This window comes from Marmota flaviventris, chromosome 20, assembly GCF_047511675.1.
Source record: "Marmota flaviventris isolate mMarFla1 chromosome 20, mMarFla1.hap1, whole genome shotgun sequence".
Lineage (NCBI taxonomy): Eukaryota > Metazoa > Chordata > Mammalia > Rodentia > Sciuridae > Marmota > Marmota flaviventris.
In genome coordinates, this window is record NC_092517.1 from 23,433,224 (window position 1) to 24,005,498 (window position 572,275).

The window sequence follows — 572,275 nt, forward strand, 5'->3', positions numbered from 1 at the left end:
GGCGAGTCCCCTCTACCCTTGCTAAGGCAGTATAGGAGTTAATCCCATTCCAAGTTGGCAGGTGTCTCTTGCCCTGGAGGTGTGAGTTCCCTCTACCCTTGATGCTGGTGTATATTAGCTCCATGTGATACCCAGGTGAAAAGGGAATTCTGCCTGGAGGGGCAAGTCCCCTCTAGCCTGGCTAAGGCTGAATAGGATTTATTCTCATTCCCAGGTGGTAGGTGTTTCTCGCCTGGATATGCAAGTTCCTCTACCCTGGCTTCTGTGCTATATGAGCTCCACCTGACACCTAGGTGGGCGGGGTCTTCTGCCTGGAGGGGCCAGTCCACTCTACCCTGACTGCAGTGGTTAAGGAGCTTTCCCTGACACCCAGGTGGGAGTGGTCTCCTGCCTAGAAGGGTGACTTCCCTCTACCCAGCCTGTGGGGTTTTACCAGCTCTCCCTGACACCCAGGTGGGAGGGGTTTCCTGTTTAAAAGCCTCTATTCTGGCTGCTGCAGTATATGAGATTCCTGTACATACCAAGATGGGAGGAGTCTCCTGCCTGAAGGGGTGTGTCCACTCTACCCTGGCTAAGGTGGTATAGGAGTTAACCCCATTCCCAGGTGGGAGGTGTCTCTCACCTGGAGGTGGGAGTCGCCTCTACCCTGGCTGCTGGGGTATATGAGCTCCACCTGACACCAGTTTGGAGGGGTCTTCTGCCTGGCGGGGCAAGTCTCCTCCAGCTTGGCTGAAGCAGTTAAGGAAGTCCACCTGACACACAGGTTGCAGGGGTCTCCAGGCTAGAATGTTGACTTCCCCCTACACTAGCTGCGGGGGTATACCAGCTTTCTGAGAGATCCAGGTGGGAGGGGTCTCCTGCTTGGAGGGTGGAGTCCCCTCTATTCTGACTGCTGTGGTAAAGGAGCTCCCCCGGCCATACAAAGATGAGAGGTGTGTCTCCCTCTAGAAGGGGCAAGTTTCCTCTACCATGGCTCTGGAGATACAGGAGCTCCCCACCCCACACCCAGGGGGGAGGGGTCAATTGCCTTGAGGGACAAGTCCCCTCTACCCTGGCTCTGGCGGTATAGGAGCTCCCCCACCCCCGACACCCAGGTGGGAGGGGTCTCCCGCCTGGAAGGGCGAGAGTCCACTACTTTGGCTGCTGCCATATAAGAGCTCCCAGACACCCAGGTTGGAGAAGTCTCCTTACTGAAGGGGAAACTACCCACTATCAAAGCCGCAGTGGTATAAAATCTCAACCTGACACCAGGTGGGAGCAGGTCCCCTCTACCCTGGCTAAGGCGGAATACAAGCTCGTCCTGGCACCAAGATGGGAGGTAGGAGGGGGTCTCTCGTCTGGAAGAGCATGTCCACTGTACCCTGGCTGCAGCAGTATATGAAATTCCACTGACACTCAGGTGGGAGGGTGCTTCCTCCTGGAGGGGCTAGTGGGCTCTCCCCTGGCTGCTGCTGTATAGGAGCTCCCCCAGACATCCAGGTGCAAGGAGTCTCCTGCCTAGAGGGAGCTCCCCCAGACATCCAGGTGCAAGGAGTCTCCTGCCTAGAGGGAGCTCCCCCAGACATCCAGGTGGGAGAGGTCTCCCGAAAGGAGGGGCGAGTCCCCTCTACACTGCATATGGTTGTATAGGAGCCCCACCACGATACCCACATGGGAGTGGTCTCCAATATGGAGGGGCAAGTCCTCTCTCCCTAGTTGCTGTAGTATATGAGCTCCCCCTTACACCCTGGTGGGAGAGGTCTCCCACCTGGAGGGCAAGAACCCTCTACCCTGGCTGCTATAGAATATAAGCTCCCCTGACACCACGGTGGGAGGAGACTCCTGCCTAGAGGGGTGTGTCCCCTCTACCCTGGCTAAGGTGTTATACAAACTCCCAGATACACCCATGTGGGAGATGTTTCCTGGAGGGGCGAGTCCCCACTACCCTGCTAAAATGGTATATGAGCTCCTCCATCCACATCCAGGTGGGCGGGGTCTCCCGCCTGGAAGGGCAAGTCCCCTCTACCCTAGCTGGCACAGTACACTAGCACCACCTGACACCCAGGTGGGAGGGGTCTCCCAACTGGAGTGGCGATTTTCCCCTACCCTTCCTGTGGCTCTATAGGAGCTCCCCTGGACACCCAGTTGGAAGGAGTCTCCTGCCTGGAGGGGCATGCCCCTCTACTTTGGCTATGGCGGTATAAGAGCTCCGCCTGACCCCGAGGTAGGAGGGGATCCTGCCTGGAAAGGCGAATTCCCTCTACCTGGGCTGTGGAAGGATCAGAGTTCTCCTTGACATCCTGGTAGGAAGGGTCTCCTGCCTGGAGCAGGGAATCTGCTCTACCCTAGCTGTGCAGATATACAAGCTTCTCCAGACACCCAGTTGGTTGTGGTTTCCCAACTGATGGGGCGAGTCCTCCCTAACCTGGTTTTGGTGGTATACAAGCTATACAAAACTCCAGCACCCAGGAGGGAGGGGTCTCCCACCTGGAGGGGTGAGTCCCCTCTACTTTGGCTGTTGCAATATAAGAGCTCCAATGACACCTACGTGGAAGGCTTCTCCCAACTGGAGGAGCAAGTCCCCTCTACCCTGGCTGATAGGTATAGGAGCTCCCCCAGTCACCAAGGTGGGAGGGGTTTCCCGACTAGAGGTTTCAGTCCCCTCTAACCTGGCTGTAGTGGTATAGGAGCTCCCCTGATACCTGGGTGGGAGGGGTCTCTCGCCTGGAGGGTGAGTCCCTGCTACCCTGACTCGGTGTTATAAGAACCTCACCAGATACCCAGATGTGAGAGGTCTCCACTCTGGCAGGGTGAGTGTCCTATACCCTGGCTGCAGCAGTATACAAGATCCTCACAACACTCAAGTGGGAGGGCCCTCCCTCCTGGAGGTGTGAGTCCCCTCTACCCTGGTTGGGGGGTGTACTAACTCCCCAGATACCCATTTGGAAGACATGTCCTGCCAGTAGAGGCGAGTCCCCTCTACCCTGCCTGTAGAGGTATATGAGTTTCCCCAGACACCCAGGTGAAAGGGGTCTCCCTCCTGGAGGATTGAGTCTCTATTACCCTGTCTGCAGCTCTATAGGAGCCCTCCATACAAACCCAGGTGTGAGGGGTCTCTTGCCTAAAGGGATGAGTCCCTGCTACTCTAGCTGCACCTAAATATGAGCTCCCCCTGACACCCAGGTGAAAGGGGTATGCCGCCTGGAGGGCCGAGTGCCTGCTACCCTGGCTGCAGCTGTACATGAGCCCACCCCCCACCACTGGGTACCAAGGTGGAAGGGATCTCATGACTATAGGGGTGATTCCCCTTTACATGGCCTGAGGCAGTATACTAGGGAGCCTGGGAACCAAGGTGCTAGGGGTCTTTGGCCCAGAGGAGCCAGTCCAATCTAGCCAGGCTGCAGAAGTATAAGAGCTCTCACAGATAACCATGTCCTATTTCATTCACCCAGGCCCAGGTGCTAGCACTTGGCTATCCATTACTGGGCCCAGCTCCTTCCTTGAGCCCCTGGGTGCCCTTCTCCAGGACTTCTCCATTAGTTTTAGGCCCCTTTTACCAGCCACCTCCTGTGCCTCCCCACTGATTTTCTCATGATGTAGTATCCTGGCAATGCCTGGACCTTCTCTCCCCCCGCCACTTCTCCCTAGCCTATGCTGCTCATATGGGTCCTGGAAACCTGAACACTCCCACTTCCGCACACCAGGTATCTCATCACAGTACCCTGTTTGGCCCCAACTTTGGTCTTTGTCTCTCTCTTAGGATCTACTCACCTGGCACAGAGGAGTAGAATTGGCTCACTTTTGCGCCCTGAATGCTCCCTATGAGAAACATAGCCCTTCCACTTGCCTGAGTCCTCTTCACAGCATGAAGCTTGAAGCCTGGCATTTAAAATGGACTTGCTCCAACCAAACCATGAGGGATCCCCAACCTTCTCTCCCCTGCCCTCTGGCTTTCCATGCTGCCACTACCACAACCCAGCTCTCCCTAACCCTGTCTTATTGTGCTCCAATTTCTGGGCCTGGGCATTCACCTGAGTCCCTGACCATGTTCCTCATGACCCTTGGCATAGCAACGACTCTCTTCGTGTTGGGTCTGGCCTGGGGACCACTTGTTTGGGCCCGCCAGTGGGCTCCCCTAGGTGCCCCTTGACTTCACCTGGTCATCATGCATCTCATTCCTCCCATTCCCTTTGCACCTTTCTCTGGTGCTCACAGGTATCCTGTTCCTCCAGTCTCCCTTCACCATTGATCAGGTGGATCACTTGCCTGGGCACCTGGCTTGGGTCCTGGGTCTCACCTCTATGTGCACCCACCCTGACACCCTTGCGTGCCCTCACTTTATCCTCCTTCTGGCCCCCTTCCTTTTCCTGGCCTACTATGGAAGGACCCTGGCTGTAGTTTCTCATCTGATCCAGGGTGTCTTATGGGAAACAATGTGCTAGCCCGCGCCTGGGCCCATGGCTCTCTCTGGGTGCTTGGTCCAGCACTAGGAACCCTGAAACCTGGAGGTGGCCCTGGACCTGGAGCCTGACTTTCCCCTGGTGGATACCCTGCCTTCCTTTTCAAATGTAATCCACTGTTCTGAGCCCCCTGCTCAAGAACTGGCCCTTGACTCTCTGTTCCCTGGCCTGGCTTCTTGCTTTATCCTCTGGTGGCGCTTATTGCTCATTGGATTTCTGGGCATTGTCTGAGGTCCCCCAGCTGGGGCCACTTCACTGCTTCCCCTGCTATTCCTGGGCTTCAGTACCCTAGTTCAGCCCTGTCTTCCCTGCCTGGTGTCCCCTGCTCTCCCCTGGCCTGGTTCCTCGTCTAGGTCCCTTGACTGGGCTCCTTGCTGGGGTCCTGGCCCCCACCCCACCCACACCCGTCCTGCGGCCCTTCACACTTTGCCCTGCTTCAGTCCTCCTATTCTTTCTGTCTCTGTGATGTCTGCTTTCCTGATCCCCTTACCAGGATGCTCACCTAGGCCAGGAGACTTGATTTGGCCTCTTGGCCCTGGGGGCTCCCTTTGGAAAACATATCCCTGCCCATTGCCTGGGCCCTTTGGACTCCCTCTGCCAGGGCCCTGCTGCCAACCCCTGACACCCTACAGTCAATCTGAGCCTTGAGGTGTTCTCCCCTTGTGCCACTGACTCCACCTTCTCCCCTCCTACTGCTCCCCCTCCATCTTTCTTTTCATTCAGCCAAGCCCAGGTGCTAGCACTTGGCTCTCCATTACTGGGCCTGCCTCCTTGCTTGAGACCCTAAACAATTCTCCCACTTCCTGAAGACCCTTGCCCTGTCCCTTGGTTTCAGGCCCCTGTTGCCTTCCCCCTCCTGTGCCTACCTTCTGATCCCCTCAAGTTGTGGTATGCTAGCACTGCCCAGACCATCCACTCCCCCTGCTTCTCCCTACCATATATTTCTGGAATGGGTCCTGCAGCCCACCACTCTTACACTTCCACACACCAGGTATCCCCTGACAGTAGCCTCTTTGCCCCCTCTCTTTGGTCCAGGACCTCTCTGAGGATCTACTCACCTGGGGAAGAGGAGAGGAACTGGCTCGCCTCTATGACCTGAATGCTCCCTATGGGAAACAGCCCTGCTATGTTCCTGAGTCCCCCTCATTGCCTGAACTTTGACGCCTGGAAGTTAATATGGACTTGCTCCAACCCAGCACTGATCAATCCCTTACCTTCCCTCTAGCCTTCCATGCTGCACCTACCACAACTCAGCCCTCCCAAACCCTGATACTTTGTACTCCAGTTCCTGGGCCTGGGTGTTTGCCTGAGCCTCTGACTGCGTTCCTCATGGATCTTGGCATAGGAAGGTGTCTCTTTGTGTTGGGTCTGACCTGGGGGCCCCTTGCTTAGGCCTGCCAGTGGGCTCCCCTAGGTGCCCCTTGGCTTTTCCTGGTCCTCATGCAAGCCTTTCCTCCCCTTCCCCTTGCACATTTTTCTGGCGATTGCAGGTGGCCTGCTCCTTGGGTCCCCATCCCCATTGATCATGTGGGTCCCTTGCCTGGGCACCTGGCTTTTGTCCTGGGTCTCGCCCCTATGCACACCCACCCCGACCCCCTTATGTGCCCTCCCGTCAACCTCATTCTGGCTCCCTTCCTTTTCCTGGCCTCCTTTGCCAGGACCCTGCCATACCTTCTCATCTGATACAGAGTGCCTTATGGGGAAACAATGCCCTGGCCTTCTCCTGGGGCCCTTGCTTTCCCTGGGTGCTTGGTCTGACACCAGGAACCCTGAAACCTGGATGTGGCCCTAGGCCTGGAGCCTGACTGCACCATGCCAGATCTCCTGCCTTCCTTTCCAAATCTAATCAACTCTCCTGAGCCCCCTGCCCAAGCACTGGCACTTGGCTCTTCATTCCCTGGCCTGCTTCTCGCTTGAGTATCTAGTAGCCCTTCTTGCCAACTGCTTTTCTGGGCATTGTCTGAGGGCCGCTCACTGGGGCTACTTCCATGTTCCCCTTGGAATTCCTGGACTGCAGTACTGTAGTTCAGCCCTGCCTTCCCGGCCCAGGGTTCTCTGCTCTCCCCTGGCCTGGGCCCACTTCTAGGTCCCTTGATTGGGCTCCTTTCTGGGGTCTTGGCCCCCACCCCACCCACACTCATCCTGCAGCCTTTCAGGCTGTACCCTGCTTTGGCCCACCTGTCCTTTCTGTCTCTGCCATGCCCGCTTTCCTTACCCCCTTCCCAGGATGCTCCCCATGGCTAGGCAACTTGATTTGGCCTCTTGGGCCTGGGGACTCCCTTTGGAAAATGTACCTCTTTTCCGTGCCTGGGCCACTTGGCCTCCCTCAGTTGGGTCATGCTCCCAACCCCTGACACCCTACAGTTGATCTGGGCCTTGAGCCGTTCTCCCCTGTGTCAACAACTCCACTTTCTCCTCTCCTGCTACTCCCTCTCCATGTTTCTTTTCATTCACCCAGGCCCTGGTAGTAGCACATGGCTCTCCATTACTGGGCCCATCTCCTTGCTTGAGACTGTGAGCCATTCTCCAACTTCTTGAGGACCCTTTCCCTTTCCCTTGGTTTCAGGCCCCTGTTGCATGACCCAACCTGTGCCTCCCCTCTGTTCCCTTCATGCATTGGTATGCTGGGACTGCCCAGACCCTCTGCCCCCCCCCCCTGTTTTTCCCTACCCTGTGCTGCTGGAATGGGTCCTGCAGCCTACCCTCCCCACTTCTGCACACCAGGTATCCCATCACAACACCCTCTTTGCCCGCCCCCTTCCTTTGGTCCAGGTACCTTTCTGAGTATCTACTCACCTGGTGCAAAGGAGCTGAACTGGCTTGCCTCTGCACCCTGAATACTCCCTATGGGAAACACAGCCCTGAAAATCACCTGAGTCCCCCACACTGCCTGAACCTTGAGGTCTGGCAGTTAAAATGGACTTGCTCCAACCCAGTCCTGAGGAATCCCCTCCCTTCCCTCCTGCCTTCTATGCTGCCCTTACTGCAACCCAGCCCTCCCTAACCCTGACAGTCTGTGCTCTGGTCCATGGGCCTGGGCATTCGCCTGAGCCCCTGACCACATTTCTCATGACCCTTGGCACAGCAAGGAGTCTCTTCCTGTTGGGTCTGACCTGGGTGCCCCTTGCGTGGGCCCACCAGCGGACTCCCCTAGGTACCCCTTTCCTTCTCTTGGTCCTTACGCAGCCCCTTCCTCCACTTCCCCTTGTGCCTTTTTTTGGTGCTTGCAGGTCTCCTGCTCCTTGGGTCCCCCATCACCATTGATCGGGTGGGTCCCTTGACTGGGAGCCTGGCTTGGATACTGAGACTCAGCCCTATGCGCACCCACCCTGACCACCTGCCATGCCCTCCCATCAGTGTCCTTCTGCCCCTCTTCTTTTACTGGCCCTCTTTGCCAGGGTACCTGGCCATAGGTTCTCATCTGATCCAGGGCACCTTATGGGAAACAATGCCTTGCCCCTCGCCTGGGTTCCTTGCTCTCTTGGGTGCTTTTTCAGGCACCAGGAACACTGAAACCTGGATGTGGTCCTGGGCCTGGAGTCTGACTGAACCCTGCTGGATCCCTTGCCTTCTTTTCCAAATCTTGTCCACTGTCCTGAGCCCCCTGCCCAAGCCCTGGCCCTTGGCTTTCCTTTCCCAGACCTGGCTCCTCGCTTCAGCCTCTGGTGTCCCTTCTTGCTCACTGCTTTACTGGGCATTGTCTGAGGGCCCCTAACTGGGGCCTCTTCCCTCCTCCCCTTGGCTTCCCTTTACTACAGTACCCTAGTGCAGGCCTGCCTTCGCAGCCCGGGGTTCCCTGCTCTCCCCTGGCCTGGGCCCTCCTTTAGGTCACTTGCCTGGGCTCCTTGCTGGGGCCATGGTCCCCACCCCACCCACACCTATCCATTGGACCTTCATGCTGTGCCCTCCTTCGGCCCTCTTGACATTTCTATCTCTGCCATGCAAGCTTTTCTGGTCCCCTTCCCAGGATGTCCACCAGGGACAGATGACTTGACCTGGCCTCTTGACCCTGGGAGCTCTCTATGGGAAAACGTATCCCTGCCACTTTCCTGGGGCCTTTGGTATCCCTTAGCCCAGGCCCTGCTCCTGAGCCCTGCTCCTGACCCCTTCAACTGACCCCTGACACACTGCAGTGGACCTGGGCCTTGAACCCTTCTCTCACTATGCCACTCACTCCACCTTCTCCCCTCCTACTGCTCCCCTTCCATGTTTCTTTTCATTCACCCAGGCCCAGGTGCTAGCACTTGGCTTTCCATTACTGGGCCCAGCTCCTTTTTTGAGACCATGGCTACCATTCTTTCCCTGTCCCTTGGTTTCAATCCCCTTTTGTCAGGCCCCTCCTGTGCCTCCCCTCTAATCCCTTCAAGCTGTGGTATCCTGGCAATCATAGGACCCTCTGCTTCCCCTGCTTCTCCCTAGCCTATGCTGCTTGAATGGGTCCTGGCAGCCTAACCGCCCCTAATTCCACACACCAAGTAGCCCCTCACAGGACTGTTTGGCTCCTCCTTTGATCCAGGTCCCTCTCTGAGGATCTACTCACATAGGGAAGAGGAGCAGAATTGGCTGGCCTCTGTGACCTGAATGCTCCCTAAGGGAAACATAGCCCTACCACTCGCCTGAGTCCCCTTCATTGCCTGAACCTTGTGGCCTGGCAGTTAACATGGACTTGCTGCAACTGAGCCCTGAGTAATCCCCCCCTTCCCTCCCCTGCACACTGGCATTGCATGCTGCCCCTACAGCCACCCAGCCCTCTGTAACCCTGAACCTATGCTCTCCAGTCCTTGGGCCTGAGCATTATCCTTAGCCCCTAATATGTTCCACATGGCCCTTGGCATAGCAAGGAGTCTCTTTGTGTTGTGTCTGACCTGAGGGCCCCTTACTTGGTCCCACCAGCGGGCTCCCCCAGGTGCCCCTTGGCATCTCCTGGTCCTCACACAGCCCCTTTCTCCCCTACTTCTACTGCTTTTTTCTGGAACTCACAGGTCTCCTTGTCCTTGGCTCCCCCATCACCATTGATTAGTTGGGTCCCTTGCCTGGGTGCCTGGCTTGGATCCTGGGTCTTGTCCCTATGTACACACACCCCAACCCCCTTCTGTGCCCTCCCATTGCCCTCCTTCTGACCCCATACTTTTCCTGACCTATTTTCCAGGACCCTAGCCATAGATTCTCATCTGATCCAGGGTGCCTTATGGGAAACAATGCCCTGCCCGTCGCCTGGGCCCCTTGCTCTTCTTGCGTAGTTGGTCCAACACCAGTAATCCTGAAACTTGGAGGTGGCACTTGACCTGGAGCCTGTATGTCCCCTGCTGGATCTTCTGTCTTCCTTCCCAAAACTTGTCCACTGTCCTGAGGCTGCTGCCCAAGCCCTGGCCCTTGGCTCTCAGTTCCCTGACCTGGCTCCTTGCTTGAGACTCTAGTGGCCTTCCTTACTCACTGCTTTTCTGGGCATTGTCTAAAGGTCCCTCACTGGGGCAACTTCCCTGCTACCCTTGGCTTCTCTGTACTGCAATACCCTAGTGCAGGCCTGCCTTCCTGGCCTTAGCCTTCTGTGCGCTCCCTTGGCCTGGGCCCTCCTCTACAACCCTTGTCTGGGTTCCTTGCTGGGGTCCTGTGCCCCACCCCACTCCCACCCATCTTGCGGCCTTACAGGCTGTGCCTTCCTTTGGTCTTCCTGTCTTTTCTGTCTCTCCCAGTCGTGCTTTCCTGATCCCCTTCCCAGGAGGATCTCCAGGGCCAGGGTACTTGATCTCGTCTCTTGGCCCTGCGGGCTCCTTTTGAGAGAACATAGCCCTGCCCCTTGCCTGAGCTCTTTAGACTCCCTCAGCCCTGGCCCTGATCCCGAACCTGATACGAAAGTGGACCTGTGCCTTGTCTCTCTTAGCCACCCATTCCACTTACTACCCTCCCACTGCATCCCCAGCCATGTTCTTTTTCATTCACCTGGGTCCAGGTGCTAGCACTTGGCTCTCCATTATGAGCCCAGCTCCTTGCTTGAGCCCCTACCCAAACTTTTTAAGGCCCTGTCCCTGTCCTTTGGTTTTAGGTGCCTTTTGCCAGCCCCATCCTGTGTCTCCCCTCTGATCCCCTCATGTTAGTATCCTGGCACTGCCTGTACCCTCTGCTACCTCTGCTTCCTTCTAGCCTGGGCTTCTCAAATGGGTCCTGGCTCCTCACCGACCCCAACTCCAACCTCCACATGCCAGGGGTCCCCTCACAGTGCCCTGTTTTATCCCTTGTTTGGTCCAGGTTCCTCTCTGAGGATCTACTCACCTGGGTCTGAGGAGCTGAATTGGCTGGTCTCTCCGCCTTGAATGTTTTCTATGGGAAACACTGCCCTGATCTCAGCTGCATCTTTTTCACTGCCTGAAACTTGAGGCCTGGCAGTTAATATGCGACTTCCTCCAACCCAGCCCTACAGATCCCCTCCCTTCACTCCTTTGCCTTCTGGCCTTGCATGCTGCCCCTACCCAGTGCTGCCCCAGTCTTCCGTAACCTAGACCCTTGGTGCTCCTGTCCCCAGGGTTGTGCGCTCCCTTGAGTCCCTGACCTCTTTCTTCATGTCCCTTTGCATAGTATGCAGTCTCTTCCTGTTGGGTCTGAACTGGGGGCCCCTTGCTTGTGCCTGCCAGAGGGCTCCTCTAGGTGCCCCTTGAGCTTCCCTCTGTATCAGGATCCTCCTCATGGAGCCCAGCCTCCTCAACCGCTCACAAATTCCCCTGGTACTCGTGAGTCTCATGCTCCTTGGATCCCTTGTACTAGGTTGGTCTGGTGGTGGGTACCTTGTCTGAGTACCTGGCTATGGTCCTGGCTCACCTTCCACATGCACCCACTATGACCACACTCTGTGCCCTCTCATAGTCCTCATTCTGGCCCCCTTCAATTGCCAGGCCTCTTTTGCCAGGTCCCTGTCCATTGATTCTCATCGGTGCCAGGGCACCTTATGAAATAGAACCCTCCCCCTCCCCTGGGCTACTTACTCTTTCTGGGTGCTTGGACCTGCACCAGAAACCTGATACCTGGTTGTGGCCCGGGGCCTGGAGCCTGACTGCACCAGGCTGGATCTCCTACCTTCCCTCCCAAGACTTGTCCACTGTCCTAAGCCACCTGCCCAATCCCTGGGCCTTGGCACTCTATTCCCTTGCCTGGATCCTCGCTTGAGCCTCTGGTGGCCCTTTTTGTTCCTTTCTTTTCTGGGCTTTATCTGAGGGCCCCACACTGGGCTGCTTCTCTCTTCCCCTTGGCTTCCATGTACTGCAGTACCCTAGTGCAGCCCCAGCTTACTGGACCTGATCTTCCCTCTTCTCCCCTGGCCTGGGCCTTCCTCTTGGTCTCTTGTCTATCTCCTTTCTGGGGACCTGGACCCCAGCCCACCCAGACCTGTCCTGCAGCCTTTGAGCCTGTGCCCTCCTTTGGCCCTCTTGTCGTTTCTGTCTCTTCCAGGCCCACTTTCCTGATCCCCTTCCCAGGATGCTCACCAGGCCAGGTACTTGACATGGCCTTGTGGTCCTGTGAGCTTTCTTTGGGAAAAATGTAGCCCTTCCCCTTGTCTGGGCCTTTTGGCAACACTCAGCACGTGCCCTGCTACCCAATCCTGACATCCTGCAGTGGACCTTGGACTTCAGCCTTCCTCTCAATGTGCCATCTGCTCAGATTTCTCCCCTTCCTCCCCTCCACATCCACATCTATTTTCATTCACCCTGCAACTGGTGCTAGCACTTGGCTCTCCTTTACTGTGCATGGTTCCTTGCTTGAGCCCCTGGTTGCCCTTCTGTGGGACCCTTTCACTTCTTTGATTTTAGCCCTCTTTTTAGAGACCCCATACTGTGCCTCCCCTCTGTTCCACTGGTGCTATGATATAATGGCACTACTGGGACCCTTTTCTTTCCCTGCTTCTCCCTAGGCTGCGCTCCACAAATGGATCCAGTCTGCCAACCGACCATCCCACAACTTCCATACACCTGATATCCCCTCACAGTGCCCTCTTTTGACCCTCCTTTGGTCCACGTCCCTCTCTGAGGATTTACTTACCTGCATAGAGGATCCAAATTGGCTGGCCTCTGCGCCCTTAAGGCTTCCTATGGGAAACACAGTCCTGGCCCTTGCTTGAGTCTCCTTTGCTGCTGAACCTTGAGGCCTGGCTGTTAACATGCAACTTGCTCCAATCCAGCCCTGAGAGATCCACTCCCTTTCCTCCCCTTCCCTCTCACCTTGCATGCTGCCCATACCCACCCTCCCTAAGCCTGACCATTTGCACTTGAGTCCCCTGGCCTGGCGCTCATATGAGCCCCTGACATTGTTCCTCATGTCACTTGGCATAGCATGGAATCTCTTCCTGTTGGATCAAACTTGGGGGGCCCCTTGCTTGGGACTTCCAGCGTGCTCCTTTTGGTGCTCATTGTGCTTTTCTCTGTCTCCATTTACTTCCACAGCCCTTTCTCCCCTTCCCCTTAGCTTTCCCCTTGTGCTTGGAGGCTCCTGCTCCTTGGGTCCCTCATCCATGGTCAGTCATGTGGGTCCTTTGCCTGGGCATCTGGCTTGGGTCCTGGACCTTGCCCCCCCCCACACCCACTGAGACTCCCAGCCATGTCCTCCCATCGCCCTCCTCCTAGCCCCCTTCACTTGCCAGCTCACCTTTGCCAGGTCCCTGTCCCTGGATTGTCATCTGGGCAGGGCACCTTATGGGAAACTGAGTCCTACCCCCTTGCCTGGGCCGCTGTCTCTCTCTGGGCCGTTGGTCCTACACCCAGAACCCTGGCAGTCGCCCTGGGCAGTAGCCTGCCTGCCCCCTGCTGGATTCCCTGACATCCATCCAAAGTCTTGTCCACTGTCCTGAGCCCCCTGCTCAAGCCATGGCCCTTGGCTCTCCATTCCTTGGCCTGCATCCTCTCTTGAGACTCTGGGGCAACTTCTTGCTCTGTGTTTCCTGGGGCTTGGACTGCGGGCCTCACTGGGGCCAATACCCTACTCTCCTCAGCGTCCCTGAACCTCAATACCCTACTTTCACCCATCTGCCCAGTCTTGCCCTTCCCTGCCCTTTCCTGGCCTGGGCCCTCCTGTTGGTCCCTAGTTTGGACTCCTTTCTGGAGTCCTGGCCCACACCCAATCAACACCCTTTCTCTGGCCTTTCACGCTGCACCCTCCTTCATCCTTCTTGTTGCCTCTGTCCCTGCTGGGCCCCTTGTCAAGATCCCTTTCCTAGGATGCTCACCACATCCAGGGGACTGAAACTGGGAATTTGGCTCTGTGGCCTCCCTTTGGAAAATTGTAACTGTGCCCCTTGCCTGGGACTTTGGACTCTCCACCCAGGCCCTGTTCTTCCATCCTGAAATCGTTCAGTTTACCTGAGCCTTGAGCCCTCCTCTCAATGCACCACCAACTACCCTTGTTCCCCTTTCTCTCCATTCTTCCCTCCCCATCCCGTCTGTTTTCATAGGATCCAAGACCAGGTCCTGGCATTGATTCCCAATTCTTGGGCCTGGCTCCTTGTTGGAGCAATGTTCACCCTTCTTGAGGACCCTGTCCCTGTTCCTTGATTTCAGGGCCCTTGCTTGCCCCCCCCTCCTCTTCCTCCCCTCTGTTCCCCTGGTATTTTGTCATTGCCAGGACCCTGCTGTTCCCATGCTTCTTCCTAGCCTGGTCTTCTCCAATGGTTGCATGCTCCCCACTGACACCCCCCAATCCTGGATCAAAGGTATCACTCACATTGCCCTCCTTTGGTCCTGGTCTCTCTCTGAGGATCTGCTCACCTGGGGCAGAGGGGTGGAATTGACTGGCCACTGGGCCCTGAGGATCCCTTTGTGCAACACAGCCCTGTCCCTCACCTGGGCCTCCTTTACCGTCCAAATTTGACTACTGGCAATGGACTTGGGCCTAGTGATGACCTTGTCCTTGGCAATCCCCTTCCTTCCCTCCCCTGCCCTCTAGCCTTATAAGCTGCCCCTAAGCAAACCCAGACCTTGGTCACCCTGACCCTTCGCCCTACAGTCTCCTGGCCTGGATGTCAGCCTAAGCTCCTTACTGCATTACTCGGGTTGTGTTGCTTTCTGTGGTGTCACTTCCTGTTATGTCTGACCTGGTTGCCACTTGATATGGCCCCTAAGCTCGCTCCCCTGTGTTCCCTTTTTGCAGCCCTCTGTCTCCTCATCCTAGCACCGTCCTATCTCTCCTTCCCCAAGCATTTTTCCTGGAACAGGGGCCTCCTGCTCATTGGGTCCCTAATACATTTTGGTTGGGTAAGTCCCTTGCCTGGGCCCCTTGTTTGAGTCCTGGCTCTTGCCCCTCTCTCTGCACCCACCATGACCCCCCACTGTGCCCTCACATCATACTCCTCCTGGCCCCTGGCCTTTGACAGGCCCTTTGGCCTGGTTCCTGGTCCTTTATTCTCATCTGGGCCAGGGCGCCTTATGGGAAAAAAAAAAAAAAAAAAAAACCCTGACCCTTTCCTGGGCAACTTGAGGCAGCACCCAGAACCCAGACCTGGCAGTAACACTGGGCCTCTAGCCTCCCTCCCCCATGCAGGATCCCCTGCCTTCCCTCCCCAGCACTGTCCACTATCCTGAGCCACCTGCCCCAGTGCTGGCCCTTGGCTCCGCATTCCCTAGACTGGCTCTTCTCTTGAGCCTCTAGGGGTCCATCTTGCTTTGTGCTTCCCTGGGCTTGAACTTTGGGCCTAGCTGGTGCCGCTTCCCCACACCCTTTGTCTTCTCTGCATCTCAGAACCCTAGTGCAGTCCATGCCTTCCCAGTCCTGCCCTTCTCTGCTCTCCCCTAGCCTGGGCCCTCTTCTAGGTCCCTTGCCTGGGCTTCTTTCTGTGGTCCTGACCTGCACCCCACAAACTCCCTTCTTCACGCTGTGCCCTCCTTTGGCCCTCCTGTTGTCCTTGTCCCTGTTGGGCTCCTTTTCCAGATATCTTTTCCAGGATGCTTACCAGAGCCAGGGGATGGAACTAGGATGTTTGGCCCTAAGGTCTTCCTTTTGGAAAAGGAACCAGTGCCCATTGCCTGGTGGCTTTGGCCTCCATTAGCCCAGGCTCTGTTCCTCTAACCTGAAACCCTGCAGTAAATCTGGGCCATGATCCCTACTCAACCCTGTGCCATCTGTTCCCCTTAATCCCTTTTCTCCCCATATTCCACTGCTGCCAGGAGAGAGGGGACTCGCCCTTTCTGACAGAAGGCCACTCCCACCTGGGTTTCCGGAGAGCTCCTATAGCCCCACATCCAGGGTAGAGGGACTTCCTCCTCCACACAGGAGACTCCTCCAACCTGGGTTTTGCGGGAGCTCCTATACTGCTGCAGCCAGGGTAGAGGGCACTCGCCTCTATCGGCGGGAATCTCCTCACACCTGGGTGTTGTGTGGAATTCAAAACAGCCATAGCCAGGGTAGAGGTGACTTGCCCCTCCAGATGGGAGACTCCACCCCCCTGGGTTTTGGGGGGAGCTCATCTACTACCACAGCCAGGGTAGAGGGGATTCGCATCTCCAGTCTCCTCTACCCTGGATAGCTTGGTATACAAGCTCCCTGCACCACCCAGGTAGGAGGGGTTTCCTTTCTGGAGGGGTGAGTCCCCTCTACCCTGGCTGATGTGGTATATAAGCTCCTCTGACACACAGGTGGGAGGAGTCTCCCGACTGGAGGGGAGCGTAATCTCTATCCTGCCTTTGGTGGTATAAGTGCTTCACCTGACACCAAGGATGGGTCTCCAGCCTGGAGGGTCGAGTCCCCTGTACACTGGCTGTGGCCATGAAGGAGCTCCCCGGGCACCCAGGTGGGATGGTAACCAGCCTGGTGGGGCAAGAGCCCTCTACCATTGCTGCAGAGGTGTATGAGTTCCCCTAGACACCTTGGTGGGAGGGGTTTTCCACCTCTAGGGGTGATTCCCCTCTGTCCTGTGTACAAGAGTAATGGAGCTCCCCCTATACCAATTTGGGAGGGGTCTCCCGCCTGGAGGGGTGAGTCCACTACCCTGGGTGAGGAGGTATACAAGCTCCCCCAGACACCCAGGTGAGAGGGGTCTCCCGAATGGAGGGACGAGTCTACCCTGGCTGCAGCTGTATAGGAGCTCCCCCGCATTCCCAGATGGGAGTGTCTTCTGCCTGAAGGGGCAAATCCCAGCTACCCTGAGTGCCATGATGTACTAGGTTTCTTTGAAACCCAGGTGGGAGGGTTCTCCCACCTGGATGGGCGATTCCACTCTACCCTGGCTGCAGTGGTATATGACCTCCCCCCAACACACACACCCAGGTGGGAGGGGTCTCCCACAGGGAGGGCCAAGATTCCTTTACCCTGGCTGCATGGAGGGCCAAGATTCCTTTACCCTAGCTTTCCCTGACACGCAGGTGGGAGGGGTCTCCTGCATGAAGGTTCCAGGTCCCTCTACACTGGCTGCAGCAGTAAAGGAGTTCCCACTGACACCCAGGTGGGATAGGTGCCCCACCAGAAGGGGAGAGTCTTCTCTAGCCTGGCTGCCTTGGTATAGGAGCTCCCACCAAAACCCAGGAGTGAGGGGTCTCCCGCCTAGTGGGGAGAGTCCCCTCCGCCTAGCTAAGTCGGTATACAAGCTCTCCTGGACACTCAGGAAGGAGGGGTCTCCCACCTGGAGGGGCTACTAACTTCTACTCAGGCTGCAGCGGTATAAGAGCTCCACCTCCTTACACAAGTGGGAAGGATCTCCTGCCTGGAGGGGCGAGTCCCTTCTTCCCTGTCTGTGACAGTAGAGGAGTTCACCCATGACACCCAGGTGGGAGGGGTCTCCTATCTGGAGGGGGAGTCTGCTCTATGTTGGCTGCTGATGTATAGAAGCTCCCCTGACAACAAGGTGAAAGAAGGTCTCCCGTTTGGAGGACTGAGACCACTCTACCCTGGCTAGTGCAGTATAGGAGCCCCCCGACACACCCAGGTGAAAGTTATTTCCACTATGGAGGGGAGAGTCTCCTCTGCCCTGGCTCTTGTGGTATAGGAGCTTTCCTGAAACCCAGGAGGGAGGAGTCTCCAGTCTGGATGGGAGAGTACCCTCTATCCTGCCTGCAGTGGTATAGGATCTCCTCCCAAATACCAAGCTGGAAGGGGTCTCCCGCCTGGAGGGGCGAGTTACCTCTACCCTGGCTGTGGTGATATAACAGATTCCAAACCCCAAACCCAGGTGAGAGGGATCACTTTCTTGGAGAGGTGAGTCTTCTCTACCCTGGCTGTGGTCGTATACTAGCTTTCCCTGACACCAAAGTGGGAGGGGTCTCCTGCCTGGAAAAAATGACTCACCTCTTCCCTGGCTGCAGCAGTGTACAAGCTTCCGCAGACACCCAGGTGGGAGGGGTCCCCCGCCTTGAGGGGTGAGTCCCCTCTACCATGGCTGATATAGTATAGAAGCTAACCCGACACCCAGGTAGGAGGTGTTCCCTGACTTGAGAAGCGAGTCCTCCTTACACTGACTGCAGCTATATAAGAAACCCCCATACCCAGATGGAAGGTTTCTCCCACCTGAAGGGGCGAGTTCCCTCTACCCTGGTTGTGATGGTTTAGTAGCTTTTCCTGACCCCCAGGTGGGTCTCCTGCCTAGAGGAGTCTTTCACCTGGAGGGGTGAGTCCACTCTACTCTGACTGCAGCTCTATACAAACTCTCCCTGTCACCCAGGTGGGAGGGGTCTCCTGACTAGAGGGGCGAGTCCCCTCTACTCTGGCTGCTGCAGTATATGAGCTCTCCCCCCCATACCCAGATGGGAGGGGTCTCCCTCCTGAAGGGGCAAGTTCCCTCTACCCTGGCTGTGGTGTTATACTAGCTATACCTGACACCCAGGTAGGAGGGATCTCCTGCCTAGAGGGGTGAGTTGCTTCTAACCTGCCTAAGGTGGTATACATGCTACCTGCAACACCCAGGTGGGAGGGTTCTCCTGCATGGAGGGACGAGTCCCCTCTACCCTAGCTTTGGTGGTGTAGGAGCCCCCTCGGACACCCAGTAGGAGGGGTCTCCAGGCCAGAGGCAAGTCCCCTCTACCATGGCTGGTCCGCTATATGAGCTCCCACTGACATCTGGTGGGAGGGGTCTCACTCCTGGTGGACAAGTACCCACTAACCTAGTTTTGCTTTACTACCCTCTATTCTAGTTTTAGAGTTTCCCCCACAACCAGGTGGGAGGCGTCAGCTGCTTGGAGGGGCGATTCCCCTCTAGGCTGGTTAGGATTGTATATAAGATCCCCAAGACAACCAGGTGGGAAGGTCTCCTACCTTGATGGGCAAGTCCCCACTGCACTGGCTGCTGCGGTATAGGGGCTCAACACACACCCAGGTTAGAGGGATCTCTTGACAGTGGGGCAAATCCTCTCTACCCTGGCCATAGCAGTATTGAAGCTTCCCCTGACATCCAGGTGGAAGGGGTCTACCTCCTGGAAGGGCGAATCCCCTCTACTTTGGCTGGTGCCCTATCAAAGCTCCCTGGACACCCAGGTGGGAGGGTCCTCCTGCCTGCTAGGGCGAAACCCTCTGCCCTGCCTGCGGTGGTACAGGAGCTCCCCCCTCAATACCCAGATGGGAGGGTCTTATGCCTGTAGGGGCGATTCCCCTCCACCCTGGCTAAGGCGGTATACAAGCTCCTGGAAAACACAGGTGGGAGGGGTCTTCCAACTGGAGGTGCAAGTCCCCTCTCCTTTGGCTTTAGAGGAATACAAGCTCCCCCCAACACCCAGGTGGGATGGGCAAGTCCCCTCTACTTTACCTGGTGCCTTATAAGAGTTCCCGTGATACCCAGGTGGGAGGGGTCTCCCGCGTGCAGGGGTGAGTCCTGTCTACCCTGGCTGTGGCGATATATAAGAGCTGTCCCCTCCCCCATTCCCAGATGAGAAAGGTTTCCCGCCTGAAGTGGTGCGTCCCCTCTACCTGGCTGCAGAGGGATACCAGTCACGTGAAAGTGTTCTCCCGCCTGGAGGGACCAGTCCCTGCTACCCAGCTGCAGTTGTATTCCAGCCTACCCCCCCCAGACACACCCAGATAGGAGGGGTCTCCCACCTGGATGGGCGAGTCACCTCTACTTTGGCTGGTGCCTTTTAAGAGTCTCCTATGCACAGGGGTGAGTCTCATCTACCCTGGCTGCAGCAGAATAGGAGCTGCATCCCCCATACCCAGATGAGTTGGGTCTCCCAACTGAAGGGATAAGTCCCCTTACCCTGGCTGCAGTAGGATAGGAGCTCACCCCCCCACACACTCAGGTCAAAGTGTATCCCCTTGAGGGGCCAGTCCCTGCTAACTGGCTGCAGTTAAATATTAGCCCCACACACACACCCAGGTGGGAGAGGTCTCCCTCCTGTGGGGGCGAGTCCCCTCTACCCTGGCTAAGGTGGAATACAAGCTCACCCTGATAACAATGTGGGAGGGATCTCGCCTGGAGGAGAAAGTCCCCTCGGGTTGCATCGGTATAAGGGCTCCCCCTGATACCCTGATGGGAGGGATCTCCTGCCTGGAGGGTCCAGTCGCTGCTACCCCAGCTGCAGCTGTATATTCACGCCCCCTAGAAGACACCCATGTGGGAGCGGTCTTCCACCTGGAAGGGCGAGTCCCCTCTACCCTGGCTAAGGTGGTATAGGAGTTACCCCCATTCCCAAGTTTGAGGTGACTCTCACCTGGAGGTACAAGTTGCCTCTACCCTGGCTGCTGGGGTATATGAGCTCCACTGGACCCAGGTGTGAGGGGTCTTCGGCCTGGAGGGGTGGGACTACAGTACCCTGGCTATAGCAGTTAAGGAGCTTCCCATGACACCCAAGTGGGAGGATGACTTGACCCTGGCTGAGGGGGTGTACCAGCACTCCCAGACACCTAGGTGGGAGCGGTCTTCTGCTTGGAGGGGCGAGTAGTCTTTATTCTGGCTGCTGTGGTATAGGAGCTCACCCTCATACCCAGATGGGAGGGGTTTCCCTCCTGAAGGGGTGAGTCCTGTCTACCCCTGGTCTCTCACCTGGAGGAGCGAGTCACCCTCTACCATGGCTGTGGCAGTATATGGGATCCCACTGACACACAAGTGGGAAGGGTCTCCTGACTGGAACAGTGATTCCTCTCTACTCTGTCTGCAAAGGTATACACACTCCCATTGACTCCCAGTTGGGTGGGGTTTCCTGCCAGGAGGGGCAAGTATTTTCAACCTTGGCTGCGGTGGTATATGAGCTCCCTCCAACAGCCTGGTTGGAGAGGTCTGCCATTTGGATGGGTGAGTCTCCTCTTCCCTGGCTAATGAGGTATAGAAGCGCCCCCCTACACACAGCTGGGAATGGTCTTCCACCAGGAAGGGCGAGTCCCCTCTACTTTAGCTCTTAACAATTAAGAGCTCCCAGTACATCCTAGTGGGAGTGGTTTTCTGCCTGCAGGGGCGTGTTTCCTCTACATTGGCTGTGGCACTATAAGAGCTGCCCTGAACATCCAGGTGGGAGGGGTCTCTCACCTGTAGGGGTGAGTCTCCTCTCCCCGCCTAAAGAGTCAAACCCCTCTACCTGGCTGTGGAAGTATAGGAGCTCCCTATGACACTAAGGTGGGAGGGATATCCCGCCTGTAGGGGTGATTCCCCTGTATCCTGACTATGGAGTTATTTGAGCTCCCCCCAGCACCCAGGTGGGAGGGGTCACTGGCCTGTAGGGGAGAGTCCCCACTCTCCTGGCTGTGGTGGTATATGAGCTACCCCTGACACCCAGGTGGGAGAGGTCACCCGCTTGGAGGGGTGATTTGTCTCTATCCTGGCTGCTACAGTATACAAGCTCCCCTGTACACCAAGGTGGGTGATGTCTCCCTTCTGTAGTGGTGAGTCCCCTCTACCCTACCTGAGGTGGCATATGAGCTCCCCTGACAACCATGTGTGAGGGGTCTCCCTTCCTGAGGTGCTAGTCCCCTCTATTCTGACTGGGGCAGTACAGGAGCTCCCCCCCTGAATACCTAGATGGGAGGGTCTCATACCTGGAGGGGAGAGTCCCCTCCACCCTGGCTAAGACGGTATACAAGCTCCTCCAAAACACAGGTGAGAGGGGTCTTCTGACTGGAGGTGCAAGTCCCCCCTCCCTTGGCATCAGAGGAATACAAGCTCTGCTGACACCTAGTTGGGCAGGGTCTCCCGCATGGAGGGGCGAGTCCTCTCTACTTTGGCTGTTGCCTTATAAGGGTTCATGGGACACCCAGGTGTGAGGAGTCTCCCCCGTGGAGGGGTGAGCCCATCTACAGTGGCTGCGGTGGTATACGAGCTCCCCCTGACACCCAGGTGAAAAAGTGTTCACCCACCTTTAGGGGCCAGTTCCTGATACCCGGCTGCAGTTTTATAAGTACCCCCACACACACACACCCAGATGGGATGGGTCTCACGCCTGGGGGGCAATTCCCCTCTACCCTGGCTAAGGTGGAATACAAGCTCGCCCTGACACCAATGTGGGAGGGGTCTTCCACCCAGGGGTGCAAGTCCCCTCTACCCTGGAAGCGGGGTGTACAAGCTCCACAAGACCCCTAGGTGGGAGTGGTGTCCAGCATGGAGGACTGGGTCTCCTCTACTCAGGCAGTGGTGCTGTACAGGTTCCCCAGCATGCCCAGTTGAGAAGGGCCTCCCGTCTGAGGTGGGGAGAGTCCCCTTTACCCTGGCTGTGATGGCATATTATGACACCCTGGCAGGAGGGTTCTCCTGCCTGAAAATGCGAGTACCCTGTACACTGGCTGTGGGGGTAGAAAAGCTCTCCCCTACACACAGGTAAGATGGGTCTCCAGCCTGGAGGGGCGAGTCCCCTGTACCCTTGCTGCAGCAGAATTCATGCTCCCCCAGACACCAATATTGGAGGAGTCCCCAGGATAAAGGGTCGAGTCCCCTCTACCAGGGCTGAGGCTGTATAAGAGCTCCCCAGGCACTCAGGTGGGAGGGCTTTCCCCCCTGGAGGGGCAAGTCTTCTCTTCCATTGCTGTAGCAGTATATGAGCTCCCCTGACACCCAGGTGGGAGGGTCTCCCACCTGGAAGGGTGAGTTCTCTTTACCCTGGTTAGGGCGGTATAGAAGCCTCCCCTACACACCCAGGTGTGAGTGGTTTCTCGCCTGGAGGGTGAAGTCCCCTCCACCCTGGCTGCTGTGGTATAGGAGCTACCCTGACACACATGTGGGAGGAGTCTCCCGACTGGAGGGAAAGTCACCTCTACACTGGCTGAAGCAGTATAGGATCTCCCCTCAGACACCCAGGTGGGAGGGGTCCTATACTAGTTTTCCCTGACACCCAGGTTGGAGCCGTCTCCTGCCCCATGTACACTGGCTGCAGCCATAAATAAGCTCCCCCAGACACCCAGGTGGGATGGTAACAAGCCTGGAGGGTGGATTCCCCTCTACCCTGGCTGCGGAGGTATATGATTTCCCCGAGTCACCCAGGTAGGAGGCGTCTGAGGCCCGTAGGGGAGAGTCCCCTCAACCCTGGCTACAGAGGTATATGAGTTCCCTTAGACACGCAGGTGGGGGGAGTCTCTTGCCTGTAGGGGTGATTCCCCTATACCCTTGCTCCAGCAGTAATGGAGCTCCCTGTACACCCAATTGGGAGGGGAATCTCACCTGTAAGGATGAGTCCACTCTACCCTGGCTGAGGAGGTGTACAAGCTCCCCCAGACACCCAGGTGGGAGGGGTCTCTCGAAAGGAGGGAAGAGTCTACCCTACCCTGGCTGCGGCAGTATAGAAGCACCTGCCCATACCCAGATGGTAGGGTCTTCTGCTTGAAGGAGCTATTCCTCTCTTTCCTGGCTGCCTTGGTACACTAGCTTTCCTTGACACCCAGGTGGGATGGGTCTCCAGCCTGGATGGGCCAGTCCACTCTACCCTGGCTGCAGTGATATCACCTCCCACCCCGACACACAGGTGGGAGGGGGTCTTTCACCTAGTGGGGAGAATCCCCTCTAGGCTGGTGTCGGAGGTGTACAAGCTCACCCAGACACACAGGCTGGGAGGAGTCTTCTGCTTGAAGGGGTGAGTCCCCTCTACCCTGGCTGCAGTGGTTTACTAGCTTTCCCTGACACTCAGGTTGGATGAGTCTCTCCCCTGGAGGGGCAGGTCCCTTTTCCCTGGCTGCTGCATTAATCAAGCTCCCCAGGACACCCATGTGGGAGGGGCCTCCTGACTGGAGGAGCGAGTCCCCTCTACCCTGGCTGTGTAGGTATAGGAGCTCACCCGGACACTCAGGTGAGAGGGGCCTCCAGACTTGAAGGGCAAGTCTGCTCTACTCTGGCTGCAGTGGTATAAGAACTCCCTCTGACACCCAGGTGGGAGGAGTCTCCCGCCACGAGGCTAGAGTCCCCTCTAACCTGCTGCAGTGACATAAGAGCTCCCCAGGACACCCAGGAGAAAGGGGTCTCCTGTAGGGAGGGTAGAGTTCCCTTTACCTGGCCTGTGGAGGTATTGGAGCTACCTTGACACAGATAGGAGGGTTCTCTACCCTGGATGCAGCTGTATAAGAGCTACCCCTGAATCACAGGTGGAAGGTGTCTCCCACCTGGAAAGGCGAGTCCCCTCTATTCTGGCTGTGGCGGTATAGGATCTCCCTGCCACACCCTGGTGAGAAGTGTCTCCTGTCTGGAGGGGCAAGTCACCTATACCCTGGCTGTGGTGGTATACAAGATTTCCCTTACACACAGATAGGAAGGGTCTCTTGACTGAAATAATGTGTCCCCTTTATCCTGGCTGCAGAGGTATACAAGCTCCCCCAGACACCCAGTTGGAAAGGGTCTCCCGCTAGGAGGATGGAGTCCTATCTATGTTGGCTGTGACAGTGTATCAGCTCCCACACACACACACACAGGTGGGAGGGGTCTCCCAACTGTAGGGGTGAGACCCTTCTACCCTGGCTGCTGCAGTAATCAAGCTCCTCCAGACAACCAGGTGAGAGGGGTCCCATATTGGATGGTCCAGTCCCCTCTACCCAGGCTGCAGAGGTATAGGAGGTCACCCAGATACCCAGGTGGGAGAGGTCTCCCAATTGGAAAGACAAGTCTTCTCTACCCTGGCTGTAGCAATATAGGAACTCTCCCTGAAACCCAGGTGGGAGGGGTCTCCCGCCTAGAGGTGCAAGTCCCCTCTACCCTGGCTACAGCAGTAAAGGAGCTCCTCTAGACATCCAACTGGAAGGGGTCTCCCACCTGGAGTTGCAAGTCCCCTTACCCATGCTGCAGCAGTATAAGAACTCCCCTGAAACCCATGTGGGAGGGGTCTCCCGCCTAGAGGGGTTTACTTCCCTCTACCCTGGCTGAGGGTTGTACCAGCTCTCCCAGACACCTAGGTGGGAGGGATCTCCTGCTTGGAGGGGCAAGTCCCCTATCTTCTGGCTGTTATGGTATAGGAGCTCCCCCCATACCCAGATGGGAGGGGGTCTCTCGCCTGAAGGAGTGAGTCCCCTCTACCCTGGCTGCAGTGGTTTACTAGCTTTCCCTGACACCCAGGTTGGATGGGTCTCTCGCTTGGAGGGGTGAATCCCCTCCACCGTGGCTTCAGAAGTAAAGGATCTCCCCCTTACACCCAGGTGGGAGGGTCTCCGGCCTGGAGAGGCAAGTACCCTCTACACTGACTGCAGTGGTATAGCAGGTTTCCGCTACACCCAGGTGAGAGGGGTCTCCCGCCTCAAGTGGGAGTTCTCTCTACCCTTCCTGTTGCAGTATGTGAACTCTCCTGACAACCAGGTGAAAGGGTTCTTCAGCCTGGAGGGTGGAGTCCCCTCTCCCTGGCTCTGTAAGTATAGGAGCTCCCCTCGACACACAGGTTATGAGGTCTTCTGACCTGAGGGGTGAGTCCCCTCCACAATGCCTGCTAGGGTATAAGAGCTCCCCCCGACACCCAGGTGCGAGTGGTCTCCCACATGGGGCAATGAATAACCTCTACTCTGGCTTTGACAGTATATTAGCTCCCCTGACATCCAGATGGGAGGGGTCTCCTGCCTGTAGTGGCCAGTCTCCTCTACCCTGGCTGCAGAGGTATAGGAGCTCACCCAGACACCCAGGTGGGTGGGGTCTCCCAATCGGAAGGGCAAGTCTGCTCTACCCTGGCTGCAGCAGTATAGGAACTCCCCTGACACCCAGTTAGGACTGGTCTCCTGCTTAGTGGTGTGAGTCCCATTTAGACTGGCTTCAGCGGTATAGGAGCTCCCCAGAACACCCAGGTTGAACAGGTATCCCTCCTGGAGGCGAAAGTCCCCTCTACCATGGCTGCAGCAGTATAAGAGCTTCCCCTGAAACCCAGGTGAGAGGAGTGTCCCTCTTGGAACAGCTAGTCCCCTCTACCCTGGCTGTGGCGGTATAGGATCTCCTCCCCACATCCCAGGTTGGAGGGGTCTCCCGCCTGGAGGGGCAAGTCCTCTCTACCCTAGATGTGGAAGTATATGATATCGCCCTGTCACACAGATGGTAAGGGTCTCCTGATGAATCAATGAACTCCTCTACTCTGACTGCAGAGGTATACAAGCTCCCCAGACAACAAAGTGGAAGGTGTCTCCCGCTTGGAGGGTCAAGTCTTCTGTACACTGGCTAAGGCGGTATACCAGGGCTTCCCTACACCCAGGTGGGAATGGTCTTCCCCATTGACGGGCGAGTCCCCTCTACCCTGGCTTTTGCAGTATACAAACTCCCCTGACACCCAGGTGGGAGGGGTATCCGCCCTGGAAGGGCAAATCCCCTCTATTTTAGTTCTTGCTATATAAAAGTTCCCAGTACACCCAGGTGGGAGGGGTCTCCTGACTGGAAGGGAAAGTCTGCTCTACCCTTGCTGCAGCAATATAAGAGCTCCACCTGAAACCCAGATGGGAGGTGTCTCCCACCTGGAGGGGCGAGTCCCCTCTACCCTGGCAGTGGTGGTATATGATCTCCCCCCCACATCCCAGGTGGGAGTGGTCTCCCGTCTAGAGGGGCAAGTCCCCTCTACCCTGGTTGTATCAGTATATGAGATCCTCCTGACACACAGGTGTGAAGAGTCTCCCGACTGGAGCAGTAAGTCACCTCTTCCCTGGCTGCAGAGGTATACAAGCTCCCCCAGACACCCAGGAGGGAGGGATCTCCCTCATGGAGGGGTGAGTCACCTCTATCCTGGCTGTGGTGGTATATGAGCTCCCCCTGACACCCTGGTGGGAGGAGTCTCCCGCCAGGAGGGGCAAGTACTTTCCAACCTGGCTGTGGTGGTATATGAGCTCCTGATGACAGCCAGGTAGGAGGGGTCTCCCGCCTTAATGGGAGAGTCTCCTCTAACCAGCCTAAGGGGGTATATAAATTCCCTGTGACACCCCAGGTGTGAAGGGTCTCCTGCCTGGAGGGGTGAATCCCCACTACCTAGGCTGAAGCGATATACGAGGTCCCCCACACACACCCAGGTGGGAGTTTCTCCCGCCTGAAGGAGCAGGGGCGAGTTCCCTCACTCCTGGATACAGTGGTTTAGTAGATTTCCTTGGCACCCAGGATGGATGGGTCTCTCCCCTGGAGGATTGAGTCACCTGACCCAGAATACTAGCTCCCCTTGACACCCATGTGGGAGGGGTCTCCCAACTGGAGGGGTGGGTTCCTTCTACCATGGCTGCAGTGGTAAAGGAGCTCCACCCTGCACCAAGGTGAAAGGGGTCTCCCCCTTCTAGTGGCGAGTCCCCTCCTCCTTGCCTGTGGCAGTATATGAACTCCCTTGACAACCAGATGGAAGGGATCTTCCACCTGGAGGGTCGAGTCCACTCTCCCTGGATCTGAATGTATAGGAGCTCCCCGACACCAAGGTTACTGATTCTCTCCACCAGAGGGGCGAATCCCCTCTGCACTGTCTGCAGGGGTATACGAGCTCCCCACGACACCCAAGTGGATGGGGTCTCCCCCTGGATCAATGAGGTCCCTTTACCCTTGCTGTGGTGTTATACAAACTCACCCACTCACCCAGGTGGGAGGGGTCTTCCGCATGGGATGGAAAGTCAACTCTACCCTGGCTTTGGCCATATACAAGCTCCCCCTACACCCAGGTGGGAGGGGTATTCCGCCTGGAAGGCGAGTCCCCTCTACTATAACTCTTGACATATAAGAGGGCCCAGTACACACAGGTGGGAGGGGGATTCCACCTGCAGGAGCGTGTTTTCTCTATTCTGGCTGTGGCAGTATAGGAGCTCCCCTTGACACCCAGGTGGAAGGGTTCTCCCGCCTGTAGGGGCGAGTGCCCTCTACCCTGGCTGCTGCAGTAATCAAGCCTCCGCGGACACCCAGGTGGGAGGGGTCTCCCAATTGGAGGGGTGAGTCCCCTCTATCCTGGCTGCCGAAGTATAGGAGCTTATCAGGACACCCAAGTAGGAGGGGTATCCCGACTGGAAGGGTAAATCTGCTCCACCCTGGCTGCAGCAGTATAGGAACTCCCTCTGACACCCAGGTGGGAGGGTCTTTGGCCTAGTAGTGCGAGTCCCCTCTACCCTGGCTTCAGCGGTACAGGAGCTCCCCAGGACACCCAAGTGGAAGCAGTCTCCCTCTTGGAGGGGCAAGTCCACTCTACCCTGGCTACCATGGTATAAGAACTCCCCCTGAAACCCAGGTAGGAAGGGTCTCCCGCCTGGAGGGGTGATTCACCTCTACCCTGGCTGAGGCATTATATCATCTCCCCCTCACATCCCAGGTGAGAGGGGTCTCCTGCCTGGAGGGGCAAGTCCCTCTACCCTGGCTTTGGCGGTATACAAGCTCCCCCTAACACACAGGTGGGAAGGAGTCTCTCAACACGAGCAGCGAGTTTCCTCTACTTCAGCTCTTGCCATATAAGAGCTCCCATTACAACCAGATGGGAGGAGGTTTCCTCCTGAATCAGTGTGTTCCTTATATGCTGGTTTTGACAGTATAGGAGCTCTCCTGGACATCCAGGTGGGAGGGGTCTCCTGCCTGTAAAGGCCAGTCGGCTCTACCCTGGCTGCTGCAGTAATCAAGCTTCCCAGGACACCCAGGTGGTTGTGGTCTCCCGATTGGAGGGGCTAATCCCCTCTACCCTGGCTGTAGAGGTATAGGATCTCATGAAGACATCCAGGTGTGAGGGGTCTCCCGAGTGTAAGGGCAAGTCCTCTCTACCCTGGCTACAGCGGTATAGGAACTCCCTCTGACACCCAGGTAGGAGGGGTCTCCCGCCTGGAGGGATGAGTCTCATCTACCTGGCTGTGGCGGTATAGGAGCTCCCCCCAACACCCAAGTTGGAGGGGTCTCCAGACTGGAGCAACAAGTTTCCTCTACCCTGGCTATGAAGGTATACAAACTCCCCCAGACACCCAGGTGGAGCCGTCTCCCACATAGAGGGGTGAATGCCCTCTATCCTGGCTGTGACTATATTTGAGCCCCTCCACACACCCTGGTGGGAGGGGTTTCCCACCAGTAGGGGAAAGTACTTTTTACCCTGGCTGTGGTGGTATATAAATTCTCACTGAAAGCCAGATTGGAAGGGCCTCCCGCATGGATGGGCGAGTCTCCTCTACCCTGGCTCAGGTGGTACACAACTTCCCTGTGACACCCAAGTGGGAGTGTCTCCCACCTAAAGGGGCGATTCTGCTCACCCTGGCTGAGGGGGTATAAGAGCCCCCTCCTACCCTCAGTAGGGAGGGATTTCCCACCCGGAAGGGCTATTAGCCGCTATCCCAACTGCAGCTGTACATGAACCGCCGCCCCCTGTGAGACACTCATGTGGAAGAGGTCTTCTGCCTGGAGTCACGGGTCCCCTCTACCCTGGCTAAGGCAGTATGCTGAGAGCCACAGCCGAATAGGAATGCCCCCTGGCATTTTGCCAACAGTATTGGTTGACAGGCGAGGCATTACTATCCACCTCTGCTGCTACTTTGGAGTTCTCCTGCTACTTTGGAGTTCTTGTGGGGATTCCCGGGAATTCCCACAGAGTTCTCATTGGTTGGGGAAATGCAGGAGGAGGGTTTTCCAGAGGAGATATTTCCAGTTCCTGGTTCCTGGATGAGCCGCATGGTGTTTGGGAGAATTCCCCTGGAGCATGTGTGGAGTGTGCTGTTGGAGTTCAAAAATAAAGTTTGTTCCTGCTTCAGTGGCTCGTGATTTGTGCCCAGCAGGACTGCAGCAGAGGTATAGGAGTTACCTCCATTCCCAAGTAAGAGGTGTCTGTTGCCTGAATTTGTGAGGTGCCTCTACCCTGGCTCATGGGGTATATGAGCTCCACCTGACACCCAGGTGGAAGGGATCTTCCACCTCGAGGGAAGAGTCCCCTCTACACGGGCTGTGGGGTATATAAGCTCCTGCAGACACCCAGGTGTTAGGGGTCTCCCGCCTCAAGCAGTGAGTTCCCTTTAACCGGGCTTTGGCTGTATATAAGCTCTTCCAGACACCAAGGTGGAAGGGATATCCCGCCTGGAAAGCGAGTCCCCTCTACTTTAGCTCTTGCCATATAAGAGCTCTCAGTACACCCAGGGGGAAGGGTTCTTCCGTCTGCAGGGGTGTATTCCCTCTACCCTGGCTATGGAAGTATAGGAGCTCCCCACAATACCCAGGTAGTAGGGGTCTCCCCCGTGTAGAGGCGAGTCCACTCTACTCTGGCTGCTGAAGGAATCAAGCTCCCCCAGTCACCCAGGAGGGCGGGGTTTCCTGATTGGAGGGGGGAGTCCCCACTACCGTGGCTGCGGAGGTATAGGACGTCACCCAGACACAGAGGTGGGAGGGGTCTCCCGACTGGATGAGCAAGTCAGCTCTAACCTGGCTGTAGCGGTATAGGAGCTCCCCCTGACACCCAGGGGGGAGGGTAGCTCGCCTAGAGCTGTGAGTTCCCTTTACTCCCTCTGCTGCCTTATAAGAGCTCCCCTGACACCCAATTGGGAGAAGTCTCCAGCCAGGAGGCTAGAGTCCCCTTTACCCTGCTGACACCCAAGTGGGAGGGGTCTCCCACCTAGAAGGTGACTTCCCTCTACCCTGGCTCAGAGGGTGTACCAGCTCTCCCAGACACCCAGGTTGGATGAGTCTATCGCCTGGTATGGCTAGACCCCTCTACACTAGGTGTAGTGATAAAGGATCTCCCCCTGACACCCAGGTGGGAGGGTCTCCAGCCTGGAGAGGCGAGTCCCCTCTAACCTGAATGCAGTGGTATAGGAGGTCCCCTGTACATCCAGGTGGGAGGGGTCTACTGCCCACAGTGACTAGTCACCTCTACGCTGATTGTGGGAGTATATGAACTCCTCTGACAACCAGGTGGAAGGGATATTCCTCCTGTAGGGTCGAGTCCCCTTGTCCCTGGCTATGGCGGTATAGGAGCTTCAGGACACCCAGGTTATGAGGTCTCCATTCTGGAGGGCCGAGGCCCCTCTACCCTGGAAAAGGCAGTATATAAGTTATCCCCATTCTCAAGTGGTAGTTGTCTCTCGTCTGGAGGTGCGACTTGCTTCTATCCTGGCTGCTGGCGTATATGAGCTCCACCTGAGAGCCAGGTGGGAGGGGTCTTCCTCCTGGAGGGGCAAGTCTTATCTACCCTGGCTAAGGTGCTATTCAAGCACCCCCCTACACAAAGGTGGGAGTGGTCTTTCCCATGGTCATCTAGTTCCCCTCTATCCTGGTATTGGAAATATGCAAGCACCCCTGACACTCAGGTGGGAGGAGTATCCCACCTGGAAGGGCAAGTCCCCTCTACTTTAGCTCTTGCCATATTAGAGCTCCCAGTACACCCAGGTGGGAGGGGTCTTCCACCTGCAAGGGCCTGTTCCCTCTACAATGGCTGTGGCAGTATAGGACCTCCCCCCACACATACATAGGTGGGAGGGGTCTCCCGCCAATAGGGACGAGTCTCCTCTACCCTGGCTGCAGTAATCAAGCTTCTCCCGACACCCAGGTAAGAGGAGTGCCCCAATTGGAGGGGCAGTCCCCTCTACCCTGATTGTGGAAGTATAGGAGCTAACCCAGACACTCAGGTGGGAGGGGTCTCCCAACTGGAAGGGCAAGTCTGCTCTACACTGATTGCAGAGGAATAGGAGCTCCCCTGACACCCAATTGGGAGGAGTCTCCCCGCAGGATGCTAGGGTCCCCTCTATCTTGCTGTAGTGTTATAGGAGTTCCCCAGGACACCCAGGTGAAAGTGGTCTCCCGCCTGAAGAGGAAAGCACACTCTACCATGGCTCTGGTGTTATAAGAGCTCTCCATGACACGCAAGTGGGAGGGTTCTTCTGCCTGGAGGATTGAGTTCCCACTACCCTGGCTGCAGGGGTATATGAGCTCCACCCCTTACACCCAAGTGGGAGTGTACTTCTGCTTGGAGGGGCAAATCCACTCTACCCTAACTGCAGAGGTATAGGAGCTCCCACTGCCATACCCAGGTGACAGGGGTCTCCCACATCGAGGGTCCAATACCCTCTACACTGGCTGTTGCATTATAAGAGCTCCCCCAACACCCTGTTGAGAGGGGACTCCCACTTGAAGAGGAAAGAACCCTCTACCTTGTCTGCAGTGGTATATGAGCTCCCCAGGACATCCAGGTGGGAGGAGTCTTCCGCCTTGATGCATGAGTCCCTCTACCATGGCTAAGGTGGTATACAAGCTCCCTGTGATACCCAGTTGGGAGGAGTCTTCTGCCTGGAGGGTCAAGTCACCAGTAACCTGGCTGCAGTAGTATAGGAATTCCACCTCCAACACCCATATGGAAGGTGTCTCATGCCTGGAGTTGCTGGTCCCATCTACCTTGGCTGCAGGTGTATAAGAGCCACATCTGACACCCAGGTGGGAGGGGTCTCTTGCCAGGAGGGGCGAGTCCTCTCTACTCTTGCTACTGAAGTTTAGGAGTTACTATGACAACCAGGTTTGAGGAGTCTCCCACCTGGTGGGTAGAGTCCCCTCTACACTGCCTGCAGTAGCATAGGAGTTCCCTCGGAAACCCAGGTGGAAGGGATCTCACTCCCGGAGGGGCGAGTCCCCTCTACCCTGGCTGCAGTGGCAGAAGAGCTCCACCTGAAACCGAGGTGGGAGGAGTTTCCTACCTGGAGGGGCCAGTCCGCTCTACACTGGCTGTGGCAGTTTAGTATCTCCCCCAACACACCTAGGTGAGAGGGGTCTCCCGCCTGGAGTGGAAAGTTTACTCTACCCTATCTGTGGCTGTATCGGAGATCCCCCGACACACAGGTGTAAAGAGTCTCCCAACTGGAGCAGGGAGTCCCCTCTACCCTGGCTGCCGAGGTATACATGCTCCCTCAGACACCCAAGTGTGAGGGGTCTCCCTCATGGAGGGGTGAGGTGAGTCCCCTCTATCCTGACACACTGGTGGGAGAAGTCTTTCACTAAGAGGTGCAAGTACATTCTACTGTGGCTTTGGTGGTATATGAGCTCCTGCAGACAGCAAGGTTGGAGGGGTCTCCAGCCTGAATGGGAGAGTCTCCTCTACCCTGTCTAAGGTGGTATACAAGTTCCCCTGACACGCAGGTGGGAGGGGTCTCCTTCCTTGAGGGGCGATTCCCCACTACCATGGCTGCAGCAGTATAGGAGCTCCCCCCCCAGGTGTGAGGGTCTCCCGCCTGAAGAGGAAAATCCCCTCAACCTTGGCTGCAGGGATATGAATGTCCCCTCCTTCCCCCAGGAGGGAGGGATCTCCCACCTGCAGGAATGAGTCCCTACTACCCCAGCTGCAGCTGTATATGAACCCTCCCCCTCGTCTGACACCTATGTGGGAGGGGTCTTTAGCCTGGAGGGGTATGTCCCCTCTACCCTGGCTAAGGTGGTATAGGAATTACCCCCACTCTCAAGTGGGAGGTGTCTCGGGGCTGGAGATGCAAGTCGCCTCTACCCTGGCTGCTGGGTTATATGAGCTCCACCTGACACCCAGGTATGAGGGGTCTTTCGCCCAGAGAGGCGAGTCACCTCTAACCTGGCTGTGGTGGTATACAGTTTCCCCAGACACCCAGGTTGGAGGGGTCTCCCGCATAAAGGGGTGAGTCCCCTCTCTCCTAGCTGCTGTGGTATAGGAGCTCCCCTGACGCTGATGTGGGAGGAATCTCTCGCGTGGAGGGGAGAGTCCCTTATACCCTACCTGCAGCTGTATAGGAGCTCACCAGGACACCAATGTGGAAGCGGTCTCCTGCCTGGAGGGGAGAGTCCCCTCTACCCTTGCTGTGGTAGAGTATGAACTCCCACAGACACCCAGGTGGGTCGGGTCCCCCACCTGGAGGGGCAAGTTCCATCTCTCCTGGCTGTGGCAGCATATGAGCTCCCCTGACACCCAGGTGGGTGCGGTCATCTGACTGGAGGATCAAGTCCCCTCTTCCCTGTCTTCTGGTGGTATAAGAGCTCCCCCTTATACCCAAGTGGGAGGGGTCACCAGCCTAGAGGGGTGAGTCCCCTTTATCCTTGCTGTAGCGGTATTGGAGCTACCCTGACACCCAGGTGAGAGGGGTCTCCTGCCTAGAGGGGCAAGTCCCCACTACCCTGGCTGCAGCAGTATACTAGCTCCCCTTCCCAACCCAGATGGGAGGGGTCTCCTGCCTGAATGGACGAGTACCCTCTATTCTGGCTATGGTGGTATACTAGCTTTACCTGACACCCAGGTGGGAGGGTTCTTCTGCCTGAAAAGGCGATTCCCCTCTACCCTGGTTGTGGCAGTATACAACCACACCCTGACACCCTGCTGGGAGGGGTCTCTCTTCTGGTGTGGCAACTACCCTCTACCCTGGCTAAAATGGTATATGAGCTCTCCTGGATACCCAGGTCAGAGTGGGTCTCCCGTCTGGAGGGGTAAGTCTCCTCTACCCTGGCTAAGGTGAGACACCCAGGTGGAAGGGGATTCCCGCCTGGAGGGGCGAGTCCCCTCTGCCCTGACTGCTGCAGTATAGGAACTATGCTGACACCCAGGTGGGAGGAATTTCCTGCGTGGAGGATAGAATTCCCTGAACACTGACTGTGACAGTATAGGAGCTCCCACTGACACCCAGGTGAGACATGTCTCCCTACTGGAAGGGCGAGTCACCTACAACCTAGCTCTGGAGACATAGGATCACCCTCCCATACCCAGGGGGGATCTCTTGCCTTGAGGGGCGATTCCCCTCTACAATGGCTGCGTAGGGATAAGAGCTCCCCCTGACAACTAGGTGAAATATGTCTGGTGCCTGGAGAAGCGAGTCCCTGTTACCCTGGCTAAGGCAGAATACAAGCTCGCCCTGGCACAAAGATGAGAGGGGTCACTCGCCTGGAGGAGCCTGTCCACTCTACCTGGCTACTGCATTATATAAGCTTCCACTGACACCCAGGTAGGAGGGGTCTTCCACCTGGAGGGGCTAGTCTGCTCTCCCCTTGCTGCTGCTGTATAGGAGCTCCTCCAGACACCCAGGTGGGAGGGGTCTCCAACAAGGAGGGATGAGTTCCTGCTACCCTGGCTACAGTGGTATATGAGATTTCCTCCCACCATAACTCTGTGGGAAGAGTCTCCAATATGGAGGGGCAAGAACCCTCTACCCTGGCTGCTGTGGTTTATGACCTCCCTTGTCACCTGGGTGGTAGGAGTCTTTCACCTGGAGGGGCAAGTCTCCTCTACCCTGGCTACAGTGTTGTACAAGCTCCCCATGACACCCATTTGGGAGGGGTCTCCTCCCTGATGGGGCGAATCCCCACTACCCTGCCTACAGTGGTATATGAGCTCCCCCCAACCACACCCAGTGGGTTGGGTCTCCCTCATGGAGAGGCAAGTCCTCTCTACACTGGCTGGCTGTGGCAGTATAAGAACTCCCTGTGACACCCAGGTGGGAGGCATATCCCACCTGGAGGGGTGAATTCCTTCTACCCTGGCTGTGGCAGTATAAGAGCTCCCCTTGACACCCAGATAGAAAGGGTCTCCCTCCTTGAGCAGCAAATCCCCTCTACCCTAGCTGTGGAGGTATACAAGCTTCCCCAGACACCCAGGTGAGAGGGGTCTCCCGCCTAGAGGGGCAAGTCCCCTCTACTTTGGCTGATGGTATATAAGAGCTCCCAGGAAACCCATGTGGGAGGAGTCTCCCAACTGGAAGGGTGAGGCCCCTCTACCTTGGCTGTGGAGGTATAGGAGCTCCCCCAGACACCCAAGTTGGAGGGGGCTCTCGCTTGGAGGGATGAGTCCCTGCTACACTGGCTGTGGTGATATATGAGCTCCCCTTGACACCCAGGTGGGAGGGGTCTTTGCCTGGAGTAGCAAGTCCCCTCTACCATGGCTGTGGCAGTATACAACCTCCCTCTGACACCCTGGTGGGTGATGTCTATTGCCTGGTGCAGCAAGTATCCTCTACACTGGCTGCAGTGAATATATGAGCTCCCACCACACCCAGGTGTAAGGGGTCTCCCAACTGGAGGGACAAGTCCTCTCTACCCTAGCTGCTTCAGTAGAGGAGCTCTCCTGGCACCCAGTTGGGAGGAGTCTCCCACCTGGAGGGTAGAGTCACCTGGACCCTGCCTGTGGTGGTATAGGAGCTCCCACTTACACCCAGGTTTCAGGTGTCTCCCGACTGGAGGGGAGAATCCCCTCCATACTGGCTTTGGAAATATAGGAGCTCCCCTCCACACCCAGGGGTGAGGGGTCTCCTGCTTGGTGGGGCAAGTCCCCTCTATTCTGGATGCTGTGTTAAATGAGCTTCCCCACTATATCAGAGATGGGAGGAGTCTCCGGCCTGAAGGGGCGAGTCCCCTCTACCCTGGATGCAGTGGTTTACTAGCTTTCCCTGACACCCAGGAGAAAGGTGTCTCTCGCTGGAGGGGTGAGTCCCTTCTACCCTGGCTGCACTGGTAAAGGATCTCCCCCTGATACCCAGATGGGAGAATCTTGGCCTTGAGATGTGCGTCCCCTCTACCTTGCTGCAATGGTATAGAAGGTCCCCACACCACCCAGGTGGGACTTGCAACTTTCCTCAAGTTGCAAGTCCCCTCTACCTTGCTATGGTAGTATATGAACCCCGCTGACATCCAGGTGGAAGGGATCTTCTGCCTGGAGGGTCGAGTCCCTACTCCCTTGGCTCTGGCTGTATAGGAGCTTCCCCAACACCCAGGATATGGGATCACCCGAATGGCGGGGTGAGTCTCCTCTACACTGGCTGCGGGGGTATAAGAGCTCCCTGTGACACCCAGGTGGGAGGGATCTACCGTCTGGAGTGTGAGTTTCCTCTACCCTGCCTATGGCAGTATATGTACAGCCCTGACAATCAGGTAGAAGGGATCTTCTGCCTAGAGGGTAGAGTCCCCCTCTTCTGGCTCTGGCGGTATAGGAGGTCGCCATGACAATAAGTTTATGGAGTCTCCCGACTGGAGAGGCAAGTCCCCTCTACACTGGCTGTGGGGGTACAAGAGCTCCCCCTGTCACCAAGGTGGGAGGAGTTTCCCACCTGGAGTAATGAGTACCCAATACCCTGGCTTTGGCGGTAAACCATCTCTCCCAGAGACCCAAGTGGGAGAGGTCTCCCACCTGGAGGAGCAAGTATTCTCTATCCTGGCTAAGTTGGTATACAAGCACCCACCTACACACAGGTGGGAGTGGTCTTCCGCATGGATGAGCCAGTCTCCACGACACTGACTTTGGCTGTATACAAGCTATCCTGACATCCAGGTAGGAGGGATATCCCACCTGGAAGGGCAAGTCCGCTCTACTTTAGTTCTTGCCATATGAGAGCTCCCAGTACACCCAGGTGGGAGGTGTCTTCTGCCTGCAGGGGCGTGCTTTCTCTACCCTGGCTGTGGCACTATAGGAGCACCCGCCGACACCCTGGTTGGAGGGGTGTCCCGCCTGAACAGGTAAGTCCCCTCTACACTGGCTGCTGCAGTAATCACGCTCCCTCAGACATCAGGTGGGCAGTGTCTCCAGAATGGATGGGCTAGTCCCCTGTATCCTTGTTGTGGAGGTGGAGCTCACCCAGACAACCAGGTGGGAGGGTCTCCCTATTGGAAGGGTAAGTCTGCTCTATCCTGGCTGCAGCAGTGTAGGAACTCCCCCAGATACTGAGGTGGGAAGGGTCTTCAGCCTGTAGGGGCGAGTCCCCTCTACCTGGCCTAAAAGGGTATAGGAGTTACTCCCATTCTCAGGTAGGAGGTGTTCCGCCTGGAGGTGCGAGTGGTCTCTACCCTGGCTGCTGAGCTACATTAGCTCCACCTGAACACAGGTGGGAGGAATCTTCCACCTGGAAGTTTGAGTCCACTCTACCCTGGCTGCAGCAGTTAAGGCTTCCCACTGACACCCAGATGGGAGGGATCTCCCGCCTAGAGTGGTGACTTCAATTTACCCTGCCTGAGGGGGTTACCAGCTCTCCCAGACATGCAGGTATGAGGGTTCTCCTGCTCTGCGGGGCGAGTTCCCCTCTACCCTGGCTGCAGTGGTTTACTAGCTTTCCCTGACACCCAGGTTGGATGGGTCTCTTGCCTGGTGGGCGAGTCCCCTCCACCCTGGCTGCTTTTATAAAGTATCTCCCCCTAACTCCCAGGTAGGGGGGTCTCCAACCTGGAGAGGCGAGTCCCCTATATCCTGGCTGCAGTGGTAGAGGAGGTCCCCCTTAAACCCAGGTGGGAGGGGTCTCCGCAACCAGTGTCGAGTTCCCTCTACCCTACTTGTGGCAGTATATGAACTCCCCTGATCGCCAGGTGGATGGGATCTTCTGCCTGGAGGGTCTAGTCCCCTCTCCCCTAGCTCTGACTTCATAGGAGCTCTCCCCAAAACCTAGGTTATGAGGTCTCCTGACTAGAGTGGCGAGTCCCGTCTACACTGGCACAGGGGGTATAGGAGCTTCCCTAGACACCCAGGTTTTAGGGGTATCCTGCCAGGAGCAATGAGTCCCCTCTACCCTGGCTGTGGCTTTACACAAGCTCTCCAAGACACCTAGGTGGGAAGTTTATCCCACATGGAAGGGCGAGTCAACTATATTTTAGCTCTTGCCTTACAAGAGCTCCCAGATTGGACAAGTCTTCCGCCTGCAGGGGCATCTTCCCTCTACCCTGGCTGTAGCAGTATAGGTGTTCCCCAGAGAACAAGTTGGGAGTGGTCTCTCACCTGTAGGGTCGAGTCCCCTCAACCATGGATGCTGCAGTAATCAAGCTCTCCTGGACACACAGGAGGGAGGGGTCTCCTGATTGGAGGGGCTATTGCCCTCTCTCCTGGTTGCAGATGTATAGGAGCTTACCCAGACACCCAGGTGGGAGGGGTCTCCCGAGTGGAAGGGCAAGTCCGCTTTCTCTTGGCTGCAGTGGATTCAGATATCCCCCTGACATCCAGGTTGGAGGGGTCTCCCTACTCGAGGTAGAAGTCCCCTCTACCCTGGCTGCTGCAGTATAGGAGCTCCCCTGACACCCAATTGGGAGGAGTCTCCGTCTAGGAGGCTAGAGTCCCCTCTACCCTACTGCAGAGGTATAGGAACTCCCCAGGTGGAAGAAGTATCCCGTCTGGAAGATAGAGTTCCCTCTATCCCGACTGCAGTATTATAGGAGCTCCCGTGACACCCAGGTGGGAGGGGACTTTTGCTTGGAGGGGTGAATACACTATTCCCAGGCTGCGGTGGTATAGGAGCTCTCCCCTACACCCAGGTGGGAGGGGTCTCCCGATTGGAGGGACAAGTCCCCTCTACCCTAGCTGTGGAGGTATAGGAGCTCATCCAGATAACCATGTGGGAGGGTTCTCCCAACTGGAAGTGCAAGACCCCTTTACCTTGGCTGCAATGGTATAGGAACTACTGCCTGACACCCAGGTAGGAGGGGTTTCCCGCCTAGAGGTGGGAGTCCATACTACCCTGGCTTCAGTGGTATAGGAGCTCCCCAGGACATCCGGGTAAAAGGGGTCCTCCTCCTGGAGAAGGAAGTCCACTCTGCCCTGGCTGCAGTGGTATGCAATCTCCCCCAGACACCCAGGTGGAAGAAGTCTCCTGCCTGGAGGGGTGAGTCCCCAGTACCCTGGTTTAGGCCTTACACTAGCTCCACACCCACACCTAGGTGGGATTGTCTTCTGCCTGAAGGGGTGAGTCCTCTCAACACTGGCTGTGGGGGTATAAGAGCCCCCTCCTACCCCCAGGAAAAGGGGTCTCCTGCCTGGAGGGGGGATTCATGGCTACCCCATCTGCAGGTGTATAAGATCCCCCCACACCACCAGACACCCATGTGGGAGGTGTCTTCTGCCTGGAGGGGCTATTCCCCTCTACCCTGGCTAAGGTGGTATAGCAGATACTCCCATTCCCAGGTGGGAAAAGTTTCTGGACTGAAGGTGCAAGTTGCCCCTACCCTGGCTGCTGGGCTATATGAGCTCCACCTGACACCCAAGTGGGAGGGGTCTTCCAACTGGAGGGGTGAGTCCTCTCTACCCTGGCTGCAGCTGTTAAGGAGGTTCCTCTGACATCCAGGTGGGAGGGGTCTCCTACCTAGAGGGGTGACTTCCCTATACTCTGCCTGAGGGGGTGTACCATCTCTCAAAGATACCCATGTGGGAGGGGTCTCTATTCTGGCTGTTGTGGTATAGGAGCTCCCCTAACATACCAGGATGGGAGGGGTCTCCAACCTGAAGGGACGAATTCCCTCTACCCTGGCTAGAGTGGTATACTAGCTTTCCCTGACATCTAGTTTGGATGGGTCTATCCCCTGGAGAGGCGAATTCCCTGCACCATGGCTGCTGGAGTAAAGCATCTCCCCCTGATACCCAGTTGGGAGGGGTCTCATTCCTGGAGCAATGAATCACCTCTACCCTGGCTGTGGCAATATACAATGTCTCCCAGACACCCAGGTTTGAGGGGTCACCCGCCTGGAGCAATGAGTCCCCTCTACCCTGGCTGTGGAGATATATAAGCGCCCCACAGCACACAGGTGGGAGTGGTCTTCTGCATGAACAGGAGAGTCCCCTCTACCCTGACTTTGGCATTGTACAAGCTCTCCGTACACCCAGGTGGGAAGGGTGTCCGTCCTCGAAGGCGAGTCCCCTCTACTTTAGCTCTTGTATTTAAGAGCTCTCAGTACACCCAGGAAGGAAGGGCGTTCTGCCTGTAGGGGCATGTTCCCTGTACCCTGGTTGTGCCAGTATAGGAGCTCCCCCGACACTCAGATGAAAGGTGTCTCCTACCTGTAGGGTCGAGTCCCCTCTACTCTGGCTGCTGAAGTAATCAAGCTCCCCCAGACACCCAGGTATGAGAGGTCCCATGATTAGAGGGGCAAATCCCCTCTTCCCTGGCTGCAGAGGTATAGGAGCTCAACCAGACACCCTGGTGGCAAGGGACTTCCGACTGGAAGTGAAAGTCTGCTCTACCCTGGCTGCAGCGGTTTATAGGAACTCACCTGACACCCGGGTGGGAGGGTTCTCCGACCTAGAGGAGCGACTCCCCTCTACACTGGCTTCAGCGGTATGGGAGCTCCCCAGGACACCCAGGTGGAAGTGGTATGTCTCCTGGAGGAGAGAGTCTCCTCTACCCTGACTGCAGTAGTATAATAGCTCTCCCTGAAACCCAGGAGGGAGAGGCCTCCTGCCTGGAGGGGAGAGTCCCCTCTACCCTGGCTGTGGTGGTATAAGATCTCCCCCCCACACACACCCAGGTGGGAGGGGTCTCCTGCCTGGATGAGCAAGTCCCCTCTACACTTGCTGTGGTGGTATAAGATAGCGCCCTGACATTCAGGTGGGAAGGGTCTCCTGAATGGAGCAGCAAGTTCTCTCTACCCTGGTTGTGTAGGTATACAAGCTGCCCCAGACATCCATGTGAGAGGAGTCTCCTGCATGGAGGCCCGAGTTCCCTCTATCTTGGCTGTGGTTGTATATGAGCTCCCACTGACACCTGGTGGGAGAGGTCTCCCGCCAGGAGAGGCAAATACTTTCTACCATGGCTGGGAAGCTATATGAGCTCCAGATGACAGGCAGGTTGGAGGAGTCTCCCGCCTGGATAGACAAGCCTCCTCTACCCTTTCTAAGGTGGTCTACAAGTTCCCGCAACACCTTGGTGGGAGGGGTCTCCTGCCTGGAGGGATGAGTCCCCACTACTCTGGCTGCAGAGGTATAGGCACTCTGCTCCCCACCAGGTGGGAGAGTATCTTGCCTGAAGGTGTGAGTCCCTTCAACCCTGGCTTTAGAAGTATAAGAGCCCCCTCCTACCCCCAGTAGTAGTGGTCTCTCACCTGGAGAGGCGAGTCAATACTGCCCAGGCTGCCAGTGTATACAATACCCCATCACCAGACACCCATGTGAGAGGGGTCTTCCACCTGGAGGGGCAAGTCCCCTCTACCCTAGCTAAGGTGGTATAGAAGTTAACTCCATTCCCAGGTGGGAGGTGTCTCTCACCTGGAGGTGCGAGTTGCCTCTACCCTGGCTGCTGGTGTATATGAGCTCCACCTAATACCCAGGTGAGAAGGGAATTCCGCCTAGAGGGGCGAGTCCCCTCTACCCTGGCTAAGGCTGTATAGGATTTACTACCAATCCCAGGTGGGAGGTGTTTCTCGCCTGGAGATGCGAGTTGCCTCAACCCAGGCTGCTAGGCTATATGAGCTCCACCTGACATCTAGGTGGGTGGGGTCTTCCACTTGGAGGGGCGAGTCCACTCTACCCTGGCTGCAGTGGTTATGGAGCTTCCCATGGCACCCAGGTGGAAGTGGTATCCTACCTAGAAGGGTGACTTCCCGCTACCTGGCCTGCCAGCTTTCCCAGACACCCAGGTGGGAGTGGTCTCCTGCTTAAAAGTCTCTATTCTGGCTGCTGTGGTATAAGAGATCCCAGCTACATACCAAGATGGGAGGGTTCTCCCACCTGAAGGGGCATGTCCCCTCTACCCTGGCTAAGGCGGTTTAGGAGTTACCCCCATTCCCAGGTGGGAGGTGTCTCTCTCCTGGTGGTGCGAGTCTCCTCTACCCTGGTTGCTGGGGTATATGAGCTCCATCTGAGGTGGGAGGGCTCTCTGTCTGGAGCAGCGAGTCTCCTCTACTCTGGCTGCAGCAGTTAAGGAGCTCCACCTGACACACAGGTTGGAGGGGTCTCCAGTCTAGAAGCGTAACTTCCCCCTACCCGGGAAGCAGGGGTTTACCAGCTTCCAAGATGGGAGGGGTCTTCTGCTAGGAGGGGCGAGTACCCTCTATTCTGGCTGCTGTCATATAGGAGCTCCCCCAATACCAAGATGAGAAGTGTCTCCTGCTGGAAGGGGCGAGTCCCCTCTACCCTGGCTCTTGAGATACATGAGCTCCCCCACACATCCAGGGAGGAGTGGTCTCTTTCCTTGAGGGGAGAGTACACTCTACAATGGCTGCATCACGATAAGAGCTCTCCCTGACAACCAGGTGAAAGGGGTCTCCCGCCTGGAGAGGTGAGTCCCAGATACCCTGTCTGCAGCTATATACCTGCCCCCCAACACCCAGGTGGGTGGGAGGTGTCTCCCGCTTAGAGGGGTGAGTCCCCTCTACCCTGGCTAAAGCGGAATACAAGATCGCCCTGGAACCCAGATGGGAGGGGTATCTTGCCTGGAGGAGTGGCTCCACTCTACCGTGGCTGCAGCAGAATATGACTTTCCCCTGACACTCTAGGTAGGAGGGGTCTCCCTCCTGGAGAAATGAGTCCCCTGTACCCTGGATGTGGTGGTACACAATGTCTCTCATACACACAGATGGGAGAGGTGTGCCGCCTGGAAGGGCAAGTCTTCTCTACATTGGCTAAGGAAGTATACAATGCCCCCCTACACACAGGTGGGAGTGTTCTTTCACATAGACAGGCGAGTCCCCTCTACCCTCGCTGTGGTAGTATACAAGCCCCCCTGACACCCAGATGGGAAGGGTTTACCACCTAGAAGGGTGAGTCCCCTCTACTTTAGCTCTTGCCATATAATTGCTCCTAGTACAGGCTGGTGGGAGGGGTCTTCTGCCTGCAGGGGCATGTTCCCTCTACCTTTGCTATGGCAGTATTGGAGCTCCCCAGGACATCCAGATGGAAGAGGTTGTCCATCTAGAGAGTAGCGTTTCCTCTACCCCATCTGCGGTGGTATAGGAGCTTCCCAGCCACTCAGGGGGGATGGGTCTCCCGCCTGAAGGGGAAATTACCCTCTACAATTGTTGTGGTGGTATAAGATCTCCGCCTGAAACCCCAGTAGGAGGTGTCTGTTACCTTGACAGGTGAGTACCCTGTATCCTGGCTGCGGTGGTATACAAGCTCACCCTCCACACCTAGGTGGAATGGGTCTCCTGCCTAGAAGGGCAAGAGTACTTTAGCTGGTGCCATATAAGAGCTCCTAGGACACCCAAGTGGAAGAAGCCTCCCGCCTGCAAGGACTAGTCCCCTTTACCCTGGCTGCAGCGGTATAAGAGCTTCCCCTGAAACCCAGGTGGGAGGGGTCTCCTTCCTGGAGGGGCGAATCCCCTCTATCCTGGCTAAGCCTGAATACATGCTTGCCCTGCCACCAAGATGGGAGGGGTCTCTCGCCTGGAAGAGCGTGTTTACTCTATACTTGGTGCAGTAGTATACGAGTTATTCCTGACACACAGGTGGGAGGGGTATTCCTCCTGGAGGGGCAAGTCAGCTCTCCCCTGGCTGCCGCTGTATTGGTGCTCCCCCAGACATCCAGGTGCAAGGAGTCTCCTGCCTAGAGGGGCGAGTCCCTTCTACCCTGGCTGCAGTGGTGTAGGAGCTCCCCCAGTCACCCAGGTGGGAGAGTTTTCTCTCAAGGAGGGGCAAATCCCCTCTATCCTGGATATGGCGGTTTATGAGCTCACCCAACATACCCACATGGGAGGGATCTCCAATATAGAGGGGTCCCCTCTACCCAGGCTGCTACAGTATAAAAGCTCCACCTGACACACTGGTGGGTGGGGTATCCATCCTGGAGGGGCAAAAACCCTCTACCCTGGCTAAGGTGTTTTACAATCTCCCAGCTACACCCAGGTGGTAGAGGTCTCCTCCCTCGAGGGGCAAGTCCCCTCTACCCTGGCTGGCACAGTATACTAGCCCCCCTGACAATCAGGTGGGAGGGCTCTCCCACCTGGATTGGCGAGTTTCCCCTATACTTTCTGTGGCGGTATAGGAGCTCCCAGGACACCCAGGTGGAAGGGGTCTCCCGCCTGGAGGGGCTTGTCCCCTCTACTCTGGGTGTGGCAGTATAAGAGCTCCCCCTGGCACCTGGGTGGGAGGTTTATTTGCCTGAAAGGGCGATTCCCCCTACCAGGGCTGTGGCAGGATAAGAATTCCCTCTGACACCCTGGTAGGAAGGGTATCTCGCCTAGAGCAGGAAATGCCCTCTACCCTTGCTGTGCAGGTATACAAGCTTCCCCAGACACCCAGTTGGGTGGGGTATCCTGACTGGAGGGGCGAGTGTCCTCTAACCTGGCTTTGGTGATATACAAGCTATGCAAGACCACAGCACACAGTTGGGAGGGGGTCTCCCACCTAGAGGGGCGAGTGGCCTCTACTTTGGCTGGTGCCATATAAGAGCTCCCAGGACACCCACATGGGAGGTGACTCCCAACTGGAGGAGTGAGTCCCCTCCACCCTGGCTGGGAGATATAGGAGCTCCTCCAGTCACCCAGGTGGAAGGGGTTTCCCGACTGTAGGTTTCAGTCTCCTCTAACCTGGCTGCAGTGGTATAGGAGCTCCCCTGACACCCAGGTGGGAGGGGTCTCTCACCTGGAGGGGCGAGATCATGTTACCCTGAATCGGCAGTATAAGAGGTCCCCCAAACACCCAGGTAGAAGGGGTCTCTAGCCTGCCAGGGAGAGTGCCCTCTACACTGGCTGCAGTGGTATATGAGCTCCCCTCGACAAATGATTGGAGGGGTCTTTGCCTGGAGAGGCGAGTCCCCTCTAGCCTGGCTGCAACAGTATACAAGATCCCAGCAACACTCAGGTGGGAGAGGTCTCTCACCTGGAGGCAGGAGTCCCCTCTACCCTGGTTTGGGGAGTGTACTAGTTCCCCAGACACCCAGTTGGGAGGTGTCTCTTACCTGGAGGGGCGATTCCCCTCTACCCTGCCTATGCAGGTATAGGAGTTCCCCCAGACACCCAGATGAAAGGGGTCTCCTGCCTGGAGGGTGAGTCCCTTATACCCTGGCTGCAGCTGTATAGGAGCCCCCCCCCCCCCCGTACAAAACCAAGTGTGAAGAGTCTCTTGCCTAGAGAAGTGAGTCCCTGCTACTCTGGCTGTGCCTACATATGATCTCCCCCTGAAACCCAGGTGAAAGGGGTATCCCACCTGGAGGGGCGAGTCCCTGATGTCCTTGCTGGAGCTGTACATGACCTCACGCCCCACTGGGAACCCAGGTGGAAGGGAACTCATGACTGTAGTGGTGATTCTCCTCTACATAGGCTGAGACACAATGCAAGCTAGCCTGAACACCCAGGTGGGAGGGGTCTCTTGCCTGGGTGAGCCAGTCCACTCTACCTAGGCTGCAGAGGTATAAGAGCTCCCACAGACAACCATGTCATTTTTTATTCACCCAGGCCCAGGCACAAGCACTTGGACTTCCATTACTGGGCCCAGCTCCATTCATGAGCCCCTGGCTGCACTTCTTGAGAACGCAGTACCTGTACCTTGATTTCAGGCCCCTTTTACCAGCCTGCTCCTATGCCTCCCCGCTGATTCCTCAGTCTGTGGTATACTGGCACTGCCCAGACCTTCTGCTTCCCCTGCTTCTCCCTAGCCTATGATGCTTGAATGTGTCCTGGCAGCCCGATCCCCACCAACTTCCACACACCAGGTATCCCCTCACAGAACCCTCTTTGGCCCCTCTTTTGGTGCAGGTACCTCTCTGAGGATCTACTTACCAGGGGAAGAGGAGCGGAATTGGCTCGACTCTGTGCCCTGAATGCACCCTATGGGAAATAGCCCTGCCACTTGCCTGAGTCCCCTTCACTGCCTGAACCTTGAGGTCTGGCAGTTAACATAGACTTGCTCCAACCCAGCCTTGAGCGATCCCCTCCCTTCCCTCGGGCCTTCCATGCTGCCACTACTGCATCCCAGCCCTCTCTAACCCTGACCCTTTATACTTAGGTCTCTGGGCCTGGGTGTTCACCTGAGCCCCTGACCTAGTTCCTCATGGCCCTTGGCATAGCAAGAAGTCTCTTCATGTTGGATCTGACCTGGGGGCCCCTTGCTTAGGCTCACCAGCCGGCTCCCCTAGGTGCCCCTTGGCTTCTCCTGGTCCTCACGCAGCCCCTTCCTCCCCTTCGCCTCATGCTTTGTTATGGTGCTCATGAGTCTCCTGCTCCTTAGGTCACCCATCACCATTGATCCGGTGGGTCCCTTGCCTAAGTACCTGACTTGGGTCCTGGGTCTCGCCCCTATGTGCACCCAGCCTGACCCCCTGTTATTCCCTCCCATCGCACTGCTTCTGCCCCCCCTTTCTTTTCCTGGCCTCCTTTGCCAGGAACCTGGCTGTAGATTCTCATCTGATCCAGGGTGCCTTATGGGAAACAATATCCTGAGCCTCACCTGGGCCCCTTGCTCTCCCTGGGTGCTTCATCCTGCACCAGGAACCCTGAAACTTGGAGGAGGTCCTGGGCCTGGAGCCTGACTGCCTCCTGCTGGATCCTTGTCTTCCTTCCCAAATTTTGTCCACTGTCCTGAGCTCACTGCCCAAGACCTGGCCCTTGGCTCTCCGTTCCCTTGCCTGCTTCCTTGCTTGAGACTCAGGGGGCCCTTCTTGCTCTCTGCTTCCCTGGGTTTGGACTATGGGCTTTGATGAGGCCAGTACCCTTCTCCCCTTGGCTTCCTAGAACCTCAGAACCCTACTGTCACCAGCCTGCCCAGCCCCGACCATACCTGCCATTTTCTGGCCTGGGCCCTCCTGTTCTTGCCTAGCCTTGGCTAATTTCTGAAGTCCTGGCCTGCACCCCATCAACAGCCTTCCTCTGGTCTTTCACACTGTACCCTCCTTCATCACTCCTGTTGCCCTGTCCCTGCTGGGCCCCTTTTCAAGATCCCTTTCCCAGGATTCTCACCAGGTCCAGGGGACTGCAACTGGGAGTTTGGCCCTGTGGGTTCCCTTAGGGAAAATGAAGCTGTGCCCCTTTCTTGTAACTTTGGACTCTTTGTGCCCAGGCCTTGCTCCTCGATCCTGACACCCAGCAGTGAACTTGGGCCTTTAGCCCTCCTGTCCCAGTGCCACAAACTACCCTTGCTCCCTTTTCTCCCCTCCCCATCCCTGTCTGTTTTCATAGGACCCAGGACCGTGTCCTGGCACTTGGCTCCCATTCTTGGGCCTGGATCCTTGCTGGAGCCCCTGGACCCACTTCTGGAGGACCCTGTCCCTGTTCTTTGATTTCACACCCCTTACATGTCCCTCCTTCTGTTCCTCCACTCTGTTCCCCTTATAATATTATTTTGTCATTGTCAGGACCCTGCCCTCCCCCTGCTTCTCCCTAGCCTGGTCTCCTCCAGTGTTTGCTGGCTCCCCACTGACATCCCTTCAATCACCGACCAAAGGTATCCCTCACATTGCCCTCCTTTAGTTCTGGTCTCTCTCAGAGGATCTACTCACCTGGTGCAGAGAAGTGAAATTGGCAGACCTCTGGGCCCAGAGGATCCCTATGGGGAACACAGCCCTGCTCCTCCCTGGGATCCCTTTTCTGCCCAAACTTGACAACTGGCAGTGGACTTAGGCCTAGTGATGACCTTGTCCTGGGAAATCCCCTCCCATCCCTATCTTGCCCTCTAGCCTTAAAAGATGCTCCTAAGTAAACCTCCAGTCACCTCACCCTGACTTTTCGCCCTACACTCCCCTGGCCTGGCTGCCAGCATGAGCTCCTTATTGCATTGCTTAGGTTCCATTGCTTTCTATGGTATCTTTCTTTCTTTTCTGACCTGGGCAGCCCTAGTTTTGGCCCCCATGTTCTCTCCGCTCTGTGTCATATGTGCAGCCCTTGGTCTCTTCATCCTAATGCTGATCCTACCTCTCCTATCCCTAGTGCTTTTCCCTGGAGCAGGGGCCACCTGCTCATTGGGTTCCTAATACATTTTGCTTTGGTTGGTCCCTTAACTGTGCTCCTTAATTGGGTTTGCCTCTTGTGCCTCTCTGTACCCTCCAAGACCCCCATTGTGCCCTCACATTGCAATCCTCCTGTGCCCTATCCATTTCCAGGCCCTTTGGTCTGATCCCTGGCCCTTGATCCTCATTTGGCCCAGGGTGCCTTATGGGAAATAGAACCATGACCTTCGACTGGGCTGCTTTCTCTCCCTAGGCCCTTGGGGCAGTACTGGAACCCTGACACCTTGCAGTGGTTTTGGGTCTCGAACCTGCCTCCCCCTGCTGGATCATCTGCATTCCTCCCCAGCCCTGTCCACTGTCCTAAGCCCCCTGCCCCAGAGCTGGCCCTTGGCTCTCCATTCCATGGACTGGGTCCTCTCTTGAGCCTCTGTGGGTCCTTCTTGCTCTGTGCATCCCTGTGCTTGAACTGCGGGCCTTGTTGGGGCCACTTCCCCACCCCTTGTCTTCCCTGCATCTCACAACCATAGTGCAGCCCTTGCCTGGCCGGCCCCACCCTTCCCTGCCCTCCCCTAGCCTGGGTCCTCTCTAGGTTCCTTTCTGCAGTCCTGACCTGCACCCCCAAACACCCTTCTTCCATCACTTCATGCCATGCCCTCCTTTGGCCCTCCTGTTGTCCTTGTCCCTGCTGGGCTCCTTTTCCAGATCCCCTTCCCAGGAAGCACACCAGAGCCAGGGGCTGGAACTGGAATGTTTGGCCCTGCAGTCTTCCTTTAGGAAAAGGTTGCAGTTCCCCTTGCCTGGGAGCTTTGGCCTCCTTCAGCCTGGGCCCTTCTCCTCGATCTTGACACACTACAGTGAATCTGGGCCATGATCTCTCTTCTTCATGCACCACCTTTTCCCCTTACTGCCCTTTCTCCCTATATACGGCCACAGCCATGCAAGAGGGGACTTGCCCTTTCAGATGGAAGACCACTCCCACCTGGGTTTTGGGGGATGTCTTATAGCCCAGTAGCCAGGGTAGAAAGACTCCCTCCTCTATGCCGGAGACCCCTCCCACCTGGGTTTTGTGGGTAGCTCCTACACTGCTGCAGCCAGGATAGAGAGCACTTGCCCCTATAGGAGGAAGACCCCTTACACCTGGGTGTTGGGGGAACTCAAAATAGCCACAGCCAGGGTAAAGGTGACTCATCCCTCAGGCAGGAAACCCCACCCACCTAGGTTTCAGGGGGAGCTCATATAGCACCACAGCCAGGGTAGAGGGGATTCACACCTCCAGTCCCCTCTACCCTGGTTAACTTGCTATACAAGCTCCCTGAAACACCCAGGTGGGAGGGGTCTCCTTCCTGGAGGGGCGAGTCCACTCTACCCTGGATAGGGCTGTATATGACCCCCCCCACCAGACACCAAGTTGGAAGTGGTCTTCTAATTGGAGGGGTGATTTCTCTCTACCCTGGCTGCTATGATATAAGAGCTCTCCCTGACACCCTGGAGGGAGGAGTCTCCTGCCTGGATGGGGGAGTCTTCTCTACCCTGGCTAAGGTGGTATACAAGCTCCAAACAAGACCCAGGAGGGAGAGGTTTCCTGTTTGGAGGGGCAAGTCCCCACTACCCTGGCTGTATTGGTATAAGAGCTCCCACATCATGACACCCAGGTGGGAGGGGTCTCCTCCTGGAGGGGCAAGTTCCCTCTACCCTGGCTGTAGGGGTATACTAGCCCCCTCCAACACCCAAGTGGGAGGCATCTCCAGCTTGGAGGGATGAGTCCCTGTACCCTGGCTGCAGCTTTCTAAGAGAACCCTTTAACACCCAGGTGGGATGGATCTCCCACATGGAGTGGCGTATACGCTACACCCTGGCTTCCATGGTATTGGAGCTCACCCTGACACACTGGTGAGAGGGGTCACCAGCCTGGAGGGTAAGAACCCTCTACCCTGGCTGCTGAGGTATATGACCTCCCCTGACATCAAGGTGCAAGGAGACTTTGGCCTCAAGGGATGAGTCCCCTCTACACTGGCTAAGGTGTTATACAAACTCTGCATGACACCCACTTGGGAGGGGCTTCCTCCCTGCAGGAGAGAGTCCCGAATACCCTGGCTACAGTGGTATATGAGCTCCCCCACCCACATCCAGGTGGTTGGGTCTCCCTCCTGGAGGGCTGAGTCCCCTCTATACTGGCTGGGGCAGTATACTAGCTCCCCCTGACACCCAGGAGGGAGGGTTCTCCCACCTGGAGTGGCAAGATTTCCCTACCCTTTCTGTGGCGGTATAGGAGCCCCATGGACACCAAGGTGGAAGGGGTCTCTTCCCTAGAGGGGCAAGACCACTCTACCATGGCTATGTTGGTATAAGAGCTCCCCCTGATACCCAGGTGGAAGGCATATGCTGCCTGGAATGGCCTATCCCCTCTATCCTAGCTGTGCTGGGATACAAGCTTCTGCAGACACCCAGATGGGAGGAGTCTCTTGCCTGGATGGGTGAGTCCGCTCTACACTGGCTTTGGTAGTATAGAAGCTCAACCCAGCAGCCAGGTGGGAGTGTTCTCACATCTGGAGTGCCGAATCCCCTCTATTTTAGCTGGTGCCATATAAGAACTCGCAGGACACCCACATGGGAGGCGTCCCATGACTGGAGAGGCAAGTCCCCTCTTCACTGGCTGGGAGGTATAGGAGCTCCCCTAGACACCCAGGTTGGAGGGGTTTACTGATTGGAGGGGTGAGTTTCCTCTAACATGGCTGCCTCGGTATAGAAGCTCTGCTAAGACACCAGTGGGAGGGGTCTCTCACCTGCAGGGGCGTGTCCCTCAACCCTGGCTGTGGTGGTATAGGAGCTCCCCTAACACCCAGGTGAGAGGAGTCTCCAGCCTTGCTTGGCGAGTCCCCTCTACTCTGGCTGCAGTGGTATATGGGCTCCCCTCGACACCCAGGTGGGAGGGGTCTTTGCCTGTAGAGGCAAGTCCTCTCTAACCTGTCTGTAGCAGTATACAAGATCCTGCAGACACCCAGGTGGAAGGGGTTTCTCACCTGGTGGTATGAGTACCCTCTACACTGTTTTGGGCCTTGTACTAGCTCCTCTGACACCCAGTTGGGAGACATGTCCTGCCTCAAGGGGCGAGTCCCCTCTACCCTGCATGCAGAGGTGTAGTAGTTCCCCCAGACATAGAGGAGAGAGGGGTCTCCCACCTGGAGGGGTGAGTACACTTCACCCTGAATGTGGAGGTATGTGAATTCCCTCAGACATCCAGGTGAAAGGTGTCTCCCGCCTGAAGAGCCTAATCCCTGTTACCCTGGCTGCAGCTGTACAGGAGCCCACCCTACAAACCCAGGTGGGAGGGGTCTCTTTCCTGGAGGGGCAAGACCCCTCTATAACAGCTGAGGCAGAATACATGACAGCCTGGACACCAAGGTGGGAGGGGTCTCTCGCCTGAAGGCTCTACCTAGGCTGCTGAGTTATAAGAGCTCCCACAGACAACCATGTGCCTTTTCTTTCACCCAGGCCTAGATACTAGTGCTTGGCTCTCTAGTACTGGGCCTGGCTCCTTGCTTGAGCCCTGGACGCCCTTCTCGAGGACGCTGTCCCTGTCCCTTGGTTTCAGGCCTCTTTCACTGACCCCATCCTGTGACTCCTCTCTTTTCTCCTTATACTGAGGTAACTTGGCACTGCAGAGACCCTCTGCTCCCCCCACTTCTTTCTAGCCTGGGCTCTTCAAATGGGTCCTGGCTGCACACCAACCCCACCCCAAATTCTGCATGAAAAATATCACCTCACAGTGCCTGCTTTTGTCTCTCCTTTGGTCCAGGTCCCTCTCTGAGGATCTACTCACCTGGGGAAGAAGAGTGGAATTGGCTGGTCTCTGCAACCTGAATGCTCTCAGTGGGAAATACAGCCCTGCCACTTGCCTGGTTTTCCTTAGCAGCCTGAACCTTGATGCCTGGCAGTTAACATGTGAATTGCTCCAACCCAGCCCTGAGACATCTCCTTTCTTCTCTCCAGTTACCTCTCACCTTGCATGTTGCATCTACCCCAACCCATCCTTCCCTAACCTTGGTCTGTTGCACTCCAGTCACAGGGCCTGCTGCTCACCTGAGCCCCTGACTGCTTTCCTCATGTCCTTTAACATAGCATGGAGTCTCTTTGTGTTGGGTCTGACATGGAGGCCTCTTGCTTGTACCCACCAGTGCACTCCCCTAGGTGCCCCTTGTACTTTTCTCTGTCTCTTGGTCCTTGTGCAACCCCTTCCTCATCTTCCACTCACAAATTCCCCTGGTGCTAGTAGGTCTCCTTCTCTTTGTTTCTCTCATCCATGATCAGTCAGGTGGGTCCCATTCATGGGCTGCTGGGTTGAGTCTTGGGTCTTGCCCCTCTGAGCACCCACCAGGACCCCACATCATGCACTCCTGTTGCACTTCTCCTGTCCCTCTTACATTGATAGGCCTCCTTTGCTAAGTACCTGGCCCTGGATTATAATCTGGGCCAGGGCATCTAATGGGAAACAGTGCCCTCCGAAACACCTGGGTCTCTTGCTCTTTCTGGGTGCTTGGTCCTATACCTGGAACCCTGAAACCTATCAGTGGCCCTGGGCCTCTACCTGTCTGCCCATGTTGGATCCCCTGCCTCTCCACCCAAGTCTTGTCCACTGACCTGAGCCCCCTGCCCCAGCCCCAGCCCTTGAATCTCCATTCCCTGTCCTGGCTCCTTGCTTGAGCCTCTGATGGCCATTGCTGCCCAGAGGATGCCTGGCGCTGACTGTGGGTCCCTTCCTTGGGCTGTTTCCATACTCCCCTTTGTGTTCCTGAACTGCAATCCACTAGTGCTACCTGCCTGATCAGCTCTGTTCTTCTCTGTTCTCCCCTGGCATGGGCTCTCCTCTAGGTCCCTAACCTGGGGTCCTTGTTGGAGTGCAGTCCCTACCCCACCAGCAACAATCCTTCAGCCCTTCCCGCTGTGCACTTGTTTGGCCCTCCTTTTGTTTCTGTCCCTGTCAAGCCCCCTTTCTTTATCTGTATCCCAGGATTCACACCCATACCAGGCAGGTGGTCCTGGACTATTGGTGCTTCTGGATCCCTAAGGGAAAAAGTAGCCCTGCCCCTTGCATGGGCCCTTTGGCCTCTTCAGCATGGGTCCTGCTCCCCAACCCTGACACCTTTCCGTGGATCTGGGCCTTTAGCTTTCCTCCCTATGCGCCACTATCTCCCCTCTGTCCTTTTCCTACCCTCCCCAGCTCTACTCTAGTCCAGGTGCCTCCCTGAGGATCTACTTACCTGAGACAAAGGAGTGAAATTGGCTGGCCTCTGCACCCTGAAAGCTCCTATGGGAAACAGAGCCCAGACCCTCAGCTGGGCCCCTTTGCTGCCCGAAACCTGACACCTGGCAGTGGACATGGGCCTTCTGCAGACCTTGCTCTGCTAGATCCCCTCCTTTCATTCCCCTATTCTCTCCCCTTTTATGCTGCCCCTACCCCAACCCAGTCCTCCAGAACCCTGATCCTTTGTGCTCCACCTTTCGGGCCTGGCTCCTGGCCTGGGCCCCTGATTGTTTTTTCAATGCATGTCATAGTGTCCCGTGGGTTTGCGTGATGTTGCTTCCTGTTTGGTCTGATGCGGGGGCCTGTTCTTGTGCCCCCTACTTAGTGCCACTCAGTGCCCCTTGCGCCACCTGCCCTCCCGCTGTCTCCTCATCTTCGCATCACACCTTCCTCTCCTTCCCTGCTTTCCCCTTGTGCTGTCCCCTGCTTCTTGGGTCTCTCATCTTGACAGTGGGTCCCTTGCCTGGACACCTTGCTTGGTTCTTGGTTCTTGTCCCTCTCCGCACCCACTGTGACCTCGCATCGAGCTCTCCAGTCGCCCTCCTCTGGGCCCCCTTCCCTTGCCAGCCACCTTTGCCCAGTCCCTGGCCCTGGATTCTCATCTGTGCTGATGCACCTTATAGGAAACTGAGCCCTGCCACTGGCCTGGGCCCTTTGATCTCCCTGGGTCCTTAGTCCTTCCCCAGGAACCTTGAAAGCTGGCAGTTGTCCTGGGCTTGGAGCCTGGCTCCCTGCTCCTGGATCCCCAGCTTTCCCTACCCAACCTTGTCCACTTAACTGAGACTCCTTCCCCAGCCCTTGGCTCTTCATTCCCTGGACTTGCTCATTGCTTGAGACTCTGGTGACCCTTTTTGGTCAGTGTTTCCCTGGGCTTGGTGTGTGGGCCCCTCTATCTGGCTGCTTCCCTGCTCCCCTTGGATTCCCTGTACTGCAGTACCCTAGTGCAGCCCCACCTTACTGGCCCGCCCTTTCCTGCTCTCTCCTGGCCTGGGAACTCCTCTAGGTCCCTAACCTGGGACCCTTGCTTGTATTCTGACCCACATTCCACCCACACTGTTCCTGTGACCCTTCAGTCTGTGCCCTCCTTTTGCCCTCCTGCAGTCCCTGTCACTGCCAGGCCCCTTTTCCTGATTCCTTTCCAAGATACTCACCCAGACCAGTAGACTGGACCTGGCCTCTTAGCCCTGTGGGCTCTACTTTGTTAAAAGTAGCCCTTCCATTTGCATAGGTCATTTGGCCTTCCTCAGCCCAGGCCCTGCTCCTGGACACTGACACCCTGCAGTGGGCCTGGGCCTTGAATCTCCCTCTTTTGCACCACCAGCTCCCTCCCTTTCCTTTTCTCCCCCAACCAGCCCTGTCCGTTTTCATGCTCCCCAGGCCCCAGCTCTTGCACTTGGCTCTCTGTTCCTATGCCTGGCTCCTTTCTTGAGACCCTGGCTGCCCTGCTCGAGGACCATGCTCATGTACCTTGATTCCAGGCCCCTTACTTGGGGCCCTGTTATGCCTCCACTCTGTTTTCCTTCTGCTGTGGTATCCTGGCATTGGCTGGATCCTTCCCTCCACTGCTTCTGCCTAGACTGGGCTCACTAATTGAGTCCTTGCTCCCCAGCCACCCCCCCACATCCGGACGAAAGGCATTTTCTCTCAGTACCCTGCTTTGGCCCTCCTTTGCTTCTGGTCCCTCTCTGAGGATCTACTCACCCAAGACAGTCTACTGGCCTATAAGTCCTGAAATCTCCTTATGGAAACAGAGCCTTGCCCCTTGCCTGATACCCTTTGCTGCCATATACCTGACACCAGGCAGTGCAATTGTACTTTGCACCAAACATACCCTGCAGCATTTCCTTGCTTTCCTCACCTGCCCTCTGGCCTTCAATGCTGCTACAACCCCAACCCAGCACTCCCTGACCCTGAGCCTTCACCTGAGCCCCTGATCACGTACCCAAGTTGCATGGCATCATGTGGCTTCACCTGATTTCATTCTGTTTTGGGCCCCCTAGCATGCTTCTCTTGGTTTGTCCTGTGCTTCTAGCTTACTCCTCCTTCTCATGTCGCCCCTTTCTAGAATCAGCTTGTGTTTTACCTGGGAGCACCCGGGAGCCTCCTGCCCTTTGGGTCCCTCATTTTTGGTTGGTCGGTGAGACCCTTTCCTGGGCTCCTTGCTTGGGTGCTGGTATGGGGCCCTGTCCTGACCCACTGTGACCCTGCACTATACCCTCCCATAGCCCTCTTCCTGGGCCCGTCACTTGCAGGCCCCCTTTGCCCATTCAGTATCCCTGGATTCTCACCTGGTTCATGGCACCTTATGGGAACAGAGCCCTGCCCCTCACCTGGGCCCTTTGCTCTCCTTTGGCCCCTGGTCCTGAACAAGAAACTTGGACACCTAGCAGTGGCCCTGAGCCTTGAGCCTGCCTGTCACCTCTCGGATCCCCTGCCATACCTCCCTGTCCCTGTACTGTCCTGAGCCCCCTGCCACAACCTTGGCCCTCAGCTCTCAGGTCTGTGGCCTGGCTCCTCCCTGGAGCCCCCATTGCCTCTTCTTTCTCCCAGCATTCCTGGGCTTTGCGGCCCTCACGTGGGCCAGTTTTCTGCTTCCCTTGGCTTCACTTCCTTGCAGAATTCTATTGCTGCCTGCCTGCCTGGTCCTGCCCTTCTCTGCTCTGCCCTGGCATGGGACCATATTTAGGTCCCTAGCCTGGTCTCCTTACTGGGGTTTTGGCCCCCAACCCAAAAACACACATCCTCTGGCCTATTGTGCTGTGCCCTTTTTTGGACCATCTGTTGCCCCTGTCCCTTCCTTGCACCTTTTCCTGATACCTTTACTAGAAAGCACAACAGGGCCGGGGAATTGACCTGGCCTTTTGGCCCTTCCAGCTACCTTTGGGAAAATATAGCCATGTTCCTTGCCTGAGCCCTTAGGCCTCATCTGCCTGGGCCCTACACCCCAACCCTGAAACCCAACTGTGGACCTTGTCTTTGAGCCCGCTTCTGCTTGCACCACCAACTCCCATTTTTATTCTGCCTCCCTTCCCCAGCACTATCCATTTTCATGAGACACTGCTCCAGGTCCTGCCACTTGGCTCTGCATTCCTTGGCCTTCCCCATTGTTTGAACCCCTGAGTGCCCTTCTGGAGGAACTTTTCCATGTCCCATGATTTCAGGCCCATTTTTTCCAGCCCCCTCCTGGGCTTCCCCTGTGTTCCTCTTGTACTGAGGTATCCTGGCACTGCCCGGACCCTCCCTTCCCCTCTTTCTCTCAAGCCTGGGATCCTCGAAGTGCTCTTGGCTACCCAACAACCTCACCCCCAATTCCAGACACAAGTATCCCCTCACAGCGCCCACTTTGGCCCTCCTTTGATCCTTGTCTCTCTGTGAGGTTCTTCTCACCAGGGGCAGAGGAGTAAAATTGGCTGGCCTCTGGCCCCTGAAGTCTCCCTGTGGGAAACCCAGCCCTGCCCCTCACCTGGGTCTCCTTCCCCTTTCAAACTTTGACACCTTGCAATGGACTTTGGCCTTCTGCTGACCTTGCCCTGCACAATCATCTCCCTTTCATCCCCTACCACCTAGACTTGCATGATGCCCCTACCCTAACCCAGCCCTACCTTACCCTGACATTTTGTGCTCCAGTTTCTGTAAATGGCTGCTTACCTGAGCCCTGGACTTTGTTACTCATATTGCATGGCATCACAAGGTGTCACTTCTCATTGGGGATTACCTGGGGTCTCTTGCTTGTGCCCCTTAGTTCATTCCACTGTGTGCCCTTTGCTCTGCCCTCTGTTTCCACTTCCTAGCACCTACCCTTCCTTTCCTTCCACAAATGCTTTCTCCTGGAGGGCTGGCCTTCTACTTCCTGGGCTTCTAATGCCCTTTGGTGGGATGTGTCCCTTCCCTGGGATCCTGGCTTGGGTCCTGGCTCTTGCCCCTCTCCACACCCACTGCAACCGCCTGCCCTGCTCTCCCGTAATCCTCCTCATGGATCCCATCCCTTGGCAGGCTCTGGTCTAGGCAGGCCACCTCTTGGGAATGAGAGCCCTGTCCCTGGCCTGGGCCTCTTGCTCTCCTGGGGTCCTTGGTCCTATTCTTTGAAAATTGAGTCCTGGCAATGGCCCTGGGCCCTGGGCCCTGGGCCTGCAGCCTGCCTCCCCACTACCATATCCTCCTCTTCCATGTCCACTGTCCAGATCCCCCAACCATTCCCTGGCCCTTGTCTCTTGATTCTATGGCCTGTCTCCTGACTTGAGCCTCTGGTGGCTCTTCTTGCTCTGTGTTTCCCTGGGCTTTACTGGGGGCCCCTCCTATGGGCTGTTTCCCTGCTCCCTTTGGCTTCCCTGCACAGCAGAATACTAGTGCTGCCTGCCTGCCCAGCCCACGCTTCACTGCTCTTTCAGGAAGGGGAGCCCTACACTAGGTCCCTACCCTTGTATCCCTGCTGGGGTCCTGGTCCCCGACCCATCAACAGGCATCCTCCAGCACTTACTGCTCTGCCTTCCTTGGGACCTACTGTTGTCACTCTCCCTGTGGTGCCCCTTTTCATTATTCCTTTACCAGGATGCTCACTAGGGCAAAGGGACTGGTCCAGGCCTTTGGCCCTGGAGGCTTTCTTGGGGAAAATGTAGCCCTTCCCCTTTTTCTGGACCCTTTGGCCTCCCTCAGATGTGGCCCTGCTCCCCAAACCTGACACACATCCCCAGACCTGAGCCTTGAGACCACCTTTCCCTGAGCCACTCCTGTCCCTTTCTTCTCTCCCTCCCCTCCCTGCCCTGTCTGTTTTCATGGGAACCCCTGCCCTGGCCAATGCACTTGGGTGTCCTTTCCTGGGCTTGGCTCCTTGCTTGAGGCCACCTTCTCCAGGACCCTGTCCTTTTACCTTGATTTCAAGCCTCTTTATTAAGCTCCTCCTGTGCCTCTCCTCTGTTCTCCTTGTATTACAGTGTCACTCCCTTCTTCCACAGAAAAGGCTTAACTGGGCTTCTCCAGAATTCTTCAGCATGGCTGATTTTAGAATTATCAGCAAAAAAGTCTGCAAAAGAGCTCAACATAAAGAAACTTCCTATTTTCCTTTTGCCCTATTTTACTTGGCCACTAGCTGAGAAGATAGTAGACTCCAGGTGTTCACAAATATATCTAGTATAGTAGTTTGTAGAAAGTAGCAAACAAGGCCAGTGGCCTTGAGCTGGGATTCACAGAGATGTCTACATTTCTAAGATATATTACCAAGTGGTCTCCATGGTAAATAACTGACAGGGATAGGAAAAATGGGGGAAAGAAGCTCTCCCCCTTTACAGGAATTGTCCTTGAAGAGTTAACCTGCCCCAAACAGTGAAAGAGAAATCTGCTTTTATGTGAACTTTTTCAGAGTGTGAACTTCTGAACCCTCCCCTTACATGCTGAGTATAAAATTCTGAAACTACCTGAACTCAGGTTTCATGGGATTGATTGATTACAGCAAAAGCTGTGCCCTCTGAACCTGGCTACAGGCAAATAAAACTGTTTTCTGCTATGTTTGGTGCTTGCTTCATTTGTCCATACAACATTTGTGGGGACCCAGATGGGACAGAGGATGTAGGGAAGGCTATTGTGCCTCTCTTTTCTCTGGGGATCCAATTTCCTGGGGCAGTAGGGGACATTGTTCCCCTTGGCGCACCCAGGCCACTTTTGACCTGAAGGAGGATTGACTCACCGTGGACCCTGTGGCTGCCACCCCAGAGGCAGCAGAAAACAGAAAACAGAATTGGGGTTTTGGAGCACTGCCCAACTGAACAGTTAGGACCTGGGTGTATTTATTTTGAAGACCACCTGACTTCCCCTTTGAGGCCTAACTGGGTGGAAGAGAGATTTGATCAAACGCTGTTGGGTCCTGAGTATTCTCCAAAGTGTTTGAAACTGAAACAGACCCAGGGAGCTGCCTGAGTGGACTGTGTTCAGGGTCAGCAAACAGAGGGGAAAATCATGATGTCTTTTTTGTTTGGTTTAGAACTGTTGGAATTTGTGCAGTATAGAATTTTTTTCTGAATATGTCTGTGGGAAAAGTATGTGAATGAGACAAAGGGAAGCTTTCCTACCCAACCCCAGGGCCGAAGTGTGTGGAGTCCTTATCTGAGGTTCCATGGCACCTCATACAGTCTATAGTGAATTTACACCAACCAACATCTAGGTGGAAAGTTCCAGGTCCAGGGTTGATGCCAACCCACAAGGCTAAGAGGGCCCTAACTCCCTGGAAGGGTAAAAACCTGAGATGGACCAAGTGAGTCTTGTCCTACATGTGTGACACCAAAGAGGAGTGGAACATGGGAGGCACACAAAGAAAACTGCACCTTCTGAAATGGTTGTTAGAAACCTTTAGGAAGGCTTACCTGGTATCTATGGGGTGAAACTCAGTCCACAAAGGTGTCATACTCTCTGAATTAGAATGACCTACTGAAGATGTGGGCTGGCCACCACAAGGCTCTTTAGATGAGAGAGTCATTGCTGAGGTCCTTTTGATTATTGTTGGAGACCCTGAACCATTTCTCTTATATTGATTGCTGTCAAGAGATAGTAGAGAAACAGCCCCCTTGGTTGACAGCCTGTCTAGATGGACAGTCTAAGAGCCTAGTGGTCTCTAAGACCCAGCAGAAAGCAGCTAACTAGAATACCTGATGGAGGAAAAACAGGAAGGGAAAGAGTTTTCCCCATGAGCCATAAGAGGACCCTTATATGCCTCTCTACCCAACTTGGCTAAGAACACTGGGACAGCAAACTCTCCCCTCAGCCCTGTCACCCTGGAAAACAACAAATGATGGCCCCCAATACTGGCTATTTCTTCCTCTTTGGTGTCCTTAGAGTCAAAGGATTCCTAGAACAAAAGACTCTTTCACCTCCCTAGATTAAGGTGGGAGATTTGTTCCCAGACTACAACCACAATCCAGATGAGAGCACTCCACATGCCCCTGCAAGAAACTAAAGGAACTGCCCATATTGACCAGAGGGAAACACTTAAGGGAGACAAGGCAGTTTTGTGTGCCAGTCTTTCATTACCATTGTGCTCATAAGCTGGAAAAATCATATTTCCTCCTACATAGAGAAACCCTGGACCATGATTGATCTGATGGACTGGATTATCCAGGCCTAGGATGTGGCCCCAACAAAGAAGAAGGGCTAAAAATAAAGAGATATGAAGAAGCCCTAATAGGAAATCTAAGAGAAAAAAATATAAGACAGACACTGTTCCCAAGTGTTAGTTGGAATCAGAGACAGCCATAAGCCCTAGCCTAAGCCAGAGACCATTGCACACAAATACAGCCAAGCAAAGCCTCCAGCTGCTCCAGCATCTCCCCTCTTGCACCTTTGATAGCCTTCAACATTTATCTGGACCCCACATCTGCCTAAGACCCTTCTGCCTTATGAAACAGGCAGTAATGATCAAATGATTTGTGCCCAACTTACTCAGAGCTGAGGGTCTGGGCCACTGCTTCTGTTGCCAATCTCCCTGCCCAGAGGTGCCCAGGAGAGAAGGGGCACCATACAACCATAGTTGCCACAATGCAAGTTTGTCAGGGAAGAGATGCAGAGGCTCAAGCAACAGGTGGCCAATGCAGCCTTTGTAGAACAGGCTCAGAGTGACATTTGCCAAAAAATTATAAACTGGCTTTACTGAGAAATGTGGCAGAGAGATGATGAAGATGTCCACCACAGTTTTCCTCAATGGAGACCCAGAAGCTCAAAGACAGGCAGAAAAAAAATAAAGAGAAGGACAGATCACCTTACAGCTGCCTTCACCACAAACCCAGAGGTCACTCAAAGGGGGTTCTCACTAGAACAAAGGCAATGGTCCAAATATTAATAAAAAAGAAAAAGCATGGCCAGACAAAAGGGGAAGGCTCCAGTGACTCCGGGGGGCAAGCACCTACTGCCATGCTCTTTTGGACCCAACCCCTCATTTCAGTTTTGTCCCACTTTTTCGGAAGTTGATGATTGACGAATATGGCAGGGGTCCCAGAGACACACACAACAGTATCTGATGCCACACCTCAGGAGGGCTCAGCGGCTGCAAGCCTCAAAATGAAGAGAAAAATATTCATGTTAATACCCGATAATGGGTCATATGGTGCACACTCCAAAAGGACATGCCATGCTGGCTCCAAGCCACATAATGTGAGCCACCAACTTGAAGGGACACAGAACCCCATGCACCAAGGCATAGCAAACAAAAACACAAGCGGGGCAGGTACTATTAACAATTAGAGCAGGCTCCCACCTGTCAAGAGGAGAAAGCCACACAGAAAAAGAGCAACACCTAGGTGAGCACAATGTGGCTGCCACACCAGGACCTGCAGGAACCTGCACTCGACTTGGCAGATGGCCCACACTGAGATTGACATAGGTGCCTTTTATACAAATGATGTCCCAGGTAATCAATCTCTGCTAAGATTTACATTAGATTTGAGACTTGGAGAATCCCAACAGCCAAAATCCTACACCAGGAGATAACAAAAAATTCCTTCATCTTAAAGTGCCAGAGGATCTTTGTACTCTCCCCTTCCCTAAATGACAGTTCCTTCCAGGGGCATGAGGACACCATCCTCGGGACAGTACTGTACTCTGACTTAAAATCCCATATATATCAAGAAAAATGTCAAATACTATGGATACCATATGACTCAGTCGCAGAAGAGACAATAGCCACTGGGACTCAAAAGAAACAGGAAATTTGCTCAATTCCATTCCTTTCAACCTGCCATCAGACTGGAGAATCCTTGGGGGCTACCAGATTCAGCCACATATCATTCCCCATCTTTCAGTTATAGGAGATCCTTCTGTGAAGCCAAAAAGGGTGAAGAATGTGATACATTAATACAGGGGCCACCTGAGCAAAAGAACTTCTAGGACATTAAACAAGCACTCTCAGTGCATGTGGATTAGGGATCCCTGATTTCAAAAAGCTTTACTTTCTGTACATCCAGGAACAGTCTGGAATGGCTGTAGAAGTCTTGATAGGGACATCTGTCCAAAGAGCTGGGCTCTGTAGCCCAAGATTGGCTAACTTCTTTATGGGCCTTTGAAACCCAGATCTTCTGATGTAGGAAGTTGATAAATTGGTTATGGACCAAAAATTGGTTTTCAGGGTTCCTCATTCAGTGTTGACATTGGTAAAATACAAAGGACAACATTGGTTGACTAATGGTCAATACCAGGGCAGGTTATGTGAAAACCCATGTATCTATGAGGAAGTAATCCAGACTCTGAACCCAGCAACCTTAGTGCCCATTGGACCTGAACAACCTGATCACAACTGTATTGAAGTCATGGATGAAATGTTTTCCAGCAGACCACACATGTTAGACCAGCCCTCAGGAGTCCTGATGTGGAGTACTTCACAGATGGAAGCAGTTTTATAAAAGATGGTGTATGTTTTGCTGGATATGCCGTGGTCACTCTGGATTCCATTGTCAATGCAGAACCTCTGCTTCAGGGAACCTCAGTATAAAAAGCAAAACTTATTGCTTTGACTCAAGCACCTCAGTTAACCTTAGGTATCTGTGTGGATATTTACATAGACTCAAAATATGGGTTCACTACCCTTCATGTTCATAGGGCCTTATGTAAGGAAAAAGCGTTCATTAACTCAGGAGAAAAAGAAATCATGATGTATGGGGAAGAAATTCTTAAACTTTTGGATGCACTGTGGGCTCCCAGGAAAGTTGTGATTATATATTGCCAAGGTAACTGAAAGGGAAACACTGTGGTTTCTCAGGGCAATGGGAGAGCTGACTGAGAGGGCAGGTAGCTGTCTGCAAGAAATGAGAAGAAAATCCAGTCCCAGGTTTAAAGGCTGCCCTTCTGCCTGGCCGACTATTTAACAGAATGGGAGGCAACATACTCCCAACATGAAAGTAAATGGTTTAAGAGTGAAAAAGAAAATTTTCTCCCAGGAGAATTATGGAGATATTCTGATGGCCAGTATAGCCATCCTTTATCAAACAGTTCCACAGGAGAACAGGTTGGACATACAGCACTTGAGACAGTTCTGAGTCAACATTTCTATGTCCACTGGCTCACAAACTTCACCTGGATATTCTGAAAATAATATGAGGTTTATGCTCACAAGAATTCTTATCAGTAGCCAGAGGTCCCACCAGGAATCCAAACTATAGGAAGAGCTCTTTTTGAAGACTTGGAAGTAGACTTCACTGAACTACCAAACTCACGGGGTTATACGTAACTGTTCCTATGTGTTTCTACTCTGACTTGGTGGAAGCCTTTCCAACCCACCCTGAAAAGGCTAGGGAGATAACCAGGATGCTTCTCTGGTAAATGAATCCAGATGTTTTATCCCAATCACTATTGGCTCAGACAATGGTTCAGCTTTTGGGCAGAGGTGATATGATTACTGACCAAGAGTTTAAATATCAGATGGAAGTTACATACTGCCTATAGGCTGCAGAATTCTGGTAAAGTTCAAAGGATGAACAGGACTTTAAGTCTCAGTTAGGTAAGCTGTGTCAGGAGAGACTCACTTACATTGTCATGAACTTTTCCTTACGACACTGTTGAGGATTAGATCCACTCCCACTAGGAGGACTGTATTCTCTCCTCATAAAATAACATATTTGACCCCCCCCCCCTTATTAGTGGACCATTGGGAGACTTAAGGGAGATAGGAGAAAGATTGCCACTAAGTTTGACCACAGGTGCACACCCCTTCAAGTCTGTGAATTGATTCTGAGATAAAGAATGGAATATTCAAACACCTAAACTTCTTTGGAATGGCCCTTTCCCTCTTATTTTATCCAATCCATCTGCAGTCAAGTTTGCATAAATAGTTCCCTTGATTGACTACACCAGACTCAAGGCTGCAGCTGCAGACTGGGTATGCACTCCAAATGCTGCTACGGCCTTGAATCTGACAGTCTAGAAAAAAATGAGCACCAGAGAATCTTGAGGTTCAGAGGGACAACAGCCCCATTCCAGTCATTGCGGAAGCTGACTGGTGTATGCACAGATGAAGCTTGAGAAGAATAAAGCCCTGCTTCAGCCACACAAGAGGGACTGGCTGAGAAATGAACCATGAAAGATAAACTTCCCACCAGGATTAATTAACACTTTTCAACCTCTAAGATAGTTCTTATACTATAAAGCATTGCCACCCCTTGCTTCTAGATATATACATAATTCTCTGGTTTTTGCTACTGGTTTGAAAAAAGTAAATCCTACTGACTGGACACTGGGTAAAAAAATCATTTATAACTTTTTATCTTGCTTATATAAATTTTCTAGGATTTGTTTGGTGTTATTAGTTTCGCTTTGTTAATCTATGCTGTTTAACCTATGCTAACCAAAACGTTAGACTATTATCTAGTTTGGTTTCCTTTGATAACTGTTATGAGGTTCTGTTTTACTCCTATTCCAACCATGGAGATCACGTGTACCATATGACAAGACAATCCACTAAACCAAGAGGTGGAAAAATATATATTTAGGAACTGTTCTGCCAGAGGAATGCAATGTATGGATGATGGTTTGGAAAGACAAAAGAGGTCCATCAAGAAAGTAAGTAAATTTAGGGGGTCACCAAACTTGAGGTGAAGATAATTGGCCACCCCAGAGGATCATTTCCACTTATGGTCCCACTACCAGGGCACGAAATGGCAGTTTGAGTTATTTATTTACCTGTTAAACACAATTATTTACTTACAAGCTGTACTAGAAATTATTATTAATCCGACTGCCACAGCCTTAGAATTACTAGCCACAAAACAGACCTGATGCAATTGGCTAATATCAAAACTGCTTGGAGTTAGATTACCTCCTGGATGAGGAAAGAGAAATATGTGGAGGATTCGACAAACTCAGATTGTTGCATCCAAATGGATGACAATAGACAAACAGTTAAGGATATAGGCAACAACACAAGAGAACTAGAACATGTGCTATTGCAAACCTAGAAGATCATTCAACATTGGGTCCCAATCACAATTTTGGGAGATGGATGTCAACCCTTGGTAGATTTCAAAGCTTAACTGCTATAGTGGGTATTCTGCTGTTAACCTGTTTATGGCTCCCATATTTGGCTCCACTGGGCATTAAAATTAATGTGTCCACTATGGAAGCTCCTTTTGAAAAGATGACAACAACTAAGGTTTTGAAATTATATAAGGCCTTAAGCCAATATAATGGTAATGATGCTCTTAAATTGACAGGATTAATTTATGGGGATAATATAAGGAGGGGGGGAATTTAAGTGACACCTCCTTTCTCCACAGAAAATTCTTACCAGAGATTCTAAAGAAATCTTCACCATGGCTGGTTTTAGGATTGTCAGCAAAAGAGGCACTACAAAAGAGTTCAATGTAGATAAACTTTCTATTTTTCTGTCACCCTGATTTACTTGGCTACTGGCTGAGAAGATACCAACACTCCATGGGCTGGGCACTCCCTTACAAGTTTTTCAAAAACATATCCTGTATAGTAGTTTGTAGAAATGTGTAAATAAGGCCTCTGGCCTTGAATTGGGCTTCACAGAGTTGTCTACATATTTTAAGATATGTTACCAACTGGGCTCCATGGTAACAATTGGTAGGGAGAGGAAAAATGGGGAAAAGAATCTATCCCTACTCAGGTGTTGTTCTTGAAGAGTTAACTTGCCCAAAACAGTGAAAGAAAAAGATGCTTTTTATGTTAACTTCTGCAGAATGTGAACTTCTGAGCCCCTACCCTTACATGTGGGAATAAAATTCTGAAACTACCTGAAATCAGGATTCAGGGGATTGATTGATTACACCAAAAGCTGTGCCCGCTGAGCCTGGCTGCAGCCAAAGAAAACCGTTTCCTGCTATGTTCAGTGCCTTGCCTCATTTGACCCTACAACAATACTGTGCTATCCCGGCATTGAACAAACTCCCCCCTCCCCCTGCTTCTCCCTAGGCTGAGCTCCAAGAATGGGTCCTGGCTCTGAACCCGCCCCTCCAATTCCAGACACAAGGTATCCCCTCACAGTGCCCTCCTTTGGCACTCCTTTGATCAAGGTTTCTCTCTGAGGATCTACACATCTGGGGCAGAGGAGTGAAATTGTCTGGCCTCTGACCACTGAAGTGATGACTTTGCCTTGCCTGATCCCCTCCCTTCAATGCCCTGCCCTCTAGCCTTGCATGCTGCCCCTACGTCAACCCAGCGCTCATAACCCTGATGTTTTGTGCTCCAATTCCAGGACCAGTCCTCTCACCTGAGCCCCCGAGATCCTGTACCTTGTGTCGCGTTGCTTCCCGTGGAGTCTCTTGTTGTCAGGAAAGAACTGGGGGGCCCTTGCTTGTGTCCCCTGTTGAACTCCTCTCTTTGCCCTTTGTGCTGCCCTCTGTCTCCTTATCATAGCACTGCCCCTTTCTCTCCTTCCCTTAGTGCTTTCCCCGGGCGAGCAGACTTCCTGCTCCTTGGGTTCCTAATCCTCTTTTGGACAGGTTGGTCCCCTACCTGGAATCCTTGCTTGGGTCCTGGCACTTGCCACTCTCTATACCCACTGCAACTCTGTGCCATGCCTTGTGGTCACTGTCCTCCTGGACTAGTCCCTTTCCAGGCCCTCTTGGCCTGGTCCCTGGCCCTTTATTCTCATCTGCACCAGGACAACTTGTGTAAACAGAGCCCTGACCCTCATGCGGGCCCCTTGCTCTCCCTGGATCCTACACCTGTAACCATGACACCTGGCAGGGGTGCTGGCACTAGAACCTGACTCCCACCAACTTGATCCCAGCATTTCCTCCCAAGCCCTGTCCACTGTCCTGAACTCCCTACCCCAGCTTTGGCCCTTAGCTCTCCATTCCCAGGCCTGGATCCTCGCTTGAGCCTCTCTTGGATATTCTTGCTCAGTGATTTTGTCGGCATAGTCAGAGGACCCCTTGCTGGGGCTACATCCCTTCTCCCATTGGCTTCCCTGTACTACAGTACCCTAGTGTAGGCCTTCCTTCCCGGGCCAGTGTTCTGGCATTCCCTGCTCTCCCTGAGCCTGGGCCTTCATTTAGGTCACTTACCAGGGCTCCTTGTTGATATCCTGGTCCCCACCCAACTCACACCCATCCTGCGCCCCTTCAGCTTATGCCCTCCTTCAGCCCTTCAGTCTTCGAATGGGTCCTGGCAGCTTAACTCCCCCACACCTCCATCAAAATGTTTCCTCTCACAGTACCCTCATTGGCCCCTATTTTGGTCCAGGTCCCTCTCTGAGGGTCTACTCACCTGGGGCAGAGGAGTAGAGTTGGCTGGCCTCTGCCTGCTGAATGCTCCCTATGGTAACACAGCCCACCACTCGCCTTAGTCCCCTTTACTGCCTGAATCTTGAAGCCTGGCAGTTAACATGGGACTGGCTCGAACACAGCCCTGAGTGATCCTCTCCCTTTGCTCCCCTGATTTCTCTCCTTGCATGCTGCCCCTACTGTAACCCATCCCTCCCTAACCCTGACCCTTTGCACTCCAGTCTCTTGGCCAGGGCATTCACCTGAGCCCCTGACTGAGTTCCTCATGGCCCTTGATATACCAGGGAGTCTCTTCATATTGGGTCTGCCAATCCAAGATGCCCCTTGGGTTCTCCTGGTCCTCCAGGAGGCACTTTACTCCCCTTGGTACCCCTTGGCTTTTTCTGGTCCTCCTCAAGGCCCTTTATCCCTTCCCCTTATGTTGTTTTCTGGCACTCGGGGGTCTCCTATCCTTGGGTCCCTCATCAACATTGATCGGCTGGGTCCCTTGCCTGGGTGCCTGGCTTTGGTACTGGATCTCGCTTCTCCAGGCTTCCACCCTGACCCCCACCCATGCCTTCCCATCGTCCTCATTCTGGCCCCCTTCCCTTTCCTGGCTTCCTTTGCCAGGACACTGGCCCTGGATTCTCATCAGAGTCTGGGCACCTTATGGGAAACAATGCCGTAACTGTAGCCTGGGACCCTTGCTCTCCCTGTGTGCTTGGTCCTGCACTGGAAACCCTGAAACATGGAGGAGGCCCTGGGCCTAGAGCCAGACTGCCCCTTGCTGGATCCCCGGCCTTCCATCCCTAATTTTGACCACTGTCCTGAGTCTTCTGCTCAAGCCCTGTCCCTTGGCTCTCAGTTCCCTTGCCTGGATCCTCGCTTGAGCCTCTGGTGGTCTTTCTTGCTCACTGCTTTTCTGGGCAATTTCTGAGGGCCCATTTCTGGGCCTGATCCCCTGCTCCCCTTAGCTCTCCTGTACGGAAGTACCCTAGTGCAGCACCCCCTTCCCATGCCGGCACTACCTGCTCTCCCCTGGCCTGAGTCCTCCTTTAGGTCCCTTTCCTGGGATCCTTGCTAGGATCCTGACCCCCACCCAACTCACACCTGATCTGCGGCCCTTCAGTTTGAGCCCTCCTTCAGCCCTCTGATGGTTTCTGTCTCTGCCAGGCCCCCTTCCCGATCCCCTTCCCAGGATGCTCACCTGGGCCAAGTGACTTCACCTGGCCTGTTGGCCCTGTGGGCTCCCTTTGAAAAAACACAGCCATGTCCCTTGCCTGTGCCTATTGACTTCTCTCAGCCCAGGCCTTGCTTCTGAACTCTGACACCCTTCAGTGGACCTCGGCCTTGAGCTCTCCTCCTTCTGTGCCACCTGCTCCTCTTTCTCCCCTCTCTCACCTCCCTATCTCTGTCACTTTTCATTCATCCAAACCCAGGTGCTAACACTTGGCTCTCCATTACTGGGCCCAGTTCCTTGTTTGAGGCCCAGGCTGCCCTTCTTGAGGACCATATCCCTTCCCTTGTTCTCATGCCACTTTTTACAGGCCTTACCCTGTGTCTCTCCTATGTTCCACTAGTGTAATTTTATCCTGGCACCACTAGGAACCTTCCTATCACTTCTCCCTAGCCTGGGCTCCTGAAATGGTTCCTGGCTGCCAACGGACCACACCCACAACCTCCATATGTCAGGTAACTTCTCACAATGCCCTCTTTTTACCCTCTTTTGTTCCAGGTCCGTCTTTGAGGATCTACTCACCTGAGCAGAGGAACCAAATGGGCTGGCTTCTCTGCTCTTCAGGTTCCCTAAGAAAAACACAGAATTGCCTCTTGCCTGAGTCCTTTTTTCTTCCTGAAACTTGAGGCCTGGTAATTAACATGTCACTTGCTCAAACCCAGCCATGAGAGATCCCCACCCTTCCCTACTCTGCCTCCTCACCTTGCATGCTGCCCCTATCCCAAACCAGTCCTCCCTATTCCTGAACATTTGAGCTTGAGTCCCTAGGCCTGAGTGCTCACGTGAGCCCCTGATAGTGTTCTTTATGTCACTTGGCGTAGCATGGAGTCTCTTTCTGTTGGGTCTGACCTGAGGGCCCCTTGCTTGGTAGCACCATCTTGCTCTCCTATGTGCCCATTGTGCTTTTCTCTGTCTCCTGGTCCTTGCAAAGCCCATTCTCCACTTCCCCTCGTGCTTTCCTCAGGCACTTGCATGTCCTTGGGTCCTTCACCCATGGTAGGTCAGGTGGGTCCTTTGCCTGGGCCCCTGGCTTGGGTCCTGGATCTTGACCCCATGCACCCACCAGGACCTCATTCTGTTCAATCCCTTCGCACTCCTCCTTGCCCCCTTCACTTGCCAGACATCCTTTGCCAGGTCTCTGTCCCTGTATTCTCATCTGGGCCAGGGTGCCTTATGGAAAACTGAGTCCTGCCCCTCGCCTAGGTCCCTTGCTGTCTTTGAGCCTTTTGTCCTGCATCCGGTACCCAGACACCTGGCAGTCGACCTGGGCCAGGTACCTGCCTGCCCCCTGCCGGAAAACCTGCAATCCCTCCAATGTCTTTCCAATGTCCTGAGCCCTCTGCCCAAGCCCTGGCCCTTTGCTTTTCATTCCCTGGCCATTCTCCTGGCTTGAGGTTCTGGGGGCCCTTCTTGCACTGTGCTACCCTCAGCTTGGTATGTGGGCCTCGCTGGGGCCAGTACCCTGCTCCCCTTGGCTTCCCAGAACCAAAGACCTCTACTATAGCCCATCTGTCCAGCCCTGCCCTTCACTGCTATTTCCTGTACTGGGCCCTCCTTTGCATGGGCTCCTTTCAGGAATCCTGGCCCGTACCCCATCAACTCCCTTCCTCTGGCCTTTCACGCTGTACCCTCATTCATCCCTTCTGTTCTCCCTGTCCCTGCTGGGCCCCTTTTCAAGATCCCTTTCCCATGACTTTCACTACATCCAGGGAAATGGAACTGGGAGCTTGGCCCTGTGGGCTCCCTTTGAGAAAACATAGCTGTTCTCATTGCCTGGGACCTTTGGATTCTCTCAGCAAGAGCCCTGCTGCTTGATCCTGATGCAGTGAACATAGGCTTTGAGCCCTCCTCTCCCTGTGCCACCCACTACTCTTGCTGCCCTTTCTCCTCTCCCCAGCCCTGTCTGTTTTCATGGAATCTAGGACCAATTCCTGGTACTTGGCTCCCCATTTTTGGGGCTGGCTCCTTGATGGAGCCCCCGGTCATCCTTCTCAAGTACCCTGTCCCTGTCCCTTGATTTCAAGCCCTGTGCTGAGGCCCCCTCCTCTGCCTCTCCTCTGTTCCCCTTGTACTGTCTTATTTTGTCATTGCCAAGAACCTCCGCTTCTCCTGCTTCTCCCTAGCCTGGTCTCCTTCAATAATTTCTGCCTCCACACCAACACCCCCACAATCCTGGACCAAAGGTATCCCTCACATTACCCTGCTTTGGTCCTGGTCTCTCTCTGAGGATATACTCATTTGGGGCAGAGGAGTTGAATTGGCTGGCCTCTGGGCCTTGAAGGATCCCTATGGGCAATACAGCCCTGTCTCTCTTCTGGGCCCTCATTGCCGCCCAAACTTGACAACTGGTAGTAGACTTGGGCCTAGTGATGACATTGCCCTGGCCAATTCCCAGCCTTCCCTATCCTGCCCTCTAGCCTTGAAAGCTGCCCCTAAGCCAACCCAGCCATTCTTCACCCTGACCCTTCACCCTCCATTCCCCTGGTATGGCTGCCAGCCTGAGCTCCTTTTCCTTTACTCAGGTTGAGTTCTTTTTCTGATGTCTTTTCCTTTTGTGTCTGATATGGGAGCCCCTTGATTTGGCCCCCTAGCTCGCTCCCCTCTGTGCCCTTTGAGCAGCCCACTGTCTCCTCATCCTAGCACCGATCCTACCTTTACTTTCCCTAGCACATTTTCCTGGGGCAGGGGCATCCTGCTTATTGGGTCCCTAATACCTTTTGTTGGGGTTGGTCCCTTACCTGGGCTCCTTGATTGGGTCCTGAATCTTTCCCCTCTCTACACACACTGTGACCCCCTACTGTGCCCTCACATCACACTCCTCCTGGCCCCTGGCCCTTGCCAGGCCCTTTGGCCTGGTAACTGGCCCTTGATCCTCATCTGGGACAGGATGTCTTATGGGAAACAGAACTCTGACCCTCTCTAGGCCTTTGGGACAGTTCCAGGAACCCTTACACCTGGCAGTGGTGCTGGGCCTCAAGCCTCCTTCCCCCTTGCTGGATTGCCTGCCTTCCCTCCCCAGCACTGTCCACTGTCCTGAGCCACATGCCTCAGTGCTGGCCCTTGGCTCTCCATTCCCTTGAGTGGCTCCTCTCTTGAGCTTCAGTGGGTCCTTCTTGCTCCATGCTTCACTGGGCTTGAACTGCACGCCTTGCTGAGGCCACTTCCACACTCCCCTTGGCTTCCTTGCATCTCACAACCCTATATAAGGCTCTGCCTGTCTGGCTCCACCCTTCTCGGATCTCCCCTAGTGTGGGCCCTACTCTATGTCCCTAATCTGAGTTGTTTTCGGCGGTCGTGGCATGCACCCCATAAATACCCTTCATTCAACACTTCACGCTGTGCCCACCTTCAGCCTTCCTGTTGCCCTTGTCCCTGCTGGGCTCCTTTTCCAGATCCCTTTCCCAGGATGCTGACCAGAGCCATAGGCTGAAACTGGGATATTGGCCCCGTGATCTTCCTTTCAAAAAAGGTAGCAGTGTCCCTTTTCTGTGGGCTTTGGCCTCCTTTAGCCTGGGGCCTGATCCTCAATCCTGACACCCTGCAGTGTATCTAGGCCTAGAGTCCTCCTCTCGCCATGCCACCTGTTCCCTTACTCCCCTTTCTCCCCATATCCCACTGCAGCCAGTAGAGAGGTGACTCGCCCTTCTAGTCGGGAGACCACTCCCTCCTGGGTGTCAGTTGAGCTCCTAAAGCCCAACAGCCAGGTTAGATTGAACTCTCTCTTCCACGTGGGAGACCCCTCCTGCCTGGATGTCTGGGAAGCTCCTATACCACTGCAGCCAGGCTACAGGGCACTCACCACTATAGGAGGGAGACTCCTCACACCTGGGTGTTGGGGGGAGCTCAAAACATCCACAGCCAGGGTAGAGGTGACTCACACATCCAGTCCCCTCTACCCTGGCAAACTTGGTATACAAGCTCCCTGCAACACCCAGGTAAGGTGGGTGTCCCGGCTTGTGGGGTGAATCCTATCTATTCTGGCTGCAGTGCTATAGGAGCTCCCCTTACACCCAGGAGAGAGGGCTCTTCCTACTAATAGGGTGAGACTCTCTACCCTGGCTAGCAAAGTATACTAGCCCCCCCCACCGAACACCTAGGTTGGAGGGGTCTTCTGCTTGGAAGGGCAAATCTTCTCTACACTGACTGCTGTAGTATAAGTGCTACCCCTGACACCCTGGTGAGAGGGGTCTCCTGCCTTGACGGGTGAGTCTTCTCTAACCTGGCTAAGGTGGTATACAAGCTCCCATGACTTCCAGGTTTGATGTGTTTTCTGTATGGAGTGGTGAGTCCCCACTACCCTGGCTGAAGTGGTATAAAAGCTCCCCAAACCTGACACCCACTTGGGAGGGGTCTCCAGCCTGGAGGGGCCAGTTTCCTCTACCCAGGCTGCAGCTGTATAATAGCTCCCTTTAACAGCCAGGTGGGATGGATCTCCTAACTGGAATGGCATAAAATCTCTACCCTGGCTTCAATGGTATAGGAGCTCCCCCCAGACACCCTGGTAGAAGGGGTCTCTCACCTAGAGTGGCCAGTCCTCTCTACCCTGGCTAAGGTTGTATACAAACTCCAGCACAACACCCAGTTAGAAGTGGCTTCCTGTCTGGAAGGGGGAGTCCCCACTACCTTGGCTATAGTGGCATAAGAGCTCCCCCCCACACACACATGTGGGAGGGGTCTCTCACCTGAAATGGTGAGTCTCCTGTACCCTGACTCTGCCGGTATATAAAATTCCCTGAAAACCAGGGTTTAGGGGTCTCCCACCTAGTGGGATGATGCCCTCTCTCCTGTCTGAAGTGGTATATGAGTCCCCACCCCCCATAGCAAGATGGGAGGGGTTTTCTGCCTGGAGAAGAGAGTACTCTCGACCCTGGCTAATGAAGTATAGAAGATCCCAGACACCCAAGAGAGAGGGGTCTCCCGCCTGGAGGCATGAGTTCCTTCTACACTGGCTGTGGCAGTAAAGGAACTCCCTTGACATACAGGTGGGAGGGTCTCCGGCCTGGAAGGGCAAGTCCCCTCTACCTTGGCTGTAGTGGTGTAGGTGCTCCCTCATTCACCCAGATGGGATGATCTCTGGCCTCGAGGGGTGAGTCCCCTCTACCTTGGCTACAGAGATATATGAACTCCCGCTGACCATCAGGTGGGAGGGGACTCTTGCCTGGAGGGGCAAGTCCCCTATATCATGGCTGCTGCAGGATAGGCACACCTCCAGACACCCAGGTGAAAGTGGTGTTCCGCCTGGGGTTTTGAGTGCCTGCTACCGTGCTTGCAGCTGTATAGGTGCACACCCACAGGACACGCAATTGGGAGGGGTCTCCCACCTTTAGGGACGAGTCACCGCAACCCTGTCTGTGATTGTACATGAGCTCCCCCTGATACCCACGTGGGAGGGGTCTTCAGCCTGGAGGAGCGAGTCCCCTTTACCCTGGCTGCTGCATTATATGAGCTCCCCCCATACCCAGATAAGAGGGGAATCCTGACTGGAGGGAGGAGTCCCCACTACCCTGCCTGTAACAGTATATGAGCTCCCCCCAAAACATCCAGGTGGGCGGGTCTGCCACCTGTAGGGGCGAGTCCACACTACCCTGGCTACACTGGTTTACTAGCTTTGCCTGACACCCAGGTTTCATGAGTCTCTTGCTGGGAAGGGTGAGACCCCTAAACCCATGCTGTGGCGGTAAAGGATCTTACCCTGACACCCAGGAGAGAGGGTCTCCGCCCTGGAGAGGCAAATCCCATTGGCCCTGGCTGCAGTGGTATAGGGGCTCCCCCATACACTCAGGTGGGAGGGGTCTCCTGTCTCTAGGGGTGAGTTCCTTCTACCCTGCCTGTGGCAGTATATGAACTCCCCTTACAACAAGGTGGAAGGGATCTTCCACCTGGAGAGTCGAGTCCCCTCTCCCCTGGCTCTGGCAGTATAGGAGCTCCTCTCAATATCCAGGTTATAGGGTCTCCTGACTGGAGGTGTGAGTCCCCTCTACACAGGCTGTGGGGCTATAAGAGCTCCATGGACACCCAGGTGACAGTGATATCCTGCCTGGAACAATGAGACACCTCTATCCTGGCTGTGGCAGTATACAAGCTCTCCCAGACACCAAGGTGGAAAAGTCCTTATGCCTGGAGGGGCATGTCTTCTCTACCATGGCTAAGGCGGTATACAAGCACCCCCCTACACACAGGATGGTTTGGTCTCACGCCTGGACCAGTGAGTCCCCTCTACCCTGACTTTGGCAGTATACAGCTCCCCTGATACCAGGTGGAAGGGGTATCCCACCTGGAAGTGCGAGTCCCCTGTACTTTAGCTCTTGACATATAAGAGATCCCAGTATACCCATAGGGGTGGGGTCTTCTACCTGCAAAGGTGTATTCCCTCTTTCCTGGCTGTGCCAATATAGGAGCTCTCCCCCTGACACCCAGGTGGGTGTGGTTTTCTGCCTGTAGATGCATTTCCCCTCTACCTGTCTGCTGAAGTAATCAAGCTCCCAAGGTCACACAGGAGGGAGGGGTCTCCCTCATGGAGGGTCAAGTCCCCTCTATCCAGCTATCCTGACTGTATATATGCACTCCCCCTTGTTAGGTGCAGGACAGGCTGAACTAGGTTGTCTGGAGGACACCCAGGTGAAAGTGGTGTTCTGCCAGGGATTTTAAGTCCCTGCTACCCTGACTGCAGCTGTATGGTGCACACCCACAGGACACACAGGTGGGAGGGGTCTCCCACCTTTAGGGACACATCACCTATACCTGTCTGTGATGGTATATGAGCTCACCCTGACACCCAAGTGGGAGGGGTCTTCTGCCTGGAGGGGAAAGTCCCCTTTACCCTGGCTGCAGCATTATATGAGCTCCCCCCCCACACCAAGAAAACAGGGGAATCCTGACTGGAAGTAGGACTCAAACTACCCTGCCTATAACAGTATATGAGCTCCCCCCAAAACATGCAGGTGGGCGGGTCTGCCACATGAAGTGGTGAGTCCACACTACCCTGGCTGCACTGGTTTACTAGCTTTGCCTGAAACCCAGGTTTCATGAGTCTCTTGCCTGGAGGGGCAAGTCCCCTAAACTCAGGCTGTGGTGGTAAAGGATCTTCCCTAACACCCAGGAGAGAGGGTCTCCAGCCTGGAGAGGCAAATCCCATTGACCCTGGCTGCAGTGGTATAGGAGCTCCCTTCTACACCCAGGTGGGAGGGGTCTACTTTCTCTAGGGGTGAGTTCCTTCTACCCTTCCTGTTGCAGTATATGAACTCCCCTTACAACAAGGTGGAAGGGATCTTCCACCTGGATAGTCAAGTCCCCTCCCCTCTGGCTCTGGCAGTATAGGAGCTCCCCTCAATATCCAGGATACAGGGTCTCCTGACTGAAGTTTTGAATGCCCTCTACACAGGCTGTGGTGCTATACAAGCTCCCTGGAACCCAGGTGACAGTGATATCCTGCCTGCAACAATGAGTCCCCTCTATCCTGGCTGTGGCAGTATACAAGCTCTCCCAGACACCAAGGTGGGAAGGTTGTCGTGCCTGGAGGGGCATGTCCTCTCTACCATGGCTAAGGCGGTATACAAGCACCCCCCTACACACAGGATGGTGTGGTCTTACGCCTGGACAGGAGAGTCCCCTCTACCCTGACTTTGGCAGTATACAACTCCCCTTGGTGTCAAGGGAAGCTCCTATACCGCTGCAGCCAGTGTACAGGGCGAGTCCCATCTACTTTAGCTCTTGACATATAAGAGATCCCAGGATACTCAGGTGAGAGAGTCTTCTACCTGCAGGGGTGTATTCCATCTTTCCTGGCTGTGCCATTATAGGAGCTCCCCCACTGACACCCAGTTGGGTGCAGTTTTCTGCCTGTAGATGCAATTTCCCTCTATCTGTCTGCTGAAGTAATCAAGCTCCCGAGGTCACCCAGGAGGGAGGGGTCTCCCTCATGGAGGGGAAAGTCCCCTCTATCCTGCTATCCTAACTGTATATATGCACTCCCCCTTGTTAGGTGCAGGACAGGCTGAACTAGGTTGTCTGCAGAACATCTTAACAAACGTTAGCTGCAGGATAACCCACATACTCAAACCCCCGTCTGTCTGATCCTTACTCACCTGTTTGCATGAAATCTGAATACTCAAACCCACTCAAGGCTGATCACCTGACCCCCACCTGTCTGATGCATCAGAAACCCACTTCTGACCCTTGCTCCATCTGCCTGAAGACAGAAGATGACACCCTTAGCAACTACTGTGTGATCCAATCATTTTCCCTCAACTAGGCAACTTACAAACCCAGAGACCACATTAGAATTTGGCTATAAAAACTCTCTCCTTCCAGGGGCCCCTCTCTTTCTCTCTCTGTCTCCCTCTCTTGCTTTTGCTCCCCTTGCTCTCTCTTTATTCTCTCCCTCTCTATCTTTTGCTCCTAATTTGCACTGCTGCAATACAGCAGTGGTTTCTCCAAACTGTTGCGGTCACTTTCCTTTCATTGGTGCCAAAATCCAGGAAGAGTGTTAAAACCCACTTTTGGGTCCCTCTTCCTTCAGAAATGCCATTCACCTGATGACCTGAACGATTTTCTCCGCTACCAGAACTACATGCACCCCCGGCCTTCGATTGGTGAGTTTCCCCTTCCTGAAGTCTTAAACCCAATATTGGTGTCAGGAGGATTTGACCGTTCATTTTCCAGGGAATCTCTTTGCCAAACTGTGTGGATGAAAGCACCCCATCACAGCCTTCAAGGCCAAGGTGGCCCTCAGGGACTTCTTCCTTAGGCAGATTGGACTCTTGGGTATAAAATTATTTCCCTTCCCCTTCCCAGCTGCTGGTTTACAAGCATAGGATTTGCAGGTCACCCTCAAAGACACGATCAAAGTAACCTCTGGGAACACATAACAGAATATTAAACATCACACCCCACCAGACCTTCATAGTTTCGGTGGTGCTCATAAAGTCCCAGTCCTTGCAACTTTAAGACTTGGCTGCTAGATATACACTAACCCTCCCCCTTCTTCTCTCTCTCCCCTTTTTCCAGCCCTAGGAGGCTCTGGCCTCTCCAGCAGGTGTCCCAAAAAGCCTTGGCCAAGGTCTCCCATGGATCCAGCCTTTTCCAGGATTGGAGCCTCTACTGTCAGGATTTGGTGACAACCAATCTCTGCAGCTGGAAAATGCCACTAGGCACTTCTGATTTTTGGCCCTAGTGGGGATGACTCTATTGCCAATAAATCAGTTTCCTCCCTTTTCCTTACACTACCTTTCCATCTCCTTTTTTCTACCCTATACTACGTTTTTGTCCCCTTCCCTCTCACTTATACTATGTTTGCGGAATGGGTAATGCATCCTCTCTGCCGGTTGACTCTCCCTTACAATACTTCTTGGATAACCTCAAAACCCTCTCCTTGATACCAGAAATCAAACCCAAAGAAACTGATCAAATATTGCACCCAGAATTGGCCCACTTATTCCCTAGACATCCAACATAAATGACCACCTTTTGGGTCTCTGGATCCCTCCAAACTATGTTATCTTTACAATTAATATGAGCATTTGAAAAAATGGGTAAACAGCCCCTATGTCCAAGCTTTCTTCTTGCTCCAAACCAATTCTGCTCTCTGCACATCTTGCAAACCTCTACAATTTTTTCTAGCTTGCAAACCAACTCCCACAACTACCAATACCCAATCTTCTCCATCTCCAGACTCATCCATTACTTTTGGCCCTGCTGATGAACCTCCATCCTATCAGCTGGCCTGAATAGGTCTTCAACCTAAATCTTCTGCCCCAGCTCCTCCACCGTCTCCCCAACCTTAAAAACCTGCTTTCTCATCTCCAATTACTAGATCAAAAACCCAACAAGCACCCTTCCTCATACCATTGCCCCCTTGTTGGTGTAACAGGTACTGAAGTTATCCCTCCACCCACTCACTCCTCTTTTCTTCTGTCAGGGCCCACACCTGGTCCCACCATGTCCTCTTACCAGTTAACCCAAAGCTCAAACTAGCTGAGGAGAGCCCTCAGAACCCTATCTGAGATCTGCTGAAAATGGCCTTTAAAGTTGCTTTGTCATAACTGAAAACACGTTACTAAGAATTTAGAGTCCCTTACAGGCTTTTGGGGATATTCACTCATGTCCTCCCCTCTGTTTTACCTGTACTACTGCTCAAGTTTTCCTTCCTAGGGAAAATCCTAAATCCCTTTCCCATTTTTTTACATATGCTTTCTCATTCTCAGATCCACTCTAGCTGCTGACAGCTCCACCTTCTCTTCTTCCCCATCCCTACCTAGGCCCACAGAAAAGTCTTAACCTACCTTCTCCAGAAATCTTCTCCATGACTGATTTTAGAACTGTGAGCAAAGAGTCTCTACAGAAAAGTTTAATGTAGATAAACTTCCTCTTTTCCTATACCCTGTTTCACATGGCCACTGACTGGAAAAAAAAAAAAAAAGAATCAGAACTCCAAGTGCTGGAATCTCCTTACTAGTTTTCACAAAAATATGTAAACAAGGCCTCTGGTCTTGAGCTGGGCTTCAAAGAGATGACTACATTTCTAAGACAAGAGAAGTTACCAACTGGGCTCCACAGTAACAGCTGGCAGGGGGAGGAAAGAAAGGGAAAAAAGCTCTCCCCTTCTCAAGTGTCCTTGAATTGTTAACTTGCCCAGAACAGAGAATAAAACTGGTTTTAAGTGAACTTCTGCGGACTTTAAACTTCTGAGCCCCACCCCTTACATGTTTGTTACAAATTTATGAAACTACCTAAACATGGGATTCATGGGATTAATTGATTTCAGCAGAATGTGTGCCCTCTGAATCTATCTGAAACCAAATAAAACTGTTTCCCTATTTTTGGTACTATCTTAGGTGCCTTGTTCTTGTCCATCCCTGCAACAGTATAATTCTATATACGTAAACATTGTTTATGTTTTCATAAAATGGTAAACAGATGTGATTAATTGTGTACTGCAAATAACAAAATATCTCTTATTAAAATGGAATAGTTTGCCTAAATTCAGAAATTTACAAGGACTGATTCAAAATGTGAATAAAGATGGGGTTAACAGATGGAAAAGAAAAATTAGAAGTTTCTAGGCAGGGATTCAATAGAAGGGAAAAAAAGTTTCTGGATAACAAAGTCTATATGATTAAGTAAATAAGAGGGTTTAAGCAAGTGATAAAGAAGGTCCGTGTAAGTGGGTTATATATGTAATTTTTTTTTGAGCAAGTAAAATTGAAGGAATTAAGCACTATAAAACTATGCTTAAACAACAATTGTTATTTTGCAGTATTGTAATATGTTATTTCTTAAGACCTAAACTTTATTAATGTAAAAAAAAATAAATAGTGATTGTGGTACTATTACTCTTCTTTGTATATTTAATGTGTTCATATTTTCAAGGTATATAAATCTTTAAGATAGTAGCTTTAAAAAAATCATTATATCAAGCTGGTGTTCTCCAAAATGTTTCATGGTAATTTCAGGCTTATAAAAATAACATATTGGAGATTTATTTATATCACTTAATTTTGTATAACTGGACCTGTTATCAATAAGATTAATAGAAAGTTATATTCACTGGGGGGCAATTTAAATGTAATATCATATTGTGTTAGCTAATATTCATGTGACCCCTAACAACAATATATGTAAATTTTACAAGACGATATTTAAAAGCAAAGATCAGCTTCAATACTAGAACACTTTACCTAATATTAATAAAGAGCCCCGCCTTACCTGAGATAAGGCTCTGCTTCCCATCTTACTACATGACAGAATGACACCTAAGTAAGCCAGTCTTCAGCTAAAGCCTAGTAATCTTAATTTAAGACTGAAGAAACTGATTTGCTAAATGTTTAAGATGAAGACTTAAATTAAAATTGCCAAAAAACCAATATTTAGCTCTTAACTTCTGAGTCAGTCTGCATATAGGGAACAGAGAACTTCTCTAAAAGTTTTGAAACTCTGAGCCACATAACCTCCAGATCAGGGAGATTTAATGAGAACACTGGAGAACGAAAAGCCAATCAGTGCACTTGTTGTGAATAGGAGAGTCATTGGAGAGAAGAGACATCCCTGATGCTTCCATGGGAAGCCACATGGTCAAGCAAGACCTGGACCCATCCTAGTGCAAATGACACTAGCAGAAGTAAGAATCTACTCTCAAGATTCCCCAAGAGTGACACCTATGGGAACTTGGCTGACTCTTAACAATAGATAGAAACAAATTAAATTTTGACAGCTTGATCTTAAACACCTACGAAAAAGAGTTAAGCAAAAACATTGTCTTTCCTGGGAGTAATGAAGCACAAGAACAGCTAGAAAAGAGGAAACACAACTAGACCAACAGGTTCTATGGGGAATGTTCAGTAAAATATGGCCTTTGCTACTCCCCCTCTGAGGACCCCAATTAGTCAAATTTAAGTTTCCCCTAATAGGACCATGACCATTAAATTGCCTATGAAAGTTCCTGCAAGATCAGATACTCAAATTCACCAACCAGACAGTCAATCATCTATTAAAAAAAATAAAAAAAAAAAAAACTACCAGTCCTGATGCCCAAGATGGAGACGTACGACTCATGAACAACTCCTCTGACTCCAGAGACTCTGTGTCCATTTAAAACTATCTCTAGCCCACTTTCCAGTTTTTACAACCCCTCTTTCACTTCCTAGGAATGAGAACTACTCTCTATCATCTCCACTCTGCTTGTTCTGACTGCTCTACAGTATCCCCACAAGGAAACATCAAACCTAAACTCCCCACACTTCAGATGAGGAGCCACCAGCCAGATGCAGACTGGTAGATCAACTTCAATAACATGCCTAGGCACAAAAAGCTTCAATACATACTTACTTTGGTAGATACTTTTTCAGATTGGATAGAAGTCTTCCCTACATCCAGGGTAATCGCTGACACCATTGCCTCTATCCTCATTGAGGAGATCATTCCCAGGTTTGGACTTCCCGCCACCATCCAGTCAGACAATGGTCCAGCTTTCACTTCTTAGGATTTTCAGCTAGTCTCCAAAGGCCTCAACATCACTTAGAGGCTCAACATCCACCACCAACCCAAAACCTCATTTTCTATCTCAACCACAGATGGTGCTTTAACATCCAAGCAACTTGGCAGCAGGATGACAATACCCATTCTCAATTTATGGATCAAGGCGATTGCTTTTCCAATGGCTGCAATAGGGAAGTCATCCTTAACATTACTGAATTCAACCAAGCCACATGGGATACTTCCTAGAGTCCCTATGACAGGACCAATGGCTGATACCAAGGATCTCCTCCACTCAGAAATGGTTTGATGCCATTGACAACCTATGGCTTCAAGAAAACTTTATGGACTTTGCCCTTATGAGATAACTGTCTATAGCCACTGGATGTTATCTCTAGCTGCCCTGGTATTCCCAAGCCTGTCTGTGAACATTCCCTCACTCTCCCAGTTAGGCCTCATTCCACCCTCTCTCAGCAGGAAGTAGAAAAAAGATTTTGGGCAGCCACCTACCACCCTCTACTTGGAAAAACAAAAAGGGAGGAATGTTAGGTGGAGGGCAGGCTGAACTAACTTGTCTGCAGGATAACCCACATAGTCAAACACCCCTCTCTCTTGTCTTTTATCACCTGTTTGCATCAAGTCTGAATTCTCAACCCCACTCAAGGCTGAACACTTGATCCCCACCTGTCTGGTGCAACAGAAACCCACATCTGACCCCTGCCCCATCTGCCTAAAGGCAGAAAATGACACCCTCAGCAACTATTGTGTGGTCCAATCATTGTCTGCCAAAAAAGCAGCTTGCAGACCCAGAGACCCCATTAGAATTTGGCTAGAAAAACTCCCTCCTGCCGGGTCCCCCCTCTCTTGCTGTCTCTTTGTCTCTCTCTTGCTTTCTCTCACCCTTTGCTCTCTCTTTCTTCTCTCTCTCTCTCTCTCTCTCTCTCTCTCTCTCTCTCTCTCTTTCTTGTCTTTGGCACTGCTGCAATAAAGCAGTGGTCACTGTGAGTGTTGTGGTCATTATCCTTTCACCCCTGACAAACTGTTGGGAGCAGTCTCCTGCCAGGAAGGGAAAGTAATTTCTACCCTGGCTGTGGTGGTATATGAGCTCCTGCTGACAGCCAGGTTGGAGGGGTCTGCCACCTGGATGGGCGAGTCTCCTGTACCATGGCTAAGGTGGTATACAAGTTCCCCTGGACAACAAGGCAGGAGGGGTATGCTGCCAGGAGGGGTGAGTCCCCACTATCCTGGCTGCAGCAGAATAGGAGCTATAGCCCCACACCCAGGTGGGAGGTTCTCCGGCATGAATGGTCAAGTTCCCAAAACACTGGCTGTAGGGGTTTAAGATCCCCTCCTATCCCCAGGAGGCAGGGGTCTCATGCCTGTAGGAGCTAGACACTTCTACCCCAGCTGCAGCTGCATATGAAACCACCCTCGCCAGACACCCAGGTTGGAGGAGTCTCCCATCTGGAGGGGTGAGTCCCCTCTATGCAGGCTAAGGCCATGTAAGAGTTACCCCCATTCCAAGGTGGGGAGTTAATCTCACCTGGAGGTGTGAGTCGCCTTTACCCTGGCTGCTAGGTATATGAACTCCACCTGGCCTCCAGGTGGGTGGGTTCTACTGCCTGAAGCAATGACTACCCTCTACCCTGGCTAAGGCTGTATAGGAGTTACTCTCATTCTCAGGTGGGAGGTGTTTCTCATCTGGAGGTGTGAGTTGCCTCTACCCGGGCTGCTGGGGTATATGAGCTCCAACTGACACCCAGGAGGGAGGGGTCTCCTGCTTGGAGGGGCAAGTCCCTCTGTTCTGTAAGATTTTGTATTCAAGATCCCCCCGTTTACCCTTATGGGAGGGGTCTCCCACCTGAATGGCTATGTCCCTCTACCCTGGCTGAATTGGTATAGTAACTTTCCCTGACACCCAGGTTGAATGGGTCTCTTGACTGGAGGGGCGAGTCCCCTTTACAATGGCTGCAGTGTTAAAGGGTTTCCCCCTGACACCCAGGTGGGAGGGTCTCTCGCCTTGAGTGGTGATTCTCCTCTACCCTGCCTGTGGCAGTATATGAACACCCCTGACAACCAGGTGGAAAGGATCTTTGGCCTGCAGGGGCGAGTCCCCTCTACCCTAACTAAGGGGGAATACAATTTCTCCCCAAAACCCAGGTGTGAGGATTCTTTCACCTGGAGAGGGGAATCCCCTCTACCCTGGCTACAGTGATATAGGAGCTCCCACCTACATCCAGGTGGGAGGGGTCTCCCGCCTTGAGCGGCTTGTCCCCTCTACCCTGCTTGTGGCAGTATATGAACTCCCCTGGCCACCAGGTGGAAGGCATCGCTCCCCTGTCTCTGGAGGTATAGAAGCTTCCCCCCACACCCAGGTTATGGTGTCTCCCGACTGGAGGGGCGAGTCCCCTCTACTCTGGCTATGGCAATATATATCTCAACACCACACACACAGGTGGGAGGGGTCTCCAACCTGGAGGGGCAAGTCCCCTCTACCCTGGCTTCAAAGTTATACAAGCTCCCCCAGACACACAGAGGGGAGGGATCTCACAACTAGAAGTGCGAGTTCCCTCTACCCTGGCTTCAGCAGTACAGGAGCACTCCAAGACACCCAGGTTGATGGGGTCTCCCTCATGGAGTTGCGAATCCCCTTTACCCTGGCTGCAGTGGTATAAGAGCTCCCCCTGAATCTCAGGTGGGAAGGGTCTCCTGCCTGGAGTGGCAAGTCCCCTCTACCCTGGATGTGGCGGTATATGAGCTCTCCCACACACACACACACAGGTAGGAGTGGTCTTAAGCATGGACAGGCAAGTCACCTGTACCCTGGTTTTGTCAGTATACAAGCTTCCCTGACACCCAGGTGGGAGGAGAATCCCGCCTGGAAGTGTGAGGCCCCTCTATTTAGCTCTGGCCATATAAGAGGTCCCAGTACACCCAGAAGGGAGGTGTCTTTTGCCTGCTGGGGAGTGTTCGTTCTATCCTGGCTGTGGCAGCCTAGGAGTTCCCTCGCCCAAACCCAGGTGTGAGGGGTCTCCTGATTGGAGGGGCGAGTCCTCTCAACTTTGATTGGGGAGGTATAGGAGCTCACTCAGACACCCAGGTGGGAGGGATCCCCCAAATGGAAGGGCATGTCCATTCTACCCTGGCTGCAGCAGTATAGGAAGTCCCCCTGACACCCAGGTGAAAGGGGTCTCCAGCCTAGAGGTGAAAGTCCCCTCTATTCTCGCTGCTTTGGTATTTGAGATCCCCTGTTTACCTAGATGGGACGGGTCTTCTGTCTGAATGGGTGAGACCCCTGTACCCTGGCTGTAGAGGAATACTAGCTTTCCTTGACACCTAGGTTGGATGTGTCTCTCGCTGGAGGGTGAGTCCCCTCTACCATGGCTGGAGCAGTAAAGGATCTCTCCCTGACACCAAGGTGGGAGAGTCTCCTGCCTTGAGTGGCGAGTCCCCTCTACCCTACCTGGGGCAGTATATGAACTCCCATGACAACAAGGCAGAAAGGATCTTTGGCCAGCAGGGGCGAGTCCCCTCTACCCTGGCTAAGGCGGAATACAATTTTCTCCCCAAAACCCAGGTGTGAGGAGTCTTCTGCCTCGAGATTGGCTTGTCCCCTCTACCCTGGTTGTGGCAGTATATGAAGGCATCTTTCTCCTGGACGGTCGAGTCCCTTCTCCTCGGTCTCTGGCAGTATAGTAGCTCCCCGACACCCAGGTTATGGGGTCTCCCGACTTGAGAGGCGAGTCATTTCAATACTGGCTGTTGGGTTATAGGAGCCATCCCCCCCCCCGACACCCGGTGTGAAGTGTCTTGGGCCTAGAGCAATGAGTCCCCTCTACCCTGAATGTGGTGGTATACAAGCCCACCCAGACACCCAGGTGGAAGGGTTCTCCCGCCTTGAGTGGTAAGTCTCCCCTCCCCTGGCTAAGGTGGTATAAAAGCACGCCCCCACACACAGGTGGGGGTAGTTTTCCGCATGGAAGGGTGAGTCCCTTCTACCCTGGCTTTGGTGGTATACAAGCTCCCCTGACACCCAGGTGGGAGGAGTCCCCCGCTGGAATGGTGAGTCCCCCCTACTTAAGCTCTTGCCATATAAGTGCTCCCAGTACACAGGTGGAAGTAGTCTTCTGCCTGCAGGGTCGTGTTCCCTCTATACTGGTTTTGTCAGTAGAGGAGCTCTCCTCTACACCCAGGTGGGAGGGTTCACACGTCCATAGGGGAAAGTCCCCTCTACCCTGGCTGCTGCAGTAATCAAACTCCCCAGGACACCCAGCTTTGATTGGTCTCCCTATTGGAGTTTCCAGTCCCCTCTACCCTGGTTGTGGAGGTATAGGAGATCACCCAAACACCAAGGTGGGAGAGGTCTCCTGACTGGAAGGTTAAGTCTGCTCTAACCTGGCTGAAGTGGTGTAGGAACTCCCCGGGACACCCAGGTGAAAGGGGTCTCCCGCCTAGTGGTGCCAGTCCCCTCTACCCAGGCTTCTATGGTATAGGAGCTCCCCTGACATGCAATTGGGAGGAGTCTCCCGCCAGGAGGCTAGAATCCCCTCTACCCTGCTGCAGCAGTATAGGAGCTCCCCAGGACACCCAGGTGGAAAGGGTCTTCTGCCTGGAAGGGCGAGATTCGTCTCTTCTTTGGCAGGTGCCTTATGAGAGCTTCCTGGACACGAGGTGGGAGAGATCTCCTGGCTACCGGGGTGAGTCCCCTCTACCCTGGCTAAGGTGGAATACAAGTTCCTCTGAACACCCAGGTGTGAGTGGCCTTCCATCTGGAGAGGCGAGTCCCCTCTATACTGGCTGCAGTGGTATAGGAGCTCCCCACTACACCCAGGTGGGAGGGGTCTCGCGCCTCCAGTGGGAGTCCCTCTACCCTGCCTGTGGCAGTATATGAACTCCCCTGACCACCAGGTGAAAGGCACTTTCCGCCTGGAGGGTCGAGTGCCCTCTCCCCTGTCTCTGGCAGTATAGCCACCCCCTGACACCCAGGTTATGGGATCCCCGACTGGAGAGGCAAGTCACCTCTACATTGGCTGCAGGGTATATGAGCTCCCCTGACACCCAGGTGGGAGGGGCCTCCCGCCTAGAGTGGCAAATCTTTTTTACTCTGGCTAAGGCAGTATACAAGCGCCCACCTACACACAGGTATGACTGGTCTTCCGCATGGGTGGGTGAATCCGCTCTACCCTGGCTTTGGCTCCCCCGACAACAAGTGGGAGGTGTATGCCCCCCTGGAAGGGTGAGTCCCCTCTACTTTATCTCTTGCCATATAAGAGCTCCCACTATGCCCAGGTGGGAGGGGTCTCCCGCCTGAAGTGGAGACTCTCCTCTACTCTAGCTGCTGCAGTAATCAAGCTCCCAGGGACACCCAGGAGGGAGGGGTCTCATGTTTAGAGGGGCACTTCCCCACTACCCTGGCTGTGGAGGTATAGGAGCTCAACTAGACACCCAGGTGGCAGGGGTCTTCCGCCTGGAGGGGCAAGTTTCCTCTACCCGGGCTTAGGGGGTATAGGAAATACTCCCATTCCCAGGTGGGAGGTGTTTCTCGCCTGGAGGTGCGAGTTGCCTCTACCCTAGCTGCTTAGGTATATAGGCTCCACCTGACATCCAGTTGGGAGGGGTCTTCCGCCTGGAGGCGTGAGTCCACTATACCCTGGTTGAAGGGGTTAAGGAACTTCCCCTGACATCCAAGTGGGAGGAGGGGTCTCCTTCTAAAGGGGTTACTTCCCTCTACCCTGGCTGGCGGGGTGTACCAGCTCTCCCAGACACCCAGGTGGGAGGGATATCCTGCTTGGAGGGGCTAGTCCCCTCTATTCTGGCTGCTGTGATATACAAGTGCCCCCCTATAAACAGTTGGGAGGGGTCTCCCGCCTGAAGGGGCGAGTCCCTTTTACCCAGGCTTCAGTGGTTTACTAGCTTGCCCTGACACCCTGGTTGGATGGGTCTCTCACCTGGAGGGGCGAGTCCCCTCCACCCTGGCTGCTGGGGTAAAGGATCTAACCCTGTCACCCAGGTGGGAGAGTCTCCATCCTGGAGAGGTGAGTCCCCACTTCCCTGGCTGCAGTGGTATAGGAGGTTCCCCCTACACCCAGGTGGGAGAGGTCTCCCGCCAACAGTGGCGAGTCCCCTCTGCTCTACTTGTGGCAGTATATGAACTCCCTTGAAAACCAGGTGGAGGAGAGATTTTCCACCTGGAGGGTTGCATCCCCTCTCCCCTGTGTCTATATAGGAGCTTTATAGAAGCTCCCCGCGATACCAAGGTTATGGGGTCTCCCGACTGTAGAGATGAGTCCCCTCTACATTGGCTGCAGGGGTATACGAGCTCCCCCTGACACCCAGGTGTGAGGGGTATCTTGCCTGGAAGGGTGAATCCCGTCTACCGGGGCTGTGGCAGGATAAGAGTCCTCCCTGACACCCTGGTAGGAAGGGTCTCCCACCTAGAGCAGGGATTCCCCTCTACCCTAGCTGTGCAGGTATACAAGCTTCCCCAGACACCCAGTTGGGTGGGGTCTCCCGACTGGATGTGAGAGTCCCCATTACCATGGCTTTGGTGGTATACAAGCTATACAAGACCCCAGCTCGCAGGTGGGAGGGATCTACCACCCAGAGGGGCGAGTACCCTCTACTTTGGCTGGTGCCATATAAGAGCTCCCAGGACACTCACATGGAAGGCTTCCCCAATTGGAGGAGTGAGTCCCCTCTAACCTGGCTGAGAGGTATAGGAGCTTCCCAAGTCACCCAGGTGGGAGGGGTTTCCCGACTGGAGGATCGAGTCTCCTCTAACCTAGCTGCAGGGCTATTGGAGCTCCCCTGACACCCAGGTGGGAGGGGTCTCTCACCTGGAGGGGTGAAACCCTGCTACCCTGACTCAGTGGTATAAGAGCCCCCACAGACATGCAGGTGGGAGAGTTCTCCAGCCTGGTGGGGCAAGTGCCTTCTACACTGGCTGCGGTGGTATATGAGCTCCCCTCGACTACCAGGTTGGAGGGGTCTTTGCCTGGAGAGGTGAGTCCCCTCTAACCAGGCTGCAGCAGGATACAAGTTTCCCACAACACTCAGGTTTGGGGGGATATCCCGCCTGGAGGCTCGAGTCCCCTCTGCCCTGGTTGGGGTTATGTATTAGCTCCCCCGACACCCAGTGGGAGGTGTCTCCTGCCTGGAGGGATGAGTCCCTTCTGCCCTGCCTTAGGAGGTATATGAGCTCCCCCCTCACACCCAGGTGAAAAGTGTCTCCCGCCTGGAGGGGCTAGTCCCTGTTACTCTGGCTGCAGCTCTGTAGAAGCCCCCATACAAACCCAGGTGTGAGGGGTCTCTTGCCTGGAGTGGTGAGTCCCTGATACTCTGGCTGTGCCTAGATACAGGCTCCCCCTGACACCCAGGTGAAAGGGGTATCCCTCCTGAAGGGCAGGTCCCTGAGACCCTGGATGCATCTGTACATGAGCCCACGACACTGGGCCCAGAGGTGGAAGTGATCTCATGACAGTAGGGGTGAGTCCCCTCTATAAGGGCTTATGAAGAATACAAGGTAGATTGGACACCAGGGTGGGAGGGGTTTCTCGCCTGGAGGAGCCAGTCTCCTGTAACCAGGCCGCAGAAGTATAAGAGCTCCCACGGACAACCGTGTCTTTTTCATTTACCGTGGCCCAGGTGCTAGCATTTGGCTCTATATTACTGGTACTGGCTCGTTTCTTGAGCACCTGCCTGCCATTTTAGGGGACCCAATCCCTGTCTCTTGGTTTCAGGCCCCTTTTAACAGCCCCCTTCTGTGCCTCACCTCTTATTCCCTCATGCTGTGGTACCCTGGCACTACCAGGACCCTCTGCTACCCCTGATTTGCTAAAGCCTAGGCTTCTAAAAAGGGTCCTGCAGCTCACCTACCACTGCCAACCTCAGCATTCCAGGTATCCCCTCACAGTGCGCTCTTTTGTGCCTCCCTGGTCCAGGTTCCTGTTTCAGGATCTACTCACTTGGGGCAGAAGAGCGGATTTGGCTGGACTCTGCACCCTGAATGCTCCCTATGGGAAACAGCCCTGAAACTCACCTGAGTCCCCTTCACCGCCTGTACCTTGAGGCTTGGCAGTTAACATGGGAATTGCTCCAACCAGCCCTGAGAAATCCCCTCCCTTCCCTCCCCTGCCCTCTGGCCTTGCATGCTGCCCCTACTGCAACCCAGCCCTCCCTAACCCTGACCCTTTGTACTCCAGTCTTTTGGCCTGGAGCTTCGCCTGACCCCTGACCAAGTTCCTCGTGGCCCTTGGCATAGCAAGGAGTCTCTTCCTTTGGGTCTGACCTGGGGGCCCCTTGCTTGCGCCTGCTATCAGACTCCCCTAGCTTCACCTTGGCTTCTCCTGGTCCTCACGCAGCCCTTCCTCCCCTTCCCCTTGTGCTTTTTCTGGTGCTCAGGTCTCTCCTGCTCTTTGGGTCCACCATCACCATGGATCGGGTGGGTCCCTTGCCTGGGCTTCTGTCTTGGTTCCTGGCTCTTGCCCCTATAAGCACCCATCCTGACCCCCATTCGTGCCCTCCCATTGCCCTCTTTCTGGCCCTCTTCCATTTTCTGGTCTCCTTTGCCAGGACCCTGGCCCTGGAATCTTGTTTTATCCAGGGTACCTTATGGGAAACAATGCCCAGCCCATTGCCTGGGCCCCTTGCTCTCCCTGGGTGCTTGCTCTCCCTGGGTGCTTGATCCTACACCAAGAACACTAAAACCTGGGAATAGCCCTGGGCCTGGAGCCCTCTGGCCTTGCATGCTACCCCCACCCCATCCCAGCCTTCCCTAACCCAGACACTTGGAGCTCCTGTTCCTGTCTTGTGCACTCCCTTGAGCCCCTGACCGCTTTCCTCATATCACTTTGCATAGTGTGGAGTCTTTTTATGTTGGGTTTGAACTGGGGCCCCCTTGCTTGGGCCCACCAGAGTACTCCCGTAGGTGCTACTTTAGCTTCCCTCTGTCTCATGGTGGTCATGCATCCCATCCTCCCCATCTCCTCGCACATTCCCTGGTGCTAGTGAGTCACCTGTGTCTTGGTTCCCTCATCTGAGGTTGATCAGGTGTGTATCTTGACTGAGCACCTGGCTAGGGTCCTGGATTTCCTCCCACTACTCACCCACCATTACCACTGGCAAAGCCCTCTTATATCCCTTCTTTTGGCTCCCTTCCATTTCCAGGGCTCCTTTGCCAGGGCCCTCTCTATGGATTCTTATCTGGGCCAGATTGCCTTATGAGAAACAGAGCCCTGCCCCTCTGTGGCCCTTTTACTCTTTCTGGGTCCTTGAACTCTGACACCTGGTAGTGGCTTTAGGCCTGGAGCCTGACAGCTCCCTGCTGGATCCCCTGCCTTCTCTCCCAAGTCTTGTCCACTGTCCTGAGCCCCCTGGCCAAGCCCGGGCCCTTGGCTATCTATTCCCTTGCCTGGCTCCTCGGTTGAGCCTCTGGTGGCCCTTCTTGTTCCTTTCTTTTCTGGGCTTTGTCTGAGAGCCCCTCACTGGGGCAACTTCTCTCCTCCCCTTGGCTTCCCTGTAATGCAGTACCCTAGTTCAGCCACACCTTACTGACCTGCCCTTTCCTGCTCTGCCCTGGCCTGGGCTCTCCTCTAGGTTCCTTATCTTAGCTCCTCACCCAACCCACACCTGTCCTGTGGCCCCTGAGGCTGTTCCCTCCTTTGGTCCTCTTGTCCTTTCTCTCTAGCCCAGGCCAACTTTTATTATCCCCTTCCCAGGATGCTCACCAGTCCAGGTACTTGAACTGTCCTCATTGTCCTGTTAATTCCCTTTGAGAAAATATAGCCCTGTCCCTTCTCTGAGCCCTTTGGCTTCCCTCAGCCTGTGCCCTGCTACTTAATCCTGACACCCTGCAGTGGACCTGGGCCTTCAGCCTTCCTTCCCCTGTGCTATCTACTCAGATTTCTACCCTCCATACTCTCCCCCTCCCCATCCATATCTGTTTTCATTCACGCTGCCCCAGGTGCTAGCACTTGGCTCTCCATTACTGGGCAAGGCTCCTTGCATGAGCCCCTGGATGCCTTTCTCTAGGACCCTTTCCCTTCCCTTGGTTTCAGGCCTCTTTTTGTAGACCCCCATCCTACACCTCCCCTCTTTTCCACTGGTGCTATGGTATCCTGGCACTGCCAGGACCTTTTGCTTTCCCTGCTTCTCACAAGTCTGGGCTCCCCAAATGTGTCCGAGGTACCAACCGACCACCCCCACAACCTCCATACACAAGGTATCCCCTCACAGTGTCCTCTTTTGACTGTCCTTTGGTCCAGGTCCCTCTCTGAGGATCTACTCTCCTGGACAGAGAAGCCAAATTGGCTGGCCTCTGTGCCCTTAAAGCTCCCTATGGGAAAAACAGCCCTGCCTCTTGCCTGAGTCCCCTTTGCTGCCTGAACTTTGAGGCCTGGCAGTTAATATGTGACTTTCTTCAACCCAACCCTGAGAGATCCACTCCCTTCCCTCCCCTGACCTCTGGCCTTGCATGCTGCCCCTATCCCAACCCAGCCCTAACTAACTCTGACTCTGTGCTTCTGTCCCCACGGCCTGGTGCTCACATGTCACTTGGTGTAGCATGGAGTCTCTTCCTGTTGGGTCTGACCTGGGGGCCCCTTGCTTGGGACTGCCAGCATGCTCCACTAGGTGTCTGTTGCGCTTTGCTCTGTCTCCTTGTCCTTGTGAAAGCCTTCCTCCTTTTCTCCTTGCACTTTCCTCAGGCACTTACAGGTCTCCTGCTCCTTGGGTGACTTGTTTATGGTCTGTCAGGTGAGTCCTTTACCTGGTCACCTGGCTTGGGTCCTGAATCTGCCCCCCCCCCCAGACCCACTGAGTCATCCCCCTGTGCCTTCCCATTGCCCTCCTCCTGGCCGCCTTCACTTGCCAGGCCTCCTTTGCCAGGTCTCTGTCCCTGGATTCGCATCTGGGCCAGAGCGCCTTATGGGAATCTGAGTTCTGCCCCTTGCCTGGACACCTTGCTCTTTCTGGGCTTTTGGTCCTGCACCTGGAAACCTGACACCTGGCAGTCGCCCTGGGCCAGGAGCCTGCCTGCCCTTGATTGATCCCCTGCCATCCCTCCAAAATCTAGTCCACTGTCCTGAGCCCACTGTCCAAGCCCTGACTCTTCAATCAGGATTCCCTGGCCCACCTCCTCACTTGAGCCTCTGGGGGGCATTTTTGCTCTGTGTTTCCCTGGGCTTGGACTGCAGGCCTCCCTGGGGCCAGTACCCTACTTCGCTTGTCTTTCTGAACCTCAGAACCATAATGTCACCTACAGTATGGCCCAGCCCCACCCTTAACTGCCCTTTTCTGGCCTGGGCCCTCCTGTTTGTCCCTAGCACGGGCTCCTTTCTGGATTCCTGGTATGCTCCCCATCAACAACCTTCATCTGGCTTTTCACACTATATGCTCCTTCATCCCGCCTGTTGTCCCTGTCCCTGCTGGGCCCCTTTAAAGAGCATCCCAGGATGCTCACCATGTCTAGTGATCTGGAACTTGGCATTTGGACCTGAGGGCTCCCTTTGGAAAAACATAGCTGTTACCCTTGCCTGGGACTTTGTACTCTCTCTGCCCAGGACCTGCTCCTCAATCTTGACACCCAGCAGTGAACCTGGGCCTTGAGCACTTCTCTACCTGTGCCACTCACTACTCTTGCTCCTCTTTCTCCATTCCCCAGTGTGATAGTAGGAGCAAATGTGACTCCATTTTGTTTTATGACTTCATCCTGTAAAAAACCATGCCAAGTAGAAGAGTCATGACTGGGACAAGATGTTCTTTTCCTTTTGCTATAGAAACCTTTAAGAACACGGAATACCTAATGGGGTATTGTTTCTGTAACTAGAGTAACGGGGCTCTGTTTCTGTAACTGAGGTGACTGGGATAATTGTGATTGGTTAGGCTTCCCTCCGCTTGACTGCACTGTCCTGCTTCTGTAACCTGGCTTGCTTGCATTGGCTAGACCCCCCGAACATCCATTTTTGGTCTTCAGACTTATAAGGAATGCCCTTGCAATTGTTCGGAGCTGATCAGGGGAACAGCTTTATGTTCTGGTCAGCCCTCACCCGTGTGCTTCAATAAAGGCTTGATTTGATTACACGTGAGTGGTCTGGAAGTTAGTTTATGAAACCTTGAGAAGAAGCTTTAACTATAACATCTGGGGGCTCATCCGGGATCCATTTCTTCCCTACCCTCATGCCAAATTTGCCTCCAATGATGGGCCTTTGGACTTCGGCCCTGGAGCAGAGGGGAGTTCCTGAGGGAGGTTCCTCAGCCTCACTCCGAGTGAGGGACTCCAATCTGTCCTAGGATGCTCTGAAAAGCCTCCTGCTGGCCTGTCAGTTCTGGTGAGTCAAGTCCTCTTTGGGGGAAAAGGTCACATTGTACACAATTGCTTACACCTTCCCAGGGACAGGATGAGACATTGTCATTTTCTCCCTGGAGGTCTCCCTGTGTGACTTCATCTGTCTGAATCTGGGGCCCACTGGAGGCCTCCCTGGGAGGACACATCTGTCTGGGGACAGGATGAGATGTCATCTCTGTCCCACTGGAGGCCTCTCTGCGGGGCCTGATCTGTCTGGGAGCAAGACGAGACATGATCTCTGCCCCATTAGAGGTCTCCCTGTGTGACCTCAGCGATTCTTGCTTGTCTTGTGTCTGTTCTGTGCTTTGTCATTCTCCAGTGTCTTCTGCTGTTTGTCATTTGTCCAGTTTCAATTCGCCAGCCGTTTGTTCTGTTTGCGTGGTCTCTGCCCCATTAGACGTATCTCTGGGTGACCTTAGTGATTGTTTCTTGTCCTGTGTCTGTTCTGCTGTTTATTGTTTCTCCAGCATTTTCTTGCCATTCGTCATTTTTCCCGTGTCTGTTCACCAGCCGTTTGTCTTATGTTATCTGTCTGTGTGTTGTGCTCAGGCCCTTTTCTTGTTCTCATAACTGCTCTTCTTTCATCAGGACTCCTTCGCTCCTCCAACATCATGGGACTAGAAAGCACTACACAAATCTCTACCTGGACCCCTTTAACTTGTTTTCTTAACAATTTTCAGGACTTTGTTGGTTTGTTTTGGTTTGTTCCTTTTGAATTCTGTGTTAATATCTACCTCAGTTTGTTTGTAATGGAAAAAAATGGTTAAAACGGTTTTAACTGTGCTCACTACAGCTTGCATTAAAATGTAAAGTGCTGTCAACAGAACCAAAAGTAGTATCAAAAGTAAAATCTAAAGGTAAAAAACAAGAGTCATTCTAGAGATTGCCTTCATTTAGGAACTGGGACAGGAGGCCGACTGGGTAAATCATGTCAGTTCCTATAGAGGACAGATTAAAACTAAAGTGTATTATAAAATTATTATTCCTAGGTTGTATAAAAAAAAGAATAATTTTGTCAAGAAAATTTGGCTTTTGTCTCTCCGTATTTGCAAGCATGAATAACTCCCAACTATTAAAAAAAAATGGACTAAAGGTTTTTCAATGTCAGGCTAAAAGTTCGTGGCCGCTATCCAAGAAACCAGAAAAACCAGTTTAAAATGGGACCCCCAGCCTGGGGGACTGTCCCAAAGTGATCAATAAAGCTGTGTCTTTGGGATGTTCCTCCAGGGAAAAATAAACCCACTTCGTTTGTCTACGTTCCCTCAACTCTTTTCAGCTTTCATGAAAGGACTATCTAAAACAAAAAGGTCATAAAAGTTTTAAAATTCTCTATTTGCTAAACTCATAATTTTGATTCAATATGCCTAGGCTAATATGTTTTTCTGATTACACTGTGCTTTATTCTAAGACCAATTTACAAAGGCTAACTCTCAATCTAATAGGTTTTTAAAAAATAAGCTACAAGGTTTTGGTTTGTCTGTTTGCTTTGTGTGGGTGCACCAGTGTACTGTCTGTCTACATGTATTGCCGTATCTACATATATTTGGTACAAAAAAATTGACATATGAGCTCATAAATTATAATATTTAAAAAAATGGATCCAAATACTTTGGGTTAAGATAATTTAAAGGGTTCAATTTAAATTGGGAAAATAAATAAAATTACAAATGTCTTTAAAGTTACTAATACACAGTTTTTTTTTTCTACATGGTTAAATAGCTGTTAAAATGTTAATGTCTATAAAGTGTCTGATATCCATTGTCTCAAGGATTTATATTCAACAGAAAAAAAATACTAACACTATTCAATGCACTTGTCTGATACCTTGCTTTTTAAAAAAGATACATAAATTTTATCTAAAAGTGTATATAAAATTAATCATGGATGTGTTTGTTAGAGACATCTAATTGGTACAAAGTTAAAAATACTGACTGTTAAATATCATATCAAGTACTTTTAACTCTTTAAATTCCATAAGGTACAATATTTAAACAATGTTGGTGTTTTCATAAATTTCTAAATTAAAAAGGAAGTTCAAAATTATTTTCTTTATTACAAAAATAATATACTATAATTTTCTATAAATTACAAAGTACCAACAGGTATATTTCTCCATACAAAGAGTCAAGATGTTTCAACCGTATTTCAATGAAAGTACTGTTAGTAACAAATATTTCATCTTATTAAAAGGAATTAATTTATATAAACTCAAAAATTTATAAGGGTTATTTAAAGGTACCAAAAAAAGGATCAATGGGTTAAAATTATTAAAAAGTTCTAAATATAAAAATATATTTAATAAAAAAAAAAAACTTTCCCAGGTAAAAAGTCTTTATTTGATAAAGTATAATTATAATATATTTAAGTAAACAACAAAAAGGTCTACTTAAGGAATATAAAGTTCTATAAATAAAAGGCAAATATTAAAAGGTTTATATGTAACTAAGTTGGTTATATATGTAACACAAATAGTTAAGACTATTCAAGGTTGTTCCCTAAGGACAAATAATAATGTACTGATATATTTATATGTTAAAATGACAAAAACTTCTAAAAATATTAATTACATTATGTCTGTTAAGTTTTATCCCCTAGAACAAATTAATCTTGGAAAAATTAAGGGTTGTACATCTGTGGCTAAACAGCATCTGTTATTTTAAAGCACCTTCCTACGTTACAAAGTCTAGATTTTCCTTTAAAAGCTAACCTTGGTTAATATAAAAACATCAATAAAAGTGTGGTACATTACTCTTCTTTACAGATTAAATGTGTTAATATCTTTCAGGTATACAAGTCTTTAAGGTAAAAGGTTTAAGGAAACATTTTATCAATCTGGTATTCTCCAAACTAAAATTGTCTGTAATGGTAATTTAAACTTATAAAGATAATAGATTTTATTGGGGATTTATTTATATTATTTGATGTTTTGTAACCAAATCTTATGTTACCATTTACACTAAAATATAAAAAATTAAAGATTTTTTTAAAGTAATGAGAGACTAATCTATTTAAAGATTAATATTATAAAAAATTTTGCCACTTTTCCACATAAAAAATGTTAAGGGCTCTAAGACTTACCTTAATTAATGTTTCAGATGTATGTCATATTGTACAAGTAATATTCATACAGAGTCAGAAAACAATATATGTCAACTTTATAAAATGATATCTAAAAATAGAGACAAGGGTCAATTTTAGAATAAAACACTTTACCAAAGATTTGTAAAGAGCCCTCCCTTACCTGAGATAAGGCTCTGCCTCCCTCCTTACAGCATGTCAAAATAACTTCAAGTAGGCCAGATTTCAGTTAATTCAAAGTTATATTCAAAAATTAACTTTATTGAAAAGATTACTGTGATCTCAAATAGAAAATATAATGTATAACTCAGCCAAAGTCCAAAATTTTATACAAGCTAAATATTTTTTTTTACTATTGTTAATTTCATTTTGTATTTTCATTATAAATAAAAAATGTGACCCTTATACTCAGAGAAATCAAGAAACCTTTACTGTGAGAGTGACTGACTAAGACAAAGTGAGAGAGAGAGAGGGAGAGGGAGAGAGAGAGAGAGAGAGAGAGAGAGAGACAGAGAGAGAGACAGAGAAAGGAAAATGCAAAAGAGAGAGACAGGAAAGTACAAGAGAGAGAGAGAGAGAGAGAGAGAGAGAGAGAGAGAGAGAGAGAGGAAAGTACGAGAGAGAGAGAGAGAGAGAGAGAGAGAGAGAGAGAGAGAGAGAAAAGAAAAAAGTGAAAGGGAAAATGAGAGTGAGAGGCAGGGAAAGTGAGAGAAAAATGAGAGAGCAAGAGAGTAGGACTTGGCAAAAGAGAAAAATTTTATAGCCAAAATCTAATGGGGTCTCTGGGTCTGAAAGCCGCTTTGTTGGCATACAGTAATTGGATCATACAGTGGATGCTAAGGTGTCCTCTTCTGCCTTCAGGCAGATCTTCAATGTTACATGAGTTAATAAATAAAGTAAAGATATTGTGTTATAAAAAAATAACTATTAAGTTATAAGTATTAAAGTTAAAGCCCAGCATTCTTACTTTAAAACTGGTAAAACTGACTTGCTAGATGTTTAAGGCCAAATATAAATATTAAGGTTAAATAAAGGTGCCAAAGAAACCAATATTTGGCTCTTGCCCTCTAAGTCAGCCTGAACCCAGGAGAGGGGGAAAAGCTTTGCAACTCTGAGCCAAATGACCCCCCCTATAAGGGAGATTAATGAGACCACTTGAGAACAGAAACCAATGAGTCTCCACGTTACAAAAAAGGAGTGTCATTGAAAAGGGGGATATGCCTGATGCTTCCAAGGGAGGCCATATGGTCAGCAAGAACTTGACCCATCCTAATTCAGATGACACTAACAGAACTAAAATGCTACTCACAAGTTCCCCAAGAATGTCCTCCAAGGAAACTCAGCTGACTCTTACCAATAGATAGAAACAAGGTCAGTTTGACCAGCTTGGCCTTAAGCACCTAGCAAAAACAGTTAAAAACCAAAGCACAGCTATTCCTGGGAATTTAAAAAGAAACAACAGTTAATTTAATGTAACTTAAAATGTACACTAGTGTTAGCATCCCCAAAAATAAGTAAAACTGGAGACAACAGAAAAAAAAAAATCTTAGGCAAAAATGGCTGATAACTACCAATAAATACCAGAAGTTTTTATTCAGTTTAAGGCCTACAGATCTTCCTAACCTCCTACAGAGGTAGATGTAATCAGTGTTTATTAATATAATTATCTAGCCCTAAGTAACAAAGGGATCTTTACTGAACACAGAGGTCATGCCAAAAAGATATTTTTACAAAAATCAGATGACATTAACTAATTTAACTAAATGTTGTGTCTACATTCCTGATAATTCTGACAAAGTTAAAGATTTATGTTCCCTAAAAAAAGTGCCTTATTAGGCTTTGTTAGGCCTTTTTATGGGGATATTTTCTCAGGTCTTCTGCCTCCTGGTAAACAATTATTAATTTCTGTTATTTTCATGATATTCATGGACAGGTTCCAGATGCTACAACTTCTATTTTGTATTAATCTCACTTCAGCCCTCATGTCTTTTTGTTTCTCTCATAGAAGTGCCCACCCCAGGTGAATGTATATCCTGTTCTTCCTGAACCAGATATTTACCATGGACTCCTTGACCCAGTCAGTTCCTAAAAAGGGACTCCAAACTGATTTCCCACTGCACATTGCCCCCTTTCAGCTGCAAGTAGCAAGGACGGCCACTGTCCTTTTCCCTTACAGCAGTAGGAGGTCCCTAATATTAGAGGAAAAATTATGGTCAATATAGATGTTTGCCAATATGTCCAGCTCAGAAAGATGTACCTGGAAAACTACTCCCAAGATTACACTGGAAGATCTCCCAGAAAGAGACAATTGCTTCCAAAGCCCAATTTATACGTGGAACAACTTCCCATTCACCAAAAATTGTGCTTCCCAGATCCTACTTTGAACTCCTTGCCTAAATCTCCATACTGTCAATAATTCTGAACTATGTAACCTACTATTTTGATGGAGTAAAAGGAAAAGAACACCTGGACTTATTAAAAGGCCAGGGCCCACTGATTTATCAAGATAGACTGGCTGCCCCCATTTTAGTTCCCCTCCTGGCTGGTATGGAAGTAGCTGGATCTACTACTTTGGGAACTACAGCACTTGTCACAGACTCTGAAAATTTCAAGTCCCTTAGCCATCAAATAGATATAAATTTAAACTTCAGACAATTGGTTCCAAAACCTATTCTCTTTGTCCCCTTGGTTGACTACCATCTTTTCAGCCATAGTTGGTCCCCTAGTCCTTCTCCTGATTGGAATTACTGTAGGACCCTGCCTCTTAAAACCCCTCCTAAACCATATACACAAAAAAGTAGGTGAGGTCAGACTTATGGTCTTGCAAGCCCAGTATAGTCCCTTAGACACAGAAGGATGGGAAAAATCCTGAGGCCTAATGATGTGCAAGATTGACATAAACCGACTAAGACCAGTGGGGAATGTGATAGTAAAAGCAAATGTGACTCCACTTTGTTTTAGGATTTCATCCTGTAAAACAACCATGCCAAGTAGAAGAGTCATGATTGAGGCAAGGTGTTCTTTTCCTTTTGCTATAGAAACCGTTAAGAAGACGGAACTACCTAATGGGGTATTGTTTCTGTAACTAGAGTGACTGGGATAACTGAGATTGGTTAGGCTTCCCTCCGCTTGACTGTACTGTCCTGCTTCTGTAACCTGGCTTGCTTGCATTGGCTTGACCCCCCAAACATCCATTTTGCAGTTTTCAGGCTTATAAGGAGTGCCCTTGCAATTGTTCAGAGCTGATCAGGGGAACAGCTTTATGTTCTGGTCAGCTGCCACCAGTGTGCTTCAATAAAGGCTTGATTCGATTATACGTGAGTGGTCTGGAAGTAAGTTTATGAAACCCTGGGATGAAGCTTTAACTATAACACCAGCCCTGTCTGTTTTCATAGAAACCACGACCAGGTCCTGGCACTTGGCTCCCCATTCTTGGGCCTGGCTCCTTGCTGGAGCACCCGATTGCCCTTGTTGAGGACCCTGTCCCTGTTCCTTGATTTTCCCTTGTTGGACCCCCTCCTCTTCCTCCCCTATATTCCCCTCCTACTGTGGTACTTTCTCATTTCCAAGACCCTGCCCTCCCCCTGCTTCTCTCTAGCCTCATCTCCTCCAATGGTTTCTGGCTCCCCACTGACATCCTCCCAATCCTGGACCATAGGTATCCCTCACATTGCCCTCCTATGGTCCCGGCCTCTCTCTGAGGATCTACTCATGTGGGGCAGAGGAGTAGAATTGGCTGGCCTCTGGGCCCTGAAGGATGTCTAAGGGCAACACAGCCCTGCCCCTCGCTTGGGCCCCCTTTGCTGTGCAAACTTGACAACTGGCAGTGGACTTGGGTCTAGTGAAGACCTTGCGCTGGGCGATCCCCTCCCTTCTCTCTTCTGCCCTCTAGCCTTGCCAGTGGCCCCTAAGCCAACCCAGCCCTTCCTCACCCTGACCCTTCGCCCTACAGTCCCCTGGCCTGGCTGCCAGCCTGAGCTCATTACTGCATTCCTAGGGTTGTGTTGGTTGCTGTGCTGTCTCTCCCTGTCGAGTCTGACCTGGGCATCCCTTGAGTTGACCCCCAAGCTCACTTCCCTCTGTGCCATTTGCACAGCCCTCTGTCTCCTCATAATAGCACCAATCCTAACTCTCCTTCCCCTACCACTTTTTCCTGGAGCAGGGGCCTCCTGCACATAGGGTCCATAATAAGTTTTGTTGGAGTTGGTTCCTTACCTGGGCTCCTTGATTGGGTCCTGAATCTTGCCCTTCTCTGCATCCACCACGACCACCTACTGTGCCCTCACAGCACACTCTTCCTGGCCCCTGTCCATTGCCAGGCCCTTTGGCCTGGTCCCTGGCCCTTGATCCTCATCTGGGCTGGGGCACCATATGGGAAACAGAACCCTGACCCTTGACTGGGCTACTTGGTCTCCCTAGGCCCTTGGGGCAGCACAAGGATCCTGACAAATGGCAGTGGCGCTGGGCCTCGAGCCTGCCTCCACCATGCTGGATCCCCTGCCTTCCCTCCACAGCCCTGTCCACTGACCTGAGCCCCTTGTCTCAGTTCTGGCCCTTGGCTTTCCATTCCCTGGACTGGCTCCTCTCTTGAGCCTCTGGGGATCCTTCTTGCTCCATGCTTCCCTGGGCTTGAACTATGGGCCTTACTGGGGCAACTTCACCCCTCCCCTTGTCTTCCCTGCATCTCACAACCCTAGTGCAGCTCCTGCCTGCCCAGCCTTGCCCTTCCCTTCTCTCCCCTAGCCTGGGCCCTCCTCTTGATCCCTAGCCTGGGCTCTGTTCTGCAGTCCTGACCTGCACCCCACAAAACTCCTTCTTGCAGCACTTGATGCTGTGCCCTCATTTTGGCCTCCTGTTGTCCTTCTTCCTGCTGGGCTCCTTTTTCCAGATCCCTTTTCCGGGATGCTGACCTGAGCCAGGGGATGGAACTGCGATTTTTGGCCATGCGGTCTTCCTTTGAGAAAAGGTAGCATCACCCCTTTTCTGAGGGCGTTGGCCTCCTTCAGCCTGGACCATGCTCCTCAATCCTGACACCCTGCAATGAACCTGGGCCATGAGCCCTCCTTTCCCTGCACTACCCATTCCCCTTACTCCACTTTCTCCCCATATACCTCCGCATCCAGGAGAGATGGGACTCACCCTTCCAGACTGAAGTCCACTCCCACCTGGTTTTCAGGGGAGCTCCTATAGCCCAGCAGGCAGGGTAGAGGGACTCTCTCCTCTATGCAGGAGACCCCTCCCACCTGGGTTTTGCGGGAGCTCCTATATGGCTGCAGCCACGGTAAAGGGCACTCGCCCCTATAGGTGGGAGACCCCTCACACCGCGGTGTTGCAGGGAACTCTAAACAACCACAGCCAGGGTTCAGGTGACTCGCCCCTCCAGGCAGAAGACCCCACCCACCTGGATTATTGGGGGAGCTCATAACACCACAGCCAGGGTAGAGGGGATTCACACCTCCAGTCTTCTCTAACCTGGCTAACATGATATACAATCTCCCTGCAACCACCCAAGTGGGAGGGGTCTCCTTCCTAGAGGGGTGAGTACCCTCTACCCTGGCTATGGCTGTATTGAGCCCCCCCCAACTGACACTTAGGTGTAACGGGTCTTCCACATGGAGGGGCGATTCACATCTATCCTGGCTACTGTGGTACAAGAGCTGTCCCTGACACCCTGGAGGGAGGGGTCTCCTGCTTGGAGGGGCAAGTCTTCTCTACTCTGGCTAAGGTGGTATACAAGCTCCCAGTGAGACCCAGGTGGGAGGGGTTTCCTGTCTGGAGGGGTGAGTCCCCACTATCCTAGCTGCAGTGGCATAAGAGCTCCCCCACCCTTACACCCTGGTAGGAGGTGTCCCCAGCCTGAAGGGGTGAGTTCCCTCTACCCTAGCTGTTGGGGTATACTAGCCCTCTTCAACTCCCAGGTGGGAGACGTCTCCAGCATGGAGGGGCGAGTTTCTGTTCTCTGGCTGCAGCTGTATAAGTGCTCCCTTTAACACCCAGGTGGGATGGATCTCCCGCCTGGAGTGGCATATACCCTATACCCTGGCCTCGAAGGTATAGGGTGTCCCCACTGACATCCTGGTGGGAGGAGTCTCCCAACTGGAGTGGGAGTCCTCTCTACCCTTGCTAAGGTGGTATACAAGCTCCCCATAACACCCAGGTGGGAGGAGTTTTCAGTCTGGAGGGGTGAGTCCCAACTACCCTGGCTGTAGTGGTGTAAGAGCTCCCCAACAAACACACAGGTGGGAGGGTTCTCCCGCCTAGAGTGGCAAGCCCCCTTTTCCCTGCCTCTGTGATATATGAGCTCTCCTAGTGGGGCGAGTCAACTCTCTACTGGCTGCCGCGGTATACCAGCTCCTCCCCCATAGCAAGATTTGAGGGGTCTCCTGCCTGGAGGAGCTAGTATCCTCCACCCTGACTAATGCAGTATACAAGCTCCCAGACACCCAGGGATCTCCCTCCTTGATGTGAGAATTCACCTCTACCCTGGCTAAAGTGTTATGCACCTCCCTGTGACACGCAAGTGGGAGGGGTCTCCCAACTGAATGAGTGAGTCTCCTTTTCATGGCTGAAGTGGTATAATACATTTCCTTGACAGGCACGTGGGAGGGGTCTCCCGCCTGGAGGCATGAGTTCCCTCTACACTGGCTGTGGCATTAAGGAGCTCTCCTGACACCCAGATGAGAGGGTCTCTGGCCTGGAGAGGTGAATCCCCTCTACCCTGGTTGCGGAGGTATACAAGAACCCACAAAAGACATCTAGATGGGAGGGGTCTCCGTCCAGAGAGGCAAGTCCCTTCAACAATGGCTGCAGCAGTATAAGACCTCCCCATGAAAAACTGGTGAGACGTGTCTCACGCCTGGAGGGGTGAGTCCCCTATACCCTGGCTGCAGTGCTATAGGTGCTCCCCTAACACCCAGTTGGGAGGAGTCTCCCGCCAGGTGGCTAAAATCCCCTCTACTGTGCTACAGCAGTATTGGAGTTCCCCAGGACACCCAGGTGGGAAGAGTCTCCATCCTTGAGGGTCAAGTCACCTCTCTCCTGGTTGGCTTGGTATATGAGCTCCCTCCGACACCCAGGTGGGATGGGTCTCTGACTGGAAGGGAGAATCCGTGGTACCCTGGCTGCTGTAGTATAGGAGCTTTCTCTGACACCCAGGTGGGAGAGATCTCCAATCTGGAGGGGCAAGTTGGCTCTACCCTGGCTAAGGTGGTATACAAGCTCCCTGCCACACCCAGTTGGGAGGGGTCTCCCACCTGGAGGGGCGAGTCCACTCTATCTGGGATTCAGCAGTGTAAGAGCTCCCTGCCAGACACCCAGGTGGGACGGGTCTCTCGCCTGGAGTGGCGAGTCCACTCTACCCTGGCTTATGTGATATATGAGCTCCCCCATACACCCTATTGGGAGGGGTGTCCCGCCTAGAGGTGCAAATCGCCTCTAACCTGGTTTTGGGGGTGTACAAACTACCCACAGACACCCAAGTTGGACTGGTCTCACTCGTGGAGGATTGAATCCCTTTTACCCTTTCTTGGGCGGAATATGAGTCTCCCCACCCTACACCTATGCGGGAGAAGTCTTTTGCTAGGAGGTGTGAATCCACTCTACCCTGGCTGTGGTGGTAAAGAGCTCCCCTACACTCCAGTGGGAGGGGTGTCCTGGCTCGGGTGGAGAGTCCCCTCTACCCTGGCTGCTGCTCTGTACAGGCTCTTCCAGACACCCAGGTGGGAGGGCACATTCTCCGGGAGAGGCAAGTCACCTCTACCTTGGCTCAGGTGGTATGCAAGTCCCCCCCACACACACACACTCAAGTTAGAGGGTTCTACTGCTGGAGTCCTGAGTCCCTTCTACCCTGGCTGGTGCTGTATAAGAGCTCCAGGAACACCCAGGTTTGAGGGATCACCTGCCTAAAGAGGGGAACCCCTGTACCCTGAATGTGGCAGTATTTGAGCTCCCCCAACAAGCATTTGGGATAGGGGTCTCCCTCCTGTAGGGGCAAGTTCTTTGTACCCTGTCTGTGGAGTTATTTGAACTCCCCGCAACACTCAGGTGGGATATGTCATCTGAGTTGAGAGGCGAGTCCCCTCTACCCTGGCTGCAGCGGTATTGGAGATCCCTTTGTCAACCAGGGTGAAGGGGTCTCCTGACTGGAGAGAGTAGAGTCCCCTCTATCCTGCCTCTGGAGTTACAGGAGTTCCCTCAACACCCAGGTGGGAGGGGGTCTCTCCCTGGAGGGGTGAGTCCATGCTACCCTGGCAGCAGAAGTATAGGAGCCCCCTACACACACACATGTTTGAGGGGTCTCCCATTTAAAGAGGCAAGTTGTCTCTATCATGGATGCTGAGGTATATGAGCTCCCAGGACTGTCAGGTGGGAGGGGTCCCCTGACTGGAGGGGCAAGTTCCCTCTACCATGTCTTCGTCGGTATATGAGTTCCACATGACACTCATGTGAAAGGGGTCTTCTACCTAAAGGGGCAAGTATGTTCTACCCTGGCTTCAGCAGTATACATGCTTCCCCTGACCCGCAGGTGGGAGGGGTCTCCTGCCTTCTACGGTGAGTCCCCTATAGCCTGGATGTGGCGGTGTATGAGCTCCCCCCGATACCCAGGAGGGGAAGAGTCTCTCCTATGGAAGTGAGAGCCCCTGCTACCTTGTCTGCCTTGGTATACAAGGCCCCTCTGACAACCAGATGTGAGGAGTCTCCTGCCTAGAATGGTGAGTCCTCTCTACCTTTGCTTGGGCAGTATAGGAGCTCCCCCCGATACCCAGGTGGGTGTGTTGACTGGAAGGGAGAGTTTCTTCTACCTTGGCTGCAGCTGTATAGGAGTCCACCCCATACCCCGGTGTGAGGGTATCCTGCCTGGAGAGACTAGTCCCCTCTACCCTGGCTTTGGCAATATAAAACACTCCTCCTAACACTCAGGTGTGAGTTTTTTCCCTCCTACAGAATATGAGTTCCCCGTGACCATCAGGTGGGAGGGGACTCTTGCATGGAGGGGCCAGTCCCCTCTAACATGCCTGCTGCAGGATAGGCACTCCCTTGGTTTTGCTGAATTCAAACTTGCCCTGCCACCCAGGTGGGAGGCGTCTCCCACCTAGACAGGAGAGTCCCCTCTATGGGGCGACTGCTACAGCGGTATAGGAGCTCCACCAGACACAAACATGGGAGGAGTCTCCCACATGGAGGGGCAAGCCAACTTTATCCTCACTGTTGTGGTATACAATCTCCCCCTGACATCAAAGAGTGAGGGGTCTCTCACCTGGAAGGGGGAGTCCCCTCTTCTTTGGCTGCTGCCACATAAGAGCTCCCTGGACATGCAGGTGGGAGGTGTCTCCCGCCTGCAGTGGGAACACCTCTACACTGGTTCTGGTAGTATAGGAACTTTCCCCAACACCCTGGTGGGAGGGGTCTCCCGCCTGTAGTGGTTATTCCACTCTACCCTGGCTGCAAATGTATAGGAGCTCCTCTGAACCCAGGTGGGAGGGATCCCTCCCCTGATAGGGGAATCTATGCTACCCTGGCTAGAGAGGTATATGAGACCCCCAACTCAGGACACCCAGGTGGGAGGGGTGTACCGCCGGGATGGGCGAGTTTTCTCTACCCTGGCTGTGCTGGTACACCAGTTCCCTCCAATTACCAGGTGGGTGGGGTCTTCCAGCTGGATGGTGACTCGCCTCTACCATGGCTGCTGGGGTATATGAGCTCCCTTGACACCTAGGTGGGAGGTGTCCTTTGCCTGGAGGGTCGTGTCCCCTCTACCATGGTTCAAGCTGTATATAAGCTCCAAAGACACCCACGTGGGAGAGGTCTTCCTACTGGAGGAGCCAGTCCACTCTACCCTGGCAGTAGCAGTATAGGAGCTCCTCCTGACACCCAGGTGTGAGGGGTCTCCTGCCTATAGTGATGAGTCCCCTCTACCCTGGCTTTAGCAGTGTATAAGCTCCCCCAGACACCAAGGAGGGAGGGGTCTCCAGCATGGAGGGGTGAGTCCCCTCTATTCTTACTTCTGTGATATACGAGATACCCCCCATACCCAGATGGGCAGCATCTCCCACCTGAACGGGCGGGTCCCCTCTACCCTGGCTACAGTGGCAGAAGAGCTCCCCCTGGAACTCAGGTGGGAGGGGTCTCCCACCTGGAGGGCGAGTCCCCTCTACCCTGGCTGTGGCTGTTTAGTATCTCCTCTGACACACACCCATGTGGGAGGGGTCTCCCGCATGGAGGGGCAACTTTCCTCTACCCTGTCTCTGGCGGTATATGAGTTCCCCCTGACATCCTGGTGTGTGTGTGGGGGGGTCTTTTGCCAAGAGGTGCAAGTACATTCTATTGTGGCTTTGGTGTTATATGAGCTCCCACAGACAGCCAGGTTGGAGGGGTCTCCAGCCTGGATGGGCAAGTCCGCTCTACCCTGGCTAAGGTGGTATACAGGTTCCCTGCCACACCCTGGTGGGAGGGCCCAGTCCCTACTACCCTGGCTACAGCAGTATAAAAGCTCCTCCCCCACCCAGGTGTGAGGGTTTCCAACCTGAATGGGAGAGTCCCCTCAACCCTGGTTTCAGGGATATAAATGACCCTTTCTTCCCCCAGGAGAGACGGGATCTCCCACCTGGAAGTGTGAGTCACTGCTACCCCAGCTGTAGCTGTATATGAACCCCCCTTGTCAGACACCAATGTGGGAGGGGTATGTGGCCTGCAGGGGCGTGTCCCCTCTACCCTGGCTAAGGAGGTATAAGAGTTACCCCCATTCCCATGTGGGAGGTGTCTCTGGCCTGGAGGTGCCAGTTGCCTCTACCCTGGCTACTGGGGTATATGAGCTCCACAGGACACCCAGGTGGGACAGGTCTCTCACCCAGAGGGGCAAGTCACTTCTATCCTGACTGTGGGAGTATACAGTTCCCCCAGACACCCAGGTGGGAGGGTCTCCTGCATAAATGGGTGAGTCTTCTCTATCCTGGCTGCTGTGGTATAGGACCTCCCCTGACACTGAGGTGGGAGGAGTCTCATGCCTGGAGGGGAGAATCCCTTATAACTTTCCTGAGGCAATAGAGGAGCTCACCAGGACATCCAGGTGGAAGGAGTTTCCCACCTGGAGGGGACAGTCCCCTCTACCCTGGCTGTGGTGGTGTATGAGCTCCCACAGACACTCAAGTGAGATGGTGCCAGCCTGGTGGGGCGAGTTCCATCTATCCTAGATATGGTGGCATACGAGCACCCCCCACCATACCCACAAGGGGGGGTGTCCAATGTAGAGGGACCGGTCCCCTCTACCATGGCTGCTGCAGTATATGAGCTCCCCCTGAAACCCTGGTGGGAGGGGTCTCCTGCCATGAGAGGCAAGAACCCTCTACCCTGGCTTCTGTGGTATATGTACTCCCCCTGACACCCAGGTAGAAGGAGTCTTTTGCCTGGAGAGGCAAGTCCCCTCTACCCTGGCTAAGGTGTTATACAAGCTCCAAGTGACACCCATGTGGGCAGGATCTCTTCCCTGGAGGAGGGAGTCCCCGTTACCCTGGGTACAGAGGTATATGAGCTCCCTCACTGTCAAATAGGGGGCGGGATTTCCCGCCTGGAAAGGCAAGTTTCCCCTACCCTTCCTGTGCTGGCATAGGAGTTCTCCTGGACACCCAGGTGGAAGGGGTCTCCTGCCTGGAAGGGCGAGTCTCCTCTACCCTGTCTGGGGCAGTATACTAGCTCCCTCTGACACCCAGGCAGGAAGGGTCTCATGCCTGGAGTGGAGATTTTACCCTACCCTTCCTGTGGCGGTATACTAGCTCCAATGGACACTAAGATGGAAGGGGTCTCATGCCTGGAAGGGCACGTCCACTCTACCCTGGCTATGGCAGTATAACAGCTCCCTATGACACCCAGGTGGAAGGGGTATCCCGCTTGAAGGGGCGAATCCCCTCTACCCTTGCTGTGGCAGTATAGGGTCCCCCTCCTAGAGCAGTGAATCCCCTCTACCATAGCTGTGGAGGTATACAAAGTTCCCTAGACACCCAGGTGGAATGGATCTCCCACCTGGAGGGCTGTGTCACCTCTAATTTGGCTGGTTCCATATAAGAGTTTCCAGGAAATCCATGTGGGCAATGTCTCTAGAGAGGAATGGTAAGGACCCCTTCCCTGGCTGTGGAGATATAGGAGCTCCCCCAGACACCCAGGTGGGAGGGGTCTCCCAACTGGAAGGGCAACTCCCCTCTAACCTGGCTGCAGCACTGTATGAGCTCCCCTGACACCCAGGAGGAGAGGTTTCTCACCTGGAGGGGAGAGTCCCTGCTACCTTGGCTGAGGTGGTATATGATCTCCCCTTGACACCCAGTTGAGAGAGGTCTTCACCTGGAGAGGTGAGTCCCCTCTAACCTGGCTGTGGCAGTATACAAATCCCCCAGACACCTAGTTGGGAGGGGTCTCCTGCCTGTTGAGGCAAGTCCCCTCTACCCTGGCTATGGCAGTATACAAGCACCCCTGACACCCTGGTGGAAGGTGTTTCTTGCCTGGTGAAGCAAGTACTCTCTACACTGCCTACAGTGGTATATGAGCTCCCCCCACACCCAGGTGGGAGGAGTCTCCCATCAGGAGGGGCAAGTTGCCTTTAACCTGGCTAAGGTAGTATACATTCTCCCTGAGACACCAGACACCCAGGAAGGGGTCTCCTGACTGGAGGGGCAAGTTCTCTCTACCCTGGATGCTGCAGTACACGAACTCTCCTGATACCCAGTTGGGAAGAGTCTCCCACCTGGAGAGTAGAGTCCCCTGGACCCTGCCTGTGGTGGTATAGGAGCTCCCACTGACACCCAGGTTTTAGGTGTCTCCCGACTGGAGGGGCAAGTCTTCTCCACCCTGGCTTTGGAGATATAGGAGCTCTCCTACACACACAGGATGGAGGGGTCTCTTGCCTTGGGGGTGAGTCCCATCTACAATGGTTAGAGTGAGATAAAAGCTATCCCTGACAACTAGGTGAAAGGGGTCTCACACCTGGAGAGGTGAGTCTTTCCTACCCTGGCTGCAGCTGTATACCTGCCCCGCTCCAACACCCAGGTGGGAGGGGTCTCCCATTTGGAGGGTCAAGTCCGCTCTACCCTGGCTAAGGCGGAATTCAAGCTCACCTTGGCACCAAGATGGGAGGGGTATTCTGTCTGGAGGGGTGATTCAGGTCTCTCCTAGCTGCTGCTGTATAGGAGCTTCCTGAGACACCCAGGTGGGAGGGGTCTCCTGCCTAGAGGTTTAGGAGCTCCCCCAGTCACCCAGGTGGGAGGGGTTCTGTGGCAAGGAAGGGTGAGTCCCCTCTAACCTGACTATGGTGTTATAGGAGCTGCCACCCACCATACCCACATGGGAGGGGTCTCCAATATGGAGTGGCGAGTTTCCTGTACCCTGGCTGCTACAGTATATGAGTTCCCCCTGACATCCTGGTGGGACGGGTCTCACACCTTGAGGAGCAAGTACCCTCTACCCATGCTAAGGTGTTATACAAGCTCCTTTTGACACCCAGTTGGGAGGGTTATCCTTCCTGGAGGGGTAAGTCCCCACTACCCTGGCTACAGTGGTATGTGAGAACACCCACCCACACCCAGGTGGTCGGGGTCTCCTGCCAGGAGATGCGAGTCCCGTTTACCCTGGCTGGGGCAGTATACTATCTTCCCCTAACACCCAGGCTGGAGGGGTCTCCCGCCTGGAGTGGGGAGTTTCCTCTACCCTTCCTGTGGTGGTATAGGAGCACCCCTGAACACCCAGGTGGAAGGGGTCTCTGGCACGTCACCTCTACCCTGGCTATGGTGGTATAAGAGCTCCATTTGACAACCAGGTTGGAGGCGTGTATACTGCCTGGAGGGGTGAATCCCCTTTACACTGGCTGTGGCAGTGAGAGCTCCCCCTGACACCCAGGTAGGAAGGGTCTCCAGTCTAGAACAGCAAATCCCCTCTACCCTAGTTGTGGAGGTATACAAGCTTCCTCAGACTCCCAGGTGGGAGGAATTTCCAGCCTGGACGGGCAAGTCCCCTCTACTCTGGCTTTGGTAGTATACAAGCTCACCCCAGCAGCCAGGTGGGATGGATCACCACTTTGACTGGTGCCATACAAGAGCTCACAGGACACCCATGTGGGAGGCAAGTCCTGACTAGAGGGGCAAGTCCCCTCTACCCTAGCTGGGATGTATAGGAGCTCCCCCAGACATGCGGGTGGAAGGAGTCTCCCACCTGAAAGGGCACATCCCCTCTACTCTGGCTGTGGTGGTATAAGAGCTCCCTGTGACACCAAGGTGAGAGGGGTATGCTCCTGGAAGGGCAAATCCTCTCTACCTGGGCTGTGGCAGGATAAGAGTTCCCCCTGATACCCTGGTAGGAAGGGTCTCCCACGTAGATTAGGGAATCCCTTATACCCTAGCTGTGTAGGTATACAAGCTTCCCCATACACCCAGTTGGATGGGGTCTCCTGACTGGAGGGGCAAGTCCCCTCTACCTAGATTTGGTGGTATACAAGCTGTAAAAGACCCCAGAACCCAGGTGGAAGGGGTCTCCCACCTGGAGTGGCGAGTCCCCTCTACTTTGGCTGGTGCCATATAGGACACCCACGTGGGAGGCATCTCCTAACTGGAAGAACAAGTCGCCTCTACTGTTGCTGGGAGGAATAAGTGCTCCCCCAGTAACCAAGGAGGGAGGAGTTTCCAGACTAGAGGTTTGAGTCCCCTCTAACCTGGCTGTAGTGGTATAGGAGCTCCTCTGACACCCAGGTGGGATGGGTCTCTTTCTTCTACGGGAGAGTCCCTGCCACCCTGACTTGGTGGTATAAGAGCACCCCCAGACACCCAGGTGGAAAGGGTCTCCATCCTGGCGGGGCGAGTGCCCTCTACTCTGGCTGCCGTGGTATATGAGTTCCCCTCGAAACCCAGGTTGAAGGGCTCTTTTCTTGGAGAGATGAGTCCCCTCTAACCTGTCTACAGCGGTATACAAGATCCTTGCTACACTCAGGTGGGAGGGGTCTCCCACCTGGAGGTGCTAGTTCCCTCTCATCCTGGTTGGAGCAGTGTACTAACTCCCCTGACACCCATTTAGGAGGCATATCCTGCTTGGAGGGGCGAGTCCCCTCTACCCTGCCTGTGTAGGTATATGAGTTCCTCCAGACACCCAGGTGATAGGGGTCTCCCCCATGGAGGTGTGAGTCCCTGTTACTCTGTCTCCAGCTCTATAGGAGCCCCCCTTAAAAAAAAAAAAAAAAAAAAAAAAAAAAAAAACAGATGTGAGGAGTCTCTTGCCTAGGGGGGTGAGTCCCTGCTACTTTGGCTGTGCCTAGATACGAGATCACCCTGAGACCCAGGTGAAAGGAGTATGCCACGTGGAGGTGAGAGTTCCTCCTAGCCTGGCTGCAGCTGAACACCAGACCCCCCCCCCACTAGGCACCCAGATGGAAGGGACCTCATGACTGGAGGGATGAGTCCCCTCTACATGGGCTGAGGGAGTATATAATGTAGCCTGGACACCAAGGTGGGAGAGTGTCTTTTGCCCAGAGGAGCCAGTCCAATCTACCCAGGCTGCAGAGGTATAAGAGCTCCCACAGACAACCATGTCCTTTATCAGTCACCCATGTCCAGATGCTAGCACTTTACTCTCCATTACTGGGCCCAGCTCCTTTCTTGAGCCCTTTACTGCCCTTCTAGTGGACCTGTCCATTGGTTTCAGGCCCCTGTTACTGGGCCCAGTAATGGAGAGCCAAGTGCTATCACCTGGGCCTGGGTGAATGAAAATAAACATGGAGGGGGAGCAGTGGGAGGGGAGAAGGGCTCAATGCCCAGGTCCACTGAAGGGTGTCAGGGGTTGGGAGCAGGGCCCATACTGAAGGAGGGCAAAGGGCACAGGCAAGCGAAAGGACTTTATTTTCCCAAAGGAAATTCCTAGGGCAAAGAGGCCATGTCAAGTCACTAGGCCTGGATGAGAATCCTGGGAAGGAGATTAGGAAAGTGGGCATGACAGAGACAGAAAGGATAGGAGGGCTGAAAGGTATCAGGAAGTGTGTGGGTGGGTTGGGGGCCAGGATACCAGCAAGGAGACAAGGAAGGGATCTAGAGGAGGGCCCAGGCCAGGGGAAAGCAGGGAACACCAGACCAGGAAGGCAGGGTTGCACTAGGGTACTGAGATACAGGAAAGCCAAGGGGAGCAGGGAAATGGCCCCAGTGAGAGGCCCTCAGAAAATGCCCAGAAAAGCAGTGGGAAAGAAGGGCCACAAGAGGCTCAAGCGAGGAGTCAGGCCTGGGAACAGAGAGCCACGGGCCGGGGCTTGGGCAGAGGTTCAGGATACTGGACAAGATTTGGGAGGAAAAGCAGGGGATTCAGAAGGGGGCAGTCAGTCTCCGGTCTAGTGCCACCTACAGGTATCAGGGTTCCTGGTAGAGGACCAAGCACCCAGGGAGAGCAAGTGGCTCAAGCAATTGGCAGAGCTCTGTTTTGCATAAGGTGTCCTGGCTCATATTTGAATCCAGGGCCAGGGACCTGGCAAGGGAGGCCAGACAAGGGAAGAGGTTCAGGAGGAGGGGGGTGAAAGGGCATGGCAGGGGGTCATGTTGGGTGCACTGTAGGGCCAGATCCATGACCCAAGACATGCCCCGAGGCATGGGACTTACCCAACTGATTGTGATGAGGAACCAAAGGAGCAGGAGACCTGCAAGCAACAGGAAAAAGCACAATGGAAAAGGCGGTAGGGGCTGCATGAGGACCAAGAGAAAGAGGGAAGTGCAAGGGGCACCTAGGTAAGCCCACTGTGGGCCCAATTAAGGGGCACCCTGGTCAGACCCAACATGAGGACACTCCATGCTATTTCAAGAGACATGAGGAACACGGTCAGAGACCTAGGTGAGTGCCCAGGCCTGGAGACTGTAGCATAAAGGGTCAGGGTTAGCGAGGGCTGAGTTGGGGTAGGGGCAGCATGCAGGGCAGATGGCAGCAGAAGGAAGGGAGGAGAGTGCTCAGTGCTGGGTTGGAGCAAGTCCCATGTTAACTGCCAGGCCTCAAGGTACAGGGGGTGAAGGGGACTCAGGTGAGTGGCAGGGCTGTGTTTCCCATAAGGAGCATTCAGGGTTCAGAGACCAGCTAAATCCACTCCTCTGCCCCAGGTGAGTAGATCCTCATAGAGGGAACTGGGCCAATGAAGGGCAAAAGAGGGTACTGTGAGGGGATACTTGGCATTGGAGGTTTGGGGGTTGGTGGGCTGTAGGACCCATTTGAGTAGCCTAGGCTAGAGCAAAGCAGGGGTAGCAGAGGCTACAGGCAGTGCCAGGATACCACAGCATGAGGGGAAGGGAGGGGAGCCACAGGAGGGGGCCTGCAGTAGGGGCCTGAAACCAAGGGACAGGGACAGGGCCCACGAGATGGGTGGCCAGGAGCTCAAGAAAGGAGCCAGGCCCAGTAATGGAGAGCTAAGTGCTAGCACCTGGACCTGGGTGAATGAAAAGTAACATGGATAGGGAGGGGCGTGAGGGGATAATGTGGAATGGCTGGCACAGGGGAGAAGGCTCAATGCCCGGGTCCACTTCAGTGTGTCAGGGTTCCAGAGCAGGGCCTGGGCTGAGAGAGGCCAAAGGGCCTAGGCAAATGGCAGGGCTACTTTTTCCCAAAGTGAGCCCCCAGGGCCAAGAGGCCAGGCCGTGTCACGTGGCGCAGGTGAGCATCCTGGGACAGGGATCTGGAAAACGGGCGTGGCACAGACAGAAAAGTCTGGAGGGTCGTAGGAGGGAACAGCCTGAAGGGCCGCAGGACAGGTGTGGGTGGGCTGGGGGTCAGAACCCCAGCAAGTAGCCCAGGAAGGAACCTAGAGTAGGGCCCAGGCCAGCGGAGAGCAGGGAATGCCGGGCCAGGAAGGAGGGTTGCACTAGGGTACTGAGGTACAGCATAGCCAAGGGGAGCTGGGAAGCACCCACAGCGAGGGGCACTCAGACAATGGTCAGAAAAGCAGTGAGCAAGAAGGCCACCAGAATCTCAAGCGATGAGCCAGGCCTGGGAAAAGAGAGCCAAGGGCCAGGCTTGGGCAGGGGCTCAGGACACTAGACAAGATTTGGAAGGGTAGGCAGGTGATCCAGCATGGGGCAGTGAGGCCCCAGGCCCAGGGCCACCTCCAGGTATCAGGGTTCCTGGTGGAGGACCAAGGACACAGGGAGAGCAAGGGTCCCAGGCAATTGACAGAGCTCTGTTTTGCATAAGGTGCTCATATTTGAATCCAGGGGCAGGGACCTAGCAAGGGAGGCCACACAATAGAATGTGGCCAGGAGGAGGGGGATGAAAGGGCATCGCAGGGGGGGTGCACTGTAGGGTAAGAGCCATGACCCAAGACCGGTCCCCTGGCAAGGGACCCACCCAACTGATTGTGATGATAGACCCAAAAAGCAGGAGACTGCAAGAACCAGGAAAAAGCACAATGGGAAGGGAGGTGGGGGCTGCGTGATAACCACGAGACAGAGGGAAGCACAAGGGGCACCTAGGTAGGCACATTGGTTGTTCCAGGAAGGGGCCCCCAGGTCAGACCCAACACAAAGAGACTCCATGCTATGTCAAGGGACATGGGGAACACTGTCAGAGGCCTAGGCAAATGCCCAGGCCCGGAGCCTGTAGCACAAAGGGTCAGGATTAAGGAGGGCTTGGTTGAGGTAGGGGCAGCATGCAAGCCAGAGGACAGGAGAAGGAAGGGAGGAGATCACTCTGGGCTGGGTTGGAGTAACTCTATGTTAACTGCCAGGCCTGAAGGTATAGGTGGTGAAGGGAACTCAAGTGACTGGCAGGGCTGTGTTTCCCATAGGGAGCATTCACGGTGCAGAGAACATCGAAATCTGCTCCTCAGCCCCAGGTGGGTATATTCTCAGAGAGAGACCTGGACCAATGAGGGGCAAAAGAGGGTACAGTGAGGGGATACCTCGTGTGTGGAGGTTGGGAGGGTCAGTGGGCTGCAGCACCCATTTGTGGAGGTCTTATACCCCAGAGTGAAGCAGGGGTACTGGAGGCTCCAGGCAGTGCCAGGATACCACAGTATGAGGGGACAGAGAGGAGGCACAGGAAGGGGCTTGCAAACGGGGCCTGAAACCAAGGGACAGGGACAGGGTCCTCAAGAAGGGCATCCAGGGGTCAAACAAGGGGCCCGGCCCAGTAATTAAGAGCCAAGTGCAGGCACCTGGGCCTGGGTGAATTAAAAAAAAAAAAAAAAAAAAAAAAAAAAAAAAAAAAAAAAAAAAACATGGTTGTCTGTGGGAGCTCTTATACCTCTGCAGCCTAGGTAGAGCCAACAGGCTCCTCCAGGCCAGAGACCCCTCCCACCTTGGTGTTCAGGCTACCTTTTATTCTCCCTCAGCCCATGTACCCTTGACTCACTCCTATAGTGTAAGACAGAGCTCTGTTTCGCATAAGGTGCCCTGGCTCATATTTGAATCCAGGGGCAGGGACCTAGCAAGGGAGGCCACACAATGGCCTCTTTGCCCCGTGGGGTGGGGGCTTGTGTACAGCTGCAGCCAGATTTACAGTGACTCATCCCTCCAGGAGGGATACCCTTTCACCTGGGTGTCAGGGGAAGTTCCTATCTAGGCGCAGCCAGAGTAGCAGGGACTTGCCCCTCTAGGCAAGAGATCCCCTCCTACCTGGTTTGTACAGATGGCTGCAATAGAGCTGCAGCCAGGTTTCAGGTACTCACCCTTCCAAGAGGCAGACCCCTTTCACCTGGGTGTATGGCTGAACTCCTATAATTCTGCCAACAGGCTAGAAGGGACTTGCCTCTCCAGACAGGAAATGCCTCCCAACTGGATATTGGGGGAGTTAGTACTTGGTCCCAACCAGGATAGAGGTTACTTGTGCCTCCAGGCAGGAGACCCCTCCCACCTGAGTGTTGTAGGGATCATATATACAGCTGCAGTCAGGTTAGAGAGGACTCGCCTCTCCAGGTGAAGACCCCTCCAACCTGGGTGTCGAGGGGAGCTCATATACCACTGCAGGCAGGGTAGACGGCACTAGACAGGCTGGAGACCCCTCCCACATAGATGTCTTGGGGGGCTCTTATACCATGGAGTCAGGGTAGAAGGGACCCGCCCCTCCAGATGAGAAACCTCTCCCACCTGTGTGTCAGGGGAGCTCCTATACCACTGCAGCCAGGTTAGAGGGACTCCACCCTCCAGTCGGCAAACCCCTCCCACCTAGGTAACTAGGGGAGCTCCTATAACTCCCAGCAAGGGTAGAGGCAACTCCCATCTCAAAGCGAGAAACACATCTCACCTGGGAATGGGAGTAACACCCATACCCCCTTAGCCTGGGTAGAGGGGACTTGCCCCTCCAGGCAGAAGACCCCTCCCACCTGTGTATCTGGGAGAGCTTGTATACAGCCACAGCCAGGATACAGATGACTCATTGCTCCAGGTGGGAGACTGTTTTCATCTGGGTGTTTTGGGGAACTCCTATACCCCCACAACCAGTGTAGAGGAGACTTGCCCTTCCATTAGAGAGACCCCATATCTTATGTGACAGGGGAGCTATTATACAGGCAGAGCCAAGGGAGTGGGGAATCCACCCTCCAGTCAGCAGATCCCTGCCACCTGATTGTAAGCGGAGTTCATATACTTCCATAACAGGGTAGAGAGGACTCGCCACTGGAGGCAGGAGACCCCTCCCACCTGGGTATAGGGGTGACCTCCTATACCACTGTAGCCAGGGTATAGAAGACTCGCCTCTCCATGATGGAGACCGTCCCACCTGGGTTTCAGGGGGTGATACTTTACTTCTGCAGCCAGGGTGGAGGGACTTGATGCTCCAGGGGAGAGACCCATCCAACCTATGTGTCAGGGAATGCTAGTAAACCACTGAAGCTAGGGTACATGGGACTCACCACATCTGGGTATGGGAGGGGGCTCGTATATCACAGCAGGTATAATAGAGGGGGCTTGCCCCTCCAAGCAGGAGATCCTTCCCACATGGTTGTCTAAGAAAGCTGGTACACCCTCTCAGCCAGGGTAGAGGGAAGTCAACCCTCTAGGCGGGAGTCCCCTCCACCCTGGGGGTCAAGGGAAGCTCCTTAACCACATGGGAGTAACTCCTATACCCACTTGGTCCGGGTAGAGTGGACTTGCCCCTCAAGGCGGAAGACCCCTCCCACCTGGGTGTCAGGTGGAGGTCTTATACCCCAGCAGCCAGGATAGAGGCAACTGGCACCTTCAGGCAAGAGACAACTTCCACCTGGGAATGGGGGTAACTCCCATACTGCCTTAGCCAGGGTATAGAGGACTGCCCCTCCAGTTAGGAGACGTCTCCCACATGGGTGACTGGTGAGGGGGGGGGGTTCATATAAAGATGCCTTTGGGATAGTAGTGACTCACCCCTCCAGGCAGGAGACCCCTCACATTTGAGGGTAGAAAGGGGCTCTTATATATCCACAGCCAGGTTTGAGGTGACCCGCCCATTCAGTCAGGAGACCTCCCACCTGGGTGTCACGGGGAATTTGTATACCACCTTAGCCAGGGTAGAGGAGACTCTCTGGCCAGGCTGGATAACCCTCCAACCTGTCTGTCAGTGGGAGCTCTTATACCACCATAGCCAAGGAAGAGAGGACTTGACCCTCCAGGGGGGAGACTCCTCTCACCTGAGTGTCAGGGGGAACTCTTATACCACGACAGCCATGGTAGAGTGTACTTTCCCCTTAAGGTTTGAAGAACACTCCCACCTCGATTTTGGGGGAGCTTTTATACCACCGCAGGTGGGGTAGAAGGAACTCTACCCTCTATCAGGAGACCTCTTCCACCTGGGTGTCCTGGGGAGCTATTATCCCACTGCAGCAGGGCACAGGGTACTCTAGTACCCTGGCTGGAGACTCCTTCCAATTGGGTGTCTGGGGAGATCCTATACCACAGCAGCCAAGGTAGAGGGGACTTGCGCCTCTAGGTGGGAGACCCCTCCCACCTGGGTGTCAGCAGGAGTTCATATACCACTGCCACCAGGGTAAAGCAGACTTGCCCTTCCAATCAGGAGACTTCTCCCACCTGGGTGTCTGGATCAGCTCATGTACATCTGCAACCAGGGTAGAGGGGACTCGTTCCTCCAATTTGGACACCCTGTTCACCTGGGTGTCCAGGGGAACTTGATTACTGCAGCAGCCAGAGTGAGGGAACTCGCGCCTACAGTCGGGAAACCCCTCCCACCTGGGTGTCCAGGGGGAGCTCCTATACTGCCACACTAGGTAGAGGAAACAAGCCCCTGCAGGTAGAAGGCCTCTCCCACCTGGGTGTACTGGGAACTCTTATATAGCAACAGCTAAAGTAGAGGGGACTTGCCCTTCCAGGTAGGATACCCTTCCCACCTGGTGTTGGGGGAGCTTGTATACTGCCAAAGCCAGGGTAGAAGGGACTCGCCTGACAATGCAGAAGACTACTCCCACCTGTTTGTAGGGAGGTGCTTGTATACCACCTTAACCAGGGTATAGAAGACTTGCCCCTCCATGCAGGAGAACCCTCCCACCTGGGTGTCTGGGAGAGTTTGCATACTGCCAAAACCAGGGTAGAGGGGACTCATTGCTCCAGGCGGGAGATCACTCCCACCTGGGTGTTGGGGGGAGTTCATATACCACCAGAGCCAGGAGAGAGGGTCTTGACCTTCCAGGTGGAAGATCCCTTCCACCTGGTTTTCAGGGCAGATCGTATACTGCCACAGGCAGGGTAGAGGGGACTCACCACTTGAGGCAGGAGACCCCTCCCACCTGGGTATATGGGGAAGCTTCTATACCACTAAGCCAGAGTCAAAGGTATTTGCCTCTCCAGGCTGGAGACCCTCCCACCTGGGTGTCAGAGGAAGATCCTTTACCACTGAAGCCACGGTTGAGGGGACTCGCCCCTCCAGGTGAGAGACCCATCCAACCTGGGTGTCAGGCAAAGCTAGTAAACCAGTGCAGCCAGAGTAGAGGGGACTTGCCCCTTTAGGTGGGAGACCATCCCACCTGAGTGTGTGTGTGGGAACTTGTATACCATTGTAGCTAGGGCTGTGGCGACTTTTCCCTCCATGCAGGACACCCCTCTCATCTGGCTATGGTGGGGAGCTGCTATACCACTACAGCCAGTTTAGAGGGACTCACCCCTCCAGGCAGAAGACCCTTCCCACCTTGGTGTCAAGTGGAGCTCCTCTACCATTGTAGTCAGGGTAGAGGGACTAGCCCCTTCAGGCAGGAGACCCCTTCCATCTGGATGTTGGGGGAGCTTATATACTGCCCCAGACAGGGTAGAGGGGACTTGTCCCTAAAGTTGGGAGACTCCTCCCACCTGGGTGTCCTGGGGGGTAGGCTCGAATACAGCTGCAGGCAGGGTAGCAGGGACTCAGAACCCCAGACGGAATATCACTTTTTATCTGGGTGTTCAGGGGAGTTCCTATCCTGAAGCAGGCATGTTAGAGGGGACTCGCACCTCCAGACAAGAGTCCCCTCCCACCTGATGGTCAAGGGGAGCTTATATTCTGCTACAGGCAGGAGAGAGGGGACTGGCCCCTCCAGGCAGGAGACCCCTCCCACCTGGTTGCAGGGAAAACTAGTATAGCACTGGAGTTAGGGAAAAGGGGACTTCCCCCTTTCAGGCAGGAGACCTTTCCCATCTGCTAATGGGGGAGGCTTGTATACCACAGCAGCCAGGCTAGAGGGGACTCGCCCATTCAAGCAGGAGACCCCTCCCACCTGGGTAACTGGGGGGAGCTCTTACACCACTGAAGCCACGGTAGAGTGGAATCTCCCCACCAGGTGTCGCTGGCAGCTTGCATACCACCTTAGGCAGGGTAGAGCAGGCTTGCCCCTCCAGATGGAAGATCAGTCCCACCTGGGTGTCACGAAAAGCTACTATACTGCAGCAGCCAGGGTACCAGGGATTCACTCCTCCAGGCAGGAGACCCCTGCCACCTGGGTGTCCTGGGCACATTGGGTCTCCTATACACCTGCAGTCAGGGTATCAGGGACTCATCTCCCATAGTGGAAGATCACTTTTACCTGGGGGTCAAGGGAGCTCCTATCCCGCTGTAGCCATGGTAGATGGGACTGGACTCTCCAGGCAAGAGACAGTTCCCAAATGATTGTCGGGGGCAGTTCATATACCTCTGCAGGCAGGGTAGAGTGGACTCACCCCTCCAGGCTAGAGACCCTCCCACCTTGGTTTCAGGGGAGCCCCTTTACTGCCACTGCCAGTATAGACGGAACTCATGTCTCCAGACGGGAGACCCCCCTCCCACCTGGCTGTCAGGGAAAGCTAGTATACTACTTCAGCCAGGTAAAAGGGGACTCGCCCCTTCAGTCGGGAGACCCCTTCCACCTGGGTGTCACAGGGAGCTTGTGTACCACCTTAGCCAGGGTAGAGGTGACTCGCACTTCCAGGCGGGAGACCCCTACCTCCTAGGTGTCTGGGAGTTCCTATACTGCATTAGCCAGGGTGGAGGGTAAACTTTCCTCCAGGCAGGAGACCCCTCCCATCTTGCTATGTGGGGGGGACTCATATACCGCTGCAGCCAGGAGAGGGGAATCACCCCACTAGGCAGGAGACCCATAAACACTGGTTGTCACGGGATCTAATATACCAGCAGAGGCAGGGAAGAGGGGACTCACCAATCCAGGTGAGAGACCTCTCCCACCTGTGTGGGTGTGGGGGAGCTCTTATACCACTATAGCTAGGGTAGAGGGGACTCCCCCCTCCAGACATCAAACCCCTCCCACCTGGGTTTCACCTGTGGGAGCTTGTATACCACCTTAGCAAGGGTAGAGAGGACTTGCCACTCCAAGGGAGATACCCCTCTCACCAGAGTGTCAGGGAGGAGCTCCTATACAATCGAAGCCAGGGTATAGGGTATGTAGCATTCCAGTTGGGAGATCCATCCCATCTAGCAGTTAAAGTGAGCTCTTATACAGCTCAGACAGGGTAGAGGAAATCGGCCCTTCAGGCTGGAAACCCCTCCCACCAGGGTGTCAGGGTGGGGGGAGCTCTTATACCACTGCAGCCAGGGTAGTGGGGACTTGCTCCTCAATACAGGAAACCCCTCAAACCTGGGCCTCCCAGGAAGCTTGTATACCAACTTAGCAAGGGTAGAGAAGACTCACACCTCCAGGCAGGAGACCTCTCCCACCAGGGTGTCAGGGGGATCTCTTATACTACAGCAGCCAGGGTAGAGGGAAATCGCCCCTCCAGGTAGAAGACCCATTCCACCTAGGTGTCCAGTATGGGGGCTTGTATACCGCTCTAGCCAGGGTAGACGGCACTTGCCCCTCTAGTTGGAAGTGCCCTTCCTCCTGGGTGTTGGGGAAGCTCCTGTATAGCTACAGCCAGGGTAGAGGGGACTCGCCCCTGTAGGACAGAGACGCCTTTCACTGGGTGTCAGGGGGTGCTCCTATACCTCCACAGCCAGGATAGAGGGTACTTTCCCCTCCAGGAGGGAGACCCCTCCCACCTGGGTGTTGCAGGGAGCTTGTATACCAAGTTATCCAGGGTAGAGGGGACTGGAGGTGCGAGTCACCTTTAACCTGTCTGTGGATGTTTTGAGCTCCCCCCAACACCCAGGTGTGAGGGGTCTCCCGCCTATACTGGTGAGTGATATGTACCCTGGCTGCAGCAGTATAGGAGCTTCCCCTCACACCCAGGTGGGAGGGGTCTCCAGAATGGAAGAGGGAGTCCCCTCTACCCTGGCTGTTGTGCTTTAAGTGCTTCCTCTACACCAAGGTGGAAGTGGTCTCCCATCTGGAAGTGGGAGTCCTCTCTCTCCTGTCTGCGGTGGTATATGGGGAGAAATAGGAGTAAGGGAACAGGGGGAACAGGGACAGGAGAGCCCAAGGCCTAGATTTTCTGCAGAGTGTCAGGGTTGAGGAGCAGGCCCAAGGCTGAAGGAGGCCAATGCCCCCAGGCAAGGGGCACTGCTACTTTTACTGAAAGGAAGCTCATAGGGCCAAACATCCCAGTTCCAACCACTGGATCTGTTGAGCATGCTGGGAAAGGGATTTGGAAAAGGAGCCCAGGAGGGACAAGACAACAGGAGTGCTGAAGGAGGGCACAGTGTGAAGTTCTGGAAGAAGGGTGTTTTATGGGTACGGGCCTGGACTTGCAGAACAGAGCCCAGGCTAGGGACCTAGAGGAGGGCCCAAGCTAGGGGAGAGCAGGGAAGGGTGATGCTAGGCAGGAAGGGGGTGCACTAGGTTTGTGAAATGCAGGGAAGCCAAGCGGACTGGGGAAGGGGCCACAGCGAGGCCCACAATTCAAGCCCAGGGAAGCACAGAGCAAGAAGGACTCCCAGAGGCTCAAGAGAGAAACAAATCCAGGGAATGGGGAGCCAAGGGCCAGCAGTGGGGCAGGTAGCTCAGGACAGTGGACAGTGCTGGGGAAGTAAGGCAGGGGATCCAGTAGGGGGGAGGGAGTCTTGAGGCCCAGCGCCACTGCCAGGTGTCAGGGTTCCTGGTGCTGCTCCAAGAGCCTAAGGAGAGTAAGTAGCCCAGTCGAGGGTCAGGGTTCTTTTTCCCATAAGGAGCCCTGGCCTAGATGAGTATCAAGGGCCAGGGACAAGTCTAAAAGGCCTGGCAAGGGACAGAGGCCAGGAGGAGTGAGATGTAATGGCACAGTGGTGGTCGCAGTGGGTTCAGAGAGGGGCAAGAGTCAGGACCCAATCAAGGATCCCAAGTAAGGGACTGACCCCACCAAAAGGTATTAGGAACCCCATGGCAGGAGGCTCAGAAAAAGGAGAGTTAGGATCGGCCGTAGGAAGAGGAGACAGATGGCTGCACAACGGGCATAGGGGAGCATACTAGGGGGCCAAATCAAAAGGTGTCCAGGTCAGACACTACAGGAGGAGACACCACAGAAAAGAACACAACACAAGGAATGGATTAAGGAGATCTGGCTGGAAGCCAGGCTAGGGGACTGTAGGGCAAAGGGTCAGGTTGAGGAAGGGCTGGGTTGGATTAGGGGCAGCTTGCAAAGCTAGAGGGCAGGAGAGGGAAGGTAGGATATGGCCCAGGGCAAGGTCATCACTAGGCTCAAGTCTACTGACAGTTTACAAGTTTGGGCAGCAAAGGGGCCCCAGGTGAGAGGCAGGGCTGTGTTTCCCATAGGAATCCTTCAGGGCGCAGAGGCCAGCAAATTCCATTCCTCTGCCCCAGGTGAGTAGATACTCAGAGAGATACAAGAACCAAAGGAGGGCAATGTGAGGGATACCTTTGGTCCAGGATTGGGGGGGGGGTGTTGGTGGGGAGCCAGCAACCATTGGAGGAGACCAGGCTAGGGTGAAGAAGGGGAAAGGGAGTGTCCTGTAAATGACAAAATACCACAGTGCAAGGGGAACAGAGGGGAGGCACAGGAAGGGGGCCAAACAAGGGGTCTAAAATCAAGGAACAGGCATAGGGTCCTGGAGAATCAGGACCAGGGGATTCAGAAAAGATCCAGGCCCAAGAATGGGGAGCCAAGTACCAGGACCTGGTACTAGGTCACAAGAAAACAGACAGGGCTGGGGAGGAGAGAAAGGGGAGCAAGGGTAGTGGGTGATGCAGTGAGAGGAGATCTCATGGCCCAGGTTCACTGCTGGGTGTCAGGATCGAGGAGCTGGGCCTGGGGTGACAGTCCAAATTCCCAGCCAAAGGGAACAGCTATGTTTTTCAAAGGGAGCCCACAGGGCAAAAAGCCCAGTTCAAGTCCCCTGGACCTGGTTAGCATGCTGGAAAAGGGATCTTTAAAAGGGGCCCAACAGAGACAGGGAAAACAGGAGGGATGAAGGAGGGTACAGCATGAAAGGCCAGAGGAAGGGTGTTGATGGCGTGCAGGCCAGGACTGCAAAACGGAGCACAGGCTAGGGACCAACAGGAGGGCCTAGGCCAGGAAAGGGCAGCGAAGGGTGAGGCTGGGAAGGCTGGTGACAGTAGGCTTCTGAGGTTCAGGGAAGCCAAGAGGAGTAGGGTTACTGGCCCCAGCGCGGCCCACAGTCCAAGACCATGGAAGCACGGAGTAAGATGGTCCTCCAGAGGTTCAAGCAAGGAAGCAGGCCAAGGAATGGAGATCCAAGTGCCAGGGCTTGGGCATGGGGCTCAGGACACTGGACAAGACTCTGGAGGGATGGCAGGGGATCCAGTAGGGGGCCAGCAGCCTCCTGGCCCAAGGCAACTGCCAGGTGTCAGGGTTCCAGGTGCAGGACCAAAGACCAGAGAAAGCAAGGGTCCCAGGCAAGGGGCACGACACAGGTTCCCATAAGGTGCCCTAGCCCAGCTGAGAATCTAGGAACTGAGATTTGGCAAGGGAAACCTGGCAAGTGAAAGGGACCAGGAAGAAGGTGATGGGAGGGCACAGCGATGGGTCTTGGTGGGTGCATGGGGGGAACAATCCAGGAACAAGCCAGGTGCCCAGGCAAAGGAACCATCTGACGCACCATGGATGAAGAACCCAAGGAGCAGGAGACCTGCAAGTGCCGGAGGAAAGCAAGAGGGGAAGGGGAGGAAGAGCTGCACAAGGACCAACAGACAGAGAAAATGGCAATGGGCACATAGGGAAGAAAGATGGCAGTCCCAAGCATGGGGCTCCCAGGTCAGACCCAACAGGAAAAGACTCCATGCTACACCAAAAGACATGAGGAACACTGACATGGGCTTATGTGAACGCCCAGGCCCAGGGACTGAAGCCCAAAAGGTCAGGGTTATGGAGGGCTTGGTTGGGGTAGGGGCAGCATGCGAGGCCAGAGGGCAGGGGAGGGAAGGGAGGGGATATCTCAGTTATGGGTTGGAGCATGTTACATATTAAATGCCAGGTCTCAAGTTTCAGGAAGCACAGGGGACTCAGGCAGGAGTCAGGGCTGTTTTTCCCATAGGGAACCTTAAGGGCACAGAGACCAGCCAATTTGACTCCTCTGCCAAGGTGAATAGATCCTCAGAGAGGGACCTGGACCAAAGGAGGGTCAAAAGAGGGCACTGTGAGGGGATACCTGGCGTACAGAGGTTGTGAAGGTGGGTGGTTGGCAGCCTGGACCCATTCGAGAAGCCCAGGCTAGGGAGATGCAGGGAAAGCGAAGGGTCCCGGCAGTGCCAGGATACCATAGCACCAGTGGAACAGAGGGGAGGCACACCATGGGGTCTATAAAAAAAAAAGCCTGAAAAAGTGTGCTCCAGAAGTTCAGGCAGGGGCTCAAGCAAGGACCCATGCCCAGAAATGGAGAGCCAAGTGCTAGCACCTGGGGCAGGGTGAATGAAAATGGTTATGGAAGGGAAGTGTTGGGATGGGAAAAAATCTGAGTAGGTAGCACAGGTGCAGGAAGGCTGAAGGCCCAGGTCCACTGTAGGGTGTCAAGAGTGGGTAGCAGGGCACGGGCTGAGGGAGGCAAAGGGCCCAGACAAGGGGCAGGGCTACATTTACCCAAAGGGAACCAACAGGGCCATGAGGCGAGATCAAGTACCAGGCCTGGAGAGCATCTGGAAAGTGGATCAGGAAAGACGGCCTGGGAGAGACATAAACGACAAGAGGGCTGAAGGAGGTAACAGCCTCAAGGGCCGCAGGATGGGTCTGGGTAGGGTGGGGGCCAGGATCCCAACAAGTGCTAAGACAAGGAACTTAGAGGAGTCCCCAGGTCAAGGTAGAGCGGGAAGGGCAGGGCCAGTAAGGCGAGACTGCACTAGGGTACTAGAGTACAGGGAAGCCAAGGGGAGGAGAGAAGTGGCCCAGGAAGGGCCTTCACACAAAACCCAGAAAAGAAAGGAACAAGAAGAGCCTGTACAGGCAGGATATCCTCCCACCTGGATATGGGGTGGACTCTTATACAGCTGCAGCCAAGGTAGAAGGGACTCTCCCTTCCAGTCGGGACACCCACCTGGATGTCGGGGGGAGCTCCTATACCACCCAAGCAAATGTAGAGAGGACGCACCATTCTAGGCAGGAGACCCCTCACATCAGGTTGTCAGAGGGGGCTAGGATACCAAGGCAGCAAGGGTAGCAGGGACTCTCCCTTCCATTGGAGAGTCCCTTCCCCTCCTGGGTATCAGGGGGAGCTCATACACCACGGCATCCAGGGTATAGGGGACTCACCATGGAAGGCAGGAGACACCTCCCACCTGCGGGTCAGGGGAAGCATGTATACTGCTGAAGCCAGGGTAGAGCATACTTGCCCCTCCAGGTGGAAGAACTCTTTCACATGAGTGTCATGTGTAACTCATATACCAACGAATACATGGTAGAGGGAACTTGCCCCTCCAGTCAGGGGACCCCTCCCACCTGAGAGTCTTGGGAGCTCATATACCCCAGCATCCATGAAAGAGACAACTCACCTCTTTAAATGGGACACCACTCAAATCTGTGTGTGTGGGGGAGCTCCTATATTTCTGAAGCCATGGTAGCATGGACTCACCCCTCCAGGGAGAGAAACCCTCCCACCTGGGTGTTGGGGGAGCTCCTGTAACTCCACAGCCAGGATAGAGGGGACTCTACTCTCTCCAGTCAGGAGAACCCTTCACCCTGGTTGACAAAGGGAGCTCCAATACCGCTGCAGCCAGGGTCGAAGGGACTCGCCTCTCAACTCGGATGACCCATCCCACATGAGCGTTGGGGGGAGTTCAAATAACTCCACAGACAGGGTACAAGGGACTCGCCCCTACAGGAGGGAGACCCCCATCCCAAATGCTTGTCAGGGGAGCTCAAATACTGCCACATTCAGAGTACAGGGGTTCCCCTTTTTAGACAGGAGACCCCTCAAACTTGAATATTCTTGGAGCTCTTATAGAGCACCAGCCAGGGTAGAAGGGACTCGTGACTCCAGCAGTAGAACCCTCTAACTTGAGTGTGTGTGTGGGGGGCCTTGCATACCACCTGAGCCAAGGTAGAGGTGACTTGCCTCTCCCGGAGAATGTGCCCTCCCACCTGGTTGTCTGGAAGAGCCTGTACAGAGCAGCAGCCAGGGTAGAGGACACCCCGAGCCAGGACACCCCTCCCACTGGAGTGTAGGGGAGCTCTTTACCGCCACAGCCAGGGTAGAGTGGATTCACACCTCCTAGCAAAAGACTTCTCCCGCATAGGTGTAGGGTGGGGAGACTCATATTCCGCCCAAGAAAGGGTAAAAGGGATTCAATCCTCCACGAGTGAGACCAGTCCAACTTGGGTGTCTGTGGGTAGTTTGTACACCCCCAAAACCAGGTTAGAGGCGATTTGCACCTCTAGGCGGGACACCCCTCCCAATAGGGTGTATGGGGGAGCTCATATATCACATAAGCCAGGGTAGAGTGGACTCGCCACTCCAGGCGAGAGACCCGTCCCACCTGGGTGTCTGGCAGGGAGCTCTTACACTGCTGAATCCCAGATAGAGTGGACTCGCCCCTCCAGGTGGGAGACCCCTCCCAACTGGGTGTGGCAGGGAGCTTGTATACCACCTTAGCCAGGGTAGAGCCAACTTGCCCCTCCAGATTGGAGATCTCTCCCACCTGGGTGTCAGAGAAAGCTCCTATACTACAGCAGCCAGGGTACCACGGATTCTCCCTTCCAGTCAGAGACCCATCCCACCTGGGTGTCGGAGGGAGCTCATATACCAAGCCAACCAGGAGAGAGGTGACTTGACCCTCAAGGATGGAGACTCTTCCCACCTGGGTGTCCTGGGGAACTCCAATACTGCTGTAGCACAGTAGAGGGGATTTTAGCCACCTGGCGGGAGACTCCTCCCAACTGGGTGTTAGGGGAGCACCTATAGCACTGCAGCCAGGGTATAGGGGACTCACCCCTCCAGGCGTGAGACACGTCTCACCAGTTTTTCATGGGGAGGTCTTATACTGCTGCAGCCATTGTTGAAGGGACTTGCCTCTCTGGACGGAGACCCCTCCCATCTAGATGTCTTTTGTGGGTTCTTGTATACCTCCGCAACCAGGGTAGAGGGGATTCACCTCTCCAGGCCAGAGACCCTCTCATCTGGGTGTCAGGAGAGCTCCTTAATGCCACAGCCCGTGTAGAGGGAACTCATGCCTCCAGGCGGGAGACCCCTCCCACGTGCCTGTCAAGGAAATGTATTATACCACTTCAGCCATGAAAAGGAGACTCACTCATTCAGTTGGGAGACCCCTCCCACTTGCGTGTCACAGGGAGGTGCATAACACTTTAGCCAGGGTAGAGGTGAATTCTCACATCAAGGAGGGAGATCCCTGGGTGTCTGGGAGCTTGTATACTGCATTAGTCAGGGTGGAGGATACTAGCTCCTCCAGGCAGGAGACCCCTCAAATCTTGCTATGGGGGAGGAGCTGGTATACCGCGGCAGCCAGTAGAGAGTTGACTCGCCCCACTAGGAGAGCTCATATATCACAGAGGCAGGGAAAAGGGGGCTTGCCACTCTAGGCGGGAGAACCCTCCCACCTGTGTGTTTGTTGGGGAGCTCTTACACCACTACAGCCAGGGTAGTTGGGACTCACCCCTCCAGACTGAAAACTCCTCCCACCTGGGTGTTATGGGGAGCTTGTATACCACCTTAGCAAGGGTAGAGAGGACTCCCACTCCAGTTGGGAGACTCCTCCCACCAGGATGTCAGTGGGGACACCCTATACCTTCGAGGCCAGGGTATAGGGTATATGCCACTCCAGGCGGGAGATCCATCCCACCTGGGTGTTAAAGGGAGCACTTATACAGCTGCAGCCAGAGAACAGAAACTCGCCCCTCCATGCTGGAGACGTCTCCCACCTGGGAGTTGAAGAGGGCTAGTATACCCCAACAGCTAGGGTAGAGGGAACTCACCCCTTCAGGCTGGGGACACCTCCTACCAGGGTGTAAGGGTGGGGGAGCTCTTATGCCACTGCAGCTAGGATAGTGGGGACTCACCCCTCCAGACAGGAAACCCCTCCCACCTGGGTCTCACTGGGAGCTTGTATACCACCTTAGCCAGAGTAGAGAAGACTTGCCCCTCCAAGCAGGAGACCCCTCCCTCCAGGGTGTCAGGGACAGCTCTTGTACCACAGTAGCCAGGATAGATGTGAATCGCCCCTCCATGTGGAAGACCCGTTACACCTAAGTGTCAGTTGGGGGGGGCTCAATACAGCCATAGCCAGGGTAGAGGGTACTCACCCCTCTAGGAAGGAGACCCCTCCCACTTGGGTGGTTGCAGGGAGATTGTATATCATGTTAGCCAGGTTAGAGAAGACTGGAGGTGTGAATCCCCTCTACCCTGGCTGTGGTGTTATGAGCTCCCCCAATAATCCAGGTGGGTGGGGTCTTCTGCCTGGAGGGGCGAGTCACCTGAACCCTGGCTGTGGTTGTTTAGAGTTCCCTGCAACACCGCGGTGTGAGGGGTCTCCCACCTATAGGGGCGAGTGCCCTTTACCGTGGCTGCAGCCATATAGGAGCTCCCGCAAAACCCAGGTGGGAGGGGTCTCCTGCATAGAGGAGAGAGTCCCTCTACCCTGCCTGCTGGGCTATAGGAGCTCCCCTGAAAACCAGGTGGGAGTGGACTTCAGTCTGGAAGGGTGAGTCCCATCTCTCCTGGATGCGGAGGTATATGGGGAGAAAGTGGAGTAAGGGGAATGGGTAGTGCAGGGAAAGGAGGGCTCATGGCCCAGGTTCATTGCAGGGTGTCAGGATTGAGGAGCATGGTCCAGGCTGAAGGAGGCCAACGCCCTCAGAAAAGGGGTGATGCTACCTTTTCTCAAAGGAAGACCGCATGGCCAAAAATCGCAGTTCCATCCCCTGGCTCAGGTCAGCATCCCGGAAAAGGGATCTGGAAAAAGGAGCCCAGCAGGAAGAAGGACAACAGGAGGCCAAAATGAGGGCACAGCATCAAGTGCTGCAAGAAGGAGTTTTGTGGGGTGCAGGTCAGGACTGCAGAACAGAGCCCAGGCTAGGGATCAAGAGGAGGGCCCAGGCTAGGGGAGAGAAGGGAAGGGCAAGGCTGGGCAGGCAGGAGCTGCACTAGGGTTGTGAGATGCAGGGAAGACAAGGGGAGGGGTGAAGTTGCCCCAGTAAGGCCCATAGTTCAAGCCCAGGGAAGCATGGAGCAAGAAGGATCCCCAGAGGCTCAAGAGAGGAGCCAGTCCAGGGAATGGAAAGCCAAGGGCCAGAACTGAGACAAGGGGCTCAGGTCAGTGGACAGGGCTGTGGAGGGAAGGCAGGGGATCCAGCATGGTGGAGGCAGGCTCGAGGCCCAGCGCCACTGCCATTTGTCAGGATCCTTGTGCTGCCCCAAGGGCCTAGGGAGACCAAGTAGCCCAGTCAAGGGTCAGGGTTCTGTTTCCCATATGGTGCCCCAGCCCAGATGAGGATCAAGGGCCAGGGACCAGGCCAAAGGGCCTGGCAATGGACAGGGGCCAGGAAGAGTGTGCTGTGAGGGCACAGTAGGTGGTCGTGGTGGATGCAGAGAAGGGCAAGATTCAGGACCCAATCAAGGAGCCCAGGTAAGGAACCAACTCCAACAAAACTTATTATGGACCCTATGTGCAGGAGGCCCCTGCTCCAGGAAAAAGTGGTAGGGGAAGGAGAGTTAGGATTGGTGCTATTATGAGGAGACAGAGGGCTGTGCAAATGGCACAGAGGGAAGTGAGCTTGGGGGTCAACTCAAGGGATGCCCAGGTCAGACTCGACAGGGAGAGACAGCACAGCAACCAACACAACCCTAGGAATGCAGTAATGAGCTCAGGCTGGCAGCCAGGCCAGGGGACTGTAGGGCGAAGGGTCAGGGTGAGGAAGGGCTGGGTTGGCTTAGGGGCCACTGGCAAGGCTAGAGGGCAGAAGAGAGAAGGGAGGGGATCGCCCAGCGCAAGGTCTTCACTAGACCCAAGTCCACTGCCAGTTGTCAAGTTTGCACAGCAAAGGGGGCCCAAGCGAGGGGCAGGGCTGTGTTGCCCTTAGACATCCTTCAGGGCCCAGAGGCCAGCCAATTCTACTCCTCTGCCCCACATGAGTAGATCCTCAGAGAGAGGCCGGGACCATAGGAGGGCAATGTGAGGGATACCTATGGTCCAGGATTGGGAGGATGTCAGTGGGGAGCCAGAAACCATTGGAGGAGATGAGGCTAGAGAGAAGCAGGGGGAGGGCAGGGTCTTGGAAATGAGAAAGTACCACAGTAGGAGGGGAATATAGGGGAGGAAGAGGAGGGGGTCCAACAAGGGAAAATCAAGGAACAGGGACAGGGTCCTCAACAAGGGCAATCGGGTGCTCCAGCAAGGAGCCAGGCCCAAGAATGGGGAGCCAAGTGCCAGGACCTGGTCGTGGTTTCTATGAAAACAGACAGGGCTGGTGTTATAGTTAAAGCTTCATCCCAGGGTTTCATAAACTTACTTCCAGACCACTCACGTATAATCGAATCAAGCCTTTATTGAAGCACACTGGTGGCAGCTGACCAGAACATAAAGCTGTTCCCCTGATCAGCTCTGAACAATTGCAAGGGCACTCCTTATAAGCCTGAAAACTGCAAAATGGATGTTTGGGGGGTCAAGCCAATGCAAGCAAGCCAGGTTACAGAAGCAGGACAGTACAGTCAAGCGGAGGGAAGCCTAACCAATCTCAGTTATCCCAGTCACTCTAGTTACAGAAACAATACCCCATTAGGTAGTTCCGTCTTCTTAACGGTTTCTATAGCAAAAGGAAAAGAACACCTTGCCTCAATCATGACTCTTCTACTTGGCATGGTTGTTTTACAGGATGAAATCCTAAAACAAAGTGGAGTCACATTTGCTTTTACTATCACATTCCCCACTGGTCTTAGTCGGTTTATGTCAATCTTGCACATCATTAGGCCTCAGGATTTTTCCCATCCTTCTGTGTCTAAGGGACTATACTGGGCTTGCAAGACCATAAGTCTGACCTCACCTACTTTTTTGTGTATATGGTTTAGGAGGGGTTTTAAGAGGCAGGGTCCTACAGTAATTCCAATCAGGAGAAGGACTAGGGGACCAACTATGGCTGAAAAGATGGTAGTCAACCAAGGGGACAAAGAGAATAGGTTTTGGAACCAATTGTCTGAAGTTTAAATTTATATCTATTTGATGGCTAAGGGACTTGAAATTTTCAGAGTCTGTGACAAGTGCTGTAGTTCCCAAAGTAGTAGATCCAGCTACTTCCATACCAGCCAGGAGGGGAACTAAAATGGGGGCAGCCAGTCTATCTTGATAAATCAGTGGGCCCTGGCCTTTTAATAAGTCCAGGTGTTCTTTTCCTTTTACTCCATCAAAATAGTAGGTTACATAGTTCAGAATTATTGACAGTATGGAGATTTAGGCAAGGAGTTCAAAGTAGGATCTGGGAAGCACAATTTTTGGTGAATGGGAAGTTGTTCCACGTATAAATTGGGCTTTGGAAGCAATTGTCTCTTTCTGGGAGATCTTCCAGTGTAATCTTGGGAGTAGTTTTCCAGGTACATCTTTCTGAGCTGGACATATTGGCAAACATCTATATTGACCATAATTTTTCCTCTAATATTAGGGACCTCCTACTGCTGTAAGGGAAAAGGACAGTGGCCGTCCTTGCTACTTGCAGCTGAAAGGGGGCAATGTGCAGTGGGAAATCAGTTTGGAGTCCCTTTTTAGGAACTGACTGGGTCAAGGAGTCCATGGTAAATATCTGGTTCAGGAAGAACAGGATATACATTCACCTGGGGTGGGCACTTCTATGAGAGAAACAAAAAGACATGAGGGCTGAAGTGAGATTAATACAAAATAGAAGTTGTAGCATCTGGAACCTGTCCATGAATATCATGAAAATAACAGAAATTAATAATTGTTTACCAGGAGGCAGAAGACCTGAGAAAATATCCCCATAAAAAGGCCTAACAAAGCCTAATAAGGCACTTTTTTTAGGGAACATAAATCTTTAACTTTGTCAGAATTATCAGGAATGTAGACACAACATTTAGTTAAATTAGTTAATGTCATCTGATTTTTGTAAAAATATCTTTTTGGCATGACCTCTGTGTTCAGTAAAGATCCCTTTGTTACTTAGGGCTAGATAATTATATTAATAAACACTGATTACATCTACCTCTGTAGGAGGTTAGGAAGATCTGTAGGCCTTAAACTGAATAAAAACTTCTGGTATTTATTGGTAGTTATCAGCCATTTTTGCCTAAGATTTTTTTTTTTCTGTTGTCTCCAGTTTTACTTATTTTTGGGGATGCTAACACTAGTGTACATTTTAAGTTACATTAAATTAACTGTTGTTTCTTTTTAAATTCCCAGGAATAGCTGTGCTTTGGTTTTTAACTGTTTTTGCTAGGTGCTTAAGGCCAAGCTGGTCAAACTGACCTTGTTTCTATCTATTGGTAAGAGTCAGCTGAGTTTCCTTGGAGGACATTCTTGGGGAACTTGTGAGTAGCATTTTAGTTCTGTTAGTGTCATCTGAATTAGGATGGGTCAAGTTCTTGCTGACCATATGGCCTCCCTTGGAAGCATCAGGCATATCCCCCTTTTCAATGACACTCCTTTTTTGTAACGTGGAGACTCATTGGTTTCTGTTCTCAAGTGGTCTCATTAATCTCCCTTATAGGGGGGGTCATTTGGCTCAGAGTTGCAAAGCTTTTCCCCCTCTCCTGGGTTCAGGCTGACTTAGAGGGCAAGAGCCAAATATTGGTTTCTTTGGCACCTTTATTTAACCTTAATATTTATATTTGGCCTTAAACATCTAGCAAGTCAGTTTTACCAGTTTTAAAGTAAGAATGCTGGGCTTTAACTTTAATACTTATAACTTAATAGTTATTTTTTATAACACAATATCTTTACTTTATTTATTAACTCATGTAACATTGAAGATCTGCCTGAAGGCAGAAGAGGACACCTTAGCATCCACTGTATGATCCAATTACTGTATGCCAACAAAGCGGCTTTCAGACCCAGAGACCCCATTAGATTTTGGCTATAAAATTTTTCTCTTTTGCCAAGTCCTACTCTCTTGCTCTCTCATTTTTCTCTCACTTTCCCTGCCTCTCACTCTCATTTTCCCTTTCACTTTTTTCTTTTCTCTCTCTCTCTCTCTCTCTCTCTCTCTCTCTCTCTCTCTCTCGTACTTTCCTCTCTCTCTCTCTCTCTCTCTCTCTCTCTCTCTCTCTCTCTCTCTCTTGTACTTTCCTGTCTCTCTCTTTTGCATTTTCCTTTCTCTGTCTCTCTCTCTGTCTCTCTCTCTCTCTCTCTCTCTCTCTCTCTCTCTCTCTCTCTCCCTCTCCCTCTCTCTCTCTCACTTTGTCTTAGTCAGTCACTCTCACAGTAAAGGTTTCTTGATTTCTCTGAGTATAAGGGTCACATTTTTTATTTATAATGAAAATACAAAATGAAATTAACAATAGTAAAAAAAAATATTTAGCTTGTATAAAATTTTGGACTTTGGCTGAGTTATACATTATATTTTCTATTTGAGATCACAGTAATCTTTTCAATAAAGTTAATTTTTGAATATAACTTTGAATTAACTGAAATCTGGCCTACTTGAAGTTATTTTGACATGCTGTAAGGAGGGAGGCAGAGCCTTATCTCAGGTAAGGGAGGGCTCTTTACAAATCTTTGGTAAAGTGTTTTATTCTAAAATTGACCCTTGTCTCTATTTTTAGATATCATTTTATAAAGTTGACATATATTGTTTTCTGACTCTGTATGAATATTACTTGTACAATATGACATACATCTGAAACATTAATTAAGGTAAGTCTTAGAGCCCTTAACATTTTTTATGTGGAAAAGTGGCAAAATTTTTTATAATATTAATCTTTAAATAGATTAGTCTCTCATTACTTTAAAAAAATCTTTAATTTTTTATATTTTAGTGTAAATGGTAACATAAGATTTGGTTACAAAACATCAAATAATATAAATAAATCCCCAATAAAATCTATTATCTTTATAAGTTTAAATTACCATTACAGACAATTTTAGTTTGGAGAATACCAGATTGATAAAATGTTTCCTTAAACCTTTTACCTTAAAGACTTGTATACCTGAAAGATATTAACACATTTAATCTGTAAAGAAGAGTAATGTACCACACTTTTATTGATGTTTTTATATTAACCAAGGTTAGCTTTTAAAGGAAAATCTAGACTTTGTAACGTAGGAAGGTGCTTTAAAATAACAGATGCTGTTTAGCCACAGATGTACAACCCTTAATTTTTCCAAGATTAATTTGTTCTAGGGGATAAAACTTAACAGACATAATGTAATTAATATTTTTAGAAGTTTTTGTCATTTTAACATATAAATATATCAGTACATTATTATTTGTCCTTAGGGAACAACCTTGAATAGTCTTAACTATTTGTGTTACATATATAACCAACTTAGTTACATATAAACCTTTTAATATTTGCCTTTTATTTATAGAACTTTATATTCCTTAAGTAGACCTTTTTGTTGTTTACTTAAATATATTATAATTATACTTTATCAAATAAAGACTTTTTACCTGGGAAAGTTTTTTTTTTTTTTATTAAATATATTTTTATATTTAGAACTTTTTAATAATTTTAACCCATTGATCCTTTTTTTGGTACCTTTAAATAACCCTTATAAATTTTTGAGTTTATATAAATTAATTCCTTTTAATAAGATGAAATATTTGTTACTAACAGTACTTTCATTGAAATACGGTTGAAACATCTTGACTCTTTGTATGGAGAAATATACCTGTTGGTACTTTGTAATTTATAGAAAATTATAGTATATTATTTTTGTAATAAAGAAAATAATTTTGAACTTCCTTTTTAATTTAGAAATTTATGAAAACACCAACATTGTTTAAATATTGTACCTTATGGAATTTAAAGAGTTAAAAGTACTTGATATGATATTTAACAGTCAGTATTTTTAACTTTGTACCAATTAGATGTCTCTAACAAACACATCCATGATTAATTTTATATACACTTTTAGATAAAATTTATGTATCTTTTTTAAAAAGCAAGGTATCAGACAAGTGCATTGAATAGTGTTAGTATTTTTTTTCTGTTGAATATAAATCCTTGAGACAATGGATATCAGACACTTTATAGACATTAACATTTTAACAGCTATTTAACCATGTAGAAAAAAAAAACTGTGTATTAGTAACTTTAAAGACATTTGTAATTTTATTTATTTTCCCAATTTAAATTGAACCCTTTAAATTATCTTAACCCAAAGTATTTGGATCCATTTTTTTAAATATTATAATTTATGAGCTCATATGTCAATTTTTTTGTACCAAATATATGTAGATACGGCAATACATGTAGACAGACAGTACACTGGTGCACCCACACAAAGCAAACAGACAAACCAAAACCTTGTAGCTTATTTTTTAAAAACCTATTAGATTGAGAGTTAGCCTTTGTAAATTGGTCTTAGAATAAAGCACAGTGTAATCAGAAAAACATATTAGCCTAGGCATATTGAATCAAAATTATGAGTTTAGCAAATAGAGAATTTTAAAACTTTTATGACCTTTTTGTTTTAGATAGTCCTTTCATGAAAGCTGAAAAGAGTTGAGGGAACGTAGACAAACGAAGTGGGTTTATTTTTCCCTGGAGGAACATCCCAAAGACACAGCTTTATTGATCACTTTGGGACAGTCCCCCAGGCTGGGGGTCCCATTTTAAACTGGTTTTTCTGGTTTCTTGGATAGCGGCCACGAACTTTTAGCCTGACATTGAAAAACCTTTAGTCCATTTTTTTTTAATAGTTGGGAGTTATTCATGCTTGCAAATACGGAGAGACAAAAGCCAAATTTTCTTGACAAAATTATTCTTTTTTTTATACAACCTAGGAATAATAATTTTATAATACACTTTAGTTTTAATCTGTCCTCTATAGGAACTGACATGATTTACCCAGTCGGCCTCCTGTCCCAGTTCCTAAATGAAGGCAATCTCTAGAATGACTCTTGTTTTTTACCTTTAGATTTTACTTTTGATACTACTTTTGGTTCTGTTGACAGCACTTTACATTTTAATGCAAGCTGTAGTGAGCACAGTTAAAACCGTTTTAACCATTTTTTTTCCATTACAAACAAACTGAGGTAGATATTAACACAGAATTCAAAAGGAACAAACCAAAACAAACCAACAAAGTCCTGAAAATTGTTAAGAAAACAAGTTAAAGGGGTCCAGGTAGAGATTTGTGTAGTGCTTTCTAGTCCCATGATGTTGGAGGAGCGAAGGAGTCCTGATGAAAGAAGAGCAGTTATGAGAACAAGAAAAGGGCCTGAGCACAACACACAGACAGATAACATAAGACAAACGGCTGGTGAACAGACACGGGAAAAATGACGAACGGCAAGAAAATGCTGGAGAAACAATAAACAGCAGAACAGACACAGGACAAGAAACAATCACTAAGGTCACCCAGAGATACGTCTAATGGGGCAGAGACCACGCAAACAGAACAAACGGCTGGCGAATTGAAACTGGACAAATGACAAACAGCAGAAGACACTGGAGAATGACAAAGCACAGAACAGACACAAGACAAGCAAGAATCGCTGAGGTCACACAGGGAGACCTCTAATGGGGCAGAGATCATGTCTCGTCTTGCTCCCAGACAGATCAGGCCCCGCAGAGAGGCCTCCAGTGGGACAGAGATGACATCTCATCCTGTCCCCAGACAGATGTGTCCTCCCAGGGAGGCCTCCAGTGGGCCCCAGATTCAGACAGATGAAGTCACACAGGGAGACCTCCAGGGAGAAAATGACAATGTCTCATCCTGTCCCGGGGAAGGTGTAAGCAATTGTGTACAATGTGACCTTTTCCCCCAAAGAGGACTTGACTCACCAGAACTGACAGGCCAGCAGGAGGCTTTTCAGAGCATCCTAGGACAGATTGGAGTCCCTCACTCGGAGTGAGGCTGAGGAACCTCCCTCAGGAACTCCCCTCTGCTCCAGGGCCGAAGTCCAAAGGCCCATCATTGGAGGCAAATTTGGCATGAGGGTAGGGAAGAAATGGATCCCGGATGAGCCCCCAGATGTTATAGTTAAAGCTTCTTCTCAAGGTTTCATAAACTAACTTCCAGACCACTCACGTGTAATCAAATCAAGCCTTTATTGAAGCACACGGGTGAGGGCTGACCAGAACATAAAGCTGTTCCCCTGATCAGCTCCGAACAATTGCAAGGGCATTCCTTATAAGTCTGAAGACCAAAAATGGATGTTCGGGGGGTCTAGCCAATGCAAGCAAGCCAGGTTACAGAAGCAGGACAGTGCAGTCAAGCGGAGGGAAGCCTAACCAATCACAATTATCCCAGTCACCTCAGTTACAGAAACAGAGCCCCGTTACTCTAGTTACAGAAACAATACCCCATTAGGTATTCCGTGTTCTTAAAGGTTTCTATAGCAAAAGGAAAAGAACATCTTGTCCCAGTCATGACTCTTCTACTTGGCATGGTTTTTTACAGGATGAAGTCATAAAACAAAATGGAGTCACATTTGCTCCTACTATCACACTGGGGAATGGAGAAAGAGGAGCAAGAGTAGTGAGTGGCACAGGTAGAGAAGTGCTCAAGGCCCAGGTTCACTGCTGGGTGTCAAGATTGAGGAGCAGGTCCTGGGCAGAGAGAGTACAAAGTCCCAGGCAAGGGTAACAGCTATGTTTTTCCAAAGGGAGCCCTCAGGTCCAAATGCCAAGTTCCAGATCACTAGACATGGTGAGCATCCTGGGATGCTCTTTAAAGGGGCCCAGCAGGGACAGGGACAACAGGCGGGATGAAGGAGCATATAGTGTGAAAAGCCAGATGAAGGTTGTTGATGGGGAGCATACCAGGAATCCAGAAAGGAGCCCGTGCTAGGGACAAACAGGAGGGCCCAGGCCAGAAAAGGGCAGTTAAGGGTGGGGCTGGGCCATACTGTAGGTGACATTATGGTTCTGAGGTTCAGAAAGACAAGCGAAGTAGGGTACTGGCCCCAGGGAGGCCTGCAGTCCAAGCCCAGGGAAACACAGAGCAAAAATGCCCCCCAGAGGCTCAAGTGAGGAGGTGGGCCAGGGAATCCTGATTGAAGAGTCAGGGCTTGGACAGTGGGCTCAGGACAGTGGACTAGATTTTGGAGGGATGGCAGGGGATCAATCAAGGGCAGGCAGGCTCCTGGCCCAGGGCGACTGCCAGGTGTCAGGTTTCCAGGTGCAGGACCAAAAGCCCAGAAAGAGCAAGGTGTCCAGGCAAGGGGCAGAACTCAGATTCCCATAAGGCGCTCTGGCCCAGATGCGAATCCAGGGACAGAGACCTGGCAAAGGAGGCCTGGCAAGTGAAGGCGGCCAGGAGGAGGGCAATGGGAAGGCACAGGGGGATGACTCAGTGGGTCTGGGGGGGGGGGGCAGATTCAGGACCCAAGCCAGGTGACCAGGTAAAGGACTCACCTGACAGACCATAAACAAGTCACCCAAGGAGCAGGAGACCTGTAAGTGCCTGAGGAAAGTGCAAGGAGAAAAGGAGGAAGGCTTTCGCAAGGACAAGGAGACAGAGCAAAGCGCAACAGACACCTAGTGGAGCATGCTGGCAGTCCCAAGCAAGGGGCCCCCAGGTCAGACCCAACAGGAAGAGACTCCATGCTACACCAAGTGACATGTGAGCACCAGGCCGTGGGGACAGAAGCACAGAGTCAGAGTTAGTTAGGGCTGGGTTGGGATAGGGGCAGCATGCAAGGCCAGAGGTCAGGGGAGGGAAGGGAGTGGATCTCTCAGGGTTGGGTTGAAGAAAGTCACATATTAACTGCCAGGCCTCAAAGTTCAGGCAGCAAAGGGGACTCAGGCAAGAGGCAGGGCTGTTTTTCCCATAGGGAGCTTTAAGGGCACAGAGGCCAGCCAATTTGGCTTCTCTGTCCAGGAGAGTAGATCCTCAGAGAGGGACCTGGACCAAAGGACAGTCAAAAGAGGACACTGTGAGGGGATACCTTGTGTATGGAGGTTGTGGGGGTGGTCGGTTGGTACCTCGGACACATTTGGGGAGCCCAGACTTGTGAGAAGCAGGGAAAGCAAAAGGTCCTGGCAGTGCCAGGATACCATAGCACCAGTGGAAAAGAGGGGAGGTGTAGGATGGGGGTCTACAAAAAGAGGCCTGAAACCAAGGGAAGGGAAAGGGTCCTAGAGAAAGGCATCCAGGGGCTCATGCAAGGAGCCTTGCCCAGTAATGGAGAGCCAAGTGCTAGCACCTGGGGCAGCGTGAATGAAAACAGATATGGATGGGGAGGGGGAGAGTATGGAGGGTAGAAATCTGAGTAGATAGCACAGGGGAAGGAAGGCTGAAGGCCCAGGTCCACTGCAGGGTGTCAGGATTAAGTAGCAGGGCACAGGCTGAGGGAAGCCAAAGGGCTCAGAGAAGGGACAGGGCTATATTTTCTCAAAGGGAATTAACAGGACAATGAGGACAGTTCAAGTACCTGGACTGGTGAGCATCCTGGGAAGGGGATAATAAAAGTTGGCCTGGGCTAGAGAGAAAGGACAAGAGGACCAAAGGAGGGAACAGCCTCAGGGGCCACAGGACAGGTGTGGGTTGGGTGAGGAGCTAAGATAAGGAACCTAGAGGAGAGCCCAGGCCAGGGCAGAGCAGGAAAGGGCAGGTCAGTAAGGTGTGGCTGAACTAGGGTACTGCATTACAGGGAAGCCAAGGGGAGGAGAGAAGTTGCCCCAGTGAGGGGCTCTCAGACAAAGCCCAGAAAAGAAAGGAACAAGAAGGGCCACCAGAGGCTCAACCGAGGAGCCAGGCAAGGGAATAGATAGCCAAGGGCCCGGGCTTGGCCAGGGGGCTCAGGACAGTGGACAAGACTTGGGAGAGAAGGCAGGGGATCCAGCAGGGAGCTGTCAGGCTCCAGGCCTAAAGCCACTACCAGGTGTCAGAGTTCAAGGACCCAGAAAGAGTAAAAGGGCCACAGAGGGGCAGGGCTCTGTTTCTCATAAGGCAATCTGGCCCAGATAAGAATCCATAGAGAGGGCCCTGGCAAAGGAGCCCTGGAAATGGAAGGGAGCCAAAAGAAGGGATATAAGAGGGCTTTGCCAGTGGTAATGGTGGGTGAGTAGTGGGAGGAAATCCAGGACCCTAGCCAGGTGCTCAGTCAAGATACACACCTGATCAACCTCAGATGAGGGAACCAAGACACAGGTGACTCACTAGCACCAGGGAATGTGCGAGGAGATGGGGAGGATGGGATGCATGACCACCATGAGACAGAGGGAAGCTAAAGTAGCACCTACGGGAGTACTCTGGTGGGCCCAAGCAAGGGGGCCCCAGTTCAAACCCAACATAAAAAGACTCCACACTATGCAAAGTGATATGAGGAAAGCGGTCAGGGGCTCAAGGGAGTGCACAAGACAGGAACAGGAGCTCCAAGTGTCTGGGTTAGGGAAGGCTGGGATGGGGTGGGGGTAGCATGCAAGGCCAGAGGGCTCCAGGCCCAGGGCTATTCCCAGGTTTTAGTGTTCTTGGTGTAGGATCAAGCACCCAGGGAGAGCAAGCACCCAGGGAGAGCAAGGGGCCCAGGCAATGGGCTGGGCATTGTTTCCCATAAGGTACCCTGGATAAAACAAGATTCCAGGGCCAGGGTCCTGGCAAAGGAGACCAGAAAATGGAAGAGGGCCAGAAAGAGGGCAATGGGAGGGCACGAATGGGGGTCAGGATGGGTGCTTATAGGGGCAAGAGCCAGGAACCAAGACAGAAGCCCAGGCAAGGGACCCACCCGATCCATGGTGATGGTGGACCCAAAGAGCAGGAGAGACCTGAGCACCAGAAAAAGCACAAGGGGAAGGGGAGGAAGGGCTGCGTGAGGACCAGGAGAAGCCAAGGTGAAGCTAGGGGAGTCTGATAGCAGGCGCAAGCAAGGGGCCCCCAGGTCAGACCCAAAGGAAGAGACTCCTTGCTATGCCAAGGGCCACGAGGAACTTGGTCAGGGGTCAGGCGAAGCTCCAGGCCAAAAGACTGGAGTACAAAGGGTCAGGGTTAGGGAGGGCTGGGTTGCAGTAGGGGCAGCATGCAAGGCCAGAGGGCAGGGGAGGGAAGGGAGGGGATTTCTCAGGGCTGGTTGGAGCAATTCCCATGTTAACTGCCAAGCCTCAAGGTACAGGCGGTGAAGGGGACTCAGGTGAGTTTCAGGGCTGTTTCCCATAGGGAGCATTCAGGGTGCAGAGTCCAGCCAAATCCGCTCTTCTGCCCCAAGTGAGTAGATCCTGAAACAGGAACCTGGACCAGGGAGGCACAAAAGAGCGCACTGTGAGGGGATACCTGGAATGCTGAGGTTGGCAGTGGTAGGTGAGCTGCAGGACCCTTTTTAGAAGCCTAGGCTTTAGCAAATCAGGGGTAGCAGAGGGTCCTGGTAGTGCCAGGGTACCACAGCATGAGGGAATAAGAGGTGAGGCACAGAAGGGGGCTGTTAAAAGGGGCCTGAAACCAAGAGACAGGGATTGGGTCCCCTAAAATGGCAGGCAGGTGCTCAAGAAACGAGCCAGTACCAGTAATATAGAGCCAAATGCTAGCACCTGGGCCACGGTAAATGAAAAAGACACGGTTGTCCGTGGGAGCTCTTATACTTCTGCGGCCTGGTTACAGGAGACTGGCTCCTCCAGGCGAGAAACCCCTCCCACCCTGGTGTCCAATCTACCTTGTATTCTTCATAAGCCCTTATAGAGGGGACTCACCCCTACTGTCATGAGATCACTTCCACCTCTGGGCCCAGTGTCGTGGGCTCATGTACAGATGCATCCAGGGTCTCAGGGACCTGCCCTTCAGGAGGGATACCCCTTTCACCTGGGTGTCAGGGGGAGCCTGTATCTAGGCACAGCCAGAGTATCAGGGACTCACCACTCCAGGCAAGAGACCCCTCACACCTGGGTTTGTATGGGGGCTTCTACAGAGCTGCAGCCAGAGTAACAGGGACTAGCCCCTCCAGGCGGGAGACACTTTTCACCTGGGTGTGAGGGGGGAGCTCATATACCTCCTAAGGCAGGGCAGAAGGGACTCATCCCTCCAGGCAGGAGACACCTCCCACTGGGTGTCGGGGGAGCTAATACATAACCCCAACCAGGGCAGAGGGGACTCGAGCCTCCAGGCGGGATATCCCCCCAAACCTGAGTGTTGTGGGAAACTTGTATCCTGCTGCAGCCTGGTTAGAGGGGACTCACCTCTCCAGGCAAAGACCCCTCCAACCTGGTAGTCGAGGGGAGCTCATATACCACCGCAGCCAGTGTAGAAGGCACTTGCCCCACCAGGCTGGAGAACTCTCCCACCTGCATGTCTGTGGGGGCTCTTATACCACTGAGTCAGGGTAGCAGGGTTTCACCCCTCCAGGTGAGAGACCCCTCCCACCTGGGTGTCAGGGGAGCTCCAATAGCCCTGCAGCTAGGTTAGAGGAGACTCGATCCTCCAGTCGGGAAACCCCTCCCACCTGGGTGACTTGGGAAGCTCCTATACCTCTCAGCCAGGTTAGAGGGGACTCACTCCTCCAATTGGGGAAGCCTTCCATGTGAGTGTCCTGGGAGCTCTTATATGGCACCAGCCAAAGTAGAGGGTACTCGCCCCTCTGGGTGGTAGATCCCTCCCACCTGCGAGCTGGGGTCTTGTATAGCTTGTATACCACCAAAGCCATGGTAATGGGGACTCTCACATCCAGTCGGGAGACCCCACCCAACTGGGTGTCTGGGGAAGCTTGTATACCTGCACAGCTAGGGTAGAGGGGAATCCCTGCTCTAGGTGGGAGACCCTTCCTACCAGGGTGTCAGGGAGGACTCTTATCCTGCCACAGCCCCGGTAGACGGGATTCACCCTTCCAGGCAAGATACCCCTCACACCTGGGTGTCAGGGGGAGCTCGTATACCCCTGCAGCCAATGTAGAGGGGACTCATCTCTACAGTCGGGAGACCCCATAACCTTGGTATCGCGGGGAGCTTCTATAAAGCTCCTATATAGACACAGGGGAGAGGGGATGCAACCCTCCAGGTGGAAAATCTCTCCTCCACCTGGTTTTCAAGGGAGTTCATATACTGCCACAAGTAGAGCAGAGGGGACTCGCCACTGTTGGCGGGAGACCTCTCCCACCTGGGTGTAGGGGGAACCTCCTATACCACTGCAGCCAGGGAAGTGGGGACTCACCTCTCCAGGATGGAGACTCTCCCACCTGGGTGACAGGGTTAGATCCTTTACCCCAGCAGCCAGGGTGGAGGGGACTCGCCCCTCCAGGTGAGAGACCCATCCAACCAGGGTGTCAGGGCAAGCTAGTAAACCACTGAAGCCTGGGTAAAAGGGACTCGCCCCTTCAGGCGGGAGACCCCTCCCAACTGTTTATAGGGGGGCACTTGTATATCACAGCAGCCAGAATAGAGGGGACTAGCCCCTCCAAGCAGGATATCCCTCCCACCTGGGTGTCTGGGAGAGCTGGTACACCCCGCCAGCCAGGGTAGAGGGAAGTAACCCCTTTAGAAGGAGACCCCTCCTCCCACTTGGATGTCAGGGGAAGTTCCTTAACCCCTTCAACCAGGGTATAGTGGACTCACGCCTCCAGGCGGAAGACCCCTCCCAACTGGATGTCAGGTGGAGCCTATATACCTAAGCAGCTAGGGTAGAGGCAACTCGCACCTCCAGGCGAGAAACACCTCCCACCTGGGAATGGGAGTATTTCCTATACCCCCTAAGCCCGGGTAGAGGAAACTTGCCCCTCCAGGCGGAAGACCCCTGCCACCTGGGTGTCTAGTTGAGCTCCTATACCTCCACAGCCAGGGTAGTGGGGAAGTGCCCCTCTAAACATGAGACCCCTCCCTCCTGGGTGTCCCTGGGAGCTTGATTACTGCAGCAGCTAGAGTAGAGGAGAGTCTCCACTTCAGGCGGGAGACCCCTCCCACCTGGGCATAGTGGGAGCTCTTATATGGCAAGAGATAAAGTAGAGGGGACTCACCCTTCCAGGGGGGCATACACCTCCCACTTGTTGTCGGGGGAGCCAAAGCCAGGGTAGAGCGGATTCACCCACCCATGCGGAAGACCAGTCATACCTGTGTGTAGGTGGGCGCTTGTATACTGCCTTAGCCAGAGTAAAAAAGATTTGCCACTCTAGGCGGGAGGCCCCTCCCACCTGGGTGTCAGGGGAGCTCATATACCCTGCAGCCAATGTAGAGGTGACTTGCCTCTCCAGTCGGGGATCCCATAACCTGGGTGTCAGGGGGTGGCTATACTGCCAGAGACAGGGGAGAGGGCACTCGACCCTCCAGGCGGAAAGTGCCTTTCACCTGGTGGTCAGGGGAGTTCATATACTGCCACAGGCAGGGTAGAGGGACTCCCACTGGAGGCGCGAGACCCCTCCCACCTGGGTGTAGTGGGGAGCTCCTATACCACTGCAGCCAGTATAGAGGGGACTCGCCTCTCCAGATGGAAGGCCACTCACACCTGGGTGTTCAGAGGAACTTGTATTCCACCTTAGCCAGGGTAGAGGGGACTCACCCCGGTAGCCAGGAGATCTCTCCCACCTCGTGTCCAGGAAGCTCTCATAAGGCACCTGCCAAAGAAGAGACGAATCTCGCCCTTCCAGGCAGAAGACCCTTTCCACCTGGGTGTCCTGGGGAGCTCCTATACTGCTGCAGCAGGGTAGAGGGGATTCTAGCCTCCTGGCGGGAGACTCCTCCCAATTGCATGTCAGGGGAGCTCCTATACCATAGAAGCCTGGGTAGAGGGGACTGGCACCACTAGGCGGGAGACCCCTTTCACCTGGGTGTCCCAGGGAGTTCCTACACCACTTCAGCCAGGTTAGAGCAGACTTAACCTTCCAGTCAGGAGACCTCTCCCACCTTGGTGTTTGGGTGATCTCCTATACCTCCACAACCAGGGTAGAGGGGACTGGAAACTCCAATAGGGAGACCAATCAAAGCTGGGTGTCCTGGGGAGTTTGATTACTGCAGCAGCCAGGGTAGAGGGGACTTTCCCCTATGGACGTGTGAACCCTCCCACCTGGGTGTAGAGGAGAGCTCCTCTACTGACAAAACCAGTATAGAGGGAACACGACCCTGCAGGCAGAAGACTACTTCCACCTGTGTACTGGGAGCACTTATATGGCAAGAGCTTAAGTAGGGGGGACTCACCATTCCAGCGGGGGACTCCTCCCACCTGGGTGTCAGGGGAGCTTGTATACCACCAAAGCCAGGGTAGAAGGGACTCACCCTTCCATGCGGAAAACTACCCCCACCTGTGTGTGGGGGCGTGCTTTTATACCACCTTAGCCAGGGGAGGGGAGACTTACCACTCAAGGCGGGAGAACCCTTCCACCTGGGTGTCTGGGTGGGCTTGTATACCACCACATTCAGGGTAGAGGGGACTCATTGCTCTAGGCCCAAGACACTTCACACCGGGTGTCGGGGGGGGGGATGGCTCCTATAACCCAACAGCCAGTATTGAAATGACTCGCCTCTCAAGTCGGGAGACCCCATAACCTGGGTGTCGGGGAGCTACTATACTGCCAGAGACCGAGGAGAAGGGACTCGACCGTCCAGGAGAAAGATGCCTTCATATACTGCCACAACCAGGGTAGAGGGGACAAGCCAATCTCGAGGCAGAAGACTCCTCACACCTGGGTTTTGGGGAGAAAATTGTATTCCGCCTTAGCCAGGGTAGAGGGGACTCGCCCCTGCTGGCCAAAGATCCTTTCTGCCTTGTTGTCATGGGAGTTCATATACTGCCCCAGGTAGGGTAGAGGGGACTCGCCACTCAAGGCAGGAGACTCTCCCACCTTGGTGTCAGGGAGAGATCCTTTACTGCTCCAGCCATGGTAGAGGGGACTCACCCTCCAGCGAGAGACACATCCAACCTAGGTGTCAAGGAAAGCTAGTATTCCTCTACAGCCAGGGTACAGGGGTCTCACCCATTCAGACAGAAGACCCGTCCCATCTAGGTAAACAGGGGATCTCAAATACCAAAGCAGCGAGAATAGAGGGGACTTTCACCTCTAGGCTGGAGACCCCTTTCACCTGGGTGTCAGGGGGACTTCCTATACTGCTGCAGCCAGGGTAGAATGGACATGCCCTTCCATTTGGGGGATCCCTCCCACCTGGGTGTCTGAGTGAGCTCCTATACCTCCCCAATCAAAGTTGAGAGGACTCGCCCCTCCAATCAGGAGACCCCTCACACCTGGGTTTGGGCGAGGGAACTCCTAGGCTGCCACAGCCAGGATAGAACGAACACTCCCCAGCAGGCAAAAGACACCTCCCTTCTGGGTGTACTGGGACCTCTTATATGGCCAGAGCTAAATAGAGGGGCCTCACACTTCCAGGCGGGATTCTCCTCCCACCTGGGTGTCAGGGAAGCTTGTATACTGACAAAACCAGGGTACAGGTGACTTGCCTGTCCATGCTTAAGACCACTCCTACCTGTGTGTGTGTGTGTGGGAGAGCTCATATACCGCCACATCCAGGGTAGAGGGGACTTGCCACTCCAGGCAGGAGACCCTTCCCACCTGAGATTCAGGGGGAGCTCTTATACCACTGCAGCCAGGGTAAAGGGGATTCGCAACTCCATGAGGGAGACCCCATCAACCTGGGTGTCTTGGAGTGCTCCTGTACTGCTGAAGCCAGGGTAGAGGGAACTCGCACTTCTAGTTGTGAGATCCCTCCCCTCTGTGTGTCTGGGGGAGCTTGTATAACTTTGAAGCCAGGGTAGAGGGGACTTGCCCCTCCAGGTTGGAGACCCCTCCCACCTGTGTGTGTGGTGTTGAGATATATATTGCCATAGCCAGAGTAGAGGGGACTCGCCCCTCCAGTCGGGAGACACCATAACCTGGGTGTGGGGGGAAGCTTCTATACCTCCAGAGACAGGGGAGCGATGCCTTCCACCTGGTGGCCAGGGGAGTTCATATACTGCCACAAGCAGGGTAGAGGGGACAAGCCGCTCAAGGCGGGAGACCCCTCCCACCTGGATGTAGGTGGGAGCTCCTATATCACTGTAGCCAGGGTAGAGGGGATTCCCCTCTCCAGGTGAAAGAATCCTCACACCTGGGTTTTGGGGAGAAATTGTATTCCCCCTTAGTTAGGGTAGAGGGGACTCGCCCCTGCAGGCCAAAGATCCTTTCCACCTGGTTGTCAGGGGTGTTCATATACTGCCACAGGCAGGGTAGAGGAGAATCACCACTCAAGGCGAGAGACCCTCCCACCTGGGTGTCAGGGGGAAACCCTTTAACACTGCAGCCATTGTAAAGGGGACTCGCCCCTCCAGTCAAGAGACCCATTCAACCTGGGTGTCAGGGAAAGTTACTATACCAATTCAGCCAGGGTAGAGGGACATAGCCATTCAGGTGGGAGACCCCTCCCATAAGGGTAAACGGGGGGATCTTGAATACAAAATCTTACAGAACAGAGGGACTTGCCCCTCCAAGCAGGAGACCCCTCCCTCCTGGGTGTCAGTTGGAGCTCATATACCCCAGCAGCCCGGGTAGAGGCAACTCACACCTCCAGATGAGAAACACCTCCCACCTGAGAATGAGAGTAACTCCTATACAGCCTTAGCCAGGGTAGAGGGTAGTCATTGCTTCAGGCAGTAGAACCCACCCACCTGGAGGCCAGGTGGAGTTCATATACCTAGCAGCCAGGGTAAAGGCGACTCACACCTCCAGGTGAGATTAACTCCCCACCTTGGAATGGGGGTAACTCTTACATGGCCTTAGCCTGCATAGAGGGGACTCACCCCTCCAGATGGGAGACTCCTCCAACCTGGGTGTCTGGCGAGGGTGGTTTCATATGCAGCTGCAGCTGGGGTAGAAGTGTCTAGCTCCTACAGGCATGAGACCCCTGCCTCCTGGGGATAGGAGGGGATCTTAAACCCCTACAGCCAGTGTTTTGGGAACTTGACCATTCATGCCGGAGAACCTCCCACCTGGGTGTGGGGCTATAGCTCCTATTCTGCTGCAGCCAGGATAGTGGGGACTCACCCCTCCTGGCAGCATACCCCTCCTGCCTTGTTGTCCAGGGGAACTTGTATACCACCTTAGCCATGGTACAGGAGACTCGCCCATCCAGGTGGCAGACCCCTCCAACCTGGCTGTCAGCAGGAGCTCATATACCACCACAGCCAGGGTAGAAATTACTTTCCCTTCCTGGCAGGAGACTGCTCCCAACAGTTTGTCAGGGGTGAAAGGATAATGACCACAACACTCACAGTGACCACTGCTTTATTGCAGCAGTGCCAAAGACAAGAAAGAGAGAGAGAGAGAGAGAGAGAGAGAGAGAGAGAGAGAGAGAGAGAGAAGAAAGAGAGAGCAAAGGGTGAGAGAAAGCAAGAGAGAGACAAAGAGACAGCAAGAGAGGGGGGACCCGGCAGGAGGGAGTTTTTCTAGCCAAATTCTAATGGGGTCTCTGGGTCTGCAAGCTGCTTTTTTGGCAGACAATGATTGGACCACACAATAGTTGCTGAGGGTGTCATTTTCTGCCTTTAGGCAGATGGGGCAGGGGTCAGATGTGGGTTTCTGTTGCACCAGACAGGTGGGGATCAAGTGTTCAGCCTTGAGTGGGGTTGAGAATTCAGACTTGATGCAAACAGGTGATAAAAGACAAGAGAGAGGGGTGTTTGACTATGTGGGTTATCCTGCAGACAAGTTAGTTCAGCCTGCCCTCCACCTAACATTCCTCCCTTTTTGTTTTTCCAAGTAGAGGGTGGTAGGTGGCTGCCCAAAATCTTTTTTCTACTTCCTGCTGAGAGAGGGTGGAATGAGGCCTAACTGGGAGAGTGAGGGAATGTTCACAGACAGGCTTGGGAATACCAGGGCAGCTAGAGATAACATCCAGTGGCTATAGACAGTTATCTCATAAGGGCAAAGTCCATAAAGTTTTCTTGAAGCCATAGGTTGTCAATGGCATCAAACCATTTCTGAGTGGAGGAGATCCTTGGTATCAGCCATTGGTCCTGTCATAGGGACTCTAGGAAGTATCCCATGTGGCTTGGTTGAATTCAGTAATGTTAAGGGTGACTTCCCTATTGCAGCCATTGGAAAAGCAATCGCCTTGATCCATAAATTGAGAATGGGTATTGTCATCCTGCTGCCAAGTTGCTTGGATGTTAAAGCACCATCTGTGGTTGAGATAGAAAATGAGGTTTTGGGTTGGTGGTGGATGTTGAGCCTCTAAGTGATGTTGAGGCCTTTGGAGACTAGCTGAAAATCCTAAGAAGTGAAAGCTGGACCATTGTCTGACTGGATGGTGGCGGGAAGTCCAAACCTGGGAATGATCTCCTCAATGAGGATAGAGGCAATGGTGTCAGCAATTACCCTGGATGTAGGGAAGACTTCTATCCAATCTGAAAAAGTATCTACCAAAGTAAGTATGTATTGAAGCTTTTTGTGCCTAGGCATGTTATTGAAGTTGATCTACCAGTCTGCATCTGGCTGGTGGCTCCTCATCTGAAGTGTGGGGAGTTTAGGTTTGATGTTTCCTTGTGGGGATACTGTAGAGCAGTCAGAACAAGCAGAGTGGAGATGATAGAGAGTAGTTCTCATTCCTAGGAAGTGAAAGAGGGGTTGTAAAAACTGGAAAGTGGGCTAGAGATAGTTTTAAATGGACACAGAGTCTCTGGAGTCAGAGGAGTTGTTCATGAGTCGTACGTCTCCATCTTGGGCATCAGGACTGGTAGTTTATTTTTATTTTTATTTTTATTTTTTTTTAATAGATGATTGACTGTCTGGTTGGTGAATTTGAGTATCTGATCTTGCAGGAACTTTCATAGGCAATTTAATGGTCATGGTCCTATTAGGGGAAACTTAAATTTGACTAATTGGGGTCCTCAGAGGGGGAGTAGCAAAGGCCATATTTTACTGAACATTCCCCATAGAACCTGTTGGTCTAGTTGTGTTTCCTCTTTTCTAGCTGTTCTTGTGCTTCATTACTCCCAGGAAAGACAATGTTTTTGCTTAACTCTTTTTCGTAGGTGTTTAAGATCAAGCTGTCAAAATTTAATTTGTTTCTATCTATTGTTAAGAGTCAGCCAAGTTCCCATAGGTGTCACTCTTGGGGAATCTTGAGAGTAGATTCTTACTTCTGCTAGTGTCATTTGCACTAGGATGGGTCCAGGTCTTGCTTGACCATGTGGCTTCCCATGGAAGCATCAGGGATGTCTCTTCTCTCCAATGACTCTCCTATTCACAACAAGTGCACTGATTGGCTTTTCGTTCTCCAGTGGTCTCATTAATCTCCCTGATCTGGAGGTTATGTGGCTCAGAGTTTCAAAACTTTTAGAGAAGTTCTCTGTTCCCTATATGCAGACTGACTCAGAAGTTAAGAGCTAAATATTGGTTTTTTGGCAATTTTAATTTAAGTCTTCATCTTAAACATTTAGCAAATCAGTTTCTTCAGTCTTAAATTAAGATTACTAGGCTTTAGCTGAAGACTGGCTTACTTAGGTGTCATTCTGTCATGTAGTAAGATGGGAAGCAGAGCCTTATCTCAGGTAAGGCGGGGCTCTTTATTAATATTAGGTAAAGTGTTCTAGTATTGAAGCTGATCTTTGCTTTTAAATATCGTCTTGTAAAATTTACATATATTGTTGTTAGGGGTCACATGAATATTAGCTAACACAATATGATATTACATTTAAATTGCCCCCCAGTGAATATAACTTTCTATTAATCTTATTGATAACAGGTCCAGTTATACAAAATTAAGTGATATAAATAAATCTCCAATATGTTATTTTTATAAGCCTGAAATTACCATGAAACATTTTGGAGAACACCAGCTTGATATAATGATTTTTTTTAAAGCTACTATCTTAAAGATTTATATACCTTGAAAATATGAACACATTAAATATACAAAGAAGAGTAATAGTACCACAATCACTATTTATTTTTTTTACATTAATAAAGTTTAGGTCTTAAGAAATAACATATTACAATACTGCAAAATAACAATTGTTGTTTAAGCATAGTTTTATAGTGCTTAATTCCTTCAATTTTACTTGCTCAAAAAAAATTACATATATAACCCACTTACACGGACCTTCTTTATCACTTGCTTAAACCCTCTTATTTACTTAATCATATAGACTTTGTTATCCAGAAACTTTTTTTCCCTTCTATTGAATCCCTGCCTAGAAACTTCTAATTTTTCTTTTCCATCTGTTAACCCCATCTTTATTCACATTTTGAATCAGTCCTTGTAAATTTCTGAATTTAGGCAAACTATTCCATTTTAATAAGAGATATTTTGTTATTTGCAGTACACAATTAATCACATCTGTTTACCATTTTATGAAAACATAAACAATGTTTACGTATATAGAATTATACTGTTGCAGGGATGGACAAGAACAAGGCACCTAAGATAGTACCAAAAATAGGGAAACAGTTTTATTTGGTTTCAGATAGATTCAGAGGGCACACATTCTGCTGAAATCAATTAATCCCATGAATCCCATGTTTAGGTAGTTTCATAAATTTGTAACAAACATGTAAGGGGTGGGGCTCAGAAGTTTAAAGTCCGCAGAAGTTCACTTAAAACCAGTTTTATTCTCTGTTCTGGGCAAGTTAACAATTCAAGGACACTTGAAAAGGGGAGAGCTTTTTTCCCTTTCTTTCCTCCCCCTGCCAGCTGTTACTGTGGAGCCCAGTTGGTAACTTCTCTTGTCTTAGAAATGTAGTCATCTCTTTGAAGCCCAGCTCAAGACCAGAGGCCTTGTTTACATATTTTTGTGAAAACTAGTAAGGAGATTCCAGCACTTGGAGTTCTGATTCTTTTTTTTTTTTTTTCCAGTCAGTGGCCATGTGAAACAGGGTATAGGAAAAGAGGAAGTTTATCTACATTAAACTTTTCTGTAGAGACTCTTTGCTCACAGTTCTAAAATCAGTCATGGAGAAGATTTCTGGAGAAGGTAGGTTAAGACTTTTCTGTGGGCCTAGGTAGGGATGGGGAAGAAGAGAAGGTGGAGCTGTCAGCAGCTAGAGTGGATCTGAGAATGAGAAAGCATATGTAAAAAAATGGGAAAGGGATTTAGGATTTTCCCTAGGAAGGAAAACTTGAGCAGTAGTACAGGTAAAACAGAGGGGAGGACATGAGTGAATATCCCCAAAAGCCTGTAAGGGACTCTAAATTCTTAGTAACGTGTTTTCAGTTATGACAAAGCAACTTTAAAGGCCATTTTCAGCAGATCTCAGATAGGGTTCTGAGGGCTCTCCTCAGCTAGTTTGAGCTTTGGGTTAACTGGTAAGAGGACATGGTGGGACCAGGTGTGGGCCCTGACAGAAGAAAAGAGGAGTGAGTGGGTGGAGGGATAACTTCAGTACCTGTTACACCAACAAGGGGGCAATGGTATGAGGAAGGGTGCTTGTTGGGTTTTTGATCTAGTAATTGGAGATGAGAAAGCAGGTTTTTAAGGTTGGGGAGACGGTGGAGGAGCTGGGGCAGAAGATTTAGGTTGAAGACCTATTCAGGCCAGCTGATAGGATGGAGGTTCATCAGCAGGGCCAAAAGTAATGGATGAGTCTGGAGATGGAGAAGATTGGGTATTGGTAGTTGTGGGAGTTGGTTTGCAAGCTAGAAAAAATTGTAGAGGTTTGCAAGATGTGCAGAGAGCAGAATTGGTTTGGAGCAAGAAGAAAGCTTGGACATAGGGGCTGTTTACCCATTTTTTCAAATGCTCATATTAATTGTAAAGATAACATAGTTTGGAGGGATCCAGAGACCCAAAAGGTGGTCATTTATGTTGGATGTCTAGGGAATAAGTGGGCCAATTCTGGGTGCAATATTTGATCAGTTTCTTTGGGTTTGATTTCTGGTATCAAGGAGAGGGTTTTGAGGTTATCCAAGAAGTATTGTAAGGGAGAGTCAACCGGCAGAGAGGATGCATTACCCATTCCGCAAACATAGTATAAGTGAGAGGGAAGGGGACAAAAACGTAGTATAGGGTAGAAAAAAGGAGATGGAAAGGTAGTGTAAGGAAAAGGGAGGAAACTGATTTATTGGCAATAGAGTCATCCCCACTAGGGCCAAAAATCAGAAGTGCCTAGTGGCATTTTCCAGCTGCAGAGATTGGTTGTCACCAAATCCTGACAGTAGAGGCTCCAATCCTGGAAAAGGCTGGATCCATGGGAGACCTTGGCCAAGGCTTTTTGGGACACCTGCTGGAGAGGCCAGAGACTCCTAGGGCTGGAAAAAGGGGAGAGAGAGAAGAAGGGGGAGGGTTAGTGTATATCTAGCAGCCAAGTCTTAAAGTTGCAAGGACTGGGACTTTATGAGCACCACCGAAACTATGAAGGTCTGGTGGGGTGTGATGTTTAATATTCTGTTATGTGTTCCCAGAGGTTACTTTGATCGTGTCTTTGAGGGTGACCTGCAAATCCTATGCTTGTAAACCAGCAGCTGGGAAGGGGAAGGGAAATAATTTTATACCCAAGAGTCCAATCTGCCTAAGGAAGAAGTCCCTGAGGGCCACCTTGGCCTTGAAGGCTGTGATGGGGTGCTTTCATCCACACAGTTTGGCAAAGAGATTCCCTGGAAAATGAACGGTCAAATCCTCCTGACACCAATATTGGGTTTAAGACTTCAGGAAGGGGAAACTCACCAATCGAAGGCCGGGGGTGCATGTAGTTCTGGTAGCGGAGAAAATCGTTCAGGTCATCAGGTGAATGGCATTTCTGAAGGAAGAGGGACCCAAAAGTGGGTTTTAACACTCTTCCTGGATTTTGGCACCAATGAAAGGAAAGTGACCGCAACAGTTTGGAGAAACCACTGCTGTATTGCAGCAGTGCAAATTAGGAGCAAAAGATAGAGAGGGAGAGAATAAAGAGAGAGCAAGGGGAGCAAAAGCAAGAGAGGGAGACAGAGAGAGAAAGAGAGGGGCCCCTGGAAGGAGAGAGTTTTTATAGCCAAATTCTAATGTGGTCTCTGGGTTTGTAAGTTGCCTAGTTGAGGGAAAATGATTGGATCACACAGTAGTTGCTAAGGGTGTCATCTTCTGTCTTCAGGCAGATGGAGCAAGGGTCAGAAGTGGGTTTCTGATGCATCAGACAGGTGGGGGTCAGGTGATCAGCCTTGAGTGGGTTTGAGTATTCAGATTTCATGCAAACAGGTGAGTAAGGATCAGACAGACGGGGGTTTGAGTATGTGGGTTATCCTGCAGCTAACGTTTGTTAAGATGTTCTGCAGACAACCTAGTTCAGCCTGTCCTGCACCTAACAAGGGGGAGTGCATATATACAGTTAGGATAGCAGGATAGAGGGGACTTTCCCCTCCATGAGGGAGACCCCTCCCTCCTGGGTGACCTCGGGAGCTTGATTACTTCAGCAGACAGATAGAGGGAAATTGCATCTACAGGCAGAAAACTGCACCCAACTGGGTGTCAGTGGGGGAGCTCCTATAATGGCACAGCCAGGAAAGATGGAATACACCCCTGCAGGTAGAAGACTCTCTCACCTGAGTATCCTGGGATCTCTTATATGTCAAGAGCTAAAGTAGATGGGACTCGCCCTGTACACTGGCTGCAGCGGTATAGGAGCTTCCCTTGACACCAAGGGGAGTTGTATACTGCCAAAGTCAGGGTAGAGGGGACTCTCCTGTCCAGGCGTAAGACCACACCATCCTGTGTGTAGGGGGGTGCTTGTATACCGCCTTAGCCATGGTAGAGAGGACATGCCCCTCCAGGCACGACAACCTTCCCACCTTGGTGTCTGGGAGAGCTTGTATACTGCCACAGCCAGGATAGAGGGGACTCATTGTTGCAGGCAGGATATCACTGTCACCTGGGTTCCAGGGAGCTTGTATAGCACCACAGCCTGTGTAGAGGGCATTCAAAACTTCAGTCAGGAGACCCTGTATCCTGGATATTGAGGGGAGCTCCTATACTGCCAGAGCCAGAGGGGAGGGGACTTGACTATCCAGGTGGAAGATCCCTTCCACCTTGTTGTAAGGGGAGTTCATATACTGCAACAGGAAGGGTAGAAGGAACTCACCCCTAGAGAAAGTAGACCCCTCCCACCTGGGTGTAGAAGGGAGCTCCTATACCACTGCAGCCAGGGTCAATGGGATTTGCCTCTCCAGGCTGGAGACCCTCTCTCCTGGGTGTTAGGGAAGATCCTTTACCACCACAGCCTGAGTTTAGGGGACTTGCCCCTCCAGGCAAGAGACTCATGAAACCTGGGTTTCAGGCAAAGCTAGTAAACCAGTGCAGCCAGGGTAGTGTGGACTCACCACTTCATGTGGCAGACCCGCCCACCTGCATGTTTTGGGGGGAGCTCATATACTGTTATAGGCAGGGTAGTTTGAGTCCTACTTCCAGTCAGGATTCCCCTGTTTTCTTGGTGTGGGGGGGAGCTCATATAATGCTGCAGCCAGGGTAAAGGGGACTTTCCCCTCCAGGCAGAAGACCCCTCCCACTTGGGTGTCAGGGTGAGCTCATATACCATCACAGACAGGTATAGGTGATGTGTCCCTAAAGGTGGGAGACCCCTCCCACCTGTGTGTCCTGTGGGTGTGCACCATACAGCTGCAGTCAGGGTAGCAGGGACTTAAAATCCCTGGCAGAACACCACTTTCACCTGGGTGTCCTCCAGACAACCTAGTTCAGCCTGTCCTGCACCTAACAAGGGGGAGTGCATATATACAGTCAGGATAGCTGGATAGAGGGGACTTGACCCTCCATGAGGGAGACCCCTCCCTCCTGTGTGACCTTGGGAGCTTGATTACTTCAGCAGACAGGTAGAGGGGAAATGCATCTACAGGCAGAAAACCACACCCACCTGGGTGTCAGGGGGAGAGCTCCTATATTGGCACAGCCAGGAAAGAGGGAATACACCTTTGCAGGTAGAAGACCCCACCCCTATGGGTATACTGGGATCTCTTATATGTCAAGAGCTAAAGTACAGGGGACTCGCACTTCCAGGTGGGATACCCCTTCCACCTGGTATCAGGGGAGCTGTATACTGCCAAAGTCAGGGTAGAGGGGACTCACTGGTCCAGGCGTGAGACCAAACCATCCTGTGTGTAGGGGGGTGCTTGTATACCGCCTTAGCCATGGTAGAGAAGACATGCCCCTCCAGGCATAAGGACTTTTCCACCTTGGTGTCTGGGAGAGCTTGTATACTGCCACAGCCAGGATAGAGGTGTCTCATTGTTCCAGGCAGGATATCACTGTCACCTGGGTGTCCATGGAGCTCTTATAGCCCCACAGCCTGTGTAGAGGGGACTCACACCTCCAGTCAGGAGACCCTATAACCTGGATATTGAGAGGAGCTCCTATACTGCCAGAGCCAGGGGAGAGGGGACTCGACTCTCCAGGTGGAAGATCCCTTCCACCTTGTTGTAAGGGGAGTTCATATACTGCCACAGGCAGGGTAGAAGGAACTCACCCCTAGAGACAGGAGACCCCTCCCACCTGAGTGTATGGGGGAGCCCCTATACCACTGCAGCCAGGGCCAATGGGATTTGCCTCTCCAGGGCGGAGACCCTCTCTCCTGGGTGTCAGGGTAAGATCCTTTACCGCCACAGCATGGGTTTAGGGGTCTCACCCTTCCCAGCAAGAGACTCATGAAACCTGGGTGTCAGGCAAAGCTAGTAAACCAGTGTAGCCAGGGTAGTGTGGACTCGCCCCTACAGGTGGCAGACCCGCCCACCTGGATGTTTTGGGGGGAGCTCATATACTGTTACAGGCAGGGTAGTGGGGACTCCTCCCTCCAGTCAGGATTCCCCTCTTATCTGGGTATGGGGGGAGCTCATATAATGCAGCAGCCAGGGTAAAGGGGACTCGCTCCTCCAGGCTGAAGACCCCTCCCACGTGGGTATCAGGGGGAGCTCATGTACAATCACAGACAGGGTTGCGGTGACTCGTCCCTAAAGGTGGGAGACCCCTCCCAATTGCGTGTCCTGTGGGTGTGCACCTATACAGCTGCAAGCACGGTAGCAGGCACTCAAAACCCCAGGCGGAACACCACTTTCACCTGGGTGTCTGGAGGTGTGCCTATCCTGCAGCAGCCATGATATAGGGGACTTGCCCCTCCAGGCAAGAGTCCCCTCCCACCTGATGGTCAGCGGGAGTTCATATATCTCTGTAGCCAAGGTAGAGGGGACTCACCCCTCGAGGCCAGAGATCATCCCATCTGGGTGAATGAGGGAGCACCTACACCACTACAGCCAAGGTAGAGGGGACTTGCCCTTCCAGGCCGGAGACCCTCCCACCTGTATGTCAAGGGAGTTCCTTTACTGCCACAGCCAGTGTAGAAGGAACTCATGCCTCCAGGCGGGAGACCCCTCTCTCTTGGGTGTCTGGGATCTTCTATACTTCATTAGCCAGGGTCGAGAGTACTCTCTTCTCCAGGCAGAAAACCCCTCCCATCTTGCTATGGGGGGTGGGGACTCATATACCACTTCAGACAGGAGAGAGGGCATCATCCCACTAGGTGGGAGACCCCTAAACCCTGGTTTTCAGGGAATTTTATATACCGGCAGAGTCAGGGTACAGGAGACTCACCATTTCAGGTGAGAGACCCCTCCCACATGTGTGTGTGGGGGGGAGCTCTTATGCCACTATAGCCAAGGTAGTGGGGACTCCCCCTTCCAGACAGGAAGCCACTTCTAACTGGGTGTTGTGCTGGAGTTTGTATACAACCTTAGCCAGGGTAGAGAGGACTGGCCACTCTAGGTGAGAGACCCCTTCTACCAGGGTGTCTGGGGGGAGCTCCTATACCATTGAAGCCAGGGTAGAGATTTTATGCCATTCCAGTTAGGAGATCCATCCCACCTGGCTGTTAAAGGGAGCTATTATACAGCTGCAGCCTGGGTAGAGGAAACTGGCCCCTCCAGGCTGGAGACCCCTCCCAAGTGGGTGTCAGGTTTGGGGAGCTTTTATACCACTTCAGCCAGGGTAGTGGGGACTCACCACTCCATACAGAAAACACATCAAACCTGGAAGTCATGGGAGCTTGTATACCACCTTAGCCAGGTTAGAGAAGACTCACCCGTCAAGGCAGGAGACCCCTCTCACCAGGGTGTCAGGGGTAGCACTTATACTACAGCAGTCAGTGTAGAGAAGATTTGCCCTTCCAAGCAGAAGACCCCTCCAACCTAGGTGTTCGGTGGGGGGGGGCTAGTATACTTTGCTAGCCAGGGTAGAGAGTCTCACCCTATTAGTAGGAAGAGCCCTCTCTCCTGGGTGTAAGGGGAGCTCCTATAGCACTGCAGCCAGAATAGATAGGATTCACCCCACAAGCCGGGACACCCACCTTACCTGGGTGTTGCAGGGAGCTTGTATACCAAGTTTGCCAGGGTAGAGGGGACTGGATGTGTGAGTCACCTCTACCCTGGCTGTGGATGTTTTGAGCTCCCCCCAACACCCAGGTGTGAGGAGTCTCCCTCCTATAGTGGTGAGTGCCCTGTAGCCTGGCTGCAGTGGTATAGGAGCTTCCCAGACATCCAGGCAGGAGGGGTCTCCCACGTGGAAGAGAGAGTTCAATCTAACCTGGCTGTTGGGCTTTAGGAGCTCAACTGACACCCAGGAGGGAGTGGTCTCCCGACTAGAAGGGCGAGTCACCTCTCTACTGGCTGCAGTGGGATATGGGGAGAAAGGGGAGTAAGGGAACAGGTGGCATGGCGAGAGGAGGACTCTAGGCCTAGATACACTGCAGGGTGTCAGGATTGAGGATCAGGCCCCAAGCTAAAGGAGGCCAAAGCCCACAGACAAGGGACACTGCTACCTTTTTTGAAAGGAAGATCACGGGGCCAATATCCCAGTTTCAGCCTATGGCTCTGGTCAGCATCCTGGGAAAGGGATCTGGAAAAGGAGCCCAGCAGGGACAAGGGCAACAGGAAGGCTGAAGGTGGGCACAGCGTGAAGTGTTGAATGAAGGGTATTTATGGGGTGCATACCACGACCGCCGAAAACAACTCAGATTAGGGACATAGAGTAGGGCCCACACTAGGGGAGATCCGAGAAGGGTGGAGCCAGACAGGCAGAGCCTTATATAGGGTTGTGAGATGCAAGGAAGCCAAGGGGAGTGTGGAAGTGGCCTCAGCAAGGCGTGCAGTTCAAGCCCAGTGATGCATGGAGCAAGAAGGACCCACTGAAGCTCAAGAGAGGAGCCACTCAAGGGAATGGAGAGCCAAGGGCCAGCACTGAGGCATGTGGCTCAGGACAGTGGACAGTGCTGGGGAGGGAAGGCAGGCAATCCAGCAAGGGGGAAGGAGGCTTGAGGCCCAGCACCACTGCCAGGTGTAAGGGTTCCTGGAACTGTCCCAAAGGCCTAGAGATGGTCAGAGTTCTGTTTCCCATAAGACATCCTGTCCCAGATGAGGATCAAGGGCCAGTTACCAGGCCAAAGGGCCTGGCAAGGGCCAGGGGCCAGGAGGAGTGTGATGTGAGGGCACAGTAGGGGGTCACAGTGTGTGTAGAGAGGGGAAAGATTCAGGACCCAATCAAGGAGCCCAGGTAAGGGACCAACCCCAACAAAAGGTATTAGGGACCCAATAAGCAGGATGCCCCTGCCCCAGGAAAATGTGCTAGGGAAAGTAAAGGTAGGATTGGTGCTAGGATGAGGAGACAGAGGGCTGCTCAAAGGGCACAGAGGGGAGCGAGCTAGGGGGCCAAATCAAGGGGCTCCCATATCAGACACAAAAGGAAAAGACATCAGAAAAAGAACTCAACCTGAGTAAAGAAAAAGGAGCTCAGGCTGGCAGCCATACCAGGGGAATGGAGGGTGAAGGGTCAGGGTGAAGAATGGCTAGGTTGGCTTAGGGGCAGCTTTCAAGGCTAGAGGGCAGGATAGGGAAGGCTGGGCAATGTCATCACTAGGCCCAAGTCTACTACCAGTTGTCAAGTTTGGGCGGCAATGAGGGCCCAGAAGAGAGACAGGGCTGTATTGCCCATAGGGATCCTTCAAGGCCCAGAGGCCAGCCAATTCAACTCCTCTGCCCCAATTGAGTATATCCTCAGAGAGAGACCAGGACCAAAGCAGGGTAATGTGAGGGATACCTTTGGTCCAGGATTGTGGGGGTGTTGGTGTGGAGGCAGAAATTATTGAAGGAGACCAGGCTAGGGAGAAGCAGGAGAAGCGGAGGTTCTTGGCAATGACAAAATAAGACAGTACAAGGGGAACAGAGGAGAGGCAGAGGATGGGGTCTCAGCACAAGGCTTGAAATCAAGGGACAGGGACAGGGTACTTGAGAAGGATGACCGGGGGCTCCAGCAAGGAGCCAGGCCCAAAAATGGGGAGCCAAGTACCAGGAATTTGTCCTAGATTCCATGAAAACAGACAGGGCTGGGGAGAGGGGAAAGGGGAGCAAGGGTAGTGGGTGGCACAGGAATAGGAGGGCTCAAAGCCTAGGTGTACTTCATCAGGATTAAGGAGCAGGGCTCGGGCTGAGAGAATCCAAAGGTCCAGGCAATGAACACAGCTATGTTTTCCCAAAGGGAGCCCAGAGGGGCAAACACCCAGTTCCTGTCCCCTGGATGTGGTGAGAGTCATGGGAAAGGGATCTTGAAAAGGGGCCCAGCAAGGACAGGGAGAACAGGAGGTATGAATGAGGGTATAGCGTGAAAGGACAGAGGAAGGGTGTTGATGGGGTGTGGGCCAGGATTCCTGAAAGGAGCCCATGCAAAGGAGGGCCCAGTACAGGAAATAGCAGTGAAGGGCAGGGCTGGGCAGATGGGCTATAGTAGGGCTCTTTGGTTCTGAGAGCCAAGGGGAGTAGGGTACTGGCTCCAACTAGACCCACATACCAAGCTCAGTGAAGCACAGAGCGACGAGGCAGGCCAGGGAATGAAGAGCCAAGGGCCAGGGCTTGGGCAGGGATCTCAGGACAGTGGAGAGATGTTGCAGTGTTTGCAGGTTTTGCAGCAGGGGGCAGGCAGGTTTCTGGCCCAGGGCAACTGCCAGGTGTCTGGGTACCCGATGCATTACCCAAGGTTCAGAGAGAGCAAGGGACCTTGGTGAGGGTCAGGACTCAATTTTCCATAAGGCGCCCTGGCCCAGATGAGAATACAGGTACAGAGACCTGGCAAAGGTTGCCTGGCATGTGAAGGGCACAAGGAGGAGTATGAGGGGAGTACACTGAATGGGGTCCTTGTGGGTGCGTGGGGGGCAAGATTCAGGACCCAAGCCAGGGGCCCAGGCAAAGGACCCACCTGACCGACCATGGATAAAGGACCCAAGGAGCAGAGACCTGCAAGTGACTGAGGAAAGCACGAGGGGAAGTGGAGAATGGGCTTCGCAAGGACCAGGAGACAGAGAAAAGCACAATGGGATCATAGGAGAGCAAGATGGCACTATCAAGCAAGGGGCCCTCAGGTCAGACCCAACAGAAAGAGACTCCATGCTAAGCCAAGTGACATAAGGAACACTATCAGGGGCTCACGTGAGCGCCCAGGCCTGGGGAGTTAAGCGCAAATCTTCAGGGTTAGGGAGGACTGGGTTGGGATACGGGCAGTATGCAGGGTGAGGAGGCAGGGTAGGGAAGGGAGGGGATCTCTCATAGCTGGGTTTGAGCAAGTGACATGTTAATTACCAAGCCTCAAGTTTCAGGAAGAAAAAAAGGACTCAGGCAAGAGGCAAGTCTTTTTCCCTTAGGGAACCTGATGGGCAAGAGGCCAGCCCATTTGGTTCCTCTGCCCAGGTGTGTAGGTCCTCAGAGAGGGACCTGGAACAAAAGAGGGTCAAAAGAGGGCACTGTGAGGAGATACCTGACATATGGAGGTTGTGGGTGTGGTCAGTTGGCAGCTGGGACCCATTCCAGGAGCCCAGGCTAGGGAGAAGTGAAAGGAAATGTCCTAGTGATGCCAGGATACCATTGCACCAGTGGAACATAGGAGAGGCACAGGATAGGTCCTGTAAAATAGCGGCCTGAAAACAAGGGAAGGGATATGGTGCTTGAGAAAGGCAGCCAGGGCCTTAAACAAGTAACTGGGCCCAGTAATGGAGAGCCAAGTGTTAGCACCTGGCGTTGGATGAATGAAAAGGGACAGGGATTGGGAGGTGAGAGAGGGGAGAAAGAGCAGCAGGAGGCACAGGGGGAGAAGGGCTCAAGTCCCAGGTCCACTGCAGGGTGTCAGGGTTCAGAAGCAGGACCTGGGCTGAGAGAAGCCAATGGGCACAGGCAAGGGGCATGGCTGTGTTTTTTCAAAGGGAGCCTGCAGGGCCAACAGGCCAGGTCAAGTCGCCTGGCCCAGGTGAGCATCCTGGGAATGGGATCAGGAAGGGGGCCTGGCAGAGACAGAAACCACCAGAGGGCTGAAGAAGGGCTCAAACTGATGGGCCGCAGATCAGGTGTGAGTAGGGTGAGGGCCAGGATCCCAGCAAGGATCCCAGGAAAGGGACCTAGAGGAGGTCTCAGGCCAGGGGAGAGCAGCGAATGCCGGCATGGGAAGGAGGTGTCGCACTAGGTTATTGCAGTATAGGAGAGCTAAGTGGAGCCAGGAAGTAGGCCCAGGAATGGGCCCTCAGAAATTGCCCAGAAAAGCAGTGAGCAAGAAAGACCACCAGAGGCTCAAGCGAGGATCCAGGCCAGGGAACTGAGAGCCAAGGGACAGGGCTTGGGAAGAAGACTCAGGACAGTGGACAAGATTTGGAAGGGAAGGCCAGGGATCCAGCAAGGGGCAGTCTGGCTCCAGGCCCAGGGCCACCTCCATGTTTCAGGGTTTCTGTTGCAGGACCAAGCACCCAGGGTGAGCAAGGGTCCCAGGCTAGGGTTATGGCATTGTTTCCCATAAGGTGCCCAGACTCTGATGAGAATCCAGGGCCAGGCTCCTGGCAAAGGAGGCCAGGAAAGGGAAGGGGGCCAGAAAGAGGATGATGGGAAGGCATGGGTGGGGGTCGGGGTGGGAGCCTGGAGGGGCTTGAGCCAGTACCCAAGCCAGGCACCCAGGCAAGGGACCCAGCCGATCAATGTTGTTGAGGGACCCTAGCACAGGAGACCCCAGAGTGCCAGAAAGCAGCACAAAGGGAAGGGATAAAGGGCCTCGAGGAGGACCAGGAGAAGTCAAGGGGCACCTAGGGGAATAAAGTGCCTCCAGTAGGACCAGGAGAAGCCAAGGGGCAGACTTTAGTTGGCAGACCCAATATGAAGAGACTCCCTGCTATATCAAGGGCCATGAGGAACACAGTCAGGGGCTCAGGTGAATGCCCAGGCGCAGGGACTGGAGTGCCAAAGGGTCAGGGTTAGGGAGGATGGGTTGCAGTAGTGGCAGCACACAAGCAGAGAAGTCAGGGGAGGAAAGGGAGGGGATCACTCAGGGCTGGGTTTGAGCAAGTCCCATGTTAACTGCCAGGCCTCAAGATTCAGGCAGTAAAGGGGACTCATGCGAGTGGTGGGCTGTGTTTCCCATAGGGAGCACTCACCAGGCAGAGGCCAGCCAACTCCACTCCTTTGTTCCAGTTGAGTAGACCCTCAGAGAGGGCCCTGGACCAAAGTAGGGGCCAATGAGTGTACTGTGAGAGGATACATGGTGATGGAGGTGGGGGGGGGTTAGGCTGCCAGGATCCATTTGAAGACTGGAGGGCTGAAGGAGGGCATAAGCTGAAGGTGTACGTGATTGGTGTGAGTGGGGTAGGGACCAGGATCTCAACAAGAAGCCCTGGTAAGTGACCTAGATGAAGGCCCAGGCTCAGGGAGAGCAGAGAATGCCAGAACGCCGGCCCAGGAAGGAAGGCCTGCACTAGGGTACTGTAGTACAGGGAAGCCAAAGGGAGAAGGGAAGTGGCCCCAGTGAGGGGCCCTCAGACTATGCCCACAAAATCACTGAGCAAGAATATCCACCAGAGGCTCAAGCTAGGAGCCAGGCCTGGGAATGGAGAGCTAAGGGCCAACGCTGGTTTAGGGAGTTCAGGACAGTGCACAGGGGTTGGGAGGGAATGCTGGGATCCAGTCAGTGGGAGACAGGTTCTAGTGCCAGCACCCTTGCCAGGTGTCATGGTTACAGGTGTAGGATCCAGGACCCAGGGAGAGCAAGGGGCCCACATGAGGGGCAGGGCTCTGTTTACACAAAATACTCTGGAGCAGATGAGAATCAAGGGCCAGGGACCAGGCCAAGAGGGCCTAGAATGGGACTAGTCCAGGAGGACAGTGACCACAAGGCATGGCACAGGGTTGCGGTGGGTATAGAGAGTGGCAAGTGCCAGGACCCAAGCAAGGATTCCAGGTAGGGGACCAACATGTCCAAAAGAGGATTAGGAACCCAAGGAGCAGGAAGCCTTTTCTCCCAGGGAAAGCACTAAGGGAAGGAGAGAAAGGGGCAGTGCTATGATAACGAGACAGAGGGCAGCGCAAAGGGAAAAGAAGGGAGTTCAATAGGGGACACAAGCAAGGGACCCCCAGGTCTGTCCAGACAACAAGAGACCCCACGGGAAGCAACACAACACAAGGTACGGGATCAGGGACTCAGGTTAGTGGCCTGGTCCTGGAACTGGAGCACAAAACTTCAGGTTTATGAGCACCGGGTTGAAGTAGGGGCAGCATGCAAGGCTAGAGGGCAGGGCATTGAAGGAAGAGGATTGGGCAGGGCAAGGTCATTACTTCAGTGGTCAGAGGCCAGCCAATTCCACTCCACTGCCCCAGATGTGTAGATCCTCACAAAGGGACCTGGATCAAAGGAGTGCCAAAGCAGGGCACTGTGAGGTGATACCTTGTGTCTGAGGGGGTACATGGGGAACCAGGACCCATTATTGGATCCCAGCCTAGGGAGAAGCAGTTGGAGGAGAGAGTACAGACAATGCTGGGACAGCACAATACTGTTGTAAGGTCAAATGGGGCAAGGCACCTAAAATAGCAGAAAACAGTTTTCTTTGGCTGCAGCCAGGCTCAGAGGGCACAGCTTTTGCTGTAATCAATCAATCCCCTGAACCCTGATTTCAGGTAGTTTCAAAATTTTATCCCCACATGTAAGGGTAGGGGCTCAGAAGTTCACATTCTGCAGAAGTTAACATAAAAGCAGCTTTTTCTTTCACTGTTTTGGGCAAGTTAACTCTTCAAGAACAACACCTGAGTAGGGAGAGATTCTTTTCTCCATTTTTCCTCTCACTAGAAGTTGTTACCATGGAGCCCAGTTGGTAACACATCTTAAAAATATAGACACTTCTGTGAAGCCCAGCTCAAAACCATAGGCCTTATTTGCACATTTCTACAAACTACTATACAGGATATGTTTTTGAAAAACTAGTAATGGAGTGCCCAGCACCTGGAGTGTTGGTATCTTCTCAGCCAGTGGCCAAGTAAAACAGGGTGACAGAAAAATAGGAAGTTTATCTACATTGAACTATTTGTAGCATCTCTTTTGCTGACAGTCCTAAAACCAGCCATGGTGAAGATTTGTTTTTAGAATCCCTGGTAAGAATTTTTTTGTGGAGAAAGGGATTGTCACTTAAATTTCCCCCTTAAATGATGCTCTCTATAAATTAATCTTTTCAATTTAAGAGCATAATTACCATTATATTGGCTTAAGGCCTTATACAATTTCAAAACCTTAGTTGTTGTAATCTTTTCAAAAGGAGCTTCCATAGTGAACACATTAGTTTTAATGGCCATGGAGCCAAATATGGGAGCCATTAACAAGTTGACAGCAGAATACCCACTATAGCAGTTAAGCTTTGAAATTTACCAAGTGTTGGCCACCGTCTCCCAAAAGCGTGTTTGGGACCCAAAGTTGAATGCCCTTCTAGGTGTGCAATAGAACATGTGCTAGTTCTCTTGTGTTGTTGGCTATATTCTTAACTGTTTGTCATTTGTCATCCATTTGGATGCAACAATCTGAGTTGTTGAACTCTCCACATATTTCACTTTCCTCAGCCATTTGATAATCTAATGTCAAACACTTTTGATAATTAGCCACTCGCCTCAGGTCTGTTTTGTGGCTACGAGGTCTAAAGCTGTGGCAGTCTGATTAATAGTAATTTCTTTACAGCTTGTAAGTGAATATTTCTGTTCAACAGGTAAATAAGAGTTCTATAATTCCAACTGCCATTTTGTGCCCAGGTAGCTGGACCATAAGTGACAATGATCCTCTGGGATTATCGGATATCTTCACCCCAAGATTGGTGACCTCCTAAATCAAGTTACTTCCCAATGGACCTCTTTTGTCTTTCCAAACAGTCATCCATCCATTGCATTGCTCTGGCAGAACAGGTCCTAAATATATGTTTTACCACATATTTTTTACAGTGGATTTCCTTGACATATGGTTCACATGATCTCCATGGTTGGAATAGGAGTAGAACAGAATGTCTTAAGGTTATCAAAGGAAACCAAACTAAATAATAGATTAACGCTTTGGTTAGCATAGGTTAAGCAGCATAAATTAACAAAGTGAAACTAATAACACCAAACAAATCCTAGAAATTTTATATAAGCAAGATAAAAAGTATAAATGAATTTTTTTCCCAGTGTCCAGTCAGTAGGAGTTACTGTTATCAAACCAATAGCAAAATCCAGATAATTATGTATATATCTAGAAACAAGGGATGCCAATGGATTATAGGATACGAACTATCTTAGGGATTCAAAGCATTCATTAGTCCTTGTGGAAAGTGTATCTTTCACTGTGCATTGATCAGCAAGTCCCTCCCGTGTGGCTGATGCAGGGCCATAGTCTACTCAAGCTTCGGCTGTGCATACTCCAGTCACCTTCCGCAGTGACTGGAGCAAGGCTGTTGTCCTTCTGATCCTCAAGCTTCTCTGGTGTTCATTTGTTTTTTAGACAGTCAGCTTCAAGGGCATAACAGCATCTATATTGCAGGCCCAGTCCACAGCTGCAGACTTGAATCTGGTGTAGTTAATCAAGGGACCTATTTTTACAAACTTGACTGCAGTTTGGGTGAATAAAATAACAGGGAAAGGGCCCTTCCAAAGAAGTTTAGGTGTTTGAATATTCCATTCTTTGACCCAGAATCAATCTCCTTGCTTGAAGGAGTGTGCACCTGTGGTCAAAATAGTGGCAATCTTTCTCTAATCCATTGATTGAGAACCTGTAAAGTTTTCCCTAAGGTCTGAAGCTGTCTTCTGAGAGTGAATTTTCCTATGTCTCTTAAGCCTCCCAAGATTTCTCTAGGTTTTTGGCAGGTTGAAAGGAATGGAATTTAGCAGATTTCCTGTTTCTTTTGAGGCCCAGGGCCTATTGTCTGTTTTGTTGCTGAGTCAGATGGTACCCAAAGTGTTTGACCTTTTTCTTGATAGATATGAGCTTTAAAGTCAGAGTCCAGTACTGTCCCAAGGATTGTGTCCTGAAGCCCCTGGGAGGAACTGTCATTTAGGAAAGAAGAGCGTACATAAATCCTCTGGCACTTTAAAATAGAGGAATTTATTTGTTATCTCCCAGTATAGGTTCTTGGCTGCTGGGATTCTCCAACTCTCAAATCTAATGTAAATCTTAGCAGAGATTGATTACCTAGGACATCATTTGTATAAAAGGCACCTATGTCAATCTTGGCGTGGGTCGTCTGCCATGGTTGGAGGGCAGGTTCCAGGCAGGTCTTGGTGTGGCAGCCATATTGTGCTCACCTAGGTGTTGCTCTGCCTTTGTGTCGCTTTCTCCTCTTGACAGGTGGGAATCTGCTCTAATTGTATATAGTAGCTGCTCCATTGGTGTTTTTGTTCTCTATGCCTTGGTGCAAGGGGCTCTGTGTCTTTTCCTGTTGGTGACTGACATCATTAGGCTTAGAGCCAGGATGGCATGTCCTTTTGGAGTGTGCAGCTTATGTCCAACTATTGGGTATTAACATAAATATATTTATGGTTCATTTTGGGTATTGCAGAAGCTGAGCCCTCCTGAGGTACTGGGTCTCATGCATCATATACAGTTGAGTGTGTCTATCGGACCCCTGAAATATTTGTCAATCATCAACTTCTGAGCAAGTGGGAAGAAAGTGAAAGGAGGGGCTGGGGCCAAAGGTTGGGGGAATGCATTCATTCCTTCTCTATTCAAGGCTTAGCATTAAAGCATGGTAGTAGTCCCTTGCAGGGGCATCTGGAGTACTCTCATCTGGGTTGTGGTTCTGGTCTTGGGACAATTCCTCCACCTTAAACTTAGGAGATGAAAGACTCTTAGGTTTTAGGAAGTTGTTGGCTCTGAAGACATTTAAGAGGAAGGAATAGCCAGTATTGGGGTGCATCATTTGTTGCTTCTGAGGATGACAAGGCTGAGGTGAAGATTTGCTGTCCCAGTGGTCTTGGCAAAGTTGGGTAGAGTGGCACCTACGGTGGTGGGTCTTATTCTGGCTCATAGGGAAAACTGTTTCCCTTCCTGTTTTTCCTCCATCAGGTATTCTGTTTGACTGCTTTCCACTGGATCTTAGAGACCATTAGGCTCCTGGATAACATCAGTGTGGACTGTCCATCTAGACAGGCTCCAATCCAATGGGGTTGTTTCTGAACTATTTCTTGACAGCTATCAATATAAGAGAAATGGGTCAGAGACTCCAACAAAAATCAAAAGGACCTCATCAATGACTCTCTTATCTGAAGTGCCCTGTGGTGGCCAGCCCACATCCTGGGGGGGTGGCATTCTAATTCAGAGAGTATGCCACATTTTGTGGAGTGAGATTCACCCCAAAGTTACCAGAAAAACCTTCCTAAAGGTTTCTAACAAACGTTTTAGAAGGCTCAGTTTTCTTTTTGTGCCTCCATGTTCCTGCCTGCATCGGCATCACACATTTAGGACAAGACTTGCTTTGTCCATCTCAGGCTGTTCCCCTTGCGGGGACTTAGGCCCTCTTAGCATTGTGGGTTGGCATCAACCCCCGACCTGAAGCTTTCACCTAGATGTTGTTGGAGAAATTTCACCATAGACTGTATGAGGTGCCATGGAACCTTGGATCAGGACTCCACACTTGCTTCAGCCCTGGGCTTGGGTAGGAAACCTTCCCTTTGTCCGTCTCATTCACATACTTTTCCCTCAGACATGATCCTAAAAAAATTTCTATACTGCCCCAAATCCAACATTTCCAAACCAAACATAAAGAGCGTAACGTTTTCTGCTCTGCTCACTGACCCTAAACACAGTCTACTTGGGCGACTCCCTGGGATTGTTTCAGCTCCAATCACTTTGGAGGATACTAGGGACCCAACAGAAGTTGATCCAGCCTCTTTTCCACATGATTAGGCATTCAAGGGGAAGTCAGGTGAGCTTCCAACACAAATGGACCTAGTTCTTAACTGTTCAGTTTGGCAGTTCTCCAAAACTCTAATGCTGCTTGTTCCTGCCTGTGAGTCCTTTTGTGCTCTGGGATGGCAGCCCCTGGGGGCTGGGTGAGTCAATCCTCCTTCAGGTCAAGACTGGTCTGGATGTGCCAAGGTGAACACTGTCTCTGAGTGCCCCAGGGAAGGGGGTTCCCTGATACAAGAGAGGCACAGTAGTCTTCCGTACCTCCTCTTTCCCATCTGGGTCCCCACAAATGTTGTAGGGACAAACGAGGCATGGCACCAACCATAGCAAAAAAATAGTTTTATTTGGCTGCAGCCAGGCTCAGAGGGAACAGCTTTTGCTGTAATCAATCAATCCCATGAAACTGAAGCATGTAATGGGAGGTGTTCAGAAGTTCAAACTCTCAAAAAGTTCACATAAAATCAGCTTTTTCTTTCACTGTTTTAGGCAACTTAACTCTTCAAGGACATCTCCTGAAAAGAGGAGAGCTTCTTCTACCCATTTTTCCTCTGCCTGACAGTTGTTACCATTGAGCCAAGTTTGTAATGTATCTTAAAAATGTAGACATCTCTGTGAAGCCCAGCTAATGGCCACCAGCCTTGTTTGCACATTTCTACAAACTACTATATTGGATATGTTTGTGAAAAACTAGTAAGGGGTTCCCAGCACCTGGAGTGCTGGTATCTTCTAGGCCAGTGGCCAAGTAAAACAGGACAAAAGGAAAATGGGAAGTTAATCAACATTGAACTCTTTTGCAGAGACTCTTTTGCTGACAGTTCTAAAAACAGCCATGGTGAACAATTCTGGAGAAGCCCAGTTAAGACTTTTCTGTGGAGGAAGCGGGTGACACTTTAACATAAGAAGAACAGAGGGGAGGCATAGGAGTGGGCTCAATAAAGGGGCTTGACATCAAGGGACATGGACTGGGTTCTGGAGAAGGGGAGCCTCAAGTAAGGATCCAGGACCAGAAATGGAGATCAAAGTACATTGGCCCAGGAAGGGGTCCCATAAAAACAGAGAGGGCTAGGAAGGGGAGGGAGGGGAGAAAGGGGAGTGGGTGGCACAGGGAGAGGAGGACTCAAAGCCCAGGTCCACTCATGGATGTGAGGGTTGGGAAGCCAGGCCCAGGCTGAGGGAGGCTAAAGGGTCCAGAAAAAGGGGAAGGGATACATTTGCCAAAGAGAGCATGCAGGGCCAAAGTCCAGATGCAGTCCCCTGGCCCTGGTGAGCATCATTGTAAAGGAATCAGGAAAAGGGGCACCACAGGGACAGTGACAACAGGAAGTCCCAAGGAGGGCACTGCAGGAAATGACGGAGGATGCCTGTTGATGAGGTGGGGTCCAGGAACCCAGCAGGGATACCAGGCTAGGGACCTATAGGAGGGCCCAATCCTGAAAGGGCATGGATGAGCAAGGCCTGTGCAGGAAGGCAGCAATAGGTTTCTGCCATGCAAGGAAGCCAAGGACAGCAGGAAAGCAGCACAAAAGAGGGGCAAGCACAGAGCAAGAAGAGCCACCAGACTCTTAAAGTGAGGAGACAGGCCAGGGAATCGAGAGAAAAGGGCCAGATCTGCTGGGGATCAGGACACTGGATGTGGCAGGGGAGGGAAGGCAGGGGATACACCAGTGGTAAGCAGGCTCCAGGCCCAGGGCGATTTCCAGGACTCAGTTTTTCAAGAGAAGGACCAAAGGCCCAGAGAGATCAAAAGTCCCAGGCTTGGGATAGGGTTCTCTTTCCCATGAGGTGCCCTGCCCAGTTGGGTGCCTGGAAGGGATGGGGGGCATGAGGAGAATGATGGGAGGGCAGGGTGGTGTTTGTGGTGGTTGCTGAGAGGGGCAAGAGCCAGACCCAAGCAAGAATCCCAGGCAAGGGACCAATCCCACCAACAGAGCATTTAGAAACCCAAGAAGCAGGAGGCCAGCACTCCAGGGGAAATCAGGAGTGGAAGGAGAGGAAGGGTTGGTGCTAGGATGTGGAAACAGAAGGCAGAGCAAAGGGCACCCAGTGGAGTGCACTAAGGGGCCCAAGCAAGGGACCTCAAGTAATCCCCAATGTGAAGTGACACCATGTGATGCCACACAACATGAGGAATGCAGTGTGGGGCTCAGGCAAGCAGCAATTTTCAGAAACTGGAGCGCAAAACTTCAGAGTTAGGGAGGGCTGGGTTGGGGTAGGGGCATTATGCAAGGCTAGATGTTAGGGGAGGGAAGGGAGATGATTGTGCAGGGTGAGGTCAGTGGATTGCCCAAGTCCACTGCCAGTTGTCAATGTTTGGAAGGCAAAGAGGGCCCAGGTGAGGGGCAGGGCTGGGTTTCCCATAGGAAGCCTTCAGGGCCCAGAGGCCACCTAATTCAACTCCTCTTCCCCAGGTGAGTAGAACCTCACAGAGATCAGGACCAAAGGAGGCCAAAGGAGGGCACTGTGAGGCGATACCTTGCATCGGGAATTGGGGGCAGGGTTGGTGGGGAGCCAGGACCCTTTTGAGGACCCCAGGCTAAGGAGAAACAGTGGGAGGGGAGGATCTGGGAATTGCCAGGATATGACAGTACAAAGGGAACAGAGGGGAGGCCCAGGATGGGGCCAAAAAAATGGCCCTGAAATCACAGGACAGGGACAGGATCTTCAAAAAGTGCAGACAGGGGTTAAAGCAAGAGACAAGGCCAAGGACTGGAGAGCCAAGTGGCAGGGCATAGGCCATTTTCTCATGAAAAATGACAGGGCTGGGGAGGGGAGGTAGAATAGAAATGGGAGCGGGTGGTGCAGGGAGAAGAGGGCTCAAAGACTAGGTCCACTTCTGGGTGTCAGGGTTGGGGAGTAGGTCTCAGGATGATGGAGGCCAAAGGGCCCAGTCAAGGGGCAGGGCTACATTTTCCCAAAGGGAGCTCGAAGGGCCAAAAGGCCAGGTCATGTCTCCATCCCTGGTGTGCATCCTAGTAAAGTGATCAGGAAAAGGGCAGTGGCAGGGACAACAGGAGGTCTAAAGAAGGGCACACCAGAATAGGCCAGAGGATGTGTGTTGTTGGGTTGGGGGCCAGGACCCCAGCAAGGAGACAAGACTAGGGACTTAGATGTGGTCCTAAGTCAGGGCAGAGCAGGGAAGGGCAAGACTGGGCAGACAGGTAGCACTAGGGTTCTCAAGAAAGGGAATCCAAGGGAAGCAGAAAATCAGCCCAAGCGAGGGGTGCAAAGTCAAAGGCCAGGGATGCTGGGAGCAAGAAGGGGCACAGGAGGCATCAGGGAGGAGCCAGGCCAGAGAATTCAAAGTGGAGTGCCAACCCTGTGGCAGGGGACTCAGGACAGTATACAATGTTGGGGAGGGAAGGCAGGAGATCCGAGAGGTGACAGGCAGGTACGAGGCCCAGGGCCATTGCCAGGTATCCAAGTTCCATGTTCAGGACCAAAGGACAAAGGAGAGCAAGGGGCCCAGGCCAGGGGCAGGGCTTTGTTCACATAAGGTGCTCTGGCCCAGATGAAAATCTATGGCCTTTGAATGGGCAAAGGGGGCCTAATAAGGGATGGTGCCCAGGAAGAGGGCAATGGGAGGGCATGGAGCGTGGTCATGGTTGTTGCGGGAAGGGCCCATAGCCAAGCAAGGAGCCAAGGCAAGGGTCTCATCTGACCAACCAAAAATGAGGGAACCAAAGAGCAGAAGGCTCCCGGGTCCACACAGGTAATACACAAGGGGATTGGAAGAAAGGGGCTACACGAGAAGGAGGAGTCAGCTGGAGGCACAGAGCAAACCAAGAGAAGAATGCTAAGAATGACATCAGGCAAAGCCACACAAGGGAATGCGACTCGGGCACACCATCAGTAGCTCAGTTGAAGGTTCAGGGTCAGGGAGACTGGGTTGGGGTTGTAGCAGCATTGAAGGCCAGAGGGCAGGTGAGCAAAGGGAGGGAATGGTGCAGGGCTGTCTGGCATGAAGCACACTTCCCCTGCTAGTTTTCAAGTTTCTGGCAACTAGGGAAATCAGGCGAGGGGCAGGGCTGTGTTTCCATAAGGAGATTTCAGGACATAGAGGCCAGTAGTCTTCTCTGGGTAAGTAGATCCTCAGAGAGGGACCAGAAGCAAAGGAGGGCCAAAAGAGGGAGCTGTGAGAAAATGCATTTCGTCCGGACATGGTGAGGAGTTGGTAGGGAGCAAGGGCCCAATCAAGGAGCCCAGTCTAGGCAGAAGAGTGGAGGGAAGGGTACAGAGAGTGCCAGGATACCAAAACACAAGGAAAACGGAGGGGAGGCATACCAGGGCCCCAAGTAAGGGGCCGGAAGTCAAGGTACATGAGCAAGGTCCTTGAGCAGGGCAGCCAGGGTCTCAAGGAAGGAGCCAGGCCTAGGAACAGAGAGCCAAGTGCAAGGGCCAGGGCCAAGGCGTATGAAAATGGACAGGCCTGGTGAGGGGAGAGAGGAAAGGGAGGGGGCTGGTGGCACAAAGGAGGGAGGTTCAAGGCCTAGGCCCACTGCAGGGTGTCATTGTCTGTGAGCAGAGCCCAGGCTGAGGGAGGCCAAATGGCCTATGCAGGGGGAAGGGCTATATTTAAAAAAATTGATCCCACAGGGCCAAGAGGCCAGGTTCAGTCTCCTGGCCTGGGTGACTATCCTGGGAAAGAGATCAGCAAACAGGGCCTGGCAACAACAGGGATGACAGGTGGGCCAAAGGAGGGCACAGACTGAAGGGCCAGAGGACTGGTGTGGGTGGAAAATGGGCCAGAATACAAGCAAGGAGCCAAGTTTCGGGACCTAGAGAAGGGCCCAGGTCAGGGGAGAGCAGGGAAGGGGAGGGCTGGTAAGATGGGGCTGCACTAGGGTACTTGAGTACAGGGAATCTTAAGGTAGCAGGGAAGCAGCCCTAGAGAGGGGCCCACACACCAAGCCCAGGAAAACACTGAGCAAGAATGGCCACCAGAGGCTCAAGTGAGGAGCCAGTACAGGGAATGAGGAGCCAAGGGCTGGGGCAGCGGATTCAGGTAAGTGGACAAGGGTGGGGTGGGAAGGTAGGGGATCCAGCAAGGTGGAGGCAGGCACAAAGCCCAGGGCCACTGCCAGGTTTCAGGCTTCTGGAGGCAGGACCAAGGGCCCAAGGAGAGCAAAGGGCCCATTCTAGGGGCAAGACTCTGTTTCCTATTAGACGCACTGGCACAGATGAGAATCCAGGGGCAGGGACTGGGCAAAGGTGGCTGGCAAGGGAAGGGGGCCAGGAGGAAGGCGAGGGGAGGGCTCCATGCCAGGTCACAGTGAGTGTGGAGAGGGGAGAGAGGCAGGATCCAAGCAAGGAGTCCAGGCAAGGTACCGACAAGACACAAGATGATGAGAGACCCAAGAAGCAGGCGACCACATGAGGGGAAAGCAGGGAAGGGCATTAAGGGGCGAAGCGAGGATAAGGAGACAGCTGGTGGGCGAGTAGCACAAGGGGTACCAAGGGGAGTGAGGTAGGTGGCACAAGAAAGGGGCCCCCCCGTCTGACCCCACACGAAGAGATCCCAAGTGAAGCCATGCAACACTACCCTACCCAAAGAACAAAGGCATTCAGGGGCCCATGCAAGGAGTTCTGGAGGGCTAGGTTGGGGTAGGGGCCGCATTCCATAAGAGAGAACAGGGGAGGGAAGGGAAGGGGTCAAGATGAGCAAGGTCCACACAAAGCCCAAGTCCACTGCCTTGTGTCAGGTTTCGGGCAGCCAAAGGGGCCCTGGCGATGTGCTGGGCTCTGTCTCTCATAGGAACGTTCAGGGCACAGAGGCCAGCCAATTCCACTCCTCTGCCCCAGGAGTGGAATATTCAGGGCATAGAAGCCAGCCAATTCCACTCCTCTGCCCCAGGTAAGTAGATACTCAGGGAGGCACCTGGACCAGAATAGGGCTAGGGAGGGTAGGGAGAGGAGATAGGGGAGCTGGTGGCACATAGGGAGGAAGGCTCAAGGCCCAGGTCCACAGATAGGTGTCAGGGTGGGAAGCAGGACCCGAGCTGAAGGAGGCCAAAGGGCTCCCGAAATGGGCAGGGCGACTTTTTCCCTTAGGGAGCCAGGAGGGCCAATAGGCCAGATCCACTTCCCTGGCATGGGTGTGAGTCCTGGGAAAGGGATAAAGAAAGGGGGCTTCTCAGGGACAGGAATGAAAGGAGGGCCAAGGAAGGGCACAGCGGGAAGGGCTGGAGGATGGGTGCTCGTGGGGGTACGGCCTGGATCTCAACAAGGAGCCCAGGTTAGGGACCTAGAGGAGGTCCCAAAACAGGGGAGAACAGGGAAGTGCAGGACTGTGCAGGTGGGCGGCACTAGTGGACTGCAATGTAGGGACACCAAGGGAAACAGGGAAGCAGCCCAGGCAAGAGGAGCACAGTCAATGTCAGGCATTCTCTGGGCAACAAGGACCATCAGAGGCTCATGGAAAGAGCCAGGACAGGGAATGGAGAGCCAAGGGCGGGGGTTGGGGTGGGGGCTCAGGACACTGGACAAGACTTGGTTGGGAAGGCAGGGGATCCAACAGAGGCAGGGAAGTATAGGCCCAGGGCCACTGCCAGGTGTCAGTGTTCTGGGTGTAGGTCCAAGAAGACAGAAAGAGCAAGGGGCCCAGACAACAGGCAGGGGCCTGTTTCCCATAAGGTGCTCTGACCCAGATTAGAATAGAGGGCCAGGGACCTGGCAAAGGTGGCCTGGCAAGGGAAGGGGGCAGGAGGAGGGCAATGGGAGGGCATGGTGGGGGGTCCTGGTGGGTGCTCAGAGGTTCGAGACCCAGGACCCAAGACAGCAGCCTGGGAAAGGCACCCACCCACCCAATCATGGATGAGAGACAGAAAGTGACCCACAAGCGCCAGGGGAATTCACAAGGGGATGGCAAGGAAGGGGTTGCACAAGGACCAGAAGACAGAGAAAAGTGCAAGGGGTACCTAGGGGAGCCCACTGGGGGACACAAACAAGAGGCCCCTAGGTCAGACCCAACACAAAGAGACTCCATGCTATGCTAAGGGATATGAAGAAAGGGGTCAGGGTCTCAGGCAAGTGCAATGGACCAAAGTTAGGGAAGGCTGAGTTGGGGTTGGGGCAGCATGCAAGGTGAGAGGGAACTGGAGAGGAGGGAGGGGATTTCTCAGGGCTGCGTTGGAGAAAGTCACATGTTTATTGCCAGACATCAAGGTTCAGGCAGTGAGGGGGACACAGGCAAGTGGCAGGGCTGTGTTTCCCACTGGGAGCATTCAAGGTGCAGAGGCCAGCCAATTCAATTCTTCTGCACCAGGTGAGAAGATCCTCAGAGAGAGACCTGGACCAAAGAAGGAGCAAAAGCAGACACTGTGAGGTGATACCTTTGGTGCAGAGTTTGGGGTGGAGTGGGTGGGCAGCCAGGACACATTTGAGCAGCCCAGGCTACAAAGAAGCAGGGTAGCAGAGGGTCTGGGCAATGCCAGGATACCTCAGCATAAGGGGAACAGAGGGGAGCCACAGGAGGGGGCAGGTAAAAGGGGCCTGAACTCAAAGGGCATGGCCAGGGTCCCTGATAAGGGCGGCCAGGGGCTCAAGCAAAGATCTGGGCCCAGTAATGGAGAGCCAAGCACTAGCACTTTGTCTTGGGTGAATAGAAAGTGACATAGTTGTTTGTGGGAGCTCTTATACCTCTGCAGCCTGGGTAGAGCAGATTGGCTCCTCCAGGCGACAGATCCCTCCCACCTTGGTGTCCAGGCTAGATTGTATTCTGCCACAGCCGGTGTATAGGGGACTTGCCCCTCCAGGCAAGAGACCCCTCCCACCTGGGTTTGTAGAGGGGACTCCTTTACAGCTGCAGCCAGGGTAACAGGGACTTACCTGTCCAAGCAGGAGACACCTTTCACCTAGATATCTGAGTGAATTCACATACCTCCACATGCAGGGTGGAAGGGATTTGCCCCTTTAAGCGGAAGACCCCTCCCTCCTGTGTGTCTGGGGGAACTCCTATACCTCCACAGGCAGGGTAGAAGGGACTCTCCCGTCCAGGCATGAGATGCCTCCCAACTGGGTGTCAGAGGAGCTAGTACAAGGCCCCAAACAGGGTAGAGGGTACTAGCGCCACCAGGCGGGGGACCCCTCCTGCCTGGGAGTTTGGGGATCTTATGTACCTCTGCAGCCAGGTTAGAGGGGATTCGCCTCTCCAGAGGAAGACCCCTCCCACCTGGGTTTCTAGTGGAGCACATATACCACTACAACCAGGGTAGAGGAGACTTGCTCTGTCAGGCTGGAGACCACTCCCACCTAGGTGTCCTGAGTGAGCTCTTATACAGCAGCAGCCAGGCTTGCAGGGACTTGCCATTCCAGGAGAGAGACTCCTCCAACCTGGGTGTTAGAGGAGCCCCTATACCGCTGCAGCCAGGTTAGAGGTGACTCCAGTCGGAAAACGCCTCCCACTTGGGGGTCTCTGGGAGCTCTTTTATAGCAGCAGCCAGGGGAGAGCCGATTCCCCCCTCTAGGCGAGAGACCCCTCCAATCTTGATGCCAGGGTGAACTTGAATTCCGCCTTAGCCGGGTTGGAGGGGACTTGCCCCTCCAAGAGGGAGACCCTTCCCACCTGGGTGTTGGAGTTAGACAGGTATACAACTGCAGCCTGTGTAGTAGAGATTCGCCTCTCCAGGCAGGAGACCCCTTTCATCTGGTTGTCAGGGGGGAGCTCTTTTCCCCCGTCAACCATTGTAGATGGGACTTGCACCTCATGGCAAGACACACTTCTCTCCTGGGTGTGGGGAGGAGCTCCTATATTGCCCAACCAGGGTGGAGGGGACTTGCCCCTCCACTCGGGAGACACCTAAAACCTGGATGTCAGTGGGATCTTCTATACCACCACAGGCTGGGTCCAGGGGACTCTGCCCTCCAGGCAGGAGACTTCTCCCAACTGGGTGTCAGGAGATCTCCTGTATTGCAGAGGCAGGGTAGAGAGGACTCTCCCCTTCCACCTGCGTGTCTCAGGGAGCTTGTATACCACCTTAGCCAGGGTATAGGCGACTTGTCCCTCCAGAAGGGAGACCTGTCCCACCTGGGTGTGTGGGGAGCTCATATACTATTGTAGCCAGTGTAGAGGGTACTTGATGCACCAGGTGAGAGACCCCTCACACAAGGGTATCAGGGGGAGGTTGTATACTGCCACAGCCAGGGTAGAGGGGACTCGCTTTTCTAGGCAGAAGAACTCTCCAACCTAGGTGTCAGGGAAAGCAAGTATACCACCGCAGCCCGGGTAGTGGGGACTTGCCCCTCTAGCTAGGAGACCCCTCCCACCTGGGTGTCAGGGTAGCTCCTATACCACAGCCAAGATACAAGGGACTCGCCCCTCTAGGCCAGTGACCCCTCCCACCTGGGTGTCAGAGGGAGCTCATATACCACAGCAGACAGGGTAGAGGGGACTTGCCCCTCCAGACAGGAGACCCCTCCCACCTAGTGTGGGGGGACCTCATATACCACTGCAGCCAGTGTGGAGGGTACTTGCTGCACCAGGCAAGAGACACCTCCCACCAGGATGTCTGAGGGAGGTTGTGTACTGCCACAGCCAGGGTAGAGGAGACTTGCCTCACCAGGCAGGAGACCCTTATCACCTCAATGTCTGAGGGATCTTGTAGAGCATCACAGCCAAGTTACAGGGGACTCGCCTCTCCAAATGAAGACACCTCCCACCTGTTTGTCAAGGGGAGATCATATACCACCTCCACCAAGGTAGCAAGACTTGCCCCTCCAGGTGAGGGACTCTTCCTACCTGGGTGTCTTGGGGAGCTCCTACACCTCTGAACCCAGGGTAGAGGGGTCTCACCTTTCCAGTTGGGAGACACCACCCACATGGTTTTCCTGGGAGTTCTTATATGGGATCAGCCAAAGTAGAGGGTACTTGCCCCTCCAGGTGGGAGAATCCTTTCACCTGGGTATTGGGGTGAGTTTGTGTACCGCCATAGACAGGGTAGAGGGGACTTTCCCCTCTAGGTGGGAGACCCCTCCCACCTGGGTGTCTGGGGAAGGTTGTATACCTCCACAGCTAGGGTAGATGGGATTTGCTGCTCTAGAAAGGGGACTCGTTCTACCTGGGTGTCAGGGGGAGCTCGTATACAACTACAGCCAGGGTAGAGGGGGTTTGCCCCTCCTAGAAGGATATCCCTCCTACCTGGGTGTCAGAGGGAGCTCTTACACTGCCACAGCCAGAGTAGATGGGACACACCTCTCAGGGCAGGAGACCCCTTCCACTTGGATGTCCAGGAGAACTCCTATACCACCAGAGGAAGGGTAGGGGAAACTTGCCACCCCAGTTCGGAGACCCCTTCCACCTGGATGTCCTGGTGAGCTCCTATACCATTGCAGGAAGGGTATAAGTGACTCTTCCTTCCAGGCGGGAGACTCCTTCCACCTCAGTGTCAGGGTAGCTCCTATAACACAGCAGCCAGGATAAAGGGGACTTGCCCCTTTCCAGGGAGACCCCTCCCTCCTGGATGTCTGGGGGAACTCTATACCACCACAGCCAGGTTAGAGGTGAATGACTCGCCCATCTGGGTGAAAGACCCCTCCCACCTGGGAGTTAGGTTGAGCTCATGTACCCCAGCAGCCAGGGTAGAGGGGACTCAACCCTCCATGCCAAAGACACCTCCCATCTCATTGTCTGGTGAGTGGGGGGTTGTATACAGCTGCAGCTGGGGTAGCAGCGACTCACCCTTCTAGCGACTCACCCCTCCAGATGGGAGATCCCTCCCTCCTAGGGGAAGGAGGGGGCATTTATACCCCCACAGCCAGGGTTGAGGGGACTCGCCCCTTCAGGCAGGAGACCCTCACACCTGGGTGGGGGAAGAACTGCAACCAGTGTAGTGGGGACTCGCCCCTGGAGGTAGGAGACCCCTCCCACCTGGATATAGAGGGGAATTTGTGTAGCACCTTAGCCAGTGTAGAGGAGACTCGCCCATCCAGGCTGGAGACCCCTCCAACCTGGCTGTCTGCAGGAGCTCATATACCACCAAATCCAGAGTAGAATGTACTTTCACCTCTTGGCCAAAAACCCCTCCCACCAGGGTGTCAGGGGGAACTCATATACCTCCACAGACAGAATAGAGGGGACTCACCCCTCCATGCAGGAGACCCCTTCCACCTGGGTGTCTGGGGGAACTTGTGTACCTCTGCATCCAGGGTAGAGGGGACTCGTTGCTCTAGTGGGGAGACTCTTGCCACCTGTGTGTCAGCAGTGTCTCCTATACCGCCACAGACAGGGTAGAGGAAACTTGCCCCTCCAGTCAGAGACCCCTCCACCCTGGGTGTGTCAGGGGAGATACTAAACCTCCACAGCCAGGTTAGAGGGGACTCGCCCCTCCAGGTGTGAGACATCTTCCACCTGGGTTTCTGAGGGAGCAGCTCCTATACAACCGCAGGCAATGTAGAGGGGACTCTACCCACCAGGTGGGAGATTCCTCAAACATGGTTGTCATAGGAATCCTAAACTGCAGCAGCCAGGATAGAGGGGATTCCTCCTCCTGGCAAGAGACCACTCCCACATGGGTGTCAGAGGCAGTTCTTATACACTTGCAGCCAAGGTAGAGGGGCCTAGGAACTCCAGGCGGGAGACATCTCCCATTTGTGTGGGAGGTGGAGCTCTTACACCACTGCAGTCAGGTTACTGGGGACTCACCACTCTAGGCAGGAGACTCCTCCCACTTGAGTTTCGTGGGGAGATTGTATACCACCTTAGCCTGGTAGAGGGGAGTCGCCTGTCCATGTGGAATACCACTCCCACCTGCATGTACGGGGGAGGGTGCTTTTGTAGTGTCTTAGCCTGGGTAGAGAAGTCTTGCCCCTACAGGCGTGAGAATCCTCCCACCTGGGTGTAGGGGGGAGCCCCTATACCACTACAGCCAGGGTAGAGGGGACTCACCCCTCCAGGTGAGAGACCCATCCTACCTGGGTGTCAGGGATAGCTAGTATATCACTGCAGCTACCATAGAGGATACTGGATCTTCAGGCGGGAGAACCCTCCCATCTGGGTGTGTGTGTGGGGGGGAGCTCGTATAAACACAGCAGCCAGAATAGAGGGCAGTCGCCCCTCTAAGCTGGAGAGCCCTCCCACTTGGATGTCTGGGAGAGCTGGTACACCCCCTTAGCCAGGGTAGAGCGGAGTCACCCCTCTAGGCGGGAGACCCCTCCCACCTGGGTATCAGGTGGAGCACATATACCCCAGCAGCCAGGGTAGAGGCAACTGGAACCTCCAGGCTAGAGACAGCTCCCACCTGGGAATGAGGGTAACTCCTATACTGCCTTAGCCAGGGTAGAGGGGACTCTCCCCTCCAGGCTGAAGACCCTTCCCACAGGGATGTGTGTTGAGGGGGGTTCATATACATCTGCTGCTGGAGGCGGGAGACCCCTCCTTCCTGAGGGTTGGAGGGGGCTCTTATACCCTGCAGCAAGGGTCGAGGGGACTCACCCCTACAGGGGGTAGACACTCCCACCTTGGTATGTGTGTGGGGGCAGCTCCTTTATTTCTACAGTTAGGTTATACCTGACTCGCTCCTCCAGAGGGAAGACCCTTCTTACCTGTGTATGCGGGGTAGAGCTCATATACCCCTGCAGCCAGGGTATTGTGTACTCACGCCTCCAGGCAGGGGACTCCTTCCACCTGGGTATAAGTGGGAGCTCCTATACCACAGCAGCCATGATAGAGGGTACTTTTCCCTTCAGGTGGGAGACTCTTCTCACCTCGGTGTCAGTGGGAGCTGTATATGACAATCGCCAGGAAAGAGTGGACTCCCCCTTGCAGGCTGGTGACCCCTCCTACCTGGGTGTCATGGGAGCTCCTATACTGCCACAGGCAGTGTAGAGAGAACTCTCCCCTTCAGATGGAAGACCCTTTTCAACTGTGTGTCCTGGGGAGCTCCTATACCACTGCAGCAAGGCAGAGAGGACTCTAGCCTCCTGGCAGGAGACTCCTCCCAATGGAGTGTCAGGGGAGTTCCTATACCAATGCAGCCAGGGTAGAGGGGACTCCCACTTCTAGCTGGAGACCCCTCCCATCTGCGTGTCAGTTCCCCTATTGCTGCAGCAAGTGTAGAGCGGACTTTTCTTTCCAATGGGAGATCCCTCCCACCTGAGTGTCTGGGTGAGCTTCTATCTCAGCAGCCTGGATAGAGAGGACGCACCCCTTCATTCGGGAGACCCCTCTCACCTGGGTATCCATGGGAGCTTGATTACTGCAGCAGCCAGGGTAGAAGGGACTTGCCCCAACAGGCAGGAAACCTCTCCTACCTGAGGGGGGAGCTCCTATATTGCCACAGCAGGGTAGAGGGAACTCATCCCTCCAGGCAGAAACCCCTTCCACCTGGGTGTACTGGGAGCTCTTATATGGCAAGAGCTAAACTAGAGGGGAATCGCCCATCCAGGTGGGATACCCCTCCCACCTAGGTGTCAGGTGGAACTCATATACCCCAGCAGCAAGGTTAGAAGTGACTTGCACAGCAGGCGAGAGACACCTCCCACCTGGGAATGGGGGAACCTCCTATACTGCCTTAGCCAGGGTAGAGGGGACTTGCCCCTTTAGACAGAATACCCCTCCCACCTGGGTGTCAGGTTGAGCTCATATACCCCAGCAGCCAGGGTAGAGGCGACTCCCACCTACAGGTGACAGACACTTTCCACCTGAAAATGGGGGAAACTTCTATATCGCCTTAGCCAGGGTAGAGGGGACTCACCCCTTCAGGAGGGAAACCCCTCCCATCTGGATATGGGGGGGGGGTGGAAATCTCATATATCACAGCAGCCAGAATAGAGGGGAATCATCCCTCTAGGCAGGAGACCCCTCCCACCTGGATTTGGCAGATAGCTGGTACACCCCCTCAGCCAGTGTAGAGGGGACTTAGTGCTCCAGGTGGAGGACCTTCCCCACCTGGTTTTGGGGGATTTCCTATATCACTGCATCCAGGGAGAAGGTGACTCGCCTCTCCAGAGGGGAGATCCCTCTCACCTCTGTGTCTGGAGGAATTTCAATACTGCAGCAGACAGGGTATTCAGGACCTGCCCTTCCATTCAAGAGACCCCTCTAACCTGGGTGTCGGCAGGAGCTCCTATACCACCTCAGCCAGAATAGAAGATATTTTCCTCTCCGTGCTCCATGCTTGCCCCTCCCTCCTGGTTGCCTTTGGGAGCTTATATGCTGCCAAAACCAGGGTAGAGGGGACTCAACATTCTAGGCGGGAGACCTCTCCCACCTGGGTGTCAGGGTAATTCCTATACTGCTTCTGCCAGGGTAGAGTGGACTCGCTCCTCCAGTGGAAGACCCCTCCCACGGGGGTGTCTTTTGGAGCTTATATACAGCTTGAGCCATGGTAGAGGGGACACAATCCTCCAGGCAAGGGACACCTCCCACTTGTGTCTCAAGGGAGCTCATATAACCCAGCAGCCATGGTAGAAGAGAGTCACCCATCCAGGTGACAGATTCCTCCCACCTTGGAATCAAAGAGAACTGGTGTACCACCACAGCGAAGGTATAGAGGACTCGCCCCTCAAGCAGAAGAACACCCCCCACCTGGGTGTCCTGGCGTGGGGTTTCATATATCGCTCCAGCCAGGATAGCGGGGATTCGACCCTCCAGAAGAGAGACCCGTCCTACCTGGGTTAAGGGGAGCTCCTATACCTTTGCAGCCAGGTTAAAGGGGAATCACCCCTACAGGCGGGAGACCCCTCACAGTACGGTGTTGGGGGAAGCTCCTATACTACCGGAGCCAGGGTAGAGGTGTTCCCCACTGCAGGCGGGAGACATCTCCCACCTGGGTGTCCAGGGAGCTCTTATAGGCACCAGTCAATGTGGAGGGGATTCCCCCCTCCAGGCGGGAAACTCCTCGCACTTGGGTGTCAGGGGTAGCTTGTATACCACCACAGCCAGGGTATAGGGGACTTGCCCCTCCATGTGGGAGATTCCCCCCACGTGGGTGTCCAGTGGAGCGCCTATACCACTGTAGCCACCATAGAGGGGACTCACCTGTCCACGCGGGAGACCCCTTCCTCCTGGGTGTCAGGGGAAGCTTCAATTCTGCCAAACCATGGGAGGGTTCTCGCCCCTCCAGTCAAGATACCCCTCCCACCTGGGTGTCAGAGGGAGCTCCTATACCAACACAGCCAGGGGAGAGGGGACTTTCCCCTCTAGGCGGGAGACCCCTCCCACCTGGGTGTCCTGGGGAGCTCATATACTGCCATAGGCAGGGTAGATGGGACTTGTCCCTCCATTCGGAAACCCCTCCCACCTGGGATTCCAGGGGGAGCATGTACACCACTACAGCCAAAGTAGGGCGGACTTGCCCCTCCAAGTGGGAGACCCTTTCCACCTGGGTGTCAGGGGGAGCTCTTATACTGACAAAGCCATGGTAGAGGGCACTCTCCCTTCCAGGCAGAAGACCCCTTCCACCTGGGTGTACTGGGGAGCTCCAATATAGCTGAAGCCAGGGTCCTGGGGACTCGCCCTTCCAAGCGGGAGACCCCTACCACCTGAGTGTCAGGAGGAGTTCTTATATCGCCAAAGCCTGGGTAGAGGGGCCTAGCCCCTCCAGGTGTGATACCCTCCCACCTGGGTATGGGGGGGGCACCTATACAGCTCCAGCCAAGGTAAAAGGAACTTGCCTCTCCAATCAACACTCCCACCTCTGTGTCAGGAGAGCTCCTATAACCCCCCTTCCAGGGTAGAGAGGACACACCAGTCTAGGCGGGAAACTCCTCCCACCTGGGTGACAGAGGGGGCTTGTATACCATGGCAGCCAAGGTAGCAGGGACTCTCCCCTCCAGAGTAGAGACCCTTCCCCTCCTGGGTTTCTGGGGGAGTTTACACACCACTGAATCCAGGGTATAGGGGACTCACCAGGGAAGGCAGGAGACGGCTCTCACCTGTGATTCAGGGGAAGCTTGTATACTGCTGAAGCGAGGGTAGAGCATACTCGCCCCTCAAGGTGGATGACCCCCCTTTTCATGGGTGCCATTTGGAGCTCATATATCAAGCCACTTTAGATGGAACTTGCTCATCCAGAAAGGGGACCCCTCCCACCTGGGAGTCATGGTAGTTCATATACCCCAGCAGCCAGATAGTGGAAACTCACATCTCCAAGTGGGAGACCCCTCCCACCTGCGTGTGTGTGTGTGTGTGTGTGTGTGTGTGTGTGTGTGTGTTTGTGTGTGAGGCTCCCATAATGTACAGCCAGGGTAGAAGGGACTCGCCCCTTCAGGGGAGAGACTCCTCCCACCTAGGTGTTGGGAGAGCTCCTGTACTTCTGCAGCCAGGGTAGAGGGGACTTGCCCCTCCAGGCTGGGAGACCTCTCTCACCTGGCTTTGGGGTGTGGGACTCATATACAGCCACAGCTAGGGTAGCAGGGACTAGCCACTCCATTGGAGACACCCCTCTTACCTGGGTATTTTGGGAGCTTGTATCCGTCCGCAGCCAGGGTAGAGGGGACTCGCCGGGAGATCCCTTTCACCAGGGTGTTGGGGGAACTGCTATACTGCCACAGGTAGGATAGAGGAGTTTGCCCCTAAAGGCAGGAGACCCCTATCACCTGTGTATCCAGGGAGCTCTTATTTTTTAATTGTTGCTCAAAACAATACAATGATCTTGACATATCATACTTTTGATTCAAATGGGGTAAGAATTCTCATTTTTCCACATGTACAGATTGCAGAATCACATTGGTTATACAGCCACGTATATACATACAGCAATACTAGTGTCTGCTGTATTCTACTGCCCTCCCTATCCCCTGTCCCCTCCACTCCCCTCCCCTCCCATCACATCTCTCTACCTAATATACTGTGACACATTTCTCTCTCTCTTTTTTTTTCCTATCCCCTCATACCGTCATATATGTATTTTGTATAAAGATGATTGTCTCCTTCCATCTTCTGTGCAATTCCCCTTCTCCCTCCCATTCCCTCCCACCTCTCTTCCCTGTTTAGTGGTAATCTTCTCCTCATGTTCTTCCTCTCTACTCTTTCTTGAGTCACCCCCCTTATATCAGAGTAGACATTCAGCATTTGTTTTATAGGGATTGGCTAACTTCACTTAGCATAATCTGCTCTAATGCCATCCATTTCCCGGCAAATGCCATGATCTTGTTATTTTTTAGTGCTGAGTAATATTCCATTGTGTATAAATGCCACATTTTTTTTATCCATTCATCTATTGAAGGGCATCTAGGTTGGTTCCACAGTCTAGCTATTGTGAATTGTGCTGCTATGAACATTGATGCAGCTGTGTCCCTGCAATGGAGAAAGGATAGCATCGTCAAGAAATGGTGCTGGGAGAACTGGAAATCCATATGCAACAAAATGCAATTGAGTCCCCTTCTCTCACCATGCACAAAAGTTAACTCCATGGGTCAGGGAGCTAGGAATCAAACCAGAAACTCTGTGTCTAATAGAAGTAAAAGTTGGCCCTAATCTACATCTCTTGGGGTCAGGCTCCAAATTCCTTAACAGGACACCTATAGCACAAGAGTTAAAATCAAGAATCAACAAATGGGACATATTCAAATTAAAAAGTTTTTTTTCTCAGCAAGAGAAATAATAAGTGAGGTAAATAGGCAGCTACATCCTGGGAACAAATTTTTACCCCTCACACTTCAGATAGAGCACTAATCTCCAGAGTATACAAAGAACTCAAAAAGTTAAACAACAACAAAATAATCCAATCAACAAACGGGCCAAGGATATGAACAGACACTTCTCAGAGGAGAATATACAATAAATCAACAATTACATTAAAAAAAATTCTCACCATCTCTAGCAATCAGAGAAACGCAAATTAAAACCACTCTAAGATACCATCTCACTTCAGTAAGAATGACAGCTCTTATGAAGTCAAACAATAACAAGTGCTAGCGAGGATGTGGGGAAAGAGGTACACTTGTACATTGCTGGTGGGGCTGCAAACTGGTGCAGCCAATTTGGAAGGCAGTATGGAGATTCTTTGGAAAGCTGGGAATATAACCACCATTTGAGCCAGCTAATCCCCTTCTCGGACTATATCCAGGGAGCTCTTATAGGATAACAGCCAAAGTAGAGGGGACACGCCCCTCCAGGAGGGAGACACCCTCCCACCTGGGTGTCAGGGGGAAGTTGTATATCGCCTTAGCCAAGGTAGATGGGAGTTGACCCTCCATGCGGAAGACCCTACCCACCTGGGTGTCACGGGAATCTTGAATACCGCCGCAGCCAGGAAGAACCCTCCCACAAGAGTGACCAGGGTGCTCTTATATGCCACCACCAAAGTAGAGGAGACTTGCCCCTCAAGGCAGGAGACCCCTCCCACCTGTGTATCAGGGGGAGCTCACATACTGCCACAACCATGGTGAGGGGATATGCCCCTGCAGGGGGGACACCCCTTCCACCTGGATGTCCTGGAGGCTTTTATATGGCATCAGCCAAAGGGGAGGAGAATACACCATCAGACAGGAGACCCCTCCCACCTGGGTGTCTGGATGAGCTTGTATATGTCCTCTTTCTCGGTACAGTGGACTTGCTGCTCCAGGCGGGAGACCCCTCCCACCTGGGTGTCATGGGAAGAATGTATACCATCTTAGCCAGATTAGAAGGGACTCGCCCCTCTAGGCTTGGGATCCCTCCCATATTTGTGTCTGGGTGAACATGTATTCCACTGCAGCAAGGGTAGAGGGGACTCACCCCACCAGGCTGTAGACCCCTTCCACCTTAGTGTCAGGGGGAGCTACTACACCGCTGTAGTCAGAGTAGAGCGGACTCCCCACACCAGGTAAAAACCCCTCTCACCTGGGTGTCGGGTGAGCTCCATTACCACCACAGACATGGTAGAGGAGACTCACCTCTCCAGGGGATAGACTCCTCCCACCAGGGTGTCAGGGGGAGCTCTTATATCTCTGCAGCCAGGGTAGAGGCTAGTTGCTCCTCCAGGCAAGAGACTCCTTCCACATTGGTGTCAGGGCGAGCTTGTATTTTGCCTTAGCCAGGGTATGGTGGACTCACCCCTCCAGGCGGGAGACCCCTCCCACCTGGGTGTATGTGTGGGGGGCTAGTATACAACTGCAGCTGGATAGCAGGTACTGGCCCCTCCATGCAGAAGAAAACTTTCACCTGGGTATTGGGGGGAAGCTCATATCCCGCCACAGTCAGGATAGAGGCGACTCACCCCTTCAATCGGGAGACCTCTCATGTCTGGGTATGGGGGCCAGCTTGTATACCACCACAGCCAGGGTATACGGAACTCACCACTCCACACGGGAGACCCCTCCCACCTGGTTATCATGGGAACACTTATAAGACACCAGCCAAAGTACAGGGGACTCACCTGTCCAAGCGGGTGACCCCTCCCACCTGGGTGTCAGGGGAGCTCATATACCGCTACAGCCAGGAGAGTGGGGACTCGCCCCTACAGGCGGGAGACTCCTCCCACCTAAGTGTCTGGCAGAGCTCCTATACCTCCGCAGCCAGGGTAGAGGGGACTCACCCCTCCACTAGGGTGACCCATCCCACCTGGGTGTTGCAGGGGAGCTCAAATAACTCCGCAGTCAGGGTCCAGGGGACTCACCCTACAGGAGGGAGACTCCTCCCACCTGGGTGTCAGAGGGAGCTCATATACTGCCACAGCCAGGGTAGAGGTGTTCACCTCTAGGTGGGAGACTCCTGCAGCCTGGGTATTCCTGGAGCTCTTATAGAGCACCAGCTAGGGTAGAGGGGACTTGGGACTCCAGCGGGAGACTCCTTTCACCTGAGCATGGGGGGGCGGGCTTGCATACTACCTTAGCCAGGGTAGAGGTGACTTGCCCCTCCAAGCAGAAGGCCCCTCCCACCTGGGTATCTGGGAGAGCATGTACACAGGAGTAGCCAGGGTAGAGGGGACTCTCCCCTCCACTAGGTTGACCCTTCCCACCTGGTTGTTGTGGGGAGCTCATATACTGCCACAGTCAGGGTAGAGGGTTTTGCCTCTTTAGGCGGAAGACTCCTCCAACCTCGGTGTTCTTGGAGCTCTTTTAGAGCACCAGCCAGGGTAGAGGGGACTCGTGACTCTAGCGGGTGACCCATCTCACCTGAGTGTAGGGGGTGGGGGCGTGCATACTGCCTTAGCCAGGGTAGAGGTGACTTGCCCCTCCAGACAAAAGTCTCCTCCGACCTGGGTGTCTGGGAGAGCATGTAGACAACAGCACCCAGGGTAGAGGAGACTCTCCCCTCCAACAGGAACACCCCTCCCATAAGGTTTCATGGGAGTTCCTTTACCACCACAGCCAGGGTAGAGTGGATTCTCCCCTCCAAGCCGGAGACCTCTCCCAATTGCCTCAGTCTGGCTGCAGCAAAATAACGGGGGGGGGGGGGGTGACAAGCAACTTGTGTAGATTGATGCAGCAGGAGTGGGAGCCATTTATTGTAGGACAGGAGCGGTGTTTATACATTCCACACAGCTTTTCTTAATTAACATAAACTAGATACATCAGTCAACTAATAATGAATCTCCACACTTAATGGCTTGGTGGAGTTACTTCAAAAACCACTCCCTGTGGCATTTTTCCAGGCTCCATCCTGACTTGTTTACAGACTCTAACACCCACCTAGTGAAATAGGTAAGGTGTGTGTGTGTGGGGGCTCGTGTACTGCCCAAGCCAGGGTAGAAAGGACTCGCCCCTCCATGCAGGAGGACCCCTCTGACTTGGGTATCTGGGGGTAGCACATACACCACCAAATCCAGGGTAGAGAGGACTCGCCCCTCTAGGTGGGAGATCCCTCCCAACTGCTTGTCGAGGGGAGCTCATATACCACTGCATGTAGGTTAGAATGGACTTGCCCCTTTAGGCGGCAGACCCCTCCCACCTGAGTGTTGGGGGGAGCTTCTATATGGCAGCAACCATGGTAAATATGCTGCCTCTTCAGGCAAGAGACCCCTCCCACCTGGGTATTGGGGGAGAGCTCTTATACCGCTGCAGCCAGAGTAGAGGTGACTTGCCTCTCCAGGCAAGAGACCCCTACCTCCTATTTGTCCCAGGGAGCTTGTGAACTGCCTTAAACATGGTGGAGTCTATTTGCTCCACCTGGCGAGAGACCCCTACAATTTGGCTATTGAGGGGAGCTCCTATACAGCTGCAGCCAGGATATAGGTGACCCACACAACTAGGCGGAAGACCCCTATCACTTGGTTGGCAGAGGAGCTCATATACCACCACAGGCAGGTTAAAGTGACTCACTACTCTAAGTGGAAGACCCTTCCCACCTGGGTGTCAGGGGGTGCTCCTATACTGCCCCAGCCAGGAGAGGAGACTCGCCCCTCCAGGCAGGAGACCCCTATCACCTGGGTGTCAGGGGGAGCTCCTATATTGCTATAGCCAGGGTAGAAGGGACTTGCCTCTCCAGGCGAGGGGCCCCTCACATCTTGGAGTCTACCCAGGACTCATACCATAGCAGCCAAGCTAGAGGGGACTCATCCCTCCAGTTGCAGGACCCCTCAAACCTGAGGGGAGCTCCTTTACTGCCACAGCCAGTGTAGAGGGGACTCGCTCTTCCAGTTGGGAGACCACTTTCACCTGGTGAAGTTAGGGGAAAGTAGTCTAATACTGAACCTAGGGTAGAGGGAACTTGTCCCTTCTGGCGGGAGACTCCTCTCATCTGGGTATGGCTAGGTGGGCTCATGTAACTCAGCAGCCAGGGTAAAAGGATCTCACCCCTCAATGCAGGATACCCTTTCCACCTGGGTGCCGGGTTGTGGGGAGAGCTCCTATACTGCTACAGCCCGGGTAGGGCGGACTTGCCCCTACAGGTGAAAGACCCCTTCCACTTGGGTGTCAGGTGGAGATCACATACACCAGCAGCCACCTTCAAGGCAACTCACACCTCCAGGCCAGAAACACCTACCCCCTGGGAATGGGAGTAAATCCTATACTGCCTTAGCCAGGGAAGAGGGGACTCACCCCTCTATGTGGTAGATCCCTCCCACATGGGTGTCAGATGTTGCTCATATACCCCAACAGCCAGGGTAGAGGCAACTCACACCTCCAGGTGAGAGACACCTCCCACCTGGGAATGGGGGTAACTCCTATACTGCCTTAGCCAGGGTAGAGGGGACTCACCCCTCCAGGTGGAAGACCCCTCCCACATGGGTGTCTGCAAGGGAGTGTTCTATATAGCTTCAGCTGGGGTAGCAGTGACTGGCCCCTCCAGTTGGGAGACCGCATCCCAGGGTAGGAGTGGCTCTTATAAGCAGGCAGCTAGGGTTGAGGGGACTCGCCCCTTCAGTTTTGGGTTTCTCCAATCGGGTTGTGTGTTTGGCGGAGCTTGTATACCGCTGCAGCGAGGGTAGTGGGGACTCACCCTTCCAAGCAGGAGACCCATCCCACCTGGGTGTCACCGAGGACTTGTATACCACCTTAGCCAGGGTAGAGGAGACTCATCCACTCATGCGGAACACCCCTCCCACCAGGGTGTCAGGGGGAGCTCATATACTGCCTCAGCCAGGATAGAGGGGACTCGCCCCTCCATGCTGGAGACCCCTCCCACCTGTGTGTCTAGGGGAGTTTGTATACCTTTGCAGCCAGGGTAGAGGGGACTCGCTTCTCCAGTCAGGAGACCATTCCCACCTGTGTGCCAGGGAGATCTCAAATATTGCCACAGCCAGGGTAGAGGGGACTGGGTGTGTGAGGGGAAGATCCTATACCACCACCACCAGGGTAGAGTAGACTCACTCCTCCAGGCGGGAGACCCCCTCCCACCTGGGTGTCAGGTGGAGCTCATATACCCCAGCAGCCAGCTTAAAGCTAACTCACACCTCCAGGTGAGAAACACCTCCCACCTGGGAATGGGAGTAACTCCTATACTGCCTTAACCAGGGTAGAGGGGACTCACCCCTCCAGGCAGAAGACCTCTCCCACATGGATGTCTTCAAAGGGGGGGTTGTATACAGCTGCAGCTGGGCTAGCAGTGACTCGACCCTCCAGGCAGGAGACCCCTCCCAACAGGATATTAAGGGTAGCTCTTACACCACTGCAGCCAGAGTGGAGGGGACTTTCTCCTCCATGAAAGAGAACCCTCCCACATTGGTGTCCGGGCGAGTTTGTATTCTGCCTTAGCCAGGATAGAGGGGACTCACCCCCACCCAGAGGAAGGACACATTTTCCACCTGAATGTGTGTGTGTTGGGGGGCTCTTATACAACTGCTGCCAGGTAGTAGGGACTGGCCCCTCTATGCAGGGAACACTTTCACCTGGGTGTCTGGGAGAACTCTTATCCCGCCTCAGCCAGGGTAGAGGGGACTCGCCCCTTGGTTGGGATACCCAACTCATCTGTGTATGGGGGGGCAGCTCCTATACCACTGCAGCCAGGTTAGCTGAGACTCACCCGTTGTGCGCAGGAGACCCCTCCCACCTGGGTGTCAGAGGTGAATTCCTATACTGTCATTACCAGGGAAGAGAGGACTTGCACCTCCAGGCAAGAGATCCTTTTCACCTGTGTAAGAAGGGGGAGCTCTTATACCACTGCAGCCAGGGTAGAAGTTACTAGCCCTTCCAGGTGGGAGACCCCTCCCTCCTGTGTGTCCAGGAGAGATTGTATACAGACTTAGCCAGGGCAGAGGATACTCTCCCCACTAGACGGGAGACCCCTCACTACTGGTTTGGGGGGAGCTCCTATACCACCACAGACAGGATAGAGGGGACTCACCCCTCCATGCAGGGGACCTCTCCCTCCTGGGTGTCTGCTGGACCTCAAACACCACTTCAGCCAGAGTAGAGGGGACTTGCCACTTCAGGCAGGAGACTCCTGCAACCTGGGTGTCAGGAGGAGCTAGTATTCAGCCCCAGCCAGAGTAGAGGGGGCAGGCAAGAGATCCCTCCCACCTGTGTATTGGGTGAGGCGCTCTTATACTGCTGCAGCCACTGTAGAGGTGACTCACCCCTCCAGGCGGGAGACCTCTCTCTTCTGGGTGTCCAGGGAAGCTTGTATACCAACTTAGCCAGAGCAGAGGGGATTCAAACCACTACGTGGGAGACCCTTCACACCTGGATGTTGGGAGAAGCTCTTATAATGCCTCTGCCATGGAAGAGGGGATTAGCCCCTTTAGGCTGGGAACCCCTCCCATATTGTTGTCTGGGGGAATATGTATTGTGCTGCAGCAAGGGTAGAGGGGACTTGCCCCTCCAGGCGGGAGACCCCTTCTATCTGGGTGTCAGGGAGAGCTTGTATCCCGCAACAGGCAGGGTAGAGGAGACTCACCATTACATGCTGAAGACCCCTCTCACCTGGTTGTTTTGGGAACTCTTATAAGGCACCATCCAAAGTAATGGGGACTCGCCCCTCCAAGGGGGAGGCCCATTCCACCTGGGTATGGAGCAGGGTTGCTTGTATTCCTTGGAAGCCAGGGTAGACAGACTTGCACCTCCAGTCGGGAGACCCCTCCCACCTGAGTTTTGGAGAAGCTTGTATACTGCCAGGGTGGAGGGAATAGCCCATCCAGGCATGAGACCTTCCCATCTGGGTATTGAAGGGGGAGCTGACGACAGAGAAAAGCACAGGGGCACCTAGGGGAACCCACTGGGGGACACAATCAAGAGGCCCCCAGGTCAGACCCAACACAAAGAGACTCCATGCCACGCTAAAGGACATGAGGAAAGCTGTCAGGGGCTCAGGCGAGCAGCCAGGCCCTTGGACTGGAGTGCAATGGGCCAAGGTGAGGGAAGGCTGGGTTGAGGTAGGGGCAGCACTCAAGGCGAAAGGGCACTGCAGAGAAAGGAGGGGATCTCTCAGGGCTGGGTTGGAGCATATCTCATGTTAACTACCAGGCATCAAGTTTCAGGCAGCAAAGGAGACACAGTCGAGTGGCAGGGCTGTTTCTCACTGGGAGCATTCAGGGTGCAGAGGCCAGCCAATTCCAATCCTCTGCCCCAGTTGAGTAGATACTCAGAGAGGGGCCTGGACCAAAGGAGAGGCAAAAGCGGGCACTGTGAGATGATACCTGGTTGCAGAATTTGGGGTGGGGTCCTTGGGCATCCAGGACCCATTTGTGGAGCCCAGGCCAGAAAGAAGCAGGAGGAGCAGAAGGTCTGGGCAGTGCCATGATACCTCAGCATAAGGGGAACAGAGGGACCGCTAAAAGGGGACAGAAACCAAGGGACCAGGACAGGGTCCTCAAGAAGGGTGGCCAGGGGCTCAAGCAAGGAGCTGGGCCCAGTAATGGAGAGCCAAGTGCTAGCACCTGAGCCTTGGTGAATGCAAAGGGACCTGGTTGTTTGCGGGAGCTCTTATACCTCTGCAGCCTGGGTAGAGCAGACTGGCTTCTTCAGGATAGAGACCCCTCCCACCTTGGCGTAGCTTGTAGTCTGCTTCATCCAGGGTAGAGGGGACTTGCCACTCCAGGAAAGAGACCCCTGCCACCTGGGTTTGTAGGGTGGGGCTCCTATACAGCTGCAGCCAGGGTAACAGGGACTCAAACCTCCAGGCAGAAGATCCCTCCCTCTTGGGTGTCTGGGGGAACTCCTGTACCTCCACAGGCAGAATAGAGGGAACTTGCCCCTCCAGACAGGAGATGCCTCCCAACTGGATGTCAGAGGAGCTAGTACATGGCCCCACATGCATAGAGGGTACTTGTGCCACCAGGCAGGAGACGCTTCCCACGTGCTTTTCCTGGGAGCTCTTATATGGCACCAGCTAAAGTAGAAGGGACTAGCCCCTCCAGGAGGCAGAACCCTCCCACCTGGTTGCTGGGGTGAGGTTGTATACCACCAAAGCCAGGGTAGAGGGGACGCGCCAATCATCACGGGAGACCGCTCCCTCCTGGTTGTCTGAGTAAGCTTGTATACCTCCACAGCTAGGGTAGAGGGGATTCCATGCTGTAGGCGGGAGACCCTTCATACCTGGGTTTCAGGGGGAACTCTTATACTACCAGAGCCTGGGTTGAGGGTACTCACCCTTCCAGGCAGGATATGCCTCCCACCTGGGTGTCAGAGTGAGATCTTATACCACCACATCCAGGGTAGTGGGGACATGCCTCTCCAGGTGGGAGGCCCCTTCCACCTGGGTGTCCAGAGGAGCTCCTATACCGCCACAGGTAGGGTAAGGGAAACTTGCCACTCCAGGCCAGAGACATCTCCCACCTGGGTGTCAGGTGGAGATAGTATACTGAGCCAGCCAGGGTAGAGGGGACTCACCCCTCCCGGCGGGAGACCCCGCCAGCCAACCTGGGTGTGGGTGGAAGAGCTCACATACCACTGTTGCCAGGGTAGTGGAGACTTGCCCCTCCAGGCAGGAGACCCTCCCAACTGAATGTAGCTGGGAGCGTGTATTACACCTTACCCAGAGTAGAGGGGACTAGTCCCTCCAGGTGGGAGACTCCTCCCAACTGGGGGTCAGGAGAGCTTCTATACTACAGCAACCAGGGTAGAGGGTTCTTGCCCCTCCAGGTGGAAGACCCCTTCCACTAGGGAGTCTGGGGGAGCTTATATAATGCGGCAGCCAGAGTAAAGGGGACTCAACCCTATATACTGGAGACCCCTCCCACATGGGTATGGTGGGGGGGGGGCTCGTATACCTCCATATCCAGGGCAGAGGGGACCCACAACTTCTTGGAGGAGACCTCTTCCTCTTGAGTGTCTGGGGAGCTTCTTCACCTCTTCAGCCAGAATAGAAGGGACTCGCCCCTCTAGGCAAGAGACCCCTTGCACCTGGATGTCTGGAGCAGTTCCTATACAGCTGCAGCCAGGGGAAAGCTGACTTGCCCCTCCAGGAGGAAGACCCCTCCCACCTGGGTGTCAGGGGAAATTCATATACTGCTGCAGCCAGGGTAGAGTGAACACGCTCTTCCAGGCGAGAGTCCCCTCCCATCTTGGTGCCAGGGCAAGAATGTATTCTGCCTTAGCCAGGGTAGAGGTTACTCACCCCTCAAGGCAGGAGACCCCTCCCACCTGGGTTTCAGGTGGAGCATTTATACCGCTGCAGCCAGGGTAGAGGGGATTCATCTCTGCAGGCAGGAGACTTCTCCCACCTGGGTGTTCTGGGACCTCTTATATGGCACAAGCCAAGGTAGAGCGGACTCTCGCCATTCCAGGCAGGAGACCCCTTCCACCTGGGTGTGGAGGGTGAGCTTGTATACTGCTGCTTCCAGGATACAGGGGACTCCCCTGTCAAAGCGAGAGACCCCTCCTACCTGTGTGTCAAGGTAGTTCGTAAACCACCACAGCCAGGGTAGTGTAGACTCGCCCCTTCAGGTAGGAGACCGCTTCCACGTGGGTGTCAGGGGGAGCTCTTATACTTCCTCAGCCAGGGTAGAGGGGACTCGCCCTTCCAGGCGTGAGACTCCTTCCACCTGGGGAAGCACCTATACAGCTACAGGCAGGGAAGTGGGGACTCTACCCTCCACGCTGGAAACTCCTTACACCTGGTTGTCAGGGGAACTCCTATACTGCAGCAGCCAGGGTAGAGGGGACTTGCCCCTACAGGTGGGAGACCCATGCTACCTGGGTGTGAAGGATAAAACTTTTATACCTCTGTAGCCAGAGTAGTGGGGACTTGCTCCTCCAGGCAGGAGACCCCTCCTACCTGGGTGTCAGGGGGAGATCTTATACCACCACAGCCATGGTAGAGGGTACTTTCCCCTTCAGACAGGAGATCTCTCTCACCTGGTTGGCTGAGGAGCTTCTATACCACCACCACTGCAGGCAAGTGTTAAATGAACTCTAGCCTCCACATGGGAGACCCCTTCCATCTGAGTTTCCTGGGGGAGCTCCTATAATGCTGCAGGCAGTGTAGAGGGGACTCACAGCTCCAGGAGGGAGACCCCTTCCACCAGGTTGTCAGGGGGAATTCTTATACCACTGCATCCATGGTAGAGGAGACTCGCCCCTCCAATTGGGAGACCCCTCCCACCTGGGTGTTCAGTGGAGCTTGATTACTTCAGCAACCAGTGTAGGGGAAACTGACTCTTAAGGTCAGTGTCCACTCCCACCTGGGTGTCAGTGGGAGCTCCAAAACTGCCACAGCCAGGGTAGAGGGAACAAGCCCCTGCAGGCAGAAGACCCCTCCCACCTGGGTGTACTCAGAGCTCTTATATTTCAAGAGGTAAATTAGAGAGGACTCGCCCTCCCAGGTGTGATACCCTTCCCACCTGGATGTCAGGGGACCTTGTATACCACGAAAGCCAGGGTAGAGGGGACTCGCCTGTCCATGCCAAAGAACACTCCCATCTGTGTGTAGGGGGGTGCTTGTATACCACCTGAGCCAAGGTAGAGAAGGCTTGCCTCTCCAGGCGGCAGATCCCTCCCACCTGGATGTCTGGGAGAGATTGAATACCACCACAGTCAGGATAGAAGTGACTCATTGCTCCAGGAGGGAGAACCCTCTCACCTGGGTGTCCAGGTGTGCTCCTATATCCCCGAAGCTAGTGGAGAGGGGACTTGCCTCTCCAGTCCTGAAACCCCATAACCTGCATGTTGGGGGAGCTCTTATACCGCTAGAGTCAGGGTAGAGGGGACACAAACCACTAGGTGGAAGACCCCTCCCACATGGTTGTCAGGGGAAACTCATATACTGCTGCAGCCAGGGTAGACTGGACACTCTCCTTCATGTGAGATACCCCTCCCATCTTGGTGCCAGGGCGAGCTTGTATTCTGCCTTAGCCAGGGTAGAGGGGACTTGCCCCTCCAGGCGTAATTCCCCTCTCACCTGGTATCAGGTGGAGCTCATATATGCCAGAAGCCATGGTAGAGGCTACTTGCAACTGGGAATGGGGTTAACTCCTATACTGCCTTAGTAAGCTTAGAGGGGACTCGCCTCTCCAGGAGGAAGACCCCACCCACATGGGTATCTGCTGGGGAGGCATCTAATTCACCTGCATTCTGTGTAGCAGTGACTCTCCCTCTAGGTGGGAAGCTCTTCCTACTGGGGGTAGAAGAGGGCTCTCATACCCCCGAAGCCAGGGTTAAGGGGACTTGCCCCTTCAGATGGGAGACCCTCCCACCAAGGTGTGAAGGGCAGTGCCTATATCACTGCAGCCAGAGTTGTGGGGACTCGCCCCTCCAGGCAGGAAACCCCTCCCACCAGTGTGTCACAGGAAACTTGTAGACCACCTTAGACAGGGTAGAGGAGGCTTGCCCATAAAGGCAGGAGACCCCTCCAACCTGGCTCTCATCTGGAGCTCCTATACCAACCCAAGGATGGTAGAATGTACTTTCCCCTCTTGGCGGGAGACCCCTCCCACCAGGGTGTCAGTGGGAGCTCATATACCGCCACAGCCAGAATAGACATGACTCGCCACTGCATGCAGGAGACCCCTCTCAATTGGGTGTCTGGGGCAGCTTGTATACCTCCACAACCAGGGTATAGAGGACTCGCTGCTCCATTCGGGAGACCCTTCCGACCACTGTATCATGGGTATATCGAATACGGCCACAGCCAGGGTAGAGGGAACTATCCCCTCCAGGCTGTAGACCTCTCCCACCTGGGTTTCAGGGGGAGCTATTATACTGCTGCAGCCATGGTAGAGGAGACTTGCCACTCCGGGAGGGAGACCACTTCCACCTGGGTGTCCTGGGGAGCTCCTATACTGCTGAAGCCAGAGTAGAGCGGACTCGCTCCCCTAGGCAGGAAAACCCTCCCACCTGGTTGTCAGGAGGAGTTCCAATACTGCTATAGCCAGGGTAGAGCAGACTTGATCTTTCAGTGGGGAGACCTCTCCCACCTGTGTTAGGGTCTGTAAACAAGTCAAGATGGCGCCTGGCATTTTGCCAGAGGGAGTGGTTTGTGAAGTAATGCCAGTGAGTCATTAAGTGTGGAGATTCCTTATTGGTTGACTGCTGTATCTAGTTTATGTTAATTAAGATAAGCTGTGTGTAATGTATATATACCTCTCCTGTCCTACAATAAACGGCTCCCACTCCTGCTGTATCAATCTTCACAAATTGCTTGTCACCCCCGGTTATTTTGCTGCAGGCGGACTGCGGCAGATGGTGACCCATCGGGGAGCCCCGGGACACTCGGGGGTAAGTGACGAAAAAAAGATAGGACGGGAACAAATCTGCTCGTCCCTAGGCAGATAGGGCGAGAGGAAAAATGGCCATTTTGAGAAAATGGAGAAGATTGATACAGTATGTTTGTGTCTTGTTTTGTCTAAGTGTATTGTATTGTCTTTGTGATGAAAATACAGAAGGGGGATTAAGTAAATTACTAAGGGAAGAAGGCACCCCAGGGGAACCAAGAATGGTTAGGCATGTGTTGATAAGAGCCCAGGAACTCTAGTCAGAAAGAAAAAGAAAGTTCAGAAGAAGGATTATCAGGAAAAAAGTTGCAGAAAAAGGCTATTACTGAATACTTTTCATTACCGGAGGGTGCGTGAATCAGCGTGGCAGCTGCCACGTGCACAAGCCGGTCATGGTGCAGCAAGGACTTTACAAGTGGTGGCAGCAGGCTCTTCTCCGCCCCCCTCCTGGGGAGCGGGATGCCACTGCGTGAGCCCAAATCCAAACCTGATCCGGAGGCACAGTCTCGCAGGCTCTTGCTCCCTGTGCCCAGTGGAAGATGGAGTCCAGAACACTCCCTGGACTCACCCTGGGCCATCTGGGGCTGCCCGGGATGCTGCAAGGGGGAAGATGGCCCGCATCCCTGCAGTTTGTTCATTTCCAAGGCCAGTAACTACAATGGTTCTCCCACACCTGGAAGCTAATGAGTAAGGAGCACTATTAAGGCTTATTTCAAATGTAAAAAAAAAACCTTGAGATAATGTACTAAATTGTTCAGAAGGTTGTTTTCTTAGTGGAATGCTACAGGAGTTTCTTTAGCATCATTGCCGGAGTTCCTGCCTTCATCCCAGTGCCGGTAAGGACGAGGGTGGAAGAATTTTCAGTGTTGCTGAGAACCAGACGAGACTTCGGAGCTGTTGCTGTTTCTGCTGCTACAGCTTAGCCTAGCTGCCTGCAGAAGTTACATGGACTGTGAACTTACCTGGACTGTGATTTACCTGGACTGTGAGTTAATCTATTGAGAAACTGCTTTACCTGGACTGAGACAACATACTGTAGTCTACAACAAATTGTAACTCAGTATCTTTGCTAACAGTGTCATTGCTGGTATAATTTTTCCAAGGGCTTCTTGCATGGAGCCATCAATTGGCTTGGTATTGTGGCATTTTGTATCCTCCCCTTCTGCTTGTAGCAGATTATTTATGGTGTTTGTGTAAAAACCACTATGGTCGTTATTTAAATTAAACAAAAGGGGGAAATGTTAGGATCTGTAAACCAGTCAAGATGGCGCCTGGCATTTTGCCAGAGGGAGTGGTTTTTGAAGTAACGCCAGGGAGCCATTAAGTGTGGAGATTCCTTATTGGTTGACTGCTGTATCTAGTTTATGTTAATTAAGATAAGCTGTGTGGAATGTATATATACCCCTCCTGTCCTACAATAAACGGCTCCCACTCCTGCTGTATCAGTCTTCACAAATTGCTCGTCACCCCAGTTATTTTGCTGCACCCGGACTTCGGCACACCTGGATGTCTGGTTGAGCTCCTATACCATCACAGCCAGGGAACAGGGGACTCACCCCTCCAATCAAGGGACCTCTTCCATTGGGTGTCTGGGTAGCATGATTACTGCAGCAGCCAGGGAAGAGGGGACTCGCCTCTTCAGGCTGTAGTGCCTCCAACCTGTGTGTCAGGGGGAGATAATTTATTGCAGCAGCAAGGGTAGAGGGGACTCGCCACTTCAGGCAAGAGACCCATCCATCTTGGGTGTCAGGGAAAGCTAATAAACCACTGCAGTCAGGGTAAAGGGGACTCGCCCCTCCAGGCGGAAGACCCCTCCCACCTGGTTGTCAGGTGGAGCTCATATAGCCCAGCAGCCATGGTAGAGGTGACTTGCATCTCCAGGCAGAGACGCCTCCCACCTGGGAATGGGGGAGACTCCTATACCACCTAAGCCTGGTTAGAGGGGGCTCGCTCCTCCAGGCGGAATACTCCTCCCACATGGGTGTCTGGCGAGGGGGGTTTCTTATACAGCTGCAGCTGGGGTAGCAGCAACTCACCTCTCCAGGCGAGAGACTCCTCCCTCCTGGGAGTAGAAGGGGGCTCTTATATCCTCTCAGTCAGGGTTGGGGGGGACTCACCCCTTTAGGCTGCAGGCCGTCCCACCTGGGGGTGTGGGGGGAACTCCTGTACCACAGCATACAGGGAAGAGGCGACTGGCCCCTCCAGACAGGAGACCCCTCCCACCTGTGTGTCACAGGAAACTTGTATACCACCTTAGCCAGGGTAGAGGAGACTCACCCATCCAGGCAGGAGACCCCTCTAAACTGGCTGTCAGCAGGTGCTCATATAACACCACAGCCAGGGTAGAAAATACTTGCCCTTCCAGGCGGGAGATCCCACCCACCAGGGTGTCAATGGGATCTCATATACCACCACAGCCAGGATAGAGGGTTCTCACCCCTCCATGCGGGAGACCCCTCCCACCTAGGTGTCTGGAGGAGCTTTTATACCTCCGCAGCCAGTGTAGCAGGGACTCCCTGCTCAGTCCCGTGACCCTTCCCACCTGTGGGTCAGCAGGATCTCATATACTGCCACAGCCAGGGTAAAGGGTCTGGCCCTTCCAGGCGGGAGACCCCTCCCACATGGGTGCGTGGGGGGGAGATCATATACAGCCAAAACCAAGGTAGAGGGGATTTGCTCCTAAAGCAGGAGACCCCTCCCACCTGGGTATGGGGGGTGGAGCTCCTATAGCCCTGAGGCCATGGTAGTGGGGACTCGCCCCTCCAGTCAGGAGACAGCTCCCACCTGGGTGTCAGGGGGAGCTCTTACACCACTGAAGCCATGGTAGAGGGTACTTTCCCCTTCTGGCGGGATTCCCCTCCCACCTGGGTTTCGGGGGGAGCTGTATACCCCCGCAGCCAGTATAGATGGGACCGCCCCTCCAGGCAAAAGACTCCAAAATCTGTGTGTTGTGGGGAGCTCCTTTGCTGACAGAGCCAGGAGAGAGGGGATTCAACCCTCCAGGCATAAGATCCCGTCCACCTGGTTCTCAGGGGAGTTCATATACTGCCAGAGGCAGGGTAGAGGGGACTTACCACTCCAGGCTGGGGACCCCTTTCACCTGGGAATAGAGGGGAGCTCCCATACCACTGCAGCCTAGGTAGAGGGGACTTGTATCTACAGGCCGGATACCTTCCCATCTGGGTGTCAGAGGGAGATCCTTTTCTGCCACAGCCAGGTTAGAGGGGACCCTTCCCACCAGGTGAGAGACCCATCCAACCTGGGTGTCAGGGAAAGCTAGTATACCACTGCAGCCAGGGTAGAGCGGACTCGACCCTTCAGGCGGGAGACACCTCCCATCTGGTTATGGGGGATGGAGCTCCTATACCATAGCAGACAGAATAGAGGGGACTCGCCTCTTCTAGCAGGAGACCCCTTCCAACATGGTGTCTGGGAGAGCTGGTACAACCTGTCAGCCAGGGTAGTGAGGAGTCACCCCTCTAGGCAGGACACCCCTCCCACCTGGGTGTCAACGGGAGCTGGTGTACCCCAGCAGCTAGATTAGAGGCAAATGGCACCTCCAGGCGAGAGATACCTCCCACCTGGGAATGGGGGTAACTCCTATACCGCCTTAGTCAGGGTAGAGTAGACTAGCCCCTCCAGTCGGAAGACCCCTCCCACCTGGGTGTCAGGTGGAGATCATATACCCCACCAGCCAGGGTAGAGGCAACTTTTACCCCCAGGTGAGAGACACCTCCCACATGGGAATGGGGGTCACTCCTATACTGCCTTAGCCAGGCTAGAGGGGACTGGCCCCTCCAGGCGGAAGACCCCTCCCACAGCTGTGTCTGCAGAGGTGGGGTTCATATACAGCTGCAGCTGGGGTAGCAGAGACTTGCCCCTCTAGGCAGGAGACCCCACCGTCCTGGAGGTAGGAGGGGGCTCTTATACCAGAGCAGCATGGGTTGATTGGACTCGCCCCTTCAGGCGGGACACCCACCCTCCTGGGTGTTGCAGGGCAATTGTATATTGCCTTAGCCAGGGTAGAGTAGACTCTCTCATCCAGGCGGGAGACCCGTCCAACCAGGCTGTCAGCGGGAGTTCATATACTTCCACAGCCAAGGAAAAAGTGCTTGCCCCTTCTGGCGGGAGACCTCTCCATCCAGGGTGTCAGGGGGAGCTCATATATCTCCACAGCCAGGATAGAGGGGACTCCCACCTTCAGTCAGGAGACCTCTCCCACCTGGGTGTCAGGGGGAGCTCTTATACCACCTCAGCCATGGTAGAGGGAACTTTCCTTTTCAGAGGAGAGAACCCTCCCACCTGGGTGTAGGGGGAGCTCCTATACCACTGCAGTCGGGGTGGAGGGAACTCTATCCTCCAGACGGGAGACCTCTTTCATCTAGGGAGCTCCTATACTGCTTCATCAGGGTAGAGGGGAGTTTAGCCTCCTGGCCGGAAATTCCTCTCAATTGGGTGTCAGGGGACCTCTTATACCACTGCAGCCAGGTTAGAGGGATCTCCCACGTCTAGGCAGGAGAACCCTCCCAAATGGGTGTCAGGGTGATATCTTATACTACTGCAGCCAGGATAGAGCAGACTTGCCCTTCTAGTCGGGGGACACCTTCTAGCTGGGTGTCCGGGTGAGCTCCTATATATCAGCACCCAGGAGAGTGGGGACTTGCCCCTCCAATTGGGAGAACCCTCCCGACTGGGTGTCCGCAAGAGTTTGATTACTGCAGCATCCAGGGTAGAGGGGACTGGCCCCAACAGGAGAGAGACCCCTCCCATCTGGGTCTGGGGGCGGGGAAGCTCCTATACTGCCACAGATAGGGTAGAGGGAACACGCCCCTGCAGGCGGAAGACCCCTCCCACCTAGGTGTACTGGGAGCTCTTGTATGGCAAGAGCTAAAATAGAGTTGACTCTCCCTTCCATGCGGGATAACCCTCCCTCCTGGGTGTCTTGGAGAGTTTGTATACAATCACAGCCAGGGTAGAGGGGACTCATTGCTCCTGGCGGGAGACCCCTAAAACCTGGGTGTCTGGGAAAGCTCTTATAACCCTGCGCCAGTGTAGAGGGGACTCGCCACTCCAGTCGGAAAACCCCATTATCTTGGAGTCGGGGGGAGGTCCTATACCGACAGAGCCAGGGAAGAGGAGACTAGACCCTCCACGTGGAAGATCCCTTCCACCTGGTTGTCAGGGGAGTTCGTATACTGCCACAAGTAGGGTAGAGGGGACTCACCACTGGAGGCGGGAGACACGTATCACCTGGGTGTAGCGGGGACTTCCTATACCACTGCAGCCAGGGTAGAGGGGACTCGCATCTCCAAGCCAGAGACCCTCCCACCTGGGTGTCTGGGGAGATCCTCCCTGACAGCAGCCAGGGTGGAGGGGACTTGCCACTCCAGGCAAGAGACTCATCCAACCTGGTTGTCAGGGAAAGCTAGTGAACCACTGCAGTCTGGGTAAGGGGACTTGCCCCTTCAGGCGGGAGTCCCCACCTATCTGGGTATGGGGGGAAGCTCGTATATCACAACAGCCAGAATAGAGGGCACTCGCCCCTCCAAGCAGGAGACCCCTCCCACCTTGGTGTCTGGGAAAGCTGGTACACCCCCTAAGTCAGGGTAGAGGGAAGTCACCCCTCTAGGCGGCAGACCCTTCCACCTGAGTGTCAGGGGAAGCTCCTTAACCTCTGCAGCCAGGGTAGATTAGACTCACTCCTCCAGGAGGAAGACCCCTCCCACCTGGGTGTCAGGTGGAGCTCATATGCCCAATCAGCCAGTGTAGAGGAAAGTCGCACCTCAAGGTGAGAAACCCTTTCCACATAGGAATGGGAGTAACTCCTCTACCCCCTTAGTCTGGGTAGAGGGGATTCGCCCCTCCGGGCGGAAGACCCCTCCCAACTGGGTGTCTGGAAGAGCTTGTATACAGCCACAGTCAGGATAGAGGTGACTCATTGCTCCAGGTGGGAGACCCCTCCCACCTGGGTGGCTGGGAGAGCTGGTACACCCCCTCAGCCAGTGTAGAAAGAAGTAACCCCTTTGGGTGGGAGACCCCTCCCACCTAGATTTTAGGGGAAGCTCCTTATCTGCTGCAGCCAGGGTAGAGGGGACCTGCCCATCCAGTCAGGAGACCCCTCCTAACTGGGTGTCAGCTGGAGCTCTTATGCCCTTGCAGCCATTTTAGAAGGTACTTTCCCCTCAGGCGGAATACCTCTCCTACTTGGGTGTCTGGAAGAGCTTGTATACATCCACAGCCAAGGTAGAGGGGACTCATTGCTCCAGGTGGGAACCATTCCCATCTGGGTGTCTGGAGGAGCTCCTATATCCCCCCAGCCAGTGTAGAGAAGACTCACCCCTCCATTTGGGAGACCCCATACCCTGGGTGTCAGGAGAGCTCCTATAGAGCCAGAGCCAAGGATTGGGTACTAGACCCTCCAGGCGAAAGATCCCTTCCACCTTGATGTCAGCAGAGTTCATATACTGCCATAGCAGGGTAGAGGGGACTCGCCACTGGAGGCAGGTGACCACTCCAACCTTGGTATAGGGGCTACCGCCTATACCATCTTGCATCCAGAGTATAGGGGACTCACCTCTCCAGGATGGAAACATTCCCACCTGTGTGTCGGGGGGAGATCCTTTACTTCTGCAGCCAGGGTGGAGGGGACTCGACCTCCAGGTGAGAGACCCATCCAACCTAGGTGTCAGGGAAAGCTAGTAAACCACTGCAACCAGGGTAGAGGGGACTCGCCACTTCAGGCTAGAGACCCCTCACATTTGGGTATGGGGGAGAGCTCATATACCAAAGCCACCAGAATAGAGGAAACTCGCCCCTCCAAACAGGAGACCTCTCCCATCTGGTTGTCCGGAAGAGCTGGTATATCCCCTCAGCCAGGGTAGAGGGAAGTCACACCTCTAGGTGGGAGACCCCTCCCACCTGAGTGTTAGGGGAAGCTCCTTAACCTCTGCAGACAGGGTAGAGTGGACTCGCCCCTCCAGGGAGAAGACCCCTCCCACCTGGCTGTCAGGTGGAGCTCATATACCCCAGCAGCCAGGGTAGATACAACTTGCACGTCCAAGCGAGAAACATCTCCCACCTGGGAATGGGTGTAAGTTCTATACCTCTTTAGCCCAGGTAGAGGACAATCACTCTCCAGGAGGAAGGCTCCTCCCACCTGGATTTCAGGTGGAACTCATATACACCAGAAGCCAGGATAGAGGCAACATGCACTTCCATGAGAGAGACACCTCCCACCGGGGATTAAGGGTAACTTCTATACCACCTTTGCCAGGGTAGAAGGGACTCGCCCCTCTGGTCAGGAGACACCTCACACATGGGTGTCTGGCGAGGTTGGATTTTTATACAGCTGCTGCTGTGGCAGCAATGACTCGCCCTCTAGGCGGGAGACCTTTCCACCCGGGTGTCATGGTGAACTTGTATACCACTTTAGCCAGAGTAGAGGAGACTCGCCCATCCAGGCAGGATACCCCTCCAACCTAGATGTCAGTGGGAGCTCTTATACCACCATAGCCAGGGAAGAAAGTACTTGCCTCTCCTGGAGGGAGACCCCTCCCCTGAGGGCATCAGTGGGAGATCATATACCACAACAGCCAGGATAGAAGGGACTCGCCCCTTCAGGCAGGAGAACCCTCCCACCTGGGTGTCAGGGGGAGCTCTTATACCATGGCAGCCATGGTAATGGTACTTTCCCCTTCAGGCTGGAGAACCCTCTCACCTGGGTGTTGAGGGGAGCTCCTACACCACCACCGCCAGCGAAGAGGGGACTCATTCCTCCTGGAGGGAGACCCATCCCACCTCAGTTTCAGAGGAACATTTATACCACCTCAGGCAGTGTAGAGTTCCCTTTACCCTCCAGAAGGGAGAACTCTTCCACCTGGGTGTCCTGGGAAGCACTTATACCGCTGCAGCAGGGTAGGGTACTCTATCGCCCTGGCTGATGACTCCTTCCAATTGGGTGTCAGGGGAGGTCCTATACCAGAGCAGCCAAAGTAGAGGGGACTCGCACCTCTAGGTGGGAGATCTCTTCCACCTGTGTGTCAGTGAAAGTTCATATACCTCTGCAACCAGGGTAGAGCAGACTTGCCCTTCCAATCGGGAGATTCCTCCCATCTGGGGTCTGGGTGAATTCCTATACCTATGCAGCCACTGAAGTGGGGACTCACCCCTCCAATCAGGACACCCCTCCCAACTGGGTGTCCAGTGAGCTTGATTACCGTAACAGCCAGGGTGAGGGAACTTGCCCCTACAGGAGGAAAACCTTCCTACCTGTGTGTGCGTGTGTGTGTGTGTGTGTGTGTGTGTGTGTGTGTGTGTGCTCCTATACTGCCATAGCTAGGGTAGAGGGAACACGCCCCTGCAGTTGGAAGACCCCTCCCACCTTGGTATACTGGGAACTCTTATATGTCAAGGGCTAAAGGAGAGGGAACTCGCCCTTCCTGGTGGGATACCACTCCCCCTGGTTTCAGAGGAGCTTTTTACTGCCAAAGTCAGAGTAGAGGGGACTCACCTGTACATGTGGAAGACCACTCCCACCTGTGTGTAGGGGGACACTTGTATACCACCTTAGCCAGGGTAGAGAGAACTTGCCCCTCCAGGTGGGAAATCACTCCCACCTGGGTGTCTGGGGGAGCTTGTACAACCACACAGCCAGTGTAGAGGGGACTCGCCCCTCCAGTCAGGAGACCCTATAACCTGGGTATCAGGGGGAGCTCCTATACCGCCAGAGCCAAGGCAGAGGGTACTTGACATTCCAGGTGGAAAATTCCTTCCATCTTTTTGTCAGGGGAGTTCATATAATGCTACAGGCAGGGTTGAGGGTACTCACCACTAGAGGAGGGAGACCCCTCCCACCTGGGTGTAGGGAGGAGCTCCTATACCACTACAACCAGGAAGAAGGGGATTCGCCTCTCCAGGCTGGAGACCCTCCCACCTGGGTGTTAGTGGAAGATCCTTTACTACCAGGCCAGAGACCCTCCCACTTGGGTGTTAGGGGAAGATCCTTTACTGCCACAGCCAGGGATGAAGGAACTCGCCCCTCCAGGAGAGAGACCCATCCAATCTAGGTGTCAGGCAAAGCTAGTAAACCAATGCAGCCAGGGTAGAGGGTAATCGCCCCTTCAGATGGGAGACTGCCAGGGTATTTGGCACTCCTCCCTCCAGGCAGGAGACCCCTCTCATCTGGGTATGCCAGGGAGCTCATACAATGCATCAACCAGGGTAAAGGGGACTTGCCTCTCAATGTGGGATACCCCTCCCACCTGGGTGCCTGTGGGGGGCTGCTATACCACTACAGCCAGGGTAGAGTGGACTTGCCCCTCCAGGCAGGAGACCCCTCCCACTTGGGTGTCAGGGAAAGCTAGTATACAACTGGAGCCAGGGAAAAGGAGACTCTCCCTTTCAGGTGAGAGACCCCTCCCAGAGGGGACTCATCCATCCATGTGGGCGACCCCTCCTACTTGGGTATCTGGGGGGAGCTTCTATACTGCCTTAGCCAGAGTGGAGGGTACACTCTCCTCCAGGTGGGAGACCCCTCCCATCTAGCTATGTGGTGGGAGCTCATATATTGCTGCAGCCTGGATAGAGGGGACTTGCCCCACTAGGCGGGAGACCCCTCAACCCTGGTTGTCAGGGTTGCTCATATACTGATGCAGACAGGGTACAGGGGACTCACCACAAAGGGTGGGAGACCCCTCCCACCTTGATGTAGGGGGGAGATCCTGTACTGCCACAGCCAGGGTAAAGGGTATTCGCCTATCCATGCTGGAAACCCCTACCACCTTGGTGTCAGGGGGTGCTTTTATACCACCCCAGCCAGGAGAGAGCGGAATGCTGGAGACCTCTACCACCTGGGTTACTGCAGGGAGCTCTAACACTGCTGAATCCAGGGTAGAGTGGACTTGTCCCTCCAGGCGGGAGACCCCTCCAACCTGGGTGTCAAGGAAAACTCCTATACCGCAGCAGCAGGAGTACCAGGGATGTCACTCCTCCAGGCGGGAAACCCATCCCACCAGGGTGTCTGAGGTAGCTCATTTATTCCCCCAGCCAAGGGAGAGGGAACGTGGCCCTCAAGGCAGGAGACCCCTCCCACCTGGTTTTTCTGAGGGGGGAGGTGTATAGAGCTGCAGGCAAGGTTGCAGGGACTCGTCCCCCATGGTGGAAGATCACTTTCACCTGGGTTTCGTGGGAGCTCCTATCCCACTGTAGCCATGGTAGATGGGAATGGCCCCTCCAGGCAAGAAATCCGTCCCACTTGATGTGGGGGGAGTTCATATACCTCCAGGAAGGAGACGCCTCCCACCTAGGTGTCAGGGAAAGCTAGTATACCACTGGAGCCAGGGAAAAGGTGACTCCTCCCAGGCCAGAGACCCTCCCACGGGGGTGTTTGGGGGAGCTTCTTTACTGCCATAGCCAGTGTAGAGGGAACTCATGCCTCCAGGCAGGATTCCTCTCCCACCTCGGTATAAGGGAAAGCTACTACACCACTTCAGCCAGGGAAAAGGGGACTCGCCCCTTCAGTCAGGAGACCCCTCCCACCTGGGTGTCACAGGGATGTTGTATATCACTTTAGCAAAGGTAGAGGTGACTCACACCTTAAGGCAGGAGACCCCTCCCTCCTGGGTGTCTCTGAGCTTCTATACTGCATTAGACAGGGTAGAAGGTACTCTCTCCTCCTGGCAGGAGACCTTTCCCATCTTGCTATGGGGAGGGGACTAGTATACTGCTGCAGCCAGGAGGGAACTCACCACACTAGGCTGGAGACCCTTAATCCCTGGTTGTCAGTGGATCTCGTATACCAGCAGAGGCAGGGAAGAGGGGACTTACCATTCCAGGTGAGAGATCCCTCCCACTTGTATGTGTGTTGGGGAGCTCTTATACCACTTTAGCCAGGGTAGTGGGGACTCCCTGCTCCAGACAGGAAAACTTTTCCACCTGGGTGTCCATGCTAAAACTCGTTATTCCACCTTAGCCAGGATAGAGAGGACTCGCCACTCCAGGCGAGAGATTGCTCCCACCAGGGTGTCAGGAGGGAGCTCCTATACCATCAAAGCCAGGGTATATACCACTCCAGGTGAGAGATCCATCCCACCTGGATGTTAAAGGGAGCTCTTATAAAGCTGCATCCAGGGTACAGGAGACTCGCTCCTCCAGGCTGGAGATGCCTCCCACCTGGGTGTTGGAGAGATCTAGTATACCTCTGCAGCCAGGGTAGTGAAGACTCGCCCCTCCAGACAGAAGACCCTTCCCACCTAGGTGTCCAGTGCGGGGGCATGTATATCCCTAGCTAGGGTAGAGGGGACACGTCCCTCTTGTTGGAAGAGCCCTCCCTCCTGGGTGTCGTGGGAGCTCCTATACAGCTGCAGCCAAGCTAGAGGGGATTTGCCCCTCTAGGTCAGAGATGCCTTTCTCCTGGGTGTCAGGGGGTGCTCCTATACCGCTGTAGACAGGGTACAGGAAACTCACACCTCCAGGCAAGAGAGCCCTCCCACCTGGGTGTTGCAGGGAGCTTGTATACCAAGTTAACCAGGGTAGAGGGGACTGGAGGTGCGAGTCACCTCTACCCTGGCTGTGGATGTTTTGAACTCCCCCCTATGTTTTGAACATACCCTGGGGTGATGGGTCTCCCACCAGTGGTGGTATGTGCCCTGTAACCTAGCTGGGGCTGTATAAGAGCTTTCCCCAAAACCCAGGTAGGAGAGGTCACCCACGTGGAAGAGGGAGTCCCCTCTACCCTGGCTGCTGGGCTTTAGGAGCTCCCCCTACACTCAGGTGGGAGTGGTCTCCCATCTGGACAGGCTATTTCTCTCTTTCTCCTGGCTGAGGTGGTATGGTATATGGGGAGAAATGGGAGTAAGGGGAGTGGGTATCACAGGGAGAGGTGGGCTCAATGTCTCATTTCACTGTAAGGTGTCAGGATTGAGGAGCAGGCCACAGACTGAAGGAAGCCAAAGCCTCAGGCAAGGGGCACTGCTACCTTTCTTATAGAAAGTCCACAGGGCCAAACATCCCAGTTCCAGCCCCTGGCTCTGGTTAGCATCCTGAGAAAGGGATCTGGAAAAGGAGCACAGTAGGGACAAGGACAACAGGAGGGCATAACGTGAAGTTCTGGAAGAAGGGTGTTTGTGTGTTTTGGATCAGGATCACAGAAAGGAGACCAGGCTAGGGACATAAAGGAGGGCCCAGGCTAGGGGAGAAAAGGGAAGGTTGGGCCTGGCAGGCAGGGGGTGCACTAGGTTGTGAGATGCAGGGAAGCCAAGGGGAGTGGGGAAGTGGCCCCAGCAAGGCCCGCAGTTCTAGCTCAGGGAAGCATGGAACAAGAAGGACGCCTAGAGGTTCAAGAGAGGAGCCATTCCAGGGAATGGAGAGCCAAGGGCCAGTACTGGGGCAGGTGGCTCAGGACAGTGGAAAGTGCTGGGGAGGTAAGGCAGGGGAATCAACAGGTGGGGGGAGAGGCTCAAGTCTATGTACCACTGCCAGGTGTTAGGGTCTTGGTGCTGCCCCAAGGGCCTAGGGAGAGCAAGTAACCCATTCGAGGGTCAGGGTTTTGTTTCCCTTAAGGCATTCTGTCTCAGATGAGGATCAAGGACCAGAGACCAGGCCAAAGGGACCTAGAAGAGGGCTCAGGCCAGGGGAGAGAAGGGAAAATTGGCCCTGGAAGGAAGGGCTGTACTAGGGTACTGCAGTACAGGGAGGCCAAGGCGAGCAGGGAGGCCAAGGCGAGCAGGGAAGTAGCCCCAGGGATGGGCCCTCAAACAATACCTAGAAAAGCACTGAGCAAGAATGGCCACCAGAAGGTCAAGCGAGGAGCCAGGCCTAGGAATGGAGAGCTTTGGGCCTACACTGCTGTAGGGGGTTCAGGACAGTGGACAGGGATGGGGAGGGAAGGCTGGGATTCAGTGGTTGGGGTCAGGTTCGAGTGCCAGTGCCCCTGCCAGGTGTGATGGTTCCGGCTTCAGGACCAAGGGCCCAGGGAGGTCAAGGAGCCCACTTGAGCAGTAGGGCTCTGTTTACCACAAGATGCCATGGCGCAGATGATAATCAAATGTCAGGGACCAGGCCAATGGAGCCCAGCAAGGGAGAAGTCCAGGAGGACAGCAACTGCAAGGCATGACAAAGGGTTGCAGTGGGTGCAGAGAGGGGCAAAAGCCAGAACCCAAGCAAGGATTCCAGGTAAGGCACCAACTCACCCAAAAGAGTATTATGAAACAAAGGAGCAGAAGGCCCACTCTACAGAGGAAAGTGCTAGGGGAAGGAGATGAAGGAGTGGTGCTAGGATGAAGAGACAAAGGGCAGCACAAAGGCAAGTAGGAGAGCTCAATATGGGGCCCAAGCAAGGGGCCACCAGGTCTCTCAGGAAAACAAGAGACCCCACGAGAAGCCACGTGACACAAGGAATGTGATGAATGGCTCAGGTGAGCTGCCTGGTCCTGGAATTGGAACATGAACCATCAGGGATAGGAGGGCTGGGTTGGGATGGGGCAGCATGAAAGGCTAGAGGGCAGGGAATTGAAGGGAGGGGATCTTGCAGCACAAGGTCAGCACTAGGCCTTCAGTGGGAAGAGGCCAAGCCAATTCCACTCCTCTGCCCCAGATGTGTAGATTCTCAGAGAGGGAACTAGATCAAAGGAGTGCAAAGGAGGACACTGTGAGGGGATACCTTGTGTCTGGAAATAGGGGAGTTTGTGGGGAACCAGGACCCATTCTTGGAGCCCAGCCTAGGGAGAAGCAGTGGGAGGAGAGAGTCTGGGCAATGCCGGGATAGCACAATACTGTTGTAGGGTCAAATGAGGCAAGGCACCTAACCTAGCAGAAAACAGTTTTATTTGGCGGCAGCCAGGCTCAGAGGGCACAGCTTTTGCTGTAATCAATCAATCCCCTGAACCCCAATTTCAGGCAATTTCAGAATTTTATATCCAGCATGTATGGGGACGGGCTCAGGAGTTCACATTCCGCAGAAATTCACATAAAAGCAGTTTGTTCTTTCACTGTTTTCGGCAAATTAACTCTTCAAGGACAACACCTGAGTAGGTAGAGCTTCTTTTCTCCATTTTTCCTCTCCCTGCTAGTTGTTACCATGGAGCCCAGTTGGTAACATATCTTAAAAGTTTAGACATCTCTGTGAAGACCAGCTGAAGGTCAGAGGCCTTCTTTGCACATTTCTACAAACTACTGTACAGAAAATATTTGTGAAAAACTAGTAAGAGGGATCTCAGCAATTGGAGTGCTGGTATTTTCTCAGCAAGTGGCCAAGTAAAACAGGGCAACAGGAAAATAGTAAGTTTATCTACATTGCACTCTTTTGCAGAGATTCTTTTGGAAATAGTCCTAAAATCAGCCATGGTGAAGATTTCTGTAGAATCTCAGTTAAGACTTTTCTGTGGAGAAAGATGGTGTCAATTAAATCCCCACCTTAAATGATGCTCCCCATAAATTAATCCTTTAAATTTAAGAGCATCATTACCATTATATTGGCTTAAGGCCTTATATAATGTCAAAACTTTAGTTTTTGTCATCTTTTCAAAAGCAGCTTCATAGTGGATGCATTAGTTTTAATACCCAGTGGAGCCAAATATGGGAGCCATTAACAAGTTGACAGCCGAATACCCACTATAGCAGTTATGCTTTGAAATTTACCAAGGGTTGACATCCGTCTCCCAAAAGCATGTTTGGGACACAAAGTTGAATGCCCTTCGAAGTATGCAATAGCACATGTGTTAGTTCTCTTGTGTTGTTGGCTGTAGTCTTAACTGTTTGTCATTTGTCATCCATTTGCATGCAACAAGCTGAGCTGTTGATCTCTCCACATATTTCCTCTTTCCTCAGCCAGTAGGTAATCTAATGCCAAGCGGTTTTGATAGTTAGCCACTCGTGTCAGGTATGTTTTGTGGCTATGAGATCAAATGTTGTGGCATTCTGATTAATAATAATTTCTAGTACAGCTTGTAAGTGAATAATCCTGTTTTACATGTATATAGGAGTTCTATAACTCCAATTGCCATTTTGTGCCCAGGTAGTGGGAACATAAGTGGCAATGATCCTCTGGGGTGGCCAGTTATCTTCACCCCAAGATTGGTGACCTCCTAAATCAAGTTACTTCACAATGGACCTATTTTGTATTTCCAAACAGTCATCCATCCATTGCATTTCTCTGGAAGGTCATGTCCTAAATCTATATTTTACCACGTCTTTGTTATAGTGGATTGTCTTGACACATGGTTCACATGATCTTCATGGTTGGAATAGGAGTGGAATAGAACCTCTTAAGGTTATCAAAAACAAACAAACAAACAAACAAAAAACTAGATAATAGACTAACGTTTTGGTTAGCATAGTATAAACATCATAAATTAATAAAGTGAAACTAATAACACCAAAGAAATCCTTGCAAATTTATATAAGCAAGATAAAAAAGTATAAATGAATTTATTTCACCCAGTGTCCAGTCAATAGGAGTTACTATTATCAAACCAGTAGCAAAAACCAGAGAATTATGTATATATCTAGAGGCGAGGGTTGGCTATGCATTATAGTATAAGAACTATCTTAGGTGCTGAAAGCATTCATTTGTCTTGGTGGAGAGTTTATCTTTCATGGTGCATTGACCAGACAGTATCTCCCCCCTGTGTGGCTGAAGCAGGGCCATAGTCTCTTCAAGCTTTGGCTGTGCTTACACCAGTCAGCTTCCAGAGCTATTGAAGCAGGGCTGTTGTCCTTCTGACTCTCAAGCTTCTCTGTTGCTTTTTTTTTTCTAGACAGCTTCAAGGGCTTAGCAGTATCTGGAGTACATGCTCACTCCACAGCTGTAGGCTTGAGTCTGGGTTAGTCAATCAAGGGACCTATTTTGCAAACTTGACTGCAATTGGGGTGAATAAAATAACAGGGAAAGGGCCCTTCCAATGAAGTTTAGGTGTTTGAATATTCCATTCTTTGACCAGAATCAATCCCCAGGCTGAAAGGGGTGTGCACCTGTGGTCAAATTTAGTGGCAGTCTTTCTTTAACCCATTGGTTGAGAACCTGTAAAGTTTTCCCTAAGGCCTGAAGCTGTCATCTCAGGGTGAATTCTCCTATCTCTCAAGTCTCCCAATGGTCCTCTAATAAGAGGGGGGGCTCACGAACATTATCTTATAAGGAGAGAATCCAGTCCTCCTAGTGAGGGTAGATCTAATCCTCAACATTATAGCAGGGAGAAGTTCATCACAATGTAAGTGAGTCTCCTGACACAGCTTACCCAATTGAGACTTAAAGTCCTGTTCATCATTTGAACTTTACCCAAACTCCACAGACTATAGGCAGTATGTAACTTCCATCTGATGTTTAAACTCTTGGTCAGGAATAATATCACCTCTACCCAAAAGCTAGCCCATGGTCTGAGCCAATAGTGATTGGGAAAAAATCTGGAATTATTTCCCAGAGAAGCATCCTGGTTATCTACCTTGCCTTTTCAGGGTGGGTGGGAAAGGCTTCCACACAGTCAGAGTAGGAAAACACAAAAACCAGAAGTTCCTCATAGCCTGTGAATGTGGTAGTTCAGTGAAGTCTGCTTCCATGTCTTCAAAATGTGCTCCTGTATTGTTTGAATTTCTGGTGGGAGCTCTGGCCCCTGACAAGGACTGTGGTGAACACAAACCTCACATTGTTTTCAGAATATCCAGATGAAGTTTGTGAGGCAGAGGACATAGGAATGTTGACTCAGAACTGTCTCAAGTGCTGTATGTCCAACGTGGTCCTTTATAAACAGTTCCTGTGGAATCTCTGGGATGGCTATGCTGGCCATTAGAATATCTTCATCATCCTTCTTGGAGAAAATTTTTTTTTCCAGTTTTGAACCATTTATATTCATGTTGGGAGTATGTTGGCTCCCATTCTGTTAAATACTTGGTGAGGCAGAAGGGCAGCCTTTAAACCTGGGACAGGATTTTCTTCTTATTTCTTGCAGACAGCTAACCTGGCCTCTCTGTCAGCTGGCCCATTGTCTGAGCCAATATTGATTGGGAAAAAAAAATCTGAATATATTTCTGGCTCATTTTGGGTCTTGCAGCAGCTGAGCCCTGAGAAACCACAGTGTTTCCCTTTCTGGGACTTTGGCAATATAAAATCACAATGTTCTTGGGAGCTCACAGTGCATCCAGAAGTTCAAGAATTTCTTGCACATACATCATGCCTTTCTTTTCTCCTGAGGTAATGATCCCCTTTTCCTTACATGAGGCCATATGAACATGAAGGGTACCGAACACATATTTTGAATCTATGTAAATACCACATGGAATCCTGCTGTCAACTTAGGTGCTTGAGTCAAAGCAAAAAGTTTTGCTTTTTGTGCTGAAGTTCCCTAAGGCAGAGGTTCTGCCTTGAAAGTGGAATCCAGAGTGACCACAGCATATCCAGCAAAACATACCTCATCTTTTATATAACTGCTTCCATCTGTGAAGTACTCCACATCAGGGTCCCTGAGGGCTGGTCTGCGAGGTGTGGTCTGCTGGAAAACATTTCATCCATGACTTCAATACAGTTGTGATCAGGATATCCAGGTCCAATGGGCAGCAAGATTGCTGAGTTCAGAGTCTGGATGACTTCCACATGGATACATGGGTTTTCACAAGACATCGCCTGCTTTTGACCATTAGTCAACCAATATTGTCCTTTGTATTCTACCAATGTCAACACTGAATGAGGAAACCTGACAACCAATTTTTGTCCCATAGCCAGTTTATCAGCTTCCATCATCAGAAGATCTGTGTCTGCAAGGGCCAGTAAACAAGGTGGCCAGTCTTGGGATACAGAACCCAGCTCTTTGGACAGATATCCATGTCAAGACTCCTACAGCCATTCTACACTGTTCCTGGATGTACAGAAAGAAAAACTTTGTGATGTAAGGGAACCCTAGTCCAGATGCACTGAGACTGCTTGTTTAATGTTCTTAAAGGTCTTTTGCTTAGGTGGCCCCATATTAGTGGATTTCATTCTCCCCCCCCCCCCTTGTGGCTTCACAGAGGTGTTTGCTATAACTGAAAGTTATATATGGCTGAATATATAACTTAAATCAATATGTATGGCTGAGTCTGGTAGCCCCCAAGAATTCTCTAGTCTGATGGCAGGTTGAAAGGAATGGAATTGATCAGATTTACTGTTTCTTTTGAGGGCCAGTGGCTAATGTCTGTTCTGTTGCTGAGTCAGATGGTATCCAAAGTATTTGACCTTTTGATTGATAGATATGGGCTTTTAAGTCATAGTACAGTACTGTCCCAAAGATTATGTCCTCAAGCCCCTGGGAGGAGCTGTCATTTAGGGAAGGGGATTGTACATAGGTACTCTGGCACTTTAAGATGCAGGGATTTTTTGTTATCTCCCTGTGTAGGATCTTGGCTGCTGGTATTCTCCAAATCTCAAATCTAATGTAAGTCTTAGCAGAGATTGATGTCCTGGGACATGATTTGTATGAAAGACACCTATGTCAAATTCAGTGTGGGCTCTCTGCCATGGTTGGAAGTCAGGTTCCCTGCAGGTCCTGGTGTGGCAGCCACATTGTGCTCACCACGGTGTTGCTCTTTGTCTGTGTGGCTTTCTCCTCTTGACAGGTGGAGCCTGCTCTACTTGTGTATAGCAGCTGCCCCACTTGTGTTTTTGTTCACTATGCCTTGTTACATGGGGCTTTGTGTTCCTTATTGTTGGTGGCTCACAGCGAGTGGCTTGGAGCCAGGATGGCAGGTCCTTTTGGAGTGTCCACTTTATAGCCCACTATAGGGTATTAAAATGAATATATTTCTGGTTCATTTTGGGGCTTGCAGCAGCTGAACCCTCCTGAGGCACTGGGTCCTGTGCACCAGATGCAGTTGTGTGTGTCCATCGGACCCCTGCCATATTTGTCAATCATCAACTTCTGAGCAATTGGGAAGAAATTGAAAGGAGGGGTTGGGGCCAAAGGCTGGGGCAAATCATTCATTCCTTCTTGTTCAAGGCTGAGCACTTGAGCATAGAAGTGGATGATTGCCCACTGGGGCCACTGGAGACTTCCTCTTCTGTCTGGTCATGCTTATTTTTCCTTATAAACCTTTGGACCATTGGCTTTGTTCTAGTGAGACCCCCGCGACCTCTGGGTTGTGGTGAGGGTAGCTGTAAGGTGCTGGGTCCAGTGCATCAGATGCAGTTGTGTGTCTCTATCCTCCTCTTTATCTTTGTGGTCTGCCTGTTTTGAGCCTCTGGGTCTCCATTGAGAAAAACTGTGGTGGCCATCTTCATCAGCTCTCTGGCACACTTCTCAGTAAAGCCAGTTTGTAATTTTTTAGGCAAATGTCACTCATAGCTTGTTACACAAAGGCTGAATTGGTCACCTGTTGCTTGAGCCTCTGCATCTCTTCCATGGCAAACTTGCATTGTGGCACCAATGCTTGTATGGTGCCCCTCCTTTCCCGGGCACCTCTTGGCAGGGAGAGGGTCATCAGCAGCAGGGGCCCAGATACTCACCTCTGAGTCAGTTGGGCACAAGTCTCTTGATCATTTGTGCCAGTTTCATAAGGCAGAGTGGCCTTAGGCAGATGTGGTGTCCTGAGAAATGTTCAGGGCTATCAAAGGTGCAAGAGGGGAGATGCTGGAGCTGCAAGAGGCTTTGCTTGGCTCTGTTTATCTGCAGATGTGCTCTGGCTTAGACTAGGGCTTAAGGCTGGCTCCGATTCCTGCTAACTATTGGGTGCAGTTTATTCTTTTATGGGACCCTATCCTAGGTCTGGATAATGGGCTTCATCAGATCAGTCATGACCCAGTGTTTCTCCATGTAGGAGAAAATATACTTTTTCCAGCTTATGAGCTCAATGGTGGTGAAAGGCTGGCACACAAAACTGCCTTGTCTCCCTCAGGTGTTTCTCTCTGGTCAGTATGGACAGGTCCTTTAATCCCTTGCAGGGGCATATAAAGTGTGCTCATTGGGGTTGTGGCTCTGGTCTTGGGACAAATCTCCCACTTTAATATTGGGAGGTGAAAAAGTCTGGTTCTATGAAGCCTTTGGCTCTGAGGACACCAAAGAGGAAGAAATAGCCAGTATTGGGAGCCATCATTTGTTGCTTCTGAGGATGACGGGACTGAGGGGACAGATTGCTGTCCCACTGGTCTTGGAAAAGTTGGGTAGAGTGGCAGATAAGGTGGTGGGTCCTTTTCTGGCTTCTGGGGAAAACTGTTTCCCTTCCTGTTTTTCCTCCATCAGGTTTTCTGATTAGCTGCTTTCCCTTGGGTGTTAGAGACCACTAGGTTCCTAACATCAGCTTGAACTCTCCATCTAGACAGGCTCTCAACCAAGGGGGATGTTTTATTAGTATTCTTTGATAGCAATCAATGTAAGAGTATTGGTTCAGGGACTCAAACAATAAGCAAAAGTACCTCAGCAATGATTCTCTTATCTAAAGATCCTTCTGATGGTCAGCCAACATCTTGGGTGAGCCATTCTAATACAGAGGGTATGCCACCATTGTGGAGTGAGTTTCACCTCACAGTTACCAGGAAAAGCTTCCTAAAGGATTTTAACAAACATTTCAGAAGTCCCAGCTTTCTTTGTATACCTCCCATGTTCCAGCCTGCATCAGCATGACACATTTAGGACAAGACTCGCTTTGTCCATCTCAAGCTGTTCCCTTGTGGGACTTAGGTACCTCTTAACCTTGCAGGTTTGCATGAACCCCCAACCTGGAGCTTTCACCTAGATGGTGGTTGGTAAATTTCCACCATAGACTGTATGAGGTGCCATGGAACCTCGGATCAGGATTCCACACTCGTTTCTGCCCTGGGGTTGGGTAGGAAACCTTCCATTTGTTGGTCTCATTCGCATACTTTTCCTCAGACATGGTCAGAATAAAATTTGTATACTGCCCAAATTCCAACAATTCCAAAGCAAAAAAATGGAGTCATGAATTCCCCCTCTGCTCACTGACCACCAACACAGTCGACTCCGGCAACTACCTGGGTCTGTTTCAGCTCCAACCACTTTGGAGAATACTCGGGACCCACAGAGGTTCATCAAGTCTCTCTTCCACCTGCTTAGGCCTTGAAAGGGAAGTCAGGTGGGCTTCAAATACAAATGGACCCATGTCCTAACTATTCAGTTGTGCAGTTCTCCAAAACCCTAATTCTGGTTCCTGATTCCTGTGGGTCCCTTTGTGCTCTGAGGTGGCAGACCTAGGGTGCTTTGTGAGTTGATCCTCCTTCAGGCCAAGAGTGGCCTGGGTGTACCAAGGAGAACGTTGTTCCCCACTTCCCCAAGGAAGTGGGTCCCCAGAGAGAGGAGAGGCACAATAGCCTTCCGTACCTCCTCTGTCCCATCTGGGTAACCACAAATATTGTAGGGACAAAAAAGGCAAGGCACTGTGCAGGGTCATGTTGGGTGTGGAGAGAGCCCAGAGCCAGGCCTTAAGCAAGGAGCCCAGGTAAGGGTCTCAACCCGAACGCCCAAAAATGAGGGACACAAAGAGCAGGAGGCTGTCAGATGTGCCCAGGTAAAACACAAGAGGATGGGAAGAAAGGGGTGAAACGAGAAGGAGGAGTCAGGTGGAAGCACAGGGCAAACCAAGAGAAGCACGCTAGGGGGCTCAAATCAGAATGACACCAGGCGAAGCCACAGGATGCCACATGATTCAGTCACATCCTTATGGGCTCAGTTGAAGGTTCAGGGTCAGAGATTGCTGGGTTGGGACTGTAGCAACATTGAAGACCAGAGGGCAGGTTAGGGAAGGGATGAAATAGTGCAGGATATATCTGGCGCAAAGCACACTCTCACTACCAGGTGTCAGGTTTCTGGCAGCGAGGGCCATCAGGCAAGGAACAGGGCTGTGTTTCCATAGGAAGATTTCAGGATGTAGCAGCCAGTAGTCTGCCCAAGGTGAGTAGATCCTCAGAGAGGATTAGAAGCAAATGAGAGCAAAAGAAGGAGACTATGAGGAAATGCCTTTCACCCGGACTTGGGGGAAATCAGTGGGGAGGAAGGACCCAATAAAGGAGCCCAATTTAGGCAGAAGCAGTGGAGGGAAGTGTCCAGGGAGTGTCAGGATAACACAGCACAAAGAAAACAGAGGGGAGGCATATAAGAGCCCCGAGTAAGGGGCCTGAAATCAAGTTACATGAGCAAGGTCTTCAAGCAGGGTGGCCAGCATCTCAAGCAAGAAGCCAGGCCTAGGAACAGACAGCCAAGGGCAAGGGCCAGGGCCAAGGCATATGAAAATGGACAGGGCTGGTGAGGAGAGGGGGGAAAGGGAGCGAGCTTGTGGTGCCAAGGAGGAAGGTTCAAGGACCAGGCCCACTACAGGGTGTCAGTGTCTGGGAGCAGGGCATGGGCTGAGGGAGGCCAAATGGCCTATGCAAGGGAAGAGCTACATTTAACAAAAGGGATCCCACAGGGCCAAGAGGCCAGGTCCAGTCTCCTGGACTGGGTGAGTATCCTGGGAAGGGATCAGTAAAAGGGGCCTGTCAGTGACAGAGATGACAGGAGGGCCGAATAAGGGCACTGCCTGAAGGGCCAGAAGACTGGTGTGGGTGGAATATGGGCCAGAATACAAGCAAGGATTCCAGGTTAGGGACCTAGAAGAGGGCCCAGATCAGGGGAGAGCAAGGAAAGGAGGGACAGGTAAGGTGAGGCTGCATTAGGGTACTGCAGTTCAGGGAATCCAAGGGGAGAGGGAAACAGCCCTAGAGAGGGGCCCACACACCAAGCCCAGGGAAACACTGAGCAAGAAGGGCCAATACAGGTTCTAGTGAGGAGCCAGTCCAGGGAATGAAGAGCCAAGGGCTGGGGCAGGGGCGTCAGGTAAGGGGACAAGTGTGGAGAGAGAAGGCAGGGGATACAGCAGGGTGGAGCTAGGCTCCAAGCCCAGGGCAACTGCCAGGTTTCAGGGTTCTGGGTACAGGACGAAGGTACAGGGAGAGCAGAGGGCCCAAACCAAGGGCAGGGCTCTGTTTCCTAAAAATCACACTGGCACAGATGTGAATATAGGTCCAGGGACTGGGCAAAGGTGGCTGGAAAGGGAAGGCAGCCAGGGGGAAAGCGAGGGGAGGTCTCAAAGTGAGGTCACAGTGGGTGTGGAGAGGGGTGAGAGCCAGTAACCAAGCAAGGAGTCCAGGCAAGCTACTGACCTGACCCAAGATGATGAGAGACACAAGAATCAGGGGACTGCACAAGGGGAAAGCAGGGAAGGGGAGGAAGAGGTGAAGTGAGGATGAGGAGACAGCTGGTGGGTGGATGGTTGGCACAAGGGGCACCAAGGGGAGTGAGATAGGTGTCACAAGATAGGAGCCCCTGCATCCAACCCCACATGAATAAATGCCACATAAAGCCATGTGACACTACCCCACATGACTAATGAATGCAGTCAGGGGCCCAGGTGAGGAACCTGGCCCGAAGACTGGAGCACAAATGATCAGGCTTCTGGAGTGCTGGGTTATGGTAGGGACAGCATGCAAGGGGAGATGACAGGGGAGGGAAGGGAGGGGATTGAGTAGAGCAAGGTCCACACAAGGCCCACGTCCACAGCCAGGTGTCAGTGTTCAGGCAGCCAAAGGGGCCCAGGTGAGGGGCTAGGCTCTGTTTCCCATAGGAAACTTCAGGACACAGAGGCCAACCAATTCCACTCCTCTGCCCCAGGTAAGTAGATCTTCAGGGAGGAAGCTAAACAAGTGCAGGGGTGGGGATGTTGGGGAGCGGAGATAGGGAAGCTGGTGGTGCACAGGGAGAAAGTCTCAAGGCCCATGTCCACTGATAGGAGTCAGAGTTGCAGAGCAGGACCCAAGCTAAAGAATGACAAAGGGCCCAGGCAAGGGGCAGGTCTAATTTTTACCTTAGGAGCCAGGAGGTCCAACAGGCCAGGTCCACTCCCCTGCTGTGGGTGTGAATCCTGGGAAAGGGGTAAAGAAAGGGGGCTTGACAGGGAAAGAAATGAAAGGAGAGCACAGCGGGAATGGCCGGAGGATGGGTGCTGATGGGGTAGGTCCTGGACCCCAACAAGTAGCCCAGGTTAGGGACCTAGAGGAGGGTCCACACGAGGGGAGAACAGGGAAGGGCAGCACTGGGCAGACAGGCAGCCCTAGTGGACTGCAGTGCAGGAACACCAGGGGGAGCAGGGAAGCAGCCCAAGCAAGGGGCCCACAGTCAATGCCAGGCACACTCTGGGCAACAAGGGCCATCAGAGGCTCAAGCAGGAAGCCAGGACAGGGAATGGAGAGCAAAGGCCTGGAGCTGGGGCACGGGGCTAAGGACAGTGGACAAGACGTGGGTGAGTAGCCAGGGGATCCAATAGGGGAAGGCTGGTACAGGCCTAGGGCCACTGCCAGGTGTCAGGGTTCTAGGTGCAGGACCAAGCACACAGAAAGAGCAAGGAGCCCAATCTAGAGGCTGCTTCTCATCAGGCACCCTGGCCCAGATTAGAATCCAGGGCCAGGGACATGGCAAAGGAGACCTGGCAAGGGAAAAGGGACAGGTAGAGCATGAGAGCAGGGCATGGCAGGGGTTCCTGGTGAGTGCTCAGAGTGGCAAGACCCAGGACCCAAGCCAGCTGCCCAGGAAGGGACCCACCCGACCATTCTTGTATGAGAGACCCAAAGAGAAGGAGACCCACAAGAGCCAAAGGAATTCGTGAGTGGAAGGAGATGAAGGGGTTGCATGAGGACAAGAAGAAAGAGAAAAGTGCAAGGGGCACCTAGGGGAGCCCACTTGGGGGCACAAAAAAGAGGCCCCCAGGTCAGACCCAACACAAAGAGACCCCCATGCTATGATAAAGGACATGAGGAAAGGGCTCCGGGGTTCAGGCGAGAAGCCAGTCCCTGGAACTAGAGTGCAATTGACCAAGGCTAGGAAAGGCTGGATTGGGGTAGGGGCAGCATGCAAGGCAAGAGGGCACTGGAGAGAAGGGAGGGGATTTCTCAGGGCTGGGTTGGAGCAAGTCACATGTGTACTGCCAGGCATCAAGGTTCAGGCAGTGAAGGGGACACAGGCAAGTGACAGGGCTGTGTTTCCCACTGAGAGCATTCAGGGTGCAGAGGCCAGCCAGTTCCTCTCCTCTGCCCCAGGTGAGTAGATCCTCAGAGAGGGACCAAAGGAGGGTCAAAAAGGCAATGTGAGGTGATACCTGTGATGCAGAGTTTGGGGTGGGGTCGGTTGGCAGCCAGGACCCATTTGAGGAGCCAAGGCTAGAAAGAAGCCAGGGGAGCAGAGGGTCTGGGAAGTACCAGGATAACTCAGCATAAGGGGAACAGAGGCAAGTCACAAGAGGGTGCCGGTAAAAGGAGCCTGAAATGAAGGGACATGGAAAGTGTCCATGAGAAGGGTGGCCAGGGGCTCAAGCAAAAAGCTGGGCCCAGTAATTGAGAGCCAAGCACTAGCATCTGGGCCTGAGTGAATAAAAATAACATGGTTGTTTGTGGGAGCTCTTATACCTCTGCAGCCTGGGTAGAGCAGACTGCCTCCTCCAGGAGAGAGACCCTTCCCACATTGGTGTTCATACCAGCTTGTATTCTGCCTCAGCCAGTGTAGAGGGAACTGTCCCCTCTAGACAAGAGACCCCTCCCACCTTCGTTTGTAGAGGGGGTTCCTATACAGCTTCAGCCAGGGTACCAGGGACTCGCCCCTCTAGTAGGGAAACCCCTTTGACCTGGATGTCTGAGGGAATTCATATACCTCCACATGCAGGGTGGAGGGGACTCGAACCTCCAGGCGGGAATCTCCTCCCTCCTGGGAGTCTGGGGGAACTCCTACACCTCCACAGGCAGGGTAGAGGGGACTCACCTCTCCAGGCGAAGACCCCTTCCAACTGGGTATCAAAGGGAGCTCATAAACCATAGCAGCCAGGAAATGGAAGGGGAGGAAAAGGCTATGTGAAGACCAGGAGAAGCCAATGGGCGCCTAAGGGAGCCCACTGGTGGGCCCAAGCAAGGGGCCTTTAGGTCAGACCCAACACAAAGAGACTCCTTGCTATGCCAAGGGTCATGAGGAACGTGGTCTGGTGCTCAGGTGAACACCCAGGCCCATGGACCAGAGCACAAAAGGTCAGGGTTAGTGAGGACAGGATTGAGGTAGGGGCAGCATGGAAGGTCAGAGAGGAAGGAGGGTATCACTCAGGGATGGGTTGGAGCAAGTCCCTGTTAACTGCCAGGCCTCAAGGTTCAGGCAGTGAGGGGGACTCAGGCGAGTGGCAGGGCTGTGTTTCCCATAGGGGACATTCAGAGTGCAGAGGCAAGCCAGTTCTGCTCCTCTGCTCCAGGGGAGTAGATCCTCAGAGATGGACCTTGACCAAAGGAGGGGGACTAAAGAGGGTACTATTAGGGGATACATGGTGTGTGGAATTGGGAGGGGGTTGGCAGGACTCATTCATGCAGCACAGGGTAGGGAGAAACAGTGGGAGAGGAGGGTCTGGGCAGTGCCAGAATATTACAGCACGAGGGGATCAGAGGGGAGCCACAGGAAGGGACAGTCAACAAGGGCCTGAAGCCAAAGGACAGGGAAAGGGACCTCAAGAAGGGGGAGAATGGCTCAGAGTTTCAAGCAAGAGCTGGGTCCGGTAACATAGAACCACCTGCTAGCACCTGGGCCTGGGTTAATGAAAAGAAACATGGAGGGGGAGCAGCGGGAGGGGAGAAAGTGGAGTCATTGGCACAGGGGGTGAATGGCTCAAGGTCTAGATAAACTGCAGGGTGTCAGGGGTCGGGAGCAGAGCCTCAGCTGAGGGAGGCCAAAGGGCCCAGGCAAGGAGCAGGGCTACGTTTTCCAAAGTGAGCCTCCAAGGCCAAGAGGCCAAATCTATTTGCCTGGCCCAGGTGAGCCTCCTTGGATGGGGATCAGAAAAGCAGGTGTGGGAGAAATAGAACGAACAGGAGGGCCGAAGCAGGTTAAGCCTGAAGGGCCACAGGTTGGGTGTGGGTGGGCTGGGGGCCAGGACTCCAGCAAGAATCCCAGGCAAGGCACCTAGAAGAATACCCAGGCTAAAGGAGTGTAGGGAATGCTGGGCCCTAAAGGCAGGGCTGCACTAGTGTACTACAGTCCAGAAATGCCAAGGGGAGCAGGGAAGCAGCTCAAGTGAGGGGCCCTCAAACAGTGCCCAGAAAAGCAGTGAGCAACAAGGGCCACCAGAGGCTGAAGCAAGAAGCCAGGCCAGGGAACAGAGAGCCAAGGGCCAGGGCTTCGGCAGGGTGCTTGGGAGAGTGGATTACATTCTGGAAGCAAGGTAGGGAATCCAGCAGGTTGCATCCAGTCTCCATGCCCAAGGCCACCTCCATGTTTCAGGGTTTCTGGTGCCGGACCAAGCACCGAGGGAGTTCAAAGGTCTCAGTTGAGGGCCAGGGCATTGTTTCCCATAAGGCGCTCTGGATTAGATGAGAGCCTAAGGCCAGGGTCTTGGCAATGGAGACCAGGAAAAGGAAGGGGGGCAGAAGGAGGGCGATGGGAGGGCACACAACGTGGTCGGGGTGGGTGCACATAGAGGCAAGACCCAGGACCCAAGCCAGGTGCCCAGGCAAGGGACTCACCAGATCAATAATGATGGGGGACCCAAGGAGCAGGATACCTTTCAGTGACTGAAAAAGGTGCAAGGGGAAGGGGAGGAGGAGTTGCTTAAGGACCAGGAAAAGCCAAGGGGCACATAGGGGAGCACATTTTCATGGGTAAGGACATCCTGGCATTCTTGGACTGCAGTACCCTAGTGTATCCCTGCCTTTCTGGCCCAGCGATCCCTGTTCTCACCTTTCCTGGGTCCTCTTCTATGTCCCTTGCCTGAGCTCCTTGCTGTGGTCCTGGTCCCCACCCCACCCACATCCATCCTGCTGCCCTTCAGGCTATGCCCCGCTTCGGCCCTCCTGTCTTTTCCATCTGTGCCATGCCTGCTTTTCTGATCTCCTTCCCAGGATGCTCACCAGGTCCAGGCAATTTGATTTGGCCTGTTGGCCCTGGGGACTCCCTTTGGAAAATGTAGCCCTACCTCTTGCCTGGGTCCTTTAGGCTCCCTCAGCCAGGGCCCCGCTCCTGACCCCTGACAACCTGCAGTTCATCTGGGCCTTTACCTGATCTTCCACTGTGTCACCAACTCCACTTTCTCCTCTCTCCTTCTCCCCGTCCATTCACCCAGGCCCAGGTGCTTGCACTTGGCTCTCCATTACTGAGCCCAGCTCCTTGCTTAAGTCCCTGAGCCATTCTCCCTCTTCTTGAAGAACCTTTCCTTGTCCCTTGGCTTCAGGCCCCTGTAACCTGCCCCCTCCTGTGCCTCCCCTCTGATCCCCTCATGCTGTGGTATGCTGGAACTGTCTGGACCCTCCGCTGCCCCTGTCCTGCAGCCCACTGGCCCCCACTTCTGCACACCAGGTATCCCCTCACAGTACCCTATTTGCCCCCCTTCCTTTGGTCCAAGTCCCTCTCTGAGGATTTCCTCACCTGGAGCAGAGGAGCAGAATTGGCTCGCCTCTGCACTCTGAATGCTCCCTATGGGAAACAGCCCTGCCACTTGCCTGAGTCCCCCATATTGCCTGAACCTTGAGGCCTGGCAGTTAACATGGACTTGCTCCAACCCAGCCCTGAGCGATCCCCTCCCTCCCCTCCAGGCTTTCATGCTGCCCCTACAGCAATCCAGCCCTCCCTAACCCTAACCCTTTGTGCTGGGGTTCCTGGGACTGGGCATTATGTGATAACTGATTTACATGATGAGCAGTATGAATTTCTTTAACTAATCGGGTAGTGGAAGCAACTATGGACCCCATTGTACCAATTAATGCTGAAATTCCTAAAATTTAGGCAGCTACAAAACGTTTAGGTCTAATTTGGGCTACATTAACTAAATCTAATACTTGTAACCCAGGATCATCATACCAAACAGAATCTAATTTAACAGGCAACATAATCTAAGAAGATTGATGTGCAATTAAAATAATATTAGAATACGAAAACTAGGATCAATAAAATTTGTTAATGTTCAACCTTCACTAACAACATCATAAGTTTCATCCTGTAATTTTGAAATCACCCGCACCCATCCTGCGGCCCTTCAGGCGGTGCCCTGCTTAGGCCCTTCTGTCCTTTCTGTCTCTGCCATACCCCATTCCTGATCTCCTTCCCAGGATGCTCATCTGGGCCAGGTGGCTTATTTTGGCCTCTTGGCCCTGGGGGCTACCGTTGGAAAACGTAGCCCTGCCCCTTGACTGAGCACTTTGTCCTCCCTCAGCTGGGCCATGCTCCCAAACTCTGACACCCAGCAGTGGATCTGGGCCTTGAGCTGTTCTCCGCCTGTGCCACCAACTGCACTTACTCTCCTCCTGCTTCTCCCCCTACATGTTTCTTTTCATTCACCCATGCCCAAGTGCGAGCACTTGGTTCTCCATTACTGGCCCTGGCTCCTTGCTTGAGACCATGGCTACCCTTCTTGAGGACCCTTTCCCTGTCCCTTTCTGGGTGCTTGGTCCTGCACTAGGAACCCTGACACCTAGTGGTAGCCCTGAGCATGGATCTTCACTGTCCCCTGCTGGATACAAAGTGTTCTCTCCCAAATCTTGTCCACTGTCCTAAGCCCCCTGCACAAGACCTGCCCCTTGGCACACCATTCCCTTGCCTGGCTCCTTGCATGAGCCTCTGGTGGCCCTTCTTGTTCCTAGGTGGGAGAGGTGTCCAGCATGGAGGGTCAAGTCCACTCTACCCTTCCTGCAGTGGAATACATGCTCCCCAAGACACCAATATGAGAGAGATCCCCAGCCTAAAGGGGCAAGTACCCTCTACAATGGCTGAGGCTGTATAAGAGCTCCACCCTACACCCAGGTGGGAGGGGTTTACCGCCTGGAGGAGCAAGTCCTCTCTTCCATTGCTGTGGCAGTATATGAGTTCCCCTAACACTCAGGTGAGAGGGTCTTCCACCTGGAAGGGCGAGTCCACTTTACCATGGCTAGGGCAGTATAGAAGCCCCCCGTACATACCCAGGTGGGAGTGGTCTCACTCCTGGAGGGTGAAGGATCTCTCCCTGACACCCAGGTGGGAGGGGTCTACCACCTAGAAGTCCCCTCTACCCAGGCTGCAGTGGTATAAGAGCTCCCCCTGAAACCCAGGTGGGAGGGGTCTCCCGCCTAGAGGGGAGAGTCCCCTCTACCCTGGCTGTAGCTGTATAGGATCTCCCAGACACACACCCGGGTGGGAGGGGATCTCTTGCCTGGAGGAGCAAGTTCCCTCTACCCTGGCTGTGGCAGTATAGGAGATTCCCCTGATACATTGTGGGAAGGGTCTCCTGACTGGAGCAGCGAGTCCCTGGTACACTGGCTGCAGAGATATAAAAGCTTGCCCAGATATCCAGGTGGGAGGGTTCTACTGCATGGAGGGGCAAGTCTCCTCTATCCTGGTTGTGGCAGTATATGAGCTCCCCCTGACACCATCGTAGGAAGGGCCTCCCGCCAGGAGGGGCAAGTACTTTCTACCCTGGATGTGGTGGTATATGAGATCCGTCTGACAGCCAGTTAGGAAGGGTCTCATAACTGGATGAGCGAGTTTCCTCTACCCTGCCTAAGGTGTTATATAAGTTACCTGAAACATCCAGGTGGGAGGAGTCTCCTGCCTGGAGCGGTGAGTCCATACTACCCAGTCTGCTCTACCTTGACTGCAGCAGTATAGGAGCTTCCCTGACACCCAATTGGGAGGAGTCTCTCCCCAGGAGGCTACAGTCCCCTCTATCTTGCTTCAGTGGTATAGGAGTTCCCCAGGACACCCAAGAGGAATCTGTCTCCTGCCTGAAGGGGAAAGTGCCCTCTACCATGGCTCTGGTTTCATAAGAGCTCTCCCTGACACCAGACGGGAGGGGACTCCCACACAGAGGGCCCAGTCCTCTCTAACCTGGCTGCAGTGGTATAGGAACTACCCCCTACACCCAGGTGAGAGGGGTCTCTTGCCTGAAGGAGAGAGAACCCTCTACCCTGCTTGGGTGGTATATGAGCTCCCCTGGATCCCAAAGTGGGAGGAGTCTCCCACCTTGATGCAGGAGTTCCTGTACTCTGGCTAAAGTAGCTTGATCCCCTGCCTTTTCTCTCCACCCTATTCTACTTACCTGAGACCCCTGCCCCAGCCCTTGGCTCTCCATTCTCTGGCCTGGCTCCTCACTTGAGCTTCTGTTGGCCCTTCTTGCTCAGTGTTTCCCTGGGCTTGGGGTGTGGGCCCCTCTCTAGGGCTGCTTCCCTGCTCCCCTTAGAGTCCCTGTGCTGCAGTACCCTAGTGCAGCACCACCTTACCAGCCCTGCCCTTCTCTGCTCTCCCCTGACATGGGCCCTCCTCTAGGTCCCTAACCTGGGATCCTTGCTTGTATTCTGGCCCACATTCCACCCACACCAGTCCTCTGGCCCTTCAGGCTGTGCCCTCATTTGGCCCTCCTTTTGTCCCTGTCACTGCCAGGCCCCTTTTCCTGATTTCATTCCCAAGATACTCACCCAGGCCAGGAGACTGGACCTGGCCTCTTGGCCCTGCAGGCTGCACTTTGTGAAACCTAGCCCTTCCCCTTGCATAGGCCATTTGGCCTCCCTTAGCCCAGGCCCTGCTCCCAGATGCTGATACCCTGCAGTGGGCCTGGGCCTTATGCCACCAGCTCCTTGCCTTGCCTTTCATCCCTCATTAGCCCTGTCTATTTTCATGCACCTCTGGCTCCAGCCCTTACACTTGGCTTTTCGTTTCTGGGCCTGGCTCATTGCTTGAGCCCCAGGCTGCCCTTCTCGTGGACCCTGCTCATGTACCTTGATTTCAGGCCCCTTACTCGGGGCTTTGATATGCCTCTTTTCTGTTTTCCTTGTGCTGTGGTATCCTGGCACTTCCTGGACACTTCCTTTCTCTAATTCTGCCTAGACTGGGCTCCTTGATTGGGTCCATTCATCCTACCAATCCCCCCCCATGTCAGGATGAAAGGCATTTCCTCATGGTCCCCTCCTTTGGCCCTCCTTTGCTTCTGGTCCCTCAATGAGGATCTACTCATCCAAGGCAGACTACTGGCCTCTACTTCCTAAAATATCCCTATGGAAAAAAAGTCCCACCCCTCCCCTGATCCCCCTCACTGCCAGAAACCTGACGCCTAGCAGTGGAAGTGTGCTTTGTGCCAGATATGCCTTGTGTCATTTCCTTCTTTCCCTCTTCTGCCCTCTGGCCTTCAATGCTGCTACAACCCCAATCCAGCCCTCCCTGACCCTGAACCCTAAACTGAGCCCCTGACCACCTGCTTGAGTTGTGTGGTGTCCTGTGGCTTCAGCTGGTATCATTCCATTTTGGGCCCCTTAGCGTGCTTCTCTTGGTTTGCCATGTGCTTCCAGCTGACTCCTCCTTCTTCTGTCGCCCCTATCTTCCATCCTCTTTCTTCCCATCCCTTGTGTTTTACCTGGGTGTGCCCAGGAGCCTACTGCTCTTTGGTTCCCTCATTTTTGTTCAGTTGGGTGAGACATTTTCCTGGGCTCCTTGCTTAGGTTCTGGCTCTGGGCCCTCTCCACACCCACAGTGACCCTGCACCTTGCCCCCACATTGCCCTCTTCCTCGGCCCCATCCCTTTCCAGGCATCCTTTGCCAGTTCAATGGCCCTGGATTCTCATCTGGGCCAGGAAACCTTATGGAAACAGAACCCACCACCTTGCCTGGGCCCCTTGCTCTCCTGTGGCTCTTGGCCCTGAACTCGGAACTTGGACATCTGGCAGTGGCCTTGGGCCTCAAGCCTTCCTGTCACATCTGGGATGCCCTGACTTCCTTCCCTGGCCCTGTATACTGTCCTGAGCCCCGTTCCCCAGCCTTGGCCCTCATGCTCAATTCCCTAGCCTGGCTCCTTCTTGGAACCTCTGGTGACCATTCTTGCTTCCAGTGTCCCTGGGCTTTGACTTGGCGCCCCTCGCTTGGGCCAATTTTTTGCTTCCCTTGGCTTCCCTTCCTTGCGGAACCCTAGAGCTCTCTGCCTACCTGGTTCTGCCCTTCCCTGCTCTGCACTGGCATGGGACTACATCTAAGTCCCTAGCATGATCTCCTTGTGGAGATCCTGAGCCTCAACCCAACAACATACATCCACTGGCCTATTCTGCTGTGCCCTTCTTTGGACCTCCTGTTGTCCCTGTCGCTTCCTTATACCTCTTTCCTGATTCGTTTACTAGGATGCACACCAGAGCTGAGAACTTGATCTGGCTTTTTGGCCCTTAGAGCTCCCTTTGGGAAAATGAACCCTACCCCTTGCCTGGTCCCTTTGGCCTCCATCAGCCCAGACCCTTCTCCACAACCCTGACACACAGCAGTATATCTGGTCTTTGAGCCCTTCTCTCCCTGCGCCACCTGCTCCCATTTCTATTCTCCCTCCCCTCCCCAGCCCTGTCCTTTTTAATGAGACACCATCCTAGGTCCTGCTACTTGGCTCTCCATTCCTTGGACTCGTCCCTTGCTTGAACGCCTCGCTGCCCTTCTCGAGGATCCTGTCACTGTCCCATGATTTCAAGCCCATTTTTCCAGCCCCCTCCTGGGACTCCCCTCTGTTCCCCTTGTACTGTGGTATCCTGGCACGGCCCAGACCCTTCCCTCCCCCTATTTCTTTCTAGCCTGGGATCCTTGAAGGGGTCCTGGCTCCCCACCGACCCCACTCCTCATTTCCAGATGCAAGATATCCCCTCATAGTGCCCTCCTTTGGCCCTCATTTGATCCTGGTCTCTCTGTGAGGTTCTACTCATCTGGAGCAGATGAGTGGAATTGGCTGGCCTCTGGACCCTGAAGGCTCTCTATGGGAAACACAGCCCTGCCACTTGCCTGGACCCCTTTTGTCTTCCAAATCTGGACACCTAGCAATGGACTTGAGCCTTCCACTTTCCATGCCATGGGTGACATCTCCCTTCCCTCCCCTACCGTCTAGCCTTGCTTAATGCCCCTACCCCAACCCAGCCCTCCCTAACCCTGATGTTTCACGCTCCAGTTTCCAGGCCTGGATGCTTGCCTGATCCCTGGACCATGTTCCTCATGTTGCATGGCATCACAAGGTGTCACTTTGCATTGGGGATTACCTGGGGTCACTTGCTTGGGCCATTTAGTGCACTCCACTTAGTGCCCTTTGCTCTTCCCTCTTTTTCCATATCCTAGCACTGATCCTTCCTCTATTTCCAACCATCACACTCATCATTGGACTTGGGCCTTGAGCCCCCCTCTCCCTGCACCACCTGTGCCCATTTCTCCCCTCCATCCCCTTCCTAACCCTGTTTGCATGGGACCACTTTCAGGGCCAATGCACTTGGATCTCCATTCCTGGGCCTGGCTCCTTGCATGAGGCTGCCCTTCTCCAGGACCCTGTCTCTTTCCCTTAATTTCAAACCCCTTTATAGAACCTCATCATGTGTCTCCCTCTGTTCTCCTTGTATTGAAGTGTCACCACCTTCCTCCACATAAAAGTCTTAACTGGGCTTCTCCAGAATTCTTCACCATGGCTGTTTTTAGGACTGTTAGAAAAAGAGTATCTGCAAAAGGGTCCAATATTGATTTACTTCCTATTTTTCTATTGCCCTGTTTTACTTGGACACTGGCCGAGAAGATAACAGCACTCCAGGTGCTGGAAACCCCTTACTAGATTTTGTAAAAACTGTATACTATCCAGTATAGCAGTTTGTAGAAAGGAGCACAGAAGTCCACTGGCCTTGAGCTAGGCTTCATAGAAATGTCTACATTTTTAAGATACATTTCAAACTGGGCTCCATGTTCACAACTGGAAGTGAGAGGAAAAATGGGGAATAGAAGCTCTTTGTTTTCAGGAATTGCCCTTGAAGAGTTAACTTCCTAAAACAGAGAAAGAAAAAGCTGTTTTTATGTGCACTTTTTCAAACTGTGAACTTCTGAACCCCTCCCCTTACATGCTGGCTATAAAATTCTGAAACTCCCAAAACTTAGGTTTCATGGGATTGATTGATTACAGCAAAAGCTGTTCCCTCTGAGCCTGGCTGAAGCCAAATACAATTGTTTCCTGCTATGTTCAGTGTCTTGCCTCATTTGTTCCTACAACATTTGTGGTGATCCAGATGGGACAGAGAAGGTAGCTAAGGCTATTGTGCCACTTTTGTCTCCAGGGACCACTTCCCTGGGTCGTGGGGAACAGCATACCCCTTGGCGCACACAGGATACCCTTGGCCTGAAGGAGGCCTGACACACCCAGCACCCTGAGGCTGCCACCTCAGAGCACAGAGGGACCCACAGGCAACAGAACCAGAATTTGGGTTTTGGAGCACTGCCCAACTGAACAGTTAGGACATGGGTCCATTTGTTTTGAAGCACAGCTGAGATCCCCTTGGAGGCCTAAGTGGTGGTAGAAAGGATTGATCAACCTCTGTTGGGTCCCAAGTATTCTCCAAAGTGGTTGGAGCTGAAAAAGACCCAGGGAGTCGCCCAAGTAGATTGTGTTCAGGGTCAGCAAGCAGAGCGTAAACCGTGATGCCCCTTTTGTTTGGTTTGGAATTGTTGGCATTTGGGCAGTATCAAAATTTTTTTTATGACCATGTCTGTGAGAAAAGTATGCAAATGAGATGGACAAAGGGAAGGGTTCCTACCCAACCCCAGGGCCGAAGCCAGTGTGGAGTCCTGATCGAGTTTCCCTGGCACCTCATACAGTGTTTCACCAACCAATGTCTAGGTGAAAGCTCCAGTTTGGGGGTTGATGCTGACCTGCAAGGCTAATAGGGCCCTAAGTCCCTGCAAGGGTAACAGCCAGATATGGACAAATTGAGTCTTGTCCTAAATTTGTGACTCAGATGCAGGCTGGAACATGGGAGGCACAGAAAGAAAGTTGTGCCTTTTCAAATGTTAGCCAGAAACTTTTAGAAAGGTTTTCTCGGTAGCTGTGGAGTGAAACTCACTCCACAGAGGTGGCACGCTCTCTGAATTAGAATGGCCCACACAAGATGTGGGCTGGCCACCAGAAGGATCTTTAGATGAGAAAGTCAATGCTGAGGTCCTTTTATTTCTTGTTGGAGTCCCTAAACCATTTCTCTTACATTGATTGCTGTTAACAGATATTACAGAAACAGCTCCATTGGTTGAGAGCTTGTCTAGATGGACAGTCCAAGCTGATGTTAGCCAGGAGCCTAGTGGTCTCTAAGACCCAGCAGAAAGCAGCTAACAAGAATACCTAATGCAGGGAAAACAGGAAGAGAAACAGTTTTACCAATGAGAAAGAAGAGGACCCAATACCTTATATGCCACTCTACCCAACTTTGCCAAGACCACTGGGACAGCTAATTGTCCCCTCAGCACCATCATACTCAGATGCAACAAATGATGGCCCCCAATACTGGCTATTCCTTCTTCTTTGGTTTCCTCAGAGCCAAAGGCTTCCTAGAACCATAGAACTCTTTCACCTCCCAAAATTAAGGTGGGAGATTTGTCCCAAGACCAGAGCCACAACCCAGATGAAAACACTCCAGATGCCCCTGCAAGGGACTGAAAGACCTGCACATATTGACCAGAGGGAAACACCTGTGGGAGATAAGGCAGTTTTGTATGCCAGCCTTTATCCACCATTGGCACATAAGCTGGAAAAAAATCATACTTCCTCCTACATGGAGAAAACCCGGACCATTACTGATCTGATGCAGCCTATTATTCAGACCTAGGATGGGGCCACAACAAAGAAGAAGGGCTAAATATAAAGAGATGTCAAGAAGCCCTCATAGGAAGTCTAAGAGAAAAAAAAATAAGAAATAAAACTGTGCCTAAGAGTTAGAAGGAATAAGAGCCAGCTCTAAGCCCTAGCCTAAGCCAGCATGCATCTGCAGACACAGAGAGCTGAGCAAAGCCTCCCACTGTTCCAGCATCACCACTCTTGTATCTTTGATAGCATTGAACATTTCTCTGGACGCCACATCTGCCTAAGGCCCTGTGCCTTATGAAACATTCAGAAATGATCAAAAGAGTTGTGCCCAATTGACTCAGAGCTGAGTGTCCAGGCCACTGCCACTGCTGCCCCTCTCTGCCCAGAGGTGCCCAGAAGAGGAGGGACACCATACAAGCATTGCTGCCACAATGCAAGTTTGTCAGGGAGGAGATGCAGAGGTTCAAGCAAAAGGTGACCAATGCAGCCGTTTTGGAAAAGGCTCAGAGTGACATTTGCCAAAAATGACAAACTGGCTTTACTGAGAAGTGCGCCAGAGAGCTGACGAAACTGGCCACCACAGTTTTCCTCAATGGAGAACCAGAGACTCAAAGTCAGGCAGACCCAAAGAAAAAGAGGTGGATCTCTTTGCAGCTTCCCTCACCACAAACCCAGAGGTCACTCAAAGGAGGGTCTCAAGAACAAAGCCAATGGTCCAAATGTTTATAAAGGAAAAAAAGCATGGCCAGACAATAAGGGAAGGCTCCAATTGCCCTAGTGGGCAAGTACCCACTATCATGTTCAAATGCTAAGCCTTGAACAGAGAAGGAATGAATGTTTTCTCCTACCCTTTGGCCCCATCACCTCCTTTCTGTTTCTTCCCACTTGCTTGGAAGTTGATGATTGTCGAATAAGGCAGAGGTCCTATAGACACACACAACTGCATCTAATGCACAGGACCCAGCGTCTCAGGAGGGCCCAGCTATTGCAAGCCCCAAAATGAACCAGAAATATATTCATGTTAATACCTGATAATGGGCCATACGGTGCACACTCCAAAAAGACTTGCCACCTTGGCTCCAAGCCACACACTGTGAGCCACCCACAGTTAGGGAAACAGAGCCCCATGCACCAAGACATAGTGAACGAAAAGACAAGTGGGGCAGCTACTATATACAATTTGAGCAGGCTCCCACCTGTAAAGAGGAGGAAGCCATGCAGACAAAGAAACACCATGTGAGAACAATGTGGCTGCCACACCAGGACCTGCAGGGAACGTGCCCTCAAACATTGGCAGACAAAATATGGTGAGATTGACATAGGTGCCTTTTATATAAATTATGCCCCAGGTCATCAACTCTGCTAATATTTACATTACATTTGAGAGTTGGAGAATCCCAGCAGCCAAGATCCTACAACAGGAGATAACAAAAAATTCCTGCATCTTAAAGCACCAAAGTAACTATGTACGCTCCCCTTCCCTAAATGACATCTCCTCCCAGGGGCTTGAGGACATCATCTTTAGGACTGTACTGGACTCTGACTTAAAAGCCCATATCTATTAAGAAAAAGGTCAAATACTTTGGTTACCATCTGACTCAGCAAGAGAACAGACAATAGCCACTGGGCCTCAAAAGAAACAGGAAATCTGGTCAATTCCATTCTTTTCAACCTGCCATCAGACTACAGAACTCTTGGAAGGCTACCAGATTCAGCCATATATGGATCCCCAGCTTTCAGTTATAGCCAAACCCTATGTGAAGCCAAAAAGGGGGGGGGGGAATGGGATCTTCTGATATGGGAAACACCTAATCAAAAGAACTTTTGCTTTGGACTAGGGCTCCCTGACCTCACAAACTTTACTTTCTGTACATCCAGGAACAGGGTGGAATGGCTGTAGGAGTCTTGACATGGACATCTGTCAAAGAGCTGGGCTCTGTAGCCCAAGAATGGTCACCTTGTTACAGGCACCTTGCATCCACAGATCTTCTGGTATTGCAAGCTGATAAACTGGCTATGTGGCAAAAATTGGTATTCACGGTTCCTCATTCAGTGTTAACATTGGTAGATGAGGAAGGACAATATTGGTTTACTAATGGTCAATACCAGGTCATGTTATGTGAAAACCCATGTATCCATGTGAAAGTCATCCAGACTCTGAACCCAGCAATCTTGCTGCCCATTGGACCTGAACATCCTGATCACAACAGTATTGAAGTCATGGATGAAATGTTCTCCAACAGACCTCACCTGGCAGACCAGCCCTCAGTGATCCTGACGTGGACTACTTCACAGATGGAAGCAGTTTTATAAAAGATGAGGAATGTTTTGCTGGACATGCAGTGGTCACCCTGGACTCCACTGTCGAGGCAGAACCTGACTCCAGGAAACTCAGCACAAAAAGCAAAACTTTTTGTTTGACTCATGCACCTCAGATGACCTTAGAAGTCTGTGTGGATATTTACATACACTCAAGATATGCGTTCACTGCCCTTCAGGTTCATAGGGCCTTATGTAAGGAAAAGGAGCTCATTAACTCAGAAGAAAAAAAGGCATGATGTATAGGCAAGAAATTCTTAAACTTTTGGATGCACTGAGGGCTCCCAGTAAAGTTGTGATTACATATTGCCAAGGTCACTGAAAGGGAAACACTGTGGTTTCTCGGTGACCAGAGAGCTGAAAGAGATGCCAGGTTAGCTGTCTGCAAGGAATGAGAAGAAAATCCAGTCCCAGGTTTGAAGGCTGCCCTTCTGCCTGGCAGACTATTTAAAATAATTTGAGCCAATATATGCCCAACATGAACGTAAATGTTTTAAGACTTAAAAAAGAAAATTTTCTCCTAGGAGGATGATGGAGATATTCTGATGGCCAGCAGAGTCATCCCAGAGATTCTATCCCCAGCCTTTAACAAACAGTTCCACAGGAGAACACGTTGGACATACAGCACTTGAGACAGTTCTGACTCAACATTTCTATGTCTCCTGGTTCACAAAATTCACCTGGATATTCTGAAAACAATGTGAGGTTTGTACTCACAACAATCCTTTTCAGGGGCTAACCTCCCATCAGGAATCCAAACTATAGGAGGAGCAACTTTTGGAGTCTTAGAAGTAGACTTCACTGAACTACCATGCTCATGGGGCTATTAGTATCTTTTGGTTTTTGTGTGTTCCTGCTCTGACTGGTGGAAGCCTTTCCCACCCACCCTGAAAAAGCTAGGGAGATAACCAGGATGCTTCACTGGGAAATGGTTCTAGATTTTTTATCCCAATGACTATTGGCTCAGAAAATGGGCAAGCTTTTGGGCAGAAGTGATATATTTACTGACCAAGAATTTAAACATCAGATGGAAGTTATATACTGCCTATAGGCTGAGGAGTTCTGGTATAGTTCAAAGGATGAACAGGACTTTAAGTCTCAATTGGGTAAGCTGTGTCAGGAGACTCACTTACATTGTGATGAACTTCTCCCTACTACACTGTTGAGGATTAGATCAACTCCCACTAGGAGGACTGGATTCTCTCCTTATAAGATAATGTACGAGAGGCCCCCTCTTATTAAGGGACCATTCAGAGACTTAAGAGAGATAGGAGAATTCACCATGATGTGACAGCTTCAAGCCTTAGGGAAAACTTTACAGGTTCTCAACCAATGGGTTAGAGAAAGTTTGCCATTAAGTTTGACCACAGGTGCACACTCCTTGAAGCCTGGAGATTGATTCTGGGTCAAATAATGGCATATTCAAACACCTAAACTTCTTTGGAAGGGCCCTTTCCCTGTTATTTTATCCACCCCAACTGCAGTCAAGTTTGCAGGAATAGGTCCACTGATTGACTACACCAGACTCAAGCCTGCTGCTGCTGACAGCATGTGAACTCCACATGCTGCAACACCCTTGAAGCTGTCTAGAAGAAAAGGAGCGCCAAGAAGCTTGAGTTTCAGAAGGACAACAGCTCTGCTCCAGTCACTCTGGAAGCTGACTGGTGCATGAACAGCCGAAGTTTGAAGAGACAATGGCCCTGCTTCAGCCACATGGGAGGGACCCTCTGATCAATGCCCTGTGAAAGATAAACTTCCCACCATGGATAATGAATGCTTTCAACCCCTAAGATAATTCTTACACTATAATGCATTGCAACCTCTTGCTTCTAGATATATACATAATTCTCTGGTTTTTGCTACTGGTTTGATAACAGTAATTCCTATTGACTGGACATTGGGTAAAATAATTGATTTACACTTTTTTATCTTGATTATATAAATTTTCTAGTATTTATTTGGTGTTATTAGTTTCGCTTTGTTAATTTATGCTGTTTAACCTATGCCTACCAAAACATTAGTCTATTATTTAGTTGGTTTTCTTTGATAACCTTAAGAGGTTCTGTTCTACTCCTATTCCAACCATGGGGATCATGTGAACCATATGTCAAGACAATCCTCTATAACAAAGACGTGGTAAAATATATATTTAGGATATGTCCTTCCAGAGAAATGCACTGAATGGATGATTGTTTGGAAAGACAATAGAGGTCCATTGGGAAGTAACTTAAATTCGGAAGTCACCAATCTTGGGGTGAAGATAACTGGCCACCCCAGAGGATCATTCCCACTTATTGTCCAGCTACCTGGGCACAAAATGGCAGATGGAGTTATTCAACTCCTATTTACCTGTTAAACAGAATTATTCACTTATAAGCTATACTAGAAATCATTATTAATTAGACTACCACAGCCTTAGACCTCCTAGCCACAAAACAGAGCCAACACGAGTGGCTAACTATCAAAACCCCTTGGCATTAGATTACATACTGGGTGAGGAAACAGTGTTCAACAGCTCAGATGGTTTTATCCAAATGGATGACAATAGACAAACAGTTAAGAATATAGCCAACAACACAAGAGAACTAGCACATGTTCTAGTGCATACCTAGAAAGGCATTAAATTTTGGGTCCCAAACATGCTTTTGGGAGTGGTTGTCAACCATTGGTAGATTTAAAAGCTTACCTGCTATAGTGGGTACTCTGCTTTTAACCTGTTTATTACTCCCATATTTGGCTCCACTGTGCATTAAAACTTATGGGTCCACTATGGAAGCTGCTTTTGAAAAGAGCATGACAACTAAGGTTTTGACCAATATAATGGTAATGATACTCTTAAATTTAAAGGATTAATTTATGGGGAGCATCATTAAGGGGGGGATTTAAGTGACATCCCCTTTCTCTGCAGAAAAGTCTTACCTGGGATTCTAAAGAAATCTTCACCATGGCTGATTTTAGGACTCTCAGTAAAAGAATCTCTGCAAAAGAGTTCAATGTAGATAAATTTCCTTTTTTTCTTTTTGCCCTGTTTCACTTGGCCATTAGCAGAGAAGATATCAGCACTCCAGGTGCTAGGCACCCCTTACTAATTTTTCACAAACATATCCTGTATAGTAGTTTATAGAAATATTCACACAAGGCCTCTGGCCTTGAGCTGGGCTTCACAGCAATGTCTAAATTTTTAAGATATGTTGCCAACTGGGCTCCAAGATAACAAGTGGCAGGGAGAGCAAAAATGGAGAAAAGAAGTTCTCACCATCTCAGGGGTTGTCCTTGAAGAGTTAATTTGCCCAAAACAGTGAAAGAAAAAAAGCTGCTTTTATGTGAACTTCTACAGACTGTGAATTTCTGAGCCCCTCCCATTACATGTTGTGTATAAAATTCTGAAACTGCCTGAAATTGGGGTTCAGGGGATTGATTGATTATAGCAAAAGCTGTGCCCTCTGAGCCTGGCTGCAGCCAAATAAAACTATACCCTGCTATGTTCGGTGCCTTGCCTCATTTGATCCTACAACAGTAATGTGCTATCCCGTCATTGCCTGGCATCTCCCCTCCCACTGCTTCTTCCTAGGCTGGGCTCCAAGAATGGGTCCTGGATCCCCAAAGACCCTCTCAATTCTGAACATAAGGTATCTCCTCACAGTGCCCTCCTTTGGTACTCCTTTGATACAGGTCCCTCTCTGAGCATCTACATGTCTGGGGCAGAGGAGTGGAATTGACTGGCCTCTTCCCACTGAAGGTCTTCTGACCTGGCCCTGCCCGATTCCCTCACTTCAATCCCCTGTCCTCTAGCCTTTCATGCTGCCCCTACTCCAGCCCTCCTAAGCCTGACATTTTGTGCTCCAATTCCAAACCAAGCCACTCACCTAAGCCCCTTGTGTCCTTGTGTCCTGTGGCTTCCCATGGGGTCTCTTGTTGTCGTGACATTCCTGGGGGCCCATTGTTTGGGGCCCTATTGAGCTCCCCTCCTTGCCCTTTGCTTTACCTTCTGCCTCCTCATCTTACCATCTCCCCTTTCTCTGCTCCTCCTAGCGCTTTCCCACTGAGAGTGGACCTCCTGCTCCTTGAGTTCCTAATCCTCTTTTGGGCAGGTTGGTCATTTACCTCGAATCCTTGCTTTGGTCCTGGCACTTGCACCTCTGCACAGACCACAACCCTGTGCCATGCCTTGCAGTTGCTGTCCTCCTGAACTTGTTCCTTGCCAGGCTCCATTGGCCTGGTCCCTGGCCCTTGATTCTCATCTGCACCAGGACATCTTGTGAGAAACAGAGCCCTGCCCCTCACGTGGGCCCCTTGCCCTCTCTGGGACCTTGGTCTTGCACCAGGAACCATGACACCTGGCAGGAGTGCTGGCTCTCAAACCTGGCTCCCACTGACTGGATCTCAGCCTTCCCTCACCAGCCCTGTCCATTGTAATGAAAACTCACCCAGCCTTGGCCTTTACCTCTCCATTCCCAGACCTGGCTCCTGCAGGAGATTGATTTGGCCTCTGCTCGACTCCTGACACCCAGGCCAGAAGATTGATTTGGCCTCTTGGCCCTGGGGGCTCCCTTTGAGAAAACGTATCCCTGACTCTTGCCTGGGCCCTTTGATCTCCCTCAGTCCCGGCCCTGCTCGACTCCTGACACCCTGCAGTGGACCCGGGCCTTGAGCCCTTCTCCCACTGCACAACCCACTTCACTTTCTCCCTTCCTGCTGCTCCCCCTCCATGTTTCTTTTCATTCACCCATGCCGAGGTACTAGTACTTGGCACTCCATTACTGGGGCTGGCTCCTTTATTGCGACCCTGCCTACCCTTCTTGAGGACCCTTTTCCTGTCCCATGCTTTCAGGCCCCTTTTGTAGGCCCCCTCCTGTGCCTCCCCTCTGAACCCCTCATGCTGTGGTATCCTGGCACTGCCCAGACCCTCCACTCCCCTTGCAACTCCCTAGCCTATGCTGCATGAATGGGTCCAGGAAGCCCTACACCCCCCCCCAATTTTGCACACCAGGTTTCCCCTCGCAGTACCCTCTTTGGCCCCTACTTTGGTCTGGGTACCTCTCTAAGTATCTACTCAACTGGGGCAGAGGAGAGGAATTGGCTCACATCTGTGCACTGAAAGCTCCCTATGGGAAACACAGCCCTGCCACTATCCTGAGTCCCCTTCACTGCCTGAAACTTGAGGATTGGCAGTTGATATAGACTTGCTCCAACCCAGCCCTGAGAGATCCCCTTCTTTCCCTCCCCTGGCCTTGCATGCTACCCCTACCACAACCCAGCCCTCCCTCTCCCTGACCCTTTTCTCCATTCCCTGGCCTTGGGCATTCGCCTGAGCCCCTTAACACTTTCCTCATGGCCCTTGGCATAGGAAGGAGACTCTTAGTGTTGGTTCTGACCTGGAGGCCTCTTGCTTGGGCCCACCAGCGGGCTCCCCTATGTTCCCCTTGGCATTTCGTGGTCCTAATGCAGCCCCTTTCTCCCCTTCCCCCCTTTTTTTTTTCTGGTGCTTGCAGGACTCCTGCTCCTGAGGTGCCACATCACCATTGATTTAATGGGTCCCTTGCCTGGGCACCTAGCTTGAGTCCTGGGTCTCTCCCCTATGCTCATCCACCCTGACTGCCCTCCCATAGCCTTCCTTCTGCACCCCTTCCTTTTCCTGGCCTCCTTTGCCAGGACCCTGGCTGTAGATCCTCATATTTTCCAAGGCGCCTTATGAGAATTAATGTCCTGCACCTCGCCTGGCCCCCGTGCTCTTTCTGGGAACCCTGAAATCTAGAGGGGTCCCTGGGCCTGGAGCCTGACTGCCCCCTGCTTGATCCTCTGCCTTCCTTCCCAAACCTTGTTGACTGTTCTGAGCCCCCTGCCCAAGCCCTGGAACTTAGCTCTCAGTTCCCTGACCTGGCTCCTCACTTGAGCCTCTGGTGGCCCTTCATGCTTACTGTTTCTCTGGGCATTGTCTGAGGGCCCCTCGATGGGGGCAGATTCCCTGCTCCCCTTCACTTCCCTGTACTACAGTACCCTAGTGCAGGCCCACCTTTCCGGTCCAGTGTCATCTTCACTCCCCTGTCCTGGGCCCTCTTCTAGGTCCCTTGCCTGGGCTCCTTGCTGGGATCCAGGCCCTCACTCCACCCACACCCATCATGCAGCCCTTCAGGCTGTGCCCTCCATTGGCCCTCCTGTCCTTTCTGTCTCTGCCATGCCCACTTTCCTGATGCTCACTTGGGCCAGATGATATCACCCTTGGGAAAATGTAACCCTGCCCCTTGCCTGGGCACTTTTGCCTCCCTCAGCCCAGGCCTTGCTCCTGAACCCTGAAACCCTGCTTTGAGCCCTCCTCCCCCTGTGTCAGTTGCTCCCCTTTCTCCACTCCTGACATTCCTTATCCATGTTTCTTTTGATTCACCCAGTCCCAGGTGCTAGCACTTGGGTCTCCATTATTGAGCCTGGCTCTTTGCTTGAGCCCCTGGCTGCCCTTCTCGAGGACCCTATCCCTGTCCCTTGGTTTCAATCCCCTTTGACCAGCACCCTCCTGTTCCTCCACTCTGTTAGCCTCATGCTGTGATATCCCCACACTCTTTGGACTGTCTGCTACCCCTGATTTGCCCTAGCCTAGTCTCCTTATTTGGGTCTTGCAGCCCACTGAACCTCCCAACCTCAGCATACCAGGTATCCCCTAAGAGTACCCTCTTTTGCCTCTCAATGGTCTAGGTTTCTCTCTGAGGATCTATTCACATAGGGCAGAGGAGTGGAATTGGCTGTTCTCTGCACCCTGAATGCTCCCTATGGGAAACACAGCCCTGCCAGTACACTTAGTCCCCTTCACCGCCTGTAACTTGAGGTCTGGTAGTTAACATTGGACTTGTTCCAACACAGCCCTGAGGGATCTCCTCTATTCCATCCCTCGCACTCTGGCCTTGCATGCTGGCCCTACCCCAAACCAGCCCCCCCTAACCCTGAATCTTTGTGCTTCAGTTTCTAGGCCTGGGCACTTTCCTGGTCCCTGACCGTGTTCCTCATGCCCGTTGGCATAGCATCAGTCTTGTCATGTTGGATCTGACTTGGGGCCCCTTACTTGGGCCCCCCATAGTGCTAACCTAGGTACCCCTTGCATTTCCCTCTATCTCCTGGTCCTCATGCAGCCCCTACGTCCCTTCCCCTCACACTTTTTCCTGGTTCTTGCAGGTCTCTTGTTCCTTGGGGTCCTCATCACCTGGTAGGTCCCTTGCCTGCGAGACTTCTTGGGTCAAGGCTCTTGCCCTACAGTGCACCCACCATGAACCCCTACAAGGCCCTCCCATCGTTTTCCCCTGGCTTCCTTCCCTTTCTGACATCCTTTGATAGTTCCCTGGCCCTGGATTAAAATCTGACCAAGGGCACCTTATGGGAAACAGAGCTCTTCCCCTCATGTGGTCCCCTTGCTCTCCCTGGGTGCTTGGTCCTCCATCAGGAACCATGACACCTAAAGTTGGTCCTGGGCCTGGGGCCTGACTGCCCCCTGCTGAATCCCCTGCCTTCCCTCCCTAATCTTGTCCAGTGTCCTGAGCCCCTGCCCAAGCCCTGGCCCATGACTCTTTTCCCTGGCCGGGCTCCTAGCTTGAGCCTCTGGTGGTCCTTCATGCTCACTGCTTTTCAGCACATTGTCTGAGGGCCCCTTGCTGGGGTCACTTCCCAGCTTCCCTTTGCTTCCCTGTACTGCAGTACACTAGGAAAGCCCTGTCTCCCTGGCACCAGCCTTCCCTCCTGTACCCTATTCTGGGCCCTCCTCTAGGTCCCTTGCCTGGGCTCCTTGCTGGGGTCCTGACCGCCACCCAACTCACACCCATCCTGAAGCTCTTCAGGCTGTGTTCTCCTTCGGCCCTCCTGTCTTTTCTGTCTCTTCCATGCCTGTTTTCCAGATCCCCTTCCCAGGATGCTGACCCCGGCCAAGCATTTTGACCTAGCCTTTTGGCCATGGGGTCTTTCTTTGGGAAAACGTAGCCCTGCCTCTTGCCTAGGCCCTTTGGTCTCCCTCAACCCAAGACCTGCTCCTGACCCCTGACATCCTGATGTGCAACTGGGCTTTGAGTCTTTCTCTTCCTGTCCCACCCACCCCACTTTCTCCTCTCCCACTGCTCCCCCTCCATGTTTCTTTTCATTCACCCAGGCCTGGGTGCTAGCACTTGGCACTACATTACTGGGACTGGCTCCTTGTATGAGACTATGGCTACCCTTTTTGAGGACAATTTCCCTGTACCTTAGTGTCAAGCACCTTTTACTGGCCCCCTCCAGTTCCTCTCCTCTGATCTCCTCATATTGTGATATCATGGCATTGCCTGGCCCATCCACTATGCCTGCTTCTTTCTAGCATGGGCTCCTTGAATGGGTCTTGGATGCTCACTGACCCCAGCTCCAACCTCCACGTGCCACATATCTCCTCACAGTGGCCTATTTTGCCCCTATTTTTTTCCAGTTTCTTCTCTGAGGATCTACTCACCTGTTGTAGAGGAGTGGAACTGGCTGGTCTCTGCTTCCTTAATGTTTCCTATGGGAAACACTGTCCTGACCTCAGCTGTATCCCTTTCACCGCCTAAAACTTGAGCCCTGTCAGTTAATATGCCACTTCCTCCAACCCAGCCCTGAGAGATCCCCTCCCTTCACTCCCTTGAGCTCTGGCCTTGCATGCTGCTCCACCCCAACCTAGCCTTCCCTAACCCAGACCCTTTGTGCACCTGACCCCAGGTTTGTGCACTTCTTTTAGCCCCTGACCACTTTCCTCTTGTCCCTTTACATATTGTGGAGTCTCTTCATGTTGGGTCAGAACTGAGGACCACTTTCTTGGGCCTGCCAGAGGTCTCCCCTAGGTGCCCCTTGAGCTTTCCTCTGTCTCATGGTCCTCGTTCAGATCATCCTCCCCATCCTCTTACAAATTCTCCTGTTGCTCATGAGTCTCCTGCTCCTTGGGTTCCTCATCCTAAGTTGGTCATGCGAGTATCTTGTCTGACAACCTGGCTATGGTCCTGATTCTCCTCCCACCATGAATCCCGGCCAGGCTCTTCCACAGCCAAACTTCTGGCCCCCTTCCATTGCCAAGCTTCCTTTGCCAGGTCCCTCTCCACAGATTCTCATCTTGGCCAGAGTGCCTTATGAGAAACAGAGCCCTGCCCGTTGCCTGGGACACTTACACTGTTTGGGTGCTTGGTCCTGCACCAGGAACCCTGACACCTGGTAGAGGCCCTGAGCTTGGAACCTGACTGCCCCCTGCTTGATCCTCTGCCTTCCCTCCCAAGTACTTTCCACTGTCCTAAGCCCCCTGTGCAAGCCCTGGCCTTTGGCACTCCAATCCCTTGCCTGGCTCCTAGCTTGAGCCTCTGGTGGCTCTTCTAGTTCCTTTCTTTTCAGAGATTTGTCTGAAGGCCCCTCACTGGGGCAGCTTCTCTCCTCCCCTTTGCTTCCCTGTACTGCAGTACCCTAATGCAGCCATGCCTTACTGGCCCTGCCCTCCCCTGCTCTCCCCTGGCCTGGGGCCACCTCTAGGCAACTTGTCTTAGCTCCTTGATGAGGTCCTTGTCCCCATCCCACCCAGACCCATCCTGCAGCCTTTGAAGCTGTGCCCTTATTTGGCCTTCTTATCATTTCTGTCTCTCCCAGGCCAACTTTTCTGATTCCCTTTACAGGATTCTCACCAAGACAGGTACTTGATCTGGCCTCATGGCCATATGGGTTCCCATTTTGGAAACTGTAGCCTTGCCCCTTGGGCCTCCCTCAGCCCATGCCCAGCTACCCAATCCTGACAACCTGCAGTAGACCTGGGCCCTCAGCCTTCCTCTCCCTGTGGCACTGATCAGATTTCTCCCCTCCCTCCCCTCCCCATCCATATACATTTTCATTCACCCTGCCCCAGGTGCTAGCACTTGGCTCTCCATTACTGGAAACATATCCTTGCTTGAGCCCCTGACTGCCCTTCTGGAGGATGATTTCCCTTCCCTTGGCTCTAGGAGTCTTTTTATAGACACCATCCTGTGCCTCCCCTCTGTTCCACTGGTGGTATGGTATCCTTTTACTGCCAGGACCCTTCATTTTCCGTGCTTCTCCATAGACTGGGCTCCTCAAATGGGTCCAGGCTGCCAACCGACCATACCCACAATCTCCATATGCCAGTTATCCCCTCACAGTGCCCTCTTTTGACCTTCCTTTGGTCGAGCTCCATCTCTGAGGATCTAGTCACCTGGGCAGAGGAGCCAAATTAGCTGGCCTCTGTGCCTTTAAGGCTCCCTATGGGAAATACAGTCCTGCCTCTTGACTGAGTACACTTTGCTGCCTGAAACTTGAGACCTAGCAGTTAACATGTGACTTGCTTTATCCCAGCCCTGAGAGATTCACTCCCTTCCTTCCCTTGCCCTTTAGTCTTGCATGCTGCCCCTACCCAAACCCAGCCCTCCTTAACCCTATGCCGACCCAGCCCTCCCTAATCCTGACATTTTGTGCTTCATTCCCAGAGACTGGTGCTCACAAGATCCCCTGACAGTGTTTCTCGTGTGAATTGGCATAGCAGGGAGTCTCTTCCTATTGGGTCTGACCTGGGGACCCCTTGCTTGTGACTGTCAGCATGCTCCCTTACTTGCCCGTTGCACTTTTCTCTGTCTCCTCATTCCTTGTGCAGCCCTTCCTCCCCTTGCTACTGAACTATTCCCTAGCACTTGCAGGTCTCCAGCTCCTTGGGTCACTCATCCATGGTCTGTCAGGTGGGTCCTTTGCCTGGGCACCTTGCTTGGTTCCTGTATCTTGGCCCCCCATGCACACACCGAGACCCCCTGCTGTGCCCTCCCATTGCCCCTCTCCTGACTGCCTTCACTTTCCAGGCATCCTTTGCCAGGTTCCTATCCCTGGATTTTCATGGGGGCAAGGCGTCTTATGGGAGAATGAGTCCTGCCCCTTGCCTGGAACCATTGCTCTCTCTGGGCCTTTGGTCCTGCACTCAGAACCCTGAAACCTAGTAGTCTCCTTGGGCCAGGAGCCTGCCTCCCCTTTGCCGGATTCCCTGCCATCCCTCCAAATTCTTGTCAACTGTCCTGAGCCCCCTGCCCAAGCCCTGGCCCTTGGCTCTTCATTCCCTTCTGCCTCCTTCTTTGAGCCTCTGGGAGTCCTACTGGCTCCTTGCTTCTGTGGGCTTTGACTGCTGGCTTTCGTGGGGCCAGAACATTATTCCCCTTGGCTTCCCTGAATTTCAGAACCCTACTGTTACCCGAATGTCCAGCCCCACACTTCCCTGCCCATTACTGGCATGGGTCCTCCTATGGCTTCCTAGCCTGGGCTCCTTTTTGGAATCCTGGCCTGCAACAGCCTTTTTCTGACATTTTACACTGTATCCTCCTTCATCCCTCCTGTTGTCCCTGTCCTTGCTGGGCCCCTTTTAAAGATACCTTTTCCAAGCTGCTCACCAGGTCTATGGGACTGGAACTGGGAATTTGGCCCAGTGGTATCCCTTTGGGAAAACATAGATGTGCCGCTTCACGGGACTTTGGACTCTATCTGCCCAAGCCCTGCTCCTCGATCCTGACACCCAGCAGTGAACGTGGGCCTAGAGCCCTCCTCTCACTATGCCATCCACTACCCTTGCTCCCATTTCTCCCCTCCCCAGACCTGTCTGTTTTCATAGGACCTAGGAACAGGTCCTGGTACTTGCCTCCCAATTTTGGGGCCTGGCTTCCTGTTGGAGCCCCCAGTCAACCTTCTCAAGGACCCTGTCCCTGTTTATTGATTTCAGGCCACTTCCTTGGTCCCACTCCTCAGCCTCCCCTCTGTTTCCCTTGTACTGTGGTATTTTGTCATTTCCAGGACCCTGCCCTCCCCCTGCTTCTCCGCAGCATGATCTCCTCCAGTGGTTGCTGGCTCACCACTGACACACCTCTAATCCCAGACCAAAGGTATCCCTTACAATGCCCTCATTTGGTCCTGGTGTCTCTCTGAGTATCTACTCATCTGGGGCAGAGGAGTGAAATTGGCTGTCCTCTGGGCCCTGAAGGATTCCTATGGGCAACATACCACTGCCTCTCTCCTGGGCCCCCTTTGCTGTTCAAATTTGACAAGTGGCAGTGGACATGGGCCTAATGATGACCTTGCCATGGGCGATCCCCTGCCTTCCCTATCCTGCTCTCCAGCCTTGCAAGCTGTCCCTAAGCCAATCCATCCCTTCCTTACCCTGAACCTTCGTCCTAAATTCTCCTGTCCTGGCTGCCAGCTTGAGCTCCTTACTGGATTACTTGGGGTGTGTTGCTTTCCGTAGTGTCTCTTCCTGCTGTGCCTGACCTGGGAACCCTTTGATTAGGCCCCCAAGCTCGCTCCCCTCTGTGCACTTCACACAGCCCTCTGTCTCCTCACCCTAGTGCCAATCCTAACTCTCCTTCTCCTACCACTTTTTCCTGGAGCAGGGGCCTCCTGCTCATTGGGTCCCAAATACCTTTGAGTGGAGTGGGTCCCTTACCTGGGTTCCTTGGTTGAGTCCTGGTTCTTGCCCCTCTGTGTGCCTGCCGTGACCCCCTACTGTTCCCTCAGATTGCACTCCTCCTGGCCCCTGACTCTTGCCAGGCATTTTGGCCTGGTCACTGGCCCTTGATCCTCATCTGCGCCAGGGTGCCTTATGGGAAACAGAACCATGACCCTCCATGGGCTACTTGCTCTACCTATGCCCTTAGGGCAGCAAAAGGAACCCTGACACCTGGCATTGTCACTAGGCCTCCAGCCTGCCTCCACCCTGCTGGATACCCTGACTTCCCTCCCCAGCCCTGTCCACTCTAACGAGTCCCCTGCCCCAGCACTGGCCTTTGGCTCTCCATACCCTGGACTGGCTCCTCTATTAAGCCTCTGGGGTCCTTCTTGTTCCTTGCTTCCCTGAGCTTGAACTGTGGGCCTTGAAGGGGCTGCTTCTGCGCTCCCCTTGTCTTCCCTGCATCTCAGAACCCTTGTGCAGCCCCTGCCTGCCTAACCTTGCCCTCCTCTGCTCTCTCCTAGCCTGGGCCCTCCTCTAGGTCCCTGGTCTGGGTTCCTTTCTGAGGTCCTGACCCACTACCCCACAAACACCCTTCTTCCAGAACTTCATGCTATGCCCTCCTTTGGTCCTCCTGTTGTCTTTGTCCCTGATGGTCTCATTTTCCAGATCCCCTTCCCAAGATGTTCACCAGAGCCAGGGGATGGAACTAGGATGTTTTGCCCTGCCGTATTCCTTTGGGAAAAAGTGGCAGTGCCCCTTGCAGGGGACTTTGGGCTCCTTCAGCCTGGGCCCTGCTCCTCAATCTTGACACCCTGTAGTTAAGCTGGGCCATGAGCCCTCCATGTGCCACCCATTCCCCTTACTCCCCTTTCTCCTCATATATCGCCACAGCCAAGAGAGAGGAGGCTTGCCCTTCCAGACGGAAGACTACTCCCATCTGGGTTTCAGGGGAGCTCCTATAGCCCAGAAGCCATGGTAGAGGGACTTCTTCCGCTATGCGGGAGACCCCTCACACCTGGGTTTTGGGAGGAGTTCCTATAATGCTGAAGCCAGGGTAGGGGGCTCTTGCCCCTATAGGAGGAGACCCCTCACACCTGGGTGTTGGGGGAAACTCAAAACAGCCACATCCAGGGTAGAAGTGACTTGTCCCTCCAGCGGGAGACCCCACCAACCTGGGTTTTTGGGGGAGCTCATATACCACCACAGCCAGGGTAGAGGGGATTCACACCTCCACTCCCCTCTACCCTGGCTAACTTAGTTTACAAGCTCCCTGGAACCCCAGGTGAGAGGGGTCTCCTTCCTAGAGGGGTAAGTCCCCTCTACCATGGCTAGGGCTGTATAGCAGTCACCCTGGACCCCTCCCACAAGGTGGGAGGGGTCTTTTGCATGGAGGGGTGATTCCCCTCTACCCTGGGTGCTGTGGTATAAGAGCTCTCCCTGACACCCTGGAGGGAGGGGTCTCCTGCCTGGAGGGGCGAAGCTTCTCTACCATGGCTAAGGTGGTATACAAGCTCCCCAGGAGGCCCCGGTGTGAGGGGTTTCCTGTCTGGAAGGGCAAGTCTCCACTACCCTGGCTGCATTTGTATAAGAGCTCCCCCACCCTGACACCCTGTTGGGAGGGATCTCCATCCTGGAGGGGTGAGTTCCCTCTACTCTGGCTGCGGGGTATACTAGCTCCCTCCATACCCAGGTGAGAGGCATCTCCAGCTTGGAGGCGCGAGTCCCTGTACCATGACTACAGCTGTATAAGAGCTCCCTTTAACACCCTGGTGGGATGGATCTCCTGCCTGTAGTGGTATATACCCTATACCCTGGCTTCGAAGGTATAGAAGCTACCCCCTGACACACTGGTGGGAGGGGTCTCCTGCCTAGAGTGGCGAGTCCTCCCTACCCTGGCTAAGGTTGTATACAAGCTCCCCATGACAGCCAGGTTGGAGGGGTTTCCTTTCTGAAGAGGAAAGTCCCCACTACCCTGGCTTTAGTGGTATAAGAGCTCTCCCACACACACACAGGTGGGAGGGTTCTCCTGCCAGGAGTGGCGAGTCTGCTTTTCTTGCCTCTGTGGTATATGAGTTCCCCTGACAACCAGGATTTAAAGGTCACCCACCTAGTGGAGCAAGTCCCCTCTCTTCTGGCTGCAGCAGTATATGAGCTCCCCTCCCATAGCAAGAAGGGAAGGGTCTCCTGCCTGGAAGAGCTAGTACCCTCCACCCTGGCTAATGAAGTATACATGATCTCATACACCCAGGAGGAAGAGATCTCCCGCCTATATGTGCAAATTCACCTCTACCCTGGATAAGGTGGCCTACAAGCTCCCTGTGACATGCAGGTGGAAGGGGTCTCCAGACTGAAGAGGCAAATCCCCTTTTCCCTTGCTAAAGTGGTACTCTAGCTATCCCTGACAGCCAGGTGGGAGAGATCCGGCAAGTTGGCTATACCATGCGTAAATTGGTATAAAAGTTCCCAGCAACACCCAGGTGGTTTTGGGTCTCCCACCTAGAGGGGCCAGTCCACTCTATCTTGGCTTCAGCAGTGTAAGAGCTCCCCCCAGATATCCAGGTGTGAAGAGTCTCCCTCCTGGAGGGGCGAGTTCACTCTACCCTGGATTCGGGGGTGTACGAGCTACCCCCAAACACCTAAGTTGGAGAGGTGTCCTTCATGGCAGGCGAGTACTTTCTACCTTGGCTTGGGCAGGATAAGAGTCCACCCTCCCTACACCTAGGTAGAAGAGGTCTCCCGCTTGGAAGGGTGAATCCACTCTACCCTGGCTATGGCGATAAAGTAGCTCCCCTGACACTCCAGTGAATGTGTTGTCCCAGCTGAAAGGGAGAGCCCCCTCTACTCTGGCTACTACTGTGTACATGCTCTCCCAGACAATCAGGTGGGATGGGACTTTCACCTGGAGGGGCAAGTCACCTCTACGCTGGCCAAAGTGGTATGCAAGGCCCCCCTACACTCAGGTGAGAGGGGTCTGCCGCTGGAGTCATGAGTCCCTTCTACCCTGGCTGGTGCTCTATAAGAGCTTCAGGAACACCCAGGATGGTGGGGTCTCCTGCCTACAGAGGCGAAACCCTCTACCCTGGCAGTGGCAGTATACGAGCCCCCACACACACACACCCAGGTGGGAGGGTCTCCCTCCTGTAGGGGTGAGTCCCCTGTACCCTGACAGCGGAGTTATTTGAGCTGCCCCCAACACCCAGGTTGGAGGGGTCACCTGAATGGAGGGTGGAGACCCCTCTACCCTCGCTGCAGAGATATAGGATCTCTGCCAGACACCAAGGTGGGAGAGGTCTCCTGCCTGTGGGGAAGAGTCCCTACTCTCCTGGCTATAGCAGTATATGAGCTCCCCCTGACACCCAGGTGGGTGTGTCACTTGATTAGAAGGGTGATTCCCCTCTACTCTGGCTGCAACAGTATACAAGCTCCCCTGTGTACACTGGTGGGTGGTGTCACCCTTCTGGAGTGGAGAATCCCCTCTACCCTGCCTGAGGCAGCATAGGAGCTCCCCTGACAACCAGTTGTGTGGGGTTTCCCTCCTAGTGGGGTGAGTCCCGGCTATCCTGGCTGCAGTGGTACACAAGCTCCCCATTCAATACCCAGATGGGAGCGTCTCATGCCTGGAGGGGCAAGTCACCTCCATCCTGGCAATATACAAGCTCCTCTAAACACAGGAGGGAGGGGTCTCCCAACTGCAGGTGCAAGTCTCCACCTCCTTGGCTTCAGAGGAATTCAAGCTCCCCCAGACACCCAGGTGTGATGGGTCTCCTGCTTGGAGGGGCGAGTCTCTCTAGTTTGGCTGGTGCTTTATAAGAATTCCCTGGATACTCAAGAGGGAGGGGTCTCCCACGTGCAGGGGTGGGTCCCCTCTACCCTGGCTGTGGTGGTATAGGAGTTCCCCACCCATACCCAGATGAGAGGGGTCTCCCGCCTGAAGGGGCGAGTCCCCTCTATCCTGGCTGTGGCAAGACATGTGCTCTCCCAGACACCCAGGTGAAAGTGTTCTCCCGCCTGGAGGGGACAATCCCTGCTACCCAGCTGCAGTTGTGTACCAGCCCCCACACACAAACACCCAGGTGGGAGTGGTCTCCCACTGGCTAAGGTGAAATACAAGCTCGCCCTGTCACCAGTGTGGGAGAGATCTTTCACCTGGAGGAGCAAGTCCCCTCTACAATGGCTGTAGAAACATAAGTGCTCCCCCCAAAACCCAGGTGAGAGGGATCTCCATTCTGGAGGGGCGAGCATGTATTCTGCTGCAGAATTCTGGCTGTAGCAGAATACATGCTCGCCCAGACACCAGTATGGGAGGGATCCACAGCCAGGTGGGGCAAGTCCCTTTTAACCTGGCTAATGTGGTATCCATGTTCCCCACTACACCCAGGCGGGAGGGGTCTCCTGCCTTGAGGGGCAAGTCTCCTATAATTTGGGTGGTGGCATATAAAACTTCCTTGGACACCCTGGTGGGAGGGGTCTCCCTGGCTGCAGTGGTATTCAATCTCCTCCCTGACACCCAGGTGGGAGGGGTATCCCACCTGGAGAAACATGTCCCCTGTACCCTGGCTTCAGTGGTATACAAGCTCCCCCAGACACCCAGGTGGGAACTGTCTCCTGCATGGAGGGACAATTCCTCTCTACCTTGGCTAAGGCGATATACAACTTCCCCCTGACACACAGGTGGGAGGGGTCTCCCACCTGGAATGACATGTCCCATCTCCTTTGGCTGTTGTCCTATAAAAGATCCCTGGACACCCAGGGGGGTAGAGTCTCCTGCCTGCAGGGACTAACTCCTCTACCCTAGCTGTGGCAGTATAGGAGTTCCCCCAAACATCCTGGTGAAAGGGGTTTCCCACCTTTAGGGGCGAGTCCCCTCTACCTGGCTGCAGAGTATTCCAGCTCCCCCCACAATCAGTTGGGAAGGGTCTCCAACTGGATGGGCGAGTCCCCTCTACACTGGCTGTAGAGGTATAGAAGCTCTCCCAACACCCAAGTGAGAGGGGTGTCTACCCTGGAGTGGCGAGTCCCTGCTACCCTAGCTGTGGGGGTATAGGAGTCCCACCCCCCCTCAACATGCAGGTGGGAGGGTTCTCCCGCCTGGAGCGGCAAGTCCCTTCTACCCTGGCTGCAGTGGCATAAAAGTTCCGGCTGATTCCCAGGTGGGATGGGTCCTCCCCCAGGAGGGGCAAATCGCCTCTACCATGGCTGCTGGGGTTTAGGAGTTCCCATGACACCCAGATGGGATGGGGTCATTCCCCCGGAGGTGCATGTCCCATATACCATGGCTGCAGAGGTATAAGAGCTCCACCAGACACCCACGTGAAAGGGTTCTTCCACCTGGGGGGCAAGTATTCTCTACCCTGGCTGCAGCAATATAAAAGCTTCCCCTGACAACCAGGTGAGAGGGGTCTCCTGCCTTCAGTTGTGAGTCCTGTCTACTTGGCTGTGGCTGTGTATTAGTTCCCCCAGATACCCAGGTGGGAGAGTTTTCCCTCATGGAGGGGAGAGTCCCCTCTATTCTGGCTGAGGCGGTATAGGAGCTCCCCAGGACACCCAGGTGGAATGGGTCTCCTGCCTGGATGGGAGAGTCCCCTCTACCATGGCTTTGTCAGTATAAGAGCTCCACTTGACACCCAGGTGGGAAGAGTCTCCTGCCTGGAGGGGTAAGTCCACTCTACTTTGGCTGCTGTGGTGTACAAGCTCCCACTGGACATCCAGGTGGGAGGGATTTCCCGACTGGAGGGTCGTATCCCCTCTACCCTGGCTATGGCAGTATATTAGCTCCCCAGGTCACCCAGGGGGAGGGGTCTCCTGTTAGAGGGTTAAGTCCCCTCTCCCCTGCCTGTGGCTCCCTCTGACACCCAGGTGGGAGGGGTAAATTGACAGGAGGGGCGAGTCCCCTCTACACTGCTTTGGGCAAATTCAAGCTTTCCCCTATACCCAGCTGGGAGGCATCTTCTGCCTGGACAGGCGAATCCCCTCATTGGTGGCTGCAGCAGTATAGGAGCTCCACTGGACACCCACGTGGGAGGAGCCTCCCACATGGAGGGGGCAAGTCCCCTCTACCCTGGCTGTGGTGGTATACAAGATCCCTGTGATACCAGGTGGGAGGGGTCTCCCACCTGGCCAGGGGAGTCCCCTCTACATTGGCTGCTTCCCTACAAGAGCTCCCTGGACACCCACGTGGTAGGTGTCTCCCGCCTGCAGTGGTGAACACCTCTACCCTAGCTCTGGTAGTATAGGAACTTCCCTCAACACCCTGGTGGGAGGGGTCTCTCACCTGTAAGGGAAATTCACCTCCACCCTGGCTGCAAAGGTATAGGAGCTCCCTATGAACCCAGGTGGGAGCTGTTTCCCCCATGGAGGTGCAAATCCCTGCTACCCTGGGTGGAGCATTATATGAGCCTCCACCACAGGACACCCAGGTGGGAGGGTTCTCCCGCCTAGAGGGTGGAGTCCCCTCTACCCTGGCTGCGGTGGTAAACCAGTTCCCTCTGATTCCCAGGTGGGAGGGGTCTGCCATCTGGATGAGTGTCTCCCTCTACCATAGCTGCTGGGGTATATGAATTCCCTTGACACCCAGGGGGGAGGTGTCCCTTGCCTGGAGGGATCTACCATGGCTCAAGCTGTACATAAGCTCCAAAAGACACCCACGTGGGAGAGTTCTTCCCAATGGGGTAGCAAGTGCACTCTACCCTGGCAGCAGCAGTATAGGAGCTCCCCCTGACACCCTGATGGGAAGGGTCTCCTGCCTAGAGTGGTGAGTCCCCTCTACCCTGGCTTTGGCAGTGCATAAGCTCCCCCAGACATCCAGGTGGGAGTGGTCTCCAGCATGGAGGGGCTAGTACCCTCTATTCTGGCTGAAGTGATATAGGAACTCCTCCCGACACCCAGGTTAGAGGGGTCGCTTGACTGGAAGGGTAAGTCCTGAATACTCTGTCTGCTGCAGTATTCAAGTTCCTCTGGACACACAGGTGGGATGGGTCTCCTGCCTGGAGGAACGAGTCACCTCTCCCTGGCAGCAGCGGTATAGGAGCTCGGCCAATACCCAAGTGTGAAGGGTCCTCCACCTGGAGCTATGAGTACCCTCTACACCGGCTGAGGGGGTGTACCAGCTACACGAGAAACCCAGGTGTGAGGGATCTCCTGCCTCGAGGGGCGAGTCCCCTCTATTCTGGTTTCTGTGATATACGAGATTCTCTGCCCCCACATACCCAGATGGGAGGTGTCTATGGCCTGAGGGGCCGAGTCCTCTCTACCCTGGTTGCAGTAGTATACTAACTTTCTCTGATACCCAGGTTGGATGGGGCTCTCTCCTGGAGAGGCGAGTCCCCTCTACCCTGGCTGAGGTGGTATAGCAGCTCCCCCCTACACCCAGGTGGGAGGAGTCTCCCGCCTGGAGCAATAAGTCCCCTATATCCTGGCTGTGGAGGTAAACAAGCTCTCCCAGATGCCCAGGTGGGACGCGTCTCCCGCATGGAGGTGCAAGTCCCCACTACCCTGGCTCTGGCTGTATATGAACTGCCCCCCAACACTTAGGTGAAGTGGCAAGTCCCTTCAACCCTGGCTGCGAGGGTATAAGTGCTCCCTCTTACCCCTAGGAGGGAGGGGTCTTGTTGAGGGCCGTGCACCCTGGTGGCAGCTGCTCAGTGGCGCCCACATCCTCCTCTGTGTCCCCGCATTCCCTCGCGGTGGCCTGCCCCGTCTCCACCTCCCTCTGCAGCCACAGTGGCAGCCTTCTCGCCAGGTCCTGGGTGCCACTTGAGAGGCCCAGGGATTCACATTGCCCACCAAGCCTCCTCTAGGCGTGGGCTGAGGCGAGAGAGGGCCTGGTCCAGAGGCAGCCGAGCAAGGCGTAAACCACTATGAGGAGGCAAGATAGAGGGGCCAGGCTCCACCCGTTCAGCTGATTGGCTCCTCTGCAGTGTCCCCGCCCTTTCATATCATGGAACTTCTCATTGGGGGACTCTTTTGGCTCCGCACATGCGACCCAGCCAATCTGCCTCAAGAGCGGGAAAACTGAAAATGACCTAAGAGTTCTGGTTGAGTGTGCTCACTGGAAGTGCCGGAGGTGGTGGTTGAGCTCTAGGGATTTCCTGGAGAGCTCCCATGGTATGGCATGGGTGCTAAAATTAAAGTTTGTTTCTGCTTGACAAGTGGCTTGTGAATTGTGCCCAGCCAGACTTTGGCACCCTGCTGCAATCCTATCGCTCAGAGCTGCTTCTTCAACACAGAGCAAATGTAAACCTGACCTTGTCCCTCCCTCTGCAACTAAAAACTGCAGGACACTGGCACCTTCTCATGGATCTCAGCTCTTCTGCACATGGGCCAAGGAGCCACAGGCTGCAGGAAGCAAAGCAGGTCAGGAGGGGTCACTGAGACAATAAAAATTACTTGGAAATCAGAAAGACCAATATGGGTTCCTCAGTGGCCCCTGACTAAAGAAAAGATACAAGCAGCCCATGACCTGGTCAAACAACAATTAGTGGAGGGACATATACAACCTTCTGTATCTCCCCATAATACTCCAATTTTTGTCATCAAAAAGAAATCTGGTAAATGGAGATTATTGCAAGACTTAAGAGCCATTAATAATAAGATGGTTATTTATTATGGGACCTGCTCAATCGGGGATTCCCCATTTGTCTGCTTTGCCAAAATCCTGGTATATTTTAGTTATAGATATTAAAGATTTTTTTTTCAATTCCAATTCATCCTGAGGATTGTCCACATTTTGCATTTACTATCCCTGCACTGAATCATGAAGGTCCTGATCAGAGATATGAATGAAAAGTACTCCCTCAAGGGATGGCTAACAGCCCAACTATGTGTCAAATTTATGTTGACAAAGTAATCCAGCCAGTTAGCAAACAAAATCCTGAACTACAAATATTTCACTATATGGATGATGTATTATTAGCACACAAAGATAAAAACACACTGCTAGAATGTTATGCCACACTTACAAACTTATTAAAAAATATAATCTAGAGATAACAAAAGATAAAGTAAAATTAAATTTTACAATTAATTATTTAGGAGTTCTTTTATCCTCAACCATGGTCAGTCCATCAAAAATTCAAATACGAGTAGATCAATTCAAATCACATAATGATTTTCAAAAGTTATTATGAGACATAAATTGGATAAGGCCTTATCTAGGCATATCAACAGGAGAGTTAGGACCTTTATTTGATATCCTAAAAGGTCCATCAGATCCAAATTCACCCCGTATGTTAACGCCTGTACCAAGAAAGACATTAAAAATCATTGAAACATATATGGAAAATATGCATTTGGATAGAATTGATATAAGTTTGCCTTTATTATTTATTGTACTACCAACAAAATTATTCCTACAGAATTATTTTGGCAAGAAGGTCCATTATTATGGATACATTTATCTTATTCTCCTAACACTATTCTTACTTGGTATCCTGAGGAAGTAGGACAATTAATACTCAAAGGAATAAAAGCAGCAAAGGGAGTGTTTGGAATTTCTCCCAGTAAAATAATTATTCCATATACTTTGGATCAAATTGATGAGTTAGATAATGAGTTAAATACTTGGGCAATAATCATGTGTAAATCTAATGGTTCATTTGATAATCACTTACCATCTAATCCTTTCTTATCTCTTTGGTCTTTGCATCCTGTAATTTTCCAAAAATCACAAGAAAAACACCTATTATGAGTGCTCCAAATATATTCACTGATGGGTCAAATAATGGTACAGCAGCATTAGTTACCCCTGATCAAACTTTTACATTTTTAGTACCCAAAAAATCAGCTCAAAAGGTAGAGCTTAATGCAGTATTACAAGCTTTTGTGATGTTTAAAGATTCTGTATTTAATTTATTTTCTGATAGTAAGTATATAGTTAATGCTATAGAATCCCTTGAAGATGTTGGTAGGATTTCCTCTTCCTCTAGTATTTTCTCTTTGTTTTCCATATACAAAGTCTAATCTGGGACAGATAAGATCCATTCTTTATAGGACATATCAGAGCACATACAGGATTGCCTTGAGCCCTTAGTTTGGGCAATGATTTAGCAGATGAAACTACACATGACATACATATTTTCTCTACACTAGAAGAAGCTACAAATTTTCATAAAATGTTCCATGTCAATGCTAATACTTTACAAAAGCATTTTAAAATAACTAAGGAACAAGCTAGAAAAATAATAAAACAATGTCAAAATTGTCTGAACTTTTTACCACAAGTTAATCTTGGAGTCAATTCTAGAGGACTGATACCTAACCATATTTGGCAGATGGACATCACACACTTGCCAGAATTGGAAAATTAAAATATTTGCATGTTACAGTTCATACTTCCTCCAGATTTTTGATGGGCTCCCTTCATGCCAGAGAAAAAACTAAAGATATTATAGCTCTTTGCTTACAATATTTTGCCAATGTGGTGTCCCAAAACAGTTAAAAACAGATAATGCCCCTGGTTATACTTCTACCTCTTTTAAAATATTTTGGTAATCATTTGGCATTACTTATATAACAGGACTCCCATACAATACACAGGGACAAGTCATAGTTGAAAGAGCTCATCAAACTATTGAAATGTACATATTAAAGCAAAAAGAGGGAATTGGAAAGGGGTATATATATCCCCCAAAAATAAACTTAAAATAACGCTTTTTACTCTACACTTTTTAAATTTGGATTCATCAGGGCTTAGTGTTGTGGAAAGGCACATGTGTCCAAAAAATGTACATAAGACCAAGGTACCTTGGAAGCATATTCTAACAGGACAATGGAAAGGTCGTGACCCAGTGATTGTCTGGATTCGGGGCGTCTGTTTGTGTGTTTCCACAGGGAGAACAGCAGCCAATTTGGATTCCAGAGAGACTAACTAAAGCGATTTCTACAGACCAAAAAGAAGATGATTTGGCTCAAATCCATAACAACTGATATCCAGAACTCCAGTTTGGCTATCCTTACATCTGTGACAGTGGTTCTCCCACACCTGGAGGCTAATGAAACCAGGATACTTTTTTCAATATCTATTTTATTATTGCCCTTTCCCACATCATGAATTTCTATTTTGTTTTTTGAGCTCATACAGACCTAGGTTAATGTTTTGCTGATCAGTTCTAATTTTTGACTATGGAGTTTTTAAACATTGCAATGGAGATTTCACCTGTAAAAAGTTATGAGGCCTTTACTATTATGTTATGTGTTATATGTATTATATTATATGTGCACACGTGTGTTTTGTGTTGTATGTTTGTATGTGCGTATGTCCATATATCATATATGACGAGTGCTCATGAAAAAATGGATCCAAATATTTTTTTTTCTTATTCACGTGATTTAAATGGTTTAATTTAAATTGGGTAAACAGCTGTTGAGGATTGTTTTAATATGTGAACAAAAAGGAGGTTAACAGATCTGTTTGTTTACTTTCACCTTTCCTTTTCATTATATTTAATAATTCTCTTCAGGATAATGTAAATTGTTCAGAAAATTGCTTTCTTTTAGTGCCTGCTGGAATGTTACATATTTTTTTTCTTTAGCCATTATTTCCAGAATTCCTATCTTCATCCCAGTGATGGTGAAGACAAAGATAAAACCAAACTACAGCTTCTGCAATAGCTATCACAACAAACTGTATAAACTGATGCATCAGTGAATAGTGTAACTCAACAAGTGATGCTAAATCAAAAAGTCAATTTGCTTTGGGAGGAAATGGACATATTAATGGATTCCTCTGCTTTGAACTGCTTGCAAACTTGCCTAGACTATGTATCAGTTGTATGCATTGTGAACTATCTGTTAGTGCAGCAACCTGTTGTAGTGCCTGGGTATTTTTGCTGATGGTGTCATCGTTGGTACAATTTTTCCAAAAGGAGCTGTCAATTGGCTTGTGATGGTCGTTTAGCTAAAATTTTGGGGCCAACAGAGATGAGGCAAAGAACCTCACCCACCCACCAGTACAAAGGCCTATCCACAGGTGTGGCTGTATGCTGGACTGGAAGTCAATGACGGGTAAGATCCAATTGCAGTGGTACCAACCTAATACAGGAGGCTGACGCCTTGAGGTCAGCTCATCCGATGATGGGTATTTACCATGTGTAGTATTGGACAACCTAAGACAGGCACGGTCCCTAAGCCACATGCTTGTTGTTTAATTAAACCCAGAGGGGGAGATGTTGAGGGCCGTAGCACCCTGGTGGCAGCCGCTCCGGGGCTCCCGAGACCTCTTCTATGTCCCTGCCTTCCCTCGCGGTGGCCCAACCCATCTCCACCTCCCTCTGCAGCCCCAGTGGCGGCTGTCTCGCCTGGTCTCGCCACGTGAACTGGGCCCAGGGATCCACGCTGCCCACCACTCCTCCTCCGGGGCGGGCTGAGGCAAGAGCGGGCCTGGTCCACAGGCAGCAGAGCAAGGAGGAAACCACTCCGAGGAGGCAAGATCGAGGGGCTGGGCTCCACCTGCTCAGCTGATTGGCTCCTCTGTGGTGTCCCCGCTTTTTCAGACCAAGGAGCTGCTCATTTTGGGACTCTTTTGGCTCCGCACTCATGACCCAGCCGATCTGCCTGAAGAGTGGGAAAATTGAAAATGACCTAAGAGTTCTGGTTGAGTGTGCTCGCAGGAAGTGCTGGAGGTGGCGGTTGAGCTCTCAGGGATTTCCGGGAGAGCTTGAATGGTGCTTTGTGGGTGCTAGAAATGAAGTTCGTTCTGGCTTGTCAAGTGGCTCATGAATTGTACCCAGCCAGACTGTGTCAGGGTCTCCTGCCCAGAGAGCTGAGTTATTGCCACCTTAGCTGCAGCTGTATATGAAACCCACCTTGCCAGATACCCATGTGGGATGGGTCTTCTGCCTGGAGGTGCGAGTCTCCTCTACCCTGGCTAAAGCGATATAGGAGTTACCCCCATTTTCAGGTGGAAGGTGTCTGTCCGCTGGAGGTGCGAGTCATCTCTACGCTGCCTTCTGGGGTATATGAGATCCACCTGACCCCAGGTGGCAGGGGTGTTCCTCCTGGAGGGGAAAGTCCCCTCTACACTGGCTAAGGCGGTATAGGAGTTTCCTTCATTCCCAGGTGGGTGGTGTCTCTCGCCTGCAGTGCAAGTCTCCTCTAACTCGATGCTGGGGTATATGAGCTCCACCTGACACCTAGGTGGGAGGAGTATCCTGTCTGGAAGGGTGAGTCCTCTCTTCTGTAGCTCTTGCCATATAAGAGGTCCCAGTACACCCAGGTGGGAGGGGCTTCTGCCTGGAGGGGTGTGTTCCCTTTACCCTGCTGTGGCAGTATAGGAGCCCTCCCACACATCCAGTTTGGAGGGGTCTCCCGACTTTAGGGGCGAGTCCTCTCTACCCTGGCTGCAGTGGTAAAGGGGCTACCCCCTACACCCAGGTGGGAGGGGTTTCCTGCCTAGAGGGGTGAATTCCCTCTACCCTAGCCTTGGGTGTGTACCAGCTCTCCAAGACACCCAGTTGGGAGGGGTTTCCTGCTTGGAGGGGCAAGTCCCCTCTCTTCTGGCTGCTGTGGTATATGAGCTCCCCCACAAACCCAGATGGGAGGAGTCTCCCGCCTGAAGGGGTGAGTCCCGTGTACCCTGGCTGCAGTGGTTTAATAGCTTTCTCTGAAATCCAGATTGGATGTCTCTCCCGTCTGGAGAGATAAGTCCCCTCTAGCCTAGCTGCAGTATATAGGAGCTCCCACCTACACCCATATGGGAGGGGTCTCCTGGCTGGAGTAGGAGTCCGCTGTATCCTGCCTCTGGCAATATATGTACTCATCTGACAACCACTGGAAAGGATCTTCCACCTGGAGGGTCGAGAACCCTCTCCCCTGGTTCTGGCAGTATAAGAGCTCCCCCCGACAACTAGGTTATGGGGTCTCCTGACAGGAGAGGCGAGTCTACTCTACACTGGCTGCAGGGATATAGGAGCTCCCTCTGACATCAGGTGGGTGGAGTCTCCCCCTAGAGAAATGATCACCCCTACCCTGGCTGTGGTGTTATACAAGCTCTCCCAGACACTCAGGTGGGAGGGGTGTCCTGCCTGGAGATGCAAGTCTTCTCTATCTTAGCTAAGGTGGTATAAAAGCACCGCCCTAGGCACAGGTGGAAGTGGTCTTCCACATGGACAGGCGAGTCTCCTCTACCCTGGCTTTGGTGGTACACAAGCTCCCCTGACACCCAAGTGAAAGGGGTATCCTGCCTGGAAGGGCAAGTCCCTTCTACTTTAGCTCTTGCCTAAAGGAGGTCCCAGTACAGCCAAGTGGGAGGGGTCTTCCGCCTGCAGGGGCGAGTCCTCTCTACACTGGATGATGCCATAATCAAGCTACCCCAGACACCAAGGTGGGAAGGATCTCCCAATTGGAGGGGCGAATCCCCTCTATCCCTGCTGCAGAGTATAGGAGCTCACCCAGACACCCAGGTGAGAGGGGTCTCCCGACTGGTAAGGCAAGTCTGCTCTACCCTGGCTGCAGCAGTGTAGGAACTCCCCATGACACCCAGGTGGGCGGGGTCTGCCTCCTGGAGGGGCGAGTCCCCTCTATCCTGACTGTGGCGGTATAGGAGCTTGCCTCACACACCCAGGTGGTGGGGGATTTCCCGCCTGGAGGGGCAAGTTCCCTCTACCCGGGCTATAGCTGTATAAGAGATCCCCCTGACACACAGGTGGGAAGGTTTTCCTGACTGGAGCAGCGAGGCCCCTCTACCCTGGCTTCGGAGGAATACAAGCTCTCCCAGACACCAGGTGGGAGGGGGTCTCCTACATGGAGGGGCGAGTCCCCTCTATCCGTGCTGTGGCGGTATATGAGCTCCCCCTGACACCCTATGGAAGGGGTCTCAACCTACACATGCGAGTCCCTTCTACCCTGGCTAAGTGGGTCTAGGTGTTTCTCCCTCTCCCAGATGGGGGGTGTTTCTCACCTGGAAGTGCGAGTTGCTTCTATCTTGGCTGTTAGGGTATATGAGCTCCACCTGACACTCAGGTGGGAGGGGTTTTCCACCTGGAGGGGCGAGTTCACTCTATACTGGCTGAAGCAGTTAAGGCGTTTCCTCTGAAACACAGGTGGAAGGGGTCTCTTGCGGAGAGGGTTTAATTTCCTCTACTCTGCCTGAGGGGCTGTGCCAGCTCTCCCAGACACTCAGGTGGAAGGGGTTTCCTGCTTTGAGGGTCGAGTTCCCTCTATTCTGGATGCTGTGGTATATGAGCTCCCCTCCCCCTTAACCAGATGGGAGGAGTCTTCTGCCTGAAGGGGCAAGTCCCGTCTATCCTGTCTAAAGTGGGTTACTAGCTTTCCCTGACACCCAGGTTGGATGGGTCTCTCACTTGGAGGGGTGAGTCCCATCTACCCTGGCTGTGGCTGTAAAGGATCTCCCTCTGACATCCAGGTGGTAGGGTATCCAGCCTGGAGAGGTGAGTCCCCTCTACCCTAGATGCAGTGGTATAGGAGGTCCCCCTTACACCCAGGTTGGAGGGATCGCCCTCCTCCAGTGGGAGTCCCCTCTACCCTGCCTGTGGCAGTATATATACACCCCTGACAACCAGGTGGAGGGGATCTTCAGCATGGAGGGTCGAGTATCCTCTCCCCTGGCTCTGGCATATAGGAGCTCCCCCAGACACCCAGGTTATGGGGTCTCCCAACTGGAGATGTGAGTCTACTCTGCACTAGCTGAAGGAGTTTACAAGCTCACCCTGACCACCAGGTGGGAGGGGTCTTCGGCCTGGAGCAATGAGTCCCCCTTACCCTGGCTGAGACACCCAAGTGGGAGGGTTCTCTCGCCTGGATGGGAAAATCTTTTCTACCTGGCTCAGACGGTATACAAGGGCCCCGCTACACAGAGGTGGGAGTGGTATTTCACGTGGACCAGCAAGGCACCTCTGGATTTGGCGATATACAAGCTCCCCAACAACCAGATGGGAGGGGTATCCCACCTGGAAGGGCGAGTCCTCTCTATATTAGCTCATGCTATATAAGAGGTCCCAGTACAGCCAGGTGGGAGGGGTTTCCACCTGCAGGAGCATGTTCCTTCTACCTGGACTGTGGCACTAAAGGATCTCCCACACACACCCAGTTGGGAGGAGTCTCCCGCCTGTAGGTGCGAGTCCCCTCTACACTGGCTGCTGCAGTAATCAAGCTCCCCCAGACACCCAGGAGGGAAGGTCTCCCAATTGGAGGGGCAAGTCCCCTCTATCCTTGCCTCGGAGTTATAGGAGCTCACCCAGACACCCAGGTGTGCGGGGTCTCTCTACTGGAAAGGCAAGTTTCCTCTACCCTGGCTTCAGGGGTATAGGAGCTCCCCAGGAAACCCAGGTGGAAAGGGTCTCTCTCCTGGAGAGGCGAGTCACCTCTACCTTGGCTGCAACGGAATAAGATCTCCACCTGAAAGCCAAATGGGAGGGGTCTCATGCCTTTAAGAATGAAGTCCCCTCTACTCTGGCTACAGCAGTATAGGCTCTCCCCTCATATACCCAGCTGGGAGGGGTCTCCCGCCTGTGGGAGCGAGTCCCATGTACCCCGGCTGCTTCAGTAATCAAGCCTTCCTGGACACCCAGGTGGGAGGGGTCTCCCGATTGGAGGGGCTAGTCCCTCCTACCCTTGCTGCAGAAGAATAGGAGCTCACGCAGACACCCACGTGGGAGGGGGCTACAGACTGAAAGAGCAAGTCGGCTCTACTCTGGCCCTAGCTACAACAGTATAGGAACTCCCCCTGAAACCCAGGTTGAAGGGGTGTCCTGCCTAGATGGGTAACTCCCCTCTACCCTGGCTGAGGGGGTTTACCAGCTCTCCCAGACACCCAGGTGTGAGGAGTCTCCTGCTTGAAAGGGTGAGTCCCCTCTATTCTGGCTGCTATGGTATAGGAGCTCCATCCCCCATACCCATGTGGGAGGGGTCTCCCACCTTAAGGGGCGAGTCCCCTCTACCCTGGCTGCAGTGGTTACTAGTTTTCCTTGAAATCCAGGTTGATGGGTCTTTCTCCTAGAGGGATGAGTCCTCTCTACCCTGGCTGTGGCAGTAAAGGATCTCCCCTTGACAACCAGGTGTTAGGGTCTCTGGATTGAAGAGGTGAATTCCCTCTATCTTTTCTGCAGTGGTATAGGAGTTCCCCTCCACTCAGGTGGGTTGGGTCGTCAGCCTCTAGTGGAGAGTCACCTTACCCTGCCTGTGGCTCTATATAAACTCCCCTGACAACCAGGTGGAAGGGATCTTCTGCCTGGAGGGTGGAGTTCCCTCCCCCCTGGCTAAGGCAGTATAGTAGTTACTCCCATTACCAGGTGGGAGGTGTTTCTCGCCTGAAGGTGAGTTGCCTCTACCCTGGCTGCTGGGGTATATGAGCTCCACTTGACACCCAGGTGAGCTGGGTATTCTGCCTGGGTGGACGAGGCAACTGTACCATGGCTGCAGTGGTTAAGTAGCTTCTCCTGACACCCAGGTGGATGGGGTATGCTGCCTAGAAGGGTGACTTCCCTCTACCCTGTCTGCAGCGGTTTACCAGCTCTCCCAGACACCAGGTTGGAGGGGTCTCCTTCTTGGAGGGGCGAGTCCCCTCTATTCTTGCTGCTGTGGTATATGGGCTCTCCCCTGCATACCAAGATGGGAGGGGTCTCCCATCTGAAGGGATGTGTCCCCTCTACCCATGTTAAGGAGGTAAAGTAGTTACCCCCATACCCAGGTGTGAGGTGTCTCACACCTGGAGGTGCGTGTTGCCTCTAAGCTGGCTGCTGGGGTATATGATCTCCCCTTGACACCCAGGTGGGCAGGGTCTTCTGCTGGGAGGGGCGAGTCTCCTCTACCCTGGCTGCAGCAGTTAAGGTGCTCCCCCTGACACTCAGGTTGGAGGGTTCTCCCGCCTAGAGGGGTGACTTCCCTCTACCCTGTCACCCAGACAACCAGGAGAGAGGGGTCTCCTGCTTGTAGGGGTGAGTCCCCTCTATTCTGTCTTTTGTGGTATATGAGCTCTCCCCATATCACGATGGGAGGTGTCTTCCGCCTGAAGGGGGCAGTCCCCTCTACCGTGGTTGCAGTGGTATACTAGCTTTTCCTGAAACCCATGTTGGATGCCTAGAGGGGCGAGTCCACTCTGTCCTGGCTGCAGTGGTATAGGAGCTCCCACCTACACCTAGGTGGGAAGGGTCTCCTGTTTTGAGTGGGGAGTCCCCTCTACACTGCCTGTGAGAGTATTATGAACTCCCTTGACATCCAGGTGGAAGGGATCTTTCACCTGGAGGGTCGAATACCATATCCCCTGGCTCTGGCGGTTAAGGAGCTCCCCCGAACACCCAGGTTATGGGGTGCCCCAACTGGAGGGGCAATTCCTCTCTACACAGACTTCAGGAGTATATGAGCTCCCCCAGACACCCAGGTGGGAGGGGTCTCCCGCCTGGAGGGGCCAGTCTTCTCTACCCTGGCTAAGACGGTATACAATTGCCCCACTACACACAGGTGGGAATGGTCTTCCACATGTTTGGGCGAGTCCCCTCTAACCAGGCTTTGGTGGTATACAAGCTACCCTGGCACCCAGGTGGGAAGGGTACCCCGCCTGGAAGGGCAAGTCCCCTTTACTTTAGCTCTTGCCATATAAGGGCTCCCAGTACACCCAGGAGGAAGGGGCTTCCACCTGGAGGGTTCTGTTCCCTCTACTCTGCTTTGGCAGTATAGGAGATCCCCACACACCTAGGTGGGAGTGGTCTTCCGCCTCTAGGGGCGATTCCCCTCTATCTTGGCTGCTGCAATATTCAAGCTCCCCTGGACATCCAGGTGGGATGGGTCTCCTGAATGAAGGGGCGAGTCCCCTCTACACTGGCTGCAGAGGTATAGGAGCTCACCCAGATACCCAGGTGGGAGGGGGCTCCCCTTGGAAGGGCAAGTCCGATCTACCCTTGCTGCAGTAGTTGAGGAACTCCCTGTGACACGCAGATAGGAGGAGTCTCCCATCTAGACATGGGAATCCCCTCTACCATGGCTGCTTCGGTATAGGATCTCCCCTGATACCCCATTGGGAGGAGTCTGCTGCCAGGAGGCTAGAGTCCTCTCTATCTTGCTGCAGCAATATAGGAGCTCCCCGGGACACCCAGGTGGAAGGAGTCTGGATGGTAGAATTCCCTCTACACTGCTTGAGGCAGTATAGGAGCTCACCTGACATGAAGGTAGGAAGGGTCAGCAGCCTGGAGGGAGGAGTCCACTCTTCCCTGGCGCTGCCATATATGAGCTACCGGGAGACCCAGATGAGAGGGTTCTCCTGCATTAAAGGGAAAGTAACCTCTACCATGGCTGCTGTGGTATGAGCTCCCCCTTTTACCCGGGTGGGAGGGGTCTACTGCCTGGAGGGCCGAGTACCCAATACCCTGGCTGCAGGGATATACAAGGTCCACCACCCACACCCAGGTAGGAGAAGTCTTCTCCCTGGAGGGGCAAGTCGGCTGTACCCTCACTGCAGAGATATAGGAGCTGCCCCCACACACACCAAAGTGGGAGGGTCTCCCCCATGTAGGGGCGAATCCCCTCAACCCTGGCTGCAGGGGAATATAAGCCCCCTTCTACCCTTAGGATGGAGATATTTCACGCCTGGATGTGGGAGTAACTGCTACGTCAGCTGCAGCTGTATATGACTCACCCCCACCAGCCAGACATCCCTGTGGGAAGGGTCTTCAGCCTGGAGGGGCAAGTCTTCTCTATGCTGGTTGCAGTGATATACTAGCTTTCCCTGACACTCAGGTTGGATGGGTCTCTAGCCTGTAGGCGTGAGTCCCCTCTATCCTGCCTGCAGTGGTATAGGAGTTCCCCCCCTATACCCAGGTCAGAGGTGTCTAATGCCTGGAAGGGCAAGTCTTCTCTACCCTGGATAAGGCACTATACTAGGACCCCCCTGAACACAGGTGGGAGTGGTATCCCACATGGACAGGCAAGTCCGCTCTACGCTGGCTAAGGTGGTATACAAGCGCCCCATGAAACCCAGTTGGGAGGAGTCTTCTGCCTGGAGACACAAGTCCCCAGGAACCTGGATGCAATGGTATTTAAGCTCTACCTCTCACACCCATATGCGAGGTGTCTCCCCCATGGAGCTGCTAGTCCCCTCTACTTTGCCTGGAGGTATATAATATAATAGCCACCTCTGACACCCACGTGGGAGGGGTATTTTGCCAGGAGGGGTGAGTCTTCTTTACCCTGGCTGCTGCAGTTTAGGAGTTCCAATGACAAACAGTTTGAGGAGCCTTCCGCCTGGTGGATAGAGTTCCCTCTACACTGAGTGTGGTTGTATAGAAGCTCCCATGGAAATCCAGGTGGAAGGGTTCTCACACATTGAGAGAAATGTCCCCTCTAACTTGGCTGCAGTGACATAAGAGATCCCCCTGAAATCCAGGTAGGAGGTGTCCCAGAATGGAGATGTAAGTCCTCTCTATCGTGGCTGTGGCAGTTTAGTGTACCCCACACACACCCAGGTGGGAGCTGTCTCCCGCCTGGAGGGGCAAGTTTCCTCTACCTTGTCAGTAGTGGTATAGGAGATCCTGCTGACACACAAGTGGGAAGGGTCTCTGCCGAAACCAAGCACCCAGGGAGAGAAAGGAGCCCAGGCAAAGGCCAGGGTATTGTTTCCCATAAATCACCCTGGATTAGATTAGAACCTATTGCCAGAGTCCTAGCAAAGGAGGCCAGAAAAAGGAAGGGGGCTAGAAGGAGGGCAATAGGAGGGCACACAAGGCCGTTGGGGTGGGTGTGCACAGGGGCGAGACACAGGAACCAAGCCAGGCACCCAGGCAAAGGAACCAACCCATCAATGGTGTTGGGGGACCCATGAGCAGAAGACCTGCTAGTGCCAGAAAAAGGTGCAAGGGGAAGGGGAAGAAGGGGCTGCATGAGGACCAGGAGAAGTCAAAGGGCACATAGGGGAGCCTGCTGGCAGGCCCAAGCAAGGGGCACCCAGGTCAGACCCAAAACAAAGAGATTCCTTGCTATGCCAAGGGCTATGAGAAACATGGTCATGGGCTCAGTTGAATTCCCAGGACCAGGGACTGGAGCATAAAAGGTCAGGGTTTGTGAGGGCTGGGCTATGGTAGGGGCAGCATGAAAGGCCAGAGGGAAGGGAGAGGATCCTCAGGGCTGGGTTGGAGCAAGTTCATGTTAACTTCCAGGCCTCAAGTTTCAGTCAGTGAGGGGGACTCAAGCGAGTGGCAGGGTTGTGTTTCCCATAGGGAGCATTCAGGGCACAGAGGCAAGCCAATTCCGCTCCTCTGCCCCACGTGAGTAGATCCTCAGAGAGGGACCTGGATGAAAGGAGGGGCCAAATAGGGTACTGTGATGGAATACCTGGTGTGCAGAATTAGGGGGGTGGGGTGGGCTACAGGACCCATTCCAGCAGCACAGAGTAGGAAGAAGGAGGTGGAGAGGAGGGTCCAGGCAGTGCGAGAATAACATAGCTTGAGGGGATCAAAGGGGAGGCACAGGAGGGGGCAGGCAACAGGGGCCTGAAACCAGGGAACAGGGAAAGGGTCCTCAAGAAGGGTAGCCAAAGTCTCAAGCAAGGAGCTGGGCCCAGTAATGGAGAGCCAAGTGCTATCACCTGGGCCTGGTTGAATAAAAAGAAACATGAAGGGGGTGAAGCAGGAGGAAAGAAAGTGGAGAGGGTGACACAGGAAGAGAAGGACTCAAAGCCCGGGTCCACTGCAGGATGTCAGGAGTTGGAGCAGGGCCTGGGCTGAGGGAGGCCAAAGGACCAAGGCAAGGGGCTGGGCAACGTTTTCCAAAGGGAGCCCCAGGGCCAAGAGGCCAAATCTAGTTGCCTGGCCTGGGTTAGCATCCTGGGAAGGGGATTAGGAAAGCAGGCATGGGAAAGACACAAAGGACAGGAGGGCTGAAGCAGGGCACAACCTCAAGGGCCACAGGATGGGTGTGGGTGGGGTGGGGGACAGGACCCCAGCATGGAGCCCAGGCAAGGGACCTAGAAGAGGGCCAGGGAGATGGGAGAGCAGGGAACGCTGGGCCGGGAAGGCAGGGCTGCACTACTGTACAGGAGTAGAAGAATGCCAAGGGGAGTAGTGCAGTGGCCCCAGTGGGGACCCCTCAGTCCATACGCAGCAAAGCAGAGAGCAAAAAGGGCCACCAGAGGCTCAAGTGAGAAGCCAGGCCAGTAAAATGAGACGCAAGAGCCAGGGTTTGGACAGGTGACTCAGGACAGTGGATAAGAATTGGGAAGGATGGCAGGCAATTCAGCAGGGTGCAGTCAGGCTCCAGGCCCAGGGCCACTTACAGGTTTCAGGGTTCCTGGTGTAGGACCAAATACCCAGGGAGAGCAAGGGGCCCAGGCAAGGGCCAGGGTATTGTTTCCCATAAGGTGCCCTGGATCAGATGAAAATCTACTTCCAGAGTCCTTGCAAAGGAGCCAGGAAAAGGAAGGGTGCCAAAGGAGGGTGACGGGAGGGCACGGAAGGAGGTCACGGTGATTGCACATAGGTATGAAACCCAGGACTCATGCCAGGCACCAAGGCAAGTGACCCACCTGATCAATGGTGATGGGGGAACCCAAAGAGCAGGAGACCTGGGAGTGCCAGAAAAAGACGCAAGCTGAATGTGAGGAAGGGGCTAACTGAGGTCCAGGTGAAGTCAAGGGGAACCTTGGGGAGTCAACTTGTGGGCCCAAGAAAGGTGCCCCCAGATCAGACCCAAGACAAAGAGACTCCTTGCTATGTCAAGTGCCATAAGGAATGTGGTCAGAGGCTCAGAAAAGGAGGAGATCGCTCAGGGCTGGGTTGGAGCAAGTCCATGTTAATTGACAGGCCTCAAGGTTTAGGCAGTGAGGGGGACTCAGGTGAGTGGCAGGCCTGTGTTCCCCATAGTGAGCATTCTGGGCAAAGAGGTGAGCCAATTCTGCTCCTCTGCCCCAGGTGAGTAGATCCTCAGAGAGGCTCCTGGGCCAAAGGAGGGGCCAAAGTGGGTACTGTGAGGGGATACCTGGTGTGCAGAATTGTTGGCTGCAGGACCCATTCCAGCAGCTCAGGGTAGGGAGAAGCAGGGGGAGCGGAAGCTCCAGGCAGTGCCAGGATACCACAGCATGAGGAGATCAGAGGGCAGGCACAGGAGGGGGCAGGCAGCAGGTGCCTGAAACAAGGGGATAGGGAAAGGGTTCTCAAGAATGATAGCCAGGTTATCAAGCAAGAAGCTGGGCCCAGTAATGGAGAGCCAAGTGCTAGTTCCTGGGGCTGGGTGAATAAAAAGAAACAGTGGGGGAGCAGTGGGAGGGGATAAAGTGGAGTGGGTGGTAAAGGAAGAGAAGAACTCAATGCCCAGGTCCATTGTAGGGTGTCAGGGGTCGGGTGAAGCACTTGGGCTGAGGGAGGCCAAAGGGCCCAGGCAAGTGGCAGGGATATGTTTTCCCAAAGGGCTATTTTTTTCCCAGGATGCTCACCCAGGGCCAAGAGACTAGGTCAAATCTTCTGGCCAGAGTAAACATTCTGGGAAGGGATGAGGAAAGCAGGTGTGACAGAGACACAAAAGACAGGAGGGCTGAAGCAGAGCACAGCCTGAAGGTCAGTAGGACGGTGTGTGTTGGGTGCGGGCCAGGACCCCAGCAAGGAGCCCAGGTAAGGGACCAAGAGGAGGGCCCAGGCAAGGGGAGATCAGGGAATGCTGGGCTGGGAAGGCAGGGCTGCACTAGGGTACTGAAGTACAGGAATGCTAAGGGGAGTAGGGAAGTGGCCCCAGCCAGGGGTCTTCAGACCATGCCCAGAAAAGCATGAGCAAGAAGGGCTGCCAGATGCTCAAGCGAGGAGCAATGATAGGGTACAGAGAGCCCAGAACCAGGGCTTGGGCAGGAGGTTCAGGACCTTGGACCAGATTTGGAAAGGAAGGCAGGGGATCCAGTAGGGGGTAGTCAGGCTCCAGGCCCAGGGCCACCTCCAGTTTTCAGGGTTACTGGTACCAGACCAAGCACACAGGGAGAGCAAGGGGCCCAAGAAAGAGGCCCAGGCAAGGGCCAGGGCACCCTGGATCAGATGAGAATCTACAGCCAGGGTACTGGCAAAGGAGGCAAAGAAAAGGAAGGGGGTCAGAAGGGTGACATGGTGGGTGAACATAGGGGCAACACCCAAGCCCAAGCCAGGTGCCCATGCACGGGACCCACCTGATCAATGGTGTTGGGGGACCCAAGAAACAGGAGACGTGTGAGTGCCAGAAAACGGCACAAGGGGAAGGGGAGGAAGGGGCTGCATGAGGTCCAGGAGAACCCAAGGGGCACATTGGGGAGCCTGCTGGTGGGACTAAGCAAGTGGCCCCCAAGTCAGACCCAATATGAAGAGACTCTTTGCTATGTCAAGGGTCATGAGGAATATGGTCAGGTGCTCAGGTAAATGCAGAGACCAAGGGACCAGAGAACAAATGTCAGGGTTATGGAGGGCTGGGTTATGGTAGGGGAAGCATGGAAGGCCCAAGGGTAGGGAGGGGATTTCTCAGGGCTGGGTTGGAACAAGTCCATGCCAACTGCCAATTTTCAGGCAGTGAGGGGGACTCAGGTGAGAAGCAGGGCTGTGTTTCTCATAGGGAGCATTCATGGGGCAGAGGCGAGCCAATTCCGCTCCTTTGCCCCAAGTGAGTAGATCCTCAGAGAGGGTCCTGGACCAAAGGAGGGGCCAAAGAGGTACTGTGAGGTGATACCTTGTGTGCAGTAGGGGAGGTATGGTGGGCTGGAGGACATATTCCACTAGCACATGATAGGGATAAGCAGGGGGAGCGGAGGGTCTAGAGAGTGCCAGGATACCATATCATGAGGGGATCAGAGGGGAGGCACAGGTGGGGTAGGCAACAGGGGCCTGAATCCAGGGGACAGGGAAATGTCCTCAAGAAGGGTAGACAAGGTCTCAAGCAAGGAGCAGGGCCCAGTAGTGGAGAGCTAAGTGGTAGCACCTGGGCCTGGTTGAATGAAAGAAACATGGATGGGGAGCATCAGAAGGAGAGAAAGTGGAGTTGGTGGCACAGGGAGAGAATGGCTCAAGGCCCAGATTCACTGCAGGGTTTCAGGGGTTGGGAGCAGGGCCATGGATGAGGGAGGCCTAGGGGCCCAGGCAAGGGGTAGGGCTACATTTTCCATAGGGAGCATCCAGGACCAAGAGTCCAAATCAAGTTGCCTGGCCTGGGTGATCATCCTGGGAAGGCGATCAGGAAAGTGGGCATGGCAGAGACACAAAGGAAAGGAGGGCTGAAGAATGGCACAGCCTGAAGGGCGGCAGGATGGGTGTGGGTGGGGTGGGGGCCAGGATCCCAACAAGGAGCCGAAGCAAGGGACCTAGAAGAGGGCCCAGGGCAGAGGAAAGCAGGGGATGTCATGCCAGGAAGGCAGGGTTTCACTAGGGTACTGCAGTACAGGAATGCCAAGGGGAGCAGGGAAGCGGCTCCAGCGAGGGGCCTTCAGACAATGTCCGGTAAAGCAGTGAACATGAAGGGCCACCAGAGGCTCAAGAGAGAAGCCAGGCCAGGGAATGGAGAGCCAAGTTCAGGGCTTGGGCAGGGGGCTCAGGACTGTGGATTCCATTTGGGAAGGAAGGCATGGGATCCAGCATGGGGCAGTCAGGCTACAGGCCCGGGGCCACCTCCAAAATTAAGGGTTCCTTGTGCTGGACCAAGCACCCATGGAGAGCAAGAGGCCCAGGAGAGGGCCAGGGTATTGTTTTCCATAAGGCACCCTGAATCAGATGAGATTCTATGGCCAGGGTCCTGGCAAAGGAGGCCAGGGTCCTGGCAAAGAAGCCAGGAAAAGGAAGGGAGCCAGAAGGAGGACGATGGAAGGGCACAGAAGGGGGTCGGCGTGGGTGAGCATAGGGGCGAGACCCAAGATCCAAGCCAGGCACCCAAGAAAGGGACCATTTCAATCAATGGTGATGGAGGACCCAAGGAGCCAGATATCTGTGAGTGCCAGAAAGAAGCGCAAAGTGAAGTGGAAGAAGGGGCTGCGGGAGGACCAGAGAAGCCGAGGGGCAACTTGGGGATCTGGTATCGGGCCCACCAAGGGGTGCTCAGGTCAGATCCAACTCAAAGAGACTTCTTTTTATGCCAAGGGTCATGAGGAATGTGGTCAGGTGCTCAGGTGACCGCCCAGGCCCAGGAACTGGAGCTCAAATGGTCAGGGTGAGAGAGGGCTGGGTTGTGTTAGAGGCAGCATTCCAAGCCAGAGGGCAGGGGAGGGATGGGAGTGGATTGCTCAGGGCTGGGTTGGAGCAAGTCCATGTTAACTGCCAGGCCTCAAGGTTCAGGCAGTGAAGAATATTCAGGCCAGTGTCAGGGCTGTGTTTTCCATAGGGAGCATTCAGGACACAGAGGCGAGTTAATTTTGCTCCTCTGCCACAGGTGAGAAGATCCTAAGAGAGGGACCTGGACCAAAGGAGGGGCCAAAGAGCATACTGTGAGGGGGTACATGGTGTGCAGAATTGGGGGGTGTCGGGCTGCCAGGACCCATTTGAGCAGCATAGACTAGGGAGAAGTAGGGGGATAGAGGTCCCCAGCATTGCCAAGATACCACAGAATGAAGGAATCAGAGGGGAGGCACAGGAGGGAGCTGCTAAAAGGGGCCTGATACCAAGTGATAGGAACTGGGTCTTCGAGCACGGCAGCCAGGGGCTTAAGAAAAGAACCAGGCCCAGTAATGGAGATCCAAGTCCTAGCACTCATACCTGGGTGTCTGGGGGGGGGGCTCTCATATGCCAAGTCAGAGTAGCAGGGACTTGACCCTCCAGGCAAGAGACCCCTCCCACCTGGGTGTCAGGGGAGCTCCTATACCACGGCAGCCAGGTTAGAGGGGACTTGAACCTTCGTAGGGAAACCCCTCCAACCTGGGTGACTGGGGGAGCTCCTATATCTCTCAGCCAGGGTACAAAGGACTCGCTCCTCCAGTTTGGAGATGCCTCCCATGTGGATGTCCTGGGAGTTCTTAGATGGCACCATCCAAAATAGAAGGGACTCCCCCCTCCCACCTGGCTGCTGGGGTCTTGTATAGCTTGTATAACACCAAAGTCAGGCTAGAGGGGACTCGCCCCTCCAATCGGGAGACCCCACCCAACTGGTTGTTTGGGGAAGCTTGTATACCTGCACAGCTAGGGTATAGGGGATTCCCTGCTCTAGGTGGGAGGCCCTTCCTCCCAGGGTTTCAGGGATAACTCTTATCTTGCCACAGCCCAGGTAGAGGGGATTCGCCATTCCAGGAAGGATACCCCTCCCACCTGGGTGTCAGAAAGATCTCTTATACCGCCTCAGCCAGAGTAGAGGGGAGGAGCCCCTCCAAGCGGGAGACTCCTCCCACCTGTGTGTCAGGTAGAGATAGTATACTGCACCAGCCAGGATAGAGGGGACTTGCCCCTCCAGGCCGGAGACCCCGCCCACCAAGGTGTGGGTGGAGGAGCTCATGTACCATTGTAGCCAGAGTAGTGGGGACTGCACCTCCGGGGAGGAGACCCCTTCCACCTGGGTATAGCTGGGAGTTTGTATAACACCTTAGCCAGTGTAGAGGGGAGTCCACCCTACAGGCAGAAGACTCCTCTTACCTGGGTGTCAGAGGAAGCTCATATACTGCAGCAGCCAGGGTAGCGGGACTCACCCCTCTATATTCGAGACCCCTCCTACGTGGGTATGGTGTGGGGGGCTCATATATCACTATATCCAGTGTAGAGGGGATTTGCCCCTCCTTTACAGAGACCTCTCCCACCTGGGTATTTGTGAGAGCTCCTACACCACTGCAGCCAGGGTAGAAGGGCCTCGCCCCTCTAGGCAGGAGACCCCTCCCATCTGGGTATCATGGAAGCTTCTTAACCACTGCATCAAAGGTAGAGGAGACTCACCCCTCCAGGCGGAAGACCCCTCCCACCTTGGTATCAGGTGGAGCTCAAATACACCAGCAGCCAGGGTAGGGGCAACACGCATCTCCAGTTGAGAGACACCTCCCACCTGGGAATGGGGTAACTCCTATATCGACTTAGCGAGGATAGAGGGGACTCGCTACTCCAGGCGGAAGACACCTCCCACATGGGTATCTGGTGAGGGGGGATCATATAAACCTGTACCTGTGTAACAGTGACTCACCCCTCCAGGCGAGAGATCCCTCCTACTCGTGATAGGAGGGGGCTCTCATACCCCTGAAGACCGGGTTTAGGGGACTCGCCCCTTCAGGCAGGAGACCCTCCCACCAGGGTGTTGTGGGGAACTTGTAGACCACCTTAGATATGATAAAGAAGGCTTGCCCATCCAGGCAGGAGACCCCTCCTACCTGTCTGTCATCTGGAGCTCATATACCATCCCAGCCATGGTAGAAAGTACTTTCCCCTCTTGGCGGGAGACCCCTCCAACCTGTCTGTTATCTGGAGCTCATATACCACCCCAGCCATGGTAGAAAGTGCTTTCCCGTCATAGCGGGAGACCCCTCCCACCAGGGTGTCAGTGGGAGCTCATATGCCGCCACAGCCAGGGTAGAGGGGACTCGCCCCTCCATGCAGGAGACCCCTCCCTCCTGGGTAGAGGGGACTCGCTGCTCCAGTTGAAGAGACCTTTCCCACCTGTGTGTCCCGGGCTATAGTATACCATCACAGCAAGGGTAGAGGGGACTTCCCCATCCAGGCGGGAGAACCCTCCCACCTGGGGGTGTGGGGGGATATCCTATACCGTCACAGCCAGGGAAGAGGGGACTCTCCCCTCCAGGCAGGAGACCTCTCCCACCTGGGTTTGAGGGAGAGCTATTATACTGCTGGAGCCAGGGTAGAGAAGACTTGTCTTTCCATGAGTGAGACGTCTTCCACCTGAGTGTCCTGGAAGCTCCTGTACTGCTAATGCCAGTGTAGAGGGGACTCCCTCCTCTAGGTGGGAGAACCCTCCCACCTGGGTTTCAGGGGGAATTCCTATACTATTGCAGCCAGGGTAGAGAAGACTATCCCTTTCAGTCGGGAGCCCCTTCCCACCTGGGTGTCCAGGGGAGCTTGATTACTGCAGCAGCCAGGGTACAGAGGAGTCACCCCTACAGATGAGAGACACCTTTCACCTGGGTGTCAGGGGGAGCTCTTATACTGGCACAGCCAAGGTAGAGGGAATACGCCCCTGCAGGAAGAAGACTCCTCCCTCCTAGGTATACTGAGAGCTCTTATATAGCAAGAGCTAAAGTAGAGGGGACTCACCCTTCCAAGCTAGATACGCCTCCCACCTGGGTGTTCGGAGAGCTTTTATACCGCCAAAGCCTAGGTAGAGGGGGCTCGCCTGTCCATGCAGAAGAACACTCCCACCTGTGTGAAGTGGGGCGCTATATACCGCCTTAGCCAGGGTAGGGAAGACAAACCACTGCAGGCGGGAGACCCATGCCACCTGGGTGTCTGGGAGACATTGTATATCGCCACAGCCAGGGTAGAGGGGACTCATTGCTCCAGGCAGGAGACCCCTCCCACCTGGGTGTCAGGGGAAATCCTTTACCGCACCAGCCATGGTACAGGGAATTCGCCCATCCAGGGGAGAGACTCATCTAACCTGGTTGTCAGGGAAAGCTCATATACCACAGCACTAGGGTAGAGGGGACTCGCCCTTTCAGGAGGGAGACCCCTCCCATCTTGGTATGGTAGGAGAGTTCTTATACAACAGCTGCCAGAATAGAGGGAACTCGCCCCTCAAAGCAGAGGACCCCCTCTCACCTGGGTGTCAGGTGATGTTCATATAGCCCCGCAGCCAGGGTAGAGGCGAATAGCACCTCCAGGCAAGAGACATCTCCCACCTGGAAATGGAGTTAACTCCTACACCGCTTTAGACAGGGTAGAGAGGACTCAGCCCCTCCAGGCGGAAGACCCCTCCCACCTGGGTATCAGGTGGACCTTATATACCCCAGCATCCAGGGTAGAAGCTACTGGCATCTCCAGGAGAGAGACATCTCACACCTGGGAATGGGGGTAACTCCTATACTGCCTTAGCCAGGGAAGAGGGGACTTGCCCCTCCAGGCAGATAACCCCTCCCACAGGGGTTTCTGCCGAGGGGGTGGGGTGCATATAAAGCTGCAGCTGGGGGTAGCAGCGACTCGCCCCTCCAGGAGGGAGATCACTCCATCCTAGGTTTAGGAGGAGGCTCTTATCCCCCACCCCCTGCAACCACGGTTTGAGGGGACTAGCCCCTTGAGGCAGAAGACCCTTCTACATGGGTGTGGAGGGGAGGAGCTCCTATTCTGCTGGCAGCCAGGGTAGTAGGGACTTGGCCCTCCATGCTGGAGATCCCTCCCACCTGGGTATCACGGGGATATTTTATACCACCTTAACCAGGGTAAAGGAGACTCACTCATCCAGGTGTGAGACCCCTCCAACCTAGCTGTTGAGGGGAGCTCGTATACCACCACAGCTAGGGCAGAAAGTACTTGCCTCTACTGGCTGGAGAACCCTCCCACCTGGGTGTCCATGAGAGCTTGACTACTGTAGCAGACAGGGTAGAGTGGACTAGCCCCTACAGGCAGAAGACCCCTCAAACTTGGGTTTTGGGGGTGCTCCTATACTGTCACAGCCAGCAAAAAGTAAACATGCTCCTGAAGGCGGAAGACCCCTCCAACCTGGGTTCACTGGGAGCTCTTATATGGCAAGAGCTAAAGTAGGCCTGACTCGAGCTTCCCAGATGGATACCCCTCCCACCTGGGTGTCAGGGGAGCTTGTATACCACCAAAGCCAGGGTAGAAGGGACTTGAGACTCCATGAAGGACACCCCTTCCACTTGGGTGTCCTGGGGAGCTCCTATACAGCTGAAGCCAGTGTAGAGGGGAGTTCTACCTCTAGGAGGTAGAACTCATCCCACAAGGATGTCAGCGGGGGTTCCTACACTGCTGCTGCAAATTTACAGCAGACTTGCCCTTCCATTCGGGAGACACTCCCCCTCCTGTGTGTCTGAGTGAGCTCCTATCCCTCCACAGCAAGGAGAGAGGGGACTCTACCCTCCAATGTGGAGAAACTTCCCACCTGGGTGTCCAGGGAGGCTTGATTACTGCAGCAGCCAGGGAAGAGGGGACTCTCCCCTACAGGTGGGAGACCCCTCACACCTGGGTGTCAGGGAAGAGGGAACACGCCTCTGCAGGTGGAAGACCCCTCCCACGTGAATGTACTGGGACATCTTATATGGCAAGAACTAAAGTAGATGGGACTCGCTCTTCAAGGAGGGATACCCCTTCCACCTGGTTGTCGGGGACCTTGTATACCTCAAAAGCCAGGGCAGATGGGACTCACCTGTCCAAATGAAAGACCACTCCCAGCTGTGGGTAAGGGGGGCACTTGTATACCGCCTTAGCCAGGGAAAAGAAAACTTGCCCCTCCGGGGGTGGACCACTCCCATCTGGGTATCTAGGAGAGCATGTATACTGCCACACCCAGGTTAGGGGGGACTCATTGCTTGAGGTGGGAGACTTCTCCTACCTGGTTGTCTGAGGGATCTCGTATACCCCTGCACCCAGTTAGAAGGGTCACACCCCTTTAGTTGGGAGACCCCATAACCTGGGTGTCCGTGGGAGCTACTATATAGTCAGAGCCAAGGAGTGGGGACTCGATCCTCCAGGGGGAAGATCCCTTCTTCCTGGTTGTCAGGAGAGTTCATATATTGTCACAGGCAGAGTAAAGGGGACTCCCACTGGAGGCGGGAGACCCCTCCCACCTGGGTGTAGCAGGGAGCTCCTTTACCACTGTAGCCAGAGAGGACTCGATTCTCCAGGCTAGAGACACCTTCACCTGGGTGTGAGGGGGAGATCCTTTACTGCACTAGCCAGGGTAGAGGGGACTCACCCCTCCAGGCGAGAGACCCATTCAACCTGGGTGTCAAGAAAATCTAGTAAACCACTGCAGCCAGGGTAGAGGGGACTCGCCCCTTTAGGCTGGAGAACCCTCCCATCTGGGTATGGGTGGGGAGCTCCTATACCAAAGCAGGTCGAATAGAGGAGACTCGCCCCTCCAAGCGGGAGACCCCTCCCATCTGGGTGTCTGGGAGAGCTGGTAAACCCCTTCAGGCCTGGTAGAGGGAAATAACCCCTCTAGGCAGGAGACCTCTCCCACCTGGATGTTAGGGGAAGCTCCTTAACTACTGTAGCCAGAGTAGAGAGGACTTGCTCCTCCAGGCAGAAGACTCCTCCCACCTGAGTGTCAGGTGGAGCTCATATACCTCAACAGCCAGGGTAGAGGCAATTTGAATGTCCAGTTGAGAAACACCTACATCCTGGGAAAGGGGTTAACTTGTATACCGCCTTAGTCAGAGTAGAGAGGACTCACCCCTCCAGGTGGAAAAACCCTCCCACCTGGGTGTCAGGTTGAGCTCATATACCCCAGCATCCAGTGTAGAGGTGACTTGCACTTCCAGGTGAGAGACACCTCCAACCTGAGAACGGGGGTAATTCCTATACCGCCTTAGCCAGGGTAGAGGGGACTTGCCCCTCCAGGCGGAAGACCCCTCCCACATGGGTGTCTGCAGAGGGAGGGGTTCGTATACAGGTTCATCTGGGGTAGCAGATACTCTCCTCTCCTGGGGTTTGGAAAGGCTCTTATACCACCGTAGCCAGGGATGAGTGGAATCGCCCCTTCAGGCAGGAGACCCTCCCTCCTGGATGTTTGGGGGAACTTGTATACCACCTTAGACAGGGTAGAGGAGACTCACCCATCCAGGTGGGAGACCATTCTAACCGTGCTGTCAGCGGGAGCTGTTGAGGTATCTCAACAGCCAATGAAGGAAGTACTTGCCCCTTCTGGCAGTAGACCCCTTCATCCAGGGGGTCAGGGGGAGCTCATATACTGCCACAGCCAGGATACAGGGGACTCCCACCTCTAAGCAGGAGACCCCTCCCACCTGAGTGTCAGGAGGAACTTTTATACAACTGCAGCCATGGTAGATAGTACATTCCCTTCAGGCGGGAGAACCCTCCCACTGGGTGGTCGGGGGAGAGCTCCTATACTCCCACAACAAGGGAAGACAGGACTCGCCCCTCCATTGGGAGACCTCTCCCACCTGGGTGTTGGGGGAGCTCCTATACCATTGCAGCCAGGGTAGAGCAGACTTGTCCTTCCAGTCAGGAGACCCCTCCCACTTGGGTGTCTGGGAGAACTTGTATACAGCCACAGCCAGGGTAGAGGGGACTCATTGCTCCAGGAATTAGACGGTTCCCATCTGGGTGTGTGGGGGAGCTCGTATAGCCCCACAGTCAGTGTAGAGGAGACTCGCCTCTCCATTCAGGCTACCCCATATCCTGGGTGTTGGGGGAGCTACTATATAGCCAGAGTCAAAGAGTGGGGACTCGACCCTTCAGGTGGAAGATCCCTTCCACCTGGTTGTCAGTGGAATTCAGATACTGCCATAGCAGGGTGGAGGGGACTCGCCATTGGAGGTGGTAGACCCCTCCCTCCTGGGTGTAGGGGGGACCTGCTATACCACTGCAGCCAGGGTAGAGGGGACCTGCTACTGCAGGATGGAGACCCCCCTCCAAGATGTACTTGGACCTCTTACATGGCAAGAGCAAAAATAGAGGGGACTCACACTTCCAGGTGGGATACCCCTCCTACCTGGGTGTCAGGGGAACTTGTATACCGTGAAAGCCAGTGTAGTGGGGACTCACCTGTCCATGAGAAAGACCACTCCCACCTGTGTGTAGGAGGGCACTTGTATACTGCCTTAGCCTGGGTAGAGAAGACTTGCCCTTCCAGGTGGGAGACCCTGCCAACTGGTTGTCTGGTAGAGCTTGCATACCACCATAGCCAGGTTAGAGAGATCCCCACCCATACCCAGATGGGAGGGTTCTCCAGCCTAAAGGGGCGAGTCCCCTCTACCCTGGCTGCAGTGGTTTACTAGATTTTCTTGACACCCAGGTTGAATGGGTCTCTCGCCTGGAGGGGTGAGTCCCCTCTACCCTGGCTAGTGCAGTAAAGGATCTCCCCCTCACACCCAGGTGGGAGATACCCTTCCACCTGGGTATGAGTGGGGGAGATCTTATACCACCACAGCCAGAGTAGAGGGGACTCGTCCCTCCAGGCTGGAGACCCCTCCTATCTGGGATTCTGGGGGAGCTTTTATTCTGCTGCAGCCAGTGTAGAGAGGACACACCCCTCCAGGAGAGAGATCCCTTCTAGCTGCGTGTCTTGGGGAGCTGCTATACAGCTAAAGCCTGGGTAGAGGGGACTTGTACCTCTAGGCGGGAGACCCATCCCACCTGGATGTCAGGGGGAGTTCCTACACTGCTTCAGCCAGGGTACAGTGGACTTGCCATTCCATTCAGGAGACCCCTCTCACCTGGGTGTCTGGGTGAGCTCCTATCCCTCCACAGCAAAGGTAGAGGGGACTCGCCCCTCCAATCGGGATACCCCTCCAACCTTGGTGTCCAAGGAGGCTTGATTAATGCAGCATCCAGAGTAGAGGTGATTCGCCCCTACAGGTGGGAGACCACTCCCACCTGGGTGTCTGGGGAAGCTCCTATACTGCCACAGCCAGGGTAGAGGGAACACGATTCTGCAGGTGGAATATCCTTCCCCCCTGGGTGTACTGGGATCTCTTATATGACGAGAGCTAAAGTAGAGGAGACTCGCTCTTACAGGTGGAATACCCCTCCCACCTGCATGTTATGGGACCTTGTGTACCGCCAAAATCAGGGTAGAAGGGACTCGCCCTTCCATGCGGAAGACCACTCCCACCTGTGTGTAGGGGGGGGGATGTTTGTATACTGCCTTAGCCAGGGTAGAGAAGACTTACCACAACAGGCGGGAGACCCTTCCACCTGGGTATCAGTGGGAGGTCATATAACCTGCAGCCAGTGTAGAAGGTACTCGCCTTCCAGTTTGGAGACCCCGGTAACCTGGGTGTCAGGGGGAGCTCCTATACTGCCAGAGCAAGTGTGAGAGGGTATTTGACTCTCCAGCTGGAAGATCCCTTTTACTTAGTTGTCAGGAAAGTTCATATACTGCCACAGGCAGGGTCAAGGGGATTTGCCACTCAAGGAAGGAGACCCTTCCCACCTGGGTGTAGTGGGGAGCTCCTATACCACTGCAGCCAGGGTAAAGAGTATTTGCCTCTTCATGCGAGAGACACCTCCCATCTTGGTATGGAGGAGAGCTTGCCTACCACAGCAGCCGAAATAGAGGGGACTCCCCCCTCCAAGCAGGAGACCCCTCCCACCTAGGTGTCTGGGAGAGTTGGTAAACCCCTGCAACACGGTAGAGGGAAGTCACCCTTTTAGGCAGGAGACCCCTCCAACCTGAGTGTCAGGGGGAGCTCCTTAACCACTGCAGCCAGGGTAGAGGAGAATCACCCCTCCAGGCAGAAGACCCCACCCACCCTGGGTGTCATGGGGAGTTCATATACCCCAGCAGCCACGGTAGAGGCTACGTGTACCTACAGGCAAGAGACACCTCCCATATGGGAATGGGGGTAACTCCTGTACTGCCTTAACCAGGGTAAAGGGGACATGCCCCTTAAGGTGGTAGACCTGTCCCATTTTGGTATGTAGTGGGGAGCTTGTATAACACAGCAGCTGGAATACAGGGGACTGGCCCTCCCAAGCAGGAGACAGCTCCAACCTAGTGTCTGGGAGAGCTGGTACTGGTAAACCCCTGCAGACGGGGTAGAGGGAGGTCACCCTTCTAGGTGGAATACCATACCTCTCCCACTTGGGTGTCAGGGGAAACTCCTTAACCACTGCAGCCAGTGTAGATTGGACTCGCCCATCCAGGTTGAAGACCCCAACCACCTGAGTGTCAGGTGGAGCTCATATTAACCAGCAGCCAGGCTAGAGGCAACTCGTACCTCCATGTGAGAAACACCTCCCACCTGGGAATGGGAGTAACTTCTATATCACCTTACGAGGGAAGAGGGGGACTCACTCCTCCAGGTGGAAGACCCCATAACCTGGTTGTTGGGGGGAGCTCCTATACCACCAGAGCCAGGGGAGAGGGGACTCAACCCTCCAGGTGGAAGGTCCCTTCCACCTGGTTTTCAGGGGAATTTATATACTGCCACAGGCAGGATCGAGGAGAGAAGCTACGTGAGGCTGGAGACCCCTCATACCAGGGTGTAGTGTGGAGCTCCAATACCACTACAGCCAGGATCAAGAGGATTCACCTCTCCAAGCCGTACTCCCCCCCACCTGGGTGTCAGGGGAAGATCCTTTACCACAGCAGCCAGGGTTGAGGGGACTCACCCCTTCAGTTGGGATACCCACCCAACTGGGTGTGGGGGGTGAGCTCATATACCACTGCAGCCAGGGTAGTGGGGACTCCTCCCTCCAGTCAGGAAATACCTCTCATCTAGGTATGGGGGGAAGCTCATATAATACAGCATCCAGGGTAAAGGGGACTCACATCTCAATGCAGGATACCCCTCCCACAGGGGTGCAAGGAAGGGGAAGAGCTGCTATATCACTACAGCTAGGGTGGAGCCAACTTGCCCCTCCAGGTGGAAGACCCCTCCCACCTGGGTGTCAAGGGGAACTACTATACCACTGTAGTCAGGGTATAGGGGACTTTCTCCTTTAGGCAGGAGACCCCTTCCACCTGGGTGTCCTGAGTGGGGGCTCCTATACATCTGCAGGCAGGGTAGTAGGGACTTGAAACCCCAGGCAGGACACCACTTTCACCTTGGTGTCCAGGGGAGTGTCTATCCTGCTGTAGCCATGGCAGAGGGGACTCGCCCCTCCATTCAAGAGTCCCCTCTTACCTGATGGTCTGGGAGAGATCCTGTGCTGCCCCAGTCAGGAGAGAGGGGACTCGCCCCTCCAGGCATGAGACTCCTCCCACTTGGGTGTTAGGGAAAGCTGGTATACCACTGGAGCCAGGAAAAATGGGACTCCCTGTTTCAATCGGGGGACCCCTCCTATCCGATAATGGGGGTGGCTCGGATACCACAAAAGCCAGGGTAGAGGGGACTCACCCATCCATACAGGAGATCCCTTCTACATGGGTGTCTGCAGGGAGCTTCTATACTGCCTTAGCCAGAGTGGAGGTGTCAGAGGGAGCACAAATATCGCCCCAGCCAGGAGAGGGGACTCGCCCCTCCTTGCGGGAGACCCCTCCAAAGTGGGATACTGGGGGGAGCTCTTACACCATTGAAGCCAGAGTACAGTGTACTCACCCTCCAGACGGGAGACCACTCCCACCTGGGTGTCCTAGGCAGCTTGTATACCACCTTAGCCAGGGTAGAGAGGGCTTGCCCATCCAGACAGGAGATATCTCCCACCTGGGTGTCAGGGAAAGCTCCTATACCACAGCAGCCAGGGTACCAGGGATTTACCCCTCAAGGCGGGAGACTCCTCCTATATGGGAATCTTGGGGGGGGGGGGGGGTGCTCCTCTGCTGTTACAGTCTGTAAACAAGTCAGGATGGTGCCTGGCATTTTGCCAGAGGGAGTGGTTTGTGAAGTAACGCCAACAAGCCATTAAGTGTGGAGATTCCTTATTGGTTGAATGCTGTATCTAGTTTATGTTAATTAAGATAAGTTGTGTGGAATGTATAAATACCCCTCCTGTCCTACAATAAATGGCTTCCACTCCTGCTGTATCGATCTACACAAGTTGCTCGTCACCTCCCGGTTATTTTGATGCAGCTGGACTGCGGCGCTCTGCAGCTGTAGGCAGGGTTTCACCTGGGTGTCGGTGGAGCTCCTATCCCACTGTAGTATGGTAGATGGGACTGGCCACTCCAGGCAAGAGACCCATCACACCTGATTGTCAGGGGAGAGTTCATATACCTCCACAAGCCAAGGTAGAGGGGACTCAACCCTCTAGGCCAGTGACCCTCCCACCTGGGTATATGGGGGAGCTCCTATACCTCTGCAGCTGGGGTGTAGAAGACTCACCCCTTCAGGCCAGAGACCCTCTGACCTGGGTGTCAGGGGGGTTGCTTAATTGCCACACCCAGTGTAGAGGGAACTCACGCCTCCAGATGGGAGGCCGCTCCCACCTGGGTGTCAGGGAAATCTAGTATACCACTTCAGCCAGGGAAAAGGGGACTCGCCCCTCCAGGTGGGACACCCCTCCCTCCTGGATGTCACAGGGAGCTTGTATACCACTTTATTTTTAAGATATGTTACCAACTGGGCTCCATGGTAACAACAGGATGAGGAGAATTGTGAGAGGATACCTGGTTTGCGGAGGAAAATGGGGAAAAGAATCTCTCCCTACTCAGGTGTTGTCCTTGAAGAGTTAACTTGCCCAAAACAGTGAAAGAAAAAGCTACTTTTATGTAAACTTCTGCAGACTGTGAAATTCTGAGCCCCTCCCCTTACATGCTGTGTATAAAATTCTGAAAGTGCCTGAAATCGGGGATTGATTGATTACGGCAAAATCTGTTCCCTCTCAGCCTGGCTGCAGCCAAATAAAAGTATTTCCTGCTATGTTCAGTGTCTTGCCTCACTTGACCCTACAACAATACTGTGCTATACCGGCATTGCCCGGACTCTCCTCTCTGACTGCTTCTTTGAAGGCTGGACTCCAAAAATGGGTCCTGGCTCCCCACTGACCTCGTCAATTCTGGACACAAGTTATCCCCTTACAGTACCCTCCTTTGGCACTCCTTTGAACCAGGTCCCTCTCTGAGGATCTACCTATCTTGGGCAGAGGAGTGGAATTGGCTGGCCTCTGCCCACTGAAGGCCTAGTGCTGACCTTGCCCTGCTCGATCCCCTCCCTTCAATCCCCTTTCCTCTAGCCTTGCATGTAGCCCCCACCCCAACCCAGCCCTCCTAACCCTGATGTTTTATGCTCCAATTACAGGACCAGGCCGCTCACCTGAGCTCCTGATCACATTCCTTGTGTTGTGGGGCTTCCAGTGGGGTCTCTTGTTGTCAGGACAGATCTGGGGGCCCCTTGCTTGCGCCCCCTGTTGAGCTTCCCTCCATGAACTTTGTGCTGCTCTCTGTCTCTTCTTCCTAGAACCGCTTCTTCCTCTCCTTCCCCTAGCGCTTTCCCCTGAGAGCAGGCCTCCAGCTCCTTGGGTTCCTAATCCTCTTTTGGGCGGGTTGGTCACTTACCTGGAATCCTTGCTTGGGTCCTGGCAATTGCCGCTCTCCACACTCACCACAAACCTGTGCCATTCCTTGCAGTTGCTGTCCTCCTGCACTTGTCCCTTGCCAGACCCCTTGGGCTGGTCCCTGCACTTGATTCTCATCTGCACCAGAGCATCTTGTGGGAACCAGAGCCCTGCCCCTTATGCGGTCCCTTTGATCTCCCTAGGCCCTTGGTCCTGCACATGGAACCATGACACCTGGCAGGGGCGCTAGCACTCAAACCTAGCTCACACTGACTGGATGCCAGCCTTCCCTCCCCAGCCCTATCCATTGTCCTGAATCCCTTACTCCAGATTTGGCCCTTAGCTCTCCATTCACAGGCTTTGCTCCTTGCTTGAGACTCTGGTGGCCCTTCTGTATCACTACTTTTCTGTACATTGTCTGAGGGCCCATTGCTGGGGCTGCTTCCCTGCTCCCCTTGGTTTCCCTGTACTACAGTACCCTAGTGCAGGCCCACCTTCCTGTGCTGGTGTTCTCTGATCTACCCTGGCCTGGGCCTTCATCTAGGTCACTTGCCTGGACTCCTTGCTGGAATTCTGGCCCCCACCCAACTCACACCAGACCTGCCGACCTTCAGGTTGTGTCCTCCTTCCGCCCTCCGGTCCTCGAATGGTCCTGGCAGCTTAACACCCCCACCTCTGCAAACCAGGTATCCTCTCACAATACCAACTTTTGCCCCTCCTTTGGTCCAGGTCCCTCTCTGAGGATCTACTCACCTGGGGTAGAGGAGTGGAATTGGTTGGCCTCTGTGCCCTGAAGGCTTCCTATGGGAAACACAGCTCTGCCAATCACCTGAGTCCCCATCACTTCCTGTATTTTGAGGCCTGGCAGTTAACATGGGACTTGATCCAACCCAGACCTGAGCGATCCCCTCCCTTCTCACACTTTCCCTCTGGCATTGCATGCTGCCCCTACCCCAACCAAGCCCTCCCTAACCCTGACCCTTTGGCTTCATTCTCAGGGCCTGGGCCCTCGCCTAGACACTGACCACGTTCCTCATGTCGCTTGGCATAGCATGGAGTCTATTTGTGTTGGTTCTGACTTGGGTGCCTAATACTTGGGCACTGTAGCCTGTTCTCTTAGGTGCCCCTTGTACTTCCCTCTATCTCCTGGTCCTCACACAGCCAATGCCTGATTTCTCCTTATGCTTTTTCCTGGTGCTCACGGGTCTCCTGTTCCTTGGATCACTCATCACCATCAGTAGGGTGAGTCCCTTGCCTGGGTGCCTGTCTTGGGTCCTGGCCCTTACTCTTCAGCATGCACACCATGACCAACCTGCCAGGCCCTCCCGTCGCCCTCCTCTGGTCCCCCTTCCTTTGTCTGGCCTCCTTTTCTAGGTCCCTGGCCCTGGATTCTCATCTGAGCCAGAACACCTTGTGGAAACAGAGCCCTGCCCCTTGCCTGGGCCCCTTGTTCTCTCTGGGTGTTTGGTCCTGCACCAGGAACCATGACACCTCCAGGTGGCCCTGGGCGTGGAGCCTCACTGCCCCCTGCTGGATCCACTGCCTTCCCTCCCAAATCTTGTACAGTGTCCTGAGCCCCCTGCCAAAGCCCTGGCCCTTGGCTCTCTGTTCAATGGCCTGGCTCCTAGCTTGAGCTTCTGGTGTCCATTTTTTCTCCGTGATTTTCGCGTCTTTGTCTGAGGGCCCCTTACTGGGGCTGCCTCCCTGCTCCCCTTGGCTTCCCTGTACTGCAGTACCCTATTGCAGTCCCACCTTCCTGGCCCTGCCCTCCCCTGCTCTCCCCTGGCTTGGGCCCTCCTCTAGGCCCCTTACCCAGACTCTTTGCTGGGGTCCTGGGAAACACCCCATTCACACCAATCCTGCAGCCCTTTAGGCTGTGCTCTCCTTAGGCCCTCCTGTAGTTTCTATCTCTTCCAGGCCCGCTTTCCTGATCCCCTTTCGAGGATGTTCACAAGGGCCAGACTTCCTTTGAGAAAACGTAGCCCTGCCCCTTGCCTAGACCATTTGGCCTCCGTCACCCTGGGCCCTGTTCCAGAACCCTGAATCTGCAGTGAATTTGGGCCTTCAGCCTTTCTCCCCCTGTGCCACCCACTCCTCTTTCTCCCCTCTCTCACCTCCCATCCATGTCCCTATTCATTCATCTAACCCCAGGTGCTAGCATTTGGCTCTCCATTACCTGGCCCAGTTCCTCGCTTGAGCCCCTGCCTGCCCTTCTCAAGAACCCTTTCCCTTCCCTTTTTTTCAGGCCTCTTTTTACAGACCCTATCCCGTGCCTCCACTCTGTTCCACAGGTGCTAGGGTATCCTGGAAACACCAGGACCTTTCACTTTTCCTTCTTCACCCTAGCCTGATCTCCTAGAATGGTTCCTGGCTGCCAACAAATCAGCCCCACAACTTCCATATGCCAGGTATCCCCTCACAGTGCCCTCATTTGCTACAAGTCCCTATCATAGGATCTACTCACATGAGGAGAGGAGCCAAATTGGCTGCCCTCTGCACCCTTAAGGTTCCCTATGGGAAACTCAGGCCTGCCTCTTGCCTGAGTCCCCTTCGCTGCCTGCACTTTGAGGCCTATCAATTAACATATGATTTTCTCCAACCCAGCCCTGAGAGATCCCCTCCCTTCCCTCCCCTGCCCTCTTGCCATGCATTCTGCCCGTACCCCAACCCAACTCTTCCTAACCCTGACCCTTTGTGCTTCCGTCCCTGGTCCTCGGTGCTCACATGAGCCCCTGACATTGTTCCTCATGTCACTTGGCTTAGCATGGAGTCTCTTTCTTTTGGGTCTGACCTGGGGGCTTTGGACTGCAAGCTTGCTCCCCTATGTGCCCGTTATGCTTTTCTCTGTCTCCTGGTCCCTGCAAAGATCTTCCTCCCCTTCCACTCGTGCTTTCCCCTGGTGCTTGCAAGTCTTCATCCATGGTCAGACATGTGGGTCCTTCGCCTGGGCACCTGGCTTGGGTCCTGGATCTTGCCACCTCACAGACCCACCAAGACCCCCCACTGTGCCCTCTCCTTGCCCTCCTTGTGGTCCCCTTCAATTGCCAGGCCTACTTTGCCAGGTCCCTGTCCATGAATTCTCATCTGTGCCACGGTGCCTTATGGGAAATGGAGTCTTTTCCCTTTCCTGGGCCCCTTGCTCCCTCTGGGCCTTTGGTCCTGCACTCAGAATGCAGACACCTGGCATTTGCCCTGGTCCAGGAACCTACCTGCCCCCTGCTGGACCCCTGCCATCCCTCCAAAGTCTTGTCCACTATCCTGAGCACCCTGCCCAAGCCCTGGCACTTGGCTCTCCATTCCATGGCCTATCTCTTCACTTGGGCCCCTGGATACCCTTCGTGCTTCCCTGGGCTTGCACCGTGGGCCTCGCTGGGGCCAGTACCCTGCTCCCCTTGGTTTACCTGAACCTCAGAAATCTATTGTCACCCACCTTCCCGACCCCACCTTTCACTGTCCTTTATTGTCCTGAGCCCTTCTTAGCTGTCCCTAAGCCAACCCAGCCCTTCCTCACCCTAACACTTCACCCTACAATTCCCTGGCCTATCTGCCAGCCTGAGCTCCTTATCCATTACTGGGGTTTTGTTGCTTTCTGTGGTATCTCTTCCCTAGGGTGGGCTCCTTTCAGGAGTCTTGGCTCACACCCCATCAACACCCTTCCTCTGGCATTTCACGCTGTAACCTTCTTCATCACTCCTGCTGTCCCTGTCTCTGCTGGGCCCCTTTTCAAGATCCCTTTCCCAGGATGCTCACCAGGTACAATGGTCTGGAAATGTGCATTTGGCCCTGTGGGTTCCCTTTGGGAAAACATAGCTGTGCCCCTTGCCTTGGCCCTTTGGAATCTCTCACCTAGGTCCTGCTCCTCAAACCTGACACCCAGCAGTGAACCTGGTCTTTGAGCTCTCCTCTCACTGCACTACCCACTACCCTTGCTCCCCTTTCTCCACCACCTAGCCCTGTGTTTTCATGGGTCCCATGACCAGGTCCTGGTACTTGGCTCCCCATTCTTGGGCCTGGCTCCTTGCTGGAGTTCCCAGTCGCCCTTCTCCAGGACCCTGTCCCTGTTCCTTGATTTCAGAACCCATGCTTGGCCTCCTCCTGTGCCTCCGCTCCATTCCCCTTGTATTGTGGTATTTTGTCATTGCCAGGACCCTCTCCTTCCCCTGATTCACCCTAGCCTGGTCTGCTCCAATTGTTGCTGGCTCCTCACTGACATTTCCCCAATCTTGGACCAAAGGTATAACTCACTTTGTTCCCCTTTGGTCCTGGTCTCTCTCTCTCTCAGGATCTACTCACCTGGGGAAGAGGAGTGGAATTGGCTGGCCTCTGGGACCTGAAGAATCCCTATGGGCAACACAGCCCTGCCCCTGTCCTGGGCCTCCTTTGCCACCCAAACTTGACAACTGGTAGTGGACTTGGTCCTAGTGATGACCTTGCTCTGGGAAATCCCCTGCCTTCCCTCCCCTGCCCTCTAGCCTTGCAAGCTGCCCCAAAGCCAATCCAGCCCATCCTCACCCTAACCCTTCACCCTACAATCCCCTGGCCTGTCTGCCAGCCTGAGCTCCTTATCCGTTACTGAGGTTGTGTTGCTTTCTGTGGTATCTCTTCCTATGGGGTCTGACCTGGGCGCCCCTTGATTTGGCCCCCTTGCTACCTCCCCTCTGTGCCCTTTGTGCAGCCCTCTGTCTCTTCATCCTAGCATCTATCCTACCTCTCCTTCTCCTAGTGGTTTTCCTGGAGCAGAGGCCTCCTGATCATTGGGTCCCTAATATTTTTGGTGGGGTCCATCTCTTTCCTGGGCTCTGTGATTGGATCTTCACTCTTGCACCTCTCTGCACTCACCGTGACCCCCCACTGTGCCCACACTTATGATCCTCATCAGGGCCAGGGCGCCTTATGCGAAACAGAACACTGACCCTCGAATGGGATAGTTGCTCTCCCTAGGCCAGGAGCCCTGACACCTGGTAGTGACGCTGTGCCTCGAGCCTCCCTCCCCCCTGCTGGATCCCCTGCCTTACCTCCCCAGCACTATCCACTTTCCTGAGCCCCCTGCCTCAGTGCTGGCCCTTGGCTCTCCATTCCCTGGACTGGCTACTCTCTTGAGCCTCTGGAGTCCTTTTATCTCCATGCTTCCCTGGGCTTGAACTGCAGGCCTTGCTGGGGCCACTTCCCCAATCCTCTTGGCTTCCCTGCATCTCACAACCCTAGTGCAGCCCCTGCCTGCATGGCCCCACCATTCCCTGCTCTCCCCTAGCTTGGGCACTCCTCTAGGTCCATAGCCTGGTCTCCTTTCTGCTGTCCTGGCCCAAACTCCACAAATACCATTCTTCCAGAACTTCATGCTACGCCCTCCTTAAGCCCTCCTGTTGTCCTTGTTCCTGCTGGGCTCCTTTTCCAGATCCCTTTCCCGAGATGCTCAAGAGAGCCAAGCGATGGAACTCGGATGTTTGGCCCTGCGGTCTTCCTTTGAGAAAAGGAAGCAATGCCCCTTGCCTGGGGGCTTTGGCCTCCTGCAGCCTGGGGGCTTCTCCTCAATCCTGATTCACTGCAGTGAATCTAGACCTTGAGCTCTCCTCTCCCTGTATCACCTGTTCCCATTCCTCCTCTTCCTCCCCATATACTCCTCAGCGCAGCTAGGAGAGAGGGGACTCAACATTCCAGATGGGAGACCACACCCACCTGGTGGTAGGGGAAGCTGCTAAAGCCCAGCAGCCAGGGAAGAGATGACTCCCTCTTCCATGCTGGAGACCCCTCCCATCTGGGTGTTGGGGGAAGCTCCTATACTGCTGCAGCCAGAGTACAGGGCACTCACCACTAGAGGCAGAAGACCCCTCACATCTGGGGATTTGGGGTAGCTGAAAACATCCACAGCCAGGGTAAAGGTGACTCGCCCTCCAGATGGGAGAACCCACCCACCTGGGTTTTGGGAGGAGCTCATATACTACTACAGCCAGGGCAGAAGGTATTCGCATTTCTAATCTCCTCTACCCTGGCTAACTTGGTATACAAGCTTCCTGCAACACCCAGGTATGAGGGGTCTTCTTCCTGGAGGGGCGAGTCTGCTCTATCCTGGCTAGGGCTGTATATGAGCCTCCCCCCAATGGACACCTAGGTGTAAGAGGTCTCCAGAGGGGCAAGTTTCCTCTACCCTGACTGGGGAGGTATACTTGATCCCTCCAACACACAGTTGGGAGGTGTCTCCAGCCTGAAGTGGCAAGTCACCTGTACCCTGGCTGCAGCTGTATAAGAGCCACCTTTAACAGCCAGGTGGGATGGATCTTCCAACTGGAGTGGCATATACCCTTTACCCTGGCTTCAATGGTATAGGAGCTCCCCCGTGACACCCTGGTGGGAAGGGTCTCTCAACTGGAGTGGCGAGTCTTCTCTACCCTGGCTAAGGTGGTATACAAGCTCCCATGACACCTAGGTGGGAGGGGTTTCAAGAGTAGAGTGGGGAGTCCCCAGTAACCTGGCTGTAGTGGTGTAAGAGCTCCCCCACCCCCACACACACACACAGGTGGCAGAGGTCTCTTGCCTGGGATGGTGAATTACCTCTTCCCAGCCTCTGCTGGTATATGAGATCCCCAGACATCTAGGGTTTAGGGGTTTCCAACCTAGTAGGGCGAGTCCCCTCTCTCCTGGCTGGAGCATTATTTGAGACACCCCCCATAGCAAGATGGGAGGGGTCTCCTGCTTGGAGGAGAGTACCCTCCACCCTGGCTAATGCAGTATAGAACTCCCAAACACCCAGGAGGGAAGGGTCTCCAGCCTGGAGGTGCAAGTCATCTCTACCCTGGCTAAAGTGGTGTACAAGCTCCCTGTGACACCCAAGTGGCAGAGGTCTCCCAACTGACGGATCAAGTCCAGTTTTCCCTGGCTGAAGTGGTATACTACCTTTCCCTGACACCCAGGTGGGAGGGGTCTCCTGCCTGGAGTCATGAGGGCCCTCTACATTGGCTGTGGCAGTAAAAAAGTTCCCCCAACACCCAGGTGGGACGATCTCTGGCCTGGAGAGGCTAGTACCCTCTACCCTGGCTGCAGCGGTATAGGTGCTCCCCCATGCACCCAGGTGGGAGGGCCTCTGGCCTAGAGGGGTGAGAACCCTCTACCTTGGCTGCAGAGGTATATGAACTCCCCCCTACAATCAGGTGGGATGGGTCTCTTGCCTGGAGGGGACATTCCCATCTACCATGGCTACAGCAGGATAGGAGCTCCCCTGATACCCAAGTGAAAGTGGTCTTTTACCATGGGGGAAGAGTTCCTGCTACCCTGCCTGCAGCTGCATAGAAGCCCTCCCTTCAGGACACCCAGGTGCCAGGGGTCTACCGCCTTGAGAGGTGAGTCTCCTCTCACTGGCCTGGGGTGATATATGAACTCCCTCGGACACCCAAGGTTGGATGGGTCTCCTGCCTGGAGGAGATAATCCCTGGTACCCTGGCTGCTGTGGTATAGGAGCTTTCTCTGACACCCAGGTGGGACAGATCTCCCATCAGGAGGGGCAAGCCCACTCTACCTGTCTACGGTGGTATACAAGCTGCCTGCAACACCCAGGTGGGAAGGGTCTCCGAACTGGAGGGGCAAGTCCACTCTACCCTGACTTCAACAGTATAAGAGCTCCCTTGACATCCAGGTGGTAGGGGTCTGCAGCTTGGAGGGGCGAGTACCCTCTACCCTGGCTGTGGTGGTACAGGAGTTCCCCCCTACACCAAAGTGGGAGGGGTCTCCCACCCCTTGTGGCGAGTCCCCTCTATCCTATCTGCGGTAGTATATGAGCTCCCCTGAAAACCAAGGTCAAGGGGTCTCCCGCCTAATGGGGCTAGTCCCCTCTATCCAGGATCCCTAACCTGATAGGATGGTTCTCCCACCTGGAGGAGAGAGTACCCTCCACTCTGGCTAAGGCAGTATAGAAGCTCCCCCAAGACACGCAGGTGGGAGGGGTCTCCCGCATGGATGGGCGAGTCTCCTCTACCCTGGCTGCTGTGGCATAGGAGCCACCCCCATTAGAAGATGGGAAGGATCTCCCACCTGAAAGGGGGTGTCCCTTTTTCCCTAGCTCCAGTGCAATACTAGCTTTCCCTGACATCCAGATTGGAGGGGTCTCCTGCCTGGAGGGGCGAGGCCCCTCTCTCCTTCCTTGGGCAGTATGTGAGCTCCCCCCACCATCAGGTGGGAGAAGATTCTTGCCTGGAGGGGTGACTTCCCTCTATGATGGCTCCAGCAGGACAGGCATTCCCCTGGACACCCAGGTGAAAGTGGTGTTCCTCGTGGGGTTTTGAATCCCTGCTACCCTTCCTGTAGCTGTATATGAGCCCCCACCCCAGAACACCCAGGTGAGAGGGGTCTCCCACCTTTAGGAATGAGTCCCATCTATCCTGTCTGAGACAGTATATAAGCTCCCCCTGACACCAAGGTGGAAGGGGTCTTCCACCTGGAGGGGAAAGTCTGCTCTACACTAACTTGCAGCAGTTAAGGAGCTTCCTGACACCCAGGTGGGAGAGGTATCCTGCATTGAGGTGCGATTCCCCTTGACCCTGGCTGCTTCATTATATGAGCTCGCCCCACCCATACCCAGATGAGAGGGGTCTTCTACCTGTAAGGAGGAGTCCCCACTACCCTGGCTGTAGTGGTGTACTAGCTCCCTCCCCAGGTGGGCGTGTATCCCTACCTGGCTCCCAGGGTAAAAGATCTCCCCCTGACACCAGGTGAGTGGGACTCTGGCCTGGAGAGGCGAGTCTCCTCTAATCAGACTGTAGTGGTATAGGAGGTCACCCCTACACCCAGGTGGGAGGAGTATCTTGCCTCTAATGTCAAGTCCCCTCTACCCTGCTTGTGGCAGTATATAAACTCCCCTGACAATCAGGTGGAAGGGATATTCACCTGGAGGGTCGAGTCCCCTCTCCTCTGTCTCTGGTTGTACAGGAGCTCTCCCATCACCCAAGTTATGGGGTCACAAGACTAGAGGGGCAAGAACCTCTACCTGAGCTAAGGCAGTTTAGGAGATTCCCCCATCCCCAAATGATAGATATCTCTCTCCTGGAGGTTGGAGTTGTCTCCATCCTAGATGCTGGGGTATATGAGCTCACCTGACACTCAGGTGGGAGGGGTCTTCCACCTGGAGGGGCGAGTCCCTCTACCCGGGCTTAGGGAATATAGGAGTTACTCCCATTCCCAGTTGGGAGATGTTTCTTGCCTCAGGTGTGAGTTGCCTCTACCCTGGCTGCTAGGATATATGAGCTCCATCTAACTCCCAGGTAGGAGGGGTCTTCTGCCTGGAGGGTGGATTCCACTCTGCCCTGGCTGCAGCATTTAAGGAGCTTCCCCTGACACCCAGGTGAGAGGGGTATCACGCTAAAAGGGGTGACGTCCCTTTACCCTGTCTAAGAGGGTCTACCAGCTCTCCCAGACACCCAGATGGGAGGGGTCTCCTGCTTAGAGTGGAGAGTCCTCTCTATTCTGGCTGCTGTTGTACATGAGCCCCGCCCCATACCCAGATGTGAGGGATCTCCCACCTGAAATGGCGAGTCCACTGTACTCTGGCTGCAGTGGTTTACTAGCTTTCCCTGACACCCAGGTTGGATAGGTCTCTTGCCTGGAGGGCGAATCCCCTCAACCATGGCTGCAGTGGTAAAGGATCTTCCCCTGACACCCATGTGGAAGGGACTCTGTCCTGGAGATGCAAATCCCCATTGACCCTGGCTGTAGTGGTATAGGAGCTCCACCCGACACCCAGGTGGGAGGGGTATCCCGCCTGGAGTGATGAGTCCCCTCTACCCTCCCTGTGGCAATATATGAACTCCCCTGACAACTAGGTGGAAGGGATCGTCCACCTGGAGGGTCAAGTCCCTCTCCCCTGGCTCTGGTGCTATAGAAACTCCCCCCAACACCCAGGTTATGGGGTCTCCTGACTGGAAAGGCGAGTCCCTTCTACACTGGCTGCAGGGGTATATGAGCTCCCCCAACACCCAGGTGGGAGGGTTCTCCCACCTGGAATGGCATGTGTTCTCTACCCTGGCTAAGGTGGTATACAAGCACCCCCCTACACACAGGTGAGAGTGGTTTTCTGCATGGACGGGCTAGTCCCCTCTACACTGGTTTTGGCAGTATATATGCTCCCCCGACACCCAGGTGGGAGGGGTATACTTCCTTGAATGGCAAGTCCCCTCTACTTTAGCTCCTTCCATATAAGTGCTCCCAGTATACCCAGGTGGGAGTGGTCTTCTGCCTGCAGGTGTGTGTTTTCTCTACCCTGGCTGTGGCAGTATAGTAGCTCCCCTCTACACCTAGGTGGGAGGGGTCTCCCACCCATAGGGGCGAGTCCCCTCTACCCTGGCTTCTGCAGTAATCAAAATCCCCAGGACACCCAGTTGGAATTGGTCTCCCTATTGGAGGGGTGAGTCTCCCCTACCCTGTCTGTGGAGGTATAGGAGATCACCCAGACACCAAGTTGGGAGGGGTCTCCCAACTGGAAAGGCAAGTCCACTCTACCCTGGCTGAAGCGGTATAAGAACTCCCCCTGACATCCAGGTGGGATGGGTCTCCTGCCTAGATGTGCAAGTCCCCTCTACCCTGGCTTCAGCGGTATAGGAGCTCCCCAGGACACCCAGGTGGAAGGGGTAACCCTCCTGGAGGGACAAGTCCCTTCTACACTGGCTGCAGTGGTATTAGAACTCCCCCTGAAACCTATGTGGGAATGGTCTCCCACCTGGAAGGGCGAGTTCCCTCTACCCTGGCTGTGGTGGTATAGGATCTCCCTCACACACACCCAGGTAGGAGGGATCTCTTCTGCCTGGAAGGGCCAGTCCCCTCTACCCTGGATATGGCAGTTTTCGAGATCTCACTGACACATAGGTGGGAAGGGTCTCCCAACTGCAGCAGTGAGTCCCAGCTACACTGGCTGCAATGGTATACAAGCTCCCCCAGACACCCAGGTGGGAGGGCTTTCAAGCATGGATGGGTGAGTCCCCTCTATCCTGTCTGAGGCAGTATAGTATCTGCCCTCCACACACCCAGGTGGCAGGGTTCTCCCACCTGGAGGGGCAAGTCCCCTCTACCCTGGCTGAGGTGGTATAGTAGCTCACACACACACACCCATGAGGAAGGTGTCTACCACCTGGAGGGGCAAGTCCCCTCTACCCTTGTGGTCGCGGTATATGAGATCCCCTTGACACACAGGTAGGAAGGGTCTCCCAAGTGGAGCAGAGAGTCCCCTCTACCCTAATTGCAAAGGTATACAAGCTCCCCAAGACACCCAGGTGGGAGGGGTCTCCCACATGTAGGGGCAAGTCCCCTCTCTCCTGGCTGTGGAGAGATATGAGCTCCCCATGACACCCTGGTTGGAGGGGTCTCCCGCCAGGAGGGGCAAGTAGGTTTTACCTTGGCTGAGGAGGTATATGAGCTCCTGTTGATAGCCAGGTTGAAGGTGTCTCCCGCCTGGATGGTCGAGTCTCCTCTACCCTGGATAAGGTGGTATCCAAGTTCCCTGTGGCACCAAGGTAGGAGGGGTCTCCTACCTGGAGGGGCGAGTCCACACTACCCTGGCTGCAGCGGTATACAAGCTCCCCCGACACATGCCTAGGCGGGAGGGTCTCTTGCCTGAAGGGACGAGTCACCCCAACCCTCGCTGCGGGTGTAAGAGAGCCCCCACTACCCCTAGGAGGGAGGTGTCTCCGGCCTGGAGGGGCGAGTCACTGCTACCCAATATGCAGCTGTATAGGAAACCCTTCCTGCCAGACACACCTGTGGGAGGGGTCTTCTGCCTGGAGGGGTGTGTCCCCTCTACTCTGGCTAAGGCAGTATAGGTGTTACCCCCATTCCTAAGTGGGAGGTGTCTCTGGCCTGGGGATGTGAGTTGCCTCTACCCTGGCTTCTGGGGTATATGAGCTCCAACTGTCACCAAGGTGGGAGGGGATTTCTGCCTGGAGGGGCGAGTCCACTCTACCATGGTTGTAGTAGTTAAGGAGCTTCCCCTGACACCCAGGTGGGAGGGGTCTCCCACCTAGAGGGGTGACTTCCTTCTACCCTGGTTTAGAGGGTGTACCAGCTCTCACAGACACACAGATGGGAGGGATCTTCTGCTTAGATGGATGAGTTCCCTCTATTCTTCCTTTTGTGGTATACAAGATCCCCCCAATACCCCCAAAAGAAGGGTTTCCCAACTGAAGGGGCAAGTCCCATCTACCCTGGCTGCAGTGGGATACTAGCTTTCCCTGACAACCAGGTTGGACAGGTCTCTTGCCTGGAAGGGCAAGTCCCCCTCTATGCTGGCTGCTGCAGTATAGGAGCTCCCCTGACACCCAATAGGGAGGAGTCCCCTCCAGGAGGCTAGAGTTCCCTCTAACCTGCTGCAGCACTATAGGTGCTCTCTAGGATACCCAGGTGGAAGGGGATCACCCATCCAGAGGTAGAGTTCCCTCTACCCTGCCTGTGGCAGTATAGGAGCTCCCTTGACACCCAGATGGGAGAATCTCCTGCCTGGAGGAGTGAGTTTCTTCTTATCTGCCTGAATCGGTACTCGGTAATGGAGCTACCCCCAACACCCAGGTGGGAAGGGTCTCTAGCCTGGAGGGGCCAGTCTCCACTACCCTGGCTGCAGGAGAATAGGAGCTCCACCCCCCCACACCAAGAAGGGAGGGGTATCCCATTTGGGGGGCGAGTCCCTTCTACCCTGGCTGCTGCAGTATAGGAGTTCCCCTGACAACAAGGTGTGAGGAGTCTCTAGCCTGGATAATAGAGTCCCCTCTTCCCTGCCTGTGGCTCTATAGGTGCTCCCCCAGACACCCAGGTAGAAGGGGTCTCATGCCTGGAGGAGTGAGTCCCCTCTATCCTGGCTGTGGCAATATACAAGCTATCCAAGACACTCAGGTGGGAGGCGTCTCCAGCCTGGAGGGGCATGTATTCTCTACCCATGCTAAGGCAGTATACAAGTGCCCCTCTACAAACAGGTGGAAGTGATATCCCACATTGACAGGCAACTCTCCTATGCCCTGGCTTTATCAGTATACAAGCTCCCCTGACACCCAGGTGGGAGGGTTATCCGCCTGGAAGTGTGAGTCCCCTCTACTTTAGGTCTTGCCATATAAGAGGTCCCAGTACACCCAGGAGGGAGGGGTCATCCACCTCCCAGGCAAGTTCGCTCTACCTTGGCTGTGGCAGGCATAGGTGCTCCCCATGAAACCCAGATGGGAGGGGTCTCCCAACTGGAAGGGCAAGACCATTCTACCCTGGCTGCAGCGGTATAGGAACTCCCTCTGACACCCAGGTGAAATGGGTCTCCCGCCTAGAGGTGCTAGAATCCCCTCTACCCTGTTGGATCTGTATAGGAGCTCCCAAGGACACCCAGGTGGAAAGGCTCTCCTGCCTGAAAGGGCAAGAGTCAATTCTACTTTGGCAGGTGCCGTATAAGAGCTTCCAGGACACACAGGTAGGAGAGGTCTCACGCCTACAGGGGTGAGTCCCCTCTACCCTGGCTAAGGTGGAAAACAAGTTTCCCCAAACACCCAGGTGTGGGGGGTCTTCCGCCTGGAGAGGAGGAGAGGAGATCCCCTCTACCCTAGCTGTAATGGTATAGGAGCTCCCCCCTACACCCAGGCGAGTCCCCTCTACCCAGGTGGGAGGGGTCTCCTGCCTCCAGTGGAAGTCCTCGATATTTTGCCTGTGGCAATATATAAACCCCCATGACAACCAGATGGAAAGTATCTTCCACCTGGAAGGTCAAGTCCCCTCTCCCCTGTCTCTGGTGGTATAAGAGCTTCCCCAGACACCCAGGTTATGGGGTCTCCTGACTGAAGGGGCAAGTCCCCTTCTCACTGGCTTAGGCGGTATACAAGCTCCCTCTGAAACCCAGGTGGAAGGGGTCTCCCGCCTGGAGCAATGAGTCCCCTCTACCCTGGCTGTGGCTGTATACTAGCTCTCCCAGACTCCCAGTTGGGAGGGTAATCCCTGCTGAAGGGGAAAGTACCCTCTACCATGGCTGCAGTGCTATAAGAGTTCCCCCTGACACCCAGGTAAGAGGGGGTCTCCTGCCTGGAGGGGCGGGTCCCCTTTATCCTGGCTATGGCGGTATATGAGCTCCCACTGACACCCTGGTTGGAAGGGTCGCCCACCAGGAGGGGCAAGCACTTTCTTCTTTGGCTGTGGTGGCATATGAGTGCCCGCTGAAAGCCAGATTGGAGGGGTCTCCCACCTGGTTTGACAAGTTTTTTCTACCCTGGCTAAGGTGGTATACAAGTTCCCGAGACATCCAGATGGAAGGGTCTCCCACCTGAAGGGGCGAGTCCCCTCAACCCTGACTGAGGATATATAAGAGCCACCTCATACCCTCAATAGGTAAGTGTCTCCCACCTGGAAGGCAAGTGGCTGCTAACTCAGGTGCAGCTCTAAATGAACTCCCCAGACACCCATGTGGGAGGGGTCTTATGCCTGGAGGGGCGAGTCCCCTCTACCCTGGCTGCAGCAGATAAGGAGCTTCCCCTGAAACCAAGGTGGGAGGGGTCTCCTGCATAGAGGGATGACTTCACTCTATTCTGGCTGAGGGTTTGTATCAGCTCTCCCAGACACCCAGGTGGGAGAGGTTTCCCAGTTAGAAGGGAAAGTCAGCTCTACCCTGGCTATAGCTGAGTAGGAAATCCTCCTGACACCCAGGTCGGAGTGGTCTCCCCACTAGAGGTGCGAATCCCGTCTACCCTGGCTGCTGCGGTATAGGAACTCCCCTGACACCCAATTGGGAGGAGTCTATGGCCAGGAGGCTAGAGTCCCCTCTACCCTGCTGCAACGGTGTAGGAGCTCCCCCAGGACGCCCAGATGGAAGAGATCTCCTGTCTGGAGGGTAGAGTTCCCTCTACCTCGCCTGTGGTACCTAAGTGGGAGGGGTCTCCAGCATGGTGGGGTGACTCCCCTCTTCCCTGGCTGTGGCAGTATAGAAGCTTCCCCCAACACCCCGGTGGGAGGGTTCTTCCGCCTGAAGGGGAAAGTACACTCTACCATGGCTGCCTTGATATAAGAGCTCCCCTGACACTCAGGTGGGAGGGTTCTCCAGCCTAAAGGGGCGAGTCCCCTCTACACTGGCTGTTGCAGTAATCAAGCTCCCCCAGACACCTAGAAGGGAAGTGTCTCTTGATTGGAGATGCGAGTCCCCACTATCATGACTGCAGAGGTATAGGAGCTCACACAGACACCCATGTGGGAGAAGTCTCCCGACTGGAAGGGAAAATATGCCCTACCCTGGCTGCAGTGGTGTAGGAACTCCCCCTGACAGCCAGGTGGGAGGAATCTCCTGGCTAGAGGTGGGAGTCCCCTCTACTCTGACTGCCGTTGTAAAGAATCTCCCCTGACACCCAATTGGAAGGAGTCTTCGACCAGGAGGCTAGAGATCCCTCTACCCTGCTGCAGCAGTATACGAGCTTCTCAGGAAACCCAGGTGGAAGAGGTCTCCAATCTGAGGGTAGAATTCCCTCTACCCTATGTTGTGCAGTACCCAGGTGGGAGGGGTATCCCACCTGGAAGTGTGAGTCCCCTCTTCCCTGACTGCAGTGGTATAGGAGCTCCCCCGCACACACACCCAAATGGGAGGGGTCTCCCACCTGAAGTGAAAAGTACCCTCTACCATGGCCACAGTGGTATAAGAGCTTCCCCTGACACCCATGTGCGGTTTTTTTTTTGTATTTTTTTTTTTGTTTTTTTTTTTTGCCTGGAGGCAAGAATCCCCTTATCTTGCCTGTGGTGGTATATGAGCTCCCACTGACACCCTGGTTGGAGGGGACTCCCACCAGGAGGGGCAAGTGCTTTATTCTTTGGATGTGGTGGTATATGAGCTCTAAATGAAAGTCAGGTTGGAGGGGTCTCCTGCCTGAAGGGGGGAGTCCCCTCTACCCTGGCTAAGGTGGAATACAAGCTCGTCCTGGCACCAAGATGGGAAGGGTCTCTCCTGTGGAGGAGTGTGTCCACTCTACCATGGCTCTGGCGGTATAGGAGCTTCCCCCGACACCCAGGTTATGGGGTCTAATGACTGGAGAGGTGAGTCTCCTCTACACTGGCTGTGGGGGATAGAAGCTTCCCCCAACATGCAAGTAGAAGGGGTCTCCCTCCTGGAACAATGAGTCCCCTCTTCCCTGGCTGTGGCTGTATACCAGCTCTCCCAGATACCCATGGTCTGCCGCCTGGAGGGGCAAGTGTTCTCTGCCTTGGCTAAGGTGTTATACAAGTGCCCCCCTATACACAGGTGGAGTGGTATTCCCCATGGACAGGCGAGTCCCCTCTACCCTGGCTTTCCTGGTATACAAACTCCCCTGACACCCAGGTGGGAGGGGTATCTTATCTGGATGGGCAAGTCCCCTCTACTTTAGCTCTTGCTATATAAGAGCTCCTAGTACACCCAGGTGGGAGGAGTCTTCCACCTGCAGGTGTGTGTTCCCTCTACCCTTGCTGTGGCAGTACTGGGAGCTCCCCCTGACACCCAGGTGGGAGGGGACTCCCGCCTGTAGGACCGAGTCCCCCCTACACTGGCTGCTGAAGTAATCAAGCTTCCCTGGATACCTAGGTTGGAGGGTTGTCCCAATTGGAGGGGTGAGTCCCCTCTACCCTGGCTGTGGAGGTATTGGAGCTCACCAAGAAAACCAGGTGGAAGGGGTGTCACGACTGGAAGAGCAAGCCCGCTCTACCCTGGCTGCAGCAGTAAAGGAACTCTCCCTGACACCCAGATGTAAGGGGTCTCCCTCCTGGAGCTGAGAGTGCCCTCTACACCCCTCTGCGGTGGTATAGGAGCTCCCCAGCCACACAGGTGGGAGGGGTCTCCCACCAGAAGGGGAAAGTGCCCTCTACCATGGCTGCAGTGGTATAAGATCTCCCCTTGACACCCAGGTGGAGATGTCTCCTGTCTGTAGGAGCAAGTCACCACTACTCTGGCTGCAGGGGTATAAAAGCTTCACCCCCCACACCCAGATGGCAAGTGTCTCCTGCATGGAGGGGCAAGTTCCCTCTACCCTGGCTGCTGTGGTATAAGAGTTCCCCTGACAACCAGGTATGAAGAGTCTCCAGCCTGGAAGGTAGAGTCTCTTCTACCCTAGGTGCTCCCCTGGACACCAGGTGGAAGGAGTCTCACACCTGGAGGAGCGAGTTCCCTCTACCCTGGCTGAGGCAGTATAAGAGCTCCCCCTGACACCCACGTGGGAGGGGTCTGCTACATGAAGGAGAAAGTCCACTCTACCCTGGCTGTTGTGGTATTCAAGCTACTCTGTCACACAGGCAGGAGGGGTGTCTTGCCTTGACAAACAGGTTTCCTGTGTCCTGGCTGCAGCAGAATACAAACTCACTCTCCACACCCAGGTGGAAGGGGTCTCCTGCCTGGAAGGGCAAGAGTCCACTCTACTTTGGCTGGTGCCACATAAGAGCTCCCAACACCCAGGTGGGAGAAGTCTCCCACCTGCAGGGGCCAGTCCCCTCTACCCTGGCTGCAGCAGTATAAGAGCTCCCCCTGAAACCCAGGTGGGAGCAGTCTTCCACCTGAAGGGGTGAGTCTCCTCTACCTTGGTTAAGGCTGAATACAAGCTCACCCTGGCACCAAGATATGAAGGGTCTCTCGCATGGAGGAGTGTGTCCACTCTACCGTGGCTGCAGCACGATATGAGTTTCCCATGACACACAGGTGGGAAGGGTCTTCCTCCTGAAAGGGCAAGTCGGCTCTCTCCTGGTTGCCACTGTATTGGAGCTCCTCCAGACATCCAGGTGCAAGTGGTCTCCTGCCTAGAGGGGCGAGTCCCTTCTACCCTGTCTGCAGTGGTGTAGGAGCTCCCCCAGACATCCATGTTGGAGGAGTCTCAGGCAAGCAAGTGCAAGTCCCTTCTACCCTGGATATTGTGGTATACGAGCCCCCTGCCCATATCCACATTGGAGGGCTCTCCAATGTAAAGGGTGAGTCCCCTCTACCCTGGCTGCTGCAGTATATGAGCTCCCCCTGACACCCTGGTGGGAGGGGTCTCCCACCTGGAGGGGCAAGTCCTCTCTCTCCTGGCTAAGGTGTTATACAAGCTCCCAGCTACACCCAGGTGGGAGGGGTCTCCTCCCTTGAGGGTCAAGTCCCTACTATCCTGGCTATAGTGGTATATGTTCTGTCCACCCACACAAAGGTGGGTGGGGTCTCCCACCTGGAGGGGAAAATCCTCTCTACCCTTGCTGACACAGTACACTATCTCCACCTGACACCCAGATGGGAGGGATCTCCCACCTGGAATGGCGAGTTTCCCCTACCCTTCCTGTGTCAGAATAGGAGCTCCCCTGTACACCAAGATGGAAGGGGTCTCCCACCTGGAGGGGTGCGTACAGGTTCATACTCTGCCTGTGGTGGTATAAGAGCTCCCCTTGACACTAGGTGGGAGGGATATCATGCCTGGCAGGGCGAACACCCTCTACCCGGGCTGTGGCAGGATAAGAGTTCCCCCTGACACCCTGTTAGGAAGGGTCTCCCACCTAGAGCAAGAAATCTCCTCTACTCTAGCTGTGCAGGTATACAAGCTTCCCCAGACACCCAGTTGGGTGTGGTCTCCTGCATGGAGGGGTGAGTCCCCTCTTCCTGGCTTTGATGGTATACAAGCTATAAAAGACCCCAACACCCAAGTGGAAGAGTCTCCCACCTGGCGGGGCAGTTTCCTCTACTTTGGCTGGTGCCATATGAGACTTCCAAGGATATCCACGTGGGAGGTGTCTCCCAATTGGAGGAATGAGTCCCCTCTACCTTGGCTGGGAGGTATAGGAGCTCCCCCAGTCAGACAGGTGGGAGGAATTTTCCGAATAGAGGTTCAAGTCCCCTATAAACTGGCTGCAGTGGTATAGGAGTGTTGAGAGCCACAGCCGAAGGGGCCCCAGCAAACTTCCAGCTGCCAGCAATCCAGCTGCCGGCTGATGATTGGCTCACAGCGGCCCCAGCAACATCTAGCTGATTGGCTCCTCGGCCCCAGCAACATCTAGCTGATTGGCTCCTCTGCGGTGATGCTCATTGGACTGTTTCCCTGCCCTTTCAGACCACGGAGCTGCTCATTGGGGGACTTTTTGGCTCTGCCCACGTGACCCAGCCAATCGGCCTCAAGAGCAGGAGGATTGTGGGAGGTGGGGAGAAGCTTGTGGGGGGAGAGAGAAGCTTGTGGGGGGAGAGAGAGGCTTGTGGAAAGCCGATGGTGGCAGTTGAGGCTCTGAGGGGTTTTTTCCTGAGAGGCTGTTTGTTTGGCGTGTTTGGTTCTAAAAATAAAGTTAGTTTCTTTTGACAAGTGGCTCCTGATTGTGCCCAGCCAGACTGCGGCATAGGAGTTCCCCTGACACCCAGGTGGGAGGGGTCTCCCTAGTGGAGGGGAGAGTCCCTGATACCCTGACCGGCTGTATAAGAACCCCCAGACACCCAGGTGGGAGGGCTCTCCAACCTGGTGGAGCAAGTGATCTCTACCCAGTCTGCAGTGGTATATGAGCTCCTCTGGACACCCAGGTTGGAGGGGTCTTTGCCTGGAGAGGTGAGTCCCCTCTAACCTGGCTGCAGTGGTGTACAAGATCCTCACAACACTCAGGTGGAAGGGGTCTCCCACCTGGAGGTGCAAGTCCCCTCTACCCTGTTTGGGCGGTGTACTAACTCCCAGACACCCAGTTGGGAGGCATCTCCTGCCTGAAGGGGTGAGTCCCCTCTACCCTGCCTGTGGAGGTATACAAGTTCCCCCAGACACGCAGGTGAAAGGGGTCTCCCCCCTGGAGGGGTGAGTCCCTATTATCCTGGCTCCAGCTCCATAGGAACCCCTGTACAAACCCAGGTGTGAGGGGTTTCTTGCTTATTGGGGCACGTTCCTGCTACTCTGGCTGTGCCTAGATACAGCTCCCCATGACACCCAGGTGAAAGGGGTATGCCAACTGGAGGGGCGAGTGCCTGCTACCCTGGCTGCAGATATACACGAGAACCACCCCCACCACTGGGCACCCAGGTGGAAGGGATCTTATGACAATAGGGGTTAGTCCCCTCTACATGGGCTGAGGCAGTGTACAAAGTAGCCTGGACACCAAGGTGAGAGGTGTCTTTTGCTCAGAGGGCTCAGGAGAAACATGGTTGTCTGTGGGAGCTTCCAGCTGCAGAGGTATAACAGCTCCCACAGACAACCATGTCCTTTTTCATTCACCCAGGCCCAGGTGCTAGCACTTGGCTTTCCATTACTGGGCCTGGCTCATTTCTTGAGCCCCTGGCTGCCCTTCTAGAGGACCCAGACCCTATCCCTTGGTTTCAGGCCCTTTTTTCCAAACCCCTCCTGTGCCTCCCCTCTGATCCCCTCATGCTGTTGTATCCTGGCACTTCGAGGACACTCCAATAACCCTGCTTTGCTGTAGCCTATGATATTCAAATGGGTCCTACAGTGCACTGACCACCCCCCAAACTGCTCACACCAGGTATCCTCTCACAGTACACTCCTTTGCCCCTCATAGATCCAGGACCCTCTCTGAGGATCTACTAACCTGAGGCAGAGGAGCGGATTTGGCTGTTCTCTGCACCCCGAATGCTCCCTATGGAAAATAGCCCTTCCAGTCACCTGAGTCTCCTTCACCTCCTGTACCTTGAGGCCTGTCAGCTAATATGGGACTTGCTCCAACCCAGCCCTGAGTGATCTCCTCCCTTCCCTCCCCTGCCCTCTGGCCTTGCATGCTTCTCCTACCCCAACCCAGCCTTCCCTAACTCTGAACATTTGCAATCCAGTCTCTGGCCCTGGGTGCTTGCCTGAGCCCTTGACTGCATTCCTCATGTCACTTGGCATAGCATGGAATCTCTTTGTATTAGGTCTCACCTGGGAGCCACTTATTTGGGCCACCCAGCAGACTCACCTAGGTGCCCCTTGCACTTCCCTCTGTCTCCTGGTCGTCACGCAGCCCCTACCTCCCTTCCCCTCACACATTTTCCTGGGGATTGCAGGTCTCCTGCTCCATGGGTCCCTCATCATAATTGGTTGGGTGGGTCCCTCCTCTTGGCCCTCTTCCTTTGTCTGGCCTCCTTTGCCAGATCCCTGGCCTTGGATTCAATTCTTTGCCAGGGCTCCTTATGGGAAACAGAGCATTTTCCTTCGTCTGGTCCACTTGCTCTCTCTGGGTGCTTTGTCCTCCACCAGGAACCCTGACACCTGGAGGTGGTCCTGAGGCCTGGAGCCTGACTGCCCACTGTTGGATCCCCTGCCTTCCCTCTCAAATCTTGTCCAGTGTACTGAGTTCCCTGCCCAAGCCCTGGCCCTTTGCTCTCAGTTCTCTGGCATGGCTCCTCATTTGAGACTCTGGTGGCCTCTCTTACTCACTGCTTTTCTAGGCATTGTCTGAGGGCCACTCACTGGGGCCATTTTCCTGGTCCCCTTGGCATTCCTGTACTGCAGTATCCTTGTGCAGTCTTGTCTTTCTGGCCCGGCATTCACTGCTCTCCACTGGCCTTGGCCCTCTTCTAGGTCCCTTGCCTGTGCTTCTGGCTGGGGTCCTGGTCCCCACCTCACCCACACCCATCCTGCGTCCCTTCATGCTGTGCCCTCTTTTGGCCCTCCTATCATTTCTGTCTTGTTCCCAGGATGTTCACCTGGGGCCAGGTGACTTGATCTGGCCTCTTGGCCCTCAGGACTCCCTTTGAGAAACCATAGCCCTGCCCCTTGCCTGGGCCTTTTGGACTCTCTCAGACAGAGCCCTCCTCCCAACCCCTGACAACCTGCAGTGGATCCGGGCCTTGAGCCTTTCTCCCCCTGTGCCACCCACTCCACTTTCTCCCCTCTCGCTGCTTCCGCTCCATGTTTTTTTTTTTTTGTTTTGTTTTGTTTTGTTTTTTTGTTTTTTTCATTCACACAGGCCCAGATCCTAGCATTTGGCTCTCCATTACTGGGCAGGACTCCTTGCTTAAAACCCTGGCTACCCTTCCTGAGGACTCTTTCCCTGTCCCTTTTTTTCATGCCCCTTTTGCCAGCCCCCTCCTGTGCCTCCCCTCTGATCCCCTCATGCTGTGGTATCCTGGCACTGCTCAGACCCTTTGATCCCCCTGCTTCTCCCTAGCCTATGCTGCTTGAATGGGTCCTGGCAGCCCATCCCTTCCCACATATGAATATCAGGTATCATCTCATTATACCCTCTTTGGCCCCTACTTTGGTCCAGGTACCTCTCTGAGGATCTACTCATCTGGTGCAGAAGAATGGGATTGGCTTGCTTCTGCTCCCTGAATGCTCCTTATTGAAAACACAGCCCTGACACTTGCCTGAGTTCCCTTTACTGCCTGGCAGGTAACAAGGACTTGCTCCCACCCAGACCTGAGCAATCCCCTCCTTTCCCTCCCCCACCCTCTGGCCTTGCACACTGCCCCTACCCAGTCCTACATAACTCTGACCCTTTGTGATCTAGTGTCTGGGCCTGGGCATTCCCCTGAGCCCCTGACCGTGTTCCTCATGGCCCTTGGATTAGCAAGGATTATCTTTGTGTTGGGTTGATGTTGGGGATTCTTGCTTGGGCCCTCCAGTGGGCTCCCCTAGGTGCCCTTGGCTTCATTTGGTCCTCATGCAGCCCCTTCCTCCATTTCCCCTTGCACTTTATTCTGGCACTCACAGGTCTCTTTCTCCTTGGGTCCCCCATCACCATTGATTGGTTGAGTCCCATGCCTGGGTGCCTGGCTTGGGTGCTGGGTCTTGCCCCTATGCACACTCACCCTGACCCGCTGAAGTGCCCTTCTTTTTCCTCCATCTGGCCCCCTTACTTTTCCTGCCCTACTTTGCCAGGACCATGGCTGTAGCTTCTCATCTGATCCAGGGCACCTTATGGGAAACAATGCCCTGGCCCTTGCCTAGGCCCCTTGCTCTCCCTGGGTGCTTGGTTTTGCAACAGGAACCCTGAAACCTGGAGGTGGCCCTGGGCCTGAAGCCTGACTTCCCCCTGCTGAATCCCTTGCCTTCCTTCCCAAATCTTTTCCAGTGTCCTGAGCCCCTTACCCAAGCCCTGACCCTTGGCTCTCCCTTCCCTGGCCTGGCTCCTCGCTTGAGCCTCTGGGGGCCCTTCTTGCTCACTGCTTTTTGAGGCATTGTCTGAGGGCCTCTAGCTTCCCTGCTTCCCTTGACATTCGTGTAGTGCAGTACCCTAGTGAAGCCCTGCCGTCCTGGCCTGGCGTTCCCTGCTCTCTCCTGGCCTGGGCTCCTTGCTGGGGTCCTGGTCCAGACCCCATTCACACCCGTATGCAGCACTTCAGGCTGTGCCCTCCTTCGGCCCTCCTGTCCTTTGTGTCTCTGCCTCACCTGTTTCCTGATCCCCTTCTCAGGATGCTAACCCAGGCCAGGTGACTTGACATGGCCCCTTGGCTCTGGGAGCTCCCTTTGGGAAAACATAGCCCTGCCCCTTGCCTGGGCCCTTTGGACTCCCTCAGCCAGGGCCCTGCTCCTGACCCCTGACACCCTGCAGTGGACCCAGGCCTTGAGCCCTTCTCCCCCTGTGCCAGCCACTCCCCTTTCTTCCCTACCACCTCTCCCTCTCCATGTTTCTTTTTATTCACCCAGGCCCTGGTGCTAGCACGTGGCTCTCCATCACTGGGCCCGACTCCTTGCTTGAGCCCCTGGCCCCCTTTCTCGAAGATCCTTTTTCCATCCCTTGGTTTCAAGCCCCTTTTGCCAGCTCACTCCTGTGCCTCCCCTCTTTTCCCCTCATGCTGTGGTATCCTGGCAATGCATGGACCATCCATTACCTGTCCTTCACTGTAACCTAGGCTGCTCAAAATTGTCCTGCAACCCACCAACCCTCCTCAACCTCTGCTTGCCAGGTATTCCCTCACAATAAACTTCTTTGCCCCTCATTGGTCCAGGTCCCTCTCTGAGGATCGACTCACCTGAGACAGAGGAGCAGGTTTGGCTGTTCTACGCACCCTGAATGCTTCCTATGGGAAACACAGTTCTTCCAGTCACCTGAGTCCCCTTCACCGCCTGTACCTTGAGGCCTAGCAGTTAACATGGGACTTGCTCCAACCCAGTCCTGAGCAATCTCCTCCCTTCCCTCCCCTTCCCTCTGGGCTTGCATAGTGCCCCTACCCCAATGCAGCCCTCCCTAACCCTGACACTTTGTGCTTCAGTCTCTGGGCCTGGACACTCCCCTGAGTCCCTGATTGAATTCCTCATGTCCCTTGGCATAGCATGTAGTCCCTTCGTGTTGGGTGTGACCTGGGGCCCCCTTATTGGGCCCCACAGCAGGCTCACCTAGGTTCCCCTTGCTCTTCTGTCTTCTGGTCTTCACTCTGCTCCTATCTCCCTTCCCTTCGCTTTTTTCCCTTCCCTTTTTCCTGGCACTTCCAGGTCACCTGCTCCTTGGGTCCCTCATCACAGTCAGTTGGGTGGGTTCTTTGCCCAGGGGCCTGTATTTGGTCATGGCTCTCGCCCTAGAGTGCACCCACAAAATGGATCCTGGCTGCCTTTCGACCCCAACTCCAACTTCCATATGACAGGTATCCCCTCACAGTGTCTTCTTTTGACCTTCATTTTGTCCAGTTTCCTCTCTGATCTACTCAACGATTATAGAGGAGTGGAATTGGCTGGCCTCTGCTCCCTGAGTGTTCCCTATGGGAAACACTGCCCTGACCTTGGCTTTATCCCCTTCACCACCTGAAACTTGAGGCCTGGCAGTGAATATGTGACTTCCTCCAACCCAGCCCTGAGAGATCTCCTCCCTTCCCTCCCTTGCCCTCTGGCCTTGCATGCTGCCCCTATTCCAACCCAGCCTTCCCTAACCCAGACCCTTGGCATTCCTTTCCCTGGGCTTGTCCACTCTCTTGAGCCCCTGACCACTTTCATCTTCCCTTCACATAGAATGGAGTCTCTTCATGTTGAGTCTGAACTGGATTCCCCAGGCTTCGGCCAGCCAGAGGGCTCCCATAGGTACCCCTAGAGCTTCCCTCTGTCTCATGGTTCTTATGCAACTCATCTTACCCATCCCCTCGTGAATTCCCCTGGTGCTCATGAGTCTCCTGCTCCTTGGGTCCCTCATCCTACGTTGGTCGTTTGGGTACCTTGTCTGAGCACCTAGCTATGGTCCTGACTCTCCTCCCACTAGGTGCTTGTCTGAGCACCTAGGTATGGTCCTGGCTCTCCTCCCACCATGAGTGCCCTCCTATAGCCCTCTTTCTGGCCCCCTTCTATTGCCAGGCCTCCTTTGCCTGGTCCCTCTCCATGGATTCTCATCTGGGCCACAGCGCCTTATGAAAAACAGAACCCTGCCCCTCACCTTGGCCATGTACTCTTTCTGAGTGCTTGGTCCTGCATCAGGAAACCTGGCAGCTGGTAGGGGCCCTGGGCCTGGAGCCTCACTGCCCCCTGTTGGATCTCCTTCCTTCCCTCCCAAGTCTTGTCCACTTTCCTAAGCCCCTTGCACATTCCCTTGCCTGGCTCCTCACATGAGCCTCAGGGGCCTTTTTGTTCCTTCGTTTTCTGGGCTTTGTCTGAAGGCCCCTCACTGGGGCCACTTCTCTCCTCCCTTTGGCTTCCCTGTATTGCAGTACCCTAGAGCAGCCACACCTTAATGGCCTCGCCCTTCCCTGCTCTCCTCTGGCCTGGGCCCTCCTCTAGGTCCCTTGTCTTAGCTCCTTCCTGGGGTCTTGGCCCTCACCCCACACAGACCAGTCCTGTGGCCCTTGAGTCTGTGCCCTCCTTTGGCCCTCTTTTTCTTTCTCTCTCAGGCAGACTTTCCTGATCCCCTTCCCAGGATGCTCACCAGGCCAGGTGCTTGACCTGGCCTCGTGGCCCTGTGGGTTCCCTTTTGGAAAATGTAGCCCTGCCACTTGTCTCAGCCCTTTGGCCTCCCTCAGCCCGTGCCCTACTACCTAATCCTAACACCCTGCAGTGGACGTCGGCCCTCAGCCTTGCTCCCCCTGTGCCACCTGCTCAGATTTCTCCCCTCCCTACCCTCCCCATCCATATCCATGTTCATTAACCCTGTCTCAGGTGCTAGCACTTGGCTCTAAATTACTGGGCACAGCTCCTTGCTTGAGCCCCTGGCTGCCCTTCTCGAGGACCCTTTCCCTTCCCATGGTTTAAGGCTTCTTTTTATAGAACACATCTTGTGCCTCCCCTCTGTTCCACTGGTGCTATGGTATCCTGGCTCTGCTGGGACACTTTGCTTTCCCTGCTTCTCCCTAGCCTGAGCTCATCAAATGGGTCCAGGCTGCCAACCAACTAACCCCACAAAATTCCATTCGCCAAGTATCCCCTCACAGTGCACTCTTTTGATCCTCCTTTGATCCAGGTCCCTCTCTGAGTATCTTCTCCCCGGGGCAGAGGAACCAAATTGGCTGGCCTCTGCCCACTTAAGGCTCCCTATGGGAAATACAGCTCTGCCCCTTTCCTAAGTCCCCTTGGCTGCCTGAATCTTGAGGCCTGGAATTTAACATGTGACTTGTTTCACCCCACACTGAGAGATCCACTCCCTTCCTCCCCTGCCCTCTGGTCTTGCATGCTTCCCCTACCCCAACCCAGCCCTCCATAACCCTGACCTTTTGCACTTCAGTCCCCAGGCCTGGAACTCACATGAGCCCCTGACAGTGTTCCTCATGTAAATTGGCTTAGCATGGAGTCTCTTCCTGTTGGGTCTGACCTTGGTACCCCTTGCATGGGACTGCCAGCATGCTCCCTTAGGTGCCCTTTATGCTTTTCTCTGTCTCCTCGTCCTTGCACAGCCCTTCTTCCCCTTCCCCTTGTGCTTTCCCCTGGCGCTTGCAGATCTCCTGCTACTTGGGTCACTGATGCATGTTCGGTCAGGTGGGTCCTTTGCCTGGGCACCTGACTTGGGTCCTGAATCTCGCCCCCCATGCACCCACCAAGACACCCTGCCATGCCCTTCCATTTCCCTCCTTTTGGCTGCCTTCACTTGCCAGGCCTCCTTTGCCAGGTCCCTGCCCCTGGATTCTCATCTGGGCCAGGACACTTTATAGGATACTGAGTCCTGGCCCATTACTCTCTCTGTGCCTTTGGTTCTGCACCCAGAACCATGACACCTGCTAGTCGCCCTGGGCCAGGAGTCTGCCTGCCCCCTGCCAGATCCCCTGCCATCACTCCAAAGTCTTGTCCACTGTTCTGAGTCCCCTGCCCAAGCCCTAGCCCTTGGCTCTCCATTCCAGGGCCTGCCTCCTTGTTTGAATGTCTGGGACCCTTCTTGCTCTGTGCTTCCCTGGGCGTGGACTTTGGGACTCACTGAGGCCTGTATCCTACTCCCATTGGCTTCCCTGAATCTCAGAACACTACTGACACCCGCCTGCCCATCCCACCCTTCCATGGCCTGGGTCCTCCTGTTGGTCCCTAGGCTGGGCTCCTTTTTGGAGTCCTGGCCTGCACTCCATCAACAACCTTCCTCTTGCATTTCATGCTGTATCCTCCTTCATCCCTCCTGTTGTCCCTGTCCCTGCTGGGCCACTTTTGAAGATCCATTTCCCAGGATGCTCACCAGGTCCAGGGAACTTGAACTGGGCATTTGGCCCTGTGTGCTCCCTTTGAAAAAATGTAGCTGTACCCCTTGCCTGGAACTTTGGACTCTCTATGCACAGACTCTGCTCCTCTATCCTGACATCCAGCAGTGAACCTGGGACTTCAGTTCTCCTCTAACTGAACCACCCACTACCCTGGTTCCTCTTTCTCCCCTCCCCAGCTCTGTCTGTTTAATAGAATCCAGGAACGTGTCCTGGCACTTGGCTCCTCATTCTTGGGCCTGGATTCTTGCTGGAGACCCCGGTCACCATTCTCCAGGACCCTATAACTTGATTTCAGGCCCCTTGCTTGGCTCCACTCCTGTTCCTCCCATCTGTTCCCCTTGTAATGTGGTATTTTGTCATTGAAAGGAACCTGCCCTCACCCTGTTTCTCCACAGCCTGGTCTCCTCCAATGGTTGCTGGCTCACCACTGAAACCTCCCTGATTCCAGACAAAAGGTATCCCTCACATTGCCGTCCTTTGGTCCTGGTGTCTTTCTGAGTATCTACACATCTGGGGCACAGGAGTGAAATTGGCTGACCTCAGGTCCCTGAAGGATCCCCATGGGCAACACACCCCTGCCTCTCTCCTGGGCCCCCATTTCTGTCCAAACTTTACAAGTGCCAGTGGACATGGGCCTAATGATGACCTTGCCATGGGCTATCCACTGCTTTCCCTCTCCTGCCTCCAGTCTTGCAAGCTGTCCCTAAGCCAACCCAGCCCTTCTTCACCCTTACCCTTCACCCTACACTCCACTGGCCTGGCTAATAGCCTGAGCTCATTACTGCATTACTTGGGGTGCATTGCTTTCTGTAGTGTCTCATCCTGTCATGTCTGACCTGGGCACCCTTTGATTAGGCCCCCAAGCTCGCTCCCCTCTGTGTGCTTTGCACAGTCCTCTGTCTCCTCACCCTAGTGCCGATCCTAACTCTCCTTCCCCTACCGCTTTTTCCTGGAGCAGGGGCCTCCTGCTCATTGGGTTCCTAATACCTTTTGGTGGAGTGGATACCTTACCTGGGATCCCTGATTGAGTCCTGGCTCTTACCCCTCTATGCACCCGCCGTGGCCCCACACTGTGCCCTCACATTGCACTCCTCCTGGCCCCTGTCCCTTGTCAGGCTGTTTGGCCTGGTCCCTGGCACTTGATCCTCATCTGGGCCAGGGTGCCTTATGGGAAACTGAACTCTGACCCTCCATGAGCTACTTGCTCTCTCTAGGCCCTTAGGACAGCACCAGGAACCCTGATACCTGGCAGCGTCACTAGGCATCTAGCCTGCCTCCACCCTGCTGGATCCCCTGACTTCCCTCCCCCGCCCTGTCCACTCTATCGAGCCCCCTGCCCCAGCGCTGGCCCTTGGCTTTCCATACCCTGGAATGGATCCTGTCTTGAGCCTCTGGGGTCCTTCTTGCTCCATGCTTCCTGAGCTTGAACTGTGGGCCTCGAAGGGGCTGCTTCCTCGCTCCTCTTGTCTTTCCTGCATCTCAGAACCCTTGTGCAGCCCCTGCCTGTCTGGCCTCACCCTCCCCTGCTCTCCACTAGCCTAGTCCCTCCTCTAGTTCCTTATCCTGGGCTCCTTTCTGTGGTCCTGACCCGAATTCCACAAACCCTCTTCTTCCCGCACTTCATGCTATTCCCTCCTTTGGACCTCCTGTTGTCCTTGTCCCTGCTGGGCTCCTTTTTTCAAATCCCTTTCCCAGGATGCTCACCAGAACCAGGGGATGGAACTGGGATGTTAGGCCCTCTGATTTTTCTTTGGGAGAAGATAGCAGTGCCCCATGCCTGGGGGCTTTGGCTTCCTGCAGCGAGGGCCTTTCTCCTCAACCCTGACACTCTGCAGTGAATCTGGGCCATGATCCCTCCTCTCCCTTTGCCACCCATTCCCCTTACTTCCCTTTCTCCCCATTTACTGCCTTGGCCAGGAGAAAGGGGACTTGCCCTTCCAGACAGAAGATGACTCCTATCTGGGTATCAGAGGAGCTCCTATAATCCAGCAGCCAGGGTAAAAGGAATCCCTCCTCTATGCGTGAGACCCCTCCCACCTGGGTTTTGTGGAGAGCTCCTATACTGTTGCAGCCAGGAATGAAGGCACTCGCCCCTATTGGCGGGAGACCCCTCACACCTGGGTGTTGGGGAGAAATCAAAACAGCCATAGCCATGGTAGAGGTGACTCACCCCTCCAGGGGAGAGACCCCAACCACCTGGGGTTCGGGGGGAGCTCATATACTACCACATCCAGGGAAGAGGGAATTTGCACCTCCAGTCTCCTCTACCCTGGCTAACTTGTTATACAAACTCCCTGCAACACCCAGGTGGGAGGGGTCTCCTTCCTGGAGAGTATACTCCCCTCTACCCTGGATAGGACTATATACTAACCCTCCCACAAAATACCTAGGTGGGAGGGGTCTTTCAGGGATTCCCCTCTATCCTGGCTGCTGTGGTATAAGAGCTCTCCCTGACACCTTGGCACGAGGGGTCTCCGCCTGGAGGGGAGAATCCCTAGTACCCTGGCTGCTGCGATATAGGAGCTTTCCCTGAGTCCCAGATGGAAGAGATATCCCGTCTGGAGGGGCAAGTCAACTCTACCCTGTCTAAGATTGTATACAAGCTCTCTGAGAAACCCAGGGGAAGGGGTCTCCCGCCTGCAGGGGTGAAACCCTCTGCCATGACTGTGGTGGTGTAGGAGCTCCTCCTGACACCCTGGTGGGAGGAGTTTCCCAACTGAAGGGCAGAGTCCCCTTTACTCTATCTGCAGAGTTATAGGAGCTCCCCCGACAACCAGGTGGAAGGGGTATCTCTCCTGGAGGGGCGAGTATCTGCTATCCTAGCTGCTGAGGTATATGATCCTCCCCAGCTGACACCCAACTGGAAGAGGTCTCCCTCCTAGAGTGGTGAGTCCATTTTTTCCTGGATGTGGCAGTGTAGGAACTGCTTTGACACCCAGGTTAGAGTGGTCTCATGACTGGAGGGGTGATTCCCCTCCACACTGGCTGCAGCAGTAAAGGAAGTCCCCCTGAACAACCAGGCAGGAAAGCTTTCCCTCCTGGAAGAGTGATTCCCCTCAACCCTAGCTGCAGTGGTATAGGAGCTCCCGACCCCCCCGACACCCAGTTGAGAGGGTTCTCCCACCTGGAGAAGCAAGTCCCCTGAACCGTGGATGAGGATGAATACAAGCTAACCCAGATGCCCAGGTGGGAGTGGTCTCCCGCCTGTTGGGGCATTTTCCTCTATTTTGGCTGGTGCCATATAAGAGCTCCCAGGACACGCAGGTGGGAGGGGTCTCCTGCCTGCAGGGCAAGTCCCCTCACCTTTGGATGGAGGCATATAAGACATTCCTGAACACCCTGATGGGAGGGGTCTCCCTGGCTGTGGCGGTATTTGAGCTCCCTCAGACAACCAGGGGGAAGGGGTCTCCCACCTGGATTAACAAGTCCCCTGTACCCTGGCTTTGGTGATATACAAGCTCCCCCAAAAAGCCAGGTGGGAAGGGTCTCCCTCAAGAAGGGGCAATTCCCCTCTACCCTGGACAAGGTGATACACAACTTCCCCCTGACACACAGGAGGGAGGGGTCTCCCACCTGAGAGGCCTGCCCCCTCTACTTTGGCTGGATTCCTATAAGAGCTCCCTGGACAACCAGGTGGGAAGTGTCTCCCACCTGCAGGGGTGAACTCCTCTACCCTAGCTGTAGCAGTATAGGTGTTCCCCCTGACACCCTGGTGAAAGGGGTCTCCCGCATGTAGGGGCGAGTCTCCTCTACCCTGGCTGCAGCAGTATTCGAGCTTCCCCCACAATCAAGTTGGAAGGGTCTCTAACTGGAAGGGCGAGTCCTCTCTACCCTGGCTGAGGAGGTATAGAAGCTCCCCCAACACCCAGGAAAGAAGGGTGTCTCCCCTGGAGTGTCGAGTCCCTGCTACCCTAGCTATGGCAGTATAGGAGTCCCACCCCCCAACACCCAGGTGGGAGATGTCTCTAGCCTGGACAGGCTAGTCCCCTGTACATGGACTGTGGCAGTATACAAGTTCCCGCAGATTCTCAGTTGGGATGGGTCTTCTGCCAGGAGGGGCAACTCGCCTCTACCATGGCTGCTGGTATTTATGAGCTCCCATGACACCCAGGTGGGAAGGGTACCACCCCTAGAGGGGTGAGTCCCCTCTACTATGGCGGCAGACTTATAAGAGATCCACCCGACACCCACGTGAAAGAGGTCTTCCACCTGGAGGGGCAAGTACATTCTACCCTGGCTGAAGCAGTATAAAAGCTTCCTCTGACAACCAGGTGGGAGTGGTTTCCTACCTTCAGTGGTGAGTCCCCTCTACTCTGGCTGTGGCAGTGTATGAGCTACCCAAGACATCCAGGTGGGAGGGGTCTTCCTCATGGAGGGGCCAGTCCCCTCTATTCTGGCTGAGGTGGTATAGGACGTCCCCCTTACACCTAAGTTAGAGGGATCTCTTGATTGGAGGGGCGAGTATGATTTACCCTGGCTGTGGAAGTATTCAAGTTTCCCCTGATACCCAGGTGGGAGGAGTCTCCCACCTGGAATAGCAGTCCCCTCTTCCCTGGCTGTGGCAAGATACAAGCTCCCCTGATACCCAGGTTAGAGAAATCTCCCACCTGGAGAAGGAAGTCCCCTCTACCCTGGCTGCAGCAGTATACAAGCTACCTCAGACACCCAGGTGGGAGGGGTCTCCTGCATGAAGGGGCAAGTCCCCTCCACCCTGGCTAAGGCTGTATACAAACTCGCCCTACCTCAAAGCATAGGTGAGAGGGACATTGTGCCTGCACTGGCTGCACCTTACAGGAGTTTCCCCCACACCCAGGTTAGAGAGTTCACTTGATTGGAAGGGTGAGTCCCCTTTACCCTGGCTTCAGCAGGATTGGAGCTTCCCATGACATCCAGGTGGGAGGGATCTTCCGCCTACAGGGGTAAAGCCCTCTACCCTGGCTGCAGCAGTATAGGAGCCCCCCCACACACACACTCGCAGATGGGCGGGGTCTCCTGCTTGGATAGGCCAGTGACCTCTATCATGGTTGATGGGGTATATGAGCTCCCATGACTCCCAGGTGGGAGGGGCAAGTTTCCTCTACCTTGGCATTGGAAGTATATGAGCTCCACATGACACCCATATGAAAGGGGTCTTCTACCTGGAGGTGTGAGTATGCTCTACCCTGGCTGCAGCAGTATACAAGCTTCCCCTGACATGCAAGTGGGAGGGGTCTCCTGCCTTCTGTGGTGAGTCCCCTATACCCTGGATGCAGCTGGTGTATGAGCTCCCCCAGACACCCAGGAGGGGAAGGGTCTCTCCTCTGGAGGGGAGAGTCCCTGCTACCCTGGCTGCCAGGGTATACAAACCCCCTCTGAAACCCAGGTGGAAGGGGTCTCCCACCTAGACTTGTGAGTCCTCTCTACCCAGGATGGGGTGGTATAGGAGCTCGCCCAACACACAGGTGTTTGTCTCAACTGGAGGGGCAAGTCTCTTCCACCTTGGCTGCAGCTGTATAGGAGTTCACGCCACCATACCCAGGTGGGAGGGTATCCCGTCTGGAGGGGATAGTTCCCTCTTCCCTGGCTTTGATGATATAAGAACTCCTCCTGACTCTCAGGTGGGAGGGGTCTACCGCCTGGAAGGTTGAGTCCCCAGTACCCTGGCTTCAGCAGTATAGGAGCTCCCCAGGACACCCAGTTGGAGGAGGTCTCCCTCCCAGATGAGAGAGTCCCCTCTACCATGGGTTTGTCAGTATAAGAGCTCCCACTGACATGCAGGTGGGAAAGGTCTCCCGCCTGAAGGGGCGAGTCCATTCTATCTTGTCTGCAGTGGTTTACAAGCTCCCACTGGATACCCAGGTGGGGGAGGTTTTACGACTGGAGGGGGCGAGTCCCCTCTACCCTGGCTTTGGCAGTATATGAGCTCCCCAGGACACCCATGTTGCAGGGGTCTCCTACCTAGAGGGGTAAGTCCCTCTCCCCTGGCTGTGGTTCTATATGAGTTCCCTCTGACACCCAGGTGGGAGGGGTATCTTGACTGGAGTGGTGAGTCCCCTCTACCCTGGTTTGGCCGAATTCAAGCTTCCTCTGACACCCAGGTGGGAGGCTTTTTGCTTCTGGACAGGCGAGTCCACTTTTTGTTGGCTGCAGCGGTATAGGATCTCCACTGGACACCCACGTCGGAGGAGTCTCCCACATGGAGGGGCAAGTCCCCTCTACCCTGGCTGTGGTGATATACAAGCTCTCCCTAACACCCCAGTGGGAGGGGTCTCCCTCCTGCAGCAGTGAACCCCTTTACCCTGGCTCTGGTAGAATAGGAGCTTCCCCCAACACCCAGGTGGAGGTGTCTCCAGCCTAGAGTGGTGATTCTCCTCTATCCTGGCTTTGGCAGTGTATAAGCTCCCCAAGACACCCAGGTGGGAGGGATCTCCACCATGGAGCAGCGAGTACCCTCTATTCAAGCTGAGATGATATAGGAACTCCTCCCCACACACAAGGTACAGGGGTCTCTTGACTGGAAGGGCAAGTCCCCTATTCCCTGTCTGCTGCAGTATTCGAGTTCCTCTGGACACACAAGTGGGATGGGTCTCCCCCCCCCCAAGAGGCGAGTCACTTCTCCCTGGCTGCAGTGATATAGGAGCTCGCCAAACATGCAGGTGAGAAGTGTCCTGCACCTGGAGTGAGGAGTCCCCTCTACACTGGCTGAGCGGGTGTACCAGCGACCCAAGAAACCCAGGTTGGAGGGGTCTCCTGCCTGGAGGGGCGAGTCCCCTCTATTCTGGCTGCTGTGTTATATGAGATTTCCCCCCACCCCGTACCCAGATGGGAGGGATCTCCAGCCTGATGGGCAAGTCCCCGCTACCCTGGCTGCAGTAGTAATACTAGCTTTCCCTGACATGCAGGTTGGATGGGGCTTTCACCTGGAGGGTCGAGTCTCCTCTACTCTGGCTGCATCGGTAAAGGATCTCCCCCTGACACCTAGGTGGGAGGGTCTCCAGTCTGAAGAGGGGAGTCCCCTCTACCCTGGCTGCAGTGGCATAGGAGCTCCCCTCAACACCCAGGTAGGAGGGGTCTCCTGTCTGGAGCAATGAGTCCCCTCTACTCTGGCTGTGGTGGTATACAAGCTCTCCCAGACACCCAGGTAGAACGGGTCTCCCACAGGAGGGCAAGTCCCCACTACCCCAGCTGGAGCAGTATATGAGCTGCCCAAAAACACTCAGGTTGGAGGGTCTCCCGCCTGAAGGGGCGAGTCTCCTCAACCCTGCCTGCAAGGATATAAGAGCCCCCTCTTACCCCCAGGAGGGAGGGGTCTTTCTCAGAGGCTCAAGTTGTTCCTACCCCAGCTGCAGCTGTATATGAAACCCACCTCGTCAGATACCCATGTGGGCTGGGTCTTCCGCCTGGAGGGGCAAGTCCCTTCTACCTTGGCTAAAGTGGTATAGGAGTTTCCCCCATTCCCAGGTGGGAGGTGTCTCTTGCCTGCTGTGCAAGTCACCTCTAACATGACTGCTGGGGTATATGAGCTCCACATGACACCCAGGTGGGTGGAGTATCCCGCTTGGATGGGCGAGTCCCCTCTACTTTAGCTCTTGCCGTATAATAGCTCCCAGTACACCCAGATGAGAGGGGCTTCTGCCTGGAGGGGAGTGTTCCATCTACCCTGCTGTGGCAGTAGAGGATTTCCACCCCCAAACACACACCAAGGTGGGAGAGGTCTCCTGCCTGTAAGGGAGAGTCCCCTGTACCTTGGCTGTTGCAGTAATCAAGCTCCCCCGGGCACCCAGGTGGGAGGAGTCTCCTGGTTGAAGTGGTGAATCCCCTCTACCATGGCTGCGGTGGTATAGGAGCACACTCAGACAACCAGGTGGGAGGCGTCTCCCCTTGGAAGGACAAGTCTGCTCTATACTTGCTGCAGTGGTAGAGGAACTCAACCTGATACTCAGATGGGATGGGTCTCCCGCCTAGATGTGGGATTCCCCTCTACCCTGACACCCCATTGGGAGGAGTCGCCTGCCAGGGGGCTGGAGTCCTCTCTATCTTGATGCAATGGTATAGACATTCCCAGGACAACCAGCTGGAAGGTTCTCCCATCTGGAGGGTGGAATTCCATCTACACCGCCTTCGACCATATAGGAGCACCCCTGACACCCATTTAGGAGGGGTCACCAGCCTGGAGGGGGGAGTCCACTCTTCCCTGGCTGCTGCCATATACGAGTTCCCCCTGACATCCAAGTGAGAGGGGTCTCCTGCCTGAAGGGGAAAGTATCCTCTACCATGTGTGCTGTGGTGTAAGAGGTCCCATTATAACCAGGTGAGAGAGGTTCCTGCCTGGAGGGGTGAATACCTAATACCCTGGTTGCAGGGGTATACGAGCTCCACCCCCCATACTCGGGAGGAGGGGTCTTCCCTCTGGAGGGGCGAGTCTGCTTTACCCTAACTGCAGAGATATAGGAGCTGCAACCCCACACACCGAATCTAGGGGCTAGTCCCCTCAACACTGGCTGCAGTGGTATAAGAGGCCCCTCCTACCCAAAGGAGGGAGGGTTCTCCGACCTGGATTGGGGAGTCCCTGGTACCCCAGCTGTATATGAACCCGCCTTCACCAGACATCCCTGTGGGAAGTGTCTTCAGCCTGGACTGGAGAGTTCCCTCTACCCTGGCTAAGGCGGTATAAGAGTTACCCCCATTCCCAGGTGGGAGGTGTCTCTCGCTTGGAGGTTCGAGTTGCCTCTACCCTGCCTTCTGGGGTATATGTGCTCCACCTGACACCCAGGTAGAAGGGGAATTCCTCCTGGAGGGGCGATTCCACTCCACCCTGGCTGAAGCGGTATACCAGCTCCATCTGACACGCAGGTGGGAACGGTCTCCCGTCTAGAGGGATGACGCCCCTCTACCCTGACTGAGGGGGTGTACCAGCTCTCCCAGGAACCCAGGTGGGAGATTTCTCAGGCTTGGAGGGGTGAGTCCCCTCTATTCTGGCTGCTGTTTTATACAAGATCCACTCCCACCCAGATGGGATGGTTCTCCTGCCTGAAGGGCGAGTCCCCTCTATGCTGGCTACAGTGATATACTACATTTCCCTGACACTCAGGTTGGATGGGTCTCTCGACTGGAAGGGCGAGATTCCTCTACCCTGACTGCAGTGGTATAGGAGCAACCTCCTCCACCCAGGTTGGAGGGGTCTCACACCTGGAGGGGAAAGTGTTCTCTCCCTTGGCTAAGGCCTATACAACCACCCCCATACACACAGATGGGAGTGGTCTTCCACATGAACAGGCGAGTCCTCTCTATCCTGGCTAAGGTGGTATACAAGCTCCCAGCTAAACCCAGGTGGGAGGAATTTCATGCCTGGAGGGGCAAGTCCCCAGTAACCTGGCTGCAGCAGGATAAGAGCTCCACCTCCCACACCCATATAAGTGGTGTCTCCAGCCTGGAGTTGCTACTTCCCTCTACCTTGGCTGCAAATGTATAAGAGCCGCCTCTGACACCAAGGTGGGGGGGTCTTTTGCCAGGAGAGGCGAGTACCCTCTACCCTGGCTGCTGCAGTTTAGGAGTTTCCACGACAACCAAGTTTGAGGAGTCTCCCGCCTGGTGGGTAGAGTCCCCTTTATACTACCTGAGGTTGTATAGGAGCTCCCATGGAAATCCAGGTCTCATGCCTGGAGTCCCCTCTACCCTGGCTGCAGAGCCATAAGAGCTCCGCCTGAAACCCAAGTCGGAGGTTTCTCCCGCCTGGAGGGGCGAGTTCCCTCTACCCTGGCTGTGGCGATTTGGTATCTCCCCCCACACACTCAGGTGGGAGGCGTCTCCCCCCTGCAGGGGCATGTTTCCTCTACCCTGTCTGTGGCCATATAGGAGATCCCCTTGACACACAGGTGGGAAGAGTCTCCCGACTGGAGCAGCAAGTCCCCTCTACCCTGGCTGCGGAGGTATACAGGCTCCCTCAGACACCCAGGTGAGAGAGGCCTCCCTCATGGAGGGGTGAGTCTCCTCTAAACTGTCTGTGGTGGTACATGAGTTCCCACTTACACCCTGGTGGGAAGGGTCTTTAGCCAAGAGGTGCAAGTACATTCTTCTGTGGTTTTGGTGCTTTATGAGCTCCCGCATACAGTCAGGTTCGAGGGGTCTCCAGCCTTGATGGGCGAGTCTCCTCTACCCTGGCTAAGGTGGTATACAGGTTCCCCATGACACCGAGGTGGGAGGGGTCTCCTGCCTCCTGGGGCGAGTCCCCACTACCCTGGCTGCAGTGGTGTATGAGCTACCCCCCACCCAGGTATGACGGTCTCCCACCTGAAGGGGCGAGTCCCCTCAACACTGGCTGCCAGTGTATAAATGCCAACTCCTTCCCCAAGGAGAGACAGCTCTCCTCCCTGGAGGGGTGAGTTCGCTGCTACCCAGCTGCAGCTGTATACAAAACCCCCTCGCCAGACACCCATGTGGGAGGGGTCTTTGGCCTGGAGGGAAAGTCCCCTCTTCTCTAGATAAGGCTGTATAGAAGTTACCCTCATTCCCAAGTGGGAGGTGTCTCTGGCCTGGAAGTGTGAGTCGCCACTACCCTGGCTGCTGGGGTATATGAGCTCCACGTGACATCCTGGTGGGAGGGATCTTTTGCTCAGAGGGATGAGTCACCTCTAAACTGGCTGCGGAGGTATACAGTTCCCCTAGACACCCAGATGGGAAGGGTCTCACGCATAAAGGGGCAAGTCCCCTCTATCCTGGCTGCTGTGGTATAGGAGCTCCACTGACACTGAGGTGGAAGGAGTCTCCTGCCTGGAGGGGAGAGTCCCTTATATTCTTCCTGAAGCAGTATAGGATCTCACCAGGACATCCAGGTGGAAGGAGTCTACCACCTAGAGGGGAGAGTCCCCTCTACCCTGGCCGTGGTGTTGTATGAGCTTCCACAGACATCCAGGTGAGACAGGTCCCCAGCCTGGAGGGGCGAGTTACATCTATCCTGGCTGTGGCAGCATATGAGAATCCCTGACACCCAGGTGGGAGGGATCTTCCGACTGAAGGGGCAAGTCCCCTCTACCCAGTGTTCTTCAGTATAGGAGCTCCTCTGACACCCTGGTGGGCGGTGTCTCGTTCCTAGAGGGGCAAGTCCCACTAAGCTGACTGTAGCTGTATACTAGCACCCCTCCTCAATCCAGATGGGAAGGGTCTCCCACCTGAAAGGGCGAGTAACCTCAACCCAGGCTGAAGTGGTATACTAGCTTTCCCTGACACCCAGGTGGGTGTGTTCTTCTGCCTGGAGAGCCAAGTCCCCTCTACCATAGCTGTGGGGGTATACAACCTCCCCCTGACCCCCTGGTGGGAGGGGTCTCTCGCCTGGTGTGGCAAGTACCCTCTACCCTGGCTGCAGTGGTATATGAGCTCCCCCCAATACCCAAGTGTGATGGGACTCCAGTCTGGAGGGGTAAGTCACCTCTATCCTGGTATACAAGCTCCCTGAGACACCCAGGCGGAAGGGGTTTCCCACCCAGAGTGGCAAGTCCTGTCAACCCTGGCTGCTGCTGTAGTATAGGAGCTCTGCTGACACCCAGGTTGGAGGAGTCTCCTGACTGGAGGGGCGAGTCCCCTCCACCCTGGCTCTGGAAATATAGGGGCTCCCCCCCCCCAGGGGAGGTGTCTATTGCCTTGAGGGGCAAGTCCCCTCTACAATGGTTGTGGCTGGATAAGAGCTCCCCCTGACAACCAGGTGAAAAGTGTCTCCAGCCTGGAGGGGTGAGTCCCTGCTACCTTGGCTAAGGCAGAATACAAGCTCACCTGGCACGAAGATCAGAGGGGTCTCTTGCCTAGAGGAGTGTGTCCACTCTACCTGGCTGCTGCAGTATAAGAGCTTCTCCTGACACCAAGTTGGGAGGGGCTTTATGCCTGGAGGTGAGATTCAGCTCTCCTCTGGCTGCTGCTGCATAGGAGCTTCTGCAGACACCCAGGTGAGAGGGTTCTCTGGCAAGTAGGGGCGAGTCCCCTCTACCATGGCTACAACGGTATACGAGCTCCCCCCACACAATACCCTCTTGGAAGGGGTCTCCAATATGGAGGGACAAGTCCCCTCTACCCTGGCTGCTACAGTACATGAGCTCCTTCTGACACCCTAGTGGGAGGGTCTCCCACCTGGAGGGGCACAAAACCTCTACCCTGGCTGCTGTGGTATATGAAATCCCCTGGCACCCATGTGTGAGAAATCTTTTGCCTTGAAGGGTGAATCCCTTCTACCCTTGTTAAGCTGTTATACAAGCTCCCCATGACACCCAAGTGGGTGGGGGCTACCTCCAGGAGGGGCGAGTCCCCTCTACCCTGGCTGGGGCAGTATACTCACTCCATCTGACACCCACGTATGAGGGGCCTCCCGCCTGGAGTGGCGAGTTTTCCCTACCCTTCCTGTGGTGGAATAGGAGTTTCCCTGAACAACCAGGTGTGAGCGGTATCCCGCCTGGATGGGCAAATCCCGTCTACCCTGGCTGTGACTTCTACCTGGTGAACCCCTGACACCCAGGTAGAAAGGGTCCCCCTCCTAGAGCAGCAAATCCCCTCTACCCTAGCTGTGGAGTTATACAAGCTTCCCCAGACACCCAGGTGGGAGAGGTCTCCGGCCTTGAGGGCCAAGTCTCCTCTACCCTGGATTTGGCGGTATAGAAGCTCACCTCAGCAGCCAGGTGGGAGGAGTCTCCCACCTCGAGGGTTGAGTCCACTCTACTTTGGCTGGTGTCATAATACAGCTTTAAGGACACCCATGTGGGAGGCATCTCTGGACTTGGAGGGCGAGGCCCCTCTACCCTGTCTGCAGAGGTATATGTTCTTCCCCAGACACCCAGGTGGGAGGGGTCTCCTGACTGGAAGAGCAACTCCCATCTAACCTGGCTGCAGCCCTATAGGAGTTCCCCTGAAAACAAGGTGGGGGGTCTGTAACTTGGAGGGGCAAGTCTTTGCTACCCTGACTGCAGTGGTATATGAGCTCCCCTTGACACCCAGGTGAGAGTGGTCTTTGCCTGGAGAGGCAAGTTCCCTCTAACATGGCTGTGGTGGTATACAAGATCTCCCAGACACCCAGATGGGAGGAGTCTCCTGCCTGTTGAGTCCTCTCTACCCTGGCTGTGGCAGTATACAACCTCCCTATCACACATTGTTGGGAGGTGTCTCTCACCTGGTGCATCAAGTACCCTCTACACTGGCTGCAGTGGTATATAAGCTTCCCCCACACACAGATGGGAGGTGTCTCCCATCTGGAGGGGCAAGTCGCTTCTACTCTTGCTAAGGTAGTATACAAGCTATCTGAGACACCCACTTGGGAGGTGTCTCCCGCCTGGATGGTAGAATCCCCTTGACCCTGCCTGTTGTGGTATAAGAGCTCCCACTGACACCCAGGGTTTAGGTGTCTCCTGACTGGATGGGTGAGTCTCCTCCTCCCAGGATTTGTATATATATATGAGCTCCCCCCACCACACCCATGGGGGACTGGTCTCTTGCCTTGAGGGGAGAGTCTCATCTACATTGGTTGTGGCGGGGTAAGAGCTCCCCCTGACACCAGGTGAAAGGGGTCTCCCACCTGGAGGGGCAAGTCTCTGCTACCCTGACTGCAGCTATAATCCTGCCTTGTTCCAAAACCCAGGTAGGAGGGGCCTCCCAATTGGAAGTGTATCTCCCTTCTACCATGGCTAAGGCGGAATTCAAGCTCACCCTGGTACCAAGATGGGAGGGGTCTCTCACCTGGAGGGGCGAATGGGCTCTCCTCTGGATACTGCAGTTAGGAGCTCCCTGAGACAACCAAGTGGGAGGGATCTCCTGCCTTGCAGTTCCAGTCCCTTCTATCCTGGCTGCAGTGGTGTAGGAGCTTCCCTGATACCCTGGTGGGAGGGGTTCTGTGGCAGGGTGGGGCGAGTCCCCTCTACTCTGGCTACAGCTGTATATGAGCTACCCCCACACACACCATACCCACGTAGGAGGTGTCTCCATTATGGATGGGCAAGTCCCTTTTACCCTGGATGCTACAGAATATGAGCTCCCCCTGACACCCTGGTGGGAGGGGTCTCCTGCCTGGAATGGAGAGTTTCCCCTATCCTTCCTGTGGCGGTATAGGAGCTCCCCTCAACACCCATGTGGAAGGGGTCTCTCTCCTGGAGGGGAACCTCCCTTCTACCCTGGCTACAGCGGTACAAGAGCTCCCCCTTACACCCAGTTGGGAGGCATATCCTGCCTGGAGGGGCGAATTTCCTCTACCCTTGCTATGGCAGTATAAGGGCTCCCACTGACATCCATGTAGGTAGGGTCTCCTGCCTAGAGCAGCAAATCCCCTCTACCCCAGGTGTGGAGGTATACAAGCTTCCTCAGACACCCAATAAGAGGGGTCTTCCACCTGGAGTGGCGAGTCCCCTCTACTCTGTCTTTGGTGGTATACAAGCTCACACCAGCAGCCAGGTGGGAGAGTTTTCCCACCTGGAGGGACGAGTCCTCTCTACTTTAGCTGGTGTCATATAAGAATGACTAAACATCCCCATGGGTCCTGTTGGCCTAGTGGCTGTCTCCTCTTTTCCAAGTGTTCTTTTACTTCATTACTCCCAGAAATGACTGTGTTTTGGCTTAAGTGTTTTTGGTAGGTGTTTAAGAACAAGCTGGTCAAAATGGACTTTGTTTCTATGTATTATTAAGTGTCAGTTGAGTACCATAGGTGTTGCTCATGGAGGAACTTGAGAGCTGCTTCTTAGTTCTGCTAGTGCCATTTGCACTAGGATGGGTCCAGGTCTTGCTTGACCATGTGGCTTCCCTTGGAAGCATCAGGGACATCTCCTATCTCCAGTGACTCTCCTATTCAGAGCAAGTGCACTTAATGGCTTTTCATTCTCCAGTAATCTAATTAATCTCCCTGATCAGGATGTTATGTGGCCCAGAGTTGCAAAGCTCTTTAGAGAAGTTCCCTGTTCCTTAGATTCAGACTGACTCAGAGGCTAAGAGCCAAATATTGTTTTTCTTGGCCATTTTAATTTAACTTTAAATCTTGATCTTAAACATCAAGCAAAGTCAGTTTCACCAGTCTTAAATTAAGAGTACTGGGCTTTAGCTGAAGTGTTGCCTACTTTGGAGTCATTCTGTCATGCAGTAAGATGGTAGGTAGAGCCTTATTTCAGGTAAGACGGGATTCTTTATAAATCTTAGGTAAAGCATTCCAGTATTGAAGCTGATCTTTGCTTTTAAATATAATTTTATATAGTTTACATATATTGTTGTTCGAGGTCACATGAATATTAGATAACACAATATGATATTGCATTTAAATTGTACCCCAGTGTATAAAACTTTATATTAATCTTATTGCTAACATGTCCAGTTATAGAAAATTAAATGATATAAATAAATCTCCAATATGCTATTTTTATAAGCCTAAAATTACCATGCAACTTTTTGGATAACACTAGCTTGATATAATGTTTTTAAAGCTTCTATCTTAAAGATTTATATACATAGAAAACATGAACACATTTAAGATATAAAGATTAATAGTACTACAATTATTGCTGATGTTTTCACCTTAATCAAGTTTAGCTCTTAAAGAAATAACATATTACAATATCACAAAATAACAATTATTGTTTAATGATAGTTGCATGATGTTTAATTCCTTCAAGATTACTTGCTCAAAAAATATATAACCGACTTACATAGACCTTCTTTATCACTTACTTAAACCTATATATTCAACATATATAGACCTTCCTAATCACTTGCTTAAACCCTCTTATTTATTTAATTATATGGACTTTCTTATCCAGAAACCTTTTTTTTTTCTGTTCTATTAATTCCATACCTAGAAACTTCTAATTTCTCTTTCCCATCTGTTAAGCCCTTCTTTATTCACATTTTGAAACAGTCCTTGTAAATTTCTGAATTTAGGCAAAATATTCCATTTTAATAAGAGATATTTTGTTATTTGCAGTACAGAATCACATGTGTTTACCATTTAATGAAAACATAAACAATGTTTAAGTATATAGAATTATACTGTTGTAGGGATGGATAAGAGGCAAGGCACCTTAGATAGCACCAAAGATAGGGAAACAGTTTTATTTGTTTGCAGCCAGATTCAGAGCTTCCACTGTAATCAATTAATCTGGTGAACCCCAATTTAGGGAGTTTCAGAATTTTGTAACCAGGATGTAAGAGGTGGGGCTCAGAAATTCACAGTCTGTAGAAGTTCACATGAAAACAGTTTTTTTCTCTGTTCTGGGCAAATTAAACCTTTAAGAACACCTGAGAAGGGGAGAGCTCCTTTTTCCTTTTCTTTCCTCCCACTGCCAGCTGTTCCCATGGATCCCAGTTGGTAACTTCTCTTATCTTAGATATTTAGCCATCTCTGTGAAGCCCAGTTCAAGGCTAGATGCCTTGTTTACATATTTTTTTTGTGAAAAACTAGTAAGAGGGTGTACATCACCTGGAGCACTGATTTTTTTTCCCTAGCCAGTGTCGAAGTAAAACAGGATAACAGGAAAAGAGGAAGTTTATCTACATAAAACTTTTCTGTAGAGACTCTTTGCTCACAGTTCTAAAACCAGTTATGGAGAAGATTTATGGAGAAGGTCAGTTAAGATTTTTCTGTGGCCCTGAGTAGGGAGGGGGAAGATGAGAAGGTGGGGCTGACAGAAGCTAGGTTGGATCTGAGAAAGAGAAAGGAGATGTGAAATAATAATTGGAAAGGGGTTTGGGATTTTCCCTAGCAAGGAAAACTTGAGCAGTAGAACAGGTAGATCAGAGGGGAGTACAGAAGTGATTATCCCAAAAAGCCTGTAAGGGACTCAAAAATCTTAGTAACCTGTTTTCAGTGATGACAAAGCAACTTTAAAGGCCATTTTCAGCAGATCTCAGGTAGATATCCCAGGGCTCTCCTCAGGCAGTTTGAGCTTTTGTTTAACTGGTAACAGGATCTGGTGGGACCAGGTGTGGGAACTTACAGGAGAAGAGAGAAGTGAGTAGGTGGAGGGATAACTTCAGTACCTGCTATCCCATCAAGGGGGCAACAGTTTGAGGAAGGGCGGGGGTTGGTGTTTTTGATCTAGTAATTAGAGGGGAGGAAGCAGGTTATTCAGGCAGGGTAGATAGTGGAGATGCTGGAGCAGAAGGTTGAGGGTGAGAACCTATTTGAGCTGGGTGATAGAATGGAAGTTAATCAGCAGGGTCAAAATTTGTGGATGAGTTCAGAGGTGGAGAAGATTGGGTATTGGTGGTTGTGGTGGTTGGTTTGCAAGCTCGAAAAATTTGTAGAGGTTTGCAAGAGGTTCAGAGAGAAGAATTGTATCAGTGCAGGATGAAAGCTTGGACATAGGGCCTCCTTACCCATTTTTTTGAATGCTTACATTAATTGTAAACATCCCTTAGAATGCAGTGATCCAGAGACCCAAAAGGGGTCAATTATTTTGGTTGTTTAGGGGTTAAGTGGCCCAATCCTGGGTGCTATATTTGATCGATTTTGGGGGTTTGATGTCTGGTGTCAAGGAGAGGGTTTTGAGGTTATCCAAGAGGCATTGTTAAGGGAGAGTCAAACGGCAGAGAGGACACATTACACATATCGCAGACATAGTATAAGTGACAGGGAAGGGGACACAAATGTAGTATAGGGGAGAAGGAATGAGAAGCAAAGGTAGTGTAAGGGAGTGGGAGGAAATTGATTTATTGGCAATAGGGTCTATTGGTAAACATGGTGCCCAGACTGCTTCTCTTCTGGGAGCTCGGGTCCATGATGCACTGAATGGCGCACAAACCATTACCTCCAATCCCTGTGAATGGTGCAAACTTTGAATGGCACACCTCCAATCCCTGAAGTAGCATGAACACTCAGCTAATGAAGAAGTAACAACCCACTTGTCTTGCTCCTCTTCATCCCGTGTTAAGCCCATAAATATCAAAATCCTGTTAATGCTCTATCTCTTACTCTTACTCTCTTGCTCTCTCTCTCTCTCTTACTCTCCCCTCTCTCTTCCCCCTCCTCTCTCTCTCTCTCCTCTCTCTCTCTCTCTCTCTCTCTCTCTCTCTCTCTCTCTCTTCCCCCTTCTCTTCTACGACTGGCAGCTGCGGTCCTTCTAATAAAACCTCAGACAGGTAAACGGTTGTTTTGGCTTGTTGAGTTTATGGAGCTTTTCCATCGTCCTTTACATTGATGCCGAAACCCGGGACGGGAATCCCTGTCGCACAAGTTGGGACCCTGTTCCCAAATTCTGAGCCCAACCATTCCCATCATAGTCCACTCCTCTGATCACCTGCCTGACATCCACCACCAGCCTGCAGATTAGTGAGTTCCCCCATCCCATGAGTGCCTGAACCCTAACTCACCACAATGAGGGAATTGGCCGTTTAGTGTCCGGCAATCCCTACAGGTGTTTTTTGTGGGAATGCACTCCACTCAGACCCATCAGAGTCGAGGTTGACCCCAAGCGCTCTGCTAGGACACCCCTGAGAATCAACCACCTAGGAGGTAGGATTAATTCTCTCTTTCTAGTTCCTCTATCTCCTTTCACTCTTATCTCCCATGGACAGGTTAGCGTAATTGCTACAGCCCATCTCACCTGAGGCCAGAACTCCATTCCTCCTGGAGTACCATTCCTCCTGTACCAGACTCTTTCATTCCAGTCGAAAAACTTTCCTGATGCCAGGTTGCCCATGGCCCGGGCCATATTTGAGTCTCACAGATGGCACTTCACTGGTGACGACCAGGTACTGCCCTTTGTATTTCCTCATGGTGGTCGGTCATTTTGGGGATGCCCACTTGATCCTCCATTTGCCCCAAGCCTCCAGGAAGCTTTTTCCGTCCCAGATTTTTTTTCTCTCTCTTTTACTCTTTCTCTGACTTCCATCTTGCCCTTCCAGCATGGGAAATTCTTTGTCTCTCCTGGCCGATTCTCCCTTGCAGTGCCTCTTAGATAATTTGAAAACCCTAAGCCTGGCCCCTGATATTAAACTGAAATGGCTCATAAAATTCTGTACCCAGGACTGGCGTACATACCCCTTAGACAACCAAAATGTTTGGTCCATGTGTGGGGCTCTGGATCCCAATTTACTCCGGGATCTTTTTAATTACTGTGAGCGATCAAAGAAGTGGAACAAGATTCCTTATGTGGAGGCTTTTTCTTTGCTTTGATCTCATCCAAATCTCTGCACCGGATGCAAGCCTCAATAGCTACTCTTTGCTCTCAAACCTCCTTCCTCCTCTTCTTCTCCACCCTCTGCCTCCACATCTCCTCCTCCTCCTTCCTCTTCTCTGATTTTCGCCTCCACTTTCGATCCAGCTGGTGAACCACCTCCATACCACCCACCCCGGCCCTCAGCCCTGCTTTGCCCACTTTCACCTCCTCTCACTTCCCCATCTTCTAGATCTGTGGCTTCTTCTTCAGACACTTCTCCTCCTCTTCCTTCCGATACTTCCACGGAAACTCTTCCAACTTCCATTCTTCCATCCCAGTCTCTCCACGTCAGTGTAGTCAACCCACCACCCATTCAGCCACCTGTTCACGCAATAATATAGCACCTAACCCACAAGTCACCACATTTCATCACCTGACTCAAACTTCACATGTTGTGGCCCCCCTTTGGGATGTCACCTGGCTGGATATGATTTTAAGGGTTTATGTTCCTTTTTCTATGCTTGACCTTTCTCAAGTAGAAAAAAAATTGGGATATTACACTGCAAATTCTGTGTCTTTTATTAAAGAGTTTCAATATTTCCTCAAGCCTATAGCCTCAAATTTCATGATCTCTATATGATTCTGTCCAATACTCTCCTCCCTGAGGAAAGGAGAAGGGTCTGGGACCAGGCTAGGGCCTATGCAGGCCAGGTTCATCAGACTGATGCTCACCATCGCTTAGGGGCCCAGGGGGTACCAGACCAAGACCCTCATTGGGATTATATTGACCTCCAAGACCTGGGAGGTAGGGATCACCTTATTACCTGTCTGATAGCTGGCCTAAAGGCGGCAGCACAAAAGGCTATTAACTTTGATAAACTCCAGGAAGTCATCCAGGAGAAAAATGAAAACCCCTCGGCCTTCCTAGACAGACTAACAAAAGGCTCTCCTTCAGTACACTAATTTGGACCCTGAATCCCCAGATGGGAGGCAACTTCTTATGACCTATTTTTTTTCTCAAAAAGCTACCCCAACATCCAGGCAAAGCTAAAAAAAAAAAAAAAAAAAAAAAATTAGAGAGGGAACGTTTGACTCTTTAGACCGAGGTGTTGTCCATGGCCTTCAAGGTCTACCACAACAGAGATGAAAGAGCAAAACACTAAAAATGCCAGATTTTGGCCCAGGTGTTATAGGGCTCCTTCCAACCTATGGAAAGGGGGAGACAACAACCCCCACAATGAGGTCCCCCTGGGCCCTACTTCCAACCTTTGGAAAGTGGGAGACAACAACGTCCCCAAAAAGAACCTCCTGGGCCCTGCTTTAAATGTGGTTATAAAGGACATTGGGCTAGAGCTTGCCCTAACCCCAGGCCACCACCCAGACTGTGCCCCAGATGCAGACGTCCTGGACACTGGGGATCAGATTGCCCCAATTCCCTGAGGGGAGCTGAGGTCAGTCACCCCACCAGTGATTTGCTGGGCCTAGCAGCCGAGGATTGATGGGGACCTGGGTCTTCTGTCCTGAGATATTCAATCACCAAGCAGGAACCCAGGGTGATTATCCAAGTGGATGGGCATCCCATAATCTTTTTGGTGGACACCGGGACCACATTCTTGATTCTGAGAGTTTTGGGGAATTACCTATCCCTCTGAATCTCCTATTGTTGGGGTAGGAGGTCAAACCATCATTCCTCGCAGAACTCCTCCCCTCACTTGCTCCTTATCTGAGTTCTCCTTTTCACACCATTTTTTAGTTATGCCTCAGTGTCCAGTGCCCTTGCTGGGAAGGGATATATTATCCATCTTGAAGGCCTCCATAACCTTGCCCTTATTGTCCTCCCCTACTTATATCTTCATCATGGCTTTACTCCCTAACGAAGAAGAGACTTTACCCCTTTGTGTCTGGCATGTAGACCCCAGTGACCACCAGAACAGACATTTTCCCCTCCCCTGTAAAATGGTAGATCCAATTGTATGGAACACTGAGACCCAATTCTCTGCAAATTGCTCTCCTGTGGAAGTGCATCTTAAAGACCCTAACCACTTCTCAAACCAGGCTCAATACCCACTGCCAACTGACAGTCTTAAGGGCCTAAAGTCAATCGTTCAGAGCTTACTAAGAAAGGGTTTCCTCCATCCCACACACTCTACATTCAATACCCCAAATTTAGCAGTAAAAAAGCCGAATGGAACATACCATTTGGTGCAGAACTTAGTGTTAATAAATTCTTCAACCAGGCCCATACATCCCCTGGTTCCAAACCCTTATACTATCCTTTCCTCCATTTCTGCAAGCTCCACCTGTTTTTCAGTTATTGATCTTGAAGATGCCTTCTTTCAATTCCACTATCTGTCTCTTCCCAAGACATATTTACCTTCACCTGGACTGATCCAGGAACTAGACATTCCCGACAGTTAACCTGGACTTTCCTTCCTCAGGGGTTTTGAGACATCACATATATTTTTGGACAAGTCCTTGCTGGAGATCTTGAGGATATTTTCCCTCTGTGCCCCTACTCAACCCTCCTACAATATGTTGATTACCTCCTCCTCTGTAGTCCCTCATTAGAAACCTCAAAGCCTGACACAGCCACCCTTCTGAATTTTCTTGCTCACCGAGGATACAGGGTTTCTCCACAAAAGGTGCAGCTCTCTCTCTCTGAGGTTGTTTACTTAGGGTTCCACATTTCCACAGGGAAGAAAGCTATCACAACTGATAAAAAAGGCCTTATTGAAAGCTTTCCAGTACCAAAAATTAAAGAGGAGATTCTCTCATTTCTGGGTCTGGTAGGCTATTTTAGGGCATGGGTACAAAATTACTCATTACTTGCCAGACCATTATAATATCTAGCAAAGGGGGAAAAGCATGAGCCCTTGTTACTTTCAGCAGCACCACATTTCAGAACCCTCCAGAAGGCCCTCTTACAAGCACTGGCTCTACATCTGCCAGATGTTAATAGGCCTTTTACTCTCTATGTTCATGAAAACAAAGGGCAAGGCTTGGGGGTGCTGGGACAAATGTATGGGCCCACCTTTTCTTCCGTGGCATACCTTTCGAAACAATTATATCCAACTGTCTGGGCATGGGCTCCTTGTCTCCATGCCCTAGCAGCCTCCAATGTTTTATTAAAGGAATCACAAAAGCTTGTCTTTGGATCCCAAATCACTGTCACCTCCCCTCATCACCTCAAGGACTTGCTAACATACAAAGGACTGCAAACCCTCCCTCCCTGTCGAACTCTCTCTCTCTCTTGGTCTTTTTCCTCTATGACTCCTCCATTTCCTTCCAAACATGCACACTTCTCAATGCAGCAACTCTGTTACCCGTTCAGGCTCAAGGTCAAACACAGTCCCCAATTCATAAATGCAGGAAAATTCTAGAAAACTTTCTCCCATGCCCAATCACTATCACTGAGGGAGTCTAGTCCAACCTGATTACACCTGGTTCACTGATGGCAGCTCCTTAATGCATGAGGGGATTAGAAAAGCTGGATATGCCATAGTGTTCCTATCACGAGTTATAGAATACAATCCCCTGCCTGCAAATACCACCAATCAACAGTCTGAGCTGGTAATTGCAACGCGAGACTGCAAATTGGCAGCAGGGGAAAAATCTTACACTTTATACTGATTCCAAATAGGTTTTCAACATTCTTTTATCTCATCAAGAAATTTGGAAGGAGAGAGGTCTCCTGAACTCAAAGGGCACCTCTATAAACAATTCCACATACATCACCCAGCTACTACAAGCCTCCCAGCTTCCAAAAAAAAAAATGGAGTTGTCCATTGCAGATCACACCAAAATGACTCCTCCCCAGTCACATAAGGGAATTCAAAAGCAGATCAGGCAGCCAGGACTGCCGCCCTTTCAGACCCCACCAGATCTCTCATTGCCACGTGCTCTCCATCATTACCCAATAATGGAGACCCATCTAAACATGCCCTCTTTTCTTACCTCCAATCCATTTTCCACACCAGTCCACAGACTCTCAAAGCCTTTCTCCACTCTTTCTTTACTCTGACTCTCCAGGATAAAGAAGTGATACAGCAAATCACAGCCTCATGCCAGATATGCAAAAGAGTGAATTCCAATACATCTTTAAAACCCGGAACCTTCCCTTCTCATCAGGATAGGGGCCATATTCCCGGGGCAGATTGGCAAATCGACTTTACCAACATGCCCAGAGTAAAAAACTTCAAATACATACTAGTTTTAGTAGACACATTCTCAAGTTGGGTATAGGCCTTCCCCACCTCAAATAAGCGGGCTACCACAGCTGCTAACATCCTCTTAACTGAAGTAATCCCTCAGTTTGGGATGCCCACTTCAATCCAATCTGACAATGGGACTGAGTTTGTCTCTCAAGTAACCCAGAATGTGGTAAAGACATTGTCCATCCCATGGCACCTTCATTGTCCCTATCGCCCCCAAGTCTCAGGTAAGGTTGAGCAAGCCAACCGCACAATGAAAGACATCATAATGAAACTATCTTTAGAGACTCATTTAGATTGGGTCAAACTTCTCCCTCTTTCCCTACTATGCATGAGGGCTTTACCAAAAAAGCCATCCCTTGCTTCCCCCTTGGAGATAATATATGTTCATCCCCTTCTCACCCCAGGAATCTCATTAGAGCCTTGGCCCCTCCCCAACCAATATTCTCTTCCCCTCCTCTTCCTTATACACTCTGAGCTATGGAAGCAACAAGATTTGTTTGCTTCCTGATCCAAAGAACTCAGCTGCCTCCTTTCTGCTCAAACCAGGAGAATGGGTCTACTATTCTTCCCCAGGGGAAAGATACCCCCTAAGCCCAAAATGGGAAGGGCCATTACACGTAGTCCTGTGTACACCCAATGCTGAAAAACTCCAACAGGAAGGAAATAAACTAACCCCCTGGATTCATATTTCTAGGTTAAAACCAGCAGCAAGCCCTCCAGAGGACAATCCCACCACAGCTCCCAACCTTGCAGGACCACCACAATTGCCCAGATTTTCCTGTGAGATATCCCCAAATAACCCTCTCAAGCTCTGGTTTTCACAGTCACGCAATACCCTCCATCCCATTATGGAGAAGAACATTCATAAAAATGGGCCTCCCAATGGGATCTAGGAACACACAGGAGGGTAAGCTTATTTCTAGCAGCTAAGTCTTAAAGGTGCAAGGACTAGGACATTATGAGAGCCACCAAAACTGTGAAGGTCTGGGTGGAGTGTGATGTTTAATTCTCTGTTATGTGTTCCCAGAGGTTACAAGGTCCTTTGAGGGTGACCTACAAGATCTATGCTGGTAAACCAGCATCTGGGAAGGGGAAGGGAAATAATTTTTAACCCAAGAGTCCAATCTGCCAAAGGAAAAGTCCCTGAGGGCCACCATGGCCTTAAAGGCTGTGATAGGGTGCTTTCCTCCCCACAGCAAAGAGGTTTGCTGGAAGATCAAAAGTCAAATCGTCCTGACACCACAATTGGGTTTAGGACTCCAGGAAGGGGAAACTCACCAATTGAATGCCTGGGGTGCATGTAGTTCTGGCGGTCGAGAAAATGAATTCAGGTCGTCTGGTGAGTGACACTTCTGGACGAAGAGAGACCCAAAAGTGGGTTTTAACCCTCTTTTTTAACCTCCCACCTCCAGGCGGAAGACCCTCCCACCTGGTTGTCAGGGGGAGCTCCTATACCACTGTAGTCAGGGTAGAGGAAACTTGCCCCTTCAGGAAGGACACCTCTCTCACCTGGGTGTCCTGGGGGGGTTCCTATACAGCTGCAGGCAGGGTAGCAGGGATTTAGGCAGGAGAGATGTGATTCACCCCTTTAGGCAGGAGACCCCTCCCACCTGGGTGTCAGGAAAGCTAGTGTACCACTGGAGACAGGAAAAAGTGGACTCCCCCATTCAGGCGGGAGACCCCTCCCATCTGGTAATGGGGGAGGCTCCTATACCACAGCAGCCAGGGTAGAGGAGACTCGCCCATCCATGGGGGAGACACCTCCCACCTGGGTGTCTGGGCGGAGTTTCCATACTGCTTTAGCCAGAGTGGAGGGTACTCTCTCCTCCAGGTGGGAGACACCTCCCATCTGGCTATGGGGGTGGGAGCTCATATAATGTTGCAGCCTGGATAGAAGGGACTTGCTCCACTAGGCAACAGACCCCTCAACACTAGTTTTCAGGGGAGCTCATATACCACTGCAGACAGGCTAGAGGGGACACACCACAAAGGGCAGGAGACCCCTCCCACCTTGGTGTAGGGGGAGCTCTTCTACCACCACAGCCATAGTAGAGGGTACTCGTCCCTCCAAGTTGGAGAGCCCTACCATCTAGGTGTCAGAGTGAGCTTATATACTGCCCCAGCCAGGAGAGAGGTGATTCGCCCCTTCTTTTGGGAGACCCTTCTCACCTGGGTTACTGGGGGAACACTTCCACTGCTGAAGTCAGGGTAGAGTGGACTCGCCCCTCCAGACACCCACCTATGTTTTGCAGACAGTTTGTATACCACCTTAGCCAGAGTAGAACCGGCTTGCCCCTCCAGAAGAGAGATCTCTTCCACGTAGGTGTCAGGAAAAGCTCCTATACCGCAGCAGCCAGGGTACTGAAGATTCACTCCTCCAGGCAGCAGGCCCCTCCAACCTGGGTGTCCTGGGGGAGGGGGGCTCCTATACAGCTGCAGGCAGGGTAGCAGGGACTCGGCCCCCATGAGGAAGACCACTTTCACCTGGGTGTCTGGGGAGCCCCTATTCCGCTGTAGCCATGGTAGATGGGACTGGCCACTCCAGGCAAGAGATCCGTGCCACCTGATTGTCGGGGGAGTTCATAAATCTCCGCAGCCAAGGTAGAGGGTTCTCACCCCTCTGGGCCAGAGACCCTCCAACCTAGAGGTCGAGGGAGCTCCATTACTGCCACAGCCAGTGTAGAGGAAACTCATGCCTCCAAGCAGGAGACCCCTCCACCTGGTTGTCAGGGAAAGCTAGTATACCACTTCAGCCAGGGAAAAGGGGACTTGCTGGCCTCCTAGATGTCACAGGGAGCTTGTACACCACATTAGCCAGGGTAGAGGTGACTCACACATCCAGGACGGAGACTCCTCCCTCCTGGGTGTCGGGGAGCTTGTATAATGCATTAGCCAGGGTGGAGGGTACTAGCTCCTCCAGACAGCAGACCCCTCCCATCTTACTATGGGGGAGGAGCTCATATACTGCTGAGGCCAGTAGAAAGGGGACTCGCCCCACTAAGCAGGAGAACCCTAAAACCTGGTTGTCAGGGGAACTCATATACTGCAAAGGCAGGGAAAAAAGGACTTGCCACTCCACACAGGAGAACCCTCTCACCTGTTTGTGTGTGTGGGAAGCTCTTATACCACTACAGCCAGGGTAGTGCGGATCTTCCCTTCCAGAAAGGAAATCCCTCCCACCTGGGTGTCTTGTGGAGCTTGTAAACCACCTTAACCAGCATAGAGAGGACTTGCCACTCCAGGCGGTAGACACATCCCACTAGGGTGTCAGGGAGGAGCTCCTATACCTTCAAAGCCGGGGTATAGTTTATATGCCAATCCAGGCGGGAGATCCATCCCACCAGGGTGTTAAAGGGAGCTCTTATACAGCTAGGGTACAGGGACTCAACCCTCGAAGCTGGATACGCACCCCACCTGGGTTTTGGAGGGGGCTACTGATCCCCCACAGCCAGGGAATTTGCCCATCCAGGCTGGAGAAACTTACCACTAGGGTGTCAGAGTAGGGGAGCTCTTATACCTCTGCAGCCAGAGTATGGGGATTCGCCCCTCCAGATAGAAAACCCCTCTCACCTGGGTCTTGCAGGGAGCTTGTATACCACCTAAGCCAGGGTAGAGAAGACTCACCCCTCCAGGCAGGGGACCCATCCCTCCAGGGTGTCAGGGAGAGCTTTAATACCACAGCAGTCAGGGTAGAGGGGAATCACCCATCCAGGCAGAAGACCCCTCCCACATAGGTGTCCAGTGGGGAGGGCTCATATACAGCTCTAGCCAGGATAGAGGGGACTCTCCTCCCAGGAAGAAGACCCCTCCCACCTGTGTGTTGCAGAGAGTTTGTATACCAAGTTTGCCATGGTAGAAGGGAATGGAGATGTGAATCCCCTCTACCCTGGCTGTGGTGGTATATGAGCTCTCCCCAAAACCCAGGTGTGTGGGGTCTCCCGCCTGGAGGGGTGAGTCACGCTTATACTGGCTGTGGCTGTTTTGAGATCCCACAACACCCAGGTGGGAGGGGTCTCCTGCATAGATGGGCAGGTGCCCTCTACCATGGCTGCAGCAGTATAGGAACTTCTGCAAAGCCCAGGGGGACAAGTCTTCTGAATAGAGGAGGGAGACCCTCTACCCTGACTGTGGGGCTATAGGAGCTCCCTCAAAACCCAGGTAGTGGTGGTCTTCCATCTGGAAGCGTGAGTCCCCTCTCTCCTGGCTGCGGTGGTATATAGGGAAAAAAGGGGAGTAAGGGGAACGGGTGGAATAGAGAGAGGAGGACTAATGGACCAGATACACTGCAGGTGTCAGGATTGAGGAGAAGGGCCCAGACTGTAGGAGGCCAACATCCTCAGGAAATGGGCACTGGTACCTTTTCCCAAAGGAAGACCACAGGGCTAAACATCCAAGTTTCATCCCCTGGCTCTAATGAGCATCCTAGGAAAGGAATCTGGAAAAGGAGCCCAGCAGGGACAAGGACAACAGGTGGGCCAAAGGAAGGCACAGTGTGAAGTGCTGGAAAAAGGGGGTTTGTTGGGTGTGGGTCAGGACCTTAGAAAGGAGCCTAGTCTAGGGACCTAGTGGAGGGCCCAGGCTAGAGGAGAGCAGGGAAGGGCAGGGCCAGGAAGGCAAGGGCTTCACTAGGGTTGTGAAATGCAGGGAAGAAAAGGGGAATGGGGAAGCAGCCCCAGTGAGGCCCTCTGTTCAAACCCAGGAAAGCACAAAGCAAGACCCCCAGGGGCTCCAAAGAGGAGCCAGTCCAGGGAATGGAGAGCCAAGGGCCAGCACTGGTGCAGATGTCTCAGAAAACTGGACAGGGCTGGGGAGGGAAGGCAGGAGGTCCAGCAGAGAGGAGGCAGGGTTGAGGCCCAGTGCCACTGCCAGGTGTCAGGCTTCCTGGTGCTGCCAAAAGGGCCTAGGGAGAGCAAGTAGCCCCATCGAGGGTCAGGGTTCTGTTTCCCACAAAGCGTCCTGGTGAAGATGAGGATCAAGGGCCAGGAACCAGGCCAAAGGGTCTGGCAAGGGATAGGAGCCAGGAGGAATGCAATGTGAGGGCACAGTGGAGGGTGACAGTAGGTACAGAGAGGGTCAAGAGCCAGGACCCAATCAAGGAGTCCAGTTAAAGAACCTACCCTTCCAAAAAGTATTAGGAACCCAATGATCAGAAGGCCCCTGCTCCAGGAAAAAGTGGTAGGGGAAGGAGAGGTAGGAATAGCGCTAGTATGAAGAGATCAAGGGGTACTTAAAGGGCACAGAGGGGAACAAGCTTGGTGGCCAAATCAAGGGTCTCCCAGGTCAGACACAAAAGGAAGAGACACTACAGAAAGCAATGTAACCTGAGTAATGCAGTAAGAATCTCTGGCTGGCATCCAGGCCAGGGAGCTGTAGGGTGAAGAGTCAGTGTGAGGAAGGGCTGGGTTGGCTTAGGGGCATCTTGCAAGGCTAGAGCGCAGGAGAGGGAAGGGAGGGGATCTCCCAGGGCAAAGTCATCACTAGGCTGAAGTCCACGGCCAGTTGTCAAGTTTGGACAGCAAAAGGAGTCCAGGTGAGGGGCAGGGCTGTGTTGCCCATATGGTTTCTACAGGGCCCAGAAGCCAGCCAATTTCACTACAAGCCCAGGGAAGCAGGTGGCAGTCAGCCTCCAGGCTCAGGGCCACCTCCAGGTTTCAGGATGCCTTGTGGAGGACCAAGCACCCTGGGAGACCAAGGGACCCAGGCAAGGGGCAGGGCTCTATTTCACATAAAAAGCCCTGGTTCATATTTGAATTAAGGGTCAGGGACCTGGCAAAGGAGGCCAGACAAGGGAAGGGGGCCAGGAAGAGGGAAATGAATGGGCAAGGTGTAGGGTGATAGCCATAACCCACGGCAGGCCCCCAGGCAAGGGACCCACCCAATAGATTTTGATGAGGGACTCAAGGATCAGGAAACCAGCAAGTGCCAGGAAAAAGCACAATGGGAAGGAAGGTAGGGGCTGCATGAGAACCAGGAGACAGAGGGAAGTGCAAGAAGCACCTAGATGAGCTCACTGGGGTCCAAGTTAGGGGCCCCCAGGTCAGACCCTACATGAAGAGATTCCATGCTGTTAAGAAACATGAGCACATGGTCAGGGGCCTAGGCAATCACACAGCCCTGGAGATTGGAGCACAAAGGGTCAAGGTTAGGGAGGGCTGGGCTGTGGTAGAGGCAGCCTGCAAGGCCACAGGGAAGGGGCAGGAAGGGAGGAGATCACTCAGGGCTGGGTTGGAGCAAGTCTCATGTTAATTGCCTGGCCTCAAGCTACAGTCAGTGAAGGGGGACTCAGGTGACTGGCAGGGCTGTGTTTCCCATAAGGAGCATTCAGGGTGCAGAGACTTACCAAATCCACTCCTTTCCCAAGGTGAGTAGATCCTCAGAGATGGACCTGGAACAATGAGGGGCAAAAAAGGGTACTGTGAGGGGTTACCTTGCCTGCGGAGATTGTGGGCATTGTTGTGCTGCAGTACCCATTTGTGGAGCCTAGATTAGAGCAAAGCAAGGGTAGTAGAGTCTCCGGGCAGTGCCAGGATACTACAAAATGAGGGGAACAGAGGGGAGGCACAGGACAGGGATGGGAAAATGGGCCTGAAACTAAGGGACAGGAACAGGGTCCTAGAGAAGGGTTGCCAGGGGCTCAAGCATGAGCCATGCCTAATAATGGTGAGCCAAGTGCTAGCTCCTGGGCCTCAGTGAATGAAAAGAAACATGGATAGGGAGGGGTGGAAGGTGAGAAAAGGGAGTAGCTGGAACAGAGGGAGAAGTGCTTAAGGCCTGGATCCATTGCAGGGTGTCAGGGGTCCAGAACAGGGCCCAGGTTGAGGCCAACGAACACAGGCAAGAGGCAGGGCTACAATTTTCCAAAGGAAGCCCCCAAGGGGAAGAGGCCAGGCAAAGTGGCCTGGTTCAGGTGAGAATCCTGGGAAGGGGATCAGGAAAGAGGGTGTGGCAGAGACAGAAAGGACTGGAGGGCTAATGGAGGGCACAGCCTGAAGGGCCACAGGGTGGGTGTGGGTGGGCTGGGGTAAGGACCCCAGCATGGAGCCCAGGATGGGACCTAGAGGAGGTCCCAGGCTAGAGGACAGCAGGGAACATCGGGCCAGAAGTTAGGGCTACACTATGGTACTGAGGATAGGAAAGCCAAGGGAACAGGGAAGCGGCCCCAATGAAGGGCCCTCAGAAAATGCCCAGGAAAGCAGTGAGCAAGAAGGGCCACCAGAGCCTCAAGCCAGGAGCCAGGCCTAGGAAGAGATTATCAAGGGCCAGGGCTTGGACAAGGGCTCAGGATACTGGACAAGATTTGGGAGGGAAGACAGGGGATCCAGCAGGGGACAGTCAGGTTCCAGGCTCAGGGCCAACTCCAGGCTTCAAGGTCCTGGTGGAGCACCAAGCAGCCAGGGAGAACAAGGAACTCAGGTGAGGAGCAGAGTTCTGTTTTGCATAAGGTGCCCTGGCTCTTATTTGAATACAGGGCCAGGGACCTGGCAAGGGATGCCAGACAAGGGAAGGGAGCCAGGAGGAGGATGGAAGGGTCAGTCAAGGGAAGGGAGGTAGGGACTGCTAGGACCAGGAGACAGAGGGGCATCAAAGAGAGCCTGTTGGGGGGGGCAAGTTTGGGTCCCCCAGGTAAGATCCAACAGGAGGAGACTCCATGCTCAAGGAACATGAGGAACACATGAGGAACATAGTCAGGGTCCTAGGAGAGCGCCCAGGCACGGAGACTGCACCACAAAGGGTCAGGGTTAGGGAGGGCTGGGTTGGAATTCAGGCAGCATGCAAGGCCAGCAGGCAGGGGAGGAAAATGAGGAGATCTCTCAGGGCTGGGTTAGAGCAAGTCCCATGTTAACTGGCAGGCCTCAAGGTAGAGACCTTGAAGGGGACTCAGGTGACTTGCAGGGCTATGTTTCCCATAGGGAGAGTTCAGTGTGTAGAGACCTTCCAAATCTGCTCCTCTGCCCCAAGTGAGCAGCTTCTTAGAGGGTCCCTGAAAAATAACGGGCAAAAAAGGATACCTGGCAAGCAGAGGTTGGGGAGGGCAGTGGGCTGCAGGCCCCATTAGAGGAGCCTAGGTTAGAGAGAAGCAGAAGTAGTGGAGGCTCTGGGCAGTGCCAGGATACACAGCATGAGGGGAACAGAGGGGAAACACAGGAGGAGGCTGGCAAAAGGAGCCTGAAACCAAGGGACAGGGATATGGTCCACAATAAGGGAAGACAGGTGCTAAAACAAGGAGTAGGGCCCAGTAATGGAGAGCCATGTGCTAGCACCTGGGCCTGAGTGGATGAAAAATACATGGTAGTCTGTGGGAGCCCTTATACATCTGCAGCCTGGGTAGAGCAAACTGGCTCCTCCAGGAGACAGACCAGTCCCACTTTGGTGTCCATGCTAGCTTGTATTCTGCCTCAGCCCGTGTACAGGGGACTCACCCCTACAGGCATGAGATCCCTTCCACCTTGGTGCCCCGTTGGGTGGGGGCTTGTGTACAGCTGCAGCCAGAATAGCAGGGACTCGCCCCTCCAGGCAAGAGACCCTTCCAGCCTGGCTTTGTAATGATGGCTCCTATAGAGTTGCAGCCATGGTAACAGGTACTCGCCCTTCCAGTCAGGAGACCCCTTTCACCTGGGTGTCTGGGTGAACTCATATAACTCCGCCAGCAGGGTAGAGGGGAATCGCCTTTCCAGGCAAGAGATGCCTCCCAAATGGGTTTTGGGGAAGCCAATACACTGCCCCAACCAGGGTAGAGGGGACTCCTGCCTCCAGGTGGGAGACGTCTCCCACTTGAGTATTGCAGGCATCTTACATACAGCTGTAGCCAGGTTAGAGGGGACTCGCATCTCCAGGTGAAGGCCCCACCTGTGTGTCGAGGGGAGCTCATATATTACCGCAGCCAGGGTGGAGGGCACACACCCCGCAAGGCTGGAGACCTCTCCCATCTGGGAGAATTGGGGGGCACTTATACCACTGCAGCTAGGTTAGAGGGGACTCAACCCTCCAGTCGGGAAACCCCTCCCACCTGAATGACTGGGGGAGCTCCTCTACCTCCCAGCCAGGGTAGAGGGTACTCGCTCCTCCAGCTCGGAGATGCCTCCCTTGTGGGTGTGCTGAGAGCTCCTATATGGCACCAGCCAAAGTAGAGGGCACTCACCCCTCCAGGCAGGAGACCTCACCTAACTGGGTGTCTGGGGAAGCTTGTATACCTGCACAGCAAGGGTAGAGGGGATTCCCTGATCTAGGCAGGAGACTCTTCTTAACAGAGTGTCAGGGGGAACTCTTATCCTGCCACAGCCCACATAGAGTGGATTCACCCTTCCAGGAAGAATATCCCTCCTACCTGGGTGTCAGGGGAAGCTCTTATACCACCACAGTCAGAGTAGAGGGGACTCGCCTCTCCAGGGTAGAGACTCCTTCCACCTGGGTGTTCAGGGGTGCTCCTATACTGCCACAGAGGAAGGTAGAGGAAACTCCCCATTCCAGGTGGGATATCCCTCCTGCCTGGGAGTTAGGGGGAGCTAGTATACTGCCCCAGCCAGGGTAGAAAGGCCTCATCCCTCCAGGTGGGAGACCTCGACCACCTGGGTGTGGCTGGGGGTGCTCATATACCACTGTAGCCAGGGTAGTGGGGAATCGCCCCTCCAGGTAGTTGAACACTCCCAACTGAGTGTCACTGGGAGCTTGTATAACACCTTAGACAGGGTAGAGGGTTCTTGCCCTTCCAGGCGGGAGACCACTCTCACCTTGGAGTAAGGGGGAGCTCATATACTGAAGCAGCCTGGGTAGAGGGGAATCACCACTCCATATTGGAGACCCCTCCCACTTGGGTATGGGGGGCAGCTTGTATACCTCCATAGCTAGGGTAGAGGGGACTCGCTCCTCCTTGCCGAAGAAGCCCTCCCACCTGGGTGTCGGGAGAGCTCCTACACCACTGCAGCCAGGGTAGAAGGGACTCACACCTCTAAGCAGGAGACCCTTCCCACCTGGGTGTCTCAGGAACTCCTATACAGCAGCAACCAGGGGAGAGTCAAGTCACCCCTCCAGGTGAGATATCTCTCCCATCTTGGTGCCAGGGCAAGCTTGAATTCCACCTTGGGCAGGGTAGAGAGAACTTGCCCCTCCAAGTGGGAGACCCCTCCCACCTGAATGTTGGAGCAGGGCAGGTATATAGCTACAGCCAAGGTAGCAGAGACTCACCTCTCCATGTGGGAGATCCCTTTCACATGGTTGTCATGGAGAGCTCATATCCTGCCACAACCATTGTAGATGGGACTCACCCCTCAAGGCAAGAGATGCCTCCCTCCTGTGTGTGGGGGGGAGCTCCTATATAAAGCCAGGGTGGAGGGGACTCTCCCCTCCAGTGGGGAGACAACTAAAACCTGGGTTTCAGTGGGAGCTCCTATACTAACACAGGCAGGGTCCAGGGGACTCTACCCTCCAGGCGGGAGACTCCTCCCAACTGGGTGTCAGGAGAACTCTTGTACTGCAGCATCCAGAGTAGAGAGGACTCACCCCTCCAGGCTGGATACCCCTTCCACCTGGGTGTCTCAGGGAGGTTGTATACTACCTTAGCCAGGGTAGAGGAGACTTGACACTCCAGATGGGAGACCCCTCCCACCTGGGTATGAGGGTGATCATATACCACTGCAGTCAGTGTAGAGGGTACTTGCTGCACCAGGCAAGAGACACCTTCCACCAGGGTGTCATGGGGAGGTTGTGTACTGCCACAGCCAGGGTAGAAGGGATTCACCTCAATAGGCAGGAGACCCCTACCAACTGGGTGTCTGGGGAAACTTGTATACCACCACAGCCAGGTTAGAAGGGATCCACCTCTCCAGGCGAAGATCTCTCCCACCTGTATGTCAAGGGGAGCTCATATACCACCACATCCAGGGTAGCAGGGACTTGGCCCTCCAGGTGAGAGACTCCTCCACCTGGGTATCAGGGGAGCTCCAGGCAGGTGAGATGGGATTTGCCCTTCCACTAGGGAGACCCCTGCCCCCTGGGTGACTGGGGGGTGGGCTCCTATACCTCTGCCACCAAGGTAGAGGGGCCTTTCCTTTCCAGTCGGGAGACGCTACTCACATGGGTGTCCTGGAATCTCTTATATGGCACCAGCCAAAGGAGAGGGGATGTGGACCTCCAGGTGGGAGACCTCTCCCTCCTGGGAGTCTGGGGAACCTTGTATACCTCCACAGCTAGGGTAGAGGGGATTCACTGCTCTAGTAGTAGGACCCTATACTGCCACAGCCAGGGTAGAGGGGATTTGCCCCTCCAGGCAGGATACCCCTCCCCCCTGGGTATCAGAGGGAGCTCTTATACTGCCACAGACAGGGTAAAGGGGACGCACCCCTCCAGGCATGAAACCATTTCCACCTGGGTGTCCATGGGAACTCCTATACCACCACCGGAAGGGTAGGGGAAACTTGCCATTCCAGGCGGGATACACCTCCTGCCTGGGGGTCAAGGGGAACTAGTATACTGCCCCAGACAGAGTAGAGGAGACTCGCCCCTGCAGGTGGGAGACCCCTTCCAACTGGGTGTCCAGGGGAACTCCTATTCTGCCACAGAAAGGATAGGGGAAACTCGCCCTTCCAGGCAGGAGACGCTGCACACTCAGTGTCAGTGGGGGAGCTCATATACCTCTCTATCCAGGATAGTGGGTCCTCACTTCTCCAGGGAGGAGATCCCTCCCACCTGGGTGTCATAGGGAGCTTGAATAACACCTTAGCCAGGGTGGAGCGGACCTTCCTCTCCAGGGCAAAGACTCCTTCCACCTGGGTGTCAGGTGAAGTTATATATGACAGCAGCCAGGGTAGATGGTTCTTGCCCCTCCAGGGGGGAGACCCCTCCCACCAGGGTGTCAGGGGCAGTTCATATACTGCAGCAGCCAGGGTAGAGGGGACTGGCCCCTCTATATTGGAGACCCTTCCCATTTGGGTATGATGGGGGGGGGAGCTCGTATACCACCATATCCAGAATAGACAGAATTCGCCCCTCCAGGTGGAGGAACCGTCAAACCTGAGTGTCTGTGGGAGCTCATACCCGTCACACCTGAGTGTCTGTGGGAGCTTACCACAGCCAGGTTAGAGAGGACTCTCCCCTCCAGGTGGGAGCCCCCTTTCATCTGGATGTCCTGGTGAGCTCCTATACCACTGCAGAAAGGTTATAAGGGACTCTTCCCTCCAGGCGGGAGACTCCTTGCACCTCAGGGTCAGGGGAGCTCCTATACTACAGCAGCCAGGATAGAGGGTATTCACCCCTTTATGTGGGAGAAACCTCCCACCTGGGTGTCTGTGAGAACTGTATACCACCACATTCAGATTAGAAGTGCCTCACCCCTCTGGGCAAAAGACCCCTCCCACCAGAGTATCATTTGGAGCTCATATACCCCAGCAGCCAGGATAGAGGTGACTGGAACCTCCAAGCAAGAGATACCTCCTACTTGGGAATGGGGTTATCTCTTATACCACCTTAGCCAGGGTAGAGGGGATATGCCTCTACAAAGATGAAAGACCCCTCCCACATGGGTGTCTGGTGAGAGGGGTTCCTATACAGCTACAGCTGGGGTAGCAGCCACTCACCCCTCCAGGTGGGAGATCCCTCCCTCCTGGGGGAAGGAGGGGGCATTTATACCCCCAAAGCCAGGGTTGAGGGGACTTGCCTTCAGGCAGGAGACTCTCACACCTGGGTGGGGGTGGAGCTTATATACCTCTCCAGCCAGGGTATTGGGGATTTGCCCCTCAAGGCATGAAAACTCTCCCACCTGGTTGTCACTGGAAATTTGTATACCACCTTAGCCTGTGTAGAGGAAACTTGCCTATCCAGGCTGGAGAACCCTCCAACCTGGCTGTCTGTGGGAGTTCATATACCACCAAAGCCACAGTAGAATGTTCTTGCACCTCTTGGGGAAAGACCTCCCTGCCACAAGGGTGTCAGGGGAAACTCATATACCGCCAGAGTCAGGGTAGAGGAAACTTGCTCCTCCATGTGGGAGACCCCTCCTATCTGTGTGTTTGTATGTGGGGGGGAGATACTAAACCACCACAGCCAGGGGAGAGGGTCCTTGCCCCTCCAGGTGTGAGACCCCTTCCACCAGGGTTTGCAAGGGAGCTCCTATACAACCACAGGAAGTGCAGAGGGGACTCTCCCCACCAGGTGGTTTTCATAGGAACTCCTAAACTGCAGCAGCCAGGGTAAAGAGTACTCACCCCTCCTTGCAAGAGACTCCTCCCACCTGGGTGTCAGAGGCAGCTCTTATACACCTGCAGCCAAGGTAGAAGGGACTAGCAACTTCAGGTGGTAGACACCTCCCATATGGACTCCATATAAACTGCTGCAGCCAGTTTACTGGGTACTTGCCCCTCCAGGCAGGAGACTCCTCCCACATGGGTTTTGCCAGAAGCTTGTATACCACCTTAGCTGGGGTAGAGGGGACTTGCCTGTCCATGTGGAAGACCACTCCCACCTCTGTGTAGGGGGGCACTTGAATAGTGCCTTAGCCAGGATAGAGAAGACTTTCCCCTCCAGGCATGAGACTCCTCCCATCTAGGTGTGAGGGGGAGCTCCTATACCACTGCAGCCAGGGTAGACGGGACTCGCCCTTCCAGGCGAGAGACGCAACCAACCTGTGTGTTAGGGAAATCTAGTATATCACTGCAGCCAGCAGAGAGGGGACTTGCCCATTCAGGTTGGAGAACCTTCCCATTTGGGTGGGGAGGGAGTTCATATAACAAAGCAGACAGAATAGAGTGGATGTTCCCCTCCAAGAAGGAGATCCCTCCCACCTGGGTGTAAAGTGGAGCTGGTATACCACGGCAGCCAGGGTAGAGTGCAATTGCCTCTCTAGGCGGAAGTCCCCTCCCACCTGGGAATGGGCTAATTCCTATACCGCCTTAGCCAGGGTAGAGGGGACTCGCCCCTCCAGGTCGAAGACCCTTCCCACAGGGATCTCTGGAGAGGGGGGGTTTATATACAGCTGCAGCAGGGTCATCAGCAACTCCCCCATCCAGTAGCAAGTCCCCTCCCTCCTGAGCGTAGGAAGCAGCTCTTATACCCCTGCAACCAGGGTTGAGGGTACTCACCCTTACAAGCGGGAGACCCTTCCACTACGGTGTGTGAGGGGGAAGCTCTTATATCTCTGCAGTTAGGGTAAAGCTGACTCCCCACTCCAGGGAGGAGTCCTCTCCCACCTTTGTATAAGGGGGATCTCTTATACCACAGCAGCCATTGTAGAGGGTACTTTTCCCTTCAGTTGGGAGACCCCTCTCACCTGGTTGTTGGGGAAGTTCTTATATGACATCAGGCAGGGAAGAGTGGAAGCCCCCGTCCTGGCTGTTTTCCTCTTCCACCTGGGTGTCCTTGGGAGCTCCTATACCGCTGCAGCAAGGTAGAGAGGACTCTAGCTTCCTGGCAGGAAACTCCTCCCAATGGGGGTGTCAGGGGAGTTCACATATCCAAGCAGCCAGGTTAGAGAGGACTCTCACATCTAGATGGGAGACCCCTCCATCTGCATTTCATGGGGAGTTCCTTTACCGCTGCAGCAAAGGTAGAGCAGACTTGCCCTTCCAAGGGGAGACCCTTCCTACCTGGGTGTCTGGGTGAGCTCCTGTATTTCCGCAGTCAGGGTAGAGGGGACTCGCGCCTTCAATCGGGAGGCCCCTTCCATCTAGGTGTCTGGGGGAGCTTGATTACTGCAGCAGCAAGAGTAGAGAATACTCACCCCAGCAGGCGGGATACCCCTCCCACCTTTGTGTTGTGGGGGAGCTCCTATACTGCCACAACAGGGTAGAGAGAACCCACCCCTCCAGGCAGAAGCCACTCCCACCTGGATGTACTGGGAGCTCTTTTATGGCAAGAGCTAGAGTAGAGGGGACTCGCCCATCCAGATGGGATACCCTCTCACTTGGACTTCAGGTTGAGGTCATATACCCCAGCAGCCATGTTAGAGGCGACTTTCATCACAGGCAAGAGACACCTCCCACCTGGGAATGGGGGAAACTCCTGTACCTCCTTAGCCAGGATAGAGGGTATTGCCCCTCCAGGTGGAAGACCCATCCCGCATGGGTATCTGGCGAGGTGGGTTTCCTATACAGCTGCAACTGGGGTAGCAGCAACTCGCCCCTCTGGACGACAGACTCCTCTATTCTGGAGGAAAAGACGGAGCTCTTAGACCCTCGCAGCCAGGGTTGAGGAGACTTGCTCCTTCAAGCAGGAGATCCTCCCACCTGAGTGTTCAGGGGCAGCTCCTATATAGCTGGAGCCAGGGAAGTGGGGACTTCCCCCTCCATGCAGGAGACCTCTCCCACCTGGGTGTCTGGGAGTGCTTGTGTACTGCCATAGCTAAGGTAGAGGGGACTTTTGCTCCAGGCGGGAGACCCCTCCTATACCACTGCAGTCAGGGTAGAGGGGACTCGCCCCTTCAGGTGGGAGACCCCTCCCATCTGGGCATGGGGAGATCTCATATATCACAGCAGCCAGAATAGAGCCCCCCTCCAGGCAGGAGACCCCTTCCACCTGGGTTTCACGCATAGCTGGTACACCCCCTCAAACAGTGTAGAGGGGACTCATGGCTCCAGGCTGAGGATTCTTCCCACCTGGGTGTTGGGGGGGGCGTCCTATATTTCTGAAGCCAGGGAGAGGTGACTTGCCCCTCCACGGGGGAGACCCCTCCCACCTGTGTGTCCAGAGGAACTCAAATACTGCAGCAGATAGAGAATATGGGATTCGCCCTTCCAGTCAAGAGACGCCTATAAATTGGGTGTCTGGAGGAGCTCCTATTCCACCTCAGCCAGAATACAGTATACTCGCCCCTCCATGCTGGAGCCCCCTCCCACCTGGGTGTCTGGGGGAGCTTATACACTGCCAAACCAGGGTAGAGGGGACTCACCACTCTAGAGGGGAGACTTCTCCCACCTGAGTGTCAGGTGGAGCTCCTATACTGCTGCTGTCAGGGTAAAGTAGACTTGCTCCTTCAGTGTGAAGACCCCTCCAACCTGGGTGTATTTTGGAGCTTAGTATAGCTTGAGCTATGATAGAGGGGACATGACCCCCCAGGCAAAGGACACCTCCCATCTGGATGTCAAGGGAGCACATATACCACAGCAGCCATTGTAGAGGCAAGTCACCCATCCAGGGAGCAGACCCCTATCACCTTGGAATCAGAGCAAATTGGTGTACCACCAGAGCCAGGGTAGAGGGGACTCGCCCCTCCAGGTGGGAGACCGTTCCCACCTGGGTGTTCTGAGGTGAGGTCTCATATACTGCTCCAGTAGCAGTGATTCACCTCTCCAGGGGAGAGACTACTCACCTGGGTTCGGGAGAGCTCCTAAACCTTTGCAGCCAGGGTAAAGGGAAATCACCCCTACAGGCAGGCGACCCCTCCCACCAAGGTGTTGGGGGTAGCTTCCACGCTACCACAGCAGAGCCAGGGTAAGGGGTTTACGACTGCAGGAGGGAGACACCTCCTATCTGGCTATCCAGGGAGCTCTTATAGGGCACCAGCAAATGTAGAGGAGACTCGCCCCTCCAGGTGGGAAAACTCTCCCACCTGGGTGTCAGGGGGAGCTTGTATAGGATCACACCCAGAGTAGAAGGGACTTGCCCCACAATGTGGGAGACTCTTCCCATGTGATTGTCCGGTGGAACTCCTATACCACTAGAGCAACCATAGATGTGACTCGCCTCTCCAAGTGGGAGACCCCTCACACTTGGGCTTCAGGGGAAGCTTGAATTCAGCCAAACCAGGGTAGGAAGACTCGCCCCTCCAGTACAAGATACTCCTCTGACCTAGGTGTCAGAGGGAGCTAATATACAGCTGCAGGCAGGGGAAAGGGGAGTTGCCCCCTTGGCGGGAGACCCCTTCCACCTGTGTGTCCTGGATAGCTCATATACTGCCATAGCAAGGGTAGAGGAGACTCCCTACTCCAGTCGGCAACTCCTCCCACCTGGGTGTCCAGTGTGAGCTTGTACACCACTGCAGCCAAAGTAGAGCAGACTCACCCCTCCAGGTGGGAGACCATTCCCACCTGGGTGTCAGGGGAATCTCTTATACTGACAAAGCCATGCTAGAGGAGATTCTCCCAACCCGAGTGGGAGACCCCTTCCACCAGGGTGTCCTGGAGAGCTCCTATACCACTGAAGCAAGGGTACTGGGGACTTGCCCTTCCAGGCGGGAGACCGCTCCCACATGAGTGTTAAGGGGAGTTCATATATCGCCAAAGCCATGGTAGTGGGGACTAGCCCCTCCAGGCAAGATACCTTCCCACCTGGGTATTGGGGGGACCTCTTATAGAGCTGCAGCCAAGGTACAAGGGACTTGCCACTCCAATTGAGACACCCACCTGGGTGTTGGGGGGAGCTCATATACCTCCCGAGCCAGGGTTAAAGGACTCACCATTCCAAGCAGGAGACCTCTGCCACCTGGGTGTCAGAGAGGACTTGTGGACCAAGGCAGCCAGGGTAGCAGGGACTCTCCCTTCCAGAGGAGAGACCCTTCCAATTCTGAGTGTCTGGAAGAGCTCACACACCACTGAATCTAGGGTATAGGGGACTCACCATGGAAGGCAGGAGACTCTTCCCACCTGCATGTCAGGAGAAGCATGTATACCGCTGCAGCCAGTGTAGAGCATACACTCCCCTCCAGATGGAAGACCACTTTCACATGGGTTTCATTTGGAGCTCATATACCAAGGAAGCCATGGTAGAGGGAACTTGCCCCTCCAGTTGGGAGACCCCTCCCAAATGGCAGTTATGGGACTGATATACCCCAGGAGCCATTATAGAGGCAACTCGCCTCTCCAAGCGAGAGACCCTTCCCACCTGCATGTGAGTGGGGGGCATCTATACTGCTGCAGCCAGGGTAGAAGGGACTTGCCCCTTCAGGGGAGAGACCCCCCCAACACTTGTACCTCCGCAGCCAGGGTTGAAGGGATTTTCCCTTCCAGTCAGGACACCACTCCCACCTGGTTGACAAGGGGAGCTCCAATACCTCCTCAGCCAGGATAGAGGAAACTCACTCATATAGGCGGGAGACCCCTCCCACCAGGGTGTGTGTGGGAGCTCCTATACTGCAACAGCCAGGGTAGTGGGGTTTGACCCTGTAGGCGGAAGTCCCTCCCACCTGGGTGTCCAGGGAGCCCTTTATGGGCACCAGTCAAAGTTGAGGGAACTTGTACTTCCAGATGGGAGACCCCTCCCATCTGGGTGTCAGGGGAAGCTCCTATACCCTGCAGTCATGGTAGAGGGGACTGGCACATGCAGGTGAAATACCCCTCCCTCCTGTGCTTTGGGGTGGGGTGAGCTTGTATACAGCCTTAGCCAGGGTAGAGGAGACTTGACTCTCCATGCGGGAGACCACTCCAACCTGGGTGTCTGGTGGAGCTTGTATGATGCTGCAGCCATGGTAGATTGTTGAGGGCCACAGCCAAGTCGGGATGACACATGGTTGAGAGGTGACACCAGCAAGCCATTGAGATGATAATGGTTATGTTAAGCTGTGTATATTAGACCCCTGCTGTCCACCTCAGCTTGCTACTTTGGAGTTCTCCCTGGGATTCCTGGAGAGTTCCCATTGGTTGGGGAAGTGCGGGAGGAGGGATTTCCTGAGGAGGGATTTCCAGTTGGTGTGTGGTGTGTCCCAGGAGAACACCACGTGTGTGGTGTTCACAGGAGTGCAGAGAATAAAGGAGTTCCTGTTTTGAACCTACAAGGCTGTGTGGCGGCTTAGTCATTTCGTGCCCAGCCAGACTGCAGCAGTAGATGGGACTTGTTGCTCCAGGCTGGAGACATCTCTCACCTGAATATCATGGGAGCTTGTATCCTGCCACAGCCTCGGAGAGGGGACTTGCCCCTCCCAGTGAAAGACTCTCCCACCTGGGTGTCAGGCCAGCTTGAATACTGCCACAGACAGGGCCGAGGGTACTCACCCGTGCAGTCAAGAGACCCCTCTAACCTGGGTATAGGGGGGTGGTCTTCTACCACCTCAGCCAGAATAGAGGGGACTCACGCCTTCATGTGGGAGACCCCTCCCACTGGGTGTCTGGGGGAGCTCATACACAGCCACAGCCAGGGTAGAGGGGACTCACCACTGAAGGCGGGAAACCCCTCCCACCTGGGGAAGATTTATACTGCTGCAGCCAGGGTAGAGCTTACTTGCCCCTCCAGGCGGAAGACCCCTTTCACATGGGTGCTGTGTGGAGCTCTTATATCTCTGCAGCCAAGTTAGAGGAAACTCGCCCCTCCAGGTGGGGGGCCTCCCACTTGGGTGTCATGGGAGCTCATATATCCCAGCAGCCATGGTAGAGGTGACACGCCCCTCTTGGCTGAAGAACCATCCAACATAGGAATCAGAACTTGTATATCTCCGCAGCCAGGGTAGACTCCATGTAGCCCATTTAGGTGGGAGACCCCTCCCAAACTGGGTGATGGTGGGTGGGACTCTTATACTGCCACATCTAGGGTAGCAGGGACTTGCCACTCCAGGAGAGACACCCCACTTACCTGGTTGTTGGGAAAGCTTGAATACCTCCACAGCCAGGGTAGAGGGCACTCGCCCCTCCAGTTGGGGACCCTTCGCAGCTGGTTGTGCGGGAAGCTCAAATAAGCTGCAGCCAGGGTAGAGGGGACCCGCCCCTACAGGTGGGAGACCCCTATCACCAGATTGTTGGGGGAACTCCTATACTGCCACAGCTAAGGTAGAGGAGTTCACTTCTGCAGGGGGGAGACCCCTCCCACCTGAGTGTCCAGGGAGCTCTTATTGGACTCCAGCCAAAGTGAAGAGGACTCACCCCTCCAGACAGGAGACCCCTTCCACCAGTGTCAGGGGGAAGTTGGATATCATCTTAACAGGGTATAGGGGAATTGCCCCTCCATGTGGGAGTCCCTTTCCACCTGGGTGTCTGGGGGAGCTTGTATACCACTGAAACCAGGGTACATGGCTCTTGTTGCTGCAGGCAGGAGACCACTCCCACCTGTTTGTCTGGGGGAGCTTGAACACTGCTGCAGCCAGGGAGAACCCTCAAACCTGGGTGTCTGGCTGAGCTCCTATTCCTCTGCAGCCAGGGTAGAGGGGACTCGCCCCTGTACTTGGGACCAATCCGACCTAATATTTGGAGGGAGCTCAAAACACTCCTCAGTCAGGGTACAGGGGACTCGCCCCTACAGGAGGGAGACCACTCCCATCTGGTTGTCAGGGGAAGCTCCTATACTGCCACAGCCAAAGTAGAGGCGTTTGCCTCTTTAAGCGGGAGACCCCTTCAACCTGGGTGTTTCTGGAACTCTTATAGAGCACTAGCCAAGGTAGAGGGGACTCGCAACTCCAGTGGGAGACCTCTCTCACCTGAGTAGGGGGGCTTCCATACTCCCTTAGCCAGAGTAGAGTTGACTTGCCCCTCCAGGCGAAAGTCGTCTCCCACCTGGGTGTCTGAGAGAGCCTGTACACAGCAGCAGCTAGGGAAGAGGGGACTCTACCCCCGTGCTGGGACATCCCTCCACTTGAGTGTCAGGGGAGCTCCTTTACCACCACATCCAGGGTAGAGTGGAATCACCCCTCTAAGCAAGAGATCTCTCCCACCTATGTGTATGGTGGAGAGGTTTGTATCTCACCTAAGCCAGGGTAGAAGGAAATTGTCACTCCATGAGGGAGACCCCTCCAACGTGTGTACTAGGGGTAGCTCAAATACCCCTGAATCCAAGGTAGAGTTGACTCGCACCTCTAGGTGGGACACCCCTCCCAACTGGGTATCAGGGGAAGCTCATATACCACTGCAGGCAGGTTAAAATGAACTCACCCCTCCAGGTGGGAGACCCCTCCCACCTGAGTGTTGGGGGGATCTCCTATACCTCTGCAACCATGGTAAAGGGTTCACCCCTCCAGGCAGGAGACCCCTCCCACCTGGGTGTCACAGGGATCATGTATACCACCTTAGCCAGTGTAGAGCTAACTTGCCCCTCCAAAAGGGAGATCTTTCTCACCTGGGTGTCAGAGAATGCTCCTATACAGCAGCAGCCAGGGTAACAGGAACTCACCTCTCCAGTCAGAGACCCCTCCCACCTGGGTGTTGGAGGGAGCTCATATATCGCCCCTCAAGGAAGTAAAAATCCACACCACCTGGGTTTCCTGAGGAACACCAATACTGCTGCAGTAGGGTAGAGGGGATTCTAGCCACCTGGTGGGAGACTCCTCCCAATTGGGTGTCAGGGGAGCTCCTCTAGCACCGCAGCCAGGGTATAGGGTACTCACCCCACCAGGTGGGATTTATATCTCACCACTTTTTTCAGGGGCAGCTGTTATACCACTGCAGCCAATGTAGAAGGGACTTGCCTCTCTGCATGGGAGACCCCTCCCATCCATGTGTCTGTTGGGGATTATTGTATACCTCCACAGCCAGGATTGAATGGACTCACCCATCCAGGCCAGAGACCCTCTCACCTGGATTTCGGGGGGAGCTCCTTTACTGCCACAGCCAGTGTAAAGGGAACTTATGCATCCAGGCAGGAGACACCTCCCACCCAGCTGTCAAGGAAAGCTAGTATAACACCTCAGCCAGGGGAAAGCAGACATGCCACTTCAGTCAGGAGACCCCTCCCACCTGTGTGTCATAGGAAGCTTGTACACCACCTTAGCCAGAGTAGAGGTGAATTATCAGCTCCAGTCAGGAGATCCCTCTCTCCTGGGTGTCCAGGAGTTTGTATACTGCATTAGCCAGTGTGGAGGGTACTAGCTCCTCCAGGCAAGAGACCTCTCTCATCTTGCTATGGGGGGAATCTGGTATACCTCTGCAGCCAGAAGAGAGGAGACTCACCCCACTAGGTGGGCGACCCCTAAACCCTGTTTGTCAGGAGAGCGCATATACTACAGAGGAAGCAAAAAGGGGACTTACCACTCCAGGTGGGAGAACCCTTTCACTTGTGTGTGTGAGGGCAGGAGCTCTTATACCACTGCAGCCAGGGTAGTGGGGACTCTCCCCATCAGAAAGAAAATGCCTCCCACCTGGATTTCTTGGAGAGATTTTATACCACCTATCTAAGGGTAGAGAGCGCTCGCCACTCCAGTGGGAGACCCCTCACACCAGGGTGTAAGGGGAATGCTCCTATACCATCGAGGTGAGAGTATAGGGTATATGCCACTCCTGGCGGGAGATCAGTCCCACCTGGGTGTTAAAAGGAGCTCTTAAACAGCTGCTGCCTGCGTACAGGGACTCGCCCCTCCAAGCTGGAGATGCCTCCCACCTGGGTGTTGTAGGGCGCTAGTATACCAAGTTAACCAGGGTAGAGTGGACTGAAGCTGCGAATCCCCTCTACCCCGGTTGTGGTGGGATGAGCTCCCCCTGTAAAGAGGTGGGTAGGGTCTCCTGCCTGGAGGGGCATGTCTCCTTTTCCCTGGCTGTGGCTGTTTGGAGTTCCCTCAACATCCAGGTGTGAGAGGTTTCCCGCCTATAGGGGCGAGTGCCCTCTACCCTGGTAGCAGCAGTATAGGAGCTTCCCCAAAAACCCAGGTGGGAGGGTTGTCCTGCCAAGAAGAGGGAGTCCCTCATTTCTGGATGTTGGGGGGAGCTCCTGGGCTATAGGAGTTCCCCTGAAACACAAATGTGAGTGGCCTTCCATCTGGAAGGGTGAGTCCCCTCTCTACTAAATGTGGCACTATATGGATAGAAAGAGGATTAAGGAGAACGGATGGTGCAGTGAGAGGAGGGCTCATGGCCCAGATTCACTGCAGGGTGTCAGAATTGAGGAGTAGGGCCCAGGCTGAAGGAGGCCAAAGCCCCCAGAAAGGGGAAATGCTACCTTTTCTAAATGGAAGACCACAGGGCCAAACATCCCAGTTCCATCCCCTGGCTCAGGTCAACATCCTGGTAAAGGGATCTGGAAAAGGAGCCCAGAAGGGACAAGGACAACAGGAGGGCCAACGGACGACACAGCATGAAGTGCTGGAAAGAGGAGATTTCTGGTGTGCAGGACAGGACCGCAGAAAGAAGCTGAGTCTAGGGACCTAGAGGAGGGCCCAGGTTAGGGAAGTGCAGGCAAGGGCGGGGCTGGAGAGGCAGGGGCTGCACTAGGGTTGTGAGATGCAGGGAAGACAAGGGGAGTGGGGAAGGTGCCCCAGAGAGGCCCACAGTTCAAGCCCAGGGAAGCACAGAGTAAGAAGGAACCCCAGAAGCTCAAGAGAGAAGCCAGTCCAGAGAATGGAGAGCCAAGGGTCAGCAATGAGGCAGGGGGCTCAGGAGAGTGAACAGGGCTGGGGAGCAAAGGCAGGGGATCTAGCAGTGGGGAGTCAGGATCAGGGCCCAGTGCCACTGCCAGGTGTCAGGTTTCTAGGTGCTGCCTCAATGGCATAGGGAGAGCAAGTAGCCCCATCAAGGTTTAGGGTTCTGTTTCCCATAAGGTGCCTTGGCCCAGATGAGGATCTAGGGCCAGGGACCAGACCAAAGGGCCTGGCAAAGGACAGGGGCCAGGAGGAGTGCAATGTGAGGGCACAGTGGTGGTTGCAGTGGGTGCATAAGAGGACAAGATTCAGGACCCAATCAAGGAGCCCAGGTAAGGAACCAACCTCAACAAAAGTTATTAGGGACCCAAGAGCAGGAGACCCCTTCTCCTGGAAAAAAAAAGCTGTAGGGGAAGGAGAGGTAGGATCAGTGCTATTATGAGGATACAGAGGGGTCCTCGAAGGCCACAGAGGGAAGCAAGCTTGAGGGCCAGGTCAAACACGACAGGAAGAGACAGCACAGAAAGCAAAAAAAAAACCCGAGTAATGCATTAAGGAGCTCAGTCTGGCAGCCAGGCCAGGGGACTGTAGGGTGAAGGGTCAGTGAGAGGAAGGGCTGGGTTGGCTTAGGGGCAGCTTGTGAGGCTAGAGGCCAGGAGAGGGAAGGCAGGGTCCTGGAAATGACAAAATACCACAATACAAGGGGAACAGAGGGGAGGAAGAGGAGGGGGGCTAACAAATGGCCTGAAATCAAGGAACAGGGACAGGGTCCTCAAGAAGGGAACCAGGGGCTCCAGCAAAAATCTATGCCCAAGATTGGGGAGCCAACTGCCAGGATACAGTCCTGTTTCCAATGAAAATAGACAGGGCTTGGGAGGGGAGAAAGGGGAGAAAGCGTAGTTGGTTGTGGAGGGAGAGGAGGGCTCAAGGCCCAAATTAACTGCTGGGTGTCAGGATCGAGGAGCAGGGCCTGGGCAGATAGATTACATAGTACCAGTCAAGGGGCCCAGCTATGTTTTCCCAATGGGATCCCACAGGGCTATACGCTCAATTCCAGTTCACTGGATGTGGTGAGCATCCTGGGAAAGGAATCTTGAAAAGCGGCCAGCAGGGACAGGGACAATAGGAGGAATGAAGGAGGGTACATCTTGAAAGGCAAAGGAATGGTGTTGATGGGGTGTTGGCTGGGCCTCCAGAAAGGAGCCCATGCTAGGGACCAACAGGAGGGCTCAGACCAGGAAAGAGCTGGGAAGGGCGAGACTGGGGAGGTAGGAGACTGTAGGATTCTGAGGTTCAAGGAAGCCAAGGGTAGTAGGGTACTGACCTCAGCGAGGCAAGCAGTCCAAGCCCAGCTGAGCACAGAGCAAAAAGGTCTCCCAGAGGCTCAAACGAGGAGGCAGGCCAGGGAATGGAGATTCAAGGGCCAGAATTTGGGCAGGTGGTTCAATAAAGTGGACAAGACTTTGGAGGGATGGCGGGGGATCCAGCAGAGAGCAGCAAGGCTCCTGGCTCAGGGTGAATGCCAGGTGTCAGGGTTCCAGGTGCATGACTAAAGGCCCAGAGAGAGCAAGGGTCCCAGGCAAAGAGCAGGACTCCATTTCCGATAAGGCACTCTCTGGCCCAGATGAGAATCAGGGACAGAGACCTGGCAAAGCAGGCCTGGAAAGTGAAGGCAGCCAGAAGTAGGGCAATGAGAGAGCACGGTTGGGGGTTCTCGGTGGTTATGGGGTGGGCAAGATCCAGGACCCAAGCCGGGTGCCCAGATAAAGGACCCACCTGACCAAACATGAATGAGTGACCCAAGGAGCAGGAGACCTGTGAGCGCTAGGGGAAAGGGCAAGGGGAAAAGGAGGAAGGGCTGCGCAAGGACAAGGAGACAGAGAAAAGCACAACAGGCACCTAATGGAGCATGCTGGCAGTTCCAAGCAAGTGGCCTCCAGGTTAGACCCAATAGGAAAAGACTCCATTCTATGCCAAGTGACATGAGGAACACTGTCAGGGGCTCATGTGAGCACCAGGCCCTGGGACTGAAGCGCAAATGGTCAGGGTTAGGTACGGCTGGATTGGGGTAGGGGCAATATGCAAGGCCAGAGGGCAGGGGAGGAAAGGGAGTGGATCTCTCAGGTTTGGGTTGAAGCAAGTCACATGATAACTGCCAGGCCTCAAAGTTCAGACAGCAAAGGAGATTCAGGAAAGAGGCAGGGCTGTATTTCCCATAGGGAGCCTTAAGAGTGCAGAGGCCAGCCAATTTGGCTCCTTTGCTCAGGAGAGTAGACCTTCAGAGAGGGAACTCTAACAAAGGAGGGTCAAAAAAGGCCACTGCGAGGGGATACCTGGTGTATGGAGTTTGTGGGGGTGGTCAGTTGGGAGCCTGGACCCATTCGAGGAGCCCAGGCTAGGGAGATGCAGTGAAAGAGAAAGGTCCTGGCAGTGCCAGGATACCATAGCACCACTGGAAATGAGGACAGGCACAGGATGGGGTCTGAAACCAATGGTAAGGGAAAGAGTCCTTGAGAAAGGCAGCCAGGGGTTCAGGCAAGGAGCTGTTCCCAGTAATGGATAGCCAAGTGCTAGCACCTGGGGCAGTGTGAATGAAAACAAATATAAATGGCAAGGGAGGGACAGGAGAAATCTGAGCAGGTGGCACAGAGGGAGGAAGGCTGAAGGCCCAGGTCCACTACAGTATTGGTAGCAGGGGACAGGATGAGGGAGGTCAAAGGGCCCAGACAAGGAGCAGGGCTACATTTTTCCAAAGGGAACCCACAGAGAAATGAGGCCAGGTCAACTACCTGGCCTGGTGAGCATCCTTGGAAGGGAATCAGGAAAGTCGCCCTGGCAGAGGCAGAAACTTCAAGAGGACCAAAGGAGGGCACAGCCTCAAGGGCCACAGCATGGGTCTCGGTGGGGAGAGGAGATAAGACAAAGGACCAAGAGGAGGGCCTAGGCCAGGGGATAGCAGGGAAGGACAGAGACAGTAAAGCATGGCTGCACTAGGGTACTGTAGTTCAGGGAAGCCAAGGGGAGGAAAGAAGAGGCCCAAGTGAGGGGCCCTCAGACAAAACCCAGAAATGAGGGAATAAGAAGGGCTACCAGAGTCTGAAGCGAGGTGCCAGGAAAGGGAATTGAGTGCCAAGGCCCAGAACTTGGGCAGGAGGCTTGGGACAGTGGACAAGACTTGGGAGGGAAGGCAGGGGATCCAGCATGGGGAAGTCAGGATTCTGGCTCCAGGCCCAGTGCCACCTCCAGGTGTCAGAGTTCCTTGTGCAGGACCAAGCACCCAGAAAGAGTAAGTGGTCCAGGTGAGGGGCAGTACTCTGTTTCTCATAAGGCGTTCTGGCCCAGGTGAGAATCCACAGAGAGGGACATGGCAAAGGAGCCTGGCAATGGAAGGGACCCAGAAGGAGGGATATGGGAGGGCACGGCTGGGAGTCACGGTGGGTGCGTGGTGGGTGGAGAGCCAGGACCCTAGCCAGGTGCTCAGACAAGGTACACGCATGACCAACCTAGGACGAAGGACCCAAGGAGCAGAAGACTCAGGAGCATCAGGGGAATTTGCGAGGAGATGGGGAGGATGAGCTGCATGAGGACCATGATAGAGGGAGCCCTCTGTCAGGCCTAAGGGAGCCCTCTGGCAGGCCCAAGCAAGGGGGACATGAGTTCAGACCCAATATAAAGAGACTCCACACGTGAAGGTACATGAGGAGAGCGGTCAGAGGCTCATGGGAGCACACAACACAGGCACAGCAACTACAAGTGTCTGGTTTAGGGGAGGCTGAGATAGGGTAGGGGCAGCATGCAAGGCCAGAGGGCAGGGGAGTGAAGGGAGTGGATCACTCAGGACTTGGTTGGAGCAAGTCCCATGTTAACTGCCAGGCCTCAAGGTTCAGGAAGTGAAGGGGACTCAGGAGAGTGGCAGGACTGTGTTTCCAAAAGGGAGCATTCAGGACATGAAGGGGAGCCAATTCCTCTCTTCTGCCCCAGGTGAGTGGACCCTCAGAGAGGGACATGGAACAAAGGAGGTGGGGCCAAAGAGGGTACTATGAGGGGATACCTGGTGTACCAAAATGTGTCTGTGGAGGGAGTCAGGCTGCCAGGACCCATTTGAGCAGCATAGGCTAGGGAGAAGCAGGGGGAGCGGAGTTTCTGGGAAATTCCAGGATACCACAGCATGAGAAGATCAGAGGGGAGGCACAGGAGAGGGTCGGCAAAAGGGGCCTGAATCCTAGGGACAGGGAAACAGTCATCAAGAAGGGTAGCCAGGGTATCATAAGGAGCCAAACCCAGTAATGGAGAGCCAAATGCTAGCACCTGGATCTGGATGAAAGCAAAGAAATATGAAGGGGGAGCAGCGGGAGGGGAGAAAGTGGATTGGGTGGCACAGCGGAAGAAGGGCTCAAGGCCTGAGACCACTGCAGAGTATCAGGGGTAGGAGGCAAGGTCCGAGGGAGGCCGAAGGGTCCAGGTAATGGGCAGTCCTACATTTTCCCAAAAGGAGCCCCCAGGGCCAAGAGACCTGGTCAATTCGCCTGGCACTGGTGAGCTTCCTGGGAAGGGAATTAGGAAAGCTGGGGTGGCAGAGACAGAAAAGACAGGAGATCCAAAGGAGGGCACAGCCTGAAGGGCCGCATGAAGGGTGTGGGTTGGGATGGGGACAGGATCCCATCAAGGAGCCCAGGCAAGGGATCTAGAGGAGGGCCCAGGCCAGGGAGAGCAGAGAACGCTGGGCCAGGAAGGTGGGCCTGCTCTAGGGTACTGTAGTACAGGGAAGCTAAGGGGAGCCAGGAAGCAGCCCCAGCCAGGGGCCCTTAGACAATGCCCAGAAATGCAGTAAGAAGGGCCACCAGAGGCTCAAGCGAGGAGCCAGGCCATGAAACAGAGAGCCAAAGGCCAGGGCTTGAGTAGGGGGCTTAGGAACCTGGACAAGATTTGGGAGGGAAGGCAGGATACCCAGCAGGGGGGAAGTCAGGCTCCAGGCCCAGGGATACCTCCTTGTGTTATGGTTCCTGGCGGAGGACCAAGCACCCAGAGAGAGCAAGGGGCTCATGTGAGAAGCAGAGCTCTGTTTTCCATAAGGCATCCTGGCTCAAATTTGAATCCAGGGCCAGGTACCTGGCAAAGGAGGCTATAAAAGGAAAGGGGGCCAGGAGAAAGGCAAATAGAGGGCACAGCAGGGGGTTATGGTGGGTGCACTGTAGGGCTGGAAAGAGCAATGACCCAAGAAAGGCCCCCAGTCTTGGGACCCACCAAACTGATTGTGATGAGGGACCTACGGAGCAGGAGACCTGCAAGCGCCAAGGAAAAGCACAATGGGAAAGAAGGTAGGGGCTGCGTGAGGACCAGGAGATAGAGGGAAGTGCAAGGGGCAACTATGTGAGCCGGCTGGGGGGCCCAAGTAAAGGGCCCCCAGGTCAAACCCCACATGAAGAGACTCCATGCTATTCCAAGGGACATGAGGAACACGGTCATGGGATCAGGTGAGCACCCAGGCCTGGAGACTGGAGCACAAAGAGTCAGGGTTAGGGAGGGCTGGGTTGGCTTAGGGGAAGCATGCAAATCCAGTTGGCAGGGAAGACAAGGGAGGAGACCTCTCAGGGCTGGGTTGGAGCAAGTCCCATGTTAATTGCCAGGCCTCAAGGTACAGGCTGTGAAGTTGACTAAGGTGACTGGCAGGGCTGTGCTTCCCATTGTAAGCATTAAAGGTGCAGAGACCGGCCAATTCTGCTTCTCTGCCCCAGGTAAGTAGATCCTCAGACATGAACCTTGACATCTGATGGCAAAAAGAGGGTAATGTGAGGGGATACCTGGCATGTGGAGCTTGGCGGGTTTGGTGGGTGGCAGGACCGATTTTAGCAGCCTAGTCTAGAGCAAAGTAGGGGTAGCAATGGGTCCAGGCAGTACCAGGATACCACAGCATGAGGAAATTAGAGGGGAAGCACAGGTGGGGGCCAGTAAAAGGAGCCTGAAACCAAGGGACAGGGACTGGTTTCTGGAGAAGTGCAGCCAGGGGCTCAAGCAAGGAGCCAAGCCCAGTAAAGGAGAGCCATGTGCTACCACCTGGTCCTGGGTGAATGAAAAAGATATGGTTGTCTGTGGGAGCTCTTATACCTCTGCAGCCTGGGTAGAGCCCACTGGCTCCTCCAGGTGAGAGACCCCTGTCATCTTGGTGTCCAGACTATCTTGTATTGTTCATCAGCCCTTGTAGAGGGGACCCACCCCCACAGTCATGAGATCACTTCCACTTCTGTTCCCATTGGGGTTGGCTAGTGTACAGTTGCAGACAGGGTATCAAAAACTCACCTCTCTATGTGGGATACCCCTTTCACCTGGGTGTCAGTGGGAGCTCTTATCTAGGCACAGCCAGAGTAACAGTGACTTGCCCCTACAGGCAAGAGACCCCTCACACCTGAGTTTGTACATCGGGCTCCTACAGAGTTGCAGACAGGGTAACAGGGACTCGCCCCACCAGGCGAGATACCCCTTTCACCTGCGTGTGTGTGTGGGAACTCTTATACCTCCACAGGCAGGGTAGAGGGGACTCGCTCCTCCAGGAAGGAGACGCCTCCCAATTGGGTGTTCAGGGAGCTAGTACACTGCCCCAACCAGTGTAGAGAGGACTCCCACATATAGGTGGGAGACCTCTCCCACCTGAGTGTTGCAGGGATCTTGAATACTGCTGCATCCAGGTTAGAGTGGACTCGCCTCTCCAAGCAAAGACCCCTCCAACCTGGGTGTCTAGGGGAGCTCATATACCAACACAGCCAGTGTAGAGGGCACTTGCCCCGCCAGGCTGGAGATCCCTCTCACCTACTTGTGTGTGGTGGCTCTTATAATGCTGAGTCAGGGTAGCAGGGACTCACCCCTCCAGGCGGGAGACTCCTCCCACCTGGGTGCAGGGGAACTCATATACTAAAGCACCCACTACCACTGCAGCCAAGTTAGAGGGGACTCAAACCTCCAGTCGGGAAACTCCTCCCATCTGGGTGACTGGTGGAACTCCTAACCTCCCACCCAGGGTAGAGGGGACTCGCTCCTCCAATTGGGAGATGCCTTCCACATTGGTGTCCTGGGACCTCTTATATGGAACCAGCCAAAGTAGATGGTACTCTCCCCTCCAGGTGGGAGACCCCTCCCACCTGTGAGCTGGGGTATTGTATAGCTTGTATACCACCAAAGCCAGGGTAGAGGGGACTCGCACCTCCAGTCGGGAGACCCCACCCAACTGGGTGTCTGGGGAAGCTTGTATACCTGCACAGCTAGGGTAGAGGGGATTCCCTTCCTACCAGGGTGTCAAGGGCGACTCTAATCCTGCCATAGCCCTGGTACAGGGGATTCGCCCTTCCAGGCAGGATACCCCTTCCACCTGGGTTTCAGGGGGAGCTCTTATACTGCCACAGCCAGTGTAGAGGGGATGCTCCCCTCCAGGCGGGAGACCCCTTGAAGCTGGGTGTCCAGGGGAGCTCCTATATCACCATAGGGAGGGTAGGATAACTCGCCACTCCAGGTGGGGGACCCCGCACACCTTGGTATCAGGTGGAGTTAGTATACTGCACCAGCCAGGGTAGACCAGACTCGCCCCTCCAAGTGGGAGACTCCTCCCACCTAGGTGTCAGGGGAACTCATATACTATAGCACCCATGGTAGAGGGTTCTTTACCCTCCCACAAGGGTGTCAGGGGGAGCTCATATACTTCAGCAGTCAGGATACAGGAGACTAGCCCCTCTATATTGGAGACCCTTCCCTGTTGGATATGGTGGGCGAGGGCTCATATACCACCACATCCAGGGTAGAGGGGACTCGACCCTCCTTGATGGAGGCCCCTCCACCTGGGTGTCTGGGGGAGCTCCTACACCACTCTAGCCAGTGTAGAAGGGACTCGCCCCTCTAGGCAGGAGACCCCTCTCACCTGGATGTCTGGGGGAGCTCCTATACAGCAACAGCCAGGGGAGTTGACTCGCCCCTCCAGGAGGAATTACCCTCCAACCTGGGTGTCAGGGGAAACTCATATACTGCTGCAGCCAGGGTAGAGTGTACATGCTCCTTCAGGCGAGAGACCCCTCCCATCTTGGTTCCATGGTGAGCTTGAATTTCGCCTTAGCCAGGATAGACCGAACTGTCCTTCCAGGCAGGAGACCCCTCCCACATGGGCTTTAGGTGGAGCTCTTATACTACTATAGCCAGGGAGAGGGAACTCGCCCATGCAGGCAGGAGAATTCTCCCACCTGGGTATCCTGGGAGCTCTTATATGGCACCAGCCAAAGTAGAATGGACTTTAACCCTTCCAGGCAAGACATCCCTTTCACCTGGTTGTCGGGGGTGAGCTTATATACTGCCACAGCCAGGATACAGGGAACTCGCCTGTCAAGTTGAGAGACCCCTCCAATCTGTATGTCAGGGGGAGCTCTTATACTGCCTCAGCCAAGGAAGAGGTGACTTCCCCCTCCAGGCATGAGATCTCTTCCATCTGGTTGTCTGAGGAGGCACTAATAGAGCCACAGTCAGGGTATACTGTAGGGACAAATGTGGCAAGGAACTGAAGACAGCAGGAAACAGTTTTGTTTGGCTGCAGCCAGGTACAGAGGGTGCAGCCTTTGCTGTAATCAACCAATCCTCTGAACCTGGAGTTCAGGAAGTTTCAGAGTTTTATACCAAGCATGTAAGGGGAGGGGCTCAGAAGTTCACAGTCTGCAGAAGTTCACATAAAAGCAGCTTTTTCTTTAACTGTTTTGGGCAAGTTAACACTTCAAGGACAACAACTGAGAAGGGGAAAGTCTCTTCTCCCCTTCCTTTCCTCCCCGTTCCAGCTGTTACCATGGAGCCCATTTGTAACTTATCTTAAAAATGTAGACATCTGTGTGAAGCTCAGCTTAAGGCCAGAAGCCTTGTTTGCACATTTCTTCAAAAGTCTATACTGAATATGTTTGTGAAAAACTAGTAGGGGGGTGTCCAGGGCCTGGAGTGCTGGTATCTTCTTGGCCAGTGGCCAAGTAAACAGGATGACATGAAATTAGGAAGTTCATCTACAATGGACTCTTTTGCTGACAGTCCTAAAATCAGCCATGGTGAAGAGGGCTTTTCTGTAGAGAAAGGGGGTGCCACCTCAGGTAGAGGGCAATTACCTTCCAGGCTGGGTACTCCTCTCACCTGGTTGTCAGGGGAGCTCCTATTCCACAGTAGCGTGTGTAGAGGGGACTTGCCTCTTCAGTCAGGAAACCCCATAATCTGGGTGTCGGGGGGGAGCTCCTATATCGCCAGAGCCATGGTGGAGGGAACATGCACCTCCAGGCGGAAGACACCTCCCACCAGTGTGTCCGGGGAAACTCATATACTGCTGCAACCAGGGTAGGGTGAACATGCTCCTCCAGGCGAGAGACCCCTAGAAACTTGGTGCGAGGATGAGCTTGTATTCCGCCTTAGCCAGGGTAGAGGGGACTCAACCCTTCAGGTGGGAGACCCCTCCCACCTGGGTTTCAGGGGGTGCTCTTATTCCATCACAGCCAGAGTAGAGGGGACTCGACCCTCGAGGAGGGAGATCCATTTCACCTGGGAGTCCTGGAGAGCTCCTATATCCCCAAAACCAGGATAGGGAGGACTCGCCCCTCCAGGTGGAAGACACCTCCCTCCTGGATATCAGGGGGAGTTCCTACACTGCTGCAGCAAGGGTAGAACAGACTTCCCTTTCCCATCAGGAGACCCCTCCCACATGGGTTATTGGGTGAGCTCCTCTACCTCCAAAGCAAGGGTAGAGGGGACTCACCCATGCAATCAGGAGACCTTACCCACATGGAGAATCCGGGCAGTGCCAGGATACTACAAAATGAGGGTAACAAAAGGTAGGCACAGAAGGGGGCTGGCAAAAGGGGCCTGAAACCAAGAGAGAGGGACAGAGTCTTTGAGAAGGGCGGCCATGGGCTCAAGCAAGGAGCCAGGCCCAGTAATGGAGAGCCAGGTTCTATCACACGGGCCTGAGTGAATGAATAGAAACACGAATAGGGAGTGGCTGGAGGGGAGAAATGGGAGCTGGTGACACAGGGAAGAAGGGCTCAAGGCCCTTGTCCACTGCAGATTGCCAGGGTTCTGGAGCAGGGCCAGGGCTGAGGGTGGCCAAAGGGCCCAGGCTACGTTTTCCCAAAGGGAGCCCCCAGGGAAGAAACTCCTATACCGCCTTAGCCAGGGTAGAGAGGACTGGACCCACCAGGTGGAATACCCATCCCACATGGGTATCTGCCCAGGTGGGTTTCCTATACAAGTGCAGCTGGCATGGCAGCAAGTAGCACCTCTTGGTGGGAGATCCCTCCCTCCTGGAGGTAAGAAGGGACTCTTATAGCCTCAGAGCCAGGGTTGAGGAGACTCGCCACTTCAGGTAGGAGATCCTTCCACTTGAGTGTTGGGGGACAGCTCTTATACCACTGGAGCCAGGGAAGTGGGGACGTGCCCCTCCATGCAGGAGACCCATCCCACCTGAGTATCTGGGAGAGCTTGTATACCACTACAGCCAGGGTAGAGGAGACTCTTTGCTCCAGGCAGGAGACCCCTCCCACATGGCTGTAGGGGTAAACTCCTATACCACTGCAGCCAGGATAGAGGGGACTCCCCTCTCCAGGCCGGAGACCCTCCCAACTGGGTGTCAGTGGGAGATACTTTACCACCGCAGCCAGGGTAGAGGCGACTCACCCCTCCAATCCAACCTGGGTGTCAGGGAAAGCTAATACACTACTTCAGCCAGAGTAGAGGGGACTCGGCCCTTCAGGTGGGAGACCCCTCCCATCTGGTGTGGGGGGGATCTCGTATATAACAGCGGCCAGAATAGAGGGAACTCCCCCCTCAAGGCAGGAGACCCCTCCCACCTGGGTTTCACACGTAGCTGGTACACCCCCTCAGCCATCGTAGAGGGGACTCATCACTCCAGCCAGTGGACCTTTCCCACCTGGGTGTTGGGGGGCTCCTATATCCCTGCAGCCAGGGAGAAGTGACTCGCCCCTCCAGGGGAGAGAACCCTGTGTGTCCGAAGGAACTCGAATACTGCAGCAGACAGAGAAAAAGGGACTCACCCTTCCAGTCAGGAGGCCCCTATAATCTTGGTGTCGGGAGGAACTCCTATTCCACCTCAGGCAAAATAGAGTGTACTCGCCCCTCCATCCTGGGTAACCCTCCCACCTGGGTGTCTGGAGGAACTTATACACTGCCAAAACCAGGGTAGAGGGGACTCACCATTCTAGACAGGAGATCCCTCCCACCTGGGTGTCAGGAGGATCTCCTATACTGCTGTTGCCACTTGATCCTCCAGTGGGAAGACCTCTCCCATGTGGGTGTCTTTTGGAGATTATGTACAGCTTGAGCCACTGTAGAGGGGACACGACCCTCCAGGCAAAGGACACCTCCCTCCTGGGTGTCAAGGGAGATCATATACCCCAGCAGCCATAGTAGAGTTGAGTCACCCATCCAGGTGGCAGACCCCTCCCAACTGGGAATTGGAGGGAACTGGTGTACCACAGCAGCCAGGGTAGAGGTAGAGACCTCTCCCACCTGTGTGTCCAGAGGTGGGGTTTCATATACCATTCCAGCCAGGGTAGCAGGGATTCACCTTTCCAGGGGAGAGACCACTACCACCTGGGTTCCGGGGTGCTCTTATACCTTTGCAGCCAGGGTAGAGGGGAATTGCCCCTACAGGCCGGAGACCCCTCGCACCAGGGTCGTGCGGGAGACCCTTCACACCTGAGTGTCAGGGGGATCTCTAATACTAACAAATCCATGGTAGAGGGGACTCTCCCATCCAGGCAGGAGACCCCTTCTATCTGGGTGTCCTAGGGAGCTTCTATACTGCTGAAGCCAGGGTACTGGGGACTTGGGCTTCCAGGCGGGAGACCCCTCCCACCTAAGTGTTACGGGAATTCTTATATTGCCAAAGCCAGGGTAGAGGGGACTAGGCCCTCGAGGAGGGATACCTCCCACCTGTGTATGAAGGGTAGCTCCTATTCACCTGCAATCAAGGTAGAAGGGACTCACCTCTCTAGTTGAGACACCTACCTGGGTGTCTGGGGGAGCTCCTATACCGCCCCAGCTAGGGTAGAGAGGATTCACCATTCTAGGCAGGAGACTCTTCCAACCTGGGCGTCAGAGGTTGTTTGTATACCATGGCAGCAAGGGTAGCAGGGACTCTCCCTTCCAGAGGAGATACCCTTCCCCTCCTGGGTGTCTGGGGGAGCTCATACACTGACGCATCCAGGGTATAGGGGACTCACCATGGAAAGCAGGAAACCCCTCCCACTTCCTTGTCAGAGGAAGTGTGTATACTGCTGCAGCCAGGGTAGAGCATATTCGCCCTTCCAGGTGGAAGACCCTTTTCACATGGGTGTCATGTGGAGCTCATATACCGCTGAAGCCACAGTAGAGGGACCTTGCCCCTCCAGTCAGCAGACCCCTCGCTCCTGGCAGTCATGGGAGCTCATATACCCCAGCAGATATGATAGAGGCAACTCGCCTCTCCAAGCGAAGACCCCTCCCACCTACGTGTGTGTGTGGGGGCTCCTATACTGCTGCAGCCAGGGTAGCAGGGACTCGCCCCTCCAGGGGAGAAAACCCTCCCACTTGGGTGTTGGGGGAGCTCCTGAACCTCTGCAGCCAGGGTTGAAGGGATTTTCCCCTCCAGTCAGGCGATCCCTCCCACCTGATTGACAAGGGGAGCTCCAATCCCACCGCAACCAGTGTAGAGGAAACTCGCCCCTATAGGCGGGAGACCCCTCCCACCAGAGTTCTAGGGAGCCAAAGTAGAGGGGACTCATTATTCCAGGCGGGAGACCCCACCAAACTTGGTGTCAGGGGAAGCTTCAATACTGCTGCAGCCAGGGTAGAGAGGACTCGCCCCTCCAGTCAAGAGAACCCTCTACCCTGGATGTAGGGGAAGCTCCTATGGAGTAGCTCGTGTAGAGGGGACTTGTCCATGCAGGCGAAAGACCCCTTGCACCTGTGCTTTGGGGTGGGTCGAGCTTTTATACAGACTTAGCCAGGGTAGAGGGGACTTGCCCCTCCATGAGGGAGACTCCTCCCACTTGGGTGTCTGGGGGAGCTTGTATAAAACTGCAGCCATTGTAGAGGGGACTTGTTGCTTCAGGCCGGAGACCCCTCTCACCTGGGTATCAGGGGAGCTTGTATCCTGCCACAGCCAGGGAGAGGGGACTCAGCCTTCCAGGTGGGAAACCACTCAAACCTGGGTGTCGGGACATGCTTGAATACTGCCACAGCCAGGGTAGAGGGTACTCGCACCTCCAGTCAAGAGACCCCTCTAACCTGGCGGTAAGGGGAGGTCCTATATCCCCTCAGCCAGAATAGAGGGGACTCGCCCCACCTGGGTGTCTGGGGTAGCTCATATACATCCACAGCCAGAGTAGAGGGGACTCACCTCTGAAGGCGGAAGACCCCTCCCACCTGGGTGTCAGGGGAAGCTTTTATACTACTGCAGCCAGGGTAGAGCATACTTTCCCCTCCAGGAGGAAAACCCCTTTCACGTGAGTGTTGGGTGGAGCTCTTATACCTCTGCAGCCATGGTAGAGGAGACTCGCCACTCCAGGGGGGACCCCATCCCATTTGGGTGTCATGGGAGCTCCATTACCCCAGCAGCCATGGTAGAGGCTGTTCCATGTGGGAATCCATGGGAATTTGTATACCTCTGCAGCCAGATAGAGGGGACTAGCCCATGCAGGCGGTAGACCCCTTCCACCTGGGTGTTCTGGGGGTGGGAATCTTATACAGCCACAGCTAGGGTAGCAGGGACTCGCCACTCCTGGGGAGACACCTCTCTTTCCTGGGTATTGTGGGAGCTTCTATACATCCGCAGCCAGGGTAGAGGGGTCTCTCACCTCCAGGTGGAGACCTTTCCCACCTAGTTGTGTGGGGAGCTCGAATACAGCTGTAGCCAAAGTTAAAGGGGACTCACCCCTACAGGCGGGAGACCCCTTTCACCAGGGTGTTGGGGGGAACTCCTATACTGCCACAACTAGGGTAGAGGAGTTTGCCTCTGCAGGCAGGAGAACCCTCCCACCTGGGTGTCCTGGGAGCTCTTATAGGGCACCAGCCAAAGTAGAGGGGACTAGCCCCTCCAGGCGGGAGACCCATCCCCCCTGAGTGTCAGGGGTAAGTATTATATCGCCTTATGCAGGATAGAGGGGATTTGCCACTTCATGAGAGAGACCCTTCCCACCTGGGTGTCTGGGGGAGCTCCTACACCACTGCAGCCAGTATATAAGGGAATCACCCCTCTAGGCAGGAGACCCCTCTCAACTGGATGTTTGGGGGAGCTCTTATACTGAGGTAGCGAAGGGAGAGTCAACTAGTTCCTCTAGGAGAAAGCACCCTCCCACCTGGGTGTCAGGGGAAACTCATATAATGCTGCATCAAGGGTTGAGTGGACACACTCCTCTAGGCAAGAGACCCCTCCCATCTTGATCCAAGGGCAAGCTTGTATTTTCATTTAGCCATGGTAGAGGGGCCTTGCTGTTCCTGGTGGGAGACCGCTCCCACCTGGGCTTCAGGTGGAGCTCTTAAACCACTGCAGCCATGGTAGAGGGGACCTGGTCCTGTAGGTGGGAGACTTCTCCCACCTGGGTGTCCTGGGAGCTCTGTATGGCACCAGCCAAATTAGAGTGGACTCTCCCCCTTCCAGGCAAGAGACCCCTTCCACCTGTGTGTGGGAGGTGAGCTTATATACCTCCACATCCAGGATACAGGGTCTCTCCTCTCAAGGCAAGAGACCCCTTCTACCTGTTTGTCAGGGAGAGCACTTATACTGTCTCAGCCAAGGAAGAGGGGACTTCCCCACCAGGCGTGACTTTCCTTCCACTTGGTTTTCCGGGGAGAGCACCTATACAGCCACAGGCAGGGTAGAGGGGACTCTACCCTTCAGGCTAGAGACTCCTCACACCTGGTTGTCAGGGGAACTCCAATACTGCAGCAGCTAGTGTAGAGGGGACTCAGCTCTCCAGCCAGGAGACCCCATAACCTGGGTGTCAGGGGGAGCTCCTATACCACCAGAGCCAGAGTAGAGGGGACACGCACCTCCAGGTGGAAGACACCTCCCACCTTTGTATCAGGGGAAACTCATACACTTCTGCAGTCAGGGTAGAGATAACACGCTCCTCCAGGTGAGAGACCCCTACAAACTTGGTGGCAGGGTGAGCTTTTATTGTGCCTTAGCCAGAGTAGAGGGGGCTAGCCCCTCCAAGCGGCAGACACCTCCCCCCTGGGTGTTGGGGGGAGCAGGAAAAAGCTGCAGTCAGGGACTGCTGGCACTTGCCCCTAAAGGTGGGAGACCGCTTTCACATGGTTTTCAGGGTGAGCTCTTATCCTGCCACAGCCTTTGTAGGTGGAACTTGCCCATCAAGGAAAGAGATCCCTCCCCCATGCGTGTGGGGGGTATCTCCTTTGTCTCCAGAGCCAGGGTGGAGGGAACTTGCCTCTTCCAGTGGAGACCCCTCCCATCTTGGTATGGTAGGGGAGCTCCTATACTACAGCAGCCAGATTAGAGGGGACGTGCCCCTCCAAGCAGGAGACCCCTCCCATCTGGGTCTCTAGAAAAGCTGGTAAACCCCTGCAGCCAGGGTAGGGGGATGTCCTTCTAGGTGGGAGACCCCTCCATCCTGTGTGTCAGGGGGAGCCCCTTAACCACTGCAGCCAGGTTAGAGGAGACTCGCCCCTCCAGGTGGGAGACCCTCCCAACTGAGTTGGGGGGGAGCGCCTATACCGCTGCAGCCAGAGTAGTTGGGCATCACCCCTCCATGCAGGAGTCCCCTCCCACCAGAGTGTCATAGGGAACTTGTAGATCACCTTAGACGGGTTAGAGGAGGCTTGCCCATCCAGGCAGGAGACCCCTCCAACCTGACTGTCATTTTGTGCTCATATACCACTCCAGCCATGGTAGAAAGTACTTGCCTCTCCTGGCAGGATATCCCTCACACCAGGGTGTCAGTGGGAGCTCATATACCACAACAGTCATGATAGAGGGGACTTGCCCCTCCATACAGGAGAACTCTCCCACCTGGGAGTCTGGGGCAGCATGTATACCTCCACAACCTTTGTACATGGGACTCGCTGCTCCAGTTGGGAGATTCTTCCCACCTGTGTGTCAGGGGGATATCATATATCACCAAAGCAAGGGTAGTGGGGACTTGCTCATCCAGGCAGGAGACCCCTCCCACGTGTGGGAGGTGGGTGTGTGGGAGATCCTATAATGCCATAGCCAAGGTAGAGGGGACTCTCCCCTCCAGGGGGGAGACCACTCCAATCTTGGTTTCATGGGAAGCTATTATACTGCTGCTGCCAGGGCTCCTCCGGGAGGGAGACCACTTCCACCTGAATGTCCTGGGGAGCTCTTAAACTGCTGAAGCCAGGGTAGAGGAGACTCGCTCCTCTAGGCGGGAGAACCCTTCCACCTGGGTTTCAGGGGGAGTTCCTATACCGCTGCAGCCAGGGTAGAGTAGACTTGCCCTTTCAGTTGGGAGACCTTTTCCACCTGGGTGTCTGTTTGAGCTCTTATATCTCTGCAGCCAGGGAAGAGGGGACTCACCCCTTCAATCATGGGACCCCACCCACCTGGGTGTCCTGGAGAGCTGGATTACTGAAGCAGCCGGGGTAGAGGGGACTTGCCCCTACATGCGGGAGACACATTTCACCTTAGTGTTTGGGGGAGCTCCTATGGTGGCACAGCCAGGGTAGAGGGAACATGCACCTGCAGGAGGAAGACTCATCCCTCCTGGGTGTACTGAGAGTTCATATAGCAAGAGCTAAAGTAGAGGGGAATCACCCTTCCAGGCAGGATACCCCTTTCACCTGGGTGTCCAGAGAGCTTGTATACTGCCAAAGCCAGGGTAGAGGGGACTCGCCCGTCCATGCAGAAGACCACTCCCATCTGTGTGTAGTGGGGTGCTTGTATACCGCCTTAGCCAGGGTAGAGGGGAATTGCCCTTCCAGGTGGGAGACCCCTCCCACCTGGGTGTCTGGAGACAATGTATACCGCTACAGCCAGGGTAGAGGGGACTCATTGCTCCAGGCATGAGACCCCTACAACTGGGGTAGGTGTGAGATCCTTTACCTCAGTAGGTATGGTACAGAGAACTCACCCCTCCAGTGGAGAGACAAATCAAACCTGACTGTCAGGGAAAGCTAGTAAACCACTGCATCCAGGGTCGAGGGGACTCTCCCTTACAGGCAGGAGACCCCTCCCAACTTTGTATGCTAGGGGAGCTCCTATACCACAGCAGCCAGAATAGAGGGGACTCGACCCTCAAAACAGGAGACCACTCACACCTGGGTGTCTGGGATATCTGGTAAAGCCTCTCAGCCAGTACAGAGTGAAGTCACCCCTCTAGGTGGGAGACCCCTCCCATCTGGGTGCCAGGGGAAGCTCCTTAACCACTGCAGCAAGAGTAGAGAGGACTCACCTCACCAGGCAGAAGACCCCTCCCACCAGGGTGTCAGGTGGAGCTCATATTGCCTAGCAGCCAGGGTAGAGGTGACTGGAACCTCCTGGTGAGAGACACCGCCCACCAGAGAATGGGAGTAACTCCTTTACTGCCTTAGCCAGGGTAGAGTGGTTTCACCACTCCAGGCAGAAAACCCCTCCCACCTGCGTGTCAGGTGGAGCTCATATATCCCAGCAGTCAGGGTATAGGTGACTTGTACCTAGAGGCAAGAGACACCTCCCACCTGGGAACGGGGTAACTCCTACACTGCCTAAGCCAGAGTAGAGGGGAAGCCTCCCTGCCAGGCAGAAGACACCTCCCACATGGGTGTCTGGTGAGGGGGGGATTTAATACAAGTGCAGATAGAATAGCAGTGAATCACCCCTCCAGGCTGGAGATCCCTCCCTCCTTGGGGTAGGAGGGGGCTCTTATACCCCTGCAGCCAGGGCTGAGGGGACTCACCCCTTCATGTGGGAGACCCTCCCACCTAGGTGTGGGGGTGGAGCTCATATACCACTGCAGCCAGGGTACTGGGGACTCACCCCTCCAGGCAGGAGACCTCTCCCACCTAGGTGTCTGGGGGAGCTTGCATACCACTGCAGCCAGGGCAGAGTGAGCTCGCTTCTCCAGGAGGGAGACTCCTTCCACCTGGGTATCCGGGGAGCTCCTATAACGCTGAAGCCAGGGTAGTAGGGACTCCCACCTCTAGGCGGCAGACCCCTCCAACCTGGATGTCAGGGGGAGTTCCTATACCATTGCAGCCAGGGTAGAGTGGACTTGCACTTCCAGTTGGGAGACCCCTCCCACATGTGTGTCTGCCTGAGCTCCTATACATCCACAGCCAGGGTAGAGAGGACTCAACCCTCCAATCGGGAGACCCCTCCCACCTGGGTGTAGAGGGGAACTCCTATACCACTGCAGCCAGAGTAGAGGGGACTAGCTTCTCCAGGCCAGAGACCCTCACACCTGGGTGGAAGGGAGAGATTCTTTACCACAGCAGCCAGGGTAGAATGGACTCACTGCTCCAGGTGAGAGACCCATCCAACCTTGGTGTCAGGGAGAGAGAGTATACCACTGCAGCCACGGTAGAGGGGACTCAACTCTTAAGGCTGGAGACCACTCCCATTTTGGTATGGGGTGGGGAGAACTTATACCACAGCAGCCAGAATAGAACGGACTCACCCCTCCAAGCAGGAGACCCCTCCCACCTGGGTGTCTGGGAGAGCTGGTAAACTCCTCAGTCAGGGTAGAAGGAAGTCACCCTTCTAGGCGTGAGACCTCTCCCAACTGTGTGTCAGGGGAAGCTCCTTAACAGCTGCAGCCAGGGAAGAGAGGACTCACCTCTCCAGGCGGAAGACCCCATCCACCTGATTGTTAGGTGAAGCTCATATACCCAGCCAGGATGTCTGGAAGAGACTCGCACTTCCAGGCCAGAGACATTTCTCACTTTGGAATGGGTGTAAATCCTATACCGCCTTAGCCAGGGTAGAGGGGACACACCCCTCTAGGGGGAAGTACCCTCCCATAGGGGTGTTTGGCGAGAAGGGGATCATATACACCTGCTGCAGGGGTAGCAGCGACTCGCCCCTCCAGGTGGGAGACCCCTCCCTTCTGGGAGTAAGAGGAGTACCTTTTACCCCCTCAGCCATGGTTGAGGGGTCTCGCCCCTTCAGGCAGGAGATGCTCCCACCTGTTTGGGGGTGGGAGCTCGTATACCACCGCAGCCAGGGTGGTGGGGACTTACTCCTCCAGGCAGGAGATACCTCTGACTGAGGTGTCCCGGGGAACTTGTATACCACCTTAACAAGCTTAGAGGAGACTCGCCCATCCAGGCGGGAGAGACCTCCAACCTCGGCTTTCGGCAGGAGCTCTTATACCACCACAGCCAGGATAGGAAGTACTTGCCCCTGCTGGCGGGAGACCCCCTCCCACCAGGGTGCCAGAGGGAGCTCATATACCACCACAGCCAGGATCAAGGTGACTCACCCCTCCATGCAGGAGATCCCTCCCACCTGAATGTCAGTGGGAGCTTGTATACCTCTGCAGTCAGGGTAGAGGGTACTCACTGCTCCAGTTAGCAGACCCTTCCCACCTATGTATCAGGGGGATCTCCTATACCTACAGCCACAGCCAGGGTAGAGGGAACTTGCTCCTTTAGGCAAGAGACTCCTCCCACCTGTGTGTGTGTGTGTGTGTGTGGGGGGGGTGATCCTATACAGCCACAGTCAGGGTAGAGGGGACTCACCCCTCCAGGTAGACACTCATCCAACCTGGGTGTCAGGGACAGCTAGCATACCATTGCAGCCAAGGTAGAGGACACTGGCCCCTCCAGGCGGGAGACTCCTCCCACCTGGCTGTGTGTGAGGGAGATTCTATACCTACACAGGCAGGATAGAGGGGACTCTCCCATCCTTGCAGAAGACTACTTCCACCTGTGTGTAGTGGGGCACTTGTATACAGCCTTATTCAGGGTAGAGAAGACTTGCCCCTCCAGGCGGGAGACCCCTCTCACATGGAGTCTGGGAGAGCTTGTATACCACCAGTCAGTGTAGAGGGGACTCATTGCTCCAGGCATGAGACCCCCCTCACACCTGTGTGTATTGGGACCTCTTATATGGCAAAAGCTAAAGTAGAGGGGACTCGCCCTTCCAGGCAGATACCCCTCCCACCTGTGTGTCAGAGGATCTTGTATACCATCAAAGCCAGGGTAGAGGAAACTTGCCCATCTATGCGGAAGACCACCCCACTTGTATGTAAGGGAGCGCTTGTATACTGCCTTAGCCTGGTTAGAGAAGACTTGCCCCTCCAGACGGGAGACCCCTCCCACATGGATGTCTATGGGAGCTTGTATACTGCCACTGCCAGGGTAGAGGGGACTCATTGCTCCAAACCAGAGACCCTTCTACCTGGGTGTCAGTGGGAAGTCATGTACCCCACAACCAGTGTAGAGGGTATTCGTCCTCAAGTCTGGAGACACTATAACCTGAGTGTCAAGGAGCTCCTATATCAAGAGCCAAGGGAGAGGGTTCTGGACTCTCCAGATGGAATATCCCTTCCACCTGGTTGTCAGGGGAGTTCATATACTGCTATAGGCAGGGTAGAGGAGATTCGCCACTCGAGGCAGGAGACCCCTCCCATCTTCGTGTATGGTGGAGCTCCTATACCACTGAAGCCAGAGTAGAGAGGACTCACCTCTCCAGTCCAGAGACGTTCCCACCTGGTTGTCAGAGGGAGATCCTTTACCACAGCAGCCCGGGTAGAGGGTACTCGTCCCTCCAGGTGAGAGATCCATCCAACTTGGATTCAAAGGAAATCTAGAATACCTCTGCAGCCAGGAAAGAGGGGACTCGCTTCTTCAAAATGGAGACACCTCTCACCTTGATATGAGGGAGAGCTTGTATACCACAGCAGGCAGAATAGAGGGGGCATGACCCTCCAAGCAGGAAATACCTCCACCTTGCTGTCTTGGAGTGATGGTACACCCCCTCAGTCAGGGTAGGGGGGAGTCACCCCTCTAGGCAGGACACCCCTCCACTGGGGTGTCAGAGGGAGTTCCTATACTGTTGTAGCTAGAGTGGACTTTCCCTTTCAGTTGGTAGACCCTTCCACCTGGGTGTCTGGGTGAGTTCCTATTCCTCTGCCACAAGGGTAGAGGGGAATCGCCCCTCCAATCGGGAGACCACTCCCACCTGGGTGTGTGAGGGGAGATCCTATACTGCCACAGGCAGGGTAGAGAGGACTTGCCCCTACAGGTGGGAGACCCCTCCCACCTGGGTTTCAGGGGATGCTCTTATTCTGCTCTAGCCAGCGTAGAGGGGACTAGACCCTCCAGGAGGGAGACCCCTTTCACCTGGGTGTCCTGGAGAGTTCATATACCACTGAAGCCAGGGTAGAGAGGACTCGCCCCTCCAGGCGGAAGACACCTCCCTTATGGGTGTCAGGGGAAGTTTCTAACTGCTGCAGCCAAGGTAGAGCAGACTTTCCCTTCCAGTCGGGAGACCCTTCCAACCTGGGTTTCTGAGGGAGCTTGATTACTGCAGCAGCCAGTATAGAGGGGACTCGCCTCTACAGTCGGGAGACCCCTCCCACCTGGGTGTCAGCAGAAGCTCCTATTGGGCCACAGTCAGAAAAGATGGAATACCCCTGCAGGTGGACGACCCCTCCCACCTGGGTGTACTGGGAGCTCTCATATGGCAAGAGCTAAAGTACAGGGGACTCGCCCTTCCAGGTGGGATATCCCTCCCAACTCGGTGTCTGGGGGAGCTTTTATACTGCCAAAGTCAGTGGAGAGGATACTCGCCCTTCCATGCAGAAATCCACTCCCACCTTTGTGTTGGGGGTTGCTTGTATACTGCCTTAGCCAGGGAGTAGAGAAGAATTGGTCCTCCAGGTGGGAGACACCCCCATCTGGTGTCTGGGAGAGCTTGTAAAGAGCCACAGCCAGGGTAGGGGGGACTCATTGCACCAGGCGGGAAACCCCTCACACCTGGGTGTCAGTGGGAGCTAGTATACCCCTGCAGCCAATGTAGAGGGGACTCACCTCTCCAGTCAGGAGACCTCATAACCTGGGTATCGCGGGGAGCTCCTACAACTCTCCTATATTGACACAGGGGAGAGGGGACGCAACCGTCCATGTGGAATATCTCGTCAATCTGTTTGTCAGGGGAGTTCATGTACTGCCGCAAATAGGGCAGAGGGGACTCGCCACTGGAGGCAGGAGACCTCTCCCACCTGGGTGTATAGGGACCTTCTATACCAGTGCAGCCAGGGTAATGGGGACTCACCCCTCCAGGCTGGAGACTCTCACACCTGGGTGTCAGGGGGAGATTCTTTACTGGAGCAGCCAGGGTGGAAGGGACTCGCCCCTCCAGGTGAGAGACCCATCCAAACTGGGTGTCAGAGAAACCTAGTAAACCACTGAAGCCTGAGTATAAGGGACTCACCCCTTCAGGAGGGAGACCCCTCCCATCTGGGTATCAGGGGGAGCTTGTATACCACAGAAACCAGAACAGAGGGAACTCACCCCTCCAAGCAAGAGACCCCTCCCACCTGGGTGTCTAGGAGAGCTGGTATACCCCCTCAGCCAGGGTAGAGGGAAGTCACCCCTCTAGAAGGGAGATCCCTCCCACCTGGATGTTAGAGGAAGCTCCTTAACCCCTTCAGCAATGGTAGAGTGGACTCACCCCTCCAGGCAGAAGACCCCCTCCCACCTGGGTTGAGCTCATACACCCCAGCAGCCAGAGTAGAGGCAACTCGCACCTCCAGCCAAGAAACATTTCCCACCTGGGAATGGGAGTACCTATAGCCCCTTAGCCCAGGTAGAGAGGACTCACCCCTCCAGGCAGAAGACCCCTCCCACCTGGGTGTTTGGTTGAGCTCCAATAACTCCCCAGCAAGGGTAGTGGGTACTTGCCTCTCTGATAGGTAGACCCCTCCATCCTGTGTGTCCCAGGAAGCTTTATTACTGCAGCAGCTAGGGTAGAGGGGACTTGATCCTACAGGTGGGTGACCCCTCCCACATGGGTGTAGTGGGAGCTCTTATATGGCAAGAGCTAAAGTAGAGGGGACTCGCCCTTCCATGCAGGATAGCACTTCCACCTGGGTTCTGGGAAAGGTTTTATACAGCCTCATGCAGGGTAGAGGGGACTCATTGCTCCAGTTCGGAGACCATTCCCTTCTGGGTGTCTGGGGGAGCTCCTATAAAGCTTGTATACCCACAAAGACATTATACAAGAGACTCACCCCTACATTCAGGAGACCCCATATCCTGGGTTTTGGGGAGCTTCTATAAAGCCGGAGCCAAGGGAGTGGGGACTGGACTCTCCTGGTGGAAGATACCTTCCACCTGGTTGCCAACAGAGTTCATATACTGTCACAGCAGGGTAGAAGGGACTTGCCATTTGAGGCAGTAGACCCCTCCCACCTGGGTGTTGGGGAGATCTCCTATACCACTGCAGCCAGGGTACAGGCGACTTGCCCTTTCAGGCGGGAGACCCCTCACATCTGGGTATAGAGATGCTTTTATACCAAAGCAGCCAGAATAGAGGAGACTTTGGCCTCCAAGCAGGAGACTTCTCCATCTGTTTGTATGGGACAACTGGTACAACCTCTCATCCAGGGTAGAGGGAAGTCACGCTCCCACCTGGGAATCAGGGGAAAATCCTCAACTGCTGCAGCCAGGATAGAATGGATTCACCCCTCCAGGCGGAGGACCCCTCCCACCTGGGTGTCAGATGGAGCTCATATACCCCTACATCCAGGGTAGAGGCAACATGCACCTGAGGCAAGAAACACCTCCCACCTGGGAATGGGGGTAACTCCTATACCACCTTAGCCAGGTTAGAGTAAACTCAACCCTCCAGGTGGAAGACCATCCAAACTGTGTGTCAGGTGCAGCTCATATAGCCCAGCACTAGGGTAGAGGCAAATCACACCTCCAAGCAAGAGACACCTCCCACCTGGGAATGGGTGTAACTCCTATACTGCCTTAGCCAGGTTAGAGGGACTAGCCCCTCAAGGTGGAAGACCCCTCCCACCTGGGGGTCAGGTGAGCTCATATATGCCAGCAGCCATGGTAGATGCAATCCTCACCTCCAGGTTTGAGACACTTACCACTTGGTGATGGGGGTACCTCCTATACCTACTTAGCCAGGGTAGAGGGGATTCACCCCTCCAGACTTATGAACCCATAGCATGGGTGTTGGGGGAGCTCCGATACGGCCAGAGCCAGGGAACAGTGGACTCAACCCTCCAGGTGTAATATCCCTTCCTCCTGGTTGTCAGGAGAGTTCATATACTCCCACAAGCAGGGTAGAGGGGACTCACCACTGGAGGCAAGAGACCCCTCCCAACTGGTTGTAGCGGGACCTCCTATACCACTGCAGGCAGGGTAGAGGGGCCTCACCTCTCCTGGCCGGAGTCCCACCAACCTGGGTGTCAGGGGGATATAATTTACTGCAGCAGCAAGGATAGAGGGGACTCGCCCATCCAATCATGAGACCCTTTCCACCTGGGTGTCTGAGGCAGTTTGATTACTGCAACATCCAGTGTAGAGGAGACTTGCCCCTACAGGCTAGAGACCCCTCCCACCTGGGTGTACTGGGAGCACTTACATAGCAAGAGGTAAAGTAGAGGGGACTCGCCCTTCCAGGCAGGATACCCCTCCCACCTGGGTGTTGGGGGAGCTTGTATACCACCAAAGTCAGGGTAGAGGAGACTCACCCTTCCATGCGGAAGTCCACTCCAACCTGTGTGTAGGGGGTTGCTTATATACTGCCTTAGCCAGGGTAGAGAAGACTTGGTACTCCTGGCAGGAGACCCCTCCCACCTGGGTGTCTGGGAGAGCTTGTTTACTGCCACAGCCAGGGTAGGGGTGACTCATTGCTGTAGGCGGGAAACCCCTCCCACCTGGGTGTCAGGGTAAGCTAGTATACCCCGCAGCCTTTGTAGAGGGGACTTGCCTCTCCAGTCGGGAGACTCCATAACGTGGATATTAGGGGGAGCTCTTCTACCGCCACAGCCATGGGAGAGGGGACTCGCACCTCCAGGCGGAAGATCCCTCCCACCTGTGTCTCAGGTGGAGCTCATATACTCCAGCATGCAGGGTAGAGGCATGTCGCACCTCCAAGAGAGAAAAATCTCCCACATGGAAATGAGGGCTACTCCTACACTGCCTTACCCAGGGTAGAGGGGACTGGCCCTTCCAGGTGGAAGACCCCTACAACATTGGTATCTAGAGAGGGAGGGTTTGTATACAGCTGCAGCTGGGGTAGCAGCGACTTGCCATCCAGGCAGGAGACCCTTCCCTACTGAAGATAGGAGAGGGCTCTTATACCCCTGCAACCTGGATGTCTGGGAAATCTGGTAAACCCCTGCAGCCAGGGTAGGGAAAAGTCACCCCTCTAGGCAGGGGACCCTTCCACTCTGGGGGTCAGGGGAAGCTCCTTAACCTCTGCAGCCAGGGTAGGGTGGACTCTCCCCTCCAGGTGGAAGATCTTTCCCACCTGGGTATCAGGTGGAACTCATATACCCCAGCAGTCAGGTTAGAGACAACATGCACCTCCAGGCGAGAAACATCTCCCACCTGTGAATGGGAGTAACTCCTATACGCCCTTAGCCCATGTATAAGGGACTCACTCCTCTAGGTAGAAAATCCCTCTCACCTGGGTGTAAGGTGGAACTCATATACCCCCCAGATAGAGGCAACATGCACCTCCAGGCGAGAGACACCTCCCACCTACGAATGGGGGTAACTCCTATATGGCCTTAGCCAGGATAGAGGGGACTCGCTCCTCCAATCGGAAGATGCCTCCCACATGGATGTCTGGCAAGGGGGAGGGGTTGTTATACAGCTGCAGCTTGGGTAGCAGCAACTCGCCCCTTCAGGTGGGAGACCCCTTCCTACTGAGGGTAATAGGGGGTTCTAATACCCCCACAGCCAGGGTTAAAGAAACTTGCCCCTTCAAGCGGGAGACTCTCCCACCTGGGTGTTAGGGGTAACTGGTACACCACCTAAGCCAGGGTAGAGGAGAATTGCCCATCCAGGCGGGATACCCCTCCAACCTGGCTGTCAGCGGGAGCTCTTATACCATCATAGCCAGGGAAGAAAGTACTTACCTGTCCTTGCGGGAGACCCTTCCAACTAGGGTGTCAGTGGGAGCTCATATACAGCCACAGCCAAGATAGAGGGGACTTGCCCCTTCATACAGGAGACCCCTCCCACCTGGGTGTCAGGGGGAGCTCTTATACCACTGCATCCATGATAGATGATAATTTCACCTTCAGGCAGGAGAACCCTCCCACATGGGTGGTGGGGGAGCTCTTATACCGCCACAGCCAGGGAAGAGAAAAAACACTCCTCCAGGAGGGAGACCCCTCACACCTGGGTGTAGGGGGAGCTCCTATACCGCTTCAGGCAGGGTAGAGGGAACTCTACTCTCCATACTGGAGACCTCTTCCACTTGGGTATCTTGGGGGGCTCCTATAACACTGCAGCAGGGTAGAGGGGACTCTACCCTCCTGGCCGGAGATTCCTCCCAATTGGATGTCAGGGGAGCTCCTATACTGCAGCAGCCAGGGTAGAGGGAACTCCACCTCTAGGCGGGAGACCCCTCCCATCTGGGTGTCTGGAAGAGCTGGTACACCCCCTCAACTAGGGTAGAGGGAAGTCACACCTCTAGGCGGGAGACCCCTAACACCTGGGTGTCAGGTGGAGTTCATATACCCCAGCAGCTAGGGTAGAGGCAACTCACACTTCCAGGCAAGAGACACTTCCCATCTGTGAATGGGGGCAACTCCTATAACTGCCTTAGCCAGGGTAGAGGGGACTCGCCCCTCCAGGAGGAAGACCCCTCCCACGTGGGTGTCTGGCAAGGGTGGGGTTGTATACAGCTTCAGCTGGGGTAGCAGGGACTCGCCCTTCAGGCGGGAGACCCCTCCCTATTGAGGGTATGAAGGGGCTCTTATATATTCACAGCCTGAGTTGAGGGGACTCACCCCTTCAGGCGGGAGACCCTACCACATGGGTATCATACGGAACTTGTATACTACCTTAGCCAGGGTAGAGGAGACTCACCCAACCAGGCAGGAGACCCCTCCATCCTGGCTTTCAGTGGGAGCTAATATACCACCACACCCAAGGAAGAAAGTGCTTGTCCCTCCTGGAGGGAGTCCCCTCCAACCTGGGTGTCAGGGGGAGCTCTTATTCCACTGCAGCCATGGTAGAGGGTACTTTCCCCTTCAGGTAGGATACCACACCCACCTGGGTGTCTGGGAGAGCTTGTATACAGCCACAGCCAGTGTAGAGGGGACACACTGCTTCAGGCAGGAGACTCTTCCCATCTGGGTGTCTGGGGGAGCTCATATACCCCCACAGCCAGTATAGAGGCAACTCAGCCCTCCATTTGGGAGATCCCATATCCTGGGTGTTGGGCGAGCTCCTATACAGCCAGAGCCATGGGACTGGTGCCTCGAACCTTCAGGCAGAAGATCCCTTCCACCTGGTTGTCAGCGGAGTTCATATATTGCCATAGCAGGGTAGAGGGGACTTGCCACTGGAGGCAGGTGAACTCTCCCACCTGAATGTAGGGGGAACCTTCCATACCACTGCAGCCAGAGTAGAGGAGACTCGCCTCTCCAGGATGGAGACCCTTGCACCTGGGTGATAGGGGGAGATCCTTTACTTCTGCAGCCAGTGTGGAGGAGACTTGACCCTCCAGGAGAGAGACCCTTCCAACCTGGGTGTCAGGGAAAGCTAGTAAACCACCTTAGCCAGGGTAGTTGGGACTCGCCCCTTCAGGCAAGAGACCCCTAATGTATGGTTATGGGGGGGAGCTTGTATACCAAGGCAGCCACAATAGAGGAAACTCGTTCTCCAAGCAGGAGACCCCTCCAATCTGGGTGTCTGGGAGAGCTGGTACGGCCCTCTAGGCAGGAGACCCTCCCTACCTGGGAGTCAGGGCAAGCTCCTTAACCTCTGCAGCCAGGGTAGAGTCGACTCGCCTGTCCATGCAGAAGACCCCTCCCACCTGGGTGTCAGGTGGAGCTCATATACCCTAGCAGCCAGGGTACAGGCAACTCGCAGTTCCAGGTGAGTAACACCTCCCACCTGGGAATGGCAGTGACTCCTATACCCCCTTAGTCCAGGTAGAGGGGACTCCCTCCTCAATTTGGAAGACCCCTCCCACCGGGGTGTCAGGTGGAGCTCATATACCCCAGGAGACAGGGTGTAGGCAACCTGCACCTCCAGGTTAGAGACACCTCCAACCTGGGAATGGGGATAACTCTTATACTACCTTAGCCAGAGTAGAGGGGACTCACCCCTCCAGGTGGAAGCCCCCTCCAAGATGGGGGTCTGGTGAGAGTGGGTTCTTGTACAGCTGCAGATGGGGTAGCAGCTACTCGCCCCTCCAAGTGGGAGACCCCTCAGTACTGAGGGTAGGAGGGGGCTCTTATACCCCACCAGCCAGGGTTGAGGGGACTCGCCCCTTCAAGTGGGAGACCCTCCCACCTTGGTGTTGCGATGAACTTGTATACCACCTTAGCCAGGGTAGAGGAGACTGGCCCATCCATGCAGTAGACCCCTCCTACTTGGCTTTCAGTGGGAGCTCATATACCACCACATCTAGTGCAGAAAGTATTTGTCCCTCCTGTCAGGAGACCCATACAAGCAGGGTGTCAGGGGGAGTTCACATAACCCCACAGCCAGGATAGAGGGGAGTTGTTCCCCCTGGCAGGAGACCCATCCAACCTAGGCTTCAGGGGGAGCTCTTATATCACTGACGCCAGGGTAAAGGGGACTCACCCGTCCACCTGGGTGTCCAGGGATGCTCCTATACTTCTGAATCCAGAGTTAAGGGGACTGGCACCTCTATTCTGGAGACTTATTCCACCAGTGTGTCAGGTGAGCTCATGTACTGCCAAAGCCAGGATACAGGCGACTCGCCCTTCCAGGTGGGAGGCCCTTCACACATGGGTGTCTGGGGGAGCTTGTATACTTTTGCAATGAGGGTAGAAGAGAATCTCTGCTATGCTTGGGAGACCCTTCCCACCTGTGTGTCAGAGGGATCTTGTATAAAGCCAGAGCCAGAATAGAGGGGACTCGCCACTCCAGTAGCGAGATTCCTTCCACCTGAGTGTCCTGAGGTGCTGCTGTACTACTGAAGTCAGGGTAGAGGGGACTCGCATATCTAGGCAGGAGACCCCTCCCACCTGAGTGTGTGGGAGGGAGATCCTATACCACCACAGCCAGGGTAGAGGGGCATGGCCCCTCCAGGTGGGAGAACCCTCCCACCTGGGTTTCAGCAGGAGCTCTTACATCATTGCAAACAATGTAGAGGGAACTTGCCCCTCCAGGAGGGATACCCCTTCCACCTGGGTGTTCTGGGGAGCTTCTATACTGCTGAAGCCAGGGTAGAGGGGATTTTCACTCCTAGGTGAGAGACCTATCCCACCTGGATGTCAGGGGGAGTTCCTGCACTGCTTCAGCCAGGGTAGAGCTGATTTGCCCTTCTAGTCCTGAGACCACTCCCACCTTGGTATCTGGGTGATCTCCTATACATTCACAGCCAGGGTAGAGGGGACTGGCTCCTCCAATAGGGAGACCAATCCCAACTTGGTTTCTGGGGGAGTTTGATTACTGCAGCAGCCAGGTTACAGGGGACTCAACCCTATGGGCAGGTGACCACTCCCATTTGGGTAGAGAGGACAAGCCACTCTAGGTGGGAGACTCTTCCCACCTGTGTGTAGGCGGGCTTTTATACCACTATAGCCAGGGTAGAGGGCATTCCCCTCTCCAGGTGGAACACTCCTCACACCTGGGTATTGGGGGGGAATTGTATTCTGCCTTAGCCAGGGTAGAGAGGACTCTCCTCTGTAGGCCAAATGTCCCTTCCACCTGATTTTCAGGAGAGTTCATATACTGCCACAGGCGGGGTAGGGGGGACTCACCACTCAAGGCGGGAGACCCTTCCACCTGGGTGTCAGGAGATCCTTTACCCCACTGCAGCCATGGTAGAGTGGACTCTCCCCTCCAGGCAAGAGATCCATCCAACCTGGGTGTCAGAAAAAGCTAGTATACCACTGGAGCCAGGGTAGAGGCAATCGCCCATTCAGGTGGAAGACCCCTCCCATCTGAGTAATGGGGGAACTCGAATACAAAAGCTGACAGAATAGAGGGGACTTGCCCCTCCAAACAGGAGACCCCTCCCACCTCGTTGTGAGGTGGAGCTCATATACCCCAGCAGCAAGGGTAGAGGAAACTCACACCACCAGGTGAAAAACTTCTCCCACTTGAGAATGGCAGTAACTCCTATACTGCTTTAGTCTGGGTAGAGGGGACTCGCCCCTACAGGTTGGAGACCCTTCCCACATGGGTGTCTGGCGAGGGGGCTTCTTATTCAGTTGAAGCTGGGGTAGCAGTGACTGGCTCCTACAAGTGGGAGACCCCTTCCTCCTGGGTATAGGAGGGGGCTCTTATACACCCCAGCCAGTGTTGTGGTAACTTGGCCCTTCAGGCGGGAGACCTCCCACCTGTGTGTGAGGTGTATACCTCTGCAGCCAGGGTAGTGGGGACTCGCCCCTCCTGGAAGGATGCCCCTCCCACCTTGTTGTCCAGGAGAACTTGTATACCACCTTAGCCAGTGTATAGGAGACTCGCCCATCAAGCTGGCAGACCCTTCCAACCTGTCTTTCAGTGGGAGCTCATATACCACCACAGCCAGGGTAGAAAGTACTTTCCCCTCCTGGTGGGAGACCCTTACCAATAGGGTGTCAGGGATGAAAGGAAAGTTACCACAACAACCACAGTCACCACTGCTTTATTTCAGCAGTGTCAAAGAGGAGAAAAAGAGAGAGTGAAAGAGAGAGAGAGAGAGAGAGAGAGAGAGAGAGAGAGAGAGCAAGGGAGGGCAAAAGCAAGAGAGGGAGACAGTGAGAGCAAGAGAGGGGTCCCCAGCAGGAGAGAGCTTCTATAGCCAAATTCTAATGAGGTCTCTGGGTCTGCAAACTGCCTTGTTGGTAGACCATGATGAGACCACACAGTAGTTTCTAAAGGAGTCATCCTCTGCCTTCAGGCAGACAGAGAAGGGGTCATATGTGGGTTTATGTTGCACCAGACTGGTGGGATTCATGTGTTCTGCCTTGAGTGGAGTTGAGTATTCAGACTTGATGCAAATAGGTGATAAAGGACCAGACAGAGGTGTGTTTGAGTGTGTGGGTTATCCTGCAGACAACATAGTTCAGCTAGTCCTGCACCTAACATTCCTCCCTTTTAGTTTTTCTAAGTTAAGGGAGGTGGGGGGCAATGCATAATCATTTTGCAAATTCCCGCTGAGAGGGGGTGGAGTGAGTCTGACCTGGGAGATCTGGGAAATGTTCAGGGACAGGCTTGGGAATACCAGGGTGGCTAGAGATAACAACCAGTGCCTATAGACAGTTATCTCATAAGGGCAAAGTCCATAATGTTTCCTTGAAGCCATAGGTTGTCAACTGTATCAAACCATTTCTGAGTGGATGAGATCCTTGGTATCAGCCCTTGGTCCTGTCTTAGGGACTCTAGGAAGTATCAGAAGTGGCTTGGTTGAATTCAGTAATGTTAAGGGTGACTGCCCATTTGCAGCCAGTGGAAGAGCAATTGCCTTGATCCATAAATTGAGAGTGGGTGGTGTCGTCCTTCTGCCAAGTTGCTTGGATGTTAAAGTGCCATCTCTAGTTGGGCTAGAAAATGAGGATTGGGGTTTTTGGAAGATGTGGAGCCTCTAAGTGCTGTTGTGGCCTTTGGAGTCTAGTTGAAAAACCTGAGAAATGAAGGTTGGACAATTTTCTATGTCTGGGTGGTGGTGGGAAGTCCAAACCTGGGAATAATCTCCTCAATGAGGATGGAGGTGATGGTGTCATCAATTTCCCTGCATGTAGGGAAGGCTTCTATCCAATCTGAAAAAGTATCAACCAAAGTAAGTAGGTAATGAAGTTTTTGTGCCTAGGCATGTAAGTGAAGTTGATCTACCAGTCTTCATCTGGCGGGTGGCTCATTTCATGTGTGGGGACTTTAGGTTTAATGCTTCCTTGTGGGGATATTGTAGAGCAGACAGAACAAACAGAGTGGACATGCTGGAGAGGAGGTCTATTTTCTAGGAAGGGAAAGAGGGGTTTTAAAAACTGTAAAAGGGGTTAAAGAGGGTTTTAGATGAGGGCAGAGTCTCTGGAGCCACAGGAGTTGGTCATGAGTCCTAGGTCTCCGTCTTGGGCATCAGGGTTGGTAGTCTTAAAGAAGTAGTAGATTGACCAGCTGATTGGTGAATTCATGTATCTGATCTTGCAGAAACTTCTGTAGGCAACTTAATGGTCATGGTCCTATTAGGAGAAACATAAATTTGACTAAAAGGAGTACTGGTAGGGGGAGGAGCCAAGGCCATACTTCACTGAACATTCCCCATGGAGCCTGTTGGCCTAGTTCCTGTCTCCTCTTTTCTAGGTGTTTTTGTCCTTCATTACTCCCAGGAATGACTGTGTTTTGACTTAACTCTTTTTTGTAGGTGTTTAAGATCAAGCTGGTCAAAATTGACTTTGTTTCTATCTATTGTTAAGAGCCAGCTGAGTTCTCATAGGGGTTGCTCATGGGGGAACTTGAGAGCAGCTTCTTAGTTCTGCTAGTGCCATTTTTGCTAGGATGGGTCCAGGTCTTGCTTGACCAGGTGGCTTCCCTTGGAAGCATCAGGGATGTCTCCTGTCTTCAATGACACTGCTATTCACAGAAAGTGCTCTGATTGGATTTTCATTCTCCAGTGGTCTCATTAATCACCATGATCAGGATGTTATGTGGCCCAGAGTTGCAAAGCTCTTTAAAGAAGTTCTCTGTTGCCTAGATTCAGACTGAATCAGAGCGTAAGAGCCAAATATTGGTTTTCATGGCCATTTTAATTTAAGTCTTGATCTTAAACATCCAGCAAATTCAGTTTCGCAAGTCTTAAATTAAGAATATGGGGTTTTAGCTGAAGTCTGGCCTTCTTTGGAGTCATTCTGTCATGTAGGGTGGTAGTAGGAGCAAATGTGACTCCATTTTGTTTTATGACTTTATCCTGTAAAACAACCATGTCAAGTAGAATAGTCATGACTGGAGCAAGATGTTCTTTTCCTTTTGCTATAGAAACCTTTAAGAACACAGAACTACCTATTGGGGTATTGTTTCTGTAACTAGGGTAACAGGGCTCTGTTTCTGTAACTGGGTTGACTGGGTTATCTGTGATTCGTTAGGCTTCCCTCTGCTTGACTGCACTGTCCTGCTTCTGTAACCTGGCTTGCTTGCATTGGCTAGACCCCCTGAATATCCCTTTTGCGGTTTTCAGGCTTATAAGGAGTGCCCTTGCAATTGTTCGGGGCTGATCAGGGGAACAGCTTTACGTTCTGGTCAGCCTCCACCGGTGTGCTTCAATAAAGGCTTGATTCAATTATATGTGAGTGGTTTGGAAGTCAGTTTATGAAACCCTGGGACAAAGCTTTAACTATAACAGTAGTAAGATGAGAGACAGAGCCTTATCTCAGGTAAGTTGAGGGTCTTCATAAATCTTAGGTAAAGTGTTCTAGTATTGAAGCTGATCTTTGCTTTTAAATATCATTTCATAAAGTTTACATATATTGTTTTTTCGAGGTCACATGAATGTTAGATAACACAATATGACATTACATTTAAAATGTACCCCAGTATATAGAACTCAATGTTAATCTTATTGATAACAAGTCCAGTTATAGAAAATTAAATGATATAAATAGATCTCCAATATGTTATTTTTATAAGCCTAAAATTACATGTAACCTTTTGGAGAACACCAGCTTGATATAATGTTTTTAAAAAGCTTATATAAAGATTGATAGAATGTTTTATATAAAGATTGATATAATGTTTTTTAAAGCTTTATATAAAGACTATATACCTGGAAAATATGAATACATTTAATACACAAAGAAGAGTAGTAGTACCACAATTACTATTGATGTTTTTACATTAATCAAGTTTAGCTCTTAAAGAAATAACATATTACAATATTGCAAAATAACAATTGTTGTTTAACTATACTTGTATAATGCTTAATTTCATAAAGATTACTTGCTCAAAAAACTTACATATATAACCCACTTACATAGACTTTCTTTATCAATTACTTAATCCTATATAGCCAACATATGCAGACCTTCTTTATTACTTTCTTAAAACCTCTTGTTTACTTAATCATATTACAATATTGATTACAATATTGCAAAATAAAATTGTTGTTTAACCATAGTTGTTTAATGCTTAATTCTTTCAAGATTACTTGCTCAAAACCATTACATATATAATCCACTTACACTTACCTTCTTTAAAAAAATTAGAGAGAGAGAGAGAGAGAGAGAGAGAGAGAGAGAGAGAGAATTTTAATATTTTTATTTTTCAGTTATCGGCAGACACAACATCTTTGTTTTGTATGTTGTGTTGAGGATTGAACCCGGGCCGCACACATGCCAGGCGAGCCATGCTACCACTTGAGCCACATCCCCAGCCCCATACAGACTTTCTTTATCACTTACTTAAACCTATATAGCCGATGTATACAGACCTTCTTTATCACTTGCTTAAACCCTCTTATTTTCTTAATCATTTAGACTTTCTTATTCAAAAAACTTTTTCCCTTCTATTAAATTCATACCTAGAACCTTCTAATTTCTCTTTCTGATCTGTTAACCCCTTCTTTATTCATATTTTGAAACAATCCTTGTAAATTTCTGAATTTATGCAAAATATTCCATTTTAATAAGAGATATTTGGTATTTGCAGTGAACAGTTAATCACATTTGTTTACCATTTCATGAAAACATAAACAATGTTTAAGTATATAGAATTATAATGTTGTGGGGATGGACAAGAGGCAAGGAACCTAAAATAGTACCAAATATAGGGAAACATTTTTATTTGGTTGTGGCCAGATTCAGAGTGCACAACTTATGCTGTAATCAATTAATCCCATGAACCCCAAGTTTAGGTAGTTTCATAATTTTCTAACAAGTATGTAAGGGGTGGAGCTCAGAAGTTCCCAATATGCAGAATTTTACATAAAAGCAGTTTTTTTTTCTCTGTTCTGGGCAAGTTAACCATTCAAAGACACCTGAGAAGGGGAGAGCTTCTTTTTCCCTTTCTTTTCTCCCCCTGACAGCTGTTACCATGGAACCCCATTGATAACTTATTTTATCTTAGAAATTTAGCCATCTCTGTGAAGCCCAGCTCAAGGCCCGAGGCCCTACATATTTTTGTGAAAAACTAGTAAGGGGGTGTCCAGCACCTGGATTGCTGTTTCCTGTTTTTTTTTTTTTTTTTCATCCAGTGGCCAAGTAAAACAGAGCAACATGAAAAGTGGAAGTTTAGCTACATTAAACTTTTCTTTAGAGATTCTTTGCTGACAGTTCTAAAATCAGTTATGGAGAAGCTCAGTTAAGACTTTTCTGTGGGCCTGGGTAGGGAAGAGGAAGATGGGAATGTGGGGTTGACAAAACTAGGGTGGATCTGAGAATGAGGAAGGAGATGTAAAATAATAATGGGAAAGGAGTTTGATATTTTCCCTAGCAAGGAAAACCTGAGCAGTAAAACAGGTAGAGCAGAGTGGAAGACAGGAATGAATATCACAAAAAGCCTGTAAGGGATGTTAAATTCTTAGTAACCTGTTTTCCGTGATGACAAAGAAATTTAAAGGCTATTTTTACCAGATCTGGGATAAGGATCCAAGATCTCTCCTCAGTTAGTTTGAGCTTTGGGTAAACTGGTAATAGGACATGGTGGGAACATGTGTGGACATCAAAAGAAGATAAGAGGAGTGAGTGGGTGCAGGGATAACTTCAATACCTGCTACCCCAGCAAGGAGGCAATGGTTTCAGGAAGGGCGGTGGTTTGGGTTTTTGATCTATTAATTGGAGGGGAGAAAGCAGAATATTGAGGTTGGGGAGATGGTGGAGGGGCTGGGGCAGAAGGTTGAGTGTGAGGACCTATTTGAGCCAGGTGATAGGATGGAGGTGCATCAGCAGGGTCAAAAGTAGTGGATAGTCTGGAGGAAGAGAAGATTGAATATCAGTGGTTGTTGTGGTTGGTTTGCAAGCTAGAAAAATTGGAATAGGATTGCAAGAGGTTCAAAGAGCAGAATTGGATTGGAGCAAGAAGAAAGCTTGGACATAGGGGCTCTTTACCCATTTTTTCAAATGCTCACAGTAATTGTAAAGATCACTTAGAATGGAAGGATCCAGAGACCCAAAAGGGGGTCTTTTATTTTGCTTGTCTACGTGATAAGTGGGCCAATCCTGGGTGCTACATTTGATCAGTTTTTTTGGTTTGATGTCTGGTATCAAGGAGAGTGTTTTGAGGTTATTCAAGAAGCATGTTAAGGGAGAGTAAACCAGCAGCGAGTACACATTTTCCATTTTGCAAACATAATATAAGGGAGAGGGAAGGGAATGCAAACATAGTATAGGGTAGAAGGAAGGAGATGCAAAAGTAGTGTAAGGGAGAGGGAGGAAACTGATTTATTGGTAAAAGGATCTTCCCTGTTAGAGCCAAAAATCAGGAGTTCCTAGTGGCAGGTTTGGGCTGCAGAGATTTGTTGTCACTTAATCCTGACAGTAGAGGCTCCCATCCTGGACAATGCCAGAGCCATGGAAGACCTTGGCCAAAGCTTTTTGGGACCCCTGATGGAGAGACCAGAGATTCCCATGGCCTGAAAAAGGGGAGAGAGAGACAAAGGGGTGGTAAGTGTATCTGTAGCAGCCATGTCTTAAAAGTGCGAGGACTAGGACTTTATGAGATCATCAAAAACTGTGAAGGTTTGGGTGGGGTGTGATGTTCAGTTCTCTGTTATGTGTTCGCAGAGGTTATACAGTCCTTTGAGGGTGACCTACAAAACCAATGCTTGTAAACCAGCATCTGGGAGTGGGAAGGGAGATAAATTTGAACCCAAGAGTCCAATCTACCAAAGGAAAGAGAGAGAGAGAAGAAAGAGAGTGCAAGGGAGAACATAAGCAAGAGAGGGAGACAGAGAGCACAAGAGGTGGACCCGGCAGGAGGGAGTATTTATAGCCAAATTCTAATGGGGTCTCTGGGTCTGCAAGCTGCCTTGTTGGCGGAAAATGATTGGATCACACAGTAGTTGCTAAGGATGTCATTTTCTGCCCTCAGGCAGATGGGGCAGGGGTCAAATGCGGGTTTCTATTATACCAGACAGGTGGCAGTAAATTGATCAGCCTTGAGTGGGGTTGAGTATTCAGACTTTATGAAAATAGGTGATAAAGGACCAGACAGTGGAGGGTTTGAGTGTGTGGGTTATCCTGCAGCTAAAGTTTGTTCAGATATCCTGCAGAAAACTTACATCAGCCTGTCCTGCACCTATCAAGGGGGAGCACATATACTCGCCCCTCCATGCACGAGACCCCTCCCTCCTGGGTGACCTGCAGAGCTTGATTACTACAGCAGCCAGACTAGAGTGTGTGTGTGTGTGTGGGGGGGAGCTCGTACAATGCTACAGCTAGGGTAGAGAGAATATACCCCTGCAGGTGGAAGACCACTCCACCCTGGTGTACTGGGAACTCTTATATGTCAAGAGCTAAAGTAGAGGTGACTCGCCCTTCCAGGTGGGATATCACTCCCACCTGTTGTTGGGGGAGCTTGTATACTGCCAAAGCCAGGGTAGATTGGACTCACCTATCCATGCAGAAGACCACTCCCACCTGTGTTTAAGGGGTGCTTGTATACTGCCTTTGCCAGGGTAGAGAAGACTTGCCCTCCGAACGGGAGAACCTTCCCACCTTGGTATCTTGGAGAGTTGTATACTGCCACAGCCAGGGTAGAAGGGACTCATTGTTCCTGGCAGGAATTCACTGCCACCTGGTTGTCCAGGGGAGCTCATATACCCCTGCAGCCAGTTTAGAGGGGATTCACCTCTTCAGTCAGGAGACCCCATAAACTGGGTTGTGGGGGGAGCTCCTATACAGCGAGAGCCAGGGTAGAGGACACTCGACCATCCAGGGGAAAGATCCCTTCCACCTTGTTGTAAGGGGAGTTCATATACTGCCATAGGCAGGGAAAAGGGGACTCACCATTAAAGACAGGAGACCCCTCCCACCTGGCTATAGGGGGGAACCCCTATACTACTACAGCACGGGTCAAGGGAATTTGCCTCAGCAGGCTGGAGACCCTCTCACCTGGGTGTTGGGGGAAGATCATTTACCACCACAGACAGGGTTGAGGGGACTCGCCCCATCAGGTGGAAACCTGCCCACCTGGGTGTGGTGGAGGGGAGCTTATATAATGAAGCAGCCAAGGTAAAGGAACTCACCCTTCCAGGCAGAAGACCCCTCCGACCTTGGTGTCAGGGGAAGCTCCTATACCACTGTAGTCAGGGTATAGGGGACATTCCCCCTCAGGCAGGAAACCCCTCCCACCTGTGTGTCAGGGTGAGCTCATATATCATCCTAGACAGGGTAGTGGTGAGTCATCCCTAAAGGTGGGACCCCTCCCACCTAGGTGTCCTGGGTTGGGGTGCTCCTATATAGCTCCAGGCAAGGTAGCAGGGACTTGAAACCCCAGGCAGAACAACACTTTCACCTGTGTGTATGGTGGAGTGCTTATCTTGCAGCAGCCATGGTAGAGGGGAATTGCTCCTCCAGGCAAGAGTCCCCTCCTGATGGTCAGGGGGAGTCCATATACCTCCACAGCCAAGATACAGTAGACTCACCCCTCTAGGCCAGAGACCATCCCATCTGGGTGAATGAGGGAGCTCCTATACTGCTACTGCCAGGGTAGAGGGGACTCGCCCCTCCAGGCCAGAGACCCTCCCTCCTGGGTATCAGGCGAGCTCCTTTATGGCCACAGCCAGGGTAGAGGGAACTCATGCCTCCAGGTGGGAGACCCCTCCCTCCTGGGTGTCCTGGAGCTTCTATACTGCATTAGCCAGGGTGGAGGGTGCTCTCTCCTCCAGGCAGGAGGCCCCTCCCATCTGGCCATGGTGGGGGGACTTGTATACCTCTTCATCCAGGTGGGAGGGGACTCACCCTATTAGGCGAGAGACCCCTAAACCCTGGTTGTAAGCAGATCTTATATACCGGCAGAAACAATGAAGAGGGGACGAGCCATTGGAGGAGAGAGACCCCTCCCACCTGTGTGTGTGTGGGAGCTCTTATACCACTATAAAATGGGTAGTGGGGACTCCCCACTCCAGACAGCAAAACTCTCCCACCTGGGTGTTACGCTGGAGCTTGTATACAACCTTAGCCAGGGTATAGAGGACTCGTCACTTCAGGCGAGAGATCCCTCCAACCAGGGTGTCTGGGGGAACCTCCTGTACCATTGAAGCCAGGGTATAGGGTATATGCCACTACAGTTGGGAGATCCATCCCACCTGGCTGTTAAAGGGAACTCTTCTACAGCTGCAACCAGGGTTCAAGGGACTCACCCCTCCAGGCTGGAGATACCTCCCACCTGGGTGTTGGAAGGATTAGTGTACCTCTGTAGGCAGGTTAGAGGAATCTCGCCTCTCCAGGCTGGAGACCCCTCCCACTTTTGTGTCAGGGTGGGGAGCTCTTATACCACTGCAGCCAGGGGAGTGGGTACTCGCGCCTCCAGACAGGAAAACCCTCCCACCTGGGTGACGTGGGGAGCTTGTATACCACCTTAGCCAGGATAGAGAAGACTGGCCCCTCAAGTCAGGAGACCCTTCCCACCAGGGTGTCAGGGGGAGCTCTTATACTACAGCATTCATGGTAGAGGAGAATTGCCCCTCCAGGCAGTAGACCCTTCCACCTATGTGTCCGGTTGGTAGGCTCATATACTGCCCTAGCCAGGGTAGAGGGGTCTCTCCCCTGTAGTCGGAAGATCCTTCCCTCTTGGGTATCAGGGGAGCCCCTATACCAGAGTATACTGCAGCAAGGGTAGCAGGGACTTGCCCCACTAGTCGGGACTCTTCTCCCACCTGGGTGTTGCAGGGAGCTTGTATACCAAGTTATCCAGGGTAGAGGGGACTGGAGGTGCAACTAACCTCTACCCTGGCTGTGGATGTTTTGAGCTACCCCCAACACCTAGGTGTGAGGGGTCTCCCTCCTATAGTGGTGAGTCCCCTGCACCCTGGCTGAAGCAGTATCAGAGATTCCCCTGACACCTATGTGGGAGGGGTCTCCTGCATGGAAGGGGGAGTCACCTCTACCTTGGCTGCTGGGATTTAGGAGCACCCCTGACACCAAGAGGGAGTGGTCTTCCATTGGAAAAGGTGAGTCCCCTCTTTCCTGGCTGCAGAGGTATATGGGGAGAAAGGGGAGTAAGGGGAGTAGGTCTCATGCCCCAGATTCACTGCAGGGTGTCAGGATTGAGGATTAGGCCCAAGGATGAAGGATGCAAAAGCCCCCAGGCAAGGGGCACTGCTACCTTGTTCCAAAGGAAGACTGCAGGGCCAAATATCCCAGTTTCAGCCCCTGGCTCTGGAGAGCACCCTGGGAAAGGGATCTGGAAAAGGAGCCTGGCAGGGACAAGGACAACAGGAGGGCTGAAGGAGGGCACAGCATGAAGTGATGGATGAAGGGTATTTGTGGGGTGCAGGCCAAGACCATAGAAAACACCTCAGACTAGAGACCTAGAGGAAGGCCCAGGCTAGAGGAGAGCAAGGAAGGGTGGGGCCAGACAGGCAGGGGCTGCACTAGGGTTTTGAGATGCAGGGAAGCCAAGGGGAATAGGGAAGCGGCCCCAGCAAGGTGCATAGTTCAAGCACAGAGAAGCATGGAGCAAGAAGGAACTCCAGAAGCTCAAAAGAGGAGCTAGTTCAGGGAATGGAGAGCCAACAACCATTGCTAGAGCAGGTGGCTCAGGACAGTAGACTTTTCTAGGGACTGAAGGAAGGGGATCCATCAGGAGGAGTGAGGCTTGAGACCCAGCACCACTGCCAGGTGTCAGGGTTTCTGGTGCTGCCCCAAGGGCCTAGGGAGAGTACGTAGCCCAGTTGAGGGTCAAGATTCTATTTCCCATAAGATGTACTGTCTCAGATGAGGATCAAGGGACAGGAACAAGGCCAAAGGGACTTGCAAGGGACAGGGGCAAGGAGTATGATATGAGGGCAAAGTGGGTGGTCATGGTGGATGCAGAGAGGGGCAAGAGTCAAGACCCAATCAAGGAGCCCAGGTAAGGTACTTACCCCACCAAAAGGTATTACGGACCCAATGATCAGGAGGACCCTGCTCCAAGAAAAATCAGTAGGAGAAGGAAATATAGGATCGGATCTAGGATGAGGACACAGAGGGCTGTGCAAAGGGCATAGAGGCGAGTGAGCTAGGGGGCCAAATCAAGGGGTGTGCAGGTCAGACATGACAGGAAGAGACACCAGAGAAAGGAATACAATCCAAGTAATGAATATGGAGCTAAGCCTGGCAGCCAGGGCAGGAGATTGTAGGGCAAAGGGTCAGGGTGAAGAAGGGCTGGGGTGGGCTGGCTTAGGGGCAGCTTGCAAGGCTAGAGGTCAGGAGAGGGAAAGCAGGGCATCTCCAAGGGCAATGTCATCACTAGGCCCAAGTCTACTCCCACTTGTCAAGTTTGAGCAGCAATGGGGGCCCAAACGAGAGGCCCATAGGGATCCTTCAGGACCCGGAGGCCAGTCAATTCATCTCCTCTGCCCCAGATGAGTAGATCCTCAGAGAGAGACCAGGACAAAAGGAGGAAATTGTGAGGGATCCCTTTGGTCCAGGATTGGGGGGGGGTGTTGTTGGGGATCCAGCAACCATTGGAGACTAGAGAGAAGCAGGAGAAGGGGAGGGTCCTGACAATGACAAAATAAAACAGTACAAAGGGAACAGAAGAGAGGCATAGGAAAGGGGCCCAGCAAGGGGCCTGAAATCAAAGACAGGGACAGGGGCAGGGTCCTGGAGAAGGGCGACCGGAGGGTCCAGCAAGGATCCAGGCCCAAGAATTGGGAGCCAAGTACCAGGACCCGGTCCTGGGTCCCATGAAAACAAACAGGGCTGGGGAGGGGAGAAAGAGGAGCAAGGGGCAGGGATACGTTTTTTCAAAGGGAGCCCACAGAGCCAAGAGGCCCATATCAAGTCACTGGCCCAGGTGAGCATCCTGGGAAGGGGATCAGGAAAGTGGGCCTGGCAGAGACAGAAAAAAACAGAGGGTGGAAGGAGGCCTCAACCTGAAGTGTCGCAGGACAGGTGTGAGTGGAATGGAGGCCAGGATTCCATAAAGGTGCCTAGGCAAAAACCTAAGGGAGGACCCAGGCCAGGGGAGAGCAGGAAATGCTGGTGCAGGAAGCAGGAGCTGCATGAGGGTACTGCAGTACAGGAAAGCCAAGGGAACAGGGAAGCAGCCCCAGGGATGGGCCCTCAGACAATGCCCAGAAATACAGTGAGCAAGAAGGGCCACCAGAGGTTCAAGCGAGGAGCCAGGCCATGGAAATGATAGCCAAGAGTCCAGGGCTTGTGCAGGGGACTCAGGAGAGTGGACAAGGTTTGGGAGGAAAGGCAGGGGATCCAGCAGGGAGCAATCAAGTTCCAAGCCTAGGGCCACCTCCATGTTTCAGGGTTTCTGGTGCAGGACCAAGGACCCAAGGAGAGCAATGGGCCCAAGCAAGGGGTAGGGCAATGTTTCTCATAAGGCACACAGACTCAGATGAAAATTCAAGGCCAGAATCCTGACAAAGGAGGCCAGGACAGGGAAGCGGGGCAGAATGAGGATGATGGGAATGCATGGCTGAGGGTTGGGGTAGGTGTGTTGTGGAGCAAGAGCCAGTACCCAAGCCAGGCACCCAGGCACGGGACCCACTTGATCAATGTTGATGAGGAATGCAAGGACAGGAGACCTGTGAGTGCCAGAAAATAGCACAAGGTGAAGAGGATAAAGGGCCTCCAGGAGGACCAGGAGAAGCCAAAGGGAACAGAGGGGATCCAGCTTGCGGGCCCAAGAGGAGGCCCCTAAGTCAGACCCAATATGAAGAGACTCCATGCTATGTCAAGGGCCATGAAGAATGCAGTCAGGGGCTCAGGCAAATGCCCAGGCCCAGGGATTGTAGTGCAAAGTGTTAGGTTTAGGGAGGGCTGGGTTGCAGTGGGGGCAGCATGCAAGAAGAGACAGCAGGGGAGGGAATGGAGGAAATCGCTCAGAGCTGGGTTGGAGCAAGTCCCATGTTAACTGCCAAGTCTCAATGTTCAGGCAGTGAAGGGGTCTCAGGCGCACTCGCATGGCTATGTTGCCCATAGTGAGCATTAAGGGTAAAGAGGCCAGCAAACTCCACTCCTATGCCCCAGGTGAGGAGATCCTCAGGGAGGGACCTGGACCAAAGGAGGGGCCAAAATGGTACTGTGAGAAGATACCTGATTGACAGAGGTGGGTGGGGTTAGGATGCCAGGACCCATTTGAAGACAAGAGGGCTGAAGGAGGGCACAAGCTAAAAGGGCACAGGTCAGGTGTGAGTGTGGTGGGGCCAGGATCCCAGTAAAGAGTACAGGCAAGGGACCTAGAGGAAGGCCCAGGCTCGGGGAGAGCAAGGAATGCCAGCCCGAAAAGGCAGGCCTCCACTAGGGTACTATAGTACAGGGAAGACTAGGGGAGAAGGGAAGTAGCCCCAGCAAGGGGCCCTCAGAAAATGCCCTCTGGTGAGCAAGAATGACCACCTGAGGCTCAAGCGAGGATCCAGGCCTGGGAATGGAGAGCTAAGGGCCAAGGCTGTGGTAGGGAATACAGGAAAGTGGAGAGGGCTTGGGAGGGAAGGCTGGGATCCATTCCGTGAGAGTCAGGTTCGAGTGCCAGCGCCCCTGCCAGGTGGCATATTTTTGGGTATATGACCAAGGGCCCAGGGAGAGCAAGGGGCCAACATGATGGCCAACATGAGGGGCAGGGCTCTGATTCCACAAGATGCGTGGCACAGATGAGAATCAAGGGCCAGGGACCAGGCCAAAGGGGCTTGGCAAGGGACAAGTCCAGGAGGACAGTGACCACACGGTATGGCACAGGGTTGTGGTCTGTACAGTGAGGGGCAAGAGCCAGGACCCAAGCAAGGATTCCAGGTAAGGAACTAACCTGCACTAAAGACGATTAGGAGCCCAAAGAGCAGGAAGCCCGCTTGCGAGGGGAAAGTGCTACAAGAAGGAGAGAAGGGGCAGTGCTAGGATGCGGAGACAGAGGGCAGCGCACAGGGCAAGAAGGGGAGCTTAATAGGGGACCCAAGAAAGGGGCCCCCAAGTCTGTCCTGACAACAAGATACCCCCAAGGGAAGCAACGTGACACAAGGTACGCGATCAGCGGCTCAGGTGAGCGGCCTGGTCCTGGAATTAGAGGGCAGAATGTCAGGGTTAGGAGAGCTGGGTTGGGGTAGGGGCAGCATGCAAGGCTAGAGAGCAGGGCTTTGAATGGAGGAGATCGGGCAGGGCAAGGTCAACACTTGGCCTTCAGTGGTCAGAGACCAGCCAATACCACTCCTCTGCCCCAGATAATGTAGATCCTCAGAGAGGGACCTGGATCAAAGGAGTGCCAAAGGAGGGCACTATGAGGGAATATCTTGTGTCCAGATTTGGGGGGATTCGTGGGGATCCAGGACCCATTCTTGGAGCCCAGCCTAGGAAGAAGCAGTGGGAGGGGAGAGTCTGGGTAATGCCGAGTTAGCACTGTACTGTTGTAAGGTCAAATGAGGCAAGGCACCGAACATAGCATGAAACAGTTTTATTTGGCTGCAGCCAGAATCAGAAGGTACAGCTTTTCCTGTAATCAATCAATCCCCTGAACCTCGATTTCAGGCAATTTCAGAATTTTATACCCAGCATGTAAGGGGAGGGGCTCAGAAGTTCACAGTCTAGAGAAGTTCACATAAAAGCAACTTTTTCTTTCACTGTTTTGGGCATTTAATTCTTCAAATACAACACCTGAATAGGGAGAGCTTCTTTTCCCCATTTTCCTCTCCCTGCCAGTTGTTACCATGCAGCCCAGTTGGTAACATATCTTAAAAATGTAGACATCTCTGAGAAGCTCAGCTCAAGGCCAGAGGTTTTTTTTTCCACATTTCTACAAACTACTATACAGGATATGTTTGTGAAAAATTAGTAAGGGGGTGCCCAGCACCTGGAGTGCTGGTATCTTCTCTATCAGTGACCAAGTAAAACAAGCAACAGGAAAATAGGAAGTTTATGTACACTGAACATTTTTGCAGAGACTCTTTTGCTAAAAGTCCAAAAATCAGCCATGGTGAAGATTTCTTTAGAATCCCAGGAAAGACATTTCCATGGAGAAAGGGGGTGTCACTTAAAATCCCCCTTTAATGATGCTGCCCATAAATTAATCCTTTAAATTTAAGAGCATCATTACCATTATATTGGCATAAGGCCTTATATAATGTCAAAACCTTAGTTGTTGTCATCTTTTCCAAAGCAGCTTTCAAAGTAGACTCCTTAGTTTTAATGCACAGTGGAGCCAAATATGGGAGCAATAAACAGGTTAACATCAGAATTCCCACTATAGTGGTTAAGCTTTTAAATCTACATATGTTTTCAACCATCTTCCAAAAGCATGTTTGGGACCCAAAGTTGAATGCCCTTCTAGGTATGCACTAGCAAATTTGCTAGTTCTCTTGTGTTTTTGGCTATATTCTTAACTGTCTATTGTCATCCATTTGGATGCTACAATCTGAGCTCTTGAACTCTCCACATATTTCTCTTTCCTCAGGCAGTAGATAATCTAGTGCCAAGCAGAATTGATAGTTAGCCACTCATGTCAGGTCTGTTTTGTGGCTAGGAGGTCAAAGGCTGTGGCAGTCTGATTAATAATAATTTCTAGTACAGCTTGTAGGTGAATAATTCTGTTTAACATGTAGGAGTTATATACCTCTAACTGACATTTTGTGCCCAGGTAGTGGGACCATAAATGGCAGTGATTCTCTGGGGTGGCCAGTTATCTTCACCCAAATATTGGTGACTTCCTAAATCAAGTAACTTCCCAATGGACATCTTTTATCTTTCCAAACAATCATCTATACTTTGCATTCCTCTGGCAGGACAGATCCTAAATATATGTTTTACCACCTCTTGATTATACTGCATTGTCTTGACTTATGGTTCACATGATCTCCATGGTTGAAATAGGAGTAGAACAGAACCTCTTAAGTTTATCAAAGGAACCAAAATAAATAATAGACTAACGTTAGGTTAGCATATGTTAAACTGTATAAATTAACAAAGCAAAACTAATAAAACCAAACAATTCCTAGAAAATTTTTATAAGCAAGATAAAAAATTATAATTTTTTTTTACACAGTGTCCAGTCAGTAGGAGTTACTGTTATCAAACCAATAGCATACCCCAGAGAATTATGTATATATCTAGATGCAAGGGGTGCCAATTTATTATAGTATAAGAACTATCTTATGGGCTGGGGATGTGGCTCAAGTAGTAGTGTGCTCGCCTGGCTTGCAGGCGGCCCAGGTTCAATCCTCAGCACCACATACAAACAAAGATGTTGTGTCCGCTGAAAACTAAAAAAATAAATATTAAAATTCTCTCTAACTCTCTCTCTCTCTCTCTCTCTCTCTCTCTCTCTCTCTCTCTCTCTCTCTCTCAGTCTCCCCCTCTCTCCCTTTTAAAAACAAACTATCTTAGGGGTTGAAAGCGTTCATTAGCCCTAGTGAGAAGTTTATCTTTCACCGTGCATTGATTAGGCAGGCCATCCTGTGTGGGGGAAGCAAGGCCGTAGTCTCCTCAAGCTTTGGCTGTGCTTACACAAGTCAGCATCCATAGTGACTGAAGCTGGGCTGTTGTCCTTCTGACCCTCAAGTTTCTCTGGTGCTCCTTTTTTTCTAGACAGTCAGCTTCAAGTGTGTAACAGCATCTGGAGTGCACACACAGTCCGCAGCTGCAAGCTTGAGTCTGGTGTAGTCAATCAAGGGACCTATTTCTGTATACTTGACCACAGTTGGCATGGATAAAATAGCAGGGAAAAGGTCCTTCCAAATAAGTTTAGGTGTTTGAATATTCCATTCTTTGATGCAGAATCCATCTCCATGCTTTAACGAGTGTGCACCTGTGGTCAAATTTAGTGGCAATCTTTCTCTAACCCATTGGTTGAGAACCTGTAACGTTTTCCCTAAGTCCTGAAGCTGTCTTCTCACGATGAATTCTCCTATTTCTCTTAAGTCTCCCAATGGTCCTCTAATAAGAGGGGGGGGGGGCTCACATACACTATCTTATAAGGAGAGAATCCAGTCCTCCTAGTGGGAGTGAATCTAATCCTCAGCAGTGTCATAGGGAGAAGTTCATCACAATGTAAGTGAGTCTCCTGACACAGCTTATCCAATTGAGACATAAAGTCCTGTTCACCATTTGAACTCTACCAGAACTCTGCAGCCTATAGGCAGTAAGTAACTTCCATCTGATGTTTAATTCATTGGTCAGTAATCATATCACTTCTGCCCAAAATATGTCCCATTGTCTGAGCCAACAGTTATTGGTATAAAAAATCTGGAATCATTTCTCAGAGAAGCTTCCTGGTTATCTCCCTTGTTTTTCCAGGGTGGGTGGGAAAGTATTCCACCTAGTCAGACTAGGAACACACGAAAACCAAAGGTTACTTATAGCCCTGTGTCATGGTAGTTCAGTGAGTCTACTTCCAAGTCTTCAAAAGGTGCTCCTCCTATTGTTTGGATTCCTGATTGGAGCTCTGGCCCCTGACAAGGTTTATTGTGAACACAAGATTCATATTCTTTTCAGAATTTCCAGGTGTGAGCCAGAGGACATAGAAATGATGACTCAGAAATGTCTGAAGTGCTGTATGTCCAATGTGTTCTCCTATGGAACTGTTTGATAAAGGCTGGGGCTAGATTCTCCAGGATGGCTATGCCAGATGTCACAATATCTCCATCATTCTCCTGGGTGAAAATATTATTTTTCAGTCTTAAACCATTTACATTCATGTTGGGAGTATGTTGCCTCCCATTTGGTTTAATAGTCGGCCATGCAGAAGGGCAGTCTTTAAATCTGGGACTGGATTTTCTTCTCATTTCTTGCAGACAGTTCTCTGGCCTCTCTGTCAGATCTCCAGTTGCCCTGAGAAACCACAGAGTTTCCCTTTCGATGACCTTGGGAATATATAATCACAACTTTCTGGGGAGCCCACAGTACATCCAAAAGTTTATGAATTTCTTTCCCATACATCATGGTTTTTATTTTTCTGAGTTAATGAGCCCCTTTTCCTTACAAAAGGTCTTATGAACATGAAGGGTAGTGAATGCATATTTTGAGTCTATGTAAATATCCACAAAGACTCCTGCTTTCAACTGAGGTGCTTGAGTCAAAGCAATAAATTTTGCTTTTTGTGCTGAGGTTCCCTGAGGCAGAGGTTTTGCCTTAACAGTAGAGTCCAGAGTGACCACTGCATATCTAGCAAAACATAACCCATCGTTCATAAAACTTCTTCCATCTGTGAAGTACTCCATATCCAGGTCCCTGAGGGCTGGTCTGCCAGGTGGGGTCTGCTGGAGAACATTTCATCCATGACTTCATTACAGTTGTGCTCAGGTTTTCCAGGTCCAATGTGCAGCAAGGTTGCTGGGTTCAGAGTCTGGATGACTTCCACATGGATACCTGGGTTTTCACATAACATGCCCTGGTATTGACCATTAGTGAACGAATGTTGTCCTTTGTACTCTACCAATGTCAACACTTAAGGAGGAATCCTGAAAATCAATATTTGCCCCATCGCCAATTTATCAGCTTCCAACACCAGAAGATCTGTGGCTGCAAGGGCCCTATAAACAAGGTGGCCAGTCTTGGGCTACAGAGCCCAGCTCTTTGGACAGATGTCCATATCAAGACTCCTACAGACATTCCATACAGTTCCTGCATGTACAGAAAGTAAAGCTTTGTGAGGTTAGGGATCCCTAGTCCAGATGCACTGAGAGTGCTTGTTTAATATCACCAAAGGTCTTTTGCTTAGTTGGCCCCCATATTAGAGGATCCCATTCTCCCCGCTTTGTTGTTCCACAGAGGGGTTTGCTATAACTGAAAGTTGGGGATCCATATATGGCTGAATATGGTAGCCAACACGAATTCTCTAGTCTGATGGCAGGTTGAAACAATTGGAATTGAGCAGATTTCCTGTTTCTTTTGAGGGCCAGTGGAGATTGTCTGTTCTGTTGCTGAGTCAGATGGTAACCAAAGTATTTGACCTTTTTCTTGATAGATATGGTTTTAAAGTCAAAGTCCAGTACTTTCCCAAAGATGGTTTCCTCAAGCCCCTGGGAGGAACTGTCTTTTAGGGAAGGGGAGTGTACATAAATCCTCTGGCACATTAAGATGCAGCAATCTTTTTGTTATCTCCTGGTATAGGATCTTGGCTGCTAGGATTCTCCAACTCTCAAATCCAATGTAAATCGTTGCAGAGATTGACGACCTGGGGTATCATTTGTATAAAAGGCACCTATGTCAATCTTGCTGTGGGCCATCTGGCAAGGTTGGAGGGCAGGTTTCCTGCAGTCCTGGTGTGGCAGCCACATTATGCTCACCTACGTGTTGATCTTTGTGTGGCTTTCTCCTCCTGACAGGTGGGAGCCTGCTATAATTGTATATAATAGCTGCCCCACTTGTGTTTTTGTTTGCTATGCCTTGGTGCATGGGGCTCTGTGTCCTTTCCTGTTGGTGGCTCACAGCATGTGGCTTGGAGCCAGGGTGGCATATCCTTTTGGAGTGTGCACCCTATAACCAACTATAGGGTATTAACATGAATATATATCCATTCATTATGGAGCTCGCAGCAGCTAAGTCCTCCTGAGGCCCTGGGTCCCATGCATCAGATGCAGTTGCGTGTGTCTATCGGACCCCTGCCATATCTGTCAATCATCAACTTCTGAGCAAGTGGGAAGAATATGAACGGAGGGGTTGGGACCAAAGGCTGGGGGAAAGCATTCATTCCTTCTCTGTTCAAGGCTTAGTATTTCAGCATGTCACTGGGTGCTTGTGTGCCGGGGTCACTGGAGCCTTCCCGTTTTGTCTATCCATGATTTTTTTTCCCTTTATAAACATTTGGACCATTGGCTTTGTTCTAGTGAGACCCTGGCTTTGAGTGACCTCTTGGTTTGTGGTGAGGGCAGCTGTAAGGAGTTCTATCCTCCTCTTTATCCTTTTAGTCTGCCTGTCTTTGAGCCTCTGTGTCTCCATTGAGAAAAACTGTGGTGGCCATCTTCATCAGTTCTCTGGCACACTTCTCAGTAAAGTCAGTTTGTAATTTTTGGCAAATGTCACTCTGAGCTTCTTCTACAAAGGCTGCATTAGTCACCTGTTGCTTGAGCCTCTGCATCTCTTCCATGACAAACTTGCATTGTGGTAGCTATGCTTGCATAATGCCCCTCTTCTCCTGGGCACCTCTGGAAGGGACAGGGCCAACAGTCGGCACCTCTGGGAGGGACAGGGACAAGAGTGGCAGTGGTCCAGACAATCAGCTCTGAGTCAGTTGGGCACAACTCTTTTGATCATTACTTCCAGTTACATAAGGCAGAGGGGCCTTAGGCAGATGTGGGGTTCAGAGAAATGTTCAGGGCTAGAAAAGGTGCAAGAGAGAAGATGCTGGAGCAGCAGGAGGCTTTACTCAGATCTGTTTGTCTGTAGATGTGCTCTGGCTTAGGCTAGGGCCTAGGGTTGGCTCTGATTCCTTCTAACTCTTGGGCACAGTTTCTTTCTTATTTTTTCTTAGACTTTGTATGAGAGCTTCTTGATATCTTTTTATTTTTAGCCCTTTCTATTTGTTGAGACCCCATCCTAGATCTGGATAATGGGCTACATCAGATCTGTCATGGTCCAGGGTTTCTCCATGTATGAGGATGTATGATTTTTCCAGCTTATGAGCACAATGGTGGTGAAAGGCTGGCACACAAAACTGTCTTGTCTCCCTCAGGTGTTTCTTTCTGATCAATATGGGGAAGTCCTTTAGTCCCTTGCAGGGGCATCTAGAGTGTACTCATCTGGGTTGTGGCTCTGATCTTGGGACAAATCTCCCACCTTAATCTTGGGAGGTGAAAGAGTCTTTGGTTCTAGGAAGACATTGGCTCTGAGGACACCAAAGAGGAAGGAATATCCAGTATTAGCAGCCATAATTTGTTGCTTCTGAGGATGATGTGGGTAAAGGGCAAAGTTGGGTAGAGTGGCATATAAAGTAGTGGGTCTTCTTCTGGCTCATGGGGAAAACTGTTTCCCTTGCTGTTTTTCCTCCATCAGGTATTCTGGTTAGATGCTTTCTGCTAAGTCTTAGAGACCACTAAGCTCCTGGCTAACATCAGCTTGGACTGTCCATCTAGACAGGCTATTAACCAAGGGGGCTGTTGCTGTACTATCTCTTGACAGCAATGAATATAAGACAAATGGTTCAGGGACTCCAACAATAATAAAAAGGACCTCAGCAATGACTATCTCATCTAAAGATCCTTCTGGAGGCCAGCCCATAGTATGTGGTGCCATGGAAACTCACATCAGGACTCCACACTTGCTTTGGCCCTGGGATTGGGTAGAAAAGCTTCCCTTTGTCCATCTCATTCACATAATTTTCCCACAGACATGGTTAGAAGAAAATTTCTATGCTGTCCAAATTCCAACAATTCCAAACCAAACAAAAAGGGTGTCACAGTTTTCCCTATGCTCACTGACCCTGAAAACAGTTTACTTGGGAAACTCCCTGGTTCTGTTTCAGCTCCAACCACTTTGGAGAATACTCAGGACCCAGCAGAGGTTGATCAAGCCTCTCTTCCACCCACTTAGGACTCAAAGGGGAAGTGAGGAGGTCTTCAAAAACAAATGGACCCATGTCCTAACTGTTCAGTTGGGCAGTGCTCCAAAACCCTAATTCTGGTTCTTTCTGCCTGTGGGTCCCTTTGTGCTCTGGGGTAGGAGCCCCAGGGTGATAATTGAGTTGATCCTCCTTCGGGCCAAGCCTTGCCTGTGTGTGCCAAGGGAAATGCTGTCCCCCATGACCCCAGGAAAGTGGGTCCCCAGAGACAAGAGAACACAATATCCTTCCCTACCTCCTCTGTCACATCTTGGTCCCTGAAAATGTTATAGGGACAAATGAGGCAAGACACCAAACATAGTAGGAAACTGTTTTATTTGGCTGCAGCAAGGCTCAGAGAGCACAGCTTTTGCTGTAATCAATGAATCCCAGGAAACTTGAGTTCAGGTAGTTTCAGAATTTTATACCCAGCATGTAAGGGGAGGGATCCAGAAGTTCACAGTCTGAAAAAAGTTCACATAAAACAGCTTTTTCTTTCACTGTTTTAGGCAAGTTAACTCTTCAAGGAGAACTCCTGAAAAGGGGGATAGCTTCTTTTCCACATTTTTCCTCTCCCTGCCATTTGTTACCATGGATCTCATTTGATAGCATATCTTAAAAATGTAGACATCTCTGAGAATCCCAGCTCAAGGCCAGTGGCCTTGTTTGCACATTTCTACAATCTAGTATACTGGATATGTTTGTGAAAAACTAGTAAGGAGTGCCCAGGACCTGGAGTGCTGGTATCTTCTCAGTCAGTGGCCAAGTAAAACAGGACAATAGGAAAACAAGAAGTTAATCAACATTGAACTCTTTTGCAGACTTTATGCTGACAGTTCTAAAAACAGCCATGGTGAAGAATTCTGGAGAAACCCAGATAAGACTTGTCTGTGTAGAAAGGGGGTGACACTTCAATACAAAAAGAACAGAGGGAAGGCACAGGAGGGGACTCAACAAAGGGGCTTGGAATCAAAGGAAAGGGACAGTGTCCTGGACAAGGGTGGCATCAAGCATGGAGTTAAGCCCAGGAATGAAGATACAAGTACATGGACCAGGCAGGGCTCCCATTAAAACAGACAGGGCTAGAGAGGGAAGGGAAGGGAGAAAGAGGCACCATTGATGCAGGGAGAGGAGGGCTCAAGGCCCAAGTCCAATGATAGGTGTCAGGTTTGGGGATCAGGGCCCAGGCTGAGGGAGGCCAAAGAAATCAGAAAAAAGGAAAGGGCTACAATTTACCAAAGAGAGCCTACGGGGCCAAAGGCCATGTCCAGTCCTCTGGCCCTGGAGAGCATCCTGGTAAAGGGATCAGGAAAAGGGGCACCACAGGAACAGTGACAATAGGAGGTTCCAAGGAGAGCAGAGCAGGAAGTGCCAGAGGATGCCTGATGATGGTGTGGGAACCAGGATCCCAGAAGGGATACCAGGCAGCACTATGGTTCTTCCATCCAGGAAAGTCAAGGGGAGCAGGGAAGCAGCCCAAAAGTGGGGCCCAGAATACCAGCACAGGGAAGCATATAACAAGAAAAGCCACCAGAGGCTTAAGTGAGAAGACAGGCCAAGGAATCAAGAGACAAGGGTTAGGCCTGGGGCCAGGGGATCAGGACAGTGGACATGGAAGAAGAGGGAAGGCAAGGGATATGACAGTGGAGAAGCAGGCTCCAGGCCCAGGGCCACTGCCAGGACTCAGGTTTCCAAGGGCCCAGGGTGAGCAAGAGGCCCAGTCTAGAGACAGGGCTCTCATTACCATGAAGTACTCTGCCAAGACAGGTGCCTGGCAAGGGATGGGGGCCATGAGGAGGAGGATGGGAGGGCAGGGCGGTGAATTGCCATGGGTGCGGAGAGGGGCAAAAGCCAGGACTCAAGCCAGGATCCCAGGCAAGAGATGGATCCCACCAACAGAGCATTAGAATTCCAAGAAGCAGGAGGCCAGCACTCCAGGGGAAAGTGCATGTGGAAGGAGAGGAAGGGTTGGCTCTAGGATGTAAAAACAGAGGGCAGAGCAAAGGGCACCGAGTGGAGTGCACAAAGGGCCCAACAAAGGAACCCCAGGTATTCCCCAATGCAAAGTGACACATTGCGATGCCATGCAACATGAGAAATGTGGTCCAGGGCTCAGGCAAGCAGCCAGGTTCAGAAACTGAAGTGCAAAACATCAGGGTTAGGGAGGGCTGGGTTGGGGTAGGGGCGTCATTCAAGGATAGATGGTTGGGGAGGGAAGGGAGATGATCACACAGGGAAAGGTCATTGGAAGGCCCAAGTCCACTGCCAGGTGTCAAGGTTTGGAAGGCGAAGGGGCCCCAAGTGAGGAGCAGGGAGCCTCCCATAGGGAGCCTTTAGGGCCCAGAGGCCAGTCAATTCCACTACTCTGCCCAAGGTGAGTAGAACCTCACAGAGAGACCAGGACCAAAGGAGGGCCAAAGGAGGGACCTGTGAGGGCATACCTTGAATCTGGAATTTGGGGCATGATCAGTGGGGATCCAGGACCCCTTTGAGGATCCCAGGCTAGGGAGAAACAGGTAGAGGGGAGGGTCTGGGTAGTGTCAGGATACCACAGTACAAGGGGAACAGAAGGGAGGCCCAAGAGTGGGCCGGAAAATTGGACCTGAAATCATGGGACAGGGACAGGATCTGTAAGAAGGGCAGGCAGTGGTTCAAGAAAGAGATGAAGCCAAGGACTGGAAAGCCAAGTGGCAGGACATAAGTCGGTGTCTCATGAAAACAGACGGGGCTGGGGAGGGGAAGGAAAATAGAAATGGGAGTGGGTGGTGCAGGGAGAAGAGGGCTAAAAGTCCAGGTCCACTGCTGGGTGTTAGGGTTGCGGAGTAGGGCCCAGGCTGATGGATGCCATAGGACCCAGGCTAGGGGCATGGCTACATTTTCCCAAAGGGAGCTCAAAGTTCCAAAAGGCCAGGTCAAGTCCCCAGCCTAGTAAAGGCATCAGTAAAAGGGGTGTGACAGGGACAGGGATAACAGCATGTCCAAAGGAGGGCACAGCAGAAAAGGCCAGAGGATGTGTGTGGTTGGGTTGGGGGCCAGGACCCCAGCAAGGAGACCAGGCAAGGGAACTAGATGTTGTCCCATGCCAGGACAGAGAAGGGAAGGGCAGGACAGGGCAGTAGGGCAGCACTAGGGTTTGGCAAGCAAGGTAAGGCAAGGAAAGCAGAAAATTGGCCCAAGCAAGGGGAGCAAAGTCAAAGCACATTGTCACTGGGAGCAAGGAGGCACTGGAAGCTCCAGGGAAGAGCCAGGCCAGGGAATTCAGAGTGGAGGGCCAATGCTGTTGCAGGGGGTTCAGGACAATTTACAGGACTGGCGAGGGAAGCCAGCGGATCCGAGAGGTGACAGGCAAGCTCGAGGTCCATGATCACTGCCAGGTGTCGAAGTTTCATGTTCAGGACCAATGTCCAAAGTAGAGCAAGGGGCCCAGGTTAGGGACAGGGCTCTGTTCCCATAAGGTGCCCTGGCTCAGATAAGAATCTAGGGCCACTGAATGGGCAAAGGGGCCCTGTCAAGGGACAGTGCCCAGGAAGAGGGCAACCGGAGTGCACAGTGTGGGGTAGTGGTGGGTGCAGAGAGGGTCCAGAGCCAGGACCCAAGCAAGGAACCCAGACAAGAGTCTCACCCAACTGACCAAAAATGAGGGGCCCAAAGAACAGGAGGCTCCCAGGTGTGCCCAGGAAAAACACAAGGGGATGGGAAGAAAGGGGCGACATGAGAAGGAGGAGTCAGCTGCGAGCACAGGGCAAACCAAGAGAAACACACTAGGTGGGCCAAATTGAAATGACACCAGGCAAAGCCACAAGATGCCATGTGATTCGGGTATGCAGTCAGGGGCTTGGTTGAAGGATCAGGTTCAGGGAGGGCTGGCTTGGGGTTGTAGCAGCATTGAAGACCAGAGGCAGGTGAAGGAAGGGAGGGAGTGGTGCAGAGCATATCTAGCACAAAGCACACTTCCACTGCCAGGTGTCAGGTTTCTGTCCAAAAGGGGAATAGGCAAGGGGCAGGGCTGTGTTCCATAGGAAGATTTCAGGATGAATAGGACAGTAGTCTGCCCTGGGTTAGTAGATCCTCAGAGAGGCAAAAAAAGGGCCAAAGGAGGGGAATGTGAGGAAATGCCTTTAATCCGGATCTGTGTGGGGTGATCGTTGGGGAGAAAGGACCCAATCAAGGAGCCCACACTAGGCAGAAACAGTGGAAGAAAGGGTCTCAGCAGTGACAGGATACCACAGCACAAGAAAAACCGAGGAGAGGCGTATCAGAGCCCCAAGTAAGGGGCCTGAAATCAAGGAACATGAGCAAGGTCCTCAATTAGGGTGGCCAGGGTCTCAAGCAAGGAGCCAGGCCTAGGAATAGAGAGCCAAGTGCAAGTGTTGGGGCCAGGAGTGCATGAAAATTGTCAGGGCTGGTGAGGGGAGGGAGGCAAGGGACGGAACTGGTGGCTCAAAGGAGGGAGGTTCAAAGCCCAGGCCCACTGCAGGGTGTCAGCGTCTGGGAACAAGGCCCGGGTTGAGTGAGGCCAAATGGCCTATGCAAGGGGAAGGGCTATGTTTAACAAAATGGAGCCCATGGGGCCAAGAGGCCAGGTCCAGTCTCCTGGTTTGGGTGAGTATCCTGGGAAGGGATCAGGAAAAGAAGCCTGGCAGCAACAGGGATGACAAGAGGGCCAAAGGAGGGCACAGCCTAAAGGGCTATAGGAATGGTGTGGGTGGAATGTGGGCCAGAATACAAGCAAGGGGCGCAGTTTAGAGACCTAAAGGAGGGCCCAGGTCAGGAAAGAGCAGAAAATCCAGGGCCAGTAAGGTGGGGCTGCACTAGGATACTACAGTACAGGAAATCCAAGGGGAGAAGGGAAGCAGCCCTAGAGAGGGGCCCACACCCCAAGCCCAGGGAAAGAAAGGCCACCAGAGGCTCAAGCAAGGAGCCAGGCCAGGAAATGAAGAGCCAAGGGCTTGGGCAGGGGCCTCAGGTAAGTGAACAAGCGGAAGGAGAGAAGGCAAGGGATCCAGCAGCGGGGCAGCAAGCTCCAAGCCCAGGGCCACAGGTTTGAGGGTTCTGGGAACTGGACCAAGGGCCCAGGGAGAGCAAAGGGCCCAGGCCAGTGGCAGAGTGCTTTTTCCTATAAGGCATACTGGCATAGGTGATAATCTAGGTCCAGGGACTGGGCAAAGGTGGCTGGTAAATTAAGGGGCACCAGAACAAGGCGAGGGGATAGCTCGACCCAAGGTCACAGTGGGTGTGGAGAGGGGTGAGAACCAGTAGCCAAGCAAGGAGTACAGGCAAGGGACCGACCTGACCCAAGATGATGAGAGACCCAAGAATCAGGGGACTGCACAAGGGGAAAGCAGGGAAAGAGAGGAATGGGTGATGCGAGGATGAGAAAACTGCAGGAGGGTGGGTGGCGCAAGGTGAGTGTGTGAAGTAGGGGTCACAAAAAAGGGGCTCCCACGTCCAACCCAACATGAAGAGATGCCACGCGAAGCCACATGACACTATTTCACACAATGAATGAACAATTTCAGGGGCCCAGGCGAAGAGCCAGGACTGAAGACTGGAGCACAAAGGTTCAGGCTTCTTGAGGGCTGGTTGGGGGTAGGGACAGCATGCAAGGGGACAGGGCAGAGGAGGGAAGGGGTGCATCTGGCAGAGCAAGGTCCACACAAGGCCCACATCCACTGCCAGGTGTCAGGGTTAGGGCAGCCAAAGGGGCCCAGGTGAGTGGTTGTGCTCTGTTTCCCATAGGAACTTTCAGGGAACAGAGGCCATCCAATTCCACTCCTCTGCCCAAGGTAAGTAGATCCTCAGGGAAGCATCTGTGACAGAGTAGGGCTTGGGAGTGTAGGGAGAGGACATGGAGAGATGGTGGCACACAGGGAAAAAGGCTCAAGGCCCAGGTCCACAGATAGGTGTCAGGGTTGGGGAGCAGGACCCGGGCTGAAGGAGGCCAAAGGACCCATGCAAGAGGGAGAGCTACTTACTCCTTTGGGAGCCAGGAGGGCCAATAGGCCAGGTCCATCCCCTGGTGTGGGTGTGAATCCTTGGAAAGGGATCAGGAAAGGGGGCTTGGCAGGGAAAGGAACGAAAGGAGAGCCAAGAGAAGGCACAGAGGGAAGTGTCGGAGGATGGATGCTGGAGGGGTAGGGCCTGGACCCCAACAAAGAGACAAGGTAAGGGGCCTAGAGGAGGGCCAATGCAAGGGGAGAAAAGGGAAGGACATGGCTGGGAAGGCAGAAAGCACTAATGGATTGCAGTGTAGGAACACCAAGGGGAGAAGGAAGCAGCCCAAGCAAGGGGCCCACAGTCAATGCTCAGGCACTATCTGGGCAACAAGGGCCATTAGCGGCTCAAGCAGGAATCCAGGACAGGAAATGAGGAGCCAAGGGCTCAGGCTGGGGCAGGGGCAGAGGGGCTCAGGACAGTTGACAATACTTGGGTGGGAAGGCAGGGGATCCAACAGGGGCAGGCAGATACAGGCCCAGGTCCACTGCCTGGTGTTAGGGTTCTGGGTGTAGGACCAAGCACCCAGAAAGAGCAAGGGGCCCAGGAGAGAGGCAGGGCTCTGTTTCCTATAAGGCACCCTGGCTCAGATTAGAATCCAGGGACCTGGCAAAAGAGGCCTTGCAATGGAAGGGTGACAGGTGGAGGGTGATGGCAGGGCATAACAGTGGTCCTGGTGGGTGCTCAGAGTGGTGAGATCCAGGACCCATGCCAGCATCCCAGGAAGGGATCCACCCAATCTTTCTTGGATGAGAGACTGAAAGAGAACAAGGCCCACAACTGCCAGAAGAATTCAAGAGGGGAAGGCAAGGAAGGATTTGCATGAGGACCAGAACAGAGAAAATCACAAGGGGCACCTAGGGGAGCCCTCTGAGGCCCCCAGGTCAGACCCAACACAAAGAGACTCCATGTTATGCTAAAGGACATGAGGAAAGAGGTCAGGGGTTCAGACAAACAGCCAGGCCCTGGGACTGGAGAGCAACAGACCAAGGTTAGAGAAGGCTGGGTTGGGATTGAGGCAGCATGCAAGGTGAGAGGGCACTGGAGAGAAGGGAGGAGATTTCTCAAGGTTGGGTTGGAGCAAGTCACATGTTTACTGCCAGGCATCAAGGTTCAGGCAGTGAAGGAGACACAGGCTAGTGGCAGGGCTGTGTTTCTGACTGGGAGCATTCAGGGTGCAGAGGCCTGCCAATTCTGCTCCTCTGCCCCAGGTGAGTATATCCTCAGAGAAGGACCAAAGAAGCAGCAAAAGTGGGCACTGTGAGGTGATACCTGTTGTTCAGAGTTTGAGGTGGTGTCTATGAACAGCCAGGACCGATTTGAGGAGCCCAGGCTAGAAAGAAGTGGGGGGAGAAGAGGTTCTGGGCAGTTCCAGGACACCTAGCATAAGGGGAAGAGAGGTGAGTCAAAGGAGGCGGCCAGTAAAAGGAGCCTGAAACCAACGTACATGAAGGGGTCCTCGAGAAGGGCAGCCAGGGGCTCAAGCAAGGAACTGGGCCCAGTAATGGAGAGCCAAGCACTAGCACCTGGGCCTGGGTGAATGAAAAGGGACATGGTTGTTTGTGGGACCTCTTATACCTCTGTAGCCTGGGTAGAGCAGACTGGCTCCTCCAGGAGAGAGAACCCTCCCACCTTGGTGTCCAGGCTAGCTTGTATTCTGCCTCAGCCCGTGTAGAGGGGACGTGCCCCTCCAACCATGAGACCCCTCTAATCTGGGTGTTGGAGTGTGGCAGGTATACAACTGCAGCCAGGGTAGCAGAGATTTGCCTCTCCAGGCAGGATATCCCTTTCATCTGGTTGTCAGGGGGAGCTCTTATCCCGCCACAACCAGTGTAGATGAGACTCGCACCTCAAGGCAAGAGACCTCTCCCTACTAGGTGTGTGGGGAGCTCTTATATCTCCAAAGCCAGGGTGGAGGGGACTCACCCCTCAATTCAGGAGACACCTAAAACCTGGGTGTCAGTGGGAGTTCCTATACCATCAAGGGCAGGGTCCAGGGGACTCAACCGTCCAGGAAGGAGACTCCTTCAAGCTGGGTGTCAGGGGAGCATCTGTACTGCAGCAGCCAGAGTAGAGAAGACTTGCCCCTCCCAGGGAGGAGACCCGTTCCACCTGGGTGTCTCAGGGAGCTTGTACACCACCTTAGCCAGGGTAGAGGTAACTTGACCCTCCAGACGTGAGACCCCTCCCACATGGGTTTGGGGGGAGCTCATATACTACTGCAGCCACTAGAGAGGGTACTTGCTGCACCAGGCGAGAGACACCTCCCACCAGGGTGTCAGGGGGAGGTTGTATACTGCCACAGCCAGGGTAGAGGGGACTCGCCTCACCAGGCAGGAGACCCCTTCCACCTTGGTGTCTGGGGGATCTTGTATATTACCACAGCCAGGTTACATGGGACTTGCCTCTCCAGGCGAAGACCCCTCCCACCTGGGTGTCAAGGGGAGCTAATATATCACTGCAGCCAGGGTAGCAGGGACTCGCCTCTCCAAGTTAGAGACCCCTCCCACCTGGGTGTCTGGAGGAGCTCCTATACCTCCACACCCAGGGTAGAGGTGCCTTGCCCTTCCAGGGGGAAGACGCTGCCCACATGGGTGTCCTGGGAGTTCTCATATGGCACCAGCCAAAGTAAAGGGGACTAGCCCCTCCAGGTGGGAGAACCCTCCCACCTGGGTGTGGGGTGAGCTTCTATACCACAAGGGCCAGGGTAGAGGGGACTTGCCCTCCAAGTGGGAGACCCCTCCCACCTGGGTGTCTGGGGAAGCTTGTATACCTCCACAGCTAGGGTAGAAGGGATTCGCTGCTCTAGAAGGGGAACCCATTCTACCAAGCTGTGAGGGGGAGCTCTTATAAAGCCACAGCCAGGGTAGAGGGTATTCGCCTTTCCAGGAGGGATATCCCTCCAACCTGGGTGTCAGAGGGAGCTCCTATACTGCCACAGCCAGGGTAGATGGGATGCACCCCTCCAGGTGGGAGACCCCTTCCACGTGGTTGTCCAGAGAAACTCCTATACCATCACAAGAAGGATAGGGGAAACTTGACACTCCAGTCGGGAGACCCCTCCCGCCTGGGTGTCAGGGGGAGCTAGTATACTGCCCCAGCCAGGGTAGAGGGGACTCACCCCTCCAGGAGAATGACTTTCCCACCTAGGTGTCAGGGGAAGTCATGTACCACAGCAGCCAGGGTAGAGGGTTCTTGCCCCTCCAGGTAGGAGACAATTGCCACCAGGCTAGCAGGGGGAGCTCATTTACTACAGAAGCCAGGGTAGAAGGGACTCGCCCCACCATTTTGGGGACCCCTCACAGGTGGGTATTGTGGGGGGGGAGCTTGTATACTGCCATAGCCAGGGTAGAGGGCACTCACCCCTCCTTGCCAGAGACCCCACCCACCTGGGTGTCTGGGGTAGCTCCTACATAGCAGCAGCCAGGGGAGAGCCCACTTTCCCCTCCAGGTGGAAGACCCCTTCAGAGGAATCTCATATATTGCAGCAGCGAGGTAGAGTGGACACACACCTCCAGGCAAGAGATCCCTCCCATTTGGTGCCAGGGCAAGCTTGTATGCCACCTTAGCCAGGGAAGCTTGGACTTGCCCATCCAGGAGACCCCTTTTACCTGGTTGTCAGGGCGAGCTCTTATCATGCTGCAACCATTGCAGAGGGGACTTGCCTCTTAAGGCAAGAGCCCCCCTCCCCCTGGGTTTTGGGGGGGAGCTTCTATATCTCCAGAGCCAGGGTGTAGGGGACTTGCCCCTCAAGGAAGGAGAGCCCTCCCACCTGGGTGTCAGTGGGAGCTCCTATACCTCCACAGGCAGTGTCCAGGGGACTCTACCATCCAGGCAGGAGACTCCTCTCACTGGGTGTCAGCAGAGCTCCTATTCAGTAGCAGCCAGGGTTGAGGGAACTTGCCCCTCCAGGCGGGAGAACCCTTCCACCTGGGTGTTTCATGAAGCTTGTATACCACCTTAGCCAGGGTAGAGGCAACTCACCCCTCCAGAAGTTAGACCCCTCTCACATGGGTATCAAGTAGAGCTCATATTCCACTGCAGCCAGTGTAAAGGGTACTTGCTACACCAGGTGAGAACCCCTCCCATCGGGGTGTCAGGGGGAGGTTGTATACTGCCACAGAGAGTGTAGAGGGGACTCGCCTCTCCAGGAGAAGAACTCTCCCACCTGGGTGTCAGGGAAAGCTAGTATACCACTGCAAACAAGGTAAAGGGTACTCGCCCCTTCAGGTGGGAGACCCCTCCCATCTGGGTTAGGGAGGGGTGTTAGTATACTGCTGCAGCCAGGGTAGTGGGGACTCACCCCTCTAGGCCGGTGACCCTTCCAACCTGGGTGTCATGCAGAGCTCATATGCTGCCACAGCCAGTATAGACGGAACTCACCCCTCAAGGCTGGGGACCAGTCCCATCTGAGTGTCTGTGGGAGCTCATACACCACCACAGCCAGGGTAGACTGTACTCTCCCCTCCAGGCGGGAGACCCCTTCCATCTGGAGGGGTGCACTCCAATACCATTTCAGGAAGGGTATAAGGGTCTCTCCCCTCCAGGCGGGAGACTCCTCCCACCTCAGTGTCAGGGGAGCTCCTATACTACAGCAGCCAGAATAGAGGAGAATTTCCCCTTTACCTGGGAGACCTCCCCCACCTGGGTGTTTGGGAGAAATGTATACTGCTGCAGCCAGGTTAGAGGTGACTCGCCCCTCTGGGTGAAAGACCCCTCCCACCTGAGTGTCAGGTGGAGCTCATATATCCCAGCAGCCATGGTAGAGGCGATGGGTTCCTCCAGGCAGGAGACACCTTCCACTTTGGAATGGGGGTAACACCTATATCGCCATAGCCAGGGTAGAGGGGACTCGCCCTCCAGGCCAAAGACCCTTCCCTCATGGATGTCTGGCAAGTTGGGGTTCGTATACAGCTGCAGCTGGGTTAGCAGTGACTCAACCCTCCAGGCAGGAGATCTCTCCCTCCTGGGGGAAAGAGGGTGCATTTATACCCTTGCATCCAGGGATGAGAGGACTCGCCCCTTCAAATGGGAGACCCTCACACCGGTAAGGGGGGAGCTCGTACACCGCTGCAGCCAGGGTAGTGAGGACTCGCCCCTGGAGCAATGAGACCCCTCCAACCTGGGTTTCACATGGGGAACTTGTAGGTACACCTTAGCCAGGGTCGAGGAGACTTGCCCATCCAGGCTGGAGACGACTCCAACCCGGCTGTCTGCAGGAGCAAATATACTACCAAAGCCACAGTAGAATGTACTTGCACCTCTTGGCAAGACCCTTCCACCAGGGTCTCAGCGGAAACTCATATACCACCACCGACAGGACAGAGGGGACTCGCCCCTTCATGCGGGAGACCGCTCCCACCTGGGTGTCTGAGGGAGCTTGTATACCTCCGCAGCCAGGGTAGAGGGGACTTGCTGCTCCAATCAGGAGACCCTTCCCACATGTGTGATTTCCTATACCGGCACAGACAGTGTAGAGGAAACTTCCCCTCCAGGCGGGAGACCACTCCCACCTTGGTGTATGGGGGGAGATACTAAACTGCCACAGCCAGAGTAGAGGGGACTCCCCTCTCCAGGCGAGAGACCCATTCATCCTGGGTGTCAGGGAAAGCTAGTAAACCACTGCAGCCATGGTACAGGGGACTTGCCCCTTTATGAGGGGGACCCCTCCCATCTGGGTATGGGGGTGAAGCTCCTATACCACAGCAGCCAGAACAGAGGGGACTCGCCCCTCCAAGCTGGAGATGCCTCCCACCTTGGTGCCTGGGAGAGCTGCTACATCTCCTCAGCCATGGGAGAGGGGAGTTATCCCTCTAGGCAGGAGACCCCTCCCACCTGTGTGTCAGGTGGAACTGGTATACTGCTGCAGCCACGGTAGAGTGGACTCTCTCCTCCAGTTGGAAGACCCCTCCCACATGGGTGTCTTTTGGAGCTTATAAACAGCTTGAGCCATGGTAGAGAGGACAAGACCCTGCAGGCAAGGGACACCTCCCACCTGGTTGTCAAGGGAGCTCATATACTCCAGCAGCCATGGTAGAGGTGAGTCACCCATCCAGGTGGCAGACCTTTCCAGGCGTCAGACACTTCCCACCTGTGAATCAGAGGGAACTGTTGTACCACCGCAGCCAGGGTAGAGGGGACTCACTCCTCCAGGCAGGAGCCCCCCACACCTGCGTATCTGGTGGTGGGGGCTCATGTACCGCTCCAGCCAGGGTAGCAGGGATTCACCCCTCCAGGGAAGGGAAACCTCCCACCTGGGTTCTAGGGAGCTTCTATACCTTTGCAGCCAGGATAGAGGGGAAACACCCCTACAGGCTGGAGACCCTTCCCACCAGGGTATTGGGGGAAGCTCCTATACTAATAGAGCCAGGGTAGAGGTGTTAGCCACTGCAGGCAGGAGACACCTCCCACCTGGGTGTCCAGGGAGCACTTATAGGCACCAGCCAAAGTAGAGGGGACTCCCCCCTCCAGGCGGGAGACCCCTCCCACCTGTGTATCAGGGGGACCTTGTATACCACCACATCCTGGGTAGAAGGGACTTGTCAGTCCATGTTGGAGACTCCTCCAACATGGGTGTCCAGTGGATCTCCTGTACCACTGCAGCCACCTTAGAGGGAACTTGCCTGTCCTTCCTGGGTGTCGGGGGAAGCTTGTATTGGCCAAACCAGGGTAGAGGGGAATTGCCCCTCCAGTCAAGATATCCCTCCCACCTGGGTGTCAGAGGGAGCTCATATACTGCCACAGCCAGGAGAGAGAGAACTTTCCCCTCCAGTTGGGAAACCTCTCCCACCTGGATGTGCAGTGGGAGCATGTACACCACTGCAGCCAAAATATAGTAGAATTGCCCCTTCAGGTGGGAGACCCTTCCCACCTGGGTGTCAGGGGGAGCTCTTATACTGACAAAGCCATGATAGAGGGGACTCTTCCATCTAGGCAGGAGACTCCTTCCACCTGGGTGTCCTGGGGAGCTCCTATATCACTGAAGCCAGGGTTCTGGGAATTCGCCCTTCCAGGCAGGAGACCCCTTCCACCTGAGTGTCAGGGGGAGTTCTTATATCGTCAAAGCCAGGGTAGAGGGTACTTGCCCCTCCAGGGTGCATATGCTTCCACCTCGTATGGGGGAAGAACTCCTATACAGCTGCAGCCAGGGTAGAGGGGATTTGCCCCTCCAGGCTGAGAGACCCCTCCCACCTGGGTGTGGTAGGGTGGAACTCGTTTACAGCCACAGCTAGCGTAGCAGGGACTCGCCCCTCCAGGACAGACACCCCACTTACCTGGTTGTTGGGGAAGCTTGTATACCTCTGTAGCCAGGGTGGGGACTCTCTCCTCCAGTCAGAGACCCTTCCCACCTGGTTGTGGGAGGAGCTGGAATACTGCTGCAGCCAGGGTAGAGGGGAATCGCCCATACAGGTGGGGGACCCGTTTCACTAGGGTGTTGGGGGGAACTCCTATACTGCCAAAGCTAGGGTAGAGGAGTTCACCCCTGCAGGCAGGAGACCCTTCCTACTTGGGTATCCAGGGAGCTCTTATAGGGCACCAGCCAAAGTAGAGGGGACTCGCCACTGCTGGTGGGAGACCTCTCCCATCTGGGTGTCCAGGGAGCTCTTATAGGACACCAGCCAAAGTAGAGGGGACACATCCCTGCAGGCGAAAGACCCCTCCCACTTGTGTGTCAGAGGGAAGTTGTATATCTCCTTAGCCAGGGTAGAGGTGAAAGCCCGTCCATGCGGGAGACCCTTCCTACCTGGGTGTTTGGGAGAACTTTTATACCGCTGAAGCCAGGGTACAGGGGACTTGTTGCTCCAGGCAGGAGACTGCTCCCACCTGGTTTTCCTGGGAGAGCTCGAATACCTTGGCAGCCAGGGAGACCCCTCCCATCAAGGTGTCCATGAGCTCTTATATGCCACCACTCAAAATAGAGGAGACTTGCCCCTCAAGGGAGGAGACCCCACCCACCCACCTGGGGAGCTCAGTTACTTCCAAAGCCAGGATAAGGGGACTTGCCCCTGCAGGAGAGAGACCCCTACCACCTGGATGTCCTGGGAGCTCTTATATGGCACCAGCCAAAGTAGAGGAGAATCCCCAGACCAGGCGGTAGGCCCCTCCCACCTGGGTGTCTGGGTGAGCTTGTATACCTCCTCATCCATGGTACAGGGGACTCTCTGCTTCAAGCAGGAGACCCCTCCCACCTGGGTGTAGCAGAAGTGGCAGGAACTCCTATACCACTGCAGCTAGGGTTGAGGGAAATCACCCTTCCAGGTGGGAAATCGCTCCCACCTGGGTGTTCAGGGGGAGCTCTTTTACCGCTGCAGCCATTGTGGAGAGGACTTGCTCCTCTAGTCAAGAGACCACTCTAACCTGGTTGTCAGGGGAGCTCCTATACTGCAACATCCAGGGTAGAAAAGACTGACCACTCTAGGAGGGAGACCCCTCCCTCCTGGGTGTCGGTGGAGGGAGGCTATTATACCTCAGCAGCTAGGGTAGCAGGGACTTGTCCTCCCAGGGGAGATACCCCTCCCACCTGGGTGTCTGGGGAGCTCCTATACTCTGCAGCCAGGGTAAAGGGGACTTGCCCCTCCAGTTGGGAGACTCCTCCCACCAGGGTATTGCCGGGGAGCTCTATACCACCATAGTCAGGGCAGAGGGTTTCACCCCTGCAGGCGGGGACTCCTACCACCTGGGTGTCCAGGGAACTTTGATAGGGCACCAGCCAACGTAGAGGGGCTCACCCTTCCAGGCAGGACACCCCTCCAACCTGGGTTTCCAGAGTAACTTGTATACCGCCTGAGCCAGGGTAGTAGTTACTTGACCATCCATGCTGGAGACACCTCTTACCTGGGTGTCTGGAGGAGCTTGTATACCCCTGCAGCCAGTGCAGAGGGAACTCCTAACACCAGGCCAGAAGTCCCCCCCCCCACTTGATTGTTGGTGGAGCTCATATACTGCTGCAGCCAGGAGAGATGGGACTTGCCCCTCCAGTTGGAAGACCCCTCCCACCTAGTTGACAAAGGGAGCTTGAATACCTTTGCAGCCAGGGTAGAGAAAACTTGTCCCTATAGGCGGGAGACCCCTCCTACCAGAGAGTCTGGGAAACCACCTATACTGTCACAGCCAGGGTAGAGGGGTCTGCCCCTGCAAATGGAAGTCTCCTCCCACCTGGGTGTCCAGGGAGCCCTTATAGGGCACCAGCCAAAGTAGAGGGGACTCATCCTTCCAGATGGGAGCCCCCCCGCACCTGGGTGTCAGGGAAAGCTCCAATACTGCTGCAGCCAGAGTAGAGGGGAATCTCGCTCCAGTCCCTTCTACTTAGGGCAGGAGACCCCTTTCACCTGGGTACCCTGAGGAGCTCCAATCCTGTGCAGCAGGGTAGAGGGGATTATAGCCTCCTGTGGGGAGACTCTTTCCTTTTGGGTGTCAGGGGAGATCCTATAACACTCCAGCCAGCATAGAGGGGACTCATCCCTAGAGGTGGGAGACACAACTCACCAGTGTTGCAGGGTGAGCTTTTATACTGCTGCAGCCAGGGTAGAGGGGACTCACCCCTCCAGGAAGGGGACCCCTCCCACCTGGGTGTTGCAGGGAGCTTGTATACCAAGTTATCCAGGGTAGAGGGGATTGGAGGTGTGAAGCCCCTCTACCCTGGCTGTGGTGGTATGTGGGGAGAAAGGGGAGTAACGGGAATGGGTGGTGCAGGGAGAGGAGGGCTCATGTCCCAGATTCACTGTTAGGATTGAGGAGCAGTGCCCAGAATGAAGGAGGCCAAAGCCCCCAGGCAAGGGGCACTGCTACCATTTCCCAAAGGAAGACTTTAGGGCCAAACATCCCAGATACATTCCCTGGCTCTGATGAACATCCTGGAAAGGGATCTGGAAAAGGAGCCCAACATGGACAAGGACAACAGGAGGGCCAAAGGAGGGCACAGCATGAAGTGCTGGAAGAAAGAGGTTTTGTGGGGTTCTGGTCAGGACCGCAGTAAGGAGCCCAGGCTAGAGATCTAGAGGAGGGCCCAGGCTAAGGGAGAACAGGGAAGGGTGTGGCCCAGCAGGCAGGTACTGCACTAGGTTTGTAAGATGCAGGGACCACAAGCGAGCTGGGAAGCGGCCCCCGTGAGGCCCACAGTTCAAGCCTAGGGAAGCACGGAGCACGAAGGACCCCCAGAGACTCAAGAGAGGAGCCAGTCCAGGAAATGGAAAGCCAAGGGCCAGCACTGGGGCAGGGGTCTCAGGACAGTGGACAGGGCTGGGAAGGGAAGGCAGGGGATCCAGCACAGTGGAGGCAGGCTCAAGGCCCAGCACCACTGCCAGGTTTCAGTTTTCCTGGTGCTGTCCTAAGGGTCAAGGGAGCTCAAATAGCCCAGTCTAGGTCAGGGTTCTGTTTCCCATAAGGCACCCTGGCCCAGATGAGGATCAAGGACCATGGACCAGGCCAAAGGACCTGCCAAAGGACACGGGTCAGGAGGAGTGCAATGTTAGGGCACAGTGGGGGGTCACAGAGAGGGGCAAGAGCCAGTTCACAATCAAGGAGTCCAGGTAAGGGACTGACCCCCCTCCAAAATGTTTTAGGAACCCAATGAGCAGGAGGCCCCTGCTCCAGGAAAAAGTACTAGAGGAAGGAGAGGTAGGATCAGTGCTAAAAGGAGGAGAGAGAGGGCTGCGAAAAGGGCACAGAGAGGAGCGAGCTTGGGTGCCAAATCAAGGTGCACCCAGGTCAGACATGACAGGAAGAGACACCACATAAAGCAATGCAACCTGAGTATTGCAGTAAGGAGCTCAGGCTGGCAGCCAGGCTAGGGGACTCTAGGGAGAACGGTGAGGATGAGGAAGGGCTGGGTTGGCTTAGGGGCAGCTTGCAAGGCTAGCTGGAGAATGGATTGCCCAGGGTAAGTTCATCACTAGGCCCAAGTCCAGTGCCTGTTGTCAAGTTTGGACTGCAAAGTGGGTCCAGGTGAGAGGCAGGGATGTATTACCCACAGGGATCATTTAGGGTCCAGAGGCCAGCCAATTTCACTCCTCTGCCTGGACCAAAGAAGGGCAATGTGAGGGATACCTTTGGTCCAGTATTGGGGCGATGTTGGTGGGTAGCCAGCAACCAATGTAGGAGACAAGGCTAGCTAGAAGCAGGGGAAAGGCAGGGACCTGGCAATGATGAAATTTCTCAGTACAAAGGGAACAGAGGGGAGGAACAGGAGAAGGCCAATCAAGGGGGCTGAAATCAAGGAACAGGGACAGGGTCCTTAAGAAGCATGACCAGGGCTTCCAGCAAGGAGCCAGGCCAAAGAATGGGGAGCCTAGTGCTGGGACCCAGTCCTGGGTCCAATGAAAACAGACAAGTCTGGGGAGGGGAAAAAGGGTGCAAGGGTAGTGGATGACATAAGGAGAGGAGGGCTCAAGGCCCAGGTTCACTACTGGGTGTCAGGATCGAGGAGCAAGGCCTTTGCAGAGAGTCCAAAGTCCCACAGCTGCATTTTCCCAAAGGGAGCCCACAGTGCCAAACACCCACTTACATTGCATTGGACCTGGTGGGCATCCTCGGAAAGGGATCTTGAAAAGTGTCCCAGCAGGGACAAGGACAACAGGAGCATGAAGGAGGGTACAGCATGAAAGGCCAGAGGAAGGGTGTTGTGCGGTGTGGGACAGGACTCCAGAAAGGAGCCCAGGCTAGGGACCAATAGGAGGGCCCAGGCCAGGAAAGGGCAGAGAAGGCTGAGGCTGGGGAGGCTGGTGACAGTAGTGTTCTGAGGTTTAGGGAATCCAAGGGAAGTAGGGTACTAGACCCATCAAGGCCCGCAGTCCAACCCCAGGGAAGCACAGAGTAAAAGGGGTCCCCAGAGGCTCAAGAGAGGAGACAGGCCAGGGAATGTAGATCCAAGGGCCAGGTCTTGGGCAGGGGTCTCAGGACAGCGGACAAGACTTTGGTGGAATGGCAAGGGATCCAGCAGGGGACAGGCAGGCTCCTAGCCCAGAGCAACTGCCAGGTTTCAGGATTCCGGGTCCAGGACCAAAGTCCCAGAGAGAGCAAGGGGCCCAGGCAAGGGGCAGGACTCCATTACCAATAATGCACTCTGCCCCAGATGAGAATTCAAGGACAGGTACCTGGCAAAAGAGGACAGGCAAGTGAAGGCTTCCAGGAGGAGGGCAATAGGAGGGCACAGCAGTGGGTCTTGGTGGGTGCATGGGGGGGGGCAACATCCAGAACCCAAGCCAGGAGCTCAGGCAAGGGACCCACCCAATCAATTGTGATGAGTGTCCCAAGGAACAGGAGACCTGCAAGCATCAGCGGATAGTGGAAAGGGAAGTGGAAGAAGGGCTGCACAAGGACAAAAAGACAGAGAAAAGTACAACAGGCACCTAAGGGAGCATGCTGGCAGTCCCAAGCAAGGGCTCCCCAGGTGAGACCCAAAAGGAAGAGACTCCATGCTACACCAAAGTACATGAGGATCTCTGTCAGGGACTCATGTCAGCACCAGGTCCAGGGACTGAAGCGCAAAAGGTCAGGGTTAGGGAGGACTGTGTTGGGGTAGGGGAAGCATGCAAGGCCAGATGGCAGGGGAGGGAAGGGGGTGGATCTCTCAGGGATGGGTTGAAACAAGTTGCATGTTAACTGCCAGGCCTCAAGGTTCAGGCAGCAAAGGGGACTCAGGCAACAGGCTGTACTTCCCATAGGGAGCATTAAGGGTGAAGAGGCCAGCCAATATGGCTCCGCTTCCCAGGTGAATAGATCCTCAGAGAGGGACCTGGACCAAAGAGGGTCAAAAGAGAGCACTGTGAGGGGAGGTTGTGGGGGTTGTTGGTTGGCAGCCTGGACCCATTTGAGGAGCCCAGGCTAGGGAGAAGCAGGGAAAGCGAAGGGGCCCGTCAGTGCCAGGATACCATAGCACCAGTGGAACAGAAGAGAGACACAGGATGGGGTCTATAAACAGAGGCCTGAAACCAAGGGAAGAGAAAAGGTCCCCAAGAAGGGCTGCCAGAGGCTCATGCAAGGAGCCATGCCCAGTAATGGAGAGCCAAGTGCTAGCACCTGGGACAGGGTGAATGAAAATGGATACGGTTGGGAAGGGGAAGGAGGGGAGAAATCTCAGTAGGTGGCACAGTGGGAGGAAGGCTTAATGTCCAGATGCACTAAAGGGTGCAGGACTGGATTGGATTGCAGGACACAGGCTAAGGGAATCCAAAGGGTCCATACAATCGGCAGGGGTACATTTTCCCAAAGGGAACCCACAGGGCCACAAGGCCAGGTCAAATATCTGGCCTGATGAGCATCCTGGAAATGGGATAAGGAAAGTGGGCTTGGGAGAGATAGAAACCACAAGGGGGCGAAAGGAGGGAACAATCTTAAGGGCCGCAGGATGGGTCTGAGTGCATTGGGGGCCATGACCCAAGGAAAGAGATAAGACTAGGGACCTAGAGGAGAGCCCGGCCAGGACAGTGCACGGAAGGGCAGAGCCAGTAAAGCTTCACTGCACTAGGGTACTTCAGTACAGGGAAACCAAAAGGAGGAGAGAAGCAGCTCTAGTGTAGGGCCCTCAGACAAAGCCCAGAAAAGAATAGAACAAAAAGCGCCACCAGAGGCTCAAGCGAGGAGCCAGGCAAGGAAATGGAGTGCCAAGGGCCAGGGCTTGGGCCTGGGGCTTAGGACAGTAGAAAAGACTTGGGAGGGAATGAAGGGGATCCAGCAGGGTGCAGTCAGTCTCCACACCCATGGCCACTACCAGGTGTCAGGGTTTCTGGTGGAGGACCAAGAACCCAGAGAGAGTAAGTGGCCCAGGCAAGGGGCAGGGCTCTGTTTTTCATATGGCACTTTGGCCAAGTTGAGAATCCATGGAGAGGGACATGGCAAAGGAGACCTGGCGATGGAAGGGAGCCATGAGGATGGCTATGGGAGGGGACGGTCTGGGGTCATGGTAAATATATAGTGGGACAATAGCCAGGACAGTAACCAGGTGCTGAGACCAGGTACCCACCCTACCTACCTAGGACGTGGGACCCGAGGAGCAGAAGACTCACAAGCACCAGGGTAATTCACAAAGGGATTGGAAGGATGAGCTGCACAAGGACCATGAGACAGAGGGAAGCTCAAGGGGCACCTAGGAGAGCCCTCTGGCTGGCCCAAGAAAGGAGCCCCCAGTTCAGACTCAAAATGAAGTAACTCCACGCTATGCAAAGGGACATGAGAAAAGTGTCAGGGACACAAAGGAGCACACAAGACCGGAACAGGAGCACCAAGGGCCTGGGTTAGGTAAGGCTGTGTTGGGGTAGGGGCACCAGAGGGCAGGGGAGAGAAGGGAGGGGATTGCTCAGGGCTGGGTTGGAGCAAGTCCCATGTTAACTGCCAAGACACAATTTCAGGCACTGAAGAGCACTCTTGCAAGTGGTAGGGAGTGAAGGGCACTCATGCTCCCATAGGGAGCATTCAGGGCGCAGAGGTGAGCCAATTCCGCTACTCTGCCCCAGATAAGTAGATCCACCGAGAGGGGCCTGGACCAAAGGAGGTGCCAAAGAGGGTACTGTGAGGGGATACCTGGTGTATGGTAGTGTGTGTGGGAGTGGTCAGGCTTCCAGGACCCATTCAAGCAGCATAGGCTATGAAGAAGCAGGGGGTGCACAGTGTCTGAGCTGTGCCAGGATACCAAAATGATGGTATCAGAGGGGAGGCACAGGAGGAGGCCAGCAACAGGGGCCTGAAACCAAGGGACAGGGAAAGGGTCCAAAATAAGTGTAGCAAGGATGTCAAGCAAGGAGCCAGGCCCAGTAATGGAGAGCGAAGTGTTAGCACCTGGGCCTGGGTGAATGAAAAGAAACATGGAGGGGGAGTAGTGAAACTAGAGAAAGTGGAATGGGTGGCACACCTGGAGACGGGCTCAAGAACCACGTCCACTGCAGGGTGTAAGAGATCCGGAGCAGGGTCCCTGCTGAGGGAGGACAAAGTACCCAAGCAAGGGGCTGGGGTATTTTTTCCAAATGTAGCCCCCAGGGCCAAGAGGCCAGATCAGATCGCCTGGCCCGGGTGAGCATCCTGGGATGTGGATCAGGAAAGCAGGCATGGCAGAAACAGAAATGACAGGAAGGCCAAATTTGGGCACAGCCTGAAGGGCCGCAGGACAGGTATGGGTCAGGTGGGTGCCAGGACGTCAGCAAGGAGACCAGGAAGGGACCTAGAGGAGTGCCCAGGGCAGGGGAGAGCAGGGAACACCGGGCCCGGAAGACAAGCCTGCACTAGGGTACTGCAGTCGAAGAATGCCAAGGGGAACAGGGAAGCGGCCCCAGCAAAGGGGCCCTCAGACAATGCCCAGAAAAGCAGTGAGCAAGAAGGGCCACCAGAGGCTCAAGTGAGAGCCAGGCCAACTTAACGAGAGCCAAGGGCCAGGCCTTGGGCAGGGGGGCTCAGGACAGTGGATTACATTTGGGAAGAAAGGCATGGGATCCAGCAGGGGGCAGTCAGGCACAAGGCCCAGAGCCACCTCAGGTGTCAGAGTTCCTGTCGGAGGACTATGCACCCAGGGAGAACAAGGGGCCCAGGCAAGAGGCAGAGCTCTGTTTCGCATAAGGTGCCCTGGGTCAATTTTGAATCCAGGGTCATGGATCTGGCAAGGGAGGGCAGACAGGGAAGGGTGCCAGGAGAATTGGGATGAAAGTTCATGGTGGGGAGTCATGTTTGGTGCACTGTGGGGTGAGACCGTGACACAAGACATGTCCCCAGGCAAGCGACCCACACTACAGATTGTGATGAGGGACCCAAGGAGCAGGAAACCTGCAAGCACCAGAAAAAATTGCAATGGGAAGGGAGGTAATGGCTGCTTGTGGACCAGGAGGAAGAGGGAAGTGCAAAGGGTACCTAGGTGAGCCCGCTAGGGAGCCCAAGTTAGGGGCCGCCAGGTCAGACTCAACATGAGGAGACTCCATGCTATGTCAAGGGACATGAGGAATATAGTCAGGGGCCTAGGCAGGTGCCAAAGCACAGAGAAGCACAAAGGGTCAGGGTTAGGGAGGGTTGGATTGGGGTAATAGCATCATGCAAGGTCAGAGGGCAGGGGAGGGAAGGGAGGAAAGAGCTGAGGCTTAGGTTAGAATAAGTCCCATCTTACCTGGCAGGCCTCAAGGTACAAGCAGTGAAGGGAACTCAGGTGAATAGCATGGCTGTTTCCCATGGGGAGCATTAAGGGTGCAGAGACCAGCCAAATCTGCTCCTCTGCCCCAAGTGAGTAGATCCTCAGAGAAAGACCTGGACCAATGAGGGGCAAAAGAGGGTACTGTGAGGGGATACCTGGTGTGTGCCATTGGTGCACAGCAGAACCCATTTGAGGAGCGTAGGCTAGAGCCAAGCAGGGGTAGCAGAAGCGCCAGGATTTGCCAGGATACCAAAACATGAGGGGAACAGAGGGGAGGCACAGGAGGGGACTGGAAAAAGGGGCCTGAAGCCAAGGGACAGGGACAGGGTCCTCAAGAAGGGTGGCCAAGGGCTCAAGCAAGAATCCTGGCCCAGTATTGGAGAGACAAGTGCTAGCACCTGGGCCTGGGTGAATAAAAAGAAACATGGATAGGGAGGGGCAGGAGGGGAGAAAGGGGAGCACAGTGGGAGGAGCACTCATGCTCAGGTCCAGTGCAGGGTGTCAGGTTTCCGGAGTAGAGCCCTGGTTGAGGGGGGTGAAATTCCTAGGCAAGAAGAAGAGCTATGTTTTCCCAAAGGGAGTCTCTAGGGCCAAGTGGCCATGCCAAGTCACCTGGCCTGGATGAGCATCCTGGGAAGGGGATAAGGAAAGCAGGCATGGCAGAGACAGAAGGGACTGGATGGCCAAAGAAGGGCACAGCCTGAAGGGCCACAGGATTGGTGTGGGTGGCGTGGAGGTCAGGACCCCATCAAGGACCCCAGAAAGGGACCTAGAGGAGGGCCCGGGTGAGCGGAGAGCAGGGAATGCCAGGTTGGGAAGGCAGAACTACACTAAGGTACTGAGGTACGGGGAAGCCAAGGGGAGCATCGAAGCAGCCCCAGCGAGTGGCCCTCAGACAACGCCCAGAAAAGCAGTGAGCAAGAAGGGCCACAGAGATTCAAGCCAGGAGCTAGGCCTTTGAACAGAGAGCCAAGGGCCAGGCTTGGGCAGGGTTCAGGACACTGGACAAGATTTGGGAGGGATGGCAGGGGATCTAGTAGGGGTCAGTCAGGTGCCAGGCCCAGGGCCACCTTCAGGTTTCAGGGTTCCTGGTGGAGGATCAAGCACCCAGGGAAAGCAAGGAGCCCAGGCAAAGGGCAGAGCTCTATTTCCCAAAAGGCACCCTAGCTTATATTTGAATCCAGGGCCAGGGACAAGGAAAGGGATACCAGACAAGGGAAGGGGGCCAGGAGGAGGGGATGAAAGGGCATGGCGGGGGTCATGGTGGGTGCACTGTAGGGAAAGAGCCATGACTCAAGACAGGCCCCCAGGAAAGGGACCCACCCAACCGATTGTGATGAGGGACCCAAGGAGCAGGATACTTGCAAGCACCAGGAAAAAGTGTGAGGGGAAGGGAGGTTGGGGCTGCATGAGGAACAGGAGACAGTGGGAAGAACAAGGGGCAACTAGGAGTGCCTGGTGTGGGGCCCAAGTAAGGGGCCCCCAGGTCAGTCACAACAAGAAGAGACTCCATGCTATGCCATGAGACAAGAGGAATGCTGGTATGGCCTCAGGCAAACGCCCAGGCCTGGAGACTGGGGCCAAAATGGTCAGGGTTAGGGAGGGCTGGGTTGGAATAGTGAGAGCATGCAAGGCTAGAGAGCAGGGGAGGGAAGAGAAGAGATTGCTCAGGGCTAGGTTGGAGCAAGTCCCATGTTAACTAACAGGCCTCAAGTTATAGGTGGTGAAGGCGACTCAGGTGACTGGCCAGGTTGTGTTTCCAATAAGGAGCATACAGGGTGCAGAGACCAGCCAATTCCACTCCTCCCCCAGGTGAGTACATCCTCAGAGAATGACCTGGACCAATGAGGGGCAAGAGGGTACTGTGAGGGGAAACCTGCCATGTACAGGTTGAGGAGGGGGGTCGTGGGCTGCAGGACCCATTTGAGGAGCCTAGGCTAGAGTGAATAGGGGTAGCTGAGGGTCCAGAAAGAGCCAGGATACCACAAAATGAGGGTAACAGAGGTTAGGCACAGGAGATGCCTGGCAAATGGGGGTTAAAACCAAGAGATAGAACCCAGGTCCTTGAGAAGGCTGGCCAGGGGCTCAAATAAGAAGCTGGGCCCAGTAATGGAGAGCCAAGAGCTAGTACCTGGGCCTGTGTGAATGATAAGAAACATGGATAGGGAGGGGCAGGAGGGGAGAAATTAGAGTGCCTGGCAAAGGAAGAGAAGGACTCAAGGCCAAGGTCCACTGCAGGGTGTCAGGGTTCAGGAGCAGGCCCAGGCTGAGGGAGATGAATGCTCCCAGGCAAAGGGAAGGGCTATGTTTTCCCAAAGGTCTATCCTCTGACCCAGGTGATAAAGTAGCTGTCCCACTTTTATTTTTGTTCGCTATGCCTTGGTGCATGGGAACAGAGTGTGGCTTGGAGCCAGGGTGGCATGTCCTTTTGCAGTGTGCACCCTATGGACCACTAAGGAGTGTTAACATGAATATAATTCTGGTTCATTTTGGTGCTTGCAGCAGCTGATCCCTCCTGAGACACTGGGTCCCATGCATTGTATACAGTTGAGTATGTCTATTGGACCCCTGCCATATTCATCAATCATCAATTTCCAAGCAAGTGGGAAGAAACTGAAAGGAGGCGTTGGTTCCAAAGACTGGGGGAAAGAGTTCATTCCTTCTCTGTTCAGGGCTTAGCATTTGAGAACTGCAGTAGGTGGTTGCACACTGGGGCCACTGGAGCCTTCCCCTTTTGTCTGGCCATGCTTTTTTCCCCTTATAAACATTTTGGCCATTGGCTTTGTCTAATGAGACACCCCCCCCCCCTTTGAGTGACCTCAGGGTTGGTGGTGAGGGAGGCTGAAGGATAGCTGTCCTCCACTTTATCTTTTTGGTCTGCTAGTCTTTGAGTCTCTTGGTCTCCATTGAGGAAAATTTTGGTGGCCATCTTTGACAGCTCTCAGGCACACTTCTCAGTAAAGACAGTCTTTAATTTTTAGCAATGCCACTCTGAGCCTGTTCCACAAAGGCTGCTTTGGTCACCTGTTATTTGAGCCTCTGTATCTCTTCCCTAACAAACTTGCATTGTGGCTGCTATACTTGTATATTGCACCTCCTCTCCTAGGTACCTGTGGGCAGGGAGAGGTGCAGCATTGGCAGTGGCACAGACACTCAGCTCTGAGTCAGTTGGGCACAACTCTTTTGATCATTTCTGCCAATTTCATAAGGCAGAGGCCCCTCTGGCATATGTGGGGTCCAGAGAAATGTTCAGGGCTATCAAGGTGCAAGAGGGTAAATGCTGGACCAGTGGGAGGCTTTTTTTGCTCTGTTTGTCTGCATATGGGCTCTGGCTTAGGCTAGGACTTAGTGATGGCTCGATTCCTTCTAACTCTTGGGCACAGTTTCTTTCTTATTTTTTTTTCTACTTAGACTTCCTATGAGGGCTTCTCGATATCTCTTTATTTTTAGCTCTTCTTTTTTGTTGAAAACCCATCCTAGGCCTGGATAATGGACTCCATCAGATCAGTCATGGTCCCGGTTTCTCTAAGTAGGAGGAAGTATGATTTTTCCAGCTTATGAGCACAATGGTGGTGAAAGGCTAGCACACAAAACTGCCTTGTCTCCCTTAAGTGTTTTCCTCTGGACAATATGGGCAGGTCCTTTAGTCCCTTGCAGGGGAATCTCGAGTGCTCTCGTCTGGGTCATGGCTCTGGTCTTGGGACAAATTTCCAACCTTAATCTTGGGAGGTGAAAGAGTCTTTGGTTCTAGGAAGCCTTTGGCTCTAAGGACACCAAAGAGGAAGGAATAGACAGTAGTGTGGACCATCATTTGTTTCTTCTGAGTATGACAGGGCTTAGGGGACAGTTTGCTGTCCCAGTGGTCTTGGCAAAGTTGGGTAGAGTGGCATATAAAGTAGTGGGTCCTTTTCTAGCTCATGGGGAAAACTGTTTCTCTTTCTGTTTTTCCTCCATCAGGTATTCTGGTTAGATGCTTTCTGCTGGGTCTTAGAGACCACTAAGCTTCTGGCTAACATCATCTTGGACTGTCTATCTAGACAGGTTATTAACCAAGGGGGCTGTTTCTGTACTATCTCTTGACACCAATTAATGTAAGACAAATGGTTCAGTGACTCCAACAATAATCAAAAGGACCTCAGCAACGACTATCTCATCTAAAGATCCTTCTGGAGGCCAGCCCACATCTTGGGTGGGCCATTGTAATTCAGAGAGTATGCCACTTTTATGGACTGAGTTTCACCAAACAGTTACCAGGAACACCTTCCTAAAGTTTTCTAACAAACATTTCAGAAGGTGCAGTTTTATTTGTGTGCCTCCCATGTTCCACCATGAATTAGTTTTGCACATTTAGCACAAGACTCGCTTTGTTCATCTTAGGCTGTTCCCATTGTGGGGATTTAGGGCCATCTTAGCTTTGCGGGTTGGCATTAACTTCAGACCTGGAGCTTTCACCTAGATGTTGGTTGGTGAAATTTCACCATAGACTGTATGAGGAGCCATGGAAACTTGCATCAGGACTCCACACTCACTTCGGCCCTGGGGTTAGGTAGGAAACCTTCCCTTTGTCCATCTCATTCACATAATTTTCCCACAGACATGGTCAGAAAAAAATTTCTATACAGCACAAATTCCAACAGTTTCAAACAAAACAAAATGGACATCACAGTTTCCCCTCTTCATGCTGACCCCAAACATAGTTTACTCGAGCAACTCCCTGGGTCTGTTTCAGCTCCAACCACTTTGGAGAATATTCAGGACCCAAAAGAGGTTGATAAAGCCTCTCGTCCACACGCTTAGGCCTCAAAGGGGAAGTCAGATTTTCTTCAAAAATAAATGGACCCAGGTCCTAACTGTTCAGTTGGGCAGTGCTCCAAAACCCCAATTCTGGTTCTACTGCCTGTTGTTCCCATTGTACTCTGGGGTGGCAACCCCAGGGTGTTGGGTGAGTCAATCATCCCTCAGGCCATGAGTGGCCTGGCTGCGCCAATGGACACACTGTCCCCTACTAATCCAGGGAAATAGATCCCTGGAGACCAGAGAGGAACAATAGCCTTCCCTACCTCCTCTGTCCATTACGGGTCACTACAAATATTGTAGGGACAAATGAGGCAAGACACAGAACATAGCAGGAAACAGTTGTATTTGGTAGCAGCCAGGCTCAGAGGGCACAACTTTTTCTCTAATCAATCAATCCCATGAAACCCAATTTCAGGTAGTTTTAGAATTTTATACCAAGCATGTAAGGAGAGGTTTCAGAACTTCACATTCTTAAAAAGTTTACATAAAAGCAGCTTTTTTCTTTCACTGTTTTTGGCACGTTAATTCTTCAAGGACAACTCCTGAGATGGGGAGAGCTTCTTTTCCTCATTTTTTTCTCTCTCTGCCAGTTGTTAACATGGAGCCCAGTTTGTAACATACCTTAAAAATATAGACATCATGTGAAGCCCAGCTCAAGGCAAGGGGACTTGTTTGTTCATTTCTACAAACTAGTAAACTGGATATGTTTGTGAAAACCTAGTAAGGTGGCCTCAAGCAAGGAGCCAAGCCCAGGAAAGGAGACCCAAGTGTGTTGGCGAGGGCAGGGTGTCCCATGAAAACAGACAGTGATAGAGGGGAGGGAGGGAATAAAGGGGCATGGGTGGCACAGGGAGAGGTGGTCTCAAGATCCAGGTTCACTGATGTTTGTCAGGGTTGGGGAGCAGGGCCCGGGATGAGGGTGGCCAAAGGGTCCAGAGAAAGGGGAAAGGCTACATTTTCCCAAAGAGAGGCTCTAGGGCCAAAGGCCAGGTCCATTCCCGTGGCCTTGGTGAGCATCCTGGTACAGGGATCAGAAAAAGGGGCATTACAGGGACAGTGACAAGGGGATGGTCCCAAGGAGGGCATAGCAGGAAGTGCCAGAGGATGCCTGATGATGGGGTGGGGGCCAGGATCCCAGCAGGGATACCAGGCTAGGGACTTAGAGGAGGGCCCCATCCTGAAAGAGCAGGGAAGGGCGGGGATTGGCAGACAGGCAGCACTAGGGTTCTGCCATGCAGGGAAGCCAAGTGGAGCAGGGAAGCAGCCCAAAAGAGGGGCTCAGAGTATAAGCCCAGGAAAGCACAGAGCAAAAAGAGCCACCAGAGGCTCAAATGAGGAGACAAGCCAGGGAATTGAGAGACAAGGGCCAGGGAAGGCCTGGGGAATTAGGACAATGTTCATTGAAGAGGAAGGAAGATAGGGGACACAACAGTGGTGAGGCAGGCTCCAGGCACAGGGACATTACCAGGACTGACGTTTCCAAGTGTAGGACCAAGGACTCTGGGAGAGCAAGAGGCCCAGGCTATGAACAGAGCTCCCTTTTCCATGAGTGGCCTGCCCAGACAGGGTCCTTCTAAGGGATGGAGGCCATGAGGAGGATGACAGGAGGGGAGGACAGAGGGTCAAGGTGGGTGAAGAGAGGGACTAGAGCCAGGACCCAAACCAGGATCTGAGGCAAGGGACTGATCCTACCAACAGAGCATTAGAAACCCAGGAAACAGGAGACCAGCACTCCAGGGAAAAGCACAAATGGAAGGAGAGGAAAGGTTTGCACTAGGATGTAGAAAGAGAGGGCAGAGCAAAGGGCACCTAGTGGAGTGCACTAAGGGACACAAGCAAGGAACCGCAGGTAGTCCCCAATGCAAAGTGACACCATGCGATGCCACACAACATGAAGAACATGGTCCAGGGCTCAGGTATGCAGCCAGGTCTAGAAACTGGAGCACAAAATATCAGGGTAAGTGAGGGCTGGGTTGGGATAGGGGAATCATGCATGGCTAGATGGTAGGGGATGGAAGGGAGATGATAACACAGAGTAAGGTCAGCAGAAGCCTCAAGTCCACTTCAAGTGTCAAAGTTTGGAAGGAGAAGGGGGCCCAAGTGAGGGGCATGGCTGGGTTTTCCATAGGGAGACTTCTGGGCCCAGAGGCCACCCAATTCCACTCCTCTGCCCCAGGTCCGAAAAACCTCACAGAGAGATCAGGATCAAAGTAGGTCCAAAGAGGGCACTGTGAGGGGATACCTTGTGTCTGGAATTGGGGGTGGGGTCAGTGGGTAGTCAGGACCTGTTCAGTTCAAGGATCCCAGGCTAGAGAGAAACAGGGGGAGGGGAGGGTCTGGGGATGCCAGGATAACTCAGTACAAGGGAAATAGAAGGAAGTCCCAGGAGGGGGCCACAAAATTAGGCCTGAAATCACAGGACAGGTACAGGATCCTCAAGAAGTGAACCTAGGAATTCAAACAAGGGATGAGGCCATGGAATGGAGAGCCAAAAGAGGACCTAGGCCAGTGTCTCATGAAAATGGATAGGGTTGGGGAGCAGAGGGAGAGTAGAAATGGGAATGGGTGGCGCAGGGAGAGGAGGGTTAAAAGACCAGGTCCCCAGTTAGGTGTCAGGGTTGGGGAGTAGGGCCTGGGCAGATGGAGACCTAAGGACCCAGGCAAAGAACAAGGCTAAATTTTCCCAAAGAAAGCTGGAAGGGCCAAAAGGCCAGGTCAAGTCCCCAGCCCTGGTGTGCATTCTAGTAAAGGAATCAGGAAAAGTTGTGAGGCAGGGAGAGGGAAATAGGAGGTCCAAAAAAGGGCACACAGAATAGGACAGAGGTTGTGTGTTGTTGGATTGGGGGCTAGGACCCCAGCAAGGAGACCAGGCTTCGACCTAGATGTGGTACCAAGCCAAGACAGAGCAGGGAAGGGCAGGACTGTGTAGGTGGGCAGCACTAGGGTTCTGCAAGGAAGGGATGCCAAGGGAAACAGAAAATTGGCTCAAGCAAGGGGCACAAAATCAAAGCCCAGGGATGCTGGGAGCAAGAAGGGGCATGGGAGGCTCCAGGGAGAAGCTAGGCCAGAGAATTGAGAGTCAAGGGCCAAGGCTTAGACAGGGGCTCAGAACAGTATACAGGGCTGGGAAGGGAAGGCACAGGATCCGAGAGGTGACAGGCAGGCTCGACCCCCAGGGCCACTGCCAGGTGTCCAAGTTTCATGTTCGGGACCAAGGGCCAATGGAGAGCAACGGGCCCAAGCGAGGGGCAGTGTTCTGTTTCTATAAGGTGCCCTGGCTCAGATGAGAATCCAGGGACATTGAACAGGCAAAAGAGGCCTGGCAAGGAACAGTGTCCAGGAAGTGGTCTATGGATGGCACAATGCGGGGTTGCAGTGGGTGCTGAGAGGGCCCAGTGCCAGGAACCAAGCAAGGAGCCCAGAAAGGGTCTCAACCGACCGACCAAAAAATGAGGGACCCAAAGAGCAGGAGGCTCTGGGGTGCACCGAGGTAAAACACAAGGGGATGGGAAGAAAGGGGTGACATGAGAAGGAGGAGTCAGCTGGAAGCACAGGGCAAACCAAGAGAAGAACGCTAGGGGGACCAAAATAGAATGACACCAGGTGAAGCCACATGATGCCATGCAACTCGGGCATGCGATCAGGGGCTCAGTTGAAGGTTCAGGGACAGAGAGGGATGGGTTGGGGTTGTAGCAGCATTGAAGGCCAGAGGGCAGGTGAGGGATAGGAGGGAATGGCACAGGGCATGTCTGGCGCAAAGCACACTTCCACTGCCAGGTGTCAGGTTTATGGCAGCAAGGGGGATCAGGCATGGGCAGGGATTTTTTTTTCCATAGGGAAATTTCAGGATGTAGAGGCCAGTTGTCTGCCCTGGGTGAGTAGATCCTCAAAGAGTGACCAGAATCAAAGGAGGGGACTGTGAGGAAATACTTTTTGTCCTGCCATCTGGGGGAGTTGATAGGGAGCAAGTACCCAATCAAGGAGCCCAGTCTAGGCAGAAGCAGTGGAGAGAAGGGTCCAGGAAGTGCCAGGATACCACAGCACAAGGAAAAAAGAAGGGAGGCATAACAGGGCCCCGAGTAAGGGGCCTCAAATCAAGGCAAATGAGCTAGGTCCTTGAGCAGGTGTCCAGGGTCTCAAGCCAGGAGCCAGGCCTAGGAACAGAGAGCCATGTGGAAGGGCTGGGCCCAGGGGAGCATGAAAACGGACAGGGCTGGTGAGGGGGGAGGGAGGCAAGGGAAGGAACTGGTGGCAAAAAGGTGGGAGGTTAAAGGCCCAAGCCCACTGCAGGGTGTCAGTATTTGGGAGCAGGGCCTGGGCTGAGGGAGGCCTGTTGAGAGCCACAGCCGAAGGGGCCCCAGCAAACTTCCAGCTGCCAGCAAACTTCCAGCTGCCGGCTGATGATTGGCTCACAGCAGCCCCAGCAACATCTAGCTGATTGGCTCCTCTGCGGTGATGCTCATTGGACTGTTTCCCCGCCCTTTCAGACCACGGAGCTGCTCATTGGGGGACTTTTTTGGCTCCGCCCACGTGACCCAGCCAATCCGCCTCAAGAGCAGGAGTATTGGGGGAGGTGGAGAGAGGCTTGTGTGGGAGAGAGAGGCTTGTGGAAAGCCGGTGGTGGCAGTTGGGGCTCTGAGGGTTTTTCCTGAGAGGCTGTTTTGTTTGGCGTGTGTGGTTCTAAAAATAAAGTTAGTTTCTTTTGACAAGTGGCTCCTGATTGTGCCCAGCCAGACTGCGGCAAGGTAGGGTATGGGAAACTTGCTACTCCAGGTAGGAGATACCTTCCGCCTGGGGGTCAGGGGGAACTAGTATACTGTCCCAGACAGAGTAGAGGGACTCGCCCCTGCAGGCGGGAGACTCCTTCCACCTGGGTGTCCAGGGGAACTCCTATTCCGCCACAGGAAGTGTAGGGGAAACTCGCCCCTTCAGGTGGGAGACGCTGCCCACTAGGTGTCAGTGGGGGAGCCATATACCTCTCTATCCAGGGTAGGGGGTCCTCACTCCTCCAGGGAGAAGACCCCTCCCACCTGGGTATCTTGGGGAGCTTTAATAACACCTTAGCCAGGGTAGAGGGGACTCGTCCCTCCATGCCAAAGACTCCTTCCACCTGGGTGTCAGGGGAAGTTATATACCACAGAAGCCAGGGTAGAGAGTTCTTGCCCCTCCATAGGGGAAGACTCCTCCCACCAGGGTGTCAGGGGCAGCTCATATACTGCAGCAGCCAGGGTAGAGGGATCTGTATATTGGAGACCCTTCTCATGTGGGTATGGTGGAAGGGTTCTTGTATACAGCCATATCCAGGATAGACAGAACTCACGCCTCCAGATGGGGCACCAGTCACACCTAAGTATCTGTGGGAGCCCATACACCACCACAGCCAGGTTAGAGGTGACTCTCCCCTCCAGGCGGGAGACCCCTGCCACCTGGATTTCCTGGTGAGCTCCTATAGTGCTGCAGGAAGGTACAAGGGACTCTTCCCTCCAGGTGGTAGACTCCTTGCACCTCAGTGTCTGGGAGCTCCTATACTACAGCAGCCAGGATAGAGGGTACTTGCCCCTTTATGCGGGAGAACTCTCCCACCTGGGTGTCTATGAGAACTATATACTGCCACAGTCAGGTTAGAAGTGGCTCTCACCTCTGGGCGAAAGACTCCTCCCAACTGGGTGTCATTTGGATCTCATGTACCCCAGCAGCCAGGGTAGAGGTAACTGGAAGCTTCAAGCCAGAGACACCTCCCACTTGGGAATGGGGTTAACTCTTATACCACCTTAGCCAGGGTAGAAGGGACATGCTTCTATAAAGACTGAAGACACCTCCCACATGGGTGTCTGGCGAGGGGTGGTTCGTATACAGCTGTAGCTGGGGCAGCAGCCACTCACCCCTCCAGGTGGGAGATCCCTCCCTCCTGGGGGAAGGAGGGGTCATTTATACCCCTGCAACCAGGATTGAGGGGACTCGCCCATTCAGGCGGGAGACTCTCACACCTGGGTGAGGGCGGAGCTCATATACCTCTCCAACCAGGATAGTGGGGACTAGCCCCTGGAGGCAGGAGAACCCTCCCACCTGGGTGTTTCTGGGAATGTGTATAGTACTGTAGCCAGGGTAGAGGAGACTCATGTATCCAGGCTGGAGAACCCTCCAACCTGGCTGTCTGTGGGAGCTCATATACCACCAAAGCCACAGTAGAATGTACTTGCATCTCTTGGGGAAAGACCTCCCCCTCCCACCAGGGTGTCAGCGGGAACTCATATACCGCCTCAAGCAGGGTAGAGGAAACTTGCCCCTCCATGAGGGAGACCCCTCCCACCTGTGTATGTGTGTGTGGGGAGGGAGATACTTATCCGTCACAGCCAGGGGAGAGTGGACTTGCTCCTCCAGGTGTGAGACCCCTTCCACCTGGTTTTCCAAGGGAGATCTTATACAGCCACAGGCTGTGTAAAGGCGACTTTCCCACTAGGTGGTAGACTCCTCAAACTTTGTTTTCATAAAACTCTTAAACTGCAGCAGCCAGGGTAGAAAGGACTCACCCCTCCTGGGAAGATACCCCTCCCACCTGGGTGTCAGAGGCAGCTCTTATACACCTGAAGCCAAGGTAGAAGGGACTAGCAACTTCAGGAGGTAGACACCTCCCATATGAGTATGGGAGGTGGAGCTCCTATACCGCTGCAGCCAGGTTACTGGGGACTTGCCCCTCCAGGCAGGAGACTCCTCCCACCTGGGTTTTGCTGGAAGCTGTGTACCACCTTAGCCCGGGTAGAGGGGACTCGCCTGTCCATGTGGGAGACCACTTCCACCTGTATGTAGGGGGGCACTTGTATGGCATCTTAGCCAGGGTAGAGAAGAATTGCCCCTCCAGGCATGAGACCCCTTCCACTGGGTGTAGGGGGGAGCTTCTATACTACTGCACCCAGGGGAGAGACCCTCAACGCGAGAGAACCAACTAACCTGGGTGTTAGGGAAAGCTAGTATATCACTGCAGCTAGCAGAGAGGAGACTCGCCCCTTCAGGTGGGAGAACCCTCCCATCTGGGTGGGCAGGGAGCTCATATAATACAGCAGCCAGAATAGAGGGCACATGCCCCTCCCAGAAGGAGGTCCCTCCCAGCTGGGTGTCAAGTGGAGATGGTACATGGCTGCAGACAGGGTAGAGTGCAATTGCCTCTCTAGGCGGAAGTCCCCTCCCACCTGGGAATGGGGTAACCCCTATACCGCTTTAGCCAGGGTAGAGATGACATGCCTCTCCAGGCTAAAGATCCTTCCCACAGGGATGTCTGGCAAGGGGGTGTTCATATACAGTGGCAGCAGTGTAAGCAGCGACTCCTCGATCCAGGCGCAAGACAAATCCCTCCTGAGGGTAGGAAGGGGCTCTTATACCCTTGAAGCCAGTGTTGAGGGGACTCGCCCCTACAAGCGGGAGACCCTTCCACCACGGTGTGTGAAAGGGCAGCTCCTATATCTCTGCAGTTAGAGTACAGAAGACTCCTCCCTCCAAGGGGAAGACCCCTCCTACCTGGGTGTGGGGGGTGGAGCTCATACAGCCCTGCAGCCAGGGTATTGGGTACTCGCCTCTCCAGGAAAGAGACCCCTCGCACCTAGGTATAAGAGGGATCTCTTTTACCACAGCAGCCATGTTAGAGAGTACTTCTTCCTTCAGTTGGGAGACCCATCTCACCTGGGTGTTGGGGGAGTTCCTATATGACAGCAGCCAGGGAAGAGTGGACTTCCCCCTCCTGGCTGTTTTCTCCTTCCACCTGGGTGTCCTGGGGATCTCCTATACCTCTGCAGCAAGGTAGAGAGGATTCTACCCTCCTGGCAGGAAACTCCTCACAATCGGGGTGTCAGAGGTGTTCCCATACCAAAGCAGCCAGGTTAGAGAGGACTCTCACATCTAGGCAGGAGACCCCTCCCATTTGCATTTCAGGGCGAGTTCCTCTACCACTGCAGCAAGGGTAGAGCAGACTTGTCCTTGCAAGGGGAGACCCTTGGTGTCTGGGTGATCTCCTATATCTCCACAGCCAGGATAGAGAGGACTCGCCCCTTAAATCAGGAGGCCCCTTCCACCTGGGTGTCTGGGGGAGCTTGATTACTGCAGCAGCAAGGGTAGAGGGGACTCGCCCCTAAAGGCGAGTCCTGGATGTTGTGGGGGAGCTCCTATACTGCCACAGAAGGGTAGCGAGAACACGCCCATCCAGGCGGAAGCCATTCCCACCTGGGTGTAATGGGAGCTCTTATATGGCAAGAGCTAAAGTAGAGGGGACTCGCCCAACCAGGTGGGATACCCCTCCCACTTGGGTGTCAGGTGGAGGTCATATACCCCAGCAGCCAGTTTAGAGGCAACTTGCACCACAGGTAAGAGACACCTCCCACCTGGGAATGGGGGAAACTCCTGTACCGCCTTAGCCAGGTTAGAGGGGACTTACCCCTCCAGGCGGAAGACCTATCCCACATGGGTATCTGGCGAGGTGGGTTTCCTATACAGCTGCAACTGGGGTAGCAGCAACTTGCCCCTCTGGGAAGGTGACCCTTCCATCCTGAAGGAAAAGAGGGGGCTCTTATACATTCGTAGTCAGGGTTGAGGGGACTCGTTCCTTCAAGAGGGAGATCCTCCCACCTAAGTGTTCAGGAGCAGCTCCTATATGGCTGGAGCCAGGGAAGTGGGGACTTGGCCCTCCATGCGGGAGACCTGTCCCATCTGGGTGTCTGGGAGAGCTTGTATACCGCCACAGTGAAGGTAGAGGAGACTCTTTGATACAGGCGGAAGACCCCTCCCACCTGGGTGTAGAGGGCACCTCGTATACCACTGTACCCAGGGTAGAGAGGACTCCCCTCTCCATGCCTGAGACCCTCCCAACTGGGTGTCAGTGGGAGACTCGTTACCACCACAGCCAGGGTAGAGGGGACTCGCCCATCAAGGGGAGAGCACCATCCAACCTGGGTGTCAGGTACTAGTGTACTACTGCAGCCAGGGTAGAGGGGACTTGCCCCTTCGGGTAGAAGACCCCTCCTATCTGGGAATGAGAGGGAGATCTTGTATATCACAGCAGCCAGAATAGAGGGGAACCCCCCTCTAGACAGGAGACCCCTCCCACCTGGGTTTCATGTGTAGCTGGTACACCCCCTCAACCAGTGTAGAGGGGACTCATGGATTTAGGCTGAGGATTCTTCCCACCTGAGTGTTGGGGGGTTGTCCTATATTGCTGCAGAGAGGGAGAGGTGACTCACCCCTCCAGGGGGGAGACCCCTTCCACCTGTGTGTCCAGAGTATTGCAGCAGACAGAGAATATGGGACTCGCCCTTCCAGTCAAGATACCCCTATATATTGGGTGTCTGGAGGAGCTCCTCTTCCACCTCAGCCAGAAGAGAGTTTACTCGCCCCTCCATGCGGGAGGCACCTCCCACCTGGGTGTCTGGGGGAGCTTATACACTGCCAAAGAAAGGTAGAGGGGACTCACCACTCTTGGTGGGGGAACTCTCCCACTTGGGTGTCAGGCGGAGCTCCTATACTCCTGCTGCTAGGGTAAAGTGGACCTGATCCTCCAGTGGGAAGACCCCTCCCACCTGGGTGTCTTTTGGAGCTTATGTACAGCTTGAGCCATGTTAGAGGGGATATGACCCTCCAGGCAAAGGACACCTCCCACTTGGTTGTCAAGAGAGATCATATACCTCAGCAGCAATGGTAGAGGCAAGTCACACATCCAGGTGGCAGACCCCTCTCACCTGAGAATCAGAGGGAACTGGTGTACTACCACAGCCAGGGTATAGGGGGTATACCGCTCCAGCCAGGGTAGCAGGGATTCACCTCTCCAAAGGAGAGACTACCCACCTGGATTCGGGGGAGCTCCTAAACCTTTGCAGCCAGGGTAAATGGGGATCACCAACACAGGTGGGAGACCCCTCCCACCAGGGTGTTGGTGTATCTTTTATGCTACAAGAGCCAGGGTATAGGAGTTTGCCACTGAAGGTGGGAGATACCTCATACCTGGCTGTCCAGGGATCTCTTATAGGGCACCAGCGAATGTAGAGGAGAATCCTCCCTCCAGGCGGGAGAAACCTCCTACCTGGGTGTCAGGAGGAGCTTGTATAGGACCACAGCCAGGGTAGAAGGAACTTACCCCACCATGTGGGATACTCCTCCCATGTGGGTGTCCGGTGGAGCTCCTATACCACTGCAGCAACCATAGAAGGGGCTCGCTTCTCCAGGTGGGAGAACCCTCATGCTTGGGTGACAGGGGAAGCTTGAATTCAGCAAAACCATGGTATGAAGACTCGCCCCTCCAGTACAAGATACTCCTCCAACCTAGGTGTCAGAGGGAGCTCATATACAGCTGCAGGCAGGGGAGAGGGGAGTTGCCTCTCTTGGCAGGAGACCACTCCCACTTGGGTGTCCTGGGGAGCTCATATACTGCCTTAGTCAGGGTAGAGAGGACTTCACCCTCCAGTGAGCAATTCCTCCCACCTGGGTGTCCAGTGGGATCTTGTACACTACTGCAGCCAAATTAGAGCAGACTCACCCCTCTAGGTGGGAGACCCTTTCCACCTGAGTGTCAGGGTGAGCTCTTATACTGACACAGCCATGCTAGAGGGGACTCTCCCAACCCGAGTGGGAGACCGCTTCCACCTGGGTGTCTTGGGGAGCTCCTATACCACTGAAGCTAGGGTACTGGGGACTTGCCCCTCCAGGCGGGAGATCCCTCCCACATGAGAGTTAGGGGAAGTTCAAATATCACCAAAACCAGGGTAGAGGGGACTACTCCCTCAAGGCAAGATAACCTCCCACCTAGTTATGGGGGTGGAGCTCCTATAGAGCTGCAGCCAAGGTACAAGGGACTTGCCCCTCCAATCAAGACACCACCTGGGTGTTGGGGGGAGCTCCTATACCACCCAAGCCAGGGTAAAAGTACTCACCATTCAAAGCAGGACACCTCTGCCACCTGGGTGTCAGAGGGGGCTTTAGACCAAGTCAGCCATGGTAGCAGGTACTCTCCCTTCCAGAGGAGAGACCGTTCCCCTCCAGAGTGTCTGAGGGAGCTCATACACCACCGCATCCAGGGTATAGGAGAGTCACCATGGAAGGCAGGAGACTCGCCCCACTTGTGTGTCAGGGGAAGCATGTATACTGCAGCAGCCAGGGTACAGCATACTCTCCCTTCCAGGTGGAAGACCTCTTTCACATAGGTGTCATGTGGAGCTCATATACCTTTGAATCCATGGTAGAGGAAACTTGCCCCTCCCGTTTGGAGACCCCTGCCCACTGTCAGTCATTGGAGCTCATATAAACCAGCAGCCATGGTAGAAGCAACTCACTTCTCCAAGCAGCAGACCCTTCCCACCTGCGTGTGAGTGGGGGCATCTATACTGCTGCAGTGAGAGTAGCAGGGACTTGACCCTTCAGGGGAGAGACCCCCCTCACCTGGGTGTTGGGGGAGCTCCTGTACCTCTGCAGCGAGGGTAGAAGCGACTTTCCCCTTCAGTCAGGAGACCCCTCCCACCTGGTTGACAAGGGGAGCTCCAATACCACCACAGCCAGGAGAGAGAAAACTCACTCCTATAGGTGGGAGACCCCTCCCACCAGGGTGTGTGGGTGAGCTCCCATACTGCCACAGCCAAGATAGAGGGGTTTGACCCTGCAGGCGGAAGACCCCTCCCACCTGGGTGTCCAGGGAGCCCTTATAGGGCACCAGCCAAAGTAGAGGGGACTTGTCCTTCCAGGTGGGAGACCCCTCCCATCTGGGTGTCAGGGGAAGCTCCAATACTGCTGCAGCCAGGGGAGAGGGGACTCTCCCCTCCAGTCGAGAGAACCCTCTAACCTGGGTGTGGGAGAAGCTCCTATACTGTGAAGCCAGAGTAGAGGGGACTCGCCCATGCAGGCGAAATACCCGTTCCACCTGTGCTTTGGGGTGGGGCAAGCTTGTATACAGCCTTAGTCAGGGTAGAGGGGACTTGGCCCTCCATGTGGGAGACCCCTCCCACCTGGCTGTCTGGGGGAGCTTGTATAACGCTGCAGCATGGTACTTGGGACTTGTTGCTCCAGGCCAGAGACACTTCTCACCTGATATCAGGGTAGCTTTTATCCTGCCAAAGCCACGTAGAGGGGACTCGCTTCTCCAGGTGGGAGACCCCTCCTACCTGGGTTTCAGGTCAGCTTGAATACTGCCACAGCCAGGGTAGAGGTACTCGCCCGTCCAGTCAAGGGACCCCTCTAACCTGGGTATGGAGGGGTAGTCCTCTACCACCTCAGCCAAAATAGAGTGGACTCTCGCATCCATGTGGGAGACCCCTCCCACCTTCATGTCTGGGGGAGCTCATACACAGCTACAGCCAGGGTAGAGAGGATTAACCAGTGAAGGCGGGAAACCCTCCCACCTGGATGTTAGGGAAAGCTTTTATACTGTTGCAGCCAGGGTACAGCTTACTTTTCCCTCCAGGTGCAAGACCCGTTTCACATGGGTGACATGTGGAGCTCTTATACCTCTGCAGCCAATATAGAGAGAACTCACTTCTGGTGGGGGTCACTCCCACTTGGGTGTCATGGGAGCTCGTAAACCCCAGCAGCCATGGTAGAGGTGACACGCCCCTCTTGGCAGAAGAACCATCCCACATAGGAATCCGTGGGAACTTGTATATTTCTGCAGCCAGGGTAGAGGAAACTGGCCCATTCAGGTGGGAGACCCCTCCCACCTGGGTGATGGTGGGTGGTACTCTCATACCGCCACAGCTAGGGTAGCAGGGACTCACCACTTCAGGGGATACACCCCTCTTATCTAGGTGTTGGGGAAGCTTGTATACCTCTGCAGCTAGGGTAGAGGGGACTCACCCCTCCAGTCAGGGACCCTTTCCACCTGGTTGTGGTGGGAGCTCGAATACAGCTGCAGCCAGGGTAGAGGGGACCCACCCCACAGGCAAGAGACCCCTTTCACCAGGTTGTCAGGGGAACTCCTATACTGCCACAGCTAGGGTAGAGGATTTCGCCCCTGCTGGTGGGAGACCCCTTCCACCTGGGTGTCCAGGGAGCTCTTATAGGACACCAGCCAAAGTGAAGAGGACTTGCCCCTCCAGACAGAATACCCCTTCCACCTGTGTGTCAGGGGGAAGTTGTATATCTTCTTAGCCAGGGTAGAGGGGAATTGCCCCTCCATGCAGAAGTCTCTTTCCATCTGGGTGTCTGGGGGAGCTTGTATACTGCTGAAGCCAGGGTCCATGGCACTTGATGCTGCAGGCAGTAGACCACATCCACGTGGTTGTCCGGGGGAGCTTGAACACAGCTGCAGCCAGGGAGCCCCCTCAAACCTGGTGTCTGGCAGAGCTCCTATACCTCTGCAGCCAGGGTAGAGGGGACTTGCCCCTCTACTCGGGTGACCGATCCATCCTAGGTGTTGGGGCAGACTCGAAACACTCCAGAGTCAGGGTACAGGGGACTTTCCCCTACAGGAGGGAGACCCCTCCAATCTGGTTGTCAGGGGGAGCTCATATATTGCCATAGCCAGGGTAGAGGAGTTCGCCTCTTTAGGCGGGAGACCCCTTCAACCTGGGTGTTTCTGGAGCTCTTATAGAGCACCAGCCAAGGTAGAGGTGACTCATGACTCCATTGGGAGACCCCTCCCACCTGAGTGTTGGGGAAAGCTCCTATCCCTCCGCAACCATGGTAATGGTGCTCGCCCCTCCAGATGGGAGATCTCTCCCACCTGGGTGTCAGGGAAAGCTCCTCTGCCACAGCAGCCAGGGTACCAGGAACTCGCCCCTCCAGTAGGAGTCCCCTCCCACCTGGATGTTGTAGGCAGCTCATATATCACCCCTCAAGGCAGGAGACCCCTCCCCACCTGGGTGTCCTGGGGAACACCAATACTGCTGCAGCAGGGTAGAGGGGATTCTAGCCACTGGCGGGAGACTCCTCCCAAATGGGTGTAAGGGGAGCTCCTCTAGCACCTAGCACCGCAGCCAGGGTATAGGGTACTCATCTCTCCAGTCAGGACACATATCTCACCAGTTTTTCAGGGGCAGCTCTTACACTGCTGCATCCAGTGTAGAAGGGACTTGCCTCTCTGGATGGGAGACCACTCCCATCCATGTGTTGTTGGGGGTTCTTATATACCTCCACAGCCAGGATAGAGTGGACTCGCTCCTCCAGGCCAGAGACCCTCCCACCTGGATGTCAGGGGGAGCTCCTTTACTGCCACAGCCAGTGTAGAGGGAACTTATGCCTTCAGGCAGGAGACACCTCCCACCCGGCTGTCAAGGAAAGCTAGTATACCACCTCAGCCAGGGAAAAGCAGACATGCCCCTTCAGTTGGGAGACCCCTCCCACCTGCATGTCACAGAAAGCTTGTACACCACCTCAGCCAAGGAACAGGTGAATTCTCACCTCCAGCCGGGTGATCCCTCCATCCTGGGTGTCCAGGAGTTTGTATACTACATTAGCCAGTGTGGAGTGTACTAGCTCCTCCAGGCAGGAGACCCCTCCCATCTTGCTATGGGGGGCATCTGGTATACCACTGCAGCCAGGAGAGAGGGGATACACCCCACTAGGTGGGAGACCCCTAAACCCTGATTGTCAGGGTAGCTCATATACCACAGAGGCAGGGAAAAGGGGACTTGCCACTCCAGGTGGGAGAACCCTCCCACCTGTGTGTTTGTGGGGGGAGCTCTTATACCACTACAGCCAGGGTAGTTGGGACTCTCCCCTTCAGAAAGAAAATGCCTCCCACCAGGGTTTCTTGCAGAGATTTTATACCACCTAACCAAGGGTTGAGAGGACTCGCCACTCCATGTGGAAGACCGCTAACCACCATGTTGTCAGTGGGAAACTCCTATACCATCGAGGCTGGAGTATAGGGTATATGCCACTCCTGGAGGGAGATCCATCCCACCTGGGTGTTAAAAGGAGCTCTTAAACAGCTGCTGCCAGGGTACAGGGACTCACCGCTCCAAGCAGGAGATGCCTTCCACCTGAGTGTTGGAGGGGGCTAGTATAGCCCCGCAGCCAGGGTAAAGGGAACTCACCCTCCAGACAGGAACCCCTCCCACCTGGGTGTTGGAGGGAGCTCATATATCGCCCCTCAAGGAAGTAAAAATCCACACCACCTGGGTTTCCTGAGGAACACCAATACTGCTGCAGTAGGGTAGAGGGGATTCTAGCCACCTGGTGGGAGACTCCTCCCAATTGGGTGTCAGGGGAGCTCCTCTAGCACCGCAGCCAGGGTATAGGGTACTCACCCCACCAGGTGGGATTTATATCTCACCACTTTTTTCAGGGGCAGCTGTTATACCACTGCAGCCAATGTAGAAGGGTCTTGCCTCTCTGCATGGGAGACCCCTCCCATCCATGTGTCTGTTGGGGATTATTGTATACCTCCACAGCCAGGATAGAATGGACTCACCCATCCAGGCCAGAGACCCTCTCACCTGGATTTTGGGGGGAGCTCCTTTACTGCCACAGCCAGTGTAAAGGGAACTTATGCATCCAGGCAGGAGACACCTCCCACCCAGCTGTCAAGGAAAGCTAGTATAACACCTCAGCCAGGGAAAAGCAGACATGTCCCTTCAGTCAGGAGACCCCTCCCACCTGTGTGTCATAGGAAGCTTGTACACCACCTTAGCCAGAGTAGAGGTGAATTATCAGCTCCAGTCAGGAGATCCCTCTCTCCTGGGTGTCCAGGAGTTTGTATACTACATTAGCCAGTGTGGAGGGTACTAGCTCCTCCAGGCAGGAGACCCCTCCCATCTTGCTATGGGGGGCATCTGGTATACCACTGCAGCCAGGAGAGAGGGGATACACCCCACTAGGTGGGAGACCCCTAAACCCTGATTGTCAGGGTAGCTCATATACCACAGAGGCAGGGAAAAGGGGACTTGCCACTCCAGGTGGGAGAACCCTCCCACCTGTGTGTTTGTGGGGGGAGCTCTTATACCACTACAGCCAGGGTAGTTGGGACTCTCCCCTTCAGAAAGAAAATGCCTCCCACCAGGGTTTCTTGCAGAGATTTTATACCACCTAACCAAGGGTTGAGAGGACTCGCCACTCCATGTGGAAGACCGCTAACCACCATGTTGTCAGTGGGAAACTCCTATACCATCGAGGCTGGAGTATAGGGTATATGCCACTCCTGGAGGGAGATCCATCCCACCTGGGTGTTAAAAGGAGCTCTTAAACAGCTGCTGCCAGGGTACAGGGACTCACCGCTCCAAGCAGGAGATGTCTTCCACCTGAGTGTTGGAGGGGGCTAGTATAGCCCCGCAGCCAGGGTAAAGGGAACTCACCCTCCAGACAGGAACCCCTCCCACCTGGGTCTCACTGGGAGCTTTTATACCATCTTAGCCAGGGTAGAGAAGACTCGCCCCTCCAGGCAGGAGACCCCTCCCTCCAGGGTGTCAGGGAGAGCTCTTGTATCACAGCAGCCAGGGTGGATGAGAATCGCCCCTCTGGGCGGAAGACCCTTCCCACCTAGGTGTCTGTTGGGGGTGCTCTATACAGCCCTAGCCATGGAAGAGACTACTCGCCCCTCCAGGAAAAACCTCCCACCTGGGTGTTGTAGGGAGCTAGTATACCAAGTTAACCAGGGAAGAGCAGACTGGATGTGTGAATCCCCTCTACCCTGGCTGTGGTGGGATGAGCTCCCCCCATAACGCAGGTGAGTGGGGTCTCCTGCCTGGAGAGGTGAGTCACCTTTTCCCTGGCTGTGGATGTTTGGAGTTCCTCCAACACCCAGGTGTGAGGGGTCTCGTGCCTATAGGGGCGAGTGCCCTCTACCCTGGTAGCAGCAGTATAGGAACTTCCCAAAAACCCAGGTGGGAGGGGTGTCCTGCATAGAGGAGGGAGTACCTCCTCTCTGGCTCATGGGCTATAGGACTTCTCCTGAAACCCAGGTGGGAATGGCCTTCCATCTGGAAGGGTGAGTCCCCTCTCTACTGGATGTGGCAGTATATGGGGAGAAAGGGGAGTAAGGGGAACAGGTGGTGCAGTGAGAGGAGGGCTCATGGCCCAGATTCACTGCAGAGTGTCAGAATTGAGGAGCAGGGCACAGGCTGAAGGAGGACAAAGTACCCAGGAAATTGGCAGTATACCTTTTCTAAATGGAAGACCACAGGGCCAAACATCCAAGTTCATCCCCTGGCTCAGGTAAGCATCCTGGGAAAGGGATCTGTAAAAGGAGCCCAGCAGGGACAAGGACAATAGGAGGGCCAAAGGACATTAGAGGATGAAGTGCTAGAAGAAGGAGGTTTCTGTGTGCAGGTCAGGACTGCAGAAAGGAGCTGAGTCTAGAGACCTAGAGGAGGGCCCAGGTTAGGGGAGTGCAGGCAAAGGCGGGGCTGGGGAAACAGGGGCTGCACTAGGGTTGTGAGATGCAGGGAAGACAATGGGAGCAGGTAAAGGGCCACAGCTAGGCCCACAGTTCAAGCCTAGGGAAGCAAAGAGCAAGAAGGAGCCCCAGAAGCTCAAGAGAGGAGCCAGTCCAGAGAATGGAAGGCAAGGGCCAGTAATGAGGCAGGGAGATCAGTACAGTGAACAGAGCTGGGGAGGGAAGGCAGGGAATCCAGCAGGGGGGAGGCAGGATCGAGGCCCAGTGCCACTGCCAGGTGTCAGGGTTCTTGGTGCTGCCCAAAGGGCATAGGGAGGGCAAGTAGCCCAGTCAATGTTTAGGGTTCTTTTTCCCATAAGACGCCTTGGCCAGATGAGGATCAAGGGCCAGGGACCAGGCCAAAGGGCCAGGCAAGGGACAGGCGCCAGGAGGAGTGCAATGTGAGGGCACAGTGGGGGTTGCATTGGGTGCATAAGAGGACAAGATTCAGGACCCAATCAAGGAGCCCAGGTAAGGAACTGACCCCCAAATAGTTATTAGGGACCCAAAAGCAGGAGGCCCCTTCTCCAGGAAAAAGAAGTAGGGGAAATAGAGGTAGGATCGGCACTATTATGAAGATACAGAGGGCTGCTCAAAGGCCATAGAGGGAAGCGAGCTTGGGGGCCAAATCAAGGGGTGCCAAGTCAGACATGATAGGAAGAGACAGCACAGAAAGCAACACAACCCGAATAAAGCAGTAAGGAGCTCGGGCTGGCAGCCAGGCCAGGGGACTATAGGGTGAAGGGTCAGGGTGAGAAAGGGCTGGGATGGCTTAGGGGCTGCTTGCAAAGCTAGAGGGCAGGAGAGGGAAGGCAGGGTCCTGGAAATTACAAAATACCACAGTACAAGGGGAACAGAGGGGAGGAAGTGGAGGGGGGCCCAAAAAGTGGCCTGAAATCAAGGAACAGGGACAGGGTCCTCAAGAAGGGCAACCAGGGGCCCCAGCAAGAAGCCAGGCCCAAGATTGAGGAGCCAAGTGCCAGGACCTGGTCCTGTTTCCAATGAAAAGAGACAGGGCTGGGGAGGGGAGAAAGGGGAGCAAGCATAGTGGGTGGCATAGGGAGAGGAGGGCTCAAGGCCCAGGTTAACTGCTGGGTGCAGGATCGAGGAGCAGGGCCTGGGCAGATAGATTACATAGTACCAGTCATGGGGCACAGCTATGTTTTCCCAATGGGAGCCCACAGGTCTATATGCCCAATTCCAGTTCCCTGGATGTGGTGAGCATCCTGGGAAAAGGAATCTTGATAAGTGCCCCATCAGGGACAGGGACAACAGGAGGAATGAAGGAGGGTACAGAATGAAAGGCAAGAGGATGTGTGTTGGTGGGGTGTTGGCTGGGACTCCAGATAGGAGCCCATGCTAGGGACCAACAGGAGGGCTCAGACCAGGAAAGATCTGGGAAGGGTGGAACTGGGGAGGTGGGAGACTGTAGGGTTCTGAGGTTCAAGGAAGCCAAGAGTATTAGGGTACTGACCTCAGCGAGGCCTGCAGTCCAAGCCCAGCTGAGAACAGAGCAAAAAGGTCTCCCAGAGGCTCAAGCGAGGAGGCAGGCCAGGGAATGGAAATCCAAGGGCCAGAGTTTGGGCTGGGGGACCAAGAAATTGGACAAGACTTTGAAGTGATGGCAGGGGATCCAGCAGAGAGCAGCAAGGCTCCTGCCCCAGGGCAAATGCCAGATGTCAGGGTTCCAGGTGCAGGACCAAAGTCCCAGAGAGAGCAAGGGGCCCAGGCAAAGAGCAGGACTCTGTTTCCCCTAAGGCACTCTGGCCCAGATGAGAATCCATGGACAGGGACCTGGCAAAGCAGGCATGGAAAGTGAAAGCAGCCAGAAGTAGGGCAATGAGAGAGCATGGTGGGGGGTCTCGGTGGGAATGGGGTGGGCATCATCCAGGACCCAAGCCAGGTGCCCAATTAAAGGACCCACCTTACCGACCATGAATGAGTGACCCAAGGAGCAGGAGACATGCAAGCGATAGGGGAAAGCACAAGGGTAAAAGGAGGAAGGGCTGCACAAGGACAAGGAGACAGAGAAAAGCACAACAGGCACCTAATGGAGCACACTGGCCGTCCCAAGCAAGGGGCCTCCAGCCAAATGACATGAAGAACACTGTCAGTGGCTCCTGTGAGCACCAGGCCCAGGGACTGAAGTGCAAAGGGTCAGGGTTAGGTACGGCTAGGTTGGTGGAGGGGCACCATGCAAGGCCAGAGGGCAGGGGAGGAAGGGAGTGGATCTCTCAGGTTTTGAGTGGAAGCAAGTCACATGATAACTGCCAGGCCTCAAAGTTCAGACTGCAAAGGGGACTCAGGCAACAGGCAGGGCTGTATTTCCCATAGGGAGCCTTAAGAGTGCAGAGGCCAGCAAATTTGGCTCCTCTGCCCAGATGAGTAGATCCTCAGAGAGGGACCTGGACCAATGGAGGGTCAAAAGAGGGCATTTTGAGGGGATAGCTGGTGTACAGAGATTGTGGTGGTGGTCGGTTGGCAGCCAGGACCCATTCTAGGAGCCAAGGCTAGGGAGAAGCAGGGAAATCAAAAGGTCCTAGCAGTGCCAGGATACAATAGCACCAGTGGAACAGAGGAGAGGCATAGGATGGGGTCTATAAAAAGAATCCTGAAACCAAGGTAAGAGAAAGGCTCGTGAAAGGCAGCCAGGGGATCAAGAAAGGACCTGTGCCCAGTAATGGAGAGCCAAGTGCTAGCACCTGGGGCAGCATGAATGAAAACAGATATGGATGGAGAGGGGAGGGACGGGAGAAATCTGAGCAGGTCACACAGGGGGAGGAAGGCTAAAGGCCCAGGTCCACTGCAGGGTGTCAGTATTGGTAGCAGGACACAGGCTGATGAAAGCAAAAGGGCCTAGACAAGGGACAGGGCTACATTGTCCCTAAGGGAACCCACAGAGCCATGAGGCCAGGTCAACTACCTGGCCTGATGAGCATCCCGTAAGAGGATCAGGAAAGTTGCAGAGGCAGAAACATCAAGAGGACCAAAGGAGGGAACAGACTCAAGGGATGCAGGATGGGTGTGGGTGAGGTGTGGAGCTAAGTCAAGGGACCTAGAGAAGGGCCCAGGCCAGGGCAGAGCAGGGAAGGGCGGAGCCAATAAGGCATGGCTGCACTAGGGTACTTCAGTACAGGGAAGCCAAGGGGAGGAGAGAAGAGGCCCAAGTGAGGTGCCCTCAGACAAAACCCAGAAAGGAAAGGCACTAGAAGGGCCACCAGAGTCTCAAGCGAGGTGACAGGCAAGTGAATGGAGTGCCAAGTGCCAGGGCTTGGCCAGGAGGCTTAGGACAGTGGACAAGACTGGGAGGGAAGGCAGGGGATCCAGCATGGGGAAGTCAGGCTTCAGGCTCCAAGCCCAGTGCCACCTCCAGGTGTCAGAGTTCCTGGTGCAAGACCAAGCCCCCAGAAAGAGTAAGTGGTCCAGGTGAGGGGCAGGGCTCTGTTTCTCATAAGGTGCTCTGGCCCAGGTGAGAATCCATAGAGAGGGACATGGCAAAGGAGCCCTGGCAATGGTAGGGGGCCAGAAGGAGGGATATGGGAGGTCATGGCCAGGGGTTGCAATGGGTGCTTGGTGTGTGGAGAGCCAGGACCCTAGCCAGGTGCTCAGACAAGGCACCTGCATGACCAACCTAGGACGAAGGACCCAAGGAGCAGGAGACTCATGAGCACCTGGGGAATTTGCGAGGAGATGGTGAGAATGAGCTTCATGAGGACAATGAGAGAGAGGGAGCCCTCTGGCAGGCCCAAGCAAGAGGGCCAAGAGTTCAGACCCAACATGAAGTGACTCCACACTATGTAAAGGGATATGAGGAAAGCGGTCAGAGGCTCAAGGGAGCACACAAGACAGGGACGGGAGCTCCAAGGGTCTAGGTTAGGGAAGGCTGGGTAAGGTAGGGGCAGCATGCAAGGCCTAAGGGCAGGGGAGAGAAGGGAGAGGATCACTCAGGGCTTGGTTGGAGCAAGTACCATATTAACTGCCAGGCCTTAAGTTTCAGGAAGTGAAGGGGACTCAGAAGAGTGGCAGAGCTGTGTTTCCCAAAGGGAGCATTCAGGGTGCAGAGGGGAGCCAATTCCACTCCTCTGCCCCAGGTGAGTAGATCCTCAGAGAGGGACATGGAACAAAGGAGGTGGGGCCAAAGAGGGTACTTTGAGGAGATACCTGGTGTATGGAAGTATGGGGAGGGTCGGGTTGTCAGGACCCATTGGAGCAGCATAGGCTAGGGAGAAGTAGGGGGAGCGGAGGTTCTGGACAAATTCAGGATACCACAACATGAGGAGATCAGAGGGGAGGCAAAGGAGGGGGCTGGCAAAAGGGGCCTGAAACCTAGAGACAGGGAAATAGTCCTCAAAAAGGGTAGCCAGGGTATCATAAGGAGCCAGGCCCAGTAATGGAGAGCCAAGTGCAAGCACCTGGGCCTGGGTGAAAGAGGCCCAGGAGGGGGAGCAGCTGGAGGAAAGAAAGTGGAGTGGGTGGCACAGGAGGAGAAGGGCTCAAGGCCTGGGACCACTGCAGAGTATCAGGGGTCAGGAGCAGGGTCCGAGGGAGGCCGAAGGGTTCAGGTAAGGGGCAGGACTACATTTCCCCAAAAGGACCCCCCAGGGTCAAGAGGCCAGGACAAGTCTCCTGGCCCTGGTGAGCATCCTGGGAAGAGAATCAGGAAAGCGGGTGCGGAAGAGACAGAAAAGACAGGAGGGCCAAAGCAGGGCACAGCCAGAAGGGCAGCATGAAGGGTGTGGGTTGGGAGGGGGCCAGGAGCCCATTAAGGAGCCCAGGCAAGAGACTTAGATGAGGGCCCAGGCCAGGGGAGAGTAGGGAACACTAGGCCAGGAAGGCATGCCTGCTCTAGGGTATTGTAGTACAGGGAAACTAAGGGGTGCAGGGAAGTGACCCCAGCCAGGGGCCCTCAGAAAATGCCCAGGAATGCAGTGAGAAAGAAGGGCCACCAGAGGCTCAAGTGAGAAGACAGGGCATGGAACGGAAAGCCAAGGGCCAGGGTTGGGCAGGGGGTTCAGGACACTGTACAAGATTTGGGAGGGATGGCATTGTATCCAGCAGTGGGAAGTCAGGCTCCAGGCCCAGGGCCACCTCCTGGTGTCAGGGTTCCTGGTGAAAGACCAAGCACCCAGAGAGAGCAAAGGGCCCATATGAGGGGCAGAGCTCTGTTTTTCATAAGACACCCTGGCTCAGATTTGAATCTAGGGCCAGGTACCTGGCAAAGGAGGCCAGAGAAGGGAAGGGGGCCAGGAGGAAAGCAAATAAAGGGCATGGCAGGGGGGTTATGGTGGGTGCACTGTAGAGCGAGAGCAATGACCCAAGACAGGCCCCCAGGCAAGGGAAACACCAAATTGATTGTGATGAGGGACCCAAGGAGCAGGAGACCTGAAAGTGCCAGGAGAAAGTGTGAGGGGAAGGGAGGTTGGGGCTGTGTGAGGACCAGGAGATAGAGGGAAGTATAAGGGGCACCTAGTTGAGCCAGCTGGGGGGCCGAAGTAAAGGGCCCCCAGGTCTTACCCCACATGAAGAGACTCCATGCTATACCAAGGGACATGAGGAACATGGTCACGGGCACTCACGTGAGCACTCAGGCCCAGAGACTAGAGCACAAATAATCAGGGTTAGGGAGGGCTGGTTTGGCTTAGGGGAAGCATGCAAATCCAAAGGGCAGGGGAGGGAAGGGAGGAGAACTCTCAGGACTGGGTTGGAGCAAGTCTCAAGTTAACTGCCAGGCCTCAAGGTACAGGCGGTGAAGGGGACTAAGGTGACTGGCAGGGATATGCTTCCCATTGGAAGCACCCAGGGTGCAGAGACCAGCCAATTCCACTCCTCTGCCCCAGATGAGTAGATCCTCAGACAGGAACCTGGACCAATGAGGGGAAAAAAGGTTATTGTGAAGGGATAACTGGCATGTGGAGCTTGGCGGGGTCAGTGGGCAGCAGGACCGAAGAGCCCACTGGCTCCTTCAGGTGAGAGACTCCTCCCACTTTGGTGTCCAGGCTATCTTGTATTCTGCATCAGCCCTTGTAGAGGGGACCCACCCCTATAGTCATGAGATCACTTTCACCTCTGTGCCCAATGGGGGGCAGCTAGTGTACAGCAGCAGACAGGGTATCAGAAACTCACACCTCCAGGGAGTTTTCACTTGCGTGTAAGAGGGAGCTCTTATCTAGGTGCTGCCAGAGTAACAGGGACTTGGCCCTACAGGCAAGAGACTCCTCACACCTGGGTTTGTACAGCGGGCTCCTACAGAGCTGCATCCAGGGTAACAGGGACTGGCACCTCCAGGTGGGAGACCCCTTTCACCTGGGTGTGGGGGGGAACTCGTATCTCGCCCCTCCAGGAAGGAAATGCCTCCCAACTGGGTGTACAGGAAGCTAGTACACGGCCCCAACCAGGGTAGAGGGAACTCCCGCCTCTAGGCAGGAGACCCCTCCCACCTAGGTGTCAGGGGAACTCATATACTATAGCACCCATTGTAGAGGGTTCTTGCCCCTCCAGTTGGGAGACCCCTCCCCCCAGGGTGTCAGGGAGAGCTCACATACTTCAGCAGTCATGATACAGGTGACTCGCCTCTATAAAATGGAGACCCCTCCCACATAGTTATGGTGGGCAGGGGCTCCTATACCACTGTATCCAGGGTAGAGGGGACTCAAACCACCTTGCCGGAGAACCCTCCCACCTGGGTGTCTGGGGGAGCTCCTACATCACTGTAGCCAGGGTAGAAGGGACTCGCCCCTGTAGGCAGGAGACCACCTCTAACCTGGATGTCTGGGGGAGCTCCTATACAGAGGCAGCCAGGGGAGAGTTGACTCACCCCTCCAGGAGGAAGCACCCTCCTACCTGGGTGTCATGGGAAAATCATATACAGCCAGGGTAGAGTGGACATGCTCCTTCAGGCAAGAGACCCCTCCCATCTTGGTGCCAGGTTGAGCTTGTATTTTGGTTAGCCAGTGTAGAACGAACTTGCCCTTCCAGGCGGGAAACCCCTCCCAAATGGGTTTCAGGGGGAGCTCTTATACCGCTCAGCCAGGGTAGAGGGGACTCGCCCCTGCAGGCAGGAGAATTCTCCCACCTGGGTGTCCTGGGAGCTCTTATATGGCACAAGCCAAAGTAGAGTGGACTTTCGCCCTTCAAGGCAAGAGACCCCTTCCACCTGGGTGTGGGCGGTGAGCTTATATACTGCCACAGCCAGGATACAGGGAACTCGCCTGTCAAGGCGAGGGACCCCTCCTACCTGAGTGACAGGGGGAGATCTTATACTGCCTCAGCCAAGGAAGAGAGGACTTCCCCCTTCAGGCATGAGATCTCTTCCACCTTGTTGTCTGCAGGAGCACCTATGGAGCCACAGTCAGTGTAGAGGGCACTTACCCTCCAGGATGGATACTCCTCAAACCTGGTTGTCAGGGGAACTCCTATACCGCAGTAACGAGTGTAGAGGGGACTCACCTCTCCAGTCAGGAGACCCCATAACCTGGGTGTCTAGGGGGGGGGGAGCGCCTATACCGCCAGAGCCAGGGTAGAGGGAACATGCACCTGCAGGCAGAAGACCCCTCCCACCTGTGTGTCAGGGGAAACTCATATACTGCTGTAGCCAGGGTAGAGTGTCATGTTCCTCCAGGCGAGAGACTCCTACTAACTTGGTGCCAGGGCAAGCCTGTATTCCGCCTTAGCTAGGGTAGAGGGGACTCACTCCTCCAGGTGGGAGACCCCTCCAACCTGGGTTTCAGAGGGTGCTCTTATTCCATTGAAGCCAGGGTATAGGGGACTCGACCTTCCAGGAGGCAGATCCCTTTCACCTGGGAGTCCTGGAGAGCTCCTATATCCCCAAAGCCAGGGTAGGGAGGACTCGCCCCTCGAGGCGGAAGACACCTCCCTCTTGTGTATCAGGGGGAGTTTCTACACTGTTGCAGCCAGGTTAGAGTGGACTTGCCCTTACAGTAGGGCCCTCCCATACGGGTATCTGGGTGAGCTCCTCTACCTCCAAAGCAAGGGTAGAGGGGTGTCAGCAGGATGTCCTATAGTGACACAGTCAGGGTAGATGGAAAACACCCATGCAGGCAAAAGACCCCTACCACCTGGGTTCGCTGGGAGCTCTCATATGGCAAGAGCTAAAGTAGAGGGGACTAGCCCTTTCAAATGGGATACCCCTCCCACCTGGGTGTCAGGGGGAGCTCATATACCCCTGCAGCCAATGTAGAGGGGGCTCGCCTCTCCAATTGGGAGACCTCATAACCTGGATTTAGCGGGGAGCTCCTATACCACTCCTATATTGAGACAGGGGAGAGGGGACTCAACCCTGCAGGTAGAATATCTTGTCCACCTGATTGTTAGGGGAGTTCCTATACTGCCACAAGTAGGGCAGAGGAGACTCACCACTAGAGGCAGGAGATCTCTCCCACCTGTGTTTAGGGGGGGCATCCTATACCACTGCAGCCAGGGTAGTGGTGATTCACCTCTCCAAGCCAGAGACCCTCCCACCTGGGTGTCAGGGGGAGATCATTTACCACGGCAGCCAGGGTGGAGGGTACTTGCCCCTCCAGGTGAGAGACCCATCCAACCTGGGTGTCAGGGAAAGCTAATAAATCACTGAAGCTTGTGTAAAAGGGACTCGCCCTTCAGGTGGGAGACCGCTCCCATCTGGGTATGGGGGGGAGCTTGTATACCACAGCAGCCAGAACAGAGGGGACTCGCCCCTCCAAGCAGGAGACCCCTCCCACCTGGGTGTTTGGGAGAGCTGGTAGAACCCCTCAGCCAGGTTATAGGGAAGTCACCCCACTAGGATCGAGACCCCTCCCACCTAGATGTCAAGGGAATCTCCTTAATCCTTTCAGCTAGGGTAGAATAGACTCACCCCTCAAGGCAGAAGACCGCTTCCACCAGGGTGTCAGGTGGAGCTCATATACCCCACCAGCCAGGGTAGAGGCAACTTGCACCTCCAGGCGAGAAACATCTCCCACCTGGGAGTGTGAGTACCTATACCCCCCCCTTAGCATGGGAAGAGGGGACTCGCCACTCCAGGTGTAAGACCCCTCCCACCTGGGTTTCTGCTTGAGCTCCTATACCTCCACAGCCAGGGTAGTGAGGACTTGCCCCTCTAATTGGGAGAACCCTCCCTCCTGGGTGTCCCAGGGAGCTGATTACTGCAGCACCTAGGGTAGAGGGGACTCTCCCCTACAGGTGGGAGACCCCTCCCACCCGGGTGTAGTGGAAGCTCTTATATGGCAAGAGCTAAAGTAGAGAGGACTCGCGATTCCATGCGGGATACCACTCCCACATGGGTGTTTGAGAAAGCTTGTATACAGCCACAGCCAGCATAGAGGGGACTCATTGCTTCAGGTAGGAGAACGTTCACCTCTGGTAGTCTGGGGGAGCACATATACCCCCAAAGCCAGTGTAGAAGAGAATCGCCCCTCCATTCGGGAGACCCCAAATACTGGGTGTTGGGGAGCTCCTATACAGCCAGAGCCAAGGGAGTGGGGACTGGACTCTCCAGGTGGAAGATCCCTTCCATCCAGAGTTCATATACTGCCATTCTAGGCAGTAGACCCCTCCCACCTGGGTATAGGGGGGACATCCTATACCACTGCAGCCAGGGTAGAGGGGACTTTCCTCTCCAGGCCACAAACCCTCCCACCTGGGTGTCTAGGGGGTATCCTTTACTTCCACAGCCAAGGTAGAGGGGACTTGCCCCTCCAGGAGAGAGACCCATTCAACCTGGGTGTCAAGGAAAGCTAGTAAACCACTGCAGCCAGGGTACAGGGGACTCGCCCTTACAGGCAGGAGACCCCGCCCCTCTTAGTATGGTAGGGGAGCTCCTATACCACAGCAGCCAGAATAGAGGGGTCTCACCCATCAAAGCAGGAAACCCCTCTCACCTGGGTGTCTGGGAATGATAGTACACCTCCTCAGCCAGGATAGAGGGAAGTCACCCCTCTAGGTGGGAGATCCCTCTCACCTGGGTGTCAGGGGAATCTCCTTAACCACTCCAGCCAGAATAGAGTGAACTCGCAACTCCAGGCAGAAGACCCCTCCCACCTGGGTGTCAGATGGAGCTCATATATCCCAGCAGCTAGGGTAGAGGCAACTCACACCTCCAGGCGAGAAACACCTACCACCTGGGAATCATAGTAACTCCTATACCCTCTTAGCCCTGGTAGAGAGGACATGCATGCCCCTCCAAGCGGAAGACCACTCCCACCTGGGTGTCAAGTAGAGCTCATATACACCAGCAGTCAGGATAGAGGCAACTTGCACCTCCAGTCGGGAGACCTCCCACCTGGGTGTCTGGTAGAGCTGGTAAATCCACTCAGCCATGGTAGAGAGAAGTCACCCCTCTAGGCAGGAGACCCTTCCCACCTAGGTGTCAGGGGAAGCTCAATAACTGCTGCAGTCAGGGTACAGTGGACTAGACCCTCCAGGTTGAAGACCCCTCCCCCCTGGGTGTCAGATGTAGTTCATATAACCCAGCAGCCAGTGTAGAGGCAACTTGCACCTGAGGCAATAACATCTCCCAACTGGTAATAAACACCTCCCTCTACTGCCTTAGCCTGGTAGAGGGCACTCGCCCCTCAAGACAGAAGACCCCTCCAACCTGGGTGTCAGGTGAGCTCATATTCCTTAGCAGCCAGGGTAGGGGCAAAAACTCCAGGAGAGACGAAACTACAACTTGGGGATGGGGGTAACTCCTATACCTGCTTAGCCAGGGTAGAGGGGACTCACCCCTCCATACTTATGACCCCATAACGTGGGTGTTGGTGGAGCTCCTATACCACCAGAGCCAGGGGACAGGGGACTTGACCCTCGGGGTGGAATATTCCTTCCTCCTGATTGTCAGGGGAGTTCATATACTCCCACAAGCAGGGTAAAGGGGACTCACCACTGGAGGCAAGAGACCTCTCCCACCTGGTTGTAGGGGGGAACTCCTATACCACTGCAGCCAGGGTAGAGGGGTCTTGCCTCTCTTGGCTGGAGTCCCACCAACATGGGTGTCAGGGGGATATAATTTATCACAGCAGCAAGGGTAGAGGGGACTCACCCAGCCAGGTGGGAGACCCCTCCCACCTGGGATACAGGGGTGCTCTTTTTCTGCTTCAGCCAGAGTAGAGAGGACTCACCTCTCCAGGCAGGAGTGCCCTCCAACCTAGGGCTCAGGAGGAGTTCATTCATACACTGCTGCAGCCAGGGTAGAGGGGACTCACCTCTCCAGGCAGGAGTGCCCTCCAACCTAGGGCTCAGGAGGAGTTCATTCGTACACTGCTGCAGCCAGGGTAGATCAGGCTTCCCCTTCCAATCGGGGTAGGAGGGGAAGCTCCTATATGACTGCAGCCAGTATAGAGGGGATTCGCCTCTCCAGGCTGGAGTCCATCCAACCTGGGTGTCAGGATTAGGTCCTTTACCGAGCAGCCTGTGTAGAGGGGACTCACCCTTTCAGTCAAGAGGCCCCTCCATCCTGGGTGTCAGGAAAAGCTAGTAAACCACTGCAGCCAGCAGAGTGGACTTGCCCCTTCAAGAGGGAGTCCCATCCCATCTGGGTATTGTGGGGAGCTCCTATACCACAGCAGCCAGAATAGAGGGGACCCACACCTCCAAGCAGGAGACCCCCCACCTGGTAGTTTGGGAAAGCTGGTATACCCCCTAAGCCAGGGTAGAGGGAAGTCACCCCACTAGGCAGGAGACCCCTCCCACCTGGGTGTCAGGTGTAGCTCATATACCCCAGCAGCCAGGGTAGGGGAAACTTGCACTTCCAGGTGAGAAACAATTCCCACCTGGGAATGGGGGTAACTCCTATACCCCCTTAGCCAAGGTAGAGGGGACTCGCTCATCCTGGCAGAAGATCCCTCCCTCCTAGTTGTCAGGTGTAGCTCATATACTCCAGCAGCCAGGGTAGAGGCAACTCACACCTCCAGGAGAGAGAAACCTCCCACCTAGAAATGGGGATAACACGTATAATGCCTTAGCCAGGGTAGAAGGGACTCACCCCTCCAGGCGGAAGACCACTCCCACCTGAGTGTCTGGAGGTGGGGTTTATATAGCTGCAGCTGGGGTAGCAGCTACTTGCCCTCCAGGCAGGAGAGCCCTCCCCACAGCCAGGGTTGAGGGGACTGCCCCTTTAGGCGGAAGACACTCCCACCTGGGTGTTACTGGGTACTTGTATACCACCTTAGCCAGAGTAGAGGAGTATTGCCCATCCAGGTGAGAGATCCCTCCAACCTGTCTTTCAGTGGGAGCTCATATGCCACCACAGACAAGGAAGAAAGTACTTGCCCCTCCTGGCAGGAGTTCCCTCCAACCAGGGTGTCAGTGGGAGCTCATATACGAACACAGCCCGGATAAAGGGGACTCGCCCCTCCAGGCAGGAGAGCCCTTTCACCTGGGTTTCAAGGGGAGCTCTTATACCACTGCAGCCATGGTAGAGGGTATTTTTGCATTCAGGAGGGAAACCCCTCCCATTTGGGTGTCAGGGGGAGCTCCTATACAACCGCATCCAGGGAAGACCGGACTCACCCCTCCAGGTGGGATACCCCTCCCACCTGGGTTTTGTGGAGCTCCTATACTGCTGCAGGTGGGGTATAGGGAATGCAACCCTCAGATGGGATACCTCTTCCACCTGGGCATCCTGAGGAGCTCCTATAGTGCTGTAGCAGATTAGAGGTGTCTCTAGCCTCCTGGTCAAAGACTACTTTCAGTTGGTTGTCAGGGGAGCTCCTATACTGCATCAGTCAGTGTAGAGGGGACTCCCAGCTCTAGGTGGGAAACCCCTCCCACCTGGGTGCCAGGGGGAGTTCCTACACCATGGCAGCCAGGGTAGAGCGGATTTGCCTTTCCAGTTGTGAGACTCCTACCAACTTCGGTGTCTGGGTGAGCTCCTATACTCTGCAGCCACGATAGTGGGGACTCGCACGTCCAATTGGGAGACCCTACATCCAGGGTTTCTGGTGGAGCTTGATTATTGTTACTGCAGCAACCAGGATAGAGGGGACTCGTACTTCCAGGCAGGATACCCCTACCACCTGGATGTCTGGGAAAGATTTTATACAGCCATAGTCAGAATAGAGGGGGCTCATTTATCCTGGCAGGAGACCCCTAACACAGGGGTGTCTGGGAGAGCTTGTATACCCCTACACCAGTGTAGAGGGGACTTGGCCCTTCATTTGGGAGACCCCATAACCTAGGTGTCCGAGGGGGTGGGTTCCTATACCACAAGAGCCACTGGAGAGGGGACTAGAATCTCCAGGCAGAAGATTCATTCCACCTGCCTGTCAGGGGAGTTCATATACTGCCACAGCAGGGTAAAAGGGATTCGACACTGGAGGCGGGATACCCCTCACACCTGGGTGTAGGGGGGACCTCCAATACCACTACAGACAGGGTAAAGTGGACTCGCCTCTCCAGACTGGAGACCCACCTACCTGGGTGTCATGGGGAGATCCTTTACCACCACAGCCAGGGTGAAGAGGACTCGACCCTCCAGGCGAGAGACCCATTCAACCTGAGTGACAGGGAAAGCTATAAAACTAGTGCAGCCAGAGTAGAGGGGACTCGCCCCTTTAGGTGGGAGACCCCTCCCATCTGGGTATGGAGAGGAGCTTGTATACCTCAGCATTTTGAATAGAAGGGACTCGTCCCTCCAAGCAGGAGACCCCTCTCACTTGGGTGTCTGAGAGAGGTGGTAAACCTCCTCCTGTCTTGTGACCCCATAACCTGGGTGTCCGGGGAGCTCCTATACCTCCAAAGCCAGGGACAGTTTACTGAACCATCCAGTCAGAATATCCTCTCCACCTGCTTGTCAGGGGAGTGCATATACTCCACAAGCAGGGTAGAGGGGACTCGCTGCTGGAGGTAGGAGACCCCTCCCACCTGGTTGTATGGGGTACCTCCTATACCACTGCAGCCAGGGTAGAGGGGCCTTGCCTCTCCAGGCCAGAGACCCTTCAACCTGGGTGTCAGGGGAAGATAATTTCCTGCAGCAACAAGGGTAGAGGGGACTCATCCTGCCAGGTGGGAGACCACACCCACCTGGGTTTCAGCAAGAGCTCTTATTCTGCTGCAGCTAGGGTAGAGAGGACTCACTTCTCCAGCCAGGACACCTCTCCCACCTGGATGTCAGGGGGAATTCCTATACTGCTGCAGCCAGGGTAGAGTGGATTTGCCTTCCAGTCAGGAGACCCCTACACCTGAATGTGTGGGTGAGCTCCTCTACCCCCGCAGCAAGGATAGAGGGGACTCACCCATCCAATAGGGAGACCCTTCCCACCTGGGTTTCAGAGGGAGCTTGATTACTGCAGCAGCCATTTTAGAGGGGAATCACCCCTAAAGGCGGGAGACTTCTCCCACCTGGGTGTAGGGGAGACCTCCTATACCACTGCAGCCAGGAGAGAGGGGACTCTCCACTCCAGGCAAGAGACATCTCCCTCCTGGATGTCAGGGAAAGCTAGTAAACTACTGCAGCCAGAATAGAGGGGACTCGCCCCTCCAAGCAGTAGACCCCTCCCACTTGGGTCTCTGGGGAAACTGGTAAATTCCTGCACTCAGGGTAGGGAGAAGTCACCCCTCTAGGCCAGAGACCCCTCCACCCTGGGGGTCAGGGGAAGCTCCTTAACCTCTGCAGACAGGGTAGAGTGGATTCACCCCTCCAGGCGGAAGACTCCTCCCACCTGGGTGTCAGGTGGAACTCCTATACTCCAGCAGCCAGGGTAGAGCCAACTCCTACCTTCAGGTGAGAAACACTTCCTACCTGGGAATGGGAGTAACTACTATACCCCCTTAGCCCAGGTAGACTGGACTTGCCCCTCTAGGAGGAAGACCCCTCACACCTGGGTGTAAGGTGGAACTAATATACCCCAGCAACCCAGATAGAGGCAACACAAACCTCCAGGTGAGAGACACCTCCCACCTGCGAAGGGGGTAACTCCTATATGGCCTTAGCCAGGGTTGAGGGGACTTGCTCCTCCAGTCTGGAGATGCCTCCCAAATGGATGTCTGTCAAGGGGGGGGTTCCTATGCAGCTGCAGCTTGGGTAGCAGCGACTCACTCCTTCAGGCGGGAGACTGCTTCTGACAAGGTTAAGAGGGGGCTCTTATACTCCCGCAGCCAGGGTTGAGGGGACTCGCCCCTTCAGGCTGGAGATCCTCCCACCTGGGTGTCAGGGGTAACATTTACACCACCATAGCCAGGGTAGAGGAGACTTGCCCATCCAGGCGGGATACCCCTCCAACCTGGCTGTCAATGGGAGCTCTTACACCATCATAGCAAGGGAAGAAAGTGCTTGCCCCTCCTGGTGGTAGACACCTCCAACCAAGGTGTCAGAGAGAGCTCATATACCACCTTGGCCAGGATAGAGGGGACTTACCACTTCAAGCAGGAGACCCCTCCAACCTGGGTGTCAGGGGGAGCTCTTATACCACTGCAGCCATGATAGATGGTACTTTCCCCTTCAGACAGGAGAACCCTCCCACATGGGTGTTGGGAGGAGTTCCTAAACTGCCAATGCCAGGGAAGAGAAAACTCGAACCTGCAGGTGGGAGACCCCTCAAACCTAGGTGTTGGGGGAGCTCCTATACCCTTCAGGCAGGGTAGAGGGAACTCTACCCTCCAGACTGGAGACCTCTTCAACCTTGGTGTCCTGGGGAGCTCCTATACCACTGCAGCAGAGTAGAGGGGACTCTAGCCTCCTGGCCGGAGACTCCTCCCAATTGGATGTCAGGGGAGCTTCTATATCGCAGCAGCCAGGGTAGAAGAGACTCCACCTCTAGGTGGGAGACCGCTCCCACCTGAGTGTCTGGGAGAGGTGGTGCACCCCTTCAACCAGGGTAGAGGGAAGTCACCCCTCTAGGTGGGAGACCCTTCCCACCTGGGTGTCAGGTGGAGCTCAATTACCCCAGCAGCCAGGGTAGCGGCAACTTGCACCTCCAGGCGAGAGACATCTCCCACGTGTGAATGGGGAAACTCCTATACTCCTTAGCCAGGGTAGAGGGGACTCGCCCCTCCAGAAGGAAGACCCCTCCCACATGAGTGTCTGGCGAGGGGGGGGGTTCGTATACAGCTGCAGCTGGGGTACCAGTGAGTGGCCTCCAGGGGGGAGACCCCTCCCTATTGAGGGTAGGAGGGGTCTCTTATATATCCGCAGCCAGGTTTGAGGGGAATCACGCTTCAGGTGGGAGACCCTCCACCTGGGTGTCATGGGGAATTTGTATACTGCCTTAGCCAGGGTAGAGGATACTTGCTCATCCAGGCGGGAGACCACTCCAATCTGGCTTTCAGTGGGAGCTCGTATACCACCACACCAAAGGAAGAAAGTGCTTGTCCCTCCTGGCAGAGACCCCTTCAACCTGTGTGTCAGTGTGAGATCATATACTGCCACAGCCAGGATAAAGGGGACTTGCCCCTCCAGGCAGGAGAACACTTCTACCTGAGTATCAGGCGGAGCACTTATACCACTGCAGCCATGGTAGAGGGTACTTTCCCCTTCAGGTAGGATACCCCTACCACCTGGGTGTCTGAGAGAGCTTGTATACAGCCACAACAAGGGAGAGGGGACTCATTGTTCCAGGCGGGAGACCCTTCCCATCTGGGTGTCTTGGGGAGCTCCTATACCCCCGCAACCAGTGTAGTGGAGACTTGCTCCTCCATTCAGGAGACCCCATATCCTGGGTGTTGGGGGAGCTCCTATACAGCCAGAGCCAAGGGAGTGGGGACTTGACCCTCCAGGTGGCAGATCCCTTCTACCTGGTTGTCAGCAGAGTTCATATACTGCCATAGCGGGGTAGAGGGGACTTGCCACTGGAGGCAGGAGAATCCTCTCACCTGGGTGTAGGAGGGACCTCCTATATAACTGTAGCCAGGATAGAGGGAACACATCTCTCCAGGATGGAGATCCTCCCACCTCCTTACCAGGGGGATATCCTTTACTTCTGCAGGCAGGTTGGAGGGGACTCGCCCTCCAGGCGAGAGACCCACCAATCTGGTTGTCAGGGAAATTACTAAAGCACTGGAGCCAGAATAGAAGGGACTCTCCCCTTCAGGCAGGAGACACCTCTCATCTGAGTATGGAGGCGGGGGAGGTCACATAACACAGCAGACAGAATAGAAGGGACTCACACATCCATGCAGGAGACCCCTCCCACCTGGGTGTCTGGGAGAGCTGGTACACCCCCTCAGCCAGGGTAGAGGAAAGTCACCCCTCTAGGCATGAGGGCCCTCCCACCTGGGTATCCTGGAAGCTCCTTAACCGCTGAATCCAGGGTAGAGTGAACTCACCCTCCAGGCTGAAGACCCCTTCCACACAGGGGTCAGGTGGAGCTCAAATATCCCAGCAGCCAGGGTAGAGGCAACCTGCACATCCATGCGAGAAGCACCTCCCACCTGGGAATGGGAATAACTCCTATATCACCTTATCCAGGATAGAGGGGACTCGCCCATGCAGGCCAAATATCCCTTCAACATGGTTGTCAGGGGAGTTCATATACTGCCACAGGAAGGGTAGAAAGGACTCGCCACTCATGGCGGGAGACGCTCCCCACTGGGTGTCAGGGGGAGATCCTTTACAGCCTCAGCCATGGTAGAGGGAATTTGCCCCTCCAGGCGAGAGACCCATCCACCCTGGGTGTCAGGGAAAGCTAGTATACCTCTACAGCCATGGTAGAGGTGCTCACCCATTCAGGTGCGAGACCCCTCCAATCTGGGTAAGGGGGGATCTCCAATACAAAAGCTGACAGAATAGAGGGGACTTGCCCCTCCAAGTAGGAGACTCCTCCCACCTGGGTGTCAGGTGGAGCTAATATACCCAAGCAGACAGGGTTGAGACCACCCGCACCTCCAGGCGAGAGACACCTCCCACCTTGGAATGGGGGTATCTCCTATACCACCTTAACCTGGGTAGAGGGGACTCGCCTGTCCAGGCGGGAGACACCTCCCACGTGGGTGTCTGCCGAGGGGGGGGGGGTTCTTATGCAGATGCATTGGGGGTAGCAAAGACTGGCTCCTAAAGGCGGGAGACCCTCCTTCCTAGGGATAGGAGGGGGCTCTTATACCCCCGCAGCCAGTGTTGTGGGAACTCGACAGTTCAGGTGGGAGACCCTCCCACCTGGGTGTGGGGCATTAGCTCACATATTGCTGAAGCCAGGGTAGTGGGGACTGGCCCCTCCTCGCAGGATACCCGTCCCACCATGTTGTCCAGAGGAACATGTATACCACCTTAGCCAGATTAGAGGAGACTCACCCATCCAGGCGGCATACCCCTCCAACCTGGCTGTCAGCAACAGCTCATATGCCACCAAAGCCAGGGTAAAAAGTACTATCACCTCCTGGCAGGAGATCCCTCACACCAGGGTGTCGGGGTGAAAGGAAAATGGCCACAGCATTTGCAGTGACTACTGCTTTGTTGTAGCAGTGCCAAAGAGGAGAGAGAGAGAGAGAGAGAGAGAGAGAGAGAGAAACAAGGGGGCATGAAAGCAAGAGAGGGAGACGGTGAGAGCAAGAGAGAGGGGCCTGGCAGGAGGGAGGGAGTTTTTATAGCCAAATTCTAATGGGGTCTCTGGATCTGCAAGCTGCCTTGTTGGTGGACAATGATTAGAGCACACAGTAGTTACTAAGGGTTTCATCTTCTGCCTTCAGACAGATGGGGCAGGGGTCATATGTGGGTTTCTGTTGCACCAGATAAGAGGGGATCAAGTGTTCAGCTTTGAGTGGGGTTGAGTATTCAGACTTGATGCAAACAGGTCATAAAGGACCAGACAGAAGGGTGTTTGAGTGCGTGGGTTATCCTGAAAACAACTTAGTTCAGCCTGTCCTGCACCTAATATCCTTCCCTTTTTGTTTTTCTAAGGTAACGGGGTTGGGGGGCAGTGCAAATCCTTTGGCTACTTCCTGCTGAGAGGGGGTTAAATGGGGCCTACCTGGGAGAGCTGGGGAATGTTCAGGGACAGGCTTGGGAATACTAGGATGGCTAGAGATAACATCCAGTGGCTATAGACCTTTATCTCAGAATGGCAAAGTCCATAGTTTCCTTGAAGCCATAGGTTGTCAACTACATCAAACCATTTCTGAGTGGAGGAAATCCTTGGTATCAGCCTTTGATACTGTCATAGGGACTATAGGAAGTATCAAAGATGGTTTGGTTGAATTCAGTAATGTTAATGGTGACTGCCCAAATGCAGCCATTGGAAGAGCAATCACCTTGACTCATAAATTGAGAGTGGGTGGTTTCATCCTGGTGCCAAGTCACTTGGAGGTTAAAGCGCCATCTGTGGTTGGGATAGAAAATGAAGATTAGGGTTTGTGGGGGATATGGAGACTCTAGGTGATGTTGAGGCCTTTGGAGACTATTTGAAAATCTGAAAAGTGAAGTCTGGTCCATTGCCTGACTGGATGGTGGCTGGAAGACCAAACCTAGGAATGATCTCCTCAATGAGGATTCAGGCAATGGTGTCAGCAATTTCCCTGGATGTAGGGAAGGCTTCTATCCAACCTGAAAAATATTAACAAAAGTAAATAGGTAGTTAAGCTTTTTGTGCCTAGGCATGTGAGTGAATTTGATCTACCAGTCTTCGTCTGGATGGTAGCTTCTCATCTGATGTGTGGAGAGTTTAGATTTAATGCTTTCTTGCGGAGATACTGTAGAGCAGACAGAACAAGCAGAGTGGACCTGCTGGAGAGAAGTTCTCATTCTTAGGAAGTGAAAGAGGGGCTGTAAAAACTGGAAAGGAGGTTAGAGAAAATTTTAGGTGGGCACAGAGTCTCTGGAACCAGAGGAGTTGGTCATGAGTCATAGGTATCTGTCTTGGCTATCAGGTATGGTAGTCTTATAGAAGTAGTTGATTGACTGGCTATTTGCTGAATTCGTGTATCTGATCTTGCAGGAACTTCTTAGGCAATTTAATGGTCATGGTCCGATTAGGAGAAACATAAATTTGACTAAAAGGGGTCCTGGGAGGGTGAGGAGCCAAGGCCGCACTTGACTGAATATTCCCCATGGAACCTGCTGGCCTAGTTCCTGTCTCCTCTTTTCTAGCTGTTCTTGTCCTTCATTACTCCCAGCAATGACTGTATTTTTGCTTAACTCTTTTTCGTAGGTGTTTAAGATGAAGCTGGTCAAAATTGACTTTGTTTCTATCTATTGTTAAGAGTCAGCTGAGTTCCCATAGGGGTTGCTCCTGGGGGAACTAGAGAGCAGATTCTTAGTTCTGCTAATGCCATTTGTGCTAGGATGAGTCCAGGTTTTGCTTGACTATGTGGCTTCTCTTGGAAGCATCAGGAATGTCTCCTGTCTCCAATGAAAATCCTATTCACTGCAAGTGCACTGATTGGCTTTTCATTCTCCAGTGGTCCCATCAATCTCCCTGATCAGGAGGTTATGTGGCCCAGAGTTTCAAAGCTCTTTAGAGAAGTTCTCTGTTCCCTAGATAAAGACTGACTCAGAGGGTAAGAGCCAAATATTGATTTTCTTGGCCAATTTAATTTAAGACTTGATTTTAAACATCCAGCAAAGTCAGTTTCATCAGTCTTAAATTAAGAGTACTGGGCTTTAGCTGAAGTCTGGCCTACTTTGGAGTCATTCTGTCATGCAGTAATATGGAAGATAGAGCCTTATCTCAGGTAAGGTGGGGCTCTTTATAAATCTTTGGTAAAGTGTGCTGGTATTGAAACTGGCCTTTGCTTTTAAATAACATTTTTAAAAGTTTACATATATTGTTTTCTGAGGTACATGAATATTAGATAACACAATATCACTACAGTTTTGAGAGGCAAGGAAGCCAAGGGGAGTGGGCAAGTGGCCCCAGAAACCCGCTCAATTCAATGCCAGTGAAGCACGGAGCAAGAAGGACCCCCAGAAGCTCAAGAGAGGAGCCAATCCAGGGAATGGAGAGCCAAGGTCCAGCTCTGGGGCAAGTGGCTCAGGACAGTGGACAGTGCTAGGGAGGGAAGGTAGGGGATCCAGCAAGGTGGAGGGAGGCATGAGGCCCAGCACCACTACCAGTTGTAAGGGTTCCTGGTGCTGTCCCAAGAGCCTGGGGAAAGAAAGTAACCCAGTCGAGGTCAGGGTTCTGTTTCCCATAAGGAACCCTAGCCCAGATGAGGATCAAGGGCCAGGGACCCTGCCAAAGGGCCTGGCAAGAAACGGGGGCCAGGAGGAGTGTGATTAGAGGGCACGGGGGGGGGGGTCACGGTGGGTGCAGAGAGGGGCAAGAGTAAGGACCCAGTCAAGGATCCCAGGTAAAGGACCGATCCCACCAAAAGGTGTTAGGGACACAATGATCAGGAGGACCCTTATCCAGGAACTAGCAGTTGGGTAAGGAGAGGTAGGATCTGCCCTAGGATGAGGAGATAGACAGCTGTGCAAAGGGCACAGAAGGGAGTGATGTAGGGGGCCAAATCAAGGGGCGTCCAAGTCAGACACGACAGAAAGAGACACCAGAGAAAGGAACACAACCGAGTAATGGATTAGGAGCTCAGGCTGGCATCCAGGCCAGGGGACTGTAGAGCAAAGTGTCAGGGTGAAGAAGGAGTGGGTTGGCTTAGGGGCATCTTGCAAGGCTAGAGGGCAGGAGAGGGAAGGCAAGGCATTGCCCAGGGTAACATCCTCACTATGCCAATCTTTTACCATTTGTCAAGTTTGGGCAGCAATGCAGGCCCAGACTAGAGGCAGGGCTGTGTTGCTCATAGGGATCCTTCAGGGCCCAGAGGCCAGCCAATTCAACTTCTCTGCCCCAGGTGAGTAGATCCTCAGAGAGAGACCAGGAACAATGGAGGGTAATGTGAGGGATACATTTGGTCCAGGATTGGGTGGGTTTCAGTGGAAGCCAGAAACCATTGGAGGAGAACAGGCTAGGAAGAAGCAGGAGAAGAAGAGGGTCCTGGCAATGGCAAAATACCACAGTACATGAGAAACAAAGGGGAGGAACCAAAGGGTGGTCCAGCAAATGACCTGAAATCAAGAGTCAGAGACCAGGGTCTTGGAGAAGGATGACCACGGGCTCTAGCAAGGAGCCAGGCCCAAGAATGGGGAGCCAAGTACCAGGACCCGGTCCTGGGTCCCATGAGAATAGACAGGGCTGGAGAGAGGAGAAAAGGGAGAAAGGGTAGTGGATGGCACAGGGAGAGGAGTGCTAAAAGCCCAGGTTCACTGCTGGGTGTCAGGATGGAAGAGCAGGGCTTGGGGTGAGAGAGTACAAAGGGCTCAGGCAATGGGCTATATTTTCCCAAAGGGAGCCCACAGGGCCAAACACCCATTTCCAGTCCCCTGGACGTGGTGAGCATCCTGCGAAAGGAATCTTGAAAAGGGGCCCAGTAGGGACAGGGACAACAGAAGGGATGAAGGAGGGTACAGCGTGAAAATCCAGAGGAAGGGTGTTGATGGGGTGCAGGTCAGGACTCCAAAAAGGAGTCCATGCTAGGGAGTGCTTAGACCAGGAAAGGGCAGGAAAGGGCGGGCCAGGGAGGTGGGTGACAGTAGTGTTCTGAGGTTTAGGGAAGCCAAAGGGAGTAGGGTACTTGCCCCATCAAGACACACAGTCCAAGTCCAGGTAAGCAAGGGGCAAGAAGGGCCCCCAGAGGCTCAAGAGAGGAGGAAGGCCAGGAAATGGTGATCCAAGGGCCAGGTCTTGGGCAGGGGGTTCAGGACAGTGGACAAGAATTTGGAGGGCTGGCAGGGGATCCAGCAGGTGCAGGAAGGCTCCTGGCCCAGGGCGACTGCCAGGTGTCTGTGTTCTGGTTGCAGGTCCAAAGTCCCAGAGAGAGCAAGGGGCCCAGGCAAGGGGTAGGACTCCATTACCCATAAGGCACCCTGGCTCAGATGAGAATTCAGGGACAGGTACCTGGCAAAAGAGGACAGGCAATTGAAGGCAGCCAGGAGGAGGGCAATGAGAGGGCACAGCGGGGGTGGGGGGCGTCTTGGTGGGTGTGGGGGGCAAGATCCAGGACCCAAGCCAGGAGCTCAGGCAAGGAACCCACACAACCAAAAGTGATGAGTGACCCAAGGAGCAGGAGACCTGCAAGCGCCATGGGAAAGCGGAATGGGAAGTGGAAGAAGGGCTGCGCAAGGACAAGGAGACAGAGAAAAGTGCAACAGGGACCTAAGGGAGCACGTTTGCAATCCTAAGCAAGGGGTCCCCAGGTCAGACCCAACAGGAAGAGACTCCATGCTACACCAAAGGACATGAGGAACTCTGTCAGGGGTTCATGTGAGCGCCAGTCCTGGGGACTGAAGTGCAAAGGGTCAGGGTTAGGGAGGGCTGGGTTTGGGGAGAAGCAGCATGCAAGGCCAGAGGGCAGGGGAGGGAAGGGAGTGGATCTCTCAGGGATGGGTTGAAGCAAGTCACATATTAACTGCCAGGCCTCAAGGTTAAGGCAGCAAAGGGGACTCAGTCAAGAGGCTGTATTTCCCATAGGGAGTATTAAAGGTACAGAGGCCAGCCAATATGGCTCCACTGCCCATGTGAGTAGATCCTCAGAGAGGGACCTGGACCAAAGGAGGGTCAAAAGAGTGCACAGTTAGGGGAGGTTGTCAGAGTGGTTGGTTGGCACCCTGGACCAATTCGAGGAGCCCAGGCTGGGGAGAAGCAGGGAAAGCAAAGGGTCCCATCAGTGCCAGGATACCATAGAACCAGTGGAACAGAGAAGAGGCACAGGATGGGGTCTATAAACAGAGGCATGAAACCAAGGGAAATGAAAGGGTCCTGAAGAAGGGCTACCAGGGACTCATGTAAGGAGCTGTGTCCAGTAATGGAGAGCCAAGTGCTAGCACCTGGGACAGAGTGCATGAAAATGGATATGGATTTGGAGGGGAGGGAGGGGAGAAATCTGAGTAGGTGACAGTTCGGGAAGAAGGCTTAAGGTCTAGGTCCACTACAGGGTGTCAGGTTTGGGTAGCTGGTCATGGGTTAAGGGAAGCCAAAGAGCCCATAGAAGGGGCAGGGGTACATTTTCCCAAAAGGAACCCACAGGGCCACAAGGTCAGATCAAGTACCTAGCCTGATGAGCATCCTCTAAAGGGGATCAGGAAAGTGGGCCTGGGAAAGATAGAAAAGACAAGAGGGCCAAAGTAGGGCACAGTCTCAAGGGCCACAGGACGGGTGTGGGTGGATTGGGGGCCAAGACCCCAGGAACGAGCTAAGAGAAGAGATCTAGATGAGGGCCCAGGCCAGGTCAGAGCAGGGAAGGACAGCAAGAGTAAGGTATGGCTGCACTAGGGTATTTCAGTACAAGGAAGCCCAAAGGAGGAGAGAAGTGGCTCCAGTGTGGGGCCTCCAGACAAAGTCGAGAGAAGAATGGAACAAGAAGGGCCAAGAGAGGCTCCAGCACGAAGCCAGGCAAGGTAATGGAGTGCCAAGGGCCAGGGCTTGGGCCTAGGGCTTAGGACAGTGAAAAAGACTTGGGAGGGAATGCAGGGGATCCAGCAGCGGGCAGTCAGGCTCCTGGTCCAGGGCCAGTACCAGATGTCAGGGTTCCTGGTGGAGGTCCAAGCACCCAGAGAGAGTAAGTGGCCCAGACAAGGGGCAGGGCTCTGTTTTTCATACTGCGCTCTGGCCCAGATGAGAATCCATGGACAGTGACCTAGCAATGGAGGCCTGGAAATGGAAAGAGGCCAGAAGGATGGCTATGGTAGGGAACAGCCTGGGGTCTTGTTAACTGTGTGGTGGGACGAGAGCCAGGATAGTAACCAGGTGCTGAGACCAGGTACTCACCCTACCAAACTAGGATGTGGGACCCAAGGAACAGAAGACTCATGAGCACCAGGGGAATTCACAAAGGGCTTGGAAGGATGAGTTGCATAAGAACCATGAGACACAGGGAAGCTCAAGGGGCACCTAGGGGAGCCCTCTGGTGGGCCCAAGAAAGGAGCCGCCAGTTCAGACCCAACATGAAGAGACTTCATGCTATGCAGAGGAACATGAGGAAAGTGTCAGGGACACAAAAGAGCACACAAGACAGGAACAGGAGTGCCAAGAGCCTGCATTAAGGAAGGCTGGGTTGGGATAGGGGCAGCATGCAAGCCCAGAGGGCAGGGGAGAGAAGCGAGGGGATCTCTCAGGGCTGTTAGAGGCAAATCCCATGTTAACTGACAGGACACAAGTTTCAGGCAGTAAAGGGGACTTATGCGAGTGGCATTCAGGGCGCAGAGGTGAGCCAATTCCACTCCTCTGCCCAAGGTGAGTAGATCTTCAGAGACGTACCTGGACCAATGGAAGGTCCAGAAATGGTACTGTGAGGGGATACATGGTGTACAGTTGTGAGGGGGGGTTCGGCTGCCAGGACCCAATTGAGCACCATAGGCTAGGGAGAAGCAGGGAGTTCAAAGGGTCTGGGAAGTGCCAGGACACCACAAAATGATGGTATCAGATGGGAGGCACAGGAAGGGACCGACAACAGGGGCCTGAAACCAAGGGACAGGGAAGGGTCCTCAAGAAGGATAGCAAGGGTCTCAAGCAAAAAGCCAGGCCCAGTAATGTAGAGCCAAGTGCTAGCACCTGTGCCTTGCTGAGTGAAAATAAACATAGAGGGAGAGTAGTGGGAGGGGAGAAAGTGGAGTGGGTGGCACAGGGGGAAATAGTTCAAGGCCCAGATACATGTCAGGGTGTCAGGGGTCAGGAACAGTTCGCTGAGAGAGGCCAATGTCCCAGACAGAGGGCAGTGCTACATTTTCCAAAGAGAGGCCCCAGGACAAAGAGGCGAAATCAAGTCACCTGGCCCAGGTGAGCCTCCTGGGAAGGGGATCAGGAAAGCGGGAGTGGTAGAGACAGAAAGAACAGTAGGACTGAAGCAGGGCACAGCCTGAAGGGACACAGGATGGGTGTGGGTGGGATGGGGGCCAGGACTCCAGCAAAGAGCCCAGGCAAGGGATCTAGATGAGGGCCCAGGCCAGGGGAATGCAGGAAATGCCGGGTCAGAAAGGCAGAGCTGCATTAGGGTGCTGCAGCACATGAATGCCAAGGGGAACAGGGAAGTGGCCCCAGGGAGGGGCCCTCAGACAATGTCCAGAAAACAGTGAGTAATTAGGGCCATCAGAGGCTGAAACGAAAAGCCAGGCCAGGGAAAAGATAGCCAAGGGCCAGGGCTTTGGATGGGGGCTAAGGACTGTAGATTATATTTGAGAAGGAAGGCAGGGGATCCACCAGGGGGCAGTCAGGCTCCAGGCCCAGGGCCACCTCCAGTTTTCAGGGATCCTGGTACCGGACCAAAAACCCAGGGAGAATAAAGGACCCAGGCGAAGGCCTGGGCATTGTTTTCCATAAGGCACCCTGGATCAGATGAGAACCTACAGCCAGAATCCTGGCAGGAGGCTAGGAAATGGAAGGGGGCCAGATGGAGGGCAACAGAAGGGCACGCAAGGGGGTCGCAGTGGGTTCACATAGGTGCAAGACCCCGGACCCAAGCTAGGCACCCAGGCAAGGTACCACCCGATCAATGGTGATGGGAGACAAAAGGAGCAGAAGACCTGTGAGTGCAAGAAAAATGCACAAGGGAAAGGGGAGGAAGGAGATGCGTGAGGACTATGAGAAGCCAAGTAGCATCAAGTGGAACCTGCTGGTGTGCCCAAGCAACGGACCCCCAGTAAGACCCAAAACAAAGAGGCTCCTTGCTATGCCAAGGACCATGAGGAACGCGGTCAGGGACTCAGGCGAATGACCAGGCCCAGGGTTCAGAGCCAAAAGTGTCAGGGTTAGTGAGGGCTGGTTGCAGTAGGGGCAGCATGGAAGGCCAGAGCGAAGGGAGGGGATCGCTCAGGGCTTGGGTTGTAGCAAGTCAAAATTAACTTCAATGTCTCAAGGTTCAGGCAGTGAGGGGAACTCAGGCAAGTGGCAGGGCTGTGTTTCCCATAGGGAGCATTCAGGGTGCAGAGGCGAGCCAATTCCACTCCTCTGTCCCAGGTGAGTAGATTCTCAGAGAGGGACCTTGACCAAAGGAGCGGGGAGATGAAGAAGGTACTGTGAGGAGATAACTGGTGTGCAGAAGTGGGAGTGGACTGCAGGACACATTCCAGCAGCACAGGGTAGGGAGAAGCAGGGGGAGCGGAGGTTCTGGGCAGTGCCAGCATACAAAGCATGAGGGGATCAGTGGGGAGACACAGGAGGGGGCAGGCAACAGGGGCCTGAAACTAAGGTACAGGGAAAGGGTCCTCAAGAAGGAGAAGAAGGGCTTAGGGACTCAAGCAAAGAATCAGGTCCAGTAATGGAGAGCCACTTTTTAGCACCCGGACCTGGGTGAATGAAAACAAACCTGGAGGAGGAGCAGCAGTAAGGCAGAAATTGGAGTTGGTGGCACAAGGGGAGAATAGCTCAAGACTCAGATCCATTGCTGGTGTCAGGGTTCGGGAGCAGGGCCCTGGCTGAGGGAGGCCAATGGGCCCAGGGAAGAGGCAGGGCTACATTTTCCAAAGAATGCCCCCAGGGCCAAGAGGCCAAATCAAGTCGCCTGGTATGGGTGAGCCTCCTGGAAAGGGGATCAGGAAAGCGGGCTTTGTAGAGACAGAAAGGACAGGAGGATCAAAGAAGGTCACAGCCTGAATTACCCCAAGACATGTGTTGGAGGGGTTGGGGCCAGGACCTGAGCAAGGAGCAGGCAAGGGACCTAGAAGTGTGCCCATGCCAGAGGAGAGCAGGGAACACCTGGCCAGGAAGGCAGGGCTGCATTAGGGTGCTGCAGTCCAGGAATGCCAAGGGAACAGGGAAGTAGCCCCAACTATGAGCTCTCAGAAAATGCCCAGAAAAGCAGAGAGCAAGAAGGGCCACCAGAGGCTCAAAAGAGAAGCCAGGCCAGGAACAGACAGCCAAGGTCCAGGGCTTGGGCAGGGGGTTCAGGACAGTAGATTATATTTGGGAATTAAGGCAGGGGATTCACCAGGGGGCAGTCAGGCTCCAGGCCCAGGGCCACCTCCAGTTTTCAGGGATCCTGGTACCAGACCAAAAACCCAGGGAGAGTAAAGGACCCAGGCGAAGGCCCGGTCATTGTTTTCCATAAGTCACCCTGGATAAGATGAGAACCTAAGCCAGGGTCTTGGCATTGGAAGCTAGGTAAAGGAAGGGGGCCAGATGAAGGGCGATGGGAGGGCATGGAAGGGGGTTGTGGTGGGTGCGCATAAGTGCGAGATCAAGGACCCAAGCCAGGCAAGATATCACCCAATAAATGGTGATGGGGCCCTAAGGAGCAGAGACCTGCAAGTGCCAGAAAAATGTGCAAGGGGAAGTGGAGGAAGGAGCTGCATGAGGACTAGGAGAAAGCAAGTGGCATCAAGTGGAGCCCTCTGGCAGGCCCAAGCAATGGGAACCCAGGTAAGACCCGACACAAAGAGACTCCTTGCTATGGCAAGGACCATAAGGAATGTGGTCAGGGACTCAGGTGAATGACCAGGCCCAGGGTCCAGTGCCAAAAGGGTCAGGGTTATGGAGTGCTGTTTGTGATAGGGGCACCATGGAAGGCAGGAGGGAAAGGAGGGGATCACTCAGGGATGGTTGTAGCAAGTCAAAATTAATGCAAGGTCTCAAGGTCCAGGCAGTGAGGGGGATTCAGGCGAGTGGTAGGGCTGTGTTTTCCTTAGGAAGTATTCAGGGTACAGAGTGGATCCAATTCTGCTCTTCTGCCCCAGTCGAGTAGATCCTCAGACAGGGACCTGGAACAAAGAAGGGAAGGCCGAAGAGGGCACTGTGAGGAAATAACTGGTGTGCAGAAGTGGGGGTGCACTGCAAGACCCATTCAAGCAGCATAGGTTATGGAGAAGCAGGGGGAGTGGTGGGTCTGGGCAGTGCCAGTACACCACAGCATGAGGGGATCAGTGGGGAGGCACAGGAGGGGGCAGGCAACAGGGGCCTGAAACCAAGGACAGAGAAAGGGTCCTCAAGAAGGGGTAGAAAGGCTCAGGGACTCAAGCAAAGATCCGGGCCCAGTAATGGAGAGCCATGTTGTAGTACCTGGCCCTGGATTAATGTAAAGAGACATGGAGCGGGACCAGCCGGATGGGAGAACGTAGAGTCGGTGGCACAGGGGGAAAAATAGCTCAAGGCCCATATCCACTGCAGGGTAGTTCCTGGGGAGGGAGCCGGGCTCTGGCTGAGGGAGGCCAAAGTGCCCAGGTCAAGGGGCAGGGTTATGTTTTACAAAGAGACCCCCCCAGGGCCAAGAGGCCAAATCAAGTTGCCTGGCCCAGGTGGGATGAGTCTCCTGGGAAGGGGATCAGGAAAGCAGGCCTGGTAGAGACATAAAGGACAGGAGGGCTGAAGCAGGACACAGCCTGTATTACTCCAGGACGTGGATTGGAGGCTTTGGGGCAAGGACCCCAGCAAGGAGCCCAGGCAAGTTTCCTAGAAGAAGGCCCAGGCCAGGGGAGAGAAGGGAACACCTGGCTAGGAAGGCATGGCTGCAGTAGGGTACTGCAGTCCAGGAATGCCAAGGGGAGCAGAGTAGTGGCCCCAGTGACAGGCCCTCAGACAATGCTCAGAAAAGCAGTGAGTAAGAAGGGCCACCAAAGGGTCAAGCAAGAATCCAGGCAAGGGAATGGAGAGCCAAGGGCCCGGGCTTGGGCAGGGCACTCAGGAAAGTGGATTACATTTGGGAAGGATGGGAGGGGATCCTGCTGGTGCAGACAGGCTCCAGGCCCAGGGACACCTCCAGGTTTCAGCATGCCTGCTGCCAGACCAAGCACCCAGCGAGAGCAAGCAGTCCAGGTGAGGGCTAGGGCATTGTCTCCCCTTAAGGCACACTGGATCAGATGAGAACCTATGGCCAGGGTTCTGGCAAAGGAGGCCAGGATAATGAAATGGGCCATGTGGAGTGGAACAGGAGGGTACTCAAGGGAGTCAGGGTGGGTGTGCATAGGAGCGAGACCCAGGACCGAAGCCAGGTGCCCAGGCAAGGGACCCATCCAATCAATGGTGATGGGGGAACCAAGGAGCAAGACCTGTGAGTGCTAAAAATTGCACAAGGGAAAGGGGAGGAAGAGGCTGCATGAGGACGAGGAGTAGCCAAGTGGCATCAAGGGGAACCCGCTGGCAGCCCCAAGCAACAGGCCCCCAAGTAAGACCCAACATGAAGAGACTCTTTCTATGCCAAGGACCATGAGGAGCAAGGTCAGGGGCTCAGGTGAACGATCAGGGCCAGGGACTGGAGCTCAAATTGTGAGGGTTAGGGAGGGCTGGTTGTGGTAGGGGCAACATGGAAAGCCAGAGGGAAGGGAGGGCATAGCTCAGGGCTGGGATGAAGCAATCCATGTTAACTATCAGAACTTAGGCAATGAGCACCACTCAGGCAAGTGGCAGGGCTTGTGTTTCCCATAGGGAGCATTCAGGGTGCAGAGGTGAGCCAATTCCACTCCTCAGCCCCAGGTGAGTAGATCCTCAGAGAGTGATGTGGACCAAAGGAGGGGAGGCTGAAGAGGGCACTGTGAGGAGATACCTGGTGTGCAGAAGTAGAGGGCGGCTGCAGGACACATTTCATGAAAACAGGATAGGGAGAAGCAGGGGGAGTGGAGGGTCCAGGTAGTTCTAGCATACCACAGCATGAGGGGATCAGAGGACAGGCACAGGTGTGGGCATGTAACAGGGGCCTAAATCCAATAGACAGGGAAAGGGATTTCAAGAAGGGAGAGAGTGGCTCAGGGTCTAAAGCAAAGAGCCCGGTCCAGTAATGAAGAGCCAAGTTCTAACACCTGGGTGTGAGTGAATGCAAAGGAACATGGAGGGGGAGCAGCGGGAGGGGAGAAACCGGATTCAGTGGCACAGGGGGAAAATAGTTCAAGGCCCAGATCCACTCCAGGGTGTCAGTGGTAGGAAGCAGGACCCCAGATTAGGGAGGCCAAAGGGCTCAGGAAGGGGCAGTGCTACATTTTCCAAAAAGAGCTCCAAAGGCCAAGAGGCCAAATCATGTTGCCTGGTCCTAGTGAGCATCCTGAAATGGGGATCAGGAAAGCAGGCGTGGACGAGACAGAAAGGTCAGGAGGACCGAAGCAGGGCACAGCCTGAAGGGGTGCAGGAATGGTGTGGGTGGGGTGGGGCCCAGCACCACAGCAAGGAGCCCAGGCAAGGGACCTAGAAGAGGGCCCAGACCAGGGGAGAGCAGGGAACGCTGGGCCGGGAAGGCAGGGCTGAATTAGGGTGCTGCAGCACAGGAAAGCCAAGGGGAACAGGGGAGTGGCCCCAGCGAAGGGCTCTCAGACAATGCCCAAGAAAAGCAGTGAGCATGAAAGGCAAGCAGAGGTTCAAACAAGAAGCTAGGCCAGGGAATGGAGAGCCAAGGGCCAGGGCTTGGGTAGGGGGCTCAGGACAGTGGATTTCATTTGGGAAAAAATGCAGCGGATCCATCAGTGGGCAGTTAGGTTCCCGGCTTAGATCCACCTCCAGGCTTCAGAGTCTGGTGCCCGACCGAGCACACAGGGAAAGCAAGGGGCCCAAGCAAGGGCCAGGACATTGTTTCCCATATGGCGCCCTGGATCAGATGAGAACTTATGGCCAGGATCCTGGCAAAGTAGGCCAGAAAAAAGAAGGGGGCCATGTAGAGGAGGATGGAGGGCACGCAAGTGGGTGAGAGTGGGTGCGCATAGGGGCGAGACCCAGGACCCAAGCCAGGCACCCAGGCAAGGGACCCACCCAATCAATGGTGATGGGGGACCCAAGATGCAGGAGACCTGCCAGCGCCAGAAAAAGGCACAAAGGTAAGAAGAGGAAGGGGCTGTGTGAGGATCAACAGAAGCCAAGGGGCACTAATGGGAGCCCTATGGTGGGCCCAAGCAAGGGGCCCCCAGGTCAGACCCAACATGAAGAGACTCCATGCTGTGCCAAGGGCCTTGATGAACACAGTCAGGGACTCAGGCGAACTCCCAGGCCAAGGAACACTATCACAAAGGGTCAGGGTTAGGGATAACTTGGTTTTGGTTGGGGCACCATGGAAGGCTGGAGGGAAGGGAGGGGATCACTCAGGGCTGGGTTGGTGCAAGTCCATGTTAACTGGCAGTCCTCAAGGTTCAGGTATTTGAGGGGGACTCAGGCTAGTAACAGGGCTATTTTTCCCATAGGGAGCCTTCAGGACACAGAGGCAAGCCAATTCCTCTACTCTGCCCCAGGTGAGTAGATCCTCAGAGAAGGACCTGGAACAAAGGTGTTTGGGTAATAAAGGGTACTGTGAGGGGATGCCTGGTGTGCAGAAGGGGGGGGGGGTGCAAGACCCATTCCAGCAGCACAGGGTAGGGAGAAGCAAGGGAAGCAAGATTGGGGATTGGCGTTTTGTTGTTGTTGTTGTGGTTTTTTTTTTTTTTTTTTTTTTTTTTACAAGCTAGAAAAATTTCTTGAGGTTTGCAAGAGGTGCAGAGAGCAGAATTGGATCAGAGTAAGAAGAAAGCTTGAACATACAGGCTCTTTACCCATTTGTTTTGAATGCTCACAGCCTCTTGCTGGGTCACGTGCCTTCCCTCCCAAATCTTGTCCATTGTCCTGAGCCCTTGTCCAAGCCCTGGCCCTTGGCTCTCAGTTCTCTGGCCTAGTTCCTCACTTCAGCCTCTGTTGTCCATTCTTCCTCCCTGATTTTCTGGGCTTTGAGGGCCCCTCACTGGTCCGCTTCCCTGCTCCCCTTGGCTTCCCTGTACTGCAGTACATTAGTTAAGCCCCATTTTCCTGGCCCCGGCCTTTCTGCTGTTCCCTGGCCTGGGCCCTCCACTAGGTCCCTTAACTGGGCTCCCTGCTGGTGTCCTGGCCCACACCCCACTCATACCCAGTCTGTGGCCCTATATGCTGTGTCCTCATTTGGCCCTCCTGTAGTTTCTGTCTCTGCCACACCCACTTTACTGATCCCCTTCCCAGGATTCTCACAAGGGCTAGGGGACTTGACTTGGCATCTTTCCCCTGCAGGCTTCCTTTGGGAAAACGTAGACCTGCCTGTTTCCTTGTTACATTGGCCTCCATTAGCCTGTGCCCTGCTCAAGAACCCTAACACCCTGCAGTGGATCTGAGACTTCATCCTTTCTCCCCCTGTTTCACTGGCTCCTTTTTCTCCCCTTTCTCACCACCCCATCCATGTCTCTTTTCATTTATCTAACCCCAGGTGCTAGCACTTGGCTCTCCATTACTGGGCCTAGTTCCTTGCTTGAGCCCCTGGCTGCCCTTCTCAAGGACCATTTCCCTTTCTTTGTTTTCAGGCCTCTTTTTACAGGCCCTATCCTGTGCCTCCCCTCTGTATTACTGGTGCTATGGTATCCAGGCACAGCCAGGACCCTTCACTTTCCCTTCTTCTCCGTAGCCTGGGCTCCTATAATGGGTCTTGGCTGCCAACCGACCACCCCTACAACCTCCATACACCAGGTATTCCCTCAACATGTCCTCTTTTGACCCTCCTTTGGTCCAGGTCTCTCTCTGAGGATCTACTCACCTGGGCAGAGGAGCCAAATTGGCTGGCCTCTGTGTCCTTTAGGTTCCCTATAGGAAACACAGAAATGCCACTTGCCTGAGTCCCCTTTGCTGCCTGAACCTTGAGGCCTGTCAGTTAACACGTGAATTGCTCCAACCCAGCCCTGAGAGATCCCATCCCTTCCCTCCACTGACCTATCACCTTGCATGCTGCCCCAACCACAACCCAGCCCTTCCTATCCTGACCCTCTGCACTTCAGTCCCCGTGCCTGGGCAATCATGTGAGGCCCTGACAGTATTCCTCATGTCACTTGGCATAGCATGGAGTCTCATCCTGTTGGGTCTAACCTGGGAGCCCCTTGCTTGGGAATGCCAGCATGCTCCCATAGGTGCGCGCTGCACTTTCCTCTGTCTCCTGGTCCTTGAGAAGTCCTTCCTCACCTTACTCTTGTGCTTTCCCCTGGCACTTGCAGGTCTCCTGCTCCTTGGGTCCTTCATCCATGGTTGGTAAGGTTGGTTCTTTGTCTAGGCACCTTGCTTGGGTCCTGGATCTTGCTCCCACATGTACTCACTGAGACCATCCACCATTCCCTCCCATCACCCTCCTCCTGGCTTCCTTCAGTTGCCAGGCCTCCTTTGCCAGGTCCCTGTCCCTGGATTCTCATCTGAGTCAGAGTGCCTTATGGGAAACTGAGTCCTGCCCCTTGCCTGGGCCTCTTGCTCTCTCTGGGCCTTTGGTACTGTTCCCGGAACCCTGACACCTGGCAGTTGCCCTAGGCCAGGAGCCTGCATGCCCCCTGCTGGATCCCCTGCCATCCCTCCAAAGTCTTGTCCACTATCTGAGTGCCCTGCCCAAGTCTGGCCCTTGGCTCTTCATTCCCTGACCTGCCTCCTCACTTGAGCCTCTGGGGGCCCTTCTTGCTCTGTGCTTCCCTGGGCTTGGACTGCGTTCCTCGCTGGGGCCAATACCCTGCTCCCCTTGGCTTCCCTGAACCTCAGAAACCTACTGCTTCCCACCTGCCTGGCCCCGCCCTTCACTGGCCTTTCCTGGCCTGGGTCCTCCTGATGGTCCCTAGTGTGGGCTCCTTTCGGAATCCTGGCTCACATCCCATCAAAACCCTTCCTCTGGCCTTTCATGCTGTGCACTTCTTCATCCCTCCTGTTGTCCCTGTCCCTCCTGGACCCCTTTTCATTATCCCTTTCCCAGGATGCTCACTAGGTCTAGGCAACTGGAACTGGGTGTTTGGCCCTGAGGGCTCCATTTGGGAAAACGTAGTTATGCCCCTTGCCTGAGACTTTGGACTCTCTCAACCCAGACCCTGCTCCTCCATCCTGACAGGATCCCTATGGGCAACACAGCCATGCCTCTCCTCTGGGCCCCCTTTGCCCCCCAAATTTGACATCTGGCAGTGGACTTGAGCCTTGTGACAATATTGCCCTGGGCGATCCCCTGCCTTCCCTCTCCTGCTCTCTAGCCTTGGAAGCGGCCCCTAAGGCAATGCAGCCCTTCCTCACCCTGACCCTTTGCCCTACAGTCCCCTGGCCTGGCTGCCAGCCTGAGCTCCTTAGTGCACTACTCCAGTTGTATTGCTTTCTGTGGTATCTCTTGCTGTTGTGTCTGACCTGGGCAATCCTTGATTTGGTCCCCTAGCTCGCTCCCCTCTGTGCCCTTTGCACAGCACTCTGTCTCCTCATCCTAGTGCAGATCCTAACTCTCCTTCCCCTAGCGCTTTTTCCTGGAGCAGGCAGGGGCCTCCTGATTATTGGGTCCCTAATACCTTTCATTGGGGTTGGTCCCTTACCTGGGCTCCTTAACTAGGTCCTGGTCCTTGCCCCTCTCTGCACCCACCGTGACCCCCCACTGTGCCCTCATCTTGCACTCCTCCTGACCCCTGTTCCTTGCCTGGCCCTTTGACATAGGAGTTCCATCCCCCATGCCCAGATGGGAGGGGTCTCCTGCCTTAAGGGGTGAGTCCCCTCTACCCTGGCTGCAGTTGTTTACTAGCTTTCCCTGACACCCAGGTTGGATGGGTCTATCACCTGGAGGGATGAGTCCCCTCTACCATGGCTATGGCAGTAAAGGATCTCCCCCTGACACCCAGATGGTCTCCGGCCTGGAGAGTTGAGTCCCCTCTATCCTGGCTGCAGTGGTATAGGAGTTCCTCTGCACCCAGGTGGGAGGAGTCGTCCACCTCGAGTGGAGAGTCCCCTCTACCCTGCCTGTGGCATTATTTGAACTCCCCTGACAACCAGGTGGATGGGATCTTCCACCTGGAGTGTCAAGTTCCCTCTCCCTTGGCTCTGGAGGTATAGGAGCTCCCTCTGACAAACAGGTTATGGGATCTTCCACCTGGAGGAATGAGTCCATTCTACCCTGGCTAAGGCATTATAGAAGTTACTCCCACTCCAAGGTGGGACATGTTTCTTGCCTGGAGGTGCGAGTTGCCTCTACCCTGCCTGCTGGTGTATATGAGCTCCACCTGATACCCATGGGTGTTCCGTCTGTATGGGCTAGTTCAATCTACCCTAGCTGCAGTGGTTAAGGAGCTTCCCCTGACAACCTGGTGGGAAGGGGCTGCTCTATTCTGGCTGCTGTGGTATAGGAGCTCTCCCCCATTCCAAGATGGGAGTTGTCTCCCGCCTGAAGGGGCAAGTCCCCTCTACCCTGGTTGCTGCAGTAAAGGATCTCCCCTGACAGCCAGGTGGGTATGCCTGCTGTACACTGGCTGAAGCTGTGTAGGAACTCTCCCTGACATCCAGGTGGGAGGGTGGGACTGGAGAGGCCAATCCTTTTAACCCTGGCTGCAGTGGTATAGGAGCTCCCCCCTATACCCTGGTGGGAAGGGTCTGCTCCCTTGAGTGACGAATCCCTTCTACCCTGGCTATGGCAGTATATGAGATCCTCCTGACACACAGGTAGGAATGGTCTCCTGACTGGAGCAGTGACTCCCCTCTACACTGGTTGTGGATGTATACAAGCTGCCCCAGACACCCAGGTATAAGGGGTCTCCTGCATGCAGGGGCGAGTCCCCTCTATCCTGTCAGTGGCGATACATGAGCTCCCACTGACACCCTGGTGGGCAGGGTCTCCAGCCAGGAGCGGCAAGTATTTTCTACCCTTGCTGTGGTGGTATATGAGCTTCTGCTGACAACCAGATTGGAGGGGTCTCCCACCTGGACTGGCCAGTCTCCTCTACCATGGCTAAGGTGTTATACAAGTTCCCCCGACACCCAGGTTGGAGGGGTCTCTTGCCTGGAGATGCGAGTCCCCACTAGCATGGCTGCAGCATATAGGAGCTCCCCCCCCCCCACACACACACCCATATGGATGGGTCTCCCGCCTGAAAGGGCAAGTCCCATCAGACCTGGCTGCAGAGTATAAGCTCTCTCCCACTCCCATGAGGTAGAGGTCTCCTGCCTAGAAAGGGGAGTTGCTGCTAACCCAGCTGCAGCTGTATAAGAACCCCCCTCACTTGGCACCCATGTGGGAGGGGTCTTTCCCCTGCAGGGATGAGTTTCTTCTACCCTGGCTACTGGAATATAGGAGTTACCCCCATTCCTAGGTGGAGGTGTCTCTCGCCTGGAGGTTTGATTTGCCTCTACCCTGGCTGCTGGGGTATATGAGCTCCACCTGACAACCAGGTGGGAGGGATCTTCCACCTGGAGGGGCGAGTCCACTCTATTCTGGCTGCAGTGGTTAAGGAGCTTCCCTGATACCCAGGTGTGGGGGGGGTGTTCTGCCTAGAGGGGTGACTTCTCTCTACCCTGGCAGAGGGGGTGTACCAGCTCTCTGACACCCAGGTGGGAAGGGTCTCCTGCTTGGAGGTGTGAGTTCCCTCTATTCTGGCTGCTGTGGTATACAAGCACCCCGCCCTCCTCAGATGGGAGGGGTCTCCTGCCTGAAGCGGTGAGTCCCCTCTATCCTGGCTGACACCCAGGTGGGAGAGTCTCTGGCCTGGAGAGGCGTCTTCCCTCTACCCTGGCTGCAGTGTTAGAGAAGATAACCCCCACACCCAGGAAGGAGGTTTCTCCCTCTACCCTGCCTGTGGAAGTATATGAAATCCCCTACAACCAAGTGGAAGTGATCTTCTGCCTGGAGGGTCGAGTCCCCTCTCTCCTCGCTGTGGTGGTTAGGAGCTACCCCGGACAACCAGGTTATGGGGTTTCCCGACTGGAGAGGTGAGTCCCTTCTACCCTGGCTGCAGCAGTATATGAGCTCCTCCTGAAACCCAGGTGGGTAGGGTCTCCTGCCTGGAAGGGTGAGTCCCCTCTACCCTGGCTCTGGCGGTATAGTATTTCTCCTCCACACACCCAGGTGTGAGGGGTCTCCCCAGTGGTGCTGTGAGTCTTCTCTACTGTGGCTGCAAAGGTATACAAGCTCCCCCATACAACCAGGTTGGAGGGATCTCCCAAATGTAAGGTGAGTCTTCTCTATCCTGGCTGTGGCTGTATATGGGACTCCCCTTACACCTTGGTGGGAGGGATCTCCTGCCAGGAGGGGCAAGTGCATTATACCCTGGCTGGGGTGGTATATGAGCTCCCGCCAACTGCCAGATTGGAGGGGTCTTCCACCTGGATGGGCAAGTATCTTCTATCCTGGCTAAGGTGGTATACAACTTTCTTGAGACACCCATTTGGGATGGGTCTCCTGCCTGGAGGGGCGAGTACCCACTACCCTGGCTGCAGTGGTATATGAACTTCCCCCTCAAACACCCAGGTGGGAGGGGACTCCCGCCTGGAGAGGCAAGTCCCCTCTACCCTGGCTGTGCCAGTATACGAGATCCCCGTGACACACAGTTGGGAAGGGTCTCCTGAGTGGAGCTGCAAGTCCCCACTACCCTGGCTGAGGCAGTATTTGAGCTCCCCAGACATACAGGTGAGAAGGGTCTCTCACCTAAAGGGGAAGGTACCCTATACCATGGCTGGGGTGGTACAAGAGCTCCCCCAGACACCCAGGTACGAGTGGTCTCTTGCCAGGATGGGTGAGTCCCCATTACCCTGGCTGCAGGGGTATAGAGATCCACCACCCACGACCAGGTGGGAGAGGTATCCTACCTGGATGGGCGACTTCCCTCTACACTGACTGCAGGGGTATTGGAGTTCCCCAGACAAGCAGGTGTGCAGAATCTTCAGCCTGGAGAATGGAGTCCCCTCTACCTTGCCTGTGGCTGTATAGGTGCTCCCTGGGACACCCAGGTGGAAGAGGTCTCATGCTTGGATGGGAGAGACCCCTCTCCCCTGGCTGTGGTGGTATACAAGCTCCCATGACATCCAGGTGGGAGGGGTATCGGGCCTGGAAGTGTGAGTCCCCTCTATTTTAGCTCTTGCCATATAAGTGTACCCAGTACATCCAGGTTGGAGGGGTCTTCCACCTGCAGGGAGAGTGTTCGCTCTACCCTGGCTGTGGCAGCAAGGAGCTCCCCATGATACCCAGGTGGGAGGATCTCCTGCCTGGAAAGGCAAGTCCCCTCTAACCTGGCTGCAGTGGTATAGGAGGTGCCCCCTACACCTAGGTGGGAGCGTCTACTACCTCCAATGGCTAGTCCCCTCTACCCTGATATGTCTGTATCTGAATTCGCTGACAACCAGGTGGAAGGGATTTTCCACCTGAAGGGTCGAGTCCCCACTCCCTTGGCTCTGACTGGAGCAGTGAGTCCCCTCTTCCCTGGATTTGGAGGTATACAAGCTGCCCCAGAAACCCAGGTGGGAGGAGTCTCCTGCATGGAGGGGCAAGTAACCTCTATCCTGGCTTTGGCAGTATATGAGCTCCCACTGACACCCTGGTGGGAGGGGTCTCCTGCAAGGAGGAGCAAGTACTTTCTACCATGGCTGGGTTGGTATATGAGCTCCAGATGACAGCCAGGTTTGAGGGTCTCCCACCTGGAAGGGCAAGCCTCCTCTACCCTGTCAAAGTTGGTCTAAAAATTCCCCAAGACACCCTGGTGGGTGGAGTCCCCTGCCTGGAGGGGCGAGTCCCCATTACTCTGGCTGCAGCTGTGTAGGCGCTCCCCTCCCCAACCAAGGTGAGAGGGTCTCCCGCCTGAAGGGCTGAGTCGCCTCAACCTTGGTTTAGGGGGTATAAGAGCCCCCTCCTACCCCCAGTAGGAGGGGTCTCCCTCCTAGAGGGGTGAGTCCTGCTACCCAAGGTGAAGCAGTAATTGAGTTTCCCCTGACACCCAGGTGGGAGGGGTCTTCCGCCTGGAGGTGCATGTCCCCTCTACCCTGGCTCTGGCGGTATAGGAGATAGCCCCGATACCCAGGTTATGGGGTCTCCCGACTAGAGAGGTGAGTCCCCTCTACACTGGTTGCAGGGGTATAGCAGCTTCCCCGAAACCTAGGTGGGAGGGGTCTCCCTTCTGGAGCAATGAGTCCCCTATACCCTGGATGTGGCGGTATACAAGCTCTCCCAGACACTCCCAGATGGGAAGGGTCTGCTGCCTGGAGGGGCAAGTCTTCTCTACCTTGGTTAAGATGGTATACAAGCGCCCCCGTACACACAGGTGGGAGTGGTCTTCTTCATGGACAGGCGAGTCCTCTCTACCCTGGCTTTCACAGTATACTAGTGCCCCTGACTCCCAGATGGTAGGAGTATCCCACCTGGAAGGGCAAGTCCCCTCTACTTTAGCTCTTTCCATGTAAGAGCTCCTAGTACACCCAGGTGGGAGGGGTCTTCCACCTGCAGGGGCATGTTCCCTTTATCCTTGCTGTGGCAGTATTGGAGCTCCGCAGGACACCCAGATGGAAGGGGTCTTCCATTTGGAGGGTAGAGTTCCCTCTACCCTGCCTGCCTGTGGTGGAATAGGAGCTCCCCAGCCACCCAGGTGGGAGGGGTCTCCCACCTTAAGGGGAAAGTACCCTTTACCATGACTGTGGTGGTATAAGATCTACCCCTGACACCCAGGTGGGAGGGGTCTCCTGCCTGGAGGAGCAAGTCCCCTCTACTCTGGCTGCAGGGGTATAAAAGCTTCACCCCCACACTCAGGTGGCAGGGATCTCCCGCCTGGAGGGGTGAGTCTTCTCTACCCTGTCTGCTGTCGTATAGGAGTTCCCCTGACAACCAGGTGTGAGGAGTCTCCAGCCTAGAGGGTAGAGTCTCCTCTACCCTGACCATGGCTGTATAGGTGCTCCCTCAGACACCCAGGTGGAAGGAGTCTCACTTCTGGAAGGGCGAGTCCCCTCTACCCTGGCTGAGGCAGTATAAGAGCTCCCCCTGACACCCACGTGGGAAGGGTCCCCCGCCTGAAGGGGCGAGTCCACTCTACCCTGGCTGTGGCGGTATACAAGCTACCCTGACAAACAGGTAGGGGGCATCTCTCGCCTTGAGAGGAGAGTCCCCTGTATTCTTGCTGCTGTGGTATACACGCTCACCACCCACTTCCAGATGGAAGGGGTCTCCCGCCTGGAATGGTGAGAGTCCACTCTATTTTAGCTGGTGACATATAAGAGCTCTCAGAACACCCAGGAGGAAGAAGTCTTCCACCTGCAGGGGTGAGTCCCCTCTACCCTGGCTGCAGCCTTATAAGAGCTCCCTCTGAAACTGAGGTGGGAGGGGTCTCCCGCCTGGAGCGGGGAGTTTCCTCTACCCTGACTAAAGCGGAATACAAGCTCGCCCTGGCACCAACATGGGAGGGGTCTCTCACCTGGAGGAGCATGTCCACTCTACCCTGGCTACAGCAGTATAAGATTTTCCCCTGACACCTAGGTGGGAGGGGTCTTTCTCCTGGAGTGGTGAGTCCCTTCTACCCTGGATATGGCTGTACATGAGCTCTCTCCATCATACCCATGTGGGAGGGGTCTCCAATATAAAGGGGCGAGTCCCCTCTACCCTAGCTGCTGCAGTAAATTAGCTCCCCCTGACACACTGGTGGAAGGGGTCTCCCGCCTGGAGGGGCGAGTTCCCTCTACCCTAGCTAAGATGTTACAAAAGCTTCCAGCTGTAGCCAGGTGGGAGGTGTCTCCTCCCTTGAGGGGCGAGTCCCCATTACCCTGGCTACAGTGGTATATGAGTTCCTAATCCCATACCCAGGTGGACAGGGTCTCCTGCAAGGAGGGGTGAGTACCCTTTACCCTGGATATGTGGTACACAAGACCCAAACACCACCATACCCACGTGGATTGGGTCTCCAGTAGAGAAGGGCGAGTCCCCTCTACCCTGGCTGCAGCAGTGTATGAGCTCCACCTGAAACCTTGGTGGGAGGGGGTCTCCCCCTGGAGGGGCAAGAACCCTCTACCCTGGCTGCTGTGGTATATGAGCTCCCCTGACACCCAAGTGGGAGGAGTCTCCTGCCTGGAGGGTTGAGTCTCCTCTACCCTGGCTAAGGTGTTATACAAGCTCCCAGCTATACCCTGGTGGGTGGTGTCTCCTCCCTTGAGGGGTGAGTCTTCACTACCCTGACTACAGTGGTATATGAGCTCCTCCACCCACACCCAGGTGGGCGGGGTCTCCTGCCTGGAGGTGCAAGTTTCCTCTACCCTGGCTGGCAAAGTATACTAGCTCTACCTGACACTGAGGTGGGAGGGGTCTCCCACCTGGAGTGGAGAGTTTCCCCTATCCTTCCTATGCTGTATAGGAGCTCCCCTGGACACCCAGGTGAAAGGGGTCTCCCACCTGGAGGGGTCGTTCCCTCTACCCTAGCTGTGCAGGTATAAAAGCTTCCAAAGACACCCAGTTAGGTGGAGTCTCCCCACTGGAGGGGCAAGTCCGCTGTAACCTGGTTGATGGTATACAGCTAAACAAGACCCCAGCACCCAGCTGGGACGGGTCTCCCACCTGGAGGGGCAAGTCACCTCTAACCTGGTTTGATGGTACACAGCTAAACAAGACCCCAGCACCCAGCTGGAAGGGGTTTCCCACCTGAAGGGGCGAGTCCCTTCTACTTTGGCTGGTGCCATAGAAGAGCTCCCATGACACCCACGTGGGAGGCATCTTCCAACTGGAGGAGCGAGTCCCCTCTACCCTTGCTGGGTGGTAGAGGATCTCCCCAAATCATTCTGGTGGGAGGGGTTTCCCAACTGGAGGTTCCAGTCTATTCTAACCTCCTGCAGTTGTATATGAGCTCCCCTGCTACCCAGGTGGGAGGGGTCTCTGGCCTGGAGGGGCCATTTCCTGCTAACCTCACTTGCCCATATAAAAGCCCCCTTCCAGACACCCAGGTGGGAGGGGTCTCCAGCCTGGTGGGGCAAGTGCCCTCTACCCAGGCTGCGGTGGTATATGAGTGCCCCTCGACACCCAGGTTGGAGGGGTCTTTGCCTGGAGAGGTGAGTCCTGTCTAACCTGGCTGCAGCAGTATAAAAGATACCTGAAACACTCAGGTGGGAGGGTTCTCCCTCCTGGAGGTGCAAGTCCCCTCTACCCTGGTTGGGGTGGTGAACTTGCTCCCCAAGACCCTGTTGGGAGGCGTCTCCAGCCTGGAGGGGCGAGTTCCCTCTATCCTGCCTGGAGGTATATGAGTTCCTCCAGACACCCAGGTGAAAGGGGTCTCATGCCTGGAGGTGCGAGTCCATGTTATCCTGGTTGCAGTTCTATAGGAGCCCCCCCCCACCAAGAACACAGGTGTGAGGGGTATCCCACCTGGAGGGGTGAGTCACTGCTACCCTGGCTGCAGCTGTACATGATCCCCCCCCCCACTGGGCACCCAGATGGAAAGGATCTCAGAACTGTAGGGGTGAGTCCCCTCTACATGGGCTGAGGCAGAATACAAGCTAGCCTGGATACCAAGTCAGGAGGGGTCTTTTGCTGGGAGGCGCCAGTCCAATCTACTGAGGCTGAAGAGGTATAAGAGCTCCCACAGAGAAGCATGTCCTTTTTTATTCACCCAGGCCTAGGTGCTAGCATTTGGCCCTCCATTTCTGGGCCTGGCTCCTTTCTTGAGCCCATGTCTCCCCTTCTTGAAGACCTAGTCCGTGTCCCTTGGTTTCAGGCCCCTTTTGGCGGCTCCCTCCTGTGACTCCCCTATGATTCCCTCATGCTGTGGTATCCTGGCACTGCCTGGACCCTCCAATCCAACTGCTTCTCCCTAGCCTGTGCTGCTCAAATGGGTCCTGGCAGCCCACCCCCCAAATTTCTGCACACCAGGTATCCCCTCACAGTACACTCTTTGGGCCTCCTTTGGTCCAGGTCCCACTCTGAGGATCTACTAACCTGAGGCAGAGGAGAGGAAATGACTCACCTCTGCACCCTGAATGCTCCCTATGGAAAACACAGCCCTGCCAATCACCTGAGTCCCCTTTAGTGCCTGAACCTTTAGGTCTGGCAGTTAACATGGACTTGCTCTAATGGAGCCCTGATTGATCCCTTCCCTACCCTCCCCTGCCTTCTTGTCTTCCATGCTGCTCCTACCACAACCCAGCCTTCCCTAACTCTGACAATTGGCACTCCAGTCCCTGGGCCTGGGTGTTTGCCTGAGCCCCTGACCTCGTTCCACATGGCTCATGGCTTAGCAAGTAGTCACTTCATTTTGGTTCTGACCTGTGGTCCCTTACTTGGGCCCCACAATGGGTTCCACAAAGTTCCCCTTTGCTTTTCCTGGTCCTCACACAGCCCCTTCCTCCCCTTCCCCTGGTGCTTTTTATGGCACTCGCGGGTCTCCTGCTCCTTGGGTACCTCATCACCACTGATCAGGTGGGTCCCTTGCCTGGGCGCCTGGCTTGAGTCCTGGGTATTGCCCCTATGCGCACCCAACCCGACCCGCTGCCATGTCCTTCTGTCTCCCTCCTTCTGGTCCACTTCCTTTTCCTGGCCTCCTTTGCCAGGACCCTGGCATTAGAATCTCATCTGATCCAGGGTGCCTTATAGGAAACAATGCCCTGGCCCTCACCTGGGCCCCTTGCTTTCCCGGGGTGCTTGGTCAGGCACCAGGAACCCTGAAACCTGGAGATGGCCCTAGGCCAAGAGCCTGACTGACTGCCGCTGGATCCCTTACCTTCCTTACCAAATCTTGTCCACTGATCTGAGCCCCCTGCTTAAGCCCTTGCTCTTAGCTCTCAGTTCCCTGGCCTGTCTCTTCACTTGAGCCTCTGGTGGCCCTTCTTGCTCACTGCTTTTCTGGGCATTGTCTGAGGGCCCCTGGCTGGGGCTGCTTCCCTGCTCCCCTTGGCTTCCCTGTACTGCAGTACTCTAGTGCAGACCTGCCTTCCTGGCATGGCATTCCCTGCTATCCCTGGCCTAGGCCCTCCTCTAGGTACTTTGCCTGATCTCCTTGCTCAGGTCCTGGCCTCTATGCCACCACACCCATCCTGTGGCCCTTCAGGCTGTGCCCTCCTTCTGGCCCCCTTCCTTTTTCTCACCTCCTTGCAGGACCTTGACTGTAGATTCTCACCTGATCCAAGGTGCCTTATGGGAAACAATGCCCTGCCCTTCGCCTGGACTCCTTGCTCTTCCTGGGTGCTTGATCCGGCACCAGGAACCCTGAAACCTGGAGGTGGCCTTGGACCTGGAGCCTGACTGCCCCTGCTCTTCCACTGGTTTCCTTCCCAAATCTTGTTCACTGTCCTGAGCCCCTGCCCAAGCCCTGGTCCTAAACTCTCTCCTAACTCTCTGGCCTGGCTCCTTGCTTGAGCCTCTTGTGGCCCTTCTTGCTCACTGCTTTTCTGGGCATTGTCTGAGGGCTCCTCACTGGGGCCGCTTTCCTGCTCCCCTTGGCTTTCCTGTACCTTAGTACCCTAGTGCAGCCCTGCATTTCCAGCCAGGTATTCCCTGCTCTCCCCTGGCCTGGGCTCTCCTTTAGGTTCCTTGCCCGGGCTCTTTGCTGGGGTCCTGGCCCCCACCCCACCCACACCTGACCTGCTGCCCTTCAGGCTGTGCCCTTCTTTGGCCCTCCTGTCTTTTCTCTCTCTGCCACACCTGCTCTTCTGATCCCTTCCCCAGGATTCTCACCAGGGTCTGGTGACTTGACCTGGCCTCTTGGTCCTGGGGGCTCCCTTTGGGAAAATGTAGCGCTGCCCTTTGCTTGGCCCTTTGGCCTCCCTCAGCCTGGGCTCTGCTCCTGACCCCTGACACTCTGCAGTGGACCGAGCCTTGAGTTCTTCTCCCCCTGTGCCACCCACTCTATTTTTTCCCCTCCTGCTGCTCCTTCTTCACCCAGGCCAAGGTTGTAGCACTTGGCACTCTATTACTGGGCCAGCTCCTTGCTTGGGACACTGGCTACACTTCTTGAAGACCCTTTCCCTGTCCCATGGTTTCAGGCCCTTTGTGTCAGCTCCCTCCTGTCCCCTCATGCTAAGGTATCCTGGCACTGCCAGGACCCTCCGCTGCCCCTGCTTCTCCCTAGGCTATGCTGCTCAAATGGGTCCTGGCAGCCCAATCCCGCAACACACTTCAAAACCCAGGTATCCCTTCACAGTACTCTCTTTGGCACCTCTTTTTGTCCAGGTCCCTCTCTGAGGATCTACTCAAATGGGGCAGAGGAGCGGAATTGGCTCGTCTCTGTGCCCTGAATGTTCCCTATGGGAAACACAGCCCTGCCACTTGCCTGAGTCTCCTGGCATTTAACATGGGACTTGCTCCAACCCAGCCCTGAGTGATCCCCTTCCTTCCCTCTCCTGCCCTCTGGCCTTGCATGCTTCCCCTAACCCAATCCAGCCTTCCCTAACCCAGACCATTGGCACTCCTGTCCCCGTCTTATATGCTCCCTTGAGCTCCTGATGCTTTCCTCTTGTCCCTTCGCATAGTGTGGAGCCTCTTCATATGTGTCTGAACTGGGGGCCCCTGGCTGGGACCCACCAGAGGGCTCCTTTAGGTGCCCATGAGCATCCCTCTTTCTCATGGTCTTCATGCAGCTCATCCTCCCCATTCCCTCGCTAATTTCCATGGTGCTCCTGTGTCTCCTGCTCCTTGGGTCCTTCGTCTAGGTTGGTTGGGTGAGTACCGTGTCTGAGCATCTGGCTACGGTCCTGGCTCTCCTACCACCATACACTCACCATAACCCCCAGGCTTTCCCGCCCATAGCCCTCCTTCTGGCACCCTTCCATAGCCAGGCCTCCTTTGCCAGGTTGCTCTCCATGGATTCAAATCTGGGCCAGAGTGCCTTATGCAAAACTGAGCCCTGCCGCTCGCTTGGGCCACTTACTCTTTCTTGGAGCTTTGTCCTGCACCAGGAACCCGGAAAACTGTTAGTGTCCCTGGGCCTGGAGCCTGACTGCCCTCTGCCTTCCCTCCCAAGTCTTGTCCACTGTCCTTAGCCCCCTGCCCAAGCTCTGGCCCTTGGCACTCCAATCCCTTGCCTGGCTCCTTGCTTGAGCTTCTGGTGGCCCTTCTTGTTCCTTTGTTTTCTGGACTTTGTCCAAGGGCCCCTCACTGTGGCTGCTTCTCTCCTCCCCTTGTCTTTGCTGTACTGCAGTACCCTAGTGCAGCCATGCCTTACTGGTCCCGGCCTTCCCTTCTCTCCCTTGGCCTGGGGCCTCCTCTAGGTCCCTTGTCTTAGCTCCTTCCTGGGGTCCTGGCTCCCACCCCACGCAGGCCCATCCTGCAGCCCTTGAGGCTGTGCCCTCTTTTGGCCCTCTTGTTTCTGTCTCTCTCAGGCCCACTTTTCTGATCCCCTTCCCAGGATGCTCACCATGCCAGGTACTTGACCTGGCCTCCTGGCCCTGTGGGTTCCCTTTGGGAAAATGTAGTCCTGCCCCTTGTATGGGCCCTTTGGCCTTCCTCAGCCTGTGCCTGCTACCCAATTCTGACACCCTGCAGTGAACCTGGGCCTTCAGCCTTCCTCCCGCTGTGCCACCTGCTCAGATTTCTCCCCTCCCTCCCCTCCACATCCATATTGTTTTAATTCACCCTGCCCCAGATGCAGCACCTGTCTCTCCATTACTGGGCAAGGCTCCTTGTTTTACCCCCTGGGTTCCCTTCTCAATGTCCCTTTCCCTTCCCTTAGTTTCAGGCCTCTTTTTATAGACCCCATCCTCTGCTTCCCTCTGTTCTACTGATGCGGTGGTATCCTGGCACTGCCAGGAACATTTGCTTTCCCTGCTTCTCCCTAGCCTGGGCTCCTTGAATGGGTCCAGGCTGCTATCCAACCATCCCCACAACCCCCATACACCAGGTATCACTGCACATTGGCCTCTTTTGACCCTCCTTTGGTCCAGGTCCCTCTATGAGGATCTACTCACTTGAGGAGAGGAGCCAAATTGGCTGGCCCCTGCACCCTTAAAGCTCCCTTTGCAAAATACAGCCCTGCATCTTGCCTGAATCCCCTTAGGTGCCTGAAACTTGAGGCTTGGAAGCTAACATGCAACTTGCTTCAACCTAGCCCTGAGAATCCACTCCCTTCCCTCCGCTGACCTCTGGCCTTGCACGTTGCCCCTACTCCAACTCAGCCCTCCCTATCCCTAACCCTTTGTGCTTCAGTCCCAAGGCCTGGCACTCACATGAGCCCCTGACAATTTTCCTCATGTCACTTGGCATTGCCTTGCCCTCCCACTGAACTCCTCCAGGTCGCCTTCACTTGTCAGGCCTCCTTTGCCAGGTTCTGTCCCTGGATTCTCATCTGGGCCAAAGCGCCTTATGGGAAACTGAGTCCTGCCCCTTGCCTGGGCCCATTGCTCTCTCTGGGCCTTTGGTCCTGCACCCTAAACCCTGACACCTGGCAGTTGCCCTGAGTCAGGAGCCTGCCTGACCCCTGCCACATCCTCTGTCATCCCTCCAATATCTTGTCCACTGTCCTGAGCCCCTTGCCCAAGCCCTGGCCCTTGGCTCTCCATTCCCTGGCCTGCTTCCTCGCTTGAGCATCTGGCGCTCTTTTTGCTCCAAGCTTCTCTGGGCTTGGACTGCAGGCCTTGCTGGGGCAAATACCCTACACTCCTTGGCTTCCCTGAACCTCAGAACACAACTGTCACCAGACTGCCCAGCCTCGCCATTCTCTGCCCTTTCCTGGCCTAGGCCCTACATTGGTCCCTAGCCTGGGCTTCTTTCTGGAGTACTGACCTGCACCCCATCAACACCTTTCCTCTGGATTTCACGCTGTACCCTCCTTCATCCCTCCTATTGTCCCTGTCCTTGCTGGGCCCCATTTAAAGGTCTCTTTCCCAGGATGCTCAACAGGTCCAGGGGACTGGAAATGGGCATTTGGCCCTGTGGGCTCCCTTAGGGAAAACATAGCTGTGTCTCTTGCCTGGGACTTTGGACTCTCTCTGCCCAGGCCCTGGTCCTTGATCCTGACACCCAGCAGTGAACCTGGGCCTTGATCCCTCCTCTCCCTGTGTCACCCACTACCCTTACTCCCTGGCTTCCTCTAGCCAGCCCTATCTGTTTTCATAGGTCCCAGAACTGAGTGCTGGCACTTGGCTCCCCATTCTTGGGCCTGGCTTCTTGCTGGAGCCCCCAGTTGCCCTTCTGCAGGACCCTGTCACTGTTCCTTGATTTCAAGCCCCTTCCTTGACTCCGCTCCTGTTCCTCCCCTCTGTTCCCCTTGTACTGTGGTATTGTGTAATTGCCAGGACCCTGCCCTACCCCTGCTTCTCCCTAGCCTAGTCTTCTCCAATATTTGTTGGCTTCCCACTGACACCGCTCCAATACCAAACCAAAGTATCCCTCACATTCCCTTCCTTTTGTCCTGTTCTCTCTGAGGATCTACTCACCTGGGGCAGAGGAGTGGAATTGGCTGGCCTCGAGTCCCTGAAGTATCCCTATGAGCAACATATTCCTGGCCCTCACCTGGGCTCCCTTTGCTGTCCAATCTTGACAACTGGCAGTAGATATGGGCCTAGTGATGACCTTGCTCTGGGTGATCCCCTGCCTTCCCTCTCCTGCCCTCTAGCCTTGAAAGCAGCCCCTAAGCCAACCCAGGCCTGCCTCACCCTGACCCTTGACCCTACAGTCCCTGGGCCTGGCTGCCAGCCTGAGCTCCTTACTGCATTACTCCAGTTGCATTGCTTTCTGTGGTGTCTCTTCCTGCTGTGTCTGACCTGGGCACCACTTGATTTGGCCCCAAAGCTTGCTCAGCTCTGTGCCCTTTGTATCACACTCTGTCTCCTCATTGGAGTGCTGATCTTACCTCACTTTCCCTTAGCACTTTTTCCAGGAGCAGGGGCCTCCTGATCATTGGGTCCCTAATATGTTTCATTGGAATTAGTCCCTTACCTGTGCTCCTTCATTGGGTCTTGGCTCTTGCCCCTCTCTGAACCCATCACAAACCCCACTGTGCCCTCATATCACACTCCTCCTGGACCCTATCCCTTTCCAGGCCCTTTGGCCTGGCTCCTGGCCCTTGATCCTCCTCTGGGCCAGGGCGCCTTATGGGAAACAGAACCCTGACCCTTGACTGGGCTACTTGCTTTCCCTAGGCCCTTGGGGCAGCACCAGGAACCCTGACACCTGGCAGTGGTGCTGGGCCTCAAACCTGCCTCCCGCCTGCTGGATTCCTTGCATTTCCTCCCCAGCCCTGTCCATGTCCTGAGCCCCCTGACCCAGCTCTGGTCCTTGGTTCTACATTCCCTGGACTGGCTCCTCTCTTGAGCCACTTGGAGTCCTGCTTGCTCCATGCTTGCCTCGGCTTGAACTGTGGGCCTTGCTGGGGCCACTTCCCTGCTCTGCTGTCTTCTTTGCATCTCAAAAACCTAGTGCAGCCCCTGCCTGCCTGGCCCCACCCTTCCCTGCTCTCCCCTAGCCTGGGCCCTCCTCTAGGTCCCTAGCCTGGGATCTTTTCTGCAGTCCTGGCCCGCACCCCACAAACACCCTTCTTCCAGTACTTCATGCTGTGCCCTTCTTTGGCCCTCCTGTTGTCCTTGTCCCTGCTGGGCTCCTTTTCCAGATTCCTTTCCCAGGATTCTCACCAGAGCCAGTGGATGGAACTGGGATGTTTGGCACTGTTGTCTTCCTTTGGGAAAAGTTAGCAGTTCCCCTTGCCTGCGGTTTTTGGCCTCTTTCATCCTGGGACCTGCTTCTCAATCCTGACACCCTGCAGTGAATCCGGGCCATAATCCCTCCTCTACCCCTGCCCACCATTCCCCTTACTCCTCTTTCTCCCCATATATGGCTGCAGACAGGAGAGAGAGGACTCGCCCTTCCAGATATAAGACCAATCTTACTTGGGTTTTTACCCAGCAGCCAGGGTAGAAGAACTCCCTCCTCTATGCTGGAGACCCCTCTCACCTGGGTTTTGGGGGGAGCTCCTACACTCTTGCAGCCAGGGTGGAGGGCACTCACCCCTATAGGCAGGAGACCCCTCACATCTGAGTGTTGGGGAGAAATCAAAACAGCCACAGCCAGGGTAGAGGTGACTAGCCCCTCCAAGAGGGAGACCCCACCCACCTGGGTTTCAGGGGGAGCTCATGTAACTCCACAGCCAATGCAGAAGGGATTCACACCTCCAGTCCCCTCTACCCTTGCTAACTTGCTATACATGCTTCCTGCAACTCCCAGGTAGGAGGGGTCTCCTTCCTGGAGGGGTTACTCCCCTCTACCTTGGCTAGGGCTGTATAAGAACCCCCCACCCCCGACCAGACACCTAATTTGGAGGGATATTCTGGCAATTCCCCTCTACCCTGGCTGCTGTGGTATAAGGGCTTTCCCTGACACCCTGGAGGAAGTGGTCTCCTACGTGGAGGGGTGAATCTTCTCTACCCTGGCTAAGGTAGTATACAAGCTCCCCATGATACCCAGGTGGGACGGGTTTCCTGTCTGGAGGGGTGAGTCCCCACTACCCTGGCGGCAATGGAATAAGAGCTCCCTCACCCTGATATCCTGGTTGGAGGGTTTTCCAGCCTAGAGGGGCAAGTTCCCTCTACCCTTGTTGCAGGGGTATACTAGCCCCCTCCAACCCCCAGGTGGGAGGCGTCTCCAACTTGGAGGAGTGAGTCCCTGTACCCTGGCTGCAGCTGTAAAAGAGCACCCTTTAACACCCAGGTAGGAATGGATCTCCTGCCTGGAATGGCATATGCCCTATACCCTGGCTTAGAATGGTATAGGAGATCCCCCCTGACACCTGGTGGGTGGGGTCTCCCGCATGGAGTGGTGAGTCTTCTCTACCCTGGCAAAAGTGGTATACAAGCTCCCCATGACAGCCAAGTGGGAGAGGTTTTCTTTCTGAAGTGGCGAGTCCCAACTCCCCTGGCTATAGTGGTATAAGAGCTCCCCACCACACACACAGGTGGGAGGGTTCTCCCGCCTGGAATGGCAAGTCCCCTTTTACCTACCTCTGTGGTATGTGAGCTCCCCTGACAGCCAGGGTTTAGGAGTCACCCACCTAGTGGGGTGAGTCCACTGTCTCCTGGCTGCAGGGGTATAGGAGCTCCCCCCCCATAGCAAGATGGGAAGGGTCTCCTGCCTGGAGGAGCTAGTACCCTCCACCAGGGCTAATGCAGTATACAAGCTCCAGGACACCCAGGAGGGAGGGATCTCACACCTGGAAGTGTGAATTCACCTCTACCCTGGCTAAGGTGGTCTATAAGCTCCCTGTGATACACAGGTGGTAGGGGTCTCCTGATTGAAGGGACAGGTCCCCTTTTCCCTGGCTGAAATGGTATACTAGCTTTCGCTGACAGCCAGATGGGAGGGGTCTTCTGCCTGGAGGCATGAGTTACCTCTACACTGGCTGAAGCAGTAAAGGAGCTCCCCCCCAAACCCAGGTGGGAGGGTATCTGGCCTGAAGGGGTGAGTTCTCTCTACCCTGGCTGTGGAGGCATACAAGGTATATGAAAACCCCCAACAGACACCTAGATTGAAGGGGTCTCCCGTCTGGAGGGGCAAGTCCCCTGTACCCTGGCTGAGGTGGTATAGGAGCTCCTATGACACCAATTGGGAGGAGTCTCCCACCAGGAGGCTAGAATCCCCTGACATCCAGGTAGGAGTGTTCTCCCGCCTGGATGCATGAGATCCCTTGCTGCAGCAATATTGGAGCTCCCCAGGACACCCAGGTGGGATGGGTCTCCTGCCTTGAGGGGTGAGTCCCCTCTCCATTGGCTGGGGAAGTATATGAGCATCCTCCAACACCCAGGTGGGAGGGGTCTCCGCATGGAGGGGCGAGTCCCTGGTACCCTGGCTGCTGTGGTATACAAGCTCCCTGAGACACCAAGGTGGGAGGAGTCTCCCGCATGGAGGGGCAAGTTCACTCTACCCTGGCTGCTGTGGTATACAAGCACACTCATTGGGAGGGGTCTCTTGCCTCGAGGGCAAGCACCTTTATCATGGTTTCCATGGTATAAGAGCTCCCCCTAGACACTCAGGTGGGAGGGATCTCCGGCCTAGAGGTGCGAGTCCACTCTAACATGCCTGCGGTGTTATATGAGCTCCCCGAGAAACCCAGTTGGGAGGGGTGTCCCGACTAGAGGGCAAGTCCCCTCAACCCTGGATTCGAGGGTGTGCAAGCTACACCCAGACATCCATGTTGGAGGAGTCTCCCTCATGGAGGGGTGAGTCCCCTATACCCTGGCTAATGCGGAATACAAGCTCACCCTAACACCAATATGAGAGGGGTCTCTTGCCTGGAGGAGCAAGTCCCCTTTACCCTGACTGCAGAGGTGTAAGAGCTCCCCATGACACCCTGGTGGGAGTGGTCTCTGGCCCGGAGGGGTGAGTCTCCTCTACCATGGCTGAGGCGGTAATCAAGCTCCCCTGACACCTAGGTTAGAGGGGTCTTTCGCCTGGTTCACGGAGTCCATTCTACCCTGGCTGTAGTGGTATAGGAGCTCCTCCTGACACCCAGGTGAGAGGGGTCGCCCACCTGGAGTGTAGCTATGGGGGTGTAGAGGCTCCCTCAGACACCCAGGTGCGAGGGATCTCCCGAACAGAGAGGGAAGTTCCCTGTATCCTAGCTGCTGCCTATATGAGCTGGCCCTGACATCTGGTGGGTGGGGTTTCCCGCCTGGTGGGACAAGTACCCTCTGCCCTAGTTTTGGTGGTATTAGAGCTCCCCCTGACAACCAGGTGGGAGGTATTTGCCTGCTGGAGTGGCGATTTGCCTGAACACTGACTAAGGTTTTATATAAGCTCCCCAGGACACCCAGGTGGGAAACTGTCCTGCCTGGATGGGCGAGTCTCCATTACCCTGGTTGCAGAGGTATTCGAGCTTCCCCAAACACCCAGATGGAAGTGGTCTCCTGCCTGGAGGGGCAAGTCCCCTCTCCCCTGGCTGCAGCGGTATATGAGTTCTATCAACAACCAAGTGGGCGGGCCTCTGGCCTGATGTTAGGAGTCCCCTCTACACTGACTGCAGCAGTATACAAGCTCCCCCATACACCCAGGTAAGAGGGGTATCCCACAGGGAGTGGCAAGTCCCTTCTACTCTGGCTAATGCAGTATACAAGCTCCCCTGGAAACCCAGGTTGGAGGGGTCTCCTGCCTGTAAGAGCGAGTCCCTCTACTTTGGCTGGTGCCATAAGAAAGCTCCTTGGACACCCAGGTGAGAGGGGTCTCCCGCCTGCAGAGGTGAAAACCTCTGCCCTGACTGTGGTGGTATAGGAGCTCCCCGAGACACCCTGGTGGGAGGGGTCTCCAAACTGGAGGGGTGAGTCCCATTTACTCTGGCTGCGGAGGTATAGGAGCTCCCCTGACACATAGGTGGGAGGGGTATCTCCCCTGGAGGGTCCAGTCCCTGCTACCCTGCATGCTGAGGTATATGAGCCACCCCCCACCCCCCACTGACACCAAAGTGGAAGGGGTCTACCGCCGAGAGTGGTGAGTCCATTCTACACTGGATGTTGCAGTGTAGGACTCCCCTGACACCTAAGTTAGTGTGGTCTCTTGACTGGAGGGGCGAGTCCCCTCCACACTGGCTGCGGCGGTAAAGGAGGTTCCCCTGAACACCCAGGCGGGAAGGGTTTCCAGCCTGGAAGGGCGATTCCCCTCAACCTTAGCTGCAGAGGTATAGGAGCTTCCCCACCCCACCGCAACATCCAGGTGGGAGGGGTCTCCTGCCTGGAGCAGGGAGTCCCCTGTTCCATGGAAAAGGTGGTATACACGCTAACCCAGACAACCAGGTGGAAGAGATCTCCCGCCCGGTGGGGCAGTTCTCCTCTACTTTGGCTGGTGCCATATAAGAGCTATCAGGCCACCCAGGTGGGAGGGTTCTCCTGCCTACAGGGGCAAGTCCCCTTACTCTGGCTGTGGCAGTATGTGAATTCCCCCTGACACCCAGGTGGGAGGGGTCTCCTGCCTTGAGGGGCGAGTCTCCTCTACTTTGGGTGGTGGCATATAAGAGCTTCCTGGATACCCTGATGGGAGGGGTCTTCCTGGAGGTGGTGGTATTCTAGCCTCCCCTGGATAACCAGGTGGGAGGGGTCTCCCGCCTGAAGCAAGAAGTCCCCTGTACCCTGGCTTCTGCCCCGTATACAAGCTCCCCCATAAACCCAGGTGGGAAGGTTCTCCAGCATGGAGGGGCAATACCCTCTACCCTGGCTAAGAGGATATACAACTTCCCCCTGACACACAGGTGGTAGGGGTCTCCCACCTGGAGGTTTGTGTCCCCTCTACTTTGGCTGTATTCCTATAAGAGCTCCCTGGAAACCCAGGTGGGAGGGGTCTCCTGCCTGCAGGGACGAACCCCTTTACCCTAGATCTGGCAGTATAGAAGTTTCCCGACACCCTGGTGAAAGGGGTCTTCCGCCTGTAGGGGTGAGTCCTCTCTACCCTGGCTGCAGCAGTATTCGAGCTCCCTCCACAACCAGTTGGGAAGGGTCTCTGACTGGAGGGGCGATTCCCCTCTACCCTGGCTGCAAATGTAATGAAGCTCCCCCAACACCAGGTAAGAGGGGTGTCTCCCTTGGAGTTGCGAGTCCATGCTATCCTAGTTGTGGCATTATATGAGTCCAGCCCCACAACACCCAGGTGGAAAGGGTCTCCCACCTGTAGGGGCTAGTCCCCTGTATACGGGTTGTGGTGGTATACAAGTTCCCACCAATTTCCAGGTGGGATGGATCTTCCACCAGGTGGTGCGAGTCGCCTCTACCATGGCTGCTGGAGTATATGATACCAGGTGGGAGGGGTCCCCTCCCAGGGGCGAGTCCCCTCTACCATGGCGACAGAGGTATAAGAGCTCCACCGGACACCCACGTGAAAGGGGTCTTCTGCCTGGAGGGGCAAGTGTGCTCTACTCTGGCTGCAGCAGTATAAAAGCTTGCCCTGACACCAAGGTGGGAGGGGTCTCCTGCCTTCAATGGTGAGTCCTCTCTACCCTGGCTGTGTCTGTGTAAGAGATACCCCAGACCCCCAGGAGGGAGGGTTCTCCCTCATGGAGGGGCGAGTCCTCTCTATTCTGGCTGAGGCCGTATAAGACCTCCCCCCTACACTCAGGTTATAGGGGTCTCTTGACTGGAGGGGCCAGTATCCTTTACCCTGGCTATGGCAGTATTCAAGCTTGCCCTGACACCCAGGTGGGAGGGGTGTCCAACCTGGAGTGGGGAGTCCCCTCTCCCCTGGCTATGGCAGAATACAAGCTCCCCTGTTACCCAGGTGAGAGCAGTCTCTGGCCTGGAGCAACAAGTCCTCTCTACCCTGACTGCAGCCTTATACAAGCTCCCCAGACACCCAGGGGGGAGGTGTCTCCCGCATCAATGGGCAAGTCTCCTCTACCCTGGCTAAGGCTATATACAAGCTCGCACTACCGGAAGGCACAGGTGAGAGGGGTCTTTCGCCTGCATGGGCGAGTCTCCTCTACCCTGGCTGCATGGTATAGGAGCTTCCCCCATATCCAGGTTAGATTGTTCTCTTGACTGGAGGGGCGAGTCCCCTCTACTCTGGCTGCAGCAGTATTGGGGCTTCCCATGATTACCAGGTGGGAGGGATCTCCCACCTGGAAGGACGAGTCACCTCTACTTTGACTGGTGCCCTATAAGGGCTCCCTGGACACCCAGGTGGGAAGGGTCTTCCGCCTGCAGGGGCAAACCCCTCTATCCTGGCTGTCACAATATAGGAGCTCCCCAGAACCCAGGTGGGAAGGGTCTCTCCCCTTGAGGGGCAAGTCCCTGCTACCCTGGCTGCAGCAATATAGGAGCCCCCCACACACACATTCAGGTGGGAGGTGTCTCCTGCTTGGAGAGTCGAGTTGCCTCTATCATGGCTGTGGGGTATATGAGCTCCCATGACTCCCAGGTGGGAGTGGTCTCCTGCCTGGAGGGGCAGGTTCCCTCTACCTTGGCATTGGAGGTATATGAGCTCCATATGACACCCATGTGAAAGGGGTCTTCCCCCTGGAGGGGTGAGTATTCTCTACCCTGGATGCAGCAGTATACAATCTTCCCCTAACACACAGGTGGAAGGAGTCTCCTGCCTTCCATGGTGAGTCCCCTATACCCTGAATGCTGCGGTGTATGAGCTCGCCCAGACACCCAGGAGGGGAAATGTCCCTCCTCTGGAGGGGAGAGTCCCTGCTACCATGGCTTCCCTGGTATACAAGCCCCCTCTGACACCTAGGTGGATGGGGTTTTCCATCTAGACTGGTGTGTCCTCTTAACCCTGGCTGGGGTGCTATAGGAGCTCCCCCCCAACACCCAGGTGGGTGTCTTGACTGGAGGGGCGAATCCCTTCTATCGTGGCTGCAGCTATATAAGAGCTCCCACCCTTACCCAGGAGAGAGAGTATTCTGCCTGGAGGGGCTAGTTCCCTCTACCCTGGCTTTGAAGATATAAGTACTCCCCCTGACACTCAAGTGGGACATGTCTCCCGCCTGGAAGGGTGAGTCTCCAGTACCCTGGCTTCAGCAGTATAAGAGCTCCCCAGGACACCTAGGTGGAAGGGGTCTCCCAGCTGAATGGAAGAGCCCCCTCTACCATTGCTTTGTCAGTATAAAAGCTGCCCCTGACACCCAGGTGGGAAGGGTCTCCCACCTGAAGGGGCAATTCTTCTCTACTTTGGCTGCAGTGGTGTACAAGCTCCCACTGGATACCCAGGTAGAAGGGGTTTCCCGACTGAAGGGGTGAGTCCCCTCTACACTGGCTATGGTGGTATATGAGCTCCCTCTGACAACCAGGTGTGAGGGGTATCTTGACTGGAGGGGCAAGTCCCCTCTACCCTGGTTTGGCCCAATTCAAGCTTTGCCCAGTCCCTGGTCCTAGATTATCATCTGTGCCAGTGCAACTTATAGGAAAAAGAGACTTGCTCCTGGCCTGGGGCCTTTGCTCTCCCTGAGCCCTTGGTCCTGCCCCCAGAACCCTGAACCCTGCAGTGGCCCTGGGCTCAGAGCCTGCGTCCGCCTTGTTAGATCCCCTGCCTTCTCTCCCCACCCTTTTCCACTTACCTGAGACCACTGCCCCAGGCCTTGGCTCTTCATTCCCTGGACTGCCTCCTCACTTGAGCCTCTGGTGATCCTTCTTGCTCAGTGTTTCCCTGGGCTTGGTGTGTGGGCCCTTCTCTAGGTCTGTTTCCCTGCTCCCCTTGGATTCCTGGTACTGCAGCACCCTAGTTCAGCCCCACCTTACCTGCCCCACCCTTTCTTGCTCTCCCCTGACCTGGGCCCTCCTCTAGGTCCCAAACCTGGGCTCTGTGCTTGTATTCTGGCCCACATTCCACCCACACCAGTCCTCTGGCCCTTCAGGCTGTGCTCTCCTTTGGCCATCCTGTCCTCCCTGTTACTGCTAGGCCCCTTTTCCTGATCTCTTTCCTAGGATACTTACACAGTCCAGGAGACTGGACCAGGCCTCTTGGCCCTGCAGGCACCATTTTGTTAAACATAGCCCTTCCAATTTCATAGGCCATTTGGCCTCCCTATGCCCGGGTCCTGCTCCCAGACGCTGACATCTTGAAGTGGACCTGAGCCTTGAGCCTCCCTCTTTGCACCACCAGCTCCCTGCCTTGTCTCCCTCCCCTCACCAGCCCTGTCCATTTTCGTGTGCCTATGGCCCTAGCCCTTGCCCTTGGCTCTCTGTTCCTGGGCCTGGCTCCTTGCTGGAGCCCCTGGCTGCCCTTCTCAAGGACCCTGCTCATGTACCTTGATTTCTGGACCCTTACTCGGGGCCCTGATATGCTTCCCCTCTGTTTTCCTTCTGCTGTGTTATCCTGGCACTGCCCGGACTCTTCCCTTCACTGCTTCAGCCTAGACTGGGTTCCTTGATTGGGTTCTTACTCACACTGATTTCCCCCAAATGCGGACAAAAGACATTTGCTCACAGTCTCCTCCTTTGGCCCTCCTTTGCCTCTGGTCCCTCTCTGAGGATCTACTCAGCCAAGGCAGACTACTGGCCTCTACATCCTGAAATATCCCTATGGAAACACAATCCTGCACCTTGCCTGATCCCCCTTGCTGCCAGAAACCTAACATCTGGCAGTGGAACTCTGCTTTGCGCCAGATATTCCCTGTGCCATCCCCTCCCTTTCCTCACCTGCCCTCTGGCATTCAATGCTTCTGCAACAACAACCCAGCCCTCCCTGACCCTGAACCTTCAACTGACCTTGTGCCTGAGTCACGTGGCATCCTGTGCCTTTGCCTGCTGTCATTCTGTATTGGGCCCCCTAGCATGTTTCTCTTGCTTTGCCCTGTGCTTCCAGCTGATTCCTCCTTCTCATGTCACTCCTTTCTTCCCATCCCCTTGTGTTTTAACTGGGTACACCCAGGTCGGGGTGAGACTCTTGCCTGGGTTCCTTGCTTGCATCGTGGCTCTGGGCATTCTCCATACCCACCGCGACCCAGCGCCGTGCCCTTCCTCTTCCTGGGCCTTGTCCCTTGCCAGGCTCCTTTTGCCGGTTCAATGGCCCTGGATTCTCATCTGGGCCAGAGCACCTTTTGGAAACAGAGCCCTGCCCATTGCCTGGGCCCCTTGCCTGGGCCCCTTGACTGGGCCCCTTGCTCTCCTTTGGCTCTTGGTCTTGAAAACGGAACTTGGACACCTGGCAGTGGCCATGGACCTTGAGCCTGCCTGTCGCCTCTCGGATTCCCTGCCTTCCCTCCCTGCCCCTGTATACTATCCTTAGCTGCCTGCCCCAGCCTTGACCCTCAGCTCTCTCTTCCCTGGCCTGGCTCCACCCTGGAGCCTCCAGTGCACCTTCTTGCTCCCAGCATCCCTGGGCTTTGACTTTGCGCCCCTCACTTGCACCGATCTAATGCTGCATGCCTGCTCGGTCCTGCTCTTCCCTGCTCTTCCCTGACATGGCACCACATCTAGGTCCCTAGCCTGGTCTCCTTTTGGGGTCCTGGCCCCCAACCCAACAAGACACATTCTCTGGCCTATTCTGCTGTGCCCTTCTTTGGACCTCCTGTTGTTCCTGTCCCTGCCATGCTCCTTTTCCTGAACCCTTTACTAGGATGCACACCAGGGCCAAGGACTTGACCTGGCCTTTTGGCCCTTTGAGCTCCCTTTGGGAAAATGTAGCCCTGCCCCTTGCCTGGGCCCTTTGGCCTCCATCACCCAGGCAATACTCCCCATTCCTAACACCCAGCACTGGACCTGGTATTTGAGCCCTCTACTCCCTGCGCCACCTACTCCCATTTTTATTCTCCTTCCTCTCCACAGTCCTGTGTGTTTTCATGAGACAACAGCCTAGGTCCCGTCTCTTGGCTCTCCATTCTTTGGTCTCTTCCCTTGCTTGAACCCCTGGATGCCATTCTGGATGATCGTGTCCCTGTCCCATGTTTTCAGGCCCATTTTTCCGGCCCACTTCTGGGCCTCCCTTGTGTTGCCCTTGTACTCTAGTATCCTGTGACTGCCTGTACCCTTCCCTTCCTCTGTTTCTCCCTAGCCTGGGATCCTCTAAGAGATCCTGGTACCCCACTGACCCCAACCCCAATTCTGGATGCAAGGTATCCCCTCAAAATGCCCTCCTTTGGCCCTTCTTTGGCCCTTGTCTCTTCTACTCACCTAGGGAAGAGGAGTGGAATTGGTTGGCCTCTGGGCCCTGAAGGCTTTCTATGAGAAATGCAGCCCTGCCCTTCGCCTGGGCCCCTTTCAACTTCCAAACCTTGACACCTGGCAGTGGACTTTGGCCTTCCACTGACATTGCCCTGTGCGATCTTCTCCCTTCCATCCCCTATCATCTACCCTTGCATGATGCCCCTACGCCAACCCAGCCCTCCCTAACCCTGATGTTTTGTGCTCCAGTTTCTGGACCTGGCTGCTTGCCTGAGACCTGATCCCTGTTCATCGGGTTTTGTGGCATTGCAAGTTGTCACTTTGCTTTGGGGAGTACCTGGTGTTCCTTGTTTGGGCCCCTTAGTGCACTCCACTTAGTGCCCTTTGCTCTGCCCTCTGTTTCCACATGCTAGCGCCAACCCTTCCTCTCCTTCCACTCGCACATTCCCCTGGAGTGCTTGCCTCCTGCTGCTTGGGTTTCTAATGCTCTGTTGGTGGGATCGGTCCCTTGCCTAGGATCCTGGCTTGGGTCCTGGCTCTTGCCCATCTCTGCACCCATTGTGACCCCCCACCCTGCCCTCCCATCATTCTTCTCATGGTCCCAATCCCTTACCAGGCCCCCATCTGGGCTGGGCACCTCATGGGAAAGAGAGCCCTGTCACTAGCCTGGGCCTCTTGCTCTCCCTGGGCCCTTGGTTCTACACTTGGAAAACTGAGTCCTGGCAATGGCCCTGGGCCTGGAGCCAGCCTCCCCACTGCTGAATCCCCTGTATTCCCTCCTTTACCATGTCTGCTGTCCTGATCCCCATGCCCCAAGCCTGGCCCTTGACTCTCTATTTCCTGGCCTGTCTCCTCACTTGAACCTCTGGTGACTCTTCTTGCCCTGTGCTTCTCTGGGCTTGCATTGGGGGCCCCTCGTTTGGGCTGCTTCCCTACTCCCTTGGCTTCCTTGCATGACAGAAGTGACGCCTTCCTGCCCAACCCCACCCTTCCCTGCTCTTTCAGGATGGGGCCCTCCTCTAGGTCCCTTGCCTGGTATCCCTGCTGGGATCCTGCCCCCACCCCATCAATAGGCATCCTCTGGCACTTCCTGTTTTGCCCTCCTTGGGACCTCCTATTGTCACTCTCCCTGTAATGCCCATTTTCCTGATCCCTTTACCAGGATGCTCACCGGGCCAGGGGACTAGATCTGGCCTTTGGCCCTGCAGGCTCTCTTAGAAAAAATGTAGCCCTTCCCATTTTTGTGGACGTTTGACCACCCTCAGCCCAGGCCCTGCTCCCCAACCCTGAAAGCCATCAATGGACCTGGGCCTTGATACCTCCTCTTCCTTAACTACCCGCACCCCTTTCTCCCCTCCTTCCACTCTCTTGCCCTATCTGTTTGCATGGGACCTCTGCCCGGGCCAACACTTGGATCTCCATTTCTTGGCCTGGCTCCTTGCTTTAGTCTTCCCTTCTCCAGGACCCTGTCCCTTTCCCTTGATTTCAAGCCCATTTATCTAGCTCCCTCCTGTTCCTCCCCTCTGTTCTCCTTGTATTGAAGTGTCACCCCCTTCCTCCACAGAAAAGTCTTAACTGAGCTTCTCTAGAATTCTTCACCATGGCTCTTTGTAGGACTGTCAGCAAATGAGTCTCAGCAATAGAGTTCAATGTTGATTAACTACCTGTTTTCCTATTCCCTGTTTTACTTTGTCACTGGATGAGAAGATACCAGAATTCCAGGTGCTGGGGAACACTAACTACTTTTCACAAACATATCCGTTATAGTAATTTGTAGAAATGTGTAAACAAGGCCAGTGGCCTTGAGCTGGGCTTTACAAAGATGTCTACATATTTACCATAAGTTACCAACTGGGCTCCATTGTAACACCTGGCAGGGAGAGGAAAAATGGGGAAAAGAAGATCTCCCTATCTCAGGAGTTGTCCTTGAAGAGTTAAGTTGCCCAAAACAGTGAAAGAAAAAGCTGCTTTTATGTGAACTTTTTCAAACTGTGAACTTCTGAACCTGTTCCATTACATACTGAGTATAAAATTCTGAAACTATCTAAACTCGGGATACATGAGATTTATTGATTACAGTAAAAGCTGTGCCCTCTGATCCTGGCTGTATCCAAATAAAACTGTTTCCTGCTATGTTCAGGGCCTTGCCTCCTTTGTCCCTAAAATATTTGTGGGGACCTAGATGGGACAGAGGACATAGGGAAGGCTATTGTGCCTCTCTTGTCTTCCCTGGGGAAGTGGGGGACAGAATTCCCCTTGTTGCACCCAGGTCACTCTTGAACTGAAGGAGGATTGACTCACCCAGCACCTTGGGGCTCCCATCCCAAAGCACAAAGGGACCCACAGGCATCAGGAACCAGAATTAGGGTTTTGGAGTACTGCCCTACTGAACAGTTAGGACCTAGGTCCATTTGTTTTTGAAGTCCACCTGACTTCCCCTTTGAGGCCTAAGCAGTGGAAGAGAGGATTGATCAACTTCTGTTGGTTCCTGAGCATTCTTCAACATGGTTGGAGCTGAAAAAGACCCGGGGAGTCACCTGAGTAGACTGTGTTTGGGATCAGCAAGAAGAGGGGAAACCATGATGTCCTTTTTCTTTGGTTTGGAATAGCTGGAATTTGGGCAGTATAGAAACTTATTTCTGACCATATCTGTGGGAAAAGTATGGGAATGAGACAGACAAAGGAAGTTTCCTACCCAACCCCAGGGCCCAAGTGTGTATGGAGTCCTGATCCGAGGTTCCATGGCACCTCATAAAATCTATGGTGGAATTTCACCAACCAACATCTAGGTGAAAGCTCCAAGTCAATGGTTGATACTGACCTGCAAGTCTCAGAGGGCCCTAAGTCCCTGCAAAGGCAAAAGCTGGAGATGGACAAAGCTTGTCCTGAATGTGCAATGCTGATACAGGCTGGAAAATGGGAGGCACACAAATAAAACTGTGCCTTTTGAAATGTTTGTTAGAAACATTTAGGAAGGCTTTCCTGGCAACTGTGTGTTGAAACTCAGGTCACAAAGGTGGCATACTCTCTGAATTATAATGGCCCACCCAAAATGTGGGATGGACACCAGAAGGATTTTCAAATGAGAGAGTTATTGCTGATTATGCTGGAGTCCCTGAACCATTTTTCTTACATTGATTGCTGTCAAGAGATAGTTCCATAACAGTCCCCTTGTTTGAGAGCCTGTCTTGATGGACAGTCCACGCTGATGTTAGCCAGGAGACCAGTGGTCTCTAAGACCCAGCAGAAAGCAGGTAACCAGAATACCTGATGGATGAAAAACAGGAAGGGAAACAGTTTTCCCCATGATCCAGAAGAGGACCCACCACATTATGTGCCACTCTATCCAACTTTGCTAAGACCAATGAGACAGCAAACTGTCCCCTCAGCCCTGTCATCCTCAGAAGCAACAAATGATGGCCCCCAATACTGGCTATTCCTTCCTCTTTGGTGTCCTCAGAGCCAAAGGCTTCCTATAACCAAAGACTCTTTCACCTCCCAAGATTAATTGGGAGATTTGTTCAAAGACCAGAGCCACAACCCAGATGAGAGAACTCCAGATGCCCCTGAAAGGGACAAAAGGACCTGCCTATTTTGACCAGAGGAAAACACCTGAGGGTGACAAGGAAGTTTTGTGTGCCAGTGTTTCACCACCATTGTACTCATAAGCTAGAAAAAATCATACTTCCTCCTGGACCATGAGTGATCTGATGGAGCCCATTATCCAGACCTAGAATGGGGCCCAACAAAAAAGAAGTAAAAAAATAAAGAGATGTAAAGAAAACCTCAGAGGAAGTCTAAGAAAAAAAATAAGTAACAAACTGTGCCCAAGATTTAGAAAGAATCAGAGACAGCCCTAATTCGTAGCCTAAGCCAGAGCACATCTGCAGACAAAAAGAGCCAAGCAAAGTCTCCTGCTGCTCCAGCATCTCCCCTCTTGCACCTTTGATAGCCCTGAACATTTCTCTGGACCCCACATCTGCCTAAGGACCCTCTTCCTTATGAAACTGGAAGTAATTATCAAAAGAGTTGTGCCCAACTGACTCAGAGCTGAGTGTCCAGGCCACTCCTGCTTCTGCCCCTCTCCCGGCCCAGAGGTGCCAGGAGAGGAGGGGCACCATGCAAGCATAGCTACCATAATGCATGTTTGTCAGGGAAGAGATGCAGAGGCTCAAGAAACAGGTGTCCAAAGCAACTTTTGTGGAACAGGCTCAGAGTATCATTTGCCAAAAATGATAAACTGGCTTTACTGAGAAATGTGCCGGAAAGTTGATGAAGATGGCAGTTTTCCTCAATGGAGACCCAGAGGCTCAAAGACAGGCATACCAAAAAGATAAAGAGTAGGACAGATCTCCTTACACCTGCCCTCATCACAGACCTCGAGATCACTCAAAGGGGGATCTCACTAGAAAAAAGCCAATGGTCCAAATGTTTGTAAGTAAAAAAAAAAAAAAAAAAAAAAAAAAAAAAAAAAAAAAAAAAAAAAACAATGTAAAGCATGGCCAGACAAAAGTAGAAGGTCCAGTGGCCCAGCAAGCAAGCACCCCCTGCCATGTTCAAATGCTAAGCCTTGAACAGAGAAGTAATAAATGTTTTTCCCCAGCCTTTGGCTCCAACCCCTCCTTTCAGTTTCTTTCCACTTGCTTGGAAGTTGATGATTGACAAATATGGCAGGGGTCAGATAGACACACATAATTGCATCTGATGCACAGGACCCAGTGCCTCAGGAGGGCTCATCTGCTGCAAGCCCCAGAAAAAACTAGAAATATATTCATGTTAATACCTGATAGTGGACCATAGGGTGTACACTCCAGGAGGACATGCCATCCTGGTTCTACGCCACAACCTGTGAACCACCAACTGGAAGGGACACAGAGCCTCATGCACCAAGGCATAGCAAACAAAAACACAAGTGGGTCAGCTAATATAAACAATTAGAGCAGGCTCCCACCTATCATGAGGAGAAAGCCACACAGACAAAGAGCAAAACCTAGGTGAGCACAATGTGGCTGCCACACCAGGACAATGCAGGGAACCTGCTCTCCATACTTGGCAGACAGCCCACCATGAGATAGACATATGTGCCTTTTATACAAATGATGTCCCAAGTCATAAATCTCTGCTAAGATTTACATTAGATTTGAGAGTTGGAGCATCCCAGCCACCAAGATCCTACACCAGGAGATAACAAAGAAATTGCTGCATCTTAAAGAACCAGAGGATCCATGTACGCACCCCTTCCCTAAATGACAGTTCACCCAGGGACTTGAGGACACCATCCTTGGTATAGTACTAGACTCTGACTCAAAAGCCCATATCTATCAAGAAAAAGGTCACATAATTTGGTTACCATCTGACTCAGCAACAGAACAGACAATAGCCACTTGGCCTCAAAAGAAACAGGAAATCTGCTCAATTCCATTCCTTTCAATGAGCCATCAGACTAGAGAATTCATGGGGGCTACCAGATTAAACCATACATGGATCCCAGTTATAGCAAATCCCTCTGTGAAACCACAAAGTGGGGAGAGTGGGATCCTGTAATATGGAGGCCAACTAAGCAAACAACTTCTGAGGACCTTAAACAAGCACTCTCAGTGCATCTGGAGTAGGGCTCCCTGATCTCAAAAAAAAAAGGTTTACTCTCTGTATGTCCAGGAACAGTGTGGAATGGCTGTAGGAACCTTGCCATGGACATCTATCCAAAGAGTTGGGATCTGTAGCCCAACACTGGCCACCTTGTTTATGAGCCCTTGCAGCCACAGATCTTCTGGTCTTGGAAGCTGATAAACTGGATAGGGGACAAAAATGGCTGTCAGGGTTACTCATTCATGGTTGATATTGGTAGAGTACAAAGGACAATATTGGTTGACTAATGGTCAATACCAGGCATGTTATGTGAAAACCCATGTATCCATGTGGAAGTCATCCAGACTCTGAACTCAGCAATCTTGCTGCCCATTGGACCTGGATAACCTTATCACAACTTTATTGAAGACATAGATGAAATGTTCTCCAGCAGAACACACCTGGAAGACCATTCTTCAGGGACCCTGATGTAGAGTACTTCACAGATGGAAGCAATTGTATAAAAGATGGGGTATGTTTTGCCAGATATTATGCAGTGGTCACTCTGGACTCCAGTGTGAAGGCAGAACCTTTGCCTCAGGGAACTTCAGCACAAAAAGCAAAACTTATTGTTTTGACTCAAGCACCTCAGTTGACAGAAGGAGTGTGTGTGGATATTTACATAGACTCAAAATATGTGTTCACTACCCTTCATGTTCATAGGGCCTTATGTAAGGAAAAGGGGCTCATTAACTCAGGAGAAAAAAAAGCATGGTGTATGGGCAAGAAATTCTTAAACATTTGGATGCACTGTGGGCTCCCAGGTAAATTGTTATTATATATTGCCAAGGTCATTGAAAGGGAAACACTGTGGTTTCTCAGGGCAACTGGAGTGCTGACAGAGAGGCCATATTAGTTGTCTGCAAGAAATGAGAAGAAAATCCAGTCCCAGATTTAAAGGCTGCCCTTCTGCCTGGACGACTATTTATCAGAATGGGGGTCAATATATTCCCAACATGAACATAAATGGTTTAAGACTGAAAAAAAAATGTTCTCCCAGGAAGATGATGGAGATATTGTGATGGCCGGCATAGCCATCCTGGATATTCTATCCCCAGCCTTTATCAAACAGTTCCACAGGAGAACAAGTTGGACATACAGCACATGAGACGGTTCTGAGTCAACATTTCTATGTCTCCTGGCTCACAAACTTCACATTGCTATAATGAAAAAAATGTGACGTTTGTGCTCATAAAAATCCTTGACAGGGGCCAGAACTCCCACCAGGAATCCAAACTATAGGAGGAACAACTTTTGAAGACTTGGAAGTAGACTTCACTGAACTACCACACTCATGGGGCTATAATAACTTTTGGGTTTTGTTTGTTCCTACTCTGACTGGGTGGAAGCCTTTCCAACCCACCCTGAAAAGGTTAGGGAAATAACAAAGATGCTTCTCTGGCAAATGATTCCAGATTTTTTATCCCAATCACTATTGGCTGAGACAATGGCCAAACTTTTGGTCAGAGGTAATATGATTACTGACCAAGAGTTTAAACATCAGATGGAAGTTACATACTGCCTATTGGATGCAAATTTCTGGTAAAGTTCAAAGAATGAACAGGACTTTAAGTTTCAATTGGATAAGCTATGTGAGGAGACTCACATTGTGATGAACTTCTCCCTACTACACTGTTGAGGATTAGATCCACTCCCACTAGGAGGACTGGATTCTCTTCTTATAATATAATGCACGTAAGCCCCCCCTCTTATTAGGGAACCATTGAGAGACTCAAGAGAGATAGGTGAATTCACCCTGAGATGAAAGTTTCAGGCCTTAAGGAAAACTTTACAGGTTCTCAAACAATGGTTTTGAGAAAGACTGCCAATCAGTTTGACCACAGATGCACACTCCATCAAGCCTGGAGACTGATTCTGGGTCAAAGAATGGAATATTCACACACTGAAATTTCTTTGGAAGAGTCCTTTCCCTGTTATTTTATTCACCCCAACTCCAGGGAAGTTTGTGGAAATAGGTCCCTTGATAGACTACACCAGACTCAAGCCTGCAGTTGGGGACCTTGCTTGCACTCTAGATGCTGCTACGCACTTGAAGCTGACTGTCTAGAATAAAAGGAGCACCAGAGAAGCTTGAGGGTCAGAAGGACAAAAGCCCTGCTCCAGTCACTACGTAAGTTGACTGGTGTATGCACAGCCAAAGCTTGTGGAGATTTCGCCCTGCTTCAGCCACACAGCGGGGACTTGCTGATCAATGCACCATGAAAGATAAACTTCCCACCAGGACAAATGAATGCTTTCAACCCCTAAGACAGTTCTTATAATATAATGCATTGGTACCCTTTCTTCTAGATATATACATATTTCTCAGGTTTTTTCTACTGGTTTGGTAAAAGTAACTCCAACTGACTGGACACTGGGTAAAAAAAATCATTTATACTTTTTTAAATGCTTATATAAATTTTCTAGAATTTGTTTACTGTTATTAGTTTTGCCTTGTTAATTTATTCTGTTTAACTTATACTAACCAAAACATTATTCTATTATTTAGTTTGGTTTCCTTTGATAACATTAAGAGGTTCTGTTCTACTCCTATTGCAACCATGGATATGATATCATGTTATCTTTATGTCAATACAATCCACTATAATCAAGAGGTGATCAAACATATATATAGGACCTGTCCTGCCAAGGGAATGCAATGGATGGATGACTGTTTGGAAAGACAAAAGAGTTCCATTGGGAGGTAACTTGATTTAGGAGGTCACCAATCTTGGGGTGAAGATAACTGGCCACCCCAGATCATCATTGCCAATTATGGTCCCACTACCTGGGCACAAAATTGCAGTTGGAGTTATAGAACTCCTATTTACATGTTAAACAGAATTATTCACTTACAAGCTGTACTAGAAATTATTATTCATCAGACTTCCACAGCCTTAGACCTTCTAGCTACAAAAGAGAACTGACGCGAGTGGCTAACTATCAAAACCGCTTGGCATTAGATTACCTACTGGCTGTTGAAAGAGAAATATGTGGAGAGTTCAAAAGCTCAGATTGTTGCATCCAAATGGATGATAATAGATGAACAGTTAAAAATATAGCCAACACCACAAGAGAACTAGGATATGTCCTCGTTCATACCTAGAAGGGCATTAAAGTTTGGGTAGAAAACATGCTTTTGTAAGATGGTTTTCAACTATTGGTAGACTTAAAAGCTTAACTGGTGTAGTGGATATTCAGCTGTTAACCTGTTCATTGCTCCCATGTTTGCCTCCACTGTGCATTAAAACTATTAGGTCGACTAAAGAAGCTGCTATTGAAAGGATGACAACAACTAAGGTTTTGACATTGTATAAGGCTTTAAGCCAAGATAATGGCAATGATGCTCTTAAATTTAAAGGAATATATTATGGGGAGCATCATTAAAGGGGGAATTGACGTGGCACCCCCTTTCTCCACAGAAAAGTCTTACCTGGAATTCTAAAGAAACCTCACCATGGCTGATTTTAGGACTGTCAGGAAAAGAGTCTCTGCAAAAGAGTTCAATGTAAATAAATGTCCTAGTTTCCTGTCACCTTGTTTTACTTTGCCACTGGCCAAGAAAACACTAGCACTCCCTTACTAGTTTTTCACAAACATATCCTGTAGTATAGTAGTACAGTAGTTTTTAGAAATGTGCAAACAAGGCCGATGGCCTTGAGCTGGGCTTCACAGAGATGTCTACATTTTTAAGATATGTTACAACTGGGCTCCATGGTAACAACTCGCAGGGAGAGGAAAAATGGGAAAAAGAATTCCTCCCTACTCAGGTGTTGTCCTTGAATAGTTAACTTGCCCAAAACAGTGAAAGGAAAATCTGCTTTTATGTTAACTTCTACAGATTGTGAACTTCTGAGCCCCTCCACTTAAATGCTGGGTATAATATTCTGAAACTCCCTGCATCTGGGTTCAGGGGATTGATTGATTACAGTAAAAGCTGTGCCCTCTGAGCCTGGCTGCAGGCAAATAAAACTGTTTCCTGCTATGTTAGGTGCCTTGCCTCATTTGACCCTACAACAGTACTGTGATATCCTGGCATTGCCTGGACTCTCCCATCCCACTTCTTCTCCCTAGGCTGGGCTTCAAGAATGGGTCCTGACTCCCTACCAAACCCCGAATTTCAGGCACAAGTTATGCCCTCACAGTGCCTTCCTTTGGCACTCCTTTGGTCCAGATCCCTCTCTGAGGATCTCCACATCTGGGGCAGAGAAGTGGAAGTGGCTGGCCTCTGTCCACTGAAAGCCTAATGCCGACCTTGCCCTGCCCGATCCCCTCCCTTCAATACCCGGCCCTCTAGCCTTCCATGCTGCTCCTACCGCAACTCAGCCCTCATAACCCTGATGTTTTGCGCTCCAATTCCAGGACCAGCCATTCAGCTGGGCCCCTGATTGTGTTCCTTGTGACGCGTTGCTTTCCCTGTGATCTCTTGTTGTTGGGATAGACTTGGGGGCCCCTTGATTGTGTTCCCTATTGACCTCCCCTCCTTGCCTTTTTTGCTGCCCTCTTGTCTGCTCATCCTAGCACTGCCCCTTCTTCTTCTTCCCCTAGCATTTTCACCTTGCGAGTGGGCTTCCTGCTCCTTGGGTACCTAATCCTCTTTTGGGTGGGCTGATCCCTTAGCTGGAATACTTGCTTGGGTCCTGGCTCTTGCCCTGTTCCATACCTGCCGCGACCCTGTGCCATGCCTTGTGGTAGCTGCTCCTGGACTAGTCTCTTGCCAGGGCCCCTTTTCCTGGTCCTTGCCCTTTGATTCTCATCTGTGCCAGGCCACCTTGTGGAAGCAGAACCCGGCCCTCATGTGGGCCACTTGCTCTCCCTGGGCCCTTTGTCCTGCACCCGTAACCATGACACCTGGCAGGGACACTGGCACTCTAACCTGGCTCCCACCAACTGGATTCCAGCCTTCCCTCCCAAGCCCTGTCCACAGTCCTTAAATCCCTACCCCAGACTTGTCCCTTAGCTCTCCATTCCCAGGCCTGGCTCCTTGCTTGAGCCTCTGGTGGCCATTCTTGCTCAGTACTTTTCTGGTCATTGTCTGAGGGCCCCTCACTGGGGCCGCTTCCCTTCTTCCCTTGGCTTCCCTGTGCTACAGTACCCTAGTGCAGGCCTGCCTTCCCGGGCCAGCATTTACTGCTCTCCCCTAGCCTGGGCCTTCATCTATGTCCCTTGCCTGGGCTCCTTGCTGAAATCCTGGCCCCCACTCCACTCACATCCATCCTGCGCCCCTTCAGCTTGTGCCCTCCTTCAACCCTCCAGTCTTTGAATGTGTCCTAGGAGCCTAAAGTCTCCCCCACCTCCGTCAACCAGGTATCCTCTCACAGTACCATCTGTGGCCCCTCCTTTGGTCCAGGTCACTCTATGAGGGATCTACTCACCTGGGGCAGAGGAGTGGAGTTGGCTGGCCTCTGTGAACTGAATGCTCCCTATGGGAAAAACCCAGCCCTGCCACTAGCCTGAGTCCCCTTCATTGCCTGAACATTGAGGCCAGTCAGTTAAAATGGAACTTGCTCCAACCCAGCCCTGAGAAATCCCCACCCTTTCCTTCCCTACTTTCTTTCCCTGTATGCTGCCCCTACTGCAACCCAGCCCTCCCAACCTTGACCCTTTGCACTCCAGTCCCTGGGCCTTGACATTCAATTGAGCCCCTGCCTGCCTTACTCATGGCCCTTGACATAGCATGGAGTCTCTTCATATTGGGTATGACCTGGGGGCCCCTTGCTTGGGCCCGCCAGCAGGTTCCCCTAGGTGCCCCTTGGCTTCTCCTGGTCCTCCTGGAGGCCCTTTATCCCCTTCCCCTTTTGCTATTTTCTGGCGCTTGGGGTTCTCCTGCCCTTGGGTTCCTCATCAACATTTATTGGGTGAGTTCCTTGCCTGGGTGTCTGCTTGGGTCCTGGATCTCACCCCTCCATGCACCAACCCTGACGCCCAGAGTGCCTTCCCATAACCCTCATTCTGACCCCATTCCCCTGCCTGACCTCCTTTGCCAGGAACCTGTCACTGGATTTTCATCTGAGTCTGGGCGCCTTATGGGAAACAATGCCCTGCCCCTCACCTGTGCCCCTTGCTCTCCCTGGGTGCTTGGTGCTACACTAGAAAACTTGAAACATGGAGGTGGCCTGACTGCCCCTGATGGATCCCCTGCCTTCCCACCCAAATCTTATACACTGTCCTGAGCCCCCTGCCAAAGCCCTGGCCCTTGGCTCTCAGTTCCCTGGCCTGACTCCTCGCTTGAGCCTCTGGTGGCCCTTCTTGCTCACTGCTTTTCTGGGAATTGTCTGAGGGCCATCCCTGGGTCTGCTTCCCTGCTTCCCTTGGCTTTTCTGTACTGCAGAACCCTAGTGCAGCCACACCATCCTGTGCTGGCATTCCTTGCTCTTTCCTGGCCTGGGTTCTCCTCTAGGACCCTTTCCTGGGCTCCATGCTGGGATCCTCTCCCCGTCCCCACTCACACCTGACCTGCGGCCTTTCAGGTTGAACCCTCCTTCGGCCCCCCAGTGGTTTCTGTCTCTGCAAGGCCTGCTTTCCTGAACCCATTCGCAGGATGCTCACCTGGGTGAGGTGACTTCACCTGTCCTCTTGGCCCTGCGGGCTCCCTTTGAAAAAAAAATGTAGCCCTGCCCCTTTCCTGTTCCCATTTTCCTCCCTCAGCCCTGGACCTGCTTCTGAACTCTGACACTCTGCAGTAGACTTGGGCCTTGAGCCCTCCTTCCCCTATGCCACCTACTCTTCTTTCTCCCCTCTCTCACCTCCTTATCCATGTCCTTTTTCATTCATCCAAACCCAGGTGCTAACACTTGGCTCTCCATTACTGGGCCCAGTTCCTTGCTTGAGCCTCTGGCTGCCCTTCTTGAGGACCCTTTCCCTTCCGTTGTTTTGAAGCCTCTTTTTGCAGGCCCTATCCTGTGCCTGTCCTCTGTTCCACTAGTGCTATGTTATTCTGGCACTGCCAGGACCCTTCACTTTCACTACTTATCCCTAGCCTGGGCTCCTGGAATGGGTCCTGGCTGCCAACCGACCACCCCTACAATCTCTACTCCAGGTATCCCCTCACAGTGTCCTCTTTTGACTCTCCTTTGGTTCTCCTCTCTGAGGATCTACTAACCTGGGCAGAGGAGCCAATTTGGCTGGCCTCTGTGCCCTTAAGTTTCCCTAAGGGAAAACAGCCTTGCCTCTTGCCTGAGTCACCTTTTCTTCCAGAACCTTGAGGCCTGGCAATTAACATGTGACTTGCTCAAACCCAGTCCTGAGAGATCTATTCACTTCCCTCTCCTGCCTTCTCCCCTTGCATGATGCCCCTACATTAACCCAGCCCTCTCTAGCCCTGACCCTTTGTGCTTTAGCCCCAGGGCCGGGGCACTCACGTGAGCCCCTGACAGTGTACCTCATGCCACTTGGAATAGCATGGAGTCTCTTTCTGTTGGGTCTGACCTGGAGGCCACTTGCTTGGGAGCCCCATCTTGATCACCTATGTTCCCATTGTGCATTTCTCTGCCTCCTGTCCTTGCAAATCCCATCCACCCCATCCCCTTGTGGTATCCCCAGGCAATTTTCAGGTCTCCTGCCCCTTGGGTCACTCATCCATGGTTGGTCCGGTGGGTCCTTTGCTTGGGCACCTGGCTTGGGTCCTGGATTTTTCCCCCCAAACACCCACCAACCCCCCCACACTGTGCACCCCCCTCAGCCTCCTCCTGGCCCCCTTCACTTACCAGGCCTCCTTTGCCAGGTCTCTGTCCCTGTATTCTCATCTGGGCCAGGGTGCCTTATGGGAAACTAAGTATTGCCCCTAGCCTAGTTGCCTTGCTCTCTCTGGGCCTTTGGTCCTGCACCCGGAGCTCTGACAACTGGCAGTCGCCCTGGGCCAGAAGCCTGCCTGCCCCCTGCTGAAATACCTGAAATCCCTCCAAAGTCTTGTCCACTGTCCTGAACCCCATGCCCCCCTGAGCCCCATGCCCAAGCCCTGGCCCTTGGCTCTCCATTTGCTAGCCTACCTCCTTGCTTGAGCTTCTGGGGGCCATTCTTGCTCCATGCTTCCCTGGGCTTGGACTGTGGGCCTTGCTGGTGCCAGTCCCATGCTCCCCGTGGCTTCCCTGAACTACAGAGCCCAAATGTTGCCCATATTCCTGGCCCTGCCCTTCACTGTCCTTTCCTGGCCTGGGCCCTCTTTTGGTCCCTAGTGTGGGCTCCTTTTAGGAGTCTTGGCCCACAACCCATCAACACCCTTCCTCTGGCCATTCACGCTATTCCCTCCATCATCCCTCCTGTTCTTCCTGTTCCTGCTGGACACTTTTTAAAGATCCCTTTCCCATGATGCTCACCACATCCAGGGGACTGGAACTGGGTGTTTGGCCCTGTGGGCTCCCTTTGGGAAAATATAGCTGTGGCCATTGCCTGGACCCTTTGGACTCTCTCAGCCCGAGCTCTATTCCTCCATCCTGACACCCAGCAGTGAACCTGGTATTTTAGCAATCCTATCCCTCTGCCACCCATTACCCTTGTTTCCCTTTATCCCCTCCAAGCCTTGTCTGTTTTCATGGGACCCAGAACCGGGTCCTAGTACTTGGCTTCCCATTCTTGGGCCTGGCTCCTTGCTGAAGCCCCTGGCCATCCTTCTCCAGGACCCTGTCCCTGTCCCTTGATTTCAGGCCCCTTACTGGCCCCCCCCCCCAGGCCTCCCCTCTGTTCCTCATGTGCTGTGGTATTTTGCCATTGCCAAGACCCTCCCCTTCTCCTGCTTCTCCCTAGCCTGGTCTCCTCCTGTGGTTTCTGGCTCCCTACCAACACCCCCCTCCCCGCCAATCCTGGACTAAATGTATCCCTCACATTTCCCTCCTTTGTTCCTGGTCTCTCTCTGAGGATCTACTTACCTGGGGCAGAGGAGTTGAATTGGCTGGTCTTTGGTCCCTGAAGGATCCCTATAGGCAACACAGCCCTGCTACTAGTGTGCCCATTGCCACCCAAACTTGGCAAATGGTAGTAGACTTTGGCCTAGTGATGAAGTTGTGCTGGGCAATCCCCTGCCTTCCCTCTCCTGCCCTCTATCCTTGCAAGCTGCCCCTAAGCCAACTCAGCACTTCTTCATCCTGACCCTTCGCCCTACAGTCCCCTGGCCTGGATGCCAGCCTGAGATCCGTATCCATTACTCAGTTCATTTCCCTTTTTCTGGTGTCTCTTCCTGTTGTGTATGATGTGGGTGCCCCTTGATTTGGCCCCCTAGCTCACTCCCCTCTGTGCCCTTTGCACAGCCATCTCTCTCCTCATCCTAGCACAGATCCTACCTCTCCTTCCCCTACCACTTTTTCCTGGATCCGGGTCCTCCTGATCATTGGGTCCCTAATACCTTTTGGTGGGATTGGGCCCTTCCTGGGATCTTGATTAGGTCCTTACTGTTGCCTCTTGCTGCACCCACTGTGACCACCCACTGTGTCCTCACATCACACTCCTCCAGACCACTGTCTCTTGCCAGGCCCTTTGGCCTGGACCCTGGCCCTTGATATAAGATCTCCTGACAATGAGAGTTTAGGGGTCTCCTGCCTAGTGGGGTGTGTCCCATCTCTCCTCGCTGCTGAGGTATACGAGTAATCCCCATAGCAAGATAGGAGGGGTTTCTTGCATGGAGGAGAGTACACTCAATCCTGGGTAATGCAGTAGAGAAGCTCCCATACACCCAGAAGGGAGGGGTCTCCCTCCTGGAGGCATGAGTTCCCTCTACACTGGCAGTGGAAGTAAAGGAGCTTGCTGGACACTCAGGTGGGATGGTCTCTGGCCTAGAGGGGTGAGTCTCCTCTACCTTGGCTGTGGAGGTATATGAACTCCTCCTGACCATCAGGTGGGAGGGGACTCTTGCCTGGAGGGGCGATTCCCCTCTACTATGACTGCTGCAAGAGAGGCACTCCTCTGGACACCGAGGTGAAAGTGATGTTCTGCCTGGGGTTTCAAGTCCCTGCTACCCTGCCAGCAGCTGTATAGGAACACCCCCCAGGACACCCAGGTGGGAGGGTTATCCCACCTTTAGAGATGTGTCACCTTTACCCTTTTTTGGACAGTATATGAGCTCCCCCTCACACCCAGGTTGGAGGGGTCTCCTGCCTGAAGGGGCAAGTCCCCTCTACCCTGACTAAAATGGTATAGGAGCTCCCCCTGACACCCAGGTGGGAGGGGTCTTCCACCTGGAGGGGTGAGTCCATGTTACCCTGGTTGCTGGGTTATATGAGCTCTCCCCCCATACCCAGATGAGAGGGGTCTCCTGCCTGGAGGTAAGAGTCCCCACTACACTGGATGGAGTGGTATACGAGCTTTCCCCAACACACCCAAGTGGGAAGCTCTTCCACCTGAAAGGGTGAGTCCCCTCTACCCTGGTTGCCCTGGTTTACTAGCTGTGCCTGACACCCAGGTTGGATGGGTCTCTCTCCTGGAGGGGTGAGTCCCCTCAACCCTGGCTGCAGCGATAAAGGAACTTCCCCTGAAGCCAAGGTGAGAGCATCTCCGAGCATGGAAAGGCAAATCCCCTTGACCCTGGCTGTAGTGGTATAGGTACTCCCCCACACACACCCAGGTAGGAGGAGTGTCCTGCCTCTAGTGGTGATTCCCCTTACCCTGCCTGTGGCAGTATATGAACTCCCCTTACAACAAGGTGGAAAGAATCTTCCACCTGGAGGGTCGAGTCCATTCTCCCCTGGCTCTGGTGGTATAGGAGATCCCCCTGACAACGAGGTTATGGGTTCTCCTGATTGGAGGGACATATCCCCTCTACACTGGCTGTGTGGGTGTACGAGCTCCCCTAGACACCCAGTTGGCAATGATCTCCTGCCTGGAACAATGAGTCCCCTCTACCCTGGCTGTGGCAGTATACAAGCTCTCCCAGACACCAAGCTGGGAATATTCTCCCACCTGGAGGGGCAAGTCTTCTCTACCCTGGATGAGACAGTATATAAGCATCCCCTTACACATAAGTGGGAGCTGTCTTCCACATGGACAGGCGAATCCCCTCTACACTGGCTTTGACAGTATACAAGCTCCCCTGACACCAGGTGGGAGGGGTATCCCACCTGGAAGGGCGAGTCCTCTCTACTTTAGCACTTGACATATAAGAGTTCCCAGTACACAATTGTTGAAGAGGTCTTCCACCTGCAAGGGCAAGTTCCCTCTACACTAGCTCTAGCAGTATAGGAGCTCCCCTCCCCCGACATACCCTTGTGGGAAGGGTTTCCTGCCTGTAGGGGTCTTTCTCCTCTAGCCTGGCTCCTGTAGTAATCAAGCTCCCAGGTCACCCAGAAGGGAGGGTTCTCGTGCATGGAGGGGCAAGCCCCCTCTATTCTGGATTTGGCATATATGTGCTACCCCTTGCTAGATGCATGCTTCTTTAAAAAATAAATAGATATATTAGATAGATAGATAGATAGATAGATAGATAGATAGATAGACAGACAGATATCTCAAGGGGCCTTTATTTTTATTTATGTGTATGCTGTGCTGAAAATCAAACCCAGTGCCACACACATGCTAGGCAGACATGCTACTCCTGAGCCACAACCCCAGTCTTAGGCTGACCTAAGTTGTCTGCAGGACATCTGAACAAATGCTAGCTGCAGGATAACTCACAAACTCAAACTTCCCTGTGTTGTGTTTGGTCCTTTATCACCTGTTTGCATAAAGTCTGAATCCTCCACCCCATTCAAAGCTTATCACTTAACCCCCACCTGTCTGTTGTAACAGAAACCCATATTAGACCCCTGCCCCATCTTCCTAAAGGCAGAAGATGACACTTTAGCAACTACTGTGTGATCCAATCATTGTGGGCAAACAAGACAACTTGCAGAACAAGAGACCCCATTAGAATTTGGCTATAAAAACTCCCTGCTGCTTGGCCCCCTTCTCTTGCTCTCTCTGTCTCCCTCTCTGGCTTTTACACTCACTTGCTCTTCCCTTTCTTCACTCCTCTCTCTCTTCCTCTCTCTCTTTTTTTTCCCTCTTTTGCACTGCTGCAATACAGCAGTGGTCATTTTTAACTGCTGTGGTCATTTTCCTTTCATTGTTGCCAAAACCTGGGAAGAGGGTTAAAACTCACTTTTGCATCCCTCTTCCTCCAGAAGTGCCACTCACCAGACAACCTGAACCCATTTTCTCAACCGCCAGAACTACATGCACCCTGGGCCTTTGATTAGTGGCTTTCCCCTTCCTGTAGTTCTAAACCCAATTGTGGTGTCAGGAGGATTTGAAATTTGATATTTCACCAAACTTCTTTGCTCACCTGTGAAGAGGAAAGCACCCCATCACAGACGTCAAGGCCAAGGTGGCCCTCAGGGACTCCTTTCTTGGGCAGATTGGACACTTCGGTTCAAAATTATTCCCCTTCCTCTCCCCAGATGCTGGTTTACCAATATAGGTTTTGTAGGTCATCCTCAAAGGACCTTGTAACCTCTGAGAACACATAACAGAGAACTAAACATGACACTCTACCCAGACCTTCACAGTTTCTGTGACTGTCATAGAGTCTTAGTCCTGGCACCTTTAAGACATGGCTGATAGAGATACACTTACCCTTCCCTTCCTCTCTTGCTCCCCTCTTTCTGTCCCTGGGAATCTCTCGCCTCTCCAGCAGGGGTCCCAAAAAGCCCTGTCCAAGGTCTCCCATGATCCCCATCCTGTCAAGGATGGGAGCCTCTACTGTCAGGATTTGGTGACACCCAATCTCTGCAGCTCGAACCTGTCACTAGGCACTCCTGTATTGGCTCTAGCGGGGACAACCCTTTTGCCAATAAATCAGTTTCCTCCCTCTCCCTCACAATATCTTTGTGTCTCCTTCCTTCTACCCTATACTACATTTGTGTCACCTTCCCTCTCCCTTATACTATGTTTGCAAAATGGGTAATGCGTCCTCTCTGCCAGTTGACTCTCCCTTAAAATGCTTCTTGAATAATCTCAAAACCCTCTCCTTTATACTAGACTTCAAGCCCCAAAAATTGATCAAATATAGCACCCAGGATTGGCCCACTTACCCCCTAATAACCAAAATAAATAACCTCCTTTTGGGTCTCTGGATCCCTTCATTCTAAGGGATCTTTACAATTACTGTGAGCATTTGACAAAATGTTTAAAGAGCCCCTATGTCCAAGCTTTCTTCTTGCTCTGATGCAATTCTGCTCTCTGCACCTCTTGAAAATCCCTACAAATTTTTCTAGATTGCAAACCAACCCCCACAAACACCGATCCCCAATCTTCTCCTTCTCCAGACTCATCCACTATTTTTGACCCTACTGATGAACCTCCATCCTATCACCTGGCTCAAATATGTCCTCACCATCAACCTTCTGCTCCAGGCCCTCCACCATCTCCCCAACCACAATAACCTGCTTTCTCCATTCCAATTACTAGATAAAAACCCCAAAACACCACCGTTCCTCAATCCTTGCACCCTTGCTGGGGTAGCAGGACTGAAGTTATCCCTCCACCCACCCATTGCTCTTTTCTCCTGTCAGTGCCCACAACTGGTCCCACCATGTCCTCTTACCAGTTAACTCAAAGCTCAAACTAGCTGAGGAGAGCCATTGGACCCCTACCAAGATCTGGAGAAAATGGTCTTTAAAGTTCCTTAACCATCACTGAAAACAAGTTATTAAGAATTTAATGTCCCTTACAGGCTTTTGGGGATACTCACTCCCATCCTCCCCTCTGCTCTAGTTGTTCTACTGCTCAAATTTTTGTTAATAGCCAAACCCCTTTTACATTATTCTTTTACATCTCCTTCCTCCTTCTCAGATCCACCCTAGCTGCTCTCAGACCCAGATTCCCATTTTTCCCCTTTCTACCCAGGCCCACAGAAAAGTCTTAACTGACCTTCTCCAGAAATTTTCTCCATGGCTGATTTTAGAAATGTCAGCAAAGAATCTGTATAGAAAAGTTTAATTTAGATAAATTTCCAGTTTTCAGGTTGCCTTGTTTTACTTGTCCACTGTATAGGAAAAAAAAAAAAAATCAGCACTCCAGGTGGTGGACACTCCCTTACTAGTTTTTCACAAAAATATGTAAATGAGGCCTCTGTCCTTCAGCTGGCCTTCACAGAGATGGCTAAATTTCTAAGATAAGAGAAGTTACCAACTGGGCTCCCTGGTAACAGCTGGTAGGGTGGGGTAACAAAGAGAAAAAGAAGCTCTCCCTTCTTAGGTGACTTTGAAGGGTTAACTTACCCAGAACAGAGAAAAAAAAGTTTTTTTTTTTTGTTTTTGTTTTGTTTTGTTTTTTGTTTGTGTGTGTGTGTGTGTGTGTGTGTGTGTGTGTGTGTGTGTGAACTTCTGCAGACTGTGAACTTCTGAGACCTACCCCATACAAGCTTGTTACAAAATTATGAAACTACCTAAACTTGTGGTTCATGGGATTAATTGAGTACAGCAGAGGCTGTGCCCTCTGAATCTGGCTGCAACCAAATGAAACTGTTTCCCTATTTTTGGTACTATCCTTAGGTGCCTTGCCTCTTGTCCATCCTGACAACAATATAATTCTATATACTTAAATACTGTTTATGTTTTGTGAAATGGTAAACAGATGTGAATAATTGTGTACTGAAAATAACAAAATATCTCTTATTAAAATAGAATATTTTGACTAAATTCAGAAATTTACAAGGACTGTTTCAAAATGTGAATAAAGATGTGGTTAACACATGGGAAAGAGAAATTAGAAGGTTCTAGGTATGTATTTAATAAAAGGGAAAAAAGGTTTCTGGATAAGAAAGTCTATATGATTAAGTAAATAAGAGGGTTTAAGTAAGTGATAAAGAAGGTCTGTATACGTTGGCTATATAGGTTTAAGTAAGTGATAAAGAAGGCATGTGAAAGTGGTTTATATATGTAAGTTTTTTGAGCAAATAATCTTGAAGGAATTAAGCATTATACAACTAGGGTTAAACAACAATTGTTATTTTGCAATATTGTAATATGTTATTTCTTTAAGAGCTAAACTTTATTAATGTAAAAACTTCAATAGTAATTGTGGTACTATTACTCTTCTTTGTATATTAAATGTGTTCATATTTTCCAGGTATATAAATCTTTAAGAGAGAAGCTTTAAAAAAATATTATATCAAGCTGGTGTTCTCCAAAAGGTTGCATGGTAATTTTAGGATTATAAAAGTAACATATTGCAGATTTATTTATATCATTTAATTTTCTATAACTGGGCATGTTATCAATAAGATTAACATAAAGTTCTATACACTGGGGTATAATTTAAATGTAATATCATATTGTGTTATCTAATATTCATGTGACCTCAAACAACAATATATGTAAATTTTATAAAATTATATTTAAAAAGCAAAGATCAGCTTCAATATTAGAAAACTTTACCAAAGATTTATAACGAGCCCTGCCTTACCTGAGATAAGGCTCTATCTCCCATCTTACTACATGACAGAATGACTCCAAAGTAGGCCAGACTTCAGCTAAAGCCCAGTACTCTTACTCTTAATTTAAGACTGATGAACCTAACTTTGCTAAATGTTTAAGATCAAGACTTAAATTAAAATGACCAAGAAAACCAATATTTGGCTCTTACCCTCTGAGTCAGTCTGAATCTAGGGAGCAGAGAACTTCTCTAAAGAGCTTGGCAACTTTGGGCCACATAACCCCCTGATTAGGGAGATTAATGAGACCACTGGAGAATGAAAAGCCAATCAGAGCATTTGTTGTGAATAGGAAGGTCACTGGAGACAGAAGACATCCCTGATGCTTCCAAGGGAAGCCACACGGTCAAGCAACACCTGGACCCATCCTAGTACAATGGCACTAGCAGAACTAAGAATCTTCTCTCAAGTTCCCCCATGAGTGACCCCTATGGGAACTTGGTTGACGCTTAACAATAGATAGAAACAAAGTCAATTTTGACCAGCTTCATCTTAAACACCTACGAAAAAGAGTTAAGCAAAAACACAGTCATTCCTGGGAGTAATGAAGGACAAGAACAGCTAGAAAAGAGGAGATAGGAACTAGGCCAGCAGGCTCCATGGGGAATGTTCAGTCAAGTATGGCCTTGGATCCTCCACCTTGCAGGACCCCTATTAGTCAAATTTATATTTCTCCTAATAGGATCATGACCATTAAATTGCCTACAGAAGTTCCTGCAAGATCAGATACATGAATTCACCAAACAGCTGGTCAATCAACTACTTCTTTATGACTACCAGCCCTGATGCCCAAGACGGACACCTACAACTCCTAACCATCTCCTCTGGCTCCAGAGACTTTGCAGCCATCTAAAACCCTCTTTAATCCCTTTTCCAGTTTTTACAACCCCTCTTTCACTTCCTATGAATAAGAACTACTCTCTAGAAGGTTCACTTAACTTGTTCTGTCTGCTCTACAGTATCCCCACAAGGAAGCATCACACCTAAACTCCCCACACATCAGATGAGGAGCTACCAGCCGGACAAAGACTGGTAGATCAACTTCACTCAGATGCCTAGGAACAAAAGGCTTCACTACCTACTTACTTTTGTTGATTCTTTTTCAGGTTGGATAAAAGCCTTCCCTACATCTAAGGGACTGACACCATTGCCTCCATCTTCATTGAGGAGATCATTTCCAGGTTTGGAGTTCCAGCCCCCATCCAGTCAGGCAATGGACCAGACTTCACTTCTCAAGTTTTTCAACTAGTCTCCAAAGGCCTCATAATCACTTAGAGGCTCCACATCCCCCACAGACCCTAATCCTCCCATTCTATCCCAACCAGAGATGGCACTTTAACATCCAAGTGACTTTGCACAAAGATGACACCACCCACTCTCAATTTATGGGTCAAGGCAATTGCTCTTCCACTGGCTGCAATTAGGCAGTCACCCTTAACTTTACTGAATTCAACCAAACCACCTACAATACTTCCTAGAGTCCCTATGATAGGACCAATGGCTGATACCAAGGATCTCCTCCAGTCAGAAATGATTTGATGCTATTGACAATCTAAGGCTTCAAGGAACCTTATGGACTTTGCCCTTCTGAGATAACTGTCTATAGCCTCTGGATGTTATCTCTACCCACCCTGGTGTTTCCAAGCCTGTCCCTGAACATTACACTGCTCTTCCAGGTAGGCCCCATTCCACTCCCTCTCAGCAGCAAGCATCCAAATGGTTTTGAACTGCTCCCCTACCCCCATAACTTAAATTAGAAAAATAAAAAGTGAGAAATGTTAGGTGCAGGACAGGCTGAACTAAGTTGTCTGAAGGATAACCCAAGCACTCAAACACCCCTCTTTCTCATCCTTTATCACCTGTTTGCATAAAGTCTGAATACTCAACCCCACTCAAGGCTGAATACTCTACCTCCACTTGTCTGGTGCAACAGAAACCCACATCTGACCCCTGCCCCATCTGCCTGAAGGCAGAAGATGACACCCTTAACAACCAATGTGTGGTCTAATCATTGTCCACCAACAAGGCAGCCTGTAGATCTAGAGACCCCAATAGAATTTGTCTATAAAAACTCCCTCCTTCTGGGCCCCCCTCTCTTGCTCTCTCTGTCTCCCTCTCTTGCTTTCGCTCTCCCTTGCTCTCTCTTTCTTCTCTCACTATCTCTCTCTTTTTCTCCTCTTTGTCACTGGTGCAATAAAGCAGTGGTCACTGCAAGTGTTGTGGTCACTTTCTTTTCACCCCTGATACCCTTATGGGAGGGGTCTCCCTCCAGGAGGGGCAAGTATATTCTACCCTGGCTGTGGTGGTATATGAGCTCCCACAGACAGCCAGGTTGGAGAGGTCTGCTGCCTGGATGGGCGAGTCTCCTCTACCCTTGCTAAGGTGGTATAAAATTTCCCCTAGAAAACAAGGTGGGAGGGGTATCCTGCCAGGAGGGTTGAGTCTCCACTACCCTGGCTTCAGCGGTATACAAGCTAGCTTCCCAAACCCAGGCGGGAGGGTCTCCTGCATAAAGGGACAAGTCCCCTCAACCTTGGCTGCGGGGGTATAAGTGCCCCCTCCTATCCCCAGGAGGGAGGGTTCTCTGGCCTGGAGGGGAGAGTCACTGCTACCCTAGGTGTAGCTGCATAAGCACCCACCATCATCAGACACCCAGGTGGGAGGTGTCTCCCTCCAGGAGGGGCGAGTCCCCTCTACACAGGATACGGCTGTATAAGAGTTAACCCCATTCCAAGGTGGGAGGGGGTCTCTTGACTGGAGGTGTGTGTTGCCTCTACCCTGGCTGCTGGGGTATATGAGCTCCACCTGACCTCCAGGTGGGAGAAGTCTACCCACTGTAGGAGCAAGTCCCCTCTACCCTGGCTAAGGTGGTATAGGAGTTACTCCCATTCTCAGGTGGTAGGTGTTGTCATCTGGAGGTGTGATTTCCTCTAAGCTGGCTGCTGGGGTATATGAGTTCTAGCTAACACCCAGGAGAGAGGGGCCTTCCGCCTTCAGGGGCCAGTCCATTCTACCCTGGCTGCAGTAGTTAAGGAGTTCCCCCTGATTCCCAGTTGGGAGGGGTCTCCCTCCTAGAGGGGTGACTCCCCTCTACCTGGGCTGAGGGGTGTATCATCTCAGACACCCAGGTGGGAAGGGTCTTCTGCTTGGATGTGCAAGTCCCCTCCACCTTGGTGCAGTGGTATACTAGCTTTCCCTGACACCCACGTTGGATGGGTCTCTCCCCTGGAGGGCAAGTCCCCTCTACCATGGCTGTAGCAGTAAAGGATCTCCCCCTGACACCCAGGTGGGAGGGTCTCCCACCTTGAGTAGCGAGTCCCCTCCACCCGGCCTGTGGCAGTATATGACCTCCTCTGACAACCAGGTGGAAGGGATGTTTGGCCTTCAGGGGTGAGTCCCCTCTACCCTGGGTAAGGCGAAATACAATTTCCCCCCAAAACCGAGGTGTGAGGAGTCTTCCACCTGGAGAGGCGATTCCCCTCTACTCTGACTACAGTGGTATAGGAGCTACCCCCTACACCCAGGTGGGAGGGGCCTCCTGCCTCTTGTGGCTTGTCCTCTCTACCCTGCCTGTGGCAGTATATGAACTCCCCTGACAACCAGGTGGAAGGGATCTTCCGCCTGGATGGGTGAGTCCCCTCTCCCCTATCTCAGGCTGTATAGGAGCTCCCCCGACACCCAGGTTATGAGGTCTCCGGTACAGGCGAGTCCTCTCTACACTGGCTATGGGGCTATACTAGCTTTCCCAACACCCAGATGAGAGGGGTCTCCCGCCTTGAGCAATGAGTTCCCTCTACCCTGGTTGTGGTGGTATACAAGCTCTCCCAGACACCCAGGTGGGAGGGTTCTCCCACCTTGAGTGCCAAGTCTTCTCTACCCTGGCTAAGGCTATATACAAGCACCTCCCTACATACAGGTGTGAGTGGTCTTCCACATGTATAGGTGAGTACCCTCCATTCTGGCTATGGCAATATACAAGCTATATGGGTTCCCCCCTTGAAGGGCAAGTCCCCTCTACTTTAGCTCTTGCCACATAAGTGCTCCCACTACACGCAGGTGGGAGGAGTCTTCTGTCTGCAGGGGCATGTTCCTTCTACCCTAGCTGTGGTCATATAGGAGCTCCCCCCTACATCAAGGTAAGAGGGGACACCCACCCGTAGTGGCGAGTCCCCTCTACCCTGGCTGCTGCAGTAATCAAACACCCCAGGACACCAGATGGGATTGGTCTCTCTATTGGAGGTGGGAGTCCCCTCTACCCTGGCTGTGGAGGTATAGGAGATCAACCAGACACCAAGGTGGGAGGTGTCTCCAGACTAGAAGGGCAAGTCCTCTACCTGGCTGCAGTGGTATAGGTATAGGAACTCCCTCTGACACCCAGGTTACATGGGGTCTCCCGCCTGGAGGTGCAAGTCCCCTCTACCCTGGCTTCAGTGGTACAGGAGCACCCCAGGACACCAAAGTGGAAGGAGTCTTGCTATTGGAGCGGTGAGTCCCCTCTACCCTGACTGAGGCGGTATACAAGCTCCCCACACACACCCAGGAGGGAGGGGGTCTCCCGCCTTGATGGGCAAGTCTTCTCTACCCTGGCTATGGCGATATAGGAGATCCCCGTGACACACAGGTCACAAGGGTCTCCTGAGTGGAGCTGCAAGTCCCCTTTACCCTGGCTGAGACGGTATTCAAGCTCCCCAGACACCCAAGTGAGAGGGGTCTCCCGCCTGAAATGGAACGTACCCTCTACCATGGCTGCGGTGGTATAAGAGCTCCCCCAGACACCCAGATGAGAGGTGTCCCCTGCCTGGAGGGGCAAGTCCCCACTACTCTGACTGCAGGATTATAGGAGTCCACCACCCACACCCAGGTGAGAGGGGTCTCCCGCCTGGAGGGGCAAGTTCCCTCTTCCTTGGCTGCTGTGGTATAGGAGTTCTGACAAGCAGGTGTGAGGAGACTCCAACCTGGAGAATGGAATTTCCTCTACCATGCCTGTTGCTGTATAGGTGATTCCCTGGACACCAGGTGGAAGGGGTCTCATGCCTGGAGGGGTGAGTCCCTCTCCTCTGGCTGTGGAGGTATACAAGCTCTCCCAGACACTCAGGTGGGAGTGTCTCCCACCTAGAGGGGCAAGTCTTCTCTACCCAGGCTAAGGCGATATACAAGCACCACCCTACACACAGGTGAGAGTGGTCTTCTGCATGGACAGATGAGTCCCCTTTACCCTGGCTTTGGTGGTAAACAAGCTCCCCTGACACTCAGGTGGGAGAGATATCACGCCTGGAATGTGAGTCCCCTCTATTTTAGCTCTTGCCATATGAGAGGTCCCAGTACATCCAGGTGGGAGGGGTCTTCCGACTGTAGGGGCGGGTTTGCTCTACGCTGGTTGTGGCAGCAAGGAGCTCCCATGACACCCAGGTGGGAGGGGTCTCCCGATTGGAGGGCCAAGTCCCTTGCTGCGAAGGTATAAGAGCTCACCCAGACACCCAGGTAGGATGGTTCTCCCGATTGGAAGGGAAAGTCCAATCTAACATGGCTGCAGCCCTATAGGAACTCCTCTTGACACCCAGGTGAAAGGGGTTTCCTGCCTAGAGGTGCCAGTCTCCTCCACCTTGGCTGCTGCAATATAAAAGCTCCCCTGATACACAATTAGGAGGAGTTTCCCGCCAGGAGGCTAGAATCCCCTCTAACCTGGTGCAGCGGTATAGGAGCTCCCCAGGAAACCTAGGTGTAAGGGGTCTCCCTTTGGGAGGTTACAGTTCTGTCTACCCCACTTGTGGTGGTATAGGAGCTCCCCCGGTCACAGAGATGGGAGGGGTCTCCCCTATGAAGGGGAAATTACCCTCTACCATGGCTGCGGTGATATAAGAGCTCCCCCTGACTCCCAGGTGGAAGGGGTCTCTTGCCTGGGGGGGCAAGTTCCCTCTATCCTGGCTGTTGCGGTATATGAGCTCCCCTTGACACCCTGGTGTGAGGGGTTTCCTGCCATGAGGGGCAAGTACTTTCTTGCATGGCTATGGTGGTATAAGAGCTCCTGCTGACAGCCAAGTTGTAGGGGGATCCTGCCTGGATGGGTGAGTCTCCTCTACCCTGGCTAAGGTGATATATAAGTCCCCACAACACCCAGGTGGGAGGGGTCTCCTGCCTAGAGATGCCAGTCCCCACTATCCTGGCTGCAGTGGTATACGAGCTTCCCCCCACACCCCCACACCCAGGTAGAATGGTCTCCTGCTTGTCTCCTCATCCCTGGCTGTGGGGGTATAAGAGCACCCTCCTAACCCCAGGAGGGAGGGGCCTCCCACCTGGAGAGGTGAGTTGCTGCTACCCCAGCTGCAGCTGTATATGAATCCCCCCTTGCCAGACACCCCTGTGGGAGGGGTCTACCACCTGAAAGGGTAAGTTTCCTCTGCCTGGCTAAGGCAGTAGAGGAGTTACTTCCATTCCCAGGTGGGTGGTGTTTCTAGTGTGAACGTGCGAATTTCCTCTACCCTGGCTACTGGGGTATTTGACCTCCACCTGACACCCAGGTGGAAGGGGTCTTCAGCCTGGAGGGGTAAGTCCACTCTATGGTGGCTACAGTGGTTTAAAAGCTTCCCTGATACCCAGGTGGGAGGGATCTCCTGCCTAGAGGGGCGACTTCCCTCTACCCTGGCCAAGGGGATTACCAGCTCCCCCAGACACCCAGGTGGGAGGTGTCTCCTACGTGGAGGGGCAAGTCCCCTCTATTCTGGCAGCTGTGGTATAAGAGCTCCCCCACTATATTCAGATGAGAGAGGTCTCCCGACTGAAGGGGTGAGTCCCCTCTATCCTGGCTGCAGTGGTTTACTAGCTTTCCCTGACCCCCATGTTGTATGGGTCTCTCAATTAGAGAGGTAAATCCCCTCTACCCTGGCTGCGGCAGTAAAGGATCTCCCTCTGACACCCAGGTCGGATGGGTCTTCTGCCTTGAGTGGGAGTCCCCTGTACCCTGCCTGTGGCAGAATATGAACTCGAGTCCCCTCTCCCCTATCACTGGTGGTATAGGAGCTCTCCCCAACACCCAGGTTATGGGGTCTCCCAACTGGAGAGGCGAATCCCCACTACCCTGGCTGTATCAGTATAAGAGCTCCCCCTGAAACCCAGGTGGGAGTGGTCTCCCTCCTGGAGCAATGAGTCCCCTCTACCCTGGATGTGGCAGTATAGTATCTCCCCTCCACACACCCAGGTGGGAGGGGTCTCCCACCTGGGGGGCAAGTCCCCTCTACCCTGGCTGTGGCGATATATAAGATGCCTCTCACACACAGGTGGGAAGGGTCTCAGGAATGGAGCTGTGAGTCTCCTCTACCATGGCTGCAAAGTATACAAGCTCCCCCAGACACCCAGATGGGAGGGCATCTCCCACATGTAGGGCAAGTCCACTCTATCCTGGCTGTGGAGGTATATGAGCACCCTCTGTCACCTTGGTGGGAGGGGTTTTCCACTAGGAAGGGCAAGTACTTTCTACCTTGGCTGGGGTGGTATATAAGCTCCCACCAACTTGGAGGGGTTTTCCGCCTGGATTGTGAAATCTCCTCTACCCTGGCTAAGGTTGCATATATGTTCCCTGAGACAACCAGTTGGGAGGGGTCTCCTGCCTGGAGGGGCAAGTCCACTCTACCCTGGCTGTAGCGACTAAGGAGGTTCCCCTGACACACAGGTGGGAGGAGTATCCCTCCTAGAGGGTGACTTCCCTGTGCCCTGGCTGAGGAGGGATATCAGCTCTCCCAGACACCCAGATAGAAGGGGTCTCTTGCTTGGATGGGCCAAATCCCTTCTCTTCTGGCTGCTGTGGTAGACGAGCTCCCCCCCCCATACCCAGTTGGGAGGGGTCTCCCGCCTGAAGAGGCGAGTCACCTTTACACAGGCTGCAATGGTTTACTAGCTTTCCCTAACACCCAGGTTGGATGGGTCTCTCGCCTGGAGGGGCAAGTCACCTGTACCCTGGCTGCGGAAATAAAGGATCCCCCACAGACACCCAGGTGGGAGCATCTCCGGCCTGGGTAGATGAGTCCCCTCTACCCTGACTGCAGTGGTATAGGAGGTTCCCCCTACACCCAGGTAGAAGGGGTTTACTGCCTTGAATTGTGAGTACCCTCTACCCTGCTATGGAAGTATAGGAACTCCACTGACAACCAGATGGAAGGGATCCTCCGCCTGGAAGGTCAAGTCCCCACTCCCTTGGCTCTGACTGTATAAGGGCTCTCCCAACACCCAAGATATGGGGTCCCCCGAATGGAGGGGCAAGTCTCCTCTACATTGGCTGCGGGGCTATAGGAGATCCCCCAGACATCCAGATGGGAACAGTCTCCCACCTGGAGTAATGAGTCACCTCTACCCTGGTTGTGGCTGTATGCAAGCTCTCCCAGACTCCCAGGTGGGAGGAGTCTTCCTGCTGGAGGCTCCAGTCCCCTCTACACCAGCTCAGGGGGTATAGGTGTTACTCCCACTCCCAAGTGTGAGGTTTTTATCACCAGCAGGTGCGAGTTGCCTGTACCCTGGCTGCTGGGCTATATGAGCTCCACCTGACACCCCGTTGGGATTGGTCTCCTGCCTAGAGGGGTGACTTCCCTCTACCCTGGCTGAGGGATTATACCAGCTCTTCCAGACACTGAGGTGTGATGGGTCTCCTGCTTGGAAGGGTGAGTACCCTCTATTCTGGCTGCTGTTGTGTACGAGCTCCCCCCCCATACCCAGATGCTAGGGGTCTCCTGCCTGAAGGGGCAAATTCCCTCTACCCTGGCTGCAGTGGTTTACTAGTTTTCCCTGACACCCCGGATGGATGGGTCTCTCTCCTGAAGGGGCAAGGCCCCTCTACGCTGACTGCTGTGGTATAAGAGATCCCTCCTACACCCAGGTGGGATGGGTCTCCTTCCTCCAGTGGCAATTCCCCTCTACCCTGCTTGTTTGAGAATATGAATTCGCCTGACAACTACGTGGAAGGGATATTCTGACTGGGAGTTCAAGTCACCTCTCCCCTGGCTCTGGTAGTATAGGACCCCTCCTGACACCCAGGTTATGGGGTCAACTGACTGGAAGGGCAAGTCCCCTCTATCCAGGCTAAGGCAATATAGGTGTTACCCTCATACCCAAGTGGAAGGTCTCTATCTCCTGGAGGTTCGAGTTGCCTCTACCCTGGCTGCTGGGGTATATGAGCTCCATCTGAAACATAGGTAGGAGGGGTCTTCCGTCTGGAGGGTCAAGTCCAATCTACCATGGCTGTATCAGTTAGTGAGCTTCCCCTGACACCCAGGTGGAAGGGGTCTCCAGCCTAGAGGAGTGACTTCCCTCTACCCTGGCTGAGAGGGTGTACTAGCTCTCCCAGACACCCAGATGGGAGAGGTCTCCTACTTGAAGGGGCGAGTCCTGTCTATTCTGGCTGCTGTTGTATACAAGTCACCCCATACCCAGATGTGAGTGGTCTCCTGCCTGAGAGGGCAAGTCCCCTGTACCATGGTTTCAGTGGTTTACTAGCTTTCCTTGACACCCAAGTTGTATGGGAGTCTCACCTGGAAGTGTGAGTCCCCTCTACCCTGGCTTCGGCAGTAAAGGTTCCCCCCCTGGACACCCAGGTTGGAAGGTCTCCTGTCTAAAGGGGCAAGTCTCCTCAACTCTGGCTGTGGGGATATAAGAGCCCCCTCCTACCTTTAGTAGGGATGGGTCTCCTGCCTGGAGGTGCAAGTCGCTGCTACCTAAGCTGCAGCTGCATACAAACACCTCCTCACCAGACACCCATGTGAGAGGCGTCACCTGACTGGAGGGGAGAGTCCCCTCTACCATGGTTAATGCTGTATAGAAGATACCCCCATTCCCAGGTGGGAGGTGTCTCTCACCTGGAGGACAAGTTGCCTCTATCCTGGATGCTGGGGTATATGAGCTCCACATGACACCCAGGTGGGAGGGGTTTTCCACTTGGAAGGGCGAGTCCACTCTACCCTGTCTGCAGTGGTTAAGGAGCTTCCTCTGACACCCAGGTGGGAGGGGTCACTGGCCTAGAAGGGTGACTTCCCTCTACCCTGGCTGAGTGGCTGTACCAGCACTCCCAGACTTCCAGGTGGAAGGGTATCCTGCTTGGAGGAGCAAGTCCCCTATATTCTGACTGCTGTGTTATACGAGCCCCGCCCATACCCAGATGAGAAGGGTCTCCCTCCTGCAGGGGCAAGTCCCCTATATCCTGGCTGCAGTGGTTTACTGGTTTTCCCTGACAACCTGATTGAATGGGTCTCTTGTCTGCAGGGGCAAGTCGCTTCTAAACTGGCTGAGTCAGTAAAGTATCTCCTCAAGACATCCAGGTGGGAGGGTCTCCGACCTGGATAGATGAGTCCCCTCTACTCTGGCTGTATAAAAGTCCCTCTACACCCAGGTGGGAAGGATCTACCATCTTGAATGTCGAGTCCCCTCTACCCTGCTATGACAGTATATGAACGCCACTGAAAACCAGGTGGAAGGAAGCTTCCACCTGAAGGGTCAAGTCCCCATTCCCTTAGCTCTGGCTGTATAGGAGCTCCCCCAACAACCAAGATATGGGGTCGCCTGAATGGAGGAGTGAGTGTCCTCTACACTGGCTGCAGGGGTATAGGAGATCCCCCAGACACCCAGATGGGAACAGTCTCCCGCCTGGAGCAATTAGTCAACTCTGCCCTGGCTGTGGCTGTATACAGGCTCTCCCAGACACCCAGGAGGGAGGGGTCTCCAGATTGGACAGGCAAGTCCCCACTACCCTGGCTGCGGAAGTATAGGAGCTCACCCAGACACCCAGGTGGGAGGGGTATCCCACCTGGATGGGCGAGTCTCCTCTTCCCTGGTTAAGGTGGTTTACAAGTTCCCTGTGACACCGAGGTGGGAAAGTCTCCCGCCTGAATGGGCCAGTCCCCTCAACCCTGGCTGGGGGGATATAATAGCCCCCTCCTACCCTAAGTAGGGAGGGGTATCCCGCTTGAAGGGGTGAGTCGCTGCTACCTCAGCTACAGCTGTATAAGAACCCCCCTCCCCAGACACCCATTTGAAAGGCATCTCCCGACTGGAGGAGCAAGTCCCCTCTACCCTAGCTAAGGCAGTATAGGAGTTACTTCCATTCCCAGGCAGGAAGTGTCTCTCACCTGGAGATGCGAGTTTCCTCTATCCAGGCTGCTGAGGTATATGAGGTCCACCTAACACTTAGGTGGGAGGGATCATCTGCCTAACAGGTCGAGTCCCCTCTACACGGGCTAAGGGGGTATAGAACTTACTCCCATTCCCAGGTGGGGGGGTGTTTCTCACCTGGAGGTGCGAGTTGCCCCTACCCTGGATGCTGGGCTATATGAGCTCTACCTGACACCAATGTGGGAGGCATCTTATGCCTGGAGGGGTGAGTCCACTCTACCCTGGCTGCCATAGGTTAAGGAATTTCCCTTGACACCGACTTGGGAGTGGTCTCCCGCCTAAAGTGGTGACTTCCCTCTACCCAGACTAAGGGGGTGTACCAGCTCTCCCAGACACCCAGGTGGGAGGGGTCTCCTGCTTGGAGGGGCAAATCCCCTCTATTCTGGCTGCTGTGGTATACAGCTCCCCCACATACCCAGATGAGAGGTTTCTCCCAACTGAAGAGGAAAGTCCCCTTTACAAGGCTGCAGTGGTTTACTACCTTTCCCTGACACCCAGATTTGATGGGTCTCTTGCCTGGAGGGGCAAGTCCCCTCCATCCTGGCTGCTGTGGTAAAGGATCTCCCCAAGACACCCAGGTGGAAGGGTCTCCGACCTGGAGATGCAAGTCTCCTCTACCCTGGCTGCAGTGGTATAGGAGGTCCCCCATACACCCAGGTGGGAGGGGTCTCCCACGTCCAGTGGTGAGTCCCCTCTACCTTGCTTGTTTGAGAATATGAACTCCCCTGACAACCAGGTGGAAGGGATCTTCTGCCTGGAGGGTCTAGTCCCCTCTCCCCTGGTTCCGACAGTATAGGAACTCCCCCTGACACCAAAGTTTTGGGGTCTCCCAACTGGAGTGGTGTATCCCCTCTACAATGGCACAGGGGTATTAGAGCTTCTCCAAAAACCCAGGTTTTAGGGGTCTCCTGACAGGATTAATGTGTCCCTTCTATCCTGGCTGTGGCTGTATAAAAGCTCTCCAAGACACCCAGGGGGGAGGGGTATCTTGGATAGAAGGGGGAACCAACTCTAGTTTAGCTCTTGCCATACAAGAACTCCCAGTACACCCTGGTAGGGTGTGTTTCCACTACTCTTGCTGTGCCAGTATAGGAGCTCCCCCCAAGACCCAGGAGGGAGAGGTCTCTCACCTGTAGGGGCGAGTCCCCTCCACCCTGGCTGCTGCAGTAATCAAGCTCTCTGGGACACTCTCGGTCTCCTGATTGGAGGTTCGAGTCCCCACTACCCTGGGTTTGGATGTATAGGAGCCCACCCAGACACCCAGGTGGGAGGTGTCTCCTGACTGGAAGAGCAAATCTGATCTCTCCTCGATGCAGCGGTGTAGGAACACCCCCTGACACCCAGGTGGGAGGGTTCTACACCTAGAGATGTGAGTCCCTACTACCCTGGCTTCAGCGGTATAGGAGCTCCCCAGAACACCCAGGTAGAAGGGGTCTTCCTCCTGGAGGACCGAGTTCTCTCTACCCTGGCTTCTGCAGTATAGGAATTCCCCTGACACCCAACTTGGAAGCGTCTCCATCCAGGAGGCTAGAGACCCCTCTATCCTGCTGCAGCTGTATAGGATCTCCCAGGTGGAAGAGGTCTCCCCTCTGGAGGATAGGGTTCCCTCTAACCCAACTACAGTCGTATAGGAGCTCCATTGACACTCAGCTGGGAGGGGTCTCCCACCTGGAGGGGTGAGTCACCTTTTCCTTGCCTGTGGTGGTATAGGAGCTCCCCTCTACAGCCAGGTGGTAGGGTCTCCCTACTGGAGGGAAAAGTTCCTCTACCCTGGCTTTGGAGGTATAGGAGGTCACCCAGACAACCATGTGGGAGGGGTGTCACAACTGGAAGGTCAAGTCTGCCTACCCTGGCTGAAATGGTATAGGAACTCCCCTTGACACAGGTGGGAGGGGTCTCCCATCTAGAGATGCAAGTCCCTACTATTCTGGCTTCAGCAGTATAGGAGCTCCCCAGGACACCCAGGTGGAATGGGTCTCCCTCCTGGACAAGCGAGTCCACTGTGCCCTGGCTGCAGTGGTATGCAAGCTACCCAGACACCCAGGTGGGAGAGGTCTCCTGCCTGGTGGGGTGAGTCTGCAGTACCCTGGCTTTAGCAATATACTAGCTCCACCCCCACACCTAGTGGGAGGGACTCCCACCTGAAGAGGCAAGTCCCCTCAACCCTGGCTGCAGGGGTATAAGAGTCCCATCCTACGCCCAGGAGGGAGGGGTCTCCCACCTGGAGGGGTGATTCGCTGCTACCCCATCTACAGGTGTATAATTCCCCACCTCACCAGGCACCTATGTGGGAGGTGTCTTCCGCCTGGAGGTGTAATTCCCCCCTACCCTGGCTAAAGAAGTATAGGAGTTACCCCCATTCCCAGGTGGAAGGTGTCACTCACCTGGAGGTGCAAGTCGCCTCTACCTAGGCTGCTGGGGTATATGAGCTCCACCTGACACCCAGGTTGGGGGGTCTTCCACCTGGAGGGGTGAGTCCCCTCTACCCTGGCTAAGGTGGTATAGGAGTTACTCCCATTACCAGGTGGGAGGTGTTTCTCATCTGGAGGTGTGACTTCCTTGTACCCTGGCTGCTAGGCTATATGAGCTCCACCTGACACCCAGGTGGGTGAGATCTTCCATCTGGAGGGGCGAGTCCCCTGTACCCTGGCTAAGGTGGTATAGGAGTTATGCCCATTACCAGGTGGGAGGTGTTTCTCATCTGGAGGTGTGACTTGCCTGTACCCTGGCTGCTGGGCTATATGAGCTCCACCTGACACCCAGGTGGGAGGGGTCTTCCGTCTGGAGGGGCAAGTCCACTCTACCCTGGCTACAACTGTTAAGGAGATTCCCTGACACCCAGGTGGAAGGGGACTCCCTGATAGAGGGGTGACTTCCCTCTACCCTGGCTGAGGAGTTGTACCAGCTCTCCCAGACACCCAGTTGGGAGGGGTCTCCTGCTTTGAGGGGCGAGTCCCCTCTATTTTGGCTGCTGTGGTATAAGAGTTCCCCTACCATACCAAGATGGGAGGGGTCTCCAGCCTGAAGGAGCGAGTTCCCTCTACCCTGGCTGCAGTGGTATACTAGCTTTCCCTGACACCCAGGTTGGATGGGTCTCTCCCCTGGAGGGGTGAGTTCCCTGTACCATGGCTGCTGCCATAAAGGATTTTTCCCTGACACCCAGGTGGGAGGGGTCTCCTGCCTGGAGCAATGAGTCCTCTCTACCCTGGCTTTGGCAATATGCAATGTCTCCCAGACACCCAGGTGGGAGGTGTATCCTGCCTGGAATGGCAAGTCCCCTCTTCTTTTTCTCTTGCTATATAAGAACTCTCAGTACACCCAGGAGGGAGGGTTCTTCCGCCTGTAGGGATGTTTTCACTCTACCCTGGCTGTACCAGTAAAGGAGCTCCCCCCAATACCCAGGTGAAAGGTGTCTCCAGCATGTAGGGGTGAGTCCCCTCTACCGTGGCTGCTGCAAAAATCAAGCTCCCCGGACACCCAGGTTGGAGGGGTCCCATGATTGGAGGGGTGAGTCCCCTATTTCTTGGATGCAGAGATATAGGAGCTCAACTTGACACCCAGGTGGGAGAGTTCTTTCGCCTAGAGGAGAGACTCCCCTCTACCCTGGCTCCAGCAGTATAGGAGCTCCCCAGGACACCCAGATGGAAGGGCTATCCCTCTTGGAGGGGCAAGTCTCCTCTATCCTGTGTGAAGTAGTATAATAGCTCCCCCTGAAACCCAGGTGGGAGAGGTTCCTGTCTGGAGGGGTGAGTCCCCTCTACCCTGTCTGTGGCAGTATAGGACCTCCCCCACATACACCCATGTGGGAGGGGTCTACCACCTGGATGAGAAAGTCCCCTCTACCCTTGCTGTGGTGGTATACAATATCCCCCTGACACACAGACGGGAAGGGTCTCCCGCCTGGAGCAGCGAGTACCCTCTACCCTGGTTGTGGACGCATACAAGCTGACCTAGACACCCACGTGGGAGGGGTCTCCTGCATGTAAGTCCTGTATCCTGGCTGTGGTGGTATAAGAGCTCCCACTGACACCTTGGTGGGAGAAGTTTCCCGCCAGGAGGGGCAAGTACTTTCTACCATGGCTAGTTTGGTATATGAGCTCCAGATGACAGCCAGGTTGGAGGGGGTCTCCCACCTGGAAGGGCAAGCCCTCTCTACCCTGAATAAGTTGGTCTACAAGTTCCCCGTGACACCCTTGTGGAAGGGGTCTCCTGCCTGGAGGGGCGAGTCTCCACTACTCTGGCTGCAGAGATATAGGCACTCCCGCCACACCTAGGTGGGAGGGTCTCCCGCTTGAAGGGTCAAGTCCCCTCAACTCTGGCTTTGGGAGTATAAGAGCCCCCTCCTACCCCCAGTATGAGGGGTCTCCCGCCTGGAGGGGAAGGTAACTGCTACCCAGGTTTCAAGTGTGTAGTATCCCCCCTTGCCAGATACCCATGTGGGAGGGGTCTTCCACCTGAACGGGCGAGTCCCATCTACCCTTGCTAAGGTGGTATAGGAGTTACCCCCATTCCCAGGTGGGAGGTGTCTGTTGCCTGGATGAGCGAGTCCCCACTACCCTGGCTACAGTGATATATGAGCTCCTCCACCCACACCTGGGTGGGCAGGGTCTCCAACCTGAAAGGGCGAGTCCCCTCTACCCTAGCTGGCCCAGTATACTAGCTCCACCTGAAACCCAGGTGGGAGGTGTCTCCTGTCTGGAGTGTCGAGTTTCCCCTACCCTTCTTGTGTCAGTATAAGAGCTCCCCTGGATACCCAAGTGAAAGAGGTCTCCTGCCTAGAGGGGTGCATCTCCTCTACTCTAGCTTTGGCGGTGTAAGAGGTCCCCCAAACACCCAGGAGGGAGAGGTACCCTGCCTGGAAGGGTGAATCCCCTCTACCCGGGCTGTTGCAGGATAAGAGTTCCCCCTGACACCCTGGTAAGAAGAGTCTCTCGCTAGAGCAGGAAATCCCTGATACCCTGGCTGTGCAGGTATACAAGCTTCCCCAGACACCCAGTTGGGTGGGGGCTCCCGACTAGAGGGGCAAGTCCCCTCTGCCCTGGCTTTGGTGGTATACAAGCTATACACGACCCCAGCACCCAGGTGGGAGGGGTCTCCCACCTGGAGGGGCGAGTCCCCTCTACTTTAGCTGTTGCCATATAAGAACTCCCAGGACACCCACGTGGGAGGCTTCTCCCAACTGGAGGAGTGAGTCCCCTCAACCCTGGCTGGGAGATATAGGAGCTCCTGCAGTCACCCAGGTCGGAGGGGTTTCCTGACTGGTGGCTCGAGTCCCCTCTAACCTGGCTGCAGTGGTATAGGAGCTCCAGTGACACCCAGGTGGGAAGGGCCTCTTGCCTGGTGGGGCGAGTCCCTACTACCCTAACCCGGTGGTATAAGAGCCCCCCAAGGCACCCAGGTGTGAGAGGTTTCCTGCCTAGAAGGGCAGTCCCTGCCACTCTGGCTGCCTAGATATGAGATCCCCTTGACACAGGTGAAAGGGGTATCCCACCTGGAGTGGCATGTCCCTACTACCCTGGCTGCAGCTGTGCATGAGCCTCCAGCACACACACTGGGCACCCAGGTGGAAGGGATGTCATGACTGTAGGGGTGAGTCCCCTCTATATGGGCTGAGGCAGAATACAACCTAGCCTGGACATCAAGGTGGGAGGGGTCTCTCACCTAGAGGAGCCAGTCCAATCTACCCAGGCTTCAGAAGTATAAGCGGAACCACAGACTACCATGTCCTGCTAGGCCCAGGTGCTAGCACTTGGCTCTCCATCACTGGGCCCCGCTACATTCTTCAGCACCTGTCTGCCCTTCTCAGGACCCAGTCCCTGGGCATTGTTTGAGAGCCCCTCGCTGGGGCCACTTCCCTGCGTCCCTTTGCTTTCCTGTACTGCAGTATACTAGTGCAGCCCTGCCTTCCTGACCTAGCATTCTCTGCTCTCCACTTGCCTGAGCCCTCCTCTAGGTCCCTTGCCTGGCCTCCTTACTGGGGTCCTGGCCGCCACTCCACCCACACATGTCCTGAGGCCCTTCAGGCTGTGCCCGCCTTTGGCCCTTCTGTTGTTTCTGTCTCTGCCAAGATGGCTCCTCATATCCTTTCTAGCATGCTCACCCGAGCCAGGGAACTTGACCTGGCCTCTTGGCCCTGCGGGTTCCCTTTTGGAAAACAGCCCTGGCCCTGGCCTGGGCACATTCACCTCCCTCACTCCGGGATATATTCCCAAACCCTGACACTCTGCAGTGGACCTGGGCCTTGAGCCCTCCTCCCCCTGTGCCACCAGCTCCCTGTTCTCTCCTTCTTCCCCTGCCTAATCATGTTTTCTTTTCATGAAACAGGCCCAGGTGCTAGCACTTGGTTCTTCATTACTGGGCCTGACTCCTTGCTTGAGCCCCTGGCTGCCCTTCTCGAGGACCCTTTTCCTGTCCCTTGGTTTTAGGCCCCTTTTCTCAGACACCTCCTGTGCCTCCCCTCTGATCCTCTCATGCTGTGCTAACCTGGCACTTCCCAGAACAATTGCTCCCCCCAATTCTTGCTAGCCTATGCTGCAAGAATGGGTCTAACAGCCCGACACTCCCCACCTCTGCACACCAGGTATCTCCTCATAGTACCCTCTCTTGTCCCTTCTTTAGTCCAGTTCCCACTCTGAGGATCTACTTACCTGGGGCAGAGGAGTGGTATTGACTGGTCTCTGCACCCTGAATGCTCCCTATGGGAAATACAGCTCTGCCACTCACCTGAGTCCCCTTCACTGCCTGAAACTTGATGCCTGTCAGTTAACATGGACTTGCTTCAACCCAGCCCTGTGTGATCCCATCACTTTCCTTCCCTGCCCTCTATCCTTGCATGCTGCCCCTACCACAACCCAGGTCACCCTAACCCTGACCATTTGTGCTCCAATCCCTGGGCTTGGGCATTCGACTGAGCCCCTGACCACATTCCTCATGGCCCTTGGCAAAGCAAGGAGACACTTCGTATTGGGTCTGACCTGGGGGCCCCTTGCTTATGCCTGCCAGTTAGCTCCCCTTTAGTGCCCCTTGGCTTCTCCTGGATTTTCACGCAGCCCCATCCTGATTTTCCCCTCATGCTTTTTTACTGGCCCTCGTGGGTTTCCTGTTCCTTGGGTCCCTCATCACCACTGATCAGGTGGGACCCTTTCTGGGTGCCTGGCTTGTATCCTGGATCTTGCTTCTCAGAGCACCAACCTCGAACTCCGCCCTGCCCTCCCATTGCCCTCCTTCTGTCCCACTTCCTTTCCCTGGCCTCCTTTGCAAAGACCATTGCCATGGATTCTCATCTAATCCAGGGTTCATTATGGGAAACAATGCCCTGCCCCTCGCCTGGACCCTTGTTCTCCCTGGTTGCATTGTCTGGCACTAGGAATCCTGAAACCTGGAGGTAGCCCTGGGTATGGAGCCTGACTACACCCTGCTGGAACCTCTGCCTTCACTCACAAATCTTGACCACTGTCCTGAGCCCCCTGCCCAATCCCTGGACCTTGGTTCTCAGCTCCTTGTCCTGGCTCCTCGCTTGAGCCTCTGGTGGCCCTCCTTGCTCACTGCTTTTCTGGGCATTGTCTAAGTGCCCCTCACTAGGGCTGCTTCTCTGCTCCCCTTGCCTTCCCTGTACTGCAGTACCCCAGTGCAGCCCTGTCTTCCTGGCTCTGGCCTTCTCTGCTCTCCCCTGCACTGGGCCCTCTTCTAGGTCCCTTGCTTGGGCTCCTTGCTGGGTTCCTGAGCCCCACCCCACCCCCACCCATCCTGTGACCTTTCAGGCTGTGCCCTCCTTCGGCCCTCCTGTTGTTTCTGTTTCTCCCAGGCCTGGGTTCCTGATGCTATTCCCTGGATGATCTCCAGGGCCAAGGTACTTGACCTTGCCTCTTGGTCCTGCAGGCTCCTTTTGAGAAAACATAGCCCTGCCCCTTGCTTGGACCCTTTAGACTCCCTCAGCCCTTGCCCTGCTCCCAAAACTGATACCCTGGAGTGGACTTGCGCCTTTTCTCTCTTTTCCACCCATCCCACTTACTACCATCCTGCTGCATCCCCAACCATGTTACTTTTCATTCATCCAGGCCCAAGTGCTAGAACTTGGCTCTCCATTCTTGAGCCCAGCTCCTTGCTTGAGCCCTTGCCTGAACTTTTTGAGGACACTGTCCCTGTCATTTGGTTTCAGGCGCCTTTTGCCAGACCCCTCCTGTGCCTCCCCTCTGATCCCCTCATGTTGTGGTATCCTGGCACTGCCCGAACCCTCTGCTACCCCTGCTTTTTTCTAGCCTGGTCTCCTTGAATGGGTCCTGGCTGATTACTGACACCAACTCCAACCTCCACATGCCAGGTATCCCCTCACAGTGCCCTCTTTTGCTCCTTGTTTGGTCCAGGTCCCTCTCTGAGGATCTACTCAACTGGGTCTGTGGAGCTGAATTGGCTGGTCTCTACGCCTTGAAAGTTTTCTATGGGAAACACTTTCCTGACCTCAGCTGAATCTTTTTCACCACCTGAAACTTGAGGCCTGGCAGTTAATATGTGACTTTCTCCAAACCAGCCCCGAGAGATCCCCTTCCTTCACTCCCTTGCCCTCTGGCCTTGCATGCTGCCCCTACCCCATCCCAATCTTCCCTAACCCAGACACTTGGTGCCCCTTTCCCCAGGCTTGTGCACTCCCTTGAGCCCCTGATCGATTTCCTCATGTCACTTCACATAGCGTGGAGTCTTTTTATTTATTTATTTATTATTGGTTGTTCAAAACATTACAAAGCTCTTAACATATCATATTTCATACATTTGATTCAAATGGGTTATGAACTCCCATTTTTACCCTGTATACAGATTGCAGAATCACATCGGTTACACATCCACAATTTTACATATTGCCATACTAGTGACTGTTGTATTCTGCTACATTTGCTACCCTCTACTATCCCACCTCCGCTCCCCTCCCATCTTCTCTCTCTACCCCATGTACTGTAATTCATTCTCTCTTTGTTTTTCTTCCCTTTCTGCTCACATCCTCTTATATGTAATTTCGTATAACAATGAGGGTCTCCTTCTATTTCCATGCAATTTCCCTTCTCTCTCCATTTCCCTCCCACCTCTCATCCCTGTTTAATGTTAATCTTTTTCTCATACTCTTCCTCCCTGCTCTGTTCTTAGTTGCTCTCATTATATCAAAGAAGACATTTGGCATTTCTTTTTTAGGGATTGGCTAGCTTCACTTAGCATAATCTGCTCTAATGCCATCCATTTCCCTGCATATGCCATGATTTTGTCATTTTTTAGTGCTGAGTAATACTCCATTGTGAATAAATGCCACATTTTTTGTATCCATTCATCTATTGAAGGGCATCTGGGATGGTTCCAATGTCTAGCTATTGTGAATTGTGCTGCTTTGAACATTGATGTATCAGTATCCCTATAGTATGCTCTTTTAAGTTCTTCAGGGAATAGTTCAAGAAGGGCAATAGCTGGGTCAAATGGTGGTTCCATCCCCAGCTTTCCCAGGAATCTCCATACTGCTTTCCAAATTGGCCGCACCAATTTTCAGTCCAACCAGCAATGTACAAGTGTACCCTTTTCCCCACATCCTCACCAGCACTGATTGTTGTTTGACTTCATAATGACTGCCAATCTTACTGTAGTGAGATGGTATCTTAGGGTGGTTTTGATTTGCAGTTCTCTGACTGCTAGACATGGTGAGCATTTTTTCATGTACTTCTTGATTGATTGTATGTCCTCCTCTGAGAAGTGTCTGTTCAGGTCCTTGGCATATTTGTTTATTGGGTTATTTGTTTTCTTATTGTTTAATTTTTTGAGTTCTTTGTATACTCTGGATATTAGGGCTCTCTCTGAAGTGTGAGGAGTAAAAATTTGTTCCCAGGATGTAGGCTCCCTATTTACCTCTCTTATTGTTTCTCTTGCTGAGAAAAAAAAAAATTTTAGTTGGAGTAAGTCCCACTTGTTTATTCTTGATTTTAACTCTTGTGCTATGGGTGTCCTATTAAGGAATTTGGAGCCCGACACCACAATATGTAGATCGGAGCCAACTTTTCCTTCTATCAGTCACAGAGTGTTGGATTTGATATCAAGCTCCTTGATCCATTTTGAGTTAACTTTTGTGCATGGCGAGAGAAAGGGATTCAGTTTCATTTTGTTGCATATGGATTTCCAGTTTCCCCAGCACAATTTGTTGAAGATGCTACCTCCCTCCATTGCATGCTTTTAGCCCCGTTATCAAATATAAGATAGTTGTAATTTTGTGGATTGGTCTCTGTGTCCTCTATTGGTCCACCCGCCTGTTTTGGTACCAGTACCATGCTGTTTTTCTTATTATTCCTCTGTAGTACAGTTTGAAATCTGGTATCGCTATACCTCCTGATTCACACTTTCTGCTTAGAATTGCTTTTGCTATTCTGGGTCTTTTATTTTTTCCATATGAATTTTAAGATTGCTTTACCTATTTCTACAAGAAATGCCATTGGGATTTTAATTGGCATTGCATTAAACCTATAGAGAACTTTTGGTAATATCGCCATTTTGATGATGTTAGTTCTGCCTATCCATGAACAGGGTATATTTTCCCACCTTCTAAGATCTTCTTCTATTTCTTTAGGGTTCTGTAGTTTTCATTGTATAAATCTTTCACCTCTTTTGTTAGGTTGATTCCCAAGTATTTTATTATTTTTTGAGGATATTGTGAATGGGTTGGTTTTCCTCATTTCCATTTCAGAAGATTTGTCGCTGATATATAGGAATGCCTTTGATTTATGAGTGTTGATTTTATATCCTGCCACTTTGCTGAATTCATTTATTAGTTCTAGTAGTTTCTTTGTAGACCCTTTTGGGTCATCTAGGTACAAGATCATGTCATCTACAAATAGTGATAATTTAAGTTCTTCTTTTCCTATCTTAATGCCTTTAATTTCTTTTGTCTGTCTAATTGCTCTGGCCAGTATTTCGAGAACTATATTGAATAGAAGTGGTGAGAGAGGGCATCCCTGTCTTGTTCCAGATTTTAGAGGGAATGCTTTCATTTTTTCTCCATTTAGAATGATGCTAGCATGAGGCTTAGCATAGATAGCTTTTACAATGTCGAGGTAAGTTCCTGTTATCCCTAGTTTTTCTAGTGTTTTTAACATAAAGGGATGCTGTACTTTGTCAAATGCTTCTTCTGCATCTACGAGATGATCATATGGTTCTTATCATTAAGTCTATTGATGTGGTGAATAACATTTATTGATTTCTGTATATTGAACCAGCCTTGCATACCAGGGATGAATCCTATTTGATCATGGTGCACAATTTTTTTGGTATGCTTTTGTATTCGATTCACCAGGATTTTATTGAGGAGTTTTGCATCTAGGTTCATTAGAGATATTGGTCTGTAGTTTTCTTTCTTTGAAGTGTCTTTGTCTGGTTTCAGGATCAGGGTGATGTTGGCCTCATAGAATGAATTTGGAAGAGCTCCTTCTTTTTCTATTTCTTGAAATAACTTGAAAAGTATTGGTATTAATTCTTCTTTGAAGGTTTTGTAAATCTCCACTGTATATCCATCCAGTCCAGGGCTTTTCTTGGTTGGTAGTCTTTTGATTGCTCCTTCTATTTCCTCCTTTGTTATTGGTCTGTTTAAATTGTGTGTATCTTCCTGACTCAATCTGGGCAAATCATGTGACTTAAGAAATTTATCGATATCTTCACTATATTCTATTGTATTGGAATATAGGTTTACAAAGTAATATCTAATTATCTTCTGAATTTCTGTAGTGTCCGTTGTGATATTGCCTTTTTCATCCCGTATGTTGGTAATTTGAGTTCCCTTTCTTCTTCTCTTCGATAGCATGGCTAATGGTCTGTCAATGTTATTTATTTTTTCGAAGAACCAACTTTTAGTTTTATCAATTCTTTTTGTTTGTTTGTTTCAATTTCATTGATTTCTGCTCTGATTTTAATTATTTCTTGCCTTCTACTACATTTGCTGTTGTTTTGCTCTTCCTTTTCTAGGGTTTTGAGATGAAGTGTGAGTTCATTTATTTGTTGTTGTTTTTTTTTTCTTTTATTGAGGAATGAACTCCAGGCAATGAATTTCCCTCTTAAAACTGCTTTCATTGTGTCCCATAGATTCCGATATGTTGTGTTTGTATTTTCATTTATCTCTAGAGATTTTTTGATTTCCTCCTTTAACAGGTTTTGAGAGACACCAGGTAGTGGAGGAGGCAGCAGCCTCACACGGATTGTTTCCTACAGCTGGAGGGCAAAATCTTGGCCTGGAAGGCACAGGACCACCTACTGGAAGCGAAGAAAATAGAAGCCTAACACTGTCCCTTTTTCCTTTTAAGTTTTTTTTTAATTTTTAAATTTTTATTTTTTTCTTTTCTATAATTATACTATTATTTTTTAAATGTAATTTTTATTTGACTGCATTTTATTATTATTTTTTAGTGTAATTTCCTTTTCTTTTCTAGTTTTTTTCTCTTTTTTTTCTCTCCCTCTATGTTTCTTGGTTTGCTTCCTTACCTTTCCCCCATCTTTCCTCTTAAGCAAAATGGATCAAGGAGCTTGATATCAAATCCAACACTCTGTGACTGATAGAAGGAAAAGTTGGCTCCGATCTACATATTGTGGTGTCGGGCTCCAAATTCCTTAATAGGACACCCATAGCACAAGAGTTAAAATCAAGAATAAACAAGTGGGACTTACTCCAACTAAATTTTTTTTTTTTTTCTCAGCAAGAGAAACAATAAGAGAGGTAAATAGGGAGCCTACATCCTGGGAACAAATTTTTACTCCTCACACTTCAGAGAGAGCCCTAATATCCAGAGTATACAAAGAACTCAAAAAATTAAACAATAAGAAAACAAATAACCCAATAAACAAATATGCCAAGGACCTGAACAGACACTTCTCAGAGGAGGACATACAATCAATCAAGAAGTACATGAAAAAATGCTCACCATGTCTAGCAGTCAGAGAACTGCAAATCAAAACCACCCTAATATTCCATCTCACTACAGTAAGATTGGCAGTCATTATGAAGTCAAACAACAATTAATGCTGGCGAGGATGTGGGGAAGACGGTACTCTTATACATTGCTGGTGGGACTGCAAATTGGTGCGGCCAATTTGGAAAGCAGTATGGAGATTCCTGGGAAAGCTGGGGATGGAACCACCATTTGACCCAGCTATTGCCCTTCTCGGACTATTCCCTGAAGATCTTAAAAGAGCTTACTACAGGGATACTGCCACATCGATGTTCATAGCAGCACAATTCACAATAGCTAGACTGTGGAACCAACCCAGATGCCCTTCAATAGATGAATGGATACAAAAAATGTGGCATTTATTCACAATGGAGTATTGCTCAGCACTAAAAAACGACAAAATTATGGCATATGCAGGGAAATGGATGGCATTAGAGCAGATTATGCTAAGTGAAGCTAGCCAATCCCTAAAAGAACAAATGCCAAATGTCTTCTTTGATATAATGAGAGCAACTAAGAACAGAGCAGGGAGGAAGAGCAGGAGGAAAAGATTAACATTAAACAGGGATGAGAGGTGGGAGGGAAATGGAGAGAAAAGGGAAATTGCATGGAAATGGAAGGAGACACTCATTGTTATACAAAATTACATATAAGAGGTTGTGAGGGGAATGGGGAAAAAATAGGAGAGAAATGAATTACAGTACATGGGGTAGAGAGAGAAGATGGGAGGGGAGGGGAGGGGGGATAATATAGGATAGGGAAGGTAGCAGAATACAACAGTCACTAATATGGTATCATGTAAATATATGGATGTGTAACTGATGTGAGTCTGCAATCTGTATTTGGGGTAAAAATGGGAGTTCAATACCCACTTGAATCTAATGTATGAAATAGGATATATCAAGAGTTTGTAACGTTTTCAACAACCAATTAAAAAAAAAAAAAACCTGAAGCTTAATTTTGCTGGATACAATATTCTTGGTTGGAATCCGTTATTTTTCAGCATTTGAAATATGTTCTTCCAGGATCTTCTCGCTTTCAATGTCTGTGATGAAAACTCAGCTGTTAACCTAATTGAAACCCCTAAATGTAATCTGCCTCCTTTCTCTTGTAGCTTTTAATATTCTCTCCTTGTTCTGTATTTTGCATATCTTTATAATAATGTGTCTTGGAGTTGGTCTATTATGGTTTTGTATGTTTTGGGTCCTGTAGGCTTCCAGAATTTGGCAGTCCATTCCATCTTTCATTTCTGGAAAGTTTTCTATGATTATTTCATTAAATAGGTTGCTCCTTCCTTTAGTTTGGACCTCTATACCTTCTTCTATCCCAATGACTCTTAAGTTTTGTTTTCTTATGACATCCCATATCTCTTGGATATTTTGCTCATGGTTTCTTATCAGCCTTTATGTGTTGACTATAGTCTTTTCGAGTTTATAATCTTTGTCTTCATTATCTGATGTTTTAACTTCTATTTGATCTAGTCTATTTGTAATATTCTCATTTGAGTTTTTGATTTGGTTTATGGTTTCCTGCATTTCTAGGATTACTGTTTGATTTTTTTTAAATCTCTATCTTCTGGTAGAGTTCATTTTTGCTTCTTGTATTTGCTTATGTAATTAATTTTCAAAGTATTCTTTCATTGTTTTGACTTGCTGTCTAATGACTTCTTTAAGATTCCATTCCATCTGAGTCAGGTATGCCTTGAGTTCTTTCTCTGTCCATTTTTCTGATGCTTCTAGGTTCTCCTGTAAATTTAAGTTATGCTGTATTGTTTGTATTCCTTTTTTCCCTTGTTTTTTCATGGTGCTCACGTTACTTTCCAACTCTGTTTGACTGCTGTGTTTCTGTTTTCTCCTATAAATTTGTTTTGGTTTTGTATAGTTCCAATATCTCTCCTTTGTGTTGGGAGACAATGTTTAGAGATGTTGGGTTTAATTGTGATTTAAGATAAATTCATTAGTTTCTTTAAAGGCCTACAGATTTTGATGGTATATAGAGAATTGAGGTTTGAACTTAGGATTTTATGTTAAGGCAGGGCGATTTGAGTGTATGGACTTTAGTATATCTCAGCTTCTTTGGGCGGTTGCTCAAATGCAGGCAGATATTAACAAGAGAGTAGACAGGAGTACTTGGGGGTAGTTAAGGGCTTAGGTGGACTATAGACCGTCTCTTAATATTCATCTATTTGCATTTAGTAAATTACACGTAATCGGAGTGGTCATGCTTGGGAGGAAATATAGGGAAAAGTTAAGGAAGCAAATCAAGAAAGAGAGAGGGAGAGAAGAAAGAAAGAGAAAAAAATAGAAAAGAAAAAGAAGAAATGACAAAAAAATAAAATAAAGTAAAATAAAAATTACTATTAAAAAAAAAAAAAAAAGCACTGTTAGTCTTCTATTTTCTTTGCTTCCAGTATGTGGAGCTGTGCCTTCTGGACCAAGATTTTGCGCTTGGGCTGTAGGAAACAATCCGTATGAGGCTGCTCCCTCCTCCCCCACTTGGTGTCTCTCCAATCCTGTTCTCTTAGGTTTATTCCTGGTCTCTAGTCTCCTCGCTTCTCCAACCAGACAGGCCTTCCCCAGTGTGATACCTCTCCAAAGTTCAAGCTACACTCTGGGCCTGCAGCTTCCTGGATATGGAGCACATCAAGGAACTGGACCTCTATTGTTTTGATTCCCTCCGAAAGCCACTCCTCCGAGAAATGGCGAGACAGTTTTCCTTTTTGCTGCTGGTGGGAGGGGGGGAGTTGGATGTCAGGTGCCTTTACCTTTCCCCATGCCTCTATTCATGCTCACTCTGATAATCACGCTCCCGGAAAGCCAGAGAGAGATTCTATGTGATTTCTCCGCTGTATGGGACAAGGGCTAAATGTCACACACCTGTTCTACTGCTGAACTTGCTGCGAAGGGTTCGGATCTGTCAGAAACTGGCGATAGTGACATCAGCTCTCCAAGATGGGGGCAGCTGGCTTCCTCGGTGGGGTGTCCCATGTGGAGGGCAGATCTTGACTCTTTCTCTCCCCCATCTCAAACCCAGAAGTCAGCCTGGAGCATTGTGAGGGCACAGTTGGCAGGACCCCACAGAATCTGTAGCACTGTTTCTCTGCGTTACTGGCACGTAATTTTGCAGGCTCCAGCTGCGGGTCAGGCCGCTGATCAATCAGCCTGAATCTCCGGGCACACGGTTCACTCTTGATTGAGCCACAGTAACTGACCCTCGGGTGTTGAAATCCTTCCTCTAGGTTTCAGTGCACCCCAATTTTGCTGGAAATTCCTAACAAGATAGCTTCTGGCCATTCCAATGTCACTAATCATCTGTGCAGTGATGCGGTACATGGGGGTGACACACTCTATTCGCCACCATCTTCCTCAGCGTGGAGTCTCTTCCTGTTGGGTCTGAACTGGGGGCCCCTTGCTTGTGCCCGCCAGAGTGCTCCCCTAGGTGTCCCTTAAGCTTCCCTTTGTATCATGATTCTCCTCGTGCAGCCCATCCTCCCCAACCACTTGTGAATTCCCCTGGTACTTGTGAGTCTCAAGATCCTTGGATCCCTTGTCCTTGGTTGCTTGGGTGGATACCTTGTCTAAGCACCTGGCTATTGTTCTGGCTCACCTCCCACCACACACCCACTGTGATCACAGTCCTTGCACTCCCATAGCCCTCATTCTGGCCCCCTTCAATTGCCAGGTATCCTTTGCAAGGTCCCTGTCCTTGGAGTCTCATCTGGGCCAGAGTGCCTTATGAAAAACAGAACCCTGCCCCTCACATGGGCCACTTACTCTTCTTCAGTGCTTCGTTCTGCACCAGGAACCCTGATACCTGTTGTGACCCTTGGCCTGAAGCCTGACTGCACCCTGATGGACTCCCTGCCTTCCCTCCCAAGTCTTTTCCACTGTCCTAAGCCCCCTGCCCAATCCCTGGCCCTTGGCACTCCATTACCTTGCCTGGCTCCTCACTTGAGTCTCTGGTGGCCTTTCGTGTTCCTTTCTTTTCTGGGCTTTGTCTGAAGGCCCCTCATGGGGCCGCTTCTCTCCTCCCCTTGGCTTTCCTGTACTGCAGTACCCTAGCACAGTCTTGCCTTACTGGTCCTGCCCTTCCCTTCTCTCCCCTGGTCTGGGCCCGCCTCTAGGTCCCTTTTCTTAGCTACTTGCTGGGGTCTTGGACCCCACCCAACCCAGACCTGTCCTGCAGCCTTTGAGCCTGTTCCCTCATTGGCCCTTTTTTTTTTTTTTTTTTTTTTTTTTTCTATCTCTCCCAAGCCCACTTCCCTTATCCTCTTCCCAGGATGCTCACCAGGCAGGTTACTTAACCTGGCCTTGTGACCCTGTGGGCTTTCTTTGGAAAAAATGTAGCCCTGCCCCTTGTCTGGGCCCTTTGGCCTCCCCGAGCCTGTGGCCTGCTACCCAGTATTGACCCCCTGCAGTGGACCTGGGATTTCATCCTTCCTCCCACTGCACCACCTGCTCAGATTTCTCCCCTCCCTCCCCTCCCCATTCATTCCCATTTCCATTCACCCTGCCCTCGATGCTAGCACCTTGCTTTCCATTACTGGGCACAGCTCCTTGCTTGAGCCCCTGGCTGCTTTTCTGTGGGACCCTTTCCCTTTCCTTGGTTTTAGCCCTCTTTTTATAGTCCCCATCCTGTGCCACCCCTCTGTTCCACTGGTGCTATGATATACCGGCACTGAGGGGACCCTTCGCTTTCCCTGCTTCTCCCTAGCCTGCGCTCCTCAAATGGGTCCAGGCTGCCAACCGACCACCCCCACAACCTCCATATGCCAGGTATCCCCTCAGAGTGCCCTATTTTGACCTTCCTTAGGTCCAGGTCGCTCTCTGAGTATGTACTCACCTGGGTAGAGGAGCCAAATTGGCTGGCCTCTGCTCCCTTAAGGCTCCCTATGGAAAACACAGGCCTGTCCCTTGCCTGATTCCCCTTTGCTACCTGAACCTTGAGTCCTGGCTGTTAACATACAATTTGCTCCAACCCAGCCCTGAGAGATCCATTCCCTTCCCTCCCCTGCCCTCTAGCCTTGCATGCTGCCCCTACCCACCCTCCCTAACCCTATTTGTGCTTCAGTCCCCAAGCCTGGCACTCACATGAGCCCTTGACATTGTTCCTCAGGTCACTTGGCATAGCGTGGGATTTCTTCCTTTTGGATCTGACATGGAGGCCCCTTACTTGGGACTGCCAGCCTCCTACCTTAGGTGTCCGTTGTGCTTTACTTTGTCTCCAAGTACTTCCGCAACCCTTTTTCCTGTTCCTCTGGGCTTTCTCCTGGCGCTTGCAGGTTTCCTGCTCCTTGGGTCCCTCATCCATGGTGAGTCAGGTGGGTCCTTTGCCTGGGCACCTGGCTTGTATCCTGGCCCTTGCCCCCCTAAAACACCCACCGAGACCCCCCCCCCGGCCATGTGCTCCCATTACCCTCCTCCTTTTCCAGGTCCTTGTCCCTGGATTCTCATCTGGGCCAGAGCCACTTATGGGAAACTGAGTCCTGCCCCTTGCCTGGGCCCCTTTATATTTCTGGGCCTTTGACCCTGAACCCACAACCCTGACACCTGGCAGTTGCCCTGGTCCAGGAGCCTGCCTGACCCCTGTCAGATCCTCTGCCAACCTTCCAAAGCCTTGTCCACTCTCCTGAGCCCCTTGCCTATGCCTTGGCTCTCTATTTCCTGGCCGCTTTCTTGCTTGAGACCCTGGGGGACCTTCTTGCTCGGTGTTTCCCTCGGCTTGGACTGCGAGCCTCACTGGGTCCAGTATCCTACTCCCCTTGGCTTCCCTGAACTTTAGATCCCTACTGTCACCCGTCTGCCCAGGCA